Here is a 576,716-nt window from a genome sequence, read left to right as displayed (position 1 = left end):
TACTAAACACACGTAGCCTTCTGCGCACCAGAAATTTATGTGACATGCATGCTTTTTTGCAATTTTATTGGCTAGTTCTGAGTTCATTGCAGTAAGACTGGTGTGTAGTAGGTTGAATACAGAATAAATAAATAAATAAATAAAATCAGGAGAAAAGCCAAAGCAGACATATATAAAACAGGCTGAGTCCAAGCAATTTCAGTTCCATGCCTATACCACTTGTCCTATGTTTTACGTAGCAGTTAAGGTACAAAAAAACCCATCAGAATGTATAGGTGTCTTTCCATCATTCCTTCAAAATAGGAAACCTGAAGGTACATTTCAACAATCATAAATAAAGCAGAGTTAAGATATTATGTCATATCTGTGTTAGGATATACTAAAAGAACACTGAAAAGAAACACTGAACTTAAGCAATGATTGCTTAATTTATGATTGACACATACTCTAATTTGGACTAAACATAAAGGCCACACAGAAGCAGCTGCTGGTAAGGCATGCAGTGGTCTTTCTTCTGAGTGAGAACTTCTGACATAAACATGCTAGTGCTCCACATACAGCGTTAGTTGTCAATCAAATTACAAAGCTATTGAATGGTCTTTTTCCTTAACTTCAAAGAATTAAATGGGATAAGGCCAATTAGTCTCTGGAATCACCTTTCTCCCTCTTCCCTACCACATCTGCTGTGCTCAAAGGGGGTCCCTTAGGCTGACAAATCTCAAGTTTGAACTTGTCATGCTCTAGGATGGTAGGATGTTTTCAGTCATAGGCCAGTAATTATGGAACTTGCTTTTACATGAGGTAAGATAACAAGAGTGAACCTTCTTGCCATGACTTGGCTTACATTTGAGAAATTAGATCACTTAAAAATTTCACAAATATTTATAGAATTCTTGCATCCACATACTAAAATACTCTAACGGGTCTAAAACAGAATCTAATTACGTGTTAGGATAAATTACATTGTATCAGATGCAACTGAAAGAAACTTGTCTCTGTAACCACATTGTAGTTGAAGACAAAGACAAGCTTGAACCAGTTAATCCACCGCTGCAACAGCTAGCAACAGGCAGCACCCTGGAGGCCTCGGCAGGGATCACAAAATAGAGACCTTCAGGCAGGAGTAGAACAAGAACTCAAGACAAAAATCCCAAGTACTTTCAATTGAGAAAAAATAGATCTGAGACAAAATTTCAGAACATCAATGCACACAACTGCTTATGCTTAAGATAGTCCAATGAAACAGACTGAATTACAAAGAGTACAATTTAATTTCTGACAGTCTTTGGCACAAACTATTTCCTGACAATTGCTCAAAGATTTTTTTATTTTTTATTTTTAACACAGTGGACACAAACAAATGCAATAAGCCAACCTACAGTGGAGGAAAAAGGAAGATCCCATGTTTAAATTTAAAGAAAGTGCAACATTACATTACTACTGACAGAGTAATAACGGGTGCTAAAGCAGACAATGGTCATAAGTTATCAGTCTCAGTACCCACCTCATTTGTAACTGGGAGAACTGATAGTGCAGATTCGCAGTACTTCAGTGCATTGGTTTTCTGGCCAAGATCTTTATAGCACTGAGAAGAAAAAACATTTTGTTTCCAATCATACCACTGTAAGAATATCGGAGTCTAGAAATCATTATTCTTAAGAGAACTTGGTTACCTTTGCCAAATACACATAATTGCATTTGGAATATCCTGGATGCATTTCTTCTGCCTAAAGGAGAAAAAAAACAGGAAACTAAACATAAAGACAGACATCATGTGAGGAGATTTACCTGGTCCATATATCATTTTCCACAACACAATAAGCTTCCTAAAACAATGAATCATCCTCACTGTGTGCACCACAACGTTTGGCACTTCCAATAAGAAAACAAACAAATAAACAACATGAAAACAAACAAACAAACAAACAAGAAAACAAACTCTAAACCAGGCACATAAGTTGCTGACGTGGAACACACCGAAATGTTCTGTACGTCCTGGCTTCCTCTCTCACCAACTGCTCAGAACAGATACCAGCTCATTCTATAGCACATCTATTGGATTTCCTCACTCCCACAAAGGACTGGAAGACATTTCTCTCTCTAAATTATTAGTATTTATTTCCTCATCAAAGAAATATGCAACCAACCATTTGCATGTTGAGTAATGGATACTGAACTGTATTTATCAATGTGATAACTGTTTCTCTTTCACATATTCATATTTTCCAGCTATGGGTTCACCCTTCTTTTCAGATTATTATCTTCTAAAAAATTCAGGTAGTGTGAAAAATTCAAGATTATCTTCCCTTTAAAACATGTCAAGGATGTAAAACTTTGATTGATGAGTACAAATATTACCAGTTATTTATTGGTATTCAAGAAACAATGGTAATAGACAAATAGCTTTTGGGAAAGAAAAATTACATCAGTGAAACATACTGTAGCTGCAGTTCTTGAACCAAAGCAATGCTGCTGTCACTACAACTGTAAATATCAAATAATCAAATAAAAAAAAAATCAAATAATTGAAAAAGATATAATTGTCTTTTAGACGGCAATTTAATTTTTGTTACAAATTTTGACTTAAAATCGCAGCTACTCTGCAGCCCCCTACAAAATGCCCTGAACCTGAAGTGATTATTTCAAATTATTTCTATCACCTTTGGATTTTAACCTTGCAGACAAAACCTATACACTGAGAAGATGGCAATGTATTGTATTCTCCAAAATTCAGAAAGTATTCAACCTTTAAACAGACTAAGAACACAGAAAATAAGTAGTTTTGATAGTGAGAAAAATATGCTTATCCAATTCCTTTGGGAAACTATCTGAAAGGAATTGTAACACTGGAAGTTTATGCTTTGAATTCAGCCAGGTGAAAAACTTGTATTTTTCAGTGCTAGAAGTTGAAATTATTTCTATAAAAGACACTGAAAGATAGCTTTTTTTTTTTTTTTTTTTTTTTGCATGCTGTGTTCTCTAATAACTGCACACTCAAGTAGAACATCCAGGAACAAGGACTTATGTGACAGAGCCTTCTTTACTACTGCATTGTAAAGGTCTTTCCTAAGCATCAATTTCACCTCCAGAAAAAAGAAAGGCTTCTATTGAAATGTGAAGAGCTTCAGATAAGAAAAATGGAAGTGTCACAATGTCAAAGTTTTCGATGCCTACGTTAACCTTCTAGCAGAAGTGGTCAAATAACCATCATAATTATATATACATAACTACTACATATAATACATAACTAATCTGTATTAATTTCACTTTAAATTCATTAACTATTGACATGGCAAGTTAGCGAAGATTTCTGCAGAATAAACGAAGAAAAGAAAGGTGCAATTCATTCATCTCCAAACTATTTTTGAAATAGAGATGAACAAACCATTTTATTGTAGAGCTTTGTGGTATTTAGGAGATCCCTGGATTTACAGCTACAGACTCTTCCTACAAAACCTCTTCAGCAGACCTCTTGATTACAGATAACTGCTGGTAAACAGTGAAGGAAAACCTTGGGTAGGACCTACCTTAAGAAAATTCTGCAATGCTTCATCTACTGTTGAAGTTGGTGGAGTCCCAAAGAGAGCAGTAGCTACTTTCTTTTCAAGCCAAGACAATTGAGCTACCTATAATAAAAATATATATTCATAAAAATCAAATGTCTTTAGGATTGCTTCTCTGTTTTGGAGAAAATATTTCACTGTACTGCTGTACTACTTATGAAACTTATTTTGAAAAAACAAAACAAAACAAGACAAAAAAAAACCCACAAAGGAATGTTTTGTGCTGTCAGTTTTCCAACTCAAAGAACAATCTTTTCAATATTACTTTCCACTAAGTAGGAAAAGTACGCATTAAAAAAAATACACTACAAAACATTGGCATTACTGATATGAGAGTCTTCCAGTATATGAAGTTTAACATACAGATTGTTATCGTAAGACCTTGTCATTTTTCTAAGGCTAAAAGGCTTCAAGCCTGTTAAGTTTTTAAGTTAAATTTTTAAGTTTAAGTTTTTAATGATAGACAGATTAATACTGTAGTGCACATGCAGACTGCTTTTCAACGTCATGAAAAGAAAGCTGCTGCTACAGTCAAACTGTCACTGCTTTTGGCCCCTGTAAAACAAATCCATTTACTACACTGAAGCTGGTCACAATCACTGTTAAGAAAGTGGTTTCATTTTCTCTCTTCAGATCTGAAAAATAACACTTGTCAAAGACCTCTTTCAAGAAAGACAGGCAGCAATGAAAAAGGCTTTAGAGAACTGTCATATTGACACACAATGTACATGACTTCTTCCCTTAGGAATACTGACACCTGACAGAAACTGCTCTGGTTACTGCCATAACGTACTTGCCTCCACCACCTAAGCCAGAGAAACACAATTCACATCGCTAATGAAGGACAGAGTTAGGAAGAAGTTTAATGTAAGACTGGATCCCATTCAAGCAGAGAAGTCAAGCCACCCCATTTGGTCACATCTATACCTGTAAAATGAAGTCAGAACTTCATTCTTCATTCCCATCAATACTTGAAACAAAGAATTGATTGCTCCAGTCACTAAGTACAGTTGAGTTAAAAATAACAAAACCAACAAGGTTCTGCGTTTTCCTAACAACTCCTAACCTGATCTTGCAGAAGCGATACAGAAAAGGGTTACATGCAGTCAAAGAAAGAGAGTTTCCCATTGGAGAACCAGGAGGTGAAACACAAGTCACCCATGGACATCTCTGTTTCAGATACAGATGCAATTCACATCTTCACAAGAGTTGAGCTCAAATCTGTCCTACTGCTGTAAAAATTGTTTTGGATAGCTTCAGATTATCCCCACCTCATTTCCTGCTTCCCAATCTCTTCAGGGCTGTTGCTGCTTTCCCTTGCCCCCTTCCTGATGCATTCAGTAATTATCCAGTACAACAGTTAATCATGACAAAATATAAGAATCCATTAAAGCAATCAACCAGAACACTACTCTTCTGAATGGCATCAAGCTCTGTGTATTTCTTGTTGCAAACTGCCTAAAAGTACCATTTCAAAAAAAATACAAACACAGACCAGCATGCAATAGGAAAATGCATTAGACTGTACCTTATTGTCTAGCCTCATTTATTCAAGCTCCACAACAACATTACTTGAAGACAGAGGCATCCCAAACAAGTCTTTGTGGTTGTTTGACAAGGTTCAACACCTTATTTGTTAAATGCCATCAGTAAGTCTCATATAGACTCACTAAAATATTTCAGAGAGAAGCAATAATAAGAAATTAAAGCTTTTCTCATTCTCCCTCTTTCATCTCTCACTCTTGAAGCATCTTCTAAGAGAATAAAAAAGCTCTTTGGCAAACTCAGAGCTCTCATTCACTGAAACAACATGATGTCTCCCCACCTATACTGCATTGCTTTTACATTGTTACAAACTGCAGCATGTTGGTTAAAAGTTCACATTGTAGATATGTATATAATTCCTTCCCACATTATACTTTCCTAATTGCACTCTAGTTTCTAAGTCATATTCTGTGAGAAGCAGTAATATAATTTTTGCAAATGTATTGTTTTCTTCTGCTGCAGCATTCTTTGTTCTCTTGGAAGTGGAAGGAATTTTTATTTGTCTAGGTTCTTCTTATCAAGGAGTGAGCTAACAGAAGGCTGATAAGTGGAAAACAACTAATGGAATGATGCTTATACTGTTCTCTGCAAGACTACCCAACACCCTGGAGGTATTGGAGGTATACATACAACACACAGACACAACTACCACTCAAGTGTCTCCTGTTATGCAATAGCCAGGGAACAAAATTGTTGTTTTTCCATGTGGAGCTATAATTGCATATTGAAAACACAAGTCCTTCCTGGCAGTTGTTTTATTTTCTTAAAAGATTTCATCAGAACCAATCTATTGAGGTTTTAGTCATTATTTTGTCTGGCCTGGGTGCTGCTTTGCACTATTCAAACTTTTTAAAAAATATATACTTGGCCATTTTTATATAATAAATTCCACCAACCTAAAGCAATCTTGAAAAGCACAATGCACATATGCACAACACTGATTTATATTCTATGCACACTGAATTCAAAGTTTTCCTTTGCAACTATTACACAGCCTGACAGTTTCGTAATGTTTGAAGTAACCTGATTTGTAAGCTGCAGGCTTGATAAACTCATTATAGCTAGCTACAGCCATCTATAAATGAAGTATCTAGTTTACACTTGTTGTCCATGCTCCTCACACAGTCAATAGAGTCAGCAGCATCTCTATTAGGCATTTGCTGTTATATCAACTACAGTAGTTCAGGATGAACACTCCTGTCCTTCCCTTCATTCTTTTCTTCAGCTACAGAAGGAGCACAGACAATCATGACTTGTGGATGGTTAAAGATAGGCGGATGAATCCCATCACAACACCTTAACCACACCCCACCTGGGTCAGTCAGTACCCCCAAATGACTGAGATGGGTAAAGGGCTGATTTATGCCAGACACAGAATTGTGTAATTGATTAATAACTATGGACAGGAAATACTACTCTTTCCCTAGACAAACAAAAACACAGTTTCTTATTTGAAATAATTTTATTAAAGTAAATCTTTATGCCACGTTCAGTGAGATGGAATTATTCTTAGTACATCGACTAACTTTATTAAGTATTCTCTGTGTGTAAACAAGCACAGGCAACAGATACCCTGGTGGAGCAAGCCCTTGTGTAGTGAAAATTTAACTTCTACAGTTAAGCGCGTATAGTGCAGTGCATATCTCAAGGTCCACAGAAAATGAAGTACAAAGAGACTGTAAGGAGTGAGATCATAACTGTCACAGAACTGGTAATGGACAAAAGAAAGTAATAAGAAAAACAGCTACTGCATCAAGTAATTACTACTATAACAACAATAAAACAAATTAAAGAAGGAAATGCCTTACAGATGATTTCCAAAGCATAAGAGAGCCCTGATGTAAGCCCCTCCCAACAGCCTGAAAAGTCACAAAAGCACCACAAGAATGCTGGGTTTCCAAAGAATATCTCAGTTTGATGTACCGGGTCACTCTGAAGAGGAATACTGCTCCCCAGCTGCCATACATGAGGAGAGCTAGTCCTGCTCATTCATAAAGAGAAAAAAAAAAAGAGAGAGGAGACTTGAGGGACCAGCAGCACTCCCTGAACTTCCCCAGGCTAGGAGGAGTGTGAGCCACCACAACAGCCTGGTCATTGGCAAGGAGGAAAGGCCATTCTCGTGTTCCAAAGCTTACAGAGATGACTGTTTTGGAAGACCTCTTCTATAGACGTGTCAAAAGAACAAACTCTCATCAGCTTTTCCTACCTGAATCTCTACTAGTAGCAAGAGAGGGAAGTGAGTCACCCATGGAATTAAACTGCAGCTGATTGTAAAGCTGCTCTTTCCTATCAGACCTCTCATTCCACTGAAGATTAAGGCAGTAAATGTGGTTCTCCCCTAAATACTGTGTAAAGGAATTCCTTAACATGTCTTTCTCCTCCGTAGCATAGCATCAGCACAACTCACATGGGAACTAAAGCACTTACTAATTGAAGTTTTTTTCTTTTTTTTTGGTTTTGCCTCCTCCTTGGTTTTGAGAAGCAAACCCTGTCCGTTCACATCTCTTAACAAACTCCAGAATGTTGGCACCAATAAAACTAATTTGTTTGGATTGAAAATTCAGCCAGGACTGACCCACGACCTTAAAGAGTTTCCTCCTCCAATGTTAAATGGTAACAGCTCTCTGATGACAAATCACACAGTTGTCTTCCACAAAGGAAAACAATACTGTTGATCCAGCTTCAATAAAATATCAATAGCATTTACTAAAACATCCCCATACAATGCCTTTTTTTTTTTTTTTTTTGTAATGAAGTTATATTAATGTGAAATTGTATTAAATAATTGTATAATGTTTTTATTTCTGGAAGAAATTAAATAACTAAACAGCAGTTTTAAAATACTGGCTTCCAACACAAATATTCTCCTCCTTGCCAGCTGAGGATCCGCCACAGTCTGTGCAGGCATCTAGCCATTTATCCAACTTGAATTCCCTGGGTTTTCACTTTCCTGTAAGAAGAGCACACTCACAGAGCACAAATGAACTTGATCAATTTGTTCCCCAGCATAACCCAAACAGATGATGCTGGGATACACCACATGATTCCAATGCACTGCATCTAACCTACAAAAACAAACTTCCAAGAAATCTAATTTTTAACACCTCACTAGCATTTACCAGAGGCTCCAATCCAGTTTCACAAGCATATGCTAATCATCCTGAGTCTGTTCTGTAAGGGCAAGTAGCCATAAATCTTAACTAAATATGGACTCGGTTTTAAAATCTGCTCTAAATGTTAACATAAATTAAAATGAAACATTGAATGATTAAGGATCATCAGATAATCACTTGCAAAACTCTAAAGAAATAAAATAATTCCTATACTCTATGTACCACAGATCAATTAACTTCCAATAAATGCTTCTTGCTGACCTGAAGAGCAAAGGTAATATTCACTCTCTTAATAAAAAGAAAGCTACAACTTAGAGGGCTCTAAACACTATATTTACTTTAAATAACATTCATCTACACAAGCAGATATTGAAAAGATCTGAACAGCATTGTTGTGCTCTTTGTAACTGCTGTAGTTTCCATGGAAACAAACAAGAGGCATTACTTTCGGAACGACCTACATAATAAGGATTTCAGCAAATTCTAGTTGGGATGATCTAGGATTAAGATCCTTAATAGACCCATGTGTCAAAACCCAAACTATGGTCTCATCCTGCTACCGAAAGCATGCAAATCACAGAAAGGGTTTAAGAGGTGGATGCCCCAGAATTTATCACAAAATGTTACTCAGTCCTACACTCACATTTATCTGAACTATGCAAATCTATCCCTTAGTCCATTAGGTCAGTATTTTGTCACGGCCAGCAAGAAAGTCACAGAAGAATTAAAAAAGAAAATATACATATATCAATCCTAAGTATTACAGTGGCTACATCAGTTTAGGTGGATAGTTTCACTTATTAGAATGCAGGTCAGGTCACACCCTAAGGCAATGTTCATCAGTGGCTTTATTGTTCCTGAAGGGAGCAATGCATAGATGATACAAGTGTGGAACATTAATTTGTAATGATACAGTGTAACAAACCACATGCATCAGCCAGTAAGTGGTAAATGCCACTAACGTGAAATGATTAAAAAACGCAGCACAATATAAACAAAATGAGGTACATTTAGATTACGTGTAAAGCTTCCAAAAGCAATAGCTCAAGTGAGAAATAAGCCATGAGAAACATCTGGAAGTGTTTGACATAAATGGGAGCTACAGTCAGTTGTTGGCCATAATATAAAAATGCTTAAGGAATCACTGACAAGAGAGATACTCTTTAAAGGCAGGAGGGCAGAAAGCATGCTATTGGGGCAGTCTTTAGCAACTCACTTTTGCATTGCCAATGCTGACATTCAAGAATAGCTGTGATGAAAAGCAAAATGATAAGCTTTTTAAAAAAATTTGGTGTCATTCTTTATTTGAATCAAGAGAGAAAAAAATCCAGATGCTAAAAGCTTTTTGAAAGTTATGTATATGATCTGAAAGAACTACTGAAAGATTACCTTGCATTAAGCTTTGCTGTAGATAAAGTCAGAGGCTGCAGTTCACAGCAACTCCCTCCTTCCAGTTTGTAGGTACTACATAGTAACTAGCACTGAAAGTAGCTGAGGAAAAGGCAGGGCTGGAATTCACTTTGCACCAGCCACTGCTGCTCTGAGAAGTCTCCCAACGGTTTTTTACAGCCCACACTTTGCAAGAACATTTCCTTCTGACAAAAGATCTAGGCTGTGGTTGGACTTGATGATCTTTAAGGTGATGATCCAACCTGAGCAATACTATGATTTTAATATTCCTCACAGCACAGAACATGAGCTATAAAACAGGTGGCTTTAAGAATAAAGCAACTCTATATAATAAACACAAGCATTTGCTAAAAAATATATATATAAATAAAAATATATATATAAATAATCAACAACTAAACTGGTAAACCAGTGAATTTTTTTTTCGTATGAGTACTTAAAACTATATAATCAACAGTATTTAAAAGCTCTTGTACTGGCATAACAAGAACTGTATTTTTGCAAAACATTTTGGTGAATTACAGATTTTATATCTGAATCTTTATTGCGATATTCTCCGGCAACATTCCATGCCATTTCGATAGCCCAGGAACATCACATGTGGAAGTTAATTCAGGAAACGTACATGTCCTGCTTCATTTAGTTCAAAATATCTACTTCAAGAAACATCTACTTTGTTTTAAGTCCCACTGTTTCACTTCAAATGCATTTTAATTTTTCAATACAGTAAGTGTTAGATAAAAAAAAAAACAACTTACTGAATAGCACCATCTTCCATTTAGGTAATATAAAAGAGGATCTTGAGGCTTAAGTTCAATTGCTTTATCCAAATGCTCCTATTAAAAAGAAAACAAACAGTGTCACTTCAGATGTCACATTCTAAGAAGTTTGCTGCAAATCACACAAAAAAAAATCAGAAATTCTTTCCTGTTGTAATTATTTTCTAATGTTCTAAAAGTATTTTAATTATTGAACCCTTTTCCTACAAAGGAAAACCACAATCAATGCTACGTAACAACTCTGCACACAATACAACAAGACCATGAATAAGCAGCTCAAAATCTCAAAGGGCTCAAGAACTTTTGTCTTAAAAAGGCAACAACCTCCATCATATTTTTAAATATAGTTAGCATTAAACAGACTCACATCAAATCAGTGGGAAAGCAACCACTCTCTTTGACAGCTCAGACATGTCAGTGCCCATCATTGAAGTCTCTATTACCCTGGAATATAACTGCCCCAATGAAAAGACAAAACTAAGTGTTATTGTATCGTAAAATTCAGGAACAAAATGGTTGTGTTGCAGTGAAACAATAGAAGCTGGAAAGTTTCTAATCTGGTGATTCCTCCAAAACCACTATCATTATAGATTACAAATTCATTGAAGAAAGCTCTCATTGCTCAACTTGAATTAAAAAATATATATAAAATACATTATTTCACCCCTAAGCTGTTTGCCTCTCAAAATAAATACATACAGGCTTTATTTTTTTACTACCAGATACACTGTTCTTCTAACTAAACCAGTGACTAGGATTTCTATAAAGATATGTGAGTCTATTATTCTATCACTTTGTCCACAAAGTAATTGGGGAGGAGCTATGTTTTTATGCTATTATTTTCATCAAAGCCCTAACTTTTCCAAATGATTCACATGGATTTCAGAAACTACCCCTGAAGAGGAAGATCTCGCTGAAAGGGCTACCAGTGCTGTGTGCTCCTTTAAAACTCCATCCTTAAACAAAACCACTGCACTCCTCTGTTACTTGTCACCTTCCCCTTTTGACCCAGCTTGTTGCAACACCTGGGGCTTGGCTCACTTGGCTCAACTCAGATGGATTCAGCAGTCATTCATAAGAAAGCCCTGCAACACTCTCTGCCATGTGCAGGATGTGACAGGGACCTGTCCCAGCTATTCCCTGGGAAGGGGGGGATAAGTCTGCTGCCTCCCACGGGTACCCACAATGGGGGCACTGGCTTGGAGTGCAGTGGGCACTTAGAGGAGCAGCAGTGCTGAGGATGAGGGGGGAGGGAGCACATGTAACAAAACTGCTGACTCTGGAATACAGTTATCTTTGAGAGGACAGTGTTAAAGCAAACATCACTCATTAAAAATAGCGTGACTGCAGGACTGTGTTTGTTCATCACCTTTCTTATTTTTTTTATTATCTGAACAAAGTTGTTACTCCTTTTTTCTCTCCTTTTTGACTACAAAATGAAACAGGAATCTTGATGCTGCTCCCAGAACCCTTATCTCAATTTTTATTTTTTGAAAGCATATAATCTATTTGCATACACAAAAATAGCTTCACTTGAACATCAGCACCAAAGTAAACTGTGAGGCTGAAGTACTACATTCAAAAAAATCTCTCTTTGACACTATGCAGGGAAATAATCTGAAGAAATATCTTTAAAAAAAAAAAAAAAAAAAAGCCTACAGAAACATACCTTAAAGAGATAACCATTCCTGATTTTGTTTTGTACACTGTCAAACTGAGACATATAGCCACACATAATTGCAAACCTGAGAGGGGAAAAGAAAAACACACACACATACTTTTGGTGATTTAAATAAACCTTTGATCAAATTACAAAATATTTCAATACCTAATTCACAGATTAAAAACTGGTTTTCTTCTATTTTGACAGCTGGAGGAAAGTTTGGCATGAGCTGTACAGATTCAGGAGCAGACAACAAAACTGTACAAAACAAAGTAATAATGGAAGAAGTTTAAATGACACCGTCAATGAAGTGAAAAAGCAGGGAATTTTTTCCTCCAAAGTTTCTACCAGTCAGCTCATAGCTCAGTGCTTCCCAACCGGCCCCAACACTACCAGCAGCTCAGCCCAACCCGCTGCACTCTGCACTGTGGTGCTCCTGTGAAGGCAAATCCCCAAGGTGTGCTCACAGGGAGCAGCAAGCCTCAGAAACAGCAGCTGTCTTCCACCTTTTGCAAGCATCTCTGTGCATTTCTGCACCTCCAGCATTCTTTTAACATCTTTACAATTATTTAAAAAGCATATGCGCACATTTTGCTCTTACAAAATCACAGCTGCTATTACAGCTGCCTATTTACTAAGATTTCTTATTTTAAATCTCAGAAATTGGGTACTGTGACCACACATAAAAGAAATGTAAGGTTATTTCTATTAAAAATTTTCTCATTAACTGGGTAAATCTGAAAAGGTTTCAGAGCTCTCTCTCTTTTTAGAGCCTGATTTTCTCAGTGACGCTTATCTGACACTTCACTCAACTTCCATTACTTTGTCCTCACCACTTCAACAGCAACAGAAACAGTTGTTCATAAGGCAGCTCTCCTGGATACATCAGTCCAACCTTCCTTGGACCTATTCTCATTGGTATTAAAACAACTTCACTTTTCTTCATAAAACCAATGGAACCACCTAAGCTGTACTTGAGCATGACAAACTAAACTGATGACTTATCAATTTTTTAAAAAGATTTTTAGTTTTGTATTAAAGATTTTACAAGGTAATATTGAATTGAAGCAAAGAATAATCCTTGAAGTGAGAAATTAAGTTGAAGAACAGAGCAAAAGATGGGAGTTGTGCAAGCAGCTTGTGAAGTCAGTGGTGGTAACGCAACTGCAATCTGTACGGCACACAGTGTTTAAAGGATTATTAAACCTCAGCTTTCTTTAATTTCTTTATATAATGTAATTATTCAAGCTTCAGTGAATCCTCATTAAAATGTCACTGCCAGCATAACTAAATAAATCATCTTATTGCTCAGAGCCATACCTAGTGGTTTTAATTTAGCAATATTCATGCTTCAAGTTATTGCTCTTTTGGTCGGCTGACGTTCCCAGGTACAGCATAGCAGTTAACACAGCACAGGAGTTATTTGTGAGAGCTCCAGGCAGCTGTCAAACCCCTCTGAGAGGACATGAGCTGCCATTGGGTAGCACTGAGCAAAGCCCTGCTCATGGCACCGCTGCCTCTGACAGCAGGAGCTGCACAGGGAGTATTTCGTATGGGAAAGAGTGGGGAGGGTGGGAACAAGCAAGGCGGGGTCAGGAAAGTTCAGGTATTTAGAAAGAGGGGGAAGGTACCGAAACATTTATTAGGCTTAAGTAACTCGGGCAACATTTCCCCTATTCCCTTTACTCATTAAGTGCTAATCAGATAAACTCAGCATACCATAGCTAAACGGATTGCTGCTACAAAAGAAAACAATGAAAAGCGAACAGCTAATCCAGCACCTTGCAGTATTTCCCTGTCTGTGCGTGACAAGAAAGAGGGCCTTAGTTTAAACCAGTTCAAAGAAAAACTTCTACTTACAGCTCAAATCTCCGGGGAGGGAAATCCGAGCAACATTCATAACGAATGAAAAATAAGCTGACCTACCCACTTTAAAAGTGTGAAAATGTGTTTCACACATATATTCATAGCCTTTTTTCCCCTCCTTTTTCTATCTTATACTTCTAAACTGGGATAGACAATAAACTAGTATAAATCAATTATTAAATGTTAAGAGTTGAAACTCAATTGCATTTCAGAGATTCATCTGGGGGAAGGGAGGTTGGTTGGTTGGTTTTTGCCAGGAAAAAAAGTCTTTTGACACCTTAAATAATTTTCTGAGTTTAAGAGAGCAAGCGTAGGGAAAGCAAAATTTTTATCGCACTGATCCAAGCAGCAACGATAGCGTTAAGACACCGATCGGTGAAAACTAGGAACTGACTACATTCGCTTCGGTGCGTTCCTTACCGTTCAGCCCGGGCATTGCCTTTCAGGCCCCCGCCGGGCCGACGTCCCCCGCTGCAGCCGATGGCTGCGGAGCCTTCAGCGCTGGCCCCACCTGGTGGAGAAGCGCGGAACTGCGGCTAACGCCCGGCCCGCGGCTACCGCCAGCTCCGGGCACCTTCGCCACGGCTGCCTTTGAAAAACTTACGGGGAAAAATAATACGAACTTTTTAAAAATCACATAATAACGGGCAAATAACTCATGAAATGAGTAAAATATGTCTTCTTCAAGCCAGAGCTGTTCTGTTTGCTCACAATCACTGGCAATCATATGAACTTGAAGAATAGCAAGGATGGGGCAGCCAGGAATTTATGCACAGACAGGGGATGAGAAGTTGGAGAGCAGCTCTGTAGAAAGGGATCTGGGGGTTCTGATTGATGGCAAGCCGAATCTAAGGCAGCAGTGTGCTCTGCCAGCTCAATGGGCCAACTGTACCCTGGGGTGCAGCAGACCGGCACTGCCACCGAGTGAGAGGGGTTGTCCCACTCTGCTCTGCACTGTGCGACCTCACCTCCGGAACTGGGTGTGGGTTGGGTGTCACGACATAAAAAAGACATAAACATATTCGAGAGTGTCCAAAGGAGGGCTCCATCATAAAGATGATGAAGAGTCTGGAGGGCAAAGTGTGTGAGGAGCAGCGGGGTTTGCTCAGCACAGAGCAGAGGAGCTGAGGGGAGGCCCGACGGCGGCTGCAGCTCCTCACAGGGAGTGGAGGGGCAGCGCTGAGCTCTGCTCTGTGTGACAGCGACAGGGCCTGAGGGAACGGCATGGAGCTGCGTCAGGGGAGGGTTCTTCACCAGAGACTGGTGGGCATGGAAAGGAGGGCAGTGGGCACGGCCAGATCAAGATGAATTTGCATTTTCCTTTCTGTCATTCCGAAATTTCTATACCTATTCAGACAAGATAAAACTGCACAGTGCATACCCGCTGCAAAAGGACCAGCAGGAGGCAGATCCAGCAAGTTTTATCAAGCATGTCTGTTTGCAAGCAACCTGAATTTTAATAAAGACAATACAGAGAACTGATACCAGCAGTTTAGCTCTGGCAACCACAGCTATTCCAAACGAAACAGATATATATAGCAAAGATTAAAGACCTTGAGTCAAATGCCACATTAGGGCATTCAAAATCCTATCTTATTCCTTGGCCATAGTTTTCCTGCCACACTTGCTTCACTTGCTGACATACTCTGACCATCTGTGACCGAGCAAGACCCAAAGGCTCACTTTTTAATCTAACTTCAACATGCTACCACTTCCCATTGAATTGCATGGGGTTTTTTTGCAACTTATATTACTGCTTGTGATTTCCACTTCATTATTCTTCCAGAGATCATAGTTTGACATCACTTTCCTACACTGACACATCATTGTAAAAATGTATCTTCTAAGCTTTTAAGGAAAAAAAAAAAATCAGTTTGCTGCCTCTACCCTAATGGGAGAGGTATACTTACAGAAGTAGAGTTCTGAATGTGAAAGACCATCAACATCCAAAGTAAAATGTGCCAAGGTGCTAAGTGAAGTGTTTAGCTTTTCAGTCGTTGGGTGTTGGGTTTTTTGTGGATTTTTTTGGTTGCACTGTTGGTTGTTGTTGGTTTTTTTTTTTTTCCCTGTTTGTTTTTAACTTGGAATGCATCTAAGCCTTGCAAAAATTGGCAGAAAAATAGTTTTCATATTAAAAATTTACCAGAGCACTGAAGCTGAGCTCCAGGAAAATATCAAATGCTGCATATGCTGGGATAAAGTGGCACTTGAAAGTACATGGGAAACAAATCCATGCTTTGGTAAAAGAAAAACAAAACAAAAACAGTACATGAACATAAGAACACTTAAGAACTCTCATTTCATAAATTACCACAACACATACAACATACTCAAGCAAGGAAAAATGTTGATGCTAAGGGATATTCACAGAAGTTCATCAACAGAACACAGCTATGCCATGCTTTGCATTTCTGAGGCTGCAGAACCCACAACAGAACTGTGTTCCAGAAATTTAACTTTTGCTTTTGTAACTGACATTACTAAACCTTGTAGTTGCAAGTATGATCTTGAAAAAATTAGCAGGGTCTTCAGGAGTCTGGAAATAAAGTGAAGCAATAGCTTTCTGGTGTAGTAATATAACCATCCTTGACAGAAAGGTAATAGGCATTGCTTGGTTGCCAGTATTATTTTCCCTGTGGGGAAATTTGGGCAAGAAGCTTCTGGTAAATAGATAGTTCAAGCTCACCTCATTTGCACTGGCTGCAGCATTTCATCTAAGCACCACGACTTCAAGACCCTTATCCCAGAGCATGCATCATGCTCCTCGTCACAGGCAAGAGGCTTAAAAAAAACTCAGTGACTTGCAATGGGCCTATGCCAGCTTCTGCATTTAGATTCCTTCACAACTTGAGTAATCAATACAAGCTGAACAAAGCAACAAGCCATGAACAGTTTTTACTCTCTCTCTTTCTGGGGTTGTCAAACAAAGAGTAACACCTCACAGCTAGTTTTTCTTTTCCAGTGTGACCATTCGAGTTTTTTTGTTTTATTTCTTAAGCAGCGACCATTTGATCTCACTGGCAGCACAATATTAAGAGTGATCACGTTTTCAAATATCTGGATTCAGATATGAAAATTATTTGCATCTGGAAAAGTTCATTACCAAAACTAATTGTTTCAAGATATGTTGCTCTTTTTGTTCTGCTAACATTTCATAAAATTTAGTTTAAACATGGTATTTGTAATTTGTCAGTGTTCTGATCAGCAAGACGGATATTCTAATTTCTGATATATCTTATGATACAGTTTCATGAAAAAAGCAGATGACCTACTAAGAAGTTAGACAACATTACCTATTTTTATCCAAAGCATGTCTGAAAAGTAAGGAAGAATATCGGAACTCTAGGCATACATGAGCAAGAGTCTACTGATAAACCATTACACTAAATTCTCCTGATGCAGACAAAAGAGATACTTCGTTTTCCAGATAGTTTATAGCAGTTCCACAGCACAAGAAAAACCTGCTCTGGAAAAGGATGCTTTCATCAGCATAGCTCTGCCTACACTACGGCTTTACTGAACAGTTATGTCAGTCAGGGTGTGACCAAAACATCTTTATGCTGTAAATGGAGCTTTCAAGCAACAGGAGTAAGTTTCCACAACAAACTTTCTGAGAGGTCTATTGTCCTACTTCTTGCTAAACCATAAAAAGAGTGCCAGGCTATATGAATTTCTGTGAAAGTTATTATGAAACTACGTTCAAAAGCACAGCAGCAAATGATCCTTTCTGATGCAGAGGAAAGGAAGTAATTTTAAGGACTAATTCAGTTCCAGCAAGATATTCTCTACTGAATTAAAAATCAAAAAGGAACTGGCCCTAAAAGTTAAAAGAGCTCACAGCTGAAATGGGGATATTGGATGGGTATAAGAGAATAGCATACAATTACAGACATATACATACATACATACAGAAATTCTAAATACAAACTGAATTTCAACTTGAAAGATACACACAAAACAAAATAGCTGAAGGAAAAGAAACATAAGAAAGAAAATAGAAAACAATTAGCAGTGAGAAAAAAAATAGTCAATAGAGCCCCTGTTCAGTTCACAGGATTCCTGCCTGGGCTCAGGTGCCTACTGCCACAGAAAATGCCCTAGGTTACCCTATCACCTCTAGCTACTGGCTGAGAAGTGTACAGACTCCAAAAGATAATGTGTATTACATGCCACATTGTACAAGTATCCTAGAATATCAAAAGTACACAATAGTTCTCCATCCCCTATATGGGGAGGACAAGTCCCACACTCACCTGTCGACATGTATAATGTATGTACAAGTATAATACATCTGGAAATGAGTACTTTTCCTTTCAACTGTGAACCAGTTTCTTCCCTAACTGACTACTTTTTAGTGATCTTAGTGCTTTTCCATAAATATTTTTAAGATTTATTTTTAACTACAGGTATGATGACTTCCATGTTATTTCTTCATGCAGCCTTCCAGTATTTAAAAGGGGATTATAAAAAGGAAGGGAATCAACTTTTTATTCAAGTAGATAGTCACAGGACAAGGGGGAATGGTTTTAAGCTCAAGGAGGGGAGGTTTAGATTAGATGTCAAGGGAAAGTTCTTCACTGAGAGAGTGGTGAGGTGTTGGAAAAGTTGGAACAGGCTGTCCAGACAGGCTGTGGATGCCCCATCCCTGGAGATGTTCAAGGCCAGATTGGATGAGGCCCTAGGCAGCCTGATCTAGCACCAGATCTGGAGGTTGGTGGCCTTGCCTGTGTTAGGGGGTTGGAACTTGATGATCCCTGGGGTTCCTTCCAACCCAATTCTATGATTCTATTGTCTTAATTCTACTGAACTGTTTTCTGCTGTTTTCTGTTCACACGCTGTCTTGTCTATTTTTTATTTTAGGCAAAATTCTGTTTGCATACAGTTTTGAGAGCCCAGTTCATTCTGGAAAGATTCCCTGAGTTCTCCTTTCTGTTCATGATGATTAATGTGTAAAATACTGTTTATATAAATTTGCATCAGCCAGACCCAACCAAAGCAGATCTGACATGGCTGACAATCAAGTTTTCTTGAGTAATGGGGAAAATCCCAGCAGAAAAGAAAACAGAAAATCAGTTCTTATTCAGAAAGAGAAGAAGAGGACAGAGGCTACAGACAAGCCAGCAAACATATCTGAGATAACTGCTTGGTGTGCTTTTGACTTCCAGAAAAAAATGTTAACACAAGTTTGTTATGAATAAGGAGTATCACGCAAAACCATTTTATTTTTTTCCTGACAAGATAAAGTGTTATTAGAGGAATGCAACAAATGAGATATGGCTTGACCTCAGTATAGCCTCTGACTTCGTCGCACATGACATTCATCACAATCTAGCCATGAAAATATTGTTTAAATAGTTGCAGAATCACCAGTTAAGTAGTTGCACAGCCATTAAAGGTATTCCGCAGAATTTTGTCCTGGATTCATTACCTTCCAACAATTTCATTAATGAAAACAAACAAACAAACAACCAAAAAAAAACACAAAACCCAAAACTTTTAAAATAAGTTTGTAATCTGAGAGAGGATGATGCAAGCATCTGTATCCCCAGTGGCTCAGTAAACCAGAGAAATGGGCTGAAATCAACATGAAATCTATGAAACTTGCTGAAAGCACTCTACCGAGGAAACACACTGTTATGAAACAAATTCATTGCTGGTTAAGTAGTGGCACAGAAGAAGAGAATATACAGAGACCATAGTCTGAGAGTTAGCAGACCAGACAAAAACATACAACTGTCTTTCTGGAACATATCAGCAGGAAAGTTCACTCCTTTCAGGGCTTCAGCTAGAGCCATATATCCATTATGGACACTACACTTAAAAAAAATAATATATATATATATATATATATGTTTCAAACCAGAAAGACTTCAGAAAAGAAGAAATAAGCTGATAATGTGGGGGGAGGGGGAAATCACACTAAACTATTTAAATTTGTGATGTCCACATATATCACTAGAAAGGCACCACTTCAGCAAGTAATAAAATCTTCATATCTATTTGCAATCCATGTACAAAAAGTATAATAACTATAAACCATACCAAAATCCCTTGCTTCTAATAAAAAGCAGTAGTTTACAAAACAGAAAATACTCAAGTAAGGACTCTCAAATAGGTTTTCTCAACTAACCTCTGGAACATGTCTCTTTACACTCACATTTCTTTCCTTGCTTGATGTGCCTGCCAGTACAGGATCTCACATCTGAAGTCAACAGACCACCTACACCTCCCTCAACAACATGCAAGCTTTTGTCAGCATAGTTCTGCCAGTGAAGTTGAGTTTATACATCCTGTCTGTCTCTCAGGATGGTGGCAAGAAAGGCAATCATACATTTGTGAGATTTTGTGGTTGTTTATATGCGTAACTCTAGCTGAAAGGAGTACAGCATCATTACTCCAAGCAAGTGGCCATGGCTGTGGTCAGCCTAACAGCAGAAATGGCTGCAAATTATTGTCAGCAGGTATTCAAGCTACAGTGGCTTCATATCACCTTGCACTAAACGGCGATGCTCAAGTTATCCTCTTCCATTAGTTCTGCTGCCGCAGTATCAAACTCCAGCAGATAGGCAGTAACAGGCAGCTGAGAACAGCCAAAAGCAAAAGCTTCATCCCAAACCGCCACATTACAGACACTGTCACTATTAGTTACAAGGGACCAAAGAGAGAAAATGCAGATCTCCACGAAGGTGAAAGCCAGCCTGAAATTCCCACAGCACACCACTTCCAGCACCCCGCTGTTACATAGTGGGTATTTTGGTCACTAGTTGCTATAAACCAAAAGGGAGAAAAAAGAAGAAATGCGGCAATGCTCATAGCAACACAGCACAAAACCATAACACAGCCATTTCTGAAGGTCAGAAAGAGTGAGATACCAAGCCCACAAGTCACCTACTTAAATGAAACCATCTGTATCTAACCAAGTAGTTAACAACCTGAGGAGAAGTTACTGTCACTCCAATTCAGGTGGGTAAAATGAACTCAGATAAACCACACTCCACAAGTGGCTACTTCTTTTTAGACAGCCTGAAATAACAGGATTAGGTTTAGATACTTGAAAGCTAAGTGAATTCCCAAATTAAGTATGTGAGGATAAAATTAATTACAAACATAGAAGCTAAAATGGAAAGGAAAGCTAAGAATATTAGAAAAGAAATCAGGAGGTCAGTGAAATTGATTAACAAAATAGCAATGTGAGGACCTATTATCAGAACTCAGTAAAATGATCTTTTATCTGATAATGATGATCAGACAAGAATAATTCACATGTGCAAAGATTTTTTAATTACAGGAAAGGTCTATGAAGTTAATCCAACTGCCAAGCTTGGAGGAAAATTATCCAATAAAGCAAAATCTGAGAAGTTATTTGAAATTTTCATAATTCTCTTATTATCTATTTGTAGTTACTGGAGTTTAGCTTATCAAAATTTTGGAGAACGCTTACTTTTCATAAAGGTAAAGACAAAGTCTGAGGCCAAATGACGTTATTTTGAGAAGAGCTGAGAGAGAAAGTAAATTGAAAACTACAGTTTTTCTGAGCAATAATGCACTGACTGAGGCAAATACTCCCACCTATATTTCACAGTAGTTATTAAAGCATGGTTAGTGAGTTGTCTCACGTGCTATAATAAATGCTCCATGGAATACTTCAATGCAATTATGTAGCTACAACTAATAATAAATGGCTTCCATAAAACTATGAAAAATATTAAGAATATTTTATGAAATTTATATTCAGATCCACCATAACGTGGATACTTCTTTATAGCCAAAGGCAGCTGTCTCTTGCGTTGGATTTGATAAATACATTTAATTAATTAATCAAAAAATTAATTTTCCGAACTTACCACTGGTGACTCTCAGCACTCATGGCATCCAACTTGACAGCCTTTTCAGCTTTAGCCTTTCCTGTAACAGGAATACAATATATTAAAAGATCTATTATAATCTTCTACATCTTTGGCAAGTAACAAGAACTAAGCAATCAGAAATATCCTGGCTGTAAGGAAATTCAAAATTCTCTTGCAAATATAGGTTGACAATCATGACTTTACACAATTTGCTCTTGTATACATGCACTCAGACCCCAATTAAATGATTGCAAATTTATTATTTTTTTCTTAATCCATTTTATCAAGTCAGATGCAACTGAATCAGAGAAGGACTAGACTGGACTGTTGAAGGAGGCAGTGTTATTTCTAAGACTTTTTAAAGCAGGTTAGATAAGCACCTGTCAGAATAAGCAGCAGAGCTCCTTCCTTCCTTGGGTACAGGGATTAGCTAGTTGAAGTTCCTTTCCAGTACAAAGTCTTCCATTATGTTCTGCTTTTAACTGAATAAAGATGACAGAAAGTGCCCTCATCAAACCCACACACCCAGATGAGATGCTCGCTCTTTGCACTGTTTCAGCTGCAACCAATTAAGCCACACTGACATTTCTGTATTACAAGTTAACTTCATAAAAACAAAGAGCAGCATACACAGTCCTCTAACCCAATGGAATGAAAAAACACAAAACTACTGCCAGCTCCCCTGCAGTCTCAATCCCTCTGCATCCTTCCAAAAACAGAGATGAAAAGGACTGCCACCACCCACCCCTTATGAGAACGAGCCGAAGGAGGCTGATTACCCAAGACCTAAACCCTGTGTCATTCCTTCTCAATCCCTGTCTTTTGCTATGCTGTTATCTTCCATCAGGAGAGGCTACAACTAGTCACTGGTAAAAGCAAAAATCCAACAACAGAGATCCCTGTTGTGAAATAGTTTTGTTATAATCCTCACAGCAACTTCCACATAAAGAAGCCAAACTGCTACTAAACCAAAGACAGCATCAATTAAGTAGTTAAGAAAGCACAAGTCTTTATGACGAAAGTACAGGAACAAAAAGATAAGGTCAGGGACCTTGGGATATGCCTAAGTTGGCTACAGAATAAGTAATAACAGCCCAGGGACATGACACTGCCTTTAAGGATGACAAATTGCAGCCAAAGTTGCTTTTTCAGTGTTGTCCTTCCTTCTGACAGAAAAAAAAAAAAAACAAACAACCTGCAGAACATTAGAAGAGTCACAAAAGACTGAATTACATGAACTTGAAATACACTTACAAAACCTTACTTTGTTGCAGCAAAAAGGGAGAGGCAATGGAGAAATAAAGGACAGAGAGGGATTCCCAGATACAGGCAAAGAGATTGCCATAAGAACAAAGTGTTTGGAAAGACTGGAGGAGGGTGATACAGGTAGAGAAGAAGTAGGCTTTATTGTAGTCAAGAGAAGAGGATCCAATACAAAAAGGGAAACAAATACTGTCCTTCTTGCCAATATGAAACTAGACTGTAAAAGAAAGAGAAGTGCTTTTAAAAGCAATAAAGAAAAAAAATGCTGTGAAGAACATTGGAACATTGTTATGGCTAAGCTATCAAACAGGATACATAGGAAGGGACACCTGGAAGCAACATCTTAAATTGTCATACATGGGAATCTTGACAAAAACATCAACAAGAAACAGTTTTATCCCCAGTACTATTGTAAAGGAAATTGCTGATTTGCAGGAGTGCTACTTTGCCTCAGAAAAACAAGCCTTGAGTTTGCTTTTCTTCTCTCTCTCCCAAAGGTTAAATTAAGACAGAAACTGTGCTGAAATATTTTTTTATATTCTTTCATTTTAAAATTATTATTATTTTATATATGTATATATATATATATATATATATATATATATATATATATATATCAGTTTCCATCTGATTCTCATAAAAATGAAGATTTTTAAGGCATCATCCATAACCAACAGACTTAAATTGTGACCAAGACTTTTTATACACCGTTTTTTGATATCTTCAGAGAAGAAAGAATGGACTGAAGTTGTACATGATAGGTTTTGTGCAAAATATTTTTATTACAGTACAAATGCTCTCATTTATCAGAATGGACGTTGTTTAGATAGCAAAACATTACCAAAGTTCAAAGTGTGTTTTACTACATTCAGAAAAAGTTGTACATAATCATTTTTCATCTACTTACCATCAGAAACATATCTTTTCTTTTCCTCAGCATCAGTGGCCATCTCAAACATATCTCCATAAGCACGTGCAAATCTCCAAAGGAAGTCCACGCAGTTTTCATACTGAAAGCAGAGAGCAGCTTAGAATCAGATCAGATTGGGATTTACACAGTTTCCTTTAACAATACTTAGAGTGGGTAAGACAAACACAGCATAAATATTTGGTCATTTTACATCCTTTTAGACTACTTTTAATTTACATGAGAATCAGATATCAATTTCTCACTGCCGAAGGAGAAAAATACTTTGGAAGTACTCTAAACAAGCTAAAGAGGCTTCATTTCAAAAACCAGTTTAAAAGTTCTTTTTTTTTTTTAATTAAAAATATAAGTGTAACCCCATAAAATCCAACAGATTCCTGACTGATGTGATGTATGCTTTCTTTAGATTTGAAATGAGCATCAAATTCACTTGCAAGTAGCATTTCACCAACTTGCCTGGGTATTTCAATACATAAATGTAATCAGAACTAAATATGAAATTGATACACTGAATGGAGTGCTAACTGTCAAGCATTTTGGAATTTTATCAAGAGTTAAACAAGTACACAGTAAAGCCATCAAAGGAAAAGTGCACATGAAGATTTATAAGATTGCTTATAAAGGTATAAGCAGACTACAGGCTCATAGTTTGATTTCTTCACAACACTTGGTCTGGTTAATACCTTATTCCACAGAACTTTCTCATACAGGCCATTCTAAAACCAGCAAAAAAAGTTTCACTTACCCAGGAAAAAAGCCCACAATATCTCTTTAATGTACACAAAAATACAAAATCTCTAAATTTTTGAGTGTAGATGAGATATAATACAACAAAATTTTCATGCCCACCCAACATGAACATTGGTGCCACCTTGAAATATTTATTTTTCAATACATTTTCAAAGTAAGTATGAAATTGCACTTTCATTCCTATGTGCATTTTAACACTTGCATTAAGGGAGTTCACAGAGGTAGTGCTAAGCATAAGTTAATAGCAATGTAACACTAATACCTTGGCTTCTTTCTCAAGTAGTAGTTTGAAGCTCTCCTTTTTGTCATCCTCTGAACCCTTGTGCAAACTGTCCACCTCCTGCAGAAGATTAAACAATTCATCTTCTGGCTGCACAGTGGTATCAGGTGACTTCTTACAGCCCTTCTCTTCCTCAGAGTCTCCTTCAGTATCAGTATGGGCTGTAAGATAACTAAAAATCACAGAAAATAATAACTATCTTTTCTAAAAATACGGCAAATCACTGTGAAATTAAAATGCAAAAAAATTCAGTGCAATTTATTCCATTTGTCCAGACTGAAAAGTTTTTATTCATGAAATCAAGCTTATAATTATTACAGTACCTTTATCTTCAAAAGGACAGCACAACCAAAATTTCAAACTGTCCTGCCTAATCCTACATTCAAAAAATTTAGAGACATATTAGAAATATGTGTCCTTGTTCTCCATTTGAAGCACACTTTAAATCACTAATGTTTACTAAGACATTCTCTGCAAACCTGAACGCTTTGCAGACCTGAATCTCTTCAACTCTTTACCTCAATTTCTCTATATTTTGAAATGGGAATGAGCTTAATAACCACAACAGAAGTGCTGTAAGAATCACTTACACAATGTCCTCTCAAACACTTTGAAGATCTAAGTATAAGCGATGATACACGTAAACAAATTGATAACAGTGATCTTCTGTACATTCTGAAGGTTAGAATATCTGAAACTGGGGAAGATCTTATGGTAATTAATTATGCTCTGTGCAGAAGTACTCAGCACAAGGCAGTCAAGGACAAGGAAATATTTACAAAAGCCATAAATACCACACAGAGATAAGCAGTTGGCCTTACTGTGCAAAATGCTGAGCATACATTAGGGTCCTCCACTTTCACATAGGAGCAGCTGAATAGGATTATATTTTAAAAGTAACCACTTTCTCTGTTGAGTCCCCATCTCACCAGTCAGGCAACCCAGGCAAACTCCTACATTGCTCAGGAGCCACAGGGATAAAACAAGAGCAAGATAATTTAGTTAAGTATTAAACATCATTTCAGCATTTTGGAAATCAAGGCACAAGTAAAGCTTTTTTCTGTTTTGTTTCTGATTGCATTAATTTTCTTACTAGCTCTCTGTTCAATCCTTGTCATGGTTGAAACATTTTAAGCACAAAACCATAACACATTAAGAAGGCTATATGGACCTCTAAAAAATAAATAGCTAGGATTTTTCCTATCAATGTGGGTAAGCTGTCCGAACTGAAGGTAGTTTTATTTTGAGAGTTTTATTTCCGGCCAAAATAAGAGTATAATCAATATTATTGATATCAAACTGTTATAAAAAGAGCTTGATGGCTGATTTCAAAAACCAGCTAGCAGGTTTACACATCTGCTCATATCAGAAGAGCAAGCTGCATGTTATGAAGAGCTATACTAAGTGTACATATGTACAGAAGCAAAGCAAAGATTTATTTCAACAGAGTCCAAAATCTCCTAGAGTTTAAGGGATCATGAAAGTAAATCAAGATGGAAATTAGAAACAAAGGAAGAACAGTTACTATGGTTTGTTCTTCAAATCTTTTATGTAAGTATTCTAACATCTGCTATTTCACCTGTTGTTTTATCAGATTATAAACAGAAAATGGTTTGATGTGATTGGATTAAGAGCAGCCTCAAGAAGGACTTTATATTATTGGTTGATAAGAAATTTGACATGAGCCAAAAGTGTGGACTTACAGCCCAGAAAGCCAAGTGTATCTTGGGATGCATCAAATAAGAAGTGGCCAGCAGGACAAGGGAGGTGATTGTGCCTCTGCACTTATGAGGCCCCAACTAAAGTGGACCCAGGCATGGGGCCCTCAGCACATAGAGCTGCTGGAGTGGAAGAAGACCGTGAAGATGATCAGAGGGCTGGAGCACATCTCCTACAAAGACAGGCTGAAGGAGCTGGGCTTGTTTCTTCTGGAGAAGGCTCTGTGGAGATCCCTATTCCTTCCACTACCACCTACTGATAGTCTTCCACTACCTAAAGAAGGCCTACAAGAAAGTTGGAGAGAGACTCTTTGTCAGCGAGTGTAGTGATAGGTCAAGTGGTAATGGCTTTAAACTGAAAGAGGGTAGATTTAGATTAGACATTAAGAAGAAATCATTCATGATGAGTGTGGTGAGGCACTGGAACAGGCTGCACTAAGAAGCTGTGGATGCCTGATCTCTGGAAGTGTTCTAGGCCAAGCTGGATGAGGCTGGTGTTCCTACCCATAGAAAGAGAAGCTGGAACCAGATGACCTTTAGTGTCATTCTGTGGCTGTACACTTGAAGGTCTTTTCAAACATAGATGATTCTATGAAAAGTGAATATTTACATGTTAAAAATACATTAAGCAATACCTGAGAAACTAGAAGAACTTAAAAAACGACTACACTCACTGCAAACTGTGTTAATCTTTATATTGCCAATAGATTTTATTTAAAAGGTAACAACAGTGAGTGATAAGAATGTGAGGAGCAATGGTCAGCCAACAGGACTCAGACCACAGAAGACTGTTCAAAGTCCAAAAAGCAAACCATGTTGTAGACTCACCACACTGTTAAGCTGTTAGAAAATCTAGACACACAGTATTGCATTTAAAAAAAAAACACCATAAAAAAAGAAAATCATGATTGAGCTATCTGGTATAAAACACTGCTGTGGTGTAAACTCGTTCTGATAGTTCAACAGACTGGATCAACTGGTTGGGTTTGAGGAAACATTTGCCCAACCTGAGTCAGGTCAGCTGAAGACTGTACTGAAAAGAAATGGAAAGGGATAACAAATGAAGAGATATGGGAAGTAATTCTTAGAAGCAGGCAAAGGAAATGTTTTTTTTTTTTAAAGTTATACATAAAACATAGGAAGGAAAAGGATTTATGATGTAAATCTTTCTGGCGACTGACATCAAGTGTGATTTGAAAAGCCTGGGTGACTGGCTTGTTGAAGACTGGTGCCAAATGTGACACTAGTTTCAATGGTTCATCACCACTGCGCATTTTATGCTCAGTATAAAGGCCTCTGCAAACCAACCAAACTATAAATCTCATTAAAATGGCAATTGGGATAGAATTAGGGGAAATCTTCCAACATAAGTTGGAAGGTGATCACCTAGACACAATGTATTTATTTTTAAATAAATGTGCCCTTGTTACACTTTCTCAAATGGTAAAGATTGAGATGAAGAATAGAAACTGAAATGGTTAAAAGCAGAATGTAGAACAGACTAGATGCGGTGAGCTCTGGAGTATTCAGTCAACGTCTCATTAATTCAGCATATCTTCCAATCAGGGTAGCTTTTATTACGTGAAAAAAATTACAATTTTTTAAATAAAAAGTGCTATTTTTCCACTGAAAGAAATATATAATTTTTGAAAGGCAATAACGCAAAGCTTCTCTCTCCAAGGTGTTGAACATCAACAGTGACATTGGGAACAGACCAGAATAGATCAAAGCAGTGAAGGTCACAGCAGGGAATGCCAGCATCAAATGTTTTTTTTTGGGGGGAGGAGGGGAAAGTAACATTAAAAGCTTTCCTGGGAGAAGTTTGCAAACCTGAAACTGGTGGAGTCATTTGGCACAACCTATTCATGTGTCATTTAAAGCCAGAACTGCCTAACACAAGCAAAACCCTTCTTTCAGGATCATAAAGATATTGCTGGGTCTGTGAAACACACTGCATGTACTTTATCCTAGATGGAAAACCAAAAGTGAAAAAAGGAAGTTTAATCTGTAACTAAGAACAATGCTATCTCTCTAGTGCACAAGCCAGTAGCTGAATGCATTGCCATGCACAGACTTACCACAGGACAGCATAAAGCAGTGCTCATGGCATTTACACACTTACAAGCACATGAAGTAGTGAAGCATATTAACTCAAAAAAATTCTGTCTTATTGTCACTTATAGAAAACTCTCATATAACGTGCATCACTGACACTGAAGTTACTTATGTCCTCAGAAAAACCTATATACATCTCAGCTGTATGCAAACCAGGATTATTAACCTATTTCCATTTAAAAGAAGAAGAAGAAACTTACTAAAGTGAAAATAAAATTATCCTAAGTATAAAGAAGACATGTGAAACAAGCACACTGAGTGGAAGGTGTTGGAAAAAAAAATCTTCTGCTGTTCAAAACACATTAAAAATCATTGAAAAATTACATATCCAAATGACTAATGCTATCTACAACCTTGAATTATCATCCTTCCTTCCAACTGTACGCAAATACTCATCAGAGAAGGCCTCTCTTCAGGACACACTCAGTACTCTTGCACACTATAATCACTTGTGTTGGATCATCCCATCAGTTTCTTCATCACACAGAACCTGAACAGACAAGTTTCCTTGGTTAGTTCCCAAACAGCAATGCATCACTCCTGACAAGATGTAACGATCTCAGTGTCAGGTGTGGAATGACAACTATACTGTGCATGTGAACCTGATTATTGTCAACTGGTGCTTTAGATTTATCTACATCTCCAAATATTTTATGCTCAGTATAAAGAACTCTGCAAACCAACCAAACTATAAAACAGTGTGGGAAACTACAGAACCTGAAATGTTTGTACACAAGAGGAGGAAATGCCTTTGACAACCGTTGCCAATATTGAATGCTTAAAGTAAAAAAAGGGTAACAACTGATTTGTAAAGAACTGATAGTTCTCAGAATATGCTATCAAAATAAAAGCAAGAAGGCTGGGATGTAACAAAAGACAAGATTCTGCCCATGGGAACTGAAAATACATATGGAGGAACTCTTCAAAAACAGAATTTCATTAATTACTATGTGCAGCACATTGTTGTCTTCAGATTATTGTTGTTAAAATACACATCAGTAGAGAAAAAAGTTACTTAAGATGGACAATTTACAGGCATCATGCTGCCTACGCTATGTATGTAAAACACTGAGGAGATGTTAACCAGAAAACAGCTGCTATAAACACACACTGAATAAACTGCATGTAAATTTCTAATCTATAATAGCAAAACAAAGATGAAATTACAGGGGAGTAAGTTCATCACTATTCTCACATTACTACTGTAGGGTGTATTAGGCAACAGATGAAATTATAGAACTACAGTTCCTCTCCTGAACTCCAGGTACATCTCATCCTTCAGCATGTTCCCCAAATGAGGCCCAAATGAGGACTTCATTAACAGCAATTGGACTATGAGCTGTGATCAAAACCAGGAACTCTGAACCTTAGTCAGTACCCTGAATCACTCATGATTAATATTAAGCAACCAGGAAACATATACAGTAGCAAATATATATAAACAAGCCTGCCTTGTGTACACGCCTTGCATTCAGACATAACTTCCAAAGCACGCAACACCTTTTGGCAGAACACTGTAGCAACTCATCTGTAAGGTTCATAGGAAAAAACAACTAAAACCACTCCTAAAGTCTGAACCAGCTCTGTCAGAGACTTAAGCAAGACTATCTTATTGCTGAAAGTGATTATAAATCACACCATCATCTTGAACTTTGCTTCTCATTGCACAGCTATGTAGCAGTGCTGCAGCAGACTGTCTCCAATCACAAGTATAGCAGCCTGTATTGGACTTCATGTTGGACCAACCACAGTGCAGACAGAGGGTCACAGAGAGTTTTCTCTGATTTGAAAACAACTAATCTCATCTTTTTCTGAAAAGAGAAATATAAAATATACATAAAACTTTAAAAGGACTACTGTTTAGAACACAAAGCTTCACTTACATAATAATGCAATTTGCACTGCATATGAACTATAGCAGAAACAAAACGTGACCAACTCACCCCCCTTCACTTTCCGCCTCCTCAGAGCTGGTAGTTTCTGTTGCACCAGATGCTGCCTCTGCTTTCCTCCGCCTTGCTGCTCTGTGTGATGGGCTAGCTCTCTGTGCATCCCCTCTCCCTTGGAGCTCATCTCGAACGAGATCTTCCAGCTTTGGAATAGCTTCTTTTAGAAATTTCACCTCTCTCTTCAGTTCATCCACACTTATTAGCAAACCATTCAGTTTTTCAAGTATCTGTAGTTGCCTTCCATGTAAAACCATGACTGCTCCTTGTTCATTATGGGCTTCATGTTCCAAAGCCACAGAATGAAGCTTGTTACCTACATCTGTGAATGCAGGCATATGCATGGCTGCGCTGGGTTTTCGGGTCTTGTGGTACCAAACCAGGACCAGGCTTATTCCAGCAGTCCCTGCCATTATGCCCAGTATCAATCCTTTATTTTCAAAGTGAGACATTTCTGCGCTCTCCTAAGATTGTGAGACAACAATAACAGGCAGAGTTAAAGACGTTTTCCCACTCTACCCAAACCACCTACTTTGCTTTTAAATCACAAAATGTTAAGGCTAGAATAATCGGTGCATGCTGCAGACACGAAACCACAGCACAACTCCAGCAGCTTCTGCAATAACAGCAATGTGCAGTGATAGCAAAAACAAGACAGCAGTGGTTGCTGTTGGGGACAAGGACACGCACTTTTGTATCTGCACAGCATCGCACCTTCGCTTACGCCGCTCCCCGCAGTTTGCGTTAAGTATTTTATTGTTTTAAAGGCGAGAAACTCGCGGCAACCGGGTTTCCCCCCCTGCCCGGCGACAGGCAGCCGTCAGGCCGCAGCGCAGCCCGCCCCGCCCGCTGCCCGCCTGCCCCGCACCGAAGCGCCGCGCTCCCCTCCCCCGCGGCCGCCCGTCCCGGCAGGGGGAAGCTGGCAGCGCCAGCCCCGGGCCCGTCGCCCCGCTACGTACCGGCGGGCCGCTCCGGCCGCGGGATCGCTTTCCGCAGCTCTCCCGCCGCGGCCCAGGGGGCGGCGATACCCGGATCGAGGGGGACGGGCCTCCGCGGCAGCCGCCAGCCGGGCCGCCGGGGTGACGGCCGCTTTTCCTCAGAGGAGGGCACCGGCACGGCGCGCAGCTCTCTGTCCCGGTCGAGGCCTCCCCCTGCGAACCCGGCCGGGCCGCTGCTGCCCGAGTGCCCCGAGGGGTGCTGCCGGGGAAGCCCGCTGCACCTGCTTGGGTGCTCAGGCGGGGCTGCTGGAGAGCGAGTGTACCTGTGCGCGTGTCTCCGTCCGGTCTGCCGGCTGCTGATTGCTACCAACTTAACCTTTGTTACCTCTAGGAACTAGAGAGGCAGTGTTTCCTCCACCTAGTGCTACAAATCGCAGAGAAACCCTGGCCGGCTGCTGGAAGAGGAGCGGCCCTGGCACAAAAGCATCATCGGTAACTTGGCTGTCTGAGAGCCCAAAGCTGACCATGTAGTTTGCCTAGAAGCACAGAAGAACTTGGATTTACTGGGGAGCGGGACGTACAGCTCCTGTGTCCCATCTTTTATTTATGACATAACACCCTTATTTCTCCCTCGTGGCAATAGTTCTGGTTCTGCCTCCTGCTCCTGCTTTTGGAAAAAGGACCGCCACAGACAACCTGCTGTGCCCATCCATCTTCCTGCATGCTTCTGGAGGCCCTTGCACAACAGCCTGCCACAAGTGTGGAAACACAAAACTGCTGTTCTTCTGTGTGAGGGCCCCGGAAACCTTTAAGGAAGTTAAGACTGCACATAAGGAAAGTAACTGCTGGTCAACAGCTGGAGTTTTCCTCAGTCCTATCACTCAGAAACAAAGGAATACAACATAGTTTAAAAAACAAACAAAACGAACACATGCTAATAGCTTTATAAGAGTGAACAAGTTATTATATAAAGAACAGCAATAAAAAACCTACCCATGCAAATATTTTAGTCTGATAGTCTTCTTTACAAAGATTTTCCTTAAAATAACCATAGCTATCTAATGCTCCATTAAGAACCTGAGGAAAAAACAAGCCTTCCGTGAGGCCAAACTACAGCCTGAGAAAGACAGAAATCTTTTAATTGAAATGGAAACATTAATCCTATTTCTATATTCTGCAATTTTCCAAGTTACAAACAAGTATAACCTGTTCATATGTTCATAATTCGAGTTTTGTAAACATCTCAGTTTTATGAAAACTTTACTAAAATAATTTCCAAAGAATAATTTTTGTTATGATGGAAATAATTGTTTGGAGTTGTGTAATCCATCAGTATTTAAAAATGGGACCAGATTACATGAATCTTCATGCTGATCATATTTCAAATGTTCAGGAATGGTCAAACCTTTATTTGTATTTTCTCTTTTCAACATCGTTTGCCAGAAATGTTTCTCTAAGCCAAGGAAAACAGGAAAGGTTATTTAAAGAGAATTAATTGGAGGACAAACACAGCTGAAGCAGATTATAGGTGCAGAAAACAATGCGTTTCCAACGATTTTCTAATGTGGCCCTGTAAGGCCTGTGGCCCATGGCCTTAGACTAGTCCATTTCTTTTCAAAAATAATAACCAATAAGAACTGCTGTCTGCAGCTGCCATTAGTTTCTCCGGATGCAACATGACTGTCAAAATCAAGCCACAGGTCATGTCCCAGATTCCTAAATTGCTTTGCACCTGAGGCCACTTTACCCAGGCATACCAATCAGAAATTAGAAGTCATTGCACACATGTAGAAACTTGTCAGAACACAGCAGCTTTCCAAGCTAGGACCTAAACACTATTTTACCTAGATGTGGTATGTTAAATCAGACTAAATCTTACAATTGGCCTAAGCAAATGGCAAGAAATCGTTTGTAGAGAAACAGTGTTCTTCTGCATGTGGATTTTTTCCCATCAGTCAAAATTTGCACTTGAAGTGCTAGTAAATATCCAAGTCCAGATCATACCTCTTACAAAATGGCTAGCCCTTGATAGCCAGTGTGTTTTTAGCCTTCCTAAGAAGTCAGAGCTTATGTCTCTAGCTTGTCTGTACTCTGTCCTGTCCAACAGTACTACAATACTTTTTTCCCACAGCAGCTCCTGAACCTGTATATTTGCTTCAGTCAGTTTTGACAGAAGAAAGAAGTCACAATCCTGAAGTTCCAGCAATGTTAGCAGCTCTGAGGTAAAGAGAGCCTGTTACCATCCTGCCTTCCTCCCATTGTCCCCAGATGAGCTCAGCACCACCACCAGTACCCAGGCACACCTTCATAAACAGAGCACTGTTTGTGTAAAATCAGGCCATGCAGTGGCCTGGTGTTTTGGGATATTCTGAGCTTGGACAGCATTTTCTGTGTGATATTAGAAAAGTTAGTTTACTATTGAGCAACTGCATTCAAAGGGTGAAAGAACCATTATGTTATAAGTAACCAATGCATGCAATTTCCAACTAAGATGTGTATTAATTTACCAGTGTTCTAACTTCTGTATGAAAGGCATTTGTATTTTTTTCATAACATTTTTGTGGTATTTCATGTGTTGTTTTTTTTAATGCTTTCTCCTCAACAGAAAGTAATCTGCTGCTTGTAACAAATGCAAAAACTTGTAATGTGTTAGTAACATTTCATAATCATTATTTCAGCAGTTGTAAACATATAATCAAACCTTGTTAATAAATCACCAAATATTGTGAAAGCTTAAATACCTTTGACCAGTCTTGCCAGCAGCCTGCCAGAAATCCTGCAGTTCTGTCAAGTTGTATTCAATTCTTCCCAAACCATTTACTATAAAAAATAACCAAAATTTTACCTTACATCAAAGGGAAGGGAAGCATTCATTGTCAGACTTCACAATATTTTCTGTTGCTTTTGCTATCAACAGTTGTCCAGTGCTCTTAATGAAAAATAATGAATTGGAGTTCAAAGAGGATCAGTAATAGCACACAATATTTTCTGTTTTCTTCAAATAAAGATACAGTGCTTAGCATAGTTCCCAAAGGAGGTGAGCTATTGTAATTGCACTGTCTTTATGCCTCTGTGTGTACATATATAACCCAATAACCACAAACTCCTGCTCCTGCTTTTTTGCATCTGTCTTCACCCCAGCAGAAAGCTCAAGGACATTATCAAGGTACATTTTTGGAAGCTATGTTATTTTTTAAGTCCAAGATACCCGATTCAATTTCCGTGCTGTAAGAGATGAGAGTTGGCAGCCCAAAGGAGTTTGTGTATGTTGTGTTGACAACAATAGGAATAAATAGGCAAGGCCATAATTTCCACAGGGCTGCCTGATTCCTTCACAAAGAGAAGTTGTCCTGAGAGTGCCAGAGTACACTTGAAAGAGAAAAAATACATGAATAGAGATGAAAACATGAGAAAAGTGTGTGGAAGCATATTTTTTACACTTGTATGTATGGTATCCTGGAAAGGCCATCAGAACTTTATAAATATGTGTGCGTGTGTAAGTGTACATGTGTGCTGTGTCACCCAATTTATTTTCATCTATTTGAAGAGATGTCTTTTTCTCTCCTCCTTTCCAATATTATTTTAGACCATTTAAAAATATTCTAAAGTTTTCTACCTTCAAGTGGCAGTTCCCCTTCCTGAACAGACATGTACCTCCAGTACTCCACCTAGTATGTGGCCCTTGGATGTCTGCAATAACATGTAAAACACACACTAGATTCAGAGGATGTGGCATGTTCTTCCCTCATTTCTATTCTGGTTTTGTACTACCATTTCTGAGCTTGTAAAAAGTTTCTCTTCTGATTTTAACTTTCCATTTAGGCCTCTATAGCAATGTGTCCATTAGCATGACAGGCATGCATGTCAGAATTAACACAGGCTTGTAATATAAGAGGAAGTCCTAAAACTCAGGCAAGACAATTAAATGAAGTCTAAAATCATCATTATTTTACCAATAATCGTTTGAGTAAACATGAAACTTTTCAACATTTGCCATTCTTTCTCAGTCTTTGGCATTGTTAATGAAAGGCAGGTAACAAAGAGCTCAGTGTCTGTGCCTGACTCTGTCACAAACCTGCATGTGTTCTTCAGTAAATCATTTCACTATTTAGATTCATGATCCTTGAGGTCCCTTCCAACCCTGGCAATTCTGTGATCTGCACTTCCCTTTCTGCAGTACCCAAAATGTTAAACCTACAGCTATACAAATATATGTATATACAAAATATCACAGAATTATAGAATGGTTTGGGTTGGAAGGGACCTTTAAGATCATGTAGTTCCAACCCCCCTGCTACAGGCAGGGACACTTCCCTCTAGACCAGGTTACTCACAGCCACGTCCAGCCTGTACTTGAGAACACCTTCAAGGAGGGGGCATCCACAGCTTCACTGGGCAACCTCTTCCAATGTCTCACCACTCTCACAGTGAAGTATTTCTTCCTAATATCTAGTCTAAATCTACCCTCTTCCAGTTTAAAACCAATTCCCCTCATCCTGGTTTTGCATGCCATTGTAAAAAGTCCCTCCCCAGCTTTCCTGGAGCCCTCCTTCAGGTAATGGAAGGCCGCTATTAGGTTCCACCAGAGCCTTCCCTTCTCCAGGCTGAAAAGCCCCATCTCCCTCATCCTGTGTCTGTAGGGGAGGAGCTCCAGCCCTCTGATCATCCTCATGGCCCTCCTCCATGGCCACTCCAACAGTTCCACGTCCTTGTGCTGGGGGCTCCAGAACTGGACACAGTCCTCCAAATGGGGTCTCACAAGAGCAGAATAGAGGGGCAGAATCACCTCCCTTGACCTGCTGGTCACACTTCTCTTGATGCAACCCAGGATATGGTTGGCCTTCTGGGCTGTAAGCACACATTGCTAGCTCATGTTGAGTCTTTCATTTGCTGACACCCTCAAATCCTTCTCCTCAGGGCTGCTCTTAAGCCATTCTCTTCCCAGCCTGTATCTGTGCTTGAGATTGCCCCTACCCAAGTGCAGGACCTCACACTTAAGTATTAATATATACCTTTGCAAATGAGGCTATTTTTCACAGTTCTTTTGATTCTCCCTTAAGTCTGGATCTGTCTGTGCATGGAATAATTTATCTTTGGTAGCCCACATCATCTGTTGTGTCCTATGAGATGAGCACAACTTCACTCTAGATCAGGGGATTTGGGACGTTTGGCTCTGGGCTACACAGTTACTCAGGTAGGACAGAATGAGAACATTTTGAGGAGGCCACCTCCACCAGTCGCTGCTGTGTGACTACAGAAAAGGGTTCCCTTTTCATTCTAGGATCCTGTTCGGACAATGACAATGGACAAATGCAGCAAAAAGCATGAGGAAAAACGGAGAAGACAGAGAGTTATTGGGAAGCAGGGGATTCCCAATCACTTAGAACTTTTTCTGTATGCAGCAAGAGGGCGGGATTTCTGTTCTATTCAACACCTGCACATCCACGCGATTACCCAAATGAATACACACAGAGAGAACATTCTGGTTTCTGATTATTTCAGCCCGATGCGGTTTGCACCTAGTTCTGGCGTTTAAGAAGCGATTCCCATCTGGTTCCGAGCTACAGGCTCCTAAGGACCGGCGGTGTTCCCGGGCGAGGTGAGCCGGCCGTGCTGCCTCACGTGCTCATGCGGCGTTCTCCTACTGCCACCGCGTGGAGAACAGCCCCGCGCCGTCACCCCGCCGGGAAGCGGAGGCTGAGGTCGGCTGTCCAGAGCCGTAACGCGGGCCTTTTGTGTCTCCACGTTTCCATTTGTTCGTTTGTTTATTTCTTCTAAATGTAGATATATTTCATCCAAGCGGTATGAGCGTGATTAAAACGGCAAGATATCACGGGGAATCGGTGTTCCCACGGTTCCCTCCGAGGCTCTCCCCACGCACAACTGCTCGTGCAGGCACTCAGACCCTTGACCCCGACGTGGCCGCCGGGCCGCCCCGCACAGAACCGCGCTCGCCGCGCCTCCCTCAGCGCGCTCCCGCCGCGCTCCAACGGCCCCACGAGGGGGCGCGCGAGCGTCGCAGCCCAACGGCTCTCGCTCGCGGCCGCGGGGAGCCCGGCTGACTTCACCCACAAGGAGGTGCGCCTTGTGGGTCCGTTGCACCGCTAATCGCAACACCTGCACCGGGAGGAGAGTGACTGGTGCCTCGCGGAGCAGCGAAGGGAGCAGCAGAGCTCTCTGTGGTGTTTGCCCATTTCGAGTGCACAGCTGAACTCAGGTCTGGTCGGGTGGCTCTGTGCAAGCTATTCGTGATGAGAAAGACTCAGCTCTGAGCATTGTGTCCTTTGAGTCTTAGGAGAACAGCCAACGTGACAGAGAGACAGCAGAATGGAGGCACAGAAATGTAATAAACTAAAATAAAAACTGGGGTAAAACAAAGGAGCAAGGAAGAAAGGAAGGTGGGAAAAGAATGAAATTGTAAATGCTTAGAGAGCTTGTCTCTGCATCTAAGGCATCCGTGACCTAGATTCCTTTCTCCTGAGTTTATGCGTGTACCCAGGGTGCACAGGTGTGGGGTTTCTCTGACTTCTGTGGAGAGAGACGCCTTGGAAGGGCAGCAGACCTTCAAGCAGAACAGCAGCAGTCCCGCTGCTCCAGGCTGAGGACAACTCCAGCTGTTGCTCTCATGTGCCAAGGGTTTGCTGACCTCTGATTGCAGCACAATCCTTGTGATGGAAATTACTGGGGAGAGAGAGGTGGTTTGTGGTTTATGTAAGGCCAGTCAACGTGATCATCATTAACTCTCTGGTCTTTAAAATGATGCCTTTAGTTTTGACCTTCGGCACATTGTCCTGAAATCTATTTTGAATTGAAACAGGAGGATGAGCAGAAAGTCATGAAGCTGTGATACGTTCTCTGCTTGTCTTGGCTCCCTACTCCCAAAGAACTGTGCTAAAAAGCAGTGTGGAGCAGCAAAGAAGCTGGATCATTATTTCTAAACAAACATGGATTCCTTGGTTCATTTTTTTCTTATCTTTATCTCTTTTTTTTATACTTTAATCTCTGTGATGCAATGGCGGTCTTCATCTGTGATGGCACTAAGACTGTAACTAGTGCTTAACTGTAAAGCATAAAAGTTAGCTCAGGCTAAGCTGCAAAATAATGTGATTATAGACACTTCAGTTTAAAAAATTAAATCACTGCTTTGGTTCTAGTTCTTTGTGTGTGTGTGTGTGTAATGTACTTTTAAGTACCACAAGAAGATGAAAAATATGCATAAAGCACAAGTTTCATATTTCCATTGTGTTTTACTTTCTAATACATGGAAAAGTGTGGTACATGGAGAGCGGCAATGTAAAGAAACAGCACCAAAATGGATTTGTTGCTTAAGCTGAGAAAGCAAAGTCACAGTAATACTTTAACAATGCTACTTATCAGCAGCAACATCCTGATTCATTTCAAAAGCTCAGCTTCGATGGTAGCAATTTTGGTAGTTCTGTGCACTTCAGATAGATGCTATTGTTCATGTGAGCTATAAATGCATCTTGGTCAGCTCTGATAACAAGTGCAAGTTATTAAATGACTGAGTGTTTAATAAAAGAAGCATATACTTCTATTTGGGGAAAAAATAACAGGAAAATTTGCTTTCCTCTTCGACACAGAACATGTTGACATCTTCTAGGGCTTTAACAAGAAGCAGAACTTTCTATCAGAGGATTACAGTGTAGTGTAAAACTCTTGCCTAAGACACCTGCACTATTTTGGCATCATAGAAGAGCAAACAGCCATACTTAGTTCTGCAGGGAATATCTGACATTTCAGACTTGTATTCATGGCTGGGCTGTGGCAGCCAGAACTGCAGACCTGCTGTAATGCCAGGTCTCCCAGGGCCTCCTCCCCACAAATCTTTCAGGCCTTTTTGCCATTATCATCTGGAGGAGTGGTGGCAACACAGAGCACAGCTGGCCAAAAATCTCTAACAGAACTTCAGCAGGGAAAATAACAAATTGTAATTGACAGGTTTCTGAGCAGTGTGTTGTCTCTGACAGAAGCCAGGCAGGATCCCAAGCTGTGTTCTTCCCCTGCAGGCTTCCTTGGCTTTCTCTGTCAGCAGCTTGCATGCATTCTGGGCTCCTTGTCAGCTCTCTAAGGAAGCTGCCATGGGTCAGGAAGCCTGAAGCCTGAGAGGTAGGACCAGGATCAAACCCACATTTCCATTGTTATCTCCCTTTGGATAGTCTTTTCTGGAGAAGAGGAGAAATTCTGGTTCTCTGGTGCTCTGATGACTGAGAAGACGATCTCCTTTTTCAGAGTACTGGAGATGATGACAGTAGCAGAAAAAGCATCTGTTCTTCTCCAGCTCAGAATCAGCAGCAGTGGTAAGGAGTTACAAGGGAAAGGAGGCGACCGCTCATCCCTTTAGGAGATGCAGAGATGGAAAGGACCTATCAGCTCCATGGGGGCCCTGGCTGTGCTCTTCCATTCCTGGCATGTAACATTTTCTATGGAGATACAGTTATTGATATAAATAGCCCAGACCAGTGAGTGAGGGGAATAAACACAGGGCAATTTATAGCTCTCAACTACTGTTTTCAGGCAGATAAAGGCACCAGCACACCTTGGCTGCTATGTCAGTGATGCTTGGATACTTCTATAAATGCTGGGCATCTACAGTTTCTAAGCAAGCAGTGAAATGCTGAATAAGTGAACAAGAATAGTTTTAGGCTATCCGTATGTAGCTGTTCTTCAGTATAGCTCTAAGCACGTATATTTCCTTTGCAATAAATGCTACCTAATAGATTAGCCCAGCAACATACGGCAATTCTGCTTCTCTTCACTGTGGATTAGGAACTGTTCTACAGAGAATTTAATTCAAACCCTGAATACTCTGTGTCATGTAGACTCCAGAGCAGTGCAGATCCTGATGTCTTTATTCAGGCTTTGTTTAAACAAACTGCACAAGCATAAATCACACTAACATGATGGTTTGCTGAATTTAGGTCCCAAATCTAACTCAAGCAAAGTATTCAAGAAAGTCAAAACTGGGATGTAGCTTTTAATCTGTCATTCACATCTGAATCCTTACACCTGTGAATAAAGCCTATTATCACTTTCTGTTTCCATACCTTTTAGTTTTATTTAGCTTTTCATAGTCATCTGTAAGTTATTTTCCCAGCTGGAGGTATCTGTAGAAGCAAATAGTACAGGACAGTCTTGTAAGACATCTGGTCAAGAGGCAGCATTGAACTTATCACAACTGAGTGATTTGCCATAAAACAGTGAAAAGCATATTAATCTTTCACTGGTTCCATTTTAGGTTGTAAGAAGAGAGATGAATATATATATACTTTAAATGTGTCTTCTGTACACAATACCAGAAGGTTAAACGTGTGTTTTCTTCTTCATAAGCAAGTCCATGCTTCTGGCTACAGACCAGAAGACATTTCTCTTTGTCCATTAAGGCAATCTCCTACGCAGTTTACCAAGGGAGGATGAAATTCCTCAAGCTGTGTTATAAACATTCATCACTGAAGTCGCACTACTAATAGCACAAACAAAAGACAAAATTTAAGAGAGTTCTGTGCTGGGTGTGCTTTACATAGACTGTAGAATCCAGGCTGAACCAGTAAAACCAAAGACCAAACTGTGAAAAGCTTTAACAAGACCATTTCTATCACTAGGACTTTTGAGGTTCAGTGAAAGTAGTTGTTGTTCTTCTCCCTTCCTCTTGCTCAAGATCATTCCTCTTGAATAAGACTTCTTAAAGATGAAATATGGGCCCTGTCAAAACTGCCCACTCTATGAGCAGCACCGACTTTAACTTGGCCTGCCATTCACCACAGGTTTGAAAGCAGGCAGCACTGACATCATCACCCACAGGCTTCTGGCCAGAGAAATCTCTTTATCTGCTCACCTTCCTGTCTTCCTTTTCAGCTGCAATTAACTCCCTTCTCTGCCAGTCTCACTAATTAGTTCAGGGGATTTGTTTATGTATAGTCCTAATAAAGAGGAATCACCTTAGATACACAGCTTCCCCAGTCTCTGACCTTCTGCTCTTTGTGTATGTCCTGTGCCAAGTACTGGGTGGAAGGACTGGGCAAGGATTTCCTATGTACTTTCATTGCCAGCAATGGGGAACACAGACCTCCCTCATTTAGCCTGTGCTAAGGGCTACCACCATTAACAAATTATTTCCTTTATGAAAGCATTTCACAAACTTGAGGTGGATAAAGACAAAAAAGCTATCAAGAAATTGAACAAATTATTACAGAACTTCTAAATCATTTTTAAAGATGAAAACTTCTTATGTCCATATTTTTGTGACAAAAACTGTGAAACTCCATGAAAGGCATATTTTTCTAGAAAAATAATAAATTGTAGGGGGCTTCAAAAAGGTCTGATAACATGGGACATTCTGGTCATACTGTGAGTATATGAACACCAGACTTCCTGTCACAGCAGCCTGCACATGGTTTTAGAGTTACATTTTCAATGATGCTGTTCTGGCAAGATTCTGATGCACGAACCTAAAGAATCTGGGAGCCCCACTGGACTATAACTTACACAGAAGGCTGCACTGAAGCCTAACAAGCCTAGTTCTCTAGAATTTAATGGTGCAAAAGAAGGAAACATGCCAGACCATCTACCTGAACTACTATTCCCTCAATACATTCCTCTGTGGTGTATCTTGGCTGGCTGCTTGATTGTTCAGCTCTAGAAGTATTAAAAAATTGGTGCTTAGAATTACATTCCTCACAATTCTTTACATAGCTTATGTGGCAGAAATTCCCCGGAATACTATAAAAGTTTCATTTTCCAAAAGTAAACACCAAGTTTGAGAAATAATTTTATATTCCTAATACCATTAGGTAGGTATACTTTCAGTTGATACTCAAAAGTAGCAAATTAATGCTGATAAATTTAGAATAGGTCTACAAAAATCAGAAGTGCATCTGTAAACATACAGTTTTTCAAAATTTGAGTGAGATATGGAATTAATTACATGTTAAAGAAATTTAAATTAGGAAATACTATTTGGGCTAACACTACAATTTATCCTATTTCATCACAACCACTCTAAGATCTTTCTTATCTGTGGATGATTTGGCTAAAATCCCATCAACTGCAATGCTCCCCTCTTACTCCTGCTAGTGGATCTCTATTTATGTAACACTTTACATTAGGTACAAAATAATCACAAAATGTGGTCCTACGGAAAGAGAGGAGCTTAGTACAGGAAAAGATCTACCATACAACTAAGAAACTACTGCAGAGGTAATTTAATTTATGTTTTCATAGTTTACTTGTGTAGATGATTACAGTGTCTGCTGCAGAAAGCAGAGAGATTTCAGTGTTTGCCTGTCTTGCTGTACCACAAGGAAGCAATATGGGTTAGTTAGGTCGTGAAAGTCAGTCATGTTAGTCAATAGGAAAACACAGCTCAGCTTTCCTGGAAGTGGGTGAACTGATATTTTTGTGAATTGTGGAGTACTTCAGGTTCAGATTGTATGGAATTGTGGTGTATTTATAATTCTTTTATTAGTACCTACCACAAACATTGAAGATTGTTTCTAGCAGAAGTAATGCTCAATGTATTTCTCAGCTATAAACTTGCTATATACACAGCAGTGAGTTTTAACAGCATAGCAGTCACACTACAATGGCCTTTAAGCACAGTGTGCTATTGTACCCTTTGCACGTACTGTATAAAGAGCAGCTAAGTAAGCAAAGACAGGAATTTGGAATGTTTGTGCTGTATATTTGTGGTCACTTTCCATTTTCTTGATCAGACAAAAAGAGCAAGGAATCTTATTAGTATTCAACTAATGATTGCCACTGGTAACTTCTACTGTTCCACACATTTATGTGAAAATAGTCTCACATAGATAAAATTCTGGCTCTCCATCATTCTTATCCATAAAGACAATACTCCTTCCAAATGTCCTGTCTCCAAATGACCATGGTATACTGTAAAATTTCAGTTACAATTCTCTGTATTTCCCAGTGATACTGGGAAGTCCTATTGGACTTCAGGAGTCCTTTCACTGACTTCAACAAGCCTTGGACCAGACTCTGATTTTCTCAGCCCATTTCTGGGAGAAGTCAGCAACTCTTCTTGACTTCACTATCTCTTCCTTTTGGAACACTAACTTATAGCCTTTTGGATCTCAGTTATTGTCTTAGGAGAGAGTTTGTTGGTTTTTGTTTGTTTGAAATTCTGGCATTAGACTATGGGTTGTTCATAGATTAAGAAGAGCCTCATATTTGTAGACCTTTTGAGAAAACTGAATCACAAGTACTCAATAAAAAATAATCAGCAATTTAAATTACTCACAGATATAAAAGTTTAACTAAACACAGAAAATAGCCTGGTGTTTCACCCCACAGGGTCTTATTGTGGTCAGCTTGGCTTTTATACTACAAAAACATCTTCAGCTCTTCAAATACCAGTAAACTTCCCTTGTAAGGTAGACTTCAGCAAATAAAGTACTCCACTCATGCATCAGTGTTTGCTTGTTAGACTTAGGATAAAAGAATCAAAAATGTCTCCACAGAGCCAACAAGCTGCTGGAGGTGTTCAAATTAGCATGGGAAAGCAGAAAAAGTGAAACCATAGAGATAGGATTCGGGGCAAGGTGATGTCACTGCCTAGCATGCAACATTATAGCACACAGATAGCAGAATGTACAGACTCCAGAATCCTTCCAGTTCTTCTGTAACATGGATGCCACAGGAGAGGTTTTTAATAGACTGTACTGAGCCAAACTGAGGCCTTCAGAAGGCTGTGGGAGAAGTGAAGAAGAGAAACATGCATATTGGGAACTAAACCAAACAAACACTGTACTTAAACAACGCTTTTGCTTGCTATCACATATAAAGAAGGTTGTGCATTTTTAAAATTCTTTTTAAAAGTTCACATTGATTCTCCAGACACTTGTATTATAAATGGATATATGAATAAAAAGATTCATTAATGGCTATCAGGTTATAGCATCAATAACTAGAATAAAAGGGAGTTATTCCCTGAAGTAAGATATTATTTTACTTTGAATAAGAGTAAGTTAGAGAAAGCAGTGAGTTACCAACTGCAGCAATGAAAAGGGGATAGCCTACATCCCAAGAGATTGAATGCATCGATAGTGTTATGGTGTTCAGGCAGGATCCTGGGAAGCAGAATTTGCCAGGAATGAGCAATTTGCTCAAATAAAAGAAACACATTATGATGTCAGAAACATAGAGAACGTTTTACAAACTGTATTTTTTTTTTAAAAAATTACCTTAAGAAAAAATGTTTTGATTTTTAAAGCAATTTATTCAGAATTGATTAAGCAACTCTTCAGTCTAAGGACAGCAGCTATTAACTTTCCAAGAAAGCATAATAGCAAAGGCATATCTGCTATTACATGCTAAGAAAAATGAGGTATGGCAGTAGCAACCAACTGATGTTTCCAGGGAAGGAAAACTTGAGGTCCCCACAATTCTCAGAAAATTTCTGAAATAAACTGTGCCCCCTGTGCTGGGCATGGCATAAGTGACAAACGATTTCAGCTTTGATTTAGATCTGCTTGTGTGTTCATTGCTTTTCTTCAGAGATGATGATTTTGGGGGTTAGTGAGCATGTTGCGTATGGAATTCGGGCTTCACATGGGAATCCTTTTATTCATGATTCAAAATCAGAGTAGATGGTCTTTAAAGGTCTCTTCCAGCCTAACTCTTTCTATAATTCTACAAAAATTTCTAGTTATAAAATATGAGGAATGTCTGTATCAGTGGTGTCGATGGAATAACGAGCTCAGGGTTGCATTTAATGCAAGCACTTTGCTAAGGCTGCTGGGACAGCCTGTCGCCAACACAGGCAGCTGCTTGTACGTGTGCACAGCTGTTCTGAAGCACACGGTGTCAGATCCCCAGGGAAGGGCTTCTTACAGTTCCTCCAGCCCAGGAGGAGCGTAACAGTCAGTGCTAACACAGAGTTTAACACAGAAGTGTTTTTCCAGGCAGCAACAGAGAGAGGCAGCATATCACAGCTCTTCTGCCATGAAAGAAAATACTCACTTTTCTCATTTTCAAGGCAAAATCAGGAGTTCCTTTCCTCCTCCTGTATCATCTTTTGGAACAAACTCAAGTGAAGAAACTTCTGAGATATTTGGGTCCTGAAGGATAGTTGGAGAACTCCTGAGAGGATCTGCAGGGGATCTAATCAGCTTCTCATAGAAGAACTTGTTTAGCTGAGAGGGTATATGGACCAGTTTCCTATCTCAGCTGAAATTCTCCTCTGTCCTCTTCTGTATTCTGGAGTTAGACCATTTTTTTCCCTGAAAGATGCTGTTCATTTTCTTTCCAAATGGCCTGCAATGTGTGTGACTTGAGCGTGCGCAGCGCTTAGCACTGGCCCACAAGTCAGGAGCCTAGGTAGCTGCTTGAGTGCACACTGAACCCAACCACACCTGGAGAGTATTTTTCATGCTTAGGATGGACACATGCATGTTTCTGGAAAACCTGGCCTTTCATCTTATTCAAAATAGTCAAGCTAAGCATCAAAAGATTTAACCTGTGTTCACTGAGCCATCATCTCTCCCACAAATGATCTGTAGGTCAGTTTATGTACCCTCCATGCAGTCTTTGGGCTTTATAGCTGGAAGTAAACCTGGCCCTGCCAACGGGTGTTATATTACCTGGTGGTTTGGTGATGTTGGGTTAACCTTCAAAGAAATTGGACTGGAATCATGTAACTATTTTCATTACAGCCTCCACCTGGACTGACATCACAGTCTCACATAATAAACAAGAGCCCTGTCCACTAAACCCTTTCAAGCTGTACGCTTTAATGAAGTTTACAGTTTATGTAAAGATTTTGGTGAAAATCCCACTTTGAAAAAATCACACTGTGAGTGCCTTTATGTTTGTGGATTTCCCCTTCCCTTGATCCTATTTTATTTTCTTCTGTTTTCCTTACTAATTTTGCCAAAACTAACTTCTGCAAGCTGAGGTTTGCTTTACTCCCAGCTTTCTACTTCCAACATTTGACTTTTAAAGGTTTTAAAATTTGGATTCAGTAATAAATGTTTCAGATTTTCAAAGCCAGAGTAATTTGCTTTAGCAAGCCGGTGTATTGCACCTGTATCAGCTTAGTGGCACAAAATCTCTTCAGGGAATTTTTCATTAGAGATTTTTCATTTTATTTTCATTCAGACATGAGAACAAGAGCCCAGCCAAGACTGCTTAAACTTTAAATAGTTTTACTTACAACAGGAAAGAGAAACAGGCTGCATAAAGAATTTGCTTGATGTGCGCTTGGCCGGTGCAAATGCTATACCATTATTGCTGAAATTATTCAGCTTGTGTTCAGCACTTAGCATGTGCAGAAGAATAACATATCAGAAGTTTTAGCAGATAAGACACGGGTTCAAACTGTGGCCTGAGGGGAAATATTTTGCTTTATTAAAGTTGCAGAACTGGCTTATTTGCCTGAGAATTGTAGACAATTACCAGCATTTTCAAACACAGCCATATTTGGCAATATGTGCCAATCCTGTTATGTGCAATTTAGATGATTTATGTGAATTATTCAGAATGCCCATAGTGAGAGATCTGTTCTCCTCACTGCACTTCAGTTTCTGCCCATGGCCTCAGCACTTTTTCATACAGGCAAAGGTTAGTATTTGCCCTGTTGCTGCACTTATACTTGTCTGAGGCCAGTTACAGGCATGTCTATTAATGGAAGCTGGGGCAAGTCTAGAGAATGTGCCCAAGCACCATACACCTCCTTGCTGGAGGTATACAGCTCTTAGCTAGTTAAGGTGGAAGTTGCAGATAGCTAGGTCCCTGGCAGAGCAGTATGTCACACAGTTATTTAAGCTGCCAAATGGGAAGGTCTTGTGAGTGATGTGTGTTACCCCGTCTAGTCTTCTTTTCTGCAGCCCTCTGCAGGGTTATTTGTTGGCAGAGGGATGCAAAAGAAACATAGGAGATGGATTTGCTTCAGACCTTTCTTCTGTCATCCTTATGCTAGGTAGTATTTCATTCCAAAGCTAATCTTGCTGGATTCATACCAGGAGCAAGTATCTCTGTATGCAACTGTGACAGCGTGCAACTCCTCTCCAAGCATCCTGTCAAGACTCTACCTGCATTGGTTCTGTCTCATCCCAGAACACAAGATTTCCTCACCATCTGCCTCCTGCTTCTGTTGTCACAGCCATCTATGGTGTCTGGAAGAGGGGACCTCAGAGTGCACCAACAACTGCTTGGTCCTTGCTAATGTCAGCTCTCCAGTCACCCCCAGAGCACCATTCAGCAGCAACTACTGGCTTTTTTGGATGCCTTCAGAAATGAGGTACTCCACAGAATATTTCTATTTTTGTCTTTCACTGTGAACTGCCAATCATTTAATCTTCAGCCTTTTATTGTTTGTTTGTTTGTTTTAAAAGTTTTTGGAATATTTCACACAATTTCAGGAACACTGAGGTCAGAAGGGACCTCTCAAGATCATCTGGTCCTACTCCTCTTGCACAAGCAGTGTCTGCTAAAGCAGGTTGCTCAGGGCATTGTCCTCTCACATTTTGGAATATCTCCAAGGATGGAGACTCCACAACCTCTCTGGGCAACCTGTGTTTCGTAGAATCATAGCATCACAGAATGATGTGGGTTGGAAGGGACCTTTAAGATCATCTAGATTCGATCCCCCTGCTACAGGCAGGAATGCTTCTCTCTAGACCAGGTTGCTCCAAAGCCCCATCCAGCCTGATCTTCAATGCTTCCAGGAAGGTAGCATCCACAGATTCACCAGGCAACCTGTTCCAGTGTCGCAACACCCACACAGTAAAGAATTTCTTCCTAATATTTAATCTAAATCTACCCTCTTCCAGTTTAAAACCAATTCCCCTAATCCTGATGCCACATGCTACATTATAAAAAGACACTCCTCAACTTTCCAGTCAGCCCCCTTCAGGTACTGGAAGGCCGCTATGAGGACTCCTTGGAACTATCTCTTCTCCAGGCTTGCTTCCAGTTTCTTCCTATATTTAAGTGGAATTTCTTGTATTACAGCATGTACCCATTTCCACTTGTCCTCTCAGTGGCCATCACCAAATTGCTGGCTCACGGCCAGTTTGTAGCCCCCTGGGCTCTTCAGCCAATCAGCCTTCAGCATGCACTGCTGCATGGGGCCATTCTTCCTACAGAGCAGGGTTCTGCATTATCCTTTTATGAATTTTGTAAGGTTCTTGTTGGCTTATTTATTCAGCTTGTCAAAGTCCCTCTGAATGGCACCAAAACCATCTGGAATATCAACGATCCCTCCTTGTATTGCACCATCTGCAAACTTGCTAGGGTGCAATCTGCCACACTGTCTAGGTCATTATTGTAAAGTTACCTAACTGAAGAACAATCAGATATTTCAAATGCTGCTGGCTTTTATCCACTGGCAGTTCACTTGCTCATTTTCTCATTTTATTTATGAATATTTAGAATATTTTGGAAAGCAAAGCCAACAATTCTCCATTATTCACCTTTATGTATTAAGTGCAAGGAGGTGATTAAGTGAATCTTAATGAAATCTGTATCAGAGTACTCCCAATAAAACAGTTTTGTTTTTCAGGATGAATCCAATGGAACAAAATTTAGAAGACCGCTGAAACCTATTTTTTACTAAAGATTTGTTACAGAAACAGTCAGTTTTATAAAGAAGGTTTTGTGGTTAGAACACAGAACACATATACTGAAAAAGAACAAAGGAGACTTCCTCGCTAGTCCTGGTGTAAAAGCTAAAACCACTTGAAATAAGGTGTTCCTGTAAAAAAATAAAAAGAAAAAAATCTCTCTCTCTATATATATGGATGTTCCTGTTAAAAAAAACATATATATAATGTATAATTTTAGTATATAAAAATGAGATAAGTTATATTTTCATTCTCCACCCAGCACAAACATAATCCATAATCCATATTTGACAGCCGCAGGACGGTGTACACATGTTTATGCTAACACAGATTCCTTCTGTTAGTGCAAGCTTGCATGCAGAAGACTGGACACAGATCTAAGGTGGGGAAGTTACAGATGCATATACAGCTTGTAAAGCTCTCCTATGTAAGAACTGGAATGGCAGCCAGAATTTGCACACGGTCAATAGTCCCCATCCTCTTTCGTAGCAATAAATAAAGCCCCATGATGTGTCTCATAAACTGATGTTTGTTTCTGTCCCATCAGAGCTGTGCCTTTAGTTTTTGTCCAGTGTTCTTCCACAGTAATCCTATCTTTCTTACTCCTAAGAGATAATGGGGCAAAATGTAACTGCTGTTTGTTCCTTTTGTGTTTGCAGGCTGTGTTCCTGTTTGATTAGTGGTGTTTCCTCTTTCCTGTTTTTCCTGTTCTTTGTTTATTACTCTAACTCAGTTCCTGTTTATCAGTTTACAGTAACAAGACAAAAATAAAGTTGTTTAGGGCTTCATGGGACCTCTGTCTCAAAGTGCTGGGGATTCAATCACACAAAGCGTTTGATGGCTATACTCCTTCCTGATCTCTCAGCTTCTTCCTCCTCTCCTTCTCCTCTCTTTCTTAGCCCTCCTCTCTTTCCTGTCTCACACGATGCTTTTTGCTCTCCACCAAATTCTTCACTCACCCATTCTTCTCATTTCAGACCCTGGAAATGTAAGTATTTGTCCAGAAGAAGGGAAAGAACCACAAAGTGGGGCCACAGTGCAGCCATTGTAAACATCAGCTTTGCAGTGCTGGTAAGAGAAACACAGTTGAATGCTGCTCTTCAGTGATAGGATGTGTGCATAGAAAGCCAAAAAATTGAACAAAACCAAGCCCATTGCTGAGCACCCACCAAGACCTGGATTCAAAATTCTAAATCTCAAAAAACAAAAAAAAAGGATTGCTTTTTTTTTTTTTTTTTTTTTTTTCATGATCTGGTGATATTTAGGGCTTACATTTTCAAGTGTCTCTCTACTGTACTGAAGACTATTGTTTTTAAATTACTGTTTTCCTTTTTGACAAAAGCTCACATTCTAGATAACAACCTGACAATAGGACCTAGAACTTTACTGATACTACTCAAATACCATAAAGCCCTTCCAGCAGAGACCTCTTTGCCTGCTGACCATACCTGCAATCACACTGATTTGCTAGAAATTTGGTAGCAAGTTATCCTACTTTCTTCATACGTCAGCCTCTGCATCTGCCAGCTGCACCAGCATCCCCTAAATGTACACATGCAGAGAAACTGGAGACTTTCATTAGACCTGATAGAGATATCGTATACAAATATTCAGGGCACAGTTGCCTTAAGAGTGGTTGTAATCATACAGATTACACCTTCATATCCAACCTCAACAGGGCAGTGAATTACAAGAAAACAAATGTAACTCTTCATGCCCAGCATATGAAAGTTGCACCCTGGGTGCACAGCACAGAGCAGCAAGCTGTGGCATCACAGCTGCTGTGATCGGGAGCTCTTGGTGATCCCTGGCAAGTAGCTGTTTGCTCCTCCTGACCTTCACAGGTTGCTCCCAGCTGCTGCAGAGCCCTGGAGAGCTGCCTCCAGTATACCCCTCTTGCTCCTGCTTCCTTCCTGGCTCCTTCCTGATAGTCCTATATGGTCTGGAAGTTCTACTGCAGGACTGTGCAACCTTGAGGTTGGAAATGGAAGGTAATGTAACATCTAGCAGTGAAGTTGACAGTTCACTGCAATAAATAAGACCTCAAAATCAGAAGGCTTTGGTCACAAACTGGTGTCAAGAGCCATAATTTTCATTTTTTTGTGGCTGTAAAACTAGCTCTGCTTGCTAGCTGCTCAAAGTCTGCATAAACAATCTTATTAGCAGCTGGGAGCTCCTTAATGAAAAGAAATTATGTCTGTCCAGAAGCTGGAGGAGGTGCCCTAAAGAGAGACACAGAATGACCATACCAAGGAAAACAGACTTACCCTTCCAGGATGTTATTCAAACTACCAAGGAAATACTTAAAAAGAGCTTGGAGAAACAAACTGCTTGGAACAATGCTTGCTGCAAGTCCAGTAGGGATGTAAATCATAGCAAAGGGCCAAAAACTATTTATTAATTAATAACCAGCCTGCAGCACCCAGAGCTTTATTGTGACAAAAATGAAACTGTGGCATGAGATATCACAGAACAAATCAAATTTAACACTCCATCCTAGTACAGTAACTGAAAGCAAAAGACATTTATAGGCAGCAGGTCAAGCTTTGGTGCTTGTAAATCACCTACATAAGCAACTTCACTAGCATTTCTAAAGAACTTTTCCTCTCATACTTTCAGTTCATATCAGTAAAGATGATGATGCTGGCTATTTAGATGCCTAATAGGAGACTCAAGGGTCCAGCTTGAGTTATAAGTTTCAGAATGCTGTCCTAAGTTCCTTATCAATGCTCACAGTCAATCACTGAAAGAAGGGTGACTGAGTTTCAGAGCACTGCATTCCTACCACTTGACTGGATGTTGGAGAGCAGAATAAAAAAAATAATTGTAGGGTAATAAATTCTTGCCTTGAATGTTTTCATTTTCATAGGCATTCTTGTTTTGAGTGTTTTCACAGGCATTGATTTCCCTCAGGTAAAAATATATGCACCGGAGTCACATTTACATTTTTGTCTAAGTGTTGCCACCCTCTGTTTTCCAATAAGCTTTTATGCCTATGTTTAAAGACCTGTAATTTGTAACAAGTTTTATGCTGCAAGAGAAACACATAAAATTCTGTTTATTATCCCGTTCTTTATTTGTCTCCAAGTTCAGCCTGTCCCTCTGTGGCACTGAACAGTCGTTTGCTAACGACTTAGACAGTAGATAATCACCAGTTTTGTCTCCAAGGCTTAAAATAACTCAGGGTGGTGTTTGTGAGCTTTTGTGGATGCACACGCACCCATCCCCTGCCCCCAACAGCCACAGTTAACCACAGACGTATTTCCAGATATCTAAGTATCGTTTTTCCTTGCGCAACAGTGGGAATATGTCCTGAGTCACCCCAGCTCACTCTTTTTCTTTGGAACCATACAATTAGCAACTGTTTTTAGTACTTTGTGTTCAGGCAGAAGGGGATAGAGAGAAGTCCCTCTTGTTGTCCCTGTTGCTGTCCCTGTTGCTATGGTCTAGTTGGTAGCAGAATGAAAAACTTCAGCCAGCAGAATGAACCAGATCACTCTCCCAAGTGCATCCCCACATATTTTACCTATTAGCTTCCCTTTCCCTGTGAATTAATAAAATTCTTTGGAGACAGAGGGTTAGGAGTCCCAGCAGAGGGCTGAGCAGTTCTGCTTCTGGGTATACAGTGAGCTGTGATGGGAAGAGACAATGGAGGAGGTGTAAGAAGACACAGTATTTATATGTAGCTCTCCTTCATGGTCAGTTATTACAAACTCAAGACTTGGGTGAGTGGAATGGTGTTGCTCCATCCCAGCACAGAGGAAATATGCTTCACTGAAAGACTCGGGTTTCCTTCTTAAAATTTCCTTCTCCACTCTCATTTGTAATGCACCTGAGCATCACTGCAGGCAGGGCAATGCAAGATCTCTGATCTGGCAATATTTTGCTACTTGGATCCTGAATTATTGTAAGAGTAGTTCATGGGGCACCACAGAAGACACAGAGAAAGGTAAGGAGAAAAGTAGCAACATGTTAAGAAAGAGAAACATCTCACCCCATTTAGTGTCATTAATTTTATGTTTGCCACAAAAGTCTCAAAAATAAAAGGTCTGTCTAACATTGCATCTAAGTTTGTCTGCAGTGATTGTTAATTGTAAACACCAGATTAAACAACTCAGTTGCTGCTGTTCTCACTGGTTTACAGCTAGGTCCTTTGAACAAGTACAACTCAGACTGCAGCATCTGTGTACCTCATTTCTTTAGCAAATTAAGTGTATCAAGCAAGTTGGACACATGATTATAAACATTGTACAACCAGAGTACTGCAGCTCCGCAGGGAGTTTCTGTGGAGAAAAGTGAAGAGTTGAGCCAAGCCCAGAAGGAATATGGCTGTAAAAGGGAAGAGACAGCAGCAATGTGAGGAGCAAGGAGTTGGATGTCGCCCTGTGCAAGGCTTCCCTGGAGCTGCAGGCAGCCACAGAAATGTTTCAGCCCAGGTCCTACCAGACCCTGGGGAGAAAGCTGGATGCTTGGACTGACAAAATCCTGGCTGATAAAGGTAGGCTGGTTGGCCTGCTTAAAATGTGACATAGTCTATGATTCTGAAGGGAAAGAACATGGTGAGTTATTCTTAAAAAATACTGTGTCTTTCCCTTCATAACATCCAATGCAATAGTTTTCAACTATGCAATCACCATTACCTTAACAATGAACCAGGGACTACTGGATTTACAGTTTTCCTACTCTTCCAATCATATTCAGCCATAGTTTTGTTATAGCATTATGTGCAAGGTTTTAATGACTAAAGATCTCACTGTGTGTGTGCACTTACATAAGATACTATCCTTGTGCAAGCAGTGATGTAGTAACATAGTAACCTGGTTCTTTTCAGTTGCCAGGTAGGCCTAAACCTCAGATGCCCATATTTTAAAAAATGTTTTCAGCTATTTTGTGTATTACTTGGACTCCTGTCTCACTGCTCAATCAGCCATTTTGTTACTGGCCATAAGCTTTATGTGAAACTAAGTTTTTATTATCTCTGAACAATTTCTATCAAAGTAGTCACAGAGGCAATGATAAATAGCCCAATAAGTTACACATTTTTTTTCATGAACAGGGAGCCAAATTCTTTCTTATTATATCAAGCATATGTTGGATTCTGCTAGCAGGAAGTGCTTGTGTATTTGCCTACACATCATTTTCAAGAGGATGAGCTCCTCCATTGCCAAACCACATTAGCAGTCAGACAAGATGTCTGTGATTTTCTGAATATTTGGCCCTGAAAACAATAAAACTGCAATTATAATCCTAATGACCTAATTCTAATCCTATGGATCATATATCAATTACATGTGCAAATTAACACAGACTGTTCTTCTACCTGTCTTGTAGCAGAGACATAGTCTCAGACCTGGAACTTCTAACGCTCATTGCTGTGTGACAATTAGGAGAAATCAAAGTAATTTCCCATTCCTTCATTAGACTCTGTATGTATAGGGCACTTTGACTTTCATTTGAAAACCAGTGCATTGTTATATTGTCAACAAAAGATGTTGCCTGTAAATTTTATGACCTACATTCAAATTAGAGGTGAGACTTATTCCAGTTTGCTGATGAATTATGAGGAAGTGGAATCAGAAATGCCACTCTGGAAACTCATGAAACTGAAATGAAACTCATGAAAAATGTTTTACTCTTGCCATATGGTTTGACATTAGGCTTTGGGATTTAACCAAAACCACTCTGGATTTGAGACCAGCCTCAGGGTCTGATATTGCAAACCATCCTGGGGTACAACCACACAAACACCAAGGTAACACTTTACAGTTTATTCAGCGAGCTCACTGAGAGCTCTTCAATTCAAACCAATAGTATGAGACTGGAATGCTGTTTAACAGCAGTGTTTCAGCAGTCTTGGAGCTGTAACAGCATGGCTTTTATGTTGCAGATGGGATTTGGCACAGCAGATAAACATTCACATCACAATCAGCAACTACAGTCTCAGTTGCAATATCAGCAATCTCAGTACGACTTGAACCCATTTAACCTAAGATTTCAAATAGTCCAGTCCTTGTGGCTGTCTATAAAGTATCTCCTCTATCTACTATGGGCATGGACTAACTTCTAAACCATTTATATTAGGGTAATTTTGTTACCCTTTTTATCTGAAGAATCCTTCCCAAAGATAGTTTGCATAGCAGAACTACAACAAACTGTCTATAATTTGGGTGATTCAGATGAACATTGTTTCCAATAACAGGCTTAGATTAGACAATTAGTTAATAGCCATCTTTCAAAGATCAAAGAATAGAACCTGATCAGGAACAGATGCTGTTGTGTGTGGTTATTTACATTTTCCTGACATATTTTAGCATGTTTCTCATGATTTTTCTCCCCTCTGCAATGGATAATTCCACAGTTTTATGAAAGAAAATTGATGCATTTGTTCTTGGCAGATGACAGCATACCTAAGATTGTACTGTCCTTGATCTGTACATGGAAATTTTCCCAGCATGAATGGAAGTTTCATATGTGTGTGACCACAGTCCAGAAAGGGAAAAATCCTGCTGCCCTCAGGGAGTTTTTCCTGGGGAGTGATATTTTTCCTAGCAGTGATATAGCACTGGGCAAAAGGGCTGCAGGCTCAGACATAAAGACTGGAGAGTGTTCATAACACACAGGCTTCTGTCTTTTCCTTCCTGTGAAGGTAAAGTCATGGATATCAGCATGGTGCATCCCTACTCTGTACATTTGGGTGTCTGCAAAGAAATCTGATATTCCAGGTGCTTCAAGACAGTAGGTGCTGTTCCTGACTCTGTCTGGCTGGATGACATGCCAAAGCAATAAGATCCTCTTGTCACTGTTTTTGTCAGTAATTCAAGTTCAGACATGCAGATTCATTAAGGAAAAGTAAACTCTACTTAAGCTGAAACTGGACAAAATGTGCATGTTCGTTAAGTCTAATGATACCTAGCTCATCTAGACAAACTGAAAATAATGACCAAAAATGTACTAAAAAGAAAAAAAAAAAAAAAAGATGGAAATTGATATGGAAATAGCTGAGAGAGAAGGGAGAAAGATGACAGAAAGTATGGCAGGGCAGTAGGTGGCAGAGAACAGATGGGGAAAGAAGAAAAATGTCTTACTTGAAGCGAGATTTTGTGAGCATGCATATCCTGTATATAGGCCACCCACCCATGACACATGGATTTTGAAAGGGTGTTATTCTACTCCTTACACATAGCACTGGCTTTCCCTGTAACTAGGAAAACATTTATTTTAAAAATTGAATCAACCCTGACTAAAACATGGGTTTCAGTTACAGGAAGAATAGGTTCATGAACTCCAGCTAGATTTCTGAACCCTTCCATCTCAAATACAAAATCAAAAAATCTCATATCTGCAAAACTCAAGCTCCAGGAGGCTCACCTCTCCTTGTATCACCGTGCAAACAACCCAGTAAGGGGTTTCAAACTGCACATGAGGCAAAATAACTGCTAATACTAACTTTTAAGCCACTGAGAAAGAAAAAAAAAATATGAAAATGGGTACTGTGAGTGCCCTAAATAGCAGAGCTACTTCATTCTTCTGTTTTCAGCAGTGTTCATAGTCACGGCAACCAAAAGCTCACAGTAATCTAGACAACTGTTAATACCAAAGTGGGACAGATTCAAGTCTTTCAAAGTGTGATGGAGAAAGCTCTCCAAATCCTTCTGTTTCTTTGCAGTTCCTAAAAGCTGGGTACATCTGTAGCGCAGTCTTCCCCTTCCTTTTCTAAATAAAAGGTTTTGCCAGCCAGTGCAGCCTCACTGGCAACTGCTGAGGATCTGCAGCAGCGGAGTATGATGAGAACTCATAGGCCACATGATGAGGAATTTGGCTCCTTCAGGAGACCTGTGTGGTCCTACCCCAGCAGGGCAAGCAGTGTTAGCAAAATAGGCTTCAGACAAGCAATGGGCATATCCTCATGAGTGTCCAGGACCTTGATATTATTCTTTGACAGGGGTAGTCCCTGACGCATGAGGGAGAAAGATTTAGCTCATATAAGCATTTTACTTCTGCCGAATGTTTTGCAGCTTTCTGAAGACACATACCTACACAGCCAACTGCTATTAGACATGGTGTGGCATATAAACTTTGTTTTGATCTCATACCACATTTACATCACCACAGCCTCACTAATTCAAGGCTCTGTGAGTGACATGAGCTGTAAATGGAATCCAACCTGTTGCTTTAACTTCATGTAAATTAAAAGGTAACTGATCATTCAATTACTTTGGATTGCACCTGAGAATAATAAAGGACAGAAACTTGCAAACTTTCATTTGTCATAGGGGGGTTTTCAGCATTCCCAAAAACGTTGAGTAATTACTTTTGACAGGTTTTCCCATTCCATCTCCTACATGTCTAAAGTCATTCAGTGCATAAGTAACTGGACTGTATAATGGTTTGACTAGCATATGAGCAAGCAAAGGCTGAACCGGTTGCAACTGAGAAGATCTGGCATTAAGGCCACAGCTTTCAGTGTTGTTTGTGCCTATAAACTGAAACATATCACTGTGAATTCAGCAGCTGTATCTTCCCTGCATATTGAGACCCATCTCCTGCTTGTATAGAAGGACCTCAGGAAGCTTGCCACGTTCAAGAACAAGGCTGTTCTGTTTGTTGTGGATGTTTACGTGACCAGATATACTCTGCTGAACAGTGCTTGAAAAATATCTGTGGCATGTGCTTCATCCCAACCACTCATTCCCTTTTCTTGACCTGCCCTTTGTGGAGAGTGTGGAATGTTAAACATTTCTTGTTGGTCTGCCCAGCCTCCTGCTCTATTTACACTTACTCTCCCATTCCCTTATCCTGGGGCACCTTTCAGGATATTTTCTTTCCTGCTCAAAGTAATAGTGTTGGTAGGGCCAGATTCTTCAGCAATTAGGAAGTGGAGCTGCCTATGAAGGCTGGAGTCTGTATCCACTGAAGCTGCATGTGGAATTAGAAATAAAAAGCAGTAAAGGAAATGAGGATTTAAATAATGCATTGTGTCTTGTTAAGATCTCCTTTAAATCATCCCTTTTTCTGCTGCTCTGAGAAAAAGTATTTTTGAAACAGTAAGGAAAAATCCATTTTGCAGAAACATTTCTTCTCAACATAAACAAGTTTTGGGCTCTTGAAACCCATTAGGTCAGTAATAACAAAGCCATCTCTGCTGCACTGAACAGACTATGCGGAGAATGAGCCTCAGAGCAAAATAGCCAAGAGCCTGCACTTTCATTCAACCTGATTTGCAGATTTTATTTTGAACTATTATAACAAAACTAAGTAATGTGAACACTTAACTTCAGTTAGTCAGGTTTGTTCCAGTTTCAGTAAGACAACATAGAATCTTCTTTAAAATAAAATAAAACCAAACAGAACTCTGTCATTTTTTTTTATGTGTAGATGTTTTTATACGTGTGTAAGGTAGGTTAAGAACTGAGGGAAGCAGATGGACAAGAAATACTCAGTCATTCACCCAGAAATTTGAAGTGAATAAGAATTCAGCTTTTCCCCCAGACTTCAGCTATTGCCTCAGAATTCAGCTACTTTCTGAGCTTTACGTCACTCCTGAAGAGGTGCTGCAATGCTCCTGTTCCCATATATGATATTTAATTTCATATTTCAGTTTCATGTGATATTTTAAAAACATGGTGCCACCTCCCTTTCTTCTGAGTTATCTTTTGCACTAACAACAAGCTCTGAAATAGAAAAGATGTTTTCAGCAATGAGGTTGCAATATAAATATAACTTTTCAGGAAAATCCACAGAAAAATTAGGAGGAGCTTCCAAACCTTTTTAAAGGACATTCCTCAGAAGTCATGTTATATTTGAGCTCCTATAATCCCACCATAATTGTGCTAAATGTATAATATACAACATCAGAAATATTGATGCTGTGTGGATCTTAATCACACCTGGATTACTTCTGAAAGTTCATATTCTTATATATTGATATAATACAGTACATAGTAAGGCCCTGGCCAAGATTTTGAAATGTGCCTAGTAAGCACAGACACCCTCACACTTAAGGCACTTTGCATGACCCAATTTACAGAACCTGCTGAAAATACTTGCAGCCATGTGGAGAGGTGTTCAAAATCCAAAGGTGAGGCTTTGTTAAGTTTGGTGTTCAGCTGTGGAACTTAACAAAAGATAAAGACATGCAACAGTATTCAGTGGCTTGGTAACAATGACACCATAAATAGGCACATATGCCAGTGTAACCATGGCTTAGAGTGTTCTGGCTGAAAAACTGCCCAACTGCCTCAAGTACTCATGAGGCTCAGATCCAGCTGCTGGCTGCCTGCTGGGCTTTGACCTGAGCTAGAGCACAGTGAATTGGCCTGTGCCTAAAATCATAGCCAGATCTTGGTGTGTTTCTTGGTGATAAAGGGTGCCTGCAGTGAGAGATGCAAAGCAGACCCATGGATTCCTCATCCTTTCATCTACAAAGCAGGATAAAAAGGATCTTGGCAGTGGCAAAGGACTGCACAGTTCATTCATTCATGTATGCCAGAGGGAAGCCAGTATGTTTCATAGTGGGATAAAAAATGTCTGGAGGGTCTGGCTGAAAAATTGCACTGTCATACTTTTCTTTGCTGTTGAATGGGTGACCAACCACATCTTATCAATAAAGCTATTATTCATGATCTCATCTATCGGATGAAAAGATTCTTGGGGGATTTCTGAAAATAACTTGGTTTTCAAGGATTTACAGGAGGAGAGGGTAGGAATTCCATGCAAAGCCCATGTTCAAAGCATTTAGATTCCTTGTGGTTTCTCATCTTCCTGGAGGTAAACTAATAAGAGAGAAAATGTGTACCAGCTTCTGTGTCGTTGCACAAGAACACTGTAAGATGGTCAGAGAGATTTACTCACTAACCACTGAGAAGTTTATTTAAGGTATGTTTCTGCCCTGCGTGGAGATACACAGTGGTGTGGCTGTATGGAAAGAGCAGACGCAACAGTGATTCCTTTACCTGCTTGAATGTGAGCACAGAAGGGGAGAATCTCCTGGTCAGGCATGGAAGCAGCCTGGAATTTGGGAATTGGAGGTTTAAACCAGGGTAAATCTTTTAGCCATTCTGTACATTTGTTCTCACTCTGGGAAAAAAAGATAATAGCACTTCATATGGATTTTCATGGCAAACAAACAAAGAACAAACAACCACAACGTTAAAAGTTGAGAAATGCTGCATCTCCATAGAACAGAGGATGAGACAATGCACATACTTAATGTTGAAGCAGACACCTATCTCCTATACGTTGAGGACAAACAGGAAGGGTTTCCATGTGGGCAAGCTTGGATAAAAATGTAAGCCATACCCCTGTAGTCTCTGAGGTCAACAGAACAAGGATACTCAGAACTTTGTAAAATTTCTTGGAAAGATGTCCAATGCACAGTGGCTCCACTGTATATGGACAGTAAGCTTAATTCTTCCCAAATATTTGGTAATTACTTTGTGTGGTATAATTGCTGGTGCCAAGACAAGTGCTCTGCACTGACAAAGGCTGGTGATGGAAGTCAGGGTAAAGCCACCTCCTCCACACCGTAAGGAGTAAGAGTAAAGGCAGCCCTACTCAGGAATGCAGGAGAGCAGAGATAGGTGGCAAAACAAAACATAATGTCTACTGATGAAAAACCAAGTCAGTCACTGCCCACCTCAGGCACGAGGAAGTTTTACTCCCTGTGAGGTGACTCCTGTCACTGTCCCCCGAGCACCGTCCCCAGCACCAAACCAGACATGGACCTACCTGGTGCCAGAACTTCCACACAGCCAGGTGCTGTCTTTTGAACCCACTGCCAGGAGGAAAAGAACAGCTTGAAGATGGATGAGGTAATGATACAGCATTGAGATTTAATTGGGATTACCTAGCATGTGTTAGGTTTCTCATAACTCCTGGTGTCAGTGCTGAGAGTCTGGGTAAGAATGTTTTCACTGGCAGAACCGATAGAAAAACTAAAATAAGAATTGAAGTGTGCAGGAAGCAAAATCAAGACAGATCCAATTTTCTCTATTCCTGTCTATATCGGGAAACAAACTGAAGCTTGCATGGAAGGGGGAATTCCACAGTTTCTATCATGGTCTCTCTCTCTCTCTTTTTGTTATCTGTAGCCTGAAGTTTTTGGAAGCCTGTGCTTTAAGAGTCCCGGGGACAGGAATGGGGCAGTCACCCTCACTGATAGCAAATGTAAGTGTTGCAGCTGACTTGATTATAAGCCTTGGAAAAGGAACCTCAGTAATCCAGATGTGAAATACAGAGCATCCAGGTAGTCAGCATGAAATTACAACATGAAGTTCCATTGTAAATTAAAAAACAAACAAACAAACAAACAAAAAAAAACCTTATAGCTTTGGAGTTTTATATGTATTTGACAAAAAAAGATCTTGAAGCACAACTTGTTCCTTCTAAAGTACTAACTTTAGTTCAAAGGACATAACTGAAGCCATCATTGTGAAATCTGAGATACACAACTTTGTTTACAGAATGAGAAAATTCCGATAACCACATGCCTGCCTTTTGGGCTAACCATTTTTCAGTATTGACCTTAATAACAACCTTCAAGAGATGAATTGGATTAGCATTGTGCACTATTACTGTTCTTCACCTCCTGATAGCAACAAACTGTGCAAATACATCAAAGCCCTGTTCAAATTCCCCCAACCCCAAAAGCATATAATTTTTTCCTCAGACCTTTTGGTAATAATTTTACCTGCTGCAGGGTCTGGTGTAAGCTTCTGAGATATTTTCCTCCATTTTACTTATTTGTACCACTGCACAAACAGCCTGCCATTCTACATTATACAAACTTACACTTCATAGCAAAAATAGTAATATCTGTTCTTTGTCTTTGCAGACCCAATACTGCCCCAGAAGGTTTGCAATGACATTAATCCCAGCATGAATTTACAGAGGAAGAGGTAGGGAGAGAAGAAACAAATCTATCCCTTCTTTTTGGACATGATGGGATGATGGGGATTAGCCTGAAGACAGAAACCTCTCTGAGCTACAGTTAACTGAGAAAATGACCAGCTACCAGGAAAGCAACAAACTGAGTTACTTTTAGCCATGGTTTTCTTTACTAAATCCCGCTAACTCACAGTTTAAGCAAAGTAAAGTTTGCATTGAGTGCAACACATCAGTATCAGTAAATTGATTGATCCTATATTGAATTAAACCAACTGAAGATGAACTAAATTTCTTCATTCTTCTAGCAAGGATTTTTCACTGAATCAAACATTTATTATAGATGGTTAGTTATTCACTTAAGTTCTTGATTCCTAATAAAAATAACAAGGGCTTTCTGTGACATTCAGACCCAGATCTGGGTCTTCAGCAGAATGCTCTTTCTGTCTAAAAGACTTGAAGCAGACCTGGATTTTAAATAAAAAAGATTCACATGCATGCTCTACCTCTCTTCCTCAAAACTAAGAATAATATCACAAAAACTATAATGAAATGATCAAGCAATTGTGGAGTGTATAATAAAAAGATCTTTGCCATCATCACCTTGAGGTGAACTAGAACAAAGAAATTATGTATTATCAGGTCACTTTGAAATATTTGAAATTTGAAGACTAGTGACACTGTCACAACTGTTTCACAGGAGTATATTTCACTTTATAACTATGCATTTCAAAATTTCTTGTAGATACTTTTGAATCGTCGGATACCAGCTGGACGTGAGCAGTATGGTAATTCCTGAGCAATTTTGTCTGCAGAACGTACCCAGTCATTCCACAGTCTTCCAGTGCTTTGATACCTATGGAACTTAGAATATGAAATGATACAGAAATACATTTGCAGGTAAATATCTAGGAAGGAAAGGTAAAGTGATTTATAGTTTAAGAAGTTCTCTAATCGTTCGGGTTAATAGGCATACAGTCTTGAAAAGTGTGCTCTGAAAATGAGGAAATAAAATGCAATTCGTTCTTAGAAAAATCAAGTCTGATTTAGAAAAATCATTTGATTGTGAGTACACAGTTCAATGTGCATTTTCTAAATGTTCATAGGTTCTTAATTATTCGCAGCAATTTTAACCTACATCAGTAAAACAGAATAAGTTCCCTTTTTGCCTCTCAGACCTTCACTTTTCCCATCTGTAAAATACATTAATCTGTAAAAAATATGTTAAATAATGATAGCAGTGCAATCAAAGATGGACTTTTTGCTCAGGGGATAAAAGACGCATAGACATTTTGTTTGGGGAATGGTATCCCATCAAAAAGAGAAGTGAGATCTGCCTCTGAAGAAGGGAATTTGTTATTGGATGCATTTGAACTTAATTTCCAATGTTAAGAGCATAAACAGAAGCAGGAATTAACCAAAGAAGTTCCAAGTTAAATTCTCAGTTTTCCATATCAATAGGAGAAATTCCTCCAAACCCACAAACTCAGAATTTTCACTTTATGCTGAAAGAGTGAAGCTGGTAGCCAAACCTCAGTATGCTACACATTCAACAGAGTTGCATCCATTACATGGGTAATAAATTGCCTCCAGAGGAAGAATTTTCTGGCTCCGATGAGCTTACAATAGCAAAGTGCAGGTGTTCCAAAGAAGCCATTGGTTTAGATGTGGTGAAAGGATTTTACAGGTGATGAATCAGGACTATTACTTTAGAACAACTACCTAGTTTTTATTTCTAAATTACCCATTTGCATCGCACCTCCTCATCTCTGTACACTCCGTCTGAAATATTCCATTCATTTGCCAACATCACTGGCCACCCAGTGTTTTCCAACAGTGTGTTCTGAGAGAGAAAGGGAAAACTCAAGAGCATTTGCAGCTGCCCACTGCCAGAACGAGCACCCAAAAGTAATTTTCCAGGGTATGGCAGTCATTTTGGATAACCATATAAATGGAATGCAAAACCATTTCCCACTTTTAGATATCTAAATTTACATATCTTGATATCCTCACCATGATACCACAGCGTCACAGCAAAATGAGAGAGTGCAGATGAAGGCTGTGCTGGCATCAGTAGGCAAGAATAGAAGATAGCCAAGACAAATTGGTGGCTTGGCCTTTTAGGACATGCTAGAAAACAAAATATAAGGCCAAGACTCTTGGGAGAGCTCTTAGTGTGGTGGTTGTCTATGCTAATAAGTAGGACTTTCAGATCATCATTATTTTTGTCACTCGTGCTGCTGGATTTGGTTGTCATGGGAGACTATCACACTTTTCCTGTGTACAGATCAGAAACTGCCATAGCCAGAGCCTGAAACAGAATTCAGGACTTTACTGTGCACAACTCGCTCACATTCTTTAACTTTTGTGAGGTTTCCTGCCATTAATAGATGCCACAGTGTTTGAAAATAAATTTTTGTGGCACCTAGTTGCTGAGTTGGCATTTCAAGTCAGGTTATACTCTGAACCTTTTCTTTTTCTGCAGGAAAATGAATCTCTCCCTACATTTTTGCCACCTTAGATTCCGCATGTCTTGTCAAATTACCTTCAAATTCACACATTAGAACTGTTCAAGTCTCTAAGGTGTAATAATAGCTCAGTAAGAACAGAAATTTGTTCAGAAGACTGCCCTTTGAGTTCCCAGATCAGAAACAAAAACAGTTTAAATCAGCACTTTTTAAAAGCACACAAATGCATGTTTAGTTTTAAGAGAAAATAAGTTAATGCTACATGAAGTTTTTCAACTTGCAAGTTTGAAATGAACTTTTCCTCCTCTCTACCACATCTGCAGTTCACCACATGCAGACAGGCAATCTATGTTTTTGTTGAAACAGAAAAATGCAGTAAAATAATATGAAAGCGGTCATAGCCACAAATGGCTTCTGTGGAGTCACTGAAATGTTTGAAAATAGCACTTCATGATGTTTTCTTCTAGGCAATTTTTGCTGTCTCCCACACAGAAGACTGCCGAAGTCCCCACACTTACCAGGCAGTGCTCCTCACACAGCCAAACTGCTGTTTGATCTACCAGTCCCTCCCTGGATAACCACAGAAAAGTTCAACGTGCTTGTTGATTAACATTTCACAGATATATTTTGGTTCTATTATTTCCTGGCTTATACCTCTTTCAAAACCTTGTATGACACTAAGCCACCATCTGCTTGAATTCAACTTTTACCTCTCCTGAGTGCATGTGTCCAGTATCAGCCAAGCAGGTGATAATACACTGAAATCCATCTTACTTGTGTATTTGAAATCATGAGTCGCTACATTATACAGGATAACCTTTACATCTAGGCTACCTCAGTATTTCCTTTCACACTTTTTCTGTCTTGCCCCTTCAATGAAATAACCACTCTCAGCCTCAGATATGGGAGATAACTTTCCATAAGCACTAATTCCCCCTTGCTTCTTATTCTCCCAGCCTACCACCAGCATTGGTGTGAACTCTGGTATTAATTAAGGATATGAAGGCAGGAGATTTTGACCTTTCCAACATTTTAAGTTCTCCCTCTCTGTGAAGAATAACATTATTTTTGTCATTAGCCCAAGTCCCAGATTTTCCTTTTTGTCAACAGAAATTAATTTCCCCTAGTCACTGCTGCACACAGAACCACATAATCCCTGTTCTTATAGAATTGTGGCATGCTTCTATTTCAGCTTTCCTTCAGCCTGTACCTGCTCCCCTGAGTACTCCACCAGATGATGAGTTCAGGAAGAAACAGTAATCAGTCATTTGGAAATGACATTGTGCTGTGTCTGTAAAAGCCTCCATCCAAAAGCACCTTTTAAGACTTCTGGAAGAACGCAGAAAGTCAGAACATTTGCTTAGGACACTACAGTGGATGGCTGCTCTAGATAGGAGGTTGTCTACAAGTAAAATAGAAAGAAGACACCTTCACTTTAACAACACACTAGTCTCTCTCTTACAGAGACATTTCTCCACATCCATCACAGCTGGAAAACATGCCCAGACCCTTCAGGTTTGCAGTCTAGGTCCAGCCCTCCCAGTCTCTATCAGAGTACCTCACCAGTTATGTTCCCAGTCAAACTACAGTTGAACAGGTGTCTTTCCATTTTCTGTCACAGGGAAGGCAGCCTTTTTTAACTGGCTTTTAGCAATCCAGTCTGCATTTGACATACTCTGACCATAACAAAAGTTATTTTCATAAACCTATGACATGCTCAGAAGTAGCCCGGGGTTGAATGATGATCCTCTCTTCTTCCAGTGAGAAGTATGACTGAATTTTTGTTACCTGATTGTTTCAAGAACACTCTTGTAATTGGTTTGCAGACTGCACATTGACATGCTCCATTGACTAATAATCAATCAGGAGCATATTCTAGCTAGGTATTCTGTACATTTTAAATTAAATGACTTCAGTATGTCCACTCTTTGAAGTTGAATACATCCAACATTATTAAAAATTACTCCTATGCTCTTACTTCAGTATTAAATTCTATTGAATATCTGTGAAAGTCTTCCATTCTTCACCCTTAGCAAGAACTGCAACTAGCTTACTACAGTAATAAGAATATTAAACAACTTAGTCTGCCAGAAAAGGTTACTTACCCATCCTAGCAGGGCATCTCCAACTATTTTGCTCATTTTACAGGTCTCTAGAAATATACAAAATTGAAAAAAAATTACTCTTGAAAATGTTCAGATGAACGATGTAGTTAATAAGAAAATTTTTACTACTAATAAATTAGTACCTTTTTTTGAATAAATGTTTTTGGAATTTGCAGTATTGCTGTCAGACAACAAAATGCTAGCTTTATTGTTTAATTTTGTTTTCTAGGATAGTATTACAATTCTATTTTAGTGCTTACTAAGTGCTGGCTTGTCATCCCTTTGAGACTTAAAGCTCAGATTCATAGTTAATGAAGCATAGGCAATAAAGCTCCTATTCATAGCTAGTAGAGCACAGTCAACAGCAAGACAAAAATCCCAATTTTTACAGGTTGCTAGGAAATAAAAGCAAAAACTACTTCTCTCTAAATTCAGAATTCTTTCAAATTGCCATGACCATCTGCTATGATATACTAAAGTATCAGCATGCCCTGGTTGTACATTTTCCTCTCAAATATTGTCTAAAATAGATCAAGCAACTACAGGTGAGACAAAATTTCCATTAGGTAACTTATTTAATAGGTCTATTTTATGTGCCATATTCAAGAGAGATCAAGATAGCTGCCAACACTGTACTGTCATTAAATTATATATTACAGCCCTGTTGCAATAAATGTAAGAGACTCCATTCTCTTTGTTCTGTTGTGTGAAAAATCCTCCAGGATAAAGTGTAATGTTCATTACAACATAAACAGGCAATGTCACCGATTATTCTTCAGTTTCATAAAATCACACTTAGTAGCACTGTTGATTGAACTGGGCTTTACAAACTTTGTATTTACTCCCTTCTCTTTTGCGGAGCCTTGAAGTGCCAGAGTGTGCGGGTCTGTTGAAAACTGAGGGGCAGATCTGCAGACTAAGACAGATACGCAACTACGCTGAAAGCCTAAATTACTGGTTAGGACTCAGTGAATGAACTACTTTATTGAATGCCAGCTAGTAGAGATTGTAGAACCACTTTATCAGCAGTGCAGACAGCCCTTTACCCATCACTCAGAATACAAACTTCCAACTTCACTTTCTTCCCAAAGGCAGTATTTCTTATGGTTTCCCAATAGGATCTCCCTAACCACTCCCTTACTAGTACTGTTTACTAGAAAATTCTTCCAGTTCCTCCTATATCCTGTCCATCTACAAAAAAATGCTCCTGTCACTAGGATGCAGCTGTAATTACCTTATGATGTTATGCTATGTTCAGACACCTGGCAGTGAGACAGCTGGCTGGGCCCCCAGCATTGGACGAGGACAGGCTAGGGCTCTGTTTCTTTCTGCATATTCATCCTTTGGGTACACAATATGCCCACACAAGCTGGAGGTAGGAGTCTCTACTCTGGATAATTTATAAAAACTCCTTATCGTAAGTTTTTGGTCTTATTAACATAAAGTTACATTCTTTTCATTGTAGTTCTTGAATGAACTTGATACATGTGAAAAAATACTGCCCTTCACATGTGTATGTGGGAGGCAGACTTTACTCTTCCTTAATTTTATTCTGGGCTTTGCTACTCTTCACTTGCATTACATAACATACTATGCTTGCACTAGCAAGATATATGTATACCATGTGCAATGTCCTGAATGCTCTAAGTGAATAAGAACTAAAATCTGTTATTATCACAGGCCATCTACTCAGGTAGTAATAATCAATGCTCTACAAATCTGTCTGTGATTACTCTTAGACCAAGTAATGACACTTCCCTTTTATATCAGGTTTTGACTTGTCTCCAGAGAGTAAAGGACGTAATAGTTTTGAATCAGTTAGCACACTGAATTGCTTTTAAAGACCAAATTGAAACAGTGACTGACACACTGATTTGTAGCTCTTAGGAGTTATAATATCATTACATTTTCAATTCTTGGCCAAGTTCTAACCCAGCACTCCAGCTGTGGAGTTTCACTGTTTTATGTTTCCGTCCCTAAGTTGCAGGATTCACTTTACAAGGAAATGCTTTGGTGCACATTATGGTCTCTGTCTGTGCTTTCATTTCCTATAAAGAGGAACAAGTAGTTTGTGTTTTGCCAGAAGAGTGATGCTATCAATATCTTGCAAAATCTACAAGCAGCTCATTCATCCATATGTTCACCAAACGCTCTTCAGCTCTATCTGGGCATCCTGGATCTGTATAAAAGCCATCTGGAACCATGTGTTGCCAACTTCTGATCTTAAGTACGGTAGCAAATTTCTGAGATCATATTTGCTAAAATGACTAAATTTGGAAACATCATAAAAGTTCACTGCAACAGAGGAACCTGTTGGATGTTTCATATCCTCAAAGCATGCTCCAGAGTTTTCTTTTAGTTTTTTTTTTTTAAAGAAGTATAAAAATAGTAAACAGCTTGATCTGTATCAATTCTAGAAAAAAAATCTGGTTACAATTTATCTATCATTTGTATTTTATTCTAATGTCTTTGTTCCTTCTTTATCAATTGTATTTTAGAAGAACATTAATGGCATTTGTCATTTGAAGCCTTTGTCTCCTTAACCATGCTTGTCATTCAGTCTTGCTTTACTCTTGTTCTGTTTGTCCACTGATGCTTCCTGTGTGAAACTAGAAATGTTGCAGCAATAGCATAGGCAAGTACTGATGTTAAATGAGATTTTATCTCAATTGTGTTTTCATGAGTCTAAACTGACAATTTCGAACAATCTTTTAGGTAATGGTACTGTTAAATTAGATACTTAAAACAATAAAATGTTTAAATTTTTAACATTCTGCTGATGCTACAAGTATAATGTTTATTAGAGATATTTTAAGAAGAGGAGGTTGTGAGGTGTAGAAAACTTATCAATGGATTTTGGATCCATTTGAACTTATCAATGGGTTGGGCTAGATGATTTAGAGGTCCATGCACATCCTGTTATACCATTTTTCTTTGTTATTATTTCATGCTCAGAAACAGCAGCAACTATTCGCTCACTTGTGGCTATCTGGAATGCCTTCGGTGCATCATTTTTTATCAGTGAAATTAATACTGAAATGTACACTGAAAATTGAGCACTATCCAAATTACTGATACATCTTAGGGTTAAGGCAGTGGTTGTGTTTCATTTTGGGTTTACTCTGCTGTCAGAAAAGGCATCAAGGAGAGGGAAAGATTCACTCACTGCAGCAAATCAGTAAATGCTTTTGATGCCGGTGATTCACAGTAGCTGCAGAAATGCTCCAAACTTCGTTTTCATTTTTGCTTTCATGTCACCATTTCTGAAGACAGTAGAGACTGCCAATAATCCCAGTACTGTATCTGTCCCACTGGATTACATAGTGCTGCTGCAATCAGAGGGGTCAGAGTTCATTTCATTCATCTAAAGCCTTCTTGAAAAAGAGCCCCACAGTCATCCTTCCCTCTTAATCAGTTTTATATTTAAATTGGAGTATTACAAAATCTAATAATAACATATTATAATAAATAAATAATTTAATAATTTAATAATAAAATTAATAATAATAAAATATGTCATATTTTGTTCAAGAATGCCATTATTAAAACACAACTCTCAGCTTATACATACTGGTCCAGTCTCTGCTTCCACAGGCCCTTTTCCTATTTAATATCTTTATACATCTCCTGCACAATTTTCCCTGCACAGAGCTGTTCTCATCACCTCAGGAGTTATGTTTTGCTCTTATTTGTCTTTTTGTACCTTATCTCCATGATGCTTTTGCCAGGGGACATTATTCCCATTAAGTCAAATGTATTGCTTGTAGGTAGGCTGATTTGTACTACGTTTTGTGTAAGAATCAGTATCTATTTAAGCACCAATTCAGCCGAGCTAGTCTTTAGGTTTATTATGTATGGACAGTGTCTTGGAGGATTTTACTTCGTTTCTTTATTCTTGAAAGTGACTCAAGAGCTGTAGATGATGCAATGCCCAGGTGGTGACAAGGGAAGTGCCAGTAGATGGTGCTGAAGAACACTCGGCAAGTTCCTCGAATTCTGGTTATTTGTAGCAAGTGGCTGCTGATGTTCAGAACACACTTAAGTAAAGTAAAAAAAAAAAAAAAAAAGAAGAAAAAAAAAAAGCTATCTGGATCTGGATCTTTATCTAGCTTTCTAATTAAAGCAGATTAAAGTCATTTTCTTGCAATATTGAGCAAGGAACTCTCGGGGAAAATGTTTTAGCTTTGTCATCAAAGGCATGCTATTCCCTCTATTGCAGATCTTATGTCAGAACCAAGCAATTCTTGATCTAAAAAGCCCACTTTTTCATATTCAGTTATGTTCTCTACTAAAACACTGCTACTTCCTTTTTCATTTCTTTATGCCTCGGTGGTCCAGGCTAACTATGCAGCCACTCTGCACAAAATCATTTTAAGACATTCACTTCTGCAAGGCCGTCAGGAAATACAAATAAGAATCACAGAATCACAGAATCACCAGGGTTGGAAAAGACCCACAGGATCACTCAGTCCAACCATCCACCAATCACCAACAGTTCTCCCTAAACCATGTCCCTCAACACAACATCCAAACATTCTTTGAACACCTCCAGGGTCGGTGACTCCACCACTTCCCTGTGCAACCCATTCCAGTGCCTGACCACTCTTTCAGACAAGTAGTATTTCCTAATGTCCAGCCTGAATCTCCCCTGGCACAGGTTGAAGCAATTCCCTCTAATCCTATCACCAGTTACACCAGAGAAGAGGCCAACCCCCAGCTCACTACAACCTCCCTTCAGGTAGTTATAGAGTGCAATAACATCCCCCCTGAGCCTCCTCCAGACTGAACAATCCCAGCCCCTTCAGCCATCCTTCATAAGGTCTGTAGTCCAGACCCCTCACCAGTTTTGTTGTCACTCCAGGGCCTCAATGTCTTTCTTGCTATGAGGGGCCCAAAACTGGACAAAGTACTTGAGGTGCGGCCTCACCAGTGCTGAGTACAGGGGGACAATTACTTTCCTCTTCCTGCTGGCTTCCCTGTTCCTGCTGGAATCCATGTTGGTCACATCCTCTCCCAGTTGGAACATTACAAAGAAACTAGGCAACATTTTGCTCCAAAACAAGCAAGGAAAAATAACTTTCTTCCTCTCCCCCTGCAAGACCTTCTCTCTACCAAATTAACACCTAGGATGTGATCTCCCATTTTTGTCTGACTTTCATTTTGTGACCTGGTCAAGGCTAGGAACAGTCAGTCTGTAAGTTTTCATCTCATATGAGTTGAAGGAGACCTTTGGGTTTTTTTTTCCAAAGAACAGAGAACAGCAGTCTTCTATATTCAAAGCCTAGAAGCTTTGAGGTAGGAGGATAGATTTTAGTTTGAGGTGAGTGGGTGGGGAAGAGCACATTTGAAATAGCATAGATTTGAGGTGGTGACAAACATAAATAAGGTGAATCTGTTTGAGGCAGTTTAAACTAGTGACTCCTTCCTTGTCTCTTATTGTACTGAATTTCACAAATAGGATTCAGGAGACCAATCTGTCTGCCTTTCTCTACTCTTGTCCTCAGTACTTGCAGCTTACAATCTTTCTTAAATGATGGATGCCAGAAGTGCTGCCAATAAAATGCTTGGTCCTATGAGATCTTCCTGTTGTCATTTGGGATATGGTCCAATGGCAAATTGAAATGTTAATGTCAGAAAATTCTTCTGTGCCTGGCTGCCAGAGACAACCAGGGAGATGGCACAGAGGAAATCATGTCATTACTTCAGTAACAACTTCTGCACTGCTTCAGTACCACAATTCACAGAATTTTACCAGTGGTTTAAGACATTACCTTGCCTTATGACATACTGCAGCTGAAACCAAGGGACACACTTATTCCTTTCTGCTTCAGGGGTGACAATATCAGGCAGATCTCCTTTGAAACTTTTTTGTAATTTAAAGATCTCTAAAAAATGGCAGTTCCTAAGCAGTTTCTCAATTGCCTTCAATTCGAAAGACATGTTAATTTGTACAAATGAGAATTAAGATGACAGATCCACATCCTCCTCTGCACAAGAAAGTATTAAACAACCTCTGCCTGTACACAGAGCTGTGCACAGCTGCTTTTCTTCTCCTCCACATGCTCTGAGCACACTGTGAAATATGGAGAGGTCTTACTCAAGCCTCAGAGATGCATTTGCACTGCTGTTTTAGAGGACTCCTGGATGCCAGGGCAGTAAGGGTATTAAATGTTGAGACACACAGCACACAGCCTTCAGATCTTGAGGTAACTCTGGAGTGATTGGGATGGCACATTTCCCATCCCTGGAGCCTCTAGCTCCCTTGGAAAGGCTTCACTAATGCTTGACAGTGGTTTGGCTGCACCACCCACATCTAGTAATCCTTCTATGTAGTTCTGCATCTGCCATAGTGTTACCTGCCATCCTACAGTCAAAAGGAGGTCTGTGTAGCCAAAAAGGTTAACAGCCTTCCACATTCCTTTCAATTTTGCAACTGCTAAAATGTCTAGGACTTAAAACAAATATTTAATTCTTTCTTTAAATGGAGGAAATTTTTCTTTCAGCTTTTGTCTAAGGAAAGTGACTCGACTTCATCAAAAACAGTCTTCTATACGTATGCAAGTTCTTGTTTCTGCCACAGTTTGTAAGAAAATTTTGCAGTGGCATAAAACCTGGACTTGTTCTGAAGCTAAGACCATTAGTAAAGCACAAAGATGCACTATATTCTGCCAAGTAAAAACACCAGACAAGCTGGAAGCCAATATGGAAATACTTAATGAATTTTTCAGTACAAGTGCCAGCTACTGTATTTCATCAAAAGGGAGAAGGATCTAAAACTAAACAACACATAGGTTTTGTAAAATGTGCATGTCATAATCTACAGTGAAAATAATTGAGGTTTGGGGTACTATAGTCACCAACACTAAGCTCTTATTTTTAAAAATGAAATGACTGTCATTTTTAGTGGCTCAGAAATACATTTCTGGAGAAAGCTCATCATATCATTTTTCTTAAATTTATATACCCGTGCTCTGATCATCTTATTTTGTAATTTATGTAAAAAATCAGGTAAAAGCATGAGGAAGTTGGTATTATTTCAGAGCAAAGGGTATATTTGTTTGTTGTTTTTTTTAGTTCCTAGAATGAATTTTAGAAGGTATTGTACTTTAGCTAGGAAGATCTACTGAGGTCTTTGTCGGTAACAAGAGATACATAGAAATTGAGCCAATCCTGTAACTGAGAATTACAATTGTAATCTGAGTCATTATAAACTGTACTGGATTGCCTGCATTGCCATCAGATAGATGCCGTTTAGAATAGCAGAGCTGAGAAATCTGCTAATGATTGAATGAGGAATTCCCTGGTTAGATCCCTCAATAATCAGTCAGAAGTGATAAGAATACACTAACAAACCAAACCATCTGTATTTCACGTCAGCCTTCCACTGGAAGTGATCAGACAATGCAGTGCAATGGCTACTGGAGTTTCAGAGTGAGACATGTCTGGCTTTTAGAGTATTTAGGACACAACTTTAGAACTTGATCTTCAAATTTCAATCGTACTTATGCATGTACACCCACAAACACACCTTATAAAGTGTGCAAGTGGTCATATATCTCCATATGTCTTCCAAACAGTATGTGGAACCATGCTGGCTGCATGATCTGGCTTGAGTCATATTGCAGAGTGGTCTAACATTACATTAAAAAATAATCCATATACCTTTCTTACAGAAAGTAAATATCACTAAAATGGAGAGCAATTATCTTGGCATGGATTCAGTGATATCCTACTTGTTACCATACAAGCTGAATGAACTCTTTAGTTTTAAAATGATCTTCACTTATGTCTCAGATAGGCACTGGGCTCAAAATAAGACTCCTGAAGATGGTTTCAGTCCCTCTTCATTTCTCTCAACAAGTTGTTACCCTTTGCTCTTCAGGAAAAATTACTCCTGAAAACTCTATGAAAGGCAAAAGTTATTGTTTCAGGTTAACATGTGTCAAACTGATTTGTCTACAAAAATGAAGTAAGTATATGGAATAAAGGAAGAGGATTTCCAGGTAACAAACTGTCATGATAACTCCATGACTTATAGTGTTACAATCTCAAGGGCACTAATGCACTGCAGGATAAAATTTTACCCTTCACAAGTCTCAGGAAATTCATATTTATTTGCTTCATCGTCTCTGTCTGATTTAGTGCTGACATTGTAAAGTGCTCTATAATCTACATCCAGGCTCCAACTGTACTTTAGAAGTACCATCAAGGAAATTAGCATTAATTAAATAGAGGAAAGATGAAAGACTCTAGGAAGCATTTAGGAACCAGTAATCATGTTTTCTGAAGAAGGAGACTGAGTGTGGTCAAACAAAGCTGATGAGTGATTAGGTCAGAGGTTCCTGCCTCACAATCCCGGGCCAAATTCAGTAAAAAATGCTGAGCAGCCAAAGCTGAGAGGGGAGAACAGCTCCACACTAGCTATTTCCATCTGAACGTGTTCCCCTTTCCTTCCCTGCCTCTCCCAATCATATAGCCACTGCCACGGGCTGTGAATTGGAGGTACCTCTCCAGCTCAGCTTTATGTTCTTAGGAAAAATGCTTCAGTTATGCTTAAGCTGCTGGATATCCAAAACCTGGAAAATAAACAGAAAAAAGGCTGAAATAATTTCTCATACAGGGGTTGTGTTGTGATGGTTTGAACTACAGAACCTCTGCCTCCAGTCCAGCCACAGCTGGACACAGGCTGTGTGAACAAACCGAAGGCAGTTCCTCAGAGCTGGGCCTGTGACAAGAGCAGTAGTCACATAGATAAAGGAAGGTTTTGGTCAAAACCTAATGCTGTAGATTGTGCCTGAAGTGGTATACAAGCTCTCCCATCAGCATAGAAATGACCAGCAGGCTGGATGCATCCTGCGCAAAGGACTCAAGCTTAAGTGAGGGCAAAAGGAAGGCAGGAGCCCAGAGGTAATTTTCAGAGAAGAAAGGAAAAAATACTATTTACCAATATTGAGATGGCTTGTGTGAAGTCTATCCTGTCCACTGTTATTGATCTGAGCTGGAAATTCTCTCCAGCAAAGAGAAGAGGTAAGTGGTAAGAGCTTAGCATTCAAGGCTGTGCCTTGGCATTGGTTTCCAAAGTGTCCCACACTATCTGTGAAGCTGTTGTGTCTGCAGCAAGGGGTGTCATCACTTGAGAAAGACAGAGATAAGATTGTGCTATAGAGACAAGGTGGGTCCTGGTTTCATGTTTTCTGTTTTCCAGGGACTTTTGGGACAATGCAGTGTGATCCATCTGTTTTACCAAGGTGCTTGATGGCACTGTAACCTGAGACTAGGGTATGAGGTATTCATGTCCAAAGACCCAGTTTACTCATGGTATCACTTCCACTTGTCTGTAAGTGTGTACTGAGAGTAAAATGAACTTCAGCAATTCTGTTTAGGAAGAAATTTATCTTCTCTTGGTGGAAACAATCATGTAAACTGTAAGTAATGTGAAAATCCAAACTGCAGGCTTTAGGATCAGGCAGATCAAATTCAATCAGTAACTGACTAATTAAAAAATATCCTCTATAGTGAAGACTGGCTAAATTTTTATTCACATTTACTCAGTTATATGCATTTATCAAATTATTAACTGCCAATTTGAAGACAATGTGTTGAAGAATTTGAGGTCTGAACTTCATCACTGAATCAAAATCTGCTATCAGGTAAATCTCACCCACTCAAATTTCTCCATCCACACAAGGGGAGTCACTACAACGTCAGAGAGGTGTGATGAAGATAAATAAGTTGATAATTGATGATCAGTAGATAAGGACCTAATAATTAATTAACAATAAAATGTGCTTTTTTAAAATCCAAAAATGCTAAGTATTATAATCAGTAATTACTTTTTTCAGGAAGATATAATGCAGCAGGAAAAACAGCAGCAACACCCTAAAACATTTATCCAAGTAGACCTGAAAAGATCTGGATCGAATATAGGAAAGTAGCTGAGCTGCAGTTATCACAGGGCTCTTTGGAAACTAATTCATCCTGCTGAGAGGCATCATTAGACAGCTTCAGTTACAAGATATGTTTTACTTATTATCAGAATCACCTTCACTTAACTGGTAAATACAGAGTAAGCACCTATTCTGCCAGAGATGCAATGTCTGATTTGGGAGTTTTGCAAGGATCAGGTGTTCTCGAGTCAGGAGTTCTGATTTCAGTACATCCAAAGGTCTAACAGTATTCAGTACAAGGACTAAACAAATCTTATGTTACTGCTGCTTAAAAGCCCTTGGTATATATTGAGATATGTATATACATACGTACACATGTAGATATATTTAAAATATAGGTATAGGGTCAAGATTACAAAAGAGGAAATCTGTTGCAAGGAGAAGGAATTTCTAAAAATGATCATAAAACTCATTTACTGATAATTCCACAAATGTGCATCCCCACAGGGGAAAGAAGGGAGTGTAAGGACAGTTTGAATGACTCACTTAGGTGCTGCCATCCTAATGCAAGTCTTAGTTCAGCATGGAAATCCTTGTCTGGCTCCAGCCAGCCTGGAATCAGGCCCTGAATTTTCAGTGGGGGAGTGGATGTCAGGGGACAAAACTCAGTGCTGCTGCTGTTATTTCTGAAACTTGCACTGATTTTGATTTATCAGAAGAAGAATGTAACCAGTTGTTTAAGCGTATCTTTGTTCATAATTCACACAAAATATGCCTGAAACATGCAGACTATACCAGAGCAAATTTGTTTCAGGTATAGAATTTATCACAAAGTCATAGACTGGGCAATGGTTTTCACATCTACTTTTCAGTCACTTTTCAAAAAAGTAACTTTTTTCAAAACTGTTTACTGTGTTTACACATAACATAGAAGCATTGCAAATGCCTGTGTTTCTGATTTATACACAGTATGAGACATCCTAGACTATCCCTCTGCTTAACTCCATTCTAAGCACAGTTTATTCTTCATTCGAGATGCAATGAACTGGAAATAGAAGAAATAACATTTTGCTTTTTACTCCTTCTTTTCATTTCATATTCATTCTGATTTCTTCCATGTATTTTAAATACATGCAAAAATCTGGAATCTATACCTAAAATGACAAAGAAAAAAGACATTGATTTGAAGAAAAGATGCTGATTTTGTAACAGTTTCTCAAGCCCTTTTGTAGCATGGCTGCTAGATCTTTCCCTCTACATCACTTTCAACATCATTTTATGTAGTTATCAGCATAGAAATCATGAACGCTTTAAATGAAGTTACAACTTCAAGCTGTCAACATAGCCTGTCACTGCTATGATATTTAATATGTATCATGGAATACTTTAGTTCCTGTTCTGCAAAAGGCATGAAAAGATGAAACTATTAAATAAGTTATGAAGACCCTCACAAAAAAATGAAAGACATGAAAAAAAAGAGTAAACTTTTGTTATTTTCTAATACTGTCATTTCTGGGGTGACCTGAAGACTTGATTCCTCTTTTGTGAAAAGCTGGGACTGGCAAGGCTAAATGAAGAAATACAGTACCTAGCTTACAACATTAAGTATTAATAGTAATATGCATATTGTATAAACAGACATTGGCATATTTATAAGAAAACCTGCACACTAATAAATTTAATGCACATATCAAATGATTCTTACTTAAATATATATTTTTTATTTGGGTAAAAGTGCATGGAAACTGATTATGTTACAGAGATCTGCTGAGTTTCCTGGGACACAGAGCTTTTTTAAGGCAAATGAAATACAATATCACAGGCTGTTTTTAGAGCAAGATACGACATAGACTAGGTAGAAGGTCACACCAAATGTTTTTAACATCAAGGAATAAAAAAAGCATCAACATTCTTATTACTTAAAATCTCATTATTTGGGGAGAAATTGTCTTATAATTTTTGGATGCCTGAATTTTGCAATTGCACAAAATAAACTGCATAGCAAAAACGGCTCCTGGTAGAATTGTTATCAGTATGTTCTATCTGTTATTCTGACTGCTTTTACAGGTGGGGGTGGGGGAAGCTGAAGGTTTTATAAATCCACTCATTATTCTAAATAAAACATTCCAATCAAGCAATCTAACTAAATTCCTTACAACTTATCATCTTGAAAAAGGATGATTCTTTTCTCTTAATACTAAAATTCAACCCTGTATTATATTATTTCAGGAAAAGAATGGATAGGGAACCCCTTCTTGACTGAAAAATCAAAATGAAAATGTTAATGAATCAAAAGCATGCAAAAAGCACCATCATTAACAGGGAAACATGTTTTTGACACACTTATGTGTAAATGATACCACTAGCCCTATCTATGTACAAGTCTATCCCATATATCAGTAAGAGTGAAGGATGTGGTGATTTTTTTTCACCTGTAGTTCACTGAGTACCAGACAAGCACATCTCCAGCCATAAGAAAGCCACAGGGCGGCATGCTCATTCTGCACAGAGGGCTGCATTCCATGCATGCACTGAAATTATAGCTAAGTGGAAACCAGAGTTCCTCTGGGCAAGAATCATAACTTCTAATTAACAAAGCTAGAAGATAAACTGGAAAAGAAAAAAATATTCTTTCAGATATGACTAAAATTATGATGTGAGTCTTAGAAATATTTATCTTTCCTTCCATAAGTGAATGTTCTTCTGGTAAGCTGGAGTTTTTCTTGGACTGTTATTACTGTTTCATAATGATATAAGGTTTTATTTGTCGTCTTAGCAGTGCTTATATAATTACGTAAATCTAAAAATATATAGTGTCTGATTATGCTAAATTCCAGCTAAAATGAGTCAGTCGAGAAAGGAACTATACCTCAACATTTCAGCTACACTTCAGAGGTTCATACATTCATGTGCTTAGTGGGCTGAGGAATGACTGATCTTGTCACAGAAGACGATCAGGATTTCTTTGAAATCCCAAATGTAATTAAAATATCTAAAATGTATTCACAGATATATTAAGCCACCAAAGGTAGCAGAGTTCAAAATCTCTAGTAGTCCTGCAAAAAGCATACAATACAAAAGTTGGACCAAAGGCTTTGAGGAAGCACTGAAGAAAGCCAAGGCTAATGAACACTGAAAGTGTAGAGTTAGAGTTGCTTACGTAGGTATTCTCATGCAATAAGCAAAGAACCAGCCAATCTCTGTCACAGATGCTTCATCCCTGTGTGGCAACAACACACATGTCTCCAGGATTTCCCAGACATATTGCCCAACCACAGAGTAACCAGCCCAGTAACCAGCTCACGAGTTGAATCTGATTCTCCCTATCTGTGTCAAGCTGCTTTTACAGGTCTGATGTGGCTGCATAGTGCATGCAGGTCCTACCCATGCTTGCTGTAGCAGCAGGCATCATGTGAGTGGGGTGTATATACATCCCTGCTCAGTACCATGTATCCGCATTCTGCTTCTCTAGGACTCCTTTACACACAGCAGGTCCTAAACTGTCAGCTCACATGTCAGCACACTGCACTGTGTTCAAGAAACATCCAGATATTGTACTGAGGGACATGGTTTGGTGGGAGATATTGATGATAGGTGGATGGTTGGACTAATTAATCTTGGAGGTCTTTTTCAACCTTGGCGATTCTATGATTCTATATGCAAAACTGGGCCTGACTTTTCACAAAGAACTGTCTCTATGAAGGCTGAAATCTCCAAATGAGTATAGAAAGTGATCAAAATTTGTCCAGGCAAGACTTCCATGCAAGAGAAGAGAAAATGTTAGGAAACAGCAAGCAAGAAGCCAGTGGACATGCCAGAAATGGCAGTTCAGTTCTATCAAACGCAGCTGCTGATGCATGCTATTGCAATTGGAAAGCATGCAAATACGAAGTTAAAATGATTTTCTGCAGAAGCATGTCTCCCTACTAACTAATTAAATCATGAAATCAAAAGCCTGTCTTATATCAGCTACTAATGACTAGAACTGGATCAAATTCAATTCAGATTCATTGCATTTGTTTTCCTTGATCACAGTTCACATTTTTCTGTTGCCTACGTCAGAAAAATCTCACTAAAGACATACAACAATAATTCCTCTCACTTAGGATGTACAAGAAACCTTAGCAGCAACAGGATAAGACATCTGAGAAATTATCTTAGCAACTGTTCTGTATGAATACCAAACACCTTACAAGACACATGACAAAAATATGAAACACTTAAACGATGCACAGTGTTTAAAATGAAACATAATCTTCAATAATTTTCACTAGAAGTGTTTCTGGATGTTGTAGGCAGAGACCTTTGCAGAGCTCACTGGATTCAAGTCTAAACATTTCCATATTAAAAAAATAGTAACAATAGCTCATATCTATTGCATATGCTCTCTGCAAACTTCTGTAGGTGAGAAGTTCCTAAACTTTGGCTACCTGCCAGTCCGAGACATTAACTTTCTCTTTCACTGTAAGTTAGAGGTAAAAATGGCAAAAACAGCTCTTTAGTAATGCTCACTGTTGCATTACTATCTTTGGACTACGAAAAAAAAAAAGGAACTAAGATAGAAAGTCAAAGCAGATCAGAAATCATTGCATTTCCATCAGTTGTATGTATTGTACACTGCTGCCATGAGGAGTTTGGCCAACATGTCCTTCGTCCCAGGAGAAAACATTCTCCATCTAGTAAGCATCTATTGAATGTGTAATGCTTCCCTATTAATTCCAAACAAGAAATGCGCACCTGAGAATCCCGATATGCAGCTGGATCAACATTCCTGCACGCTCATGCAATGACTCATCAGGTCTGATCCAGTTCATCTCCCCAACTAATGAAAACAACAGGACCTTCAAAGTCCGGCTTTAAGCCTTTTATCTAGAACCACTTGATCATTGCTAAAAATAATGAATAGCTTCCTATGTATATCATTCCTAATGAATGATATACAGCGAGATTCAGGACAATTTACAAAGAATACTATTAAAGTGCATTTGTCTTCACTTAAAAGTTGATTTTCATGTCAGTTCCTTAGCTTAGTTTGTTATATTAAGGCATAGCTTTTAAACAAATACAATCCAAAATTTTGTACTTAGTGCAGATTCTTTCATTTTCTTTTTATCCACAAATCTATGAAGTTATCCAAGTGCAAATTCGAGGAAAATCTGGATATTGTATATGCTTTGGGAAATAGGAATTCATTAATCCTTAGCTTTTGTTTTGTACCTCTTTCTTCAAACTAAACCATCCACAAACATAAGGCAGACATTAACATTACATCTTTTCTTATAAGATTCAGTTTCGCTGACAATTTAGCACCACAGCTACCTTAACATCAGCGGAGTTTTCTTCTGATTTGCACTACTCTTAACAACAGCAGAATCCAACCATTAAAAGATGTGCATTTTGTCAGAATTTGACCTGGCATTGTACCACCCTAATAGTAACAAATGGGCGTCCTGGGTAGAAGCCTCAAGCATCAGACTTTTAATTAGGAGGATGATGAAGTGGCAAATTATCTCAACTCTTCCCTTCCATCAAATAAGCAATACAAAATGAGGTATTATTTGATTACGCCATTTTCTTTATGAGACCTACATTATGGAAATGAATACTAATAGTCACTGTTCAGTTGCTGTCAAAAATAACATTAGCAAAAGACACAGTGGCTGTTGGAGTCTCTTGTCCCAACAAACCACATGGAGTCCTTTTGGAAACTTGGAAAAACAAAAACTGTGAAAGCAAAGGATACATGTGGACTATAAGTAGGAGTGAGCAGCTCTGATAAGAGTTACACAGCGACTGTGCCACCATGGAGATAGTTAAGAGAAGGCATATAAATCCATGCAATTAGCCACAGATTTAATGTGGCTCCAGCTTTCCCCTCAGGGTGCCTGCAGCTGAGCCCCATGGCAGCCGAGGTGATGACACATTTCTGCCATTTCTGCTCCTGGCACTGCTCTTCCCAGGGCCAGAAGGACACCAGCACCCAAAGTGGGTCCTGGCCTGCTCAGAACTGCCAGAGCAAGGAGCCTCTGGGGCTGTCAGGCAATGCCCCAGTCCTGCCTCCCAGCCACCTCACTTTGCTGACCTGCCCCTAATTACAGCTCATGTTGCTGGAAGAGGAGTAAGGCTGAGTCCTAGAGGGTCGTCCCTGCTGGACAGTCAAGAAGCACCATGTGGATGTTATGCAAGGAGCTTCTGGGTGTGATGTTAAAGAGCTCTGAGGTGTGGCTTGCATACTTCGAACTTGGAGAGGGGTGGCAGTCATGGTCAATCACTGTAGAACAAGTCTGAGGGCCTGGGGGTGGACCCAGAATCACATTTGATTCCTGAGTGTGGGCTGCCCATCCCTTGCCAGCTTTGCACTGGGCAGAAAGGCAGAGGCATGCTGCCTGCTTCCAGCCCAGGAGGCCGTACAGAAGCCCAGAAGAGAGCTACTCATGGTGAGGGTCAGGTCCTGGCAGAGTCAGGAGGAGCACGGCATGCACACAAGAGCAAGCCCATGCCCTTGGCCTCAGCACAGCCTGCGCCTAACTGCTGCACCAGAAATATCCCTGTTCCATAGGAAATGGGATATATTCTCAAAAAACAACAGGGCAAGGTTGATTCTTAGCAGGCATCGGCCTATGGTGATCTAACTGTGCTGCAATTTCACATACTCACATTCCTTGATTCAAACCTACCATGAGCTAATCGATGATGCATTTGCCTCCCCATTGGCCAGCAAATAATAGGGGCTTAGATACCAATCAGGAATGCAGCACAAGTGGGGAAGCTGAAAGCTCCTATTTATTTGGGACTTCCCTATATTGAGATCAGCAGTGATAGGTCCAACCAAGCAGGAAGGATATTACGGGCTACTGTGGGCTCTTTGCAATCTATTCCTTTCAAATCCATGCAGGATGTAGCCTTTTCATCCTGTTTGAAAACACTCTTAACGTCTTACACTTCTCAATGATAAGAAAAAAGGTGTCTGAAAAGGTTTCTTCTGACCACATGGATCAAGAGACATATATTTGTGAGGATGAGCGTCACTGAATAACTATCATCCTGTAGCTCACTGCACCTGTGCAAGCATTGTGTTTTTTAGGAAGTGTTTCAATTTACAATATCCTGTACCAGTCAGCTTAAGCCACATCTATTTACAGAAAATGGCAATATTACGCCAAAAGGAGAAATGGAATGTGGAAGTTCAGCATTTCTTGATCCTGCTTTGGTCTCAGCTACTGCTTCCTCATCCCCTGGAAATAGTTATTTAGGTGTGAGGTAATTCAGATGGGCATTTATCTCCCACGTCAGTATTTGCCTTTCAATAATTCCTGTTGAGGACAGTGAAATGGCCGCCTTCTTACTTTGCAGAAAAGAAATCTCCCTAACTACAAAACAAGAATATTCATGTCATTGTCACTGTGTTCTTACAAGTCAGTTGGAAGTCCAGACAGAATTTTCTGTTAAGGACACACTTTACCAAAGTTCAGCAGATCAGTGCTAGCAAGTTCCTTGGGAGCCAAAAACAAACCCTAAAGCCTACTTGTCTGTAGGCAGCAGTATTACTGTAACTTGCTTTTAATGCCACTTTTCTTCCTACATATTTATTTCCATTTCACTTTAATAGACTGCATACTTCCATATGTATTACCCTAGGTGTTAATAATGTTAATTTTTTAATACTATTGGTAAAATAAATAATTCCCTTGATTCTAAATAGCAGTGTAATTTAAATTCAGATCTAAATAGTATGCTAACTCCAAACTTGTATATCTCATTCGGCCTGTTGCCAGGCAGAGAGCTCTCCGAAGCCAGCAAACTTTCCTTTGGACTTGGGTGGGCTGTAAGATAACCTGGCCTGGCCTAGGCCCCTGGGGCTGCTCCAGAGCAGGGAGCAGGGCCATGCTGACAGGGTTTTGCAGACCAAACCTGTAAACTGGAAGCTTGTAGTTTAAATAATCCAACAGTTATTCAGATAATGCAGCATCATTGTGTGTAAGCTCTTTAATACCAACATCTTGCGGGGGCTGGTGTGTGTGCAGGGCTGGGCTCTGTGATGCCTGTCAGCCAGCCACCAAGTGCTCTGGAAACTGTTAGGGGTCAGCCTGTGCTCCTAAGGGCTGTACATCACGAAATAGGTTTTCAAGAGAATTAGGTTGGAATGATTTGTCAGCACTTGTGATGTTTCACAGCTCAGAAACGCAGTTTCATACAGAGAGGGTATTATTAACCAGCGTGCAACTTTTGCAGGATGTCATGAATCACAGGTTACTGGACATCCTCCTGAAAGACTCCATAAATTCTGAATCACTTTTAAAACAAACACTACACAATGGCAAGCAAGGCCAAGCAGAGGTAAATATGAAAACACTGACATGCAGAAATCAGATTCCTTCCTCTGTCTCCTCCCAGCTGAAACTTTCCTCCCTTATCCCGAGCACTGGACACTTTCCAAACAAGAGTCCCTTCAGGAAGAATTGTTTCTGCACATACCCTGCCTAGTCAGAGCCTAAGGAAATCTTTGTTAGAGGCTTCAGGAACTGGTCAATTGTGAGTAACTCTGAGTAAGGCTCTTTCCTTTTTTGATGGAATCCACTAGAGAATTTATGGTGAGCTGCTCTGGCACTTTTTTGATGACACATTTTTTATTTCATTTTCCCATAGTCGGACATACCATGAGAGAGTTTCCCTATGATATCATTCCATGAAACCAATATATTTTTTTTAACATATGAGAGTCTGTACAGCATAAAATATGCTCACCACTTCAGAGTCCAGTTGAAAATGGAATAGAGTAAATAGCAAAGTCATCTCTTCATGCACAGATGTTCACACAGTGCTGGACATCTGAGCTGAGCACTGATCGTCTAGCTTAAGGCTGCTGTGGCTTCAATGGTGCTATGAGCTTCTTAGCATCAAAATGAAGACTGAATAATCTACGTGGAGTATTTATATAATAAACCTAAACTTGATGGAAAGAGAAAGGACACTCCTGATTTTAAATAAGGTTGAAATGGAGAAAAAGTAGATATATGAAAGCAATTCCAAATTTTTCTACTTCTTTCAGATTTACTTTTTACAGACTCGGGAAGACAAATGGAAGTCAGAAAGGGTGAATAAGCAACTGATTTAAAGTGGTGTATATTTCTGCTCCTCATTACATGCTAGCTCAAATCCAGTGTGGTTTACTGGACTTCATGTTGTCTGCATTTACAGGAGGGCTTGTGACAAACTTTTAGGCATTCTTATTAATCCATCATCAAAAGATATTAACTCATAACCTGGCTAGGGTAACTCATACCTTTTTGTTGCAGTCTGAAAGATTAGGCCAAACAGAAGGAGCTGTTCTTAGCACTTTCAGCACTGCTTGGTGGAAGTAGTGGAAATGTTATAACAAAAACTCTCAGTGTGCTTCTAGTAAACTGGTAGATGTTACTAACTGACTGTATTTGTTCTGCTCTAGTTGCCTCTGCAGACATCAGTGTAAGTCATCTATAGTAAACTAAATTAAAAATAATAAAATTAAATAAAAACCAACTTCAAACGTACCAGAATCCAAAGAAAAAACTCAAAGTATTGTGGATACTTAAGAAACACAAATTATGTCGTTCAGCACAGACACATTCAATACATACAGACTGATGACCTTCTTACCTAAAATATATGTTCCAGTCATACCAGTTTGCTTAAAAGGTTACTCAAAAGCATAATATAGCTAAAGCAGAATGAGATTTAAAATATTCAGTCAGTGTCAAAAGACACAAAGGATTCAAGGGCCCGGTTCTGGACAAATTTATTGCATGTAAAATTCCTAGAAGCATGTAAAATTCCTAAGGGTTTTCCTATTCTAGAATTTATTTACACCAGTAGGGCACTTTTTGCTTTTAATTAATTGTCAGTTTGTAGGCGGTTACCACATTTCAAAAGATTAGTCCACTTGTTTCCCAAATAATCTTCTAGGATGACAACATATTTATGTATGTGTGGGAAGGTGAGGAGGAGAAGGGAGGAGTTAATGAAGGTTACATCCTTCAGATGAAAATATTTTTGTCTGGGGAAAAAATCCACAGCTATTTATTACAAGCAAATGAAGTTTTCCACTACTGCCAAATTATTATCCTATGCAATTTGATCAGTGTTTTAATGACATGCAATATGTTGGTTGTTTAGCCAGATGTCAGGTCATCTAATTATGTAACAGGAGTACTGGCATAAACACCACTATAATTGATGTGAATACTATGAAAATTAAAACATATAACATTAATATTTGTTCCTAGGCTTTCAGACGTTTTTCTGCAAATCACTGGGTATCTTACGGAATGTACTTCAGATGCTATCAGTCTAATCATTTTTAAGCCTTCCATATATTTTATTCCCACTAATACTTTTTTCAACCTAAAATAAGCAGCTAAATCTTTTCCATGTGTAGCAAAAAGGTGTAAGTTTGCATTCTCTGGACTATATATTCAATATTTCTCATTCTCCAGGCTTCTAAAAATTTTCCTGTGCAAATGCAAACCTACTGATAATGCACGTGCTTTTCTTACTTAAAAAAACCCTTAGAAGTGGCACTCAGAGGCCCATGGGTCACACATTAAAAACTGTGGCTTAAAAACAGGGTAGTAACTAGCTTCTTAGTTAAGATCTTAACTGATCTGGAGATGGTGTTCAAGCTAAACAAAACAAAACAATACAAAAACCAACAACAAAAAGCAGACCTTTAAAATGTTGGGGAGGTTGGTGTTTTCAAGCTTGGTTTCTTACTCGCCTGAGCTGTGAACTAAAGAATATTTGTGGGGCAGTGGGACTTTACAAATTTTGTATTTTAAATGTTCACATTAATGCAGAGCATAGGCATAGCTAATCACTTCTGTAAGAAGGGTTCAAGTCTCTAATGTTGGGGGAATGTACAGCAGTGGCAGATATGATCCTGGTCTTCAGGACACAGGGTAGGAGCTGCATGGATAAGGAACCAACAAAAGATAAGGAAGTGCACAAAGTATATTCTTCTATGAACTGTAGTGTCTATGTAGTCTTTAAGTGAGATGCCTAATGGGGACTTCACACCAGCATTATGCCTTTGATCTTAACAGTTACTTCTGGCATCTAGTAAAATCAGCTGTGAATCAATTCCACAGTGTTTAAACAAGGCACTGTGTGAAGACCAACACAGAATGAGATGAATCACTCCTTTGTTTCCAGTGGGCATGTGGTCTCAAAAAGATCCTCGTGGCAAAGAAAACAGGTAATTACTGCTTTTTAGCTTAGGTCTAAGCACATGAATGGCACAGATAATCTCCAGTGTATCTATCCTGCTACTGTATTCAGTAACGTGGCATACGGTGATGTCTGAGGTGATATTTACTGGTGTTAACAGCACAGTCAATTGCACCATTCTGTGGTGTGCTGTGGGAAAACTGGTCTGTCCCTTGTGAGTACCTGTACAGATATGACTTTGTCCCATAAACATAGTAAACTGCTTTCAGCTTGGCATGCTGAAGTTTTTCTCTCTGTAGCCTCTATTTCAGCAGTGGTAGGGCATGAATCCAGCTTGGAGCACTGATCTGTTCTAGCTGTTGGCATTACTGCAACTTTCAGTTTGGAACCACGTAGTAAATGCAAGACAAGAGAAATGTTTGAAGGCATTTTGTCAGTGACTTCTTATTAGCCAGCAGCACACCCAGATAACAATGACGTGCAGACAGAGGCAGCTGATAGAGGCTTCTATGGCTGTGAAATCCTATAATGTTGACCAGTGATGCTGTGGTAAGGCTGCAAGCAGTGACACAGTTTTGTCCTGCAGATCAGAAGGGATGTCAGACCTATTAGAAGAGGCAAGTCCTATGGTGTTATTGGAAAAGCTTGCCCCTTCACTTGTCCAGTAAAGGAAAAGTAAGGCCCTTGAGAAATCTGTGAGAAAATGACACCTTCCATTTCCTTAGATACATCCTATCCAAATCCAAAACTGAGAACAAATTGAAGCCACTTTACAGATGGAACTGTCCAATCATCAAGGTAGAACACTATGGTCTTAAGGTATTTGCTATCTTTTGCTGTTGAATTAATACCAGAGAGAGTGTGCGAGAACCCAAAGGAGACAACTGGTCTGCTCCTACTTTTGCAAGCCGGTGGGGTTTATGGTGAGTGCCAGGGGCTCTTCCATAGGCAGTGCCAAGGAAGCACAACCTTCTTTGAGGGCACACAGAGCTACTGCTTCTTGGGAGAACCTCTGGCTGACTCCTTCCCCAGCCTCATCCTTCCAGCACTGAAAGCCAGAAGGTAGCTCTAATTCTCATCTGGATTAAAAATAAGACTGTGACCAAATTTGGCTTGTCCTGCTGCTGGATTCACAAAGTGTTTACAAAAGAGTTGCATGGAAGTGAAACTTGGAGAGCGATTGTTTAGCTTAGTGGTAATGGTACGAGGAATGTGAGATGCATATGTGATATCTGGATTCAGGGGCTGAAATCTGCAGTGCTACCTTTTGTTTTATCCTCTGCAAACTGTCATTTTCAGGTCGTATAAAATGGCTCTTTACCAGCCCACACCCAGCAGACTTCAGCATTTCCTAATTAGGTTATATTCAATCTTTATAATGTGCTTGTAATAGATGTGGTACTGTAGCATAATCTCAACTGATATTATTCACTTCCTAGGAATGTACAGCTGAAGCTGCTCTGCAGGCTCTGACTGAAAACAATGGGTGTGCAGCTGACAAATAGAAGTAGCTATTTTACATACCCTGGTCTATTTGGATTCCATTGTTCAAGCGATGTCTGCTGAACAGGTATTCACATTAGAAAAACAAGCACAATTACAATTTTCTGATGCGGCAGCTATTTTTGAAACTCATTAAAGCTTACTAGTGCTTTTCCCATGCAAAGAAAAACTGGAATTGCCTGTTGTAATATTGGCCGGCAGTTATGAATGGTTTCACCTCACATTTTATAATGAAGGAATGAGCTCATACTATATAATTGCGGGCTATCCCCAAGAATATTTTTATTCAACGTTATTGTCAGACTAAATTAAAACTACCAAAGAGCCTGATTCCTCAGGATGCCAGCTGCTCTCAGCTCCACAACAGTTAATGGGAGGCATGAGCACTCAGCAGTTTCAGAAGCAGTCCCTAAATGCTGAAAGCAAAGTGCCTATTTTTGTATTAAGTAAGATAATATTTGCAGAATTGTCACTGTTTTTTTGCTCTTTGAGAAATGAGCAGTTTCTACTGAAATTAGTATTCATTCTATACCTTATCCATTTATTACATTTATGTGAACTACTACAATATTGTTTCTAGTGACGTGTTTTACTCTTCCCTTCTAAGTTTAAAACAGCCATTGTTTTCCTTTTATTAAAAAACTAACCAATTGCCTATCTGAAGCTGTCAGTGACTGCAGCCATCGGGCTCCATCTGGCACTAGAAACCTGTTTGCATCCCCTCCCTCCAACTGCAGGGGGACTTTTGTCCTCTTCTTACTGGGGAGATCTGCAGAGAAAAGCGGCCTGGATTTAGAGGACCCAGGGAGAGGACAAAAGAAAGAAAAGCTATTTGGGGCAGGACATGAACTGCCATCTCCTTTCACCAGCTGAATCATTGCCTCACCCCACGCGCTGCCCCCAGGCACTGCTGGGCAGCCTGGGAATACTTGGGGGAAGGCTGCTGCCTGCACGCACACGTGCCTGCACACAGGGATTTTCATAAGGCAGGAGGAAAAGGCAGGCAGGGCAGGAAAGCCAAAACTTGTGCAGCGTTGGAATACCAAAAAAGCTGTAAGTCAGACATCCATCATTAATATGTAAAAGGTCATGCAAAAGCTTTGCTCAAGCGGAAGGTCAATTAGTCCTTCTTTCTCCCCTGTGCCCAAAGTGTTATCACTGCAGAGGATAATGAGTCAAAGTGAAGTAAGGTCCTCTGGAGATCAGAGGTCACAGAACGAGAGGCTAAAAAACGGGATCCAAATATTATAAGTCTTTCAACGCTGTTTTCTAGGTATTCTGTTAAATATCCCACTGGGAGGCTTCTTTTCGTCAAAGCTAACCACATTTCTTTGGACTTTTTTCTATGAGTGATTTCAAATATATAAAGAATTTAGATGAAAAACAGATCTGTATTTTTTCATTGTTTAAAAAATGGTAGAAAACGTTCACTTCTCAGAAGAGTGATAGTGATTTTATTTATAGAAATTCCCAAAGTGACAGTTATAGAAATAATCTGTGGCAAACAAGTTGCAGAAGATTTTTCTTTCACTCAGATCATACTGTTTCTTTCCAATGCTTCATAATAATTTCCACGAAAAGAAGATGCATTGTGTAGCCCTGATTGTTGTTTTGACTTAGTAAAAGAAATCAGTGAGGAAAACGTATAAGGTTGAAGAGAAAAAAAGCCTCCAAATAGGATTATTATAAGATGATGCTCCTGTTCTCTAGGCTCAGAGAGAAGAAAGGGAGCTACTTTGCAGCAAGGAAAGTTCTCAGGTGTTCAACTGCTGGGAAAATGGAAAACAATAATGACAGTAAAGAGATGACACTGTAGAGCTATTGTGGGACATTGTGTGGTTTCCACTGGTGGATGATTTTAGGAACAGATGACAGACACATAGGACAGAAAGAAAAAGCATGGGTGCATGGTTTCCCAGCCTGCCCACAGTCCTATGTTGTATACAGTTGTATATCTCTGTGAAGCAAGTTACTGAAAATGGTGTATGTTTGGATATACGCATATTGGTAACCTGCACAGATTATTAAAAACGAGACAAAAATTCCTATATATGATTGCTAAACACTATTTAGCAATAGTATTTCAGAAAGTAATCTTCAAGAACACTATGAATTGCATTAGATGAATTTTGAAAAAGGTTTTACGAATTTTTTTTTTGTTTGTGATTGCAGTACATAGAGTGGTTGTGCTAAACAGTTTAACTTCTTAACTTCTTAGCTTCCAGAGCTCATGTTAACAGTGCGTACTTTACAGATCATAAAACTTTGCTCCCAAACTATGGTTTTTGAACAGATGATTTCAAAGTATAAGAGCCTTACTTAGCAATACTCTCTGAATTCATCATCTAGTTCCAGCTGAAAGAAGCACAAAAGTGCCATGTATATATAAAAGCAACACTATGACAAATAGAAGTCATCCACATTCAGCAAGGCACTTAAACAGATACTTTAATACTTACATTCTCTGGATATCACAGGGACTTAAGTATTCAAGTATTCAAGCATGTCTGTCATTTAGGAACCTTAAGACTATGCTTTAAACTCCAGTTTTAGCTCCTAATGACAGAGGTTTGAAATGATAGGAGAGCTAGCATAAGTCTGTGGTGGCAGGAGACCAAGTGGTGAAGATTCCATCACTCTCCATGATCAGCTCAAAATCTGCATGTTATTAATGATGTTGATACTTTAACTGCTAAGAATTCAAAGACATTCAGAGTTCAGGATCTTGTAGGAACTGTGGTTCCCCCTGTGGCACGCACAGCTCTGTCCTCCAGGGTTTCCTGTAACACGTGAAGCCAAGGAATGGATTGGCATTTTTTTCTGCAGAGAAACTGAAACTTTTCTCTGATCTGTTCCTGCCTCAAAACAGTAACTGTATTTATTTGTATTCAGAACACATTCCTATTAATACATCTTTTTTCTTCATAATAAAACAAAATTCAGGTTGTGTATCAGGAAAAAGTTCTTCACCAGAAAATGGTCGAGCCCTGGAACAAGCTCCTCAAGGCAGTGGCCCCGAACTATAGGAGTGCAAGAAGTGTTTGAACAATGCACTCCAATACAGGGTTTGAATTTTGGGTGGTCTTATGGGGAGCCAGGAGTTGGACTCTGATCCTTGTGGGTCTCTTTCAGTTTGGGAGATTCTGTGATTCTATGAAGCACTATCATTGTGATCTATGGCTGTAAACTTGATGCAGGTTAAAGAAGATACTCCTTGTGCAGCGTTGGCTTTGCATGCGACCTCAGGGTGACTAACAAGGGATTAAACAAGGTAAACACAATGACACAACCAAAGTGGCATTACCGCAGCTTTGGGCAGAATAGGCTTTTGGGACTAGAGAGAAGCTGGTCCTCTTCTCACCACAGTGGCACAAAGCACAAGCGTGAATCTCAGAGTGCAGAAGACAACAGTAAAACAAAGAGGAAAATCTGGAACAGGTGCTACAGGCCAGAGGAACAGGAGGCCACACTGCAGAAGAGTGGAAGAGAGAAACATGAATTAAAACAACCGTGGCACAGTATACTTACATGCAGAAGTTTAAAACCCAAAAAAAGAAGAAGCAAAGAAAGTATTCAGAAGAGGCAAGGATGTGTGACATAGCTGGGACAAGAGTTTTAGCTGTACAGTGCCAACAGCCTGTTATTATGGCAGATGAATCCGAGTGTCTGTTTTGTCCTCAGAAACGGCTGTGCGGATTGCCGTCAGCTCCGGCACATGAAGCCACACACATGCGTGCCCACACACATTTCCCTTCTGAACTGAAAAGAAGCATGAGCAATGTCATCCCTCAAGTGTCCCTTTTCAAAAGCTCTAAACCACTTAAATTAGGTTCCTAAATGAAAAAGCAGTCTCAAGAATAGAGTCGGTAGATTAAAGGTAGCGTGGAATGCATTCATGCAGAATAATAATTGAATAATTGCTCAGTTGGAAATGTGTCCAAAGAAGCCAGGAGTTATTACAGAATTCTTTTTTTCTTTTGCTTACACAAACTTTATAATAGCTGTTTTCTCTGAATGTCCTTCTGCATAAAGTAGGAGCAGCCTCTGGGCTGCTCTCAAATTTACTTTGGCTTTTGCAACAGCAATTAAGAATTACTGGAACTGTGCATTCCCTGCCCGTGCATCGGTACCGGCGGAGCCCCACAGAGCCCTGCTGTGGGCTGGGGCCGGGCTGTGAGCCCAAAGCCTTCCCACAGGCAGCAACCAACTGACTGATGGAGGGCTTGGCTTTTTGAAAAATCAAGTGCTGTGAATGGGATGGCTAAAAGAATCATAGAATCATAGAATCACAAGGTTGGAAAGGACCTACAAGATCATCTAGTCCAATCATCCTCCCATTACCGTTGCTACCACAAGCTACTAAACCATATCTCACAGCTCCTCATCCAGACACCTCTTGAACACTGCCAGGGACGGTGACTCCACCACCTCCCTGGGCAGCCATTCCAGTGCCTGACTACTCTCTGAGAGAAAAAGTTCTTCTTTATGTCTAATCTAAACCTCCTCTGGTGTAGCTTGCAGCCTGTTTGTTGCGTGGGAGAAGAGGCCAAACCCCTCTTCACCACAACCTCCCTTCAGGAAGGTATAGAGTGCAATGAGGCCTCCCCTGAGCCTCCTCTTCTCCAGACTAAGTAATCCCAGCTCCCTCAGCCGCTCCTCATAAATTTGTGTTCCAGACCCCTCACCAGTTTTGTTGCCCTTCTCTGGACACACTTCAGGGCCTCAATGTCTTTCCTGTAGTGAGGGGCCCAAAACTGAACACAGTACTCGAGGTGCAGCCTCACCAGTGCTGAGTACAGGGGGATGATCACCTCCCTGCTCCTGCTGCCCACACTATTTCTAATGCAGGCCAGGATGCCATTGGCCATCGTGGCCACCTGGGCCACACTGTTGGCTCACGTTCAGCCGAACATCAGCCAACACCCCCAGGTCCCTTTCCTCTTCACAGTCATCCAGCCACTCATCCCCAAGCCTATAGCACTGCATGGGGTTGTTGTGGCCAAAGTGCAGGACCCGGCACTTGGCCTTGTTGAACCTCATCCCATTCACCTCAGCCCAGCGATCCAGCTTATCTAGATCCCTCTGAAGGGCCTCCCTACCCTTTGTAGGGTACACAAAAGGACTTTCATGGAGTTTAAAGAATTTCAGATTTCGTCTGCAGGGACAGTATTTCCTAAAGAAGTCAAGAAGTTGAGGATGCCCTATCCCTGGAGGTGCTCTAAGCTAGGTTGGATGTGGCCCTGGGCAGCCTGATCTGGTGGTGGTGTTCCTGCCCACGGCAGGGGTTGGAACTGGGTGGGCTTTAAGATCCCTTCCAACCCAAACCATTCTGTGATTCCATGGTTCAGATAGCTTCACACTCACAGACACCACTGTGTGTAAGGATGCTGCAGGCTGAGGGCACACGCCTAACATGGAAATGTTCTGTGCATCCTGGCACTGCATCTACATAAAGAAAATGCATTTGTCCTGTGGTCAGGTGCATTAGCATTGAAGTGCTCCAACGCTAACAGTGCAAAGAAAATAAAAGGAAATATTCTCTCACAGGTGCGAGTATGTAAACATATTTTTAACTATGCATACAACTACATACAATGCATCTACAGTTCATGCTTACTTAGAAATGCCATACATAATGAAAATTATTCAAATGCTCAGAAAAATGCCCCAGCCGAAATCAGGCGCATACCACATCAGACGCTTCCACAAACACACACTCGGCGCTTTGGGACCCTGCCAAAGACGACCTTTCCAAAATCGACCCTTAAGCAGCACCGCCAGGAGCAGGGCAGGTACCTGCCCACGGACACCTGGGGAGGGCAGGCTTGCGGGAGGGCGGCGACCTCGGCTCTCCACCCGGGGAGCGTGTAAAAATGTTATCAACGCCTCAGTTCGCACGGACTCGCCACGCAACGACCCGTCGGCCGCCAGCAAGAGCCTGCGCGACGGGCCGGGGTCCTTCCGCCGGCCTTTGGGCTCTCCCGACCGCCAGGGCGAGCTCCTCGCGCACGGCCCGCCCCGCGGCTGCCGCGCCGGGATTTCCCTGCAGCCCGCCCCAACGCCCGCCCTCCCCGCCGGCAGCGCCGCCTCCCGCGGCTCCCGCTGCCGCTCGCGGCCCCGCGCCGCGCCCCCGGGATTCGGGGATCCGCCGCCGCCCGGCCGCGCGCTGACGGGCGCTCGGAGGTGCCGGTCACGGAGGGGCGGCCCCGCTGCCCGCCCGGCTCCGCGGCGAGGAGCGAGGAGCGGCGGCAGCCGCCGGCTGAGCCGTGAGTCGGGGAGCGGGGCGGGCGGCTGCCGGTGCGCAGCTCCGAACCGGGGTGGCCTCCCCTGCGGGCGACGGCGGCCCCGCAGCGAGCCGAGAGGGAGAGAGGGAGGGGAGGCATTTCGGAGGCATTTATCAATGAATCCTGGTGTTGGGGCGCAGTTCTGTTGATGGCTCGGGGTGCTTCTGCATCACCGTAATTCAGATCTTAGGTTCGTCCCCCGATGATGGGTTTACATTGTCTCCGCTGCGGGTTTCTCCGGTCCCTACTTCCCGTTCTGTGTCAGCGGCGCAGCCCCACACCGCGTCTGCGTTTTGTGCGGGGTGAGCCCGCGCATCCCCCCGGCCCTCCGTCCCTCCATCCGTCCGTCCCTCCATCCGTCCGTCCGTGTGCACCTGAGCGGCGGCCGGGAGCGGCTCCGGCTGTCCGCAGACAAAGAGTCCCGGGCGGGAGGTGCGGGGCGGTGCGGGGTTCGGCCGCCGGTGGAGAATTGTGGGCGGCGGATTGAAGAGAGGGGCTCATTTCGTCGTCGATGGAAATGTAAAAGAGAGTGAAGTAGAGGAAGCAATTAATTTAGGACTTGCGTCACCGTAGACTGTTGTTATGCTTTAAAAATAGGAAGAGGGCTTATTATGAATTTGTTTAATGAAACGAACGTGATCCGGATCTTTTCCTTTGAGAAGCATTTGGGTGCGGGAGGCGGGGAGAGCGCCCAGGAGTGAAATTGCTTATACACTGACCAGTATTTTCAGTCATGTATAGATCATAAATATGTAACGTGGTTCAGGGAAAACAGATGCTGTAAGGTATGAGGATCTAAAAGTGAGCAGTTGGTGAGGCGGGCGGCAGCAGAAATGCTGAAATCCGTGTGTGGTGGCTCAGATGTTTGGAGGAATGACAGAGCTACCAAAAAAGGCATCGTGATGCTCAGCACAGTGCCAGGAACAGAATTTTCTCCTTCCCTACAGAAAAGGAAAGCGCGATACTTGGGAGCAAGAAGTGACAGATGTGGCATCTCAGCAGCTGGCTGAACATAAAAGCGCCTATCAGCAGGTGATTGCTGTTGCCAGGATTTATTTTTAAAGTGTTTTGTTCTGAAAGGGTCCAGCGTATGGTAGTGTTAGCATTAAGCTTCACTTCAACTCTTTGGCATGTTAAAAATAGTTTTTCAGCAGAAGCGTTCAGAAAAGTAACAAAAAACTCCTATGTTCAAGGCATTCCTTGCTTTGAACATTTGTTTTTTATTACAGCGTTCAGGGGAGAGGAACTGAGCAGGTTCTCCAGTCGGTAGAATACTGAAAGGAGCAATTTTTTTTCCTGGCCTCAGCATAAGCCAGCAGTATCTGCAAAGGAAACAATGGGGCCCATCTCCTCCTTAGATGAAAGATAATCGCAACTCCTGTTCTCTCAGCAGCACCTTGTGCACTCACAGGAGTGAAAATCAGGCTGCTGAAACTACCTCCCCCTGTAGTCCTGCCTTCTTCAGTGATGCATCAAGCCAGCCAACATCGCCAGGTGGTGGCCTGGGTGCCTTTGGAAAGGGAAGAGATGGTATCGCCCGACAGGCAGCCTGGAGCCACGCGTTCCCTGGGGCAGCGTGGCTCTGCACTGCGCCGTTTGACTGCTGTCACACTGACTTCAAAGAGGTGTTTCAAACTGTTCCAAGCCACTGATAGAAGCTTTGCTGTAACCAGAGAAAGCCATGTTTCATGGCAAAACATGTCTTGTTCTCAGCTTTTCATAATTACGTATGCTGTTTCGGTTTGTAATCTTCTAAGCTGTGACTCCTTTAGAAGAAATTCTGGTCCTCTGCCCAAGTCTTGAGAAATAGTTTAAGGTAGGGGAGGGAACTGTACTGGTATTTAGAAAGAAATTTCCTTCTGCATGTAAAACTTGCCTTCAGGTTCTCTCTGCTTCTCCTGGCACGGTGTCCTGGGGGCTCTGAGGTGCTCATGTTCCTCACCCTCACAGACAAGAGTTGCTGTGGATCCAAGTCATGTAGTGTTTCTTTTGGCTTTTGCATGCAAATGCATGCATTTTTGCAAATGCGCACAGATGTAACTTTGGAAAAACAAACAAAAAGCATCACTTCTCTACTTTTTTTCTTTTTGTATCACAATCACAGCAGAATCAATGTCAGCTGTCAAGATTGAAGCCATCTCAGAAGAACTGTCTGGCTGTCCCTCCCAGCGGTACAAGGGAACTGACTGGGAGGGCTATCCATAACACAGCCCCACCGGTACAGCATTCATAGGGGGGCATTTGACTTGACTTGATGGTTTTGGTGTGTGATAGAAAGGTGCTTTTCCCACAGAAACTTGGGCCTGAACTTTAATATGGAATAATTAATAGGAAGAGCATGGTACACAGGTGTTAGATAGTGTGCTGTTTTTAAAGGATTTCTTCTCACTGCAAAGCAGCCCAGTTACTAGCCAGTGAAAGCATGTAGCTGGTACTGATGGATATCACTGGGTAGACTATTGAGAGTGGATGTGAAGCACCACCAACCAGGGGAGGCTTTTGTGTGAGGCTGGATGGCAAAACTAGGTGCTACAAGTGAGACAGAGCCCAGGTAAAGCTCATGCTGAAGAGAAGATATGTTTCCAGTGCTGTGCTAAATAAGAGAGTTCTAGATGACACTCATGAATATAATTCTTACATACAGTATTTTACAGTATTCAGCATTCTTTTAGCAATGATATTGATCCATCATGGTGACTGCAGTGGGAAGAATGTAGTAGGAGTGGTTGGAACCAACTTCTTCATAGTTTAAGAGTTAAATCAAGACACAGAGCTTCATAAATCACTCTGCCAAGATGAAGTGAGATGATTACAAGTAGACAGTGTTGGCCAAGGTGACAAGGTATATTTACACCATCACTTGGGTTTCATTGACGTTTATGGAATAGTCAGGTGTGGGAAGAAATGTTTGTTTTATGATTCAGCCACTAGTTAAGTGCACAGAAGCATAGTTAATCAATAATTTTTATAATCGACTGGATGTTTTTTCTTCTGAGAGCTTACTGAACTGTTGAGTGTATTTTATTCTTTTTTGTGCGGGTGGTTTTTGTTTTTTGATGTGAGAGATAAGCCATGTACAGGCTATGCCCATATTAGAGTAGCGCAGTTTAAAACCTGAAGCTCTGAAAATGTGAAAATTATGGTTAAAAACTATCCTCATGACCATAACAGTTCTGTATGTGAGACTATGTTACTGAAAGTATGTCTAGCAAATCGAATTTGAAATATTGTTATATTTGAAATTATGCAAGTTGCATAATGCTTTTAAAGCATGATGAGTCGTATCTCAGTGGTGCCAAGGTGCCACATTAAGAGTTTCAGTCTTCACCTTGTGTGGTTCAACATCTTAGAACTTAACTATGTAAATGTTGTGTTAATGTTGTTCATTGAGCAGTAGAAGAAAGCTCATCCAGGTTGATGCATTGCTTTGATTTCCATCATAAAAGTCAACATGGAACAAGTTAGATAAGAAATGAAATGTGATGATTAGTGAGTTACTGTGCTGGGGCTTATTCATAATGATCTAAGTGAACTTCTCTGTAGTTATGTGCAAACAGCAGCTGGTCTTCTGTAGAGATACAAGTGCAGATGACAAGCTGTGGTCACTGAAAGTAGGTATGACTTGCCTAGTCACGTCTCTGCAAAGTTGTCTAGATGTAGTTACAAGGTAATTTTTACTTTTAAAAGTTATTTTTTAGAGAAGTTTCTAAAAATAAAGCCTTCTTGTCTTTGCTGGGGAAGTCTAAAATGTAGTGTTTGGTGTATTTTTAATTTATTATTATTTATTCTGTCCCTTTGAAATACCAGATGTTTCAAGTCTGGTTCTCACTGTTCCGCTGTAGAAATTTTTGTGTATCTGAATATTTGTATTGTGCCTTAAACAAAGGAAACAGGTGTTGAGTCTTTATTCCAAATGTTTTGGTTTTTTTTTTTCTTCTCTAAAATATTAGAACCTATCATAAAAATAGCGAATGAGCAAACTCCTAGTCTGAAAATTATTTTTTCCCTGGTAAAAAATCTTCATAGTATAACAGTGAAGTGAAACAAATCCAAAAAGCCAATGTGAAAAGCTTGTTAATGATGGCAAAAGCAAGTATACCTAAATCAAAAAATGTCTGGGGAGTATGATGATAGATACATGAGGGCTTTTCTAGCCCTCTTGCCTCAGACAATACATGAGATGAATGAGGTGAGAAGTAGCAAAAGAAAGGATGTATCTAAAATGATGAACTAAGGCTGAAGGTTCTGCTCTGTCATAGCCCTTTTGGTTGTGCTGGACAGTATTCTAATGTAGATGGTGAAGGATTCAACTAATGATTGCACAAATAACATAATCTTTGGATTTCCTAGCTTTTGCTTTGACTCTATTCCTCCAATTCTGATAAAGCACCCCCTTGAGTTTTAAGAGCATAGTTCTCTCAAGCTGTATGACTGGGTCAGTTCCAGTATAGTAAACATTTAGTAGACTTCTTTTTTTTTAATGCTTGAGTGGTACACTAATACCAAGTAAGTACAAGAAGACAATGCCAAAGTTGCTGTTTTGTCTTTTTTTTTTTTTTTTCCTTTCCCACATTTACATTCTTGTCTTTCTGTTTAATTTTCCCCATATTTATTTTCATGAAGTGCTTAGCAGCACTAATGGATTCTTTTCATTAAGAAAGCTTTTACATTTTAGAAAAAACAATACTTCAGGTTAGAACCTTAAAAAAACCCTTGCGACAGCAGAACAATTTTTTAATGTTCCTCTTGATTCTAATACTTACTAAATCTAACCTTTTAAATTGTATTCTTGAATTCATTGTGATTAGAAAGCAATTCCATTCCTTCTTTCTTGTATGTTTATCTCCAGCTCTAGTTAAGACCTAAATTGAGTGTGTATAGCTACATATACATCTTTTTCATGAAGATCTTAAGTATATTCTAGAAACCACAAACTTTATCTTTTTGTCTCAGTTAATCTGATTTGGTGTATACTTTGATTTAGTTTAACTTTTAATTCTATTTACTCATCGGATTTGGATAAATTAGATCTGAAACTTGGCCAAAGATTAGTCCAAGTTGTAGTGGGGCTTCAGGTGAATCTTTTGTTCTGCTCTTTCTCTTTCCTCTGCTTGAGATGTACACCACAAATACTGTCTTCAGGGTTATGGACTACTATTAAGGAAAAGCACCTTGTTCAGACATTCTGACACTGTTTTTAATTAAGAATTCTGTTGGGGAATGGCCATTAGTATTAATTTTCAGTCTTTATTTTTGGATTTGATTAAGCTGTCTTCTGAGAACTAAAGCCTAATCTCAATTTGTTTAAAAATTATCCTGAGAGATCTTTTAGGTCCATCTTCTTAAGGTTCAGATATCAAATTATAGCTTAATCAATTTTGATTTTCATGCTGTGTGACATTTTAAAGCATTGGTAGGACCCTTTTTTTCGAGAGTACTATTTCTGTAAATGTAAAAAATAAAGCAAAAGCATCACTGATGCCAAAAGCTGCATGTGCCACAGTGAGAGAGGAAGAAAAAAAAAAGCAGATTCTGCCTTTTGCAGTTTATTGTGAAGGCCAGCCATACTGTTTCTGCCCAGCACTGAAGTGCAAAGGCACTTCTCTTCAGCTTCTGCATGACTTGTCTGAGTTTGTCTGTAGGATGGTATGTAGCTATGTAGATTTGTTGTCTCCCTTCTTTTGAGGATGCATGGCTCCTAGGAAGAATGTTAGGGATTACCCCAACTTAGGAAAGACGTAAACAGTAGGAGAGAGCTACATGGTGAGTGAAATGGGGAAAGGAAAGAATAGTGCTATTGATGGTCCTGCATGTCAGATGCAGCTCACATGTTCCTTCCTCAGATGCAAGAGATTGTTGCTCTTCATTAAGTTTAAGCTGGTCCTTTGCTTGCTCATTTCTCTAAGGCACATGACCTTGGAAAAATAGCCACAGCTCATAAGAAGGTAAGATGCAATGTGTCCGGGGTCATTGCTTGCATTTTCTGTGAGCAGCATTTTTTTTGCTTGGATATTTAAAAAACAGATGGGAGTATGGAGAATGGAGCAGTGTGTCCACACAGAGGATATGTAGACATATGGAATTGTATTTTACTGCAGTCCAAGCAAATATTTTGGGGTAAAACATGGAAAGGGGAGGAGAGGTGTCGCTTACAACAGTTACAAAATGAATGGTATTCCCTGCCCCAAAAGATGCCACAACTGATCAGCTGTGTCTTGTGAGCTGTTGTTTTATGTGTGCACAGTTTATAATGTACAATACACCTGGCATGTCATTAGGACACCTGTTGCCACAAAAATACAGCTTTATAGTAATACATTGCTCAGATTTTACTTCTTGCCTAGAATTAAGAGAATGCTGGCATTGAATCACTTTGAGAAAAAACTGAATTGAACTGATTGGATTGTTAATGTTACCACGTCTACTCTTCTTTGTTTCTTCTTAATGATATGTGAAATAATTAGTGGTACAGAGAAGACAACACAGCAAATTGATTGTTAGGGACAAGAGAGTTGACAGAGTAGGCCGGTAATTTGTATGGCAGCTCCTCACTTCCAGTATGTCCTTTTCCACTTGCACTGTATTTTAGTTGAGGAGGGAGGCTGTTTCTGTTTTTCTGTACAGCTGTTTTTGTCTACATATACCCTCAGGCAGGGTGAAAACCCATCTCAGTCTACAGAATCTTTTAGATAAGATCCACTAAAGTCAACAGCAAAGAAAACAAAGGCATCTGTTTTATTGCAGAGTGGCCTGTATAGTTCTCTTAAAAATAGTTATTTCTGCTCCCGAAGAAGAAAAGTTACAATAGGAAGAGCCCAAGTAGGTTAGGAATCTGTAGGAGTTCCTAAAGGAATTTATGAGATAGATAAGAAGAAACATTACTTCTCCAAGTGAAAGTGATAATCAAGTAGCAAATGCTCCATGCAACTTTCATATTTTTGTCTGATAATTAACTTCATTTTTAGTTGTAATTTTTTTTACCCTGGGACTACAACAATGCCTCTAGTTTGGCAGAAGAATATCCATTGTATGTGATGTATTTTGTGGTGTTGAATAAAAGCTGGATTATTGGGATATACTCTGATGACACAGAGGAGAAAGAAACGGGAGTGTCAAGTAATGGATTGAAGACAGAAAAGTTGGAAGTTTTTCGACACTGCCACTGGTGAGAAGCATACCCATTAAAGTGCAAATCTTTTAAGTGCATTCACATAATTTCTGAAAATACAAAGATTTTATCTTCATAAAACTGAAAAAATTGTAAGAAAACAAGTTTCAGTGCCCAAGTAAGCACCCTAAGCATGGAAGTAACTCATACTGCTCAATTCTAGTTGATTTTCCTATATCAAACCTCCTTTGCATATCTGTGCGTGACAGTTAATCTCTACCTCACTTCCACTGTACTTCGTCTCCTGATTTTGCTTTCTTAGTTCTTATGCACAGGGTCTGTCCTTTCTGATTTTGGGCTGATGGTTCTTCTTTCCTGTTGCCATCACTGGTTACTGGGCTTTCTGAATTTCTGGCTACTCTGTGGTGCAGTCAACATGCTGAAGAGAATGGGTGCCACGTAGAGGGACCTGGGCAAGCTTTAGAGCTGAGCCCATGTGAATGTCATGAATTTCAATCAGGCTTGAAAAAAAGTGGTATTTCTAGTGTGTTGTCAAAATTCAAGTGTTAACTCAGTTTCTCTTGAGTAAAAGTAAATGAAGCTGCATCTTATCTTTTGTTGTTCTTTTCTCCAGAATCGAGTATTTAATATTGGACATTGAATGAATTCACCTAGTCATGATTTTGAGTTCCTTTTTTTTTTCTTTGAAGTTGTACTTTTAAAATGTTACCTTGTTCATGTTGAGTAAGCTAAGTTGTTGTGAAGTGGGCGCCCTTCTGCTTGCATCAGAGGAGAAACAGCTTTTAAAGCTTGCAGAACTCAAATAAATTTATTCAATTCTCTGTGCAGGATTTGAAGCAGTGTCAAACATAGTTGGATTTTTTTGTTTGTTTTGTTTGTTCATTTTTTTACTGTTTTGTGCTGAAAGACTAGAACTTTCCAAGCACAGCTTGGTTTGATGAGTACTCTATTTTGATAACTTTTAGGAAATTTACCCTTTCAGCCTTCATAATTATCTTTATGGCCAAGAAAACATAATTTGTGGACAAAAGGGCTCTAAGAAAATTAGTATGGCTTTTTCTGTGTGATACAAGTACTTTCCAAAATATTTAATCCTTAAGAGAAAGGTCACATATTTCATCAAGGAAAAATACTATTCATACCTTCAATGTTAAAAGCCCTAACAGACAGTAGGGAACGTGTCTATCACAAGTCATAGGCCTTTCCTGAATAGTTACCGAGTTCTGTGTCAGTGTGGTTCCTGAATTGTTTGACTTAGACCATGAGCAGTTTGTTTGTGGGGAAAAAAATGTTAAAGTTGATAAATAAATTAATAAATAAAAAGAGAATCCACTACAAGCCCTGGTAAAACATTCTTATTGTTCAGAGAAGGTATATTTTCTTTCTTCCTTTGCTTTCTCTAGCTACATGCTAGCAAATGTATGTAATAGCATAATTCAGTGGCTGGCAGCTGGATGTACTCTTTTATTACATTTTTATTCCATATGAGTTGATTACAGCCCATGATCTACTCATCACTTCATTTTCAAAGTAGCTGAGCAGATTCAATTTTCCATGGATCTGTTTTTGTAAATTATCTAGCGTCATGGCTCTTTTCTTTAGTGACATCCTCCTGGAATTTTGGCCACCAGGAACAGACATAACAATGGCCAAATACAGAATTTTCCTTTCCCTTGTCATTACTCTGTTATGCAGTGGGGGTTTGCAATAGACCTTTTGACTGCAGCAAAAGAAGATCTGCTTCAGCTGCTTGTCTGTCCTGGCCTACAAAACTTTGCTACTGTTTCTGAGCACATATCTTCCATCATAAAAGTGTGGCCTGTGTGATTTAGTCAAAATTTTAATCTTGAATGTGTGAATTTGGCTACTGTTAAAGCTTGAGCAGCTTTCTGATGTTCATGTGCCGTGCTGATGATCATGTATCAGCAAATCACATTTTTCCTCTCATTTCCTCTCCTCCCTATGATCCTCAGTCTTCCAGTGTGGGTCATTTTAGAGTAATTCTCCAACTGCAATGGATAAATTAAAGGCAAAGATTTAAAAAGCTTCCATTGGGAAGGCAGATTGAATGTCCTTCTGCTGAGTAGAATGCCTACACAAGTCATATCTCGTAGTAGAAAGATATGCCACAACTTCTATATGGAGTATCCTCAGTGTGACTGTGAGTGTCATCACTCTTTACTATGTACGGATAAGTAAAAATTTCAGTGAAGTCAGGCACATTAAGCTGGTGTGTAAGAAATTGTATTTGATCTGCTCTGAGATCCCATTGGTTTAGAAGAGAAGATGCCTTTGTTGGATGTTGTACAAACTGTCCTTCTCCCACTGCAGTTGTATCATTTTTGTCATCTTGTAATCTGTTTAGTGAAACAAAAGCCCTCATTCTGATTTGATTTAAAGTAGCTACTGCCTCTAACAATTACGCTCATTTAATTACTGCTAACAGGGAAGATGGGAATTAAGTTTCTCAAAAAGTAAACCTGATTGTACTTTTAAGCTATCTGAAAAGAGTAGTCTGTGGCTGCTATATGGTAGTGTGTTTCAAAAAGTTACTTGAGTTTCATGGTTGTTTCTTGCACTTAGTTAAGGAATGTGTTAGAAGAATGAACAGGAATGGGAATTCATTGCACTTCCTAGGGTGAGGAGTTGTTTCTTTGTAAATGGAGCATGTGAACCGAGATGTTTATGTTGGTAAACTCTTTCCCTGTGTTCTTCTGAGGATATGAGTGCTAAGTCTGAACAAGGAGCAAATGGCAACCTTTCAGTGGATGGTCCAAGAAGAATATTTTGGTGTCTGGAAGAACACACAGGAAAGCTTTCTATATCTTCTTCTACATGAGAAAAGTAAATAGCAAGAGGTGTGAAGGGAATTTCATTATTTATTAGGCGTGGTCAAGTTCTAAAACAACATTTAGTTCATATTGTTGGAAAATAAATCACCAGGAGCTTGACCAACAAAATTCAAGGTTTAAATATCTGTCTGAATTTTCAGCCATTCTCAATTTTACAAACAAAAATATTGTAATTTCATTTCAAGAAGTAATGCCCTTGCAACCTGTGTTGGCACGCTGGCTGATACTGCCTGCCCTGTTGCAGACAGTGTGGAACACCTGGGAAGGTGTGAGCTTTCCTAATCATGGCTGCAGAGATTAAACTGGTTGCCTGGACACTAATGAAAGTTAGCTGTTATACAGCAAGCTGGTAATAAGTTGAATCTGGAGTTTTGGTTTACTAGTGTAAATATTTCTTTATTTTTTTCATGGTTGTTTGGGTCTCTCTTCACTTTGCATCCTAAATTGTCTCTGCCTTCCCACTTTCATTCTCTAAAGTGAACAAATTATGATCTTTTCAGGAATGGCAAAAGCTTAAAAGCAATACCTGTGGCAGGATTTCTGTTTCAGGACATATATAAATTTGAGTTACTCAGTAGGATAACCTGTATTTAGCATGTTTTGTGTTCTGAGAGGATTTGAATGACACAAAAAGAAAAGCATATTTCTCTAAAGCTTCACTGAGTTCTGATCAAGGAAAATTCTGTTGCTATTCACTCAAAGGCCACGTATGCAGTTAGATGGGTTCTGAATAGCTGTAAAGCTGTATATTGACTCAAGTTGTAAAGGATACTTTCTCATAGTATGGAGAAATTACTCATCTTTAACTTCAAAACTGAATGTTTACAGAGATTTTGGCAAAAAAAAGTTTATCCATATAGTATAGAAAATACTGTATAATGATGGTAGAGGAGGCAACAGGAAACAGGCATATAAAAGTTCAGTAGTAATTTTAATAGCTAAAGACTGTAGGTTCCCTGTGTTTCTGCAGAGGCTATTTCTCTCATAAGAAGCAGCATGGACTTTTATAAGACAAGAGAAAGCCATACTGTGCCTTAAATTAAGACAATCCTGTTGCATTATTACAGTATGAAATGGGGGATATTATGCCTGGATATGATTTCTGTTAGCTCTCAGGACCAAGAAATTAATCTCAATTTCTGCTCCACTTGCCTGCTGTAAGGACATCAGGAATACCAGGGCACGCCCTGCTGTGGCTTGGGTTCTCACTGTCTTTACATTGCTTTTATTTTCTGAGGTTTGGTGCTTGTTTTTTTCCCTTCAGTGTTTGAGCAGAAGTTGTTGTTAGTACTGTGGGTGTCTGTCCTGGGCTCTACCACGTGTCACATTTCCTTAAATGTCAGTTGGATAGTAAGCCATACTGCACGACATGTCACTCCTCCCATGACTTGACTTTTGACTCCCTGGAGCTTGCAAGAGCCATTAGAAATGTCTTTTAAATAGCTGTCAGTAAAAGCAGAAGTTCATCTCACCTACCTATTAAAGGATTAAGCAAATAAATGTGCCCTTCACGTGGTAAAGTAGGTCTTAGAATAACATTCTTTTATTTGTCTGCCTACACCCCAGTGCCTTCCATCCCAGGTATGTGAATTGGTACAGGAGCTACTCAGAGCATGTGGTAACAACTCAGGCTTGGGTCAAGGGAGAGTTGCATCCATGCCCACGGGGATTGCTGCACCTCATTTCTGTGCTGTTACAGGCGTGTAAATAAAATGTATGATGACCAAGCAGAGTTGTAACAGTCTTGCAGCAAGTGTTGCAATGCCATGTAAAGGCCTTCATGCGTGCGTGGTTGGTTTCAGAATTAGTTTCTCTCAACCATGAAGTGATTACTGCACCTAGATAAAGCATAGGCTTAGTGTAGTTAGCTGGTGTTCATTTAGCCAGACATAAGTGTAACTTCTGCCTTGTGTGATTGTTTCTCCTACTGGTCAGTGCAGTGCTCTGTGTCACGTGAGGAGCAAAATGCTGTTTGTGAGAGGCAAGCTGAGGCACTAATGAAAGCCAGATTGTTGTTTATTTCGGGTGGAATTTGGCTATCAGAAATCCAGTATAAGTCTTTTCAGTATGCTGGATGTGGAATGCTCCTGTTGCTCACTGTAAATTGTATGGACAATGGTATGGGCAATGGGTGATATGATTAACGGTCAACTTCAGGCTTTCTCTTCCCTTTGATATCCCTTGTAGGAGGCTGCATGAGGAACATGGAGGCTGCTGCTGAAGAGCATAGTTAGCAGTTAGTTGGCACTTGTAAAGGAGATTGAACCTCTCCCCTGAGGGTAGGAGGGAGGGAGAAGTGTGAACTCATCCTCTCCTTGGCGATGAGGACTGCAGGTGTCATCATCTGCATTACCTGAAGTCTAGCCCAGTTTCTGTTGAAGCATCTGATTAATTTTTGGTTTCTCATTAATGTGGGTGTCGAACAAATTAAATGTGACCAACATCCCAAGAAGGATCTGAAATTTGTTTTCAGCTGAAGAGCTCTTTATACAAATGAACATCAATTTCTATAATTAAGCACACACTTTATTCCTGCTGAACACAAATGAACCTTGAGACAGAAATTGCCTCTTGCAGCACCTCTCTTAAACAGTGAAAACTGCTTAGGCCCAGCGTGTGTGCTCTTTTCCAATCTTTCTGGTGAGGGGTTAGTTTTAGAGCAGTTTACTATGATCTTCTTCAAAAGGTCTGTGCTTCATGTATTTCCTTACAGACTAACAAACAACTGGGTGTTCCTCTCCCTTTGCATCCCAATGATTTACAGTCTTTTAAAGTGTGTGAGATTTTATTTAGATAGGAGAACTCATCATAAAAAGTCGTAACTTGCTATTTTCACCAAGGGCAAGTTGTTGTTTTGGTTGAGTATGGTATTACACCACTGCATTTGTCATTGTCAATTTATGCCAGGCTTTAAATAGGATACTCTGCAATGAGTTTGTTTGCTGGTAGCCTGTAATGCTTTCAGGCTAGCTAACATTAACAAGAGGCAGCATTACTGTGGCTGATGTTCTTTTGATCATGCACAACCCTAGTCAGGAAATGGGTGAGGAGCGTGAGTCATGATTACATTACCCTAATGTGACTGCCTACTAGAAGTCTTCTTTTGCCGCCAATACTCTTTCCCTTGACATTACTTCTAAAAACAAAATGTGCATTTTGGAGCACTTTGAAATATTGACCTTTAAACACAGGGATTTATGTTCTTTTACAGTCTCAAGGCAAAATCCTGAGCTGGAGCCCCTGCAGAGAGCAGAGAGAACAAGAACGTGTGCAAAATGCCTTTTCAAAAAGCTGCTAAAGAACAGGAGTTGCAGTACATTAGGTCTGCTTGAGTTCATTTGATTCAGCATCTTTTTCTGATCCTTTAATTATTCTGTCATGCTGCCTGCACATGCAAGCTCAAGGTCCGATCTCTGTGCACAGATGCTGTCATCTCATATGCCATTTGGCTTAAGCTGTGTCATACGCACATGCTTATCTTTGGAAATATGGCTGCAGTAATGGGGAGAAAGTAGCAGAGTACTGGCTGAGCTAAAACCCCAAGTGTCAAGAAGGTGGCTTTCCTGGGACCTGGAACAGCAGTATTTCAATCAGCTTAATTAGATGTGTGGGGTTTACACATCTAATTCAAAAGAAATATCAGCTGCTAATCAGTCGAACTAGTTTTAGCACTGAACTGGCACAGTGCCACTTTGAATATTCTGCCAGTGTATCTCTATAGTGCTTCCAAACATGGAAAAAAAACAAGTATTGAGTATATTCAGTTCTTTCAAATTAGACTTGCTTAACTCTGCCTGGTTTTAAGAGCAGTATGTGAAATACAACTGTTGGCACAGAAAGTGAATGTAGTCCAATACTATCTGATATATTCCAGGAAAAAAGTCTGATTGATATAGTATAAGCAATTCAAGTTGACAGAACGGAGCACTTGTCAAAAAGAGATGTGAAGAGGAAATGGGGAACACTGAACTGCTGTCCAATGTGATGCAGCCCTATCAGCTGGGGCAGGTCACAGGCGTTGCTGACATGCTGCAGAGCAGAGACAGAATATAATGTGTATTTCAGTTGTCACTTACTCTTACCTCCACTGAGACTGCCTTCAAATAGTGGCATTTTTTCTGTTAGAAGTACAGCTTATGCTTGTAGTAAAGTAATTTCCACATTTTTCATTATGTTTCTTATAAGGGCAGTAAAGCAAAATCACTTAGTTTACTTGTCTTAACAATCTACTTTGCACTGCGTACGGATGACCAGTTTTTAAAGTCTTATTAACTCTGTGATTTCATCCCCATTCTTAAGGAGGGCATGATTTGGACCAAATAAGAAATTCACTGAAAGCTTTTGTAATTAATTCATTGAATAATTTCCTTCCTTCCTTCTACCCCATCCCCATGCTCTTTGATCTCATCTTGATGGCCATTCTGCTCCTTGGAGAATACAGAACTGCAACAGAGCAGAGAATGCATCCTTTCCAATGTAGTGCAACAAGTATGTCTTGTGCAAATTTCCTCTGTAGTTCTGTACCTCTATTTCATAATTAACCTTTGTGTGTAGAGTGTTCTCTGGCCCTCAAGTTTGATTTAAATGAGTTTATCAGCTGTTTTAAGGTGGTAAATACTTCAAGTGAAACACTTGAGGAATTGAATAAAACAGAACTGGTGACTGTAATATGCCTATGTCACTTGTGTGTTTCAAGGAGATGATAAAGAATATTTGACTTAGAGATGAAGAGTATTTGAGAATTGGAGGAGAGGTGGGTAAAGGGCAGGAGTTGGGTTGAATGGGATTGTGCAAGATGGTATTATTTTTAGGTTGCCTTTTGTCAGGAGCTGCCAGTTAAGGAAATGTTAGAGATCTATTTAAAAAAAAAACAAGAAAAATGTTCAAAATATCTTGAAAAAAACTTTGTTGTTAGATTATACCAGCTTTAGGAACCCTAAGACAGACATTAGTGGAAGTAGCAAGTCATTTTTGCATCAGAAGTGAGTAAAAAAAAATCCATGGACATTTTATCTTGCAGAAGTGTTGGTTGAGAATTGCTCATCCCTTCTGCCAGAATCCTTTGCTCTGAGCTGTTCAAATGACTTGCTGCAGCTGGAAGTAGCAGTCCCACTCCTAGCCAGGTGATCTTAAACCCCTTTCCTAGTTAGTTTTCATCCAGTTCAGTGAGCTGAGCTGGCTTAGAAGGGGTCAAGTGTGTGCATGCGGATGGTGGGAGGAGAATATCTTTGACAGTAAGTTATATTGGGCTTGAACTCTCTCTGGAAGTGTGTTACCAGCAGTCACACTGCAGCTGTTTGTAAGCCTTTACTGTAAACTGAGTCAGTGGGGAGAACTGCTGCTGTGCCCAGTTTGCAGTGTGGCTTGTAGATCTGCCTGCATGCTGAGAGTACAAGGAACTGCAGTGCGGATCTGGGAACAAACAGAGAGGAAACAAAGGCGGAAACTTCTTACACCAGCTTTCAGAGCTGAGCTTGGCTGGAGAACTACACCCTCTGTGTTAAAGGAGAAAGCTATGTAGGTAAGCTGTTCAGAATTGCAAAGGGGCAGTCCTGCCGCTTCTGATTCTTCTGTCTGGCAATAACAGCACTCAGGTGAACATCTTGTGCATCAGGGAGCTTCTCTGTTGTAAAGACTAAACCTTCCTTCTTTCTTCACTGGTGAAATTTCAGCCAGAGTGGCTATCCAGTCTTTTAGGTGGCATATGGGCTTGGTTCTGGAGGTGTGGGTTTTTTCGTCCCTTTTTGGCAATTTTTTTGTAGTGCTAAGGGAACTCATGGACAAGATTTTTAAGCCTCTTCATCTTGTGGCCTGTGAGTTTATGATCCCTGGCTGTTTGCTCATCCAATGTGCTGGCTTTATAGGAGGAAAGGTGACCATGCTTCAGTGTACAGTCTGGCTGATATAACATAACCCCACCTTCACAGACTGCATGAATTAAGAAGCATTTAGTACTTTGTACAGACATGTACCTATGCCTAAATTGGAACGGTTGCCCAATTTTTGAAAGCCAACAATAAAGCTGAACTATATGGTATTAAATCCACGTGTATTGAATGTACCAGCAGCTAGCAAAGCTAAGAAGAATATAGTAGAGAGCTGCTTCAGTCTATGGAGCAGACCAGCAGAATCCAGTGAGCTCATTAAATGTCTGTCTCTAGGGAAGAAAAGACAAGAGGTTTTTATTGTTCTAGAAAAGATGCAAAGTTTTCAAACCTAGGAGAAGGCTTTGGCCAAAGCTTGCTGGGTGCTTTTTTAATGGATATTTTTAAAAACATTCTAATGAGTGGTCAAAAGCACAACTGCAAAAAAAAACAACAACACACTGTATAAGGCATTTGACTCAGTATTGCCTCACAGCCAAATTCTTAAAACTTCAGTTCTCTGTAGTGTCAATAAAGAACATATTAAACACATTGAGAATCTTAGAGTAAATGTCAGGAGGACACTGGCATCAGAGAGGAATGTATTTCATTTGAAATCATCCAACAGTCTTATACAGCACTGGGGTTTATGGTGTTTTCTTGAGCAGTCTGCAAATAAAATTATTGCAGTACAAATATGCAGATCATGGAGACTGAGGATGTGTATTGATGAAGAAGGCGATTGAGCACATTCAAATAGAATGTTTTCTCTTTCTGAGTTATGGCCTTGCATTTTATTCTGAAGAACATAAATCCAGCTTAGTTTCTGGTGAACAATAGCTTGGAAAGCCTTTTTTTTCCCTAAAGAATATAATCTTACTGGACAAATGGCATAGTATGAGCACTACCGTTGGCTGTGCTGGCCAGATTTGCTGATTAGATGAATATATGCTTATCTCCATCCTTAAAAAAATGGATGGGGTAACTCACACTGGAGCTACGAATGACTCTGGTAACAAATTTCTAACTTTGCTAATAGAATTCATTCTGCTTGGAGAACTGTTTTTTGTTAAATAAGCAGAAGAAATCTTAAAGGGTTTGTTGTGCAGTACTACTATCAGAGAGCTTGTAAACACTGGAAAATTCCTGTTGTAAGATGGTGAAGATAGACACAGAAATTTGATCTTGTTTATAAATGAGGAGAAATAATGGAAAGGAAGAAGTGATTTTATTTTTTTGTGTGTGCTGCGAGGGAGTGTATGCTGCATGAGAATGTTGTCACTAATTCTGATCTGCTCTGAAAAGGCTGTTGGAAAATTGGAGAGGGTTCAAAGGAGAGAAAGCAATATTTGAAGGCCTAAAATTACTCCCCCACCATCACCACATGAGGAATTCCCCCTGTTCACTTCGATCAAAAAAGACTACTGAGAAATGACTTGGTTAATATTCAAGTACCTTAACAGGGGTGAAGGTTGCTGGTTGATAAAAGGCCTTTGTAATCTCACAGACTGATATAGAACAAAATAATAACTGGAGACTGGGGCCAGTTGCTCAAATTAGAGAGCAGCCCCAAATTAGGTGACTTCAGCAGCCCCTTCTAGCTGTGCTGGTACAGCTGTTTGTTTTCACAGTTAATTTTATCCTTCAATTATTTATAATTAGGTTGGCTTCATTTCAGCATAATGCACACGTATTTTAACGGTTTATAGTTGGAGGTATTTCTTTGTTAATATGATTTATTCTAGCTTGGTCCATTTGACAAGATATTATGCAGGGAAAGGTTGTTGAGATTTAAGGCAGTCAACAACTGAAAATAATTTCAGGAATTTGGGTTCTTTTCATTCATAAGAGCTTTTGGGGCTGGGTTGTGCTAGACAAATGGAAGACACCTGGAGGAAAAGACACTGTATTCAATCTGTCCCTGTCTGTGCTTACATTAAAGGACAACTAACGCCCCTTCAGGAGTGCTCATTATTTATCCATACAATTTACATGAGAAAAAGTTTTTATAGCAAGGGAGATGAAAAGGTATCCTCAGATGATTTTCTTATCTTGAGGAAGTCAGAAGGAAATATGGCTGACAATCCTCTGCTTTTTATTTATTATTTTATTTCTCTTTAGCTTGTGTTATGTATAGCTGACGTTTTCCAGACTTTTCTTGTTATTCAATAATATATCTATATTATGGAGTATATTCATGTTTCCTTACTCACTCCTATTAGTTACCTCCAAGCAGAAAGTTGTTTCACAATTCAAACTACTGCAAGTAGTAGTAACTTGGAGTTTTTAATCTCTATTAATCTGGAAAGACATAGCAGGAGGAATTCTAGGGCTCTAGTTGTCTCTGTTGCAACATGATGTTTTTATGAATGATTCAAATGTATGCTTATTATATCTGTAGATGATGATAAACCCACATAGTAGAGAGGCCCAGATTAAAATTTAAAATTATCCTCACAATTTAAAGTGTTTGCAATTAATAGAATGCAATGCAGTGAGTATTAAGGCTTTGCTGTGGAGGCAGTAGTCATAAAGAAGATGTAGAATAACTGGCTAGGCAACTGTTCTTCACTAAAGAGGATAGGGTTCAGTAGACCACAAACTAAACATAAGCCAACTATGTTGTGATACTAAAAGAAAAATGCAGATACGCTGTTGAGAGAGAAAATGAGATCTCAGTTTGAATATTGTCTACTTTGGGGCATATTTAAAGAAAGATATGAATGAGAGGGAGGAGGACCAGAAAAAGAGATTGTTGGGAAGTGATCTAAGTTCCAGAAAGCATGTCTTGTGTTGAGAAATTGTTTACTATGTATAAAAGAAGGATGAAAGGAATTGAAGAATATGTATTAAAAAACAAACACAAAACAGTGTTTAGGGTACAAATTGATGCCTTCTGCCTGAAGACTAGCCTGTGCAGAGTAAATAACTGTGGGCAGTCTGCACATGTAGTGACTTTTAAGTGGAAAGAGAACAAACATCAGGGATTAGCAGGCCACTTAGACCTTTGAAGGAAAATGGAGACATGAATGAAGTGTACTGTAGAGTCCCTCTTGACTTGTGTTCCTGTAAGTTTGGGAGGAATGGGGATTTTTCTGTTTATTGTTCTTGTTGTTTGTTGTTTTGTTTTTAGTGGGTTTCGTATGTGCGTTTTCCCTTCATTTTCTAAAAGGCATATGTAAAAATAAGATAAAATAGGAAACTAGGGTGAACACAGTTGGAGAAGATTAGTTGCTCTGAAGTGTGATTAGCCTGATTGTTTTTATGGAGTAATTAAATCTGTAGCTTTAATCAGAAGGGTGCAAGTTCTTTGAAGAAGGGAGCAACAAAAGGGTAAGGGCTTTTAATCCAATCAGGGTGGTTGATTTTAATACAGATGAGTTCAGAGGCTGGGCCTCCTAGAAACCAAGTAAACTTAGATGAACAATCTGTAGAGGAAGTGTTACTACCTGATTTGGTTATGCTTACTCAGAAAGTGGTGACTGTATAAGCAAAGACTCACTGATGAATTGATGTAGAAGTAGATGGACTAGTGGCCTCATTTGCAGAGGCTGCCAGTTGATAGACACCTACATCCACAGGAATGTGAGAGGTAAGCTCTGTTGTGCATGATCTGCTGATTTTCTTGTATCTGAAGACTTAGTTATTCGTAGTGCTGGTTAGTTTTACTCACAGTGACTGCATGACTTCAAGCCTCTATTATAATAACATTGTTTGTACTGATGTAGTTTCAGGCATATTGGAAGTATCAGCATGGACAAGGCTGGTGAGAGCTACTGGTAGCTAAATTCCAGAATGAACCTCTAAAGCCTTATAGGTCTGTGCTTGCAGATATTTCATTAGATAGAGAAGTTTCACCAATTTACTGCATAGCTTATCTTGTCTTTTGTTGTATTGTTGTCTTTTCATTTAGTTATGTAAATAATGTACATATTGTCTTTTCTTTCCTAGTGACTTGCTCTATGTGATAATTCCCTGCTTTTTTTATGATGCTTTGCAAGTGGGTTCCTGTTAATTTTGAATGATCTTAGCCAATGATATGTTAGGCAGAATCCTTGCTAGGGACTGACCTAAAGAAAGCCCACAGGCTTCCCAGAAAACCTTGCTTCTTATCCTGCTCTGTGGAAAGAGGATTTTATTTCTATCATTTATTCATGTAGGACCCTGCCTAAGGACCTGGGTCTCTTGGGATTTGTGCACAAGTAAATTTTTGCATGAGGACCCTAATTTGTCTCTGGTTTGTAAGCTTAGATGTTGAGATACTTGCTGATAGCCTGTGGAATAGACTGAGGCATCCATTGAAAACTTCAAGCTGTGGGTAAGGTAGTTGCTGAGTGGACAGAAGGTTCACAAAGCAATTTGAGAAGTGCCTCTCACAATATTGGCCTTAGTTACCAAGCAAAACACTTAGATGAGAGTGTGAAGTGATAGGAATGAAAATGAGCTGGAGTTACAGCCAAACTAAAACTCTAATTTTCACTGGGCTGAAGTTTCTGTCTTAGCTCATGCTCAGATCTTGTTCAAAGAAGGATATCTAGAGATCTCCTAAACTGGTAGAAAAATCCTCTCAGATTATTCTCCTAACTGAAGTCTTCTACTGTAGGCTGGCAGTCTAAGGCTGTAGATTTTTAGTTATGCATTTGGTTTTCTGATAGCTTCTCATTCTGCTTTTCAGTTTGGTTAAGTGGTCACTTAGTCACTGAGATGAAATATATCAAAAAAAGGCTCTTCAAAAACAGCCAGCACAGCTTCACCAATGTCAAGGTGGAGGCCAGTGGCAGATGGTGTCCTTCAGGGGTCTGTCCTGGGACCAATACTCGTTAATGTCTTTATCAACGACAGAGATGATGGGATCAAATGCATCCTGAGCAAGTTTGTTGATGACACCAAACTGAGTAGTGTAGTTCATACAGCAGAAGGAAGGGATGCCATCTGGAGGAACCTTGATAAACTCAAAAACTGGGCCCTTGTTAACCTAATGAGTTCAACAAAGCAAAGTGCAAGGTTTTTCACTTGGGTGGAGGTAATCCCAGATATGTATATGGGCTGGGAGATGAATTCCTTGGGAGAAGCCCTGCTGTGAGGAACTTAGGAGTCCTATTTGATGAAAAGCTTAGCATGAGCCAGTAGTGTGTTCTTGCAACCCAGAAGGCCAACTGTAGCCTGGGTTGTGTCAGAAGAGGGGTGGGCAGCAGGGTGAGGGAGTTGATTCTCTCCCTCTGCTTTGCCTTGTTGAGGCCCTATCTGGAGTACTGTCTCCGGTCTAACACACAAGGGATGTCAAGGCTTTCGAGAGAGTCCAGAGGAGGGTCATGAAGATGATCAAAGGGCTGGAGCACCTCTCCTGTGAATGGACGTTGAGGTGCTGGTATAGGTTGTCCAGAGAGACTGTGGATGCCCCGGCCCTGGAGATGTTCAAGACCAGGTTGGATGGGGAGCCTAATCTAGTACTTGATCTAGCAGTTGGCAATTCTGCCTGCGGCAGGGGGGTTGGAACTTGATGGTCCTTGAGATCCCTTCCAACCCAAGCCATTCTATGATTCTATGAAAACAGCTAGATCAGAAAAGGGTCTAATTTTAAGACAAAGTAAACTTTACGGTGTAGCCTGATATTGAGACTGTAAAGTGTTCTGTTCCTTCTAAGCAGTATGTACTGGTAATTTCATGAAATTTTGCTGAATGCAGGGAGTAAGTTAAGCTTCTTGTGAAAATTTTGTGAATTATTCTTTTAGTTCTGAAAGAGTTAGGCTGGGAGCTTGGTCTTTTTGTACCTTTCTTCACTTACCAAATTCAGATTTTTATTTTCTTATTACTAAGGACTACTTTTTTAAAAAAATCCACATTGTATACTGATATCCTTATTTAATTACAAAGTAAGTATGAGTAAAAACAGTGTTTTAAGGTAAGTGACTGTTTTCAGATTGATTATATATTTCAGCTGGTCAGAGAGGCTTAAAATCTGTTCTTTGGGCAGCAGATGACAAAGAGGGTAAATGTGCAGAAAAGGAGTTGCTCTGATGTCTAGGTTATATTGTATGTTGGAAGACAGACTCTCTATTTAATACAGAGCCATTATCTTTTGTCTACAAATTGTAATCTCAGGATTTTCAGTGGGATGACTCATGAAATTTGCAGCAAAAGTAGCTTTTGTTTTTAGCAGAGCAAGTGCTGCTTGCAGTAAGTGTATAATTTTGAATGCTCTCTTCATATGCAAAATCTTTTTTGCACTAGCCATGTGGAAGGCAAGGCCTTCCCAAGAGCAAAGGCTGCTCTGTAAAGAGGGATTATAATTCCTGGCACTGAAGTCTCTTGTAGCATCCTCTGAGGTACTGTGGTTTTACACTGCCCCTTACTGGACTTTCTTATAGTGCAAGAACTTACAGCTATCTGGATGACCAAAAGTTTGCTCTATTTCAGGTTTTTGTGTGTTTTGCATTTTTGCCCTCTAAACTATGATTTGAATAAAATACAGAATTGGTCTTTCACTTTGAAACTAGCAACCACTAGGCTTCACTTTCAACCACATACAATCTCTGTAGAGTTGAGGATGATGTTCCTAAATTGGTTGCAATGGTAGAGTGATAACCAGGGTAAAGTGAGGGATGAAACAGTGTGGTAATTTTATTTTATTATTTTATTTCATTTTTTAAAATCTGAAAGGTAGCTGATTTGAGTAATCAGTTTTGTTCTATGATGCGTGGCACAAGCAGAGATCTTATTTAGGACTTCATAGACTGTAAGATGCAAAAGGTAGTTAAGTAGATGGAGTTTTGGTATGTAATGGGAATCTCCCACTATTCTGTAGATCCTAATGAATTAGCATTTTTCTGTTTAGAGGGAAGCTGTGCAGGATTGCAAGCAACTGTATTTTCAAAATTGAGCTTAAAAGTATCAGATGTTCTCTGCATTCATAGAACATTTGGCTTATTTTGTACGACAGTATTTTCTGTTTATATCTGTTGTACTTCTGTGTGAAGTGATTTTCAGCATTATCTGAAGTGCAGTAGATATTTTGTGGAAATCAAAAATCAAAATGCTAACTTGGCAAGATTCCCAGCTCCCCTTGTGATGCAGTGTTAAGCATCCAACTGAAGGAACTAATTACTCAGGTTAGAGGATTTGTGAAAATGCTTAAATACTTCTTGGCCATCTGTCTTTTTGCCAGTACAAAGCTTTCGAACTGATGATTCTTGCTGGGTTTAATTTGATGAAGGAATATCTGCTGGGGCACGCATCAAATGAAGCAAAAATATAGATGGCTTCTCTTCACGTATTGCACAGAGAGGGAGATGCATTTCTGTGGAAAAAACTGTAAGCTACTTCACAGAATTAGAATGGAAATGGACAGTAAGAGATTTGGGGCTGAGACTTTTAGTGAGGAATGGCCTGTAATGCTCTGCTCCCTGAATTGAATTGGGAAGAGTACAACGATGCCCACAATAAAAATGCTTTTATTCTGAGATTCTTACAGTATCCTTTATTGACTCCTGAGCAAAGAATCACACCATTAAAGCATTAGTAAAGAGTATTTTTTCCGTAACCAATTGACCCAGTAGCCTGTTAACCTTCTGGACAGCTTTATCAGACTTTTCAGATACAAGATTCTAGTAGGAAAACTTTATTTTAAAATGGTTTGGTGTACAGAGCAGAGTCACCATAGCTTCATAGCCTACATAGCTCATGAGCTACAGTCTAAAACTAATTGCTGTGTAAAATTCCTGTAGTCTGAAGACTATGGTCACAGGAATCAATCCCTTCTAAAACATGTTCGGATATTTGTAACTGAGGATGTTGATCAATACTTTCATCAGATGCCTATAATCATCCTTTTACATTAGCACATTTATCAGAAAAGCTATTTGTGAGTTTGTTCCAATAATAAATGAGGATATCAAAAGTTCTCAAATCCAAGTTGATCTACTCCCATTAAAAATAAATAAATAAATAAATAAATTTATTGAGTGACTTTTTTAGTCTTCCTGGCTCTACCAAAAGCTTTATGGTGTTGAGTGTTATAAATCAGTTTCTGCATTTGCACTTCAAGACCAGCATTTTGAATGTCAGAATGAGAAGAAGGATTCAGATAGTGATGTTTACCAAATGAACTGTGCTCAGCAACCGTGTCTAAGAAAGTCTGACTTCAAAACAAGTTATAAAGTCAGAGAAAGGTTAGCTAGCCGTTGTTAATCTTAAACCCTTTTATCCTGCCTAATGAAGGGAAGAAACATCATAATGTTAATCTGCAGACTGGAACTGTCAGTACCATTGCTAATTTTTTTCGTGTGTGTGTGAAAACAGGACTGAATGAACCATGAAAAATTAATGATAACCTGATTTTGTATCCCATGCAGGTCTTCTCAAGTTCTTGAAGTTGGATGTTTGGTTGCTAACTGGCCTGAAACTTGTGCACCATCTTGCAGAGTCCTCCAGCGGGAGACATTCACATACCCTGAAGTTCCCCACCTCAGAAGGGGACTTTTGATGTGCAAGATTGGTACAAGATGATGATGTAACATAGGTCACACTGAAGGTCTTCTGAGAAGAACTGTCTTTGTAAGGGACTTCTTCTTCTTCTTTTTTTTTTTTTTAAACAACTCCCCCTCTATCTACAAGCAAGATGCCAGCCAAGACACCCATCTACTTGAAAGCCGCTAACAATAAGAAAGGGAAGAAATTCAAACTAAGGGATATCTTGTCTCCTGATATGATCAGTCCACCACTTGGAGATTTTCGTCACACCATACATATTGGAAAAGAGGGACAACACGATGTTTTTGGAGACATCTCCTTTTTGCAGGGAAACTATGAATTATTGCCTGGAAATGAAGGAGAAACTAGAGTTAGCCAATCTGGTGGCCACAGTGAATTCTTAAGGGCAAACAGCACTTCTGAATCCATGTTTACAGAAACTCCATCACCAGTGCTCAAAAATGCTATTTCCCTTCCTGCCATTGGGGGTTCTCAAGCCCTTATGCTGCCCTTATTGTCACCAGTGACATTTAATTCAAAGCAAGAATCCGTCAGGTCATCAAGAAACCCACGGCTTAGCTGTGAGCCAGTAATTGAGGAAAAGCTGCAGGAGAAAAGTAAACAGACGGAGGATGGAGAAACATACAAAGATGATGTATGGGAGCAAAATGGTTCTTCTTCGCATTTTATTAATGGTAGAGACAGTAACTCATCCAGCTTTTCTGAACGATGCACTGATTGGCAAACAGCTGATTTGTTTGAAGATAGCCGACTTTCGTGTGAACTAACCAAGACAAAGTCAGAAGAATCCCTTTCAGATCTTGCAGGCTCTCTTCTCTCATTACAACTTGACTTGGGACCTTCACTTTTGGATGAGGTCCTCAATGTAATGGACAAGAATAAATCTTAGAGCTGGTACTCCTTGCTTTCTTATAAGTGATTCACTTAAATAAAAATAAACAGAAACACAGTTCAAGAGAAGAGACACTTAAAAATCAGCTGTATTTGCAGCTGTTTGACGGGTTTTCTAAAAATATTCATAAAGTACTATTTTTTTACCTATTGTTTTTCATAATTTTTATGACACTAAATTCTCACAGCAGGAAGGTAAATTTTAATAACAGTTTTCAGCAAGTATAAAATGTTTTTAAGTACCAGTATAATGATCAGAAACTTAAGAAACAGAATTTGAGGATGATACTGATCGTGACATTTGGTTAGTTCACTTCTATGGGCTTCTGAACATATGAGACTCTGTAAGTGTCAGAAAGGAGACTGGTATTAATTATTCACTGTTATAAATTATTGCAACATCACTTTACATGTTGGCCTCTTTCAAGAACCTTGTGCTTGGGGTCTTGGTTGTGTTTTTCTTCATTTTCCGTAGTACCATTTCTGTTATACCTTCACAGTAACTATTTCTGCAGTCTTACACTGCTCTGTATCCAGATGTAAACAGTTGAAGGCTTTTTCAGCTTCAGAGTGTCAACTGTTCTGAGTATGCACGAATTTTCACAGTTTGAGGCTTTGGGCCTGATGTTGTATATGAAATGATGTGTTGTAAACAGGTGACACATGCAAAATATGATGGTTAAATTATTTTAGAAGTTGAAATATATTTTTGTGTGTATCTTGGCTTTTTATTGTGGAGCCTACACATACAGTATCTCATCAAAATAATTGCTTGACATTATTGGTGCTCTTCTGGAAATTGTATATTTGTGTGTTTGAAAAAAATATGTATTGATACTCCTTGCTTTTTTTCTTCATTTATTGCCACACATGCTTAAACTTGCAACCAAAAACTTTGATTTTTCAAGAAGGCACTGGTTATTCACAATGCTTGTGATGTGTGCTGCAACAGGCAATGTTTTGGGAAACATGGATCCTTTAATACAGTATCTACATGGATTGCATAGATACCTTGTGCAATACAATAAAACAAATTAAATTACTATGTCTTTGTGATTCAGTATATAGCCTCACAAAACCAAAAAACTTTGTATTCTGCTGTATTAAAACTGCAGTATTAAAACTGCAGTAGAGTTGTGAAAATACAGGAGTGAGGGGCAGATCAGTTCAAATATCTCCATTAATTTGACATCTCCAATCCAATTTAATTCCTTGGATAGTAAGGGCAAACTCCAGGCATGTAGGACCTTTTGGGATAACTGATTTTGTTAATTAGTAGGAGAGCACAGAGTAATGCTTTGGTATTATTTTAATCACAGTGAGGTTAATGAAGTTCCTGCAACTTTCAGTGAAGGCTGAAATCCTGATACAGTTTGTAAACCGATCCTGGTCTTATAACTACTTTGCATCTGTATCATTCCAATCAGAATGTGTAAATCATGGAGGATTTGATATATATCATTTCTATAATCAAAATTTCTAGGGAGGCAAGGCCAACTAATTCCATTCCTTCCATGTGTTACAGGAGCAATTTTGCCCATGATAGTCATTATTCTTTCCAGTCAAGCAGTTATATATATTATTGTGTATTGATGAGACATGCTTTCTTCCATGTTATTCTATTAAATGAGGAACTGGGTTACAGAATGCCCAAGAACTGGTTTTATTTGTAAGATAATTCTTAATTGCCTTCAACATCATATTCACTTTGTATAAGCCTGGATCTTATTTCCAGTGCATTCATGGAACAAGAACGGTGCTTCTGCCACTGTAGTAATTTTGTATTTTGAAGAGCAAGTTCAAGAATCTGCTCGGCCATGTGTTTTTAATGGGATCTACAGTTTTAGAACATAATGAGACTTTAGGCCAAAACTTTCATTGGAAAAATCCGTCAGTTAGCATAGAGGAAATTTGAGTGAAGTACAGAATTAGACATTTTCTGTGTAGACCAGCTTCAGCTGTCATGAGGGGGACACAAAGTATTTACTGAATGAAAAGTCAGTATTGTGCAGGACTCCTCATGTAGGTATTCTCTGGAAAGCAGAAACAGATTCTTAAAACTGTTGTTACAGTTGTGTTGTTTTTGCCTTGTCATGTTGTTTTCCTGGCTTAGCTCACTGAAAAATGTCTCCCCATTTCAGGTGTTTTCAGTCTGTGTTATCCTTCCTATGTGATTGCGCTTTTAAATTTGTGAATCCTTAGCTCTTACCATGAGGGTGGGTGGCTGAGTTTAAAACACCACTTCAGGCAAAAAGAGCCACTGTGTTGTAGAGGAGCCTGTGCTCAAGTCAAGAATAAAATTTTTACACTAGCAGCAATTTCATCTTTCATATCACATTTCTGTCAGTGCCCTCAGGAGCTGCATTCCTGAATTTATCAGAACTGCTCAGCCATACCTGTAAAGGTTCTGAAGATGCAACTTCAAAACATGGCTTCTATCCTGATGTGGTCTTCTGTAAAATACTGCACTATGTAATCTGATTTGGCATCTTGGCTGTCACAACACTGGTTGTCAGCTCGAAACCTTGGATTTCTAGTTTGTGAGAAGTTTTGCCTTTCAGAGGAAAATGAAAAGCAAAATAAACCTCCAAAAGAAATCAAAAATAATGAGTAGGAAACATCCTGTTGAGGGTTCCAGGAAACCTGAGACGAGTTTGATGCAGTTCAGAGTTTCTTTTCAAAGTCTGCTATGTAAGTACACCAAGAAACTGATAACTTCCACAGCAGCCTTACTTTCTTCCCCACGCTGACAAAGCCATTTTATGTTAGAAAAAATTGCTTATTGATATTTGCTTGATTCTTGCTCTTCGAACTTTCATGAAGAGATGGTCTCCATTCATTTCACTTGCTTACCCATATGACTAGAAAGTTTGTACAGGACAGAATCACTTGGATATCTAGCAAATGGATATAAATAACCACACAGGATGTGAACATGACAGAAAAGGGCAGCAAATACAAATTAAAAAAAAAAAAAGCCTCAAGAGTGATAAACAATATATTGTTTAAGAGTGACTTCCTTCATAGTTCTTTTTCCTTTTTGCATTTCTTGGTGTTAGCAAGGAAGGCAGCTACCAGGGTTAGGGATGTTCTCTAACTTGTGCAGGAAGTTCTCAGGGAGCAACAAGAATAGTTTGAGGCCAAGTTTCAGAAGGGCTTAACTCCTAGGGCTTAACTCCTAGAAGGCGGATCAGCTCAGTAAGTTTTCATTCCACTAGAATTGGTGAGAGAAGGGACACTTCAGAATGGCTGTCTCTTTGAGAATGTTGGTCATGACCAGAATCATAAGCATCTTCTGATGTGCAAACCTAGCAGGGATGTTGTTGGACCCCACATAATAAGGCCAAATAAAGTTCATGTAATGCAAGGGAAAGCTAAGAAAGATACACGTTAGACTTTATTCCAAGGAAAGAAAATACCAGTTGTTGTAAGCAAATCAATTAAATAAACAGTGACCTAACTCTGTTCTGCTTGCATGCGTTTGCTTTTCATATAGGCACAAAGTACAGATTAGAACATCTATTCCTATGAGTGCCTTCATTTTATGTGTTTTTTAAGGAAGTTTCTGGGTCCAAATGGAAGGCTGAATCAGTCACTGTTTCTCTCTAGTTAGAATTTTGCTAGTGCTAGAAAATCAATAATGCACCTATTTCTTTGTTTACTTCTTAATAGTCATAGCTTTTTATATAAGGACTGATTTTCTGTAAGTTAGCATAATTCCCACTAAGCTGTGAATTCTAATATCCACCAGAGTATTTCTAGGGAGAAATAGATTTTCCAGAATATTTACACCTGAGAAAATATTATTTTTCACAACTTTATTGCAGCCTGACCCCACCATTCCTTCGGCTACTTCTTTTCATCATTGTCTAAGACAACCTTTCTTAGTTTGTGCTCTAAGTAACTAGGACTTGAGCTTTGTGGATGGTCAACCATTAGTCTGAGCTATGTTTACTTTGTTTCTTAAGACATTTATACACCTAGGAACCTCTCTTCTGTTATAACCTCCTGTCAGGATGCCACAGGAGCTGAGCAGAGGTGGAAGCCTGCACTCCCACAGCATCGCTGGGCTGTGCTAAAATGGGGCCCTGAGTTTATGGGTAGAGGTAGGTGTCCCACGTGAGGACCCTGACATGTCTGGCAGATATGTGTGGGTAGTGCTTTTGACTTGAAAGCTGCAGTTTAACCTTGTCTTCAGTAAGTCATAAATAACCACAGAAGCCATCTAACATGTTATCTTGGCAGAGTGCAGGTGAAGGAGCCTTGGGACTTTCTCTATTTGCTACATTGGGTGGAACCATCAGGCAGGGAAAAGACAAATGACATTTACCCATTTAGCAAATTGCTAATGCTATGCCAGGGCGCCTACTGCCTTATTAAAAATGCTGTAGCTTTAAAGACAAAGTGCTGATCAATAGAAGTACTTATCTAGAAGAAAGCTGTCCCCACGTTTTGCAGACATAGCTATGTTTAGGTAAAAACTAATGACTTAGACATGTCAGCAGTTAGCCCAGTGGATTTTTGCCTGTTCCTTCTTGCCTCTTTTCAACCCTAAGTGCTTGGAAGCCAGTCTCCAGATATTCACAGGACACAATCACATTGTGTTATAAGATAATGTCTCATGCACTTTCAAAAAAATCAGTGGATTTGATCCTTTCCTTGCTTCTTGCCATTCTGCCATGAGTCTAATCTCTTGCACACATCCCAAGTTAGCTTGCTTACTTGTCACAAGTGAGAGCAAGTCAGGTTCAGACTCAAGCCAGAACCAGTGAGCTATAGTGGAAAACAAGCACTCAAGTTACAGTCCATGAGTGCTACTTGTTGTAATCTCAGCTGGAGTCAAACAGACCATCTGGGATTCCTGGGAGGAGGCACTCTGGAACAGGCCAGCTGCTGGGAATGTGAGGAATAATGCTGATTTGTCCTGCTGGACAGATATCTTGGGTACCAAAGAAGATTCACTGCAGTAAAGCAGTGGGAGATAACAGCTGTCCTTGGTGCATGAGTGATTATTTCTACCATTAGTTGTGTTGTTCTGTTTTACTTTTGTTTTGTTTTGTTTTCCCTCTGGGCACACTTACAAATCCCAGGTGCTTTGCCACCAGGGAAGTCTGGCTCTCTATGGACTGCGCCTCTTGCCACACACTGAGTAGTTCTGCTTGTCATGGTCTGACCAACACCAGGTTTCCACCTGGCATAGAGAAGTTTCACACAGCCAACCACTTTACACTGCCAGGGCCTTGTGCCCCCATCCTTCTCTTCTCAGGCTTATCTCTCCTGAATTCCATAGCAGAATTTTAAATGCAAATGGAGGCACAGTCATGGAAATGCAGGAAAGTTGTAGAAATGCTGGAAAACTCTATCCCTCCACACAGCCCTACAAGTAGTTGTGTCAAATTTCAGCAAATCACTCAGGGTTTATAAAACTGAGCTGTATCTGAGGTCATGAAGTAATTTTGTGAGAAATATCTCCCAGGGTAATGGATATTTCCACTGACCTTTCAGAGGTCCAGGGATTCAGTGTGTCTACAAACACAGCTTCGGCGTTGTATTTAGCTTGGCTTCCCCCTTTCTCTTGGGGGAAGAGATATTTTTCTAGGTCTGAAGTGACACAGATCAGTGTTGCAGGAACATAAGAGCAGTACTGAAGCATATCAAACTCCACTTAGCCAACATTCTGTTACTCTAGAGTGAGTGCCCTGGGAGGAGTACAGGATAGGAGAAGCATGAATTAAATTTCTGAAAGTATTCACCCTGCATCCAGTAATCTGGATCACAGATTGGTTCACAGAGATGTGTTTGTACTGAATAGTCCTGGATTGATTTCTCTCTTCAACAAAGCTGTGTAAACTTAAACATTCAAATGTCTTGCTTCAGTGAATAAGTAGGTTGATTTTACTGCATGTATTCAGAGTGATTAATAGTGGGATACTCATGTGTGACCTTGGCATTGGTCTGACCTTTTGTGATTTTTATTCTCACTGGTCTGTGTCAATATTCCCATCAGTCCCCATCCACAGCCATCAGTAGCAAGCAGATTTCCTTCCCTCTTCTGTATCAGCCTTATCCCCCATACTTGGATTTGCTTAAGGCTGAATGTGTCCCATTTCATCTTCAAAGCACATAGAACTAACTGTTACAGTGAAGAGTGGTTGGTGATGGGAGCCTATCTGTGGATTGAAATGCCCAAGTACATCACCACTAAAAAGCATCAGGGCAGTGGTAGAGCCAGAAAGAGAGATTCGCTGTAGCACAAGAGCAGCTTGCATAACACTGATAGAGTCTGAGCATGCTGAGCTGAGCTTGGAGGGCTCTTAGGCAACACAGGACACTGAGAAGAACCAAGGCATAGTTGCACAGGTCTTAAAAGAAAAGTCTGAGTGTAGGCAGATGATGAGAGTCAGGGTGCAACTCACTTAGCAGGCTTCACAACTGCTACTTGCCCAGCTTCTCCTGTTCACTATCTACACATGCCAATGTCAGTGGGTGCAGTTATCTCCATATGAAAGAATTTGATTACACTCCTCTGCTTCATACACACTTCCATATCAGACACCATTCTGTTAGTCTCCCTCTGTTGCACAGCAACAAAATGTAACAGAATATTGGCAGGAAGGTACAGCCTCTATTGCCATACCTTCAACATCCACCTCTGCTGTTGTGGGACCAAGATAATAAAATAGGAAGCATTACTTTCATGTTGCATTATCAAGCACTTTATGAATTCAGAAAAGCTTCACATCACTTGTTGTTTATCCAGACTCAAAATATGCGGATAGAGACAGCAACTTCACAGCATGATTGCACATGCTGTCTTTCTGCATCCACATGCATACAAGAGCTTTCACTGTATTTGGCTTATTCAATTAATTTTGAATGTAAACCATAAATATATTAAAGGTTAACCAGGATTCTACAGTGAGATCTATATTCTGTGGCAGTGTTTGGCAGTGTTGGGGAAATCCAAACTACACCAAGGACGTGCAAAATGAGGAGTACCATTTCTCATACTGGAAGTGACATGCTTCCCAGCACTCATAGCTGTGCTTACATTGGTGAAATGAAGGGAATTTTCCCTAGCATTTCTAGAGCAGACAAGCAACCCAACAGGAGGAGAAGGAGGAAAGGAAAGGTTTCATTAGTGACTACAGTACTGATATGATCTTCTAAGCTCTCTTTGCTCTGGCACAAACTTCAGCTGTGGGCATAAACTTTGGCAAATCATTTAATTTCTCCACAGCTGAGACTGCTCTCCCTAGGATAAGAAAAAATAACATACTTTCATCAACTTCTGTCTTTTCTGTCTACATAGATGGAAAAAGAAATTGGTCAGTGGTTCTGAGGACAGTGCTTAGTCTCACAGGCACTAGTTGGGTTATCTGAGAAGTAGAGTTATATGGAACTATAGGTACTGTGCTACATGCATACAACATGATATTGTAAATACTTGTGCTCAACAACTGTTACATTTTTTTTTAATTTTTATTTTATTTATTTATTTATTTATTTTTAGTGATGAATGCCATAAAACCACATTTTCTTTAAGCCCCCATGGAAAACCATCATTTGAAAAAAAAAAAATTGGCATTCACTCACAGCTTGAAATATGCTTGATCATAAGGCAATATGAATGCACAACTTTGAAAAGAGAGCAAGATGAGATAGTGACAGTTTCAGGAAGTCTAATATTCAGGAATTACCACCAAGGCATCACATTTATTTGTTTGCTTGTTATTGTTTGTCTTTTTGGAGCTGTGCTGCAGATCAAGGACTGACTTAACCTAAGTTTGGAAAGCAGTTAGAATAACTTGGCTGCCACCACAGTTCAAGAAATAATGTAACATGTGGCCAGCAACAGAGAGATATTCACTGTGCCCTGACCTGGGAGGAGAGATGTCAGGAGGGGTCAAATTTGTGGAGATACAGTTAAGTGTGAACAGGTGTGTCCAGACCACCATGAAATAACTATCTGGTTAAGCCTTTCTAAGTGAGGCAGGAGACATTCAACCTTTGTGGTATTTGTAACATTAAACCATCCTGCAGCCACAAAGTATCTGATGCAATATGAGCATCTTGCTTAAAGCAAGAGAAATGGACATCCTTAATTAATGGTGCTTCACAGAAAATATTTTGTCCTGTGAGTATTATGGATTGCTCCCTGATGTGGCAGTAATCAAAGGATATTTTCCTTTCCTACTGTTATTGAATTAAAGGATAAAAAGTGTAGGTAGTCTGCATGTGGAGTGGCAACCTTTTACCAGATCATTTTACCCCAGTGGAAGAGAGCCACAAGAAGTGGATTACTTTGCACCTCATACAACAAGTAATGACTCAGAGACCCCAGCACGTAGCTGCCCCACAATCTGCAGGAGGCTGTGCCTCTGATTACTAAGTCTCGGTGCCTTCACATCAACTTAAAAACCCTCTAGGTTTTTCTACTTAGCAACTCATTCATATGTTAGCATTGAGCTATAGAGACACAGTGCAAACTGAGGCTAAGCTCCTTCAGTGGAACAACTCAAAGACCTAACCAGAGCACGTCTAGCTTCTGTCATAGAATCATCAAGGTTGAAAAAGACATTAAATATCAAGTCCAACCATCCACCTGACCTCTCAAGACCCACCATCAAACCACGTCCCTTAGTGCCATGTTCACATGTCTCTTAAATACCTCCAGGGATATGGACTCCACCATTTCCTGGGGCATATCTTTCCAGCATTTGACCACCACTCTCCTTGTACAAATTCTTCCTTATATCCAGTCTAAATCTCCCCTTGCACAGCTTTGGGCCATATGTTCAGTTCCATCTCATGAAAACTGAGCATAGCAATGGAAAATGGACGTGTGCTTGGGTCTCACTCTGGTCTCAGACTGGATGCTGCCAGAGCACACCCTGACGGCCAGAAACCCAAACACATAGTAGTTTCTGCATAGTCCTAGATCTTTCCCCTTCTGGAATTGTGAGGTTTGCCTCTTTACCATCCACCTTGCAAGGTGTCACTGAAATTTTTCTTACTATCTTAGATCATAACCTAATAGCACTTATCATCTTGGAAGATACATCAAGCCAGTGGGCAAATCTGAGAGAAGAATATAAGTTAGTGGCTGACCCACTGAGTAATTTATCTTTTTTGATATAGAATAAAACTGAATCTATAACATCACTGGCATATTAACACATAAATACGCACACTTGTACAAATAAACCAGCAGTGCTAATGTGTCATCATTTCTAAGAATTTATATGTCCTTAGGAGAGGGGGGAAATCCTGTTGTCTCTCGTGTCTAAAAAGAGTTTCCTTTCATGCTACAGCCATTTCTGCATTTGATGCACACTAACATAATACAAGGGTCTTTTTCTGCTCCTTAGTTATTTACTTTCATCAAATGTCTGGCAAACATTAAAAAAAGCCAAGCTCATTGTTCACTAAGTTGTGTCCCACACTGCATTGTATGAAGTCAGGTGAAGTAAGCTGTGTAAATTTGTGTTGCATTTGACTCTGTGTTTTGAGTTTCAGATGTGTGCTAAGTTCAAACAAATTTAAATACTATGCAGTCCAATTTTGGACTGTTTGTTCATTATCTCTTAACACATCTATTAATCTTCTGTGGACAATTCTATCTCTTCCTTTTTAGGAAATGTCTTAAAGACATTACTTAAACTATCTCATAAAAAGTTTGTCATCATCAGGCAGAGATATGTAAAATTGGACCTGCGTATGGCTATTTTTTTTTTTTTTTTATTCTGTAAACTATTTCCTTTTAGGGGAAAATCTACTGATACAACAAACTTCCATTAGTTTTCATTCAAGGGATGTTGATATATACTGTTATTTGCTTTCTGTACCTGTTCATTGATATTCATTGTATTTTCTACCAAAATTATTTGAAGTTAAAATTATTATCTGATACATGCCAGCTTTTCAGATCAGCCAGATCTTTTTCTTTATGTATATAAAAAGCCTGTACATGCTGGAGTCAAAGTAGGAACGATGTGAATTAATCTGAAATATTGAACCTCAACATTTTCTTTCAAAACTGCATGTAACGATTCATACAGTCACATTTCCTGATTAAATCCATCTTTCTTCTGAACTTGTTTTCCTGCACAATTAAAGTGTTTTTCTAGTTACAAGTGTATAATGTAAGAGAGTTCAAAAATGTAAGAATTTTTTTCACAGTTAAAGAACTGTGTCACTGCAAAATCTGCTTAGATATTCTTACTGAATAGACCAAAAATTCATCACTTCAACTGTAAAAGAATGTCCTGAAAAACAAAAAATGACAGTTTTTGTGGGTTTCCTTCTTCCCACAATGTAAGATTTGCTTTAAATAGGATTTTATATACATTTCTCATACTCCACAATGTGTGGGCTAGACAAAGGAAAGGTAAGAAAGAACCAAAGAGGTATCTCAGATCCATCCACATAACTGCAATGATTTACATATATTTTAGAGATTTACATACCACCAATTAGGCCTGATAAATTTAGGACTTCTGAACCTGTAAAACTGTTCAATAAGCTGAAAACTGTAGAACTGACCTGAGGATAAGTGAAGTCCACGGTACTCCATGAAGCTTTCTTGTCAATATATATTCAGACCATTTTTATAGTGTAGTAGAGTTTAGTATCTGTAGAATGAAAGAAGAATTTTTTATATTAAAATTCTCTTTTGATCGATGTGGTTGTCAGAAAACAAAAAGAAAATAGAATTCTCTATTGGAGGCTGTATGAGTTTATAATGCTCCAGTAATTCTGGGTTTGGCTCCTTCCTCTTCCTACCAGCCCTAGGCAAAAAGGCTCCAGCAAAGTACCGAGAGTCCTTCTTCTGGCCATCACCTAGTAACCACTCTAGAGGCTACAGATGTCTACAAAAATGAAAAATGAGTTGGGAAATCCTTCACAGAAACACCAGTTAAATTTCCACTAATACATGACCCTAAATGTTCCCATTCAGCCCAGTTTAGACCACAGATCTGAAATGTGACCATGCCGTGTAACCGGACTACGCTGGAACAATATAATTTGGTATTCCTCAGAAACAAGCAGGTATCTATTGAACATATATTCACCACTTGTTTTCTATGGTAACTTATTCCTCATGTTTATCCTGGGGGAATTTCAAGATGCTCTCATGAATCTTTCCAATCTCATCCATTTATAGGTTTGTTTTCCCCTTCTCTTATTTGCAGTGCTAGATCCAAATGGCCTAAATCCTCCCTACAGTAACTGCTTTACACCAGAGATCTCTCTTTTTATTGTGTTTTATAAATAAATCAGATCTTTGAATAAGATTACCCACAAGCTGAGTATGCTAAAAGAGAGGATAACTGTCACTTTTATAGTCTGCCTGCAAGTATTTACTGTACTAGATCAACAGTTTCTTCTCATCAGGCAAAATACAGTGAGGAAAAATCAGCAAATCTAAATGTGATTGTATGGAGTCTAAGCCCTAATGCTTAGCTGTGTGTTTAAAAACTTTGAAGAGCTATCTGTGATATTAAGAAAGAGCACACAGCCAAGGAAAGCCTCTCTGAGTTGCATGGAAATGCTGTAACCCAGTTTGCACCTCTGAGTCTCTCTTTGGCAGCAGGGCAGGAAGAAGACAGATTGTCTTTAGACATTCTTTTCATCTCTTTTGAGTAGATGCTCAGAATAAATTTAATGGGAATACGAGGACATGAGAAGAGTCTGAATAGTTATGTACTGCCTCTGTGTGTTATAACAAAAAGGAATTCTGGGAACATTCATTAGCTTGCTCATCTGTAAAGGCAAGTTCTCTTTTTACCACGTTCTTTATTAATGTGGCTCAGCAAAACAAGAAGCTCTGGAGTAACTTCTCTGAGTTCCTAAAATGGACACATCTTAGAAGACACTGCTCTAAGGAAATGGTGAACAATCCTGAATTAAATTTACATTTCTCACAGGCAGTTTTAAAAATGATCATCATATAGCAGAAATGAAAATCTCAACCTCACTTATTCCCTGCTTTCTTCCTTTCCCCATTTAAAGGAATAAGTGAAAAATCATTGAAATCTGAATGTGTCTATGCACCCATAAATCTTGCTGTAGGAAAACAAGAAAATTATTTTTATATGTAGTCATGAATGCAGTGAGATCTGAAAATTATCCTTAGTTCTGCAAGAAACACATTCCAAATGTAGGAAAGCCAAGTCCCTGTCTCTCTTGCTCGTGAGGGAGCCTGGACTCATTTCATTGTTCTTGTAGAATGCAGCTGCTGAGTTAAGGTCCTAGTCACAGCTGGAGAGGCAGTGAATGGAGTTATTTCAGTACAAGTTTGTTTGTAGATTAGGTCTTAAAAAGGTAAAACTGCATTGAGTATATCAAGACCAATCTCAGATCACAGCTAGTCACATTACACAGTCTGTTTTACAGATACATCAAACTCCATCTTAAATGCATTTGCTTCCTCTGCTTCTGCCATAACCCCAGTATCTCATTCTTGCAGCAATGTTCTTGTTTTCCCAGTCCAAAACCATTAAGAGTCTGTTTGTACCCTTTTGCTACTACTGCTTCTTACCCTAAATGGCTTTTCCTCCCAGTGTTTGTCCTTCTTCACCGGTGTATTTGTTGACAGCATTCATCTCATCTTCATTTTGGTAGACTAAACAAGCTACTCTATTTAAATCTCTTAAAAGGCCTTTCATTCCTTAATGATCCTTCCAGCTCTTTTCTGCAAACATTCAGTTTGAGTTCCTCCTTCCTGTATGTGGATGATTGTGCAGTTTCCAAAAAGTGATTTCACTAGAGCCTGAACTTTACAATTTGTACTGGAAAAGCCTGCTAGAGTCTAGGGTCTTGATCAGCATTAAGGATTCCATCTGTCCTGCACGGAATTGGAAGCTTCTACATGCAGCAAAGCAGGTAAGTGAGATGTACATCTACTGTTGCTAAGAAGAATCTCTCCCATACTGTGAACCTGTTAGAGGCTACACTGCTGTGTGTGTTTTTATTCCTGGTTAAGTGTTACGGTAATATTGTCCTGAATTCCTGAACTTAGAGGTCACTGTGTTCAGGCCTACTTCTGACAGGGAAGTTCAGTTTTAGGCATAAGCGGACGTTATTTGGATATCTATTAGCACTGAAATACTTCAAAGAATCCAAGAATTGTTGAGCGTGTGTGTGAATTTGATGCTTTGCCATAGTACTTCTCTCTTGCTACAAGGCCATCTTTGTGTCCCCATCACTTCCTGCTGGCTGTTCTAACCAGCAGCTCATTTTTTGATAGAAAGCTGGAGGACTGTGCTGTGAAGAGAAGATCTCAAAGACCTAAATAATACTACTATCCACCCTCCATTAGTACTGTATGCTGCCTTGCCACATACCCTCCTGCAGCCAAACAGTCAGTTCTCTGCTGCTTTGTTACAAAGCACAGAGATGTTGCCACCAGTAAACCCTCATGATGTAAAAGGGAGGGTCTGAACTGCACATTTGCGGTGGCATGAAATCTCTTCATGAAGTTTCCAGCACTCCCTATATTGATAATATGTGGGGTCCCATGGGTCTGATAAGTCTGGAATCTGATACGAGTAAGCCATCATGAGAGTCTTCTTCAGGTCTTGGGGAAATGGAAGCATCCCACAGAAGTGGCCTTCACGGTTCTAGAAACAGTGGCAACAAAACTATTCTAGGCATATGCTGTATTGAGTTGATTCTTGTTTTCTGAGGGGAAAAAAAAAAAAAAAATTCTCATGCTGTTGTGAAGTGGAGAAACAAAGAGCAACAACAAACCAGACCTAGCTTTAAAACCAAAGTGAAGTCCTGGTGTCATTTAAATCAATGGCAACATGCCCACTGACTATCCTGGGGCCCAGGATAGCCTGGATATTAAGCACAAGATATAGTATCACTGCTTCTGTTTGCTATCCTTTTTAGTAAAGACAAAAATCTTGCACAAGGTTTATTTTCTAATGGACTTTAATAGTTGTAATGCAAATATTATTGCAGGGAAGCTGAATTATAGCACTATGTGACAACTGAGCAAGAAGTCTTCAGCTGCTGAAAACTGTCACAGCTTAGCTGAAATCATGTGTTAGCAAAGAATGCTCCCCACACGTTTAGAATACAAGAATAGCTAAGGTGTTAGGAAATTTAAACGTGTGGGAAACAACTTAATGGTTCAATTTGATTTAGTATTACTATATTAAAGGAACTGAATAACACACTCAGAATGTGAAATGTATCAACTTTGAAAGAAATGAAGCCATTGTTATATAGTACTGGCTGCAGGCACAGACCCACAAGCAAAGAAGTAATGTGGAAAAACTACTGGAAACTAGTATTTAAAATATGATACCTCCCAAAATAATTTTTACAAGCACTAAGAATTAATGCATTGTGAACAAAACAGTGCTTTCACTGTAAGCATTTAAAAAGGAAATAGGTTCAGCAAAAAAAAAGTCTGCAGTTTAATCTCTGATGATTTAGGCCTTGTTCTATGCTAAGTATATCAGGAAGCTCAAGGGTTTTCAGAAGAACAACTCCACACTCAACTCTGTGTTTTTCCTTTTGTTTTCAATTTGTTATAGTAGCATTCTTTCAGAGTGGGAAAAATAAACCAAGCATTTCTAAGATATAAATAGTTTAGGATGAGATGAGTAATTAAGTGAGAAGAAAGCAGAGCTGACTGGTGATAGATCTAAGTGACATTACAATGAAATTTCATTCTTTCCTCCTAACTCAGTCTTGAGGAGGTGATGATTTTACAAAACAATGCTCCATAAAAATACAATGTACTGAAGAATGTGATTATATCTTCCCCAAAATAAAAAGTAACGAGAAAAGAAAGAAGAAAATTACCTCTTGTTTTTCAAGAGACAAAAGACATGCAAACTTTGTCACATTAGGTCATTTGCAGAGTTCTTCCTAGGGCTTTTGCTGCAGTTTTGGAGCTTGGGAAACTGGCCACATCCACACTGGAAGAAATAAGGCTTTTTCAGCTCTCACTGACCTGCCTACTTTGAAATTTGCTTCTCAGAGGGAGGAATAGTAGTTGGTAAAGAGGAGGCACATTTTTCACTGTTTGGCACCCTTCTTGTTCCATCTTAAATATTTCTGTTCCCTTTCTTCAAGTTACAAGAGTGCAAAGGAAAAAAATAGGGAAGCAAAGCAAAAAAAACAACAAGGAATCAAATAGCTTGCGCTCCCTGTTTACAGAAAAGATTAATAATGCCAACATTTCTCTAATAGAAGTAATAAACATGTAAATTTATGTAAGATGTAAATATGAATACATGTAAATAAATACATTTGTTTAAAAAATAACTGCTTATTTAGAGCAGGTACTTTAATCTCTCTTCAAAGAATTATAAATAGATGATTGAAATAAAGCACATTGGTTTTATATTTTCTTGCCATACTTTTACTTCTCTGTAGATTGAGTTTTGAAGAATAACTGAGTATGAATATGTCTATTATTATTATTTCTGCACTCCTAGGATGGTGAGGCACTGGAACAGACTGCCCAGAGAAGCTGTTGTTGCCACATCCTTGAGAGTGTTCAAGGTCAGATTTGATGGAGCCCTGGGCACCTGATCTAGTGAAAGGGTTTCCCACTCATGGAAAGAGCATTGAAACTAAGTGATCTTTAAGGTCCTTTCCAACCCAAACTATTCTGTGATTCCATGATTATGATGAAATAAAACAGCTTATATTAACTGAAAAGAAATGAATAAGACTTTCTGGATCCTCTTTTGATGTTCACCTACATAACATGCTTAGATTTTCCTTAAATGTGAAAGATCTATTACATTCCCATATACATTGCAAGACACTTTACATCACTAATTTAAAAGAGCAGGTGCCAAGTAATAAATACAACATACTACTGTTACACTGGGGAAGGTAGTCACCTTTGCTTTGTCTGGTAAGAGAATGAAGATCACTGATGTCTATCCTCTTCACTGTACTACCATTATGTAAAGTTAAGTTCAGAGAATGGGGAAAGGATCTTACTGTTTATTATCCCTAGATGAACCATAGATTTCTAGAGGGATCTATCTATACTAGTTTTACTGCTGCAAGATTTTACAGAGTTCCCTTTGTGCAGCTGAATGTGCTTATCCAAATACAACTTCTTATTATAGAAGCTGTAATAGCCATTTCAATGTCTTGCATTTACATATGGGTGTTCACCCAGCAGCCTTTCCTGTATGTTACTATTTTGGTAAAAAAGTACACCTTTAATCAAAACAGTAATGCAACAACAGCAAAACTCTTTAAGTATATCTGATTTGAATGACCTTTTGATTTTAATAATCTTCCAGTGGAAACTTCTCTCTGTCTTCCTTTTTAAGAAATGCCTTTCAAGATTAATTTATCTTGCAGAGAGATCATCACAGGGAAACAATAGATTGGACAACGGAGGACTTGTGACCTCAGTTTTCCTGTTGCTGTTGCGCAACTGATGTGAATGTCAAATCTATTGGTACAAAAGTCACTACGAAGAAACTCAAAATTATCAAAGCTGGGAATGCTGAAAGGTTAAATGCAAAAATAGTAATTTAAAACTCTAAAATAAGCCATTACTTAGAAACTCCATTGACGCTACTTAATAACGCAGTAGCACTATTTGGGGTAAAGCAAGCTCAGGTTCATCTCTACTACTGTTATTGTTAAAGAATACTGCTAGAGAATATACAGATGGTGCCAAGTTTAGAATTATGATTACTGAAACTGAAATGGTAGCATTATGCCTAGCTAGAGAGCCATTCCTCTGAGAAGCTTGTGCTTTCCTTGGATTTCTGCTGGTAGGAAGGATTCATCTCCTTGTCAATTTCATTCCCATCTGCAATGAAGATGACTGTGAATGAAGGGGCAAAAAAGGTGACACTGCCAACTTCTGTCAGTAAGAGAACGTATAGTAATTGAAAAGGATATCTTAAGTGGGTTTCTGTGCTCTGTTCTGAAAAGTCTCCACAGCTTGTGCTTCTCTTTTGCCTTAGGAGCAGAAGTATTGCATACATATCAACAGGTCCATCCCACAGCCTCACTGAAGTAAAAGTGGTCTCCTTAACAACAGACTTTGAAAGACAAGGAAAAAATTCCCCAGACTCTTTGACCTGGAGCCCTCCCTATGGGGACCAGCTGCTGTCTTTTGTCTCTAGCTTCAGTTTTAAAACATTTTAGCTTTGATCTGTGTTTATATTGACAAAAAGAATCCGTATAAAATAAATGAGGAAAGTTCAGCTGTATAAACCTGCAGGCTGCCTCAGCAAGAGCTGGAAGCAACAACTGAAGATAGAGATCTTCAGGATATTCCATTAGCGAATAGCATCAAGTAACTTGGTGTTGCTGCTGTCTATAGTAGTTCTAACAAACAAGGTGAAGTATGTATTTCCACAAGGCCAGAGAGCACAGGCCACTTACACTCTTTCTTTCGTACAGGGCCTATAGCTTTATTGGACAACAGTCCTACATATATTTACATGTGTTTAATTTCAAATACATGAAAATCTACTGATGATAGATAAAAATAAACATATACATAAAACACTAAACGCTGGGTATCTGAGATCTGTCAGTTACATCCATGCCAGCCTACTGCAACATGACGAATTATGCAATACGTTGCTGCTTTTTATGTGGAAAATATTAGTGGGTTATTGAATTACAGCTTTTCTGCAGCTGCAGTGCAAAAAAAGCCCGAGAAGCGAGTATAAATCAAAAAATTCACACTGTTGAGCTCTGAGAAAACCTTTGATGAATAGGGCTGAATGCTATCTGTATATATTCAGTAACTTCTCAGCTGGTTTGAAAAAGAAAAAAAAAAAAGCTCTCTACAAGATGCAACGTTAAGAGCAATTGATGCTGCTGCTCATAGAACAACTCTAGTCTGAGGAGTCCCAGTAATGTGATTAAATTGGCTGAGAGTACTTTCTAGCAAAGCAAGCATAGAAATTTTGACACAGGGTCCTAGTTGTTGCCTTGTGCTGCACTGTGGTAATAAATGATTACTTCAGAAAAGGAATGATATGCTATCTCTAGACAGAGTTTTGATTACGCATGATACTGGCTAGCTTACATGGCTCTTCTGCATATGTATGTTTATACTCTGGCTCATTCTCCGCCCCAACAAGTGACTGAGTGATCCAGTGCCTAGGATTGGGTTTGTTTCACTTGGTGAGAGCACTGCATTAACACTCAGCATGCTTCTCACCTCATTCTTCTATTGTGTCTCTGCCTGAGAAGTCCTACAGAACATGTGGGCTTTATAGACACAATTTTACCTCTGCCCCTTCCCACACTGCTGTTCATGATGTGGGAACACAGGACGGCTTATGCAAATATGCCACTACCTAAGTAAGTCTGGCCCCAAAACTGAATACTAAAATTTAATTTGTGAGTAAACACCTCTAAAACTGATACTGAGGTGGAATTTCTGCTTTGCTATAGAACAGTTTTGTTAAAAATGCAATCAAGATACTTTTACCTTGAGATATTTTCATCTGTTACTATTTGGAAAAAAGAAAATAAGCTAGTAGAGCTAGCAAACATCAGAGCTAAACAACTTCAGAGATGGTTATAGGGCAGAGCTCTGGAAACCTTCTGTCTACTGCAACTCCTAGATATTAACACAAGCAGCAGACTAAACATTTGTAACCTGTTTGTACTGCCAGCTGACAAATGAATGTAATTAATGGGCAGCTATAAGGTGAAGGAGTCTGGAAAATAGCAAAAGTTGTCATCTTGAAATGTATAGCACTGATGCCAGAATATTGATTTAACTGCATTACTGCTGCTAAGCAGTCCTGTAGTTTTACATTACACATTGCCATTTGCAGTTTATTATTTTCTTCTATTTCTTTTCTACCAAATTATCCTTCACAACATTTATTGTTAGCGGGGCTTTAAACAAAATAAATATCCCATATCAAGTGAAGCTATTCAAGTCAGGTGGTAATGTGATTCAACACTTTTAATTTTGTTTTAAAGTTAGATTTCTACTCTCTTCTTTGAAATGTAGACTCTGGTGGGGGATAATTACCGTGAGCACACTTAGTGAAATTAAAATCACTGACGTCTATTTCATTGCTCATTGGGGAAATTGCCAATATTGGAAAAAAAACATTTTCCAAATAACCTTTGTAAGTGGCTGATAAATGAAATAGGAAAACAAAGATGCATGACTGTATACCACTTGCCTTAATCTGGGTACTTTATTTTCTCTAAAATCATTAGTTGCGTGATATGAACAGGCTGTATTTGCCATGAAATTAACTATACACTTTCAAACACACAGCTCTCTGAAGGGTCTCAATACATTTACATCTCTGAGTTATCAGGAAAGGAATACTCCAGTTTCAGGTTTCAATTCAGCTTTGTTAGAAAATATTCTGCTCTTCTGGAAGGCTATTGATCCATGGCCTAGTAGTTAATGAGAAAAGCAATCATGGTTTGTAGTAAAAAAGGATGGTCATAATGGCCTGGCCTGACCTGACTTCCTGCCTATCCTATGTAGCAATTTCCCTCATTACCTCAAAAAACTCCACTAGAAAACATATTCTTATAAAGACAGCTAATTCAAATTTAAGGAGTGCAAAACCTGCTGAATTTTCCATACCTCTGGCAAACTGCTCTAGTAATTTCCCTTGGTGTTAATCTTTTTTTCCTGCTTAAAATGTGCTGAAGTAATCTTCAGCCGTCGAGTTTTCTGATGCATATGTCTTGATACTAGAAACCGTTCAATCTACCATCAGCACTGACAAAAGCTATTCTGTTTCTGGGTGGGAGGGAAGAGGGACAGGATTAAAGTTACATAGTAATAGATTGGCTCTCTCCAGTTTTCCAAGAGAAGCATGCAAATATTTGTTTCATTATTTCTAAATTTAATCACACTCAAGAGAACGCTCCAAGATTATGCCAACAGGAACATATTATTAGATCAATCCATATCCAGATCATAATGTTTTCTTTTCAAAGCCTTTTCTCATGATTTTACATGCGATTTTTAAGGCATATATTTACATCCCACTTCAGAAACGTTACAGACATTTGTGTGAGTGCAGTGGCTTACACAGAAGAATATTTTTGTCAAAGAAAAGAGGAGACTTGCTGCTGATAGCCGTTGTGAAGCAGTGAGGGCGGCAGTGCTGGCTGCAGGAGGGTGTTAGCAGGAGGTAGGCCCCAACATGGCCGCAGCACTCCACAGGCACCTACCAGTGACAGAGGGAACTGACTGACAGTGGCCTTCTGATATCCTTGGGTTTCTGAGGTTATTTGTTTATATTTATTTTCTGCTATAGCTAGTGGAACTTGTACACAGGAAGGGCTCTGTCACTGTCAGCACCATCCTGAGGGTGGACACACACAGCAACAATGAGATTTAGGTCAGCCTGCCGAGCCTTTTGAAATCATATTCTTAAGTTTTAGATAAATTCATAAATAGTGGTAATACCTTGAAACGAAGGGGCAAAAACCCATCCCAGATCCAGGGGGCAGCAGTTGGTGTGAGGCTGGCAGCAAGTGCAGAGGGAGCTGAGGGATCCCTGTCAGGTCTCCTGCAGCAATGGCTCAGTGTGGGGCACGTGGCTCTCTCTTGTTCTTTCCAGAGTACTGAGGCGAAGCAGCAGAGGCTCTGAAGCTGCCTGGCTAACAGGGCACTGCAGAAGGGACAGCAGAGCCACACCACCAGGATGCTGGGAGCTTAGGGCTGGAGCTGCCCCAGTCTGGGGCCTTGCCCACTTCAGGCAAGGAGCAGGGGTTGAAGGTCAAGGAAGAGGCTGTGAGCCTGGAAACCTCAGGAAAAGCAGGAGCTGCTGCAGAACATCCTGATGGTAAGAGTTTTAATGACTTATTTTTTACATTTTTTTTTTAATTCAGTCTATATTCCCCTTTTCCTCATCTGCTTTAAATGCTGTGGGTGTCCACCTGCCATCAGTGAGTCACCTGCATCAGTGAGTGCAGCCCCGATGTCCTGTGGTGTAACAGCTTTCTGCTGCAACTGTATATAAGCCAAACCATCAGATCAGGCAGAGAAAGACAGAATTTTTTCCTCACCAATCCTAATGTGCTTTGTTGATGTGTCTTCTTGATTTTGTTTTGTTGCCGCTGTGTGTTTAAATTGAAGATTTGCATTTTCAGGCATTTTTTATTGTCTCCCAGGTCTGTTTTGTGCCAGTACTTATTCCATATCGTTCTGCTGCGTCTACTCACTTCATGTTTTTGAAGTCAAAAAGCAAAACAGCAAAAAATCATTCACATTTGCTTGAGATATTGGGATATAAAAAGAAAATGATTAATCACGTTTAGAAGTATCTATAATCACAATTTTGTTGTAGCAGAGGAAAAATCCTAATTACAGTACCTTTCTAAAATTATTCTGTGTAGCTCCAAATCACGAGTAAAATGGCTGCTGCCTCACTGTGTTGGTCTTACAATGAAATAAACAATAAAAACAATGTTGAATAAAACCAGAAATAACAGAGAATAGTATTCTTTTTCCAGTTTAGATAAGGTTGACAAAAAGGCTTTTATTTGTAAACTTGAGTCTTTACACTTCTTTATTTCCTGATGTACTCAGTGCCCTTTTCACCAGACTGCTGCTTCTCTCATGCATGTTTCAGTAGTATTTGCAAACCACCTCCATATGGTTTCTAACAACTTTTAAAAATAGAAATACTGGAGCATTATTCTTTAAGTCCAGATTTATCTCTGTTGAATGGAAAATGAACATCATAAATCCAAGAGCTGCTGGTGAGCAGTCAGAGATTAACTAACATTTATTTTAAATGGTATTTTCAAAGCACTGGCTATTTTTTATTGAGTAAATTGAAGAGTAAATACATGGTAACTTGAGGATGTTTTCCATCATTGAAATCATGGCAGCATCTTTGGCTGGACAGATACTGCAGAGAGAAAGGCCAGGCTGATGCTGCATTGGGAATCTTGCAGCAAGCCAAAGAACTCTGGGTAGTGTTGGCAGGCTCCAAAGTCAAGATTCAGGTCAACTGGGATAGACTTGGTAATTATTAGAGTTAAATCTGGTAATTATTTTTATTTACTTAGTTACATTCTCAAGTTTTATGTTTTCAAGATTTTTTGTGCAGTCCAGAGAGATGCAACATAAGAGAAAGAAATGTAAAAGTGCAGATATTATATTATATTAAATGACTCAAGGATTTAAGGTCTTAAAGCACTCCTCATATATGGCAGGGCTCACAGTAACAGTTAAGAGAGTTGGCTGTGCTAGTGAATGGTCTGTTTGATAAAAATCTGCTGGAATAACTGGAAAATCTGCCCAGTTAATGCTTGTTATCTATTTCTGTTGTTCATAGCTACTGCCGCCGTCACCAGATTGGTAATGTAGCACATGGTAGAGAAAAGAATTCTAAGAAATTTCTGCATGCAAATGGCTACTGCTTCTACAAAAAGCTGCTAGAGGAAAGAATTCTAAGAAATTTCTGCATGCAAATGGCTACTGCTTCTACAAAAAGCTGCTATAGCAGGAGCAGTACCTGTGCATTCTTCAGTTTCCAGGATGGAGCACAAATAGGGTTTTTTTTGTGTGCTCTTATCTATGCTTTTTAGGCTTTTCCCATGTGCTGAGTGTGTGTGTCTCTAGAGTACTTCATCTTTTATTGCCTGGCTTGAGTCTTAACTTCACTTGTTCTTTCAATTCTTTTAGAAAAAAAAGTGCTCTTCATAGTACATTTTTAAAAACTATATGCTTTTGTACTCATTCTGTGGATTTTAAAAATTCAGCAAATTATTTGGACTTTTCAAGCAGTCTCTGATTCCTATTTCAGATCTGTGCTTTTTTTTGTCCCTTGAGTGCAATGTGCAACCAGAGAGACTATGATTTGTCTCTTGCCTTTAGTGAAATTAATAGAGTTCTTTACAGTCTAACTTTGCAAAGTCCGTAAAAACCTGCATCTAGAGAAAAGCATTGACACCGCCTCTAGTCAAGGAAGTTCCTCAGCTGCAGCTTGAAGGAACTGGGAGAGAGAAGGACAGAAAGTAATAATGGGATGTATCATGTCATCCCTGAACTGCTTTTGAGTTCCACTAGAGAAATCCACTACCCAGTCCTACCAGAGTTTTCTGTGCTAAGGGAACAGAGGATCTGGTCCAACATGGCCCTTTCTGCACATAAAGATTGAGGGCATTCTGGCTCTCAACAAGACGTTTCACAAGATCAGAATAAATACTGACTGTGCAGTTGAATAGTTAGGTTTAATTTAGCTTCTTTCACAGACTGCTTCTTAAAGGCTTTTCTGTTTGCTCATACCCACTGGATCTTAAACAGAGACATTGTGTTGCTATGGAAAGTAGTGAGGAAGCAAAAACAAATGCTTCAACACGTACAAGGAAAGCACCCTGTTAACCATCAGCCATGCAGATATGACTGAGAATGGAAAAGAAAATATGGGGGAAAATATGAAACCATTTCCAGCTTTCATTCTCTTTTTACTTGAAATACAACCTGATTTTCTTCTTTCAGCACTGTGTAGTAGTATTCTTGTGATCCTGGGGAAGAGGGTTATTTGCTGATAGTGATTTCATTATTCAGGGATACCTGTCACAGTCACAAATATCACTCTGAAACAAGAGATGTTGAAAAGCCTCGCCTGCCTTACACTTCACATATGCGTATCCTACACTAAGCCAAAAAGAATAAGGGATTTTTCCTTCTGCAATTTCTTTGGTCCCAAGAAATTTCTTCATGAGACATTTGTGGGAATATAATACCCTCAATCTAGTCAGACTTTGTCTTGCCTCCAGACTCCGAAAGCATCGGAGAAATATAAATTAGAAAAATTTGACATTGGCCTTGATCTTTGCTTTGCCACCTATGATGCTTTCCAGGGTCAGCCTTGAAATTCAACACAACACCATTCTGTTGGAAGAAAGTACAAGTCGTACAGTAGAGCTATTTTATTTTCAAAAATACAGCTTAATTTTTTTAAAAATGGTCACAGAGGAGCCAACCTATTTTTAAACAACTGAACCTTTTCATTCTGAAGTCTCCGTGTTTTTTCCATCTATCTGCACTTTTGTTTTTATAATGTTCTTAGCTAAGCAAAGCTAAAGTCAATACTCTTAGAGGATGCTGAAGTTGACATTGTGGATCTGTGTTTAAAGAGGTGAGCTGTGTTGTGACAAGCTAAGAAAAGACCACAGTTATGTTGCTGTTCTTACTAAAGTCAGGAAAACTAGGCCAAATTCTATAGAACTTATGCAAAAATCTAAAAGAAACTTTGCCTAAATCACGTAAGAATTGTCAGAAATTGAGTGTGTATTTTTCACTGTATTTTAAAAAAACAAGATCATTCTTTTTTCCAACTGCAGCTCATATGTTACTCAAAAATGTCTAATTGGGATGTAGAGTAAGTGTAAAAATTCAGCTAAAAATACATACCAGAAATTCCTTCGATATAAAGTACCAGTTACATTGAGGTGAAGCCTAGTTATTTACTGGAAAATTCCCCATTAGCTAAACTCAAGATAATTTGTGTCAGTGATGAACAATGAATAAGATGATCAGTAAAATGCTCACTGCCTTTGAACATAATCTGCAGCAACAATTGCATCACACTGGTCTCCCTGAATCAGTAATGCATCTATTTGTCAGAATAATTAAATTATGGATTTATTTTATTGCCAGGAACAGATGGACAAATCATAAAATCCGGAGTCATTCTTTAATTTTATCATCAGTCCTTTTCCAGTTCTAGATGCTCAAGTAAATGAGTGGCTGACTTTCTTCTATTGGCAGACAGCATTACTTTGTAAGGAGTGCAGTAATTCATCAATGCACATAAACCTATTTTTTGGTTATACGCCCCTATCTTATCTAAATTTTTTGTAGAATTTTAATTTTTTCTTAGAACACTCAGGCTCGATATGGAATATACAGCACTCCACAATGCTTATTTTGTACCTAATTTCTAGCTGCATTACTTGAAGCAGATGAGATCTTGGCACATGCCCACGGTTACATTTTGAGTCAGTACATGAAACGGGATTAATAAAAGACTTTTATTAAGCTTAATCACTACTCTGTCTGTAAAGAAAAATGTTTTCTAGTGAGTGATTTAGACTGAGTCTAAGCTTGTAAATTTGACTCTTTGAATTTGGTTTCCTGCACCAGAAAAATACATTAATCCTCATTACTTACCAGGAAGGTAATATACCTGCAACGTAGCGAGGCAGTCCTGCAGAGAAAGTAACATAGACATCTCTGGACATTGAAAACATGAAATAATATTTCATTTCTCCCTTGGTAGGGAATCAAAGAGAGTCTTGAGCACTCTGGTTCAAACCACATCACAGCTGAGGTGTCCAAAGAGAATCTAAAGTTTCAGATACAACCACTGTTATGTGAAACAATGCCACAGGAACATTCTCATGTCAAAACCACAATTTTTATAGCCAGCTGAATAGCTCTTTCAGGCAGCAAGCAATCAGTGCATATGTAAAACTTATTCCAAGTAAAACAGTGATCCATGTATATCTGTTCATGGAGATTACTTAGCCTAGACTCTAATCTCTTGAAATCAGCATAATATGAAGGCACTCAAGAGAAAAAACACTCAAATTACATACTGTTAAAATAGGAAATATGCTAGAGTTCTTTTACTGACATGTTTTGTTGGACATTTCTCCAGTTATGCTGCTGTCCAAATATTACTGCTCTGTGTATGAGTTTTAAAGGCCTTAAGGGTCATGTTTTCTGTACATGAACTGAGATGAAGGCTGCAGATCAAACTTACAAAAATAAAGAAGATGTCAGGTTTCAAGAGTGTGACCTCTATTCATGTGAATGGTAGGCTCTTCTATGATGGCTACAGGGAGAGAGCTGCCTTTACCTGGAAAAGAGGTAGAGATGAAGACTCTTTTATCTACTGGTGTCTCCAGCTCCTTCCTGCTTTTCCTCCATGTATAATGCCCCCAGGAGATTGCTGCCCTACTTATCCCCAAAAATCATCTTAGCTTTAAATAGGAACAGAACAGGCCAGAATAAGTGAATCTCCTTCAGTCCCTGAAAAAGCTGTGTGCAAGTGAAGAAAGCTCATGTCCATAATAACTCATACAAACCTGCTTCCTCCTTCTCTCTTACCCTATTGCAAACGGAAGATTTTCCAGGTTACACAAAGCCAGGTGATTATTAAAGCATCTAATGATTGATGGCTCTCTTCTCCAGTTTCCTGAGTAACTGAATTAGGAAAATATATATTCTCAGGATCCTTGCTCTGCACAGCAAGTGGAGGTTCTCCTTCCGACATTCTTCTGAATCAGTAGAGCAAGATCAGCAGCTTCTATGGAGTTGAGAACATCAAGATGCAGAGAAAAACTAAGTTGACCTTTGAAATTCTATGTTTTACCTAAGATAATCAAGAAAGCACAAGGCAAGTTTTGCACATTCTTCAGTATTATTTTATATTTTAAGAGATCCTTCTAGCTCTCCCTTTCTAGTTTCTGAAGACTGACTTCATTGGAAGTGTGTTCACAACACCAGGAATATCTTAGGAACCTACTCCCTGTATTAAGACATACAGATGCCTTGAAAAAAACCTTTTCTGATTAGACAAAGGAAAATATCTAACTTTACACGCTTTAGCAGAAAGCTTAAGATTCATTTCCCATTCAAATAGCCATTACTTTCTCAAATCTTTCATAATGGTACCATTAATCCCTTTGGATGCAGGATATACAAGATCTCTATTTTTAATTTATCATGCTATACTACATGAGACATCAGTGACATCAGGACTGGAGGCTGCCTGGGCTGAACTGACCACACAGTGGCGGAGTTCAAACTCTTTAGGGATACTGGACAGTCTATTTCCAACTCCTCAGGGAGTAAGTCAACAGAATCCTTTGGAAATCTGTCCTCAAGGACAAGGGAGCATAGCAGAGCTGGCAGATCTTTAAGAAAGCTTTCCTTGGGACACAAGAGCTTTCCACCCCAGGTGTTGGAAGTCAGGAAAAGAATGCAAGAGGCTGGCATGGCTTTACCAGCACCTGCTGGTCAAACAGAAGAGCAAGAAGAAAATGCACAGGCAGTGGAAGCAGGGATAGGTAACCTGGGATGAGTATAGGGATACTGTTAGGCAGTGTAGGGATGGGATCAGGAAGGCTGAGGCCCAGCTAGAGCTGGACTTGGCAAGAGGCACAAAGGATAAGAAAGGCTTCTATCGGTATATCAACTGAAAAAGGAAAGTCCAGGAGGGCATACCCTCCCTAGTAAGCAGCACAGGCTTGTAGAAGGCCAATGTACTGAACAAATTTTTTTGGCCTCAGCCTTCACTACACACGCAGCCCTCAAGGGGATGGTTCAGAAGGTGGGAACTGGGGAAGAACTGCCCCTCTCACTGAAAGTGAATATCAGGTTTGCAACTGCCTGAGGAACCTGAACATTCTTAAGTCTATGGGTCCTAATGAGATGCATCTCAGAGTCCTGAGATAAATGGCTGACATAGCTGCCAAGCCACTCTTTATGGTATTTGAAAAATCATGGTGGTCAGATGAAGACCCTGGTGACTGAAAAGAAGGCTGCATACCACCCATTCTTGAAAAGGACGGGAAGGATGATGCAGGGGCCAACCTGTTAACCTCATCTCAGTGCCAGGAAAGATGATGGAGCAGGTCCATGCTAAGGCACACGGAAGACAGGAAGATGATATGGAATAACCAGCATGGCTTCAGCAAGGACAGGTCCAACCTGACCAACTGTACAGGAACTGCTGAATCACAGCCTGAACCTCTGATTGACCACCTGAGGCAAGAAATGAGTCAGCCCTAGGAGCACAGGTGAAGGCAATTCTCCTGTGCTACTGAAAGGGGTGGAGCCTGGCTCCACCTCTCCTAGACCCCATTTAAGAGCTGATTACCACTAGGGGAGGATTTCTTTTGGAGATTACTCCTCTTGGAGTCGTCTTAGTGAGCCCAGGGTAAGTGTAAGCTTTCCATCCATTCTTCTCTAGTATGATAATGTGTTTAACCTAACTTTCTTGTATATTTCTTAATTATGACATCTGTATGTTCACTGATTATACGCTAGCCTTGTCACTTTTTGTGATGGCATAACTGCATCAGTGAACATGATATCATCTATGTGGTCTTCAATAAGGCTTTTGACACGGTATCCCATGCCATCTTTCTCTTGAAACTGGGAAGTTATTGATTTGATGGGTGGACTGTTTGATGGACAAGGTGGTTGCAAGATTATACCTGAAAAGTGGTGGTCATTGGCTTATGGTCCAGATGGAGGTCAGTGGCAAATGGTGTCCCTCAGGGATCAGTACTGAGACTGGTCTTTAACATCTTCATCAGTCCCACTGACAGTGGGATCAAACACACCCTCAGCAAGACTGCAGATGACACTAAGCAAGCTGTATAGTACAGTTGATATGCCCAAGGGATAGTATGCCATTCTGAGAGACCTAGGCAGGTTGAGCAGTGGGCCCAGGTGAACCTCATGAGGTTTAACAAATCCAAATGCAAGGTCTTGCACCTGGGTCATGGCAACCACTGCTATCAGTACAAGGTGGGATGTGTAAGGATTGAGCACAGCCCTTCTGAAAAAGACTTGGGAGTACTGGTCGATTGGAAACTGGACATGAGTCAGCAATGTGCCCTCACAGCCTAGAAGGACAACCATATTCTGGGTTGCATCAAAAGAAGTGTGGACAAAGGTTTGAGGGAGATGATCCTGCCCCTTTGCACTGTGCTGGTAAGACCTCTCCTGGAGTACTGCACCCAGATGTGACGTCCTCAGTACAGGAGAGATATGAATCTATTAAAGCACATCCGGAGGAAGGCCACAAAAAAGATCCAAGGGATGAAACACCTCCCCAAGGAGAGGCTGAGGGAGTTGGGACTATTTCACTTGGAGAAGAGAAGGCTCAGGAAGATCTGAAAGCAGCCTTTCAATATCTAAAAAGCTATAAAAAAGGAAGGGCACAGATGCTTTACCAGGGTCTGTTTTAGTATAAATAAATATAAATTTATATAAATATAAACCAATGCTCACTGCAAAACATCTGCTGCTAGAAAACTTCAAAGATTTTAGTAATTTTGAATAACCAGGGACCTGCATGTTCACCTGGATTTCAAAGCATTTTGAAGGGACATTGCTGCTACAATAACAGGAACTAAATGACATGTGACCTTCCAGTATCAGGAAGCCTGCTGTCCTGCAGGTCCCTAGCTTATCCAGGAAATGATATTTTATGGTTGACTTTCACATACGCAACTGGAAGTCTGTAGTGTTTCCCAGACCTGGCACTGAAACTCACACAGAAATTAGCATCAGCTTCAGAATGAAGTGCTAAAGGAAATAATACTAATAATCTTGAATTTAATTTATTGATCTTAAAATTTTTGTTTGGCAATGTTTCTATTGGGGGGGGAAAAAAGTTAATGCTTCACATATATTAACACCTGGTTGAACTCCATATAAATCCATGGCAGTGGCCAAATACAGCTCATTAAGGAAAAATTGTAAGTACTGTCCTAATTAAGCCCCAGGCCTTTCCATGAAATATCATGAACTGATTCTATGAAAGCTTTTTCAATAAAGCATCTGTTCCAACTAAGCGTATACAAATTAAGTAAAACATTTTATGTCAACAACCATTTCCAGGTGTGATTCCTCATGTCACTTGAAAATTTGTTATTAAAAATGTTGTTTGCAGGACAGCAGGGGGCAGATGTTTTTACAAAGTAAAAGCAGAACTGTTGACACTGTAAAAGCCAATTCTTCTTGGCACCTGCCAGTATTTGGCTCTGTGACTGACATAAGTCCACTTTTTGGATTTATTTTATGCGCCAACTATCAAGTCAAAACCTTGGCAACATTCTGACTTCATATCTTTTGCTGAGTGCTGCAGGCCAAGTGCCTTTTACCTCTCTTCTTTCACCTCTCTCTTTCACCCCCAGAGGTCAGAAGTTCATTTACATCTCTTTGGAGCAGCCAGTTTCATAACAATTCTTGAATACAATTATGTTAAAGAAAGCAATGTTGATTACATTAGAAACCAGAGGGAAGAATTAAATGAAACAAAAATGAAAACAGAATAAAGTTTCCTGTATCTGGCAACTACACAAAGTCTAGCTCACCAGGTTACAATCTTATAGTCACAGAAATATGTATCAGTGCTTATCTGACCCTTCTTCTCATAATGTGGTCCATAGATCTGTTAGAACAGGAACTTCAGCCAGCAAGCAGCTTTAGAGAAGAATAATTCTGGCAATCATGAAGAGCAGGGAAATGTTTCACCTTTTGAAGCTCCCATCAGCTGAAAAACAGTCTCTCTTGCTAGCATAACTAAATCCAGTGTTATAAATGGCAGGTTGTGTTTAAATATATTTTGAGGATGCAAAAAACAAGCAACAGTTTTACCTACTGCAGAATATGGATAACAGTATTTCCAAACCTTGTGGATTCCAGCTTTCTGCTGGGTGTGTCAGAATATTATGTCCCTGTTAATTGATACAAGGAAATCTTTAGCTGAGACTACTTAAATTTTTGCATTTCCCTTTATACAAGATCTGTCATTGGAGAAATACATTCCTCAAAGAAGAGAAAAAGTATTACTCTTTAGAATATAGTAATTAAAAATTAGGTATATTGTATTTAAGGCAAAAGATTTTGTCAAGAGACAGGAAACTTCACACACTAAGACTGGCTTATCAGTGGATGGAATGTGGTGTGTGAGTTAGTACAGTAGTACAGAAGGCAAGGATAATCTGCCTTCAGATTGTCATCCCTTTTAAATATTGAAAGGGATGTGCTTCATCAAGAGGTCAGTATTCCTTGAATTGCTTTCATTAAGGACTGTCAGATTATATATATTTTAAATTGCTTGTCAGAATCAGTAGTTTAATATTTCTCTCATTAGAGAAATCTGTCAACTTATGTTTCGAAAACCTATCGGACTAAACAGTCACAAGCATCATCAGCGGGTAGGAAGCATGAGGACAACTACTGTGCTGTTTGTCTGCACGTGGCCTAGATTTTGTTCTAATATATTTCAGGATCAGAGTGAGGTTGGTAGTCTAGGACATTCTTTATTATTGACCCATAACTAGACTGTTCAGGACAGGGAATTACAGCTTTAACACACCAATGCATTCATGGGTTGTGCTCATGTTCCTTTTAACTATTAAATGAAAATGTCACATACAACCCAGAGATCTTATTCACTGGTGGAGTTGTGCTCTTTCTTTCTACCACCTGTTCTCAGCATGGAGTTGCAACAGTCTCTTCAAAATCTCTCATTTTCCACATGTCCTAGTTGTGAGAGTACATAACACATGACCAGGACTGACAGAAAATCCTGTCACACAAATGAAAGCATGAGATAGACAGCTTTTTGAAAGAGGATGGAATGGAGGACCACAAGCAATTACAAGGAAGAACAGAAATGAGCAGGCCTTAAGAAAGGCTTAAGAGAAGAAAGAACCATGGAAACAATGTTAGACAAGGAATAGGAAACTGAAAACAAGAAGTGGGAACTACTCACTATTTCAGAGAAGTAAGAGGGCTTCAAAGACGGTGAAACCAGAAAGAGAAGACATGGGAAAGGTGTAGAGATATGAAAGTGAGAAGTAATGCAAGAGGAAGTACAGACAAGAATCAGAGGTTAGAGATTGACCAAATGTCTCTAAGTATGAGGAATGAGTAAGGAAAGGAGAGGTTGCTTGAAACTTACATGAACTGTTGATGAAAGCAAAAAGAAATTGAAACAGAATGAGAAAAACATTTGGGGAATGCTGATGAAAAGTAGAGATGTGAAGATATTGGGACAAATTGTAGACAGAAAAGTCACTGAAGCAGAAGAGAAGCATAGGTTAAAAAATAAAATAAAACAAAAAAAAAATCCAAACCCAAAAGACTTGTTCATCTCAAGCCATACAAGCTAGGAGAAAGAGATGAGGCTCCGTATTCTTTCCTTTTGTAAAAGCGTTCGCTGTTTGTGTATTACAGAAATAGCAAAGCATCTGTTTTTTACCACGGTAATTCCTGCTGCAAAGGTCTTCCCCTTCTGGATACCCATGTTGGTTCTTCCAAAGAAGATAGTGTTGTGCACAAATACACTGAAGGTTCAATACAAATGCATCCAAATGTATTAAATTTTTTTTCATTTTGCCTCCTAATCATCCTTAGTCCTGTATATGTAGTGACTGACACTTACTTTATCTGTGAACAGAACACTGAGCCACTCATTCAGAAAGCCACTCACCAAACCTAGGTGAACACACAGCGGTATTAGTTGACACTTTTTAACTGTATCCAAGTCTGGAGCCCCCAGTACAAGAAAGACAGGGAGCTGTTGGAGAGGGTCCAGAGGAGGGCCACAAGGATGATCAGGGGACTGGAGCACCTCCCCTATGAGGACAGGCTGAAGGATCTGGGCTTGTTCAGCCTGGAGGAAAGAAGGCTGCGGGGTGACCTCATTGCAGCCTTTCAGTACCTAAAGGGAGCCTACAAACAGGAGGGGAATCAACTCTTTGAAAGGGTGAGTGACAGCAGGACAAGGGGAAATGGTTTTAAGCTGAGGGAAGGGAGATTTAGGTTGGGCGTCAGGGGGAAGTTCTTTACAGAGAGAGTGGTGAGGTGCTGGAACAGGCTGCCCAGAGAGGTTGCGGATGCCCCGTCCCTGGAGGTGTTCAAGGCCAGATTGGATGGGGCCCTGGGCAACCTGGTCTAGCATTAGGTGGGATGGTTGGTGGCCCTGCATGTGGCAGGGGGGTTGGAGATTCATGATCCTTGAGGTCCCTTCCAACCCTGGCCATTCTGTGATTCTGTGACACATTTACATGAAGGGACATAAGCACAATATAATTCTTGCTTTGCAGTGTTATCCTCAATGTTACAGATGAACAAGCTGGCTTGGGGGGTGAAAGTGTCTTAGTATATAGCCTTGAGATTTAAGCAGATGTCTTTACTGCTTCTGATTATGATTTTGCTATTAGTTGGATTCGCTGCCTTAGAAAAACTGCTTTGCATGAGGTTAGAGATTTGGTGGGTTTTTTCCTTTCTATACATTTTAGAGGAATGCTGCAAGCCTTTCTTAAATAGTGGCTTGATCCCAGAGCAAGATAGGAAATCATAACATTTAAATTAAATAAGAATAAGATTAAAGCGTTTCTAAGAATATTCACTATGTATTCAAGTCCGTCAAGTTCTCTACATTGACAGCAGACATCGAATGAAACTGTTAAGTGTAAAACCAAACTGAAGCACTGATACAGAAAAACAGGATGTAATCCATGCCCCACAGGATTCTCACCATTGCAACAAGGCCAAAAAAATGCAACTTGAAACAGGTGTTCAGAAAATATGTTTAGAAAAAATCATTGCAATTTCCAATTAGTTGAATGGAGCAGCCATTTTGTGAAGCAGTTAGCAGTGTTAGCTCACGCATGCCTATTGCACTCAACAAATTTATTCAGATATTCACAGAATTTTCTGCTATTCATAGATGGGAACACACTTTCAAATGGTCATGCTTTATTCATATTTAATCTGTTCTTCCCTCTAATGCGCAAATGCATGGTACTTACTGCAGGATACTTACAATGTAAGTGGTCACAAAATACGCAGTGAAGTTGCCTGAAACCTAATCTGTTCAAACACATCATTATCTGTGAAAAGTAAACTATAAAATGACAAATGAAAGAAAATTATTATAAGCTGAGTAAGTATATATACTACAGATCAGGTCTGAGGGAAAACAGGCTCAAATCTCTTCTTCTCCTCTCTTTGCTAAGCTATACTGAGCACACTGAAGAACTCAGAAAGGTAGAGTTAAAAAATTCAGTTCCTTTTTAGAGAATCATGTTTTTCTCTAACAGTGTTATTCTTTCTAGGTATGAAACACATTTGTGTTTTTCTTTTCCCCACTGGACCATTTAGTAAACCACAGAATTATCCAGTTAGTGATCAAACCTTAATTAGATTATTTCCATGCTAAAACATCCCCAGCCATTGGTATGAACCACATTAACTCTGAATAATATGAAAGGAAAGCATAGGCCCTGAAACCAGCTCCCTCTCTCACGGATGGGAGAGCAGCTGCCTGTAGGATCACGGTCGTGCCAAGGATACTTTATGCTCAGCAGATGGTTCCCTTCTGCCTCAAGTCTGAAGATAGAGAATTGCTGAACAAGCCGTTTGTAACATTCCTATTGAAAAGATAATGGTCAGCAGTCAAGTCTGAACAAAAAAGAATGGTGGAATAGTTCCCCTAAATATAAAAATCTATCGATAGCCTTCTAGCAATAACAACTAATTTGGTATTTCCTAAACAAGTACTTGATTGATGACATTTGGAAGGTATAATGTTTTTAAATGCTAGAACTGGAATGGAATTATATCACTGACTGTAGCACATGCCTGCTCACACCAGTTATCATCCTCTGCCTGCCTGAAGATTAATACTCTGTATATATACTGCGAAGGGAGAAAGTTGGAGCAAATTCCTCTCTAGCATTTTTTTTAGGTCAGCCAGATATTTTTCCCTGGTCAGAAAATTCCATTCACAGCTTTTTTTGTATGCAGCAACTGTAGGGAAATGTATTGAAAAGCCTTAGTCCACAAAGAGTTGCACCTTTATTGACAAAGGTGAGTGGTGAAAGCCTGGTTGTGTGCAGTAGAAAACTTCTGTAATGTTAGTCAGTGCCCAGTGAGCAGGGCTGCACAACCTTAGGGAGATATCTTATAGCCAGACTGCATCACTGCAGCAAGGCTGGTGTACACCTCATGCAACTGAAACCCTTTAGGGCTGGTGTGTAAGAGTAATGAAAAGGCAGAACTGAAAATCAATATGTGCTGAAATGAGAGAGAGATTTTTACAGCTGTTGACACAGTTTAATTTTTATCTGCTTTTCTTATGGCTGTTTACAAACAAGTGTCATTATATACCATCAGCATTATACATGGTTTCGAAACTAAGCAGCTTTTTTTTACCAATGGGAAACCCACCAAAACCATGAAATGCCATTGCAGGTCTTGCCAGCAGAAACAGAAATGTTCTTCCTGTGTCAGGAAGTACTGGATCTGTAAAGTAATTTGTGATTTGTTTAACATTAAAATCATAGTTGACTTTAACCAAATTGGTAAGCAGGAATAAAAAACACTGAGGAGTTGGTAGGAGAATGACAGATTGCAGTCTGAGGAGCTTCTGCTATTAGAACTTGCTCCACACCAAGTCATTTGTCAATCCACAAAGAAATTAATGGAGCCCATAAACTGCAGGACTCCAAACGATAAAGCCCTGCAGTTAGTATCTTATTTTGCAAATATTGAAGTGGTAGCCATATGTGCATTCTTAGCAAATTAAAATGGAATTAGACTGATAACATGCAAATAAAGTAGTCTCTGCTCCTCTGCAACTTGTAGACCTAATGACTTCGGTGCTAAACAGATTTAATCCATATATAAGCAAGTGATACATTGATGGCAGGATTTCAATTATTTGTTTGCTTTGCTGGTCGTTTCTAGTGTTTCTTGGATATTCATTTCTTATCAGTTATTCCTCCAGTATTATTTCCAAGGGCACTGCTTCTGACAGATCTGCCTGTATACTGCAAACCTTCACGGAATTGCCAGAATTACCTCATTCAACACCTGAGCCTTTTTTCACTCAACTCAGAAAAGATAAAGGCATCTGTGTTCTCATCTGCATGCATACATACTGATTTTTTCATTATTTCCAACAAGAAATCAGATTTTTGGACTAGCATTTAAAAGTCTCTATAAATTGCCTCCTTAAGGCAATTTATATTGTAGACATAAAGTGGCAGACATCAGCATGTTTTTTCAAATTAAAGCATCGTGAAATGATATAATCATAGCATACTTTTTTTTAGATCATCTTTTAACATTTAGATATCTCATAATTTTACTAAGCCTAAAAGGATTAGCACCTACTAAGACTTATGTCAATGATTTCACTGAGAACAGTTCCTTATGTTCCATGTACAGTTGAAGTAATTCATAGAATCACAGAATGGCCTGGGTTGAAAAGTGCCTCAAAGATCATCTAGTTTCAACCCGCCTGCCATTGGTAGGGTCGCTAACCAGTAGACCAGGCTGCCCAGAGCCTGGCCTTGAATGCCTCCAGGGATGGGGCATCCACAACCTCCTTGGGCAACATGTTCCAGTGCGTCACTGCCCTCTGTGTGAAAAACTTCCTCCTAATATCTAACCTAAACCTCCCCTGTCTTAGTTTAAAACCATCCCCCCTTGTTCTATCGCTATCCAGCCTCATAAGCAGTTGTTCCCCCTCCTGTTTATATGCTTCCTTCAAATATTGGAAGGCCACAATAATTGTCACTATACATTCCCGCAAGCTTTTCTTTCTCAGTTAAGAAAAGGATTCTGCTTTTAAAATTTAATAATATAAAAGGGAATATATTGTCATAGTATTTGAAGGCAAGTGTGTAAACTGTTCCCTTTCTCAGTGCCATAACATAAGACCACTTATAATGTTTAAAAAGACCTAAGAGGGACTTCTGCTAACTGCTCCGTAAAGCCAAAGGAGTAGGAGAAGCATCCTCCCAAATGTGTGAATAAGTATCTAACCCATAGTCTATCCTACAGAATACACCTATAAGATAAACATAAATTGTACTCTTTTTTTCAGCTGTTATCTAAGGCTATTGATATTACTAGCAGTCAAACTCTTAATGTCTGAGTATAAAGCACTTGTTTCTTTAATAGTACCAATTTCTTGAGCCAAACAGAAACTTTGGATCTGCTTTTAAAAATGAACTTGGCTCTGTATCTATGGATGACTTTTTCAAGCGACTGCCTTGTGAGAAGAGTATTAGTACACTAACGAGCTGCTTGCCCCAGGCTTTGCAGGCAGATGTTCAGCTATGTAAATCTCTCAGTTTTCCATTTCCAAAATCATAAAGAAAGAAGAGAAGGCAATAAAGGATGTTGCACCAAATTTACAGCATTTAGACAAGATAAAACCGCTTTTCATTTTATTTGAGGATGTTTGCCTGCGTTTCAGTTGGCATGTGGTGGGGGGGGGGGGGGAAAGCTTCTTAATAACTTACAGTCTTCAAAGAAAAGGGAAAAACATATTTCTTTTCTTATTTGCAATTTGTGTTCATGTCTTACTGGCAAAGTCCCATCTCTGTGATGTTACGCAACAGCATATTTCTAGTGTTTTTACTGCCGAGTGCTGGGTAGACCGTTCACCAAATCATTCATCTACAAAGATATTTGGCAATCGCTGAAAATCAGAATAGAACCCCCAGAGGGTGAACGTTTAGATTAATATTTCATATTAAGAAACACATTCTTGTTCTATTTTAGTTTTTAGAATGCCAAAGAACATGCTCTGGGCATGATTTGTAAAGAAAACCAAAGAAAAATTTCACTTTTTCCTATCCCATAAACCTGCTTATCATTTATAGATAAGATCACTAGAGTAAACTCAAGTTAGAATGCAGGATCTAAATCTTTGTCAAATTAGTCAACTATTTATGAAAATGTTTTTAAAAGCTCCGTCATAAATAACATTATCAATTATAACAATGTGTCCTTGTTTATTTTTCCTTTTAAGAAATGGCATTGAAAAGAAAGGTTAAATAAAAACCTACTCCTTACAGACATAAAACTACTTTCCAAACAACGCTTATCACACAAGAAATATTCCAAAAAGCTGATTTTTGATAATTACGTAAAAGTCAACTTGCACAACCTCCTGAAAATCTCTCCCCTGTTCTAAAGAGACTTTGCTGTGAAAAACCGAATAATTTTGTATAAGCTATACATATATATGCATGCACACACACACAACTACAAATCCAGGGAGAGGGATGTCCAGCGCTGGTGTTTTATCGTGTGTTTGAGATAGAAATCTCTGGTTTAATCTCTCGGGAGTAACAGCCTAAACTTTGTAAAGAGGCAAATTAGCCACATTCAAGGCTTTTGAGAAGATTTTGATTTTTTGAGGGAAATTCAGTTTGAAAATTAAGTTACAATTATTTTTCATCAGAGCCATCTTTCCAAAGTGCAAACATCACAAATACATCTGTATTAAAAATAGGGTCTGCAACTGAAAGCTCTGATGCATAAAGGTTGGAATTTTGGCATAGTGCAGGAGACAAGTAATGCAGTATAGGCATTTCGATGCCACAGAGAATTATGAAAACAACATTAAAATGTTATAAATACAGAAATAATTCCTCATCTGGAATCCGGCTAAAATGAAAAATTAGCTGTAAAAAAATAATCTACTAAAAGCAATTCTTTGCCTCATTTTAAAGCTGTTCATAAAAATGCTTAAGTTTCTCTGAAAGATCTTCAGATTAAATTAAAAAAAAAAAAAAGAGGGAGTAGATTTACCCAATCAGTATATATACAATTATTTTTTTCCATCGTTTTCTCACTTCTTATACTTTCTGTCCTTTAAACATGATATTTTTTGTCTTCCTATTTCTATTCAGAAGCCAAAAACAAAACAAAGTTAGAATGTGCAAACCAAGTAACACACAGTAAGTTTCCATTCTTCTGTTCTGCAGCCTATGGCACTGCTGACAGTGTGTAGTGGGAAGGCCCTTCAGCTGCTATAAAAGGAGAGTTCAGCCACCACCAAGAAATACCAACTATTGTTGTGCCCCCCCCCGCAAAGATATTTTGGGGAACATGGGCTTGCCCATATCTCTTGTGCCTTGTCCTTAAGCAGCTTGCTGCTGCCTGGTCCAGAAGAGTTGTATCTGGTGTGGGTTCTCAGTGATATCTTCATCCCAAGACTCAGGAAGAAGCAACTCTAATTTTCCATTCTTCTATACCAATGAAGAAAAAGCTTTTCATGTTTGGATAGCTGAGAAGGATGCTATTAAGAGAAGTTTTGAACAAATGGAAACATTCTTTCTCCAAACACAATAGAACTATTGCAGCACTGAAGGTTAATTTTCATATAGTTCCTGTGTAAAAATTGTGTGCTGTTTGGAGGATCAAAGCCAAAGTCTGATCTCACTGATGTCAGATGAGATACCCTCAAGATTAATGTGATTCTTGGCTTCCTAGGCAGCTATTGGAGTAATGTGTTTCTAATAAGAAGGAGATTCAGAAGGGGCCAGGTGCTCTATTAGCTTAAATGGTGAGAGCAGTGGGAGTTGTGTAGAAAGCTAGTAGATGGAAAATGTTTTCTGCCTTCCCTAGACTCGCTCTCCTAGGCCAGAAATTCAGTTGCTGCAGCCCAACGTTTGTACTGGCTGAAGTTCTGACTGAGGCTTACTTTATAAGCCCTTTTTGTAATAGTAATAAAGCAAACACTTGATGTTGTATATTTGTGCAAGAACTTTGTTTCAGCTGCTTTATTTATCCCTTATTTTGTTTCTGAGCAGAAGTCTGCCTATTTCCCTTTAAGTATTTTTTTCCTATATTTTCAAAAAGACTTTTTTTGTACCTGCTATTTAAGTAAACCTTTACTTCAAAGGTAGCCAATATTCACTAAGTGCACTACTGAACAAAATACTTAAAGCAAGCTAAACACAAAACCTTCATAATAATGCTATAATGGAACAAAATGTTAAATTGCAAGATGAAAGCTAAGGGAAGCTTCACATAGTCAGGCTGGAGTAATTTCAGACTGCAGAGCTGTAAAGAGGCTGGAAAGCTGTGGGGTGATTTGCACTGGTATTGATGGCTCTCCTGATGGATGGAGCTCCATGACATCTCATAGTCATTCCAGGAGCACTTCTGGCAACAGCACAGCACCCTGAGGAACACCGCTGGGATGTCTACAACATCAGTTTCCTGGCACTGGGCTCTTTTTCCAGAATAGGGAAGCTGCTCATTGATAGCTGTGCTTCTTCAGGATACACTGTGTATGTGCTAGTTGGAACAGCAAAGCGTATCTTCTCATTCTGACAGCTCCTGCAGCAGCCTCTCAGCACCTCCACCCCCTCATCTGTCCTCCCCAGAAGCAAGGCTTTGCTTCTAAGTGGTGCTATGGCCCCAAGCTCTTCTTGGCTTCATAAATCCTGCACATTTTCAGGGACTCAGGAGAAATAGAGGTTGGGGAGTACGTTGAAAGTATACCCACGGAAAACACAGCTTGTACAAATTCCAATTACCAGTAATCTCTCTTTTTCTCTGAGTGCTTATCTATACACATATTTACACAGTATGTGACTTCAAGCAGTACCTCCAATTTAGCACAGAAGAGCTGGAGAAGTGCCCTGGTGTCCCTTAAATCAACCAAGACAGAAAGACTCTTTTTTTTTTTTTTTTCAGGACAGAGCAGTCTCATGCCTAAAAGTATCTATATTTGTGCAGTGCAATTAAAGAGAGAGTGAATGAAGTCCAGATGGCAGCTCTGCAATTCACAGAGATGAAAACGTCCCGCAGAGAGGTCACTAGTACCATCTGAGCTGTAATGGAGGTTCAGATCACACCACGCTACCCTGACTTGCTGATGCTTAACAGGTTTTAACATCATCTGTGACCCACTAACACAGTCTATGTGGAGATGGCTGACCCTTTTACGAGCCTTCAGATACAAATTTCAAAAGACAAGAACAAAATTCTGCATATTTCATCACATCAAGATTTTTGAAAAAAAGAATAGTTCAGGCAGAAAAAAACCCCATAGATTAATTTTTCAAATAGAATAGAAGCTGGACTTTATCTCAGAGAAACATCCAGGAGGAGCCCTAAGTGTGACTTGGTCATGAAAAAAAAACAAAACAATTTTCTGTGCAATGAAAGAAGAAGCTCGGTGCTGACCTTTTGGGGAGTAAAGAATAGGCTCAGGTCCTTGAAGGACTTGGTATCTGACAGAGACCTTCACTAACATGTCAGTGAACTACCCTTAAGCGGAGGAAGCAGCGTCAGAACAGACTCCTGCTCTGAGACCTTCCTTTCTCACCAAAAAGATCTATTACCTACTTCTTGCTGGTCTGATGGCTCTGCTGTTCAGTTCCACCTGACCATAGGTTTGGTGGTTCCATGGCAAAAATGCACCCAATATCACATGAAGTCTACAAAGATATCTTTGTAGGAATACATAACTATTATCCTTTCTATCAAGTAAAGTATGCCATATGGTGCAACCTGACCTCAGACATGAGGTGCTGCTTCCTGGGAGTGCAGGTGGTGGGCCTGAACTGAGAAGGATGGGCAGCAAGGACAGGACCAGGGCATACTGCCCTGGTAGGAGATGACAAGGAGGGTGAGTGTTCTGACTCCTTGTTCAGTGGTCCACCTCCTACAGTAAGAAGACTACGATATGTGTGGGAACCACAGCGTGAGTGTAAAAACAGCCAAGTACTGGAAAAGAGTCCTTCCCAAAGAAAGGAAAGAAACTAGCTAGCTCGCATGACAAATTAACAGCATCTACCACATTAAGAGATACAGTGCTTTTCTTTTGTAGTCTAGTTGCAAATGATTTACTCATAATTAGTTCTACAACATAAGGAAGAAATTAGCTTCCTTTCAAAACAGTTCTGTTGCCAGAAAGAAAAAATAAGAGCAAAATCTAGAGCAATATCCATATCTTTCTTTGGGCAGTGTGGTAGCATTTTGCATTCCATGAGTGTTAACATTATAAGCAAGCGGGTAGTTATTTTGTATATGCCATACTGGATCCACCCCTGCAAAGCTGGGAGCACTGTCTGAGGCAGACAAGTTTCTGTGTCTACCAATTGTGTGTGCCAGCTGATGCAAAGGGAGGCAGCAGAAAGAATTGTCTGACAAATAAATACCTCCATTCATCCCCTGCACACCCTGCATTGCTGTGAATGTAATCAGCAGCAACCACTTTTTGTGGGAACAGAACAGTACAGAAGACTTCTTGAAAAGCCTTGAGAAGTCCTCATTGTCATCTGAATTTTTTTCTTACCATTACATGGTAAGATCTTAACCATAACATCTCAGGTTGAACTAATAGTTAGCAATAGTTAAAGAATATTCAGTGAGAGAAAAACAAGGTTAAAATGTTTTATTGTGTTTATAAAACCAAGAAAATGAAAATGTTGGTGACAGTTTTCATTTTACTCCCCTGATTATGACTGAGATTGACAAACATTATATCAGTATGCACACATTTAAAATTGGGTGTACAGTTGTCAGTCTTACAAGCCTGCTTGCAAAGACTGCAGTCAGTGTATTACAGTCTACGTAGGGCTTTATTTATTATTTTTTTCTGCTCTACATATGTACACCATTTACAAACACAGAAGTAAAGTACATGATTGAAATCACACGACCAGTGTCAGAAAAGGGTCTTTCAGTCCCCAAACTTGGAACTGAAAATAGGTATCTCTTTTTCTGTACTCAGACAATGTAGGAAATAATTCCAGTGTTTCACATGATGCACATCTTGGTAAGTTCTGTGAAGAGAGAGAGAGACCACATATTGCGCTAACTTCAAATCCCCATCTTGCTGAAAAATACAGTAGTAATTCCCTGCTCATGATAATCTATTTTATGAGGGAGCTCATTTTTAGATAATGTCTCACAGTGGGTATTCATGAAATTAATCAGTGAAATTAAAATTATTTCCCATGTATCTCAAGTGACTAGTTAGGAACAAGGAGAACACAAAAGTAAGAATAAGAGAGCATTAATTAGCTTTACTCCATAAAATATTGTTTGCTTTGGGAACAGGATTTCTGTTCTTTTAATATCTTAGGAACATTTGTCTTTAGCACTATTTTTAATATGTGTGTATGTGAACATTATTATACACTGCTGTGTACTTTGCAGCTCTTCTAACTTCATACTTGCATATAAGTGCTAATGTATTTTAATGATTTGAAAACAGGTTAAAGAATTGCTGTTTTATTTTTACACACAACTGTGGGCTTTTGAAATTTTTGTTTGTTTTCTTTGCTCCAGTATAATTTCGTACTCCTTAAATGGGTAATTGGTCTATTGAGCTGAGCAGCTATTTTGTGAACAACACAATTACTAACTTCCATTGAAAGACATTGTAAAAAATGGTATCTTCTCTCTGTGGAAAGGGTGACAATTATCTTGGGAGGAATTAAGGCCTATATATAAAGGAAAACATCTACCCTGATACACCTTCTAACTCAGTATGCTATCATTGCACTACCAACACATTATAAAGTGTGAAAATTCTCTTACACTTCCTGAAGGAACTGGTATGAAATAAAAGAAGCCTGTCCAATATAAATGTCCAAGAAGCAACTCTTATAGAAAGCAGTATTTTTGTGCTGAATGGTGTTACAGAGGTTAGGGTGCCAAAGATTTCAAAAGGAGTTGATGTTGAAAAACAAGTGCATCTGGAGATATTTAAGGGAGAGGTCAGCTATGGATTTCCAGATGACTGATAAAAAGAACTTCAGCAGAGAGAATAGGAGCTGGCTTTCTTGTCAAAGGCATCATTTAAATTAATAATCTAAATTAATCAATTCCAACCCTTTTAAAGTTCAACTTGGAGAAGGTGTTCAGGGCTGATTCCCATTTTATCAAAACAGTTCTCAATTTTAAGCTGCAAAGAGCAGACATTACTCTTCAGCTTTCTTAAAATCATGGAAACAACTGTATGTCAAGATTACACACGCACCCTTTGTTGAGGAAGAACAGTGGCCCATTTGTCCAGCTGATGTGAATAGGGTCAAGGGAGTTCAACACCTGCTTTAGGAAAACATGCTCAACACTTACCACATTTTGCTGCAACAGGTGCTGAACTCATCTAACCTTGGCTGTGCAAGATGGACAACTGTTTTCAAGGCTATTTGATGGGAGGAGTAAGCTCTGGTATGTATATTAGCAATATCTGTACAATAGTTACATCTCTGCATTCTTCTGGAAGTGAATAGCTAATGGCTATGGTCTACAATTGCAGTCCCCTCAGAGGAACTTCCCTCAGCCAGTTTCTGTGTTTTTCTAAGGTGGGTGAATAAGGCTGATACTTGCCTGTACTTGTGAAAAGTGATTCCTAGAACTGTCTAAGAAAATGGCCCATCAAATTAGGCAACAAAAGGTAGATGTCAGTTTGTTGTGTGATGTTGTAACCCAGTGTCATAGCACTGTGAGCTGCTCAGTCTCATAAGAAACAAGTCATAAAAAATTCAAGAAGGTTGTGAATAAGACCACTAAATTACAATTAAACACTGTTACAATCAAATAGCTCATGTACAACTTCATAAACACTTCGGCTGGTGCTCTTAAATTGCCAGATATATTTATTTTACTCCTCCAAAGCATGCTAAAGAAAAAGTGTTCTTTGTTATCTGGAACTATTTTGGATCCTTAGCAGTTCACTTAACACATCATAATGTCTGTCATAAGCTTTGCTAAAACACCAGAGAAAAATGCATACCTCAGGAGGGGAATAAATCTCTTATAAGGTATTAGTGTAATTACGTAGGTAGCCCTGTAGAGGTGAAGTGCCTGTCAGTATCAGTGACTTTTAGTCCTAATTTGGCAGTGTTTAAGCAAGCTCCGCTAAAAGCAGCATGCAAAGATAGATGCAAGTTCTTTTCTCAGTCATATTCTTTGTTATCCTGCTGTTCGGGTGAATTTTGCTTCCCAATTGAGAATCAGCCTTACAGCACATGACAGAGCCAGATGTCCAAACATAAATTATATGACTGTCTTTAAAGTTTATTGTTCTTCTTCTGAGCTTTCAAAGTATAAACCCATCCTATTCCAAACACACATGCTTGAGAGTTGCATTCAAACCCTTGTATCCTGTGGTAAATCTGCAAGAAAGCTGAACAGTGTGATTAGTATTTTCAAACTTGTGCCTGCTCACACAAAAGCACACAGAAGGTTGGAAGGAGCCAACTGGCTGGTCCTTCTCAGAGCTGAGCAGGGTTGATTTGGTTTGTGTCCAGTTGGGTTTTGAATTATTTCTAATGATGGACTCCACAACTTGCCTCAGCAACCTATAAAGATTTTCCTTATGTTTAAACAGAATTTCCTGTATTCCAACATGTATCCGTTGCGTCTCGTCCTTTCAATGGGCATCACTGAGAGGTCAGGGCTCTGTCTTCTTCACTCTCCACCGTTGTATGATTGCATGCACAGAGCAGATCCCCCAGGAGCCTTCTCTTATTCAGGCTGTGCAACCCCCATTTGTGGCTGTCAGGAACTCAAATTAGGTTATTGCTGTCCTGCAAGAGTCTGATGCTGTTTGCCTAAGGGCCCTTGCCCTAGAAGCAGGTGGCAGTCCTGCTGAGAAACGTTTAAGTGAAAGCTGGTGTGTGGCAGAGACAGGTTCTCAGGGGAAGCAGCTTATTTTTCTAGGAAAAGCCATTTTAGAATACGGATACATCATCCTCGAAGAGACATTTTAGGAATTTCCATTTGAAGCACAATATATGATCTGCCCTAGTATATTCGTATTGGTTCTTTTGTGTGTTTTTTGTTTAATTTTGTTTTAATTATGTTTTATTATTGTACATAATTAAAGACAAACACCTTGAAGATGATGAGCCAATAATTTTCACAATAATTGTGGGAGAGCTGTAGAAGATTGAACTATTATTCTGGTACACTACTGAAGACTGACAGATTTTTCACAAAATATGTCTGTTTCTGAAGCATTATTCTGAAGCATTTCATTTCAGAGAAAGCTTTGGAAACAAAGCACAGATAAATGGAAGCAAGTTTCATGCAGCACTAAATGAGCTGGCTTGTGTACTATGATTTTAGCTCCTAGACTCAAGGGTGTTCAGTTCTCTGACCAGAGATAGCTTTTTGCACCATTCTTACAGACTCACACAAATCTCTTATTCTGACATTCTCTCTACCTTCAGAATTTCAGTCTTTCCTTGGCCACAGCATATCTTTATTTTCTACTTTTCATTACTAACTTAGTCTCATATTGGGGAAATTTTGAAAACAGTGAGATAGTCTGGCTTTGTGATAAGAGATTAAATTAATTTGCCTACGTAGTGCAGTTAAAGCAATGATAGGATCTGAAGTATGCTTGTTGTAACTTTATGTTTTCAGACTCCTCATTGACGTAGCAGGGGGATTGGTGTTTTTGATGCCCCTGTAGATAGCCTGACATGAAAGATAGATCCCAAAGGACAGAATAAACAAACTGAATGGTCAAAGGAGCTGACAGACCAGCTGTCAGTGCATAGAAGGCAGTGAAGGGGAAGGTATGTGAACTCTTCACTAGGCTGCAAAGTTCTCGCAGCTGTTCAGGCGAGCAAACTCTTCAATTTTTTCTTATTTGAAAGGTGAATTCATACTACTTAGATGCAAATGCATGCAATTTTTATTTTAGTCATTATAGAAATGTCTGAAGAATGGTTTTACCATCATAAAAATACAGCAATCCCTACCAAACATGCAGATATTTCAATTTCCCAGCCCCTGAAAGCTGCTGTTAAGGTAGGAGTGATGTTCTGAGTGTTCTTTGTGGAGAATTTGCAAAGTGTTTTCTGTGCTGGAAGCAGTTCAGACATATGAAGGATCTCACGCTACTGCATTTGCAGTTGAGGAATGTGCCGTTTGGTGGGCTTGTTTTCCAGAAAGATCTCACAAAGATGAAGGACTGGAAAAAAAGAAAAAGAAAAAAAAAAAACAAAAAACGACCAATTAGCTTCAGTGTAAAAAATTTGAAGTCTTTCACCTTGGAGAAAAAGAGGATGCTGAGCTTGAAACTGGCAGTTACAGCTCAGGGAAGATATCTTGCAGTCATCACCAGCAATGCTGTGAAATTCTTAAGATAAAATAGCTGTGAAAATACCCCCCAAAACTGGTCAAGCATGATTAGAAAGGGCATTGAGATCATAACAGAAAGCATCATTCTGCTGCAGTACAAAATCTTGTACTCACTCACATCTTGAGCATGGTGTGCAGTTTGTTCTCACATTGCAAAGAGTTACAGTCACATTAGAAAAGGTGCAGAGAAAGATAAGAAATGATAAAGAGTATGAAGTAGCTGCATTACAGAAAGAGACTTAAAAGTCGAAATCTTTAATTTTGAGTGGAGAATGCTCACTAAGAAATGTGAAGGCACTCAGTGAAGTGAATGAAGAGCTGTTAATCCACCAAATCCTTCAGTAATAAAACTAGGTGTCACCCAGTAAAACTACTAGAAAAATGAGTTTAAAATAGATGGAGGTATATATTTTCTCACAGCAGGCAGTCAAGTTCTAAAATTTATTGCCATAAATGTTGGAGGTAGGTAGCAGGTGCTAAAAGCATATGGATGTGCCTAAAAAAATCAGTCAGGAATTGCTTAATCAGTGACTGTGGACACAGGAGCAGTAGTATCAGGATAGTGGCCAAGAGCACATACTCTCTCCAGACATCATTTCCTACTGCCACTGGTGGATGGAGAATACTGGTCCAGCACAGTAGGGTGTATGTGAACTCTGCTGAGACATAACTTTCCTTTGCTTCACAGTACCACGTGCAGGAGCCAGCTGGTCTGCAGACTACAGATCAGTAGATCAGATCTACTCCATACTTACAGCACATGGGGTCACAGAGTAGCAGAGAAACTGCAACAACTTGTAGCATGTCCATGAGAACCTCAGGCAACATCTGGAGTAAGAGATGTGGTCAAGTGATTAAGTCATCTGCTGTATATCACGTCTGGTTGTCAGGGCTTCTGTCAGAGGAAAGCATTGAGAAAATCGGGCTGATAGGCAGTTATAACAAAGCATATAAATTGCTCCTTCTGATTCCTTCTGTTCCTCTTCTGGTTCCTACTACATGACTTGAGAATAGGATTATGGGGGCCATGAACAAGCTTAAAATCCGGGCATTACTTAACCACCTCCTATTTCATATGTGGGAAGGAAGTGGCCTAAATCTGACCCGTCTAATATATATAATATATTCCACAGCATGTAATGTTTTGACAGCTTAAGTAGATATATGAGCGCTGAATTGGTAACTCATTCAAATCCAAATTGGTATGCCTCCTATCTAAGTATTGCAAGTTCTGGTTTTATTCAGATAATTGTGTTTATTTTTTCTTTTCCAGCAAGATAATTGTGAGTATTACTTTAGCCTCTGGTATGTGTTAATCTTGTCCAGGTTTTTTCTAATGCACTTTTTTGAAATTTTAGATATTTTTCAGTGTTAGTAATAAGAAATGTAGGTGCTGGATGGGGGCACAGAGGGATGAGAATCTGTTTTGTTAGTGTCAATGTTAGATACGTTAGATATTTTTTTCCCCTAAGTACAACACCACATGGACTTTGTGAGGACATCACAAACGAGTGTTTCCATTCTATAAACGAGGGGCTAAGTCACTGAGAAATTTGTGTTTTGTCAGACATCAGTAACAGAGATAAGAAAAAACTGCAGAGTGCCTCAACCACAAAGCTGTTGAAATGATGTGCCATGGAGCTAGTCTTTCTGTGAGCCTAGCATGATCACACAGCACTTCCAGAGATACTGTCTGAAGGAAGTATTTTCTGGGCAACATCTAATCTCTCATAATCAAAATAAGTGACACATCAGAAACTCTCCTTGCAACTATTTAAATCCTTTGGCATGCCTGTAATGCAGGTAAGTGTACAATGGGAATTATACCACTGGGAGTGTACACAGATACAATCCAAGACAGGTTAGGACAGTCATTAGGAGAACTTTCCATAACTCCCAGAAGCTTGGACCTTCAGTCATTCTTCTTTACTCACATGAAGATTCATGACTTTACTCTTTCTTCCCCTTTTTCTCTTTTTGCATCTTTCTTTTCTCAATATTGTTTTCCCTTTGTCCAGCAAATGCTTGGTTGTTTCTCTAAGTCTTAAATCATACTGTGGCTCCAGTACCGTCTCTTCTGTCTCCTGAGCTTGTGGACTCTCTGAGAAAGGTGTATTAGCAATCAAGAACACAGTTCTCATACTTACACAGAAAAGATCATGAGCATCTCTTGATCTTGCTTGATTCATGCAGAAGTTTGACAGGCACATAGTTGGCACTGATCACAGACTGTGAAACAACAGCTTGGAAAAAGCACTTCCTCATCTTGTCCTCAAGCCCAAAATCAGCATGAATCATGAGCAAATGTGCTTGCAAATAGCTGATTGTCATACCAATTCATGTTCTGCAAGATGCTTGCTTGTAGTCTTTAATTCATTTTAAGAAAAATTTTCTACTTGAAAAATATTGCATATATGTCTCTCAGTATCATAGAATCACAGAATAATTTGAATTGGAAGGGACCTTAAAAATCACCTACTTCCAACTCCCTACCATGCTACTAGATCAGGTTGCTCCAGGCCCCATCCACCCAGGCCCTGGATACTTAGACTATCAGTAAATATTACCTTACTTTTTTAAAGGACCATCAAAAAGACAGGTCAACAATTCACCGTGGAGGTAGAAAAAGGCTTAAAACTCTTATCTCTGTCAGTTGCTATCTTTATCACGTTAGTGGGAATGTAAAAGACATGGACACTATTTTGCAGTGCTTAATCCCAAAACATGAGTTTGATTGCTTAAAGGAATCCGTCTATATGTAATTTTTGCCTGTCCAATCTCTCCTGGATCTCATTTTCTTGTCATTCTTCTCCTGCCTCTTACCTTCTTTCTCTCCTTCACAATCTATATTACCTCCCCTTCTGGAATTTGATAGACACTGTTAAGGAGAGATCTGAGAAGCCTGATAAGGAAGGCAAGGCTGAGGAGCCATTCTGCAACATATTTAAAGCAAACTTCAAGAAGCCACTGAAGGATCCTACCACTCATTTATTTTAGCTTTGGAAGCTCAATTAGCTAGTTGTTTGCAGGGTTGCAGAGCTTAAAGGAGCAGTGAAAGCGATTAATAGGATAAAAAATAAAAAAATACTTTTATGAAGCAGATCTTACCATAGTTTTTTGGAAACAAACAACCCTGTAATTTCCCAAACCCATGAGGAAGAAATCTGAAGGAACTTGGCTCATTCACATTGCTTGTGAGCACAAATTTATACTGAATGAATGACTGAAATAGGGTCCTCTGCGTCTGTCACTCCTATTTAATGGCTCCTGCTAAGCAGGTCTATAGACAATCTTCCCATCAGTTTTAATTATTTTTAACCATTTTAACCATTTCCTAATGCACCTTGTAGTAATGCAGGGTGAGTTATTTTAGCAACAGGCTAAGTAAGTGCACAATAAATCTGGTCCTGCCAGTCTTAGGAAGGTGAGCATATTTTCTAATCTGGAGTTCTGGGCACAGGGAAAGGTCTCCTTGCTTTTGCAAGCAATCCATCAAATTCTTGTCTGCATTTTTGGATGCTCATTATCAATATAGATATAAAGCTGAACGGTTCAAAGACTGCAAATGAGTTGCTCAATTTCTTTATTCTGTCAACACAAATGAAAGAGCAAGTCCAGTGGGGACTTTATACATGCATATAATTGTAGCAAAGAACTGAGGCACAGTAATGTATTTCTCATACATTTGAAATTTAATGCCCTTTACTTCAATAGTAAGATTAGGAGAGTCTGAAACCAGTGACAAAAAAACACAAAAAGAACTGGGAAATCCCCTATAATATGTGAAGAGGAAAAATTGTAACTCAAGGCAGAGAACGTTCTGCTGTCTCTGAGGATTTCTAAAATTGGAACAGTAAATAAATGTTTTAGTTTGCTCCACTATCCGGCTATTCTTATACTGAGAGGTAGCCTCAAAATGACAGTAAAAGATGAATTGTTGGAAAGAAATATATGGCAGAGCAATTTGTGTTACATCTGGAGAAAAGTAAGCCACATCATGTTTAACACTCTTTACTTCTGATTTCTACATGAGTTCTCCTAGGCTGCGCAGCCAAGTCCAAGAGATTCTTTTAAAACTTACATATGTAAACTCAGTGTACACATAAAGAATTTGCATTAATTATTCAATTTTTTAAGAAATCCAAAGAACCATTAAATGCACATTGATATTTTTTCATTTGTTCCCATTTCTGAAATTACTTTGGTGTTTCAGTGAGGACTTCATCTATTTTCTCCTGCCAGTATCAGACCTTATGCTGTTACTTTCCTATCTTCAGACCAGCATTGCTTGCTCTACTGCAGCACCATCTGTGAGGATGAAGGTGTAGAAATTTAATACACGCATTCCATTCAAAGACTGAGAACTGAGCTTAAATAAAACCTCTGGAGATTCAGAACTTTCTTACATCAAAGAAGGAATTATTTTTTGGAAAGTAGTTATGCAGAAAAATAGGAAGAAGACAAAGAGCTGATTTAAAAAAAAAATAAATAAAAAAAAAAATCACGGTACATCTCCAGTCTGTATTTTAGTTAATCTACATAGTATTTTGTTTCTGTGGTTACCCAATCCTTCACACCAAGAACTGGAAGTGAACTGGATCTGAATCATTGCTCAGATAGACTTCAGAATGAGTTACAGCAGCACACTCAAACGCCACAAGGAAGCAATTAGTTCTGTCCACGCTGTTTGGGTGGCAGAGCACTGAGGCTGTCTCCAAGACCAGATTCACTGTGGATGCAGGCAATGACCCCGAATATACAGCCTCACATAATGACAGCACGGCGTCCAAGGGAGCCTGCAAGCTCTTGTGTGCCTGAGCACACCCTGTGCACTACCACGCCAACAAATCTCAACAGGCTGGCTGCTGGCTGACTGCAGGTGTCCACACGTTGTCCCAGTCAGGAAGATGCAGGCAGGTCAAGGCGTGCTCACAGCCACTCCCCAGACTGCTGCTCTGAGGAGGTGTAAATGTAGCCGCTAGGGATGACTCACGGCTGCTGCTTTCTGGTTTATCATTAGCACGGTTTTACATGTGGAAGGAGTCATATGAAGAACGAAGCTGATGTTATCAGAATGATGAGGAAAAATGGATAGATGAAGGACTAAGAACTGAGCACCTGTGTTTTGCAGTGATGAAAAGGGGGAATCATGCACTGTGAGGCCAGCTGGGGAGTTAGAAAACTTAGTAAGAGACACTGAGCCTCTGCACGGGAAAGAAATGCCTTATACTTGGACAGTGTCTCAGTGGATGGTGTGCTGTGCTAGGAGATGCTAGTTTGCTCGGATTCCATTAAGAAAGGCACTCAGTCACTGGAAAATATTTTTCTTAAAATGTCCTTTATTGAATAGTGTAGGTAACGTTATCTCACTGCACATGCAGGGAACCCAAGCTGTGCAATATTGAACAGGCCCCCAGTCAGGACAAAGCACATTGCATAACTCCTGTCCATGCAAAGGTGTTCCCATTTTGGTCATTCAAGCTCTTACATTAATTTTTTAAAATAAAACAATTCTATTCATCATTTTTACTGTCAAATAAAAAGGATGTCCACATGAGAACTTGTTGCTGCAGCTTTAGAAAAAGGCAGGGCCATGCAGGTGGCATCATCACCAACTGCATGCAAGTTCCTCTTTTACAGTTAGAGGGCTGTGTTTGTCCTGCATGCAAGGAGCACGTGCTGTACAGACAAACTGCGCACAGGCCTGAAGACCATGCTCTACATGTAGCATAGCACAGACCTGAACCTGCTCTTATGGGTCACCAACTCCATGATGTGCAATGGTCTTCTGGCTAGGATCACTACAGCTGTGAAGGAGGAGTATTGAAGGACTCTTAGGTTACGAGTACGTGTGATAGGGCAGCACTGCTTTTTCAAATATGATCAGCTTCGGCTAGGTAGGCCAGGAGAATGAATGTATTTTCTACAGTGTTTTTTTCTGTGTGCTTAAACCATGTAGCAGTGTCTTTTGAAAGGACATCAGTCCAACCACCCAGACCCATCTATGCCCCTCTGCTACTATCTCTGGTCCCAGTCCTGCTAAGGCTTCTACAAAGGAAAGACAAAAGAATTCCTCAAAGGCAGCCTTGTGTTGATGAAGAACAAACAACTAGATGGCATTTTTGAGCAAAAGGATTTAGATCATAAAACACATGAAAAATTGTTTACGACACAGCTTAGAAGTATTCATCTGAATTCTCCCAGTTAGCTCTGGCAAAACCTCATCTGGAGCATTATGCTCTGGTTTGGGAAGCCCATTTCAAGAAAGCGATGAACAAGAGGAAAGCAGGAAAGATGATCAAAAGTCTAGATAATCTGACCTCCAAGATTAAAAAGATGAGAATTTTGTAGTCTAGAGCAAAGAGAACCAAAGGTAGACATGAGACCAATCTTTACGTACTGAGAGACTGTTGTGAAAAGGGTGGAAACAAATTACTGTCTTCATTGGTGATTAATTAAAAATACAGTGTGCTTATCTCCGGCAAGGGAAATTCAGGTTAAACAAGAGGGAATACTTCCCAAATGTAAAATAATTAAGCACTGGAATAGACTACTCACCAGATACAATAGTTTGGGGCCCTCTGATGCTCTGCCAGCCTTTTTCCATGGCATGAAGGATGCTTCCCCAGCAGTTCATTTTAGGAAATATTTTGTTTAAGTGGAAATCAGATATGCTAGAAGACAAGGTGGAGACTAGCTCATAATTTGGATTAGATGGAGAGAGTTGGGTCAGAGGAAAAGTTAGTGCAGAAGGGATAAGGCTGTATTAGAATGTGGGTGTCATTCAAAGGTAGAGAAGATAGACCTAAAACCAAATGAGGTTTTGGTGGAGTGTGAGCCCCAAAGTGACACCAAGCAAGGAGAATAGGCGGCCTAGCGTGCTTTACACTTAAGCAACTGTGAGAACTCACTGAAACTGCAAATAGAACTAAGAATACTGTCTGACTTTTTAGTTTTGCATCATCATCCAAATGATACAATTTCAGTGTGACATAAGATATCTAATAAAAACATATTCAAGTATCTACTATTTGATTAGGTGACTGTCGATGGTGAATTGTATTGTAAATGCCAATTGCACTAGGTTTCTTGAGTATGTTTGATAGAAAAACTGCAAAAAGATTTTATAAAAGGAATGGTTTTTGAGAAACAAAGCACAGACTTCTGAAGAAATTCTTTTCTTCTGCAGTGCTTACAATACATATGCTAGTCTGCATGCTGACTGCATATGTCATCTTGTAGCTCTGAGAGATTAATCTCCCATAATCTTTCCTCTGTGGAAATTCATGCTTTGTGCTTCTAGCTGACAAAACAATATTTTCCTTAGAATTCAGTATTTTATGTGTTGTGCTAACCACAGCTGTCCAAAGCCACATGATAATTTTGTTTAAAATTGTTTAATTGAATTGCATTAACAGAATATTTTAGGGACATTCCTAATAGAATCTTGCACTCTGTAAACTTCCTGGGTGAGTTTGCTTCCTGCATAAGTATCAGCATTGCACTACATCTAGAATACTAATTAGTTTATATAAGAGAACTTATAATAGAGTATTAGGCAAAATTATAGTGAAAAATTGCATCTGTGGCAAATTAGAGCAGTTACAATGTTTTGTTCAAATCCAGCTAAAATAATAATAATAATAATATCCCTCTGAGATGAACACAGCATTTCTCAAACTGTATTTATATGACTAAAACCAAAAGAGCCAAAGTGATAGGAATGGAGTTTGGACTTGACTGATAATAAGTAGCCTACATTGTGAACATATATTTATATTTTATGTTCAAGATTTACTGCTGTGTGCTAACTGCACCTAGAAGTTCCATCCAAAACCATGTCTCTTTCTCCTTGGCTAACTTTCTATACTGAAGGATTTCCAAATTAAATAAATAAGAAAGAGAAGGAATGAACATACGCAGAAGCAAGAGCACAATCAAGATTTTTGGGGGAAGGATGTTGGAAAAATTATCAGTAGTATTTCTGAGTCCATGTTCAGTGATTCAGTGAAGCACACTGCCTGGAGAAATCTAAGTTTCACTTAGAAATACTCCTTAAAATCTAATAGTGCCTGGCTTGCTCATGATACTGGTCTTATTGATTTCATACGACTTTGATTAAGAGGATACCTTAGTCTTAGAGTTTTCTAGTCTTTCAATAACTTAGGCTACTGCTGTACTTGGTTTATTTAGTAGACAGATGAGTAGATGTGCCCCATAAAGGCACCTCTTTAAGGCAGTCAGTCTTCACAAGATTCTCCCCACTTTGGTCTTGCTGCATTCTCCCTTTACACTTCTGTGTAAGATGCTGGTTTCTGGTAACACAAGTCTCTGGTGACACAAATAATGTATCTTTTCATTAGAGAAGTCCTTTTATCATTACTGTTTCCTTGCAGATAGTTCTTTTTCATTTTCAGTGTGGTTCACTCCCGTTGAATTCAGTGTTTCAGATTGTTTCCCCAAATGTTTCAACTTGTAAGATATAATTGCTGTTGTTGATTTCCACCCATTATTTAGTTGCAACACTATTGCATGTCTACACTATTTATGTCTCCTACTAAATTTGAATCACATAGTAGTCATTTACCATGGTCTACAGTGGAAATTTTTTACTTATTAACATAATAGCTTTCATATGTGATCAAAGTGCAATAGAAGGATATTCCTTCACCGTTGCCTTGATTTATTTCTCTTTCTTCCTCTTTCTTCCTCTTCCTTTTCCTCTTCCTCTCTTCCTGTCTTCTCTCTTTTCTCACATTTCTTCTTCTTACTTATCTTCAGAAAGACAAACATGGACACACCACTCTCTCTATAAAAAAAATAACAGTCTTTATCCAAACAGCATATTTTCAGGTAAGAGCACCTGACAATAATCTGCTCCACCAAGATTATTATATCTCTGTTTATTTTAATTCATGCATTGGTCTGTCAGTCATAAATAATCTATTAACCCTTTAGATTCTCACAGTTCTGAAACAATTGTTTTGTTTCTGAGTTATCTGATAGAATAGATCACCTACTTCTGTGCTCCACACAATCTCATAGCTCATAAAAACCATGGTAGAATCATTGGTATTCTTTCTCTGAAATATAGCCACTAAACATGTATAGGATGAATGAAATTAAGTGCCCACTAAGCACTCAGAGTTTTATCCATGAAATGTGAAGGAATTCTGTTTCCGTAAAGCTTTTATAATGTCATGGAAAGGAAAATCTGGGGCTTAAAACTATGCTTGTAGCAACTTGGAGAAGATGAGCTGATCCCAAAAGCCTTTTTATTTTCTGTTTGGTCTAATGTAAAATAATCAGTTGATCAAAAGTAAAATATTGATTTTTCTCTGTAAATACTGCTTGTTTGTAGTGTTTAACATAAAAAGCCTTTCAAACTTCTTAAAGCAAACCAAAGCAGAGGAAACTTATGGCAAAGTATTTTGACATCTCTTCTTTTGTAAGATAAGTTAAACAGCTACTCATTTATTTGGTATTTGTTGCCCATAACTTTATCACTTACAAATTCTTGCTAACTGGAAAATAGAAAGACTAATTACATGATTGAAATAAGTGTATTTGTCATTACTGTAATGAGTCACGTTAATTAGTGCTCTTATTCTGGCAGTGATCACCCTGTTTAGAGGCTACCTGAGAGGCATGTCAATATGGGAAGTATGGCAGCGTAGAGATTCTTGAGATAAGACTGGACAAACTAGTTAAGAATGAGCACTAATGAGAAAATGGAGCCTTGTGCTTTGGGACACCAAATGTTGGGACTGAAAATGTGCTTTCAGGTTGAATTAGGTCACAGAAATATGTCTTGCATCTTTTAAACAACGCAGCAGAGTAAAGTGTGAGTGATCAAGCCTGGTCTTCTGCAATTCTACGTAAGTTTAATCTATTTTGGCATTTAAGTTTAAAGCAGGAATATACCTATGTATGGATCTCCTGATAGATCTCTGCACTCTGGCATGTATAATGGAGAAGGTCTGGAATATTCAAAACTGCATCCTTCCAGATGAAATGTAACTGGGAGTTTCCCCAGGAGCACATCTAATGCATTCTAACTGCTAAAAAGTATCCAGTCCATGGGATCACACAAAAGCTAATCTGAAGTAAAACTTCTAAAACACGTAGCATGGAGGTGGGGTTCTATGCACTCTCTTTGTTTTACCAACGCATTGCATTTATATTGCACTGCTTGCTAATGTAGCCATAGCCATAACATACTGGCTCCCTAATTCAGAGGTTTTTGCTTCTGCAAATCCTTAAAAACAAAATAGTGTAGGGATGACTTAACCAGAGATGGAACTCTACAGATTTCACTGGCATTTTGCCTGGAACGATAATTAACCATTAGCATTAGAAGATGTGTGAATTGGACCAAATCATCAATACAAGAAAAGTTGATCCATAATGACAGTTCTTTAATTGTATATCACCTCAAGAAGGTAAAATAAGTACCTTCCACTCACAACTTATTAACTAGTGTTTGTGCATTTAGATATGAATAAATATGTATTAGATAGAAGGTGTATAAATCTTACAAACTCTATCAAGGAAGTCAAACAGTATTGATAAGTGAACATGCTTACTAAAGAAGTAACTGTGTATAGGCCTCAGTTTCCTAAATCCTGGTCATGAACTCAATCTTTACTAGGAAGAAAGTTCCTGAATGCAATGTACAGAGGTTTGATTGAGCAAGTGATGAATAGATTGGGAGATAATTTGCAAATTCACTTCTTCAGTGAAGTGACATGGAGAATGGTAAGAGCACATCCTGTACATCTGTGTCAACTGAGAGTCCAGCTTCTTTCTCTCTCAGATACATGGTCGAGAAATATGATCATGGCATAGAAATATAGCTGTACAGCACTTGGCATTTTAGGAAGGAAGGTAACAAGCTTAAACAAGCTTTGTATCTTCCAGTGACACCCCAGAGGCTGGAGAAGTGTTTGGTTTAAAGTAGACAGCATAGCCTGTAATTTCTTAAGAATGGCACAGGATTCAGCAGCCTTTGAACTTATTCCTTCTGACATCAGAGTACTTCTTGTACTTGGAAAGAGGTACTATAGCAAAAACAGTCTTTAGAAAATCCTATATCCCATCACTTTTCTTTCTCCAGATGGCTTTTCCGCAAATAATTCCTCAAGTGAAAGGAAAATACTTCCTCAAGTGAGGAGTTCAGTTTTTGGGTTCTTTAGAACTGTGCAGAACTACACAAGAATGTTTCTCTTGGCCTCGTAGAAATGTCCTAAAAGTTTAAATTTAATTGCTACCTAAAATGAGAAATCATGTTTCAAAAAATATAAACATAAAAACCAAACAACTTACTTAAAGATGACATACTGTAAGTACCATGTCCTGTCTTCACGAACACTTGCACTGCCCAAGTCTCTGCTACAGTCTCTCCTGCAGCTGGCCTATAACTCTCTGTTCTATAAAAGAAGGCTTTGCTGTCATTTCCCTGTGGTTTTTCTCTCTTCCTCAGGCACCTCCTTCAGCTCTCAGCACCATATTGCAAGCTCCAGATCAGATCCTGCTTACACTTAGAGCACAAAGAGGGGACTATGGGCCTCTCACCCTCACTGTTCAACACGGCTTTATGAGCACTGCTTTGTTTCATTGGGAAACACGCTGAGCCCTATGCATTATTACCCTGCACCACTTTCAATCATTTCTACCAGGGCAGGCAGCAGCGTGAACTGGTAGAGTTTTGCAGACAGATATTTTCACTTTGTGTCACAGTTACAGTGCAAAGGGCAAAAACAAGGATAAGCTGAGCCTGTTGTACTGAGTTCTCTGACTTACTTACATAGAATGTGACCTAAATGTCAGTTAAGAGACATATACAATGCATATTCACAGAATATTAGAATCCACGTTCGGCATGAAATGTCCTTTCTCTTCTTATGTTTTGTAAAATAATACCCTTGCAGATGCAAATGGTATGGAAGTAAATCAGATAATTCAGCAAAACCTAATTCACAAAATTGAAAATGTATATTCTCTTCCCTCCAGCAATATATTCCAACGTTTAAATCAAGCTTTGTGTTTCTTTTAGTCTTTAGATTTGTCTCAATTGAAAAGTTATTCCAAAGTTTGAAAATATCCTCTATCATATTATTTATGAACTCAAAATATTTTCTCAGAACCATACATTATTTCTAAGCCTGTTTCCCCAGAGTTCCATTATGAAATGAACTTTAAAGCTACAGTTGGAAGGTGAATTTAATACCAGTCATATAAGATATAAAGTTTCAGTCCTGCAAACACATCTGTGTCCAACTTTAAGTCAATGAGTTTTTCTACTGAATTCAGTGGAATAACTCCCAGTAAACTTAAGTACATCTATAGTTTGGAGTCCTGGATCTGAAAGTACCAAAGTAGTATAATAAGTAAATATTTGCACAGCCTTTCTTTTCTCTAAATGTTTAATTCTCTGAGCATCTTTAGGATTCCTAACTAAGAAGTCTGTTTTGCAATATTGAGCAGTCCAGGGCAAACCAAAAGCTAGAATTCTGCAAACCTTGCCAATTTTGATTTACATGGACACGAACAATTCTGGCTACTTCAGGTTCTGGTTTGCATCGTTGCTTTGACTTAATACGGACAAGAAATTTTTAGCAACTAGAACATTTTGAAATATGGATGTGTTTATTTTAGTTTTGATTGAAACCAGAAACAGGACAAATAGCTGCTTATTTGGAAATTTTTAAAGGTAGGTCAAATTTTGAAAAAATAAGTTTGTTTTGGAGAGGACAATGTTTCCAACTTGTCTAAGCTAAAAATGCAGAGCTTGACAGAAAACATTTAAGATCTTCTTTGGACAGTAAATTGAAGTTACATAAACGTAAATGGAGTTGGATACCTTTAAAAGTGTGTTTGGAAGCGCAAACCTACATTTCAGTTGTAAATGTTACACTTTATTTTAAATATCACCTATTTTTTTCATGAGAGCCAAATAGAGACAAAAGAAAGGAAAAGGGCAGACAACAAACATAATAGTGACTTGCTTCCTAAGATTTATTTTAAGTTGGAACTATAGCATGTTGCATGATCAATAGGTTTAGAAAGATGTATTCTTTTATCACGTACCATATCTCTTTGTGTTCTGACTGTGCTTATGGTGGCTGTAGCCCATCAGCATTGAGAGTCTGCCAGAAGTTTGCAGTAGACGTGTGAAAAGGCTACAGTCAAGCTTTCAAGGGAGAAAAACAGCCCCTTTGCAACCAAGTACAATATATGATGAGTGAGAGCTGTTTGCCACCATCCCAGCTACATCGTGTATGGTCAGCATCAGCTTCTATAGAAAGCTTTGTAAATACAGAAGTGAAGCATTTTTCACATGGATAGTGTCTGCAGATCTAAAGTAATGTTCCACCAGATGACATGGAGATGTGTGTGAGTGAGGGTCTGTTGCTAGCATGGAAGTGGTGAAATACCGTTTTGCACATTCTGGGAAGTGGAGAGCTGTGGCAAAGGAACCAACTTATTTTGAGATACAAGTAATCCTTGACGACAGTGGGATGCATTTGTTTGTATGTAGCATCTATCAACAAGTGTGACTGTCAGCGTGTGGAAGTTAGCTGTGCCCATCTGGACAGGATGCACTGATCATCATCAGGGACCAGAGAAATCATCATAAAATGAACTCCACTTAGTCTAATATGCTGAGTGCAACTAATGGGCAGTTATTAGGAAGTGATGGAATTTTAATTGCAAAAATAAGCCATTAAAATGTGAATGGGCTTTGCAGTATAAAAAGTATAGTATTTCATTTGTTGTCACTATTTTTAAGCAAACTTGCACTTCAGATCAGCATATAATCTCTACAAAAGGTGTCAGAAATAAAGAATAATGCTGAAAGAAAGTTAAAAAAAACATAAGGACAGCGGCACTACTGTATGACATATCATGTGAATTCTACCATCAGTTAAGCAGAAAACCAAATTAAGTGCCTGCAATAAAAAGAAAATATCTGTTTGCATAAATCTAGGTACCAGGAAGGAAGGAATGAGGGAAGGAAGGAAGAACAGAAGGAAGAACAGAAGAAAGGAAGGAAGGAAAGAAGAAAGGAAGGAAGGAAGGTTGGTTCTACACATGATTTGATGCTGAGTTTGATGGAAGAGGTGTTTTAGATGATCTGTATTTTTTGTCAGGCTTCTAGGAAAAATCTTGTTTCTATTCCCACCACCCAGAGTTGCAGTAGTATAAGAAAGGAAATATAAAACAGCATACATGTCGGGAGAAGGTCAACAAAATTATTTCTTGTTCACTCCTTCCATTTTCCATGCAAAGTTATGTTCGGCCCTGATATTGGTTTACTTCCAAAAATGGGAAACAGAGGACAAAAACTCAGATGCCTTGCATGACAAATATGTATTAAAAAACAGTTAAACCAAAAGTCTCTGGGAAATAGCCAGGGGAATATCAATTTTCCTAGTTTTCTTTCCTTAAAATTCAACCCAATCTGTAATAGGTTTGCATTGGTAACAAAATTCAGTCTGCTAGAATGAAGCCTTTCCTTGGAGCAAAACAGCTATCTTTTATCCATCTCCCAAATTATTCTTTGCCAAGAAAATATACATAGCTCAAAAATTAAACAAGATTTTTTTGTTCTTAGCTACCCACAAAAGAACATCCTTCAATATTGTTTTGGAAATACTGCTGCACAATTAAGATAGAGCGTAAATCATAGAAAGAATATTTCCTGTAGCCTTTGAAATGTTCTAAAGCAGTCTGAAGTGAAAGCAAAGGCTTTTATTGTTGCTTAATGCCAAGTGAACATTTCAGTCCAAGAAACAAATTTATGATTGAGATCTCACAAATTAAAAAAAAAAAAAAAAAACAAAAACTTTTCTCTCTTGTGCTTCAAAGACAGAAGAAATTACAGTGCTTGCTTATATACTGTTTAAAGTGAAAGAACATCCAGAAAGTAGTAACCAATAACAGCAAATAGGACTTCATAAACTGTTGGGAAAATTACAACTTAGGGCCATGACTCAGCACCCAGATATCAAATGGATTTTTATGTGGAAAAGAAATTTTGGGGTACAGGAAGGAGTCATGAGAGAATGGGGGAAGGAGTACCAAGAGTTTTAATAATTAAGGGTCTCAAATTGAGATTCTTTACTCCCGCTCCACTAGGAGAAAAAAATGTGGGAAATCATGCAAGCCTTCATTTTCTCCCCTCTCCACTCAGTCATATTGTCTGAAGGACCTCGTGAAGACAGAAGACATTATTCAAAGATCCTTTTTTGGAGGACCTTGATCTCCCTGACATCTGTCAGAGTGCTCACTGGTTCAGCCTACTAACACAGGAGTAAAACCACATCTTCACTGGAGTCATCAGTCAAATTCCCATTTAATTCTCTGACATTTTAAAGGTACTTCAGGAGCTTATCTCAAAACACTTGCTAGACACACAAGGTTTCCATTCAGACTCTGGAAATTCTTGCTTCTTGTCTCAGCAGTTGTTCTCAGAACTGACTTAAAAGACAGGAGTATCTCCCCTTCTGTGATGAAGATTTATGAAATGCTGCTGGAGCTCCATATACGTTCTGCTGGTATTCTCATTTCTGGCCTTTGTATATGTGGGAGTCTGAATCCGCCAAAGGATCATCTTCCTGTCTGAGGTAAGGAGATAGTATATGAGTAAATAGCTGCACTGGAACCACAGAAAGAATGAGATCAAAGGGCAGACGTACTTTTTGTAATTTAGAAGGTGCATCTGTATTATTACCCTGTTTTTATAGGTGATTGAGTTGTGAAGTCAAAAGCAAAACAAACACTTGTGGATAAGAACAGTTACTTCTGAAATTCAAATGAAGTTTTCAATCAAAGCGAGCTTATTACCAGTGGATAGATCTTCATTTGCAGAAATGGAGGAAAGTGACAAAATGAGGGTAGATATGGTTTCTTCTTTACTGAATATATGTGTAATAAGCATTTGATTTATAACAGCATAATACCAACAAGCAATAATGTGATCACAGTTCCAATCTTGACAGTTGTGAGTATAGAAGTAACGTTAATGACAAGGATTCCTCAAATAGATTTCTAGAAACAATCGTTTTAGTAAATAAATATGTTCTTATTTTGCTCTCATTTAAGTGCTCCAGTATTAGAGCTCCTGGAAGCCAGACAGCTGAAACATCATTTAGAAAAACATTCGTAGCTAGATTCCTGACATTTTGAAATACAATCTGTTCTATAGTTACAGTTGTGTCCAAACATTGCTAGCAGTATATTTAGAAGATGTATAAACTGTTTGACATTAAATTGATTCACATGGAAATAGCTCACAGCCCTGTAATTACTCTCAATAGCTTATACAAAACTACATTTTATGCAAAAGTGAAAATTTCTTTCCCTAATTCCTGAAGAAGCTAAGTAGGATATCGGGAAAGGTACAACTCATGCAGAAAATGCAAATGTCAAAAATCTTGGAAAACTTGTCATTGGTGTATTTTAAAGGAAAAAAAAAATCCATTTAGAAGGTGAGAATCTTCATAAAACAGTCAAAAATGGAGAGCATAAAATGTGGGTTAGATGGATTAATCTGATGAGAAAGAAAGTCCGCAGAAGCTCTTACTAACCTTGTTTTTAAAGAGGCTTACACTCTGACATAAATTTATAGGTTCACAGAAATCAACAGGGCTAGTCTAATAAGGGATAGAGTGCTCAGCACCTTGCAGTTTGACATCCCCAGTGAGAAATAAATATGCAAAAGTCAGTGTTCACTTTCTAATCCCACCACTCTTCATTTCTTTTCATATCTGAGACAAAGATGATAATAGGTATGAGTGACATTTATAAGCAACACATCTTTTCTTTACCATTTGCCATCTCTGAGAAAACAGAGCAATGACATTCACTTGACGTGTTTGTGCTATAACTCAGCTTAGATATATTCTGTGCCTGAAAGAACATTTGCTTGATGACTCTCAACTTGAAATTGAGCCTCGATAAAAATTATAAGAATAAATAAATACTCAACTGAGTGAAAGGTGTAATTATTATGAACGAGAGACTTTTTTTTTAGACTGTCCTCAGTCACTTTTTAAAAACCATTATTAGCTTGAATGTTCCTTTAGTAACTCAGTACTGAAAGGGAATTGCTACCGCACTGAAGATCTGCTCTGCATGCTAAGTCATATGGTAAAAGAAAGCTGCACGAACGTGTTAATTTTCAGCACCAATTGTACAACAGTGAAGTATAGTCATTGTTTTCAACCTCAAGAACCAAAAGCCATTTTACTCCTGCTGTCCTTCTGGCTCTGCACAGCTTGGTTTCTTGCCTGTTGCTCCCTGGACAGACACAGAGAACTGATGACTACAGCATGACACTTTGCAGCCAGTCCTTTGAACTCATCCTGCAGCTGAGTCATTAATCTTATATATCAAGAGCTTCTTTTCATCTTTGGAGAAAAGGGCTGAATTTATCCTAAAAGCCTCCTCATAAACACTATTTTATAGCTTATTTTTCTATTTATTAGGAAAGCAGCATTACAAAAGATGAGCCCACTAACCACAAAACTGATTTCTTAAGACTGTTTACTGTAGTACTGCTTTTTCATAACAGCTTACTTTGACACTCACCATTTCAAAATAGTTGCCTTCATATTTCCTTGAGATACAGCTGTCTCACATCAGAAATGATATTTAGTGAGAGGTTCCTGTTGCTCTGGCAACAGCCTTTGACAAGTTCTATCTGTGTGATTGCAGAGAAGAGAAATTGCTCGGAGAGGTCCATGCCTTTCTCACTGATGTTCTGACTTTGCTATAAAAACAGTATCCTGTTTCTGAGAGCTGCCAGTAAATACATACAAAAGAGTACATTTTCTGACTATCATAGAGTATTGCAGGGAGGAGAATTTATGAGATAAATAAGCTGGTTAAGAATTAAATTATTCTATCATACACAGTATCTAAAGAAACAAAACTGTGTTATTATGCATTCTATTACTTGCAAATTTCAATTTGAAATGGTAGTAATACAGATGATAGTGAGACCCAGCAGGTATAAACAACATCAGAACAGAGAGCAGAGGGATTGTCAACATAACAATATTTTCAAGAAGTAATTTCATTCATGTTTATTGTTTATTGTTTTTTCTATCAGAAAAGATGATGTGTCTTGCCATTTTCTTTTTTTTTTTGATGGGAAGGTGATAATTATACATCCCTTGGGCAGTACATTAATCCAGTCTAACTAATTTGCTCCCTGGATAAGACAGATGTTCCTGTCCACCAATTAATCTTAACCTTTGGCAGGGTCTCTGTAATGGTGTTCTTTCTGTCATGGTCATGTGGCAGTAGATCCTTCCAGATCACTATTTTTCTTCAGCCTTTGGGTTGTCCAAAAAGGTTGATTTATGGAGTGGCTTGCTACTGAAGCCCAGGGAGCTTCTGGAAAGAAGCTCTGGTCTTACCCCCTTCACTTGCTGCCTCCAGGTTTCTAAAAGCTTTGAGATCCTTAAAGCTTTGTTTCTTAGAGAAAAATGAGATTGTCTCTCTAGACATCCAGAGGTACCCAGAGGATTTTGCTGTCACACAGTGGAAGTCAGTGACAGGATTAAGGACCATGAAGTCAGATGCATGCTCTTTTCTGAGGACACTAAGCTGTGAAATTAGTTCTTGGCTGCAGTGACAAATTTTAGAATCAAGAAAAAAAAAAAATAGATAACTTAGAAGGAATCTGTGAGTCTCTAATATCCATCAAGAACACTCGTACAGTCAACAGCTTTATGAAAGTTAAATGTAGGATGTAAGTTGCTGCCATTCATCATTTTGTTCAGTGACATTGCATAGAAAGAAAACAAAATAAATGCAAGAAGAGTCAGCAAAATCTTGACATTTTCAAAATCTGCTACCTACCACACTGTGGATTCTTTCCCATGTAACTGCACAGACGAGTTTGTTTGGGATCAAAACCAATGTGAGCCCACACCAGATGTTGCAGTTATCCTAATCTTGCTTCCTGAGTAATATGACGAAACGGTTTTTTCACCTGGTTCTTCAAGGATGACTTACTTTCCTAGCTTGCAGTAACATTTTCAAGTTCTTTTGCCACTCTCGTTAAGCATTTTTTTCTTCTGCTTTTAGACTAAATATCTATCATACAGTATTTTATGTTTCACAGTAAAAAGTTGTGCATCGAACATTCTCATAAAATGTGAGCCACATCCCCCAGACTTTATACTGGCTTTGAAATAAAATTTTGAACAGCAACAACAACAACAAAAATTAAAGATTTCTGGTTCTCTTTAATTGTTTCTTGCTGTCAACATAAAAGTTTCCATCTTAAAGATTTTACCTCAAAACTGGAATGCTAGAAAATTTCTTACCTTTTTTTTCCATATTAAGAAAAATCTGCAACAACTACTGCAGGACTGTTAAAATAATTGAGAATTGAGAGCACTGATCATCTTACTAGTTTTATTGGGGTTGAATCCTTTTAACTAGATTTCCAATCAGAGGCAAGGAAAGAAGAAGTATTATATGGAATTTGCCTCTAAATTTGCATAGAAGTGAGTGGCATATTCACAGTATGGTGATATGCATTAGTATAGAATCTTAACATAAATAATCCTAGCACTGCTGCCATTATATCAAAACAGTGAAGCAGCAGCAGAAAGGAGATCCCAACAATGCCAATAAGTTAGTGCTGACAATGTATTATGGAGTGCCAACTATAATCAGTGCTGAAAACTGCTACCAGTAGATTTTAGGAGGTGTATTTTATTGAACATGATATAGCTCAGCAGTGGTTTCAACAATTTGTGGCAACTGAAAGTCCCAGAGAGCATGGAATTTACAGCAGTCTGTGAGTTTGCTTACTCATAGACTTAATTAAATGTGAATTGAAGACAGCCAACAAAGATTTTGGCCCCACTCTGGGCTTCAGACACCCAGTTCTCTAAAGGTTTAGAAGACTGCTGCTGAGAAAAATCAGGAAAAATGAGCTTCTTTTCAATAGGTTCAGGTCTTGCGAGGCCAGCATGGTTCTAATGAGGTTTGTAGAGAAGTCACTGACATTTCTAATGATACACCATGCTGAATGAAATAAAAGTCCCACAGGAAAAAAATTCATACCTCATTTCTAATTATTAGCCCTGTATATGTATGAAGGGGTGGGATTAAGAATTTATGAACAACATATGTGTGAGATCATCAAAATAAAACCTCAGAGTTCTTTCATAACATTTTCATGTATTCCTTACAATTCTGTGCCATAAAGTATCTCCCATCTAATAGCTGAGGAGGCGAAACTAGAAATTATACAAGAGCAGAAGATTTATCTATCTTTCGTAATTAGAATTATATATGCTTATAATTATTGTTAAATTAAACCTTTCTCAGTGTTGTTTTATGTCTGTAGTCAGAAATTCAGAAATACAGAAATTCACAGGAACTAGAGGTATACAGAAACCTTTAATTTGTCAGTAATCACGGGGAAAGAACAGATTCAGCTGATGTTCCATTCAATGGTTCATGTCTTACAGGCAATTCATTATCTTCTTCCCAAGATATTTTCCTGGGTTCCAGTAGCCCTGTTAACCCTATGTAAGTGCTAGCTATTTGTTTACCCAGTCATACCCCTGGAATCTAGAAACATCCTCCAGCATTATAAACAAACAAGTAGAGAATTGGTTCAGGAGAAGTAAGTAGACCGTTTAAGCTCCATAATGGCCTTATGGGTTTCAAATATTTTGCTATTTACTTTTTAAAGAATGCCTTTTCATCATGAATTATGTCCCTGAAGACTGATCAAAGAGGCAAGAAGGTATCATGAATACATATAAATGTTCTTGCTGTCATCATTTCTAGGGTTACAAGGATGAATTTAGCAATATCAGAGTTGTCGCTTTTCCTGCCCAGATATGTACTTCAATGTTTTTCTACCAAAGAGGTGGATAGTGAGAAATGCATTGATAATTATCAAATAGAACACCTGAGTACATGCTTTATAACTCTAAGCATATTAAATCACACAATCATTCAAGATATGAAAATTTTGCAGCACTCTCTTACAACAGAAGAACACACCAGGTACTCCTGTTTGATTAACAAGTTAGAACTTGCCAATATGCAACCTCTGATGATATTGACTCATCCATTATTCTCTTGCTTCCCTACACTGAACTAGCAGGAAGTTTTGATCAAATCAAAACTGAGCAGTCTGATCTAGTGGATGGCAACCCTGCCTACAGCAGGGGGGTTGGAACTAGATGATCTTTGAGGTGCCTTCCAACCCAAGCCATTCTATGATTCTATCAAATCAGCCAGAAGATTCTACATTCAATTGTGAACATATTTTATGAGAATTCAGTTTTGCTGAAAGCATTTTGAGCTTATGTCTTACCTTACATCTTCAGTTTTCCACCACTTTGCAGGAGTGAACTGCATGAATCTTAACCACAAACAAGTTTCTGGCAGAAATTAGCTATTCCATTTTCAGTCTTAAAAAATTATTAAAGGACTTTGGAATACACTGAAAAGTGTTGTCTTTTTACCAAAATATGTGCTTCATCCATTTTTTCTAGCCTGGTTTCAGTCTCTGGTTGCTAACTAGAGCATACTTGGAAGCTGCCTTACATCCACAACAAATTTGGCTATTTTATTGTCTTCATTACGGATGTGAAATCACTAGCAGTAAGAAGGGCATTTTCTCCATGTGGTAGAGAGGACCTCATAATAAGTTGCTGTGAGTAGTGTTTAAAGTTGATTCTTTCTCTAATATTTCCTCTTTATTTGCTACATCTATTAATGATCCTAAAAAATTGTGTCATATCAACATCTCCTATCTCAGCAAATGCAAACGTCAATTCTGTTGTAGAATTTATGAATTTATCCTAGAGACTCCAAAGGAAAAGTTCATGTAGGATCTTTGGATGACGTTACAGTATTTCAGAGCTGCTGGGAAATCATTCTATTAGTCTCAAAAAGCTCTGAATTTTCAAAACAAACAAGATATAGATAAGAGATTAATCTTCTCCACAACTCAATGCTCTCATGGGTTAGAAAATTTATGTTTGAAAATGTAAGATCTGTAAATGAGTTAACTCTCCAGTCTCCTGAAGACAACTTAATTGTATTTAAGTGGCTTTCTTTTATTTAAAATGACTATTTTCTTAAGTATTTCAGTTTCCTCTCTTACTATTGCATTTTTTTCTTGTATGTGGAGTTTTTTTGCTTGTGTGTCAGTACATCCTGTCTGCAATGGGTAGTTTCCAAAGTTTAGGATTTAGATTTCATCTGTATGAGCCTGCAAATAATGTGGACACGTTCACCAGCAAAATGGCTTTTCTTCCCACTGTACTTTTGAGCCTGGAATTTAATGAGACCTTTGAACATCGTCTTGCTCCCTTCAAAGTTTAAACGATTTGCTCAGTTGTCTATGCCTTCTCCAGGACAGGGCCTCATGTGCAGCATACAGCCAAAACTCATTGCCCCTCTTGGCCACCTGTACAGCCTCTTCTCTCAATATCTTGGGGAGAAACTGGTAGGAGGACTTACAAATAGATAGTGCTTACTCTAAGCATATTGCTCGTTTTAATTTCCTGAGGTTTCTAGTATCTCATCAAGTATCAGGGTATCCAAATAAACAGAAATCTAACTGCACGTTTCACCCAATGAAAACATAACCCTGTAGTACTGTTCTCAGAAAATCTTTTTTATACAGACTACAGTATATCACCAAAATGTACATGCTGTCTTGCCCCTCTTCCTTCTGTCTACATTTTCAAATACCACTTAGTGTCTACACCAGCACTGCTTTTCATCAGTTTCTTTGGAGATGAGAGTAGACTAATTCCTGAATAGATTAATGGAACATGCAGCACATAACATTTGCCCTGGGTTTTCATTTGGCACCACAAGATCCAACAGTACATCTCAGTTTTTCTCTGGAAGGAATTAAGGAGCTGCTGGGAACAAACTATCATTTAGCAGTGCGGATGGCCCACAAATCAGGACACAAAGCAAATGAGGGAAGTCAGTTATTCAATACCATAAATATACTGACCAAAAATAGATTTAGTGGTCACTCACATTTCAATTCTCAAATGCCTTTCATTATCATTGTGTGGTCATTACTTGCTAGGGTGATTGAAAAGCTACATTGATTGTTTTGGAATTAAAAAAAATACCTTATAAGGTGGTATGTATAGATGTTTAAAGCTTTTCACACCAGTCTGCAGGGTGAATTTCAGTCAGGAGAAGTAACTAGCTCTCCAGTACTTGAGATCTCCAGGAACTTGCAGGGCGCATTTCCAAATTGAATTCTACATTTCATGTGCAAAAAACCAAAGCAATGTTTAGTTAATATGAAATATTCTCTCTCGAGCATAATTTTATCACTTCTTGAAGGCCATTTTACACCTTTAAAATGAAACAGCATCTTGGGAAGACATAGTGCAAGGGAAAGAGGACTAGTCTTCCTTCTGTTCCCATCACTCAGTCCACAGCCAGCACTGAGATGGTCTGAACATGGTCACTGGCTGACCCCCGGCTCTGCACAACTGTGCTGGTCAGGAGACACTTTGCTCCTCTCCTTCCTTCCATCAGTTCCTGTATCCCATTTCTGCCACATGCAGTGCAACTCACTGTCCTCTGCAGTGCTGCAGCTGCTCTCAGACTCCTCAGACACCATCATATTACTGCTCTGAGTGGGAGTGGTGGTGGAGCAGTGGTGGAGTAACAAAGAATGCAAGCTACAGGAAGAGAAGAACGCTCTATTCCTTTTCCTACCCAAGAAAGTTTTGCCTGTAAAGTGTAAAGAAACCGCAATTTGAATAGGATATAGGCTATAAAAATAAGAAAGGAGAAGAGTGAAACTCCTGCTGTTAACAAAATTCCTTTTTCCAGGAAAGGAGGAGATGTTTGAAGAAAAGTTTCATACACAGTCTCTGTTAACAGAGGTGTTTTGTACCAGTAAATGTTCATGTGGTATTTACTGTGCATACAAGCAGTCTTGCACTCCAAACCCAAATACTCTTTGGCATCTCTACGTACCTAAAATTATCTAAGAGTAAGAGCCTACCAGAGCTATGTGCCAGGGATTCACACCTTCAGGGCCCAATGCAGATTCATTTACAATGGAAGCATGAAGATTCATATATCTGAGGTAAACTGCTCAAGTCTGACTGAAAAAGAATATCAGAACCAAAGCCATTAAAAAAAAAAAAAAAAAAAAAACAGTCTAATTTTTAGCTGCATATAGGCAGGAATTTTAAGAAGGAGGTCCAGAAAAACTAATACTGCAGAGCACTGAATCTCAGAAGTACTTAGAGATCAGAAATTATACACCTAAATGTAGATACTATACTTGTTTGGAAGTAACCCAGCCTGGGAATTTAGCTTTGTTCTTATCTAGCTCTTTGTGCTTCTTTGCCGATGGCCTTTCATAGACCTTATCTGAGAGCTGAGGCCTCACACATCACATGTTCTGTTTGTAAGCAAGGAGCTGAGCTGCTGGGTTGGGCCTGGAGCTTGAGAGGGAATCATGCCCCTTCACTTAGGATGAGCAGGGAGATTGCCCCCTTCCTTACAGCACTCTGATAGAAAAGAGGAGTCTGTTTCCCACTGCACATTCATTGGATAGAAGAATCATTTGAGAACCCATATCTGCCTCTTTTTAGGGATGAGGACACCTAACATTACAGTCTCTGGATCAAGGTTGTACTTCTACTTCTTTTAAGAGTCCCCAGGACTCTTAAATTCTTAGGAAATCAGTACAAAATAAAGGCAAGACACAGCTGCTCAGGAATTTGAATGCTCTGAGCAGAGATACTTTAGCTGCATGAGGTTCCTGAAAAAGCGTGTGTCTGTGTGCACACACATTGCTGTGCCTGTTTGCGTGTGTGATGTGGCTTGGGGAGAGGAGGAGTGAGACCACACACTGAAAGAGAGAAAAAGCAGCTTCGGCAGTCTAAGCAACTCTGCTGTGCAGGCTTGTGGGAAGCCTGGAGGTGACTCTTGGATTAAGATTCTGGCAGAAAGAGTCTTGAAAGAGTAAGTGAAGAAGCTGTCAGGTTGTTTGATTATTTTCTGTAGTCACAGAAGCAGGATTTGTACATTCCTGTGAGTCAAATTGCGTAAAAGATATATGACTGAATCCATGTCTGGTTTTCTTCCCAATTGTCAGATCTGAGGAGATCCTGACATTTGAACAGCTGCTTTGATCAAAACATGCTGCTAATAGCAGTAGGATGTTTTCCTGCCCAATCATAGGGAATGTTCAGATATTCTTAAAAAGTTTTGTATTTTTTACCTACCAGCGGTGTGCCTACTTCCTCACTACTGCTTTCCCTATTTTGTGGTATTCTTTTCTAAAAATTAATCCCTTGGCAAATCACTCAGTGTCAACAAAGAGGGTAAGAGACCAATGTGGAGATGTACAGCTGGCAGTCCTGAATAGTCAGAGAGAGACCAAGGCAGCCTCCTTCTTAAGGGAAGAAAGATGGTAGGGAAGGCAGTCAGACTTCTTTTGGAAGAAGGAACCTATCTACAGAAAGCTTAAGAGAAGTGAATGAACTTCAGACTGGCTGCTCTGTTGAAAGCAAGCAGTGCTGGTTTTTGCAGAGGAAAGGGAGGTAAGCAAAGAGGCACCTTCCCCGTGAGCTCAGCAACACACTAACACCGACATCTTTTAAGATGTCAGTTTGTAACTTGGATTACAGCAGTTAAAGATAGCAGCTTGGATGTAAGTTTAATTCATATACAGATGATGCACCCGTGTGTCCTTCTGGAAGGGATGCATTCCTTCTGCAAGGAATGCATACTCTGCATTCACATCCCGGTCCGTGCGTGCATCTTGGTGAGGCTCCTTCCCGCCACTGCCAGAGGCTCTGGGTCAGGCTGGGGCTGGAGCTCAGCTTCCAGGCAGTGTTCAGGTCTTGTCCTGCCAGCTCCCAGTGAGAGAGCCATGCTCCCTATGGCTGTAGAAACCAACATGGAATTTAACTGAATAAATAGTTGAGCAATGAATATTACTGAGTAACCTTTTAGTTGGTTGTTATTTTTTTTTTCTTTAAACAGGAGATAGATATTTTGCTGCCAGTTTGTGTGTTTATTTTCCAGTTGCCATAGAAAATAATTGACTTATTTTCTTCCAAGAATAAATATCTTTATTCAAGCTCCCTAAAAAAAACATTCAGCCAAGACTTGCGCTGAGGCCCCACCCATGCTGTCTGCTGCTACAGCCCGCAGAGGACAGATTAAGCTTTGCCATTTTTACTGAGGCTTTTGAACTGTTGGATGCAAATGTGTTTCTTACAGTACATTTATCCTGCAGACTCCTACTGTTTCAGACCAGTGATGCAGTTCTAATGAGAAGCCTGAGGAGATGCAAAATGTAAAAAGAAAGACATTCAGCAGTGTTACAGCCTCTAGCTCCAAGCTGTTTTCTCACCATTTCTTTAACCATCCCAAACAGATAACGATGTCACCTTCAGAATGTTTCTCCCAATCATTCCTGTTTCTTTTCACTACTCTGGATGTATAAGAGGTTCATCAAAAGCACACTGATTTTACAGGAAGTGTTGATTGCATTAGGTTTTCAATACTAATTGCACTATCCTTTGTTTCTGGATCATCTTTCTTTTGCTCGTGGATTTAAAGGAGAAGGAAACAATTGCTTCATGCAGCTTCCTCCAAAAACCAAGCCGTTTGCTCACTTAGCCTTTCCGTAACCCCAGTATGTGTGCTCAGGCACCAGTCGCTTTTTCCTCTCACGCTAGTCCCTTAATATTAATCTTTGTGCATATTTTTCATGTTTGCATACTGCTGTCAACCAGAAATCATTCAAACATTCTTTCTGCCAGATTATAGGCAGTGCTTCTATTTATATACTGTGGATTTATTTTCACTGCTGCTAAGCTCTGCACTGAACCTTAAGAGTTTTACCTATGGCTTTGTCCAGCAATATTTCTGTTCAGTGTTCAGTGCCGTACGTGGCAACTGAGGCAGGCTTGTTGTGACTGAAATGTCTGCAGCACTCCCACCTTATTTGCTGAAAACGTGAGAGTGTGTGCTAAGTGCAGTACAAGGACACACAGAATGAAAGAACAGCTGTGTAGTCCTGACCTGAATTTATGTACCTGCAGGGGAAGTTGTTATGAACAGCAGTGGCTTCTTCCAGTCTTTTTGTGTGAAAGAATCAGCATCTTAACACCTGGTCACTATGCAGACAGCTGTGTGTGGCTCCCAAGCCTATTCGCCACATCTGCAGATGGAAATATCTGTCATCCACATCCTGTCTCCACTACCAATTATACATCATGCGTGCATTAAAATGCACTTGTTTAAACCAGTCCAGCTTGTTCGTAAGATCCTTTTTAAAATATGCAAATATACAAAAATGTTTTCTTAGTGCAGGATTTTTTCTTAGTTACAGGGTTGTTTCAGATATTAAATTAAAATCAAGCATAGCTGAAATTCCTGAAATAAGTAAGACTGATCACCAGTGGACAAGGAAAGGAAAATTATTATTTACTCAGTGTTGGCTGTAACTACAAGTTAAAGAAGACAAGATTTTGATCTTGTATTTTCCCATTATGTTTTTGTGTATGAGAGTTAAGTCCCAAAGACCCCAAAGATGCTCATGGGCCTGTCCGCTCCAGTACTACAAACTGCTTAGTGCTCTCCATGGATTGAAAGCTAGATAAATAGAGGCAGTGTTTGTTTTGCCACTCAGCAGATCTTTCAAATATTATTGCTGTGGCATATTTCCTTTGTTTTATTTTATTTCAAGTGAAATGCTAATTAAGACTTTAGGTCACTGCTTTATGCCCCTGGGCAGGGTACAGATCTTTAACCAAGCCACTACAAATAAATGGTAGAGATTTTTGTGTGATTGCAGATCATGACAGTCCTGCTGGGAACATTTTATTTAAATGCCATGTCACTTTCACCTACTGCCTTCGGGCCAGTGCATGACATGCAGTAAGTGTCACACAAAATGTCACATCTGTGAGGAAGAGCTTGTGTGAATGTTAAACTGGAATGTGGAAAAATGGTGTCGCATACCCTGTAATCTAATATTGTTCTGCCTTAAAAGGGATGTTTTCTCTACGGAGATATGTGTTTAACCAGAATGACTTGCACTTGAAGTTCAACAGAAACTAAACTTATCTGTTTATCCCAAACTTTCTTGGGAAGTTCTTGCTACAGTGGTTCAGTTCCAGGTCCTTGTATATTTTGCTGACATGATAAGAGCCTTTAACAAATAAACTCGAAACAAGAAGAGGACTGAAATTAATTTTTCTTACAGCATGAGAATATCATCCTTCTCCTAAGGCCCTGGAGCAAAGCTGAGAATGTGTCAATTCTGTGATGTATCATTCTGCACCTAAAAGTTGTTCAGATGTCCATTTTCACTCTGCTTTGTCACCTGGTCTTTCACTTAAGGAACACATCTTCTTAAGCAGAAATAATATCTAAAGAAATAGCTGGAGAACAGAAAGAGGCAGAAAGAAAAGAATGTTATTTTCACTAGTGGTAGATAACAGCTAATTAGTCGAACAACTATCTTGCTCTGTTTTACCTGGAAAAGTCAAATGGAGTCAGGAAATAGCATTCAGTCTATCAATATGACATTTTGTCTTTTCCCATTTGCCAAGCTCTTCATTCCTAACCGTGCATCTCACAAGCTGGCACAGAGTGCCCCTTGCGATGGTGCTGTTTCACTCTGAGTTACCACGTTGCTGTCTTTCACCACCTCCAGAGCAGCAGCTCAGTTACCCTCAGGAAGGAAATTCTATTCTGGCAGTGACCAGGGGCAAACAAGTTTAAGAACGCGGCAAACATCTATTGATATTTCTTTGGTACAGTCTCAGCTTGGGGCTTTATGAACCTGTTGATGCCTTATGTAAAGTATCTTGTGCCTTTTTCTTTTTCTTTTTCTTTTTCTTTTTCTTTTTCTTTTTCTTTTTCTTTTTCTTTTTCTTTCTCTTTCTCTTTCTCTTTCTCTTTTCCTTTTCCTTTTCCTTTTCCTTTTCCTTTTCCTTTTCCTTTTCCTTTTCCTTTTCCTTTTCCTTTTCCTTTTCCTTTTCCTTTTTTTTAATCTGTCTCCTGCTGGGTCTATTTGATATCCATAGATCTTATATTACAAAAGACAGTGAACAACTACCTCTTACTCACCTTTCCATTACTGCTCTTTGGTTAATGGAAGTCTGTCACAGTATCCCCGAGTTTCTTTATTTTTTTGTGAACTGTGTGGCTTTCCATTCAGGGAAGCTATCATTTAGCTCTGGTGATCCTTGTTGTCCTTCTCTTTATCTTTTCTATTTTTACAATAAATGGTTGGGGATGAGATTCCACTATGGATTCATATAATACTCTTTCCAAAACGTCCTCAGAATTTTAGCAGCATAATTGCTCATTACTAAAGACTGATCTTCCAAAATACCTTCTCTGAGTGATAGAAACTATTTCCAAATCTAAATTGTATATAAGATTGTTTCTCCCACTGGCATTACTTTACATATATGCATTCAGTTTCATTTGTTGTTTTATTACTCCCTTAGCATCTCCTGCAAATCTTCAGTCAGCTTTCTTTTTGATTACCCTGGACAATACAGTACCATCAGCAAATTTTGCCACTTCACTTTTAAACCCCTTTTCCAGCTCACTAATTATATTTTCTGTCCCTCTTTTTTCTGGCTTAACTGGCGTTTTCAATGGTTTTGAATTCTTATTTCTGACAGATTTATTAAATTCTGTTCACCTGGTATCAAGATGGTTTTAAACAAGACATTATAGTTCAGACATTTCAGACTTGCTTTTCATTACAGTTCACCTGTGAACAAGCTCTGGGCACGGTGATTTGTTACTGTTCATTTCATGGTTCCACATCCACTGACAATTCAGTCATGACACATCCTCAGATACAACCACCAGGAAGAAAAAGTCTGAGGGGGAAATATTCTTAAAGTCTCCAGAGAGAGCACAACTACAAAAAAAATTGTTTACCATTTCCTTATGACCTTATGTTCTCTGAGTATTCCCTTTTATTCTTCGCCATTTACTACCCTGCAAGCTTTCTGGCTGACTTTCATACCTCATCTGTTTGAAAAAGAATTTATTATGACATTTTATGTCTTTTTCAAGTTATTCATCAAATTCTTTTCCAACCTGCATTTACATTTAACCTGCCAGAGTTTTTATTATTTTCCATTTTCCTCCTTTTGATGTAGCCTCAGATATTTGAAAACTGTCTTCTTCAAGTATCTTCCATTAACCCGATACTGAATCACATCAATCGGCTGTTTGGGACGTAGGGTGGATTTTGCTGTAATTTTAAAAGTCTGTGTGGATGAAATGATACAATTATTCTGAGCCTTTGACATCTTGTCAATAAGTAGCCTTCATGTCAACTGCAGACATTTACTCTTTTAGTTGCTCTTGTAGGTATTTTTTCAATGATGTCTCATTTTTACATAGGTGTTCTTTTTTTTTTTTCCTAATCAACTCTTACTGAATTAGATTTTGGAGACTTACTGCTCCCTAAAATTTTTCTTCAATAGATTTTAAATGTAGGTGTATTACAGTCAGTGGTTTATTTTTAACCACAAGGAGATCCCTCCTAAACTGTTCCTTTTTCTCTGACACTGTGCCATGTACTGTGTTGTCTGCTCACCTCTCCATATCTCAATTTGTGGCAACTGGTGCATATGTTAGAGTTTGGAGCTCCCTGGTCTTCTTTTTGCTAAATAGCATTTGACCATGTTCTGGCTGAAGTGAGCTAAAACTGTTTCTGAAGGGAGTCTGAATGACAGGCAGTGAAAGCTTAAAGTGTGTATGGAGGCCAGATTGCTCATGGATACCTACCAGTGATCTCACTGGCACTGATATAACATTCATTGGTATCAAGGGCAACATACATTACAATTCGATTTTTTCTCCAAAATACTTACCTCTCTGTTTTCCATTCCAGACTTTCTACCATTACCTTTGAGACCCTGCTGCTGTCTTCTCAGTTACTTTAATACCTTGCCATAGCAGTCTGCCTTTTCGTGTCTCTTTCAAACATGGAGATTCTGACCATGTCCTACTTTTGTCCGAGGTCATGAACCCAGCAACACATTGCCAGATTCAAATGGGATTCTCTGCAATACAACTACACTTTCTTCCAGGGAAATACTCCTTTCTGTGACCTATTTAATTACATCAACATGCAACTTGTCCATTTATTTCTAGAGAGAAGGATAATTATGTAGCATCATCCCAGATTCTTAAACAAACCTGTCAGTCATCCAATGGTGTCATCACACTGCACTTGATAAATCAGTCACAGGACTTTTCATATATGCCAACAAGTTGGTATCATTGCCTCTGTCCCCAAAGCGATCAGCTTTTCTCTGTGCCCCCTTCATCAATCTCAGAAGTAAATCTCTTAAATTTTCTACATGATGGCACAGAACAGGGCAATGAGATTTCTGACCTTGCTTAATACTTTATTAATGAATAAGTAAATTATTAAAACACATACAGAAAGGAGAAAAAAAAAAAAAAGAAAACTATGCTATAAATAGAACAAGCTTACTACTTCAGAGTTAAGCATTCATCCGTACTCACCCTCTGAATTATTTAACTCACTGCTCTAATTAATCAGTTTTTTATGCAGAGAAAAAAAAAAAAAAAACCCACTAATTTCTATGACAATCCTATGAATTTACATTGAGATTTCTGTCTGTTTAACCAAAAGCTACAAACTCAAGTTTACCTTTATCTTTTGAAGATACTCTTGAGACTCTTGAGGTTAGCACTGGGTCTGTACACCGATGACAGCTACAATACAGTAGAAAAATGAATAAAGGAGGTTTAAATTGGTTTCATCAGGATGTTGCAGCCACAGTAACCTTGACATAAACCAGCTGCAAGTTTCCCAGGCTAAAACAGCACTGAGATGGATCAGTTTTAATAATACTTCTGGCTTGTGTACCATTCTAATTGTATCTAAAAGTCCTCTAGGTTTATTGAGTTCAAGAGATAGTATTATTATTCAAAGAGTTTTATTTGCATTAGTCTTGTAAAACTCAAGCAATAAGCTCCTCGCATGCTGTGTATTCTAGAGGCTCCTAAGTGACTGGTAAAGAAGTTTGTTGTAAATCCTGCATCTCAAAGCTGGGCAAACAGGCCCAAGTGTAACCCAAGCATACGCTCAGAACAAATCATACATCTCTGCACAAAAGGCCGGAGAAAGAAAATCCTTATTCTTGGTTGCTTTCCTGGGTTCTGATTAAGAGGTGGGCCTCTAAATGCCAGATCCAGCAGGAGCTGTGCCACTGCCCCAAACCTAATAGACAGGGAAAGGTAACTCCATCTGCCCATTCTCCAGGGAAGTTCACTTTAAGGTCAGTAGAAATGAGTATTTTCAGTTCAACTCACCTACTATCCTAAAATAGACCAGCCTATGAATGATTGCTGTTCTGTTTGTTTATTGTCTCAAGTGATGAAAAGTATGCTTATTTTGACAAGTTTCTTTAGAGCACATTGGGCTTCTGCAGTTGTCACTATGTTTGATGTTGGTGAAGATTGAACAGGAAAGTTTGGGGACTGAACCCGTATTATGTCTGAGTTTGCATTCAGTCTCGTTTTGAAGACAAATCTCGGTGACTATCAAATGAAGTCTGATGGCAACAAATTCTTGAGTGACATTTCTGGAATATTTTGCCCCCATCTCTGTTGGGTACTTCTTATTTTCTCACCAATGAGGCAAATCAGGGGTAATTTTGAAAAGCAAATAGCTGTATGTTTTGATTAGTCTTGAACTAAGTGATACTGAGGCCAATTTGGATCATGATATTTGAATCTGAACTTACTAGCCGCCTGAAATGTAAAGGCAAGAGGATGATTCAGTGATTTTACATCACTCAGAGACTCAGTGCAAAATGACAAAACTTGAGAGCCTCCATGTGTATGGTCTTAGTGGTGATCCTACCACTAAGGACTGCAGCATTAGGATTGTGTGCCTAGTACCACAATAAAAAATAGTTTAAGAATGAAATACATGGGGAAAAAAAAGCCAGAAGGCACTTCCTTGCTCTGTCATTAATATTCTTAGCTTATGAAATGAAGAATTTAAGGGTAGGAAACTGGATTTATTTCGCACCATATGATTAAAAGATGGAATAGAAAATAAACGTAGTTGATAACAGCATGTGTAGCCAAACAGGTAATCCTGCACAAAGACTCTAAATATTCAAAGAGAGATGTTCCTGGTGAAGACCCCCTTAGCAGTATTGCAGGTATCTCCGCTGGATATCTGAGGACATGTCAGTTTAATCACATCACAGGAGGTGAATTTCAGTAAATTCCTATAACCCTGTCTTTTCCCATCTTACTGCACCTATTTGCCATCAACCAAATCATATGAATCTACAGATGTTGCTTTTGCATTTGCAGAATGGGGCTGGAAGTTTGTAAACACCCTGGTTTCTTGTTTTTTTGGCTCAATGTAATCATCTTGTCCTTCCAGTCCATAAATTTCATCAACACTTGTAGTTTATTGTACTTGAATGAGTGATCTCACTATAAATGTATGCCTTTGGAGTTCCTCTTTTTCAGCATCCTGTGATTTTCCCTTCAAGGAAAGGGAATTTTGAAATGCAAATGGCAATTTTAAGTAGTGGCAAGACCTTTTGCAAAGCCTTCTCACAGCTTGAAAAAGGTCCTCTTACAAAAGTGCGTGTGCTTTCTGGCAGGACTAGATGATGATTTAATTCCTGTCACAGAACCAGAACAAAGACCTGACTGGGGCTATTCAGGAATTCTAGGACAAAATGTAATGTCACTGGAAAATGCTGACCTGTCAAAGACAACATATTCTTTGGAAATAGCTTGGCTTCAACAAACTGGTCTCAAATCACAGCTATATTACCCTTAAAAACTTGCCTGGTTTTCTGAGAGTTCATGTAGAGATCTGCTCAGGAGTTTGTGTTTCCAAGGTCTGAAACTCTGGCTAGTTCTGGCAAAGATTAAAGTAAGTTGAGCTGGAAGGAGCTGTTTACATTTTTTGAAAGGAAAGGTGGTTTTCTGAAGAGAACACTTGAGAAAATACTCAGAAGAAATCCCCCTCATTGATTGCTGTCTTCCCAGCCCCACTTCTGGGCTACAGCAGCTGATGAGAACTTCTGCAAGGAATGAGGAGGGCCTGCCACTTGGCCCTCCTGCTACAGACAGAGCAGGAATGACCCAGCACCTCAGGCTCCATCCTGACTGCCAAGATGCTCCTCTCTTTTCCACCCCAGCACAACCTACTTGGGAAAGGGAAAGGAGCAAACAGCACCTCGCTCTGCCCAACATCAGGAAGGATGAGGATGCTGCCACTGAAGATGTGGGAGGAGAAATCTTCATAAATCTTGTTCCCACTGGTATTGGCCTGAATTGGGGTTTGAGAGATCAAATCTGTGGACCGGACAGGTGGGTGGTGGCTGCCTCGTGCTTCACTCCGTGTTTACAGAACATGCAGAGCATCAACACCAACACCTGCTGTCAGGTGAACTGAGGGTGAGAGGCCTTCCACTTGCAGAGCTGGAGGCATCCTTCTTCATTAACCCTCAGCCTGTGTCACGGTCCTCAGCAGCACAGAGAGCTTCATGCTCTCAAGTTCAAGCAGGGGCTGCAAAGGCTTCCAGCCTCCCCGCAGCAGGACTGGGTGCCAAATGTAGACACTGCACTTTTTCTGCTGCCAGATCTGGGGTTAGGAGCCAGGGAGCCAGGACGCAGACAGGGGCATTTGAGTGCTCTGGGCCAGCCGCCAGAGAGCTGCGTGCCGTGTCAGTCCTTGGGGCCGTGGCCACGGCTGCACTGAGGAGTCCCCAGGAGATAAGTCGGCTCAGTTGTGCTTTGAAAAAATGTCACAAGGAAAGGCGACAAGAGAAATTTCTGGTGGATGACAATGACTGTAGTTTCCATTCCAAATCACAGGGGCGATTATTCATGTCTCAAACTACAAAAAATAATGCTAAGTTTTAGGCAATGCTAGCCACAGCCTCAGTCTGTGCAACAACTCAGATATCTGCAGATGCACAGAGACAAAGCTAAGCAGATACTTGTTCTGTCCCATCATCAGAGAATGTTTCTAACGTATGATCAGGCTTCAGTAGACAAAATACATATGTCTGACAGTAATTCAGTACTTACTGCTTCTTTCTTCAGGATACTGACCATCCTGCCATGCCTGATCTACCACAGTATTGTAGCTGATACCCATAGCTGCCCATAACAGTTATTAATGCTTCAGTCCAGCAACCGGATGGACCACGCACATTGGACCCTAAATAAAAAGGCCCTTTACCAGCACTTCCCTTGCTCTGTGGCAACCACAAAAACAAAGCAAAAGATACACTGCATCTTGTACCCTCAGCAGAACTTGCCACACTTCACACTTTCTGCTCAATCTGGTGTTAAGTCCATAAAGGATAGGAGAGTATCACCATGTTTTTCATCTGAGCCTGACAGAAATGCTGCTCATGAGTACACAGCAGAATCACTTGAGAAAGATGGTGAGAGGCCACCTACATGCTTGGTCCCTCCAGAGAGCAGGACTTTAAAGGATGCTGGTAAGCAGGACATGGGTTGCTTCTTCTGACAACACTATCCCTTTTTGTTTCTACTCTACCCACTGGCAGACCCATAACAGCTCCTCTGCACCAGCTTTGGAGAGCTCAGCACAGCTCTGCTCCATACTGGGCTGGTGCTGTTGCAAGGGACCAGGAGTGAGCCTTACAGGACAAGTTAGCTGTCAGTAATATCCCCACTCTGTTGTGAAACCCAGAGAGTTTGTGTTAGAGGTACATAATGTGTACTAAGGACTCTGAAGCCTAAAAGTCTTTCTGGCCTTTACTGTCAAGGTCAGAATGAAAGCTGTCAGTGAAAGAGAGGGTTGGAAACCCAATTTTGAGCTGTTCTGGGCAGCAATCAATCTTTTAAAAATGTTTGCTCGAGAAAGATCTGTCTTCTGGAGCATGCATTGTTTACAAGCCAAATTCCATCCTGCAGTTAATATTTATAGCTACCATGAATCTTTTAAAGGAGAATGGCCTCCAATTGCAGTAAGGTATGAGGTTTCAATCATATAACGCCCATAGAGGTTGGATAATAGATCTGGTTGCTATTTCTTTTTCTTTTTCTTTTTTTTTTTTGTAGCCAACACGTTGCAAACAGAAAAACATAAAATGACCTACATTCATGCTGTTTTGAGCAATCACAATTACAGATCTATACAAAGCAAATGAATAAGTATCTCTTAATCCCAGGGCAATCTCCTACTTGGTTTTCTGACCATTGGCCATTCAATTTACAAGACATTTTAAAAGATCTTCATATATACAGGAGAATAAGCAAACTGACAGTTCCTTAAAAGACACAATAATTGTATGCATTATATGAAATACAGATGCATTTGTTTCTTTAATAAAGCGAGTTCATTTTAGCTGCATTTGTAGAGACACAGTGACTCCCAGTGTTTCTTAACAAATATAACACACTGACCTATAATTTATTTGGAGTACTGGATCAGCCCATTAAGTTAACCAGTTCACAGGCACACCAGGGTCAGAAAATTCTCGAGTATGTCGTTCATTGATGGAAATATGAGTCAGTATCCACCTCTATTTTATGCATTTAATTGATTCTCCTAAACTAAGATAAAACAGAAATACACAACACTAATTACACAAAACAAAGAATAATACAAATTTCACAAGTTTCCATCTTCTTTGCTTATATTTTGCATTTTCCTCTGGAAAATTCCTTTATGAAAATTAAACACTGCAGTTCTTGATTTTTTCAGTTTCCCACACTACCACAAAGTTAATGCAATGTTTTCTTAATGCCCTTGCTAAATAAAATGCTATTGGCTTGAGTATAGTTCAAATAATTCAGTATTTTCATTTGCCACAAAACTTCTCCTAAAAGCTGTCGGGAAAACTATTTTGTCTTTATGGCAGGAGATGGGATGTTTTGAATTCATTTTGTTCCTCCATCTTTATTCCAGCTTTCTGGCTAGGGAATCTGCTTTTACATTTAATAATGTGTGAAGATGGCTTCATATTTTCAAGAGCAAAGCTGGCTTTGCTCTACCTTTGAAGTGTAGATCGAAATCATATTGTGGATTTTTATTTTTTATTTTTTTGTGGGAGCAAGGTTAGACTTCCAAGTGGAAACTCAGTGCCAGTTTGTTTCTGCGTAGGAAACCCCTAGTTCCTCACGTTCCTATGGTCTTTTTAATTAAAAAAAAAAAAAAAAAAAAAAAAATCTGTTGCTTCATTTAACATAAATGAAAAATTTCCTACTTGAAGTGTTGAGGAGTGATTACTAATCTAACAGCACTAGAGTCATTGATCATTTATGGAGAATAGCAGCTCAGTAATTCAATTCAATGCAAAATTTTTGTTTAATTTTTGCAGCAAAATCACAGGGGTTATTCTCGTGTTCCTGTGGTCAGCAGAAGGAGTATAAGAGTTTAAGGGCACTTCTGTGCCGAGCACAGACTAGCACTGTTACACTGCAAAAGACAAGACAGTGCATGTTCAAGACCCAGAAGTGAAAAAGCCCTGAAGGCCAGGCTCTACTGATGATTCAAGAGAAAGTCCTGGTGACATCAGTGTAGCATAATTGTGGGTAACTGCTTAGATGTGTTAGTCCAAATGAGTCATATTTTTGGAAATCTACCAGTGAAAAAATTCCTCTCGTCTGGGGAATATATATGCCTATGACTTCAAATATACTACAGCAGTCAAGGTTGGAATTGTGAGTAGAGCTCCTGATATGTTCACATACCATGAAGCAGTTATAGGCCTGGAAGTAGCTAGTTTTCTGCAAACATCTCCAGATCAGTGAGATTTCTCTCTGGACACCAGGATATTCATGGGCTTGAAAAAGAATAACCTCTTTCTGTTTTCTCTATCACAGTTTCGTAGTTATAATAACTTTTTCTGAGCTTTAACAGTAACAAACATATTCTTAGTGTTATTTTCTTCCTTTTGAATAGTGGCACCATTTGGTCCAAATCTCAACGTAATTTTTGAGATCCTAGTGCTGAAAGAATTGGAGCAGATGCAGCTGCCATAAAAGAAACATGATCGTTCTAATTTCTCATCCAAAATAAGTCTCCATATAGTTAGCTATAAATCTCTTTGAATTAAAAAAGAAAAAAAAAGAAGGGTCTCAGAGGAGAATCACAGAGTAAAAAGGGAAAAGGACCAGAAGGGAGTAAAGCTAAAAGAAAATGAAAGCAAATACGAGGGAGTAAAGTTAAAGGTTTGCTGTCTGTATATGAAGGAATCTCTACAGTTAGAAATAGTCCCAATCTTATTTTCCTTCCTCTGGAACCCATTATATTTTCACACAAGAGAAGTAACACAATAAGGAAGTTAATGCTCTTCTTGCGTGCTAACTAGTTATTAGAGACTCACAGTAAGGAAGGTGATCAGAGAATACTTGTCACATGCCCAAACTACCCTAATTCAAGGAAACTGCCACCTCAGTGCATCATATGAGGCAGGTCAAGCCTAGGGTGAAACAAGCTTTTTGTGTAAGAATTTTAATTAGCAATGAGCACAATAAAATACATAAGCTGCTGAAAGTTAACAAGTGCTACTGTTTGAGATTTATGCTCAAATCCATGCTATGTACTTCCTTTTCCTCACAGCCATAATGGATTAGCAGTATACTGGATAGTAATCTACAAATATTACAATCATCCTTCTAATCTTATTAAAAAACTTGTAAGAAGCATTAAGGGCACATTTATACCACTTGTGGGAAACAGTCCAAATACAACGAACCAAAAGCTGCTTATCTACAAGCAAAAACAGCATTATATGACTGAAGGGGGCCAAGTTAATCAGAGCTATCAAGGGACTAATTCAGGTCCAGAGGGCTGGGAAGGCAGATTAAATGATCGTTCGTAAATCATTGAAGGCATACACTATACAGTATTGTAACAACAAACAATGATCTTCTGTAGGGTGCAGTTTCCTGCTTTCTATATATCTATGTTTTGACATTTTAAGTATCTCATCAGCATCTTTTTATCCCTAAGTTGTGAATGTGTAGCAATAGCATTATAACTCTGCTTGTTAATCATCAGACCCTTAGGAAGGAAAGGGATAGACTGTAAAAACAAACCTAAAAATGTTCATGTTTACAGGCAGCACTACTGTGCTTACTAAAAGAATAGAATATGAACCAAGATATCGTGAACAAAAACTGAGGAGTGCAGCTGAGGGACTGTGAGAACTCAGCTTTATATATATCTTAGGCTTCTTTGCTTTATAGAATGGTAAGGAGGGCACTGCTGGTTAATATTTTTCTTTTAAAATACTGTGTAGAAAATGTATTGTTTTAGCAATGAAAGCATCACAGCAATATGAAAGCCTAATCACTGATTCCACTGTGTTTGGAATAACTTATTTTTGGCCTTGCTTCCAGTAGGACTGAGACTACCAACTACTTTTGATTCCTCTTCGAAATTGTCTTCCAAAGGCTCAAGTGCTCATTTTTGGAAGTGGTTAAACCTTTTCTTTTTGGCTGCTTGCTTTTTGTCCCCCTGGCAACAGTACCAACAAAGACCTGACCACAACATACCAAAAATAAAGGGACTACATTTGGTACTTCGCTGTTCATCTTGCTCCACACCTTCCAATCTCAAAAGATAAGGAGCACACTCCAGTTCTCTGTACAACATGATCTTCCACATTTCTTGTGCCTGATTTCCTATTGCTCTGTACTGTATGCATTTATTTATATCAACACAAAGTGAAGGTAAAGCATTCTCTCTGGAAATGTGACTCTGGGATATGAGACAACACAACACACTGGGGAGAAGAGGGAGTCCTTTAATTTCAATAATTAAATTATCTGCATTTATTTTCTCCTTGTTTTTGTTTTTCTCATTGAAAACACAAGAGTTTTCAAGCTGGAAGGGTAAGGCTGAATAGCATTGGTGTCTAAAAACAAGTGAAGGATGCAGTTCAATTGGGTAGCACTGTCAGACTAAACTTGTACAGATTTGTCCCAAACTCTCTGAAAAATGTGACTTGTTCATTTTTGTGACTTCATTGATTTGTTTTTTTTTTTCCTTTTCTTCTCCTTTCCCTTTCTATAACTACATTTCCTAGTTATACCTGATTGCCTCAGTGCTCAGCACAGCTCTACGGTTTTTGGCAGAATATCAGACAAAAGCCCTCATCTGTCTGTTTCTAAGCTGTACCCAAATCTTCCTCCTCTATGGCCTCTATGGCTCAGGTTTCCAGCTTAGTCCTATTATTTCAAGATGTCAACAGCAAATAAAATGCCACAAGCTCTTGGAATACAAAGAAATATTTTCTTGGAGATTCCTATTTCTTAATATCTCATCCAAGATCCTGGTTTGCTCTGAGCTTCTCCTTAATGTTCCTTAATTGCAATTATCTTCGAAAAAGGATCACTCATCTTCATTCCTGAATTTTATTACCATTTCCCCAGGATCTTATTCTTACAAAGCTGCCTTTTGGACTGCTATGCTTTCTTTTTCAGCTTCAGGAACAGCTATTAACAATCTTCTGCTAGCTTCTTTCTAAATCTCTGTTTTTCTACATATCTTTACATTGAAACTGATCTGCTTTGAAGATACCCTGATTACTTCAAACACCTGTCCACATCCTATTGGTTATGAGGTCTAATGGATCTCTCTGGTTTGATATCATGTCTTAACTGTCAGTCACTCCGTTCATCCGAAATTGATCTAGTAATGTAGATTTGTCCATCCACAACAAATGTCAGATGAGTTATGTATAATAAACATATCTTTCTCAAATTTCTCATACATTCAGCTATGAATGAAATGAAATGAAATGAAATGAAATGAAATGAAATGAAATGAAATGAAATGAAAACAAACAAACAAAAAACCAACAGGTCATACTGTTAGGTGTATACTCCTGATATGCTTATAATGTTTTGGTTACACCAAATGGATGGACAGGATTAGATATTACTGCCTGGCTTATCACAGTTATTTATATTTGAACGCCATCATATATATATATGATAGCTTTTGTTTGCAGAAAATGATAAACACTGCCTCTTACTCTGTTACTATATCATGTAATCAATATAAACTGCCCCTCAGCCCAGAGAAGGTAATTCATAGACGATCAAATATGATCTTCCTGTGGAACAAATCAAGAAGGAGCATTCAGTTACCATGCCTTCAAAGAGAACATTGGTAGACGTATGAATTGCCTTCTCCACTTCAGATACTGTGTTGTGTGGCCCTGGCAAACATTATTCAAACTTCAGACCTTGGCATCCAGTGACTGACCATGCAGACTGTCAACAATAGGTCATGAAAAGTAGTGGTATTGTCTTCACAACCTCCTGACATAAGCTTCGTGCTGGACCTGGGATTGGTATGCCAGGTTTGTTTGACTACAGTATGCATTACCAACTTGAAAGGAGCACTCTAGTACTTCATGACAACCAGCAAACAAGATAGCAAGGCCTCAGTGGAAATGTGTAAGAAGTAGCTTCTCTAAACTATATGATAAGAATAATAGTGTACAAACTTCAGATCAACTTGTTAAAACCTTCAGATTCCTAACATTATATGCTTGATTATGGTGTGAAATAGCAGAGGGGAAATTACCTGTTGTATCATCCTTATCCATACTTATGTTTTCAAGTACAAGTCCTTCAGCATTATCAAGGATCTTTATTCCATCAGTAAATTCAATCCCCAAAACCCTCACCAGATTTATACACCACGTTAAGTTAGTGGAGATGGTCACCAAAGAGCAGAGCTCAGCGCTGCCCCTCTGCTCCCTGTGAGGAGCTGCAGCCGCCATCAGGCTCCGCTCAGCTCCTCTGCTCTGGGCAGAGCAAACCCAGGGACCTCAGCTGCTCCTCACATGCCTGAAAGGCTAATTTGAATTGGCTCCTGCAGAAGTATCACTGTAAATATTATTCTTTTTTTTTTTTTTTTAAGCTTATTTTAAGCAAATGTCATCCAGGCTTTTCTTTTCTTTGTTTAAAGAGACAGTTAAAATAAATAGCTGAAATTTCCCACTGCCTGACAAAGGCATCTGAGATTTCTTGGGGAAAACTGTGTACTGTAAAATGAAGTGAAGGCCTCTCTGAACTTTCTTCTTTACAAATTCAAGAGGTAAAATAGTGCTAAGAAAAAAAACAATGCACCCACAGCAGCTTGCTGTTAAATTAAAAAAAAAGACCCTCAATGAGCAGCGAACTGGCATAGTGCTTTACTCCATGTTATCAGTAAGTTTCTTTTTCTGCAAGTTTCCTTCTGGTACAGTTACCTAACATCCCGATTGCTTCAAGAGTATGTTGTACAATATCTTTCTGTTGCCAAAAATTGATGGGAGATAAAAGCGTTCCTTGACATAAAGCAAGCTCCAGTACATAACCAGTTGAAATCGTCGATTATGGCAGTTCTCAGAAGCCTTCAGTCCAGGACCGCCAGTCCCGTTACTAAATGCTCTTCCTACCCGTAGACACGAGCGCACCCCGCAGGCGCTGACCCCCCTCGCTCCCCGCCGCCAAGCAACGCGGCCGCCCCTTTGCGCCCCACCCGGCCCGGCCTCATTGCCCAGGCGGGGCCTTCCGGGCAACAGCAGTGCGGGCGCGCCCCCTGCTGGCGGCCGGGCGGCTTTGTTCCACGAGATGGGGCAAAGGGAGCAGCGGTTCTGCGTGGCTTGATAACCTGCCCGCGGCCCCGAGAAGCTGCTCATGAGCAAGACGCATGCTCGTTTTGTCCCGTTCACCCTCAAGTCTTGCTCTTGCACTGCAACATTTCTGCTCTTGCTAGGAAACAGCTACCAAGCTCCTCCAAGGTTCTGAGAAATTACGATGAAGCAAATGAAAATGTTGCCTTTAGCACAAGCTATTCTTGGACCTTTTGTTCTCTGTCATCATGGCTTAGTGCTTAACATCGAGGAGCCTAAATTTGTCCAGTGACACACGTGCTGGGGAGGGCATGGCTTCCAAAGCATCAGAGGTATCCCAGCAACGACAGGCAGCAGCACAAGCACAGCCCTGTAGCTGAATGCAAGGGGAGATGTAACTGAGCAGAGAGACATCAGAAATGGAAAAGAAACCTGTGACAAAGGTCTTGTAGCAAATGATTGCCACGTCACTGTTAAGAAAATTATCAGATTGCTCAATTGCTCAGCTGCTTCAACAGGGAATAAAATTACACAAATCCATTGTGCTATTCTGCATTATTAAGAAGGTTTTTGAATAATTAAAAAAAAAAAACAAAAAACAAAAAACAAAAAAAAGTCCTGTACAACTATGACAACTTCTTTTTTTTCTGCTGCTGCAAGGAAACTGATAACACTGAAACATGTTGAAAGAGAACCTGATAACAGCAGGACAAGGGGAAATGGTTTTAAGTTGAGGGAGGGGAGATTTAGGTTGGATGTCAGGGGGAAATTCTTTACAGAGAGAGTGGTGAGGTGCTGGAACAGGCTGCCCAGAGAGGTTGTGGATGCGCCGTTCCTGGAGGTGTTCCAGGCTAGATTGGATGGGGCCCTGGGCAGCCTGGTCTAGCATTAAATGGGGAGGTTGGTGGCCCTGCATGTGGCAGGGGGGTTGGAGAGTCATGATCCTTGAGGTCCCTTCCAACCCTGGCCGTTCTGTGATTCTGAGTTCAAAACAAACCAAACTGGTTATCTTTGTGTATGGAAAAAAAAGAAGAAGAAAAACAAAAAAGAAGTTCCCCATCACGTTCTTTCTGTAAAAATCAGTTTGGCTTTTACTTGTTCCGAGTTATTTGTGAAGGAATTTGCAGTGATGTCCTGCAATGGAATATATATGGGAAACAAAGTTCCTTCTCCAAGTTACACTGCTAGTGCATTTATTCCTCCTATAATTTTTCAATGTATAACACAACCATATTTATGGGGAGGTTCAGGCACGGCGTTATGAGAAACTTCTCAAGCGTGAGAGCGACCAAACACTGACACAGGCTTCCCAGCGAGGCGGTCGATGCTCCGTGTCCGTCCGTGAGGCATCCGGGTAACGCCCTCCTTAATGAGCTTTAACTTTTGTTTGACCGCTAACGCCACCAACCAGAGCAACTTTCCGCTTGAGGCCCCGCGTTCACCGCCCGGTACGGCGCTGACGCGTAGCTTCCATGCCGCGCAGCGCCCCACGCCGCTTACGCACACAACGGCCCCGACGGCGCCGCGCGTCTGACGGCCGAGGAGGCGGCGACCGCCGTAGGCCGAACGCCGACCCGGCCCGGTGGGCGTTAGCTCCGCGCCCCGACCAATCGGCGGCCGCGCTGCGCCGGAGCCGCACCGCCCACTCGTTGGGGCGGGCCGTGCGGCAGCCAATCGCCGCCGAGCGGCGGGCGGTGCGAGGCGCTCGGTGCCGCCCCGTGAGGCGGCGGCGCCGTGGCCCTTGGGCGCCGCTCAGCGCCGCGGCCGCCGCCCGGAGGCCCCAGACAGGTTCAGGCCTCGCCGCTCGCCCCGGCCCGCAGCCCCGCGGAGGGCGGGGAGATGCAGCCCCCGGGCCCTCAGCAGCAGCCGCCGCCGCCTCCGCTCTTCGCGCCCAACAACGGGGACTTCACTTTCGTCTCCTCGGCCGACGCCGAAGGTGAGCGCGGGGCCGCTCCCGCTGAGCGAGGGCCTCGGCCCGGCCCGAGGACGGCGGGCGGCTCCCGCGTCCGCGGCGGAGGTGTCGGCCTTCTCCCCGGTTCGCCGGCAGGGCGCCGGGCGCCGAGGCGGCGCCGTGGCGGTGTGTGCGTGGCAGGGCCGGCGGGCTGCTCGGTGCCCTGACGTAACCGCGGCGCCCTCCGTCCGCGGCGCCCTCCCGCCCCCGACGCTGGCGGCTCGCTGTCCGTGAAGCCGCGCTGCCTGCTGGCGCCCGGCGTAGCCGTGCGCGGGGCTGTTTCGTACAGTGACGAGGGGTTAAGCGGGGACTGTGCGTAGGTGAGGGGTTGAGGTGCGGCCTACCTGCCGTGCGGGCTGCGTACCTGTCGTGTAGCTGCGTGCCGTGAGGGCTTACGTCTCGGCGCTGCGAAAAGAAACGTGGAAGAGTCAGCGTTGTGCTACCTTATTTTGATGGGGAACGACCGTTGGGACTGTAGCCATTTAAATAACCAGCTTTCTGCTCCATCTGCGTAGTTACCAGTAGTTGTGGATCGGGTTGGGAACGGTGTACGTCCTGGCTCTGGAAATGAAGAATGGAAGTGAAATGCCACTACAGAACGCTCTGTACAGAATGCTCTGTTCTTTGGTGAGCTTGTCAGTTCTTCTGACAGGGAATGCTAATCGACAGGTGCAATCCATGTTGCTTTATTTTCATTTTTTTCCCCTCTTCCATCTTGGCTTCCAGAAGAAGACTCTCTGGATTCTCCCTGGAAGTATTTGTTGAGAGCTACATTAGTGCTCTGCTGGACCTGAGCCATAGTAAGCACCCGTCCTGTAGGATATGTTGAACAGGGTTTGGCTCTGAGTTCTCTGTGGGTGCAAGCAAGGTGTGATCTTATCCCTGTTTGAGTGTAGCCCTATGAAGTCTGCAGTGTTCTGCCTGTGACAGTGGTGGTGAAAACATCCTGATTCTCAATAGCAAACACCAGAAACATGAATTCCTGTCAGGTTCTTCAGTGCTTGGTTGGCTTGCTATTAACTTTTTTGCCATTACAAAGCAGACAAAAGAAGAGGCAATAGCATATTTTTTTCCTTGGTTTCTTCAGCTTTGTCCCACCTGAGATATCATCTTCCAAAACAGACTTAAGGTCATGTTAATAGGTTTCATGATCTATAATGTGATTGTAGGTATTTTTGTAATTGTCTTCCACTAAAAGGAGCATTGGTAAATAAGACTCATGTAGAAGATTTCTATCCTCAAGATGGGTTGTCACCAATCACTGAGAACAGAGAAATCAAATCAATGGCTGATTGGTTGTTAGTTTCTTGTTTTGACAGGCACAGTTGTGCGCAAAGTATAGCAAGGACCCTCCTTGCAAAGCAGTGCTGCATTATAGGACAATCTGGTAACTTAAAATGACAGAAGGGTCCTGCTGATAATAGAAGACTTGTGAGCCTTTCTCTACCTTGAAGTTCAGGCTTTAAGAATCAATCTTTCCCCCTCCCTTCTCCTCTGAAGACAGCTTTCCTTGCATCTGATGGGAATGATGTTAATGTGCTTATGGGTACAGGAGCAAAGAGAAGTTCCTTCTTTAAGTTACTGTGATCTTCATAAGGATCCTGTGAGGATGGTGTTCTCGGAATCAAAGCAGTGGATGGTTAGCTATCACAATTATGAAATGATTAAAAAGCAGTAATGGAGAAGCTTAAATTTAAGCTGGAGTGGCCTAACAAGCTGATTTAGGACAGAGAATTCTGTTAAATTAATTGTGATACTGAGCGTAGAGTAAGCGATTCAGTAAATGCTGGCTGAACACTGTAGGACGTCCTGTCATTGTAAGAATCTAAATTCTCCAAACTAATCCACAAATGTGACCTGGCTTCTGTGTCAGGATGTGTTGCAGAAACATTTCAGAAGCACTCGCTGAAGCTGTGTGTTCAGGGAAATTCATACATGCGTTTGTGTGTACAAGTACACAACGATACAACTGCAAAACAAGGTTTTCTTTGGTGAAGCAAGATGATGTTGGATGGGAGGGGAGTTTTTGCCTCTCAAAACATTTATTACAAGGTTCATGCAAAGAACTGACTTGTTGCTGTGTTGTGTTTTTATGCAAAAAAGTAAATTCCCAAATTCTTAGAATGTGTGCTCTCGTCATACCTTTCTGGTTTTTTATTACTTCAAGCTGTTTAGTGTATAGTACTTACTATTTTGTCTTTTTCCTTGGTATATAACTGACAATGAAGTCAATAAAATTAATATTGGTGACTTTGACTCAGCTAAAACATGTAACAGTTGCTTATGTTTGTGTTTAGTACTGTGGTAGAGCAAGATGACAGCATGTTAAAGAGCATTCCTTGCAACTCTCATTATTGAACAGAACCTGGGGAGCTCTAGCAGTATTCTTTTTCCTAACGTTTTCCACTGTATTAAAAGCAGGTTACAAGTGAGAAAAGCTACAAATGTTTTCCTTCTGTGAGAAGTTGGATGTAAGCAGAGAATAGTTTGGGTGAAACAATGCCACTGTGCAGGAATGAGCTCTAAAAGAGAGAGAGTGGTCAGCAGAAAATGATAAATAATCCACAGTTTACGGTATGATGAGATTTTCATTAGTTTAATTCCTTTATGCTTCTGAATTATTAATGATAAAGCAGGAATTGCAGCATGCTCCGTTATCTAGAAGCTAGAACTTGCTAATTGGAGTCCTAAAACAACTTTGTTACTGTTGCATAAAACCAGAAATACCCTTTCAGATTATGTAACTGTTGGTGTATGACTTTGAATATTTCGTGATGATGAGCTGCACATCTAGCTTTTGTACATATTTATTTATTTTGCAGTAATTTTGAGGTCAAATGTGTTTTGGCAAAATAAAAACATATCTTTTCCTCTCCTTTTTTCTCCAAGATCCTAGTGGGTCCATAACAGCTCCAGATGTTAAGCTAAATCTTGGAGGAGAATTCATCAAAGAATCATCTGCAACTACATTCCTGAGGCAGAGGGGGTATGGCTGGCTTCTGGAAGTGGAAGATGATGACCCAGAAGATAACAAGCCACTCCTGTATGTACTAATTGTTTGTGGATATCTCTTTGTTAGCTGTGTAGGGAAAACAAAGAGCTTGTAAGCCCTCAAACTGTCTCCTAGTTTTCTGCTGTGGCTAAAATTCTGATTGACAAATTGCTTGACTAATTAGTCTCTTTTGGTGCAGGACTGAAAATGCTGTTTTTCCTTAAAGAGGGTTTTTTGTTGTTGTTGTTGTTTGTTTCTTTAGCTATAAAAGAGACTTGTTATTCACCGTGGGAGCAGAAAGAAGGAGGAAATAAAATTTCATTACGTTATAAGTATAGAAATTTAATGGCTTTTGTATTCTTATCTGTTTATCTTGTCATGGTTTAAAAAACTACATTGTGTTCTGCAGCAGGGTTGCATGTAAGGTAGCAGAAACTTGATATTCTCTGATGCTACTTTATGAAGTTCTCTTAAGGGAGATTATTGTTGAAAGACAAAAATGTCTTTGAAACTGCCGATGTCTGCATCACTTGTTCTGTTCCCAGAAACATGATTGTCAGAAGAAAGCTGTATCTGGAGGTTATTACACTGAGGGGGGCTGCCTGGGTCTTAGACTGTGTTCTCCACCTAGGCAACATCATTCTTGTTGTCTCAAAGTTTTCCTGTGTTTAAAGATGATGATGCTTTTAAAAACGGAATGAGAAGGAAAGAACTCTGAAGAGCTGAAATAAGAGCGCTGAAAGAAAACAGATGCCTGGAGAGCTTAATAATGAAATTGTTATTTGAAAAGTACTTGAAATGTGCAGAAGTAGCACCTGTGTGACTGAGTCTGTTCTGTAAACCTGAAATTTTTAATTAAGAAATAGAATGGCGTACCGAGGTGACAACACATGAATTCCCTCTTCTGTTGTATGCCACAAAAAAAAACCAAGTTTGCGATTCAGAGACAGCTCTGTGTTCTAAGAAGCCTATTCTTGGAAGTGAGAACAAGCCAGGGATAATTTTGTAGCGAAGAGGACAAATATCATCTTCCTAACAGAGAAACTCAGTCTGATTTCATGTTGCAGCTTTTATGCAGTTCTGATTATGTGTGAAGTGTTCTAATCAGAATGCTTCTATAGATTTAAAGAATAGCAGACAGCAAAGATAAGTTCACTGATGCAGTGCTGTCACACAAGCATTTTGTTCAACAATTAGATTATTTCTTTCCCCTCACTGGACAGCTGTGCTTTTGGTACTTGTCTTCTGTTACAGCTATCATCGCCTCTTCAGTGAGGTAACTGTCAGCTTTGTGGGAAAGAGCTTTTTTTACTTGGAACACTATCAGAAACTTTAAGAAGTGACAAAGAAGTCCACAAAGGAAATATTTCTGTTATGCAACTGTCAGACTGGAATCTCTATATAATAAATAAACAAAGGAGAAATATAATACTGCTTTAAAATGGAGAAAAAATGGATGCTTTTTGGTTTACTCCTTTATTCAGGGTTGTGCTAAGGAACATTTTTTGTTATTTAGGCACAGGTTAGTAACAAAAATCATGACACAGCCTCACTAACAGCAATCCTGAAATGGACTTGAGAGAATCAATGAACAGTACTTCATTTTTGAAAGAGAAATCGTTGTGAATTGTATTTATTTCTTGCTTCTTCTTTATTTTCTATTGATCTGATGAGATATATTTTAGTTACATTCACTAATCCCATACCATTCAAAATATTTCTTTTAGAATTTGAAACAAAATTATTCCATAATAGGTGTTCTCATGGCAAACTTCAGCATAGAAATACGCAGACATCCTACTGCTGAGTACACGTCTTCGACTTCTGTTTCCAATTTTATGAATGTCACACGTTTCTGTATGCCAGAAAATAGATCTCCTGTCTTAATGGAGACTATTAAGATGTGCTGTGGATGTTTTCTATTCTCAGGCGTGTAATTGAATTTTGTAGAATAAAATACGTCCATGTCATACTGGTTACTGAATGTGTGATGAAGGTATGGCGTTGGTTTTCTGTGGACAAATTGTTCCATTGCTAGTCATGGCTACAGAAAGCCTTATGGTGACAAGAGACCTGCTCTGTAAACCTTCTCTTAGTCCATGAACTTAATTTTTAGGATCTGTTTCATTTCTGTGCTGTATAGTAATGCTCCCTTGCTTTACAATTTCAGGGAAGAACTTGACATCGATCTGAAGGATATTTACTACAAAATTCGATGTGTGTTGATGCCTATGCCATCTCTTGGGTTTAATAGGCAGGTAGTGAGAGACAATCCAGATTTCTGGGGTCCTCTGGCAGTTGTCCTCTTCTTCTCAATGATTTCATTATATGGACAATTTAAGGTAGGTACAAACCTTCTACTTAAGAAGAAATCGGAACTAAATTTGGGGACATTATTGCTAAGCAATTTGCATTCTTATGTAGGCAGAAAGTCTCTTCTTCACATATTAATGTAGGGCATTCTAAATATAGTTTTTTGACTTGCGATATAGAAAGATAGCAATAAGAAATTTATTAAATAACCTACAGAAAGGTTAATCTTTATTAAAATGTCAGGCTTTTTTATATAATAAAATGAAAGAAAGATGTGGTTTCTAGAGGAAATAGATCAATGCTAACACATTTATAGTCATTAGTGAATCTTTCCATTTTAGTTGTAACCTTTTGTTAACTTGCATTCTATTACTAAAAGCGATACCAAAGAACATTTGTGTAGATGGCATGAATTCTAATTTCCCAGCAGGTTAAGCTATTTGTTTAATCTGTGATATATTACAATGGTTTTCTGGTATGTTTAGTCTTCATTAGTGCACATTACTCTTTTGTCCTCTATGCTCAGTTACAATAACTTTCCTCTGGTTAATAGAATTTGCCTATAATTCTTTTTGAATTCAAGACTGAATAGTTATTTGAAGGTACTGTGCAGATTTACTTGGCTTCTCTAAACACAGTTAAGCTCACATTCAAATTGAAATAGAGAAATCTATCATTTACAGTCACAATTTGAGTGTGAGCCTAGTTGATGTTTTTCTAGTAATGCATCCCCCTATGGAAATATTTGACTATGTGTGTAGTTACAGATTTTTTAATTACAGCGTAGAATAGCAGTAAGGCATATATGTAAAGTAGCAGAGTATGTGCTAGGATTTTTGTGAAAGGTAAGAGAGGGTCTCTGTGGCCTCTGACTTCCATTTGGTATACCAAACAGTGATGAAGATTTCACTCTGTCATGTTTCTGTGAGACTTGAAGTGAGTAGACCAAAACACTGTAGGATTCAGATCTTCTGGGTGCACCACTTAGCTGTTTTCTAGACAAAGCAGGGACCATCCCTCAATCCCATGATGAATCAGTTTGCTGCTGTTGTTTGTGTATCTACTGCGTGTGAACAATGAGCCTAATGTTCATTAGGAACATGGATTTACCATATAGATGTAAGAGTGGGTTTTTTGTGTGAGAAAGGAAAGCTGGTAGCTAGCAACAGAATGGATGACAGCAGCTAGGCTAGATGAACTAGGTGGCCTGTAAGCTGGAGAGAGATCAGCATTGCTGCTTTAAGACTTTGATCTGTTCTTTTAGACAGTGGAGGAAAGCAGGAAGTAAAAGGAGGACATGTTATTTTCACAAATAATGTTGTATCTATCTAATTTCTTTTCAAGTTATATGATTTGTATCAGTTAAAAAAATAAATACCTTCATCCTCTTTTTGATTCTTCTGTAAATCTGGAACTTATGTGAAAAAAGGAGTTGAGTACTAACGTTCATTTTTAAATGCTGCCATGGTACAGTTGAACATACAAAGAGTGGACTGAAATTATTATTTCCATCTAAGCAAATATTTCAAAAGGGTGAGCTTTGCTTGTAATCCACCCAGTGGCTGAACCCCAGAAAAACCTAAGATACTTTGAAGGTTCTGTTAAGCTGAAGAATGTTTTTAAGACTTCTGAAACAATGAAAGAAGGAGGAAAATACAGTGTTTTTTTTTTTCCAGGACTCCAAATCTGTTTCTTAAATTTTAATCATAATGTTTTATCAAGAATTAAAGTCTTGTGTCTTCTGAGTATTCCTGGTCTGATAAAAGAATTAAGTTGTGTCTTTATAGATGAAGGAAGGAGAATCTCAACTCTTCGTACTGGTTAGGCCGACTTATGGAAAAAAAAAGACCAAAACCTAACCAACCAAACAAAAAAAGCTGAGCCAATTTTTTTGAATAAGTGAAGATGTTTAAGTAGACTGATCATAGCTTTACTTTTAGCTAACCTCTTCCTACTCTGCTGCAATAGCATAGTACTTACAAAACACTGTTTAAGCATTCCTTCTTCATCGAACTTACCATTACTGTGATTTTGTAAATGTAACATCTGAATTTTATTTTCAAGCTCCGTTGTGGTACTGAATAAAACTATTCTTGCTGCAATTCAGAACTTAATTTTGTGTAATAAAACTCTTGAGTGCAATGAGGCGATTTATGATTTGTCATTCCTTACAGTGAAAAAGAGTAATGTCAATTAATTGTTCTTTCCATTTTAAGGTTGTTTCTTGGATTATAACTATCTGGATATTTGGATCCTTGACAATTTTTTTACTGGCCAGGGTTCTTGGAGGAGAAGTAAGTACCTCTAATATATGAAAAGTTGGTAGGAGGAGGTAATTTCAAGTTCTCTTGGCTATGTTTTTCAGTAGCGGCTGGCTTTTCTTAGCACTTGACTTTTGACGTTGTAGCCACCTAAGAATGAGTGAAATTGAAAACTTTACTGCATAGATTTCAGTTGCTTGATCACCAAAGTAAAAGCTAAAGTATAGAAGTGGGCAGCTGCTCTTGCTGTGCATTGCATGGAGTGCTGGATGTGTTAAACTATCTGCAAATTCTTACCGCACATCTCAGAGCTTGTTGTGTGTGCTTCTGATCCAGAGCTGAAATCCTTTCTTGAGGTCAGTTTTTTTGAAATGCTTTCCATTTTTTCAGGCACTGAGCTAAATGGAGCCATTTATCTCACTTTTCTGAAACTGGGCTGGCAGCAGTTGCATAGCAGCCTTTTGTACAGAGCACCTACTGGTGTTTGTTTTCATCCTTGGCCTGATGGAGTTCAAACCCATTAAGGGATGAAAGTCAGTGTATGTACAGCTTCAGCTGCAAAGCCAATTGAAGTTCTGGCCTACATCCCTCCCTCCAGCCACTTGCATCAGCAGGGTTGGCATAGCTGTTAAAGCTGTGTTTAAAAACTGAGTCACTGAGTGATTCAGGTGTAAACAGAGTATCATGGCTTACAGCAAAGCCCACAAACAGCTACTGTGGAACAGTCACGAGGATAGAAACTTCTGAAAATGGATTTGCAGTTTAAAATGCATTCATCGTCTTATTATTATCACTGATAAGTAATTTTTATATTTTTACTATGCATTTTCTGTTAATGATAAACTAGTTTTGCAGACTTCCTACATTATTTAAGTTTAGTGTGGTTTGGTGGTGGTTGTTTTATTTTTTCTTTTTAGGTTTTCCTTTTAATCATAATTGCTAGAGGCTTTTTGTCTGAAAAGTACTTGGAAAGAAAAGTTCTTATGAATGTGATTGTTTGATATTGTAGCATACCAGCATAATCCAGATGCCTTTAAGTCTGCAGGTTTTGTAGCTCAAAATGTAAAATTATCAGAATGTATTAACTGGTGAGAAAGGGGAGGGGAATTACTATAGCTCTTCAGAGTTGATTGTTGAGGACTTACTGCCACAAGAGGTTGCTTAAAGATAGTTGCTTGTCTTGCTGCTATTTTTCCTAAGTTAAATCCAGCAAGTCTAACTGAGCCAAGGGACGTTTCCAACTGCAATAGGGAAAAATCAGATGTTTTAATACCATGAAGCTAATAGCAGCTGTGGAAGTACTTTGAACAAATCTGTTCAAGCTAGTCAGTGTATATCAGGTTCTAGATCTTGATCTAAATGCTTCCCTTAGAAGTGTTAAAATTGTCATCTGAAGTTGTTTTCATTTTGGTTTTTAAAAAAAGTTGTGTTTCTTAGAAAGATTAACTACAAAATTCTGGAGGATTGAATAGAAAAAAACAGTTTGCGTGCTAGCAATCTTCCTTTGGCTAAAAATTCATGAATTGTCAACGCATTTTTATGGTTACTCATACTGTGATAACTGGAAAAAATTTTTTGGTGAAAGTAATTTTGTACTAAAGTTTGTTTTTATGTGCTTGAAAATTCCAGGTTGCTTATGGCCAAGTTCTTGGTGTGATAGGATATTCCTTGCTTCCCCTCATTGTCATAGCACCTGTACTTTTGGTGGTTGGATCATTTGAAGTGGTTTCTACCTTAATAAAAGTAAGTTCAATAACATGTATTGAGAATTGTTTACTGTTATTGAGTCACTTTCCTAACACTTGAAGTATTAATCCATACAGGACAACACCTGTTAAAATACTCAGAAATAGAACCTGAACTCTGTGGTTCTTTTGGTTATGGCTGCTAAGCAAATTTTGTTTTAAATGTTTATTTTGAGTATTTGGGAACATACAGTTCCCGAGGAAATATAAAACCACCTGTTTTATAAGCTTAGCTTCTGTTTAAGTATTTTGCCATGTTATATTAGTTGCATTAAAAATTAAATAGGACTATCATTTTTAAAGAAGGATGCATAATTAAAAATCAGAATGAAGTATCTGAAAATAAGCCGTTTTATCCCTTCCCCCATCATCAAGTTTTAGTTATTACTGTACAGAAGTAGAACTTGAGGCACAAAGCAAAAGTAATGTCCTTGATACTACCTGCTGTTGGACACCTTTGATGAAACTTGCATCATTTCGTGATAGATCCTAGAAGTGCATGATGTCCTTGAACACTTAATACAATTCTCATAGTTGGCTTCTGAAGTCATTGCTAAACTTCTGGCACTGACTGAGAAAACTTTCTGAGATCTTGCTCTGATGATTTGATTAATTTCTGTCCTATTGACTTGCTGGTTTGCAACATAATTGAAATACAACTGACTGTATGATAAACCAGAGCTCTGCTTGTGATTTGATAACTTGCAATTGCTATTAGGGGATACATTCAGAAAGCAAATTATTAACTTGGCAGTTAACTAATATGTAACTTAAAAATAAATACAAGTAGCTAATGAAACATCTGTTACCTGATTGCTAATAACCTTTCATTAACTTCAGGGCAAACCTATACAAGTTTCTTACCTTTGGATGATTAGTGTGAAAATGCAGGACAAGCTCCATGGGGTCAAAACTACCTACGCTGACAAGTACTACTTCCTATGGCTTAGGTGCTCTGGGGACACACATTCCTTAGTCTTAAAGCTGGGGAACTTAAGGAGTGAAACAGCATTAGTCAGTTGTCTTCCAGCTGCAGTCAGCAAAGTAAACTACTTCAGCACGTTGATTGGTTTGGGGTTTTTTTGCTGCAGTTTTCTTAATGTATCAGAGAATTTAGTCACAATCCTGAGATAGATATATAATTATTATATATATCTAATAATTATATTTTTAGATATATATTATTATTTCTTGTTCATCTCCACAGTCCCAGTTCAGGCAGTTCAATCACTGGTATGCAGCTGGGGTTGGTTTGTTTTTAGCGGTGGCAGTTGAACCAGTCACACCATCCATCAAGCATCTTGAACTTCTCTGACAGCACTGTGGGAAAAATTCTTTACTGGAATTCTGTTGTGTCTGCCCTTCACTGAACAGACCTTTGGTCTTGCTGCTTGCAGGAAATGAGTGCTTTTCCTTTGTTGTTAATATTCAAGTTGTTGCTTGAGGATAAAAGATGTCCCATTATTTTTTTTGCTGTAACCTTATTTACTTGAGACTTGTGTCAAATTCACTGACCTGAAGACTTTGAAAAATGAAGTTTTAGGTAACATAGTGAATATTTACACATAGTGATAATTTCTACCAGTCTTTTGAAATGGTTAGTTATTAACTGAGGAAGCAATCAAGTCTTTGATACAGATTCTATTTTGGGAAGCTTCTCATTGCACCTGAAGGAAGTAGGAACATAAAGTTTCAGTTACTTTAAGTTGGGGGCCCTAATTAAAGTAAAGCTTATGAGTCAGACAAATCTTGAAGTAAAAAAGGGCAATTTAACCCTCTGTTATATGTCATAGGAGGAAGTCAAGCATAGCAACTTTTTTCTTCAGAGAAAAAAATCAGTGTTTTTTGAGTTGAAGAAGCTTACAACCTGTATTATCCATGTGTCTTATGTTAGAGAGAACTGACTGTCAGTTAGCTGCTTGCCTCAGTAGAAATGTCTTAGTCTAAAGTAACACACCTCTGGTAAATACTTTTCTAGACTTAAATGATTATTCATAGCGTGTTATTTCATGTGTGGGGTCAGAAGTATTGCTTGTCAGGTTCGCTTTATTATTTTCTTTCTTCCACACAAAGTTGCACATTTCTAATTACCTTGAAAGTAGCTGTTGTTGGTTTGTTTGTTTGTTTTTTAATTTTGAGCAATTTTCTTATGGCATCAGCTATATGAAGACCGTTTGTTTTCTATTTCAGCTGTTTGGAGTCTTTTGGGCTGCGTACAGCGCTGCATCTTTACTAGTTGGAGAAGAATTCAAGACCAAGAAACCCCTTCTAATTTATCCCATCTTTTTATTATACATTTATTTCCTGTCCTTGTACACTGGGGTGTGATCTAGTGAAAGATGTGGCCAAAACCCATGTTTTCTTCACTTGCAGACTGATAACGCTTAAGATTAAGGAGGCTGGAAATAATACAAGTGACTGTTTTGTATCCAGTTGTCAAGATGTTTTAAGATTGAAGAGCATATTTGTGTATATTATTTAATGAAGTAATTGTAGCTATATAGATTTGTATCAAAGTTCTAGGTTTGTTTAAGACTCTTCAGATTTTAATGAACAAAATAAAAGACCTTGTGTTTTATAAAAAAAAAAAAAAAAGTGTAGCAAAACCAGAACTCTATACCTGTGCCAAAAGCACTAGGACCAGATTACTATATTAGAGGAGAAAAATAAGTTAATTGTAAAATCTCAAAGTGCAATTTTTTCTTTCAAGCTCAAACAGCTGGCTTTTTTTGGCACAGCAAATTCTGTAGATAATATATATATTTATTAAACAGTCCTTACTGTTCACAGAATAGCCTGTAAAATGAAGACATGAAGATACTACTTATAATTTAGTGCCTCAATTAGTTTCATTTGGCTCTTGAGTTTTTATAAATTCCAATTTGTTCCCAAAATATGTATATATTGTGTATTTTGTATCTATGGCTTGCGTGTAGCATACGTACTCCTTGGTTAAGGATGTATATTGGGTTTTCAAAATTTGAAAATACAAGTATTTGAGGTCTTCATTTACCATCTCTGACCAAAGGAGCAAGACACTTACTGTGTAACATAAAACATTAAATTGCTTCTTCAGAGACTCAAATTAATTTACTCCTGTTTTAAATTTAGAAAGAAACAGGTGAATACCTTCCTCAACTGTAGTGCTGGCTTAGTGTCAGAGGGGAAACAAAAATCCAATTTGTGTGCTCTTGAAACAATGTTTTATGATGACAAAATAATAATAAAAAAAAGCTTCCCTAAGTATATTTTATAACATCTTGCTCTATTATTTTTTTTATAGTAATGACATTTAACCTGCATATACTTTTTTCCCAAGGTTGATTCCTTACAAAAAGTAACAATATTTGTAAGGTCAGATTCTTTCCCCTTTACCCCCATTAAAAGAGCTAGAACTAGAGCCTCAGTAACAGTCTTGCTAATTTTGACTATCCAAGGATTATGTAAGAATGTGATGACATTAAATATTTCCTGTGTACTGTGTTGATTGCTTATGTAATAGTCCTAACGGTAACGTTTCTTCACAAGAAAACTCCACTGAAATTCACTTTGCATGGTACTTCGTCGTTTGCAACCTTCAGTAGTTAGCATTACCAAATAGATCTCAAGTATCTTTTATTATTTTTTAATCTTTGGCTGGGGGAAGCATTTCCCTAGCCTTTTTTTTTTTTCCTCCCCTCCACCCCAATGCAGGAAATAAAAATCACCCATGAAAGGGAATAGCAAGGGCTATCTTTGATCCGTAATGGATGTATTTCCTTGTGAGAAGTTTCTCAGCTTTTTCAATGGCATAACTTGCCAGTTTAGCAACTTATTTTTACCACTCATTGTTGATGCAAAATACAAATGTAAATTCCAATTCTGCTGTGACCCTTTAGCTTACTTGGACTACTTTTCTGGCTGATGCTTGCGTTGGTTTGAAACAAAACTATTGAAAGTTGATATTGGATATAAAAACTGTAATATTCTAGCTTGTAATACATTAAAGGACAAAACCTGGTGGAGTGACTGACTTGTCACCTAATTTTTGACTTCTGTGGAAGTTTTGGTGGAATTGCTGTAGTCAAAATAAACCTTATGCTGGCAGTTTAGTTCTTATCTGGAATCTTTTAAGAATACTCATTCCCCACTTAAAAAAAAAAAAAGTTAAAGTGATGCACCCTAGCTTTGTTTTGAATAATAATCTGGTCTTATCTCTTTCATGGCTGTGTTTCTTAATCAGGAGTATCAGGCTGTAAGACTGCAGACAAACACTGAGAGTTCACGTTTAATGCCACCGCAAACATGAGAGGTAAGGATGCACGTAGTTTACTGGGCTGTCAGAGGGCTTAAGGCTCACCTCCTCCTTGCACAGCTGTTCTGTAGGTGTTCATAATAGACCTGTGCATCTGAAATGACTATAAACATTGAGGATGCAATAACGTTCTATTTTGTCTTGAAATATCTTCATTTCCTCTGTATTAGCGTTCTGTGAAACAGATAGCTGCAACTTAAATGTTCCTCTTGGCAGATTGGGCACACGTAATATGCAATGTCAATATGCACAACAGTACATATTTTGTACGCAATTGCAGATTTGCACCTGTTACTCCGCATCTTTAGGGTCACCTTTTGCATAGGCTGTGCAAAAATATGTACAGACAGCTCAAATGGTTCTCATAGTTTGTAATAACTTTGCATTCAATAAACTTATTTTTAGATAAGGTATGTGTAAGTACAAGATGTATTTTATAAGAGTTTTTAATTAAGCTTGTTTACGTCATGTATATTTATTAAGGCACATCTCTATTCCTATCCCTGTCATCCATCCCAAGCTTTGTGACAATAAATAAATGCTGGGCATAATAACTACACAGCTTTTATTTGTCATGTATGGACGCCCGGTACCTACCAGCAACGCGGGCCTTCAAGATGGAGCACGTTACATCAAGGTGGAGATGCGCGATCGCCACGTGCTCTTTGCCGTGCGGACACCGAGCCGCACACCCACTGGGAAATTACGGGAAGCCGTCGGTCTGGCTCGGAGACACGCACGCTTTCCCGCTATTAACTTCTGCTACAATGCTTTGATAAAGACGCTCCCGCACAGGGGAGCGCCGTGGCTACGTCCCGCGGCTGCTGAGGGCAGCTGCAGCCTGAGGGCTGCAACGCCTTCGTAGCGCCGGCTCCGACGGACCGCTTCCAGGTGGGCCCCAGGGGCCGCCCGCCGCTACGGCAGCGCAAAACCTGTCATTTTTGAAGCCCGTTAACAGGGCGGCGTCCTCGTGCTGCAGGCGCCGGGCGGACCGCCCCGAGAGCTTCCGCGCCGTTCTCCCGGCTTTCACCCGGAGCGCTCAACGGCGCGGCGGTGAAGACACGGGACGAGCAGGCGGCACGAGGCGCGGCCGCCGCCCTGCCGCCGCCGTCGGGCAACGCGGCCCTGCGCGCGCGCGAGCGGCCCGGCAGCGCGCGCGGGAGGCTCGCGCCCTTCGGAGGCGGCGCGCGCGGCCCGGCTCCGCCCCTCGCTTCCCTTCCCGCCCGCCATTCTCTGTGACGGGCGGCCGCTCGTTCCCTCCTCCCGCTCTCGGGCCCGCGCTCGGTTCCGCATCCGGCGCGATTGCGTCACTTCCCTCTCACGCTGGCGCTCTCCCTTTCCCCCTCTCCCCGGACCCGGATGGTGACTGGCGGCGGCGGCCGGGCCTGTCACTGAGCGGCCCCGGGCCTCTTGTCCTGAGGGCGGCGGCGGCCGGCAACATGGCGGCGGCGGCCTCCTGCTCCGCGGCGGCGGCGCCCGCTGGGCCCGGACCGGGGCCGGCGTCGGCCGGGCCGGGCTCCTGCGAGTGGCTGCTGCTGCGGGACGGCTGCCTGCGCTGCGACGCCGACGGGCTGTGCAGCCTGTGCTACCACCCGGCGCTCAACGCCATCCTGGCCGTGACCGCGCGCGGCGCCATCAAAGTCATCGACGGCACCTCGGGGGCCACGCTGCAGGCCTCGGCCCTCAACGGTGAGCGCGGCCCCGCGGCGCGGAGAGGCGGCGGCCCCGCCGTGCCGTGTGCCATGGCGGCGGGAGGGGCGGCCTTCGGGCGGGGGTCGGCCGGCCCCGGGGCAGCGCCGAGGGGCGTTCCCGGCTCCTCCGCACCTCTCCGCCTTTGCGAGCCGGAGCCGTTCCTGCTCTCTCCGGCGGACGCGCTCGTGTGGGCAGCGCCGGGATGTCCGCGTTCCGTAACGCGGAGCGGCGTGGCCGCTGCGGGCTGAAGCGCGGATAGAAGAAGAAAGGGCCGCGTAGGGCGGCGTTTTGCCGCTTCGGTTTTTCAGGTGTCGGCGGCATAAATTGGAGCCTTTGAGCGCGTTGTGCTGGATGGGCGTAGTTCTCGTTGCCGTCGATGGGTGATACTGTCGCGTGTGTAAGTACTGAGCCTTCAGCCGGGTTCGTTAAGAAGGCTTTCTCAAGGGTGCGATTTGTCTTGCCGCTAGGAATTACTGAAGATTGAAGTCGTTCTGAAAGTTTTTTGCTAGTGCGTTTTGAATGTACGTTTGCATTGTTCTCCGGGCTGCTGAGTGTCACGGCTGTCTTTGTTGCTGGTAGTAACATCTTTGCTGCGATGGTCAGGCAGGTCCATCTTAGTGGCCTTTTCCAGCTTAAACTGTTTGGTGATCCTGTGGTAGAGAGACACAGTTACACGCTGGCTCAGGCTGGCAACACCTCGGTAACTACAAAGGAAACTACAGTGTTCTCTGTTGCCCAATGATGTTTTTTACTCTACTTACAAACTAGGTCTGTAGGAGAAGTTCCATGTGCAACTCAGGCTTTTCCCCCCCCCTAGTTCGTGCATTTGTTCTTAGGCTGTGGTACTTGTCAGAATACTGCAGGGTGGTTTTTTTTGTGTTGTGAGAGCAGACCTTGGAATAGAAATTTGTACTCTCACTTGTTGTGTGCTTTGCACTTTGTTTCTCCTTACGGTTGTAGAGTTAAGTGTTGTGAAGTGCATCCTGCTTTGCTGAGTGGTGTGAGTGAAGGATTGATGGTTGTCACCTGCATGTAGCCTAGCGATGTCAGCAATTGTATGGATGTGACACAGTCTGAGTAATATATGTGCTTTTACCTTGAAAACCAGCGACTGTATGATATTGCCATGCTAAAGAGAACAAAATAAAAAAACATCATTTCTTTTCACGATTCGAAGTTAGGTGCATTATAAACTCATAAGTGGTTGGAGAAAAAATAATTTCTGTGGGATACAGAAACTGTCAGCTGCCTTTGTTGTACCTTGCTTGTATTGAAAGCGAGAATCTTGTGTGGTGTTCCCCACTTTGTTCAGAATTCAAATCACTGCTTCTAAAATACCCTTTCTTCTACCTTACTTGTTCCTCAAGTGCTTCTACATTAATAACTTCCATTTCTTTTCTTCAAACTGTTACCACAATTTGAGGATTGCTTCTGAGTTGTGGGGGGAGTAGGCATAAATGGCAGACTTGATTTGTAATTGGTTGCCTGTGTAGGAAATGTTTAATGTCCACGAGCAGAAGTGAACTCTAAATCACGAAAGTCTGAGGTTTGGGTTTGTGTGGGTTTTTTTTTTTTTTTCATTTTTCTATGATAAAATTCTTGCAGGGGATTTGATTTGGTATTCAAAACGCTAATGGCAATTTTCCCCTACATAGTAACTATTTAAAAATAACTTACTGCTCTGCTTATGTTACATACATTCAGCCATGCGTGCTTCCGGTAGTGTCAGTCTTCTCTGTGACAGGCGGAATGACTGCAAAAGATGGATTCTGCTCCTCCTCATGCCAAACAACAGAGCTGCTTGCAATGTGACCAAATATTGTCTGCTCCCAGATGGCTGATGGTTCTGTTTAAATTTATAACCTGCACTACTTTGAAGAAAATACAAGTGAACATCATTACAGATTGAGACTGCTGTCAGAAATGGGGTACATCTCAGCAGTTGGTGGCTGTTGAGGCTGCTGTTGACTGTGCTGATTGTTGTTCTCAGCCATTCTTTGGAACGAGGAGAAAAAGAGAATTCAGCTGTTCTCTGATGTCTGCTTACTCTGTGCGGACAGCCTCTTCGAGTGTCAGATGTTGGTAGCTGGACACGCAGACCTGCAGGCCGGCTCTGTCCCTGTGTGCTCTCCTGACAAGTCAAAGTATATTGTTGCTACGGGGACTTCTGGTGCCACACCTAAAAATAGTCTCTAGGAATTAAAACTGCTTCTCTTGAGAGGCTGATGTCCTCCTTGATGACTGGGCTGCAGGCCTTTTGCCCTGCCAAGAGGTTTGCGTTGGACAGCAATGCTTTTGCATTTTGCTTGTTATCTATGGGGATAAAAAAACAAACGAACAAAACCATGCCAGCCTTTCTCTCTAGAAAGCAGAGGAAGAAAAAGGATCCCCTAACAAGGGAAAGAAATAAAAATACAATAAAATGAAATATCACCAAACTCTGGTATTGCTTTCATCTGTGGTTCGCTGTGAGAAGATTTTAAGCTTTGAGCTCCTTCTTAGTGAAAAGATTGAAGCTGTGGAATACTAAAATCAGTAGAGCGGTGGAGCCTGCATTGATTACAATGTATATGCGGATCACTGTCATTGATGTATTAAAAGAACAAGACAAAAGATTCACAGCCAGAAGGCAGTTCAGTTATAGATCATGTCTTCATGCTTCCGGAGATTTGGATGCGGTCTCTGGCCTTTGTGTTCAGTTTCTGATGTCAACATAATTGGTCTGATTTATCTGATGATCTGGGGATTGTTCTTCTGAGCCCAAGTTGCAGGAATTCCATGAGGAATACTTAGGCTTTTCACTCCCATCCCGTGCTTCTTTGGGATGCAACACTGGATTTTCTAAGATTTGCCTTCTGAATGTGTGCAATCATTTTCTACTGTTTAAGTCTGTTCCCTGTGTGGGCACTGTGGGTGTATTCAAGACAGCCAGGAATCGGTTGCAACAGCTCAGAGTGTGATAATGAAAAAGAGTGTCGTTGGCAAGGGGAAAATGAAGTGAGCATTTAGTGTGAATCTTTGTCTTACCTGGTAGGGATTGTTCTTTCTATTCTCTTAAGTGAACACGGTCACTTCACAGAGACATGCAGGCAAATGCAAGAACGGTTCTTGTGATTGCTGGCAGTTGTGCATTTCTGTGTGCTTGTTAGTAGTGGTCACTTGGCACTAGTAGGAGTCTGGCACACAAGTCTGTCGAGTACTGTATTCCTGCTTAGGCATTTCAGTACTTGTGTGCTTCCAGTTTCAAGCTGAATGGTGGTATCCAAAGAACATGAATGATTCAAATACCATTTTCCAGATGCATTGCTAAGAAAGAGCCTTTTCCTTTGTCTTACAGAAAAAAACTAAAAAGCCTTCCCCCAGGCAAAGTAAAATTCCACAATATCAGGTGACTCTCTTAGTGTTCGTATGATATTTGATTTGTCAGATCATTTTATTTACAAATGAAATAAGAAAACTGTGAACTGAGAGAGTGCTCCAAGGGAAGCTTGACTAGAAACACAGGAGGGAACCAGGATGTACTGTCTGAGGGACACTGACCATCTTAAATGTTTCTGTAGTTTTTTTCTAGTGGAAATTGACATAGCAATAATATCAGAGTCTCGTTTGCTAAAACTTAGAGTGTTTGCTTGCTAGAGTCTTCAGGATGACTATAGAGGCCCTAACAGTGCAGACCTCTGAATCCAAGTGCTTAATATAGGAAGTTATCTGTTCATTGTATGCATACACCAGTTCCTGCAAGGGAAACAGAGATTCTGAATTATCACCAGAAGCCCTCGTGTTCCTGTTCCTCCAGCAGAAGAATTTAGAAAGAAAGAGATCCCAGCCCAGGAGGGTCACCTGTGGCAGGAAGTTGTCCTCAGATACCTTTTCATTTTTATATTTTGCATTTCTGTGTGGTGCAAGAAGAAAAGATTCTTTTCTGCAGCTTGAAAGTCATGGATGGACTTTGCACTTTGTGTAATCTCTTGGAAGATGCAGTTGGGATTCTGTGCCATCCATTTCTAGGCTTAAAATTCATGAAGGGCAGTAGCAGCAGTTCCATCTTTTTCAAGATCACTGCAGTAATACTGCTCAAGTACTTTCCCTTCATTAGAGTCAATTCAAACCTTTGTATCATTTGTTTAATTACAAGACAAAAAAAAATCTGATTACATTACGATATTGCTAGGTATTTGACAGTATCTTGCTTTCGAATATACTTGGACTTGGATGACAACACTAATCTGGGAAAAGTGCTCCTCAATGAGATCATTCAATTGATTTATTGATCTGAAGATCATTCATGAGAAGTCTTAAGTGCTAACAAAACCCAACGAAACAGTAGGAGAATTGTCAGATATGAGTTGTGTTTAATACCAGTGAAGATTGTAGACTGCTGTGTGCTCCATTTGTCTGCTAGCTGTATCCCATATCCCGTTCCAGTGTGCATCTTGCCAGCCTATCAAGATGCTGTTAAATGATACTTCCAGGTTCTGCGGAAACACATCTGCATTATATTCTGCAGAAGCTAAAATAAAAAATCAGTTCTTTTTCGTAGGCTTTTAAAGGAGTTTTTACATTACTATTTATTGCAGGGATCCAGAAGTGACAACAAACAGTGATGGACGTGTATGCTGTGTTGCCAGGCAAAACATAAAAATGTTTTTTTTTATTGACAGATCATTCGTATCTCGACTGATGGATTCATGGCTGCCATCACAACAATAGTACTGGATGAGTGAAAATTTCAGAATACTTTAATGTCAGAAAATGAGAAATTTCCTTTACCTGTGTAAATGGAACTTGAAAAAGTCTTCTGCAGGCAGGAGGATGCATCTTGAAATGCTCCTAACTGACCTGAAAGGGAAGTGCTATGCTCTGCAGCGGGGATTTGAGCTTTGCCTTCCTGCTGTATTGCATCTCGCAGGTAGCTGAGGTGCTTGTGATGGCTATGATAAGGCACTTTTCAGCCGCGGTACTGATTGTCATCCATCTTTGGTCAAGACAGCTTTTAACATGCTTATGTGAGAAACCCTTTAGCGCAGCTCCCAGTCATGTTGTATACTGTGTTACACAAAATGTAGGAGGTAAGTATGTTCTGGTTGAGATAACTGCTTTCTTCCATCAAATTCTGGACTTGAACTAAGCAAATAAATCTCCATTTGACTCTTCAGTAACGGTAGTATGAGGAAGGTTTTTGCTTTGGATTGGTCAGTTTGCGAGTTTATCTGTTTCCTCTTCTGAACATCATGATGTTCAATGATTTGTATCTGTATACACTCTCTTGTGCTACAATTGGTCCTTTCGAGCAGCCCGCTGTATTTTAGCTGTCTCAGTAGAACCCCTTTCAATGTTCTTAGTAATACAGTTTATAACAGTGTTTGCTAGTGCATTGGAATTATCACTTGAGCTTAAGTGAAATGCAACATCTGGGTTTTCTTTAGACAGAGTATAAGAAAAAATGACCTAGACTGAAGTTTCATTGTAGTTGTTTCTCTTGAGGTCTTAATAGTGATTGTATTTGTTGGGTTTTTGTGTGTGTGTGTGGTATTATCTAGTCTTTCAGGTTTTCTTCCCAAATACTTTCAAATCAGGAAACAAAATTTTCCATCTTGCTGCTATAAAGATTCTCTTAATTTTCTCTGAACAGTAGGATGTCCTTAAAGAACTCTTCTTTAGGACTTCTTGGAAGTGGAGATAAGGTTTACAACCAGACAGAATCCAGGACAACTTCTGAGTGTCTCCAAGTGTGCTAAGTCCTGTTATGAGATAGCTGTTGCTTGTTGTCTCTTCCCCATGGCTCTGGAGCTGCTCACCAGGTCTTTGTTTTTAAATAAAAAAATTTACACATGGATCACTTTGCTTTCCTGCTGGATCTTAACTGATGCCACAGTATTGCTTTCTGCCATTTGGAAGTGGTCCTTTAAATAGTTAATGCTGCCTTAATTGCAGTGACTGCTTGCAGTCACCAGAGGAGCACTTATTGCCAAGAGGACAATTGTAGAAAGAGCAGCTATTGCTCTCAGTTCTTCCATTTGGGGTATGTGTGGATACCAATACTTGTAGCTTCTTTTGGTTTCTGTGGATTCAGTTATTGGTTTTCATGCTGCCCGTTTCCTTTTCTGCCTTTTGGAAGGCTGTCGAGATTTGCTAAAGACCCAGTGCATACTGCCAGTCAAAAACTAGACATGAAGTCTGGTACATGCAAATTGTATTTGAAGATTTGTCTGTATATTAGGGCAAAGGGCACTGTGCTGATAAGAATGGGGAAAAAAAACCAGCTTTTGTTTTACTGCCTAAATGAAAAGTGTAAAGGTTTGGAAATAACAAGTTACAACTTGTCATGTAATTATAATCACTGTGTTTCAGAAATTATTGGGGTATTTGCTAAAGCTATTCAGCAAATGTTTTACTGATATTTTTTACTTGTTACTCTGAGGAGAAGGGAATTTGCTTATCGGTTTGGTAGTCTCGAAAATGAGTTCTTCATGAAAATGCATATGCTGTCTCATGTGCTGGTTTCTGAAGGCTTGCATAGCGTGGTGTCTGCCAGGCAGTTCTTCTATCTACTGTACAGTTCATGGGAGGAAAACCGTGTTCTGTTGCACTTTCCTAACCTAAGTGAATCCCGCTGAGTATTAGGCAGCTCTAGAAAAAGAGTTTGATAAATGCTGCTGACAGACCAGCAGGCTATGGAGGCTGTCAGGAAAAGCTGCATACAGAAAGAGTGAGCTGGAAGGGTGAAGGACGGCACTGAGAAAAGTGGTGAATTGGCTGGGTAATGGTGGGAAGAGTGCTGGGAGGGGTTAGGGAAGGGGGAAGCTGGACAGATGGCAGCAAAGGGAAGGTGGGGGAGATGTTATTGGAGATCCAGAAGATATTGTGGATATTGTGGAAAATTCAGTTAACTTCTGCTGGATCCTGCATCCATGTTGTATTGGAAATGAGGGCACACCATGCTGCTAGGTAGACTTTCTTTTAACAGTGGACTTTTTTCTGTTCTGTTTTCTATAGCTTTGGTAAGTCAAAATTAACATGCATAGCATTTTTCAATAACTAAACATAGATTTCCTCTCTACTTAATAAAAAGAAATCCCTAGTCTGAACTTCTGGAGGAATCTTCTTCCCACTACGTATTGAAGGAGCATGGCATGGATGAAGTTAGCTTTTGTGAATATCTCCTTACAGCAAAACAATTTAGTATTTCAGTGTGGTGACTACATAAGTTGAACTTCTGTGCTGCAAGTAGTTGTCTTAAATGTACAAGTTTCTTCAATTTTGCTGTCTTTTCTGTAGAATTTGAGAAGGCATCCTGAAGAGTAGTTTCTCTTTTAAACATATCTTAAACAGTAATGGATCTGGTCTTTTCTACTTCAGCTTTACTATGTGGAAGCATAGCAAATTTGGAGATGAACTCTTTGAGAATGCATTTAATTAATTTGAAGTCCTTGCAAGAATTTGGTGGAGTTGGAGCCCAGTGTACTGGATTCTGAACTGACTCATAATGACAGAATGAGATCTTGGAGTTGTGCTAGAAATATGAAATACCAGCTGAATGCTCAGTAGTGATGATGTAAGTAATTACTAGACATGTCCTCAGAAAACAGTCTGAGATTACAAATCTGCAGTGCTTTCATTTGTGCAATTCTGATATTTCCATCCTCTAAAGACTGTAACAGAACTACAGAGTTAAGGTGTGCAGTGGCTTGTGTTTTCAACACAACCTAATAGCTCACAAGTATCCAGTATGGAAAAAAATGGTAGGAAGTGGGAAGGTAAGGCTCTGAAAGAGGTTTGCAGAATTTAGGATTTGTGAGAAAGGTATTTGAAATGAAATGTAGCTTACAGTTTGTGACTGGAAGCATCGGAAGAAATGAGGAGATGCCTAGTTTAAAACAACTGCGAGAAATAGTAACACTTGCAATGGCTGCCTACAGAAGATAGTAGTGAACTTATAACAGCACTGAACAAATTGATGGAAGAAAAAAACAATCATAGGTCATCGTATGAAACAGAAATGACTTCTGTCTCAGAAGGTCCCTGAGCTAAAATTACCCAGGGCTGAGTGTTACAGGAAGTACTGATGTATACGTGCCCTTTTGTTAGCTTATAAGCACTTGATCTAGATCACTGTCTTGGATTTGGGGTTTCTGTATGGTTGCTGCCTTGTACAGTGTTACATTTCCTCAAAAGTAACATAATGGAGATAAATAATAACTCAGTCATCTGTTGTAACTGTTGAACTACTACTGCAGGAAGGGAAGGCTTAGATTTCTTCCTGAACCATTTTTTCTCCAGTCCAAAGAAGGCAGGTCCCTTAGCCTCTTCTCGTGTGTTGCATATTCCAGCTCCTCAGCCACCTTAGTGCCACTCTGCCAGACCCTTGCAAGTGCCCTGTCTCAAGTGGGCAGCCAAAGCTGCATGTGGCTGTAAAATTGTCTAGCAGAGAAAAATCTTTTTTTTCCCATGAACTTATCTGTGTGACTCCTGCGTGGTGACTTTGTTGGTGAGGATGCGTTCTGACTCTTGTTCAGCCTTGCACAATTAACAAATATACAGTTAGAAGAGCGGCATGGTTAGGATGGTATTTTACAGGTTTGTAGTTAGAAAGATTATTGTGGTGGGAAGAGACAGTCAAAAATGAAATGCTCACCAGTGTCCTAGGCTTGCAGTAGAAAACTTTAAAAGAGGTGATCTCCAGAAGGAGATCCTTCCCCAGTGGCTGGCAGCCCTTAAATGAGGTCTAGGAGAGGTGCAGCCAGGCTCCACTCCTTCCGGTCATACAGCTGAATTGCCTTCACCTGTGCTCCCAGGGCTGACCCAGTCCTTGCCTGAGGTGATCAGTCAGAGGTTCAGGCCATGATTCAACACTTCCCATACAAGCCTGTCCATCAGGATCACCAGGTTCTTTTAATAGGGCTGCCACCTAGACATTTGCTCCCCGCCTTCTGTTGATGCATGGAGTTATATTCCATAGCAGCTGTAAGACCTTGACATTGTTGAACTTCAGAAGGTTTTGTCTGGCCATTTCTCTGTCCTCTTTGAGGTTTATATAAATGGCATCCCTGCCCTTTAATGCATCAGTTGCTTTTTGTTACCTCCCTCCTCTTATTTGATGTCACCCACAGTCTTGCTGAATGTGCGTTCTGTCCCATTCTCCAGGTCTCTGATGCAGCTCTATCAGCTTTTTCTGAATGTCACCCGTAACTGCCAGTTATGTGTTGAATCATTAACCACCAACTTTGGGCCAAACAGTCCAGCCAATTTTTTCACTCACCTTGTTTTAGTCCATCCATCTGCTTTTGAGAACTCATTGCTTCTACCAGGTTAGTAATTTGGATGCACCTTACAATTTTGGGACTTGGATGAGGAAAGGGGTTTTAAAAAAAAAAAAAGAAAAAAACCCAGCCCTAAACTAGTTCCTACCTATCAAATGTGGAGTTTAAAAACAGCTGCAACTGCAGATGTATTGTGGGTGAACTTGACTGAAATTTCTGAAAGACATCTTTCCTGAAAATCCATGGGGTTTTTTTTTTTTTGGAGGAAAAAACTGAAGAATGCACTGTTGTCTGTGATACGTTTCCAGGAGAACTGCAGGGACTGAAACTGTCACAGCTTACCTGAGTTTCTACAAAGGAATGTAGACCACCTTGGAACATCTTTCATAGTTGTTTCTGTGGTGTAATGGTACAAAATCTGTGAGTGATTGCATTCTGATGCATTCTGTAGTGTATAAGGCAGCAAAAGCATTTAGGTATGCTCAGGTCTGAAACAACATGAGAAACATGGGCACAAGGAGTTCTCCAGAGTCTTCCCGCAGATTCAGTCTTCTGCTTTAGATCTGTAGAGGACAAAAGAACCCCATGTTTCCAAGCTTAGTGGGTGGGAGTTGTGATCTGCTCTGATCTCAGTGGGTTTTTGTTTGTTCTGAAACTTCGTAAGTGTTAACGTTAGCTTCTTGTTATGAGTTGCTTGATCAGGACACTCTTTGTTCATAACACATGGCACTGTCCCATGTTTTAGCCCAGGGAATACATCTTCCTAAACTACTTTAGCAATAATTATTAGAGCCAGCTATCATACAGTAAAACCGATACTGAAACAATTCAGTACTACTTGTTGGTGAAGGAAAATACAAATTATAAATTATGTCTTACTTTTGATTGACAAATCCAATTCTGGCAACAAACAAAATTGCAAATTAAGTGAAGACACTTTGCAGTGTGAAGCTTTGTATTTCTGCCTTCTTTTACAGTCTTGCTGTTTAGAGAGCAGTTTTAGTTTTCTTTCCTGTTTCAGCTCTGAATGTGGCTTTGATTTGTTCAGTCAGTTAGGTCTGCTATTCCAGCTGATGCGTTGTGTGGAGGTGTAAGTATACATGGTGTCATTTAAAAATGAAATTGTTGCTCGTGAAGGAAACATGTAGGATCAAGCTGGTCTACTTCATTCATTCAAATTGAACTTGTTTACATCCACTAGATTCCTTTCCACCAAGGTTGGGGATGTTCTCGCTTTGCAAGAGGAGCGGCCATGGAGCATCTCCACAGTGGCAGCAGAGTGCTTTGGTGAGGTAATCCTTGCAGTGAAACTGGGGCTGCACTTCTGCCTTTGTACCAATCTCTTCCCTTCTCTTAGTTTTTTGGATTCTGTTGTTTCAAGTAGCTGGAGATGTTCAGATCTAAGGATAAAATGTTAAGAGGACGATTAAAGCTTTTGGACTCCTGAAACTTTATTCACTTAGCTTCCTATGGTTGTAGGATTTTGAAGAGTACTAAGTTACTGTTATGTTTTAGTTTTAATTATTTGGTCTTGGATATTGGCATTATGGAATTAGTGCTATGATGCATACATTTACTGCTCTCACTTTATAGCTATAGATAAGGCCTAATTAACTAACTTAGGAATTATTTGTTGGTTTTTGTTGTACATTGGGAGCTTCTTAGCATGAGAATTACTAACTACAGTATATTGTAGAGCAGTCACATTGGTCAGTAGTTTTCAAGACATTTTAACTTCTTGGTGATAATAGAAAAGGTAAAATATGTTACTGTCAACATTACCCTACAACTCTTCCTGATGGCGGCCCTGAGTATTCATGGAACAGCCACTTTCTTTTGAGCTCTAGCTTCCTTGAGCAGTGAAATTCAGGCAAGGCTTTTAGTTCTACTCCTGAAAAAGTAAGGCCAAATCTGTAATTGGTTTGGTTCATCATAATGACTGTAAACAAGGGGTCACAATAGGTGCTTTAAAATTGTGATATATTCTACAAGCAAACTTGTTTTCTGTTTGTTTCTTTTTTTCTTCTTTTGTAGGTCAGATTTTGATCACAGGAAATTGGTAGTCCTTGTTCTGTATTGCTTGATGTAAAGAAGGTGCAGGGAGAATGTTCCTTTTCTCAAATTCTTCATTTCTACAGTCTGATGTTAATTTGCTTTTGTTTCAGCTTTTCAGGTTACTACCTGTAATGCTTTAGTAGATGACGTATATACCACATGTTGGGCTGTTGGGCTCTCAATTCCAGCGTGCCAGGTTTCCTTATAGGAACTGACAAAAGACCGAATGATTTTGTTGTGATGTTTTGTTTTTAATCCTAGACAGATAAGCAGAGATGTTGGGAGGGGCTGTGATTTCTCTTGGTTGAGACTGGAAAGCAAAGTTGTTGAAAACTTTGGCCATTTCTCCTGTTACCACCCACAATATATATCATAGCTGAAGGAATGGGAGCTAAAATGAGAATAAAAGTTGAGCTTTGGTGATCTATCTCAAGTCATTAATGAATTTACATGGAACTTTTGAGCTGTGGCTTATGAAGAAATGTTTCACTATTTAATGCCAGTAAAGATAGCCAGGGTGGAGAGCTAGTTTATTGTTGTAGTGGCACCAGTAGGTTTGCCAATGGTATTGGTTGGAGTCCTTTGGTACATTGTAAAATATCAGTCCTAAGTTAGAAATGACCCTTCTGCTGATGCTTTGAGGATGAGTAAACTTCTAAAAGCATCTTTTTCTACGCTGGTGATGTATAAATTCATTTTGTTTCCTGGTTCTCAACTTACTGCTGTAAACAATGCAACCAGCAGTATGTGAACTGTGATCCACTTTGTGACTAGTAGTGGAATCATCTTGAAATGTGTTCTTTGAACTTCAGAATTAATCTGCTCAGCTTGCAGAATAGCTTGTCAGCAGTTCAGAGGCTATGCAAATTGCAAACCAGTTGTTTGCAGAACATGTTTCTCTGGCTGTTGAAACAATGCTAAATATTGATGAAATATTTTTCTTGGAGTTCCATCAGCTTAGAAACTGATTTTTTTAAGAGGTAGCTTAGCCAGATCTTTCTGGCAACCACAATATAAAAAGCCCAGAATGTAGCTGTTGGGCAATGTATTTCTCGTGCTGTTGTCACAACTTTTGTAACAGAGCAAAAATAGTATGTTGATTAGGTATTACCTACGGCATGGTCTTTTAAAATTAGGACTGATGACACAGAGGATATTTGTTAGCCAACTGGTGGATCAGACATGAGATTTCTTTTACCATCTCTGCAAAAATGGAAAAAATAAGGGTGATCTATCTTTGAAAGACATACAGAACCAGGCCTTCTACAGGCTGCTGAATGCAGCATGAACCTGGGAAATAACAAAGGTGCAAACGAAATGTTCACTCTGTTGGCACCGCCTGGAAAGGTGAGCCGCTTTTCTCATCTTCTGGGAAGGAGGAGGAGAGAAGTGATAGGTTAAAAAAGGGTCCTATGGTGTCAGAATCCATCACTTGGATTGCACTGAAGATACTGCAAACTTTGTGTTAATCTACTGTGACTTCTAGTTTAGCACATCAGATACTTTTCATTTTATTTACATAATACTTTCCAGTACATTGTTTCCACTTATGTTTGTAAAGAAGTTGAAAAACAAACACCTTTTTGTAAAAACCATGTTTTTTTTTTTCTGTGGGATGGCTTATTTCCTTGCCTTCAGAAATTCCTGTGTGAGGAAGTCCAGCCTGTTGGCAAAAACACAGTGTGAAACTGGTTGAAGTGCTGTTCAGAGAGCCCTTTTTGGTGAGATAGAACCAAAGGATTCTCAGCTATGAAGCGATTTTGTTGCTCTTGAACTGTTTGTGGCTTGTGCAGTGATGGTTACAGTTGTGGTATACTTCACGCAGACAGATTTATGTACTGGAATGAGAGTATATGAGTCATTGTTTCAAAAGATTTGATGAGAAGGGCAGCTGACAACTATTCTTGAACTGAGTTTCTGAGAGAGGATGCAGTGTGGTCAGACTGATATGCCCTCTGTTTTGAGAAGTTTTAATTTGCTTTCGTCTACATCAAACTGTGAAGATAAGAATTTGGAAATTATGCAGCTGTCTTTATCTCCACGCTAGCTACCTAGATGACAGTTTTTAATTCTTTGCAATTAGAAACAGCACATAGCATCCGAAGAAAGAGGAGAACAGAGACAAGACTTGATTAATGCAGAATTTAAGGGAACCCCTGTTTCTGTGCAGCAAAACAGATCTGTGTTGACCGTGGAATGGTTTCAACTTAGCCCTTGGCATGATGTGTCCTTATACTTCAGCATGCTTAAAGTCTGCTTATGTAGCAGCAGCTTACATTTTTATGAATCAAAGCACTTTGCATTCTACACAGATATTACATGGATTTAGTTTTAGAATCTGTCCAGCCTTGCACACATAATAACATTGAGTACTTAAATGTTTCTTGGGACAATGCCTATTGCCACAGTCTGTGCTTACTGATCTGCAGACACTTTAGCCACTCCCAGCAAACCTCTCTGACCTGTTAATGGCATTGTGTGGGCAGCACAGAACAGAAGTAAGCTATCTTAGCATCTCAAGGAACCTCTCTGTCTCATCTCTGACAATGTACAGGTGCAGGCAGCATGTAAGTACTCCAGAGTTCCTTCTCCTCACCCACGCTCCTGTTCAGTCCAGCTGGAGTGCTGAGGGACTGATCTGCTGGGTGGTGGCAGCCCTGGAAGGGTTGGGCTGGAGTGGCATTGGCTCACATCATTTGCAGTGCTTTGTTCTCAGAGGTTTGAGTATTTTTTTACTTAATGAAGTAGTATTAATTGGTCTTAATGATAGTTCAACAGTTTTGTCGTACTTCTCGTGCTGGTATAGTTTAATTCTCAGCTGACATAAAGTACATCAGACATCTTAGACTTGAAAGCACTGTCTTAGGCCTTCTGGTAGGAACAAGATCTGAATGATGGTTTCCATTAGAGCTCTTTAAATGGATTTTTTGCTTGTTTTTTTTTTTTTTATTACAAAAATAGAACAGATTTTATGAAAATTGTTGTAGTTAATAAGCTACTTCTCGATCATCTCAGAGAACAGATTTTGCTGAAGTCTCACGTTACTTTTTAGAACAAATATCTTTTTTAAAATAAAAGCTGTTTTTCTAATATAATCTTTTTTGCCTTTCCTTTTATAGCTAAACCAGGTGGACGGGTGAAATGTCAGTATATTTCTGCTGTGGACAAGGTGATCTTTGTGGACGATTACGCAGTAGGATGTAGGAAAGATCTCAACGGCATCTTATTGTTAGACACAGCTCTGCAAACACCTGTTTCAAAACAAGATGATGTGGTTCAGCTTGAATTGCCTGTTACAGAGGTAAGGTACAGGAAAATGTGTACATAAATAACTGTCAAAAATACTGAAACCAGGTGTTTGTCCCCTAGTTTCTAGTGTGATGTTAACCACGTGAAATGAAAAAGTTTTTTAGTTACTAGCCATTATATAGCACTAACTTATTGTAATTACTTGTATCTCAAACAAATGATAGCTTCCTTCATCAGGAGCACATTATTTTGGAACATCAGTGACTTGAAGAAAGGACATGTTTCCAGAGTTTTGTCAGTACTTATGCACAGAATCTTCTGAAAGTTGATGCTGCTGGCAATCCTTGTTTTGTTGTTGTTTTTTTTTTTTTCCTAAGGCTTTCAGTGGAAAAAAGAGACAATATAACCAAGCACTTATTTTCACTTTAAGGGGTGAAAACACGTACCTTTTTGCTTGGAGCGTAGTGCTCAGGATTTTATTATATTACTTTAGCAAGCATAGCATCTCTTAGATGAGATAGCAGGTATGTTAGTATTTTCTTATTTTACCTGTGTAGCAGTTGAGCAGATTGATGTGATGGGAGGATTGGTACAATAGAAAAGTGCTATAAAGGAAGGGAAAAAGATTGCTTACCTGTATCAGAAGATTCTAGATTCAAAGGAGAAAGCTCCACCAGAGAGAGATCTCCAGAAAGGGATCCTTCCCCAGTGGCAGTCAGCTCCTACATGAGAAGTGCAGCCAGACTCCACCCCTTCTGGTCACACAGCTGAATTGCCTTCACCTGTGCTCCCAGGACTGATCCAGTCCTTTCCGCAGGTGCTCAATCAGAGGTTCAGGCCATGACTCAACAGTTCCCTTACACCCTGCTATGAGATACGCTCCTGGTGAAGACAGTAGTTTTCACCTGTGTGTGGTGAGCGTGAAGTAATACATAAGGGAGGTAAATCTGCATGACAATTTCAATTACAAGTGAGATTAATGATTTGTTTGGGAAGAACATAGAGCATCTGCCAATGCTAGTATTTAGGGCTGTGCATATATTAAAAAAACAATAAGAAAACTGGACTGCTGAATCCAGATTCCAGAGTTTTAAAGCACTTTGAGAAAAGTGGACTTCCCAGTTTATAGAGGAAATAAATTTGTTCTAAATGATACATTGCCTACAAAAACTTATCCTGGACAACGATTTCAGATATTTATGTGAACGTAGGTTGTGTGGTTTACTGGTGGTTTTTTGAACTGCTTTTCTTAAGCAGGAATACTAGCAATAAACTGTCACTTCACAGACGTCTTTGCAAAGAGCTTTTCAACTCCTGGTTGAAAACTTTCTGGTTTTCAGGGCTTTCTGATCCTGGTGTTAGTTTTAAACCATTTGTGGGTAGCTATGAAGTCCTTGAGGTGTGTGGCTGACCAGGAAGAGGCTGACAGGTTAGCATTTCCAGGCCAATGACAGTTTTGCTGTCATTGGTTTGCATTCTCAGGTGGTTTAATAGAAATACAAACTATAAGATTGTGTCAGTTTTTTTAGCTAAATATTCCACTGGATCCAAAGACAGTCGTTAGGATCAGGCTGGAGGAGTTGAGGGCCAGATTAGTGAGATGGGAAGAATATCATTAGCAATGTTCAGATCTTATTTTTAGCTTTAAACAGGAATTAACCGGACCTCAGAAGGTTTTAGCAGATATTGAAACAGGTATCATAGAAATGTATCAGTCCAATTCTTTCATCACAGGAAGATAAAGAACTTTTATTCAAGAAGATTTTTTTATTAGTCTCTAAAACTTTTCTGCGAATCTTTGCTCTTAATACTTGTTTTGTATGGTTAGTCTGCTGGCAATGTGTGTACATTTCTAATAGGCAGCACTGACAAGTTGTTTTACTGCCTTTGTGCTGGTTTTGCTTCCTCCTACAGCTCTATAAAATTATGAACAATGTATCTGTTGATCTTGTATTGTCTGTGAGAGACTTTTGAAATGTGAGTTGTGCGTAATACTTTATGGAAACCTGAGTAACAAATACAGCTTTAGCTAAGGGACTGATTTGGCTTATTCTTGTCTCCCCTGAGCTCCCCAAGCATGTAACCAAATGGCCATTTGGCCATTCTGTTTGGAGTAATTCCTGGCCATGTAAAGTCAAGGCTGGCAGTTGCCCTTTGGAAGTATTTCCTTTTGTTTGTAACTTGAAATATTTAATGGAACATTGTTCAGATGTAGCCTACTTAACAACAGGTATGGAATGCTCTGTGCTTGGTGCACAAGGTATGCCTTTGATTCTTACCTGTGATATGATGTGGTGCAAACTAAAACAGATGGGAATGGAAGAATAAAGTTGTATAAATGGATGTTTAGAGTGTTCTTTTTCTAGGTGCTTTATTTCTGAGATGAAAATTTCTCTAGGCAATAGATGTCAACTGTTTGGCTTGGCTTTAATATGTCATGTGTTAACTGTATGACTGACTTGTTTAATGTTTGTTAATATTGTACCTGAGGGAACTTGTAATAATTACTGGCATTACTGCAGAGATTTTTCCATTGGTTGGACTGCAGAATAAAATTCGGAACTACTTGCTCAACTCTGTGTCTTCTGTAGGAGTTGTGCTGATATAGCGTAAGATGAACTAGGTATGCCAGTATGCATTTCCAAGAATGATGAAAAAGTTGTAATTCTGTAATTTCTGTAGCTATTCAGTGTGGATGCTAACTGTTCTTGCACATCTGCATTTTAGGCCCAGCAGCTGTTATCTGCTTGCATAGAAAAAGTAGATGTTTCTAGCACAGAGGGATATGACTTATTCATCACACAACTGAAGGATGGTTTAAAAAATACCTCACATGAAACAGCAGCAAATCATAAAGTTGCAAAGGTAAGAATTTGTTTCTGTACTGTCTAACATGAATTCTTGACTTTAATTTGCTTAGCTACTGTTATTGAAGCATGCAAAATGCTTAACTTAGTGTGATGGTTTTCATTTGAAGAGGATGAAATCTATTATGTGGTCTTAGTTCCTCAGGGTGAAGTTTGACTTGTTAAGCAAGAAACTAACAAGGCACTGAGATTAAAATTTTGAAGATATTATATTTCCTTGCATTGTGTCTGTATTGTTTTTGTGTCCATTCCTGTATTACTTCTTAAATTGATTGAAATCAAGAAAGATTGCAACAGATGCATTTTCTTTTGCTTCTGAAATCTTTGTGAGCTATTTGCTGTTCAGCAGTCAGAATCTTAAAATATATTTACCTAGGCACTTTTTCTCTCCGTTTAGTGGGCAACGGTTACGTTCCACCTTCCTCATCATGTTTTGAAGTCTGTCGCCAGTGCCATTGTAAATGAACTCAAGAAGATAAATCAAAATATTGCTGCCTTACCTGTAGCATCCTCTGTGATGGATAGGTTATCTTACCTCTTACCCAGCGCGCGACCAGAACTTGGTGTGGGACCTGGTCGATCTGTGGACAGGTACATTAAGATAAAATCAGTGATGAATTTGACCCTTTAGTTGGATTAGAATAAGCTCCTAAATAATCTTATTTTCTTTGCTGAAGGAAAAATCATCGAATTAGTTCTGTACCTTCTTGCTATTACTCATACAACTATTAAATTGTTTCAGGTACAATGCACTGTACGTATTGGTAAACTTAGAGAAACCTTTATGGTTGCCAAAAGTGTGTTCTATTTGCATTGTTGGTTTAGTTCTAGTTGGATGAAGTTGCTTTGCTTTCGGAGAGATAATGGTTGCAGCCCTAAATTTAGTTCTGTAGGTGGTATTGTAACATGTTAGTATGTGTTCACCCACGTTTTACTTTTGTAATGTTTGATTATTGCTGTGTCGGGACAGTAAAGTGCTCATGACTGATTATTGAGTTATCCACTCAATCTAGTATTTAGTGTAAACTTTACTGAGACAGCAATGTTAAGATGTTCAGAAACCTGAACATCTTAACTTTAAGAGCTTATGTAAGCCTCTTTTGAACAGAGTGAACAAATTTGTCTACCAGAGTTAGAGCATACCCACTATGCTACATCATGAAATCAATTCCTTTTCCTTCATGCAGGAAGGAGTTATGCCCATGCTTTGTCTTTTAGAGGATAAAGTTTAGGAAGTTGTTACCTTTGAGTATAAATGCTACTTCTGAACTCTCTAGTCTGCTGCTATGTGTTTGGGATCAGAGAAAATTTACCTCATAGACTGTTGCTTCATCTCTTTCTGATCTAAGTGATGATGTGTAAGTAAGTGAGTAATCTATTGTTTTAACCTTCATAAGCCAAGACTCGTTAAAATGTTGGCGAATCTTCAAAGTTTATAAATGAGTGCCTTCTTGAAAGTTTCCATATGAATGGTATTTTGAAACTATGTTAACGTTTCTTACAGTGATTGAATCTCATAGGTCCGCTCCTCAAACCTCCACGTCTGGCTTGCCACATTGTTTTTTTGATTAGAATTCCCTGATATCAATCTCTTAAAGTGGTAAAATGTCAAGTTAAGGCAGCCCTTATATGTGTGTTGCAAGAATAGATCACTTCCTTCGTAGAAAATGTTTAATATGTCCATTCTCTCTAAAGACAGCAAAAACTTCTGGTGCTGGGGGGAAGAAGGAAGTTGTGAGGCACTTTCCCATTGAGCAGCACTAATTCTTCCAGCTATATGCACCTTTCTGTGCAGGATGGTGAAATGTGGGATGATACTGGAATACATTTGTTGAGGAAAAAGAAATGATGATAGTTGTTATACTGTATTTCAAACTAGAGAATTACACTGAAATTAAACAAGGAAGGTGGCAAAAAGAGATGTGTATTTTCCTTGTAGGTGTTGCATTTATGGAGGATTTCAGATTTTGTGGTTTAGTAGTTTATAATTTTCAAGTATTACAGCATGCAGTGAATAATGTGTCAAGGGATTCACACCATGTACTCAGTTGAGCTTAAAATATCCCTCTAAGATATTTTTAAACATATGTATTCATATATGTTCAGTTAGTAACCCAAAATTTCTGCAGTAGTTGTAAAAGAAACCCCTTCAACAGTTCTGTTAGTCTGGGTTCTGGACCTTAAATGCAGAGGAGCTCTGGATAAGATGATGCTTTGCTGCAGTTAGACCAAATAGGCTACATGGGTGCTCACTTAGTACATTCTGCTTTTAAGGCCTGTAAGTTGTTGTGCAGTGTTTATGTTGTTGTGCAGTGTTTATGTTCTTTTGCTGACACACTTTAGGCCTTCAAGTGCCAGAACTTCATGATGTTTCTGTGACCTTTATCAATAATGTTAAATATAAGTTATAGGTAACAATCTGTTACTTCTAGCAGTATCTAAATTATTGAAAAATATGTCATAATGTGTTTACTTTTTAGTTTGTGGGGGTTTTTTTGTTTGTTTTTAATGATTCTAGGTGATTCTAGTTTTGGATAATGTAGAATTTTTGCCCTTGTAGGTCTTTGATGTATAGTGAAGCTAACAGAAGGGAGACATTCACTTCATGGCCTCATGTGGGTTATAGGTGGGCACAACCAGATCCTATGGCTCAAGCTGGATTCTACCACCAGGTAAAAGGTTTTATTGTTTTTAGTATTTGTCTCCTAGGTGAGGGTTTGGAAAAATGCCTTTTGGTTTTTTTTCTTTTAGTCAATTCCTGTAACAATACAGAAAGCATTATGGAAAAAAAAGTGTCGTTCAACTCTTTTTGTGTGGGTTTTTTTTTTTTTAATTCCTTTCTTTTTTCTACACCTTGAGGTTGCTTCTTTTTTGTACAGATCACTAAAAACATTTTTCTAATCTGAAGCATGATTATAAGATTATAAGGTAATTATAAGTATCAAATAAATCTCTCTTAAATAAAAATAAGTAACTTGGCAGTCAAAGAGTTAGCATCTCTTTTCCTCCTCACTAGATCATTGTGTAAATATCATTAGTTTTTACAATACAAGTAAAGAAAAAAGAAAAAAAAAAAAACATTAAACTTGACATCAGAGGCTTTTTTTAACTACGCCTTCCTAGTGTGATTTAAAGAAAATTATAGGGTAACACAGCAGTCCTACATCACATTAATAAATTACTGAGTAACAAGTAGATACAACCTCAACATTTTAGTGCACTACTCTTTCCTATTTCAATTTTTCATTCTTTGAAATCATTTTTACTGTAAAATAATTGTTTATGGAATGGATTTACATAGTGATGACTAGGCAGTATATGTCATTTGACATCAGGATTTTACAAGCACGTGGCTAAATTCTGCTGAGATTCTGACTTTTTTAAAAAAACTTTGTGAGCTTTTTCCATAGAAATAAAAGTCTTAGTAGTGATGGTGTTCATTGAGTTCTATTTCTGTGTGATTTTTATCCAGTAGTTTGTACAGGCATTGGTTCTAGATCTCTTCTATAGAAACGTGGTGTATCATGGTTGGTTTTTCTAATGTGAAATATTGCCCCTTTAAAGTATGTAGTTTTGGGTTTTTAATGCGTTTGATGTTGTGCTTTCCTATGCCACTAGAAGGAGAATTAATCACCTAATTAGAATTCCATGTTGTATAGCTACATGAATTTCAGTTGTTTCGTTTTATATTTATAGCCTGCTTCATCAGGAGATGACAGAGCCATGTGCTTTACCTGTAGTGTATGTTTGGTATGCTGGGAGCCTACAGATGAACCTTGGTAAGTTTTATGGTATTTTGAATAGATTTAGGTCTGTGCTGAAGAGATCAGAAACCTTCAGAGGCTAAAATCCATGTACCTTGGTAGGATTTCTGGTGAGTTTGGGAGTAGTCACTGATGAGAATGGATTTCCAGAATGATTCCATGGGACAAATCACAGAATAATTCCTTGTACTTTGTCAAATTTCTGTGTAATAGTAAAAACAAGAAATTGTACTTGGTTTTATTTCTTAAATCTGGTTTTATTGTTCCTTTTTAGTTATTTTGTGATGATAGCCAACATTACTTTATAGGGTTCTGAACTCAGTCTTCTGTATGACTGTGATATGAACATAAGTTATTGAACCGTGGAGACCATGTAGTATGTATTTGCCTTTTATGTAAAATTGCAAGAGCCATTACTTATTTTGTCAATCAAAATTGTGCATAGTGGCAGAAATGCAGAACTGTATTTTGTTTTTAAAAGGGTCATTAGTATATTTATTGTCTTGGCTGTTAATTTATGATCATTATTTGAACAAAACAAATTTCTGGCTTACCTTTTCTTTTTAGCCTTACCTTTCACAGTTCCTCGTCTCCTTTTCCTCATTCATTTCCATACATTTTGCAGTAGTGTAATTGCTCTTTGCCATTTCTCTGCTTCTTTATATATCAAGTTTAGATGCTTGTTGGTTTTTTATGCTTCTAGGTCAGTGTGTCATTTGATTTCAATTTCTTTGTGGATTTAAAACTAAATATAGGACGCTTTTACTTCTTATTACAGCTACTTATAGTAAGCTAACAATAACTCACAGTAATCTAAAGTGTACCTTTTTTCTTCATTATGTCATAATGGGCTACTGCCTGTAGAACTTTTTTTTGTTGTTCAATAAAATGGATAGATTTTTTTTAAATTATGGACAGCTTCCTCAGTTTGAATTTGACTATCCATTAAATGATCAAAAACTTTAATCAAGTCTACCATAGAGAAATTGTAGGGAAAGCTGTTTTAGTAACTTCTGAATGATCTTGTATAGACAACTGCAGTAGCATTCAGTTTCAGAAATGGTTTACTTTCAACTTCACTTCATGATGTGAGTTTGTATAAGATGTGTGTATTTTTTATGTGAGAAGTCATTTTTGATATGTCTGTTTTTAATGTGAAAAGGTCTGAACATGAGAGACATTCCCCAAACTGCCCATTTGTCAAGGGTGAGCACACTCAGAATGTACCTCTTTCAGTCACACTGGCAACAAGTCCAGCACAGTTTCCCTGCACAGATGGCACTGACAGAATAGCCTGCTTTGGATCTGGAAGTTGCCCTCATTTTCTAGCTGCCGCAACAAAGCGAGGAAAGATCTGCATATGGGATGTTTCCAAACTTATGAAGGTATACAGTATAAAGAATTATTAACCTAGTTACTTGTGATTTAAGCATCTTGGTATAAGTTAAAGCCTCTTCTGCTTTTTCTTATTTCTCAGGTCCACTTGAAATTTGAGATCAATGCATATGATCCAGCTATTGTGCAACAACTTATGTTATCGGGAGAACAGAGCTCAGGGGTTGACTCAAGGAGACCAACACTAGCATGGCTAGAAGATTCATCTAGCTGCTCAGATATACCAAAATTAGAAGGAGACAGGTATGCCAATCTACAAAATCAGAAGAAAGAAATGCTATTGTGATGGTGGCGGTAAATGTCATTTTGTTAAGTTCATAGTTTTTGAAACATAAGATCAGTAAGACTGTTTTCATGGAGATAGTTTTTGTAAATGACTGTGTCTACTCAATTCATTGCTTAAAAAATATGTTTATATATGGTGACTTCTATACATACGGTTGGTGATTTTTTTTCAGTGATGACCTACTGGATGATTCAGACAGTGAAGAGCATTCCAGATCAGAATCTGTAACAGGTAGGTTATATTTGATCCATGTAATATGTAGAAGTCAGGAAGGAAACCGTTATTCTAAGGCTCTTAAACCCTGTCCAAAGCAGAGGATATTGTATTCATGATATTAGGAGGAGAAAAAAAAAATTGACCTGGAACGCACATATAGGAGAAAAGAAAAACTGTTGAAGAAACTTATTGAGAAAAAGAACAAATGACAGCTGTTGAAAGCCCTTTAAATTCAGGGGATTGCTAGAGAGAGTTCCTGTATCTAATTTCCTTCTGTATATGGTCTTCGATAAAAATTAGCTTTTTTCTCTTTCTGAACAGAGGTTTCAGATGTAAGCAGAACAGTGCTACGCATAGTGTTTCTGTGTTATTTTCTTAAAGGTCTAATCAGAAATTTTTATGAGAGGGAAGATTTATGTGCTTGCTTTTCATAACCAGTTTGCTCTTCTGAATCAAGAGCAACAGGGGAGGAAAAATAGGATACACACAAGAGCCCATGTTGAGGGAGTGTTTCCAGGCCTTTTCTATTGTTTCATGACTAGTAAGTCTTGAACAAATAGAACACTGTAACATACTGAGTCTGGAGCAGTAACTTTCTCTTAATTATGAGGATGTGTAATATATGTAATACTACAATACCTTTTTTTCTTTTTTGAACATATATTAAAAATTTCTGTTTTAAAGGGCATACATCACAAAAAGAAACAATGGAAGTCAACCTCGATATAACAGCTCTCAGCATTCTCCAGCAGCCTGAAAAACTTCAGTGGGAAATTGTCGCAAATGTTCTAGAAGACACGGTTAAGGATCTAGAAGAACTTGGGGCAAACCCCTGTTTGGCCAACTGTAAGAGTGAAAAGATGAAGGAAAAACATGTCGAACAGCACAACATTCCCTTTCCTTGTTTATTAGCTGGAGGTCTATTAACATACAAATCACCTGCTACCTCTCCTGTTAGCAGTAACTCTCAGCGGTCACTGGATGGCTTAAGCAGGACTCGAGGTGAGAGTGTCTCAGAACAGGGATCAACTGACAATGAATCCTGCACTATTTCAGAACTGAATTCCCCTCTGGTAAGGAGGACTTTACCTGTATTGCTGCTATACAGCATTAAGGAGTCTGATGAAAGAGGAAAACTTTTTTCACAGGTGAACTTTATAAGTAAAAGTATACATGAAGATGGTTTCACAGTTCCACAGATCATTGAAATGGAGCTGGACAGTCAAGAACAGTTGCTATTACAGGATCCCCCTGTGACTTATATTCAGCAGTTTGCAGATGCTGCAGCCAACCTGACTTCTCCAGACTCAGACAAGTGGAGCTCCATGGTTCCCAAGCCTGGGACGTTGGTTCAGTGCCTGCGTCTGCCCAAGTTTGCAGAGGAGGAGAACCTGTGTGTAGATTCAATCACTCCTTGTGCAGATGGAGTTCATTTATTAGTAGGACTTCGGACTTGTCCTGTCGAATCTCTGAGTGCAATAAATCAAGTAGAGGCCTTGAATAATTTAAATAAATTAAACTCAGCACTATGTAATAGAAGGAAGGGTGAAATAGAATCAAGTCTTGCTGTAGTGAATGGCACAAGTATCGATGTAATCCAGCATGAGCCACCAGCAGATGTAACAACTCCTTTAATAATTCAGCCTGAACAGAGAAGTGTTAGTGGTGGATACCTAGTGCTTTATAAAATGAATTATGCCACTAGAATAGTTACTTTAGAGGAGGAACCAGTAAAAATCCAGCATATCAAAGACCCCCAAGACACAATTACCTCAATGATTTTACTCCCACCAGATATATTGGATAATCGAGAGGATGACTGTGAAGAACCTGTAGAGGAAATACAATTAACTTCTAAAAATGGCAGTGGGAGAGAGAGAAGATCTGAGATCTCTACTCTTGGGCACCTGGTAATAACTACTCAGGGAGGATATGTAAAAATACTAGATCTTTCGAACTTTGAAATTCTGGCCAAAGTGGAGCCACCTAAAAAAGAGGGCACTGAGGAACCAGATATGTTTGTTTCGGTGATATACTGTTCGGGCACAGACAGATTATGTGCATGTACCAAAGGTAAGACTTTTTTAAAGGTGTTTTCTTAATGTTTATTTGACTGTAGTTGTATTGTAGTATAGGATGTTAGAATATAAATCTCAAAATAGCAATTGGCAAATGCCTTTTAATTTATATGCAGTTTCTTTTGTACTGGAGAGCAGGGTTCCAGTTGATTCCTTCTCCCAAATGTGGATTTTAATCTCTAAAAAAATGAGAATTACTTTTGGTTATGTCCAGTATATTGGTGAACTTCTTGTTGTAGTGTCACAGATTTGCTTAAATCCCAGACAAAAAAAAAATCCCCAAAACAATTCTTTTGTGTAATTATTTCTATACTAGATTTCTCTGTTTCAGAATAATGTCTTCTGTCTGTAATTGTAGATACTCAAGAGAGTAGAGAAGGTGATGCTTCTGTCCCTTCACCAGTTATCAATTAAGATTTTTTACTTTCTCATAGGACTGCTGGTTCTACTTAGGCCTTTTTGTAATTCGGATTACTCTGCTTTGACTGTGAGAGCTAGGCCATCCATCCAAGATTGTTAAATGTTTTTTAAGAAACACAATGTGTTTCTATTCATTTTTAACAGTTCAGGCACTTCAATTGCTATAGTTTTTCTCACTTCTGAGAAATCAGGTCCAAAGCCGTAATAAATATTTAGAGTTTAGAAGTCTGGGTTTTATACCAAATGCACTGAAGCTTTGGAGTCCTAGTGTTTTATGCTGAAATTTGAAGCTTTTTAATGAATGAATGTATCTTAAATGTTTTTTACATAACCGTCCTGCATAAAATTCAGAAATACTAAAAGAAAAAACAAGTGAAAAAGCTTTACTATTTGATACAACCTTTTTGTTGAATTACTTGCTATATATTTGCATAGAATTCCCTTAACTTCTGTTGTGTTCAGTCATGGCTATCCTTAATCTTTCTAATGTAAGAAGGTTAAAATTTCTTGCTTATCTGTCAGGTGACTGAGAAGGTGTTTTTCTTAATAATTTACTTCTTAAATGCTATTTTCTTAGACTTCTTCCAAAATCCTTTTGCAGTCTTTGCTCTTTGGTCTTAACTGCCGTGTATAGGATGATCCCTACAGGCTGACAGTGTAGTGAGGATTTGCATTGAAAGGGGAATGGAGCCATTCACTGATTTATTGAATGTTAATCCTAGCAAATAGCTTGCAGTGCAGTGACATAGGTAAAAATATTCAATAAAATGTTTGGGGCCTCTGTGCAATGGAAATGCTTGAATGCCATTGAAAAACAGTTTTAGGTACTGCAACATCAGAAAGATAAAACTATTGGAAAGGAGTATGAAGGTGATGAAAGGTCTGGAGGGCTGAGACCCCTCAGGTTTGCTCAGCCCAGAGCAGAGGAGCTGAGGGGAGGCCTGATGGTGGCTGCAGCTCCTCACAGGGAGCGGAGGGGCAGCGCTGAGCTCTGCTCTGTGTGACAGCGACAGGGCCCGAGGGAACGGCATGGAGCTGCATTGGAGGTGTGGGGAAAGTCGGGTGGGGGTTTAGGATAAGACTCTTCACCGAGAAATGTTTCCTCTGTGTGAATGAGTGTTACAGGCTTTGAGTGTTTGTACATAAATATGTTGTCTGTAATTGGGAATAATTATTCTTATCGTACTTAAAAAACAATGCATTAGGTGTCAGCCTAAAATGCTTCTGTCTGTTTTGTCAAGGATTGCCTGTAGTTTACCTCTGGGACAAAGTATATTCTTGGTTCCAGCTCTGTCAACGAAAAGTATAGACTTTTAATCTCTTGGTATTTTATTTTCCTCTCTTCCCCTTGGCCAAGTTAGACTCTGGTTGGTATCACACAAGTTCAGTTGGTTATTGTCTTTTTCTAAATCATTCAGAGTTAGAAGCTATGAAAGAAGACCACAAACATTGTATGTAATCAGTCTTACAAATCTGTTATACATTCACTTATAAGCACTCTTGCATTTAGATTTCTCATGTATGTAATCTTGCCAAGACATTGCCTACGGTATTACACTGTAACTGGTTATTTTGTAGTGATTTTTATTTGTGTAGGAATTAGTGGTGGTTTTTTGTTGTTTTTTTTTTTCAGACTGACATTTGATCTTGTCAAAAGTGAGTTGTCTGTGGTAGTATTTCTTGTTGCAAGCTTGACAGAACTGGATGATGCTTTCACACATTTGGGAATTAATGCCACCAAATCTTGTGCCTCTCAATTACAACACATTTCTTGCTCTTGAGTTCGATGGAGAGTATTAATCAATCGTGATAGAACACTGAAAAGAAAAATAGAAAAAAGCTGCCTACATCGTCCTTGGGTTCTAAATAGGGATGAGGAGGGGCTGAGTTGTTTGCTGCAGCAGAGTTAAAGCTGGAAATGATCCTAAGAGATCATCTTCAAGTCAGGATCAATTACATTTAGTGTTTCAGAAGGAGATCAGCCTGTTTTTAGAGTTCTTCAACATGGGTGACATTATCAGTCTGTTCACAAAATTTCTTCTGATAAACCCTATCATTGATGATAATTTTTTTTCTGGTTTCATCTGCATAATCTTTGCTGATTGAAATCTTGTTGTTGTTGTGTCCCTTGTGGACATGGCAAAGGCAGCTATAGGGAAAAAAAAGAAAAAGGCAGATATTGTCTTCCTCCAATGACTTGTTTTCATAAACCAAATATCTCCAATTCTTTAAATGTTCCTGTAGGGCTTTGAAATAAAAAACAAACAAGAAAAACACATCACTCTTCCTTCCCAAAAGACATTTTCAAACCAGTCCACATTTCTTGACCCAAAAAGCAGACACAAATGTTATTAAATAGAAAATAATTCCTTAGTAACTGCACTCTGTACATTCTACGTGTACATATACGTACTAAGATGTTTGCACTTCTAGGCAGGAAACTGAGTTAGATTTATATTATGACTCACAAGACTCTCTTCTGCAGAACTGCTGGCTAACTAATTTTTTTTTCATCCCATAATAGTGCATTTAATTATTTCTTGCTAGAAGTAGTAACTCTCACTCGTCCCTGTTTAATTGCATTCTATATTTTTCATAAATCAGGATGGAATTTAACAGCTTAGATTTGCAAGAATAGAGAACATTCTTCTGGAGTGAGGTTTTTGCTAAGATTTCCTGGGCAAATTTTTGGAGGGTTCTGAACCTAGTATGTTTCAAGCTAACCCTTTCTGTGCTGCCCATTGAAGAGATGACGGGGGTTGGAAGTTATTTAGTGGCTCGTTTCCTGTGATTTGGCTTAGTTTTTTTTAAATTCCTTTATCTATTTGAGTATTGTTTGATTCTGTGCTTGTGTTGTGGTAGCTATCAATGATTGCGTCACTAGTCTGAATTCCTTCCAGAATGCAAGATACATTCAGGGTGTTGAAGGCTCCACCAGATTGGCTTTGACTCTAGAAGCCTTGTGTCTCTGGCATGTTCTCTATCTTGTGTCAGTGCTGCTTTCCTGGAACTGATCCCTGTTTTGCTTGGAGGAAGGTTGGGATTATTTGAATGGATTTATGGTTTTTACATTGTATTTATATAACCCACCAGGTTCTTGAGTCCAAGCAAAATACAGATCTAAAATATAATTTGGAATTCAATAACCTATGTTTCGAATATTTTACCTGTTACTTTCTGGAAGTATAATAATATTTTTCCACTTATTCTCCTTGGTGCTCACTGAGTAAGTCAGTGTAAGCTTTTGTATCTTCTTGCTAGTGCAACAGAATCATTTATCGTCTCTGCCAAAAAGTGATAAAAGCAGCATCTTGAGGTAAACTACTACATATTGTGCTCAGTGCTAGAGCTAGAGAATACCAGATAAGTCAGTGTTTGAGCCTGGTAGTATGTGCGCTGAGCCTGTAAGAAAAAACAAAAAAAGAAAGTTGCTCAGGCTTTTTTCTGACACTTGACTATAGAAACCATGGTAACTTTGCATCATCAAGAGGGCATCTTTGAATGTTCCGTGAGAGTAATTCATTCTTCTGTGATATAGAAGCAAAGCCACCTGCAGAGTTCTGGGAAGTTTGCATAAGCACTAAATTGTTTTATGGGCTATGTTACTGATGTTCATGATAAACTTCTTTACAGAAGCTTTTTGATAACAAATATGAGGAAGGAAGATAGCACAGAGTTTTTTCTTGGAAGTGTGTATCTTTTAGGAATGCAGAAAATACGTCTTTCTTCTACATGGATAAACGTGTTGGCATTTTTTTGCTTGCTGTTAATTAACAGTACTCTGCTATAGTGACAGAAGCTTCTTTGAAAATCAAATGATCAAATCCAGAATTATTTTGTTTAAAACAAAATAAACAAACCCAACCAACTACAGAATAAGAGGACCTTGGCACAACTCCCTTAGAAAAAACCCACAGCCTTCCTAAGTTCTTCAGCCTTTCTTCTGCTCTGAGACATAAAATGGCAGAAGGCCAAATCAGTCTGTTGACTTGCCTTTCACTACAGTGTGCTTAATTATTTCCAGGGCAGGAGATTCTCAAGTTTGTTCACTGAGATCTTTCTGATAAATGATCTTTGAGCTGTAAACATAATGGGAAACAAAGTGATTTGATGTACTGACAAATTAAGCTGTTAAGGTCTACATTAAAAAATGTTTCTAATCCTTGTTGTTTAAGAAGGTTGCTAATTTGTGAGCTATCAAGGAAACTCGCTTTTAAGTATTTACTAGAACTGTTCTTTCTTTGTTGACTCTTGGCATCTATTACTAATGTACTGTTCTGCACCAAAGTTAGTGTGCGGGGGGTGCTGGGTGAAAGCACAGGCTTCTTACTGGATCTCAGCAGGAAAGGCCCAATAAAATAGTTGTTCTAAAAAGATAAAAAATAGTGAATCTTCAAGCACAAGGAAACTCTGTGTTTGTGCAGCATTACTTGGACTCGGTATGGATTTTCCCATGACATTCTGCACTGATTCTGTGCGTTGAAAGATTCCTTATTTTTGGTCATTCAAGATATTATATTCCTCTTTCAATTCTGTTTTGTTAAAACAACAATTTTATTAAGCCATTTTTTGGTCTGGTCTTGCTGAAATGCAGTAAACACTACACCATCTCTCTGTGCCTTTCCAACTGTGTGTTTCACTTCCCCATATTCCCTCAGTGCGAACCATGTACCTGCCAATTATGCTTTTGTTTTGGATTTTATTACCTATGTTATCTCAAGTTGGTTTGTTTTAGTCTACTGGATAATTTGCCTACTAGGGTTTTTCATAACAATTTAAGAGCTGAACATCATTCTGCAGTCAATTTTCAGAAGAAAAGTGTAGAAGGCCTGCCAGGAATTTTCTTTCTATTTAAGTCTTATTTATTAGGATTTCTGTGACTACTGGAACTGGTAACACTCTTTCCCCAGTGCTATGTAAAATTGAACATTTCTTCTGAATGATTTCTTGATAAATGACAGAATTTGTCTGTGTGCATCACTTGGTGGTGAATTCATTCAAGGCAACTCCCTCAAACAGTTTCAAGTCTCTAGCAAAACATTTTGGCTGTTGAAAAATTTGGAATGACTGTTTTGACTGTTGACCACGTCAGCGTTGTTATTCTAATAGTACAATGCAAAGAGCTCTTTAGTTAGGAGAGTTGAGTAGGGCAGTAATTTTTTCATTTCTCGGATACTGAACGTTGAAAGAAAATTAATGCAACATGTACCAACAAGGTAGTATGCTGTGAGTTGATGTGATGGAATATTTTCTGTTTAAAGCATAATTTGAGTTATAGAAAGTGTAACAATGGATATGATTTGAGGTGTCTGCTGGGACTTGTTTGGTTAATTACCTTTTGTTTTTCTCTCCTCTAATATTTTCTTTCCTTTTATGCTATTCACAAGTGGAGTTAGTATTTTTGTATTCTTTTGCTTTTTTTGTAGTAGTAAGGCAAAATGTAATACTAGATTTAATAATTACAGTAATAACTGTGTAGCACTTTAACAAGAAGGCTGTCTTATGAGTTGAGTTTAACTGTATGCCTGTCTAAACTTCTTTCATTGACTTTGATGATTTTAGGTGGAGAACTTCATTTCCTTCAGATTGGAGGAACATGTGATGACATAGATGAGACTGATATACTTGTAGATGGATCCCTCTCTAAAAGTGTAGAGCAGTCGTCAGAAGGCGTCAAGCCATTATCTAACCCTTCTAGTCCAGGCATTACAGGTAAATGGTTCATGTTTAAATGTGTCTAGCTGTACATTAAGATGTATTATTAAAATCGAGTTTCTGAGCCATCTTTAATCTCTTCAGCATTTTCCTGCCTCATAGATGAAAAAGCAGAAGTAATAATTGTTGCAATGAATTTTCTGACTGACTCTGAGTCTGTCACCTTGAGTTTCATCACTTTTCTGAAAGAATTGCATATGTTATCTCTCAAGCTGGAGGATGTGGTATTGTTGGTAACCTGATTTCACTCTGACTTTCTTTGCAATGTAGCATGGTTCAGACTTAGTGCTGAGGGTGTGGTATTTGTTTTATTGGTGTTTTTTTCTTTACAACTAAAATCTTTATATTTTTTTTACTTGTAAGAGGAAATACTACAAATCTATGAAAATTGATATGCTGCGTACCTTACTTTCTGTGAAGTTTTCAATCTCTGTGTCTGAAGAAGCCTGTATTAAGTGCTCCTTTGTAATGTTTGCTTAGGTATTTGTCTTCCTGAGATATTTTATTTTGCAGTACTTTTTTGATGAATATCCTGTAAATCTGTTTCTTCAGAACAGGACTTGCATATGGAGACAAAATATTTGTCTAGGCCCAATGTCTTTTAAGTGCATTATATGTAGCATGCTTGTTTTTAATTTGTTCTTCTTTTAAGCTAAACTGAGAGCTTCAAAAATATTCTAATAAACCACCATAAAACAAGTCTGCATTGATAAGGAGGTGCCAAAGTAATGTTTTAAACAACTGTGATAAAACGTTAAAATTTTAACTAATGCCATGTGCCTGTTGGAATATAAAATTTTCATTTTCTTTACTCTGAGTCTGTAAGTATATAAAAAGTGTTTTAATCGGCTTTACACAATTGAAATCTAACTGGCTAGCTTCTTCATTGTGATGATTCCAGTTGTATCTGAACGTCCTCATAGCCTTTTTTTTTTTTTTTTAACTTATCTTTGTGTCACACATAGCTAACTTTATATATAACAATTTGATTTTTATGTCAAAATGTTTATAGGATGTTTTGAGGAGAAAAAAATAGTCTGTATAGTAAATATTTATGTTCTGTAATTATTCAGGAGTTGATCTTTTGGTGGACCAGCCATTTTCCCTTGAAACACTGACATCTTTGGTAGAACTGACCCGTTTTGAGACCTTGACACCAAGATTTTCAGCCACTGTCCCTCCCTGTTGGGTTGAAGTCCAGCAAGAACAGCAGCAAAGGAGGCATCCTCAGCATTTGCACCAGCAGCACCATGGAGATGCAGCTCAGCACACTCGAACTTGGAAGCTACAGACAGACAGGTAAGTAGAATAGTGGTACAAAAAGAATTGTATGTCTAGATGCTGTCATCACAAATTTTGACTGACTTCACTGTTTTTAAACAGTGTGCAAGTTTAAGAATGTGCACTTTCATAGAGTCTGGTCCTTATTTTGTGGGTTGCAAGGCAGCTCTTCATGCCATAGTTATTGTAGTGTATTCATGTATTTTTGTATTCTATGATTATTTTCTTATGTCATGGTTTTGGTTTTTTTTAATTTGATTTTCAATATTCCACATCAAAACATCATGTACTGGAATTAAAGTGTTAATGCTCTAACTCTACGTACCTATCCCTATACATTACGGAAGTCACGGGATCTGACCCTTCCGGGGGGACGGTCTCTTACTGCCTGGCAGTGGGTGCTGGAGGGTGCTTTCCTAGCCGTTCCAAGCTTTTTCAGGTTTGACTCGGTCTCGGGAACTCTCTCTCATATCTTGTTTGACTTATTAGTCTCAATTCCAATTAGATTGTATTATATTGTATTATTTTGCATTCCGATATCATAGTTAGTAAAATAAGTTTACCTCCATAGTTTGTTGCCGCTGTTTTTTCCTTTTCCCCCTACCTTCCCATTTTGTGGGCCCAGGCGGGGGGTGGGGAAGGCAGGGGCCTACTGCCCCCTGTCACGGGCATTAACTGATCTAGTTAATTCCGTGACAGATTTTTGGTGGAGAATGCGGGCATAGCTGCCTTTTGCTTTTTGGTTTTTGCTTTTTGGCTCTTAGAACGAATCTCGCTCTCTGCTCTTAGAGAGCAGCTTCGTTAGGGAGCATTATCAGTAGTTCAGGTTTTTGTGCTAGAAAACTTGACCTTGAAAGACCAGGCGTACTGCCAGTATTCTGGGATATCTATAAACTTTGAGCACTGCTTAGTCTGAGTAGTGCCTTTTTTTTCCTTCCCCCCCCCTCTTGTTAGTTTCAATTCATTAACCCTTTTTGAGCAGAAACCAGCGATGAACCCACTCTTTTTCGTGGAAACGCTGAGTAAGGGATTAAAAGCTATGGTGTTTCTCGCGACCTACTGGCGAATCATCAATGTCATCTTTACTTGTTGTGGAATGGTGTATGTATATAACTACATAAAGGCACTGATGGAGACGCCTGTATGGTACCTATCTTGGTACCTATATGCAATGTTTAATATGAATTTTGACTCTTGCATCCCGGATGGAATGGCTAATTTCACAAGCAACTACATCCCAAATGGAATAGCTGATTTTACAAACCACACGGTGTTCAAATCAGTTTCCAAGTTTTCCTTTTGGTTTATCAAACATTTTTCCAATGCTGAGTTAACTCAAATGCTTGTGAACGTAACGGGCGTAGCAGCCCTGTTCATATCAGTCTTCCTGAATCTATTTCTATACAGGACTATAAGGACTATGATTAAGCAGAAGGAGTCTCCTCCAAATCCAGAGAATACTGACTGGCAGGGAATATGGAGAGATTTAGGAGAAATCTTAGAAGAATGGGGACCCACAATGTCATGGGATTTCACTCTTGAGCATCTGTGGCATCCCCAGAAACTTAGCCAGTATCTGAGACAGGGGCAGTGCGGCTTAGGTAAATCTAAGGAGGTACAACTTATTTGGGGTTTGGCTTGTGCTTACCGTGCCCTATATAATACTGTTTTGGAGAGAGAGAGTTTCCGAGCTGAGGTTCAAGCCAAAGGGGAAGTCAAGTATGATCAATTACAGGAGACACCAGTAACAATATCAGTTGCCCCTGTGGAGGGCAAGAAATGGAAACGAGTGTCCTCACGTCTAGAACGGAAAAAAGAAGAAGAGGAGGAGGAGGTGGAGGAAGATCCAGGTGAGGGGCCCTCCTCGAAACCATCAACATCAAGAAAGGCAAAAGGAAAAACTAAGAGACATGCAGAAGAGAGTGATGAAGAGGAAGTTTCTATTACTACTCGTCGGCCTCTGAAGATGACTGAAATCCAAGGCTCAAGAAAGGAATTTACACGGCGCCCAAATGAAACTATCGTTTCCTGGTTAGTTCGCTGTTGGGACGACGGGGCCAGTAGCTTGTCTCTAGATGGTAATGAAGCCCGCCAACTAGGAGCCATTGCCAGAGATCCAGCTATTGACAGAGGAATTAGTCGATGTCTGGATGGGGCTGCCTCCCTCTGGGAACGAGTATTAACAGCCGTGAAGGAAAGGTACCCCTTCAAAAGCGGCTTGAAGCCTATGACAAAAAGGTGGGATACAATTGAACAGGGTATCCAGTATTTGAGGGAAATAGCCGTGGTGGAAATGTTGTATGACCCAAACTGTGTTTTTAACGACCCACAAGGCCATGACCCTGAGAGAGTGAGAACAACGCGTGAAATGTGGCAGCAACTCACATCAACAGCACCAGCCAGATACGCCTCTGCACTATTGGCAGCATCGGACAGATACCAGGACCAACAGAGAAGCCCCTTAGTTTATGAATTGATTCTTATGCTCCAAAGCTATGAACAACAGCTACCCCCAACTCGCGCCGCCATCGCCGCCATCTCACAAATGACGGAGCAACTGAATGAAATGCGAGAGCAAATGTCTTCACTGATGAATCGTGACAAACCTGTAGAAGTATCAGAAACGCTTGATGAAGATCAGAATAGTCAAAAGAGTCTACTGAAGGAGATGAAGGAGATGATGGAACAAGTGTGGATCCAACTAACTAAAGACGATGAACCCTCCTTCTCAGGTGCAAAATCAAAAATCTCAGCTGTTAGAGGCAAACGCTCTCCAGCTCCAGGAAGGAATCCTACATCGCGACTTGCCTTGTGGCGTTACTTACGTGACCATGGAGAAGACATGAGGAAGTGGCATGACCAAGCTACTCATGTACTACGAGCACGGGTGAGAGAATTACAAAGCAGATCAACCGCCAGTGCAGTTGCTCCGGTTACCACAGGTAATGAATAGAGGGGCCCTGCCCTCAGTCAGGGGGGGGAAAGGGATAATAGAGTTTATTGGACTGTGTGGATCCGATGGCCTGGCACATCAGAACCACTAAAATATAAGGCATTGGTGGATACCGGTGCACAGTGCACTCTGATGCCCTCAACTTATGAAGGGACAGAATCAATCCATATTTCTGGAGTGACTGGGGGCTCTCAAGAATTGACTGTGTTGGAGGCCGAGATAAGCCTCACTGGTAGGAACTGGCAAAAGCATCCTATTGTGACTGGTCCAGGGGCTCCATGTATACTTGGTATTGATTACCTCAGAAGGGGGCATTTCAAGGATCCTAAGGGGTATCGATGGGCCTTTGGAATAGCTGCTGTAGACACAAACAACATTAAGCAGCTGTCTGTTTTGCCTGGCCTGTCAGAAGATCCGCCTGTTGTGGGACTGCTACAGGTAAAAGAGCAACAGGTACCAATTGCTACAAAAACGGTGCACAGACGGCAGTACCGCACCAACAGGGATTCCTTGCTCCCCATTCATAAGTTGATTCGTCAACTAGAGAGTCAGGGAGTGATCAGCAAAACTCACTCGCCTTTTAATAGTCCCATATGGCCAGTGCGTAAAGCCAGCGGAGAATGGAGGCTGACGGTGGACTATCGTGGCCTGAATGAGGTCACACCCCCACTGAGTGCTGCTGTGCCGGACATGTTAGAACTCCAGTATGAACTGGAATCAAAAGCAGCCAAATGGTATGCCACCATTGACATTGCTAATGCCTTTTTCTCCATTCCTTTGGCCAAAGAATGTAGGCCACAGTTTGCTTTCACCTGGAGGGGTGTTCAGTATACTTGGAACCGTTTGCCCCAGGGGTGGAAACACAGCCCAACCATTTGCCACGGGTTGATCCAAACTGCATTAGAACAGGGCAGTGCTCCTGAGCACTTGCAGTACATTGATGATATCGTTGTGTGGGGCGATACAGCAGAAGAAGTCTTCACAAAAGGGGAGCGAATAATCCAGATTCTTCTGCGTGCTGGTTTTGCTGTTAAGCGGAGCAAAGTGAAAGGACCTGCTCAGGAGATTCAGTTCCTAGGTATAAAGTGGCAAGATGGCCGTCGTTACATCCCGACAGATGTGATCAACAAAATCACCGCTATGTCTCCACCCACTAGTAAGAAAGAGACACAATCTTTTTTAGGTGTAGTGGGCTTTTGGAGAATGCATGTTCCAAACTATAGCTTCATTGTAAGCCCCCTTTATCATGTGACGCGAATGAAGAATGAGTTTACATGGGGCCCTGAGCAGCAGCAGGCTTTTGAACAGATTAAACAGGAGATAGCCCGTGCCGTGGCCTTAGGGCCAGTACGGACAGGGCAGGATATAAAGAACATCCTCTACACTGCTGCTGGAGAGAAAGGTCCCACTTGGAGTTTGTGGCAGAGAGCCTCAGGAGAGACCCAAGGCCGACCCCTGGGATTCTGGAGTCGGGCCTACAAGGGATCGGAAGAGGGCTACACTCCAACTGAGAAGGAGATCTTAGCTGCTTATGAGGGGGTTCGGGCTGCTTCTGAAGTGGTCGGTACTGAAACACAGCTCCTTCTGGCACCTCGACTACCAGTGTTGAACTGGATGTTTAAAGGAAAGGTTCCCCCCACCCATCACGCAACTGATGCCACTTGGAGTAAGTGGATTGCGTTAATTACGCAACGAGCGCGGATGGGGAACCTCAGCCGTCCAGGAATCCTAGAGGTGATCATGGACTGGCCTGAAGGTAAAAAGTTTGGAACATCACCAGCAGAAGAAGTATCACAAGCTAAAGAGGCCCCACCATACAATGAATTACCAGAAAATGAAAGAAAGTATGCCCTGTTCACTGATGGATCATGTCGTATTGTGGGAAAGCATCGCAGATGGAAATCTGCTGTGTGGAGCCCCACACGACAAGTTGCAGAGGCCACTGAAGGGAAAGGAGAATCAAGCCAATTTGCAGAGGTAAAGGCTGTCCAACTGGCCTTGGATGTGGCTGAACGGGAGAGGTGGCCAATGCTTTATCTTTACACTGACTCATGGATGGTGGCAAATGCTTTGTGGGGGTGGTTACAGCAGTGGGAGCAAAATAACTGGCAAAGAAGGGGTAAACCTATTTGGGCTGCTGAACTGTGGAAAGACATTGCTGCCCGAATAAAGAATATGGTTGTAAAGGTGCGCCATGTAGATGCTCATGTGCCCAAGAGTCGGGCTACTGAAGAACAGCAAAATAACCACCAGGTGGACCGAGCTGCCAAAATTGAGGTGGCTCAGATAGACCTGGACTGGCAGAACAAGGGTGAATTATTTCTAGCTCGGTGGGCTCATGAGACCTCGGGCCATCAGGGGAGAGATGCAACATATAAGTGGGCTAGAGACCGAGGGGTGGACTTAACTGTGGATGCAATTGCACAGGTTATTCATGACTGTGAAACATGCGCCATAATCAAACAAGCCAAGAAGATGAAACCACTCTGGGAGGAAGGGCGATGGCAAAAGTATAAATATGGGGAGGCATGGCAGGTTGATTATATCACCCTGCCACGATCCCGCAGTGGTAAGTGTTATGTGCTTACCATGGTAGAGGCGACCACTGGGTGGCTTGAAACATATGCAGTACCCCATGCTACCGCCCGAAACACCATATTAGGTCTTGAGAAACAAGTCCTGTGGCGACATGGCACCCCAGAAAGAATTGAGTCAGATAATGGGACTCATTTCAAAAATTCTCTTGTAAATACTTGGGCCAAAGATCATGGCATTGAGTGGATTTACCATATTCCCTACCATGCACCAGCCTCTGGTAAAATCGAACGATACAATGGGTTGTTAAAAACAATGCTGAAAGCAATGGGTGGCGGAACATTTAAGCACTGGGAGAAGCATTTGGCAGAAGCCACCTGGTTAGTCAATACCAGAGGATCTATCAATCGTGATGGTCCTACCCAATCCAGCTCTCTACATACCGTAGAGGGAGATAAGGTCCCTGTTGTACATGTAAAGAGCATGTTGGGAAAAGCAGTTTGGGTTCTTCCAGCTTCTGGAAAGGGCAAACCTCTCCGCGGTACTGTTTTTGCCCAAGGACCTGGATCTACTTGGTGGGTAATGCAGGAAAATGGGGATGTTCAATGTGTACCACAAGGAAACTTGATGCTGGGGGAGTGCAGACAGTAATTCTATGTATATGTATATAGACGTGTGCGTGTGATGCATTTGTAATCATTTTGTTTGTTTGTATATGTATGTGTATATATATATATATATATATAAAGCATGATGTAGCGATGTAGAATAAGGGGTGGAATGTCATGGTTTTGGTTTTTTTTTATTTGATTTTCAATATTCCACATCAAAACATCATGTACTGGAATTAAAGTGTTAATGCTCTAACTCTACGTACCTATCCCTATACATTACGGAAGTCACGGGATCTGACCCTTCCGGGGGGACGGTCTCTTACTGCCTGGCAGTGGGTGCTGGAGGGTGCTTTCCTAGCCGTTCCAAGCTTTTTCAGGTTTGACTCGGTCTCGGGAACTCTCTCTCATATCTTGTTTGACTTATTAGTCTCAATTCCAATTAGATTGTATTATATTGTATTATTTTGCATTCCGATATCATAGTTAGTAAAATAAGTTTACCTCCATAGTTTGTTGCCGCTGTTTTTTCCTTTTCCCCCTACCTTCCCATTTTGTGGGCCCAGGCGGGGGGTGGGGAAGGCAGGGGCCTACTGCCCCCTGTCACGGGCATTAACTGATCTAGTTAATTCCGTGACATCTTATTAGATGAGTATATTTGTCAGAATTAGATATTCTTCTTTTTCTATTAAAAAAAAATTTTGCACACACATATTCTTAGCCATTTTTTCAAATTGTTTGCAAATAATAGGTGCCAGTATAAACGTAATGGCTTGTCCTAATGCAAATTCTTGTAGTTTTTTAAATATGAAAATAGAACATGGATTTATGTATGTTTCTGTCAAATAAAATTGGTTTATATGTGAAACATTTACTTGAGCCAACAGAGAACCTTTACTGTGCTGAAACTTAGGCAGAATTTTCTTTGATGGAAAGTATGCTGGCACAGTATCTGTGTAAACTGGATTTTTATTTATTTACTTCTTTTTACACTTGGAATTTTTTGGGAGTTACAAAGTATAGCTGTAAGTTGTGTAGTGTGGTGTTTTGGTGTTTTTTTTTTTTTTTAAATGAAAATGTAGAATAAGGTACTGCAAGGTCTTTTGGCTCCAGCTGTTATACGTGTAAGTTTTTGATATTAATGCAGAATGTAAACACCAATAGGCTGAAAACAAAGAAGCCAAAGGACACTAGGGGGACTGGAAGTCATATGTGGAGGGAAAAAAGATGTATCAATAAGTGAAAGGTAGCATAGGTTCATGACGTGTTTGAGATGGTAAAAGAGGCCTGGAAAGTAAGGGTTGCAGGCATTCCAGGGCTGACACCCAGCATGAGCTGAATTTGCTTTAACTTAAATATTCATAAGCTGTGGTTAAAAGAGGTTTTGAAAGCTGTTTTTATCTTGTGATTTTGCTTTGCATAAGTGAAGTATGCTGTTTATGCCAAGTGAAAAGGAGGTTTCCTAGAAAATAACTTCTAGTAATAACTGTAAATTATCTAGTGTTTTCAGCAACAGGTGAAAAAGTAAAAAGCTATCAAATAGTTATGAAAAACAAAACATTGAAGTGATAGCTCTTAATTGGAACATTAGCTTATTAACATTTACTTAATTACAGGAAAAGATTTATACATGCTGCAAAGTAAAATAGGAGCATAAAGAAATAAAGGTGAAAGCTTTATTCAGTAATATATACCTTTAACAGATGTTAATGACATTCAGACAAATTGCAGTCTATTTGTTTGTAGAATAAAAAATAGATTTTTAAAATCGAGGTTCATAATTGAAAGTTATCTGGGAGAAACTTGCTCATTTCTGGATTATTTTGTTGGTTTATAAAGTGAAGTTTCTTTTCTCTCTTCCTTGTGTCTTAAGCCAGTTCTTATCAAAAAAAGCAGGATTACAGGGTTAGATGGATGAGTAATGCAATTTCATACAGTAATTCATGTGTCTAATAAATAGCTAGAAGGAAATAATTTTGTAGATGTATTTCAGGGAAGCTCACTATGTTACACTTCAAACTTTTTCAGTTATTGTTATTTTTAAAACACTATATGAGAAGGAAAATCAAAAAAAGCAGTCTGTTTTACCAATGAATTATCATATAAATGTCATCAATGAAAAATTGAGCTTAGACGTTGACTGAATCTTTTTTGAAAAGAACATGAATTCCTTATGTATTTTGTTAAACAGTGATATCTAAGCTTCTTCTCTGACTTACTTAGGAGATACTGTATGTATTCATCTTACATAGACATACTTCAAAAATAAGGGAATAAAAGGAAAGTTAGATATTCATGTTCTTCTCAGTGTTCAATCTCTGGAAATGGATGTGCAGCTCAAAGTTCAGTTGTCGTGAAAGATGGAACATTGAGATGCTGGAAAGTATTTTGTAGCTGTGAGAATGATGGTAAAGTTGCATTTAGAACATAGTCTTTCTTGTATATTCTTTTTTAAAAAGATACTGTAACATTAGAAGGACTTCAGAGAGTTCAGAAACTGATGAAAGGGGAGGTTTTTCACTCATACTATAACTAGACTATTCATAGCCACAGGTAAGATCTCTTCAGTACTGGAGATGAATATGGGGCCTTCTTTTAGGGCCGGTATACCACGAATATCTGCTAGATACTTAAAAGGTCCTTTAGAGCATCTACTACTGACTTCTGTCTCAAAAAAAACCATTATAGAGTAAACGATTCACAGCTCTAACTTGGTATGACTGTGTGTTTTCCAACATACAGTCTATAGCAGACCACTGTAGACCAGCCAGTGTGTTACTTTAGCTTCAACTGAATGAACAGATTACTTAGTGTTTCTGAAGGTTTGCTCCTTTGAATGTCTCATTCACTTCATGTTTTGCACAGTGTCTATAGCAATATCCAAACATACCAAAAACAAACAAAAACCCACCTCCACACCTTCTGTTTTGTATAGGGCTAAGTATCCTAAAAGACCCAGGAAAGGCATGAATGATTCTGACAAGTCTTTAGTATTATTTTTGCTAAATCTTCTCCCCGGGGTTGTGGAATACATTTTCATTATTTCATTTATCTATTTATACTTGTTAGCTGAAAATTTTTCACTGTTGCTTCTTAAATCAAAACCACAAGCTTTCTTCTGTCCATCTTTCATCACCTCACAAAGTAAATAATTTTCAGTACTGCTTTTTTTTGAAAGCAGGAGAGAACTTCCAAATTCTGTTACTGGTTTTCTGTGAGATCAGCAGTAAATAACTAGAGGCGTATAATGGTGTGCTTTGTACTGTGTTGTGTCTGAATTGCAAATGCTGTTTAAGCTTCTTGACTTCTAGTTTCCTCTTGGCCTAGAAGTTTTCTACTGCAGCATGAATAGTGCTGCCATTATACCTACTTGCTAGTTTGGCAGCCCTGCTTTTCCTGGACAGGCTGTTAATTGCTGCCATTGCAGCAAAGCTCCTGAATTCTCTCTTCTTCATCAAAGACCTCAAGTGCATCTGGGACTGCTGAGGTGGAAACAAATGCCTTAAAAGGCAGATGGTTAACTTCTTAAATAGTCATTGAAGAGAAAATTAAGCCATTCTCAAATTCTGTGGTTAATTCTAAACATCCACAATATACAAAATGAGTTTGAAGGACGAATCTGGCTTATTGCAGAAGAAAAAAACTGGATTACTTTACCTATCTGTTGCCTTAGAATTTGCTCATTAGTGTCTTCTGATGATTTAACTTAATGTGTAGATTCATTTTAGGAACACTATGTGTTCTTTGAATGAAAAGACCTCTTACATTGTTTTTAAAAATTGTTTACTGATAAATGGATCTGAAAGAGCAATTAACTTAAATAATGTGACAATTCACTCACAATTAGTTTTTTTTGAAAAGTTCTTTTCTTCAGTATTGCAAACCCTTTTGTATCAAGCTGTGGAACTGATCTTTGAGGAGTACTACTTAAGTTTATAATTTCAGTATAAAACAAAATTGGCTTTTAAAGGAAAATATGACTCATTAAAAGAAAACTGCACCCATTTTACTCAGCGCAGGCTTCTGAGTGTGCATGTGATAAGGAGCACTTCTCACCCTGTAAAAATTACCAAGTATATTAAATGTATATATATGTTTTGAAACTAATATTTTGAGCTTCCTGGATGTGGGTGTTCTAGTACTGAAAAGCAACACTGTTCAACAGTTAACAATGCAGAAGACCAACTTACAAGATTGCAAAGCAGTTACTATCATGCTTTCATACACTTCAGCAATTGGAAAATCCTTTTTTAGCACGTTGGGGTATTTTTGCTAGAAATGAAACTGATATTTATAGTAGTATGGAAGCAGTACTGTAATGAAGATAATGTGCAATCTTCACTACTGTTTTTATTCAGTCATTCACTTGTTCTGCTGCCCTCCTCCCCAGTCAGTTGGCTTTTAAGTTGTTCTTCACAAAATCAGTTTTGGGCAACTGCAGATTGAAATCCTTCTACTTCAGAAATGAACGTGTATATCAACAAACATGAAATATATATATATTTTTTTTAAGGAACATTTGCATAAATGGAGAATGCATTAGATAACGTTCCTTACTTGATCTGAATCTTACTAATACATCTTTGTTTTCCTTTTTTTCTTACAGCAACAGCTGGGATGAACATGTCTTTGAGCTGGTTCTCCCTAAAGCTTGTATGGTTGGACATGTGGACTTCAAATTTGTTTTGAACTCAAACATCACGAACATTCCACAGATTCAAGTGACTTTACTGAAAAATAAAGCTCCAGGCTTAGGAAAAGTCAATGGTAAGAAAGGACTTGAGGTACCTTTTTTTTCCTCAAAATCAGTGTTCTCTCTGAGGTATGTTAGAAGACTTGGTTGAAATTATGTAAATATTTTCATTTTCTACTTATTTCATTTTTGTTCTGTTTCTCAGGATCATGTCTACTTTTTTCACTTAACATGTTAGAAAGTAAATTGGGAAAGCAAACTTAATAAACAGTTTCAGAATTCTGATTTTGTGCACATAAAAAGTGATGGTACAGCAAGTTTGAACCAAATTCTTATTCAGTGTTGCTTGAATCCTGTAATCATTAAACAAAAGCAAAATTGCTGTCAATGTTATTCATATTGGAGGTCAACAGTTGAAACAATTTACATATCTTCTCATCTGTGATTTGTAAGAACCATTTAATTGGAAAAAGAACTGTATTTAAGTATTATCAAAATAATATCTTGATGTTCAGTGTGAAAAACAATTATTTTAGCTCATTAAAATTTCAGTACTGGAATCTAATTACTTAGGAATAATCTTCAGTTGATTGCTAGGAGGAGATACTTGGATGGTCATTCAAAGAAATATTTTATAACATTTACTGCAATTGCAATCTTAATATGAAAAAATGTAGAAAGCTGATACATTGTCAATAAAAACTACTGCTTCTGTTTTTTGTGAGTCTGAAGCAATGCTTATAAATTATACTATTTTTTATTCTCCAGAAGCAGCAGTAGATAGACAGATCACATTTCCTTTATCTCCAGCTCATAATGTTGAAACAGAGAGAAATGGAAAGCCAGGATTGGTTGAATTCAGTGAAGAAATGCAGTATATGGATGTAGAGGAACCACAGTGTAAGTTTCATTTATCTTGTTATAGTTTGTTTAAAATGTAAGTCTGCTTTTTAAACTTCTGTTTTGATTATATACTGGAATTTCTCCATTAATATTACTTAGCCATTTGAGACAGTTTCATTTCTTAGTCCTGCTCAGTGATGCCTTTCTCATTGCTGTTTTACTATAGGAGTTAGAAGTCAAAATAGATGAATAAACTGATTGTGCTGAAGGCTTTTCATGTTTCAAAACAGATGAGTTCTTATTTGAATTTAAGTACTTTCCTAACTTAAATGATTACTGTATTCCAGAAATATTTTACATGGCTTCCTTACCTAATTCTAAAACAGTTGTTTTGAGTTCTCAGCTTTTTTAAGAGATTGGTAACTGCAAACTAGGAAAAATAATAAACAGCTTGTTAAGAGTTCATAACCAGTCAGTTACCTTTCAGCCGTTATCAGACTTGATCTGCCTATTTTTATAGTCATATAATTTTTTTAAATAATTTTTGTTAACCAGTGCTCTTCCACCAAAAGTGCTAGAAAGACTAAGCTATCAACTTGGATCTGACTTAGGAGAGCTACTAACTCCTAACAGGAAAAATTAATAGTTGGAGTGATTCCGGCTGAGAACTCAGATTCTTTTTGTTGGTCTGTTCATCAGTCTTCCTTACCTTTTATGTGATCAGTGTTACCTAGGGCATGATTCCAAGACAGATGTTGCACAGGGTAGGGAAAGAGAAATCAAAGGAGAGTTAAAAGAAAAAGTGAAAATGTGGTGGAAAGAAAAGCTGTTTCATGCTTATGAACTGTCAGAAAGATGAGTGGAAGATGATTTCAGTATGCTATGGGATAGATAAATTGGTCAAATTGATTTTTTTACTTTTTTTTATAAGACCTAGTGGGGGTTGTGGCTCAAAATGTGTTGGTTCATCATTAGTTGTGTATTTTGTGGTTCTAAGATGGTCAGTGTACATACTGTCATAGAATCACAGAACAGTTTAGGTTGGAAGGGAATCTGAAAGACCACCCTGCTGTGGACAGGGTGGCTGCCTGCTGGATCATTGCCCAAAGCCCCCTCAAACCTGGCCACGAACACCTCCAGGGATGGGGGGCTTCAAACCATTACCTCTTGTTCTGTCTCTACATTTTCTGATGAAGAGCCTCTTGTAAGACCCCTTTAAATACTGAAAGGTAGCTGTAAGGTCTTTCCAGAACCTTCAAATCTGTAGGCTGAATAACCACAACTTTCGCAGTCTTTTCTCAAAGGAGAGGTGCTCTAGCTGTCTCTGATCACCTCTTCAGCCCTCCTCTGGAACTGCTGTAACAGATCCATTTGTTTTCTGTGTTTGGGCTCCAGATTTGATGTGAGGTCTCAGAACTCACAAGAATAGAGAGAATCACCTCCTTTAATGTGCTGGCCACGCTTCTTTAGATGCAGCCCAGAGTATGGTTGGCTTTCTGACCTTCAAGGACACATTGCTGGCTCATGTTGAGCTTTTCACCTACCAGCACTCCCAAGTCCTTCTCCACAGTCGTATTATTCATATAACTGAAAGTGATATGAAAACTGTCGGTTACCTCTGTTGATTTTATTGGAGAATGGCTACAAGTGAACCTAAAGTAGCTATCATTTTTTCAATGTCCAGTTTGTGTGTTTAGTGATCTCTTTGACACAGTGTATTTTTAACCCTTGCAAGTGATCAGATTTTGTGACTTTAAGATTTGTAGTTCAGATCCGTATTATTCATATTTTTTAAGGTCTTAGGTTGTGTCCATTTTTGGAGGAACATAAGGAGGACATCCTCTGTGGTCCAGTATGGTTGGCTACTGGACTTGATCTGTCAGGACACGCTGGAATGTTGACACTAACAAGTCCAAAGCTTGTTAAAGGTAAAACGGTTTACTATGCTGTTCACATGAAGTATGCCTGTCCGAATTGCATCTTGTACTTTTGTTATCAGACTTTGGTTTGAATTCATCTTCACGTTGACAAATTTTGCTATATGTAACACAGTAGCAAGTAGTGATGTTAAAATACCAGTTAATGTAGTTGAGCTCTGCTTGTGTACGCTGTATGTCTGAAAGATGTTACACCTTGCCCTTGTGACTTATTTGTATTCTTCCGCTTCTTTCTTTTTTTTCCTTCACTTCTAGGCATGGCCGGTGGCAAGTACCGTTCATTTTTAATTCATGTTAAAGCAGTGAATGACAGAGGAACAGAAGAAATCTGCAATGGTGGCATTAGGCCAGTTGTTAGAATACCGTCTCTAAAACCACAGACTAACAAGGGCCATTCCCTTGCTTCATTATTGGCAAAAGTTGCAGCAGGCAAGGTACTGAATAGCCAAGAAAAAGACATCTGGGTTAAAGTTGTAGAATTGGTATGGTTTAGATCACCAGAAAAAAAAACAACAACAGCTCTTAAGAGAATTAAGATCCATGATAAATAACTTTTTTTTAAGAGTTTATGTTGTATTAATGCTTTCAAGAATCAAAGTTGTAGAGTTGTTACTTGAAAGTTATTTCTTCTGTGAAAGCTCAGTTCCTATTATGAGCGTTTTGAATCTGAAACTTCTGTTTTCATGAGTGATTTTTAGTAGCTGATCAACTTTGTCCTTTTGTGAAGATTCATATGTGAGTGTTTTACTCTTGATTGTTGCAGTTGGAAGGTTGATGATGTGATGTACCTCTTATTAGAATGGTTAAAACATGATAAGCTACAAACAATGCTAAATTTGATGCTCTGCATATAAGTAGTCCACTTTAGTACAATACATCAAAATACTTTTTTTAGCTTAAAAAATCTTGACTTTTCCTTGTGCTGTTATTAACAAGCTGTAAATATTTCAGTACTTATAGTGAGAGATTTTGCTTAGCTGTATGCGCTTTGTTCTGAACAGAGTACATAGATGTAACCATCAAAACCAATGCAATTCCTGAAATCCTTTAAATTCCTCTCTCCTCCTCTCTAAACATCAGGAAAAACCGTCTAGCAAAATTGAAGCTGGTAACTCTTCAAGAAAATCAGATAATCTCAGAGGTTGTGACTTACTTCAGGAAGTCTCTGTAACAATTCGAAGATTTAAAAAAACTTCAATTTCAAAGGAAAGGTTAGTAGATGTTTTATAATTACAAGAAGTATTGGTTTTGGTTAGAGCCTTCATGAAGTACTTCCTTGAAATATCACACCACAAATCACTGTTTGAAGTTGTCACTTCATAAATACGTTTTATATGAAAAGTCCAGTAAGTCCTTTATTTCGAGGGCGTTGTGCTGTGTAAGAAGAAAAACATATACAATCCTTAATGCATGTAGCTATGTTCTGAGTGATTACTTGGCCTATTTGTAAAGAGAAAGGTAAATAATAGCAATTTTTCTTGATGATCTAGATAAATTATTTAGTCAGACATTTAAAGAGGTATCTTCTCCTTTTTATTTCTATATGTTTTCTTGTTTATTTTAGCACAAAATGTGTGTCAAAATGTACAGAATCAAATTCGGTTATCAAATTATTACTCAAATGCAAGGTAAAGTCTCTGTGGATTGGTACTACAAATGTAATGCTATATAAATGATATAGTATTTAATCTGTATTGCCAACTGCCTCACCACAATAGTGGCACTAAGTATAAAGGGCTGTAATGTAATCAAAGGGGCTGCAAGGCCAGGAAATCAAAATGACTTCATTTGCTGTAAGTGGTTTAGAGAAGTATCTCATTAGGATATAATATAGATTACATTTTTGGACACTATTGATGAGTGTTTATTGGGGAAGATGGTCAATGAAAATGCAAGAAAAGAATACAACCCTTAAGTTGGGATGAAGGATCTGTTTCAAAACTTAGTCATTTGATAACAGCAGCTGCAGAACACTTGAGTATTTGGAGGAACATCCTTGGAGGAGCAATGAAAGTTAAGAAGTCTTCCACACTGGTGCTTGTTAAAAAGAAAGAGTACAGCATTCACTGAGGCTTGTTGAAAAGAAGATTTAGGGGGCACCTGAGAAAACTTAAGTGCCTTCAGCCAGCAGTTAAAACTGCTGAAGAGCATGAAGCCAGTACAAGCTGCTTATGAAGAAAGATGGACAACTATTCCCTTGTCTTCTGTCTTAAACAAAAAGATAAATTACTTGAAATAAAAAGGTATTGTTCAAAATGTGGATATCCCATCTGAAGAAAATAATGGAAGGACTCAGACAGGATGTGCGTTTACATTAAAATAAACAAAAACAAAATGTATTTGAAGAATGAGGAGCAAAATTAAGTGATAGTATTGTGTATATAGTATACTATAGTAATAATTTTTCTTTAAACATCAGGAGCAGAAATCTTGTCACTTGGATTGTAGGGCCAGTTGATGGTCAGATATAGATAAAGCATTCAGAACAAAGAATGAATTGTCTGCATCAGTGTTTATGGTGAAGGATTCAAAGAAATCTGAAGCATGTGAATAACTAGCATGGGTGATGTTTTAGAAGACCAATCTAAAATGTAATTAATTGTATAGTAGGCTACATATCAAACTGACAAGGCGAACAGTAGTGTTGTTTAGGACTGGTTTCTGTTCACCAAAGAATTTTAGGAGTCCTCCAGGATGAAAGAGATGAATTTCTAGTGGAAGTGAAGTTTCATGCTGTGAAATGCTTCTGAACATAAGAACAGGCATATGGTAATAAAGAACAGCTCTGAAAATGGTTCAGGGTGACCATGGACTTGTAAGCCTGTTGATATTACTAATCTTGCAGCACAAAATTGTTTTTGATTTTCCAGAAAACCTCTGGTGATGGCTTTCTGGTGATGGCTTTTGTCAGAACTATGAAGTAAGGGGAATCCTGAATAAATTAGCAACAGGTTCTTTAGTGTGCTGGAAGTAGATACGTGCAAGTAGTTGTGGAAGAATGTTGTAGACAATCAAAGTTTGCTTAGGTTTACAACTTAATAAATGAGTTAATATGGGGGGGGGGAGGGGGGGGAATAAAGTTTATTAAATCTACAGTAATTGAGCAGAAAATAGAAATAATTGGGAATTATAGAGGTTGGAAAAAATGTCCAAAATCATCTAGTCCAACCATTCACGTATCACCAATATTTCCTACTAAACCATGTCCCTTATCATCTAAACTTCCAGGGAAGATGTCATATGTGCATGTACTGCTTTAACTGTCATGAAGGCATCTTTTTTTTTTTCTTAAGACTAGTTACAAAACTAGAAGAATAGGAGAGTGACCATAGTGAATAACTGGGTTTTTTTATCTCCTCCTTTCCCCAGAGTTCAGCGATGTGCCATGTTACAGTTTTCAGAGTTCCATGAGAAGCTGCTCACTACTCTTTGCAAAAAGACAGATGATGATCTGACCACCGAACATGCTCAGAGTCTTGTGCTAGACACGCTTTGTTGGCTAGCAGGAGTGTATTCAAATGGACCTGGCAGGTAAGAGAGAATTTGTGTCTAAACTAGTGTAGCTGTTTGTCAACGTCTTCTCTATTGGAACAGTTTTGTATGCTTACCTAAGGCATGCACCTTGTTTTTGCAGCTCAAAGGAAGGAAGCGACAGTTTGCTTTCCAAAACACGCAGATGTGTCTCTGACATCATACGTGTTTGTTTCTTTGAAGCTGGACGGAGCATAGCTCACAAATGTGCACGGTTCCTTGCACTGTGCATCAGGTGAGTACAGTTTTATTTGAGGTGGATATGCTTTTTGTAAATATGTATTTGGGTGTTCTGCATGCAATCTGAATTGTGTAGATAGGGTTTGGTTATTGTTTAAATATATGAACAAGTTGATCTAGAAGATCTTCTGTTGAGGAAAAGTATGTTAGGAAATGGCTGTGAAGGACATCCGGTTTTCTACTTCATCTTCTGGAGGAGATCTCGTGTTTCCTTTTTACTTTGTTAAACCTTAAAGTGTCTGGCTGTGTGTTTCTTTGTAGCAATGGCAGGTGTGACCCAAGTCAGCAGGGTTTTGGATCAGTTCTCCTAAAAGCTTTACTTGACAATATGCCTCTTCTACCTGCTGCTGCAACAGGTGGTATGTATACAATGTTTATTGTCATGCAAAAACATAGTACCTTTGTTTGTCATGTTTTGTTGGACTGTCTTGTAGAGTAGGAATTCTATAATTGTTAGTACAGACTGCTTCCTGGTGTGGTCTGGTCCAGTGGTGGATGGTAGAAATTTAAGCAAATTACCTTCCTTATAATGGTGAGGTAGTAAAGACCTCATGTAAGTTTTGCATGACTTCTTGAAAATGCTCAGCAATCGCAGGATCTTTTGCCATAAGTGATGGTCAACATTGTCTCTTATTTTTAAAAATTGGCTAATTTATTCATTCCAAGGAGTCTGGCAATCCAAGCAATGTAAGAGCTGAATCTAGAATGAAAGTTGACTCAGGAGGAATTGGAACCTTTAACCTAGCAATTTGGAGTGGCAAGAGCATTTTGGTTGTGTTTAGTAAAAGCAGGGTGCAGAAGTAAAGGAAGAAGTATGTGCAAAATTTTCTCTTTGGAGCCTTAGTTTATTCCATTATAAAGTAACCAGTAAGAGAAGTATTTGTGGAAGCATGATTGCAGAATGATTCTACATTAGTTACTCCTCTTGCCTCCTTCCTCTACCCTTCAAAAAAAAAAAAACACCCAAAAAACATCTGTGCATGAGGGGAGAATACTTCCTAGTTTGAATTCAGTAATTCATTAGTTTGTTTATTGGAGGGCCACAAAGGTAATTAGAGGGCTGGAGCACCTCTCTTATGAAAACAGACTGAAGGAGCTGGCTTGTTCAGTCTGGAGAAGAGAACGCTGTAGGGAGACCTCATTAAAGCTTTCCAATATTTAAAGGGAGATTATAAACAGTCTTTTGCGCGGGTAGGTACTGATAGGCCAAAGGGGAGTAGTTTTAAACTAAAAGAGGGAAGCTTTAGATTAAATGTCAGGGGCAAGTTTTTAACTGAGAGTGTGTTGAGGTGCTGGAGCAGAATGCCTAGAGAGGTTGAGTGCCCTGTCCCTGGAGCTGTTCAAGGGCAGGTTGGTTGGGGCCCTGAGCAGCCTGATCTAGTACTTGACCTAGCAGTTGGCAACTCTGCCTGTGACATGAGGTTGGAAATCAGTGATCCTTGAGGTTCCTTTCCACTTGAGCTGTTCTGTGTTGTCATGATTTATCACTTCCATTGATTATATTCTTAATAGACCTTCTTAGTGAAATATTCACATGACATTTCACTTGGAATTAATTTTATTTTATATTTTTAATGCAGGATCGGTGTATTGGTATTTTGTATTGCTGAATTATGTAAAGGATGAAGATTTGGCAGGATGTAGTACAGCTTGTGCTTCACTCTTAACTGCTGTGTCCCGACAGCTACAGGATCGCCTGACACCTATGGAAGCATTACTACAAACAAGGTACTAAGAACAGTAGTTGTTGTAAATGTAAAGACAAAAATGCAAACTGTGTGATGTTCTGAAAATTGTTGGCTGTTTAAAATAAAATCCGTTTTGCAGTATTTGAGCAAGGACTAATATGATATAGCTCTGAGAAATGGTTGCAAAGGTAAAGGTGAATTAAATTACTGTCCTGCATTTTACAGTACGCTTCAGGTCAGCCAGTGTGTAAATGATGTTTGAAGTTGTGCCATCCTTAAATAGTATTTAAGCTATGTAGTGTAAGGATTAACAAAGCATCATCTCTTTTGAGTATAGGAGGGAATAAAAAATACTTAATGTTTTTGTTCTGCGTAATGCTTCATAAAATTGTAGACTCTGCAAGCTGACCATATGTTTAAAGAATAACTACTGAATGTCACGTTTTAAGTGTAAACATCTGGAGTAATTCACTGGTAATGCACATGCTTATTCTAAATTACACAGCAGTATAGTTTATGGCTATAATTTTCCATCTTTTAGATGTTGAACTGATTGTCTTTGTTAACTTTGGGTTTACCTGCTGTATCTAAAGGAGATCTCTGGTGGTTCAGTTTCCAAAGCTGTATTATGATGATGGAAGCATGCTGCTGTTATAGAGCTTTTCCAGTCTGCTTTTCTAGTCTTACTTAATAATTTGGCCCAGTTTACATTTTTTTGCTCCTCTTACCACTTCTCTGTTGTAGATATTGGTATAAACACTACTGATTTTTTTTTTTTTTTTTTTTTTTTTTACTACTTTATTTTCTTTTTTCTTCACATATAAAAGCCTGATTGGCTTGGGTCCGTCTTGTTACCTGAGTGATTGTCTTAATTCCCTATGGTACTGCCAGAGAAAGAAGCAATGAGATTTGATTCTCCTAAGATATTTAAAGTACTGGCAAGTGTTGATTGATATTCCTAGTAGCATTTCCCTTTTTCTTCTGACTTCAGCTGGAAGAACAAGCTGAATTGGAATTTATTTTGATATTTCTGAAAAGAGTACTTAATTTTAATTGACTTCAGATAAATGTCTAATTCACTGTGTGCAGACATGTATATTGCTCTGATTGTTTTAGGTTTACAGTTCTAGTTTTCATATCTGAGTATGATTATATGTCGTATTTCCAGGGCAGTGTTAAATCTCCAAAACTACATAGCAACAGTTCCTTAATTATAAGCTGTTTGAATATATCTCTTAAGTGATTTTAGCGAAAGAGTAGCAAATGGTAAGTTTTGAGATATGTCAGTTGATTGAAGAGAGTGGTTTGAAATATAACAAATTCTACATGTAATATTTGCCCTTTTTCTTTAAATAAATTGATGTTAATTCTTATTGTTTGAATACTGCTATTTGTCTTACTCTGTTTGCAGATATGGATTATATAGTTCACCTTTTGATCCAGTTCTCTTTGATTTGGAAATAAGTGGCTCCTCTTGTAAAAATGTATACAACAGCAGCATTGGTGTTCAATCCGATGAAATTGATTTGTCTGATGTTCTGTCAGGTACTTATATTTAACAGTAATCTATTACAGACAAATTGGTAATTCTGTTTACTGTGCTGGTTTCCTTAGGTAAGTTGGGATTTTATACTTTCCGTATGTTTTGTAGTTGTATGCAATGAAGTTGAAGAGATTCTCTTGTTTCATGAGATCTCCTACAATTCCTGTGGGCCGTAAGGAAAGATAAAAGTATTTTTTTGTTCATGTAAAAGAGCAAAGAGAAGGCTAGATATTAAGCAGAGAGGCTGACACCATTGACTGTGTCAGAATCATCGAGGAAATCATTTGTCATTTCAATTTGGCAGCTTGTCCAAGGTATCTATTTATTATTCATTCAGACTTGGAGCAGTCTCCAAGGCAGAGAAACATAAGTGGATTGTTCAAAACTCAGGAAGCTGCCAGATGATTCCCTTTCATTAAATATTACAGATCTCATGAGATTTTGTTGTTGGTATTTCAGAGACACTAAAAAATACCTTAAATATTCTTGTTTCTACATCTCAGGTCATTTTGTAAGGGGAAATGTTAGGCCTTGGAATGTCCTGAGAAAAAATATGTTTACCTCTCTGGAAATTGTTTTCATAGCAAACATATTTCATCAATCATAGTGACTATTTTCCTTTTCTTAGTTGCTTTTGTGTGCCGTCTTTCCAATGCTCCCTCAATACTACACCATATAATGTTTAAATATTGAATAAAAGCCTTGATTTTATACAAATTTAGTGTATGATCTTTGTCAGTCTGCTATTTTCCTGTCTTTCTTTCCCGGTACATCAATGTATTTCTGCAGCTTTCTGATAGAAAGAATAAAGCATCTGCATATGATTTTTCTGGAATTAAGGAAGTTAAATTTTGCATTATGCTTTTGCACATGATGTTTTTGCACTTGATATTTTCACTTAAGATGCTCTGTTCAAATTTGGCAGCATTATCCATTTTAAAATATGCTCCCATCTATACGTATTGCAGATGTGATAGAGTTATGGTGTTTGTTCCATAACATGAAGCTATAAAATATTAAAATCATTAAATTCAGCTGTTACTTTCAACACTTTGGAACTTGCAGTGTTGTTGTCAAGAGATTATTAGATGATGGAGCAAATACTTACTTCTCTTTCAGGAAATGGGAAAATAAGTAGCTGTGCAGCTGCTGAAGGAAGTTTTACCTCCCTTACTGGGCTTTTGGAAGTTGAACCTCTGCACTTTACATGTGTTTCAACAAGTGATGGAACTAGAATAGAAAGGGACGATGCAAGTACGTTTACTGGTATATACAATTTTTCATTTTTTCTACTTAGCATAATTCTACAGTATGAGATTTTTAATTGGACTTAGTGAGCAGCTGTTTCACAAATTGATTTCTGTGGTTTTTAAATGTTTTTTTTTTAAATGACAACATCAGGTTATTCATAGAGTTTAGCAAACTAGATTTCGAATTTTCTGTATGTGAGCGTAACATAAAAATTTGCATGTGTGCTTTGCAGCCTAATGTGGCAAAAATTTGAAGACTTTAGGAAGATCTTCTATAATGTAAATGTTGCATGTACACTGTGCACAGTCTATAAGCCATATACTTTGCAATTGAACATCATGTTGCTTTGTAAGAAGTCAGTAAAAAAAAACTTACTTTGTTTTTACATTGCTCTTAATAATTTTTAAGGAGCTCAAGATGTTTATTATCATTTCTGTTCTACATACATGATTTTGTTTTTGTTTGTTTGTTTTTTGTTTGTTCCATGCCAGTGAGTACTTTTGGGGTTACCCCAGCAGTTGGTGGTCTCTCATCTGGAACGGTTGGGGAAGCCTCGACAGCACTGAGTTCAGCAGCCCAGGTAGCTTTGCAGTCTCTCTCTCATGCAATGGCCTCAGCCGAGCAACAGCTCCAGGTGCTGCAAGAGAAACAGCAGCAGCTTTTGAAGCTTCAGCAACAGGTTGGAGGCTATTTGGCTATTTTTTAACGCTGTCTCTAAACTTCAGAAGCTGAGGAAAGTAATTGCAGAGCTAGTCACTTTTCCTTTTTTTGTTGTTTTTTTTTTTTCTTTTTTCCTTCTTTTTTCCTTAGTGCATTTAAGGAAGGAACAGCTCTGGACTGAGGATTCCCACTCATTAAGCAAAATAGTGAATTTCTTCCTGTTGTTTTGGTCTTCAGACTTGTTTTTTGTATATTTTGAGAGTGGGGAATTTATTATCAAAAGTAAATCTTAATACCTAGGAACATCAATCTGTGAAATAAAGAAAGCCCACTGAAATGAAAAGCACTGTTGCAGATGTGGGGAGGTACCAGTGATAAAGCCGTTATCAGAATGCTGTTTGTGTTGACTCTGCTCTGTTGTTCAGTTCTAGATTTTTTCAATTTTTTTTTTGATTACTCAAATTTAAATACTCATTTGCTCATGTTCCTCAGCAAGGGAGGTCAAACTGAGTACAGTTTCATTTTTCATCTTATAGTAGATAGCTCATATGCTTATGTGGAAGTTGTGAATTTCTTAAATCTAGCTTTTTATGAAAGCTGAGCTTGTTGTTCAGTACTATGCCTGTATTCACAAGCAGCAATCTGCTACATATGTTATTTTAATTTTCCCCACAGAAAGCTAAGCTGGAAGCAAAATTACATCAGACAACAGCAGCAGCAGCAGCAGCAGCATCAGCAGTTGGTCCCGTTCACAACTCTGTGCCTTCTAATCCAGTAACAGCCCCAGGGTTCTTCATTCATCCTTCAGATGTAATTCCGCCCACACCAAAAACAACTCCTCTGTTCATGACTCCTCCTCTGACTCCACCTAATGAGGCAGTTTCTGCTGTAATCAGTGCAGAGCTTGCTCAGCTTTTCCCTGGTTCAGTCATTGATCCCCCAACAGTTAACCTTGCTGCACATAACAAAAATGCAAGCAAATCTAGAACGGTAATTATTTTTGTTTTCTTTTTGCAGAAATGAAATGATGTTAGTCATATCAGGATCTAATTTGTACTTGAGTGCTAGTAGGTATCTGTTTATTCAAATGAGATGTGAAAATTATCACTGAGTTTAGACTGTATGAAAAAAAAGACTTTATGAACGCAAATTACAGTTACATACCTCAAATGATTTCTTTAATTTGGAGCTAGTTTAACAGTATAATGAATTATTAATAGTTAGAACCTTGTAGTTAATACATTTTGGTGCTGCATGCTCGAATATAAACGGAGTGCAGATGTTTGGACGTCTTTAAATTGTAAGAGGTTTTTCTTAGAGTTTCTCATAAAATGTAGATTATTATAAATGCGCACACTAATGGTTTAGTTATAATTTTGCTTTCTCCTTCTTCAGAATCCACTTGGATCTGGTCTTGCTCTTGCAATATCTCATGCTTCACATTTTCTTCAACCTCCACCTCATCAATCAATTATTATAGAGCGAATGCACTCAGGTAAAACCAAAATTCTAATAATGATGTTCTAATAAACGTTTTCTAACAGGTTAAATATTTTCTAAGGTCTTCAGTCAGTTGCTTAGCTGCAGTCTTATTTGTCTTTCTAAAGAAAAGAAATCAGAATTTGCATTTTCATTTTTTCTGGAAGTTTAAGCCCCAGCATTCAGTGATGTTTACCAAGTTGAAAAATCTTTGGGAGATGCACAGAGGGAATAATGTATGTTGGGTCTTCATACAGAGCATCACTTATGAAGTAATGCATATATTAGCATATATTAAGCATATATTAAGTTGAACTCCTGATTTTCTTTTAATGAGTACAAGTCAGGTTGAGAGATTTTGAATCTGTGCCATTATGTTGAACCTCAAATATACACCTTTTTGAACAATATAGAAACAAAATTTTTTGTTTGAGGAGTAACGTCTCTTCACTGATTAGCATGCACTGGTATTCTATCTAGGCAATCCTGTGCTTTTCCCATAGGAGCAAGAAGATTTGTGACCTTAGATTTTGGAAGGCCTATATTGCTGACAGATGTATTGATACCCACTTGTGGAGATTTGGCTTCTTTGTCAATTGACATCTGGACCTTAGGAGAAGAAGTAGATGGAAGGCGATTGGTAGTGGCTACTGATATTAGCACACACTCGCTGATTTTACATGACTTGTTGCCACCACCAGTTTGCAGATTTATGAAGGTAGGAGGAGGTGTACTGCACACCATCTCTTTTAAACTCTTGACCGTCATTAGTATGTGAATTTCCCTTAAGTCTTCTTCAGATCTAACTTTAGTTGACTTATGCTGTTTTATGAACTCTTGACTTTGGATTTATTTTGCCTGTTCTGATACAATTGTGCTACAATATTGTTGTGTTCTCTTTCAGATCACTGTTATTGGTCGATATGGTAGTACAAATGCCAGAGCAAAAATTCCATTAGGATTTTATTATGGCCATACGTATATCTTGCCCTTTGAAAATGAGCTGAAATTAATGCATGATCCCCTCAGAGGAGAAGGTGAAGCTGCAAATCAGCCAGAAATTGACCAACATTTAGCAATGATGGTTGCGTTGCAAGAGGACATACAATGCAGGTTAGAAAAAAATATGCTCATTTACTAGTTATTTTAACTTCAAACACTGGAATAATCCTACTGTGTCTGTTTTCTTCCTGTGATATTCTTCAGATAAAAGAAAACTCTACCTTTACTTTAAAGTTGTTACAGCAAGTATGTCTATACTACTAACATAGAGTGTACTGTGTTTATTTTTTTTAATATCTGTTGTAACAATGCATTCAGAATGGACCAGAAGTCACCTTTTGGCAAGGTGATTGTCAGATGTACTGCCCCTTATTAATGTCTATTGAATTGTGCTGGAATGTTTCCTTGTAGGTACAATTTGGCCTGTCATCGGCTAGAAATCCTTCTGCAGAGTATTGACCTACCACCACTCAATAGTGCTAACAACGCCCAGTACTTCTTACGAAAGCCAGACAAGGCAGTAGAAGAAGATAGCAGAGTATTTTCTGCTTACCAGGACTGCATTCAACTACAGCTTCAACTCAATTTGGCTCACCATGCTGTTCAGAGGCTCAAAGTAGCTTTAGGTGCAAGCAGGAAAACACTGAAGGAACAATCAGATCCAAAAGAGTTGATTCAGATGTCATCAACAGAACAATTGCGCACTATCATTAGATATTTGCTGGATACTTTGCTTAGTTTGCTTCATTCTTCCAATGGTTAGTATTTTTTCAGATTTCAGTTGTTTTGTCATGTTTGTGGAAGTTTTTCTCTTTCTTGATCTGTATATTCATAGAATCTTAGACTAGGATGGCCTGGGTTGAAGAGGACCACAACGATCATCTAGTTTCAGCTCCCCTGCTTGATTTTATATTCTGATAGTTTTATTATGGGTTTAATATTGAGAAGCATACAGCGTACAGCTTGACCAATTGCACCAAGCTGATCTTTCTGCTTCCAAAAAGGATGTAAAAGGATATATCAAGGTCCTTCCCCCTTTTCCCTAATCCTGGTTGCATTTTCCTTCATTCAGATACCTCTCTGAGCCTCTTGGGGGCTAGTTCAGTTTGTTTAAGTAACAGAAGACTGCCCAGGCTGAGAACTGATGTTGTTTTTATCAGCTTAATAAAGGATCATGGAGCTGGATTAAGCGGTTAGAAGTGGAGTGAGAAAGCAAAGATTATTTCGGGGGGGCGGGGGGAATAAAAACGTAAAAATAGTATCTATACTTAGTTACTGATTTTTAGTATCCAGAAAGGATTTTTATTTCCTAAGCTTAACACTGAAAGAGTTATTGGAGAATCAAAATAAAACAAAACAAAAAAATCCTAAACAAACCCAAGAACAACGGAAAGCCTCTAGTAAGTGTGGAACTTTATTTTCTAAATAGACAGGCTTATCTGTCTTGCAGTTCTCTGTGCTGGTTTGTTCTTAATCGTAATGACAGATTGATTTTGCTTCGTGATTTGGTATTTTCCAAATGGCCTGGTCTTTAGGGTTTTCCTGCAAATTACCACTTCCCTAGATACTCCCATCTCTTTCTGCTTTCCCATGTCGGTTAGTCTCCTCATTATTTTAGGAACTTATTAGGAACTTTTTCTTCCCGTCATCAAGCCGTGTACTACAACATGGTTGTAGTAGTATCATATGCTGCCCTTAAACACAGTTGCTTATTCTCTTTTCTTAAAAGGACATTCTGTTCCTGTGGTTCTACAAAGTACTTTTCATGCTCAAGCTTGTGAAGAATTGTTTAAACACCTGTGTATCAGTGGGACTCCAAAAATCCGATTGCATACTGGTCTTCTGCTAGTTCAGCTGTGTGGAGGAGAAAGGTGGTGGGGTCAGTTTCTCTCAAATGTACTGCAGGAATTATACAATTCAGAACAACTTCTCATATTCCCACAAGACAGGTAAGGTCTAAGTCTATGTTAATAAATGATCTGTGGATCACATCTAAGTAATTCCACGGTTTGTAACTAAACATATCACTTGACAAAGATGTGACCAAATAATGCATATCTGTCTGTTCCACTGGTACAAAAAATAATTCTAAAAGCACTGCAAATGATGAATGTCGGTGTGTAGAGTTTTTTTTGCGTATGTTTGGTACTTACACCACAATAAGCTGCTGTTTTTCTTTACTTAGAAGTTATTAGAAAGATATTTCTGTCAGTGTTCTTCACATATCTGGATTGATTTCCAGTGTTATAAATTGCCTTCTGCTTTATCAGGCTTTAATACACTTTCATCACAGGACTGCTCTTCTAATGCGTTTGGTGTTATGAATGAGACTGAAAAGCACAGTTTGCATTTAACGCAGCAGTTTTCTCTGAAATAAAAGCAATCAAGTGTAGAGCTGAATAACAAATGTTAAATGTGTTGGTTCTCATGTTATTTTAATCTAACTTATTTGCTGTTCTATGGCTTTCTGCCTTCTTTAGTCATTTAAATTATCATACTACTTATAAATGGATTAATTCAAGGGTATAATAATACATGGATTTAATTATCTATTCCTACTACTCGGTATATCATATGGGATAAGAAATTAAACAGATAAAGTCTTCTTTCAGAAGATGTACAGAGCAGGATGCTCTGCATGTAACTGCTGACCTCTTGAGGGTGAAAATGTGTAATCTAAAATACTGCATTATCCTTTTTGACAGCAAATCTTATCTAGTCCACTTGCTGGGGCAGTGTTGCTTTCTCTAGCAATCTGCTGGTATCTCAGTTGAAAGCCTAGGGGACTAGTGATCTAGAAGGGGTGTTTTGTAATATTACAGAATTTGAAAAGGAAATAAAGTCTTAAATATTTAATTTTATTTTTAGGGTCTTCATGTTACTTTCTTGCATTGGACAAAGATCGCTTAGCAACAGTGGTGTTTTAGAAAGTTTACTTAATCTACTGGATAACCTTCTGTCACCACTGCAACCTCATTTACCTGTGCACAGAAGAACTGAAGGTAGCCCTCTAACTTGGGAAACTATATTTTCATATTCACTATATGCTAGACAATTGAAAGATTAGCTCATAGTTTTTGGTGTTTTAAAAGAAGAAGTTGCTTTTGTTTATTATATATCTGAAACACGAGTGTCTTTTAAAATGTGCTAAAAATTCTTGTTCTTTAGGTGCTAAGAGATGGTTTTCCCCAGTAAACATGAACAAAATCTATTTTCAGCTAGGAAGCCCTTTAAAATTTTAGCTAAAAGTGGAAGGAATACCCAAGATCTACATAGCTCTAATTACTCCAGTGAAATACTTTGGATTTTAGCCTTTTGGAAGGAGGTGTGTGCTTTTGCTCATAAGATCCTTTTTAAGTTTCAAGTGTTAGAAGTGGCCACAACATGGCCACGAAGATGGCTTTGCTAGATGTGTCCTTTTAGTTTCTAGAAACTACGTTGGGTTTTTGTTTTGTTTTGTAACCACAAGGATTTTATATTTTCTTGACCCTGAAAATTACTGAAATTTTATTCTCTAAATTTGACTTTTGAGGATTTTCTTTACTACTCTAAGCCTGAAGAAAATGCTTGATTTTAAAGACACCAAAGTCTAGGCTACTTCATAGATTATGTACATGTAGCAGAGCATTGCAGATGATTTGCTACTTAAAATTCTTAACCTTGTAAAGTTGGTAAATACCAGCTGAGACTCTTTTTCCTTGTCTCCTGTCATAAACAAGCCTCAAGCTGGTGTCAGGCTGTCCTATTTATTGCTTCCTCTTGGTCTGCCATGTACTTTCTCTATCTTGGCCATATCCTGCTGTAGTCTCTAATTAGTCTGAGGGAAACCCAACCTTACATCTCCTCTACCTCTGTTTGCACTCTCCCCACAGCTGCCAATTCCTTTCATAGCTCTTGCCTTACTAGTTGTCCTCACGGAGGACTTTAGGAAGCAGGAGAAGTAACTGATACTTCAGAGCTTTATTTGCTGGTCTTCCAGCTTACTTCCTCCTGGACAGTACAGGTAAGTACTAGGGCACTATTATGTGTGATGGAAGCCTCAGATATGGCAGAAGAAATTGCTGTTTGAGAACTATCACGCATAACTAAGAGTGAAAGGAGTAAAAATTTAGTGGGGAAAGAGTCAGAAAACAACAGAAAATGAAAATAAGATGTGAGCATTGTGGATTTGTGAAATTTCAGGCAGAGGAGGAAAATGAATAAACAAAAGATGCTTGGAGGGAGGGAGAAAAGCTGAAAATTATGATTTTTTACAGAGACAGAAGATAAAGAAATATGTTTGTACAAACAGAAATATGAAAAATTATATACTTCATTCTCCAGCAGTTTCCTTTCTTTTTGTTTTGCAAATCAAAACAGTCACCAATGCTACTCATTTCTATCCTTGCAATTTAGTCTACTGTTCCTGCAGAGGTGATAGAGAGGGCTCCTGTTCCTCTGCCTACTTGAAGTGGGCTGATTTCAGCCAGCATGGGAGAGGAGACTAGGGTGAATAGTCAGGGCCTCCATCAGATTGCTTTGGCTGCCAGCAACGAGATGTGATTTTGGGTGTGGTGTTCTTAAGATTTAGTGTTCTTGTTTGAGCTGAAATGATTTCAGTTGACTACAGCTTAGCTCAAGATCGGTGCTTGAAAAGTGTAGCGTGGCTAAATACAGCTCAACACTGTGCACAGATATGAAAATGTGGATGTAACCTCTAGTATTGCTAAGTTTGTGCTATTTATATTATATAAAAAAGTACAATTTGCATAGTGACAGTGATCCAGTGGTCATTAATTGCAAGGTTTCTGATTTTTATTGTGTACTCATGAGTTCATTTTAGAACTGTTCGTATAGATTTACTTATAGAAAGATTTTCTTGCATGGTTTGTAAGATACATTTTATTTCTGCCTGTATTGCATTTAGAGTGAGACTGAGATAGGTGATAGCAAGCCATTAGTGCCACCAGCATGGTTCATCTGGTCTGAATTCAGCCTTGGCTTTTCTGATCGTGGTTTGAATGGCTATGTGAAAATACATTTTAAAGGAGTGAAAATGAAGCTGTGTGAGTGCACAGTTATAATGGCCTTCAGGAGCCCTTGATGATGGAGGAATTTCACGCTTTGGAATTAGACATCCGACTTACGTTTTTTAATGCAAGCAGCTGTCATTCTGTATTTGATATTAGGATACTTTAGCATAGAATTTTGGACTTTTTTTTTTTTATTTTTTAATCCCTCTTAATTTCTACCATAAACAGTAGAGATGAAGCTTTTCACTTCTGACTTTATCAGCTTAAGAGAAATGGGACATTTGCTTTTATGCCTGACTTCTACACCGAATATTTGATTTCTTCTCATGTTTATAAGTGCTTAGATTATTGCCTCACTGGGGGGGGAAAAAAGAAAAAAAGAGAAACAAAAGACATCCTTGTAAACTAGTGAAATGTGTGCCATATAGTTCCTATTACGATTTTTTTATTATTATTATTTTGTTATGGTTTCCAAGTTATTAAGGCACTCAAATCTTTCTTTTTAAGGAGTGTTAGATATTCCCATGATCAGTTGGGTTGTAATGCTGGTATCCAGGCTACTGGATTATGTAGCTACTGTCGAAGATGAAGCAGCCACAGCCAAGAAACCTCTGAATGGAAAAGAGAGGGAACGTTTTTTGACAGGTGTGCAATACTAATTTAATTACATAACAAAGCTTGTTTCTGTGGGTATTTGTTTTGAAGCTGTTCATATACTTAAACTACATCTTTGATTCATTTGGAAAATGAGATTTTGAAATGAATTGTTGATCATTTTATTTGTACTGTTGTCTGTTTCTTTGCTTCCTTTTTTTTAAAGTGATAAATGTAACCTTGATTTTATTTTGTAAAACATCTGTATATTTTTCTGTAACTCCTGGCCTGGTCATTTGAGAGTCAACCATGTTGAGACAAATTTTGAAAAAATACAGTAGTATGGCTTCATGCCTGTTTTGTTATTTGTTATAGTATATGTGTTCAGTACATTTAAATTCATTTTTTTAGTACTATCTTATTTTTAAGTGGAATAGCTATTTTCTTTGAACAGCTTTTCTGAAAATGAAAGATGGAAAGCTTTTCTTTTTTTTTTTTTTTACCACGGCTCTTCAGTTATTTCTATTTAGTTAGAACAATCATTCTTACCTCCTTATGTTTTAAAAGTAATAAGAACGAGCATTTGAAAATTGTGCAGAAATATTACCATCAGCCTTTCACAAAGAGAATTGTATTTTGCTCATTTCTTTAATATTTTGAGTTGCTAACCCATGCCGTATAGATGTTTTTCTTCGGAGTTAAATGAAACTTAATATGACTAATATCTACTTGTTTGTTGTTTTTTTTTTTTTTTTTTCTCTGTTTCCATTAGGAAACCAATGGAGTTTTATAAATAATAGCCTTCACACCCAGAGTTTGAGCAGATCTACTAAAGGCAACAGTAGCCTAGATAGACTGTATTCCCGAAAGATCAGAAAACAGCTTGTTCATCATAAACAGGTGACTTCTGACACGGTAGTGGCTATTTTCACAGAAGATACTGTATAACTTATTTCATTTGTTGAGCAAACAGCTTTGGCCTTGGGACTCATTCAGCTTTGCTTTTGTGTAGTCTAATTCTGTAGCTGCAGGCTGCCTGTTTTCTTTGACATTTGTTTCAAAGTATGGGGCATGGCTTCTGTTGGAAAAACAAATGTTGGAATGTACTGTTGAGCTCTTTTACTCACATAGGGTAATAAGTAAAATTTACTTTCTATGTACATCTGAGTACGTCAGGGAGCAAGCTCCTAAGCTGTTAAATAATAGTACATAATTCTTAAGATACGAAATTTTCATTTCTAAATACAACCATGTGATTTTTATGACTCTGAGCACGGATGTCTTGAGCTTTAAGAAATACTGTTTTGTTGTTATTGTTTTTTTTTCTTAAATTTTGTCTGTATGGAGACTGGTGGCCCCTGAAGGTGTCTAAGTTAAAGCTGTTAATACAACTGTATTTTAAAAACTCAGGTTACAGGTTGAACTGAAGCTTGATATCATATGAAAATATGGATCCTTTTAACATCTTATTGCTTAAATTTTCATTTTTTTCCTATTAACATTTTCTTTTAGCAACTTAACTTATTAAAAGCAAAGCAGAAGGCTTTGGTGGAACAGATGGAAAAAGAGAAAATACAAAGCAACAAAGGATCATCATACAAACTTTTAGTAGAACAGGCAAAACTAAAGCAGGCTACTTCCAAGGTATGATGCTCTGAAATTGTAATTGACTTCTTGTTCTATGCATGAAAAGAGCTGTTCCTGCAAAGTAGTGTTTGTCCAATGTTAAACAAACTTTAATGTTTTTCATCATGCCTGCTATCAAGGATACTTTGATGCTGAGTACAGCAGCCATCTGGAAGTTTCTTACACTGGGAAAATTGGTTTACCCTTCCACGTTTTGACTGGTAATCCTGTAGCTTTGGGAACACTAGTCATATCATTGAACACAGACCGATAGAAATTTGAAATAACATTTTATATGCCTGCTTGTTACATATAGTACTCTTCTGAATGCAGTCCTGGTTGAGTAAGAAGAAAATAATTATGCATCTGAGCAGCTCCCCAGAATAAGAAATATAACTTCCTAAAAGTATAGCATAAATTATGGCATATTGCAATAGGCCCTAGATACTGAAAGTGAATGTGATAGTAAAAGAATTGATTATGAGATAAGATGCTAAAACTTAGAGATCTCTCAAGTTATCATTGTGGACTTTCCTTGAAATTACACGTAAAAAAAAAAAAAAAAAGCCTAGTTACTAGCTACCAAAATTAAGCATCTCTTTATATTATTCCTGTTTAGTTCCAGTTGTACTGATGTAAATTATTAATGTGCATGTATGACTGAGAGTAGGATTGTGAAACAAGATCAATGGAATATTGGAAAGTAGAGGCATTATAAAGAAAAATCTTAAAACAATTTCCAGTTACTACAAAAAAAGCAACCTATTAGTTTAAACACTAGCCTAAAAAATAAAGCCGTATGTTTTCACCAACTCTGCTTGTCATGAGCTGTTCTTTCCTGCACTATCCTCTGCTTTATTCCAACACATTATATTGGGAGGGCTGTTACAACAGGTCTGCTCCAGCAGTGGCCCCCTTGAGACATCTTTTAATGATTCACTGGCTGAAATATGCTGTGTAGCTATTTAAGTTTCACTTTATAGCAGCCATGTTGCATCCAAAAAATGCATGTTGAACTAAAAAATTTATATTGAAATATCTTAACATCTTGTTATGGTATTACTGTACATTGGATAGCTGCATTTCATGTGGTTTTTACTACTTCACCTACTAATCACTGCCAGTTATGACAAGCTGTGTGTAACCTAAAATATTTATTGCATTTTGGAGAAAACTGAAACCTTTTGTTTTAGTAATTAGTTCTTTGGTCTGATTCAGTATACAGAAGATGTGAGATTTTAAGAAGCTTTTGTATTGCCTAATTTTAGAATCCTTTTGTAGATGATACAATGTTCTGAACTGCTAAATGAGTGCCTTTGGTGAATGGTAGGATTGTTAAAAGCACATTTCCTCCACTGAATTGGTAGCACCTATATAAAAAAGTTTGTAGTTTAAAGCCCCGATCAAGTATTGGATTAATTTAGTTTATAGTGTTTAATGGATGCTTCTTAATCTGTAAGTATTATGAATGTTGGATGTCATCGAGGATTCTTCTAATGTGATGAACTGAAAATAAGCAGTTGTATTATAAGGGTAAATTTCAATATTTCTGTCTGCAATTCACTGTATGCTAGCAATAGTTTTATATGCAGGTGGTGGAAATGAGAAAGAAGCTTGTGAAATACATATCCTTGATATATTTTATGGCAAATATTAAGACTTAAATGGCACTCGTGCGGAACTGAATAACTTGGTTATTACTCAGTCACCTGAGACAATACACTGCCAAAATAAATTTCTTCCAATAAAGCCTTAGTTCCATTCCAGATTCTCATATATTCCTAGACTCCACTGTTACTGCTGCCTCAGATTTTTGCTTGGAAGAGATCCAGAGCTTAGTCTTAAAATATGTAACTGTTGTTTCAAATTTGATTTCTGTAGCACTTCAAGGATTTAATACGCTTGCGTCGAACTGCAGAATGGCCTCGTTCTACTTTGGATACAGAAGTATCAACTACAAAGGAAACTCCAGAAATTGAGCCACTTCCCTTTACACTGGCGCATGAACGTTGTATTTCTGTAGTACAGAAGCTGGCACTCTTCCTCTTATCTATGGACTTTACTTGTCATGCAGATTTACTTCTGTTTGTTTGTAAGGTAAATAGAATATGAAATGCCATTCTGTAGTTGCAACGGATACCACGTTAGATTAATTTTCTGTTACTTCTTTCTGATTAATTAATGATAAAAGGTAACTGTAACATTAAAATTTCTGGTAATTTGTGGTGAGGTAGGTTTTTTTGACCTGACACCTTTTGTGATGGCTTCAAAATCACCTGGAAAGAGTAACTTCAAAAAATCTTGTTGTGTAAGTACACGTGCAGAATTCTAACATTTAATGTAGTAAAAATACCTATTTTTTTGGTAACCAAAATCTAATGTTCATGGAAATTAAAGTTATTACATATCTTCATGGTATTAAAAATGAATAAGCGGGAAGAACTTGACTATTTTGCTATCACTATATTAAATAGTTAAAGGTCTTTTCCATTGGCCTGAATACATGAGTCACTTTAGCAGTTTTCTTCTTTGATAGCTGTAGGAGTTTTTCTGTGTGGTTTGGAGACCGTTTGTTCTTTTTAACCATTTTGCATAAATATGTCTGAAAGAATGTGCTTAGAACTTTTGAGTTCAGTTGTAGAAATGTGTAATTTCTGAAGGATCCATTAAAATATTTTTTGTAATGACTATTAAGCATATTAATTTTGGTTTTACTGTGAAGGGAATCTTTAAGAGAAATTTATTATGTATTATGTGTATTTTCTAATTGTTACTTGATAATTCCCAAGTATTTTCTGAACCTGTATAATCTGAGATTTGAGTTGACATGAGTTGTCACATCTTGCTAGTTGGAAGTGCTTGGGTTTTTTTGTTTTGTTTTTTTTTTGGTTGGTTGGTTGGTTGTTTTTTTTGTTTTTTTTTTTAACTTCCCAGAATACAAATGCAATTTATCAGAACTGTGAAACTAGCAAAAATTCTTTTTTCACATACTGGATTATTAATAGTAACGATGATGGAGTATCTCTCCAGACCAGAAGTCTTTCCATGTTCATTTATAGATTTCATCTTGTAGGCACAGGAAATCATCTTCAAGGACAGGAGATGGGAACAGTGTTGACTCATATTGCTCTTCTTACAGTTGCAGCACTGTTGTCTGTATTTCCACTAAGATTTTGGATTTGGGGTTTCAGAAAGCTGATTTGAGTTGTGCAAATGTATTTTTGAAGATTAAACCAGAAAATCAAAGGAAAAAAATCAAAATCCACATGCTAGTAATAGAGCATATGTAGGATTTTAGATGTTACATAATCTGAAAAACTGAGACCAAATGGGAATGAAAAGTAAGACTGATTGTTGGAGGGTAAATTTACTGCTGAAAAAGCTAAAGAACCCTTGGGGGGGGGGAGGGCGGGGAAAAAGAAAAGAAGGGCCCTTAAAAAAAAAATCCAATATCAGCGTAATCGTTACTCTGGTTACTTTGTTTTGTGAGTGGAATTGAAGTTTCCCTTTTCCTAGAGTAAGAACTGTGTTTGACATTCTAGTAACTATTCATTCCTCAGCACTCCAAGTACTAGTCTTTGGAATTTTCTAGTTCTGCAGCTATGAATGTGAAGTGTTGCTTCCAGAAAAGGAACTACACTGGATGGAGTAGATACTGCACTCAGTTCTGTTATCATTGTTGAGTATTGTTTCATGGAATCATACAGTAGTTTGGGTTGGAAGGGACCTTTAAAGTTCCAGTCCATCCTGTCACGTGCAGGGAACCCCAGTAGATCAGGTTGCCCAGGGCCCCATCCACCTTGGCCATGAACAGTTCCAGGGATGGGGCATCTTCCTTTTCTGGTGCCTCACTGTCCTCATACTGAAGAATTTCTGCCTTCAATCTGACCTAAATGTGCCCTATTTTATTTTAAAGCCATTTCCCATAGTATTTCTGATAACTCTATTCAGTTTACAAACTGCAGTATCTGTGACCATCACCTTTACCAAGAACTTGTAACTTTTTTTTCTCAGAACTTGTGTCTGTAGATAAATGCTACTTAAAACTGAAAACTTCTCTTAATCTGTAGTTATTTCAGACTTATTTTATTCATATTTTCAGATGATAACTTTGCTTTGTTGATTACAATATCCTGAATTTAATACCAGTATGGTATTAAATTTGGACTCTATGGCAAGGCAGTTGCTGCTTGATTTACATTTGGTATATACTTCTTTTTTGCATATACTCCATCCAATAAATTTGACTTTTGGGTTTTTTTTTTTAATTAAAATGCCGTGGACTCTCCAAAGGTTGTGTGTATAGGATTTTGCTTTCTAAACACTATTGTATTGTGTGCTATATAGTGTGCTCTTCAAAACTGTTGTCATGCAGATATGAGTATTTAGAGTTGATCCATAACCTTAATATGGAAAATCTTAAACATGTTTGAGGAATGGAAGTAGTACTCCGATTTGGTTTTTTTATTTTCCAAAATTACTAGCCTTTGAGGGCTGAGCAAGGCATTTTTAAGGTGTTTGGAGATATTTTTGTAGCTTTACATTGCTATATAAAAACATTTTTTATCACAATTTCCTAAAACTTTTTTGTTGTTGTTTTTTACATTCTTGAAATAAACTGAGGGAGAATGAGGACCACAGTGTTTTCCTCTGAGCCAGAAATGATAGGCACTTTCACTGATAGAGAGTGAAAATCTCTAGTAATAAAGTGGACAGGTAAATTTCATGGTTGAATTGTGTTTGCACATCATTTTTGGGAAAGCTGATGCTTGAGTAGTCAGTATTTAGGTATAAGAATAGTAAAAAATTTAGTCTTAATTTTGATAACTTAATTATTTTGAGAGGGAAGAGTGGGGGAGATTCATTGCAATTATATTTTTCTCTTTTTTTAGGTTCTTGCTAGAATTGCAAATGCTACAAGACCAACAATTCATTTATGTGAGATTGTAAATGAAACTCAGTTGGAAAGATTGCTGCTCCTTCTTGTTGGAACTGACTTTAACAGAGGAGACATCTCTTGGGGAGGAGCATGGGCTCAGTATTCTCTGACTTGTATGCTGCAAGATATTCTGGCAGGTTTGTTTTAAGTTCATAGTCTTCAGGCTGTAGCTTATGTTGTCATTTTAGAATCTGCTAGATTGGAAAAAAAAACAACTCATGTACTTCACAAGCAAATTAAGATTAGATTGCAATAAGTGCATTAAAATATTTCATATTAATTAATCAAATTCTGAGTAAAGATTCCTTCTGCAATGATCCCAATTATTTGAAAAAAAATTCAGAACTCCTCCCTTTAGAAAAAGTGAGCACTTTAAGAATTTAGAGCCAGGTGGAAAAAAACTGAGATGTTAAATTGTAACTGGAATGAAGTTTGAAATGAAGTTGTCTGCTTGATGCCACGTTTAGGAGAACTGCTGGCACCTATAGCAGCTGAAGCTATGGAAGAAGGTGCTTTGGGAGAAGATGCTGGCGCTTCAGCTGGGGATTCTGATGACTCTCTTCAGCCATCCACAGTTCAATTAGTGGAAACAATAGATGAGCCTTTGACACATGACATTACAGGTAAATCATTCTGTGATCTTAACTGTATATTGTCTGCTGAGAAGTAATAAACAACCTTTGCTGTGATTAATCTGTCAAAATGTCTGTAAAGATTTTTTTATGATAGAATAATTAGTTTCTGAAAATAAAGGGAAAATGGATGTAATTCTTGATCTTAGTATGATGTCTGATTAGTAAAAAATGATTATTTTTCTCATTATTTCAACAAAGCACATTTTATGTATGTTTCCACTAAGAGCTATGTGTATTAAAAGCCTTGGCATTATCTGTGAAGTATATGATATATCCTTGTTTCATAAACTGTACTTGGTAATATTAAAGCAGTTGCAAACATTCAAAGGTGCTCCACCCCTGTCATCTTTGGAAAAAGATAAAGACATTGACCTTGAATTGCTGCAAGACCTGATGGAGGTTGATATTGATCCTTTGGATATTGATTTGGAAAAAGATCCTCTTGCAGCCAAAGTTTTCAAGGTATGATGCACCTGAGATTCCTTGTACTTTTCAGTGTTGACTTAAGCTTTAGGCCTGATTTGAATTAAACTGGAATTAAAAAAATTGGAATTAAAAACTGGAATAAAACTAATTTTATTTTTTGCACCACTTGTTCAGACAGTACCATGTTTTCTTATTTTTTCCGTATTTTTCTCACGTTCTTCACCTGATTACCCATCATGTAGAGATTTTTTCTTCAGATCTCCCTTAACCAAAATCTCACTCGTTGCTTAATTTTTTTTGTCTCCCTCCTTCATCTGTCGTAATTGAACATGAATTCATCCTCCAGTCCGTTTCATGCACAGATATCTTCCTGATCTTATATATATAAAAGATATCACAGATATCTTCCTGTTGTCAAAAAAAAAAACTAGCAAGAAAAACTCTTCAGATTTCTTCAGATTTGTTCTGCTTTTTCTGTTTATGTAGGATTGCTAATTGATAAAAGGTCTTCCATTAAAAGCATCGTCTTACACAATTTCCCTTCTTGTTGTCTTTTATTATTGTTTTCTCTTTTTTTTTGTCATCCATATGCTTTCTTAGTGCCTTTAGTTATGACTTTTGATTAGAGATTATTAAACTTTATCTTTTGCAGAACCCAGTTCAAATAGCCACTTAGCCTCACTAAAGGCACAAGGGTTCTTTCATATCAATAATATAGTATTGTATCTGGATTAATAACTTCTTAAAATACCTGTGTTGTAACTCCGCCTCCAAGTTCGCAATATAATATGAGTGTATGAGTAAAATCTGATGATAAAATTTTAAACTGGTTTCTTTGGTCAATTAAATTGCTGGATTTTTGCAATCACTAAAGAAACAGTAGTTTGTATGGCAACAAAAAATTGTGAGAAAATTTTTTAAGCTATTTGATCCAATCTTCTGGTTTTAATTTCTTGTAATTTCCACGTTTGTTGTTAGTCATTACAGATTTTATCTTTTTCTTGGACAGTTGTTATATTTGCTGTTATTTTCTCTTTTTTCATTTGCTTTTTAAGCCTATAAGCAGCACGTGGTATGATTACTGGGGTGCTGATTATGGTACCTACAATTACAATCCTTACATTGGAGGTGTTGGAATTCCAGTTGCAAAACCACCAGTAGCTACAGAGAAAAACGGATCACAGACTGTGAGTGTGTCTGTTTCTCAAGGTAAGCAGTGAACTCTTGAGGTTGTCTGTTTGCTGATACTGTATGCTACTTTTCAGTATATCAAGCTAGTGTTAGAAATATCTGCCTGCATTAAATGGAAATAAATTTTCTACATACCAAACTTTTTCTATGACTTCTGAGAAAATGTTTTGTGAAGTTTTTCTTTAAAGCTGTGTCTGGCATAGCACCAAGTCGTATTTTCTGAAATTTTTGAAGACATCTTTATAGTCAGTTTTAAGTTATTCCTGTTTTCTAGACAGAAACGTTGGAAGCTCTTTCTTAACTGGATGATATTTTGCATAGTTATTCCTATTCCAGAGAGGAATGAGGTGGCATACTTGTTCATTTTGGAGTGCTACTTCTAAGCAGGAGTGATTTTATAAGCCTCTTCCCTGCCATAATTCCTTCGGTTCCTGTGTGAGCAATTACTTTTACTACAGGCTTAAACACGCAGATTTTGTTGTATGTGATATTAAGGTGACTGTAAAAAGAAATGTGTGCATTTCATGAGAAATTTCTCTTTCTATTAATTATGTATTTTACATCCATGAGAATTTTGTGTTCAGTTCGGAATATATGTTTCTTCATTTTGCTGGCATCATATAGGAATATTCACTTTTACATCAGATATACTGAGATTTGTTTCAAGTTTAGTGTGGACTGTATATCTAAATTGCTTGCACAGATCATTAGAGTAACTGATTATAATTGTCTTTGATATAATTCAGTTTGACTCTGTTGCCTTGTGTAGCATTAGATGCACGTCTAGAAGTTGGACTTGAACAACAGGCTGAATTGATGCTCAAAATGATGTCCACTCTGGAGGCTGATTCCATTCTACAAGCACTGACAAACACATCTCCAACATGTAATTATATATTGTCAGATTATTCTCTTCATGTAATGACCACTTGAACATTATACTAATTTTTTCTGCAGTCGCTTAGCAGCTTAGAAGAAGTTGAATTTTGCTTTAATGGCATTGTTAGGTTGTGCTTTTGAGATTTCTTTTTTTCAGATTTTTAAATTGTGTATGTATAGATTTAAGACATTTTTTGAAGTTGCTCAAATAGGCAGGATTCCCTTTACAGTACATAATAATACAATGGAAGAATTACTTTTGTTTTCTCATCTATAAGCATCTAAATATTGCTTCCTATTTTTGTGAGGCTTTATTATTACATTCACTGTGAAATGTAAGGTGTTTGAAAGCTGCTTTGTAGTTGTTTCACTTATTCAGTGATAAAAGTGAAAATACTTAATAGTATTTTGAACTTGACTGTGCAGTAAGCTTATGTTGTCAAAATACGCATGTTGCTGATTTAGTTTTATCAGGATATTTCTAATATACATCTTCAACAAGGGTGTGAATTTGGCTCACTTTCCAAATAGTTTTGTGAAGATGATTTGTTACCTTCCAGTGTGCCTTTCACAGTAGCATAGTTAATAGTCCAACAAAGATGAGCACGACAGTGAAGTGATCTTGTAAATTATAACATAAGCATGTTTCCCTTAAATGTAAAATAAGTATGTAATTGCTTTTACGAATTTTTACAAAATAATCCGCTAAGGTGGGGATACTTCTTTGTTTTTTTTCATATAGTAACCCAGTCTCCTACTGGAACAGATGATTCATTGCTAAGGGGATTGCATGCTGCTAACCAAAATGCCCAGCTGATTGTACAGTTGTCATCTATACCTATGCTGAGCGCATGCTTCAACAAACTCTTTTCGATGCTACAAGTTCACCATGTTCAGGTATAGAATTGTGAACATTGAAATGTTTTGATAATATTTCTCTCTAAGTCTGAAAGTTTTCTTCCTGTATTTGTATTGTTTAGGATGCAGTTAACCTGTTAGGTTATGTACTTTGTGCACAAAAGTTGTCATGAGCAACAGTGCCAATAATGTAATAGATTAGCTGCTGAAAGCTTTTAGCAAATAGGGAATTTCTTGTTAGAATAAGAAAGTAGATAGGTATCTGTTTTTTGTGTTTAAAACAAGTTTGTAGGTTTAGTAAATTGACAGTTGTTACCCAACTATTGTTATTATAGTAAATGTGCATTTGCCATCTGTGGAGGTTTTCAAGACCCAGCTGGATAACCCTCTGAGCAGCCCAATCCATGTCTTAGTTGACTCTTCTCGTAGAAGAAGATTGGAACAATCCTGTGATCCAAAATGTTAAAATGAGATGTATGCTTTTTGAAAAATCATTAGTTTAAAAATGCCTTATTTAATATATAGCACACAATACATCCTTTTTTATGTAAGTGCTTAGGTATCTGCCTACTTTATATTTTAATTGGATAGCTGACCATTCAAATATTCTGTTCAAAATAGTGTTTGTTAGGTAAAGCACCTTGATGCTTCCTCAAAATATCAACTATTTAGTTTCTTCAGGGAGTCATTCAGAGTAAGCATTTGTGTCTCTCTGATAGTAAAGGAGATTTCCCATTAGTTAAATTGGCTTTTGCGAATTCTTTCTGAATTTTTTCTCTTGGCTAAATTTTGGAATTCTGAAGGTTTACATGCAAACCATTGTTTCAGTGGGAAGATGATGATACTCTGATTTCTGAGCACTACGTACAGCTACTTTTCCAACAGTTTGAAGAAACATCTTAAGAGAAACTTAACTGTATTTTGAGGGGGTCCTTTACAAAAAAAAAAAAAAAAAAAACACATTAAAAAACCATTTGCTAGTTATGATAAACTTTATTCGAATATTTTATTTATCAACATCCTAAAATCCCGGTAAAGGAAGGAGGGGAAAGTAAGTGTGTGTGTACGTTATCAGCGAAACAGGAAGAAATGAAGATGTAGATATGACTTAAACTGAAAACTCTTCATGCTTTGCTGCTTTGGAAAGGCACAGGAATTTGATGATAATATTTTTTTTTTCCTTTTTGCAGCTTGAATCCCTTTTACAGTTATGGCTCACGTTAAGCCTGAATTCTAACTCCTCTGGAAGTAAAGACAGTGGCGCTGATATTTTCCTTTATAATGCTAATCGAATACCTGTAATTTCCTTGAATCAAGGTAAAATATATTAAATAGGGAATATTAACTTCTGGGTGTGAAAGGTTTTCTTAAGTACTCAATGTTTATTTGTTCTTATTAAGATCATTAACAGAATGAATGATTTCTGTGTTGGTAGAGAGCTCTTGGTTGCACTATCTACTTGACATGAAAAATGTGTAGTTAATAGTAATTAAGGAATCGTTCCTTGAATTTGTGTAATCTTGACCTAAATTATATTACAAAATGTGTGGTTCTTAATTCATTGTTACTGCCAAAAGGGCTCTTTAAAATATACTTCCTCAGTCTAAAATGAACTGTGCATCTTTATGCACTTCTTTGATAAATTTCTTTTCCTGGTACACCATTCTGTGATTTGTTTATTATTACTGTCCAAGGCATAGAGGATAGGCATGGGGAAGCCCTACTGCTTTTTGGCATTAGTCTGCTGACCTAGGAGAAAGATGTGTCTAATCATTTCTTTTTATAAAGTAATAAAGTATAATGAACTTGTTGAGTTTCATGGAAACTGTTTTAAATAAAATGTTCCTTTGCATCTTTTTTTTTTCTAAGAAGACATGGGTTGAAACTATAGGAAGTTCTGTGGGCCAGTTCCTGTGGCATGTTGGTGATGGCATCTTTTCCTAGTTGCCTAGAACAGTAGTTGTCAAAACAAAGGAAATGCAACAAACAATAAACAAATAATATAGCAACTTACATTCAAAATGAGAAACTTCTTGTAACATTCTGAAGATTAATACTTGGGAAAATGTGTTTTTCTTGACAGCTTCAGTAACTAGCTTCCTGTCAGTTCTGGCGTGGTATCCTAACACCTTACTCCGAACATGGTGCCTTGTGCTTCATAGCCTAACTCTCATGACAAATATGCAGCTTAATGGTAAGTTGTGGAGTGTTTTGTCACCATTTTTTACAATGTACAAGTAAGTGTTGATTTCGATCTTAAATGTTACCAAAATATTCCTTTTGTCGTAGAAGTACTTAGATTTTCCAACAAAGAGGCTATAGAGAGTGAGCTCTGTGGACTGCTTGTACCTTGAAATCAGCGTTATTTTAAAAAAAAAAAAAAAAAAAAAAAAGCTTAGCAGCATCTTCTGAAAAGCAAATCTGAGGAGTAGCTAAAGATCCTTGAGAGGTATCTTTGTATTATGGGAAGAGTAGCAGAGAATGAGGATTAAGGCAATATAAGAGGAATTCATGTTTTTTCTGATGCAGTAGGAATATTTTCAGAAATATGCAGACTCCAGTCACTGCTTATGTTAAGCTCTCTGAAGATAAGCCCCTTGAAGCTAAATTTATTCAAAAAAAATAAATTAAAAAAATCCATCCACTTCATTTCACTTTCCTATGTATGTGAGATTATCGTGCATTCTCTTTATGGTTCCATAACACGGTAGTGATAATCTCCCCTTGTGAAGGAGATTTTGCCATAAGTCAAGTAGAGACATTAAAGGATGCAATTTTCAATGCAGAAATTTAGCTTCTAAACAGTTGTGATAGTAGTAGGGCAGCTGTCATGGGGACTGCTTTTGTGGCCTTGTCCTTAAGCCTAACGAAGATACCAAGTAGTTTGTGAAATTGGAGACTGAAATCTCTAAAAATGTACGTATTTAGGCCATATCAGAACTTTTTAAATTCGGTTTTGACACCAACTGTACAACTAAAGGCAATAATAACAGAAGAAAGAAATCCAGAGTAACGGAAGATTGTACTTTCCTGAAATAATTTGTTATTTTGTGGTGACACAACTGTTCTGAACTGTTTTCTGTAGTCTGCCTGTGAAACACTTTTTTCCCTATATAAGAAATCCTTGTCTTTGGAACACATTTTTGGTCCTTCACATTTTCACTTTTTCCTTGGTATTATTTAACGATATCGTGAAAAACTTCTGAAACTCCTTCTGCTAGGTGAAAGTGATGCCTGCCTAAGAAAAATTTCAGAGTTTCAGTTGCTCTCATGTAAGCAGCTGTTGTCTGTCATATCATTTTTGTAATATGTTTAGTGATCTGTTTCTTTAACAAGAGGTATTCATGTTCCAGTCACGTGTCCTATTGCACATCTTTTATGTTGTCACCAGAGATACCATTGGAGAAAGAAGTGTTCTGAGCATAAATGCTACCTAACAGAGTGGATAATGTTGATGCATCCTCAGGTCTGAGTTAGATTGTGTCAGATTTTTAATGCAATGTACAAATAAAGTGAGGCTTTACATGACAGTGATATTTCCAGCTTTTAAATAGAAAGCATAAAAATAAAATTACACAGGAGCTAATGAAAGTGTAGTTATTCAGTTTTGCTGTCAACCCAGTCGTGGTAAAGCAAAAAAAAATACAGAGCCATCTAAACTTAGAAGCAGTGGAGCTGAGTGTTAGCCTGTGGACTTGGCTGCTGTTTGTCAAGTGAAGACAAAATGAAATGGCATTTGGTAAGGGGAAAACTTTCTATCAATTATTTTTGTTTTTCATTTCATCCATCTTCCCATAGGAGTTTCTTCTTATAGCAAGTCTATTTCCAGTGCTATTTTTATTTCGTTGCTCTGGAAGCTTTTCAGTCAATTCTGAGGAAGCTTTTTTGTCAATTCTGGGGAAGTTCTAGCATTTAAAACAAAACAAAACCCCACAGAATAGAAATGTTGCTTGTCACACTGATTGTAGACTTCATAGGTTATTCTCTGAAGGTGCCACTTAACAGTGCAGGAAAGCACAAACGTTCCTTCTTCAAATAAATATTATAGAACATTTAATAGCTTTTATACACTTGTTTTAAAATAAATTTGAATACTTCTGGAAAAATTGAAGTTGTAGACTTAAGGTTCAGTTTTGTAGTTACACACTAGATCAGCAAAATATTAGAGGAAACAAGTCCAAGTGTACATACAAGGGGTGTGACCTTAGTAAGTTAATACCTTTTGTCATCTGGGTATTCATTTTCATTTTTTACTTCAATTATGGCAGACTTAGAAATTTCACCCCCCAAAAATAACCAACCAAGAAAATACCCGCTGACAAACTATATACCTAGTTTTCTCAGGGGTAAAATTAATGTTTTGTCTATTTTGCTTCAGTAAGTATTCACAGGTGCATTTTTAGGTGGGGAAAATAAACTCGATTAGTTCACCAGGGCTGGTATTTCCAAGGCCCATCCTGCAGTGGAAGATTTTTCTGTTCTGAAAAATTTGGTTTTCCTTTCAGGTAATCAGTGGAAGTGTGCACTTAGCTTCTCTTACAGCGTTGTCCTTCATCCAAAGACCTAGCTTTTTAATTTTTGCACTGTCAAATGTAAACTGCAACAGTCTTAATGTCTGTAATAGAATGGAACTGGAATGCCTTGGGATAGCCTATTGCTTTTATTCAATTCTAGCTACTGCCCTTCCATCTTCCGTCAACTATAACCAAGCCTACTTGTTCTAAATCTAATATTGGTAAATCAATGCAAAATTATTTGTGTAGCTATACAAGAAATGCTTTCAGCATTAGTTTTCTGCAATCATCTAAAGGAGCACATCCTTTTATTGTTAGAAAATAAAATGGCATTTGGCAAGGGGAAAACTTAGTATCAATTATCTTTGTTTGTCATTTTATCCATCTTCCCATAGGAGTTTCTTCTTATAGTAAGTCTGTTTCCAATGCTATTTTTATTTCATTGCTCTGGAAGCTTTTCAGATGACATGGATGTAGTCAGGATTTAAATGTCATTTTGACTGAGTTGTTTCCTTCCTGTTTAGTTTCTTGTTGTTCAATTTAAGGAATTTTTTTGAATGATGAGGACTGATACAAACAGTGACCAGTAAGTAGTTTAGAATTTGATTCTTTTAGCATCCTCCCTAGTTGGAAATCTTATCTTGAGGTGCAAAGAGTTGTCAGTCAAACTCTTGCGCCTGAGCACCATTTCCTCTTGATTCAGTCTTTTCTTTCATGTACTGTGAGACAGTCTGAAGGAGATCATAGCTTTAGCATGTTATAACTTGGAACTTCATTTGGATAGGTGTAAGCTGTGCTTCTCAAAAGCTGTGTTTTGTGCTGATTTTATATACCACAACTGAATGGGTAAAACTTCATGTTTAATAAAGTTTACTTGTGTGATCGTTAAAGGATGTATTTTATTTTAACTCCCTGTCCTCAAAGCCCTTATCTGTTAAGCTCCCTGCAGTATTAATCAGTGATGTGAAGTCGTTGAATGTGCCACAAACAAAAATATCTTGATTGCATGCAGGATAATAGAACACGTGGTCTCTGGCAAACTAAGAGATGTGCATAAGCCTTACTAAAGAGGGGACTAGCAAAGAAAAAAAAAAAAAGTCAAAATCTTTGTAGATATTGTTTCTACAAAATTAAAACTACGTTTGTGAATTTTACCTTAACCAGCTGAGATACTGGTGGAATATTTTGGGGGGTTATAGCTGTACTTGATGAAAAACTCATTATTCAAAGTTGTAGTCCTGAATGAGCAACTTCTGGTACTTAATTATACTTGTGAATATTTATGCATAATGAAGTAAATGTAGTAGATATACAGTATAAATGTTGTATATTTACATTACATGTTTAAGATGAGAGGTTTAATTTTCACGCGTTTATTTTTAAGCTGGTCCAAGCAGTGCCATTGGAGCTCAGGAAAGTACAGCCCAACTGTTGGTGTCAGATCCAAACCTCATTCATGTATTAGTGAAATTTCTTTCTGGCACAAATCCTCATGGAACAAACCAACACAGTCCACAGGTAACTGGCAATTAAGATAACAGAATAACTCTTCATAATAACATTTAAATAAACATGACAGAAATGTGTGTTATCTGTAATGTATTACATCGTTAGCTTATTGTTTTTCCTTTGTTGTTGTTGTTGGCTCTGATGAACAACTGGTGGGAAGTTCATGTTGATGATCTCCTATGAATAGTAATCTTTCCTTTTTACATTTATGTGGACAGTTGCTCCAGGGAGGGATGCTATATGATGGTTAATGTGTTCTGTGTTAAGATTTTTTAGTAGTGTGTGTAGAAAAATAAAAAAGACAACGAAGATTAAACATCTAACAATTTCAGATTTTAGAAGAGCGTTTTGTGGTTCTCTTTTCTGCCTATTCCTGGAATCAGTATGATTTTTACTGTGTTTCCTAATTTCAACTAATGTTTTTCTGCTCTTTGTGGTATTCAAAACATTTGTGAATGGAGGTAAAAATAAATAAATAAATAAATAAATAAAAATAAAAATAAATTATTCTTATGTAATACTTGACAGGAGTGTCAGGAGCACCTAACAAGTGTTAGGCAAAGAACTGAATTGTTGCTTTTTAATCATGGATAATGGTAGGAAAACACATGGTATAAATTGGTATGGAGTAGAAAACTCTAAAATTTTTCAGAAAGCAAGTTAAGTTACATAATACTTAGCTATTCTTAGATGTTTTTTATGTTAGGAACAACTTCCTGGTCTTGAAGATATTTCAATTTTGTATATACTTACTAAAATTCTTTTCCCTCTAGGTTGGGCCAACTGCTACGCAAGCTATGCAAGAATTTCTTACTCGATTACAAGTGCACCTTTCATCAACTTGTCCTCAAATGTTTAGTGAATTTTTATTGAAATTAATACATATTCTTTCAACAGAAAGGTAAATCTTAGCCTTTTGTTTTCTTACTCTTTGTCTTTAAAATGTTTGTGAATCACAACCAAAATGTGTACATCCCTCTCTTGTCCTACTGTCAAGTTATGTATGGATTGAGATCACAGCACTTCTAGTGGCACCCAGGCAGTTTCTAGCGTGTGGAAAAGTGCACCTGGAATCCACACACAGCCAGCCATCTTTATGCAAGGGACAGTGAATGTAAGCAATGAAGGTTTGGTTGGAGTGTCATTGCATCTTGGGCTAAGATGTAGGCATTTTTCAGGGTTAGAGTAATCCCTAAAATAAAGGCACTGTTGATGAGTTTACCCACTGAAAAGACAAAAGTATCCTAAAAGGCCTGAATTAACCAAAGGTAAAGCAAATTATTTATATATTACTTTTATAATATAGTAGGATGAAATCTGTGATTGCATAATCATATTTATTTCATGAAAATGCTATCAAGAACATTAATTATTTTGGTTGTTTAGAATAATGATCACTTCAGAAGTAGTGTGATAATGCATTTATACGTTAAGGATGCAGAAGTCCAGCATACGTAGGCAAAGATACATGCTTTTGTATATACACATGCAAATAAATGGAATTAATACAAGCAATTCATTATAGCTGTATCCATTACTTAAAGTTCTTACCCATAAAGTACTAAGTCAGCTTCATTCTGATCAAAACTATGAAAAACCAACCATAAAGTTGACTAGAAGAGAAAATGGAACTTACCAAAGGAGAGTAAAACTATAGATTGTATGTTTTATTGCATTTCTTTTTCTTATAATGTCTTTGGAGAAGCATATTTTTGCTATCATCTTTTGAACAACCCCACTCATGAAAATAAGGCTTTGCATACTATTTTTTATCTCTTCTTTCTTTCTCTTCTTTATTCTTTCTCTGTGTTCTACAGACTCAAGGACAGACAGAACAAGAGGAAATGCGAAGGTGAATTGTAGGCTTCTGCTTAGATAGTAGGGAACACATAGAAGGCAGAACTTCTAACCATATTTTTCTTCTTACAAATTGTCTCAATAGAACGTACAGTGAAAGTGCTGCATTCTCCAAGCAGCTGTGCTGAGGCCATGTGGAGCATTAACCGCTAATTTCCAAATCTATTGCAACTCTCAGCTTCTTGGATGGCCTGTCCTTTTCTTACTCATTTATCTGCTTTTTCTAGATTCAACCCTAGTGCAAGATCTGAATTCATGACCAAGTTTGTTGTACTCCTTCTGCAGTACCATTTTTTGTCAATAAGCAATTGTCCCATTTGTCTAACTATGCCTGCGGAAATGCAGGCTGTATGCTATTCCTTTAAAATAACTAAGTGCATCCAGTGAATAAAAGAATTACCACATTTTGAATATATTACCAGACTACCCAATTCCGGTTTCATCTCCAGCAAACAGAAGAAAGTCCTAAGACACCAAATGATCTGATAGTGTTTCTGCATCTTAAATGCAGCCATGGTCCGTGAGCATCAGTATGAGCTTCTTTAGATCCAGGAATGTTCATGCTTGGAACTTCTGTTGCTGTTGATAAAGTCTCTTTCTTCTTCCCTGCAATTAAGTTATCATAACTAAGAAAAGGTGAAGGCATCTTTTTGTTACTACTTCTTTCTTGCTTTCAAAATAATGATGCTGTTTTCGGAACTTTACATATCAGTTTTGAAAAGGTCTCAGCATTTTAAACATAATCTCAAACTCTGCTAATGTGGAAAATGAACCAAGTACCTTACTGCTTACACTGTATGGATTTCGTCAATATCTGAAGCTGGCTTTACACAGGATGGTCATTTAGGCAAGTCATTCATCACTGACTTTTTAATGTCATTTCACTAGCTTTCCTAGTATTTGAAGGTTCTCAAGGTCCTTTTGGTACCTAGCAATGCCTGCTGACTGCATCGTACATTAGTTTGTGAATGAAGGGCTTATTCCTGAATGTTCCGCCTCCCTCTGTAGTTGAGTTGTTGGGATTTTTTTTTTTATTTGTTTGTTTTTTTGTGATTTGATTTTATTTTTATTTTTTTACTATATTTTATTTTAGCTCTGCTGTTCAAAGCTCAGGTTTGGGGATATCCATGTTGGGTAATCATGAATGATACCACTCTAACGTTTCTTTACATGGATACAAAAATATGTATGGACCATTTAGATTTGTGGTTTTCCAAGGCTTTCAGCTTTTGGTTTTAGAAAGGAAAACCTGCTAGTGATCTATCTTATGCATCTGTCTTATCTATTGCTATGGGGACAAGTTCTTAGCCTGGCTGTCTTCATCTTCATGCCTGATCAGGTTGATGGCATTGCACTGGGGAAATTGGCACTGTCTCCCTTTTCTCACTTCCTCTTCTCCACATTGAAAAAATCTCTTCTGTCCTGCTCTTCTCTATTGATGTAGTGTCTCCTCAGTTGTGTAGAAGAGGAGTACCACTGTCCACGCAACAGCAAAGAGCTTATACCTTGTGCTTCACAGCTCTGCTTCTTGAAGGCTCAGTCAGTGGGCCAAGACTGTTGTGTGTACAGCAATAAACTAGTCATGTGGCAGTTGTTTGGCCTGAAGTGCATTAGGAATTATGATTTACTTCTGATATAGTTGTTCAACACGTCTCCAGACAAAGGTTTAATGTAATGAGGGAAGGGCTTCCTCATTTTCTTGTTTCTCTGTTTTCCAGTAGGTGGCACTTTGGTGTTATCTATCCTTTAATCTTACAGAAAACTATTTCAGCTTTCTCTAAGAAATTTTACATCATTAACTTGAATTGGATGGGTGACATTCACTAGGTTATATTAATGGACTATTCTTCATACAAGAAATTTAATTATTTTGTAAAATCGTTAATTCGTAGTGAATCTTAGAGTGCATACTTATGTGTTAGAATATACTTGGAATAAGCTGATTAAGCCACTGAAATTATAGCTTTTGAGTTGCGATTTTTTAAGACAAATTAAAAGTAGAACTGAAATATAACATGGAAGCAAAGCACAAAAGAAGGGCTTTGATGACTTGTAGACCCTTAGGCACTTATTGAACTGTACCATGTCTGTCCAAATTGTAAGATTGATTGTAAAAAACAAACAAACAAAAAACCAGTATTTTACTGTTAGAATTAATTAAATGGCAAATATTTTCTTCAAATCTGTTTATAGAAAATTTTTTGTTCTGTATGTAATGTTATAGTGGGACTGACTACTCAGTATCAAAAGATATAGAGAAATGCTTCAAGTTACTAACCAAACCACACTTAGAGAATTAGAACCAGCTTTATGTTAAATACACTTGATTCAGAAAGTTCTTTTTATGATCTACTGGTAAATGTGTGAAAGCACAGAAGAGGGCCACTATATGATCAGAGGGCTGGAACACCTCTTGTATGGAGAAGAGTTGAGGGAACTGGGCTTCTCTAGCTAGGAGAAGAGAAGGCTTCAGGGAAGAGCTCATTGTGGCCTTCCAATGTTTGAAAGGAGCATATGAACAGGAAGGGGGTACATCTGTTTTCAAGGGTGGATAGTGATAGGACAAGCAGGAATAGTTTAGAACTGAGACAGGGGAGGTTTAGGTTAGATATTAGGAGGAAGTTTTTCACACAGAGGGTGGTGACACACTGGAAAAGGTTGCCCAAGGAGGCTGTGGATGTATCATCCCTGGAGGCATTCAAGGCCAGGCTGAATGTGGGTCCCTGAGCAACCTGGTCTAGTGGTTGGCGACCCTGCACATAGCAGGGGGGTTGAAACTAGATGATCATTGTGGTTCTTTTCAACCCAGGCCATTCTGTGATTGTATGATTCAAATGGGAAGTAAGCTTAGTGCCAGAAGAGATCCCTCAATTAATCAACCTATATGCACCTACCTCTGACAATTTGAATATCTTCTCATTGTTTTACATACAGTCGCTATTTGGAAAGCTGAAAACTGACCTCTCTACTCTCTGACTCTCTCTGCTTGGAGGAAAAAAATTGCATAAGGACAAATCCGATTTAATTTTCCTGTTAGGATTTTTTCCTTAATTCTAATGATACTACTGTATTAGACTGCTTCCCATGCAGTTTCCCTGCAAGTTTATGAAACTTCAACCAGAGCAACTGAACAGGACTGTATCTGAAATATATACTCACAAAGTTAACTGATCAGTTAAAAAGAAAAAGAAGAGAAACAAAGATCTAACTAGATTTCAAACTTTTGGAAAAGAAGATTTTGTTGTTTTTAATATCAGAAAAGTTAAAGCATGAAGAGATTCCACTGACTGTGTAATCATTGGTAGTTAAAAATTATGAATGCTTAACTGATGTGAAAGATCAAATTATGCTTCAAATTGCATTTCTGGAAATGGCTATTTTTTTATTGGAAGTCCGGTGTGCATTTTGATTCTTAAATCTCAAGGAAACAACAACAAAAAATTATGTATCTTGTTAATATTGAATAATGAAATATCTTTTTTTTCTTTTTTTTTCCTTTTTCCTTTCAGAGGTGCTTTTCAGACAGGCCAAGGGCCTTTGGATGCACAAGTGAAACTCTTGGAATTTACCCTGGAACAGAATTTTGAAGTTGTGTCAGTTAGCACTATTTCTGCAGTGATTGAGTCTATAACCTTCCTTGTGCATCATTACATTACGTGTTCGGACAAAGTGATGTCTCGCAGCGGCTCAGACAGCTCTGTGGGTGCTAGAGCATGTTTTGGAGGACTTTTTGCCAACATTATCCGTCCAGGTGATGCCAAAGCTGTTTGTGGAGAAATGACAAGGGATCAACTTATGTTTGATTTGTTAAAACTGGTGAACATTTTAGTTCAACTGCCACTTTCCAGTAACCGAGAATATAGTGCTCGTGTACCAGTAGCAAGCAGCACCACAGACAGTGTGTCTGATGAAGAAAAGGTTTCAGGAGGCAAAGATGGCAATGGAAACAATCCTAGTATTCAAGGATCAACTGCGTACGTTGCGGACTTGGTGTTAGCCAACCAGCAAATTATGAGCCAGATTTTGTCTGCCCTTGGCCAGTGTAACAGCAGCGCTATGGCAATGATTATTGGTAGGTATTTGTTAATTAAAGGGGAAGATCTTTTGTGGTGGTAAATACTTTAAACTTCTACAAACTAATGCATTGGCACAGACATACAAAATGTTTCAAAAAAAGTCAGAAAAAGAGAAGCTGATAGAAAAGTGAGAAGGATGGCAGGTGATGTAGGGTGGGGACAAAAACATTGCAAGATGGGAGACAGTAATTAAAGCCAAATGGGAGCATTTGGCATTTGTAATTCTGGGATTCAGCAAATTCAGAAGGATTGATTTTGGAAGGAACCTCTGGAGATTGCCTACTTAAACCTTCCTGTACAAGGAGATCCTGATGCAGAGAGTAGGCTCCTCAGTACCTTGTCCAGTGCATTTTTTAATTCCTCAAGAGTGGAGGCTCTACAGCTGCTCTGGGAAGTCTATACCCGTGTTCAGTTATCTTTGAACAAAAATACACTTCGTTATGTTTAAAAGGAATTTCCTGTATTTCAGTCTTTGCCTTTGCATGTCACTATACATGGATTAGGATTATTCTTCAGTTTGTACTACAGACATGTTACCTTGATAGTTCACTTCATATAGCAGTATTTTTCTTTTTTGAATTACTTTTGGAAGAGAAGAATTACAACTGTGCCATTGCAAAAATGCAGGCACTTTTCCATTCCTCTATTTTTTTTTTCAAAAGTCTCCTTAGCAGCATACTCTTTAGGGTTCTAGTAATATATTTGTGGGAATTCTTCCTGTTACTAAGAAGTGTGGATTGCTGATGATACTTCAAATGGAAAAGTTGCTGTTTGTTGGACATGTGTCTAGGGTGTGTTTTCTCCAAGTAGATATCTTTGAGACTTGCTTTTGAGCTGTAAAGATAACATACAGTTTATTTGCACAGCTTGAACTACTAGATGAAATACTACATGAATGGTAATGTGTGTGTGTATAAGTAGAAGAACATTTTACAGAAAGATAGCCTTGGACCATGCACTCCATTTCAGATACAAAAATAATTGTGAAGTCTGTAGTGTTTCTCTTATTTCCAAGAAAGCTTCTCTGTTGTCTTCTGTGCTGATGTGTCTTAAGCGGATGTGAAAGCGTTTAACCAATGTGGTATCAGAAAACAGTGTGTTCTTTGGATGAGAATCTGTGAATGTCTGACCAGTAGTCCATTTGTTATAAGAGCTACTGAGAAAGTAGCAATCCCCAGTAGTCAAATTAAACAGCAGGCGGGACTTGAATAGCCTGAAGTGCATTGTTGGAATCTTCCTGAAATTAATTCTCAAACACCTCATCCTTCACTCTGGATAGTTGGTGTTGTATCACAAATGCAATATGAATGAACATTGAAAGTAGTTTGTTCTGTGCGTGGTTGATTGTTTTGAGTATGTGTTTTTGGGGGGTGAAATTCAAATACTCTCCTCAACTTTTATGTCTTTCTGAACCACCAGTTTGTGTCTAGCAAATATTTTGTATTCTTTAAGAAATCAATTTGGAAAGATAGCATTGTTTCAATATGTTTTTCATAGAATTCAGAGTACTGGGCCAACTGTATCCCTTCAGTGGATTGTTTGCCCCAGGGTCTTTTGATATGGGTTACTGAAACTAATTTGGGAAGATGTAACACAGTTCTTTGTGGTTTTAGTTCCTTCAAGAAAATCTGTATTGAGCTCTTTCCAGACAACTTCTTTGAACAAAACATTTCTCTAAGATTGCTGCCAAGGATATGTATGATCCAAAAATCAGTTACCAGCATTTCGTAGTAAACGTAATGGTTAGCACAGAATGCTGGCTACCCAGGAAAGATAAACTGAAAGACTTGAGCGGATGTGCACTCGTAAATAGTGGCTCTGGTGTCAGAATTTCTGCTAATAATGTTGATTTAATGCACCTTGCAAGCCAGTAGATCAGGAACCAGAATAGCCTTCAGTAACTCTTTTGTCACATGAAGTTAAAATATTTGTGAGTTTTGTCTTTGTGTTTCATTAGGATTTTATGCTTTGTCATTGACAGACAATGAAAACCACATAAGTAAAATAGTATTCCCATCCTACCCTTCCCTTCCCATGCCTCAAAATCTAAAATCTTTGCAACACCTTCTTCAACTGTCATTTATTTTTAACTTTTCTAGACACTGCAGAGATTGAGTCCTAAGAGACTTCTGTCTGTCTCCATGCTTTCAAAGCTTACCAGTATTTTCTTTCTTGACAACTTAAAAGTGATTAAAGTACTATAGCTGTCAATTCTCCTGCCAAAATGTTTCTCTAAGGCATATTGCAAAGATCACTTAAACACATTCTTTATATTATTTTCTGTGAGTATAATTCCAGTTCCTGTAAATGGAAGGGAAATGAAATCCGTTTCCCCAACTCCAATCTAAAACCACTTTTAAAAGCTCAAATTGATGTCATATGCTCTGTGAGGCAGTAATTTTTACAGAGGTAGTTTCTCTCAGGGAAGAATATCCTACTGCTTTCCTTCCTCCTTTTCAGCAAATATGTAATCAATATTACTGAATAAATCCTGAACTGTAACACTGGGAAGAAAAGTTCAAGGAGAGGTATTTCCAATAGAGATGCAGATGTTAAGTTAAGAACTAATGGTAATTTATATGAACCTGAAAATTGTCCTTCTTGTAAAATCCATGCCAATCTTTAGCTGGAATGAAATTTAAATATTCTTGAGTTCTCCTCTGTGCTGTAACAATTTGTTAGGTCTCAGCTTCTGAACCTTGAACTGTTCCTGTTTTCACTAAGGTGCAAGTGGCTTACATCTCACTAAACATGAAAACTTTCATGGTGGCTTAGATGCAATATCAGTTGGAGATGGATTGTTCACTATCCTGACAACACTTAGTAAGAAAGCAACAACGGTGCAAGTGATGCTTCAGCCAATTCTTACTTACATGGCTTGTGGGTATATGGGAAGACAGGTAGGTTTCCTTTAACTTTGCTGTTCTTCAAGATGATTACATTTTGGTTGATACCGTAAGCTATAGTCATGTCAGTAAACTAACTGATTTTCATATTTTTCTGACATATCTGTGGTGCAGAAGATAGGAAGTGTCCATCGTTTTGAAGGGGGAGAGAGTTAAGGAGTTTCTCTAAGGATATTTTGGTATTCCTATAAATATTCCTGGCTAAAAGTGAATTGAATGTTTCATTGTGTTCAAGTGGGAAATACATTTATTGTGTTTATATTTCTGTGTGTTTATAATGCTCAATATTCTTAACTCCCTTCAGCTATTTACCTTGTCATTTAATCTTTTCCTTACTACGAAGACTTCTCCTGTGTAGGAGTGAACCTTCTGGAGGATGATACTGCTATTTTGTGGTAGAGAGGTTGATTGTGATGGGATTTCTTATTCTAATTTCTAATTCTGTATGAAATTGTATTTCTTAACTTTCTTTTAGGGTTCTCTTGCCACTTGTCAGTTGTCCGAACCGCTCCTCTGGTTCATTTTACGAGTCTTGGACACAAGTGAGGCACTGAAGGCTTTTCATGATATGGGTAAGAATGTGTTTTCTTTGGGTTCTTCAAGTAGAAGGTTTATTGTAGATTTTATGGCACTTCAGGAATGCAGACGTGTGTCTAGAGAAGCAAATTTATTAAATATGTGTTTATTTGCTTAGAATCTATCACAGGCTTCTAAACAGGTGTTTTTTTTTCCCCATCCCAATTATACATAGGTGGTGTTCAGCTTATTTGTAACAACATGGTAACGAGCACAAGAGCTATTGTTAACACAGCAAGAAGTATGGTTTCAACTATTATGAAATTCCTTGATTCTGGTCCCACTAAAGCAACAGACAGTAGTTTGAAAGCCAGAGTGCTAGCTTCTGAACCTGATAATGCAGAGGGAATTCACAATTTCGCGCCCTTGGGTAAGTAATACAACCTTCTCTCACCTTAATATCCAGTGGCCATTTGAATCTGTATCATAGAATTATAGAATCATAGAATCACTTAGGTTGGAAAAGACCTTAAAGATCATCGAGTCCAACCATGACCTAACCATACTACCCTAACTAACAACCCTCCACTAAATCATGTCCCTGAGCACCACATCTAAACGGATTTTAAACACATCCAGGGATGGTGACTCAACCACCTCCCTGGGAAGCCTATTCCAGTGCTTAACAACCCTTTCTGTAAAGAAGTGTTTCCTCATATTCAACCTAAACTTACCTTGGTGCAACTTGAGGCTATTTCCCTTCATCTCACCAGTGAAAAGAGACCAACCCCGCTCTCTCTATAAGCACCTTTCAGTTATTGGAAGAGAGAATAAGGTCAGCCTCCTTTTCCCCAGACAGAACATCTCCAGTTCCTTCAGTCTCTCTTCACAGGGCATATTCTCCAAGCCTTCACAAGCTTTGTTGCCCTTCTTTGGACCTGCTCCAGCACCTCAATGTCCTTTTCGTACTGAGGTGCCCAAAACTGAACACTGTAGTTGAGGTGAGGTATCACCAATGTCAAGTACAGGTGCAGGATGATTTCCCTAGTTCTGCTCACCACACCATTCCTGATATAAACCAGGATGCCATTGGCCTTCCTGGCCACCTGCGCACACTGCTGGCTCATTCAGCTGACTGTCCATCAGTACACATCATGTTCTTAACAAGATGTATTGTGTCAAATATTGAAGTACTACCAAATCTTCTAACCAGAGATACTGGAGCATTGGGCTATTCTTGCTGATACTGTTCTCATGCTTGTACCTAGATGCGTCAATGCTACCTGCATGAACGTTTGTTAGAATTGCATTAATATACTACCACATATTAAAATGCATGAGTTTTAAGGTGTAAATGCACTCTGATATTTTACTGAGGTTTTCTTTCTTCCACTACTAGTGTCTTGATTCATGTTGCTGCTCATTAGCCCAGTGTAGCTGACAAATATGCACGCCCATTATTTTATTGTCATGAGTGAAGAAAAGATTCTTTTTTAAAAAGCTTTGGAATTACTGTAGGACAAGAAAGAAGTTCCTTTCAGTCCTTTCATTCAAATTTAAAATAATCAAATAAAACGACGTTAGGAAGAAAACAGTAGGTTTATTTATCAGAATGTGGAACCATTCTTAATCTACTTCACTATTCACAAATTCTGAAAAGATAAATTTGAGAAACTTGTAGATGTTGGTACTTAGTTACTTTCAGTAGTGAAAATCCTAAACATGTCACAGTGGTTTCATGCGCATTTCATCCTCAGCCCTGGAAAGTGCTGCAGTTCTTGGTGTTCTGCTTTGAGTTTATCTTCTTAATATTTCACTTCCTATTGAGAGCGTGCTTTTGAAGTGTACCTTCTCATGGATTTCACTTTCTACACTTTGATTCTCATTGGGTGATATTATCTAAGGCACAAACTGAATTTATTTGGGATGAAAGTGTGTCAAAATGTGTACTTTAGGAATTCACCTCCAACTAATAATAGGCAGTCAGTCATAGGATGAGGCTGGAGCTGCTCGAAATTAAAACACTTCATGTATCTGTAGTTGGAACAGTACAGATCCGGTCTTGCTGAGCCATACAACTTGCTAGAGAAGACATAGTCTGGGTCTTTTTACTTTGTTCTTGAGTCATTCTAAGATTTGAAAAGTAGATTGTTGATACAGTTACAGGCTTTTGGATTTAGTGTCTAAATTTAGAAAAATAGTTTTCATGTTAAACAAAACTTTTTCAGAAAAAAATGTTTGCAGATTTTGATTATAAAGACATTTATTACCATTCTAATATTGAAACCTTTAAAAGTCTCATTAGGTTTACTATGAATGAACAGAGTTCAAGTTATAACCATACTGTTCAACCTGGACCCTTTGATTGGCTTGCTTCTGTAATTAAGTCTTGATGAAAAGTTCAGGGGTTTGATAGCAGATGTATTCTAGCAAACATTCAAGCACATACACATTCATGTAGACAGGCAAACTATATATAAAACACTTGAAAATTAAAAGAAAAATATATCAGTAGTTATCATGATCGTGGATGGAATGTATGAATAAACAAAACAGATATTAAAAATTGTTTTCCATAATTCAGGTGGTAAATTAATCAGGATTTAATTAATAAATATTTATAAATAATGTTGATACTGCTGTTTTGTAGGTTCTATCACCTCAAGCAGCCCTACTGCCCAACCTGCTGAAGTACTGTTACAGGCTACTCCTCCACATAGAAGAGCTCGATCTGCTGCGTGGTCATACATATTTTTACCTGAGGAGGCTTGGTGTGATCTCACAATTCATCTTCCTGCAGCAGTGCTGCTCAAAGAGATACACATCCAGCCTCATCTGGCCTCTCTTGCAAGTAAGTATATTTGCCAACACCACTGATTTGAAAGTTTGATGAGTAAGATTTAGCTGTGTCAGAAACATTACATCAGAAGAACAAAAGCAGATACATTGTATGAAGAATGCCAGTAAATAAGTTGAAGAGCTTCCTAGTTCAGCTTCTCTTGAGAGTTGAAGGCTCTGATTCTGATTGTTTTCATGTAGCTTAGTGTATGTCTCGTGGCATTAACATCAGTATGCCAGAAAACTTTTCAAACTTCTCAAAATTTAGGAGAATGTGATGTTGATCTCAAGTCTTCAGGCAAAATGGTGTTGTATGGGAGTTGCAGTGAAGCGTGAAAGAGAAATTCTCTTATTTTCCTTAGTTCTTATTGCCGTAGCCCAAATAGGGAAAAATGTGATATTTATACTGTGACAGGACTTTTCTTCATCTCACATCTTTGGAATAAGCTGTATAACCCATTTATCCAAATGCTGATGCATTTCACCATATGTTATCACACAGGAGACATACTACAGCTGTGGTTCTGCAGTAGTGTTTGCTTAAGTTCATTTTCGTCATCTTCTCTATCTTTAAAATGAATACATGTTTAATGCTTAAAATTCAAACCAGTACAGGTTTTTAAATGGTATTAAACCTTCTTACCTTGCTCCGTAGCTTGCCCTTCATCAGTATCTGTTGAAATAAGTGCAGATGGTGTCAATATGTTACCTTTGTCAACTCCTGTTATTACAAGCGGTCTCACATACATAAAAATACAGCTTGTAAAAGCTGAAGTTGCGTCAGCTGTCTGTCTTCGTCTCCATCGTCCACGGGATGCTAGTACGTTGGGCCTCTCTCAAATCAAACTGTTGGGCCTCACAGCTTTTGGAAACACCTCGTCTGCTACAGTCAATAATCCATTCCTTCCTTCTGAGGATCAGGTCTCTAAAACAAGGTAAGCTTCTGGTATCAATTGACAGAGACTAGAGCATTCTTTGTAGCGTGCTCATTCTGTATGTGTAAAATGAAAAAGTTTCATCTCTGTAATGGTGGACAAAAACAAAGGATGTGAAAGCATTAAAACTTACACTTGGTGTCCTTAGTTACAGATAGTTGTCCAAAAAAATTCAAGTAGCAGCATATTTCTTATCTCTTCTGAAGTCAGGAAACTTACGTAAGTGTTGAAGCAGGAATAGAAATAGAACTATAGAATGTTTTGTGAAAGTCGTATCCAATATTTCTATTTACAGACAGTTGAGAAATAGGAACTGAATGTTGTGATTCTGGCATATTAGCAAGAACTCTTTTCAAAAGCTTTGATTGGCTTACATGTGATTTTGAATTTCATACTTATTTTAAAATAAAAATAGATATTTAAGGACAACCTCGGTGTTTTTCAACCTGAATTTAATCATTTACAGGTAAATATTTTAGGTTATTTGTTTGATTGAAATTTAGCTTGCTTAATGATTAAAATTCATGACTTTGAAATAGAAGTCAAAGTTTCAGCTTTGAGTCTTGTTGTTTTTAAGCTTGAAAAGGAGATATGAGGAAAATTTGTAAGTATTTTATGCCTTTGAAAAGAAAACAAAACCTGAAAGTATGGGAATTCAGAGAACTATGCTTGCTGTCTGGTGTATGTTTTATAGGAGCTGTGTAACTAAAACTGATCCATGATCTTGAATAGCAGCAAAACCGATTTTCATAGACAAATTATTCTTCTGTTATATTTGTACTTCAGAAAAAGTTAGCTTCAAGTTACACAAAAGCAATCACTACTAAAGAGAGTGTGAGTGTACATTCTTAACATCTTGAAATGTTTTACTGTGGTTTTCAGCTTATTTTGATAAGTATCTCAAAAGACTCATGGCAGTAATTTGATAGATATGTTAAATAAACTTCAGTATAATTTTGGTTTAGACGTAGCTGAGAATTTATTATTTTCATGATAAATATTTTGGAATATTTTTTTCCTAAAATAAAAATGCAAGCTTTGTGTAAGATATATCTTATGAACTTCCCATTGTTTCACTGCCTTCCCATCTCAAAAAAGTGGGTAAAATAAAGTGTGAAAACTTGTTAGTGAAATGATGTCATTTATTTCATGTACAATTTAGATTGCCTTAGGATTACTTGTTATTATTAAAAGGAATAGTGAGCAATATTGTTTGAAAGAGTCTTGGGGAAGAAATGCAATGATAAACAAATTTAATTTCTGTAGTTTTCTTGCGTTTTTTATGTCAGGTGGGACCCTGTACTCACCGATGTTCACTGTAGTTTGTGAATGATCCTAAAAAAAGTGCACAGCTAGCCCTGCCATTGCAAACTATTAATCCTCATAAAAGCTCTTATTTTTAGGAAAGATGTATAGTAAGTAGTTGCCAACTATTACTTTGTATGTCAATACATTTGTGTCCAAGTGAGGAGATGTGCTATTATTTTATATAATTTTTATTATTATTGCAGGCTGTAAGGAGTATTTGAGAGCTAGAAAAGTTTGGTTTGTCCCTGTACACTATAATATAATACTAAAAAAAAAAAAAAAGCATGAAAATACTACCTTTACCTATGAATCCTGCCTTTCTTACGAACTCAAAGTAGTAGTTGCAACAGTAATACTAATGTATGTTACGTTGTACTCTTAGATTGAGTTATTTCAATTTACTTTTCTCAGATTGCATGATGGTGTCACAGAAGTTTTCTGCAATACTTGTCATAGAATCTAATACAAGTAGATGCATTCATTATAGATGAAAAACAGAATGGGGAAATGACACATTTTGCTGACTTTCCTTTTTTCCTTTTTTTCAGTATTGGATGGTTAAGATTATTACACCACTGCCTCACTCATATAAGTGATTTAGAAGGAATGATGGCTAGTGCTGCAGCACCCACTGCTAATCTGTTGCAGACATGTGCTGCATTACTGATGTCACCATACTGTGGTATGCATTCTCCAAATATTGAGGCTGTGCTTGTAAAAATTGGGCTGCAGTCCACCAGAATAGGCCTCAAATTGATTGATATTCTTCTCAGAAACTGCTCAGCATCAGGGAGTGACCCTGCAGGTGAGTGCATTGTCTTTCTTTTCAATTGTTGCTTTAAATGTTGCTTGTATTACAAATTTAGTATTTGCTTGTTGCTTTCAGAGTTTGAATTCTGCTTGCCAGTACTTACTGTTTTTTCATGGCAACATTGTTTAACTTGCCATTATATTTCTGGGCATCACAGAGCTTTGTGTCTGAGTAGCTCTAAAATGGTACAACAGTGCAAGCAGCACTGTTTTGACTTGTACACAATATATGATAAGGGGAATGTTCTGAGGTCACAGAAGTAGGTTGTACAATATATCCTAAGCGCAGCTGTGTATATACCTATACACAGTGCCTAGATGTTTCCACATAAAGAGTACCTTAGAGTAGTTCTAAGGAAAGTAAGTATGGTAATGTTTGATTTGTAGTAAGCTGTAGGATAGAATAAAATCTGAATAGCACTAAGTGAGGCAATTATTCAGCAACTGATTTATGTCCCACAGCAATAGCTCTTCAGTCAATGTACTGTGGGATGTTTGCATGTTCATGATTCTGTATCACTTTGCTTTGCTATTTAGTGGCTTTCAAGTGAAAGAGATCTGAACTGTTACTTGCGCTGTTTTGAAGTTGCTGATTCTAACAGAAAACACCTTTTCAAAATGCCTTCTGTGATATACTTCACCATGAGTTAATGTGACAGTATAGCACATTAGCTTTTATTGGAATGCTGTTAAATAGGAGAGTAGTTTCCTAAAGGACAGGAGATGGGGAATATAGGAAGGAGAAAATAAGTTGGAAATAATCCAAGGAATTCCTGGGCTAGAGTTATGTTGGGGGAAATTGGAATTAAATGAGCTTCCATATGGAACCAAACATTTGCTTCTCGGATGCATGAGGCTTGACAGCTGTCTTGTAATTAGTCATGTTCTTGATTCTGTGACTGAATTCTATGCCTTTTGGGAATACACTGTGGAAAATCCTACCAGTTAAATCTGCAAGTCTTCTGTCTGATGAATGTTGCAATTGATCTTTTTCTTCTATAAGATGTTCAGTAAGGCTGAACATTGTATTGAAAGTATTAAGTGTGGAATATCATGATAGTGATGTCTTAGCCGGCATATGTTAATGGCAAAGCTCAGTTCAGTGTTAGCATTGCAATTCCTTAACAATTTTGTGAGTACTTTTAAAAAATACGTATGTAAGTACTTCTGTTGTTTTCCCTCTCCCCCTTCCTCCCAAACCCCCATTTCTTTTCTTTTCTTTTTTTTTTTTTTTTTGAATGCGGCAAGATCTGAATAGCCCTTTACTGTTTGGAAGATTAAATGGTCTCTCTTCTGACTCCACAATAGACATTCTTTATCAGCTGGGAACAACTCAAGATCCTGGAACAAAAGATAGGTAATGTTATTTGGATTATCCTTTGGGGCTGTGTATACTCTGCTAAACAGTGACACAAAAGCAGAGCCTTTTAAAATCTGATTATTTTAATATAGCCTGAAAGCACCTAAATGTAAAGAAGCCTTTCAGCTTTCCCTTCTAGCTCTTTCCATCCTTTACAGAGAATACTTCCCCTCTCTTATTTGGTCTTAGGAAAGTGAGAAAACTCTTAGTGTTCAGCTGAATTTTCTCTCAAATACTTAGGACTTAGTTACCTTCTATGTTTTCCTTTTCTGTAGTAAGAAAACTTACATTTGACTGTCAAAGATGATATGTGTTTTTAATTTATTTTGCGCTGTTAGTGATTTAAGTCTTGAAAACAGAGTTTGAGCTCATTCTTGAACTCTACTTCAAAGAAAGTGATAAATGCTTAAATCAACCTATTCAAAGAGAGCAAGTTAATTTGGTTTTGAGTGTTTCTTTGACCCTTTGTAATGTACTACATACTACATCATCTTGCCTTCCAGGATTCAAGCACTGTTAAAGTGGGTCAGTGATTCCGCAAGAGTTGCAGCTATGAAAAAAAGTGGCCGTGTCAGCTACATTTGTCCAAATAGCTCAACAAGAGAGTATGGTCTTTTGATGCCATCTCCTTCCCACTTGCATTGTGTAGCAGCAATTTTGTGGCATAGTTATGAACTGCTTGTTGAGTATGATTTACCAGCATTGCTGGACAGAGAGCTCTTCGAGTAAGTAAAGTAAACAAAGTATTGTACCACATACTTTTCTGACTAAATTATTTTGTTCTGAAATAATACAGCTTGAAGAGGAATAAGTAGTGAAAATTGACATCCCTGATGCTGGGTTGAAAGACTGAATACTAAAAAAGATAACTAAACAGGTGGCTTTGTAGCTCTAAACATGTATATAAACAGGTATATATTAAGAATTATAACATTTGAGAAGAAAGAGAGATAATAAAATAGATTTCTTGAAATGAATAACCCAGTTGGATTTGCACCAATATGAAAGTGGGATTAACAATTGAATTCCTGTCTTTTGGAGAGTATGTTGTTTTCAGCATAGGATGAAATGAAGAAATGCTAATAAAACTGTTGTACCTAGTTTCAGTATGCATGTTGTAATATAGTCCTATTCCTCTACCTCCTGCCAAGTAAAACTATAATTCATATCAGCCAGCATCTGGAGCAAATTATGTGATATATTTTTAAATGAGTAGAGAAGGATTTTTTGTTAAACATGGGAAAAATAATTCTTCTAAGAAAAATAACATCTCCGCTGTTTCCATCTTCTTTGATATTTCAACTTTTGAAATAATTTTGTTGACTCTAACTATAACTCTTAAGTTCTCCTTCATGTGATATATCACTTCTCCTCTGGATGTATTTTCCAGTCATTCCCATGTTTGATTTCACTACTTCTCTTTTTTACCAGTAGATACTAATTTATTCCTTAGTTATTTTTAATATCTTGTTGGAAAAGAGTTTTATTTTTCTACAGACAGTAAACTTACCTAGAAAATCCTGGTGGAAGGATTGTGTTGAATTTATAGTTGGTGAAGAGTTTGTGTGCTGTTATATATGGATTTTAAAAAATACTTGCCACTCAAAGTTTGGGAACTTTTCCAAAGTCACAGTTAGTGTTCTATCTTAGAGCAGTTTTTAATTTTTTTTAATCAGCCAGCATTGAAACTAACATTCGTTAGATCTACATTCTTTTCTGGAGTCTTCAATTCTCTTTAACTAAACATAAAATAATATTTCCATCCAGAAGAGGGAAAAACAATTCTTATCTTCTAAATAGAAATGTGATATGGGATGATACATTCAAATTATTAAAATACTAGCATCAAAGTGCCACGAGATGTGCATTAATGTATATATTTAGAGTTCAAGATTATATATCTTGTATATGATGTCATAGTAACTTGAATGCAATTCAGAAAACTGCTTTTTAAAATATTTCTTTGTATCAACTTGTTATGAGTAGGTGAAGTATAATATTTTCACTAATTTATAAATACCACTTTGCAAGTATAAGCTAAATAATTGGAGCAAAATTAGCTTTTGCAGTCAGGTGCCTTTGATGTGATATTATTTGAATAGAAGTGAGCTTAAAGGTAGTTGTTTTTAGCCTGTGTCCTAAGGATAGTAAGAATAGTGTCATTCAACCAATGAGATTCTTTCTGCTTTCATTTTCTGTGCAACATCTTCAGTTAGAATTCTAATAAAAGAAATGTTAAAATAAAAAGGGGGGGGGGGGGAGGGGGGCAGAGGGGGGAGAAAAGCAAAGGACTAAGTAAGAGAACTTTGTGGAAAATGTGTGCCTTCTAGTAGCTGCATCTTGAAGAGTTCACAGCACGGAGTCGTTGCAGTTGTCTCAAAAATGTGTAAATTAAGTGACAGCAGTCCAAAGACGGAAATCCCATCTTTGATGGCAATATCCCAGCAAAAGCCACCTCTTTGCTATTTTTAATACAGTATGATGAAATAAATTCAGATGTAGGGATGAGGTATGCCTTTTGGGTAAAGAATGTCCTGCTAATATAGCAATCCAAAAGAGGCTGTCAAACTCAGCTCAGTTTTACAACAGTTTCTAGAATAGTTAATAATTAATGTGAAAGATGATGTATAAAATGACAAAGAAAAGAGAATATGAGTGGCAAGCTATGTTTTGATATTATTTTTGTCTTCTACAGATCGCTGTTTAACTGGTCCATGTCTCTTCCCTGCAACATGGTTTTGAAGAAAGCTGTTGATAGTTTGCTTTGCTCAATGTGCCACATCCACCCAAATTACTTTTCCTTACTCATGGGATGGATGGGTATCACTCCTCCTCCAATGCAGTGTCAACACAGACTGTCCATGACTGATGACAGCAAAAAGCAGGACCTCAGCTCATCTTTAACAGATGACTCTAAAAACGCACAAGCCCCTCTTGCACTAACGGAGTCTCACCTGGCTACTCTTGCTGCCTCATCTCAGTCTCCTGAAGCTATCAAGCAGTTATTGGACTCAGGTTTGCCTTCGCTGCTTGTGAGAAGTCTTGCTAGTTTTTGCTTTAACCACACTTCTAGCTCGGACTGCAATGCACAATCAACGGATATCACCCAGGATAGACTCAGGAGGCACCATGTCCCGCAGCACTTTAATAAAATGCCTATCACAGCAGACCTGGTTGCTCCTGTTCTCAGGTTTTTGACGGAAGTTGGCAACAGCCACATAATGAAGGACTGGTTGGGTGGTTCTGAAGTCAATCCGCTGTGGACAGCACTTTTATTTCTGTTGTGCCATTCTGGTGCTACTTCTGGAGGACACAATGTAACTGCACAACAGACAAGTGCAAGATCCAGCTTGCTTTCTTCAACTGTAACAGCAGGGTTGACCACTCAGCAGCGGACAGCAATTGAAAATGCAACAGTTGCTTTCTTCTTACAGTGCATTTCCTGCCATCCTAATAACCAGAGGCTTATGGCACAGGTGAGACAGAAAATAAATGAAATTGCCATTTCTTTGTTAATAATGAGTCAAAATTTGCATAGTTTCCAATTTTGGAACTTCTTTTTTTCTTTCTTTCTTTAAGGTATTTGTTTTGTAGGTTGTCGTCAACTGGGAGAGTTTTGTGTTGAAACTGTTAGCTTGTTGGTCAGACTTAGAAAACTATAAGAATACTTGGACATGGCTATTCAGTGCTGTATATGGATTTGTATTGCACTTGGCTGTATTAAGATGTATGTCTGGCCTTAACAAGACACTTAACAATCCACAATACTGTATTTAAGTACATAGGTTTAAACTCTTTTGAAGTGGGATTTCAAAATGAAGCTCCGTACATGTATTTTAAATTAGGAAATTGAAGAAAAATTTCTGTTTATTTACACAGACGTATATGCTGTGCAATTGGTGTCCAGGAATATGTGGAATATTACAGAATAGTCCACTATTCTAATGCAAATTCAGCTAATTTCCTCACAGTTTTTAACCTTTCAGACCTAGCTAAATGAAAGTACAGTTAAAATGACCTTTCCTTTCAATATTAAGAATGTCTGTGCCCCAGGAACAGTTAGCTTGAGTAAAAAAATAAGTCAGTACATTTCTCTGACTCTTTGCTGCAGAATAGGAAAATCTTGCTTTAGGAATTCAAAAGTTATTTTTCTGAACACTTTTTCTTCCGTTTTTATTTTTCTTAGTACTCTACATGTTTACAATTACTTTGCTGTATTCAGTATTTTGTACATTTTTAAAAAATTTTCTGTTGATAGTTTCTTCAGTGGTGCTCATTTCTGATCTGGTTTGAATGATAGGTAGAAGGTAGATCTTAGGCATTGCTTATTACGGCTGTATAGAGCTGTATTTTGGAGACCTAAATATAGAAATATTTTAAATGTAATTTTGTGTTCCCAGGTTCTCTGTGAATTGTTCCAGTCTTCTCCTCAACGTGGGAACCTCCCAACCTCTGGAAACATTTCAGGATTTATTCGGAGGCTTTTTTTGCAGCTGATGCTCGAGGATGAGAAAGTGACTTTGTTTCTTCAGTCCCCATGTCCAGTAAGAGTTTTTGCTATCTACATGGGCAAAATGGCTCAAATTTAACCCTCCCCCCAAAAATTGATGTATATTCAACTTCAAAAGGTCAAGATAGCTCCTTTTCCTTCTGTATGTATCTAGAAAGTAATGTTTAGGTGAATAGTAATTCAGCATTTTAAAAGAAAATGTAAGGCATTGTTTTGAGAGAAGGCCATCTTGCTGAAAACATCTATGTTCTGACAGAATAGAAAACTGGAATTTATCTTAGGCTTCCATAAGACCTTTCAATAGTATTCTTAAATATTAGCAACAAACATAGATGTAAGTTCTAGTCCTTGCATCGGTTCTTCATTTTAAATTTTGTTGAGGAACTGTCTGAATTTTGATGCTCCAAAACTGGCAGAGATCCTTCATCGTTAGCCATAACACCACTAATAAATCCGTGAGTGATAAATTCTTGAACTGATCTGTAAAGCAACTTTATGCATTTACACTTCTTTACCAGAACAGAGCTACAATCAGTGACTGAACTGCTGTGCTTTTATATATGACAGGGAAACTAGATTAGATAGTGCTAAATGGAGAAGGGAGAGCACATAAGTTTTAGTACAAAGATGTTTAAATGTTTTATTTCAGCCTGGCTGAGATCAATTCTTAATATGGCTTTTGTTATCATCAAGGTAGTATCAGTATTCTAATAAGATGGCTTACAGATTTTTGCAGTGTTACTGAATAAGTTGAGAGCGAAACAAGTTCTTAAAAACAAGTTGCCAGATAATTCAGTTTCATCTGAAGAAACAGTCTGGCTGTTCTTAATGGGTAGAAGTTTCCTCCTTTCACATCCAAAGAGGAGACTTAAAAGTGATCTGGATATGCAGAGCATATTTCTAATATATCTAGCAGATTAATCTTTAATGTGTTGGTTCCCCACTTTATTTCTGAAGTTCTTAGGAAAACTGTATATTTAAGTCAGTTTTCCATTGTAATGAACTATTAAATGCATTTGTTACTATTGCACAACAATTGGTTCTATGTATAAGTATTAGTAAACAGTTTTCCTGATGGTTTGGAAAAGAGAGCAATAGCTTTCTGCAGAAAAGTTTGTAAAGTTTGCAAGCAAAGAACAATATAAAAATATGAACATGGCTCAGACTAAGATATGTGATACTAAAATACTTGAAATATTTGAACTAATAAAGACTTAGTTATCCATCGCAATAGCAAAAAGTAAATATGCTGAGTAGAAGAACTTTATTCACAAGTCAGGACTCGAGAGAAGTAGCATCTTACTATAATTTGACCCTCTAACATTGAAGGGTAAGTAAGTTTTCATTTTAAACACATATAAGAGTTAATTTTATTTTGCTGAAATATATTTATAGAAATTTAGTGTTTTATCTTATTTCTGAATCTTAAAAGCATGTTAACTTTTTATCTTTCAGCTGTACAAAGGTAGAATTAATGCTACTAGTCATGTAATTCAACATCCAATGTATGGAGCTGGGCACAAATTTCGTACTCTTCATTTACCTGTCTCAACAACTCTAGCTGAAGTTCTTGATCGTGTGTCAGGCAAGTTTACAACAGTTTGTTTTATTTTTAAGGTAGCCTAGATTTCCTTTTTTTTTTTTTGGTACGTGTATATTTGCAGTGTTCCTAGGTAATTGTTAGATGTGACACAAAGGTTTAAATTATAATCTTTTGAATATACCTTGCATGTTCCATTTAAAATGCACTGTGCTGGTTGTATTACTGTTTTTTCCTTCCATTAAACTCCAATTAAGATACCATTTCAGAGGGGAAGGTGGGATTTTTGTTGTTTTTGTATTGTTTTGTTTTTAAGTACTCATGTATTCTTAAATCTGTCAAGTCATACTGCAAATATTGATCTTCAGAATGCCCTTTCACTTAAATTCCAGTAATGTCACTTTAATATCCTGAAACTTAAACGGTTATCTCAATGGTGTTGCTATGAGAAGAGCGCCAGTGATCCAATTTCTTTGAATACACATTTGTATACTGTGCAGACACTTCAGTTTACTTACTACGTGGAGATTGGAAAGCTTAATTTGCTTGTAGAGATTAATTTTCAAATTATAAGACATGACTTTCATTTATTTTTATGAAATGAAATATTTTGTTACGCTACTTGAATTTATATGGAGAAATGAATCTGTAGGGGGCTTTGTTGATTAGGCCTCAATAGGCCATGATATGAGATTCAGTACCTGAATGGGAGATGCCTTAAACTTAAAATGAATCTCACCTTGATATTCATTTAATACTTTAGAAAATAGACCTGTATGTTTAAGATTATAGTTAATGATCTTTTTCAAAACGTAGAAATTGTCCGAAAGGTATTGTGTTCATGCCAGAACTCTCTAGGTGATATCATCAAGTTGATTCACTTCAGGTAAAAAATAGAGCAAAATATTAATTTTGCACTATATATCAATATTAAGCATGCAGAATTCAAAGAAAAGAAACAGAGTGATGGAAGGGGGAGCACCAGTAATTCCGCTTTAATCTTAAGACGTTGTCAATAATAGCAAATCAAAATAAAAAATGATCACAGTAGTTATGAGTTTGCCATATTGCAGATGTACACTGTGAAGGGCTTGCATACGTACCTGGTTGGGTATGTAGTCCTTATACATATGCATTAACTTTTTTTGACTGTAGGATCAAATTTAATTTCTTACGCAGTTCTTTGTAGAGTTCAGAAGAACTGTTGCCTTTTAATATCTAGTTAAAATCTATGCATTTACATAATTAATAAGCACATTTGGGCAATAAATATGTTATCTAATGAGATGATAGAAGTACTGTAACGGTGCTTGATAAAAACAGCATGTGCTTTGGATTGTTAAGTAAAAACAGTAGAGCCTAGAAAAATGCTTGAAGTTTATTTACCACGGAATAATATGCTGTTTTGCATAGAAGTCTTTATTAACTTAGTGTTCAGACACGATCATGTGTGACCAAGAGCTTCCAAGTTCCTTCTGCTGTTTATGGTCAGAAATACTTTAATGAGAGAAACAGTTGATGCACATGAGGTGAAGATCAGTTGTTGAACAGTGACATAACCTGTACTGATCAGCTGCCTCAGTGGTGTATTGTGCTCAGCTTGATAGCCACTGCTAATAGGGTCTGGGGAAGGAAACGTGCTGATGTGATGTACAGTAATGCACATAATGAAATGGGTCAAATGCTGACTTCATAGTTCATCATAACTTCGCTTTATGAAATTCGCTTACAGAATTGTTTCATTTTAAATTGAAAGAATTAGTTCTGGAAAAGTTCATGTTCTTTTACACTTTCCTCCTGTATCTGTTGTGATTTTTCTGATATTAAAAGCTTTGTGATTCCTGTGTATCTTTCCATGAAGTTCATGGTTAGGATAGTGAAGACGACTAATATACAAGGAATGAACTGTATGTTTAGGGTGAAAGGAGAGACAGGATGGATTGGTGGTGGGAAAAGGAAAAACAGGCTGCTACCACTGCAACAGTAGGAAGTTTTGAAGATCCTGTTTTGAAGACTGGTTTAATTTCTTTTTTCTTTCTTAGCTATTCTTTTAAGATCTTCTGTTATATTAAGATCTCACATTGATCATTTCGTACTTTCTGTAAAAACAAAAATAAGTGTGTTCATCTCTCATTTTTTCTCACTGCCTTAAAAAAGAAAAAAACAAGAAAGTATGGTGTAAGAGCATTGCTAAATTTGCTGCTCACATCCCTTCACAAGAGGAAGAAAGTATGCAGTGTAATGGCAGATAGAATAGTCTAGAATGAGTATCAGTTGTTCTGTATTCCATCCACCTTAGTTTTAATTTGCTGATCACAACAGGTCATAAAGACTGAATGACAAATGTGGATATTATCTGAGTAACAAGATCTTAAGCATCTTCAGTAATTTTATTAATGAAATTTATATTGTCTACCAGTAAATGGGTATTCGGCCCATGAGACCAAATTAGTGTTTAGTATATAAATAATGCTGATGAGGATATTAAAAGTGCTTATGAGGATATCCACAACAAGTCTGAAATATACATCTATAAATAAATATACACACAGATATGTACATAAATAGATGTAAATGTATATTAGGTCCTGAGTAACAGCATTTTCACACTGTGTGTCTTCTCCAAGGCAACTGGAGAATGATTTAAAAATTTTGATGCCAGTGATTTACAAGGTGTAAAATAATCCATTGAAATGAACAATAAACAATTTTTTAAGCTGCTTGCTTATATCTTTGATCTATACTAATGATCAAGATCGAGATTATTATACTGCAGTAACTAAGTATTCACTAAAGCAAATGCACAAGTTTTGGATGTGTTCTTTATGCATCTCATAATTTTACCAGATCTGAAACTGCTATCTAGATGCTTAGGCTTAAATACAACAATATAAGTAAGTCAGTAGATATCCTTTAAAAATAAATAAATACATTTCTTTTTTTCCTTAGGTTTGATTTGATTCTCTTTGGTTTGCTTGTCTTGTCTTTTTCTAATCTTTTTTTTTTTTTTTTTATTATTTGTTGCAGTTGTGGTTTAACATAAGTATACTTGACTTATCATGTAACAGATTTAGGTTGTAACAGTTTTAAATTGTTAAAGGGCAGATTTGGGAGGAGGGGAGATTGCACTTGTAATAGCTAAATTCTTAAATATTTATAAGGATATTGTTGCCTGGGATGGAAATCTTAGCCACAGAAATAGTTCAACTATAGTTGTGTTAACAGACTAGAAACTGGCAACAAAGTCAATATTAAAATACCATTCTCTCCTGTTTTGATTTTTTTTTCCCTGTGTAGATACACCCAGTATCACAGCTAAGCTAATTAATGAACAAAAGGAAGATAAAGAAAAGAAGAACTATGAAGAAAAAGAAAAAGTTAAGGCAGAAAATGGGTTCCAGGATAATTACAGTGTTGTTGTTGCTTCTGGTATGTTTTTGTTCATCTTCTGAAAAATTATCTTTCAGACATTAAAGTAGGTCATAGTGTAGTTAGCTGTGTCTCATCCCACTTGCATCTCTGGTCATGCTGCTTCATATAATCAATTTCCTGTTTAAAAAGAAAGATTTAAGTTCTTCCGTCTTGCTTGTGTTTCTTCCATTTAAGTAAAACAGTTTAAATGTGGATTTAATTTACATTTGTTTTTAACTGCCTTCTCATGGAGTCTTTTCTTTTGTCTGTATCTCGGTTTTTTTTGTTGTTTTGTTTTTTGTTTTTTTTTTTTTGTACAATTTTTTGTTTCCTCGTACTCATGCAGTCACTGTTTTACCTGTTCCCTATTGGTAAAATTGTTAGAGAGAAGATATGTTATTTGGAACCTGATCTTCCAGGTTCCAGAGAGAGACTATGTTAGTAGACTGAAATTAGCTGAGTATTGTAGCTTATCCTACTAAGAAGGTGAAGTCATAGCATATTATAATATTTCAGGTCAGAATAATGTTAGTTTTACGGCTGTTCTTGGCTGATTATGATGCAGTAGTTGCACATATATTCCTGTTTAGATCTGTTGACTTCTTCACTTCTGCCATTCTATACAATTGGCAGAACATGTTTGTAATCCAGTTTCAGTATACTTCATCATTGACTATCTCAAAACGTGGCAGTTTTGATACATAAGCTTAGTAAGCTTTCGTGTACCTATTAAGCCCTTTAATTTTCATGTAGTTCTTAAGGTTCTGACCAAGGCAGTTTTAAAAGTACGTTTAAAGGTGCTTTTCATCGGTTGTTCTAGTGTCAGTACTGTAGCTGAAGTCACCTGGTAAGTATGGATTGAAATAGCTGTTGATGTAGAAATTTTTTGTCTTACTTGATTTCAGTTTGAAAAAACAGCTTCAAAAAGATTTGCTATAGGTCCCTGTCGTGTTATCAAGTGCAACAGGGGAAGGGGGACCTTTTCTTCCCGTTTCAGGGAGAAGGAAAGAAAAACCATATGTCATCATGTGGAATACTGATAAAACTAGGACAGTCCCATTGATAGACAGGCTCTTTAGCTGTGTTTAAGAGCAGAATCAAAGTAGCAATTTACAGTTACAGCTTGTTTTATACTTAGGACTTAGGAGGATGTACAACTGTGAAAAATACTGGGATTAAATTCAAATGTATTTTTTATGTGAATGCTGTTCTGATATTTGTTAGTTGTATTTTTCAGTGTGACTTTTTTTGCAACAGTTGAAAGGATTGACTACATTGCAACTTAGCTATCTGAAATTATTAAATACTATATTATTATTATTGTCTCTGTACTAGGTTTGAAATCTCAGTCAAAAAGAGCTGTTTCATCTACCCCTCCACGTCCACCGTCAAGACGAGGAAGAGTGATGGCAGATAAAGTAGGTACCTCTTCCTCAGGAGCAGAATCTTCCAGCAAGACTATTAGTGTTCCAGTTTTCCATCTCTACCATAAACTTCTACCAGGTAACTTTAATAACTGTCTTTAAGCTTAAAAAAAATTATCTTTTTCAGTAGCTGTTATTTCTTTAGAAAGACAATACAATGGTAACATATTCTTTGTCTGTTTATTCACTCACTTAATGAGTAGAGCACTTTTGGGATGAAGACTGCTTTCAGGTGGAACTGAAGCTTCATAATATCTTTGTAACTTGACCAAAAAAGGAAAAGGAAGCAACTAATGGAATTAGGAAATATCAGATCTCTAATCAAAAATATTTTTGCCTTTGATACTTTCTTCAGTATATAGCTGTTAAAAATTTGACTGTCCTCTAATTGTGCTGTAGACCATTCTGCATTTGTGTAATGGTCTCATTGATCATGCTTCTCATGCAACTAACAGTTGTCATGCACATACACAAGTGCAGAATCAGTGATGAAAAATGGTGGAAGACTTGCTTCACTTACACAATGGCAAGGCATAATTAGCATTCGTTTCATTAGACACCGTCCTCCATTGATGAGATGGATTGCCACTGAAAACCTTACCAGGACTTCTGTTAATTGGCCAAGTACTGTCAAAATGAAATTAGTATGCTAAGTATATTAAACCATATAATTGTAAAACATTTCCCTTCACGTCAGAGTCTAATAATTACCAGGAAAATTTGTTCTGCCTTAAGATTAACTTGTAATTTCAAGGAATAACATATTCTTCCTAAGCACAGTGGCTGAAGTCCAGATGTGAGTGATTGATTTGGGCTGTAGTTGCATGTGCATTTCATTTCTACACTGCTGCTGAAAAAATTACTCCCTGCACTGCCGTTCACTTTTTCTTGAGTTGTTGTGTCTTGAAATTGGTATATTGAGGTAGGCCTGGGATTCATAGCACTGGAAAGGAACTGCAGGTTTGTTTGCTTTACTGTTTCTTCCACTTCAGCTTTTTTATCTTATTGTCATATTCTTTTATGCCACCACAATTTAATCAGTTGGATTTAATAGTAGGGGGCAAGGCAGTACCCAATTAAAATGCACATCAAATTACAACCTTAGCCATTTGTTAAATATGTCACATGCTTTGGGCTTTTGACACAGAGCTGCTGTAGGGAATTCCCAAGAGAATATACACTGGAAGTAAGGCCTTGGTTTAGAGCCACTTAATATTTAGTATACTTGGCTTCTGCAGCAGAAGAACAGCGCGTGGGCATTTATGTTATGATAACCCACTCATAACTTTTCACTCTGACTCAATGCCATTGTTGTTTAGGGCAGCCATTACCCGCTGAAATGACTCTTGCCCAGCTTCTGACTCTCCTGTATGACCGTAAACTTCCTCAAGGATACCGATCAATAGATTTGACAGTTAAGCTTGGATCCAAAGTAATCTCAGATCCAAGCTTATCAAAAACAGACTCATTTAAACGTCTTCATACAGAAAAAGGTAAGTTTTGGGTTTTTTTTTCCTTTTTATAATGCTTTATAATGCCAGCTCTCAGTAGTGTGTGTTTGGGCTAATAGCCAGGGCAGATTAAGAAATGCAGAAGCACTTACAGACACCTGTGAAAAATGTTATTGCAGTAGCCTGAGTACTTAACATACTTCATGGAAAATGGGAATTATTATCAAGCCCATCTGAGCATGTCTCGTAAGTCCAGCTTTTAAGAACATTCTTTTTAAAATCATCTAATATAGTCCGTTTCTTGTTGAGGGTTTTTTCTAATTGCTTGATGCAGATTTTCCCTCTCAGAATCTGATTTGAAATATTTTGTTATTGTTCATTTAAGGAAGGAGTTAGAGGAATGGGACCTTGAAATTTAGCCAAGATGGTCTGATCGCCAACCTGCCTGCACAGCATGGAACTACAAAGTTAATCATGCAGCTATTTTAGGACATAGGCTTTTGTAAAAACTCACTAGATAGATCAATCTCTTTCTAAAAAAGACAAAATCTGAAGAAGAATCTCATTAAATATATATATATATATATATATACATATATATATATATATATATATATATATGTAAAAGTCTGTTTTCTTGCTACTAGTCTGAACCAAGTATTTCCTGACTATGCATGAGGGATGGCTATACAGATCTCTTACTACTGAAATGATTTTATCTTTCAAGTAATAATTTTGTGTTATTAATATCTTTCTATTGGAATGAAATTAGAGTAGGTTCAGCTTAGTAGTTGCATGCAAAAACATGAAGATGCTCTGAATTTTTGCTGGATTACTGGGATTTGTTTTTGTTGGGTTTTTTTTAGACTTGAGACTAGTACTGCTGCAAATTTTACTTTGTCATCACAAATCCACTGATTGATGTTAGTATACAGCAAGTATTAATTATGTTTAGATGTTTTATAATGACCACTTAGCAGTTGTGAAAGTTAATGCTTATGCCATTAAACTATTTTTATTATAATTCATAGAAGTAATTCCTGAATTTGTTTTACTATTTTGATGCAATTTTCCGTTAAAAAATATATTTGAATAATTGTAGATATATATTATAATAATTAACATATTAACTTGCACAAATTATCCATACTTATGACATGAGTTTGCTATAATTGCCAATAGGTACTAATATTTTTATTTCCTTTTGATATTATTGCACTCATTCCTAGAATCATAGAATTGCTCAGGTTGGAAAAGACCTTAAAGATCACGGAGTCCAACCACAACCTAACCTAACCTTCATTTCAGTCCTTGACTCAGATTTTACTGTAAAAGGAAATCCTACTTTTGAGGTAGTTTTTTATATGAGGAGGAGGAAAAAATACATAATATTGATGATGACCTATTAACTTGTTTTACCTTTGTCTGTAGAACATACAGATTTACTGGGTCCTTGTCCTGAAGATGAAGCTATCAGTCCTGGGGATGAGTGCATGGATGCAGTGTTAGATGAATCACTTCTTGAAACATGTCCCATTCAGTCTCCACTGCAAGTTTTTGCAGGGATGGGTGGATTGGCTCTAATTGCAGAGAGACTCCCTATGCTTTATCCTGATGTAATTCAGCAAGTGAGTGAAAAAATCAGTCTAGAAAAGCATGCTAACAATTTTTTGTTTGTTCAGGAACAGTATTTTTCCCATATTTCTGTATGGTTCAGTTTGAAATCTCAGCCAGGAGAGGAAACAACTTTAAAATACACAAGTGCATGACTCCACAGCAGTGCAGTTGTACATGCTGTTTCCCTAGACATCTTACAGTTTGCTTGAGTAGCCACGTTCTTGTAAAACAAAAGCAAGAATTCAGTGTTGTTCTTGACTTACCTCTGTTAATTCCTAAGATATTTGGGAGGGTAAGGTAGCAAAGAGTTGCTGTTGTGCTATAAAGCCATACTTACATATCATTTAATTATTCTCAGTGATCTTTTTTTTGTGGTTAAGTGAAATGTGATCTTCAGTGTGGACTATATAATTTTATATATTATAATTGTAAATAACCCTATCTCAATCAATTTTATAATAATAGCATATGAATTTCATGGTAAACACATTATTTATTTGTATATGTGTATATCTCTGATTATCATAATTATGTATAGAATTTTTGTGGATAGGCTTTTTGAAAATGTCAGCAGTTGCGTTTGTGTGGAATTATTTCTTTGGCTGCTTTTCTTCGTACGCAGGCCCTTATTATGAAAAAATTCAAGAGTAGCCCCAAAATTATTTAGTTGGTCGTGTTTCTTAACATTTTTTTAACTGATATACCTAATAAAGATTGTGAATATCTGTTCCCTGTGAAATAGAGTTGATCATGACTGAAGGGTGCTGCTGAGTACCTTGACTGCAAAACTGCAGGAGTGGGTAGCCTGTCATGAGATCAGGTGATTAATGTGAGTCATTTGTAAATGCAGTGCAATTCAGGAAGAACACATTCAGTCCTGGCAGCACGTTACATGAAAGTGTAGTTTTCTGAAGATATTTTAGAGAGATCACATTAAGCCTGTAAGATATCTCAAAGTTAAGGAAATGTGTTTGCATAGGTGATTACTGTATTTTGAAATACTGTAAAATAGCATGTAGTCTGCATTGATAAAGACAGATCTGTGGAATTCTGCAACAGGTAAATGTCAGCTTATAGCCATAAGAAATTTGATCCCTTTTTTTCCTTCTCTGAAGTCTTCTGGAAGTCCTGGGAACTTATTTTCTTGAAACATTTTTTTCTTATTTGCGATACGTTTAAATTTAAATACAGAATAAGAATTATGTGATAAAAACAACAAGTATGGTAATGCTAAATAGAAGATTCATGATTAAGACTCTTGAATTCTTTAGACTCTTTGCTCTTTAATTTTACTCATATTTTGCTTTGTTTTATTGATACTTGTCATTCTGCAAGTTCTATTTTTTAATATTTACCTAGTTATTCTTTTAATGTGTAGATGGTTGGAGGCAATACAGCTAGTTGTAGTTTTGACTTCTAATTAGGAACTTCCCATTTTGAACAAATTCCGTAATGACTTCTTAGATTAATCTTTTCCAGTTTAGTTTTTTCAGTTTAGTCTATTTAGTTTTAAATAGACTTACATCCGTTGATTTAAATATTATAAAATCTTGAAGCTTCTGTGATGTTAAATTTAGAAAGACATGAGTGTCTGTACTGGGTTCATATGACCCTTTGTTTTTGGTAGTCCCTGATCCATGCATCTGTAAATAGTAGTGTATTTATTTTAAAGGTCTTTCATATTAAGATTTTGTGTCCTTTAGATCCTAATTGGCTGTATGGCTACCAACTCTTTTAATTCTTGTTCTTATTTAAGGTGAGCACTCCAGTTGTTACATCAACCACGCAGGAAAAGCAGAAGGACAGTGATCAGTTTGAATGGGTTACCATTGAACAATCAGGAGAATTGGTGTATGAAGCACCAGAAACAATTGCTGCAGAACCTCCACCGATCAAGTCAACAGTTCAGACTATGTCTCCCATACCTGCACATTCTTTGGCTGCCTTTGGTTTATTCCTTCGTCTCCCGGGCTATGCTGAGGTGCTGCTAAAAGAACGGAAACATGCTCAGTGTCTGTTGAGATTGGTGTTGGGAGTTACAGATGATGGTGAAGGAAGTATGTGCTGCAATTATTATGTTTCTTTGTAGACCACGGCTAGATCATTTTACTTAAAAATATTTATAATGTAATACTTGTAGCAGGATGTTAGAAATGGTTTGTGCAATTTGTAAAGCACTATGTTGCTAGCACCTGTCATAATCTCATCTCTGAATATGAAATTCTTCCTCATGAAGTTTCGTGACAGTCATCAGTATTTATATGCTTACATTTGGATGCTAGAGTAATTGTAAAATAACTACTGATAGAACTTAGAAATGACATTGTTAAAATGCCAGTGCACTTGGACAGAACTGTCTTGGGTAGTAGGATGTGCTCAACTAATTGAGTAAATGTTGGGTATTCCTGCAGCCAAATGTAAAGTAGCATAGACAGAAGCAAAGCTAAAGCAGATGTAGGATAAACTCTTGGAGACTGCATTAGAATAAGAGGGGATGATTTAAAGATTATAGCAACCAATTAGCTAAGAGTGAACTCTGTTGTAATAGTGTGAGTTCATAGGAATAAAGGGACTATTCTTAGACAAATGAACAAATGAGCATACAAATTCTTTGTAGTCAGTGTCTTTCCAACCTCTATAATGCATATAGTTCTAGTATTGATTATTTCTCAATGTTTTTCAAAACAAAAGAAGCTATAGTACTTTCAGACTTCTTTCATTATGCCTTTGCAAGCAGTGCTGTTTTTCCATATGTTAACCAACTGCATTTAGTCTGTTCAGCAGTGAAAGTCTTGCTTACTGTCCTTTCTGTTCTATATGCACTTAAAAATCCAGGGTTTTAGGTTAAATATGGATTGATTTGTCTGTGTAGGTAGATCTTGGGCATGTGTTTAGGTTTCTTTTTAATTTTATCTTTTCTCTATTGTCATTTGGGTACACCTGCAGTTGTGGAAAACTCTCAGGCTCTTTTTTTCCCAGAGTTAATTTTATGTAGGAAGATCCAAGAGTCAAATGATGTTTTGCATCCTTCTTTTTCCTTTACAGAGAGTAGCAAATAGACACAAACTGGTGCATTTGTTTAGATATGTATACATGCAAATACATAGCCATATTTGTAATGTACTTCACTAATTCTTCTGGATGATATAGCTGATAGGACTCTTGAGGGAGAAAATAATATAAACGTCTTTAAAATGAGAAGGAAACTTCTGAACAAAGTTGGCTATTTAGAAATATTTTCAGTGTTTAAATCTCTCTGTTTTATGTATACACTGTGGACATAATGTGAAATGCATTGTTAAATACACACACACACAAAAAATTGAGACGGTTCCCAAATATGTCTGTTGCATTTGGAGGTTATTCCATTATTTGTGATGTGGCTTTTAAAAGAAGTAATATTTGCTCGTAATACATAAGGGTTAAATTTTTTAGATAGATCTACAAAATGTAAGCGTGCAGCTCATGTAATTAAAATTATGCAAATATTTCACCACATATTTGACTTGAGTCACATCACAACTTGGATTGTGCAGTGGTTTAATTCATAATTTGGTCACGAGTATAAAAAAAAACAAAAAACTAAAAACACGTCATGATAAATTACAACTGCTTGTCAGCTGAGCTGCTGTTTGTTGACCATCTTTGTGCTTTAACTCATTTTACTTGCAAGGTTTACAAAGAAAGAATTAGTCTTAAGCAGCTTCATTCTCTTTTATTTAGAAATATAACCTGCAGTGTAGTTAAATACGGAGAACGCACGTGATTATTAAGGAGTTAATTTTTCTCCCTGGAAATGGAGTATCAAATATTCTAACTTTTGATTTTAATGAAGTCCATAATGGAAATAAAGAAATACTCTTCTGAAAAAATGTTGATAAGAGAAATTTAATATTAGATAGTTTACCATAGCTGTCTGTTTGTTGTGTTGTGCAAATCACTGCAAAAATTAACAGACAATACTGAACTACAGAAAGAAAATGTGATTTTTGGTTTTTTGTTTTTTTTTTTTATCCAGGTCATATCTTACAGTCCCCTTCAGCAAATGTGCTTCCGACCCTTCCCTTCCATGTGTTGCGCACTTTGTTCAGCACTACACCATTGACTACCGATGATGGAGTACTGCTTAGGCGAATGGCACTGGAAATTGGGGCTATACATCTTATCCTTGCTTGTCTGTCTGCTCTAAGCCACCATGCACCAAGAGTTCCCAATGCTAGTCCCAACCAGGCGGAGGTAAGTTTAGTAGCAGAATAATTGCAAAGTAACAGTTTTTGCTATAAAAACGAAAATAATCTCACTACTTTCATTAAAATTTAATTTCTACACAGTTGGCATTTGAACGAAGAAGAAAAATAATTATGAAATACTTAAGTAATTGTACTTGCTTGTTGCATATAAACATAGTAATCATGAAATTTAACCAACAAAGAAGGCTTATCATGAAGCATTAAGGTGTAATCAGTTTCTTTCACAGGATCATTTTTTTCAGTGCATGAGAGGCATGATAAAGTAGGGTTGTTCTTTTTTTATTAATTATCATTCGTTAGCATGACCTCATTACCTTATTTAGCATTCATGATCTAAACTCTACTGACTGCAAATTATTTCCTCTTAAAAGCTTATAACTGTAAATGAGTTGTGAAAATTAATGAATTAATGGAGCAATCTTTAAATCTCATTTTTCTATACTTTTCAGGATCTCCAAAATAAAACTTTTTCAAGGTGTTTACTGTGTTAGACTACCCTATATTCAGAATGCTCATCAACTGATTTTTTTAGGATTATGAGGTGCCATTTCTGCATAAGACTGCCTCAAAACTTGCTTAAAATTAGTTTGGCTTTCCCTCTTACAGTATGGTGACAGAGACTTGTGTGGAAAAAGTTCTGGTGGCTAAATATGGCTAACAACTGCTAAATATAGGGCTGCCCATATTTAAGCAGCTTCTGATACTGATGGGGGGGTTGAGTAAATAGGAGATAAAACTACAGAAGTTCACTTTATTGGCTAGTTAATTTTGAAGGGGATCTGAGATATTCTGCATCTAATTGAGTATCAGACTGATGACACATTAATGTCTTAACATTGTAGTACTTTTGACTAGAAAGTGCAGCCATTAATTCTGATCTCAGGTTGAGCTGTTCCATGACCCCTGAAACAGGTTGTTTCACACAATTCATAGCTATCCAAGTGATAGATGGAAACTTGAAATAAGAGATTCACCAGACCTTCACCAAAGCTTGTATTTCCGAGGCAAGGCTTTCGCCTTTCATTTGTCATGAAATCCTCCTGAGTGTTCACGTGTGGCAGTGTCTTCATGACAATAATCACACAGCTGTTTCATCACCTCACCTTCAGCACTGGGTGCAGTTTGGGTGCCACAACATGAAAAGGACGTAAACCTATTAGAGAGCATCCAAAGGAGGGCTACAAAGATCCTGAAGAGTTTGGACAGCGAAGGGTGTGAGGGGTGGCTGAGGCCCCTGTGTGTGCTCAGCCCAGAGCAGAGGAGCTGAGGGGAGCGGCTGCAGCTCCTCACGGGGAGCAGAGGGGCAGCGCTGAGCTCTGCTCTGTGTGACAGCGACAGGGCCCAAGGGAATGGCATGCAGCTGCGACAGGGGAGAGGCAGGTGGAATTTTTTCCACATCCATTTCATCAAAGATCTGAAAAGATCACAATTGCCTTAAGTATGTAAATAGTTTCATAAGGGCTAGGAAGTTTAGTACAGAAGGTATGTTTCTAAAATGCGGTTGTGTGGACCATTGGAATAAGCTGTACAGGTTCCTCTGGAAAAATACAAGCTATCTCAGAACACTGAAGAACAAGGCGTTTCTTCCTTGCTATCTGCAGAGGAAATATAAGTATATGTTTCAGTGATACAGGAATCATGTATCAGAGCTATACGTAACTTGTATCACTTCCCATTTTGGCACATTTATTCAAAAACAGCGTAGTCTTGAGCATCTTAACATTTCAGTTGTTTACTTTGGATGACATTCCTTCCTTCCATCCCTTCTTCTAATTGTTATTCAACTTGACTAGGAGTTAAATAGTAATAATTTCAGAGATTTGTTGTTTAGCGTGGTATTGATTTAATAACATTTTAATGCCTTTCATCATATAAACAGTAGCAATATTTTAAATGAGAACAAAAATGGACTTGCAGTTTTATTTAAACCAAAGAATCACTTGCAGCAATTTAGTGCTGACCTGTACTGGAATTTTGTGGCAGGAGTATTCCTATTCACAGCTTTTGAGTTCACCTGGATTTTAATATCTTGATTATATTAATAAACTGAGATTACATTATTTTGCAGAATAAAGGCTTTTTAGATAATTGGTTTGTTAGATAAAAATTATGAAATTATGACTTTTTTTTCCTGTAATTTAGCCACAGGTATCAAGTACACACAACAGTGCTTCAACAGAAGAACAGCAGTTGTACTGGGCTAAGGGTACAGGCTTTGGAACGGGCTCCACAGCTTCAGGATGGGATGTTGAGCAAGCTTTGACTAAGCAAAGGCTAGAAGAAGAGCATGTGACCTGCCTTCTACAGGTGTGTAATGATGAAATTTTGATTAATCACAAGTGATTGAAACATTAGGGCCCAGGAAACAAGAATAGAACTTGTAATTTAGTCTGATAGTACAGTAATTAAGGTATTTGGGGGAAAAAGAAAACCAAAACAAAACAGTTTACAACTGTGTGTACAACTGTGTGCATGAAAAATTAAATATATTTTGAGTGAGGCAGTTTTCAAGCTTCACTAGGCTACCGCATAAAAAGGACACAGGGGGTAAGCTTAGGTGACAGTTCTGAATAGACCGTGAACCAAGATGTTTTCTGGTATATTTCCCTGAAGCTGTCATATCTGTGGCATTCAGTCAAAAGTAAAGACTGTCCATTAAGGAAAAGGGATAAGGAAGTAGACATTTTTTATGCAAAAGTCATGTTCCCTATTCATTTTTCACTGTTTTTTTTCTCTTCTTTAAGAAAGTGTCCAAAGCTGTTAGTAAAGTGTCCGTGAATGTGTTGTATACCAGCAAAATAAAATCTCACTCAAACATACTGATTATGATATCTTGATTGTTTCTCTTAAATAGCAATATTAAATCAACAGAGAGCATCTAGATCTCAATAATACCAATGACTTTCAAATACCTTATATTAAGGACAAGATAGTTCCATTCAGTTAGGCCTTTTAAGTCCAATTGTGAAATGCAGTCAACCCCACTTATCATGAGCAGTGTAAAATGAGAAACATTCTAGTCATCAAAAATTTCATTCACAGAACTGTCAGCTCAAATGTGTTAACTAACATTATAGCTGGGTGAGAGCACAAATGAGGTCAAACTCTGAAAATGTCCATGCCATCGCTGATGAAGATATCAATTTGATGTAATCAGTTATTTCTGTCACTGTAGATTATAAGGCACAAATATCACATCCTCTTACAGGAGCAAAACAAATCTGAAACAATTCTCTGAAGTGCAAAAGAGTTCAAAGCACCTGAATGACTCTTGGCAAGGCTTCCAGGCAGTATTCTGTGTTATGCTGTGCAGAGGTTTAGTTATAACTGTCAAAAGTCATGAGGAAGGGAGACGTTTGCTTTGAGTAGTCAGCAATTGGAGGAAGAAGTAAAAAAACCCTTCAGCATTTTGCTAAAGATGTCAGTCAGTTTTACAATCAGTTCTCTGGAAGGATTGTTTTGGAAAATTCTGTTGTATGGAGTGCTGGTAAAATAAGTTGCTGCAGCAAAATACAGTTGATAGTGGGATTAGAGGGAAGAAGGAGAATGAAAGGTCTTCAGCATACATTAAGGGCCTGTGAACTCAGCAATAGCTTTGGTTGGGATGTCCCAGGATGGCTTCCCACCTTTTCTGAGTGTAGGGTTGCTCTTTGGTTCCTGAAACGTAAGTGCACACGTGAGCAGTTGTTCAGGGTTACTGACATGCTCCTCACAAGTTCTGCATCTGGATCTGGAAGTTCCATCCAAAAGTAAATCACAAATAGCTTTTAAAACATTTGCATTAAAAATAATAATAATTTTTAGCTATTGGTTGTTCTAAAGGGAATGGGATTGATTAGCAGCACATCTCAGTGGTGAGCTTGCAATCTCCTCTTTTGAGTAACTCTAGCAGTCTTATCTATATTCACGTTAGTTGATTTCTTGAAGTCATTCAGAATTAAAATAGTTATTTAATTTTATCATTTGCCAAAATTGTGATCATAATCTAGGAACTGAATAAAATTTCTTCAGAGACATTTTTGGGACTGCTGAAATAAACATAAGTAATGAATTAACAAAGTACCTTGTAAAGTATTATGGGATATTCTTTAAGGAGGAGAACCAAAGTTCTTTTGCTTAAAATGAATTGGTTTTGGTTAAATACTTTTTTGCATTTCAGGTTCTTGCCAGTTACATAAATCCTGCAGGGAGTACATCGAATGGAGACACTCAGACTAGCCATGAGGGTAGAGGACAGAACAGCAGCGCTTTGCCATCCGTTCTCCTGGAGCTACTCAGTCAGTCTTGCCTCATTCCAGCAATGTCATCGTACCTCCGCAATGATTCAGGTAATGTGCCATTCTTTCCTTCTACATCCAAGGTACTTACCTCTGTCAAATAAGCAGAATAAGAAAACAGTGCTGTATCTATCAACAACAGCTTGTTCTGTCTAGCTTCAGTATGTTTGCTGTTTTAGAACTCTACTAATGAATGTTTATTCACTTCAGCCTTAGAAAACTAAATAACAGCGTTCACTGAAATACTCATTTGTTCTTAGCGCTCAGACTTAATTGCTTTAGAGTCTTTAAATTTGAAATTCAGTTCTTAAACTGTTGAAATTAACATGAATATCATATTTCCACCTGCAAAATTCTTATTCTACTGATTACATAAAAGATCCATGGAGAAAGAGTACTTTATACAATACCAGGAATCTTTCTGTGAATAAAATAGTAAGTTTTCTAAGAAAATTGAACAAGTATATGCCTGAAATAGGTATGTGTTGCAACTACTGACTTCTAGAGCTGTTCTGTGTTTACTTTGAGCAGAAGTTTTACTGTTGCATTTAGGAAATGCAAAAGTCAGCCTCTTAAGTAAATTGCAACATTTTTTTAAAAATGGAACAATGAAATCATCAGAGTTGCTTTTTTAAGAAAAAACAAATGAGTTATGTGTTGTTGCAATTCTACTGAAAGGTGTTTTGATATTTTTCATTCAGTATGTTAAATCTTACTGCAAAAAACACTTCATTTATCCAATAAAGTTTCAAGTAGTGAATTAAGCAAATGCCTGTGTGGAAATAATGGTAAAAACATCAGATTGGCTTTCTGATCTATGTTCAGTCTCACTAGATGACAGGTGTTAGTATAAAGTTGTTGGTAGGTGTGTTTTTTTTTCAGATGAATTTTACCCTCAAGCTTTGGAACCTAGACTTTGCCTTAGACTGGATTTTTGTTCAGATGCTTTGTGAAGATGGATTTAATCTGTAAACAGCAGAATATATTGTTCCAAATCTAAACGATTTGGTTTGGGGCCTGATTTGCCTTGTTGAAGTAACTGATAAATATGTTATCACATTACTGTAGATCTTTTGGATGCCAGTTGTATTATGTAGTGACGTGAATTTCTTTAGTGTCATAGCTGCTTGGTGAATTCCATGATATATTTTGTCTCCAGGGTTTAAAGAGAAATCATCTGTGTCTTAAGTGTCTACAAAACTACCCAGAACTAAAACGAAAACGTGGCTCTTTCAGTCTGTGGTAGCTAAGCATTACATAATCTTATATGATGGAAGAAAAGTAGTTCAACAAGTCTACTGGGGCCTTACAATAAAAAATAAAAATACAAAGATGTCCCTTGCCGTAGTTTGACACCTCTCTCAATTTTGTAACGAATGTGTTGGTTCTGTTTTGCACAAACTGCAGTCAGGAAGATGAACTGTGTAGCTTATATGCTAGGCTCATTGCTGCAAATGAAAATCTAATGTAAAAGGATTTTTAAAAAGATGAAGTAAAACAGTGAAGAAAAGTAATCTCTCTAACAGACATTCATAAATTCTTCTGTTGTTGAGGTAAAAGGGAAAAGTCACTGAAAAATCTGGCAAAAATGCCCTTTTATCTAGAGGATGAAGCTGTTGGTTCAGAGTTATAAATGATTTGCAGCTGTTGAAATTGCTTTTTGCTGTTTTCTATTGGAAAACATATCTGTTTGTGTAAGTCACCTTTAACTGGAGAAGAACAGTCAGATACTGATAGAAGAGATGAGATATGTGGCTGGTAGAGAGAAGTTTAGACAAGTTTGACTTTCAGGGACGATTTGTTTTCCCTAAGTACAAAGAAAAGGAACAGCCTCAGTGGAAAATATTAATTTTAGGTATCTTTTTCTTTGCTGGACTACTGCTATCGTGATTGTCAAAGGATACTCAAATGTTACAGTTCTGAATTAACAATTAGTCAAGTGGGAACAAAACAGATACTTCTATATATTCATAAATTCGTGTGTAGCTCGTAAAGTAACAGATAAACTCTGTTAAAGCACAGCAAAACCTTTCTTTTTAGAGAAAAGCTGTTCCCTACTCTCCTAATTCCAAATTCACAAAGATTGTTATTTTCATTGGAATGTAGACCTCAAAGATTGTGATGCTGAATACATTGATCTGAGCAATACAGTCTTAAGTGCTTCCTGCTGTATTTGTTCAGAATTATATACTTAAAACTGTAATTAAAAATGTTCTTCATTAATAAGAAAAAAAGCTGTGCAGGCTTGTATCAGTCAAGCTTGTTTTTGGAAACATAATGGGACGCCAGTATGAGACGATGATGTGTGAGTAGGCATGAATTCTGGAAAGAATGTCTTTGCATCATGAATATTTGAGTCAGATGCATTTAATTTAAAAGCAGTCCCTGAAAACAGTTTGTCTTAGTGATAGCCAGGCATAACTCCAATGCAGTAATTACTGTTTAGTGCAAAAGCAGACAATTCTCACATCAATGAATATGAGTTGCAGGTGGTTCTGGGGTTCTTAGTATCACCAGCAGAGTGTCAAGAAACAACTGACAGGAAAACCTGGCTGTTACAAGAGAGGTGGAAGTTGGGATGCTTTGGAGCAATGTTGAGCTCTGGTATAATGCTCCTAAGATGGAAAAATTACCTTAAGCAATGTATTTATGGTTGGTAACTTTGATGGCTTATTTTCTTTAATTGAACCTTGAAAACTAGTGCAACTAGTAGAACAGACTTGACTCTTTCATGTTAGACCTTCTAATTTTATTTCAAGGTTCTCTAGCCTAAATTCTTAACTTTACTCCAGCAGGACTGAATGCTTACCCTTTCTACCCAGTAGAAGTAGGAAAAGGAATAGTATTATTGGTAAAGCTAATGAGCACAGTCTTCCAGTTTTCAAATGGATGTAATTTCTGCTATCAAATGTACTTTCATGTAAAAGAAGCAACTAATTGTATTTTTCCTGTAACATACTGGACTCAGAAATTAGAACACTGCATGCAGAATGCTAATAGAGTGTTCCCAGGTTCTGGCACCCCATCAGTAACAAGATGTGCTGAGCAAAATGCTGCCAGAAAATAGCAAATTTCAGTATATTTCAGTATCTCTGTAACTTTCTAAAACCTGAATGGGTAATATTAGAACTAGCTAATACTTCCAGCATAAGAGTAACCTTTATTCTCTTGCCAGATTACAGGTTTCACTGTAAATCATTGAAATAAATGATCTTCACTTATTATCTCTGCCATATGCATAAAATTATGTGGAGAACATTTTCTATAAAGAAATATATGTGAGTAAAATGCTGGCTTTTCTGTGTCCCACAGAAGGCTGATGTCACCATGGCCAAGCAATATGATGGGCATTTTGGCATTGGTGAGAATTTTGTGTATTATTTAGACATGTTTTAGTAGGTGCAGGTATGCTACATCCTGCAAAATTCTTGAAGAGGCTCAGTACCAGAATGTAAAATTTATCTTTATTGTGCTTAGAAATTTATTGAGGATGTTTGTTGCTTTAAATATGTTTTGCCATTACCACTCAATTTCCCTGAAAGGTATGCAGACTGGATTGTTATCTGGGTTGTTCTAGATTAAAGTAATATTAATCAGCTGAATAGTGCTCATGTGATTTAGAAACCTCACCTTGAAGTAGATCTTTACGAACCAGATCGCTCTGTCACATTCTCAGCTTCATCTGCTTCAGAGTAAGGTGATTGTAAACCCCTGAAAACTGCAAACTGACTGCTTCCATTAATTTCTGTAAATGCTTTTTTTCGTGTCAAGAAGGAAGGTTTATCTGTCTATGAAGGACTTCTGCATATTATACAAGAGATCTCAGCACTAGTCAGAAGGAACAATATCTACTGTAATTCTCCCTGTTTCTTGAATGTTTTTCCCATCTTTGTGTCGTATCTTGTTACCGCATTACTATGACTTTTGTTATATTTCATTTTATAAACAAAAATAAGTTTGTAGTGCAGTGAGATTTTCCTATTACATTTATGTTTATTCCTCAAGAATTCATGTTTATTTTTGTAAAACTGATATCATTCTTAACTTTTGTGCAATGGAACATCTAACATGTATTCATTACTGGGCACTTATGTGTATTTTGTGCCAAAAGCTGTCATGGAAAACTTCTTTTCTGTTGTCTTTCATACAGCATGTTTAATTTGAAATACTGATATTTTTTTTTTTAAGAATCCCTCAAATACGTGGAAAATTTTTCTCCTTGAGCAGGGCACCACAATGAAATTTGCTTTCAACAAGAAGTCCCCAGCAAACACGACCATAAGGTACTAAAAGGAGTACATGGCTGTCTAGAAGGTACAGGTTTTGCTGATAAAATAAGTTACTTGACTGGGAGACCTAGGCTCATGAAAACTAATAAAAGCCAATATTTAATAAGAAGGAGAGAAGAAAGCTCTACAATAGTAGGTAGGTGGTTCTTCCTTAAAAATGTAGCTGTACTGCTTGGTTCCTAAACTAATACCTAAGAAGTCCTGAGGTGACTTAACCTTGTTTAAACCCAGGAGAGAGATTTGTCACCACCTGTTTCCACGAAGACAAACTTCATGGCAAGTCACAGAATTATACCTGAATTCTTTGCTTGAATTCCCAGGCATACAGGAAGCAGATGGTGATGTGATTTGAACTGACATCTTACAGCCACTTCTTTGCATGCTTACCTCTTGGCTCTTTTAGTCACCCCTCCCCCCCCCCCTCCTTTGGTGGATAAAGAATCCATGTTATGTGGTCGGCATAGCTTGTGGTGTTAGGTCCAGTCTTCCTTGGATTTGACTGCAGAAAACAAATGATGTGTTTCTATGGGAGGGCTTTACTAGGGGGATTGTGTATGCAGGATGCTCCACTTCGGAACAATCCAGTTTTTGCTTTAAATGCATATTTTTTTGTTTATCGAGTACTGGGACATCCTGGATATGTGGATTCATTAGCAGCTGGATTTTTCCAGCCTGCTGCCAAATACCTCTGTGTGAAATTTTTGTACACAGTACATATTGTGGACAAATCTGCTGAAGGTGATCGTACTGAGTTTGTTTTTCTGCCTCTTGATAGATCTTTGAGGCTTTATCTATTACAGTCATTTTTTCAGGCCTGCCTTCCTCATCTCAGAGCTTGAACTACACCAGCTTTTTGCTGAAGCATTTATTTTTTATTGATCATACATCTCCTCTAGGCACTCTGTGGTGTTGCTTTGCTGTTTTAAGAGCAGTCCATTTCTACAGGACTGAGAAGGCTGAATACTTCTGGAATCTTGTGTTCCCTTATGGGTCTCTGAAGCTGGTACAATGAGTTCATTAAACTGTGTGCTAACATCTTTATTCATCCATTGCTGAAGGTACTACTGCAGTGTCAACATTGAATCGTCATAAAACTCTGCTTTTCCATAGATTTTTGACTATAAATAGTAAGAGGTATTGCTGTTAAATTCTTTGTTTGAAATTCTTATGCATATATTTGATTAAAGGTGTGAATACTGTCTCTATTGGATTGGAGCTAGCTTAAGTAAAGTTAGGTCTAAGTCTGCATGAGCACAGAGATGTAAATATTATCATTTAAGAGAGGATATCAGACTTCTTTTTTGGAACGAAATACAACTCATATGCCAGGGCAATCTTTGTGATAAAATCACAGTAACTTCTTTCAGAAAGTCAAAGCCTGTATGGTATGAAAAACCAGAAAGTGCAGTGGCAGTTTAGGTAGACAGTATATAATTATCCAAACTTAAAAATGCCTCTAGTTTTCATTAATGTTAATGAACTCATTCATTGGTAAAGGAATGATGCTGGACCTCCTCCATGGTTGGTTCTAACTTTGGGCATGCTCTTTACCTAATGTGCTGTTGAAGTGCTTATAAAATGAGAAGTTTGGTATCACACCCCAACGTTGGTGTACTGGTCAAGTCACAGTTTGGAGAAGACAGTTATGCACTGAAATGACATGAAATGAAAGTGTTTATTGATTTCACAGAATTGACAAGCTTAAAATAACTTCAGGAGCAAAATAAACAGTAGTTTCTATCTGAATTTTCCTTTCTGTTAGTTTCCAGGTTCTTGTAACTTCTTAATTTAAGCCCCATCTCACGTAACCGTGTATTATGAGATTAATGTGATGATACCCATCAATATACTAATGTAAGTAGTACATTGAAAGAAAGAAAGAAAATACTGACTACATTCTATAGTCCTAAGTAAAAATGAATAAGCTACATGATTTCTTTTCAATACAGCTGAGCCTTACAGAATGCTCTGAAAATTAGTATACAATACCAGAGAATTGCTATAGAATACAGATAGTAAGTTTTCTTGTTTGCATGTTTTCTTCCAGTGCAGCCTCAGCTCTATTTATTGTTTCTTCTAGATGAGCCGATATTGACTCAGAGTAGCAAAATCAGAATATGCCATCTTCCACCTCTTTCTTCTGTAAATCACTGAGTTACAGTGTCATTTCTGTAACTGATTGAAATATCATTGCCAAATTCTTTCTATTGTAGATCCCTGACCTTGTTTTATGTACGTACTTGTTAAGACATGATTTTGAAGGCTCACTTGGTTAAGCAGTTAGGAGGTTCTGTACAGTAATGAGCTGTTCTCCTACATGAGGTTCTGCTTATTTCCTCATGCTATGGAGGGACTGCGTGTAGTTTTGCCGTGCTGATTTTCAGAAACGCAGCTGTCTTGTTCTTCATTTGGCACATGTAATACTCACAATGATATTTTTTAAAATCAGTTCCACGCCCCTTTTTTTTAATTTGTACGTGAGTTTTCTCAATTATGTTTTTTAATGCTCAGCTTTCAATAGTAGCTTTTCTTTTAGAAGAAATACAGAGATTATATTCATGTATAAAAAAACTTTGATAACCTCAGATTGTCTGCAGATTTGGATTAAATTCAAAAACATACATAAAAATAAAATAAAAAAAAACATACATGAAAATAGTTCAGTGGATTTCAGTAAAGTAATGGTTCATGTTCCATGAAGTACTCATGGGAGTTGCAGTTCTGGGCCTAAGCCATTAACAGTTCGGAAAGGGAAGGACGAGAGAGTTCAGAGAGAGTATGTTCTTCTGGGAAATAGTATTAAAGCTATTTTCCATACAACACCATGCATCCTTTTTTATTTTACCTGAAAATAAGCATCAGGTAAAACTATAAAGTTGTATTTTATTTGCATTAAACACATTCCGAAAATGGTGATGTGGAAAATGTAGTTTATGGTATTTGTTTTTTCCTTTGGAGAATATGTGTCGAAGTATTGTAATTTTTAATATTTCTGAAAAGAAGTACTAAAACTCTCATTTATTTTTTCACACCACTTAAAAGGAGTTTTAATTAGAAAAGCACATTGTCAGTATAGCATGATTTCAAATACAGATTCAGTAAAGGCAATAGAACCTAAGTTTTTTTCAGCTTTCCACAAGACTAACAAAAATGCTGCAGAATATAGTTAGTCAATAGTTAAAATTTTACTTAGAATATTACAATTTTTGGTATAACACTGTTCCTTTTTCCACACTTATTGCACATCTGTTTAGATTTTAAGCCTAAATTATGGTGATCTAGAAATAAAACCCTTTTGTCTGTTTTCTGGTCTCAGCTATGAAGAGACAGATTGCACAAAACTACAGTAAGCATCATGGGACTTGCTTATTTATATCTTCATGTATTTAAGTAATCTCTTTCTGTGTTCTGATTGTTTTCACTGTTTTTCTGCTTATATTTTTTGCGCCTTGCACATTTGTTGTCAATAAAACAGTGCCATCTCAGATTACATTATTTGGGTTTCATCTCTTATCCATGAGAAACTGAGTATTGTCTGTCTTGATTTACATAATGTAGCACCCTACCTGGGCTCACAGATGCATTTAGCAGTTGTTGCAGTGCCCTTAGCCAGACACTTTGCTCTGGAATGTTTCTGACAATCTTCTCAGACTGTGAGTTTTCTTGCTTTAAATTTAGAAATCATCCTTACCATCGCTGGTTTTTGCACTGTGTGCTATGCAATTGATGTTCAAAAATGCCATCAAAGTGTAGTGTAGATGTACACAAAAACAATAACGAATAAATTGAGCACAGTTCCAATAATTCCAAGCAGTGCTAGAATAGATTCTTCTTTCTCCTCCTTCTCCTCTCGCCTTTTTACATCCTCCAGTGTTGTGATGGCAGAGGTTCCCATTTTTCCTGCAAATTTCTTCACCAGTATTCTGGCAGCTAGCTAGAGGAAAGAAAGCAAATGGTAAATCTGGTCTGACAAATGTGCAAGCTCTCATCTTTTTAAATGCAATTCTGTGCTTTACAATTTTTTTTCTCATTTCTACATTTATTGAGTTGCATTCATCTTTTCTTTTTGTATGAACATGTAGATGGTAGAAATAGATGCAGATTGGATAGAAGGAGTGAAAAACAGCTTGATGCTTCAAACTTAATTAATGTGCCTTATTACAAAAGAAATGTAAAATTTGTTTAAAGCCAGCCAATTTGTTTCCTCATGTAACATCAAATCAATGAACGCAGGTATGGAGGCATTGTCAAATGCTCTGAAATGCCCGGAGAGATTCTGTGAATTTTCAGCGGCTGTTAAATAATTTAACTGTCACAGTACAGAAACAGTTGAAAATGTTCATGTCTGCTGTTGCCCAGCATGGATAATGTGCCTCCTTAACACGGTATCGCAGTCTTTTTTTTGAGCAGTGAGCCGTAAGTAGGCGATTGCAGGTGAGATCTCATCCTTTTACTTGTTTAATACATCAGCTTTTGGACATCCATGCAACAGTAAACATAGAACAGAAAATGTCTGTCTCTCAAAATATAGAGGTTATTACTATTCTGGATGCTTATTGCTGCAGTATGCCAAAGGACAGCAGTGCTTTCATAGCAGCAACATTCTGTGCAGTTTAAAGGCTTGAGATAGAGATTTACAGACGTATGTATGATTTATTACCTATTTTTGTTGCAAAAGTAAGGTTGACAGCCTGTCTCTATTACTTAGCTGTTCTTGCACTTTTAATTTACAGCCTAATATCTTCTGGAAACATATTCCCTGTAAGATTACGTTCTTTGGTGGCTGAGATGTTTATATTGCATGTAATCTGCTATGCTGTTTTAGCCGTATCGATCAGAAATTTCATATCTTAAACTGAAATTTGATTGGGCTTTTTACTAGTTCAGATAACCCACATTTATTGAGGATTTGCAGTCACGTTTTATAGTGCTACAGCATTTTTCTCTCTTGGCAAGCATCTTTAATCATTGATGATGAATGTATTTTGCTGAGTCTAATTAAAGCCATCAGCTCAGAGCACATCTCCCAGAAAGGTAAAATAAGATGATGTTTCTTACCCTACATTGCATCAGGAATAAAATGTCATCAGACATGCTTCTTACTCGTCGATTCGGTGGCAAGCCAGGCTTTTATCTTCATGAAGGGGCTGCTCTCCTCGCTCAGATAGAACCAGCACAAGCACGGACAGTTCCTTGATGAAGAAGTTTAACTGTGAGGGGAATAACATTACAGAAGCTTCCTGGCGACTGGCCTTCTCCCTTGGTAATCCACCAGCATTGAGGGTAGTCGAAAAACCCTTCTGGTAATGATCCTTGCTGTTGACTAATTCTCAGTAAAATGAGGATTTTTTTTTCCTTGGGTGATGTAGAGCAACAAAATGCATGCCGTTTGGTTTTGCCTTGGAAAAAAAAAATGAGCAGCTCCTGTTTTATTCAATGATACTTAGTTATTTATTAAGACTTCCAACCCCCCCCACCCCACCACCACCACCACCAGCCTGTGATTTACGCTCTGTGGCAGCCGCCTGAAGAGGCTTTCTCACGTTGACGTGCCGTAATTCCGAATGCAGCGAACTACGTGCAGCCACGCTCCGTAATTTTAGTCCAGACTGAGGAGGGATGCAAGGAAGTCTGTGCTGCTTGCGGCCGTGTCAGCGCTGCCACACACCTGCGCTCAGAGGCTCTGGAAATAATTCCAAGGTATTCTTCGGAGCACTGCAGGACTTAGGCAGACAGATCTGAGGGGAGGAATGACGGCGGCTCCAGTCGCACACTGTGGCGAGCTGTGACATTGATTAAACATGCACTTGGCACTTGCTGAATAAAGAAGGAGCTACGAGCCACCCTTGCAGACAGCGAGTTGCATAACAATGTGCGATGGCTCCGCCGCTTCATTGTCAGGCCGGGCACATTTTCATCCTGCAACAGCAGAGAAAGTGTGCGGCTGGGGAGGAGTGCGGCTAACTGTACTTCGGGGGGGTGCTGACGGAGTGCTGCGTGACAAGTAGCGACATTAAGGCATTCGAGCTGAAACTGTGTTTCTGCCTTTTGTCTTTTTATGCTTTGTTTGACAGGCAATTGTTTCTAAGGGAAATACTGACGCTCATAACATTCCCTTTTGGTACTCACCACCCAAGGGATGCAGGTTAGGGTGTAATTAGTGAAAGCACAGACTTATAGAAATATATTCCCGTTTGCCTTTCAGAGGAAGCAGTGCCCCTGATTCTTCCTAGCTAGATGACAGAGGTGTTTTCTGCCTGTGCCAGTGCAGGGGAGGGGGCAGCTCGCTTCTTCGCAACCTTTTCAGAGGAAAACTGACGATAACGAGAAACCTCCATCACTTTCCAGAACTGCATAGTTCAGAAATTACGACAAGTTGCTTGAAATTCATTTTTCAATTATCTTTTTGTGAAGTGTTTAAAGAAAGCAAGAGGGTAAAATCATCACTTTAAATACTTCAAATTTAAAATTGTTTTATTTACTTATTAAGTATTTTTTCTCATTTTTCTGAAGTGTTAAAGTACTTTTTTTTTTCCTTTTTTTTTTTTAACTTCATAGATGATTGGCAACACCCAGTATTTTCAGTGTGCATTATTTAATGGCATCTGCCATGTTTGAAGTACAGTGCACCGTGTATGGTGCTGGTACTTGATTTGTCCTTATGCTGAGCTTAGTGTTGACTCAGTGCAGTTGTTTGGCTCTAGAAGAATGGTACAAAGAATAGTTTTAATCTGTCCAGCACGGCTTCCCTAAAATATATTATAGTGTGAACATGCAGGCTTTCACTTTAAGCTCTTTCTGTGTTCTGAAAAGGCTGCTGCAACTTCAGTTTTCTTGGGATTGTTTCCTGTCGATGAATCTCAAAGTTCTGTTTGTTTAGACCTGCTTGGACACAAAGATGGGAAAAATGTCACCTGTGTTTTCTGACCATTCCCACTTAATGGTAACCTAATATTCAAGCCATCATACCATATTAACCCTCACATGTTAAAACCTGAACTCTTTGTGAAAGGAGATAAATTGTGCAATGTGTGTCTTCTATTTAACAATAAATGATGTACTTGGAGGGTAAGAATCCATCACCTTGTCGATTTAACGCAACTTGATTTAAAGGATTCAAGGCCAGCAGAAGAATTTCTTGCAGTGTTGTCGAGTATAAATGGTGACAATAAAGTAAATTTAGCAGCTGCACTACGAATAGATGGCTAATTAAGATGTACTCACAGAGAGCAGCAAAAGGACCTGCTAAGTATTTCTTGGCCTGGTTATAGCTGTGGTTGAGCTCTTGTATCAGCCTGCTGTCATGAGCCACGTGATGCAGCTGATAGTATAGGGGCTACATGAGCCCAGGGAAACAAATCTCTGGAGGCTCCCTCTGCACACAGTGAGGGGGAGCAACAGCTTTTGCACGCCATGATTCAGATCCACCCTTTGCCTCGGCCTTGGTTTGATAACCCATCCTTCCTCTGCATTAGTATGCGTGGCTGCGCAAGTGTACTGAAGTTTGAAGAATACACCCAGCACAACACAGTGAGAGGGATGGGGCAGCAGCAGTGCAGAAGAGTTCTTTCTGTAGGGGAGAAAAAATAAAAATAAAAAGATTGTCAATCCTAACATTTCTTAATTACAGGAAGCTTGAGGAGTTCATCTGTGTTGGGTGAAAGCTGGTATTTACTAATACCAAACTCCCTTATAACTACAACACATCTTCAATATGAAGAGAAAATTCCATGTGAGATTTTTCACATTTTTACATCTTAAGTGAATAATATGGGGTCATTTTGAAAAGACCTTGATTTCTGCATAATGTTTTGTTTGAAAAATTGGGGAGATATTTTATATTTTGCATAAAATAGTCTTAGAGTTGGCACATCTTATACACGTCAGTAATAAAAACACTTGTTTTGTTGTGGATGTGAAATGGTTATGTGCTACTTGGTTTTGGTATCCAGAAATATACCAAATGTAATTGTTTTTTCCATCTAGGCCAACCTTTCAAGCACTTAGTAAGACTTTGGCAAGTCATTGGCAACTTATTTATGTAGCATCCCAAGAGCAGAGTGAGCAATTTCTGTTGATTAGAGGTCGTTCTGTTCATTACTGCTGGTGTCTTAGCATTTGTATTGCATGGAAGTAGTCCTGAGCAATACAAATATGTGTCATATTTTACAGATATTCATATTTCAAGCAAGAGTTGCCAAGTTATCTTGTAAAGACTCAGTGGTATAAATACAATGATATACAGTTTCAGTCCTTAGATGATCATTATCCTGCTTTATGCTACAGCTGTAGTAATGTGTTATACCCATAACATCACACTTACAAAAGAGACAAGTACTCTTAGCCAAGGTGTAAGTTTTGGTTTTTTCCTCATGCGTTTCATGCGTTTTTATGAATGTATATAATTTTGATCTTAATGTACTCTAACATTATCGTCTATGTTATATTTTTGTTAAAATCTGCATATTATGAGTGAGGTATTTATGCCTTGTAGAGAATGGATGCTCTGAAGAAGACTGCATATTAAAGGAGAATGTAAATAAAGATTTGAAGGGGAAAATGAGAAGAAAAGCAGAAAGGATTGTCTAGACTTAAAAATCTATTTAAGACATTGTAATGAGATCCAGAGGATCACTTGTACATCATTTATGTATGAAGATTATTTCCCCTTGTATTTGTTCTGCATTTTCCCTAAAATGCAGGAAAATACATCCTGTAGGTTATACATTCTAGTTTTCTTCTGTGACAACTTCCACAAAAATCTGTTTGAGATCTGACACTGTTACAGTTTGAATTGCAGTACAGTAGAGAAAAGCTGTGTCTGTTGGGAGATGCAATGATAAGATGAACCAGTTTGCTTAGTGTAACCAAGAAGCAGATGTCCATGCCCTTTCCTCCTCCTTTCTAAGGCTTTTGGTATTTTATTCTCATGACATCTATATACAGCTACTGGTTTTTTTATTTGGGGAGGAGTGGGGCGGGGGGGGGGAGTTGGTTATGAGCGCCTTACTTATTTTTTCTGACATAGGTAATGTTTGATGCCTTTGAGTCTGCAGTGATGGCATGGTTAGTCTGAGACAGATTTCAAAGTCTTTATTTTCCTGTCTGTGGCAGGAAAAAAAAGCTCAAGTTACTTTCAGATTTCTTGATGTGTATCACCTCAGCTTTATTCAAATGATGTTGAGACTTCAGCTACGTATCTACATCTTGTAAGAATTTTCCTTCCGATTGTGGAACTTCAATCGTACAGAATTCTCAGAGCTGTAAGTTCTAGCTTTTCCCCATCTGTCAGTCTTCACTCACCAGAAACATACTTGTTCTAGTCTCTCACACTTGCTCTATGGTAGTTCTATATTTAGAAAGGAGTTTAAGCTTTATCGGTGCCACCCAGAATAGTTTGACACAGAGAGTAACATCAGTTTTTCTGCCACACTCCTTTTGTTGCCAGCTTCCATTAGCACCAGTCAGGATCAACCACTGCTTTGTTGTCTGTGCATGTGGTTGGAATGCATACCAGTATTTAATCAAGAAAACTGGCAAGTTTGATAGCTGAGCTCAGCACGCCTTTGGAGGATGTTGAGTGATGTGTCCCATACTGGTTTGGAGGGAACTATTTTAAGCTCTCTTGATGAATGGAAGTTACTCGGGAGCTGGTGACTAAATCTTGCTGACTCCAACTGTGGTCACTTACTGAATGTTGTGGAATGATGGAAAAAGGACTATTGTTTTTGTCTTCAGTCTCACATAGGATGTCAGGCATCTTCATTTTTTACTTTTGCTGTGGTATCAAAGAGAGTCTCTTGTATGAGTGTTGTACCTCTGAAAAGTGATTGGTAATTTTTAAAATGCTTCAGTGATGACTCAGTGCTATTCTTTAAAGCTCAAGAGGTTTTCTTCCAAAGGTACCTGGGACTAATTCTTCTAGTTGGTTTGAATGTAAGCTGCACGCTTCTAGAGGATGGAGGATTTCAAGTATCAAATTTCTGAGCTGTCATGTTCATAAGTTTTATTGTGGTAGAGTTATCTGTTAAGCAAATATTGGATCCTTCTCCTGGGCAAGCCTGAAGAGGTAAAGTAGTGAGCATTCATCCTCGTCCAGGAAAGTGGCTCTTGCTGAACAACAGAACTAAAACAAATTCCTTTTTCTTCTTTAAAGCATCTTCCTTGGTGAGAAACAACAAATCTTGTGCATATGAGTGAGTCCAGATGACTGCTTTTATTTAAATATAGAGAAGGTACTGTCATCCTAGTACCTTTTGCTATGACTTTCTTCTGATTTCTTATCTTTACTTTGAAATGGTTTTGGAGCAAGACCGTGACATTCTCCTTGTGAAGTCTTTTATTTTCTATTGCAGAAAGAATGAATATGTGCTTATCATATTTTAAAAGCATTTAAGGTATTGAATTATTTCCTAGTGATGTTTTTGTAGCATAACAACTTAATAAACAGATTTTTTTTAAAATATTGAAGCTGATTATCCATGTGTGGTTAACAATATTGAAGGTGTACGAAAGAACTAATTGTAAACTTGTACATCTAATTTGACTCTGTTGCAGAATGTTATTTTAATTTACAGGGAGTTGTTATGAAGTATGCACTGAAACATTACCCTACTGAAGTATTTGAGAATTAAAGACCAGGCAACCTGCCTTTCTTTTGTAACTAGATACTGCATTGCATGTTGGATAAAACAGTCCTTTGAAGACTAAAGTTTTCTACCTCCAAAGAGTGCACAAATTATTTTTTCTCCAACAAATTATTATTTTGCAAAAATCATTGAGAGGTTTTATCTTCTACTTCAGTCTTTATCTGTTTCTGTACTCCGCATTGTTTTAGATTGCTTTTGAGCATCAGACCATTAACTGGAGAGCTCTTCACTGATTTACACAGCTAGTGATGACTTCTGGAGCTGCATATACAGAGCATGCTTTAACTTGCAGTCTCTAGCTCCACTCAACTGATTGCAGTAAATTTCCCATAAGGAAGGGAATTTTTTAGGCAAGATACCTGAAAAAGTATCAGGTGAGAGATAGAAGGGATAGGGCTAGTTTAAGTGAGGCTTCTCACATCACGCTTTGTTGTTCCTTCTGCTTTTGCTCACCTATGTGCTGCTGAGTTTCTGTGGAGTACTTTTCAGAAAGACAGATCTCTGGAATAAAGAGTGGAATTTTTTTGTCCGTTTGTTTATATGAGCTTTAAGTTACAGATATTTTTCCAAAATTATGACTGAGTCCCCAAAAGTTCTTTACAGAGCAATCTTGAAAGCATAAGGAAACTAGGTTGTTTTCTTATCTGCAGACCAATATGAAGTTCTGGACCTCTGTGGTTACAGGATAGTATGATTGCTTTGAAGCAGGAGCAACAGACTGCTTATCTATTTGTATCAGTCTGCCAAGAACCTGTTGTTTTATGGTATCCCCTTTGGATCTGCTTGAACATCAGTCTTCCACTACTGACATGAAGTATATTTTTCTGGCAGACTTCGATGCCTTGCACTCGGCTCTGCAATATGTTTTATGTAAAAGGAAACTAAACTGCAGTGTTTGCCTTTTGCCTTCCAAAGATGAGATACCTTTTTTAATAAGCTTCCTTGATATACAAGGATTTGTAGAAGCTAACATCATATATGAGATACAGCTGGTATTCATTTTATTACTAAAGTTAGTTCCTGTGGTTTTGTTTCTAATTGTTTACTTCAGAAGGAAAGGTTGTGGGGGCTGTTGTCTTCACAAGGATTTGGTTTTGGCCATAAGTGTGACTGTTCAAGGGATATGGCAGTAAAGCTTCTGCCTTCTTTAAAGAAAAGGGAGCCTAACCATAAGCTTTCCTGGTCGGTGTTATCTTACTGCTAAGATCTATGAGTATTTCATCCAGGAGTTTGTTTGTTTGTTTCCCATTTCATTAATTAGAAGGTAGGTACAACTCTGCTAATATATCAAACTGGGAGCCTCTAACTACTAAATTAGCTTTCCCTCACAGTGTAATTGGTAAAGACACTTCACAGGCCCTTTAAAATTTGAGGTACCACATTGCATCTTTGAAAATTTCCATGGTAAATATTATTGGAACTCTCATTTTCTTTTATTTTACTTTAGTCAGACAGTACATCTCAAATGGTTTCATGTGGATTTAATAAATGTAGTTGGATAGCTGGTGGGTATCTGAAATAGATTCCTCTGCAATCTACCATGTGCTCCAAACACAGTCACAGATTGATAACCAACAGCATCGGTGCTTTTTGAAAAGAGAATATATCATAGGGCATTACACTGGGTGTCCTGTAGTTCCATGTTACATTGTAGAAACGTTGATGTCCTTTTATTCTTATCCCATCCTGCTCCTTATTGCTAGTGCTACTGTAACTGCTGGGCATGAACATTTTATTAATGCACATAAGAGATTCCTAAAACTTCAGAATAGTAAATAATGCATTTTCAATGTGTTTTTCTTCTTTTTCCTCTATTAGTGACTTAGACATGTTGTGCAATGGAATAAGATGCTAAGAGTTTCTTGTGCAAAGAAAAAATCTATACAGAGAAGATTGCCATGATTAGTTTTAGATAATTTACTTCAGCTTTCCTGAGGAGGAGCTCCCAGTACTTCTGGATCAAATTTTATAACAGTTAGGAGTCATGAAGCTCAGAATGAATATGAAGAGAAGCTTAGTGGAACATTGAGCACTGCCTTTAATTTTCATCATTTGGAATTCTCCTTTGTTAGATGGTGTGATAGGTCTTTATTCTTGGCAGTAACATTCTCACTGTCTCATCTGTTGTTTTGCACGTATGTTCTTGTTTTCTCTCTTCTTTTTGAAAATAAAAGGTTATATCTGGCATTTCCCATATTCTTATGCAGATGCTTTTGTAATATTTCCTTTTTTGCATTTGGAGTATTGAACACAGGTCACAAGAAAAGAGGTCCCTGCAGTTGAAGGTGTTAGTCTGGAAAGAGCTTATTTCAGAACACAAACCCTCGTTTTTTAATAGTATTCCTGTCTTCTTGTCCTCTTAAAGTACCACTCATTTAGAAAACAATGCACTGTTTTCTTTTGAGTTTGTTTGTTGTTATGTTTTAATCTTGGGTTAGTGGATGACAGATTTTAAGAAGTGGTACAGGAGCTTGCTTGGCATTGCATGCATGAGGTAAACTCCTGTTCTGCATTTTTGTGGTGTGGGGATGATTCTTCCCATCATACATGATGCTCAGGCATGCGGGTCAATAAATTTACCATGTAGCTGCTTGCACTCTATGGCACTCAACATTGAGTGCAGGGGGTTGCCTTTCATATAAGGTAGGCTCAGGAAGGCTATTAGGCTTCAATTTCTCCACAGCCTGCGTTTCACCTGTTTATATCAAAACCCCACATTGATGTTTAAATAATCAGCTGTTCAACAGAAAACATACTGAAGTGGTAAAGGTTCTGTCTTGCATATGTAAGGGATTCTGTCATGTTGACAAGGCAACATAGTTAGGTGTTTAAGGCAGAATGAGATTTGTAAAATAGTCTTCTTTCTGTCACTTGAGGGTGTGATATTGTAGGTATGCTCACAAATGGAAAGTTTGCCCTGAAGCACAGTGAAAGCATGTCCATTCACTCAAATAGTAATGTGAGTGTCCTTTGCTGATAGTGTGGAGTTAGAAGTAAAAGCCTAAGTCCTGGCCTTCTTCCATCTACTGAAGTAATGGTTTAAAAAAAAAAAAGAAAGTAATCCTTCATTATCTAATTTTGAATTTCCACGTTGATTTCTGCAGCATGTGCTATGAAATGGCAGATTTCCATCTTATTTTCAATTCCCATCTTGCCTTAAAATACTAGTGACTGTTTTATGGGCTGGAAGGGGTAACATGACTTGCTGAGGACCATTTCAAGGTGGCTGCTTGCCCACTCCTCCTGCCAAAAATAGTGAAATCATTGTTCCCTCTCCCAATGCTGAGATGATGAAAGCCAGATTAACTTCCTTAAAAATCCTGCTTTGTGTTTGTAGAGCAGTGATACCTTTAATCTCTGTGGAGTGCCTGCACTTGAGAATTAGCTTCAATTATACTTTATGAATTAGGAATTCAAAAGGGGGTAAATATGTATGCTGATTTCTAATAATACACTTACAGCATGCCAATGTGAGTGTGCAACAAAGGAATGGGCCAACAAATAGAGTTGCTGTGTTAAGCTAAGAATTTGGTCAGATTCAAAAGTAAGCACACTTAACATGGAGCGACAGGCAAGCTTGCACCTGATTTTATTTGATTTTATTTTTTGATAACACTTTTGTCCACAGACCATTTAAATCATGGAATTCCTCTTAAGGAGAATATTTTTCTTACTTTCTTAGTTAAGGGGATGATTAATTTGACATTCTTAGCTTACAACTAATATTAAATTGATTTCATTAAACCTACTTCAAATAGAAGTTTTCTTTTCTTTTCGTATTAAATGCCATGGCAAAGAGAAGTAATGCTACCTATTTATTTCCATGGAACTACAACAGATACAAAGAACACAATAATAGTATTTTGATAGAGCATGTTCACAGCCACAACTCATTCTTTTTCAACACGGTCACCACCAATAGCCATGCGTTTTTGCCAGCCGTAGACAAGAGAATGCATGCTGCCCTTACCAAAATCTGCCCCAGCAAAGCTGACCCACTTTCACAGCTGCTTGTGGCAGTGTCATTGCTAGGAAAATGTTGCCCATGGAATCCATCTTTCACCAGCCCAAACAGGTGGAAGTCAGGAGATGCCAAATTTCGACTTAAAATGGGTGTGGTAGGACAGTTAAGCCAAAATGGGCATCATGCTCCACAGTGTGCAAGCTGGTATGGGGCTTGGCATTACTATGTTGGAAGATAAAGGTTGTCATCTTCTCTCATCTGATTCTGGAAGTTTGAGACTTCAGCTAAGCCACTGCTGCTATGATGCAGCAGTCAGAGTTGATGGTTTGACCGGGTTTCAGGAAATCTGGAAGGATCAGTCCTTTCCTATCTGACACAACATTGCACATCACTTTACCTGCTGAGGGCTGTGACTTGAACTACTTTGATGGGGAATTTGCTTGTTGCCACTCCATCGACTGCTGATTTGCCTTCAGCTCCTAGTGGTGACACCATGTCTCATCACTGGTAACGATAGGAGCCAAGAAACTGTCACCTTCAGCATTATAAGTAGGTCTTAACAAACTTGGATATGATGTGCTTTCTGTTCCTATGTGAACATTTGTGGGACACACCCAGTGCAAACTTTGCAATATTCCAGTGTTGCCACTATCATTTGCAATTCATTGGAAGTGATACTAGCCTGGAGAAAAGAAGGCTGCAGGGTGACCTCACTGCAGCCTTTCAACACCTAAAGGGAGCCTACAAACAGGAGAGGAATCAACTCTTTGAAAGGGTAGATAACTGCAGCACAAGAGGAAATGGTTTTAAGTTGAGGGAGAGGAGATTTAGGTTGGATGTCAGGGGGAAGTTCTTTACAGAGAGAGTGGTGAGGTGCTGGAACAGGCTGCCCAGAGAGGTTGTGGATGCCCCGTCCCTGGAGGTGTTCAAGGTCTAGTATTAAATGTGGGGAGGTTGGTGGCCCTGCATGTGGCAGGGGGATTGGAGGTTTATGATCCTTGAGGTCCCTTCCAACCTTGGCCATTCTGTGATTCTGTGATATTCAATTCTGTACACAGTTCCCAGGTCATAGTCTACCAGTTTGAATAGCTGAGCTGATTGAGACAGTCTTCATTTCACAGTACAAAAACTGTGCCTGGCCGTTTAGGACGTAGTGCGTCTTCCGTATTGCTGTCACCACTGTTGAAACATGAGCCACCATCTCACTGCTCACATCCACTGTTTGGTCTCTGTAAACTTTCAGCAAGCATTGATGAATGTCAGTGGGCACCATTTCTCTCACACGGAGACATTCAGACACACCTGTACTTGATATGTACATCCATGTCTGACTGTCCCTCTGCTGCCATCTGTCACTTGGCAACAAAATGTAACTGAATATTGGTGGGAAGGTTCAACCTCTACAGCCACACCACCACCAGCAGCCTCTGATGTCATAGGCCAATGTAATAACATAGAAGGCATTACTTTTGGAGCAGCCTTCATATTAATAATGAAACTTTTTTCATCCTCTGTCTGGGTATAAACACCTAATTCTCATGCATTCTCTGAATGTCTTTTGTATAAAACTTTTCTTCTATCTTCCCTGTATTTCCCTGCTTTATCTGAGTTTGTATCATTTTATGTCGATTCTGTAACTTTACCTTGATGCTTCCTTCTACTTGTTTTCTAGGTTTGGATGCAAACATCATTTGATTATAGTTCTATCATTTACTTACTTTTCTGCATGTTTTATTGTTTTAAAGAATTGGTACTGGGGGAAATGTGTGGACCTTTGGGAGAGGAGATTTTTGGAAGTGCAGTGGCACTGGATTCATTGGCAGTAGGAATTTCCTCTGTGCAGTACTCTGGTTAAATCCCTTCTACTCTGATACTTGCTGGACCATTTAAACACAACCCGAAAAAGACGAAAAAAAGTGAATATGACAGTTTTCATTTTTAGTTTTCATTAATTATTCTTATTTGATGGTTCTTGTTGCCTCCAAGAAACTTCTCTTTATTACCTGACTCCCTGTTCAAGATTATTTGCAGTATTAATTAATAGCAGAGAACGGTGTCTTTCGTGGATTCTGTTCCCAGGGACATGAGTGTGGCATGGAAATAGCACTATTTCCAATGTTGTGAACCACACGTGGCTCTAGTAATCATGCTTACAAAGCTGCTTCCCTTGTATGTCTTTCATATCTGTTGTGTATCCCTTGTATGTCTGCCATATCTTGCCCTTTCAAAACAGGAAATTGTCAGTTGTGTTTGCTCAGCTGTACATACTGGCTTCGTGCAACAGTGCCTCGTGCTTTCCTGGCAAAGCTTTGTTTTCTAGGTTCACTGATGTACTCATAACAAGTTTTTTAAGTGAATAATGTTATTCAATTTCACTTTTAAATAAAACCTTCCTGAAAAAATCTATCTTCACCAAAATCAAATATGCTTTAAGAATAAATGAAGCAGAACTCCTTAAGAGCAGTGGGCTGCCCTCTGAGTGGCATTCCTGCCCAGACTCCAGGTGACAGACCGACTAGCTTGAACAGTGCATCTTCCTTCTTGGAGTTGAAATGCACAACTTCCCTTTCTTGCAGCAGTTAACCTGTTATTTTTTTCTAGTTTCCTAGAGCAGGCAAGTAAGCGAGCACTGCGATGCTGGGGCAGACCATGCTTGTCAGCCTGTTACTTTTATCACCAATAGTGGGCAGTAGCAGTTGCCTATGGGAGAGCATAGCAACGGAGCTGACCTGTAACTGCTGTGCTACTAATGCTGTTGTGTGGCCAGGGCTTGTGTCACCTCATTTATGAGTCCTTAGTGCCCTTTCTTACATTCTTACATGAATTTACCCAATTACTTCTGAACCTGTAATAATATTTCTGCCCCAGCATTTATTGCTAAGCTCTTCCAAAGCCTAACTGTGAAGTGTTGTGTAACACATCCTGATGTTCTTTTACAACTTGCAGGCTTCTCATGGCATGCCAAGTTCTTTTGATGTACAGATCAGTCCTGTTCACGTTTTCTTTACCACTGATAACTTCGAAAAACTTTATCATTTGCTTCTTTAGTCTCTGGGGCTGCAAGGTCTTCATTTGTTTCATTTGAGGTAGTACAGCAGCTCTCATGCTGTAGCTTCAGTTTTTCAGTTGCTTTTTATCCCTTTTCCAGTTCTGTGCTGTCTTCTTGAGACAATGGAGAAATGCACATCTGTTGAAGCCATACTACTATTTGAATGCCATTTCAATAAGTAATTTGTAATTTCTTTCAATTTTCTCATATTTGGTCTATTTTCTTTTTTTTCTTTTTTTTCTTTTTTTCTTTTTTGACTGCTGCTACTGACAGCATAGGAACAAGGTGCTTTGAAGAAGGCTGAATCTGAGTAATAATCATTGTCATGAACTTGGAGCCTGCACATGTTAGGAGACCTATCATTACTGCGTTGTTTCACTCTGCTCTGATACAGGGTTTGTAACTCCTGAGCTGGAAGCAAGCTTCCAGCATGAGGCTTATCCCCCTCCTCCTGCTGCAAAGGGACTCATCTCTTCTGATGCTCTCTTTTTTTTTTTTTCCTGATGATCAAAAATGGTACCATGAAAATGTTTATGCCACTCTTATATATGGAAAAGCAAAGAAAAAGTCAGAGTAATTAGATGATTACAAGATGACAACGTTTAGAAAGCTTTTATTTTTGCCCTAAGGTTAATGTTTCCTTTAAGATATCTGATTTTGAAATATTCTGCAGGCAATCTTTTTTTCTGTCAAAATGTAACTGAACATAGGGTGCTAATTAGGCCTATTATAAAAGAGGCTTGCCCTGGGTTGATTGTGAAACAGAAAATCAAGAGGCAGCAGAGCATGACGTATTTGGAACTGACACTATTGCCTGCAGCATGGACTGCATTCATAGATCATATGTTTGAAAAGATGCGATAAAGGGGGCTGAGGAGCGCCTGCACTTGTAAAATCTGTAGGAAAAGGAAGTGGGGCCCTCCTGGAAGCACCGTGTCTGACATGGATGTCTGGCAGTGTCTGTGGTTGCAAGGCTGTATGAAGGTTTTAACTGAAAATAGAAAATCAGTGGTTTTTTGTGTGGCTTTTTTGAGGAATAGCATTTTTTTTTGCTGCTGAAAATCTTTAATAGGAGAAGGAGATCCTGAAAAACGTAATTTAAACACAGCTATGCATTTTAGGTTTGTGAAAAACCTGCTAAGTGCACCCTTAGTAATTATAAGGCATATTTCAGGAGTGGTATAAAGTTGAGAGAATCTCTAAGTGATGTGAAGGTTAAAAAAAAATACATCAGTGACAGATGTGTGTTGTACTGCAGTTATGATCTTAACATTGAGCTTAGAGGATTTTTAATAAGAGAAATGATAATAACATTATTTACTTTGTCTTTTTAAATTGAGGAGACCAGTGTCTTTTAAACTTTGATGCTGTTTTTTTAAAAAAAAAATCTGTTCCTTGGAGTGCAGAAGTGTTCTTCTGTGGTTGGGTTGTTTGGTTTTGTTGGTAATTAGGTTTTTTTGCTGGTTTGTTTTTGCCAGGGAGATTTGAATGCACTGTAGTAAACCTTGAGCCTTTATGCCTGATGTAAATAGAAGAGTTGTAATAGAGTTGTTCCGTGTAAATATTGGTACTTTTCTTTCATATTAGTTGAAATGGAGGCAGAGTATGGAAAGGTAAAGAACAAATACTTTTTGTCTTTCTAAGAAGATGTGAAGTCTAATAGGGGAAAAGTAAATCCGAATCAAATGAGGAAATGAGACACAGAGAAGGCTCTTGGGTCTCTGGAAACTGCCCCATGCAAGAAGCAAAGTTCTTGGCATGGGAGATGAGAATGTTACTGTAAAATCAGAATTCAAATTTATCATGGATTATAAAAGTCATTTTGTTCAAGTTTTAATCTGTTTTTTCTCCTCTCTTGGTCTATTAAATGCAAGCCATACTTTTTGCATGAATTTTAAGTTTAACCTCATGTTTCTTCTTTCTAGTCTGCATTCTGTACAGAATGCCCTTTTCCTTTCTGTTATTTCCTTTTAAACATGGCTGTGTATCTCATGGCTGCTGTGGGAGCTGCAGGAAGTTGGAAAGAGTGCCTGGTCCCAGTGCTGCCAGCACAACCTTGTTTCCTTCAGCAGTGGCATACTTTCCTTGTACTAAAGAAGCCAGGAGTGTGTACATCTGGCAATGTGATGCACTTAAAACCGGTTTGGAGGGTTGGTTTTTCTTTTTTTCAGTTGGTGGTTGTTCCACAGGTGTCTGTTTTGCCTTGTTGTACATTACATTTACAAGCACTTTGGGGTAGAAATTCCTATTTTAGTCATAGTCAGAATCACAGTGGGAATACCTTCACATTAGATCCCTATTAAAGCACAAGTTGTCATCATTTTCTTAGAAATTATTCTTCTCTATTTCTTCAATCTACTGTAAAGTGTGAACATTTTTAATATAGTGCATATACTATACTAATCATTTATTTTATTGTAAAGTAAATATGTTTATTCTTTGTATTATGTTTTAAATGTCCATTACAATGGAAATAAGCTTTATAATCTTACTCATACCCTGTTAAGTTGTATTGAGGTTGTTAAGTGAATTGCAGAAAAATTTATTGCTGCTCAGTATTATCTATTTAATGGGCCATTAGGCCTGGCTATTCTTTGTTTGAATATTGTATAATATTAAAAGCAAGCAAATGCATTAGAGTCACAGAGCCATTATCTTGTTACAGATACTTACATAATTTGAGGCAATACCTTGATCCTGTGAAGCTACCTGTCCTCATGTGCTTTTTCATTTATTGAGATTGTAATTGCATATGGGTAGACTTAGGTCCTCTTAAGAAGTAGAGCTGTATCAGTGATGCATAAATAGATGTGGAAAGCAATCCAAATCTCTTAACATTACACACAGTTCTGAACCTAAATCAGTTATTTTCCAGGAATGACTGGCTTGTGTTTAGAACTCTTCAACGATGTGGTAGGTGCTTTCATATCTCACAACCTTTTGGTATTTGTGAAAGATGGGCATTTTCCAAAGACAGATGCTCAGTACTTTCTGACAGTGGAGACTTAAAATCACTTCAGTTTCTTCATCTCTCCGCCAGCCCCCAGGCAGAACTGCTCACTGCTGAGGTACGAGGGAAGCTTGGTTTTATGAATTGTCATTTTTGACCTGTTTTTAGGCTTCTTTGCCTTTCAAAATTGCAAATACTGCAGCAGGAGACTAATAGATATTTGTGATTATTGGATAATATTTTTGTTGCTGGAATAGCAGAGAATCCTGGGTAATGTATCCATCTGTCATTTATTACAAAGCCAAGAATTTCAATCTCCTGTTTTCATTTTCTTAGGAATGCAGCGTATTTGCTGTTTGGTGTGCTCATGTATGTGCCCATGTAACTGAAATGCTGTTTGTGCCACCTTATACAACTGAAGTACCCATATAAAAATAATTCTGATATATGTAAGAAGTACTAATACTATTCAAATTATAGCATCTCTATGAGCAAAACTACTTCTTTTTATTTCCTGATGTGTAGAAAAGAAAATCCAACACAAGAAGATGCTGTATTAAACGTCAATAAAATGTTACTGTAAACTTGCATTGCCCAATTCAGTAAGACAGAAGAAAAGTTCCATGATTTCCCAAGGTACAGCATGCTTCAGCAGTGGCTTACTTGTAACACTTGTTCTTCACTGGTGTTTATGTTTGCTTAAAAGCCAAATTGCTGTGATTATGGACAGAGAGGTATAGGTACGTAAGGATGGAAGCCTAAAGGTGCCATTGCTTCTATTCGGTGGAAATAGGATTTCTTAATTTTCAGACTGTATATTTTTCTCCGCAATACTACGCGGAGAAAATTTGATTCCTTTTAATTTTGGTTCCCTTAAAGGACTTAAATACAGGATCTAAATGACTTCCTTTTTTTTTTTTAAAGAGCCATATAATGTATATTTCTGAAGTACTCTCCCATCTACATAGTTAATGATATCTAAAGGAAAGATATATCTTACAGATCCCAGCTAACTTAGTATGTTGCAAACTCAAGGAACAGTGAAGATGATGCTGGAGCCTCGGTGCTCCAGGCTGACCATAGAGGCTCCGCTGTGCTCTGTGTCACTCCTGGGAGATTCTGTGGCCACATGAGTGCATGTTGCTGGTCCAGGCAGCAGAGGGTGGACACAGCGGCAGGGCTGGGCCAGTGACTCCTTCACAGAGAAGCATTGTGTACTCCTAGAGGGCTTAAGCATGGTGACTTAAAAATGGAGCATAATCCAATTGGGAACTCCTAATTATAAGTAAATGTCGGGATTGTTAAAATGCTTGAGTACTCTTATTTCAGAAAACAGATGCTGCAGTCAGTTTGGCATCTTCTTTCAAGTGAAAATAAAGGCACAAGGAATAGAAGAACTGCCCAATAAATATAATAAACAGCAGTTTTTCAATTTTGAGCTTTTTACAGCAAGTTTTATACTTACCCAGATATCCAGTTCTCAAGAGAGAAAATTTTCCTCTCTGTTTGGTTTTACACTGGGGCCGACAGGGAATTCTTTTCTGGTATTTTGGACAAGCATACTTGCACAGATCATAATCTTTACTAAGTATAATGAACAAAAGTAGTGTAAGATTCAATGATAACAAGGAATTGAGATAGAAGAGTCTAGAAGGCAATATTTTAAAAACAGTGATAAACATGAAAGTAAAAAATAAAAGCAAAAAATGGTAGTTGTTCCCTAAAAGTACAGTGTTTAAATTGAAACCAAGCAAATGTTTTCATTTGTTTCACAAGGGAACAATTGCAAAGCAGTATAAGTTAGTTGAATCTGATAAAAACATAAATTCTGCCCTTTCTTCCTAGAAGACATTTCTATGTTAAAGTTAATGTCAGCTCAGTTTCTCTCACAGCAGTGAATTTGAACGTAACTCTCCATCCAGCCAAGGAGGAGAGGGCAAACAGGCACTGAGGATTTGAAATGATGTTTTCTGGCCTTGTGAAAATGTGTTGGTTAAATTAAAGAAAGAGCAAAGCTTTCCAGGAGTGAACTGCTGTGGTTATCAAAGGGTTGGGGTTTGTCCTTCCCCCAGCTGTCTCATAGCAGACTGCTGTTGTTTATATGGTTTTAGCACTGCAGGCTGGAGGTGGACTTTGAGGAGGGATAGACCAGGGCGTTTTATCTCATCTCTTTGTTTTCCCCTCATGCTTTTTCTCCAAGAGCCCAGATGCATCAGCCCTTCACACAGACCTCTTCACCTCAGACCTGTTCTTGTTGCTTTAGTGAGCATTTTACACATTTGAGGGATTTTTCAGTGGGGCAGTCTTTATTCACTACAGAGTAGGCTGTAGTGAATAAAGTGAGAGAGCAAAGGAATGAATGTGTATTTTTTATATATATTATGGCAAATAGGAAGGTGATCTTTTCAAATGCCAGTGTTTAAATACATTGGGGTTTGATTTCAATGATATATTTAAGCACAGGGTATTTTCAGAGCTGTGATACCAGACCTGACAAATTAATGCTTTGTTTCAGTAAATCTTCCTTCTGTTCAACTAAAGAAATTTTTGCCCAGTCAAGTGTTTGGGGTGTTTCAGCAGTTTCAAAATACAAATAGTAAACTCATGATCAAAGAAGAGAGAAGTCCAGCTGAAAACTTGGATAAACTCGCTCGTTGAATTTTAGTTGGCTATTTATCCTGACCCATCATGCTGCATTTAGTGCTAAAAGATTGCTAATGGGACATGAAAGTTTGTGATATGCTTTAGCTTGGAGGGTGAGGTGCTAAATGAAACATTAAAGAGTTATTCTGTGCTTCATTCTGTCCTAATGCAAGTTGTCAGTTAATTTTTGTGTGTGTGTGTTGGAAAAAGCAGAAATGTATTTTATCAAACTCAGTCATTTGTAAACACTTTGAACTAGAGCAATGGCTTTTTTTCTGCAGTTAGGTTAAAAATAGTATGTCCTGGGGACAGAGGAAGCAGCTGTGTTAAAGTATCTGAGTATTGCTACATTTTCAGGATTTCTATTAATGATATAAAGTCAGTTGAAATGACATCCATTGCATATTTGTCCAGGCAAGTGGAAAAGAAAAATAAACAATGTGGTGCTAGAGAATCCATTAGAATCATGAGTGTCTCTGCATGTCTTTCCTACTTAGAAGAGCTGATACCTATGTATTGCCTCAGTTACTTCCATCATTCTGAGCAACACTAGGACAGTGAAATTTGCCTTCTAGTATATATTCTTATTCATCCTTACAGGTTTGTAGTTCACAAGTGTGCAGATAAAGTATGCATCCTTTTCAAATAGTGCATGCTCTGAAGAATGCATAATTGTTTTTAAAGATGATGTTAACGTGGAAAGGAGAAAAGCTAGACCTCTGAGCAGATAAATTCATTTATTTCATGACTATAAATATTCCTGCAGTAATGCAGACAAATTTTCCCAAAGGAGAAGGTAACTATAGATAAAAATGGATGATATTTAAGTCTTTCTTTATTAATGCTTATGCTATTAGAATGCCAAATGCTACAGTGTTGCATTATATAGCTTTTCACTTTGCCTTGGAGTAAAAGGTTAGAATTTCTCCCCGATGTAGATGTTCGTTTGCCATCTCTGCCAGCATACACCATGATCCAGGTTTGTGTAATAAGCTTCCAGAAAAAAATTGTTTGTGTGGTAATCTACTGTGTACTCATCAGCACTTTTTCTTTTGTCATCTTGTGTCTTTTGCTAACCTTTGTTTTCTAGGTATCTTCCCAATTTATTCTGGACAAGTCAATTAAAACATAAAACATTTTAAATGGCTGTTACAAAATACCATGTTACATAACTGTCATTAACATTTTAATTAGTTTTATATAGTAGTTTTAGTAATAAATGTAAATTGTTTTTCCTCCTAGTTTTGGATATGGCCCGACACGTCCCTCTCTACCGAGCCCTGTTAGAATTACTCCGTGCTATTGCATCTTGCACGTCAATGGTGCCATTACTGCTTCCTCTGTCTGGAGAAAATAGTGAAGAGGAAGAAGAGCAGTTGGAGTCACAAGCTTCTGTTGGGACCTTGTTGGCTAAAATGAAGACCTGTGTAGATACCTATACCAACCGACTGAGGTAACTGTTCTCATTATCACAGCCATTATGCCATTGTCCGGACTGAGAACATACCATCTGCTTGATGTACATTTGTCTTTACTATGTATATGTTCTAATTTATTATGTTACTTACTAGAACTTTTTTTTCCATGACACAAACAAGTTGGTGGGTTTCATACTTTTTTTGGAAAGAGGACTAAGAGCTTCAAATTTCAAATTTCTTTCTTCAGTGAGGACTTTATGTTTCCTGCTGTCAGTCTGCAAGCAGGAGCATCCTTGGAAGCTCTTTAAACATGCCCATTAAACATGCCCATTCTGTAAAGGGCAGGATTGAGGAGGATTAAACCAGATGGTATTTTTTACCAGAAATATCCCAGGTTTCTTCTATGCACTGCTGTGCCCCTTTATCCATTGAGTAAGGATTCCTCAGTGGATTGTCTGTCAGAGACTAACTGGTTAGTAGAGAAGCCTTTTTGGGTTCTGTCAGAAAGTATAAGATTAAGAAGGCAAAAGACTTAGTTGTTATTTGTAGTGAGAATTCTACTGTGTACTGCAAGCCTAAGATAGCTGAAGGTTTTTGACTGGCATTATCTGTTGGCACTACGTATGTAGAGAATGCTTTGGCACACGGTGATTGTACAACAGTTAATCTTTCCATTAACATGAGTTTTAGAGGTAAGCTGGTATGCTGAAGATGATTTGAAATTATAAATGAATGCCCTGGAGCCGTCTTGCCAGGTTTCAAGGTCTTCTACCCTTTTCCAAGAAACTCCACACTTGACAGTTCTTGTCAAACACTCCTGCAGTCTGACAGAGCCATTAGCAAACAAATGGAAAAGTGTCCAAATATCCCTTCTCTGCAGTGATGCTATCTGGCTGCGTGAGGCTTGCCATATAAAGCCATACAGGCTTGTTCTGTGCGCTGTCCAGAGTTCAGGGGACTTCTTAAGGAAAGTTATGCAGCCAAGTCATAAATGACAGCTTGTTTCAGTAACCGTAGACCAGTCTCTTGGTACTTCCCTTTATTACTGCCTTTTTAAAAAGCCAGTAATAAATACAGATTTTGTGTGAACCCAGTCCAATTGGTAGCTGCATTTTTCCTTGATGATTCTGGTATAGTCCATAGTTACATGCCAGTTTTGCTTTGTCAGACCTGGTATTATTGTCCTATTATCTGTCCCAGACGGGTTGGGCCATGGATCTTGGACAACAGTAAGACCAGCAGTCTTTTTCCTGTTCTGTTCAGTAAAAACCAGTACCTGTATTGCTAAATTGTTTTTCCTTTTCTGAATTCACTCTTTTGACAAAGAAGAACTGCATATTTTAGATAAATATAATTCCATTTTGTATAATTCTAACAGCCCAAACAACTTAGTTGTGTCTTTCTTCTGGTTCTTTGCGGTTTCTGGCTGTTCTGTTTCAAAGACCAAGCCAGCTTCTCAGAGCAATTCAGAGCGATTAGATGAATTTGATCTTTGATTCTCACGCTCTGCAGAATTATGGCTTATCTTTGAAATTCTGCTGTCACTGAATCTAACTGCTGATTTACATGAAAGGTTGCACTTTTGCTATGGCTCACCAGGCAAGAGACAAGTGTGAGAAGACTTTGTTTAAATCAGTTGACCAAGTAAGTTGGTGCTGCATGTGTTTGTTGCCTGAAGGGAACAGTCACTGGTCTGGCACTCACAGAAGCAAGGAGCTCCTGCATGCTTCCCAATCCCTTGTGCCTCTGGCAGGTGCTGGAATTGGTACAGATTTCACAACCAGCTTTTCATCTGTTTCTGGATGTCTCCAACATTTCTGGTTTCCAGAGCTGAGGATTTGAGTGTGGGTTTTTTTGTGATGGTTGAGTCAACTTTTTATGCCCTGACTGAGGGAAGTGAGAGAACTGAAAGGCAAATGCTGCAATTCAGATTCCCATTCTTAATCTTTTAATAATTTTCTGCCACCAGCAGTTAAGAGGTTTCTTAGGTTCTTGTCAATTGCTTCCAATATGAAGTTGGCTTATTAAGAAACAATATTCATATTTGCCTGAAAAAATGTAATGATCTCCCTAAGCATATGCTGAAATATCACGAGATGAATACAATATCTGAAAAAGATATATGTAAAATATTTTTCTCCCATTGTAAACTGAGAACACATGCCAATCAGTACTTGAAATTTTGAGCAGGAATCCCATTATTTGGAATAATTTCTAGTAGTTGCTGATGGGCTTAATTTCTTGTGAATTTCTCTAATCCTTTTTAACTTAGCTTTCTAGTCTTGCTTATCAAGCATGTAGTACCACAGTGTGATTTTCTTACTGACTTAATACAAGAGAAAGAGAGTATTATTACTTTATGTTCGATACCTGTCCAAGAACTTCGCACTTTTTTGGCAGTCATAGGAAGATCACAGTCTATGTAATCCTCTTAAAATAGGAAAGAAAATTGTATTTGGCTTCTGTGCAATTCATTTCCAGTATAAATACTTTCTTGTTTTGTTAGTCTGGGCATCTGTTGGGTAGTCTCAGATTTAATGGGCATGGAAACCTGTGCCTTCTCATATTATTTCCCTAAGTTAAGGTCTAAAAAGATTCTCTGTGAGAATGGCACTTGACCATTACTCTCCTAAACTCTTTCATTTTGGTAAAATAAAACATGGTACTAATAGTTCTTCAGTGTCACCTTAGGATTTGAAAATAAAGGATAATTTTTCAGGCATAGAATTATTATCAGCATTAATAACAGATGATTTTTTTTTTATTATTGTAATTGGTTCAGTTATATTATCTATATGCCTTTTGCTCATTGGTTTAAGCATAATACTATTTGTCTTTAAAGCTGTATATAGACAGGAATGAAAATACCAACAGCCTGGACAGCCTGGAATCATTGGAGTGGAAGGTTTTCGTTCTCAACCTTTTAGCTGAAGGTTTGCCAGCAATATAAGCAAGTGTTGGCATGAGTTACTTAAATGGGACAATCTGCTGCCCTTCTTAGGTCGAATGCCATAAGAACAACATAATTGTGGAATCTGCTTTCAAAGACAACGTTTTCCTTTAACTGAACAGCAGTTCTACTTTCATGTCTACCAAATGTCACTTCCATGTTGGAACATGACTTCCATCCAAAATTCAAGGGGAACAGTATGGTTTTGGGTTCCAGTTAGCATTCAGTTTCATTATCTTCAAATGCCATAATACTGAATTGAAAAATCAAGAACCTTCTGGATAACGGAGATGTTTAGGAATCAGCCACTCTCATGACTGTTGGTCTGATAGGGAGGCAAAGCCATCACTAACTGCAGTGCTTTGGAGAGGGCTGTCCCTCGGGTGAGTTTGAGACGTTTGTTCTTCTCCTGTCCTCTGCTGCAGAGAACTCTGTGCAGCAAAGCAGGCATGTATGAACAGCCATTTACTTTGTGAAGTCTGTGGCAAATGCTTCAGTTAGACAAAATAATCTGATGGCTAATTTGTGTGGTGTGGAATATAGCAACCCTGTGTCTAGAAATTCCTAACTAGAAATGCTTTTATTTTCCATGTCACCCAGGCCACCAAAGTGATAACTGCTTCAGGGAGATCTGAATTCCTTAATCTTATATGCTTCTCTCATTTGTCATTCTGCTGCTAAGGGTTAATGCAGCACAGTTCCAGGATGATTGGAAAGTATCTGACCCTGCCTGTCACGTTGTTGTTAGAGCTCTTTGTTTTTCTGTTGTGTGAAGATGTTAGAATATAATCAGCTGAGCCTGCGGCATTTTCCCTGCTATAGCTTTTCAGTGCATGGACAGATATTTTGCAAACTTCTAAATGAAACAGTGCATTCTGCAAACAACGGTTTCCTTTCTAATCAAGTCCCAAGAATTTGGGTGTAAATATTTAATTGTTGTTTTTTTGAAAGACAAAACCACTATCAGTTTCTTCTGGGGAACTCTCATGTTCAGGGTTCATGATTGGTGGCAGGGAGCAGTCCTGCAATCCTTGTAGGTTTGAAATCTTCAATTTACAGTCTGTAAATATAGGGCTTGAAATCGTGAGGATGAGTGTGTGGAGCCATCTCAGAGGAGGCTACTAGGCTTTCTCAGTTCTATTTGCAAAGGCAGGTTCCCTTGCTTGATTTAAAAATCTGTAGGTTACTGGAAGGAACGTGCATCTATTTGGTGTCTGTGCAAACCTACAGAAGATGGGGGGGCATTAGGGCTGGATGATACCAATCTCATGACAATTTAATCACAATAAAGTGTCCATCATTATAAAATGGAGCAGAATTCTGTTCCAAGCGACATCTCTGCAGTACAGAATGGTTCATTGCTCTTATTTTGTGAATAATTTGATAAATGTATCATTCCACATTGTCACGTTTACCTCTAAGTACCTGGCATGAGTAAGTAACTCTAAGTATTGGCTTTAAAAATTAAAGTTGCCTTGGGAGTGTATCATTCATTATTCATTTAGCACGGCGTGAAAAGAAGGCTGTCATCTTCCAGCACAAGCTAAATTAATGGCTTAAATTATTAGCATGTACACTGCTGTCTTCTGTAGCAAATATATTAGTTACTGTCATCCTTTTAAATATGAGTTGACAGGATATTGTCCACTTTTCCTTCAGTGGGTGAAAAACTGCAAGGCAAGTTTCTAAGTCCTAATTAAATATTTGGCTCTTCCTCGACTCTGAAAATTGCAACATTTAAACAAAGATTTGGCCTGATTAATTAACTGCTGCATACACAAAATCTTGGTGGAAAGAAATGTACAGCATAACACAGACTTTTAAATGTTTTCTAAAAATAGATAAGATATACATCAAAACAGTTCAATGATTGTATTTTCTATCTTAGTTTTTTATTCAGGAGTATTATTGGTTCTTCAGATTCTTTGAAATACTGAAAAACTCAGAGCTCAGGATTGTGTTAACACTGATAGATTTTATGCATGCATAAATGTATGTGCAGACTGTGCAGGAAAGATGGAAGGATCCTGCTGTATTTATCACTTCAATTTCAGTATGTTCTCCTCATTCATAGTTTTTTAGGGGAGCATCTGCAATTCTTAGCAACTCTCTCTCCCCAGCTGGGATCTCTTTGGCCTTCTGAGACCTGTGTACGACACAAAATAAGGAAAGCTGCAGCTCTGAGTCCTGGCAGAGTTGCAGCAGCAGGATAGAATGGAGATGGTACCAAGAAGGGAGGACAATGTTTCTGCAGCTAATAATTTGTTTTGCCCATATTACACATGCTCACAGATGGGAGAATGCTCACCTAAGTGGGGTTTTTTCCATCAGGACACAAAATAATATCATGTGTTTCAGATTATATTAAGATGTAGGTTTAGGGACCAAAAAATCATCTTTTGTATTGCTGTAAATTTGTCCTGGGAGCAATGTTTGCACTGCCCTGAAAGTCCTGCTTCTGACCCCCAAGATCAAACCCAACAGAACCTTGTTACAAGTATTTATTACTTAGGCTCCGTGCAGGAGACCAATAGGCCTCAGCAGGCCACAAGGTACTCTGGTGTTCTGTGTTTACTTCTGAGTCTACTGAGTCCCCCATTCATCAGTTGTATGTGAACCCCATTCAGCTCTCCACAGAGCTTTACATTATGTTTGTTTCATGCCTTTTATAGCCATTTCAGGATGGAAATTGTTTATGTTCCTGGGTTTTCCACGCCAGGAAGTGTGAACATTCTTGTTGTTACCTAAGGAAGGTGGGTGCATGGACCAGATGCACACCTCCAGCAGCAGTTCCAGAGCATTCATGCAAGATTTAACCTTTTAGTGTACCTAATCTATTTTTTAATTGCATTCATTTAATAGTCATAATGAACCATTTTATGAGGATGTGATTTTTGAAAGGGCTGCTGTGATCTCCTACTGTAAAATAAGCTAAAAATCAGCTGTAATAGTGCACTGACAATGAAGTTCAGTTCTGTCTCAGGAGGCAAGTGATGACAAAACTCTGTGAACTTCAAAAACTGTAATCAGTGTGAAAGTATATACCACTGGGGATACCTTGACAGACTTCCCCATCTGGAGTCTAGGGAATTGTTTGATTTACCATATGTTGATTGTAAATAAACTGCAAAACTAAAAAGCACTGTTAATATCTCCAAGTAATTGTGTATACAACTGAATATGTACATAAGGTAGTCCTGAAGCAGCCTCAACTGTGCAGGATTAATCACAATAGGCTGATATTCTAATTTAGATACCAATAGATTTGAATCAAGTAAGGATAGAAAGGCAAAATGAGGAAAATTTTCTCCAAGATTTTTGTAGCAAAGAGTGTAAGGGTTCTACATCAACAGCAAGACGCTAACTGCGTACACCTTTCTTGGAACTGCTGCCTGCTAGTGTGTCTGAGATGTCAGATATCACTAAGGTTTAGAGAATCAAATACATATATCAAATCTTAGCAGAAGCTGTTTAAAAAGTCTTGGCCTAGATTTTCACAAGGAAAAAGACAGTGATAGGGATTTCAGATGGTGTAAATGGGAGAGGCAGCTGCTGCTTTTTAAACTGTTTCTTAAACGTTGAATTGTGCTGTTTGCCTTCAATGCATTCCTCCTGACTTGGAGGATCTGAAAGCTCAGATGCTTGAAGTCATCAATGGGCTAACATCAGTTTGGATCAAGTCTGGAACACGGAAATGGTGTTAGGCTGTAGTAGTGAATTTTGTTATTAACGTGCTCTGGTGGTGTTTTTACTTTATTAGGTATGGTGCAAAGACTTTTGTTATTGATGTAATCATCTCTTTTGAATACTTTAAAGATTAGTTATTTATGCATTATTTATGTCTAGGTCAAAATAAAGAAAGCATATTGAAACTGATATTTACGAAAATATATGTTTGGAACATCAAAGCATTGCATTCCTAATTCTTCTTGCTAAGGTACCTTTGTTTTGCTTCTAGGTATGGTAGTGGGAAAGAAAGCTGCAGCTTCTTGGATGTTTATCTTGTTTAGATCTTCACCATAACTTTGTTCATTTAAATGATGCAATGCAGAGCAGTTTCCCAGGCTGCTCCTGTAAAGGCAGGTTAGGCTGAGCACTCAGTTCAGATCACATTTGGAGTCTGAATGGAACTGAGTCGATGTCCATTTTTATTGACCATTTTTCAGTACAGCATTCTTTTCTCCACCACACATGCACCATGCCATCATCTACTTCAGGAGCAGTGAGTCTCTGTGGGTGTTGTCACCTCTGCATGGAAGCATCTCTGGTGACTCACAAGGTTATAACCTTCAGCACAGTGCAGAACTCAGGTTATGGGCTGTTGCAAGGGAAGGATCTTTCTGGGACCCTGAATCCTTCCATTTAGTGAATGAGGATTTTGAATCCATTTATTTAGTGAACAAGGATCCTAAATCCTTCCATTCAGTGAGCTAATGTGACTTGCATCAGAACCCTGCATTTGTGATACTGGTTGGAGAATTTGGGGCTGTTGTTCTGTGCTCTGGTGGGTATAGAGATCTTTGAAGAAGAGTCCTCCATAAAGAGAAGAGTCCTCCATAAAGGAGAAAGAGGACTTGAACTCAGTGATCCTTATGGATCCCTTCCAATTCAAGGTATTCTGTAAGTGATATTAAAATATTTACAGAAGACAGCAGGGAGGATGGGGCAGGGAGTGCTCATTAGCATTAGAATCTCTAAGTTTTGCAGTATAACAGTGTAAATTTATTCCAACTCTTAAATATTGAATTCTGAAACAGGCATGGTTAATACTAAATACTACATCTTCATTTCAGTAATTGAGTATGCTGGTAAAGACTGAGTTATCACAATCAAAATATATAAATATGTCTGTACATCCACAGGTCTAAAAAAGACAAGGCTAAAGCAGGGGTAAAGCCCGATACTTCTGATCAAGAACCAGAGGGACTGACACTTTTGGTACCAGACATCCAGAAGACTGCTGAGATAGTTTATGCTGCTACCACCAGTTTACGCCAGGCAAACCAAGGTAAAATAGAAATACTTTTATTTGTTCATTAACAGATAATTTAAAAATTGATTTAAAAGCAAGAGAAAAGACTTCCCCATAGCTGCAGTGACTGGCTACATTTTCAAGTGCAGCTGTCTGGAACCTTGCATTAGTCTTAAATTCTTAGTCTTAAATCAGGTCATAGTATATAATTACATACTACAAGTATATAGTATGTAATATAATTAGTCTTAAATCAGGATATAGAATAATTCAAGTTACAGGACATCTCACAACCTTCTGCGCCGTTATGTAGTACATTGTTTTTCTTGTTAGAAGACAAGGGATATAACCTGTAGTAGCAAGGCCTTTGCTGTTAAAGCTAAACCTTGTGAATTAGTATGGTTATATGCAGAACAAAATTGTGGGTTGAACTGCATACAGCCAACCAACCACCGGATTGTCTAGTAAAGAAAACTAAGGCGAAGTGGCATAATTAGTGAGAATGTGTTTTGTGAAGGAGTTTATAACCAGCTCCTGATATTGGAGAGTGGATAAAAGAATACTCATGCAGCTCTAGTCCGGAATTATTTCTGAGCTGAGATAACCATCTTTATTTAGCTCTTCAGATAATGAAAAGTAATAGTGAGAAATGTGGAGATGGCTAAAGAGGTTAAGATCGGAGGCAGCCTGGGCTGCAGTGACCATGGCCTGGTCCAGTTAGTGATCTCAAGGAATGTGGGCCTGGCAAAGACTGGAGTAAGGACCCTGATCTTCAGGAGAGCAAACATCAGATTGTTTAAGAAATTGTTGGAAGAGATCTCCTGAGAAAATGTCCTTAGGGACAAAGGAACAGAACAGAACTGGCAGCACTTTAAGAATGTGTTTTTGATAGCACAAGCTCTCCATCCAGAATAAGAAATCAGACAGAAGAGGCAGCAAACCAGCATAGCTGAGCATGAAACCATGACCCCAACCCTTCCAGTTGCTGTGTAAAAGCCCTAAATCACTACTGTTGCCTGGAAAAGTTAAAAAAAAAAAAAAAAATAGTAGCTGGAGCACCTCTCCTATGATGAAAGGTGAGGGAGTTGGGATTGTTTAGCTTGGGAAAGAGAAGTCTTCAGGGAGACCTCATTGTGATCCTTCAGTAATTGGAAGGAGCTTACAAGCAGGAGGGGGGCTGATTCTTTACATTGGTAGATAGTGACAAAGGGGTATGGCTTTAAACTGAAAGAGGGGAAGTTTAGGTTAGATGTTGGGAAGAAATTCTTCACTCAGAGAGTAGTGAGGCACTGGCACAGTCTGCCCAGAAAAGCTGTATCCACAGGATGGATAGCTGGAGGTGTTTAAGACTGGGCTTGATGGGCAGTCTGATCTAGTGGTTGTCAACTCTGTCCAGTGCAGGGTGGTTGGAACTGGATGATTTTTGAGATTCCTTCCAACCCAAGCCATTCTATGATACTGTGAAAAACGGATTTGTATGTTGTGAGTGATCCCCAGTATTCAGAATTCTTTGCAGAATTGATAAAATGTCATTTTGAGATAAATAATCCCCAAATGTTTGGTATATTTGCCCCAGAATTACATTAACTACAAATAATCATCACATTTTATATAACAGAAAAGAAGATGGCTGAATATTCCAAAAAAGCTGCTGTGAAGCCCAAACCATTGTCTGTTTTACGCTCTCTTGAAGAAAAGTATGTGGCTGTCATGAAAAAACTCCAGTTTGGTAGGTTGAGAAGTGTGAATGTATTTTAGAAAGTGTATGCATAAGAAATAATCTGTTGCAATGATACCATAATTATATTTTGAAATAATTTAAAAATATTTTTAAATGGTACTTTTCATGCATGGAAAATTATACAAGTCAATATTGTCAGGTTGCCAGCTAATGCGGTCATTGAACAAATAGGAAATGTGCCACGTTATCTGCATACTGCATGAATGGAACCAGTCACAAAATTCAGAGATGATGTTCATATTTTCATTCCAATACTGATTTGTGAGATTTTCAGTCCTCAGATTCTATTGCAGCATTAGTAGAATTTTTTTAAAGCTCTTATTAAGCTTTATTAAAAGTACATTTTTTAAAAATACGGCTTTTATTTTTTAAATGGAAAAGAATTCAGAAGAAAACGTATTAGGGTAAAATGGAACTGTCGTAAACTTCATTCTGTGCTTTTTTATGAAACTTAGTATGTTGCATTTGGAAAACACGGTGAGAATCAGTGCCCATTTTGTCCATAAGAGAGTGTGTTTAAAAAAAATCACAAAGAATAGTATCTCATCCAAAAAGAGCTGTAAAATTATTGCAGAAATGTGTTTATGAATATTTTTTGAGATGCAGTGACAATATTTGCAGTCACATTTCTTTGCTGCTGTATTTGTAAGGGATTTTCCTCAGAAGTGTTTGTGGAGTTGTATGCCAGGAATAGGCAGGTAGGAAAGTTTGTAATGGCAGCTTCTCACTCTGTCAGCCAAGCTGCAGATTTTGTGTATTAAATGACTAAAGAAAATGAACCTCACTGTAATTTTGTATGATCTTCTAATAACATTGCAACCACTACACAATTAAATGCTGTTGGCACACTGATTCCACTAGTAGCATTATTATGTATTTGTAAGTATCATTGTATTCCTGGCCTGGAGTAGCTGGTAGCCTTCCAAATCAGAAATGGTATACACTGGACAAGTTGCATATGAGAGCTAGTAAATTTGCTGCAGGGGTTCATTTAACTCAAGACTGGTAATGCTTTGTTTTTTGAGATCACTGTTAATTCCCAAAATGCACATTTTCTTGATACACATTTCCTGATTTTAATACTCAGAATCTTTATCCAAGACTGATCTGTTGTTAACTTCACTGTTTTCCTAATGCTCTTTTTTTTTCTCTTCTAGATACATTTGAAATGGTTTCTGAAGATGATGATGGAAAATTGGTTTTTAAAGTAAATTACCACTACATGTCTCAGGTAAAAAATGCAAGTGATGCCAACAGTGCTGCCAGAGCCCGACGTCTTGCACAAGAAGCTGTGACTCTTTCAACATCACTGCCTCTCTCATCTTCATCCAGTGTTTTTGTACGTTGTGATGAGGAGCGGCTTGACATTATGAAGGTAATGTTATTTTTATTTCCCTCTTTCAGCTCAGTATATAAGTAGATACAGAAGTATTTCATTTGTACTTTAGTTGTTATCTCAACTTCTAAACTAATATAGTTGGTGGTATTTTAGTCTGATGATTTTTCAAGAACTTGGTGGGCATCCATCTACCAATAGAGGACTTTGTTAGCAAAGTAGACTTAATAGGACAAGGTTTGTTCTTCAGCTATTCTGAAAGGAAAAATGTAGTTTTGCTACTCCACTGCAGTCAATACTGCATTATTAAGTCAGTTAAAAATGGTAGGTATGGGGAAATACATTGAACACCTCTTGTCCTGAAGTTCAAAGGCAGGCATGTTAGCTCCTTCTGTTTTGCTTTCCATTTGTAATCTGCAAGGAGAAATGGATATTAGCAGGGGATCTTCAATTATCTAGACTACTGAAATGATAGACTGATAGCCTGTATGTGAGGATGATATTTAATAATAATTTCTGATAAGTTGCATTTGGAAATAAAAATTATTCCTGTAACTTACAGAAATCTCAACTGGATGACAAATATAAGGGCTCTTTCTGAAAACTGTCTTTTTGCTTTCTGAACACTGGTAGGTTCTCATTACTGGTCCAGCAGACACACCTTATGCAAATGGGTGCTTTGAATTTGATGTGTATTTTCCACAAGATTATCCTAACTCCCCTCCACTTGTGAATCTGGAAACAACTGGAGGCCACAGTGTGAGATTTAATCCAAATCTCTACAATGATGGCAAGGTAGGTCAACTTTACTCTTGTGAAACTGATGAAACTTCTCTGGTTAAGTTCTTCAGTGGTTTTGTGTCTTAAACATGATAATTCTGATCTTCCAAGATTAAACTGTTTATGAATAGGAGGCCAAAGGCCTTTCTACCTCAGTACTTTGCTTCCAGTCATGTTTGCCCCCAGAATGTGTCATATTTTGTACTCTGGGTTTGGCAGAGTTAGTCCAAATGTAGGTTGCTCATCCAGATGCTTTGTGATTGTATGTGTGCAGAGACAGGTCCTGCTGTCTTGCAGCTGTGGCCAGCAAGGTGTAAGAAATGGGCAAGGGTTGATCAGCGACTTAACAGGCACCTCAGTGAAAAAATCTACCAGTTTGCCCAATGACTTTGTGAAATCCCTGCATGTCTTCATCTGTAAGATTGCACAGTAATGAGTTCTACTGCTACGCAGTGGTGTAGTAATTCCTTTTCCAAATTTTCTTAAAACTTAAGAAACTTAAGAAAACTTGCTCATAATTGACTCTTAATTAAAATATTCAAGTGTGTGTAAGAAGCTGAGAGAGGTATTGCACACTCCCTGAATTTAGAGGTGTTTGGTTTTTTCTTTTCTCCTTTTACAGTCAGATGATCAGCTGCTCCTGACATACTGTAGAAAACTTCTGTTAAAGATGATCTTCAAACTATAATGAAAAATAATTTAACAATTTCAAATCTGAATTGTCTTCCAGATAATTTATTTTTAAAACCTTTATCAGCTGGAATGGACTAAAAAGCAAGCAAATTTGACCTAGAGGAATATTCTTTTCCACTTTCCTTGCTAAATTAGTCAGTCAGAGATCTATTTAGGCTAACTGATGTACCCAGCATCCCTTCCATGGACAAAATGTGCTTCATATCAGTTGCAACTGGTTGCATTTGCCAAGTACCTTGTCTCTCTCTGCATGCAAAAGTGCTTTTTCTTAAAGGGAAGAAAAATAATCCTTTGTAAAAGCAAATGCAACTCTAAACAAAGGATTGAATAACCGTTTTGCTTTAAAAAATACTAAAACTTCTGGAAATTATATTAAAAGATGAAGCAAATGATGAGCTCTTCCTAGCCCCCAGTCTCCATGTCGTGGTATACTCCATTCTGAAGTTTCCAAAAACATCACAAAAAGTCAAGTGTGTGCCAGGAAGATGCAACTTCCACATATATTAAAAATAAGCACATATGAAATTCTATATACAACTACCAAAATGGTTGTATGTCTCCAGTGAAGACCCACAAAATAGCTTTGACTGTACCAGAGTGGCACTCAACTTCTTTAATGCAAAATGTTTATGGCTAATGGTTTTCCTTTTTTCCACTACCTTTCATGGTTCCCCTTGCCTACTGTTTTCAGAAGCTGTAACGTTCCTTTCCAGTACTAGACACAGGGGTTTTTCTTAACATAGACACTGAATGTAATTCAAATTTGAGAGTGTCTGTCCTTTTTCTTATGCTTAACATTAAGTCATGGTGAATACTCTTATCTAGATTTCTTATATTTTGTCTCATTGCATTCTCTCTCTCTGGTTGTTCCATTCTCATCATGATAAGGTTCAAGAACTCTATACACTTGACTACAAAAAATTCAGATAAGTCATAAGAGTTGATAAGTGTTTTCAATTCCTTGTTAGTGTGACAGAGAGCATCTTTGAAATGCTTAGTCAGAATGATTTTCTTTAAAAACAAGAAGTGTTAGAACAGTATTTAAAGAAGAAAATAGAAAATCAGATATTAATGATTCATTTATTTTTGGAGCCACTAGAATCCTTAAGTTTTCTTTGAAGGAAAGTAATGCGTTTGTTTTGTTCTTTTATTAGAATGTGTTCTCCTTCCTTGTCCTCATTATTTTTATCCACTTTCATTTCAAATTAATTTCATAGGAAATAAACTCATCTTTTGCAATGAAGTTACACAAAAGTTTGTGCAAAAAAAAAAGGAACTTAATGCGATGCTAACATTTTGTTCTACTCAAGCAGAGCAAATTTATTATAATGTTTATCTGTGGTATTAATCTTGTGACCTTCTCAGGTATGTTTAAGCATTCTTAACACATGGCATGGGAGGCCAGAAGAGAAATGGAATCCTCAAACATCAAGTTTTTTGCAGGTGAGTATTTCTTGTTTCTCTTCAGTTTGTCAATGAGTAGTAAATCTGTCAGTCTTAAGACTTTCTCTTCATGATTTTACTCTGGAATTTTCTTCCTTGAGTAAGGAAAAATAAAACAGTCGTCCATAAAATGTCTTGTTGTGACACTCCTGTTCTGTAACTGGTACTAACCTGCTCATCTGAAATGTCTAAGCATTATTTTGCAAACAGACTGGAATTTAGTTCACCTATATACTAAGTCAGTAAGCAAGGTCCAATTGAAAGGCTGTATTAATAAGTGTTGCTATTTAGAAGATAAAAGCTGCCACAATCAATCTGATTCCCAAGGAGTTCAAAGCATGAGAGAATAAACTCACATCAGATTCATGAATGCAGGTAGATGTATCTACATATGAGTCTTTCAGTGCATGCTGAAGGAGCTATGGGGGAGTTCACAACAGTTGATTGTTACTTAAATGTTACTGCAAGGATGAAATTAATATACTGTGAATGTCCAGCACTCAAGCCATTCTTATTTTCTGTTGAAGAGTGCCTCTTTAAGCTGATTTTTTTTTTTTACTCACACATAAATACCCTTTTGTTGCACTGGGAGCTGTGATGGGATGTATATTTGTTTAATAATATTTGTTTACATATACCCAGGCAGTCGTATTTAGCAGCTACAGTTGAACTAAATAACTGCTTGAATTTGTCAGAACCTGGACTGGAAACTCACAGAATACAAAACTCCCAGATCTTGTCTTCCTTCAAATATATTCTTGTATTGGCAAATGCTGCAAGGTTGAGAAAAGCTGTCTCGCCTATGTGAGAATCACTTTAATGCAATTAAAAAAAAATAAAATCCAAATTATACTTTTGAAAAATGTTGCAACTTTATACTAAAACCAGTCTTGTCTTATCTTGCAAATCCTCGCCTCTTTTACTCAGAAGTTAAATACGAATAGCTGATAACTTAAAACTAGTTAACTTTTGTAGCAGGTCTGATCCAGTCAAATACAAAACGAGTTAATCAAGAGTTACATCTTACTGATTTCATAAGATTGCCTAGAAACAATTCCAACTGATTCCACATTTTTTGACTTGTATTGTGGAAATCAAGAAAATTACATTGAGCCTGGCTGAACTGAACACTTGTAACCCAGTCCATATGGGCACCTTTTGTTCAAGGTATCAGAGCATCCAACTTAAACTTCTAGGGAAGCCTGAGAGCATGTTGTCTATTTTGATACTTCAGTGCTTCCTCATAGAGGCTTACCACAGATCTTCAGTCAATTGCAACAAATTGTTCAGTGTTCTTAATACCTGCAGAAGTGTATTCCTGAGAGGGGTCAGAATGTCTCAGTTATCCCACAAATGCATATGGTTAAAATTATGTATAAGTGCAGTTCTTAAGCAAACTAACCAGAAGTGGAGGCAATGTTAGCATCAAATCAACTGAGAAAAAGACAATGACTGTTCACTCTTTTCTTGTTTGCTCTCTCATCATTCATTCTCTCTCTCTGCTTCATGCAAACCAGCTCTTGTACAAACCAACTGCTTTCTACATTCGCACACAGTACCTTCAGTTCATTATCATCTACTGGTCTTCTAATCCATGTGCAGCCTGAGTGACTGGATTTCCTGTACTGACTGTCCAGCTCTACATGAACTGAAAGTGGTGTGCGTTATTATGGGGCAGACTTTAGGTTTTCCTAGGTTGTTCTTCCTGTTTTGGGTCAGGGAGCATCATTTAAAGGCTCCCTGACTGCATGATACCATATGTTTATGTGTATGTCTTTATACAGGGTTGTTTTTTCTTTTTTCTGTATTAACAACACTGGTAGAGTTTTCATGACTAATATTTAAATATTCTTCTAGGTTTTGTTGATTCTGCATTAGTAATTTTCAAATTGCACAGCAACATAGAAACACATATATTATCCCTTACCCTTGTACTGGTAATGTAACAAAATATGTAGTTATTTAAGAGAGCTATCATGCATTGTAGGTGAGTATGGTATTCTGGTGCTGTAGCTACGCCCTTCCAGATTTTAATTCAGGGGACTCACCATTCTAGGAAAAAAAAAAAAAAAAAAAAAGGCTTATGTAGCTTATCTTATAACAGAGTTTCTATGGGAGATACATAATCTTAAATGATTTTCATTGCAGAGAGCCTATTCAGCTGTTTTGAGATGTTGCTTTTGTAAGCAATGATTTTAGTAAAGCCAGTTCCAAAACTTTGCATTTCTGAAGCCTGCAGTGACTGTGACTCTGTGGAACACATATCAAGTATTGCATTTGAACTTCACTGAACCATTTTCTAGCTCTGTTTGTACTGGATGCCATTCTTTGAATAACAATTCTTTGAAATCTCAGAATTTATCAGAAATTCTTGTTTAATTTGTCTACAGTTTTGTCATCTTAGAACAGCAGTAAATCATCAAACATTAGTTTCTTCTTTAAGCTCTTGCAAGGTACTTTGGTGAAACAGTGGTTTTTCCCAGTAGGTAATAGCCATTACAGGTGGCTGAGATTATCTTACTCAGATTTTTTCACCACTTCATTTTCTTCAGCTATAAACCGTTCCATAATGCCAAGTCTTACTGGTTAATTTCTGTAACTAAACTGGAGTATTAACATACTTGATCCTTAACTACAAGCTTTTGATTGCAGGCAGAATTCTTTTTTTTTTTTTTTTTTTTTTTTTTAGGAAAGTTATGAGTTTCCTACAACAGGAAGTTTCCAAGCTAAAAGACCCAACAAGTGATTATAGGATCAAAAGTTTATGGTGGGGATTTTTGTGCTGCTTAAGATGATGTGGACAAGATCCATGTAACTATTATACATACTAACCGAGTTGGTTGGATGGTACCTTGTTTGCAGCCATCTTTTTATGCGATCACAGCATGATGAGCCACTTCAAGTTACTTAAAACTCATTGGAACTGCTGCATAGTGTTAGACTCTGACTGTCAGTGTGATTGTGCAGAAATAAGTTGCCAGTAAGATTAATTCAGCTGTGTACAGGCAACCTATCATCTCAATAGCTCATAATCATTTGACTGACATAGTTGTCAAGTGTGGCAACATCCCATTTATTATATGAATTAGAAAATTGTAGTTCCCTTAATTTTCTCCTAAGTGGCCAATGGAGTTGTTATCCAAGTTTAAAATAATAAAAATAATGGAAGGTGCTATTTTTATTCTACTAATACACAGAAAAACAGCAAGCTACTTTCAGGCTTTCCCCATACGCTTGGATTTTTTACATGTTGTAGTATGATCTTCCAATAAAATTCAGTATAATAAAGACAATCCTTATAAAAATGTTTTGAAAGGCTGCTCTGACTGAACGCTTTTATAAGGAATAGTGGCTTGTGGTTAGCAGTGAGGTAGCAGCATAGGGTGTGAAAAAACCCTACAAGTGCATTTAAGTTTTGATGTTCTAGATAATACCTTTCTATAAAAACAATGTTTGGGAGAAGTGAGCTCTCTGATCTCAGTATTGCTGGGTGCTGTAATTTTCCACAGAGCCATATAATTAGCATTTGGAAATGAGTACAAAGCATAGTGCCAATTGCGATAGCTTTCACAGACAGAATGTGCGTGGTGCAAATTACCTTCCTTACTATCTCTGTAACCTAATACTTTGGTATGAGAAACTAACTTTTAAAGCCTGGGATTTATTTAATAGATTAAAGTCTTTTTATAAAGCATGTTTCAGAAAGTTGAACTGGAAATTTTGAAGATACTTTGCATACTTCAAAATAGTCTTAATTGAAATTACTCCTGAATTGGGACAGCTCTAGAAGTACTTTGCTAAGTTACTTAGAGAATCCAGAGAAATCGGGTTTGTCTTCAGTTCTGAAAGTGAGTAATTTTGTGTCCATTCTCATTTTGTATGTCTTGGTTCTCTGACTAGAGCCAACTAGAAACAATTATTCTCTCAGAAATCATCTCTTTCCAACAGAAGATACTTGTGCTGGTACAAAAAGAAAGAAGAGGCACCTTGGAGAGAGAGAATGGCTCTGAAGCAGGAGGGCAGGGCTGGCTTTTACACTAGCAGGAAGTGTTCACTTGAATTATTTCATTGAATATTCAGGTTTGGTTTCTTAAATTGAGCTTGGGGTACACATACTGAAGTTGGACTTTGTGTTCTGTAGGGATTTAATTCAGTCTTGGCTTTGAGATGCTCAAAACTGAAACATGTTCTGCTGCATTTATAGTCTACCACCAGTCTTCGCTTTGGTGCTTGATTTTCTTACATATTCATGAGTGTTGGTAATCAATTATGGAAATCATAGAGGGTGAGTTATAGGTGATGTTTTTGTGTCTCCGAAAGGTCATTTCACTTTGTTCAAGACTTCTGGCTAGCCCTGGAACACTAGAAAAGTAACACTGGCAAATTATTCAAAATGCTGTTTCCAACCAGTATTCCTATTGGTCTTGTCTTGAAGAGTTGCTGTTTGTGCAGCTCATTCCTGGTACCACATGGACTTGCTTGGGTGATTTATTTTAATTTTTTTTTAAAGACTCTAAGATGGCATCATCTACTGGAATTCATGCTTTGTCTTAAGCTATTTATGGTGAAGACAAAGCTCCACATTCTAAGAGATGAACAATTGATGCATACTAGTGAAAACTGTAAAGGTACTCCTGAATTCTACAAGTAAACTGAGTAGAGGAATAAAACTGAAGAGTTAAAGTATAGCTGTGCTATCTTTAGTGACAATCAGTGTTAAATTAGTCCAGAATTTATCAGGACATACTAGGTTATGATAACTGTTTAAACAGCCCTTAACATTTTCAGGTTTCTGCCATAGAAATGTGTTAAGCAATAAGCACATACATCATGCAAAATAAAAACTTGCAATGATTTATTCAGGGTTCCCATGGCACTTTCTCATTTTGTTCCTTGGAATAGTTACTTCATAGCACAAGGTAGATTTCCTGTTCCAGATTCTAAAGTACTATGCAGTTTGTGCTTCAGCATATTAAGTTGAAACTCTTCAGCAGAAGAGATTTCAACTTGTTCAGGAATTGGCTTTGGAGAGCTGGTTGATTAGTCTCCTAAAAACTCAACAATTATGTATTTCAGTGTGTCAAGTCAAACAAGAGTGGCAGAAAGTCAGCATGAGTAAATAAGCAACTCCTGCCTAAGCTCAACTGCAAAAAGAAAGTACACAGAAGGTATAGGAGGAAATGGGCTTCATGTAAGGAATATAAAGGCATTGGCCAAGTGGCTCAAAAAAATCAAAGCGTAGCTGGTGTTGAAAATGACAGGAGATCTAAAGATCAAGAAGGGCTTCCTATAAGTATGTTGGCAGCAAAAGAAAGCAGTGGGAAGTTGTGGTCCTGCTGCTCAGTGGAGCAGAAAATGTAGTGACAAAGGACATGGAAAAAGCAGAGGTAATCTCTTCATCATTCTTTAGGGCTAAAATTTGCCTGCCCTTTTCCATGACTTCCCTTGGTCGGTGAGAAAGATGAATTGCCCACAACAGAGAAAATAAGTATTCAAGGCAACTGGGCCTGCAATATCATGGAGCCAAATCATCATGGGAGCTAGCCAGTGCCATTGCAGATCTGTCATCTCTCATCTTTGAGAAGTCACAACTAGCATAGCAGCTTCCTGATGACTGGCAAATCTCACACCATTGTCAAGATAGGCAAGAAGGGCAGTCTGGGGAGCTTACAGCTTGCTTAGCAACACAGGTGTTCTCTTGAGGGGAAACAAATCCTCCTGAAAGCTATTTTCAAGAACTTCAAAGACAGTCGTTAATATGGATGTACTGGGGTGATAGAGCCTAATGAACAAACTTGATGTCTACAATGAGATATCTGTCTCTGCACAAGGGGAGAGCAGTGGACATAGTTTACTTTGACATTGGCAAAACTTCTGGTCCAGTCTCCTTCAGTATCCTTATAGCCAAATAGGTGAGATATGGATTACAAGATAGAGTGGAAAGGTGGCTGAACTAGTGGCAGAGAGATGGGGAAGGTATAAAGAAAATGGAGCCAGATACCTCTTAAAGATGCAGAGCAACAAGACAAGTATCTAATGACATAAGATGGCACTTGGGAAATGTTGATTAAATATTAGGAAGAGCTTTTTCATTCTGAGGGTGATACTAGGATAAATGTCCAATGGAATTTCCATGCTTGGAGCTGTTAATGTTTGCTCTCTCTACAAGGGAAAAATATGATTTGGAGGTCTAAGTTATAGTTCTTTACATGGACTATCTTTCCCAACATCCAACTTTGTAATCAAGAGATTAGTTCAAGTTTTGAACTATAACAATAAAACTTATGCAGATAGTATTAAGAAAGCTTATTTTCAGTAAAGTACTTTTTCTTAGATGAATTTATTAGATTTGGTTGTTAGAAATTTCATACAGCATTTACATTTAAAATGCTAAAGTTTTTTAGAGCTAAAGTTTGAAAGTAGTAAGGGAGTTGTTGGAAAAAGTTCTGTCATTCCCGCCCCTCAGCCCCCCCCCCCGGACAAAAACACTTTGTAGATTAAATAGAAAACAGCTGGAGGATGAAATAAATTGCTTGGAAAGAATTAAGTACTGCATGTTTTTTTTCTGACTCAGAGATGGAACTATTAACAGACCACCCAAAAACACTCCAGCAATTGACTTTTCTGACCCAAATTAAACTGGAATATCAGTTTAGAGTTTTTTACTCATTACAATGATTATACATTGTAACAAATGCTTATTAAGGCCAAGAAAGTACAGTGCTGCATATAGTCAAATTTCTTTACCATAGCTATTTAAAAATTATATATTTAAAATACAAAATTCAAAAAAAACAAAAACTGAATTACTTGCAGACAAATGCAAAGGCCACGAAATACACAAATCACTACAACTCCTTAGGTATCTGAGCTGTTGGAACAGAATTAGATTACTCTTCTTCCTTATAGTGTTATAAATGACTATTTTCTTGCTGAGGTCCCATTTGTGCAGAACATTCTGTATATTTTAATGTATTTATCTGCATTTTTACTTTTAAGTGTAACGGAAGATAGCCATGGCTACTATTTCTAGTCAAATGCATGGCAGGGAGGGGAGGCAATATTTAATTTTCCACCTCAAACTGGGGAACTCTGGTTTACATTTCCCATTACATAAGCATGTGCTCTGTCCACCGTGATAAGGCTTTGCTGGGCTAGATTGCCTATCTGTACTACAGTTTGAGCACATCAAGTATCCAAGTACAAATAGAAAGTGTCATGGCATCAAAAGAGCTAAGGATGTGGTTCCATAAGGTGGTGGTGAGATTAACTTAGGTCATTCAACTCCTTGGCTGTTGTTTTGAAATAACTTATTATTTAGACATTGTGTCTTTATAGTCAATAAACATGACAGAGAGAGTATGGAAAGCTGAAATGTTTCTTTGCTCGTGTTGCTACAAGAGAAAATCTGTGAGAGTGCTGCTCCTAAGCACAGAGCACAACTACCTTGTTGTTTTGGCACTGCCTTCTGAGAGAACAGCTCTTTGTTGCTGACACGGTATCCATCTGATGTAAAAAGAAAGCATCAAGAATTTTTTATTTGACTTGATAAATTACCTTTCTTTCACAAAAGGTTGCAATTAGAAATGCATTGCTTTAAACATTTTATTTTGCTTATTTTCATATATTTTAACTTAGTTTATGCATTTTCTACGTGTTTGAACTAAATTTGCAATAGTAAGCCTTACATTTTTAATGTGTAGTAATAGTTTGCAAACACTGCAAACACTGACATTCCCCACTTGCAAATAGTCTGTACTGCAAATAAGAATGCTTTGTCATAAGTGTTTTCACATATAAGTAAGTGAAATTATGTATATTTTTAAAAGCACATGAATAGTTCTAATATGTATATTTTTTCTTTTAACAGGTGTTAGTATCTGTCCAATCTCTTATACTTGTAGCAGAACCATATTTTAATGAACCTGGTTATGAACGATCAAGAGGTACTCCAAGTGGTACCCAGAGCTCCAGAGAATATGATGGAAATATACGACAGGCAACAGTCAAGTGGGCAATGCTTGAACAAATCAGAAATCCATCACCATGTTTTAAAGAGGTGGGCATTGTGAAACTAAGTAAATATCTTGTTCATGTCAGAATAGTCAAGGAAACTCATCTTGTAAATATGCTTACATTCCTGTTCACAACTGCTTTTTAGGACAAAGAATCACTGTTCAGTGACTCTTTCCACTGTTCAGTGGAATGTTGAGAGTGATGCAAATACTTGGAAACATGTCTTGCATGAGATGTCTGGTTTTTGTTTTATTCTCTTTATCCTCTGGCACAGCTGACTCTGGAAACTGAACAGAACAAGAATGCACCTGGCTTTCACAGATCCCTTTCTGGGAAAGGGCTGTGTAAACAAACTGGAAGTGACCTATGTCAGGTTTGATGCATAGGTTGATTAAAGAATGGTTCATCTAGGTTGGCTCATTCTTAATGCCAGGTAGTGCCTTTTACATCCAAGTGACAGCTATTGATCAGCCCTAGAGTGGATATTTAATCTTTGTTAATCGGCTTAGGTAACAATGAAGTATTTTTCTATGAAACATGAATGTGAAGCATGTATTAGGAAACATTTTGGATAAAGTAAAACAATGCAAATTGGAAAAATACTTCAAAACAAATTTCAGCCTTCACGTTATTCATTAAAAAATGCATAAAATCTTTCCTTTGAAAAGAACTGTCTTGATATTGATTGAACAGTACTAACCTTCATCCGTTCACACTGCCTTAAAAACTTACTTGAAAAAAACTAAATTGTTTAATTTTTTTACTTGCCTGAAAATAGAATAAAACTCACTCAGAGAATCACAGATAGTTTAGGTTTTAGGGACATCTCTCATTGTCCCTCGCCCAATTCCATCCCCGAAGTGGCTCTATTTAGGTTGCTGGGGTTTCAACATGCATGGCAAACAATTCCAGAAGAAAAAGTATGAAAGTTACATGAAGTAAGAGAATCTGTATGACTACTAATGCAAAATGGTTGATCAAACAACCATTGCACAGTGCTACCAGCCAATAGTTAGAAAAAAAATGCATTTTGCTCTCGACCATGGAAATTCTTGCCACTTCTAAGTTGAGGTGTGGAACTGTGTAGTAGCATCACCTGTGCTTTCCATTGTTTGCATGCTAAAATACCAAAAAAATTATAAGTATTTTAGGATTATTCACATTAATAAGTGTGACATCTGAGTAGGAGGGTAGTCTCCCATCCCTTCCCTATAACCCATAAAAACATCCTTTGGAATGCAGAAAGCTTTTCCCACTTAAATTACTTAGGGTCTTATAGAATGAGAAATCGTGAACATTTAACCTGTATAAGAAGTTAAGTATTCTGTCCATTTACAGATGGAAAAAGGCATGCTATATACTCTGGTGTTTTGCATTATTGCAGAAAAACGTGGTTGCTATTCTAAGCTATTCCTTGTAAGTTTTACTCAGTAAGTTGAAGACCATGATAGTGCCATGACACCTAATCAAATAACTTCTGCTAGTAGGTACTTTCTTATTTTTAAACATAAAAATTGTGCTTCTGCAAAAATTTTCTCCAATTGTCATCACTTAAAGTTACATGAAGATGTTATAAATTGGTGAGTTCTGACAAGAACATTACAGCTTTCTCTTCCTGTACATAGAAATGAAGGATATATAACAGGATTTGATTACTGAATCCCAGTTTGCTGTTATGGCACTTTTGAAAAGAATCTTAAGAACGTTACATGATTATTTTGTAGCTTAGGTTTTTACTGCTTTCTATGGAAAAAAAGCTTGTAAGCTGACATCCTGCTGCTCTTCAGGAAGGTAAAGTAATAAAGTGTACCCAAACAGTGTTGTTTCAATGGAAAAACAATCATTCCATGAGACCAGGGGACTTGCACATAGCACTTCATTACCAGAAGACAGATGTTGAAAACAATATAGCCACTAGCTTCCTAAATGCAATATTTGTCACTAGGACTGAGTTAAACTAAACCACACAAAATGTAAATGCAAAGTAACATTAAGAAGCAGATATCAGTTTGTAGTGGTATCTTGGACATTTGAAACTCCCATCTGTGAACAGATAACAGTTTTGCTGCAGAGAGGAGAGCTGGCTAGCACTTAAGAGCTTTGGATCCAAAGCTATTTTGTTCTGGTTTAGATTACTGCCCACATTTCCCAAAGTACAATTTTCATTTTTCCCTGTGTTTTCCTCAGTTTTTTTTTTTTTTTCTCCAGATGCTTTTAGGCTTGATTCTTTAGGATAGTATGATTAAATCCTCAAGACTGTGAGAATAAATCTAAAGCTGTGGTATCTTGCTTCTAGGAGATGTTTGAGGCTAACATAGCTTGCATGTGTGTTAAAAGTACAATCATACAAGATTAAACATGGGGTCATGCTAGTGACTATCTGACTAGGTCACATAGTGCTTTACCAACTTATGAGAACTCCCTCTGTGTTTGATTGAGTATAGATCCCCTATCACTGAGACAAGTGGTGTTTATCTTTCTTTACGCAGCACAAAAACAAAAGGAGATTATGCATTACATTTTTTATTGATGCAGTAGCTGAATTTATTGGAATGCTACATTCAGTTTGTAGCCTGTCCAAATGAAAATAAGTTCTCCGAGCAGATTATCTGAGCGTTTCTCTGAGAGAATAGCTTGCTGTTATGAACTGTAAGGCTTTGTGGGGTTGTGTTAAGAATAATTGGAACAATTACAATTCAGCAATACATTAACACCTGGAAGCTTAGGTCTAAGAAAGAATATACATCCTTCCACTCACACTATCTTCTGTCTTGGGCTGTCTTCCCTTCTGTGTCTTAAATGACAAGAAGACCCAAGAGATCTAAACTGCCAGTCTGTGGGAGTTCTTCCAAACTCCATTATGGATATAAGGAATGCATCCAGAATTGGAGTCTATTAGGCTTTCAATATGCAGTTTTTCCTTAGACGAATAGCTATATTCTCTAACCTCTAGAGGGAGAGATTATTTTCTCAATTATATTGCAATGTTGCCAAGAACCCACTGTGCTCAATAAAAATTTCTGTAATATTATTGTTTATTTCACCAGGCAGAGGTTTAAAAATCTTTTTAACTAGAGTTTCATAACTTTGTATGCTTTCTTGGTGGTAGGTTTTAGTTCGGGGAGGAATTGTTTTTTCTATTATTTTGTTTCTTTTTTAAGCTCCATCTAGAAATACCAAAGTTTCTGGGTGATCAGATATTGGCTCACAACCTGGGTGCAGCTCAAATACTATTGATATTGTAGTGTCCTCAATGATGCTGCTCATGCCTAGAGAATGTAACTGTCATTGTTTATCTTTCTTACAAGCTGGTAATCCTTCTTCTCTATGCAGAAACATATTATTTTTCTGTGCTTAAACTGCTCAAAGGGTTTCTGCTCATCTGCTTTCTGTTCAGCCAAAAGTAGTCAGTAACGTGAGAAGATAAGGTGCTTTTTAAAGAAGCATAGGTGGGAAGTATAAACAGGGCAGTGAAAGCAACAGTGAAAACCCTAACATTTTATCTTGTATCCTTGCACATATGTTAATGTAAGTGCACATACATAGTGCCTGCATAATAAGATCATCTTTGGACTGGAGAATATCTGACATTTCGCTATCACTTTGCTGTTCTGCCATATTACAGCTCACTGTTCGGTGCTGAATTATCTTTACAGTGTTTTGGCTTTTTTCCTTATCCATTTGGACTCACGGGGCTCTTGCACATTTTGTGTTACTTAAGTATATGGTTGTTAGATGAAAACCCACGTTTTTTCATCCCAAATATTTTCTTGCAGGTCATCCACAAACATTTTTACTTGAAAAGAGTGGAGATCATGGCTCAGTGTGAGGAGTGGATTGCAGACATACAGCAGTACAGCAGTGACAAACGGGTAGGCAGAACTATGTCCCATCATGCAGCGGCTCTCAAGGTGAGACTTGCTTTTATAACTTTGTTCTGTAAGCCAGAAATGACGAGTAGCAATTAAATTGTACAACAGCTGAGTTTTCTAATAACAATGACTGAAAACCAAGGTTTCACCACTGTGAAAAAGGTTTCATCACTGTCAAAAGCTGAAGTGTATGTGCAGGCCACTTTCTCAGGTTTTTTTACAAGTAAGATCTTTATTTAGTTCTTGTCTTGCCAATTTCTCCATAAATATTTATATAAGATATAAATATTTTGTTTTTGTTCTAGGAGTTTCGTTGTTCATTTGTTTTTATGACAAAATTGTTCTACAGTCACCCTTCAGTAACAGTGGAGTTTAATTCCTTTCCAGAAAACAATCTTTTTGGGCAGACAAACACAGTTAATAAAGTGTGATCCATTACCTTATAAATATGCTTTATCCTTTGTTTTAAAAACTTTAATCAACACAGTTACAACTATTTAAATGTTTTCTTCCTTCCTAGGCAAGTATTATTTTGTCTTGTCTTCCACACTGACAATAGACTTATGTACAAACTATTTTTTATCTAACTATATGGGTAAATTTTTAAAGATTTCTTTTTTGCTATTGCTAGACTTGCATTCCTTCAGTGTGATTGGTCATTAAAACCATATTAGTTAAAATCTCCACGTATCTGTCTCTACAACAGATCTCATCATACACTCTTAAATAGTTTTGCCTGTGAACTACCTTATCCAAAGCAGGCGAGTTTCTGTCACGATCACAGAACACAAATGTGTCTCGAATGCAAAAGAAATAGCACAACACTTACACTGATGCACACATTTGCTACAGTTCTATGCATTGCCTTTAGTTTGTCCTCAGTAGCACCTAATTTCTGTCACTATAAGGAAAGCATCAGTCCTTAAATGTGAACTATGAGAAACCTTTATCCAGGCAGTGAAAGAAGACATTAAAACCTTTGCTACTTACTCCTTTTGTTGTCTTCTGTTCCCTAAAACTGTGAGAAGTTCATGTTTTAACTCTGGTCTTTAGCACTGACTACTTCTTGTCTATTTAGCGTCATACAGCTCAGCTGCGGGAAGAACTTCTGAAACTTCCCTGTCCTGAAGGATTGGATCCGGACGCTGATGACTCCGTGGAAAAATGCAGTGCCACGAGTTCAGAAGAGACTATGTTGCACGAACAGGTGAAACCCAGCAGCAGTAAAGATATCCCCACTGATTTCAAGTTATGAGTTGCATTGACAAGGACTTTCTAGACACAAAGGCTTTGAAGCACAAGCCAAATATGTCAATATTTGTATGTAAGAAGGTAATTATGTAATAGGCAATGAAACTGAAACTATACTATGCCCTTACGGATATACAGTTTAATTCAAGATGATCTTTTATTTACCTGTACAAGAGTGTAAACTTTTTTGTGCTTTTATTTTTCAATTGTGAGAACCACTGATTGGTATGTTTAAAAAAGTTATGTATACAAGAAATGGATAAATCACTGATATATAAGGGAAAACTACCTTAGGAAAGAATGTTTACTGAATGTTTATTATTTTTTTTTACTTGTAGAGTGAGGGCGGTTGTAACAAAGAATATATATTGGTCATTCTTACAGCTACTATTTAAAGTCAGAAAATTTTCACTGAATTTGATAGATTTTACGTTTGGCCATATATTCATGCTCATATTTGATTCTAAAGAAAACCTCCTGTATACTTCAATAAAAGTTAAATGGACATGATCCCTCTTTTATGATTTACTGGTACATTTTTTAAATAAACTGCCATGAAATACATTATAGCTGAAAGCTTGCACTTGTATGACTGAATTCATTGCAGTCAACGTATTTAATTTTATGCTTACTAATTCTAAAATGCAGTTGAAATAAATGCACATGGTTTTACCTCATGCCAAAATCGGGACTTCTGAATTCATCTTTTGTTTAGCTAATTTAAGCAAGCTAACAGTGTTCTAAATTTCTTAAGGGCTGTTGTGGAACAAAGTCTGTTTTCTGTTGAAATGTCTGATTTTTACATAATAATAATAATAACAACTGTACTTTAAGTACTGACAGGCTACTGATGTGCCATGTAGGACACTTAATGTTCTGTAGTTCTTGCTGCATAGGCTTAGGTCTGATTTTACTCTTGCAGCAACAAGTCCCTAACTAAAAAGGGATTTCCATGATTCAATTATCAAGTCTTGCTTTTAAAAATTAAGTGATAGTAATGCACGTTACATTAAGTAGTCCTTGAAGGACTAAAAAGATAATAGTGGTATTACCTCAGACTAAATGATCTGTTGTATTAATAATACTACAAGTGAGGTAAAAAAAAAAAAAAAAAGAAAAAGAAAAACCTTTTTTTTGTTTTCTATTTGTTCTTTGTTTATAAGTATCACGCTGGAATTTTTTCACTTTTTGTTTTACAATGTATTATTCCTAATCATTAAAAGTGGCACCAACTGAGGTTGTGTTCTTATGCTGATGGTTAACAGGCATTGATAGTTCTGTCCAAAGTACAATTTTTCTGTTCTTTTGACACACTGTGTTATCCCAGGGTCCACCAGGTATTACATAATTCTCAAAACATCAGTTTACACATTTCTGTGATACTTCAAGAAACCCTTAAAAAGGGAAGCAAGCGGCTCTGTGCCATTGTTACACAGGTGAGTGTACTAAATAGTTTATGCCATAGTTTTAGACCGTTATCTGTGTTAAAACAGCACTGTGTTTCTCTAGGTGGGTATATACTTACCTTTTTGCTGTTGTTGAAAATAGCTCTGATATTCCCTTAAAGGCTCCAAAAGCAGAATTCCCACAAAGTAGCAACTGTGTTTAAGTTAACGATTTCTATTAAAGCTCTTAATTTAGTCTTTAAACCATCTGTCTACAGGAGCACAGCATTTTTATAAAATCCTGGTACTTGTACCAAAAATAAACATATCAGACCTAAAGATCCACCTTATACATAAAAATGTATTTTTTAACCATTAAAAAAAAAATCCACAAAAAAAAAAAACGCACCTGAAATACACCTGAAAGCTCCTAACTTACATTATTTGAGTTTAAGAGGCTGTATCATTTTCTCTTAGAGTGCATTTATGGTACCATGGTGATGCTAATGTGAAGTCACTGCTGTTAAATTAAGCAAATGCAAACAGCTGCATGGGATATTAAAGTCTAATTTGTAAATGCATACCAACTTTTCTTGCTCCAATTTGAGCACCATAGAGCAGCATCAGACCAACTTAATGCAGTGATTCCATCCTTAACAACTTACAACTGTGTTACCATGTAGTGAGTAGTATTTCCTGGAGCATCACAGACAAGAATGCCAAGCTTTTCTCTGATTGCTTCAATCTACACCTGCTACCAAAGAGAGAATGGCTCGGCAGCCATCTATGAGACCTTGTGCTCCATGAGAGCAAAGCAGTCATTACAATAATCTTTACACATAAACAGTCACTCTGTTTTGCTAATATAGATGCAGTACTCACCATATGCAAACATGAATGTTACCTCTGTAAGATTTATCATTTTCCTTTGAAATTTCTTTTGAGTAGAAGATGTGCATAAGTGTATGGATTACTGCTCATCTGTAACTCTACTGCAGCTGTACAAAACAGAAAACAAAATCCACAAAGACGACAACCTAGAAGACCCAAGAAAAATTAAATATAAGAACCCTGTGGACAACTTGTTGTTTCACTGCAGTAATTATGTGCTGGATGTTTATAGATACTAAAAGAATAAGTGATACATAGATTGTATAGACTATAGGTTGGCTGGGTCTAGGTAAAAATTTTTGCAACAGAGGTAAGGCACTGGGCTTCTGGTAGCTCATAGAGAGCCTACGTCTGGTCATGTCATCAGTACTGCAGTTGGATGATAATCTCTTATGCAGCAGTAGAACTTGAATTCTTAGAATTCAATCAATCTAATCAAATCTTCCCACACAATACAGCAAATAAATGTACTACACTATTTATGATGGTTTTAACCAATTTAATCTCTACTTGGTATATCAAATAGAGCATCAGCTTTCTGACAGGAATCACATTATCCAGAAAATCTCACCCCAGAACAGTACTTTTTTTCCCATCAACTGTGCAGTACTATACATAGGGTGAGTATTAGGGGAGCTTTTCTTCCACAAAATGTTCCTGGAATTGCATAAACAAATGCTCTATTATATATGCTGTGACAAAGAAATTGATAGGTAAACCACCCTATTGTTAATTTACTTTGTTTACCTGTAAATATCTGAATAAATCTAGCTGACCTACATATAAGGCAGAACTTAAGTATTTACCTGGAGTTTCTCTGACTTGTCTTCCATTTTTTTTCCCTCCATAATGCCTTGCTATTTGTTGTTTTGCAAGTGTTCTTTTATTTCTTTCTTTGTTTCCCCAGAAGCCAGTCACCATCATGTGGACATCTCTCTGGACTGTCAGTTCTCTTTATCTAGAAAACAGAAATTTGAAGGATTTTTCAGTGAAAAGGTGATGCATTTTTATACTTATCGTAACTTAAAGAATAAGGCACAGAAGACATTTCAAATACATGTTCTCAACATCTTATCATATACATGTGTATATACTTATATGAATAAACAGGTCAGGTCAGGCAGTCATTTCTCTTTGAAAAACAGTTTTCCAAGCTTTATTTTTTCTCTTTTCCCATAAATTCTTAACATAAGGTGGAACGTGCTGGCATTTATATTGAAACGTGAGCTTTCTATGGAGTACAATAAGCTGAATAGATAAAAGAAGTTAACATTTTCTAAAACTAATAAACAGTAAAAACATTTCATTCTCTAGAGCCTGCAGTTGCCATTGTTTTATTCTCCTGGAACACAGGTAGAGGAATTATAGTATCTACTCACTGAGTTACTACAGTAAAACTCCAAAATAATCTCACTCCTGCCTGTTTTTAGTAACAGCTCAAAGAAAACAAATCCCAGTACACAGCACTTTATCTTGACTGAGATGGCTCTGCATATTGTGACCTCTCATCTCTACAGGTGATCATCTTTCCTACATCTCTTGACTGAGCTCTTTTAATACTGCTTCTTTACATGAAAATTACCTATAGTATTCGCATTGTTTAATAATATGATCTCAGCTGTGTAGATAGAGGTCTTTTCCAGCCTTAATGATTCTATGATTAATACTAAGATCATCTGTTCCAACTGTCCACCTACCACTAATAACTAACCACGGCCCTCAGTACATCTACTCTTTCCTTAAACACCTCCAGGGACGGTGACTCCACCACCTCCCTGGGCAGTCCGTTCCAGTGCATCACCACTTCCTGAGAATTAATTCTTCCTACTATCCAACCTGAACCTGCCCTGGTGCAGCATGAGGTACCCTCCTGACCTATTGCTATTACCTGGGAGAAGAGGCTGACCCCCACCTCACCACAACCTCTTCTCAGGGACTTGTAGAGAGCAATAAGGTCTCCTCTGAGTCTCCTCTTTTCCAGACTGAACAATCCCATTTCCCTCAGCCACTCCGCATACAACTTGTACTTCAGACCCCTCACAGCTTCACTGCCCTTCTCTGGCCATGCTCCAGGGCCTCAGTGTCTTTCTTGTAGGGGAGGGGCTCAAAACTGAACACAGTATTTGAGTCTCACCAGATCTGAGTACAGAGGGATGATTATCTCCCTGCTCCTACTGGCTGCACTACTTATTATACAAGCCAAGATGCTGTTGGCCTTCTTGGCCACCTGGGCACACTGCTGGCTCATGTTCAGCCAAGCATCAACCAACACCCTCAGGTCCTTTTCCTCTGTGCAGCTTTCCAGCCACTCTTTTTCTCAGGCTTGTAGCATTGCCAGGGGTTGTTGTGGCCAAAGTGCAGGACTGACATTACGTTTTGTTGAACTTCATCCCACTGGCCTTATCCCAGCTATCCAGCCTGTCCAGATCCCTCTGTAGGGCCCTCCTGCCCTCAGGCAGATAGACACTATCCCCCAACTTGGTGTCATCTACAAACTTAGCGAGAATGCACTCAGTGCCCTCATTCAGATCATCAATAAAGATAGGCCCTAATACCAACGCCTGTGGAACAACACTCATGACCGATCACCAGCTGGATTTTACTCCGTTCACCACCATCCTCTGGACCCAGCCCTGTAGCCAATTCTTTATCCAGCAGAGTGCATCTGTTTGAGCCCAAGGCTGCCAGCTTCTCTAGGAGAATACTGTGGGGGACAGTATCAAAGGCTTTACTAAAGTCTACATAGACTACATCAACAGCCTTTCCCTCATTCTCCAGGCTGGTCATCCAGTCATAAGAGATGAGGTTGGTCAGGCAGGACCTGCCTTCTGTGAACCCATGCTGGCTGGGCCTGATCCCCTGTCCCACACTCGCTGTGTGATCTCATTCAAGATGATCTGTTTCATAACCTTCCTTGCCAGCAAGGTCAGGCTGACAGACGTGTAGTTCCCTGGATAGTTACGACCCTTCTTATAGAAGAAAGTCACATTAGCAAGCCTCCAGTCATCTGGGACCTCTTCGGTTGACCAGGACCACTGATGATGATGGAAGGCAGCTTGGCAATTATGCTCACCAGCTCCCTTGGCACCCTCATGTGGATCCTGTCTGGCCCCAAACTCTAAACTGGGAGCTAATGCTAGAGGTAGACATGTTTCTGTAATTCATATAGCAAAATCTTGTATTTAAGCTTGGTTAATAAACAGTCCAGAAAGGAAAGGTATCCATTCTGTATCACCGACCATGCAGGATATTTATTATCATAACTCACAGTGTTATTTTTAAAAACCTTTGGGGAGACTTTCCTGTTTCCAGTGTTGTGCTCCATACTTACAGCTTATGCACTTTTTCATTTGTTCTACATCTGCAGTCATTATTCTCTTCCTCACCCATAGACCCACCCCACAGATACATATGCACAAAGCCTTCAGTAGTTCATAAACTCTTTGCATAAAGCTCTCAGGGTAAAGCAACCACATCCCAGTTCCTCAACAGGAAACTGAGGAATACGTTTTAAAAAAATAAAAGTATTTTCCAACCAGGAAACTAAAGAAAACTAAAACCACACATTTAAAAACAAAACAAACCAAAAAAAGACTATTTGTCATAACTATAGACTGCCTCTATTGCTTCATAAAATATTTTCTTATTTACCAGAGCAAAACACGGTCTTTTTTCCATCTTTTCCATTTTCTTTCAGATGCTTAAAGAAGTGTGTGATTTGGAAGGGGAAAGTTGGCTGTGAGGGTGAAGGCAACAGCTTTCTTTAACTTACTCCTAAATAATGGTTTAGAAGTTTCTAGAAGTCCTGTTCTTTCACCTCGAGTTTAAAAGCTTATTTTCAGTCACCAGCTCCTTTCTCCTTATGCAAGATAACCACAACTGTATCAAAGCTGACTTCCAAGACAGCTCACTTTCTGTCTGTCAAACCTCCTTTGAAACTGCTAGCAATAATGATGTTATTTCTACATCATTTCTACCATTTTAAGCAGGTCCTATGGAGGTGGAAATGAGCAGGCCATCACACTGCCATACAACAGTCCTCACTGAAGCCCACAGCAGCACAGTTCTAAGCTGAGTGTGAGGGCACATCTTTTAACACTGCATGAGAGGTACCAGTGCAGTTTATTTAGAAAGTAACAAGGCCTTAATTCATTACATACACACAATCAGACTAGCCAAACATGGGCACCCTCACATTACAGAAGTCAGGGAGCCAGATCCCTATACACATGGTTGGGAAGCATTCTCCAGGATGCAAGTCACAGCCTGCATTCTGGCTATAGCTACGGTTCAGGCTGTCCCAAAAACCTTGCAAATGTTTGCTGGCAATGAACTGTGGCAGTGATTCAAGAGGGGACGGAAGTGACATGGCAGAACAAAAACTAATAGCCAACAGGAGGATTGCTGAAAAGGAAATGGTAAGTCTGCCAACTGGGCTGATCCTCTCTACTACCAGGCTGTTAGTGCGAATCTCAACTGGGTTTTGAGGCAGTTTCAATCAGTGAAACTCATCACGATATATAAAATTCACAGGGGCTGGCCTCCAGATCAGCAGAAGTCACAAGAGAAATCATGCAACCATCTGGCTGGCTGAATTTTGCCATTGTGTGTGGGATTCTGGATAAGTCCCAGAGCGTTTACAGTAGCCGCAGACTAGCAAAAGAAAAACTCTTTCCAGAGTCAATTCAACACATCTCCTGTCTGCCTCACGGTCACTAAAGGCAGCAGAGCGTGCAGCTGGGTCACACAGACATCGAAACACCTGCTGTCATATGGCTCCCTGGGAGGCTTTAAATGTTGGCAACATGATGAGCGACCACCTCATCCATATGACAACAGGGAAGATGAGAGGGGAAATTACATCTGAGTGATGATTTAGCTCAATACAGATTTCACTCTAGCTTAAAAATAAATATCTACCTACAAGTGCATGCTCAGTCACAAACAATTGCTGTTGATGGCAGCAAATAGAGACTGAAGCAAAAGTACTCCAGAGAACAAAATATCTGTTTGTATCTGCACTGCCTACTGATGTGTTAAACCTCCTCCAGCTCTTTTCTAGCTGTTCCTCTAAGTAAATCATTCACATTAGAAAACAAATAGGCAGATGAACAAATGACATACAGCAGGGAACTAAACATCAATAACCAGTATCAGAGGAGAAGCCAAGCCATTTCAATAGAGAAGAATTACAGTACATGGCTCCTGATTAACAACTGTGCAATTCAGGAAAGATGGTTCCATCTCACAGAGCTCTCAGGAGTCCATATTGCTAGCAGAAATCAATGAAAGACAGTGCTGAAATTTCAAGATTGAATTTAGAGAACTGCAGCAGAATTCTGTATTATTCAAGATTCTATGTATGCCTAATGCAAGACATGGATTAATAATCTGACTAAAAATAACAGTTACTATGGTTCCTTGTAGTTACAAACAGTTTCTGATAACACTGTCTTCCTGAAAATGTTCGTCTAATTTGTTTGAGTGGGTTTTTAATTATTACTTAAAATACTCTTTCACTTGCTAATGCATTTTCAGGCTCAAAATCCAACAGCAAGTGATTTTCCATTGCCAAGTGTGCCTTCAAACACAGTTGCCCAGTCAGTGTCACCAAGGGCAAACCATGACAGTAAATTCATCCAGTTTTCATCTTCCCCTGGTAGTTCATTTTCCACATTTCAATATACTGAGCTTTATGCATCAAAGCTTCACTGAAACACCAGAACAGCATTCAGTGCCCTGGTATTCATTGCAGCCTGCAAGTGAAAGTCCCACCAGTCAGAATCTGGGGTCAGCATCTGTACAGCAGATTGAATTGTTCTACACCTCCTACCAAATACCAAATCCTGTGAGTGACAAAGAGTTTCCATGCAGACTGAACTGCCAGCAGTGTTTACCTCAACCTTTACCTTCTTTTTATCAGACTGAATTCATACTGTTGGTCTTCTGGAGAAAATGACATTGTTTACATTTTTCCTAAGTGTAAGTATTTAAATGGTTTGAAAGTTTTTGCCTTAATGGCCTTTGAGTTTTAGTTCAGTTAGTATACGGAAAGAAAATATTTTTGTTATTTTAATATGTTAATTAAAGATCAAGAAATTTACTAGCAGCTGAAAAAGCAGGAAAGTCTTTTGTGATTCCTGACTATAAACCAGGTAAAATAACAAGTACCAACTGTAGAAATCTTTAGGCCATGGCCTCTCATAATACACAGATAAAAAATTAAGGTTAGATTCAAAAGCATTAATCAAACTGGGCTTACCTATTTGCTTCCATTAGTGTCATCTATTTCCACATTTAGCAATGTGGAAAGCACACAGTGGAAATACCAAAAATCACTTTGAAATTGACCAAACCTGAACAACAGACCCATCACCAATCACACGATTCCTGTGTTGCCATCAAAACAACTGTGCTTTCAGTGCTAAGTTGCTAAACCCAACAGTTCACAAAGCTTATGAAACAGACTGATATTTTTCAAAACCATAAATAAGAAAACTATTGCATAGTCACTGTGCAGCTTCAAAATACTTCACCCACTATAACTACAGAAATATTTTTGTATGTGTGAACATTCTTATACTCACTGTATTTATGCAAACAATAAATAATAATTGTTAACATCTTTTCATCTTCAGGCTATGAGTCCCATAGCAATGTGTTGGGAAAAGTTGCCATAAATTTATTTGCACAGATAAAATAGAAGCCAATTATCCTACCTAAAAATGCTCATTTTCAGGAGAATACCAAGAAATTAACAGTCTATACAATACTTCCAGAGTTCTCAACCAGCGTTATTTTCTCATCCTAGTTTAGATCCTTGTATTAAGAAAAAAGACAGTTCAGGATGAAGACAGTAGAGATGTTAAAAGTGTCATTTTAAGGCACATACATATGCTTTCCTTAATTAACATGACTTTGCCCTTCATATAACCATGCTGTGTACTAAGTCTTCTGCCCAAAGTCAGTTGTATCATAGAATCACAGAATTGATGACCAGAAGGGGCAGCTGGAGGTGATCACCGCTCTTCCCCAAACAAAGCATCAAGTTTCCCCAGCAGCTGTCAGTGGAATATGTCTCTCCTACAGTTTTGGTAGTTTGGACTCTGCTTCAGGCTAATTGCCTTCTCCCTTTTGTCCCTAGTCCCAGCTACATCGCAGTGTTACCACTGACATCCTACGTTTATAGCTTACTTCAATTACTAGATCATTTTTATTTGCTCAAAAACCAAACCATTTTAAAATAGATGAAGAAAATAGGGAAGAAAACAGAGCAAAGGTCATGTTGCACTTTAAAAAGTCCAGCCGGTTCCAGTTTCTCTCATAGTTGCAGTAAAACCATTAATCATAATAAACTCATTTTGTCTAAATGCAGAGGTAATACATTTTTCCATGTAAATCATTTCATTGCCATGACAGAATGATGTCAGAGAGTCTAAATAGGTGATCTAATAAATTTTCCTTTAGGAACATTGTTTAGCACTAAAGGTTAGAGTGGGGAGGGGCAGGGAACAAGGGGCAAGATTGATGGCAGCTGTTGGTAAGAAAGATTTGGCTTGAATTTTCTTAAAATAGACCCAAATACTACATTTACACAGAAGCATTTTTATAGACTGAGAAAATGTATATATCTGAATATTGGAGCAATAAGAACTAATACCTTCCTAAAAGAAAAATACAGCTCTAGCTAATAGCAAGATTTTCAGAAATGTATAAGAGATAATAGGAAAAAAAATCTTAACTTTGCAAGCTTTTTAACATCATTCGTCTGTTTAAGGACTATTTTTGATATAATTCAGCACTCCACATTCACCATTTGTACTCACAGATTCATACACATAGATCAACACTTTTTTTAACTGAAGTTAGCTCTGCATCTGATTTGCCTGCATGCACAGAAATGTTTCAATAACGATGCAGTTGTACAGGAGACAAACAGCATTTTATTCCCCACCCCTCTACCAAAAACAAATGGGAAAAAAAAAATCAAAAAACCTTGCATTAACTGCACTTCATACTTCAACATAAACGTGACTATTTGCTGAGTCCTACAGCAGCATGGGAGAACAAATATACATATTGACAGCATGGAAAATGAATGGCCTCAGATGAAACATTAGAAAAAGAAAAAATCAAAGCTGTTACTCCCTATTTCTTTGCATCAGATCTCTCCAAGTCAAGCTTTGGAAGAAATTACTGATGTACTGATGATTTTGGTTTAGTTCCAACTGTTTTTTTCTATTTGTCCTTTTTTTCATTTGAGTACCTACGGATGAAAAACTGTGTTTCATGTAGGCTTAATCCCTACTCTTTACTGCAGCACTGGGTACACTCAATAATGACAACCCTGCTGTGTAAAGAACAGCAATTCTTTTCTTTCCACACATAGTTGATCTAGTGAGATGTGTGCTAAAGGCCACACAGATTGGCTGCAAAGAAAGAAGCAAATCTCCTTTAAAAGTACTATTTCATATACAGATAATACAGAAAGCTGGATAACCCCCAGAGTTTTTCCAGCTCTTACAATGGTGACACAGACTCTAATGAGCTCTGTAGTCGTAGCTCTCTCTCCTTCCCAGTCAGCTCCTTTAAAGCCAGCTTTTTGCAGAGAGGATTTGCACATCTTCTCTTATAAACTAGATATTTCAAAGAAACAAATAACATCGTCCAGCACACCTAATCTGGGTAAAAGAGAACTAAACTAAATATTGATTAGTTCATTATTTGTTTATTTTCATGTTTAAATTATACTTCAACACCTGACTGCAAAGGAGATGCTATTTTGTCATGTCAGTTCTTCTGGCAGCTTGTTAACCAAGATGGATATTTGGAGGCCTTAATCATCCATTTCAACCTGAAGCACATTGGATAGCAGTGTGAGACGGCATGAAATATTCTAACAAATCACTGCTGCAGAAACGGGAGCGGCCCACTTTTCCTCACTTCAAAGCTGCGCTCCTACAGCTGAGCTGCCATTTTCAACCATTGCCATCACGGTGCCATCCAATCCAACAAGAAACTGTCTGTTCAAAGAGAAACCTGTCAGGAACTGGAAGCTGCTAATGGAAATGCTCCTCAGCATCAGAGCAATCCCCACAGAAGGGGCAGGGTGGTGTAGATGGAAGCATGGCAGGAGGGAAGGGCATTGAGAGCTCCTATTTTCTGATGCAGTGAGGTGTTTGACCAGCTCAGGTGCTCACACAGGTGCAGTATCAGCTCTTCCACCTTCCTAATTTTTAAACTTACTCTGTAACTGGCAGTTTGCATCTCTGTAAAACATAACAATAAAGTCTGTTTATAGATTTTAACAAATCTATTAGGTAATTTGATTCATTGAGGCACGACAGTTTCTTAGTGTATTCAGTGTAATCTCTTCAGCAATGACATTCATTTTTATTCAGCTTGATAAGTAGACTAATTTTAAATTCCTCCAAACATGCTCCAAAACTTATTTTTGGATAAGATGTATCACTAACATGCCCTTGCACCAGGAAAACCTTAGTACATAGTGCAGGAAAAACAAAACACCAAAACAATGCATCCATCATCAGTAGAGCATTTTCCTAAATACTCACAGGAAAGAAAGATTAAGCATGTCTTGTTTCCATGTTTCCATGTTATGTCATGTGATACAACAACAACCACAACAAAAATGTCAACCCAGGGAAACAGAATCTTTTAAATCATTTTTTCTACCACTAAGAAAGACATGGAACAGACTTTGGAACAGGCTGCCCAGAGAGGTTGTGGACGCCCCATCCCTGGAGGTGTTCAAGGCCAGATTGGATGGGGCCCTGGGCAGCCTGGTTTAGCATTAAATGAGGAGGTTGGTGGCCCTGCATGTGGCAGGGGGGTCGGAGATTCAGGATCCTTGAGGTCCCTTCCAACCCTGGCCATTCTGTGATTCTGTGATTATGTACATCATTTTTTGTATTTCTATAGTTGTATGTGTGTGAGACCCCACTATCATGACAGAAAAGTAAAATCAAATAATTCTGCTTTGTTTTCAAAGGGGTGACATGGTGTCTTTCCTTATGAAGTATTCTAGTATGCTGCATCAGCATTGAGAAATAATGCTGATAATGGAGAAAGGAAAGGAAATCAGTTCATGTGCAATATCTAGTGTTTTGGATAATCTGTAGCTGCACATCTAGTCAAAGAAATCCTGGAAAATGCTACCTTACTTGAGAATGACTCTCAGTAGTCAGGATCTACTGGAATAACTCCCCTGAGCTGAGTCTTTACTGCTGACTCTCAAGAGACACAACAAAGCATCAGATCTGAAAAATAAGGATCTTCTAGAGAGCCCAGTGGAGGGCCACAAAGACAATTAGGGTACTGGAGCACTTCCTGTATGAAGAACAGCTGAGACCCCTGGGACTGTTCAGCCTGGAGAGGAGAAGGTTGAGGAGGGAATCTCATCACTGTAAATATCCAGAGTGGGGGAGTGAAGTGAAGTGGGTGGAGCAAGACACTGAAACAGTGGTGTGCAGCAATAGAACAGTGGGTCATGGGCAAAAACTGGAATGGAATAAGTTCCATTCAAACACAAGGAAGAAGTTTTTTCTTTACTGGCAGAGTTATGGAGCACTGGAACAGGTTGCCCAGAGACATCGGGGAGTCTCCTTCTCTGGAGGTAGTCAAGACCTGTCCAGATGCCTTCCTGTGAGATTTACTGTAGGTAACCTGATTTAGCAGTGGACTGGACTAGATGATCTCTATAGGTCCTTTCCAACTCCTACAATTCTATGATTCTGTGACTCAGACACATGAATTCCTCTTACTGATACATTTAAGACTAACTCAAGCACTGTTCTCAAGTGCTCTTTCTCCATCTGACTTCCTTTATCAATTTATAGATTTTTCCATTAACTTACTTCACTCTTACTGCAAGAAATATAACCAACTTTTCCAGAGTTTGCATTATTTTTTCCCTTGTATATTTTCCTTGCTCATGCAAGCATAACTACCCTCACTTCAGACAATTTAAGTATTGTTTACTACCTACTTCATGCTATCTACTTCTCTTAGTTTTCACAGGATTTTCTTGGTTAATGGTCGGTTAAAACAATTGCATTATTTTCTTTAAAATGGTACCCTAAAGAAATCTTTTCCAATAGTGTAGTGGAAATGCTAAGTCATGGCTTGAACCAGTGATGGAGCACCTGGTGGGAAGGCAGGGCCAATCCAGGGGAGCTCAGGTGCATGCAATGCCCCTAGATGACCAGAAGGGGTGGAGCCAGGATCCCTTCCCAGACCTCATTTAAGAGCTGGTAGGGGAGGCAAGGTTATTTTTCTGGAGACTTCTGTATACCTGAGACATTCTGAAGGTAAGCAGCTTCTTTCCTTTATTTCTGTGCGCTCTGCTTTTGTGTTTGAGTAAATCCTTGCTCACTGTGGCCTGGAACCTTGCTGCTCTGCTGTCATTGTTGCACTTTCCATTGCATTACAGATATGAACTATTTTTCAAGCTCTTTGTCTCTCTGCTCCTCTGAAGAGAGGAATATAACCTGGAATTCAGTAACTGGGAAACAATCGTTCATTCCAAAACTATGCCAATGTAATGCTTAAATAATAGAAATAAAACTAACATAAACAAAGAAGGAAATGTATTCGCGTCTTGTATACTGCATTCAGTTTAAGACCAGACTGCAGATGACAACTCTGTATTGCTTTTACTTTAAGAAAACTGGGTATTTATACTTTCTTACTCCTTGACATTGATAAAGGCAGTATATTTTTTAAATTTGTACTGAGGCCAATTATCATGTAAAGCTATTGCTAAAAGCTGACAAATTAAGCCTGTCAGCCATGGATGTATTAAACTCTTTCTAATTCCCTCAGCCTACTACATCTGAAACCAATTACATTTTTTTTTCTTAATCTTCTAGCATTAACACAACTTCACATCTAGTGTATGCAGCATCTGCTAAAGCAAAATTTCTTCTTCCTCTGCTTCTGTCACCACAGTGTCTGCACTGCAGGGCTGCTCTAACCAGTGCACTTATCTGCATGTTGTCACCTGTGACTGGCACCTTATTTAAATTCTAAAATGGCTTGTAGATGTACTTCAATTATGAGACTAAAAGGATCTTTATTCCAGCACAGCCATCTGCTGTGCACTGGATAAGGCTGGATGTGCATAGGGGTATATAGGGTGTGACTAGGCTTCACTTGCTTGGAAGGCTCTACTGTACTCCAATGAAACAAAGTAATCTTCAAAATAGGATAGTAAGTATACTGTCTGGGTCAGTATCTTCTCCAGGTGTTTAACCTCAACCAGAAATACTGCCACAACTTATCATCAGGTTGTTCTTGTTGATACCTGGCTCTCTGCAAAAAATACTTCACTTAATTATTATTTTTCTTGTCAATAACAATAACATATCGATCAGACCTTCTAAATGTGGAAGAAGATATGAGAGTTCTCAGTATACATATATGTAACTTGATGCATCCTAGTCCTTAGCTCAGCTAATAACACTCACTTCCACTACTTGTTTACCCTTTCCTCCACAAACACATTCATGCTACCTTTCACACTGCATTATGGACAAACTAAAAGACACTCCTTCCAGGCTTCCAGAAAAGTAGCAATGTCACTTTTCTATACTCTTTCTCATCCATTTTCAGTATCCATTATGACAGCTCCTGCAACACACTGGCTGTATATAGATGGAAGACTTGTAGTGATCTCCATTATTTACATAGCATTTAGATCCTTTAATTAAAAATAATAAAGTAAAATCAGACATTTAGCCATTTATATAGCTGGTTCATGAGAAACTTTCTCTGCCACGTACTGCATTAGTCCTCCTCAGTATCTCTAGGTTCATCTTATAACCATTCTATATTCCCATCTAAAACACCAAAAGAATTTCTGCCAGGCTGCTTAGTGCACTAACAGGCCTTAACAGCCCTGACCAGCCTCAGCTGGGGCCTCCACACACATCTCTGTCTGTGAGCCCAGGAGTTGCCACATTGTTCTCCATGCTGAAGACCTGAACTAACTTTCTGGCTTGACCTTGGACCTTCTGCACCACCATGAGCATGCAGGATGAACCTGACCACAACATATAGTTCTCCCAACTTTATTTTTTTTTAACTGCTTAAATGATAACTTGTACAAGTCTAACTTGCTCTTAAATCCCTCTTACTCTCTGCTAACAATCAGAGAGGTTTCACTAAGATTATACAGTGTTCCAGGAGAAATTAAAGAGATGTCCAAAGAATATCATGATCAGTTTTGCAATCCAAGGATTCTGGCAGATCTAATTCAAGGTGGAAAACATAAAAAGCCTTCCCCTTTTCATTCCTCTCTCTCATGCTTTCTGTCTAGCTGGTATTTTCTTAAGAAACTTCTGTTCAAGATTGTGCTAGTACCTGAACCAAAGCAACATCCTCCATCTTGGAAACTCAGGAGCACGTTGGTGGCAACAAGCAACACAGTGACAGACACAGAAAATCTCTACAAAGCAAATAGCTCTCAAAAGAAAGAGAACAGACTTACCAAAGTGAAACTAATTATTTATGACACACATCTAAGAGCTAAACATGTTTCAGCAGTGATGAAGACAACCACTATGAAGCAATAAACTTCAAAAATTGGATTTTTTGAGGATGTATTTCACCTGTTCATAACTAAATCCTAGTAAGTCTCTTACTCAGCATGCTGCCTGAAGACAGATGATGGCTGTTTAATTAAAGAAACACAGAGAGAAATGTAAAGGTGTCTTTAGAAATTTAGCTTCAGAAGATAATGATGTTAACTGACAGTACAATGCCCCAGTTGGTACCAGGGTCAAACGAGTATGACAGCTTCCTTCTGCTATGAGCTGAGCCAATCATATCACTCCAAAGCACTTAAGTAGAACGTTCTTAGATATAAATAAATAAAGGTAAAAAAGACTTAACATTTAAAACAATAAAAGAGAGAGGTATGTTAAATTACTACAGAAAGCTGAATGCAAATGGCTAGTGAGGGAATTTAAAGTTATGTATGTAGAACTTAAGAAAGAACCCACAAAATATAGGATCAAAAAGTTTGTTAGAGCAAGGTTTTCCAAAAGAAACCAATGAAAGCAAAGAACAACTGGATAGTCTGAAACAAGTCTGACCCAAAGTTCCCTCTATTTAATGAACTCTACTAAGGGTGGAAAGAGTTCCTTGACCTCCTAGCAAATTCAAATGAGTAATTCTAGGCAACAGCAACAGCAACACATACAGCACCATGTATTGTCATTCCACAGTTCTAGCGCCAGATAAGTTGCTGTGTGTAAGAATCCAACCTTCTTCATCCTTTCCCAGAAAACGTCAGTGTGAGTTAGAGTCATTAGTTCTATCTCAGAACTGAAATCTGGAGATTTTAGTCCACATGTTTTTATTGATAAGAATTATAATGCTAATTGTGATACAGGACTAAAGGTGAACTATGATAGAGACTTACATCACCAGTCACAGCAGAATTTAGCCTAGAAATACACGGATACTATGGCACTGTGCAAAAAGCCATGTAATACAAAGAGAAATTAAGAGACACAAAAGCATTCTGGGAAAAGTAAAAAGTTTTCAAATTTATGTTCTGTTAGTGAAGTTTTAAGGATTCTGGTAATAAAACTAAATCAGGAGTTTTGCAAACACAAGGATTAGTGAGGTCTGGATTCCCCCTGATTTGTACCTCAGCTGACCACAAAACTGAATTGGAGTTTCTCCTGCTCTTTACTTCCTCTCTTCTGCACCTCAGGCTGTTCTCTCTTATATGATACCACAAAAGTTCTCATGCAGAGCACAACTGTAGGTGTCATATTTCTCTCCTATCTATCCACATTTTCAGAAAACCACAAAAAGTGTAATGACCTTAGAGACAAGTTATGCCTTTGTTTAAGTTTTTCTGAACAAAGCCAGTAGGTTCTGAATATGCTAAATGGGGAGAGTCAACAAGACAAGACTGCATAAATATGTTTTCCTGAGAAATAAGGCTAGCAAGAACAGAAATAGGGTGGCTGGATAGACTGTTTCTGCTCATTGATATTAGGTGAGCTGTTTATTTTCAAGCCTGTACAGGTCTAAGATGTTGGTGTTATCCCATTATTGGGATTTCTTAATATGTTTTTATATATTATCATCCAATAAATGATAAGATCTATTTATTTAGGCTGTGAGTCTGAACTCTCTGTTATTAGTCCAAGTTTCTGCCAGGATCTTTTCCCAGAGGTTAAGTGGCATCTTTCCAAACTATACCTTGGCAAGGATTTTGGCTGTGCTTAGACCCGTGGTGTTTCCCTCTTGTTGTATTCCTAAGTGATTACGCAACAATAAAATCTTGATAACTAATGTTTTGAATTTCAGATAAATTATTTTAATAGTGATTATACCATTATGAAGTCATTGAAATTTTGCTCCTTTATGCTGCATTATCAATCAACTAGTGTGTCAGAGATATCAAGGCTTTACATTCTCACAACAGATACTTTATAAATTCTGAGTGAAGGTTTCCTGCAGTATGAGAGTGTGTGTTATAATATAATAGCTGTTCTTACCATAAATTATAGCTGAGATTACAGTAATTGCTTCAGGTTTTTTTTTAGTTTATTTGCAAAGGCTAGAATAATGTAATATCTAAAACCAGCTCAGCTGTCTCAGTACAAGCTGAGGCAAGACAAGCTGAAGTTTTATTGATAGTAACTTAATAGCAAATTCAAGAAGTAATTCTAGGTAACAAAGGTGATAAAGAATTGTATTTCAATTCCACGGTTCCAAGGAAATCTGTTTAAATTAGCTGCTCTTCCCCCAGATGCAACTATGCAGGTTTGAAGCAGTTAAAAGATACTGTGTTTGGAGTTTAAGCCTGAATATAGTTACAAACATTTAAAATTAATTATTTCTGACTGTTCTAAATTAGAGACATACTACATACTATACTAATAAATATGCTTGCCTGCTATTAGGCCTATGTACTTGAATACAGAGACAGAACAAGGGGTTTGGAATGCCTGAACACTTAGTCATTAAAGTAAACAGGGGACGCATTCAAAACTTAGTTCATTTGTCAACCTGGCAGCAGCTGAAAGATTTCTGCATATGAAATACAGGAGCATCTGGCTATCAAGAATGTTTAAGACCTTACCTATTGATCTCTTTCATCTTCTTAAATAATTCAAGATGTTAACATGCCTAAAATTTCTGATTAAAGTTTTCATGCATATAAACCTCAAAGCAGTAAGGAGAAGACAATACAAATGCTACTAAACAAAATCAGCATCAGACCTCCCAAATAACTGACTGAAAACCTGGAAAGAGCAGAAATTTGACTGCTGGGAAAGATGTGGGGAAAGGGAAGGATGGAAAGAGGGAGGGAGAATTGTGTACACTTTATGCCTTTGTAGAGAAAGACTTCAAAGAAAAAACTATTGAAAAGTAAGAAACTAGAAAAAGATGGAGAAGTTATTAATGATTCTAGTAGATGCTTAAAAAGAAAAAGATTAAGAGAATATTATTTATGACTGCAAGCTAGGTATAACTTCTCTAACAAGGATTTACAGTCTCTGCAAAACTCAGATTTTGTATACTAAATCTCTGAAGTAGATTCATAAAGTTGGAAACTGGAGGGCTTCACAAATACAATAATATATTAGTAATGTACTCTTTACAATTTTCTTTTAATAGAAACATACATATATTTATAAGAATAAAGCTGCAGCTAAGGCACAACCTAGTTTTGGGTCCCTTGCTAAGAGAAGAAGAGAGGAGAACTAACAAGACAGATTTTACTCGAGGACGACTAAAGTAGTTACAGGTATACTGAGGAGGACTAAAGGAGTTAAAGACAAGGAGAGGCTGAGGGCACCATGCTTGTTATGCTTGCAAAAGAGAAGTAACAGCAGCCTTTCCCAAAAACTAGAATAGGGTTATAGAAAATGTTTCCAGACTCTTCTCTGAGGCTCATAACTAAAGAACAAGAAGCAATGTGATTCATAGATCCTTTCAAACTTTTATTTGTCCATGGATGCATTTCATCTTATCCGAAGTTTCAAAATTCATTAAATCACATAACTTGTTTCAACAATGTCAAGCTACACAGAAGAGACTATCAGGAGAAGGATGTAGCTTTAAAGAGCTAATTGATAAACAAAACAAAACAAAAGATTTTTCTTCCATCAGGAAAGCATGTGAAGTCATCCAGTTTTACTGAAGCATGTTACTTTGAAAAAGAAACAATTCTGCTGAAAAAAGCTGAAGATTACTTTAAAGTCTACAAAGGTAAATAACAGCTAAATTTTGAAACAATTGCGAAGGGGAAGAACAATGTATTGTTTATTTCTCATGTGTAATAGTACGTGATAAACTCTAAGTTTGATAGAAGTACATTTTGATCCAAGTAATTTTTCATTTAAGTCATTATTCTTGTGATTTTGTCTTTTGAGATTGTCTATGTCCTGTTTCCATGGCCATGCAGAGAAACATACCTGATACTTCTAAGGTCTACACCCACGTATATTGCTAAGCTAAGTAGACAATTAATAGAAGATAAATATCTTATCTTACTTTTCTTTATTCATTTTTAAGAGAAAAAGATAAAAATCAAGTCACCAACACCTACTTCTGTTCCTTCATTAAAATTCAACAGCAAGGATGCTATCTTTATCCTATGCCTTTCCATCTTTTTTTCAGTACTAGCATTGAAATGTTACAGCTTGAAAATGAGATGTAAATAGAAATAGCAATTATTCTATGTCAAGAACAAAGAGATGACATTTAAGGAGAATCTGTTCACACCAGAAGCCAGACTAAATTAAGTCTTGACCTATACCATCGTGATGCTATCAGAATCTGGCTCCATGCCAGTAAGTCTTAATAACGCCTCAGCAATCTAAGCTGAGCTATAAATAAAATTAACTTACCTATAGAAAAGAAGGAAAGCTACATACAGTTGTTAAAAACCGTTTCAAGGTAACAGAAAAGTAATAAAGCATTATTTTAGTAGGTGAAGCAATTAATGTAATCAAGACTGACTAATACAATACTTTTAAATACACCAATAATAAGAGATTCCCAATCAAAGCTCTAATTCTACCTAGTCTTTTAAAGGTCACTCAGGTGTCATCTCCACAATGACTTTTGATTCATCTGGGGGTTCTGCCTGTGTGCAGAGTGGGAAGTGAGAGAATGATTATCTTGTTTGTTTTTTCTGAGAAAGATTTAAGGGATGCTTTGAATCATTTGTGTAAAATAATCTGAAAAAAAAAAAAAATCTGCAACTAGAATATAGAATTTTAGACAACTCTTATTATCAGGTCATCATCAATGGAGAGATCTCATCTCTAGTTTCCTGACTATACCTTCAGAAGAGTAGACCAGTAAAGCACCTTACTCACAGAAGCCATTTGTACACCAGTAGAGCTTCAAACCTTATTTCATAGCCTCTAAATGTAATGCAATCATTCAATACCCATACAGGTTCAGATTGAAACTCAAGAAAAGACAACATTAAAGGAGCAAGCTTCATCAAGGCACAGTCAAAATTCTTACCCTCAGAAGACCACAAAAGCCTGAATGTTTATCCTTTATAGCAGCTTTTATGTATGACAAAACCATTATGAACTCCCTAAGGTTTTTCATGTTTGTTTGTTGTGACTAAATACTGTCCTATCTTTTCTCATACACTAGTTGATATAGAAAAGAGTAAAACTTGAGAAAGAAACCGGAGATAAATTGAAAATCACTGGTTAATGGAAGAAATAAATCTAAGAAATTGATGTGTAATCTTCTGGCTTTCTAACTCTTTGGCCACTGTCAGAGAACGAAAGAAAACAGGAACACACACACACACAAATTTACAAAACAATCAAACCAAAAACTCTGTCCTGCAGACTCAAGAAATTTTAATTAGTGTATCTCTGAATGTTCAGATAACCTGTCATACCATGTTTGTTTAATTTCATAGAGAAAATTGTAGGTTATCACCCTTGATTTCTGTAATAATATGCTACTACTTAAATGTGAAATTTAAATGCATTTTTACCTCTCCAAAAAGTTCTTATTGAAAGAAAGAACTTGTAAATAGATTCTAAGAAGGATTATTTGCCAATAAGGAGAAAGCTAGCTATACTTACTTATAGTTTTACAAAGTTCAACTGAACTAGAGGTTGAAATGAGAGCATGCAGCATGGGGATTGGCCCTCAGCCTCACATTTAATGACAACTCTAGAGGAAAACTTGCATCGCATAACTTAAGCCTCAATTTCCTTGATAAGAAAAGGTAATGTGTTGGTTCACAAAGTTTTAAAAAAGAATTCTGTACAAGAAGATCTGAGAATTACTATCAAGACATAGATAGTAGCAGAGACCCAACAGATATTCCCTGAAAATTCTAAGAAAGAATGTTTTATTTGGGAGAGTACTATCACTGTTTCTTTGGCCTAATCTCTTCTCATCTTGTGCAAGCTTTTCAATTTCAGAAGCAAATCCTGTAGGACTTTTGTCAGAGATGAACAGTCATGTGCTCCTAGGCTGAGTGTATTGACAAGAATTTGGCAGTTATACTAAAATATACCTGAAAAGTCCTTGTGAAAAATGCAGTGAGTGACAATTCTAATGACCTAGTAGAAGAACAGATCACCCACTGTGTCACCAAGGTTACAGAAGATGATAAGAGTGTACTTGTGAGGGGAGGGGAGCGGGGGATCAAAATTTCTGGAGAAAAGGATGTTTTGTTTTCCCCCTTCATCTCCTCCACCCACATAGATTTGGAAGTCTGCTCTGAAAACTCAGTGTCTCATCTACAACCAAAGAGGCCAGAAGAACATATGGTTAGTGAAACATTTACTCTCTGGGTGCCATTCCTTACTTATTCTAGGACTGATCTACAAAGGAGGAAAAGCAATGGAGGCATACCATTTCATCCTTGGTAGGATAATTTCGAGTTGGGTGAAACCAACTGCAAAGAATTCGTGTCACTAGTTGATTATCTAATTTTAGAAATGTTTTTCTTTCAGTAGCTGCTCACTTATTTGCTTTGTAAAGATGAGTATCTTCATTGTGAAGGGCTTAAGTGTTAGGCACATGAAAGTAAGTTGTACGCAAACTGTAAACTTGTAACTTGTGCATGTTCTGTCTTCTTGTGTATTGATGGGGGAGGGACTTCAGTTCTGTCAAAACTCCTAGGGAGTCTACAGAGGATTTTGTATTCCTTTTCCATTTGGAGGAGTACATACTTGCTTCTAGTACAGAAATAAATGACATACTACAACTGAAGAAACAAAAACTTCGGTGGGAGAAGAAAGCAGAAATGCACAAAGTGAAATTGCTAATATGGAGATAGATACAGCAGTTCTTTCCCAGCAGGGATGTCAGTGTGCAATGAGAATGAGTCACTATGATGTAGCTCTGTGATTCAGACAATTCTAGCCACGTTGGGATGTCAGGCCACCAACATATTTTTTTGCTCTGTGTGAATCCACAAAAAAGCAGAAAGTATTCTCCAGGTCTTAATAGATTTCCATATGTCTAATAACTTTCTGATTAGGGCTTTTTTCCTTTCTTTCCCCCCTCCTTCTTCCCACTCTCTCACTCCCCTCAATCCCCCCAAATTCATTATATCAACTGTATATCTATTTTAGCCAACACCTGATTCTTAGTAAAGCATCCATATTTGTTTCAGGCCACTCTTTATCAGTAAAGCTACAGGTACTGCTTAGCCAATATAATCTTAGGCAATTCAGACAAAATACTTAAAATCAAGACACAAGACTATATAAGGACAAAACAACAAGAAACTAAGCAAAAAAAATCTCTTGTTTAGCCATTTGCCTTTAATCATTTTTCATTTATAAAGCTGAACAATTTAACATCTTCCTCCAAAATGCAAAATAATTATAAAGTGACTGCTCTGTCAAGTGGACAGGTTGAGGGTGACATGAATGTACAACAGTGCAAAAGGAATGAAAAAATGTCGAGAGCATTACAGGTAACGTTACTACACAGAAAATTTATGAGATGTGAAGAATCCTTAGGTCGCTTTGGGAGACTGTAAACAAAAGGGCCAGTTTCCTCCAGCTCCTTGGAAGTCTGTTCAGAACATGCCAGCATTGTCAGAATTTCTCCTTCAGGCAGCCAGGGGAAACAAAAGGCTTAGCAAAAGCAGTCATGAAGGACAGGGAAATGAGTCATCCTACTTCTGTTAACGATCACATCAATCCTTCACTATGTCACATTACAAATATATAGTAAACATTGACAGGCATTTTGAAGAAGGTTTTCAAAGAGAATGTACACCTTGTTTTCATTCCTTCCAGGAGAGATAGCAAAAGAAGCTGGTACTTTCAAAGATTTAGGGAGAAAGTAAAGAGGAGAATATGAAAATTCATTTAATGCAAGTTTTAGGCTGCTAGAGGCCAGTCGGAACTAGTGGCATTTTAACTATGAACACTCCCTCCACTTCCCTCCACAACAATATGGTCATTTATTTTGCTAAAACCTTCTTATTTGCAGCTTCTAACATTTGCAATCAGTTTTCCCTGCCTCAAGGTAACAGTTTGCATTTAATGTTCAAGAAGTTATTTTGAAGAATATTTTGAACATTTAGCAGATGTCTTTTGGGGGCTGCTGATCTTTCAACAAGCTTGAAGTGCATTTCTAACACTGTAACATCAAATAAGACCTTACCAGACGTTATAAGAATACTTGGTTACTGAGAAGTAACTTAACTGAACTAACTGAGCCAAAGAAAAGCTGATTGGATTCCCCAGTACAAACCTTACAGCTTCTCTCCTCTCAGCAGAGACATTGAAAACCTTCCTAAAAATCGCAGAAGAGTGGTTAAATAAAAGTTATTTAATAACTTTTATTAAAGTTTTTATCCCGCTATGCAAAGTGTCTTTTCTCCTTGGTAATAGCAACTCCCTCCTCACCTCTGTGGACAGAAATGAACTGCTCTCCAAAAATGGCATAAAACACCAGAGACGTGGCATATTGAATTGAGGATGAATTTTAAATTCATGTAATAGCAGTTTTTAGAAACAGCAGCTCGTTAAAAACATCATAATAAATGTCTATCTGATAACAAGAACTCTAAACTTACCAAATCTTGCCCCCCCCCACACATAATGGCTTTGAGTGATCATGTAGTATTTTGTTGTCCACAAGAGATAATCCGTTTCAAAATTCCTTACAAAAGAACCCTGCAATAGAAGATGAGCATTTTATCAACACAATAACACAGATAATTTACAACTTGACTTTAAATGTTCTACTTCAGATAACACAGACAGCACAACACATCATACCATTTTCCCTCAGTATTGGAAAAGATAAAAGATATTCACTGAAAACCTTTGTATCCGAAAGCTTGATTATCTGCTTCTTCCTTAGAAATAATAAGCAGCAATACACAGAAGTCTGCAGTTCACAGTACTGCAAGAGGATGTTGGCCCTTTAGGGCCAACTAACAGAAGCAACGTATAAATGCAAACAAAATAGATAGGTAGGTAGGTAGATAAATACATAGATAGACAGACATTACATGTATATATACACTCACTTCAAATCATTTAGGGAAATAAGTGTAAGCAGCAGATTTCAATAAGGTTGTGACAAATGGCAACAAATAAACTTTAATTCCAATGAGAGTACTAATTCCTGCTGGTGGTACTCCTGCCTTTTTACCTGTTACAGCTTCTGGTTGTCTCCCAAAACTGAATTGTGTGGGAGAAAAGCAAAAAAAACCCAAAACCACCAAATTGAGTATGAGGAAAACATTTTTCTTAAAAAAAATCGATATATGTTTACACACTATTTGTTGCCAGAAAAAGAAAAAAAACAAACAGAGGATGTTATTTTATACTTTAATTAAACCTCTTTTTAGAATTCATCCACTTCATTTTGGAAAATCTATGCACGCTTAATGAAGACTTATTATGTGGAAGTTTCTTTTAGTAGAAGTCACATTTAAATACAAAGAAATAGCCTAATTCCTGAATATTACATGTTTAATGCAGAATCACAGTCAGAAATACACCGAAAGAACTGCCCAGTAACCACGCAGTTAGGAGCAGTGAAATTTTCTACACTCACTCTTAAAAAAAGTTGTCAACCAACTGAATTGTAGAATGAAGCTGTGATAAGACACACAAAACAACATATGAAGATATATTTTGACTAATGAGTCCCACTGCGTCAGTAAAACCTCACGTGTGACATACAAATCAGTTGTCAAATGGAAATCGGTGCTCAGAATACCTCTGTATTGCTACAGATACTAAGAGAAAGCAGACAACATTTTGATTTCAGACAGTTATTTTTTCAATGGTCACTTTCATAAAATGAATATTATGAATGTCATGATCTTTCCTAACACAGTACATGGAAATGTAATTGTTTGCTCTATTTTACTAATTTCTGTAGTCCACTATTCCCTCCATTAACTACACAAATATGTTCTTATTTTTTTCTGTCAAAACTGATATTAAGTAGGTAGTTACAGGTCAGAAAACAAGTTGAAATTTTTATTTAACCACATTTTGCTCTTGCTACTCTATTCTTATTTTAGGGTGACCTGGTGTGGAGCCCAAAGCTGGGCACTGTGATCCGTGTGGGTCACTTCCAACGAGGAATATTCTATCATTCTATGAAATCTGATAACATTTGAAACTAGAAGTGTATTATAGCCTACACAGGCATTTAAAGAAATAAATAAGCTGTACTAGGTCCTTCTCAAGTTTTAATTGTTAAGATAGGAAAGATGCTTATTTTTTAAAGGATCCCCACCTCACCACAGCCTTCCTTTAGGCAGTTAGAGAGCTCTCTCCGAGCCTCCTCTTCAGACGGAACAACCCCAGTTCCCTCAGCCACTGCCCACAAGACCTGTCCTCCAGAGCCCTCACAGCTTCGTTGCCCTTCTCTGGACATTCTCTAGGGTCTCCGTGCCTTTCTTGCAGTGGAGGGGAGGGCGGGGGGCAGAACTGAACACAGCGCTGGAGGTGCAGCAAATAAGTCCCTGTTCTCACCTGCGCAGCTAACACAGTAACACTGTTTCTTGTACTCTCGGACCTTCGGACTCAGTGCAAAGGCGTCCTGAGAGAACTCCAAACACGAAGGGAGGCACAACGTTAGAGCCCGGGGCAGGACAGCGCAGGGCGCAGCACCTGCAGGGGGTGGGACGCCGTGAGGGGGCGGGGCTGAGAGCTCCAGCTCCTCCTCCTTCCCCCCCCCCATCCGTCTCTCCTCATCCGTGCTCGCGTCCCCATCCTTTCCCGCTCGCCGCGCGCACGCGCCACCTCGCGCTCTCCTGTCCCTCGCGCGGCCGGGTGCCCGGACCGTGCCGCGCCTGCGCATTGCGTCCTCCCGGCGTGCTCGGCGGGAGTGTCATGGCGGCTTCCTGCGGCCGCTTCCCGCACATGGGCTGAGGGGACGCCGGCAGCGCGGGGCCGTTGGCGCGAATGAGGGGGGAGCGCGGCAGCGCTATGCTGGACCTCGAGCGCTCCCTGCTGCGGGGCTTCCTCAGCGCGGCGGAGTCTCAGGAATGGAAGCAGGGCGAAATCTCGGCGACAGGTGAGGGGTGGGACGAGCTGAAGCCGCGGTGGCGGCTCCCCGCTCCGAGAGCGGCCGTGTCCGGGGCTGGGGAGATCCTTCGCCTCATCAGCCCGGAGGGGAGGGGGCGGCCGGGCCCTTTCCTGCGTGTCCCGCTGCCTCGGCTGATGCCGCGGCTGCTGTCGCTCCCGCTGTGGGACTCCTCGTCGCGGTGCTTTCCTCGGCTTCCACGCGCCGTGAAGTCGCTGTGGAGAAAGCGTGACGTGAGCCAACCCTTCAGTATGCTTAGTGCTCGGGGGTGCTTAAGGGAGCAACGTGCAGGATGCTCTGGTCATCGCTGAGGTGGGCCCTACCTGAAATCTGGTTGGAGCCAGATGGGCTTTAAGGTCCCTCCCAATTAATCCTGTGCTTCTCTGAGGTCAGGGACCTTGGATCTGAGTGCTGTCGTGTATTAGAAGTTAAACAGTGAACTAAGAGCAGATTTTACATGCTTACAAACAGTTATGTTGCAGTCTTACTTGAAGGAGGACCCTCAATATTCTTCATTTGTGTCCTTAGATCCAATGGTTATTCTACAAAATGCCTATCTGGGCAGCTGTACGCAAATATAAATAAGTCATCTTTTTTTGTGCGGAAGAAGTTTTCCCTAAAGCCCAAGGCATACGTGGGAGGTTTTGTTCTTGTTATTTACACTCTCTGTGAGGGTATCATGTCAGTAGGGCTCCAACAGCATAACCATTCTTTTGCGTATGCCCTTCCACACACTGCTTAAAGGATTTGCAACTCATTTGGTGCAGAGGATTTCTTGCATTGGATGGCTGATCAGTGTTGCAAAGAACAAAAGTAGATTGTGGTCAGCAGCATGGTCTGTAGAGATAAGGAATGGATGTCTGTCGTCCTTTCCTACCAAATCATCACCGCTACTGAAGTTCTGCGCTCAGTCTTCAGATACATCCAGTATTAGTAGTGTAGTTTTTGCTGGGTAAGCTTGGGTTTGGTGTTTAGTTCACTCCCTTGCATGGCTGTAACTTGTGTGGATGTATACCTGTGCTAACATTGAATCGGCTGGCTTTTGTACTAATATTAGGGTAGCTATGGTAACACTGAGTGCACAGGAGCTGCAGTCCCCGGGTGGAATTGCAAATTAATTGCAAGTTAATAATAAGACACACATCCTGTGCAGACCTCTGCATTTCCTCAGGTACATCATTATCAATATCTGCATTAGCTAGTTTAAAACTCGTTGGTACATCTACATGAGCTGCACTTGGGGTGTTGACAGGTACTGATATTACTAACCAACAGAAGATTTATTTATTTTTTTTTTGCTCTGTGGTACGTTTGAGGAGAGATGGAATAATACGTTCTGTGAACAAAGCTGGGATCAAGAATGCCATATGAGTTCAAAGCTTCTTAGAATTGGAATGTACTGTACTTCATGATTCTGTTTAGCTTGAAAGGATTAAGTGGAGAAACGTTCCTTCTCTTCCTTAGTAGTGCATCCTCAGAATGACTCCCTCTCACTGAGGCAGTACACTTATGGGAAAATAAGTCTTTTCTGAAGATACAATTGTATTGCCACTCTCTGTGAATATTCTAAGCGTTTAAGGGAAAGACTGTAATTTATGTTGTTTTACACGGGCATTCATTGAAATCTAAGTATTGACCAATTGTTTGTTGTAATTTCCCTAAAATGGCCCCCAAATCATATGAATTTGCTGTCTTGTCTGTAGAACATAACTATGATGAAGTAATGTGAAAGTGAGGAAGAAAACCTTGTGAAAATTATGTTCTTCAATATCTTTAATGTTTGTGTTTTAAAGACTACTAACATCTTTGCACTGAGATTTCTGTGCAAGTTTCATGCTTTACATTCACCTGTTTGTGTTTCATTGTAACATTAATAAAAGTTCTGTAAAATTCCTTTTGGACACACTGACTATTGCTGTTCTTTTGTTTCAGTGCAACTGCACTTATCCTGCATCCTGCAGTGTAAATGAGGATTTATTATTTGGAAGGGGAGAGGTATATGTTTTGTTTGGAATGTCTCTTATAAGATGGAATTGTTTCCAAATTAACATTGATTATTTTTTTTAATTTTCATTTTTTCCAGAAAGTGGATCAGTATTGCAGTTGATTTTTGATGGGAAATATGAGGCCATATTTTCAAATTCAACTATCCAGAATGTTTTCAGTGCATCTTCTGTGGCAAAGGAGGACATTGAAGGTTACTTGGAGAAGCAAATTCTAATGTACCTGGATGGTTCTACTGAGGTTGATAACGTGGAAAGGTGAAAATGATTATTTACTATATGGAAGATGAGTAGAAGCAATGTTTGATTTTACAGAGGTTTTTTTTTTTTAATTTTGTAACATGGGACACAGGGCCTCCAAAGTAGAAAACAGATTTCTCAGGTTGTTCCCATGTTTTTCTGTTGCATTTGTTGGTTATCATTGTTTCTCTTACTGGATACTGATTTGATGAGAGTTTGTTGAAAATACTAACCATTATTTGTGGTGACCACCTCTGAAGCTGCTGGTATAAAGACTTAAATATACATTTGGTGATTTCACTGTATTTTTGTTTATTAACAATTTTCTCTCTGAAACACTGTGTTACATTAATGTGCATAATTGAAGTACCAAGTAATGTTACTGTAAAAACAATGTCTACCTTTTCAAGTCTGGTTTACAGTAAGATTGTTCTGATCTTGATATAAAATGAAGCCATTAAGATAACTGGCCTGTATTTGTGGATTAATTATTTACTTTGTAAGACTCTAAGATAGTTTTACTCTAACTGTGAATAAGTCTCGCTTTTAGTGAATCTGACTTTAGTGTTTACAGTTCTCAAAGTAAATAGCAACTAAGCTAAAATCTAGGGATCGTAGAAGCAGAAATTAGGGAGAGTAGAAGAAGAAAGCTGTACATTTACATAGCTATGTGTATTCTAAAGATGACTGTAGGAACAAGTTTTAGCTAAAGGTAAGAGGAACATGAAGGTAAAAAGGAAGTAAACGTGGCTCAATAGATTACCTTCTTATCATCAACACAAGTGCTTGTGTTTTGGTGTGAGAGGCATGAAAATGCAAGTTTTTTGCTAAAATGCTGGAGAGAAACTAATAGTTGGCACCTCTAAAATGCTGAGCTGAGATTTGTTAGTGCCAAAAGATTATCTGCTAGTGTTACGTATCATATGGTGTGCTACTGTTTTCTGATCTGGAATGCATTGGGATTGTCCTGTGTATTTTGTCTCTAGGTGGCTTTTCCCTTTTTCCTTACTTTGTTGTGCTCTTGCTGTGAGATACTGCTTGTAGTTTAGATGGTGACATAGTCTGGACAGTTTTCAACATTGTTGCCTTCTGTCGTCTTGGAATATTTTACTCTGAATTATTCAACAATTAAAGAAAAATCTTTAGGGGCTTGAAACAGACCAAATATGTTAACTCAATCCTAATATTAATCATTGATTGAAATGTGTTGCTGACTGTGAAAGAGTTAGCTTTTATGAATGGTTCAGCTTTTTAATGATGATCATATTCTGTATTCAGTCAGTTCACATGCATCCTATCACCATGATGTGTCATCTTCTGTTCTCCCTGTGAGTTTTTATTGGTCTGTATTCCATTTTTGGCTGCTGCTGTCCTCCTACAGACAGCAATGCAGTTTGTTCTTTGGTTGCTCATTCTCCAGTACTTTGGTATTACAGTTTTCCTTGTTCCTTTTTGCCTGAATATAAGGAGGCAGAACTATGTTCAGTCTCTAAGAAGAAAGAGTTTTCTTCTCAAAGTTGCATGCTAGATTTTTATTCAAAACTAAAAAGCTGTACTTTTCAAAATGTGCCATTGTATATTAGGAAAAAAAAAAAAAGAATTAAGTTAATCCTAAAAGAAAAATGTCAACTAGAAGACAGATCACTTCTTACTTAAGGTGTAGGCCCTGCTTATAGCATTTAAATCTGTGTGATGATTGGGAAGACCTTCTATGTTAAAATGTGTTACATAGATGTTTTTCTGATCCCTGCTACTGCTTTGTAGAAGGAATTAAAGCAAGTTCTGCACACTGTTGACTTTTTATTGTCTATGGTAAAAATGTTTTATTTGGGAGTGTTATTTTTTTTTTCCTTATTGAATGATTCAAAGGAAGTTCTAGCTCAGATAATTCAGTGAGACTTTGGCTTTCTTGTGACTTTTAGTAGATCGGTCTTACTTCAAATACGTGGGTTTTTTTGTTGAACTGACAGCTTTAATTCTGGATATTAAAAAAACTCAGTGGGAATTGAATTCAGTCGGAAACAGAAAGTTGGATGATGCTAACCTTATTCTTTTAACACAATACAAATACTGTACAAAGTATGGTTTTACAATAGTGTGAGAAGAACTCTTAAGAGGTTCTTTTTCTGAAGCTAAAATGGAGATGCTTGAGGGCAAAACATCTGGAAGTTAAAATCTAGAATATAATTTGTTTGGAAATAGCCTGTCTACTTTTCCACTTGGAAATCCATGGTTTTGTAAGGCAAATATTTAACAGTATTTCAAAGCTTGCTGCAACTGTTTCTATTCTGCTTTCATCCTTACTCTGCCCCAAATGTTTTTTCACTATGGTGGTTTGAATGGTTTGAAAGTGAAGTCTCCAAGTATTGTTTTACAATTAACTTAGGAAAAAGAATAGTGGTGGTTTTTGTTTTTTGTTTTTTGATTTCTGATACATCTACTCTGTCACTGATGGTGTTCTGCAGCATTCCTTTGTAGGGTTCTCTTTAATGCTCTCCTCCGTGACTTGTTTTGATTTCTCAACTTGTAGTTTTAATGCTTCTCTTGGGGCAATTGATGGCTATTAACTGTAAAGTATGTACTGAAAAATAAAAGTGAAGAAATTCTTGCTGTTTCTGCAGCTTGCTTTGATGCATTTGAATTGAAAGAATAACTGTTCAGTGACTGTGATTTTTGCTTTGACGACTTTAATTTTTGGCTTCATGTTTGTTAAAAATAATAATAATAATAACCACAGTCTGTAATGTAATTTTATCTAAAGCATAGTCTGGCTATTCACGTGTCTCACTTTTTTATTTGTAAATTCTAGCATTATGCAAATAGAGCATGTATATTTGAAAATAAACTGCATTTTTATTCTGGATTTGAACAGTTATGGGTAAAACAGCAGGTATACTACAGTGGTATATATATAAGCATCTTACTTTACATCATGGATCTGGACTTAGTGTAAAGTGTTTTAGAAAAAAAATGCTCAGAGAAAGGATGAGCAAAATGGATGGATATAACCCTAGAACTAAGGAAATAGAAGAAAAAGATGAAACTATGTAGGTCGCCATAATAAATGGGACACTGGCAGCAGCATCTCTTGCTTTTCAGGTAGCACAGAAGAGCGGTTTTCAGGCAGTATTTGGGAGGTAAGCATTTGCAGTTCTGTATCTTATTCTTCCCTGCCTTCTACAGTCAGTGTAGGTTATTTCTTACTGTAAGTGCATAAAGAGGTAATATCATAGTGTTGTTAGCAGGGTGTAGTCTTGTAAATAAGAAAAATGTGCCATACTTCCAGGAATGCAACGCTCTTACAGTTCCATTTTTGAATAAAATGTTATGATTGAAAACCAAAAGCACGATTCATTGAGATGACATTTGCTGCTACATCATACAAATCAGCTCTAGAATGATCCTTCTGAACTTTTTTGGCACTCGTTTTTTTCTTTTGTTCTTACAGAGAATGAAATTACAGAGCTGTGTCAAAGAAACAATACAAATGCTGTTTTGGAATGTATGCTAAAACAGTATTTTTTCTCTGAAAATGTTGAGGCTTAGATGTAAAATAAGAAAACACAACAGTGCATTAGGCAAATATGTGATAATCTTTGTCCTATGCTTATCTCCTACTGATACATGATAGATACAGCTGTAAGTTTTAAAACATACAATCTATGATTGTAAAGTGTTTCTCATTTCTTGGAAGCAAATGTGTTTCCAAATCTTTTAGTTCCCCATGAGTATTTTAAATACTATGTTAATTACATTTTCCTGACAATAGAGTAATTTTTAAGGTTTTAAGCTTTTGAATTAGTGGGGGAATGAATCAGATCTTCTAATCTTAATTACAAATTTTATCTATTGCTAAGTGTTTCTCCTATCTATGTTGCAGGCAGAGGCTGATGTTTCTACTCGGCGTGGGCAGTTTGCAGCTCTTCGTTCAAAGCAATTGGACTGGCCCTCCTGTTCACTTACAGCTGCAGGACTTTTTGCCATCTGCATTGTTACAGAAATGTCTTGAGGTATGCTTGAGTTTTAATAAACTGTCCTTCTACAGTGACTTCTATTCATGAATAACCCATAAACTCAGAGGAAGTGCAGGGCTAGAATAAATTGCCTTCGTTGCTGATCATGCTGGCTGCAATTACATCACCAACTATATGGTTTTTTAAATATATACTAACTATACTAAAAGTACTTACAGCATTGGTCTGCTTCAGTGTTAGAGATTTCCTGCTGGGAATCTCCTATCCTTCTGGATAGGAAATACATTTATTGTAGAGTAGTATTTCTTGAAGGACTTTAGCATCCAATAAGCTTTATATTTAGGAATGTGTCTTTAGCTGGATCAGAGAGAGAATTATAAATGGCTTAGAAATGTTCCTTCCTTAGAGTAAGGTAGGCTTTCTTGAGTTTTGGATATTATTAGTATCCTGGCCAAATGAGTTGCTTTTTTCTAAGTAACTCAAATAGAGCTTTTAGAAGAGAAGAATATAGGTGATGAAGCTGAAGATTGTCAATTTTATTTACTTTGAAATCTTTTTACACAAATAATACTGGTTTATGTATGTTTCTCATGGCAGTACTACACTGACTCCTGTATCTGTGGTTCAGCACAGCTTCTCAAGCATTATTTTTCCTCTTGAATTAATGCTGTGATAAGATACTGACTACTGCAGCATGTTAGGGAAGCATATGCACTATTCTCTGCTAATGCTAAAGCTACATGAGATTTTGAGTTTAGAATTTGACTGTGAGTAAAGTATAAGCCATGAGCAATGTAATTGCTGTAAATTGTGGAGCAAGGGGAAGTTTGACAAATATGTAAGCAAGTTCACTTAAAACCTTTGGAGTTGTGTTGCATTATTGTGGTATGTTTTTGCAGGAATTCCATAGCTCATGAAGTCTTCCTCTAGCTTCATTTGCAAGGCTGTATTTCTAAATTACTTAATTCAGATACAGTATTTATTCCATTTTCTTTAGCATAGATATCTATTTTGTTGTATTTCAGGGATGGCATGGTGTGTGTGTATACATATATGTATATAGGCTTATTTTTTGCTCTGTTTTTGATACATTAAATTGAATGTGGTCTTCTAATGGTTAAATAAGAAAGAACAGTGGAAATTAAGTGTACTAAACCTTTGAAAGTAAGAAATGAGTTAGTAGAAAACATGAGGGAAAAGTGTTCAGTTTTCCTTTACAGTTAAAAAATAAGAAATACAGACTCATTTCTTCCATTCTCTTTGTTTTTAATCTCTAAGATTATGTATTATAAACATAATATTATATCCTGTAAGCTTAGTATTATGCTTATTTCTTTATTGAAGAATGCTAATATTTTCTATTGGTGTGTACATACAGGCTGCAGTCTAACCCAGAGGCTGCAGCCTGTGATGGTAGTCACAGAATGGCTATCATCAGCAGTGTCTATACCTGTAAAACACAATGTTCCTATCTTCTATCAGCCATCTTGTTTATTGTCTGTGTTAATGGACGAATGGGATGCATTGTCTGCTGAACAAAGGGGAATAAAAGTTTCCAGCTTAGTTTCTCTTACGGCAGTGAATGCAGTGCATTGACAGATGTTTGTTTTTGTGGTGTTCATATTCCAGAAGCTAAATCAGTAGTAAAAGAAAATGGATGTGAGCATACTTGATTTCTAAGGAGTGCTGAATATATTGGATATATATTGAAGAGACTTCAATATTGCTGGAAGTTTCAGCTATTTATTAGCTTTATGTGTATTACTGCTATGTATAGCATCTTTTTCTGAAAAGTTAAGGTCGTTTTTTTCCAAGAGCACAAGACAGTTATGTGCTAAAATATAATACCCTCTTCTTGAAATGTGTTGTTTCACACACTTTTATTTGCTTTGAATTATCTTTATGTATATACTTTTCAAGAATTGTTAGTACATAAGCACTTTGTAAAAATGAGCATCTCAACAAAGTGACATTTTCATGCTCCTTTTAATCCAGCATTTCCTCTCCTGTGTGCACAGGTATTCAGAAAAACTGTATTAAAATATAGCTCTAATTTTCTTTCTCTCTACTAGTATAATCTTTCATATTCTGTTGTCAGTGCTGGCACTATTTCTTTTTTAACAGGCCTTCAATTTTTCAAGTTTTCAGATGGAAATGATCTTCTCATGTCAAGGCTTAAAAAAGTCACATTTCTCTTAGTTTGCTGTAGGTAGTGTTACTGGCTTTGAACCTTCCAAGGTCTCATTTATTTCAGGAATATTTTCAAAACTTACTTCCAGAATACTTTATTGAATTCATCTTAACTTTATGCCTTTCAGGCTATATTACTGCTGTCACTTCTATTCCTTGAAAGTTTATCTTCTGAGTCAGTGGCACAGTTTCATTTTTGCTCCCAGACAGTTGTTGAATGCATCTCTAATTTTCTTATTAGTACATTAAGACTGTGTTAGATTAATTAATTTCAATGAAGAACAAATCATGAAACAGTCTATTTTAGATAAGTTGCTGGTCGGGGCCTCTTGGTTATTATCTATGAACAGTGTTCATGAATATTTCCCATCCTCCAAATAGATTCCAGACTTCTCTTGAATTATGGTTAAAAGCATGTACTTCATTAGGATTTGTTTTTAGGTCGTAGACTCATTAAGGTTGGAAAGGACCTCTAAGATCATCTAGTTCAACCATCCACCATATCCTGCAGAACTGGCTTGTGCTTTTTGTTTACGAGTCCTCCAAAAAACCAGCTCAGTGCTTTCTAAACAGAAAAACGTCTGGTGTTTTTGGTTTTTTTTTTTTTTCAGTTTTCTAAAATATCTTCAGGACTTTACCACACCAATTAAATAGTCTCCCTGATTCATCCTGGAGTATTTTTCATATTTTTCATAGTAATTGACTTAAGTTAGATTTGGAAAAAAAAAAAAAAAATTAAAATAGGTTATCGGTTCTGCCTTTGAACTTGCAGGGATTGAAGTAAAACATTCTTACTGAGCTTTAATAAGAAGTGGGATTGGCTCCTTGTGTCTTTAAGCATTGTCACTGTCTGTCTGCATGTAAAGGAATGAAAGGTACAGAATTGTTTAGATTTCAGCATGTTTATCCTGCCTTCTATTTCAGAGATACAAAGCATTAACTCATAAAATTGAATTCAGTATATTCAGTTGAGGAACTGGACAAAACGTTAGTAAGATTAAGACTTAGGCTGTTGTGAGTTTTGAGCTGCTTTTGTTGTTTATTCTCTGAGTTCATATACACAAGCAGGATACATTTGATAACAGCTAGAAACTCCATCTGGAAGAAGATCTGAATGTGCGAATGGAGAACACTTGTAAATAGCTTAGGAATTTTCCAAATAGATACATGAACAGCTCTTGCTGGCCTTTTTTAGCTTCCAGGTTTGTTTCAAATAATGAATTTTGAAATTTGAGCAAGTATTTTTCTTTATGCTTGTGTTAATGCTGCTTTTATGCATGATTTTATTCTTTTACTGAAAGGAACTTCTACCAGATTTCTGTAGATACAAATAGCTGTGAAAAACGCCTGTGTAATATGTACCACTACTGTCTCAAATCCAGTATGATTCTTTATCATTGCCAGCCCAAATTGTTGGGAGTTTCTTTTGATCTAGACCTGTGTGGTTGGTTTCTATTAGCATGAGCTAGCCATACTGAAGAGAACTGGAACTTAAGTTGATTGTTGTGCTATTTGAATACCAGGCCCTAACATGATGAAGGTTCTGAAGATTTTGATTTTTTTTTTAATTTTTTTTAATTTTTTTTATTTTTATTTAATGTTTCTTCCTCTTCTGGGCTATATGAGATGGGATGGTAAAAGCTAAATGAGGAGATTAAATCTTGTGAGTGAAGGTGGTCTGCTAAAATAGCCTACAATTTGGCCCTACATCACATTGCTTATATGTATGTGGCCACTTGGAAAATACTTCTTTAGTTAACAGTAAAGCAGGCCTTACAGGCAATGCAAGCAAGAACATTTGTAACTAAGTATTTCCACATGAAGTGCTCCCTCGGAAGGCTTGTTTACCTTTGTTTTCTTCAATATGTACCTTAGCTCTGGATTGCCTACCTGTTGCTGGTTGGGCTTATGAAGTTGGAGTCAGCCTAAATAAAGCAATTGTAGTTTTTTATTGCAAGTTTGCTTAAGGAAGGAAAGACTCAACCATCTAATTGAGGTCTGAAGCACTGTGTTAACAACCATTGAGTTGTATCTATTTTGAAACAGATGAGGTTTCTGAGATATGTGAAATAAATATGGAAGCTGTCTAACTTAAGCATTTAGACACAAGAAGATAAGTTCCCAATTTTCTTTTTGCCAGTGTTTTGAAGTTTCTGTATATTTCAGTGCAGACTTTTCAATCCTTCAAGTTGTGAAAACTTTGAAGTCCACCTCTTCTATATGTAGCTATTCTCTCACCTGAAAGACTACCTTAGGATAGTAAATTCTGATGGTAGAAATACACACTGATAATGTAGTCTTAGAGCATAAGTTGAATGAATGAATATTGGTTTAAGCTTTCTTAGTAAAAAGATAATTGCTTTGTGGAAAAAAACATTGTTTTGTTAAAACTCATAACAGTTCTTTGGCTCTGAGACTTGCTGGTTTACTTGCTAGTGTGTGACATGTTTCTCCCTTTTCCCTTTCTCACTCTGTTCCTTCTGATGTTACTCTAGCTGGATAGAGCTAATGAAAGGCTTTGAAATGTGAATTTGACATTACTGGTTGCTATGGTGTGTAAATTAGATGAGTGCAGGTTACTATAGTAGGTTTATAAGAATTTAGAAAGTTTGTAGCTTCTTTGCTTTCCCATTGGGTATTTAACGTGCTGTGCTTTGATTCTAGAGTGACTCAAAATAAATGAGAGGAAAACAAGTTTACTTTAAACTGAAACGTATGTGAAGTGTACTATGACGTGTGCATTTCCAAAATGAATCTATAGAAGCACCAAGTTATCAATTTTCAAAATTAAGAACAGTTAGAGATGTTGGTAAGGCTATTCCATTTTGGATCACTGGTGGTAGGTTGCATCTAAAATACATCCAGTGGGTAGTTTCTTTCTTCCCAAGTGGCTTGTCAGACCATTGTAAATTTGGTTTTTAATGTTAGAATTGAAATGGTTACAGTGATGTCATGCAAGAAGTCAGTGGTAATTTTCAATGATAACACATGCTAAACAGTTTTAAAACTTAAGCAAATCAGAAAAAAAAAAAGCCTTAAAATTATTTTAAGGAGAAGCAGCGATTGTTAGAAAGTGAACTAGGGCAATGATGTGGCTTAACAGTTTATCTATTAAGCGTCGTCTGTTGTAAAGGTGCTGAGAAGAGTTTCAAAAAACTGTGACTCATAATTTCTGTCCTGTTTGTGTAGACAGAATAAAAATCTTTCTCAGACAAGTGACTTCAGTGTAAGGTGTCATTTAACCTTCTTGCTTTCTCTTTTGTTCCATTCCTTCTTTTTTTTTTTTCTTTGCCCTTTTCATGCCATTTGACAACAAAAGCCATACTTTAGTTTGCATAAGAAACCTGCTCATGTGAGAACCAAATGTCAAGTGATAAATTGACATCTGCCCAAATCTGAAGATTAACTGCTTGAATGCTTTCATTACATTAAAAGGGGGATAAGAATATATGACTGTCATCTAACAGTCATCACCAAGAAACACGTTCCCTGGAGAGCTACCTCAAGCCCATAGAAAAATAATTACTGTAGAGAATGTCATACATAAAAGCATCCAAAACAGAGGTCTTTGTTAATTGGACAAACAGAAAAATGGCTCCAATATTGCTCCCTGATGTCACTCAAACAGGAAGTTCCGTCTGGTGAGAGAGGAGATTAACACACATTGATATAACTTGGAGGAATATGTAATGTATTTGAGTATTGTCGGACTAAATTTATTAACAAATTGATTTATTTCTGATATGTCAAGCTAAGTGGCTTTTATTTATCAGAAGATATTTATTTATCATATTTTCTTCTTAGATTTTCCTCTTAGATTATGGGAAGGGTTATATACTGGAATGTATTAAATGGGACTAACTTTAAATAGACATACGCATTTCTGGTGAGAGGGATCTGAGTGTTTTAGATCCCATTGATATGATCTGTCTTTCTAGCAAGAGGCAAGGCAGAATTCACTGCAAATTAGGAAGCAGCTGGAATTCCAAACATGGTGATACTTTTGAGCAGACCTTTTCTCCTTAAACATATGAATTGTTATTTTCCTTAATTCTGTGAGTTTGTTCATAAGCTTAAGTTTTATTTCCTTGTCACTTTTCTTGTTTATGTTTCAGCCAAAAATGCTGCATACAACAATTCTGAAGACGTTGGTTCTAGATGCTGAATCAGTCTATACCTTGACTTCTCATCCTATCTTGCTGCTCATAGCTAGGGTAATCCTTGTGAATTCAAGACACAAACTCTCATCTCTTCAGGTAAGGGATATGTGACAAATGATTGACTGTGCAGTACTCATTAATTGTTTTTTTCATTCTTTATTTTTCATGCCTCATTAAGTCTGTATGACTTCTTATTGTTCTTTTTCTGCTACTCTGAGGTTTGTTCTTCTAAGAAGTAATTGAGAATCATTACAGTTTAACACAAGTATCTCTTTCTTAAAGATGAGCTATTACTTATCTCAGTGTAGTCCTCAAAAAAGAAAAATCCCTACATTATCTTTAAAAAAAACAAAACAAAAAAACAACCTTTTGAAAAGACATTTACTTTCCATCAGTATTGAAGAAGAAGAAAACTCAAATGTGCAATAAAACATACGTACTCTATGGCCTTTTTGACAAAATTTGGGATGCCGTTAACTACTACTGGATAAATTCTAAGCTATGAATTCTAGATGTAATCGTAATTTTTCTCATTGTCCTCAACATCTTTCACAGGCATCCATGTGGGAATTACCTTAATTCTCTCATGTTCATACATTTAAAAAAAAGTGAGATTTAAATCTCTTCTTGAGTGGGTTTTTGACATTGTCTTCCTTGTAGTTCAGCAGTAGGCAAGTTGGTAGCCTTTGGGACCGGAGGACTTAACAGCAGCAGCTTCTCTTTATTACATCCTGATTGAACAGAATTTGGCTGGAGAACAAAATGCCACATGGTCCCTCTTTACGCTTGGCTGACAACATCCATTCCCAGCTGGGTCTTTGTATGAATGATGATTTAAACTGTTTGGGAGATGTTGACTGTATGGTATTTTTTGGAAGTCAAGCTCTTCCATCGTTTTCCCTGTTATTCACAGATGAATACTGTTGAATTTCAGCAACTGGGTCAGTCAGAGAGGGAAAAGATGTACTTTGTTTAGGGAATTCCCATGCTGCCTCCCTCAGACTGATGTAATTATGGGTCTCCTTCTACCCAGTGGGCATTCAATTACTTCTGGCTACAAGTTTGACTAGTAGTCCAATGGCAAACTGCATTCTTCAACAGGTCAGTGTAACAACAAGTTTGCCATTCTTTCTCATTTCATCCTCATTCAGAGAAAAGCTTCTTAATACTTTTTATTCTTAAGATTAGTTCACATAAATTCAGAGTGTATACTCTGAAATCTGTTTTATCAAAACTAGACTTTGTTAACACTTTATAAATTATATATATTTTTTATATAGCTAACTAAATATTTGTAAGTCATCAGAAATATTCTTAACGCAGCTCCCCCAAAATAACATTGCTAACAGAATAATGGAAAGAGTTCAGATGACTTGCTTGCAACTTTATAAACACGTTCTCTGTGGTTCTGACATTTTTGAGTGGCAATCTTTTGTCCTCAGGAAATTGTATCACTGAACTGAGCACTCAATTGCTTGGGAAACAAGTATTTCTTTATATATGTAAACTGAAGTCATTCGAAACTTATTTAAATTGCCTTTAAGCTTTTAAGTAAGTGGTGAAATATTGGGCTGTGACTTTTTTTTTCCAGGAAGTCTCTTTTCCTTTGCTCTGTTCAGTTTGATATCAGAAATTATCTTTTGTTACCTTTTGAAATAGATGCTTTATTCTTTTCGATGGTTCCTTTCTACAGTCAACTCTATGTGATTGGTTTAGATGACTTTCCGTGAATAGTGTTCAGCACTTAGGTCTCACCAATGATTTAAGCATATCTGAATAAAAAGTTCAGTACATGCCTTGATAGTAATCATTAGAACCTGTGTAGGTTATATGTGGACATTTACAGATGATTATCTTAAGTATGATTATGAGAATAGAATATTATATTATCAGTTAGCTTTTCCACATATTTCCATCTGGTGCAGAGAGAGAGGGAAAAGCTGGGGAATTTGTTTTGTGCACACAACATCCTAAAATCAGGCATTTCTTGAGCTGTGATCTAGGTACGGTTCTATGTAGAATGATTTCTTAGCTCAGTGATTTATTTGTCTTTCTCAAATTCTACATACAAACATGAATAATTTCAATTGTGATTGCAAAATGTTTGTATAAACTGCAGTTCTTAGTCTCCTTTCTACCCCCACCTAATAAAATATGAGATTAGGTAGAAAAGAAGAAATACATGCAAAGGCAATGCTGGATGACCAGATACATTCAGTGGCTTCCACATAAAAAGTGACTTGAAGAGTGAGATCATAGCTGTGCATTAAAATTGAAAATACGATGTGGAAGAAGAAAAGTAGGATACAGCTTTTTATTTGGTATTGTCTTTTTCTGTTACAAGAGGTAGGAGTATCAGAGTACAAAGTGGATGGTCCAAAAAAAGCACACAGGTATTTCTTCTACCTCCTGTTCACAGAGTTTCCTACCAGATAGTACTCCTAAAGATTTGCTGGATTCAAAGAGTAGTTCAAGAAGTGAATAGAAGCAGAACCCATCAAATTCTGTTAGAGCATTGAAGAGCTGTTTACACAATCATCTTTATGCTAGGCCTATGCTCACTTTTTTTTTTTTTGCATATATGTATATGCTTAGAAATAACAATCTAGTAGCTTATATTTGAAAGCTGTTTATTTCTTTCATTTTAAAAGATTTCTTCACTTATCCTTATTTTCTTTCAGACCTTACCTTGGTGGACTCTAAGATGTGTGAATATTCACCAGCAATTGTTAGAGGAAAGATCACCTGAGCTATTTACTCTTGCCCAGACGTGTATAAGACAAAGTATGTTTCTGATGACTTGGTTTGTTGACTTTACAGCATTAGTTGTAAGATGTCTTGAGGGATAGGAATTTATAGGCGTAATTCTTGCAATATGAAGCTTGTGGGATGTGTATGTAACTATAGAGAGAGTAGAGATGGACAAGAATTTACTTAAATTGACAAGTATTTGTATGGCATGTGCTGATTTTGAGACAGTACATATTGTACAGTGAATATGAGATTGCAGACAAAGGTTTTCCTTCCCCATGCTTAGCATTGTTAACTTACCACAAACTAACTTCAGAAATGAAAACTGCACAGGATGTTTTTATTTAACTGATCTTACTTGGTTATGAGAAGTGAATGTCTTTTTATTCTTTTGTGTTTTCACGAGAGTTTTTTTCCCTGTGCACTGCATCTCAACCTAAATTTGGAGGTTTATTACCACTTTGCACTGCATGCAGAGAAAATAGACAATGTCAAAACTAAATTAGCTAATATTGATGTTTACAAATGCAGTAACCAGAACATAAAAATGTCAAATGTAATTATATACACTTGATACTTATTTTTCAAAGAGAAAGAAATACTTGTATAGACAGGTTAATGTCATTTCCTTCAGCAAATGATAAAGCTTTTTGCTTGTTTGCCCCTCAACAATTAATTTGTTAGCTGAAGATTTTTATTTAACTTAACTTTCTAAACCTGAGACTTCCAACCAAGAGCATTTTAAGAAATGTTTTTTGCATTTAGAAATGTGTTGTCATATATATTTACTTTCATCAAAGAAGTTTAATTGCTAAAGTTTCAAGTGTCCCCGCTTCCACCACACCTTAATGGAGATTTTTTTTAAATCTGAAGCATACGTAGGCTCAAGACATGCAATTGACATTTAAAAAAAAAAAAAATAGAGTGGTTTTTAGCCCTTGGAAAACTTAGAAATAAGTAACAAAAACGTTGTTAGTGGAGTAGTGGAATGGAACAGGGGTTTTTATTGGATCCTTTGTAGCAAAGAAAGGAATGACTTAATTCTCTTAGTGAATGATGAAAGCACTGGAATGGAAGGGTTTTGTTTCGTTTAATGTAAACTGTGGGGTTTTTTTATTGGTTATACTTCATTAGAGAATGTTGAACTAATGCCTAGTGTTATCTAACATAGGTATGAGAATCTGAGATTAAATTCTGCTTGTTTTTTTTAGTCAAACTTCAGGATTTTTATTCACAGAAGGCTGGGAGTTTTGCTGATGCATATATTAAAAAATAATCGATAGTTGTAATTACATCATGGTAGACGGTTAACTATTCCAGAGAAGATTATGTTGATGGTTGGGAATGAGCTGGGTGAAACAGAATTGCTGCTGCTCAGTTTTTATGTATTGAAGCTTGATCACTTGGTATGTTCAGAATGTATATTTTCTGAATAGCTATATAAAATTATCTGTAAATTCTATGCTATGAAACAAATGGTGCTGGTGTGCTTCATTCAGATAAAGAAGGTTAGGGAGATATGTTTGTAATATTAAAAAAAAAAAAAAAAAAAAAGACTATATAGTCTCATCCTACTCATTTCCAGAAAATTTTGTTGTTGTTGTTCTGAGTATGTGTTTCTTAGATGTCCAGTGTCAAAGATACTTAGATGCCAGGGGTTTTGCAGTTCTATTTGAGTACTGCAGTTATTGGTTGACAGAATGGTTTTGTTATGTTAACTTTGCTGAAGGGTATAGAATGCATCAAAATATTTTCTAGTTCTGGTAGCAAATAAAATGGAATCTGTGGTAGGCTAGTCAGTGGTAGTTATTTGATTGTTACATTTCCTTCTTGGAAATACTGAAAGACTTGAAACTAAAAGAGAAGTAATCTTAAAATTGCTTTAAATTCACTGATTAGATGGTACTGGCTAGAGTAGAGAAATTTAATAGTTTGTGCAGCTTTGGTCTTGTACAGGATGCTACATATGCATACATACTGCATAAATAGTAAGATATCTGTTTCTGATGACCAGACTCTGGTTTTCAGAGTTTCTGATGTAAAGTACACTTGGGTACATAGTGAGCTTCTCAAGGCTGGCTTTGCTGCCCATAGCTTCTAGATGGAGTTTATTAAACTTCTAGTTCATTAAAGCCATCTGGGGTTTCAAACAAGTGCCTGTATTTTCCATAAAATAATTACTAAGCCTTCAAAATAGTCTTTGATTATGGCTTAAATAACTTATTTGCTGAATCAACTTGACTGGGAAACTTTGCTCTTCTTTAAAAAAGAAAAGTTCAAATTTGTGAGGGAAGCCATTTAAAATGTTGCTCTCAACTGTAAGCTCAGCATCATCACCTAAATATAAGACAGCTGTGGTGATTCCCTCCTGTTCTACAGCAGCTGTTGTGCAAAACCTGGAGGGCTTAATGCTGTTTTGCATTCATCGATGTTCTATGCTAAAATGTGGTATGGGTTGGCAGAGAGATTTTTTTTTTTTTTTTTTGCAGCTTATTTATACAAGTAGCAGTGAAGCTCTCAACAAAGGCCTTTGACGTTTCAAATGCCTAAACCTATCAAGCTTTGTGGTTATCATTCTAAATATATGGTATTTACATCAGGAGTGCGAGACCAGTTATCAATTCGTTACTTTAGTATGAAATCATAAATACTGATAAATAAAGTTGAACAATTTTTAAGGATGTGGATTTTTTACTGTCAGAAATCACAGGTCTTAGTTGTCATAGCAACCATGAATGTTTCAAATATTTAAAATATTGATGCATTTTTTTTTTAGTTCATTGTAGCATATATATGGTTTTAGCACAATTACTTTTATATTCAAATTATTAAAATTAGGTAATGAAAAATGAAGAAGTAATGTCTGACTGTAGACCATAACCTGTTTTTTTATTTGAAATTGAATCAAAATCATTCGGAGTTGCATTCTTGTGACATTTCCATGTGTGCACGTGCACATTCATTATCCTGTAAGCTCTTTTGCACTGACAATAGACTTTCAGGATTTAGTCACCCAAAGTATTTTTAAAAAAAAATCAGTGCAAATCTACACTTAAATTTGAATAAAATAAAAACTTAATTTCCATTTTCTTTTTTCATAAAATTTCATAGAAAACAACTTTTTTTTTTTCTGAACTGTCAGAGTGGTATTTAGACTGTGTAGGAAGCAGGTAAATATGGCTGGTGTCCTAAACCGTTTACTGAAACATATGTATTTTTTTAATAAAATGAGTGAAAAAAGCTTTTCCTGGAAAGATGATATGATCCTTTAGGCATTTTCTCTCTTCAAAGAAAAACAAAAAAAAAGTTTAATAATGTGGACAAAAATATTAAAGACTCAGATGATTTTGTAATATGCATTACTTTGATGTGTTTTCAATGTGTTTACATTCTGTGCGGAATGAAAAAATATGAAGTTATCTTTTCTGAAGTTTTCAGATTCATTTCCCAAGGTATTTTCTGCTTTTCAGGTGAAGAATATGATCGTTATCACTGAGCAAATCAGTAATTGTAAAAAAAAAAAAAAAAAAAAAAAGACTAAAGAGTCTGAAGTCCCAATTCAGTCCTTAGTCTACTGGCCAAACTTCAACTTTAAATGAGAAAGTGTACTAACTAAGGGCGGGTATTTGTTTTACTTCAACAGGCTTTATTCTGACTTCCTATAATCTTTACCATGTCCTTGAACAATAAGAGTTACGTATTTTATCCAAAACCAACATCTTAGCTCAGCTTACTGTAAAATACAAGAGAATATTAAACTTTTGTTCTTATTCTAGTTGTAGCCTTGAGATACGAGGTTTTAAAAAATGCTTTTAATGGGCGTCTTTTATACACTCTATTTTTAAATGTATGAAGGTTAATTTTAATCATGACAGACTTCCTCTCGTACTATTTTAAAATGTAATTTTAAAATATCATTCTCAAGGATTTGTGTTTTGATAGCTTTTTTTTTCTTCTTGGTTTGTAGTGACTGAAGCAGAAGCTTTGTTTGCAGGTGATGAAGGCTGGCACTTAGCAGTTCAGTTCAATCTTGAGTGTGCCTATACATTTTTATATTACTATGAGTACAAAAAAGCTAAACAGTGTTTCAGTACGGCCAAAGACATTGCAAAACTGAAGATCAATTTAACAGGTAAGTGTGCATGCACAGTCTATCAAAGAGGTTGGACCAACGTAACTTACAGTTGATTTTTTTAAAATATGTCTGGAAAAAAAAGCAATATGTTTTGAGAATTCTTGACTTCTAAGCAGGTAGGACTTGCTTGTTTTCTAAGAGTTAGCATTGCTTTGAAAAAGGAAGAAAAATATACTGTTGAGTTACAGTGTCATCCTTAACATGAGGGTCTGACCCTGTAGTATTATGATCCTTGTTGCATTTCATTAATCAATCAAATTCTAGGTCTAGTTGTCTCTGTTAGGGGACTCCTAAATCTGATTGGTGTGGTGATGGATACATCTTTGTGTTAGGTAGGGGTGGTTTTAAAGACCTCGGAATGATGATATGATGCATTCTTTCAGCTTTCGTGCCACTAGTCTAGACCTCCATGTAAGTAACTTTTAAAAGTTTCTTTCAGGACTGTTGTTATAGCAGGAAATAAGTAGAAAAACTCAAATTACTCACAAACAGACGTATCACAATATCACTATAGAGACCATATAATCATCCTTTCAGAATCACTTCTTGAGTCAGGAAGATCAGATTGCTGCACTTGTAACTTTATTTAAAATTACATATATAGGTAAGAGATGATTTGTTCTACCTGGTTCTGTGAAGTAAACAAAAAGTCGCAAAGCTCACTATTTTTCAGTGTGAGGGCCTTTGAGCATTCATGGGAAGAAATGGAAAAGCCTTTTTGTACCCATTTCTTTTTCTATAGACTTGTTAATAGGAGCAACTGAAACTTGCAGCCTCTGAACCACAAATATACCACAAAGCTTACTGTTCCTTTAAACTTAGATTGGAGCTGTTCCTACCCCCATGTAGATCTTTTGTCAATTTAATACTTCAATTAAAATAATATAATTGTTGTAGAACTCCATGCTCATTTATTCTAAGACTTTAAAGGTTAACTTTAAAAATCTGTGGTGAAAATCTTGTGACATCATGTTTTTGTGTAACTGTGATTGAGTTGATTATATGTGGTGGTATCTGTCTAAAACATAGGAGTAATTTCCATATCCTTGTTCAAATGAATTCTATTTCAGTTGATCCTATTCTTTCCGCTGTGAAACATGTACTGCATGTGTGATAAGTACTACAAGATTTATATTGTAAAGCGTTCCTTGAAAAAGGAAAAAAAAAAAGCCACATTTTCCTTGATTTTTATTAAAAACATCAGTGCCTTTCATGATATTCAAACTATAAAAATTTAATTAACTAAGAACAGGTAAAATCAAAGTGCCAGATGGCTATTCACTGATATTCCTCAACTTGCAGTTATATATTCCTTAAATGAGATAATTAGTTTTTTTGATGAGTAATCTCCCTAAATCTAACCTAGGAAAAAAAGCTGTTGTTTAAGAGTTGGGGGGTAGGGGACATGACAAGTCTGGATGCTTTGGAATTGTTTTTATTTTTGATGACTGTTCCAAGAATTTCTCTGTGGGACTTGTGTAGATTGCAATGATAAAGTCTCTTGGAAAAATATTGTTGTGAAACTCCTAAAAGTTCTATGGTTTATCTCCATAAATCTATTAGACTTATTATGAAGGATGTCTAACCTGAGGGCAAATGAAATGAACTGAACATTTGGGAATTGCTGGCATTCTAGACAAATTAATTTGACACGGACGTTTTGGCTAAGCGCATGGAATATGGCATCATCAAAAAAGATTTTGCTTTAATGTAAAAATTCAACCTATAGTAAAAATATTTTTAAGAGTTTTGGAAGGAATTTCCTTTTTAGGAAAAGATTTTTGAGTATTTTATTCTTTAATGGCTGTAATCCTTACTGGCTGAATATTTACAGCATGGAAACTTATGCTGTTCTTAAAAAATTCAGTATCAGTATTTTTCTACTGTTATTTTAAAAACGTGTGAATCATACTTGTTTTGGCCTGTATAGTTTTTTAGTTCCATTAATCCAGGTCTGTCCTATATTCATCATTTATTAAAAAGCATCTTTCTGTCCCTCACAATGAGTCACTATCATCCATAACTCCATGAAACAGTCCCTACTAGAAGAAGGCTGTGGTCCTTCTCACATATAATCTTACTGTGCAGAGGAAGACTGGTAATCCAAAATAAATTGAAGATCGTCTGATATGAAAAATTGATAGTGCCACAGCCTGAAATCCACATATTATTTTCATGCCCTGTAATAAATCTGTGGGAATTTCTAATATGAGACAGTAAAATCTGATATTTGGATTCCCTCTATTTTGTGATTCTTTCTGGTAGTATAAAGCAAGCACTTTTTTTCCTCAACATAAATATATGTGATATTTGTTTTAATCTGGAAAACAGATAAGTGTTTTCCCTGTAATAATAAAGAATTCTTTGCTTGGGAAAAAAAAAAAGCACAGAGGGGTAGCTGTCTCAAAAACGTTAAAAAATCACTTCTAGGTGGTGATAAGTAAGCATAACAGTAACATGGCTAGCTTTGTGAGTGTTTTATTCAGTGGCTTAAACAGTAAGGCATGATAGGAAGTGAATTACAGCGTAAAGGCTTACAAACATTATTAAAATTGTGAATTGAGTGCTACTGTGTAAAAATAATATGAATTGCTGGCTAGTCTCTCTCTTTCCATCTGGTCCCCCCACAATGTGATTAGAAGGCGATATTTTTAGGACCTTTTTCATTACTTCCTGAACTCTTAACACAGGGCTTTCCATTAAAAGGAGTGTTTGGCAGAAAAGGAGTAATCTGTTTAATTACTAATTTCCCTGATGTTCTCTTTCCACCTCAAGTAAGAAAAAGGGATGCCTGCTATTATAGTGTTTGTGCCAGATGATTCTCACAGATGATGGCCTCATCCCCTGGTCTTTATCCACTAAACAGATGAACATTCAATTGTCTTTTAATACTCTGCAAATTCTCAAAACTATAACGAAACTTAAAACTTGAATTTAATCTCAGTTGGCTCTATAAAAAGAGCAGTGGGACAGTGTTCACTTCTTTTCTTATGTTTTACATTACCTGAGTAGTGTATAAAAGTCAACAGGCAAATTCCAGTTTTTGTAGGTTTTAGCTCTGTAGGATTTTGTTATTTTAAGTTCTGAATTCTCTGATGGCAGCTTGGAAACAGGTTTCTAATGGAAGAGCAGCTATGTTTTTTCTTTCAACCTGGTATAAATGTCAGTTGCCATAATAAAAGCTAGTAAAAATTGTCTCACTGAGACAAGAACTGAAGAAACAATCAACATTAAGATGACTTTCACGCAGTGCTATTGAAATATTTTACAGCCATAGGTCATCATTTTAAATATAATTGAAAAAATGTCATGTGAACTACCTTTATATCTCTAAATGGTATGTGATCTACACTAATAACATCAGCTAAGGTATTTTCCTAAAAAAAAAAAAAAAATTAATAAAAAAATAAATAAAAATAAAATTAAAAATTGTGGGCTATCCTAGAACAGCCTGCGTTGGAAGGGATCTCCAGTGATTGTCAAGTTCAACTCCTGGCTCCACACAGGACCACCCAAAATTCAAACCCATTGTCTGAGAGTGTTGTCAGAATGCTTCTTGAACTCCAGCAGTTTGGGGCCGTGACCACTGCTGTGGGCAGCCTGGTCCAGGGCCCAACCATCCTCTGGTGAAGAACCTTTTCCTAACATCCAACATGACCCTCCTGTGATGCAGCTCCATGCTGTTCCCCCAGATCCTGTCACTGTCACCAGAAAGCAGAGATCAGTGTTTCCCCTTCTGCTCCTTTTGTGGGGAAGCTATAGGCCACTGTGGTGCCTTCCCTCTGTCTTGTCTTCTCTAGGATGATCAAGCCAAGTGACTTCACCCATTCTTCATGTGGTTGGTTATTGCCTAGCCCTTTTGTCAAGGTCTCTCTACACTTCAGGGAGTCAATAGTTCTTCACAAATTATTGTCATCTGCAAATGTTCTCAGTATACCTTATGCCTCTTCTAAGGCTGTTCTTAGTGAAATCTTTATGTGGACCAGGTTAAAAAAGAAACTTTCTTAAATGGTCTTCATACGCGTGTCTGTATTTCCTTTTGGCAGTCGATTCATCTGTACCAACATCGTTACAAGACTGGGGCTCCTGTGTGTCCTTTTTGAACAGTTTCTTATGCTTTTAACAGTAGGGCAACAAGGGAAGAAGTACCTGTGGGGGACATTTTGCAATTGATACACACGGATGCATTCAAGGCCAGGCTGGATGTGGCTCTGGGCAGCCTGGTCTGGGGCTTGGCAACCTTGCACATAGCAGGGGGTTGAAACGAGATGATCTTTGACGTCTGTTTCAACCCTGGTCCTCCTATGTTTCTGTGATAAGTCTACCCAATTTGTCCATGAAAATGTAATAGAGAACTGGCTCTAAAACAGAGCCCTGTGGAATCCCGCTAGTGACTGGCCACCAGTGTGATGTAACCTTGTTTATTAGAACCCTTTGAACCTGGCCCATCAGCCAGCTGTTCATCCACTGCATTGTGTTATTGCCTAGCTGTATACTGGATGTTTAATCCAGAAAGATATTATGTGAAACAGCACCAAAAGCTTTGCTGAAATCCAGGAAGATTATATAAAGTTGATCAACTAGGTGGCAACCTTGACACAAAAGGAATATAAGTTTGTTAAGCAAAACTTTCCCTTTTGTGAATTCATTAGCTGTCACTGATGACTGCACTGTCTTTAGTGCTAAAACTAAGAGTTTTTGATAACTCCCAGAATAATTTTATCCATAAATTTGCTGGGCACTATTTAGTGCATTAAATGTAGATGAAAAGGATAGAAAAGAGCATGGAAAAGATGCAAAACTGAACAAAAAATCAAAATTTGATTCCTTCCCTGCTTTTCTTCTATCCATCATATTTGGTTCAAGTGTCTAAGTGTTGTCCTTAAATGTTGATATAGATCTAGAAACAAAATTAATGGGCTTTGGAAAAAAGAGTTTGTGGTCTTTTTTTTTTTTTTTTACAAAGGTTCTACAAATTCACAGAGGCAGTCATACTCTATTAAAATGTTTCCATTTGGAAATGTTGTCCTTTTGTAAGATGATACAATATTTTTGTTTTCCTGAATGTTTCTGTGTTTTCAGCAATGTTTATCAGGCAAATTGAGCAATTATTTGCAGTTTATTGCTAGTATTTTAGAGTAGGAAACTGTTGAATTTGGATGACTATGGGTTTTCAAGAGTTAGCATGGTTAGGTGGGTTGTGTGGACTTTACCTAAAACTGGATTTGCAGGACACATCTAGATGTATTAATATATTTGTAATGCCTGTTTTTTTAATACATTCTAGCTAGTAGTGAGGACACATGATTTATTGCGAACAAATCATGCAGAGTTAAAACACTGGTAAATATTACAGGTTCACAATATGTTTCTTTTTGGGGGATACAATGGGATTACTGGTTTTTTTTAGTGGTCACTAGTATGAACCTGTATTAATTTTCTGTAGGTGCTTTGGGAAAGAGAACACGATTTCAGGAAAAATATGTAGCACAGCTTATACTGGATGTCCAGAGATCAGAGGAATGCATCCCTCCTCATAGTGAGCTAACCCCAGCACCTACTCCTCTAGAAAACTTAACTATGGTATGTATTTGAGAATTATTATTTTTCTTATTTCTTAAAATGCATTCAGAATTTTTAACTTATTTTAATGAAAATGTTTTTAAGCTTTTCTTGGGTGTTTCTTGTGAGGAAAGTGTATGGTGCCTAGAAGGAATGTACGATTTCTGGAAGTTTTGGGGAAAAGATGAGAGTGAGTGTCTATATTCTTCAAGCTGCAGAGTCTTTATAAAGAGTCTTTATAATGTCACAGACTTCTGTGATTGTTAAGCAAAAGAATTTAACAATATCTCTATTTCTAAATCGAAAACATGAAGTTCAAAATAAAGATAGGTTAAATAAGTGTATCTACTCTTTCTGAAAAGTAGAAATGCAGCACTACACATTACTTGAGTGCTTTTGGCTGCAGGAAGGGAGTTGAGTTTTGTGCAAATCTGAGAAACTATCAAGAAATTTTGTCTTAAGGCACTTAAGCTGCCTATTAAGAAGTTAAATGTTCCATTCCACAGTTTACTTCTTAAAAATTTTCAAGCCTTTTATTTGTGTATTTACATGGTATGCTAGAAATCCTACAAAATAGTATTAGTAGAACCATGAGTTGCTTTGAAGAAAACCTAAGGTATTTCAAGTCCACGCATTTTATTAACGTTAATGTTGCCATGTCAGAGCTATGAGATCAGGCTTGACTTTCCAGTTTATATGTGCCTTGAATTACTAATTTAAGGTTTTGTTTTTACATTTTCTGCCATGTATTTACTGATAACTCAGTATCAGGATGTTACTTCATCTAATCTGTCAGTATTTTATAACAGTGAGCTCTACCCTTTCTTTTGTCTGACTGCAAATTAGTCAGCTCTGGATATACCTTGAAGTCCTGTTAGGCAAAATTGGAGTTAATGCTATTTTCAGTTTGCCAACAGCTACTGACAATAACATTGCTTCAGTTTTAGCCTAGTTGTTCAATGTACCTTGTAGACATCTTTTGAAATGTTTACAGAAGGTGTATAGAATGCTGAAAAGTTATTGGAGAGGAATTGTCTTTCCCTTTTCACTAATCTTATTTTACATGTACTATTTTCAGATAAAAAAAATATTGTATTTTTCTACAAAATAGGAGTCGCCCTGGATTGGTGGAGAATTTCCTGATAGAATTGTCTCTGTCAGTTTGTATAAGGGCCAAGTTGAGGCTACTCACACCTTCTGATTTTCATCTCCTATCTTGGAGTTCTTAGTTCTAAAGCTTTTCCTCTGTTAATGTTCAGGAAGATGACTGAACAGGTTATTTTGCAATTAAACTGTCAGAAATTGCACTCCAATAAAAATGCAGCTGATATAATATAAAAATGCACCTCCAATAAAAATAGTAATGTGACCATTTAGCAGACTGTTGTCTGGCCAGGAATTTCTTTCTTGCCTCTGGTGCTGAGCAGCTAAAATATCTCAGACTGCACTAGAAGGAAAACTATCTCATTGTAGAATAAATACTTGAGATGATAAATTCAAAGCTTGGCTCATAGATCAGCTTTAAGATCTGGAAGTGCACATTCAGTTAAACTGACAGTGTGTCTGTGTAAGAAAAACCTCAGGCTTGAGGTATTGCATGAAGATACTTGATATGAGATAGTACTTAAAAAAAAAAAAATAACAAAATGCATTTGATTAGTTTTACCCTACTCAGATTTGTCATTATGTTTTTAGGATAAGATTTGATTTATTTTTTTAATCTAGGAGTAGAAATCATGTTGTTTATACAGGGAATTTAAAAGTTATGTAGACCAGAAGCTGGAAATTTTTAACTAATAGCTTTATAAATTGTATTTTCTGATACATCTGATAAAGTAATATCATTATACTAGTATAGTGTTCTGTTCTAAAATCATTTGCCCCTGGAAGTGGTAAATGCTACTGTATAGCATAGGCAAGGAGAAAGAGAAACAAATGGCAGTGTTGTTAAATATATGTTTTGATTGGGAATCTCTTATTTCCTCTTAAAAATAAAACAGTGACTTTCAGCACATTCTCTGTCAAATCACGATTTAGTTGCATCTATAAAGTGATAAAAATCCTGGTGTTGAATGCAAATAATCCACTTCAAAGCCTTCCTGTTCACTTCTAAATCTTCTGGGGACACTCATTAGCAAAAAGTAGAGGTTCTGAAGGTGCTAGTTCTGTGAGTTGTTTGTTTGTTTCTTTTTTTGTCTGTGTTTCCTGCATTTTTAACAGTCTTTTAAAAACAAAAAGAAAGGAGAAACTGTTCCCTGTGTAAGGAATTCAGTACTACCACAGTAGGCATGTTTTACTTGGTTACGGTTTGCTGAGACTTAAGAATAAATCCTTAAATCCTAGATTGCAGTCTGTGAATGCTAGCCTAAAAACCTGTGTGTTAAGAAATTCTTTAATGTCACATAGACAATACTGATTATGTATAATAGAGAAGGTGATTATAAATAATACTGTGTGCAACCATTTGAAATGTGAATTCTCCTTCAGCTGTTATTTAAGAAGAAAATTCAGGTAACCTTAAAGTGTCCCTGAATGCTGTAACTCACTGGCCTTTTACATAGCAATGAACATACTTGTAGCAAAAATGGTTTGTATTATGCTTTCTTCCATTGTCTCAGTAAGAGGAATAATGATGATAGGGTAGGATTCAAGATGATTACAAATTTCCTTCCATTTAAGTCATTTTCTAATGTTTGTGTTAGCTTTTTTTTAAAAAAAAAAAACTTTTTTCAAATTTTGAAGGCATGCATGCATTTATTTGAAAGTACTTTTTATCGTATTTTACAACTGTTTTTAGTTTTAAAAGTATTTTTCTCTTTCAACAGAATTGTGATTTAAATGATGATACAGTGCTTAATGAGATAAAATTAGCGGATGCTGATCAGTACCAGGTACCTGATTTGTGTGCGGAAGAGCTTGCTGTAATCCTTGGAATTTGGTAAGTTCATTCTTTAATTACATTTTAAAAATAAATAAATACACCTCCCAGCCTCCCTTCCCATGAATCTTTGTGGTAAGGAAATAACAAAGTGGGAAGCTGATGAGATTTTTTTTTTTTTCCTTTCTTTGTACAGTGTGTCCAAAAAGCTTAAAAAATGAAAAATAAAAACACATTTTCAGTTTCTTCAGAGTAAATGTTAATGTCCGGAACAGATTTTCAGCAGTGTTCCATTAACGACTAAATTATTCTTTTATCCTGGAGAAACTCTCTTTTCCTTTATGCCTGAACTTGATCATCTTTCAAATATTGTGATGACATTGCTTAAGTTTTGAGGTTATCTTTCAGAGTCTGTAATGCTTGCTGTGAAAATCATCTGTATCTTTCAAGAAAACTCTGCCTCCTCTGTTCAGTACAGTGGGAGTACATGTACAGATTCAGAATGTCTACTGCCAGTTACTTTGCTGTGATACAAAGTTCCTCTGGTTTTGCACATGCATTTTCTTTTCCTGATTTTAAGGAGTTCTGTGTTGTGTGGTTTTAGAAGTGGCACAGAAGAGTAAAAGCAGTTTGAGCTTTGAAAATAGGAAGCTAGCTGTCAATGAATGCCCTGGTTTTCTTACAGAAAAACAAGTGTCTACTAAGTTGAAGAAAGATTTTATCATACTTTTTTCTGTGTGATTGTTTCAAAAGTATTTGTGTGGCAAACTAAAAATAGTCACTTTGTTACAGTATTCATCATTCTTATCACTAAAAGCAATCTAATCTAATCTGTAACTTGCAAAACAATAGAATCTGCAGTACTGCTGAAATACCTTGTCAAGCCCAAAAGAGGGCTGGAAGTAGAACAGTGAGAGAATTCAAGCTCCCAAGTCTCAGACAGACCTGCTTTCTCTATGCACATAGATGTTTTAAGATACATCTTTGTTATATATTGTGACAGCAATAACAGGTGAGCCAAAGGACAGCGAGGAAATTCAGTGCTTCAGCTAGCAACCCAGAAATTGATGACTTTTCCTTTGTAGTGTGTTCTTGTTCTGTAGCTCAAGTTATAATCTTGATGCCTTCCAACCCCATCCAATTTTTCCCACTTATCAGAGTTTCCAGCTATTTCTCCCCTTCGTGTTTCATAAAGTGCGGTGAAAATTATTAGAGGAGAGGAAGTTGTTTTCTTTTTTATACCCATTTTCTCATACCAGCTTTATGAAGGCCAAGATGTTTGCTTGGCTAGATTCAAGTGAAATATGAAGTTTTACATCTCTGGTTTCAGCTATGCCCTTTAACCATTCAGCCCACTCACAGCAAAAAAATCATGAGTATGTATTGTGACTTCGTATTTTCTTTATTTTCATTTTCTTTATTTCCAGAGACTTAAGCTTTCTTTCTATTCAAGGCCACATCTAGATCCAATTTGGAGAGGAAAGGAGAGGAGTAAAGAGTGGGATGATGAATAATCTGCTTCATGAGAAACATTTTCATGTCTCGTTCATTTTCTAACAGACTATTGTCTTATATTAAGTCTGTAGTATCTCACCTTCCCAATTTTATCCATTATGCTGCTATTGTAAATCTGACTAATCGGATTAAATAATTGGATGTAAGGTCCAAACTGCTGGCAGTCTAGCTTTTACTGATTTGCTGAGCAAATACTTTTCTTGCTGTGGAGTAGAACTTACTCCAAGATTCTTCTTTATCTGCCTAAAGAGTGTTCATTTATTATTGTCATAAATGCTTAAATCATAGCTGCATTTCCACTCTGTATATGGATTCAAATAAAAAAAAATATAGCTTTAGATTTGATTTGGTATGGAAAATCATTAGAACAATTTCATTTTTTATCTTTCAAGGTTGCTTTATTGTACTTGTGTGTCTTAAAGAATTGAACATGGATATGGCAGAAATGGAAATTAAAACCATTTTATAATGGCTTTGAGCTGGAAGATGTCCATCTTTACGCTTCAAAGAACTGTGACAAAAATCTGTTCTAGAATAATGAAACCTTTCTGTCTGAATCAGTGTATTTTTAGGATATATGAAAATTCTGCATTATTTTCCTGTTTCCATGAAAAAAAAAATCTCAAAGAGAGAAAAAGTAATATATGGCAGATTACTTTCCTAGCAGCGTTGTCTAACACTTTAAAAAAAATAAAATTAAAAAAAAATTGATAACACACCTGTTTTATGTGGGAAAAAGGGGAAAGCTTCATTGATGTAGTAGCTAATATACATGGAAGTGACAAGGCTCAGCCAAATCTTTGCTTGTTGTTCTAAGCCCTTACTCATCACTATTCTACCAAAAGCACAGTTGGTATTTCCTTGTGGCTGCAATCATACATCTAGTACCAGATGTTGGGAAACATCACCATAAGGTGCATGAAGAAGGTGTGGAATGTCTGGCATGGGAGGTCTTTAAGAAAGAGTCAGTGGACAAACATTTACCTGAATGTGACTTAGAGGATCTCTTCATGCTTACTTTCACTGTATAAATTATCTTTCAACTACTCCACTAATGTTCTTCCTTACAGATGTGTAGGAAAGTTGTGGGTATCTTTCTCAAAAAATTATCATCAGTAATGCTTGTACTCTCTTATTTACTATTCCACACAATGTGCTTTATTAGGTGCTTGTGTTGTTATAGGATAGAACTATTTGATCAATTGATCAGAGGTTTATTGTCGTTACTAAGAAGAAGAAAATAAATTTTAATGAAATTATCAACTCTAAAGGACTGCAGTTAGATAATGACAATTTGAGCTTGAGCAGCTCATTCTTTTGGCTCATGTTGGATTGAATAATTATCAGCTAAACCTGGTATTCTTCTAGATTCTCTATGTTAGTTTATATAACACTTTTAAATGTTAGTGTTTTAATCACCAAAATGAAAGAGCAGCTCCCATACACCCCTTGGATTCTGTAGTAGCTAATAAAATAAAAAGAAAAACCTTTGAAAATGGAGCATACGTTTCAGTTTACTTTAGAATTTTGTGTTGTCTCCCCTTTCAAGTTTAGGGGAAGTTCAGTAACAAAACATGAAGAAAAGAACTACTGAATGATAGGTTTAATGAGTTGCAATGGATGAAGAGAAGAAGGATCTTGTCTTCTAACAGAAATAGGAAATTGAATCTCCAAAGTGCGTCTGTCATACTTTTGCAGTCTCTCAGCATTTATTTGGCTGAAGTCCTATGAACAAATGGCCATTTACTTCGTCAGAAGGAAATGTATTTCAGTCAAATAGCTTAATTTCCTGAATGCCTCATCTGCAGTCATTCCTGGGTTGCTCTAGTTGGATGTATACTAGTGGTACCTAAAGAATAGCAGTTTCAGAAATGCTGAAGCAGCACTCTCATAAGAACTTTTTTTTCCTTAGTCCTCCATTTAATGGAGGTGGAATGTGCAAGAGAGCTTATGCCATCAGGAAGCAGTTTTGGCTCTCTGCTACACATGATTAATTTTCTTCTGGGTATGTAAAGGTAAAGATATGAGTTCTTGAATGATGTCGATTGTTTTCCTATCTTGAGTGCTTCACTTCATTCTCTTAGAATTACTTCTTACTGCTTTATCATACATTTTATTTAGAGGAATAAATAAAACACATTTGGCAGTCTAGTCTTTTCTCACTTTATATATAGTCTTGCTAAATATACTTAAGTGTAAAGACTGGGTAAACTCGTACGTAGCCATTATATGGGTTTGGTGATTATGTATACTCTGTAGTATGATTTAGGATGTATCTTCACTTTATATCTTTTGTTTTCACAAGGAACTTGAATTGTAACCTTGCTGCTTCTCTTTCTGCTGCTTGCAGATATCTTGTAGCATTTTTGTAGGTGTTGATGGGCTGTTGTCAAAGGAGACAGTACACCCATATAGAGTTGTAAACCAAATTTCTTTATTATCAATACAGTAACGTCCAAGTGGGAAGAAAAAGTTCCAATTCTCATCTCTGTATTCTTCTGGGTTCCCTTTGCTGTACAAAAACTAGCTGAGAGGTGTACTCCAGTGGTTATATTCCTTGAATGACCAGAGAGTATATGTTTGAGACTATCCTTCATCACTTTTTGAGCATTAGCGTGTTTTTGCTTTGCAGAACCTGTGTTCAGTTAGCCATAGAATTTTAACTGAAAACAGATCTCTGTAAAAAAAAAAAAAAAAAATAGGGAATGGATTTAGAACTGTTCGGCATACATAAAATTTAATCCTGTAAACGTGAATGCAATAAGACATTTCAGGTTAGTACGGCCTGGGAAAGGCACCATTAAGTATCTTGTCCTGTGAAATGATTCAATTCAACTGTGACTGCTCTGAAGTCTTGGCCACCCTCTGTATGTGTGCAGCACTGTAGGGGAAATGCTAACTCATGGCTAGAACCAGTGATTGAACACCTGCTGGGAAGGCAGGACAAACTGGGGGGGCTCAGGTGCATGCAGTGCACCTGAATGGCCACAAGGAGTAGAGCCAGGATCCTCCCCTTCCCAGACCTCATTTAAAGGTTGGCAGTCGAAGTGGGGGTATCTTGCTGGAGATCACTGCCTACCTGAGGCCTTCCAGGAGTGAGCAGCTTGTTTCCTTTGTTTTTGTGTCCGTGGCAAATGCATTTGGCTTATCCTCACTTCCTGCTGCCTAGGACTTTGCCACCCTGCTAGTATTACTGTGTTTTCCATCATGTTAAGTGTTACAACTATGTACTACCATTTGTATTTGTAACTCTTTTCTAGAACATCCTTTAGATTTCTGCAAGTTTGAGAGATGTATTCTACGTAGCTTTGTGCTAAAGAATAAATCAGCATTATTTTATGTTCTTTTTCTTTTTTTTTTTTTTTTTTTTACAGTATAGACTTCCAAAAGAACAATCCAATACACAAATTAAATGAAGAGGAACTTTTGGCTTTTACTTCAGTAAGTAACTTATCTGAAGCTTTCTACTAAACATGTTTTCACTTAGCTATTAAGTTATGTACCAAGCAGTAATTTGACCATCACATTAATTGTGAACCTGTGAAGCAAATTTGTTTTAATATTCATTGTTTCAATATGTTTTTTTCTTATTTCAAGAATATAAAGAGAGAGAATCTAAAGTTCCCCTCCATTTTGAGTCATCCTAAAGTAGGGCAAGACTGACATCTCAAAACTTCATCTCTTCCTTTAACAGTGTTTTGTAAGGGGAGTTCAAAAGAAGCTGCGAATTTCTTCTGCCAGATTTATTCAGTTTAAGAATCAAATGCTCCACACAAGCATGTTTCTTCCTAGGTCAACGGCTAATTTACCTGTTGCTGCAGAACAGTTCTGTAACTTCCAAAGAAGACTTGAGATTTCTAGCTCCCTATTTTGAAAATGTATTTTTTGGGTCTAGACAAAATACAATATGCCTCCTTGTCTTCTGTTTTTTTTTCAACAGCAATTTATTTGAGGGACAGAGGGGAAAAGGCTAGTAATTTTATTACTGTTTATTGCTTTCTTTGTGGTTAGACTTAAGCTTTTATACAATTTATGGTGTTTGTTCTCCTATCCAGATTTTGCAGACTTACACTTTGTTTCACAGTAGTGCCATCTGAAAGAATAAGTTCTTGTTAGAGTTGGCAAATAGGATCTCAACAAAAATCCCATAGATTTCAATTGAGTTCGAATTTTATGACTAGAAATTGTAATTATATAAAAGAATTAAAGACACTAAAATAAGTTTAACTATATTAATGTCTTTATGGTCCTAAAAATAAGTTTTAAAAAAATCCTTATGTTTTTATTAGGTTGATTTTTAAATTAATGCTTGTTTAGGGGTACACATACTAATACAGAACATGTAAGATCAGAATGAGGAAACAAAGTGGATGACTGTAAAAGAGTTTGGTTTCTATTATTTCTCTTATTTGCTATGATAATTATCCTTTCTGATCATATCCTAATACTTTCTGATATGTTTTGTTTTTAAACCATTTTGTTTTAGTTTTAGAAAAATGAAAATAGCTGGAAAAAATTAGATAAGGAAATACAAAAAAAAGACTGGGATTGAAGAAAACTGATTAACCTATTATTGCAAATTTTTGAAAAAATTGTGAAACAGGATTTTATTTTACAAAAATAAGGTTATAGAGATGCGTACATTTTCCTAATGTGTATATAATTTTGTTGCAACAGTCCTTGCTGATTTTTCTTTTATTAATATATGGTTTTAATTGAGGCTCAGTCATCTGTGAAAACTGAGAATTTTACTTCTGACTTTTTATTTCCTCCCAAACTGTCTAGAGTTTTTATATATTCTCTGCTTCATTTTTCCCACTACCTAACTGCCTAACTCTTGAATAGAAAAGTGGCCAAGAAACACTTAGATACTAAATTAACTTCTCCACATAATCTATCTTTCTAATAGTAAATGGAGTGATATTGTGATAACAGAATATATTTAATGAGATTGCTCCTGTTCTCCTAATGTACATTCCAAAATAATGAGATTCAGAGGGAGTTTTATTTGTTTTAACACTTGAGTATTCAAACGTTTAAAACACTTCTCAGGTTTTACAGCAGAGGAGAAAAGTCGGGGTAGCACATATACTAGGCAAGTTAATCAGTTTTTTTCGGATCTTTTATCTGACACTGAGACATCATATTACCTGACATCTGATATACAAGAGATTTGTTGGGTACATTATCCATAATACAAAAATTAAACTGCATTTTTCTGCCATCTAGTGGCTGATTACTCAAAAATCACAAGAGCTGATGAATTAATTCCTTTAGTAATTACTGCAGTCAGGAGAGATCTACAGAGATACACAGGTGAGAAGTATTTATAGGTCTCACTATCAATTTGTGCTCTAATCAGCAAACAACAACAACAACAAAAGCAAAAGCAAAGGATCTGTAAAAAAAAAAAAATAAACAAGAATGTAGATCTCTAATAGCACAGAATTCAGTGTAGAGCAATGACTTAAAAATGTAGTTAGTAACCTAAAAAAAATTTAGAGTCAATAATGAACTTCAGTGTCAGAATAACATTCTTTTAAATTTGTGCTTAAAGTGTGCTCATTATCTAGCTGTAGTGACACAATTCAATCTTAAGTTTTCTCTTGATATGGTCTGTGCTACTAAATACAATTAGGATCTGTGAATTCTAACACTGTTACACGAAATCTTTCCTGTAAACTGAAATCAGGAATGACCTTATGTAAGTTCTTTTTGATAGTGGCATGGTATATGAATGGTATATGAATGTTAACACAAGCTTGGTTTTTATGGTGTCTGCTAGCCGAATAAGCAAGTGCCACTGAAATGTTATTTAAGGTATTTTTCAAGTTTTTGTGTTACCTAAGGAAACAGGCAAAATCTATCAGTGCTGCCCACAGTAACTTCTTTAGCATCATTTAAGCTGCTGTGTGTGTGCGTGTGTGAGCAGGCATCTTCTCAGCCTACATGTGGATTCCTAAATCTGCAGGCTGGTTAGATGGTTGTCATGCATTCATCTGATAACTGCTGAAATTTATCTGTCCTGAAGAAAGGAAGTCATTTCAAGATAACTTAGGACTCTTGATAAATGTTAAGGCACTTACAACAGATCAGTGGATCATCAGGAAATTGTGTTCCTTTGGCTATTGCAAAACAAATGCATGTGATCTGCAGAATTTAATTTTCAGGTAGTATGAGGGGGAAAGTATAATAAAAGTGAATTCTAGCAGACTGTATAGTCCTACCTCATATTAAGTGTAGTTTAGCAAGCAGGCATTCTGAACTCCCTTTTATATCAGCATCAGTTGAAAATGACTAGATCCTTAAAGATATATATGTATTTTAAACTACATAAAGACCTAAAAATAATGCTGTTGAGAGCTGCTTGGTGACTGCAGTCAAATGCAAAAGGATGACATTGATGCAGTTTGTTTATTGATGTCACTTGGGAACTTTGTCCTAAAGTACTGACTTCTGTAACGAAGAATTATTATTGCTAACTTTTACAGTGAGGTGTGGGGGTATGTCAAATCCTGTTTACTTCTATCTGTAAACTCTTTTGCTGGGATAGCTCCTTTCAGTTAAGTAATTTGAACTTCCGTGCTTGAGGTGTTCTAGTCAAATCTGTTCACCAGTCATCAGCTTAATATTTTAGCTTTAAGCCATTAAGATATATCTGGATTAGTTAAATTTGGGTTTGTTTCCTGCTTAAATTGTTAATTTGATATCTTTACAAGAGAAGAAATTGAGCTCTCATGTACATAACAATAAACACAATTAAATGTTTGATTTTAAAGAGAATTGCTATTTTCATACTCAAGGATTTAGGAAAATATTCATAATGATTTTAATGAATTAAGGTAATGCATTTGAATTTCAAAGAAAGCAAAAAATTTAGAGATCAAATACCATACAAAAACTCAGAGACACAGTTTTGCATATGATTCTTGGCAAAATTTCTGTTTAGCTTACTGAATGTTGTGTTGAAAAGCCATTGTCGAGAAAAGGAAAAGAAAAACACCATCTCAGTTCTGAAATCCAGTGCTTCTCTGTCTGTTAGATTTACTGGTGTTGTACTTAATGGTGACCTTTTTCTTTTTTTTTTTTTTCCCCCCCCGGGAACCTTCTGGGTAGGAAATGTGAAGTATATGATGCTAGTAATCAAAGAAATAATAAAAAACCCTATGTTTTCACATGTAGGTTTTCTAGCTTAGTTTACTCCTAGAACTCTGGGAATTCTGGGAAGGAATAACTACTAGGTGGTGTTGCATTTTTTTTTTTCCCTTACAAAGGAGAAAAGTGTTTTAAAAAAGAAAAACAACAACAACAGCCCTAATGTTTAAGACTATACTCCATAATAGAAGTTCTTAAGGTTTATACCACAGCTTATAATTTACGTACAGGAGAAGCAGTTTAGTGGTTTCATCATCTGATAGAACACTTCAGCAGAACATCCATGATTAATGAGCTGCAGCTGGTCCTTAACATTACCACTGTCATCTGTCCTGGACCTTGCCTTTTCCAGAGGTGATGAGCTGTGTGGTAAATGTGAAGTGCACTTAGCCCATTGTATGGGAGTATGGCTTTTTTTCTCTTCCTAGTGTGATAAAATCAAGTGATTTGGTGTAGCAGCAGCATATTAAACTATAGTAAACAGAGGAGAAAAAGCAAGAAAAAGCTGGGAAACAGAACCTCTTGCACTGTGCTTCTCGCATCTTAGCACCATATTTGTATTCTTTATACAAGATGAGAAGGGAAAAAATGGGGATCATGGGAAACTTAATAACATAATTAAGTTTGTTATTCTCCTGAGATTTCTATCATTTATGAAGAGTAGAGTACTGGGTTTCTTTTTAATATGATGAAAACTGGTCAGAGAAAGTTCTGACAGCTCTTCTGTCTGTTTTGCAACGAGCAAGGATGTCTTTCTTAAAGAGGAGAAAAAAGTGTAATAGTTTTTATTTCCCTCAGAGAACATAAATTAACAAAAATACCTGAAAATTCTAAAATTATTCCTTTAATGCCATAAAGAATATGAATGTCTGATGAAGGACCTAGAGAATGTGGAGTAGTCTGTTAAAATGCAAGGAATACAATGTATTCCGAAGATGGGCCAGAGGGAAATGCTTAATTTCCTTTGTTTTTCCAGTTAGTTGCTGTGTTGAGCAACTAATTCCATAAGAAATACCTTTATTTTTTTTTTTAACTAGGAAATTTGAAACAGTTGGATGGATGGATTTTTTTTTTTTTTCAAAGGTAAGTATTTATTGAGTGGAAAAGAAATGGTTTCTCTAATGGTTTGTGGTACCTTTGAAAATCACAGTAAAGAATTATAGTGCACACTTGTATGTGTGTACATATATTCATTTTTTTTCTGCTTTTCACTAAGAAAGGAGTTTTGGGAGGAGAGAGGTTGGAAATGGAAATGCTTTGTTTGTGTCATCTTTTGTATTGCATTTGTGATATTAATGTGGAACTGGGGAGCAATCAAATCACAGCACATGAGATTTTTAATGTTAAGTCTTCCTATTAAAATCTCTCTAAAACTAACATGCCAATTTGGTTTCTAAAGAGAAGTTGTTTATATAGCTTAAATAAAAGCAGTGCATTTTTCTCTGCTGAGAAAATGGCTGCAGTTTTCTTTGTTTTATAACCAGCAAGAGTATTGAAAAGCTCATTAAGATTGCCATGTGTCTCTACTGCTGTAATTTTTGTGGCTTTATAAAAAGTCTCTTTCACTTATTTTCTAAGCAGTGTTGCTCATTTTGAATAGACTCTGTTGGTTACAAGTTTATTACGCTCACTGCAAAGGCTTCCTCTCCGCAAAGCCCGGGTAGTAGTGCTAGTCAGACTTCTTTAGGTTAATGAACTAAAAGCTATTGTATTCTTTTTCTTTAAGTTTTGCTTTGTTTTCTAAGCTCTCTTATTCAGAAGTCTGAATCATTTTCTAGTAATGTCACGATCCAAATGCTGTTAATTTAATGCATGTATGTTTTCAGATCCGTTGTGCATTACTGGGAAATCTGACTGAATAAAGCAAAAGAGAATTGTTCCTTTCCATGAAAGCATCATGTGCAGAGGCTCAACTCAATTTGTTGGGTGCTGACTCGCAAAGCATCTGGGGCTTTGTTTACAGTGTGCTGTGAATAGGAAAATAACCTAGTGTGTTTTTAGTTATTTTTGCTGTGTTCTGTTGGTGTGTACTTAGGTATTGCAGGGTGAAATAACTAGGTGCTGTAGTGCATGTGTTTCAGGGCAAGGGGGAAGTCTGCATTCCATCCCAAAACTGGGATTATGTAACATTCTGTTTGAAGTTGTTTTATTTTACTAAGTATCAGATTTCAACATAATTGATGCTTTCATCTCCTTCAACTTTGTTCTCCTCTGTGGTCTGCATTCTTCCCTGAATCCATGGAATCCACAGCTCTGCTTGCATCATTTCTTACGGGAGATGATTCCTGATTTATTGTGTGCATCTCTGATCAGGAAGAAATTTGGAATAGCCTTCCTTTGTAGAATAGTCTGCTCTTTTGTGCAGATAGAGCTGTAATTTGTACAGATCTATTCAAGCAGTAGATTTCAGTTGTCTCACTGAAACTGCGGTGGTTAAAAGACCATGAAAATCATGTTTAAATATTAATAGATTATTTGCTTGTCTAAGAGTTTGCAACGTTGAGCAGGCAAATTTGATGACAGTAACATTTTTTCCCACGGCAGCCTTTTTTCTCCTTCTCCTCCTTCATCTTTATCTATCAGCAGCTCACTTATTATTTCTAGCAGCTTCTGACAGCTGTTTTGATGTCTCACAGACTTCCCTTCCCTTTCTCATGTGCTTCACCAGTTGTAATTGTTAGAATTTAGTCCAAAAAAAAAAAGAAAAAGAAAAAAGGGGAAGTTTTTCACAGAGAGGGTGGTGGGGCACTGAAACAGGTTGTCTGGAGAAGTTGAGGATGCCCCATCTCTGGAGGAGTTCAAGGCAAGGTTGCATGGGGCTGGTGGCTGGCAACCCTCTCTGTTGCACAGGGATTGGAACTTAATGATCCTTGAGGTCCCTTCCAACCCAAGCTATTTTATGATTCTATGAAATTACACCCCCCATTCAAGAAAATGCTGTTTGGTGTATCATCTGAAGGGAATATGACATTCTTGTTGTTCGGTTCAGTTTATCTTCCCTTAATGACATTAATGTATTCTAGTAATCACTTCAATTCAGAGGTTATCAGTGCTGGTATTCATTTCTTTCTGAGGTGGTGTTGTATACTGTACAGACCTGCCTGCTTGGATGGAGAGAGAAGAGAGAAACCAAATAAGGAGTAATCTAAATCTTTGGTTTTTGAAATTAAACCTGGTTTTGTTCTTTTACCGTAGGAGGAAGAATTATTCTTAAAGTTTACTTAGCTTTTCCTATGTCTTGCCCTCATCTCCTCTGCCTATTTCTGGCATTGTCCCTTTGTTTGTTCCGTTCCTAACCCAACATATCAAATATTACTCTAATCTTCCTTGTTCTGGTAACATCTGAAAAATCAATGTCTGAGTTCTTGTTCACTGGTCAGTTATTACTGTATCTAAGCAACAGAGTTTAATTTACTCTGATCCTATCATGTCTGTAGTTTGAACTAGAAGTAGAGCATGTTTTGTATCAATGCCCAGACAGTCTTTGTTCTGTATTAAAATGAAATCCGAAAAAAGTAACAGATTTTTTGGTATACTAGATAATTTAGGACAAGTTTGATTTGAAAGTTATAGCCCTTAATAGCAGTCATGAAAAATATATTTTTTTCTTTCCCATCAAAAGTCTGAAGTTTGTCAATCTGGTTTTGTTTTTAATTCATTTTCATAGTTAAAATGTCACTTAAAAAAAAAAAAAAAAAAGTATGGTGAAATGTATTTTTCCATTTAACTGCTTTAGGAAAAATATAAGATGAACTTGATAAGGCATAAATCTATCCGTATCTGCTTCTGTATGAAAATGACCATAATGCTTTTTCCTTTTTGTTTTTCTTTCAATATTGTAAGATTTTAGGTAGCCAAATGACTGAAAAAGATTTTCAGGTGGCATTTTCTTGTGAGGATTCATTGAGCAATTTAAGAATTTTATGGGGGAAAAACGTTTAAGTTCTAAGTCCATTGGTCTACTTAAGAGAGGAGAATTAAAGGGGAAAGCTCATTTTTATAAATTTTAGGAAAAAGTTCCTAAACAAATTCTTACGGCTTATACTTAGAAAAATATCCATTTATGTGCTTATATTATCCACATTTGAGACCTGCATATCCCATATGGGTCTTGGGTATGGCATGTGTTTTCACGGTGTGCTGTCCTTGTAGAAGTATTCAATTAACTTGAGTACATTGTGGAAAAGCATGGTACTATCTATCTTGCATAAGGTCGAAGTTTAAGCAGTGCCAATTCTCGTATTTTTACTGTATGTCTTTTCATTTCTTTTATTTAAAGCAGAAAGTTTAAATAGGAAAAGGGAATTTTTAAGTGTGGATGACCAGACATTAAGATGTTCAATTTAATTTGTAGAACTTTTAAATCCATATGGACATATGCTATGAACACATTTATTTCTGTTTATTTAACACATGAATTCTAGTACTGATCATGTACTAAACTGCGTATTATAACTAAAGGGGAAAAGAAAAGCCTGTACTCTGCCAATATGCTTTGTATGCAAATTTATTTTACTGGGATAACTGTCGTACTGATGGTTAAATAACTAAATGGTTATTTAGAAAAATGATTTGTGACAGCACACATGCAAGAAAATTTCAGAAGCTAGTTTGCATAAAGTGCTTATTAGATTATTGCATCAGGAAATAAAAATGATGCCAATGTATTTTATGACTTGCTGATGCAGCATATACCAGAAATGGGCATCACGATTACTGTGTGAAAATTCAAACTTTTTTACTCTGTAAAATTGATATGAGTAGTAGATATGATGCTATGATATGGCGTAAATACTTCTGACATGTTTGGATTGGCTGCTTTGATCATGGCATGTGGGGCTGTTAGTTATGAAGACTGTTCCAATAAGTGCCAGTAAAATGCTTAAATGCATCACTTGTTAATGCTTCTTATCTGTGAAGTTGAGATTTGAGACCTTTTCTGAACTGAAATAAAAATCATGGAGCTGGATATCAGTATGTTTTTGATGTGTTTACGAAGACTTTACTGCCTTGCCTATATAATCCCTAAACATGTATTGCATTAGTTAAGTTGGATCTTTGGCATTTTTTTCCTGAAAGACCTCATATCTTGTCAGCTGGATTTTAAGTACCTTTGTCAGTGTATGTTGGCCAACACATTCAGTAATGACTTCTATCATAGTCTAGACAAAAGATGAGAGTGAACTTTTACAGTTAGCTAAAAATGGACTGTGAAAGATCTTTCTGCTCTCTCACTGCTAGAAGCATTGTAAAATGAGGTGCTTGATTTCAGAACTCAAACATTCAAAGCGAAACAGCACATGTATTTGCAATTTTCTCAAATTAATATTGTATTCCATTTGTATTCATTATTGGCTAAAACTGAACACTTGTTTGTTATTTTAATACATGTCAGTAGAAACTCCTTCACTTCTAGAATAAAGGAAAGAAGAATACTTAGCAAATTGCTTTTATTAATTTTAAGCTGTTCAGTAGTAGCTCATTAGTAAGACTCAGAAAGCAAATAAGATGGTTAATTGCTGAAATAAGACTGTTTCTTATCTCACAGCTTATTCTTTGAGAATTGCAGTGAATGTATTTATTTTCCTGTATCTTTCCCCTACCTAATAGTAAACATAGTTTGTTTATTGAATCTTTACAGAACTGTGAAAATGACAAGCTTAGGGGTTCTTAATGGAAAAGGGCGTGATCTACATATTGAAGAAAACATTCATAGCTTCTTTGCTCACTTGCCATAATTATTTTAATAAACTACTGTTGTTTATATGCATAATACAACTGAACAGGTACTAGACTTTGTTTGCATCTCAGTCCATTACAGCTCGTGCTTTTTACTTCTTTCAAATCTAAACTTAACCCAGACATGGTCTTTACCTTTGGTCTCTAGGTAAATATATTTAGAATATAGCAACTCTCTACATAACCTTGTCAGATTTAGGAATGTTACTGAGTGTTTTGCACACTAAGTTTTTCTTTCATGCTTCTAACAGCCTCGCTCATTTTTTCCAGCATTAATGTTTGCCAGTAGCAGCTTCCCACTTTCTTTAGCTGTTCTTTCTTCAGCAGGCCATATTCCCCTCAGTTAAGCTTTGTCAGTTCTCACTTCCCATTTGTTTATCTGACCATCACTTTTGCTCTCATCATTCCTAGTTCCTTCCCTTCTCACATTCCCCTACTTCTACTCCTTTGCTTCTTGGTTTTTTGTGCTGCTTAAGGAGTCAGTCTATTTTCAGGGTCATTTTGTCTTCAGACTCAGAAGGGAAGGTGGCTGCAACTTTGTTTTGCTTCTGGAAACCCAACTTTTGCATATAAAGTTTAATGCCAGACTGCTGATGACCTCCAGCAGCTTGATCCTACTGCACGTAATGGGAACAGTAGTTCTTTAATGAGCCAGAACACTTCTAGTGGTGAAGTCAGGAACTGGAAGGAATCAAACCCAAATATTTTTGATGGATATGGAGACTTGTTAACATTTTCTGGGAAACTGCTGAGACTGCCCTAGAACACCCACAGAAATTGTCACTTCTGGACTCCAAATATAGCAGTGTAACCCACTAAACATTGAGGCATGCCTCTTGTTTTCAACGTTATGCTTATTTGTGAACCCCAAGTATTGCAATATATAGACCTGTGAATTACAGAGACTGTTGTAGACAAAATTCCTGTGGTGGATGCTGGCATTCAAAATGGGAAAACCAGATTGGCACACTCTGTAGAATCCTGTCTGGCAGTATGTGGATTTTCCTCTGCTGTGCCTCACCGTTCCTCTATACACAGCTGTTTTCCAAACTGATTATATATATACACGTGTGTATAACATTTTATATATTGTTCTGATATAGCTTAATAGTAAAGTCAGTGTAAGACTTACTATAAATCACTGATTAAATAAGTCATTCTTACTAAGTTTTCTTGTCTGTCTTGTCGCAGGAACAAAAAAAATAATAGCTGATTTAACTAGTTAATATCATTATAGGGTGACTTCACAAATAACATTTTTGGAATGTAGAAGCTGTAAGCAACTATCAAAGTATTTCTGCTGCGCCATTGGCTAACCTGGAAGTTTTGAAATTAGGGAAACATTTAAGTTGGTTCTTTACAAGATGATAACTGTATGCCTTTTACTGAGGGATCTGAAGAACTTCTAAGGGTCCTTTGCACTGTATCATTCTTATGACTGAACTAGAGATCTATCTGAGACTTAGTGTTTTTGCTACCCCCACCTTCCCATCTGGCAAAAGATATTCAGTTAAAGTATTTTAAAGATAACTGTAGCAAATGAATATTTGTTCTGAAGTTGTCACTGCAAAAATAAAGGTAAAAGTTTGAATATGTATAGTATATTAACTAGCAGCAGTTTATAAAGCAGTACTCTTCCAGGTCTTCCACACCAAATGAACAGGCATTATGATTGACAGGCTATGGAAAGAAGAGTGGTGAGCTCATGAATATGAATAGGTGGGGATAGCACAGACAAATCCCACTACTCTGGGGAGTTGCGTAAGAAGTTTGTAGGTTCTATCAGGCCTGAGGCATTTTCTGGTGGTCCAAAGTGCTACAAACTTTGATTTTCCTCTGAACAGCTCAAAGAGGCAAATAAGGTTCCTGTTGCTTTTTTTCCTGCTTAATATGCACTCTCATCTGTATTTTGCTGAGTTAGGTAGGATTGATTTTTTTTTTTTGAAGTGATTAAAACAAAATTAAGAATACGATTAAAAATGAATAGGATTAAAAATGTTGAAAGCATTGACAAATCATGATTCTGGACTGTAGACAAAGGCGGCAATACTGGAAATATAAGAATGAAAATTTATAACTGACTCTCTCTGAGGAATACATTTCAATCAGCAGCAGATAAATTCTTAGGCTGCCTATTCCCAAAATGTTCACTGTAAGATTAGGGGTGAAGTTGGGAGTTGAGTGGAGCAAGTAGCACAGGGGAATTAAGAACCTGCTGTGCTAGTGTCCAAGAGAATACCTATTTTAGGGGTCGCATGGTTCTTTTCCCTCACTGTCAATCTGAATTGAATGTGTTAGGAAATGTTCTTCACTGACAGTGATTGTTGATCTACCACTCATTTTTTTTTTTTCAATTATTTGCTTTTTTTATTGAGATTAAACAGAATTCGAGTCCACGTAATGCATGTAATTGCATATAGTCTTGAAACTATCTGTGAAACACGTCCAGCACTTCTTAAGACAGATTCACTTTTCTATTACCTGTGCAGAGAGCAATTTTTTAATGGTTTTCTTTTTTCAAGATATTGTCAATAGAGCACGTGGTGTGTTTAGAAATTTGGCACAGACTAGGAAGATCCTGAGGCTGAGTAGATAAGGGCAATTCACTGTTTTTTAAATCGTAAGGAAACCCTTATCACTACTACCAAAGAGTTAAAGGTCTAGCCATTTCAATCCAAAAACCTGATTTATTGCTGTTGAGATTGGACCTTAGGAAATAAATGCAGTACTGTGATGTGGTGTGGAAGTCTGTACTTATGCTATTTCAGGAGTAGGTCCAAACCACAGACCTGAAAAAGACAATGCTACTACAGTCAAATCTGGCTGAAGTTATTTTCAGCGTAAGTGATAGGTTTGGCGCAATACAGCAAGTGTCAGTAAAATGGCTGGACTTCATTCTAACTGAAAATAGGAGCCACATCTTATGTGGCTTACCCTCCACTAGTCATTGCAAGCAGATTCTATTAAATAAAATAGTATCTTCTTTCTTCATGACATTTCCTTTTCTCGTTTCTTCCTTTTCTAAAATAAAATTGAGAGCCTCCAAGGAAAATTTACTTCTGAACTTGAATGTGTGTCTCAAAGCAAAAAGAACCAAAACACAAACCAAAAAACAGCTTAAGCAACAGCGTAAAAAAATATTGCCTTAAAATTTTTGGAAGAGGTTAGAATGTTGAAACCACATGATATTACAGAGCGTTAAGCTCTTGGTGACTTGATAAATATCAGCCCACTGATGCCTATTAATATAGAAGAAAATTAAAACAATTCTTGTCACCCAGGATAGATCTTGCAGTTTGGATGTGCAAATAGAATTCAGATAATACCACTGCACTGTTAATAGAAGGACCTAAAAGAGTAAAAACATTAAAACTTTTTTTTTCTAGCAGACCCCAATTTAAGTTGATTTTTCAGGTAGCTAAAATGACTTTAAAGAGTAGTTTTTGTTTCTTCCTCAAGCTCTTCTGAATGTTACTACCTGTATGCGTACGAGTTCAATGTTGGATGGTTACACAGGATTAAAGAAGCATATTATAGCTCATCGGGTGTCTCACAATTTATTTTTAATCCACACAGGCTAACGTGAGCTTGCTTTTCTGTGTGTGTTACATTTAAATTCAGACAAAACTTTGAGTCTTATAGTATTTCTATTGAAAATTCTTCACTAAGTGTAAATCTTTGTACTCCTTTCATGCAACTTTTTCTGTGGAACATCCCTTGCAAGAGAACATTATGTTCATTATAGTTTCTATAATGCTCATTTGCTTTGACATTTTCTTCTATGTAATCTGTAACATAGTGGGACTCAGATGGTTATTAACTGCAGAAATGTAGCATAAATCCCTTCTGCCTGGTGCCTTATCAGATGAGTTCTGTTATTAATTGCATTCACAGCTAGCTAGAATGGCATTCATCACATCCTTGTATTTCTTCTGCTTCTGACTAGATGCTTCAGATTCTATGTCTGCATCAAACGACTCTCTTAATTTCATTTTTTCAACAGAGACAATATTTGCATGTTTGAGTCTCAAGGTTGTGAAATGAGACAGGAGGTTTTCCAAGAACAATCATAGAAACATCCAGCTTATGAAAAAGCTGAAGAAATTCTTGGTGTGTATTCAGAGGATGTAAAGATTCTAGCAGGAAGAAGAAGAAACAGATATGTACTGAGCTTTGGATTTAAACATCGTTCTAACAAGTGCTGAACTATTTCAGTATACTACTGAAAAGTGCACTTGGGAGGAGAGGAATGTCTCTTTGATATTCTTCCTGCATTTGAATAAGCGTATACGGAAACAAGAGGGGAAAAAGAAAGATGCAGTCTTCTACAGAACAAAATTTATATCTAGTAGGAAAAGCAGAGGATATAGACATTTCATATGTTGCTTTTTGTTCAAAATTAAAATTCAGTGCAGCAGACAGCTAGCCCAGGGATGACTTCAGGTTCTAAATGAGACATCCATGCAGAATGGAAAAGGAAGTTGGTTGTTTTCTTTAATGATTCTTGCAAGAACCAAGACCAGGTAAGGCAGCCTTATTTTACTTGAATGTTCCCTGTGTTGCCTTTTTCAGAGAAAAACAAGATGAACAAAAAGAAGCTGGAAGTTTGGGGATATTCTCTTTTGGGAAAGCTTTCTTTTTCCTTATCAGGACTTTCAGAGATATTGTCAACTTAAGTATTCAAAGTTCGAGTATTGACTTGACAAAAGAGAAGAAATAACTTCATTTTATAGCTGGGAAGAAGCTGTGGTGTTTTGCTTTGGTAATACTTCCTTTTAAGGTTATGTATGAGAAATAAGTGAAGAAAAGTGCTGAAGTTTCTTGATATTTGTGATGAATTAGTAACAGTATTTTGAACAGTTAACAAATGATAATCTTTGCAATGTTTTTGCAGAGTTGAGCTATTAGTGTTTGCTGCAAGTAGCAGATTTTGAAGAAAAAATTTAACGCATAACTCTTTTCAGTATCCCTTTCCAATATGTTAATTATATGTACAGCAATGTGTAGTCTTCTCATAGCAAATATTCTTGGCTTTCTTTGGTTGACTTTTAAAGTGACATCTACAGGAATATGATTGTCTTACTAACAAAATGAAGAAGGATTGCATGCAGTTGGGATGTTTGTTCTTTTTAAGGAGACATTTCAGTTCATTAATGGGATTAGTAATTCATATTCACTTAAATCTGTTACTTGCATAAGACTGCAACTGATGTTTCAGTGTCTGTAAACACTTGCATTGTTACTATGGTTTTTAGTATGTCAGATGTGTCTGAAGTGTGGTGGGATTTGTGTGTTTTTTTTTCCCCATCCTGAAATCCACAGGAAGTCTTTCTTCAGAGCATGTTCTTCTCCACCGTTCAGATGAAACAATCATTCCAGAGGGGGCTGCAGCCACATGATAAGGTCAAGACAACCAAATGACATCTGAGACTGGGAGATAAAATTATTTAAGACCTGTCTAGAGGATTCATTGGCTTCAAGTACCTCAGCTGGGCTTTTAACCTAGATGCATCAGCTAGGAACATAGTCTTTTTTATAATGCCAGTGCATAGTAAGAGGCTTTCTCAGGTTGCCCCTAAAGTTGATGCTTGTTCAAAACAAACTTCTAAAGGAATCTTCCTCTTACCAACGCTTACGTAAAATACTTAATTGAGCTAAATTCAAGGCTTTTTTGCCTGAATTCATATGCCTCAGAAATGGCACAAAAGCCAGCAGAGTTTAGAAGCTGACCTCCCATCAGGTAAGGGACAGAGGGAGAGCTGTTCTTTGCAAGGTAGGTATCAGAAGGAATAAAGTTATTTCTTATAAGCAGTGTCATCATGGAGAAATATATTTAGAGTAATAGGAAAGATGGAATGTGAGGATTCCATTGGGTAGATGCTATCAGGAGCTTACCTATTTGCTACGGAACAGTGTTATAGTAGAGTTTAAAAAAAAGAAATCATTAAGCAGTTATAGAGTGAAATTGTTAGCTTTCCATCTAGAGTATTGGAGTATTTCAGAGAGAAGAACTGTGCTAGTCTCTTAACTTGAGTTGATTATGCTAGCTGCTGAGTAATTCCTATAATGCATTTATTCTGTCTACTTCCAGATATGATAAATTTCAGAGGGAGTCAGTCAAATTACACAAAAGGTACTTTGTATTTACAGTGATGTAATGTTACAGCTTTAGTGTGGAGGCTACCAGACGAGACTAGACAAAGTAGATGTTAAAAATAACATTCTAATTAAGCCAATCCTTTGGCATGGATCACTGATGGTGTTTTGGCCTTGCTCTTGACTTTTAAACATTGAAAGGTATTTCTAATGGCTGCAGCTAAGAGCTGTAAGCCTAGCTCTGCTTGCAATCAGCTAACACCTGTTTGGTGAAAAGCTATTTTAGTTGTGCAGTCCCAGGATTAGTTTTATAGACCAAAATAAACCCTTGTCATGCACTGCAGCTTTAGATTTTGAAAAAAATATGCTGAATGTGTGGTCTAAACCAACTGAAATGTATATGGAATATTAAGGTAATGCTGGAAAATGGCACTGGGCATATGTTGATGTCTTGGCCAGTGCAGGAAAGTAGATCTTCCCCTTTGTCACTTTAATACTTCTGGGATTTCTGCCTCTCTCTGTAATTTACCAGCTGATGTCAAACACAATATGTGTAAAAAGATAACATTCAAAATGTGATAATTTGAAGAGACATTAAAAAAAATCAAAAGTGGTCACACAGTTGACTCTGTAACATGCAGTTTTGATGTAACTCAAAATCAGTAGAAGACCTGGTAGAGGAAAATACAGATCTTTTGCTAATACATGTCATACATGCTCAAATACTACATATGGGTGCTGCTCCAAAAGTAATGCCTCCTATTGTATTATGTTAGCCCACAGCTTCAGAAGTGGATGTTGGTGGTATAGCAGTATAGGCTGAGCCTTCCTGCCACAATATTTTCTGTTCTTTCAGGAAATCATAACATGAGTTTTGAAGTTGTGTTGCCCTTAGTTCTATTCCGGAATTAATATCTCCATGTTTATTATCTGGATGATTTCTTGAAAATTATGATGTAACAATATCCTTGAGTATATGAAACAAGATGAGTTATTGATAATAATTATTAATTAATCCATATAAGTAATTTGAAAACTAACATATGTATGGCTTCTGGGGAAGTAAATTCATAGTATATATTGGGCTACAGCTTGATACATCCTCACTAGATAAAGAGGAGGGGAAGGTGAACAACAAAGTTCATGAATTATGTTAACTGAAATGGGTAATTAATGAAATTAGACTTTTTTTCTTCTTTTTTCTAAATCTGTCCTAGTGCTTTCTGTTTGCTTGTAATTTTAAATGTCTTCCAAATACCTGAGTGAATCTAAACTAAAGGCTATTTCTTTGGAAGAGATGACAGGACAAAGAAACAGAGTAACCTTCAGGGTGCCTCTTGCCAATGCCTTTGACTAAGTAATTTCAACGCGTCCCAATTTGAGCAATAAGCAGAATGCTTTTGATTCTGCAGTGGACTGGTGTGCAGACTCTTGGGAATTCCACTAAAGCACAGATTTGTAATAATGAGGAAAAATCAGAAATTATTCAAATGGTTAAGAACTGCAGTTACAAAGTAATCAACTTAAGTTGTTTCAGCTTCTTGTCTAGCATCTCTAATAAGCCCTGTTCCTGCCTTGGATGTCAGAATGAATTCCTACAGGAAATCCTGTGTTTGTAAATAGAGTCGTGCAGAAGTGTTCTGCTGAAGAACTTGGATCTTCTGTATGTTATGACTGACTAATACAGTTGTCTGCCTGTCAAAAGACTGTTTTTGTTTGGTTTGTCAACTACAGACCACACTGTATTATGGGGGGACTGACACTCCTTGATGTGTCCCCTCTTTCCCAGGATTTTTGGGTCTACTTTTCCGTTTCACCTTACGTACATTACATTCTTGGTTTTCAGCTTTAAGCAGCTTTCTCTGTTTTTAGTTTCCTTAAAACCAAACATTTTAACTTTCCAACTAGTGCTCGTGTACATTTGTTTCTATGATATGTATGACATATTAGTGGCAAAAGCCTCCTTGAAGATTCTTGCTAGCTTGCTCTGAATTTTGTACAGATATTGCAATTTCCACAACCACTCTTTCTCTGTTTCTCTAACAGAAAGCTATAGGAGTTATCAAGGAGTGCATGATACCTAGATTAACCTCTGAATAAGGATGGGGCTGAATAATGGTGCCTGCGAGTTAGTCTGGGTTTTGCAAAGCTGTTGTAACTGAGTTTGTTCTGAATGTCGTTTCTAATAATCACCTGTCTCACAATTCAGATACTGCCTCCTGTTTTTTTCTTAAACTGTAACCAGGATATTGGAAGGTTATGATATAGTATTAGACTGCTGACTACTTTTAATGAGACTTTGAAGTTTGTATTCTTTCATTCACTTATCACGTAAGATGATACATTGAATGGAATAGTTTTATATGATATTTTTGGTAGTATCTCCTTTCTACACATGATGGGGGAGGAAGGTAAACATTCTTTTCTTGTAGGAAAGAAATGTGGGAAAGAATTGGAATCATGAATTTTCCCATGTGAAAGCATTCCGTTCACTGCAGAAAATCCTTTTTTCTCACTCCATGTATTTTTTTCTGCTTTTGTTTTTCTTTATTTCATTGTTCTTTCCTTAAAATAAGAACAAATCTACTTTTGAGGATTCTCAGTAGTATGTTTTTTATTATTTATTTTCTTATTGGTCTTTGATACAAGACAATAAACTTCAATTTGACAAAACTAGCATAATCTTGATTTTGTTATTGTCTCTTTCATGTGTTTAAAAAGTATAAAGTCTAAGTTTAGATTTAAGTGGAAATATAAAACTTTGCAAGTGACAAGAAATCATCTGTGGTCTTAGAAAATGTGGAGAAGATGGATGTAAAATGAAAACTCATTAATGGTAGAGGTTCTGAAATTATTCTTTAAAAGTCCTCAGATCTAAATACTCTGTATCCTTTACATTTATGGTTTTGCTGGTTGGTTTTGTTTTTTTGTTTTTTTTTTTTGTGCCTGTGCTGTTTATAATTATGCTGTGAAAATGTGAGCATTTGAGTTCTGACATAAGACCAAACTCAATGTGGGTATAATTACAGCCTTTTTTAAACTGAAAAATAGCCTTGTTTCTCATTGCCATAGGCAATTGCAGAGGCTTTTTTATATCAATAAAATTCTTAGAGAATTTCTGTATTTCATTCATTCATAATTGTACAGGGGGTATACCTTGCATTTCGTTTTATAAAGACCTTTTACAACCCAGGATCCTTATTTAGGATAGGAAAGACTGTGAGGCTGCGCAGAGCAGAGTGGGACAACCCCTCCCCTTGCCTGGTGGCAGTGCTGGCCCTGCTGCACCCCAGAGTGCAGTTGGCCCTTTGGACTGGCAGTGCACAGTGCTCGCTTCAGGTCTGACCACCATTTAGCAGAGGAAAACTTCCCTTTAAGTGAAAAACACAATAATTTGACAAAATGTCAATAGTGGAGAAAATTGGAGGAAAGTGAAGCTTTCTCACAAAAGAAGCCTTTTTTTTTTTTTTTTTTTTTTTTTTTTTTTTAAGTTAGACATTGTTCAAGTGTTTGGCCAAACAATACCTTAAGGTTTATTTTAGCAGCCGCCTGTAATGGGCCACTGAAGAATAAGTTCAGAAATCTGGGTCCTGTGTCAGGAATGCCTTGCTTCCTGCAGTGGAGATTTGGCTCAAGACCAAACAAAATATGGGTTTGGACTTCTGTGGATGAGATAGGAGGGATATGGAGCAGTCAACAGATTTATTGATCATAATTTCTAAAAGGGCACTTAAAATTTTGTGTAGTATAGAACACTGTAATTACATTCGCCTTGTACTTTCAGGTCCTCAGCACAGTTAGAATGATATGGAAGCCTTTGGGTACTTACTACCATAATGCTAACTGGAAATCATGAAACAATTTGTTCAGGGCTTGTCAGTCAAAAGAAGAAGGATCAGTTGATGTTAAAGTTTCTGGTGGTGCATGCATTCATACTGTTTTTGTTATACTTCATTTGCTGTTGCCTTTTTTCCTTCCCGCTGTAGTTTTGCTTGGAGAGAATGTGTTCTATATTGTCTCTTTCTGCTTCCTTTCCTGCGAAAACACTGGGGAAAAGAAAACAGATTACAATATGACAGAAATTTGTGAGACATTTCAAGCAAATAAGCATATTTTTTAATGTTTTAAGAGATCTTTAAAGGGAAAGAATAAAACCACTGGGGCTCTTTTGTCAGTCTACAAATATCTATAGACAAATTTCATTTTTCAGAGAAGCTGGATCATATTTGTATTGTCAGTAAAGTTAGCAAGGAAGTTTTCCTGCTGTCTCCCTTTTCAAAGTAATATCTAACAGAAGTTACAGTTTGAAACCATTCTGGAAAGAATTCGTGCTACCTAAACATTGTAAAGGAATATCAAGTTATACTGGCTACATAATTCTCAAGTTTTTCTAAAAATTGGTCATTGGAATTGGCATCGAGTTCTTGGCATAAAGGCAGGGTGTTCAAAGACATAACTCCCATATCTTTAGCAAAGCTTTTTACCTAGTCACTGTATATCTATCACATCAAAAGCTTGCTGTTATTCTTAAGTCATGGCACACTTGAACTTTATTAATAATCTTGAGATTCCTAGCAAGTTCAGCTAATATAACATGGAGATGCTGTTAATGCAGATGTTGAAGTACCTGCAGTATGAGGAGAGGTTGGGAGAATGGTTTCTCTCAACCTTAAGATAGGAAAGGCTAAGGAGAGGAGACAGTGCTGTCTATAATTATCCAGTAGTGAGCTGTGGAGAAGGCTGAACCAGACTTGTCAGTATGAAGTTCTTTATATTTCTTTAATTGTGAGTAACCGCATCACTTTGTGCAATTTATTCCCTGCTTTTCTTTATTGTGCACCATTATGATATCTTGTGTTATCTGTGCGCAGTGTTGCAGTAGGAGAAAATTGATTTGATGGCCTTCTTTTCTATTGAAAATTAATAAGTGTTCTTTACAGCCTTAGTTTTATCAAATAAATAACGCGACCGAATATTTGACTTTCAGAACAGGAGACAGAATTTGTGCTTGAGAATAGTGTTAAAAACTTGACTTTTTTCAGTCTTTTAAAATGAACTACCATATTGTTTAAAGTGCTGTTTTCTCTACAGTGTTTGCTCTCTCAGCCGAAGTTCTGGGCCATTCAAACTTCAGCCTTACTTCTTCGGACCAAGCTTGAGAAAGGAAGCACTCGCAGAATGGAACGAGCAATGAAGCAGACACAGGTAAGGCTGCTTGCTTGACATGACCTGGTTGTCTGAGTTATGAATATGGGTTCTTTATGTATAGAATGGAGACAGGCAGGAGTTAGCAGCTTCCTCTCTGAACTGTAGTGAGCCAAAGTTTCTAATTATGTCTCAATTAGATGCATTTCTGCCTGTCCTCAGACAAACTCATGTATGTATAAAATAAATAAAGTTTTAGAAGATTGAAATTAAAATCCGTTTTCCTACTTCTAGTTTCTGATTTTGATATCTGAGGAACTTTTTCATGTGAGGATTCGTGAATGTAAAGCTGCTACTGCTATTTAGAATTATTTTTTACTGAAACAAATCATCTGTAGAAAAAACTGAAGCTTGAAAATGATCACTAGTGTTAAGAACAGGAAAATACATTTGTGAATAAAACTGCACTTATTTACTGTTTTGATGTGTACTCAGTAATTAGTATTTGCATTGTAAGTTTGAGGTAGTGATTAAACAGTCTTGTTCCAAATGTAAACCAGTTTTCAAATAAAAATAGTGACAATAAAAATTCCATCTGAAATTTATCAGCTAGTGGGATTTATTTAAGACTAAAGTTTTTCAAAGGAAAACTGTGTAGGCTTTATAAAAGATTTTTTTCTTCATATGACAGAATTTTGTTAGCCATCTGTCATGTTCATCCTGTTTAGTCTTCTTGTCGCGTGAACAGCAGGCATTACTATGTGTCTGTCAGGCAACAATCCTGCTGACTAAAGCGGCCAGGAATGTACAAAATTAATGATTATGGTGCTCCACAATTAAATCCTGAGAAGCTGATGTTTCATTTCAAATCATTATTAATGCATGAATATTAGAAGAAGTGCAGCTTGGATGTGTTGCTGCATTTTTCTTCTGCTGAGGGAGTGAGGTCATAGAGTTGCTGTAGTGGAATTTCCTAGGGTCAGGAAGAGATGTCAAGGAAGTCAGGATCCCAAGTCTGGGAGAAGATGTAGCATCTGGTGGCATTTGGGAAATGATCTCAGGATTCTCAATGCCCTAATCCGTAAAGCAGTTGGAGCGTTTCCAGCATTTTTGTCTAGCTTGATAAACCTGAGTCCTGGAAGCTGTTATACGGTACAGTTTGACATTCTTATGATGGAAATCTCATGAAGGCCTTATCATTTTAAGTACACTTATCTATATTCATTGTTGTTGTAACCACTATCATGCAAAGATTTGGTTAGCATGCGCTGTGATGTTCTGGGAGGCATCCTCATTACAAACCCTGAATATATGATTTAAAATATCATACTTAATGTTTTCAATTTCTTTCACTGAGTTTTCTAGATATTTGAAATATCTTGACATGTTTGTGTTGATTCGATAACGTATCAAGCTGTTTAGCTCAATATCCAAAAATAGTTAAATTTGTATAGGGATTGATCTGTGCTAAATTAATCAAATAACTTGAATAACTTTCCATTTAAGGTTTTCATTCTTGAGTTCTGTAAGATCAGAATTTTTTAATATCGTAGTTTCTAACAGTTCAAAGACTTTTTAAGGAATTGGAAAATATAGGCTTAATGTTTGATGAACCTTCCATTGAATTCTCTCATTGAATGAATTCTCCATTCATAATGCAAATTTTTTTGATACATATTTTAATAATATGTGTAAGCAGTGCCTGAGGAGCTTGCTAGTTCTGCATCTGTTTATCAGTGCAATATGTGTTTTAAACCATGGGAATTTCATATAAATTGTTACCTTTTAGAGTTTCATGTGTATTAGTTTGGCGTAGAAAAATTTGATGCTGAAAACTGTGTATGAGAGAAAGGGCAACTTGGGAGATTAAGACAAGAAGTGTATATAAATATGGTTTGATTTCGCAGAATCATAGAATTATCTGTGTTGTAATTCACTTAAGATCATGTAGTTCCAACCCCCCTGCTACAGGCAGGGACCCCTCCCGCTAGACCAGGCTGCTCACAGCCCCATCCAGCCTGGCCTTGAGAATACCTCCAGAGAGGGGACGTCCACAGCCTTTCTGGGCAACCTGTTCCAGTGTCTCACCACCCTTACAGTGAAGTATTTCTTCCTAATATCTAGTCTAAATCTAAATCTACCCTCTTCCAGCTTTTTGTCTCTTCCAGCCATTTCCCCTTGTCATGCTGCTACATGACCAGCTTTCCTGTAGATCCACTTCAGGTATTGGCAGGCTGCTAAAATGTGTCCCACCCGTCCCACCCTTCACAGAGCCCTCTCTTCTACAGGCTGAAGAGCCCTGCTTTCTCAACCTGTCCTCAAAGGGGAGGTGCTCCTGTCCTCTGATCATCTTCATGGTGCTCCTTTGGACCTGCTCTAGCAGCTCCATGTCCTTCTTGTGCTGGGGCCTCCAGAACTGGACACAGTACTCCGAGTGGTGTCTCATGAGAGTAGAGTAGAAGGGCAGAATCACCTCCCTCGACCTGCTGGTCCTGCTTCTCTTGATTTAGCCCAGGATACAGAGTGTAATGATGTAGACCATTATATTCTCTGTCTATTGATGCTGAGACTGTCCTCTTGGCTTCTTCTACCATAATTCTCCTTTCCTTCTCCATTCCATCCCTCCCTTCTCCCCCCACACTCCCATATATCTACTATAGCTTTTGTTTGTGCTGAATTTAAGCATCCTTCTAATGAATTAATATCTTTATATTATCAGTATATCACTGGTAAGATGTATGCAGCTTCTCAGCCATAAAACAAGTCAGGCATCATTTGTTGATGTGCCAAATAATTTTTTTTGACTGCGTGTTTCATGGGCCTGGCTATGTTTGTCTAACTTATTTTAATTACTTCAAAATAATTGCATCTATTTTTGAAAGAAGGGTATATTGGTTGAGTATAGCTGCTGTTCTCCAAGTATTTGATATATCCCTGCTTTGTTAACAAGGTGTTATCAAATGGTTTTAAAATACCTTTCCTAACCGGAAATCTTCAAAGAGAATTTGAATGATTGTTTTGAAAATCTTTCAGATTCCATTAAAAATCTGAACTTCAGATAATATGGACTTTGGAACCACCACAGATTTTCAGATAATCATTCTGAGTACTATGGAAAGTACGTCAGCTAGTAGCTAACTGGAAGTAGGAGGAGAGATTTTTTTTTTCTTAACATTTTCTGAATGCTGCTGTCCAATTTTTTGCCTAAATGAGGGTTGGGCCCACAAAAATAAGGTGACACGTTTTTGAAGTCAGTACTTTTTTCAACCATTTTTCTAAGAAAAGGAAACAGTGTTCAAGACCTAAACAGAGTACTTTTAACGTTCCACTAGAATATTTAATCATGACCAATATGGTGTATATTGAAGTCTGGATCAAGAGTGCTGCCAAGTAAAATGTGTCTGGATACAGCACGATTTTTATTTAAATTAAAATAAAAATAGATGGTTGTTTCTTTTTTGTTTTGTTTTTCTTTTTTCCCCATATGGGGATAGATGGGGGAAGGTTGAGTACTAAGATGGAAAGAAGAGCTGGGAGAAAAAAAACAGGAGGAAAAACTGTTAGGTTTTGATAAATAGCTCTTTGCATAAGTAGAACTCTGCCATTTCTGCATCATCTGCATCAGTATTGGGATCTTCAGCTACCTTCTATTGTAAGGAAGTAACTCAGAAACGATTAATAATGGAAAATGGGTTGGAATAAGCTGCTAAACCACAAATTACTGCTGAAAGTGCAGCCAGAGCTCAAGTAACAGGATGAGGGAGAAAGAGGGAGTTTTGAGTGGTCTAGGAGTTATGAAAAAAAGGAGAAAAAGGAAGGATGATTGTAAAAGAAATAAAGAAGCTTAGAGCATGTAAAGGAAAATATCTCATTGTAATGTCTTGATATTTGAAACAAGAGTGCCCTTCCATCTCAATGAATTTTAAAATATTTTTAAGAATGAAGCAAAAAGAATTAAAGTGCTGTGCTGAATGTAGAGGGTGGTGGGTGTGCAAGTGAGAGCGTTGTTACGCAGGCAGTAAAAAGAGGTTAAACTGCCATGTGCCTGGTATACCAGTAGCCTACTAAAGCCTATCCCACAGTGACTTGTTACAGCTGCTTCCTGCTGCTTAATCTGTATTACGCAGGCTACCTAGATGCCTGGAGCTTTTGTCAGCTTGTTACATGCCCCTTTTCTGATTGTATTTTCTACTGCTGGCTGCACCTGGCGATAACATGCCTGTAAGCCAATGGCTCGGTTTTCCCAACATGCAATACGATGTTGGTGATATTTCATCTGGTTCTCTTGCTTTTCTTGGCAGTAAAAGAATTTGCCTGTTAGTGGGAGAGAAATGTGTCTTGTAAAGGGTGTTTTTAATAAGACTTCAGGAGAGCAGGGAACAGACTAGCAATATTATAGGCCAATCATTTTGTCTAAGATTGAAAGGTCACATGAGAGCTTGTTTTATATCCTTAGTCATACACAGATGTATGTGGTTGGGAATTCTGTGTCAACTGCTCTGTAATTTTCACTTAAATAGTACTTCAGAGTGTCATTTTCTCCAGCAACTAATGTTTTCCTGTGTGTATCAAATGGGGAAATCTTGACTTTTTTGGTTTAAATTGTTTTTACCAGAACCATATTATAGTTGCTATTCAATTCATTCAACTCTGAAAATATTTTAGTGTACCTTTACAGAAAGGAAGGCCAGCATAGATCGAGCACTGGCATTTTGTGCTCTATGAGGTGTAACCTGCCTAAATGGAAGAACTTTGCAGTTTCATTACTTTCATGGTGATGGTCTTAAAGTAGTTATGCAAGAACGTTGTGTGATTTGTCATAGAAATATATTCTCTTTACTTTCAAAACAAAACTGTCCCTTCCTTGCCAACTTGCTCCCTGTGCTTTGATTTATTTGGCTGTTGTTTGACATTGAATCAATTCAGCATTTCAAGGGAAAAGTTCAAAAAAGAGAGGGGAGTAGTCTTCCTCCCACTAGGTATCTAATCTAGAGAGATTTTTCCCATCTCTGTATCTTTCTCTTCAGACATCTCAAAACCAAGGTTGGAGCAGTGTAGAGAGACTTCTAAGTGTGACTGAGAGAATGACAACACTTGTCTGTTTAGTTTAAATACTAACACTATACTAAAGTTCCTCTTTTTCACCTCTGTCTTGTACTCTGCTACATAAGATTTTAATGATTGCTTTTTGTTGTCTTTTGAATGGGAAAAGGGAGGGAAAAGGAGAAAAATGAATGATAAATTTAGCCAGTAAATTTGTTTTATGGAATGTTGAAATTTATACAGAAAGTTCATGGAATTTGAGAAATACACTGGTGAACTGAGGACTACTCTTTAGGAGAGTAATAAGTGGAAAAGGCACCTTCTCTTCTGTCGTGTAGGGATCCCACATGGATATCCCAATAGTTCCCAGCTCTTTTGAATTGTATTTATTAACAGAACACATTTCAAAAAGTTTTTAGAAAGAGGAGAAAAGCCAGGTGCCTTGTAAAACTTTTCCTTAATGAGCTCCAGACAAGATCAGAAAGTCTCCAGAACCCTAGAAATAAATGTTATTACTTCAGAAGGCAATTGCAAGGGAGACTGAACTCTTGGTGATAGTTACAATTTCAATTTCAAATCACACATTTTCAAAACATATTTTATTTTGCTTAAGCAGATGACAAATTTGACAGATTGAAGATGTTACATGGCACAAGTGGTTCTGGGGATACACTGAGCACATTAACACGCTCAGAATAATTAGCACAGTGATGCTTGACGCCCTCTGTTTTTCTTCCACTATGTAATTACGGTTTCTGCTGGAAAAACAACAACAAAAGTCATACCCAGTCTGCCAAGTGTTATTCAGGAATAACTGAAGTTTTTGGTTTTGTAGCACTGGCATAAAAGAGAATATTAAATAGTATAATTTTTCAGGTACTGATTTCTGGCTATAAATTTTCTACTATACTGTTGTATTTGCCAGTTTGGATCAGTGGTATTCACTAGTGTAGGGAAAAGAATGTAACCATTCTTTCTCTGCTAAAGTTTCTTCATATTTTTCTCAGTTATTACTTTGAAAAACAAGTCTTTTTGCTCATTTAAGAATTGTGTTCAATCTTGAACTCTTCTACTCTTGTGTTGTATGCTTTCTAAAAAGATACCAAAAATTGTAAGCGTCCCATTTTTGAATGTAGCCACTGAATTGTAGCTCTGAAAGTGTTTACCTTTTTCCCTTTACAGTCTCTTCATGTATTGTCCTGACAACTGAAATGATGGTATTAGGAGTAATAATGTCAGATAGGACAGTCCTTGAGCATACTGAAGAGTAAAACTATGCTTTTTGTATTGTCCAAATGATGACAGTAAAGCACAAAGAAAAATACTAATATTGACAGATTCTAGGACATAGCATTCACATTTTTCTGCTTAAGCTTTTGCTCATCCTCTGGATGAGCTCCGACAGGTCTGTATCTCTCCTGAACCGAGGACTCAACATCTGGACACAGTACTCCAGATGAGGCTTTACCAGTGCATAATAAAGGGATCACCTCCCTCTGCCTGCTGGCCACTGCAACCCAGTATACAGTTGCTATCTGTGCTGCAAGGGCACATTGCTGGCTTGTTCAACTTCCTGCCACCAGTTCTCCCAGGTCTTTTTTGGCAGGGCTGCACTGAATCCTTTCATCCCCCAGCTTGTACTGGTAATGAGGGTTGCCTCGACCCAGGTGCAAGATCTTGCATTTGGATTTTTTTTACCTCATAAGGTTCACCTGGACCCGCTGCTCAAGCCTGCCTAGGTCCCTCTGGATGACTTGACTGACTCCCTGAAGAGCTGGAACTTAGCTTTCCTAAAACTTGGCATCCTAATTTTAGGATCTTTGCCGTCTCATATTCCTCTGGAGCATGGACTCAACTGTAGTGTGATCACTACAGCTCGGGCAGCCTCCAATCCTGATGTCATCAATTGGTTCATTTGCACTGGTGAGCAACAAGTCCACGATTGCATCCCCCCTGGTGGGGCCTTCTATTACTTGACTCAGGAAGTTATCCTCAATGCATTCCAGGAGCCTCTTGGCTTGCCTATAGCTCGCCATGCTACTTTTCTAGCTGATATCTGGGTGGTTGAAGTGCCCCAGCAGGACGAACACTTGTGATTGCAACACCTCCTGTAGCTTAAATATATTCTTCACTATTAATCTTAAAAGTCTAGCTACTTCCAGAGATTTTAGGGGAAGTTTCTGCTTACGATTTGTAATATGTCATAAAAATGAATAACATAAGTGGCAGGTGAAAAATCTCTTAAGAAGCCACAGTTGTCTGATAAGGACAGTGAGGTAACTATGAAATGATAGAATCACAAGTAAATGCTGTACAGAGAAAAATACTAGCAATACTTTTTCTAAACCATTTCTGTCCTCTGTACGAGGGTTTGTCTGGGGTCTTAACTCATTGATGGACTTCAAGACTGAAATCTGTACTGTAAGCATGGGCAGTAACTTTAGGCTCAGTATTTGTCCAGACCAAAAAGCTTGTATTTTGATAGTGAGTGATGCTATTATGGTACTGAATGCTTCATTTATTACACTGTATTTCTTTTGGTGGTAATATTTGGCTACAACAGAACATCCCAAATGACAATTGCATAGGGGGTGCTATAAGTTGCACAGTATAGTACTTCAGTGAAAAAGAAATAATACGTCAGACATTAATGAATTCAGTTATTTTCTACTCATGACCTTGACCTCTTTTGTATTAATTTTTATAACCAAATGCTTTCATTTGAGTATGATGGACTCATTTCCTCTTGTCTGCTTTTCCTCCCCACCCTATTATAAAGAAACAGAAGATTTTTTAGTAGACTCATACTGACAACTTCAGTTATGTTTTGTTTCTTAGGTGTTTGTTACTGCTATTAGAGTGGAATACATGCTTGCAGGGATTTGTGTCCTGATAGAATTAAAAAAAAAAAAAGCATTCATAATAAGAATCTAATACAGGAGTTGTCTTAGGAAAAATAGACACGCACAGTTCCAGCATCCTAATCAATAATTTCCACCCCAGCATATTTCTTCACCTTACAATTGTAACATCTAACCCTAAATATCTTCTTGTATCTTAAAAGTTCATTTGAATTAATGTGGAGAAAGAAAAAGTCTTGGTTGTCCATTAGTTCTAGACACTACTTTTGCATAGATTCCTTGCAAAGGAACATAGAATTAGACAGATAGAAGACCTTCTAAAGGTAAGTGGCAGAATTTATCAAAGTGGTCTGTCTAGTTTTCTGGAATAAAATTGACATGAAGTGATAAAACTATTTTTGAGTAGAAAGTGTAGAACAATTACTGAAAATTGAAGATTTAGCTGCACTGTTCTATGCTAAGTACTTAATGCTAAAATCTTTATGCGTGCAATATCTTTTGATGTAGTCACTACCTGTAAAACAACATTTGAAAATTCTGTAGTTGTTTCATAAGGTAGGGATAGAGGAAAATTAGTAAATCCAATTGATTTTTAGATCTTTTATTACAAAATATATTAATCTCGCATTTATAATAGGTAATTGTTGTACCAGCAGCACATGTTTGATATTGAAGTTTAATGATGTGTTATCTGGAGAAATTCATTGGGAAAGTACCTGCAGTGAAAGAACATTGAAGTAGAACAGGCTTCAGCATCTGTAGATTCATGCAGGTATATAAGTCTGTTTTCTTTTCTAGCTCAACACCCAGTTCGTTCAGTTAGAAAGCCTTTGGGAGCTGATAAGAAGTGTTTTTCTTGTTTGCCTATAACACTGCATTAAGAAAGGAGCAAGTTTTAAATGCAAGTTGATTGTCTTTCTAGTTGTAAGTACTATGATGTTGTGTAATTGATAGTATAATAGATACTTGCTGTGTTTGCCAAGCACACTTCCACTGAGATCTGAAAGAGTCTAGAGGTGTTTAAGTTTTTATTTAGAATGTGAGAAATGCCATTCATCATCATCTAAATTTTTTAGAATTAGATATGCAATTCTGTCATCATCAGGGTGTACTACGTTTGCTCCACGTGTAGTTTTATTATTGTTGAAAACTACTAAAATTTGAGAAGAATGCTTTTAACAAATTTTAATAAATAATTTCATGTTTTAAGACATCTCTTGAAGATGAAGCATATTGAATGCAGAGGGAAGTGACAAAAATTCATGCAATTTAAATGGTTAACCTCAGTATTATTTCATTCAGCCAAACCATTTTGATTAAAATCTTTCTTTTTTCCTTCCATTTGTGACTTTTTTTCTTTTTCTTTAAAAGATGATTTTCATCAACAGTAAAAATCAGACTGCCTTTCAATTACACATAGCCTTTTTTCTATTTCTTTTTTCAAAATAAGGAGGATTCATTGTAGATATGTTTAAAGCATCATTTAGCATAAAACTCCTGTTGCTGGCAAAAATGCAGAGCCAGTGGTTGTGACTGTGTTGAAAAGTAGTGTCACATTGCTGAGAACTTGCTTTATCTAATAGTGGTGTTGTGTTCTTTGTATCTGTAGTTTTCATGGAAGGAAATAGGAGGCATTACTTTTAGAGCAATGTACATAAGGCATTTCCCTTTGCCCTGTCAAAACTTTCCTTGAGGAATATACCTTCAGTCTTCCCCTGCTAAGCTTTCCAGGTGAATGAGTTATTTTGCTGTGATTAGAAGTTCTTAAAAGCGTAGTCTGCTGTTTGAGAACTTTGTTCTTCAATATCATAATGATTAATTCAGTCTTAAAATATTAATTTATGCATGTTAAGACCTTATTTACTGAAATGAAGCTAAGACCTACAAAAACAGTCACTGGGGAATAAGAACAATAAGAATGATACAAATGTTTGTGTTTTTTTTTTTGAAACTGATCCAGCATTGTTCTGAAAATGTCTTCCATTAGAAGGTATTTTGCTGCAGCTTTACTGTTTCAGGAAATGAGCAACGAGAGGCTGTTTTTATTTTTGGGAGGATTTAAGGTGGAAAAGTATGGAAATGGTGGTGCTACAATACTTCAAAAAAATGGAATAGGTAATAAGTTAAAATCAGCTTTGTGAATTGGAATAATCGGTAGCTTTGTCCTCCCTTAAGAACAATAAAAAAGACAAAACTGTCTTGTCAGTAAGGCTTTTTTCTCCTGCTGCAAAAAGAATGTTTTACTTTATCGGTTCACCAGAGCACGCAAGCTGTGATTTCAATAGAAACCCATGCGTTTATTGTCAGAAGAGATTTTCAGTAGGAAATCTTTAAAAAAAAAAAACAAAACAAAACAAAACAAAAAAAAAACCTCAAAATAATTCCTCTAATTTTTAAAGCAGGGGTCAGAAAGTAGTTGTATAGCCCAGCAGGGGTAAGATCTTAGAATATTATATTGGAAGGGTTTTGCTTTTATTATATAGGTCAGCACCACAGATAATCACAGAGAATGTTCTAGGCAGTTTGGCTCTTAACCACCAGTTAAGAATAAGATCTTAGCAGATCAGTTTCTGCAGCAGAACTGCAGTGTAAACCTTAGAGATTGGTGGTCACTGACCCAGAGTACTGATTTGACAGTAAGTGCAGGAAACTGACTTGTAAGAAAGGTAATTGAATTGGTGACAGATCTTTGTGAGATATATTAGAAATAATGAAGAAATACGCTTTCAGGGAACTATAAAAAGAGAAAATAGAAAAATAATCGACTACTATGTAATTAATGAAGTAAAATGATAACTTTCTAGATTAGGTTTCGTTATTTTTAAAAATGAGAAGTAATTAAAAAAATGAAAATAATCATACTTTTAAATTAGTTTGTGTTTTTCTAGTGGAGACAGATGAATGCTTTCTCAGGTAGCTGTTTCTACCAAGAACTAATTTCCAGCATGTCAGGGGTTTTGCTCTCTGGTATGCTATGTGGAAGGTTGGTTATTAATAATAACAATAATATAAGGTCACTGTATGTGATTTGTATATGATTCAAGGCAGGAAATTTGGAGTTATGGTATGTAAAGGATCAGTTGAATGGAAACATTAGTATTGGAGATAACCTTTGCACAATAGTGTGGGCTGAATGTAATTTCTGACTGAAGAACTGTTTGCTCAATTCACTCTGTGCGTGTTCTGTTCCAGTTATAGTTGTGAATAGAGGGATATATTTGGCTTTTGAATTTTCCAAATTGATTTAGGTCCCACTGATTCAAATAATTATTTGGATTGGTGTATGGAGATTTCTATGATGATATGATATTGGCTCATTCCCTCATTTCCATTTGCTTTCGCAGCTTCCCGATTTCTTCATGGTATTGCTTTGTAACTATCTGATCATTTTAAATCAGAGCGCTGTGTTTTTGTGATAAGATTTGGATGTTTTGACACATGTGGAATTGTTTTTGTAAGAGATGTGACCTACTATGCCTGAACTAGATTTTAAATGGTATAAATAATATTGTTGTGACTATTATGTGTGTTGCTGTGCTATACCTGCTGATTTTTCCAGATGCAGATCTGTACAGACACTGGAGTTGCCCAGAAATGGAAATGTAGTAAATGATTCTAACACAGAACTCTATCTGTCCTTTATCCCATTTTTCCCTGTGCAAAATGTGTGCAAATAAAAGTCATGATTAATGTTGCAAATTCAGACACTGAGAAGTTAGAAAATGCCAAACTGTTTAAGGAGCCCTCAACCTGTTTGTTGCTAGGAGAATTCCTCTGCCCTGTAGTCTGTCTTCCTTCCTCTGGTTCCACACTAAAGGTGCAGGCTAAGGGCTAGGTGAACTGCCATGGGCCTAGCAGCCTCCTGCTCCTAGGATTTTCATTGAATTGTTTTAATTGGAAGGATCCTTAAAGGTCTAGTCCAGCTCCTTTGCAGTGAATCTCTGGATGAACATCTAGAGCTATATCAGTTTACAGAGCTGTGTCTAGTCTGACCTTCAATGTCTTCAGGGACAGAGCATCCACCATTTGCCCAGAAAGTAGGCAGTAGTAACCTGCTGGAGAAGTCTCTTTTGTCCTCTAGTCCTCTCCCTCTGGACCTGCCTAGAGTATCTCATGTAAAAGGGGGGCAGCTGAAAGTTAAGTGCATTAGTTCCTCTGGGAGCAGTACACTAGTTCCTCCTGAAGATCATCAACGCAAATTCTCCCATATGAGATTAGTACCATTAGAACTGACAGATGATTACCCTTAATTGAGCAACTGAAGGCCACTAACAGACTGAAGAGCGCTGACAGATTGTCATTTTGTTTCTGGTTCTATTGGGCAAAGTTTTCAGTATCTCAAGCCCAAGCTTAGTTCTTGCTGCTCTGTGAAGCCATAGCAGCAAAAGTGCTGGTGTCCAGTTTCAGTCAGTCCCTCGACCTGTTTGGTGCAAGTGACCAGCACAGACCATAGAACTTTGTCCAGATGAAAGAAAATTCTGCTTTAGTTTGGTTTCTTAATTGATTACATACCAAACAGACTGTACCCAATCCTGCTTTATGATTCTGGGAAGAACTGTATTTTTGTGGGGAGCTTGATGTGCTTCTGTTTGAAAGCGTCATGCAGTCAGGCATGGAATATTTAATGCATTCAGAGTGTTTCCATTTTTGCTTGAAATGGAATTGATTTCAAGCCAACAGTTGCCGGGGATGCTTATTTTTCTCTTTGTTGAGTAGATCAATCATTAACACAGAATGATAGGGGTTTTGTTTGTTTTTCCCTGATGTATAGAGAGCTTTCCAGGAATATGTGAAGAACTGGATTGGACATCTTTCAAGAAAATGTATATATTGAAAACAGACTTCTTTATATGTGATTGCATTTCTTTGGGATAGCTAAAGTTTAAACACTTTGCCCATGTGTCATATTTCTAATGTACTTACCATCATATACTCTACGGTTGCTGGGTCAGGCTCAACTACTGGAAGAATGTGTTTTTCCTGCCAAGTAATTTTTCAACAGAAACTACTGAGTATCATCAGTCAAGGTTTCATTGTATAGCAAAACTTTTCTGAGGAATATGATTTTTTTTTTTGTAAGAAGGGAAAATAGTGAGTTTTCTGAGGTGTTATGTGAAATGTTCTATAAAATTTGTCACAGAAGAGACTGAACATAAGTTTCTTGTCATACTCCTGTCTCCCTCCCTCACCAAAGAACTAAAGATGTTCTTCAGATATGCAACTGAATGAGAACAGATGAAAAAGATTTCAGCAAGAGAGCACTTTATGGTTAAAAAATAAAAATAGGTTACAGATATCAAGATAAGACACAATTTTTTTTTTCAGTACAGGCATCTAAGGATGTCTAAGTAATATGGAAGAATTTTGCCTGTATAGACCGAGTAAAAAAACTATAAGGAATAATTTATAGACAATGGCAATTTTTTAAAAAAATTGTGTTTGTTTCTCAAGATTTCTACTTGTATAACAGAACACAGTCTCTGCCTTAGGTAGAAGGAAGCTGAAAATGTTTACATGCTTGGAATTGATAACATTGTCATATGAAATTTCCCTCTGGAAGTCTTTGCTTTATTTGAAGTATTTGTTGTTTATATTCCACAGAAATTACCATGTAATTTTTAAGTTCTAACTAAAACTTTTGTGACATACATAAACGCTTATTTTGAAGCGTTATAGTTTATTTTATGATTAAGATTGAATGAGGCTTCTGCTGCCTTCAGACTAATAACTTCTTATCTTTTGTATTGCTTGTGCATATACTGTTGTGCGACTTACGGTAAGTGAAAAGCAAATGTGTCGTATATGTTAGGTAAACTCACATCTTTCAGCAAGAGGAAAAGTACAGGGTGTTTCCAGTAGATTATTCTTCTTGAACAGGGTGTTCCAGTTGGAAGACAGAGTAGGTTTAAATGGCTTATAAAGAGGCATGTATATTTTTTAGTATCATACATAAACAATGAAATACTGCACATAAACATTATTAAGCTGAAGGGTTCTGCTTGGCTATCTTATGTTTGTGGCTTTCCTATGGAAGAACTACATCTGTTAAAGAATACACCTATTCTGCATTACAAACCACGAACATTTGGCATCATTTATTTTGTGTAGCAATTTATTTTAATATCTGACACAGAGGGGAAAAGAATCATAGTACAACAATAAATGTTATGTGGCTTCAAGTCAGTCAGACCCTTTTTGCTTGCTACAGGCAAGATTTTTCTTTTCTGAAAACTGGACACAAGCTTTACTTTAGAAAAAGAAAAAAATTATTTGGTCATGCTTTTAAAGGGATTAACAGCAGAAGTGTCAAATGCATCAAATTTAAAACACTTTAGGAAAAAAAAAAACCTGAGTCTTTCTCACAGAGAGGACTGTGTTATTCTCAGGTTAACTTCAGGCATTTTAAAGTTAGCTTTAAGAAATTTTAAAGCAGCTGTCAAGCAGTGTCATTCTTACAGAGGTGACCCGCTTAGTGGATGAGGGTCAGGCTGTTGATTTGGTCTACCTGGACTTCAGTAAGGCCTTTGACACTGTCCCCCATGACATTCTCATGGAGAAGCTGGCTGCCCTTGGTCTGGGTGGGTGTACGCTCCACTGGGTGAAGCGCTGGCTGGATGGCCGGCCCAAAAAGTCGTGGTCAATGGAGTTGAATCTAGTTGGCGGCTGGTCATGAGCAGTGTCCCCCAAGGCTCAGTATTGGGGCCGCTTCTGTTTAACATCTTCATTGATGATCTTGATGAGGAGATTGAGTGCACCCTCAGTAAGTTTGCAGACGACACCAAGCTGGGAGGGAGTGTTGATCTGCTAGAGGGGAGAAGGGCACTGCAGAGGGACCTGGACAGATTGGATCAATGGGCATGAGTTTCAATAGGGCCAAGTGTCGGGTCCTGCATTTTGGTCACAACAACCTCGGGCAACCCTACAGGCTTGGGGAGGTGTGGCTGGAAAGCTGCCTGATGGAAAAGGACCTTGGTGTTCTGATGGGCAGTTGGCTGAACATGAGCCAGCAGTGTGCCCTGGTGGCCAAGAAGGCCAATGGCATCCTGGCTTGTATCAGGAATGGTGTGGTGAGCAGGACTAGGGAAGTCATCCTGCCCCTGTACTTGGCATTGGTGAGGCCTCATCTTGAGTATTGTGTTCAGTTTTGGGCACCTCAGTACAAAAAGGACGTGGAGGTACTGGAGCAGGTCCAGAGAAGGGCAGTGAGGCTAGCGAAGGGCTTGGAAAATCAGCCCTATGAGAAGAGGCTGAGGGAGCTGGGGCTGTTTAGTATGGGGAAGAGGCAGCTGAGGGGAGACCTTATTACTCTCTTCCAGTACCTGAAAGGTGCTTACAGTGAGAGCAGGGTAGGTCTCTTCTCACTGGTGATAGGTGACAAGACGAAGGGAAATGGCCTCAAGTTACACCAAGGTAGGTTTAGGTTGGACATTAGGAAACACTTCTTTACAGAAAGGGTGGTTAAACATTGGAATAGGCTCCCCAGGGAGGTGGTTGAGTCACCGTCCCTGGATGTGTTTAAGAGCCATTTGGATGTGGTGCTTGGAGATATGATTTAGCAGAGGGTTGTTAGAGTTAGGGTACTGTGGTTAGGCTGCGGTTGGACTTGATGATCTTTGAGGTCCCTTCCAACCTGAATAATTCTATGATTCTATGATGGGTAGTCCTCCAGTCAGTTTAAGTGTGCGTGCTGTTTGAGGTTTATGAGATCAGTCCTGTTGACGAATAGTTTCATTGAAAGGATGGCTGAAAGGATGACATTTTAAAGTCATTACAGCTACCATATTATAATGATTCTAAGATATTTGAAGGAGGAAAAAAATATGGTAAGATTCTCGCCTTTTTAAGAATTTATCTTCTGTAGAATTCTCACAGAACGTACTCATTCTTCTGCAAATTTTGAATGATGTAAAATCTCCAGTAAGTACTCCTGTTCGAAGATTTTGTTGTCTCTGCACAGTGTAAGAATGTCTTTTGAGTTTCCATGAATCGTAACTTGGTTTATAAATGTTCCCTGCTTCTTGCCTTAAGTTTGTAATGTCAAAATCCCCTTGAGAAAATTAGATAAATAGGAGGAGGAGTTCTTTGCTGATGTTGAAATACGTCCTTGCTTAATAACTTTTCCTTTGTGTTCGGTTGTGTTAGTTCTTGACTGTTCAGTGATTTTCATCACTTAACAGAAATATATCATTGAAAAATCTGTGAACTTTTTGAAATAATTGCTCGTTATATTCTCTAAGACATTTTAGCTTGTAAGCAAAAATATCTTGTCTTAAATGTCAAAGTGCTGTTCTGAATAATGGTTCTGTGCAATAGTAAGTAAAAATATACTGCTCTTATGACTTTTTATCTAGTGATAAAATTGGCAATTAGTAAAGTATTAATTATTTGGTCACTGTTTCCTTCTTAGGGTTTTTTCAATTGTTTGAATTTTTTCCACATTATATTCATGCTTATCAACAAGAAATCATTCTCTCCTATTAAACAAAACTACATTGTGTTGTTATATGAAATCTGTTTTCATTGCTTCATAGTTTCTGGCATTACTTCACTAAATGACTTAAGTTATTTTGACCACTGGATTTCGGAGGTCTGGTGATGTCTGTTTGTCCCAGTGGTCTTGGTTTGAAGAGCTCTTGGCTTGGCATAGAGCTGTTGTATCCGGGTTGCTTTCTGGACTGTGAACCTGCTTTGTTGCTTTTGTAGAGTATGTTTACAAAAAGAATGCAACTCACTGAAATTATGTATCCATAAACTACTGAACTACTTATTCCAAGTTTTTTTAATGTGTTATTTAATTCACAGGACAGAAAATATGAAAAGCACTAATAATTCCATATATTTACTTCTTTGGATTTGTCACCTGATTTTTAATGTGTATAGAGTTACTGAATTTTAGATTACTTTTTTTCTGGGGGGGAGGGGGGGAGTACAGCTTTCCCTAGTAGTTCTGTATTTGTGTATTAGTGAGTACGCTGAGGTAGAATGAGGTTATGATTGTTGCTGTTGTAATGAATGCCAAATTAACATGGACTATAGTTCTTTTCTGTGCAGCCCTTTTCATGTTTCATTATCTGGAAACGTGATATTTCAGAGAACACTTTTCAAAATAGTAAAGATGCTTACAATTTTGAAGCTTCAAAAATGTTCTAGGTTTTGTGGCGGAGAAGTAATTTAATATCACTCTCCCCGAAAGTATGGATGCGTTTAAAGTTAGGTATTGAGTTCCGTTAAGGTTTGAGTTAATTTGTTGATGAATCTTTGAAAGTTCATTAGAGCTTGTTGTTGCATAAGCTTAAAAAAATGCCCACTTTTTTTTTTAACATACTGAGTAGTAAAAACTGTTTCTCTGTGTGACAGAGTGCTGTGATATTGAACTAAAGGAGATGGCCTCGGTCACTCCTTGTATGACTTGGACACTTTGCCATCTTTGTGGCCCTCCTCTGGATGCTCTCTAGTAGTTTTATGTCCCTCTTAACATTGTGGTGCTCAAATCTGCACATAGTACTTGAGGTAAGGTCGCACCAGCAGCCTTCCATCACTTGGCGGCAATGCTGGGCCTGCTCCACCCCAGGGTACAGTGGGCTGTTTTGGCTACCAGCACACACTGCTGACTCAGATTCAAGTTGCTGTCAACCAGAACCTCCCTTTCCACATTGCTACTCTTCACCCTCTTGTCTCTCAGTCTGTACATAAGTCCAGGCTTGCCTTGTCCCAGATGTAGAATACAGCACTTGATCTCATTAAACTTAATTTTGTTGATGATTGTTCAGCCCTCTAATTTGTGAAGATCTTTCAAGTGATTAGGCTGAGATTTAGTAAACAGTTTAAAAACTCTTGTCTTGATCATTTTGAAGTCACATGGCCACATCCGGAACAGGCTACCAATGATGCTTGTTTCTCAATCTCTTACCAAAGGTATGAAAATGGGATGAGCTAGATGACTAGAGCTGTCTTGTCCTGCTTTCATGTGGCCATGGTGTACTCTTTTCTAGCGACATAAAATTCCAGCAAAACCACCTGGATTAGTGTATCTTTCTGTACCATATTTTTTTATTTAAGAACTCTATCTGTGGCAGTTGAAGCCTTGGTAAAAATGTATGATACGTGGTAAGGGGATTAATCTGTTGAGCTTAGGGTTTTTAGATACTGCACATAGAAGAATTCATTCATCATTTAGAGTTATGAATTTTAGATGGTTTCTGCTTTAGTTCTATTTAGAAATTTTAGGAATTTGATGCTTTCGTCAAACTAAGACGCTAAGTCTTATGTCTCTTTTTTTTACTATGTTGAAAAGTTTCTGTGCTTACACAGATAATGGATAAGAAACAATTCTCACTTGACAATGGTGTCTTGTTTGTTTTTTAATATATAGTCCTGTGATAAAACATCAACTATTCAATAAATTTGGGTTTCTTATTTTCTTGCAGTTATACAACTAATTTTTTTCTTCAAGCATATTTCAGAAGCATAAAATTCAGCACTTTTTGAATAACTGATTTTCTCTGCTTCACCAAGAAGGAAAACTATCACAGCTCTTTTTTTTTTTTTAAGCATATGAGTGCATGAAACATGGATTTTAATAACTTTTAAATTCTTAGCATTCGTTAATTTTAAGGAACATGTAGTATTCCTATGTTCTGTATTCTATATTTTTCGGTTTTGTTGGCATTCTGAGCAGATCTACGTTAGGTGTTTCTGCTTGGAAAGAAGAAACAACTACATTTTCCAAACTGATTTCTTTTGAAATCTGTTTTTCTTTGAATTTTTGCTGGAACAATGGAAATGGGGGAGGGGTAGAAGCTCAAACAAGAACAAAACATTCTGATTGAGTTAGAACGTATTTCACCTTCCATCTCCTGTTCTCTTCAAAGAAGTTATTTAACAGGTCACATGATTTTCTGGCTTTGTTCAGACTTGGGATAATTATTGTTTTAAAAATTTTAAATTGTAATTTACTGTTTTGACTGATCTTATAAAATAATTAGCTGAGAATTTTTTCAGTTTAATTTTTGTTGCAGTATTGCATAAGAAAACGTTTGTACAAAACTTGAATTTTTTTTACATAGTTCATAGTCAAGAAAATGTAGTAATTGAATCATTACTATAAAGGCTTCATTGAATCTGATTCATTTTGGATTGCTCAGAACTGTGATTTTTATTAGTCTGTCCCATTCTTTACAAATATGCTTTCCCTATTTCTCTTGGGGTAGGTATCTGTGTAGTCTCTGGGAACAGGTAGGTCTCTGGAGATAACTCTATGAGAGACATTGTGAATAAGATTAAATGTTTAAAATAAACCTATTTAAAACTAAGAGCTTAAACATAGGTTTAAAAGCCTAAATTGCTGTTGCCTGTTGTTATTTTTCTTACTAAAAGGATGAAATCACCTAATAAATTATGCTGCTATCAATAGCAGTTAGAAAATTCTTAGCGTTTTAAACCACATAACTGATTATTTTAATTTTTCACAACTATTATTTGCATTCCTTATATAGGTTGAATTCAGAAAGAGATTTGATTTAGACATATCCAATCCCATTTTTCCTTTTGTTTGATAATCTTTGTGTCCATTTTTCAAGATGAGAAAATTCTGAGAATTTGTCCTCGTATAAATTTTTTAGTTATATGCAAGATTTGAATACGTGATTCATACGAATGCAAGCAATTTAATATTTCCTTATTTGTATTTTTTGCATTAAATTTACTGTTTTTGTGGTGACTGGCTTTTGAAAAAGAGCTTTACACTTAAATTTCTACCCAACTTTCTGGCCTTAGCAGTTTTAACGTTTTATTTTTCTTGCTATTGAATTTTTCTTTAACTAACTTAATAGCGCATTTACAGAGCAAAAGTTTGTGCTGAAGTTACTGCACTTTTGCTATGCAAGATGTTATTCTCTTTCAAAGGGTTTCAGAAGAAAACATTTCTTTCTCATAAATCCAAAGCTCCACCAAAACAGAAAACCCTAATTTATATTGCGCTCCAAAGCCTCAATAATTTATTCTGAATTAGAAATATGTTTCCAAAAGCATGGCTCAGAATGTTTTCCTTTCCTTTTTAATAAGAAATTTCATGTTTAAAGCACACCAGTGCAACATTTGACATGAAAATAGAACCAAATAATTGAAATGCTTTAGGCAAGGGCACTAACATGTGGCACACTTTTTTTACTGTGCAATGATGAGGTTGAAATTGTAAATTTGATTCTTATTCCTGTTATATGTACATTAGATCTCCTCAGAGCTTTGATTTTTTTTTTTAAATTAAATTTAAGTAAATACTAAATGATAATGTGCTTATTATTTACAGGCACTTGCAGACCAATTTGAGGATGCAAATACTTCAGTATCTGAACGCATGAAGATTTTCTACTGTTGTCAGGTGCCTCCACATTGGGCTATACAGGTGTGAAGTAACCTCATTTGAAGCTTTAAAGTCTGGTTCTGACAGTTTTGATACTGCATGACTCAAAATCAAGGATAGAATACTATGACTTTGCATTGAGACATTGTAGAAATAAGACATAACCTAAAACACTTCTTCTGGAAACAAATCAAATTCTACTATATTTTGCTTTCATATCTCTTATTCTGTCAGGCATGGAAGAAATTGCTTGTAGTGTACTTCATCTTTTTCAATTTTACTTCCTTAAAATATTGACAAATTTTCAAGCTCTCAACATTTCTCAAGTAAAAATAATTTTCCACTGTGTTACTATTTATTACTCTTAGATCACTATTACTTGCATCTTTGTTTGCCTTGTAATGATCATTAACTTAGAGTTGTTTTCAGGAAGCAGACTGTGGTCAAAGCAGCCAAATAAGAGTCAAAAGTGCTGACAAAGTCTTTATTTTCTTGACATGCCCTTTTATACTAGTGTTGAAAGGACATTTTTTCCAAAACTGAAATGTTTATCTTGAAGGTAAACTCCATTCTAGAAAAGAATTCTCCATACCAGTCTTACTTGGTAATGCCTATATTTTCTTAAGTTTGTTACTAAATTCATCATCGCAAATCTCCAAAGGTGTGCATGTTTTATTTTTAATGATGTTTTATTGCTTTCACTTTGGCTTCTAATCTAAAAGCATCTTGTTCTTACCAATCATATTTTCTTCTAATATTTTCAAATTATTCCACACAATCTTTTAACATCCACTTGCAACAAAACTAGCAAATGTGGTTCTCATTTCCAGTTGTCAAAGGGGCACTTTTCAAACCAGGCCAATTTTCCAAGCCAAAGATAAAAATATTAAAATAGGGGCTCAGAATGGAAGATGGCTGTTGTCTTTTAGTTTATGTTATGAAGAGACATTGTCTACATAAATTTTACCAAATCTTAGTTTTTGTAAATTTAATAAAAATTAAATCTTGCTTAATTTCAGACAGTGGAAAATGTAGCATTTTTCAAAGTAAATAACATCAAGTGAATAAATAATCACCTTGTTACAAACTTTCACAGTTTATGCGTTTATTTGAAAAAATTGTAGCCAACTTTTTTTTTTTTTACAACTAATCTATTTACATATGGATTATTCCTCAGATTTGCAACTGATACTGAAGCCAATTATATAAAGAAAAGACCATGACATCTATGCAGAACTTAAGGGAATCTATTCAGGATCACCAAAAATGCTAAAGAGGTTCACTGTGTGGGATCTCATAGCATAATTAGGTGTCCTATGCAGAAAGCTCCCGTTTGTTTTTGCAAACCAAATAGTATATTTCTCACACACAGTAAATAAGTCATCCTTTCTTCAAAGATGAAAAGCTATATGTAAACTTAATCTCCTCTTTTAAAAAAGATGAATAAAAGACCAATGGCAACTTTCAAAGTTGTGAAAACATACCTTGTTTATTTTTCAGTTGAAGGAATTGCTCATTTATTTTCATAACTACACTGAAATAATAGCTGGATTGAAATAACAAAGAAGCTGGCTTATCAGTGAGGAAAACTCAACTAAAGAATTGATCCTGAACTCAAATCCAATATTGATTTGACCGAAAACCGCACCGGTTTGCAGTGGCTATTTGGGGAACTGATCTCTAGTAGTGTACCTAGCAAAGTTGTTTTAGAACTTTCGTCCATCTGTATTTACACAGGTACAGATTACTATGGCAAGCATTGCTAGATGCAGATTTAATGCCTTCCTTTAGCCTTTAGTTTCCCGCTCTCAGTGTTTACAGCAATCTGCTGCAGCTGCTCTCCAGCCGCACAGGCCATGTGCTTCACTTAAGGAGTGGAAGTCCTCCTCTCTCAATTCATCCTTCACATGTGTGTTTCAATTTTTATATTATTGTAAACTAGTTCAAAGTAGTTGAGTTACTGGCATGAGCTGGAGTCAAATCAAAGTAATTACTTTTCTATTGATTTTTTTTTTTTGAGGTACATAAATTTTTGAGGCTCCAGCGAGGGGTTTCAAGAGGGTAATTTCATATTCTCTCTGCTTCTTGTTGGTGTCAGAAATTCTTCTAACATCTTAAAAAAAAAAAAAAACAAAAAACTGTAAAGGATACTGTGCACCTATTTTCAATTTTGGCATTTCTTATTTTTCCAGCGTCAGCTTGCAAGCTTACTCTTTGAGCTTGGGTGCACCAGCTCTGCTTTACAGATATATGAGGAGCTGGAAATGTGGGAAGATGCAGTAATCTGCTATGAAAGAGCAGGACAGCACGGGAAGGTAAGAAAAACTGTTCTTTACAGCTGGCATTCTTAGTCTTGCAGTGAGCTGAAATGTGAAAGGCTCTGTCTTAACATGTCAATTCTCTGATGACATGCATTTCTATAGGGGTATTGTGAGGAAAGTCCATTTAGGACACAGGATGTGCAGATCTGTTATTACCTGTGAGTGCTACAGTGGAAGATCTGGGAGAATGACTACATGAAATAGAAATGGATGAATAAGAAATAACTTAGGAAGGAAGAAGACAGTTAAGTCTAACACGTTAAAAGAATTGCCAAGAAAACTTCTTGTCTAGATTCAGAGAGAAGACTCTGAGAGTGATTTTTTAAAATATTAAAGGAAAATTAAATTAACAACTACAGATACACAGCAATGTGCAATGTGGGTATTGAAAGAAAGCTGAAGTATTCAATCACAATACACTTTGGGGGCTATATCTGAATGGAATCTCAGACATGACATAAACAGCTTTATCTTATATTTTTTAAGTCTACGTTAATATTTTTCTGAACTTCTCTGTCTTCTCTGTTTCTTTAAAACTGCTTCAGTTACATGCAGTCAGCTCCTGGCAAAGACAGCTTTAAAACCATCATCTGACTGAATGTATAGATGACAGAATTATTTAAAAATTCGAACTGTAGCAGCCTTCCTATTATTGAATGTTTTATTATTGCTGTTGTGGCTGTGGTAGGAGGATTTTAGTGATTCCCGGAAACAATGCCTATGGAAATGTAGCTATATTCTCTTTCTGGTACAATCTCTTGGGCAGAGGGACTGTAATTAAAAGGAAGTTGAGATACCAAGCGTTGCTTTCAGAATTTATATAGCTTTCAGAAATATTTAGCTTCAGAACCAAAATATCTATCTTGTTTCTTTTACTTTCTGTTCTATTCCTCTGTTTAGCACATTGTGTGAAGTATGTAAATGTATGTATGCATTTACAAAGATGTGTGCTTACACTAATTAAGCTTATTGCATAGAAAGCTATAACTTTACAAAAAAAAAAAAAAACAGAATTTTTCAGATTTACTTTTTTTTTCAATTATTCACCAATTCCAAATGTCATTCATTATAAACTAACAGTTATGTTTTGCTGTCAGTTCTGTGTCACATTATGCATGCCTTGGGGCCAGTATGCTAATATCACAATCTTTTCAGTACAGTGGAGAAGTAGAGGTCAATACTTTCCATTTCCTGGAAATGCATTCTGTCCCAGTTACATTCAGAAACTGCCCGTAGGGAGTTATGAAAATGGCACTCGAAGAATAGGACAGGATATCTGACACAGGAAACTGCTTAGAAATGCTTTCAGAATGAGGGTTTTTGCTGTGCTTTGAAAAAATGTTATTCGATTACTAAGAGTAGTGATAGGAAAAAAGTCAGCTTCAGATTCAAAAAAAAAAAAAGAAGGAAAATTAGAAACATTACATATATATCAAGAGGAATAACTATTGTGCTGCTCATCAAAAAGCTTAATTGTATAAACTGTTTGTATTTATCGAAAGCGTTATGTTTTTAAACATCTTAATTTTTCTTTTATGTGAATCTACTGAAGCAAGACATTCAGTAGATGTACATGTTATTAAGGAACTTCATATACACATGCCTAAAATAATAAACTGTTAAATAGACCTGTAGACATGTATAGAAAAATACGTCTATTTACAACTGCTTTTGTATAGAAAGCATTAAGTACTGGAAAACCTAACAAAACAGACAGAAATCAGCAATGTCAATAAGTCTGAATGCTTGGGCATTGAATGTAGTGTGTTCCTTCCTTCTACTTTAGAATTTTGCACTGAAAAAAAAAAACAAACTACTAAGGCACGTAGGTAAGGTATACACAGCTCCACAGTGTGCACTGGGGAAATACATAGTTCAGAGTTACAACAGAATGATATATCAGTACAAACTTTGCAGAGAAAGATATCACTAATATTTAGCTAACTTTTTTGTGGATCCTTTCTTGTACTTTAGATATGGCTCTATATTCACAGAATCAGAGAATGGCCAGGGTTGGAAGGGACCTCAAGGATCATGAATCTCCAACACCCCTGCCACATGCAGGGCCACCAACCTCCACATTTAATACTAGACCAGGCTGCCCAGGGCCCCATCCAATCTGGGTTTGGACACCTCCAGGGATGGGGCATCCACAACCTCTCTGGGCAGCCTGTTCCAGCACCTCACCACTCTCTCTGTAAAAACCTTCCCCCTGACATCCAACCTAAATCTCCCCTCCCTCAACTTAAAACCATTTCCCCCTGTCCTGCAGTTATCAACCCTTTTGAAGAGTTGATTCTCTTTTTGTTCGTAGGCTCCCTTTAGGCACTGAAAGGCTGTAATGAGGTCATCCCGCAGCCTTCTTTTCTCCAGGCTGAACAAGCCCAGCCCCCTCAGCCTGTCTTCATAGGGGAGGTGCTCCAGCCTCCTGATCATCTTCGTGGCCCACCTCTGGATCCTCTCCAACAGCTCCCTGTCTTTCTTGTACTGGGGCTCCAGACCTGAACGCAGTACACCAGATGGGCCTCACAAGAGCAGAGTAGAGGGGGACAATCACCTCCTTATCCCTGCTGGCCAACCCTCTTCTGATGGAGCCCAGGATACCATTTGCTTTCTGAGCTGCAAGGGCACACTGCTGGCTTATGTTAAGCTTTACATCTAGCAAGACCCCCAGGTCCTTCTCCGCAGGGCTGCTCTCAAGGACCACTCCTTCCAGTCTGTAGGGATGCCTGGGATTCCTCTGGCCCAAGTGCAAAACTTTGCACTTTGCTGTCTTGAACCTCATGAGGTTCACCCAGGACCACCTTTCTAGCCTTTCAAGGTCCCTCTGAATGGCATCCCTTCCTTCTACCGTGTCAACCGCACCACTCAACTTGGTGTCATCAGCAAACTTGCTGAGGGTGCACTCGATTCCGTCATCGATGTCTTTGATAGAGATGTTAGAGAGCACTGGTCCCAAGACCCCTGGGGGACGCCGCTTGTTACCGGCCTCCACCTGGATGTAGAGTCATTGATGACCACCCTCTGTCTGCAGCCTTTCAACCAGTTTCTTATCCATTGAGTGGTCCACCCATCGAATCCACATCCCTCCAATTTGGAGATAAGGATGTGGTGGGAGACCATGTCAAAGGCCTTGCTCAAGTCCACGTAAATGACATTGGTCGCCTTCCCCTTGTCCACCAATGCTGTCACTCCATCATAGAAGGCCACCAGATTGGTCAAGCATGACCTTCCTCTGGTGAAGGTGTGCTGACTGTCTCGGATCACACGCTCATTCCTCCTCTGATCAAGCATGTCATCCAGGATGTTCTGTTCCATGATCTTCCCAGGCACAGAGGTGAGACTCACCGGCCTGTAGTTCCCGGGGTCCTCCTTGCTCCCTTTCTTGTAAATGGGAGTGACGTGACCCTTCCTCCAGTCATCCGGGACCACACCAGACAGCCACGACTTCTCAAATATGATGAAGATTCACTTGTTTCATAATTAGAAAAAAAAAAAAAAAAGTGATAACATGAGTAAAACGAAAGAGTGCCAAGTAGTGAGCAAAGCGGGGCAAAAAAACAAATGAAAATGGTATTATAAGATCTGAATGCACTGTACGTTGATGGCCACTGTAGTCTTGTCATTCTACAATTTCACTTGTATTCCTTTAACAGACCTACTTAAAAACAGATGCTACTCTCCATGTTTGTAATGAAAAGTGATGTTGAAAAATGTCTCTTTCTCCTCTCTTGACTGGGAGAGGGAACCAGAGATCTCAAAAGTATTACTTACATTGAACAAATTTATTTGGTCTGGGTGAGTTCTCTCCAGTATCACCTGAAATAATGCACTGAAAGTGGCTTTATTTCTCTGCTAAAAGAATAAGAAAGATAAGCTTGAGATGCAAATTTTCAGTTCTTCCAGTAGAATTGAGGCCTTTCTCCCTTGCAGGAGCTCAAGAGGGCTGTAGCTGCTGCCCCTTGCTAAAACCATGAGAGTTGTTATTCTTTCAGCCCCACTTTCAGCCTTTTCCCTATCATCTCATCAGAATAAAGAGTAAATGATGCCTATTTTGAGACCAACATATCCAGCAATTCACCTTCCACAAAGCCATTTTTCTTGTCACAACATGAGAAAGATTTCTAAAAACATTTGAACGAGGAAATACACTTACAGTATAATATTAAAAGCTTACTTTTAAATTCAGGAAATGCTTACTATTTGCAAAAGTAAGTAGTGCTACACTGATTAGTACATCAGGATGGTTCAAGATCTTGACTGATTTTCATTGTATGTCATGGCAGACTTTTAAGGCAGGTAAGCATCCCTTTTATGCAGCTGCAAAACAGAAAAAGAAGAGTAAATGGCTTACCCAAGGTCATCCATAAAGTTACAGGTAAAGACAAAATTAAAACTCAGGAGCCCTTTTCCCATTCATTTCCATGTTTGTCTGTTCTGTCTCTTCATACTTCTTCTCTGGTAGCCTAGGAAAGAATGGTAGCAGAAAAGATGAAAGCATTTTAGGAAATACTTTAAACTTGGAATGAATTGTCAAATAATGGAACTAGTAGGTCCTTATAATGAATGAGTCTTAATAGAGGCTTTTAGGAAACAAAACAAAAAGAATGGGAACACATGGAGAGTATCACATGTGAAAGTTTAGGGTTGGGTAACAAATTGTAGTATTAATCTTGAATTTGATTTCCAGGCATCTCTGTAGTGAGAAAACAGATATTTTGTTTAAACAAGAGTCCTCTTTATTGATAGTGAATTTTTATTCAAGTATTTCCTACTTAATTCCTGTATATACTGAAGTAGTCCAGAAAGTAAGATAACAACATAAATCTTTCTCATCTGAAAATCCTCTGACTTTAGAACTGAGTTTTCATTTCCATCCATTGCAGTGTTGACCATTCTGTGAACAACAGTGCTACTATAATTAAATCTCTTCCAGTTGGCAAGGGCTATGCAGCTTCAATTTTTGATCTTTTCTAGTAGCTTTTAATTGATCTTTTTTTTTTTTAGGTAAAATATTCAATTATTAAGCATCTCAGTATTTTAATCTGTTTAATAGGTAAAAATAAATCTCTGGCTACATTTCTTTCATGTACGTTGCATGTACTGAATGAAAAAGGTTCCTTGATCACGTCTATTGTTAAGACAAAGTTTGCTCTTTGCAAAAGCAAAGCTCTTATCAGAGATTAAAAGTACATTCTTTCAAATAGTTTACTATAAAGTTAGAAGAAAGGAATATTTTTTTCTTAGTAAAAAGAGAAATCCTGAAGTATTATCTGTTTTTGTAGAAGAAAAATGATAAATGTTGTGAGAAAATGGTACTTCTAGTTTGCAGTTATGATCCTTTTATAAGCTTTTAAATATTTAAGTAATTAAAAGGTTTGTAACGTGCCAGAGGGGTGATCAGATAGCTAATAAGATGAAGACAAAATCAGACTTCTGCTTATTTAATCCTCTGTTTTATCAGTGCACTGAAATATTTATATTGGCAATGAATTCTTGTAAGCTTAGACCAGAATGTGATGTCTTTATGCTCTTAAATGTGAAATGCAATTAGTGCATGGTTGGCTTACTAGTCTAGTGTGTGATTAGTACTAGGCACGGCCGCAAAATAACAATCTAAATTTGGGAGTGCCCTACTGAAGCAACAGAATGCAATGCACTTTTCACCTCACAGCTGCTGTTTGCACAGTGGAATTTGAATATTTTTCCTTTATTTAAAGAAAAAACCCTTACCTTTTGGTGTCTAATGTGATTACTGTATAACAAAATATATAACAAACAAATAACAAACTGTTTGATTTGCTCTAGAAAAAAGTTGTCTTAAAGGGTATGTTGTTAGTTCCTTAATTCTTGTCATGGCAATTAATGGAGGCATAGAGGAAGGAGTAAGCTGGCTTTTAACCAAACTCTCTGCAAGTGCAGTCCTGTAAGGCTAGGTTGTCTAACACTATTACTAATGCTAATGCTAAATTTTTAGTAATCAAATTTCCTTTTCTTGGGAAAGCTGTTCCAAAGTCATTAAAAAAACATGTCAGTAAGTTATTTTTCTAGCGTTCATCTCTTAATTTTCTTCTTAATGTGATTCCATTTTTTAAATGGAATACAAGCAAAAGATCTCTTTGCAAATCCTTCTTCATTTTTTGTCCACTTCAAATATTTGCAGATTTTTCCTGCTGAACTAGTTAAAAAATGTAGTTAGAATGAAGTGTTATCATTAATACATATTAAAGCTTTCAAAAACAAAGCATTTGAAAAAGTCATTTTTCTAAAGATGATTTTTCAGACAGCATCAATTTTACTGATTGGAGGAGAAGGAGTAGAAGACTGTATAGCAGACATTTGTTTTTTGACACCTCGTCTGAATAGAAAATAAAACAGTTCTCATAAAAGCAAGAAAAGCAATAATTTCCATGCAGGGGTGAACACAGCTTTCCTTTTAGATAAACTACCTATGATAGAAAAATGACAAGTGTTACAATGTCAAACTCTAATTCAGTGAGAGACTGTATTGGAGCTCTTGGTTCATATGGTTCAAACAGATCTTTTTAAATAGAAAATCTGTACTGAGCTGAATTACACGTGACATTTTTGCAGTGGGGGACTGAGGTAAGATTTTGACCTGAACAAGAGATCATCTGTCTAGCATTTTTATATTTTCAAAAAGCCACAGAAAGCATACTATCTCTTGCTTAAAAGAGAAACAGTAATTTTATTGTTAGAGTGAGATAGCAACACTGAGATGAAGAGCTTTTGAAAATTGGTTACAGACCATAATAAATTGTCTGGGAGACCCATTTTTCAGTAATACTGTACATATTTTGAATACACTTAATCTCAAGCATTTATATACTTATATGAGAGTATGAAAGTTAGATGCATCTTCAGACATAATATATGTAGGTTGCTCTAAAAGTAATGCCTCTTATTTCCATGGAAACTCAACAGATATAAAGAGCGCGATAACTCTACCTGATAGTGTTTTGTAGCTGAGAATTTGCTGTTTTTCAACGCAGTCACAACTATTAGCTCTGTGTTTTCAGCAGTGATGAACAAAAGCCTGCATGCCACACTACTAAAAATCTGCACCAGCACAAGTGACCCACTGTTGCTGTCAACTCTGCTGAAAAGCTCCACCCACCACCTCATTGTGCTCACATCCACTGTTTAGGCTCCATGAACATTCAGTAAGTATCAATGAATGTCAGTGGGTGCCATTTTTTTTGCATGGAGGAATTCAATTTCATACCCTTGCTTCATGTACACTTCTGTGTCAGGCACCATTCTGTCAGACTGCCTCTCTGCTGCCATCTGTCACATTAGCAACAAAACATAACAAAGTATTGGCTGGAAATTTCAACCTCTACTGCCATACCACCAGCATCTGCCTCTGATGGTGTGGGCCAACATAACAAAATAAGAGGCATTACTTTTGGAGCAGTCCTTGCAGAATGGAAATAGTTTCCATTAGCTGTCATTAGAAAGGAGGAATTAAAGAAAAAGAAATGACAATCTTTGTAGATTATAAACTGCAATGATAATTGCAGATGATAAACTAACAGAATTGCACATACTTTAATAATTGTGATACTTCACTGTCATGTGGTAAGTGTAAATCTGATGCCCTGGACTGATATTTGGTCTTGTGAGAGAATATACACATAAGATTGAAAATTAGGATTTAGCATTAAACCAAAGGCCACTATATTATGTTGATACAGGAGTCTTGTGTTTGTTTGTGGTTTTGTTATGTATTTTTGAAGAACAGCTTGGAACTTGATTCTCTCTAGACTTTTCCTCTAATGCTATGTTGGATCAAGTTTTCCCAACTGTTCCCATTTCTTATTTTTTAATTAATGATTACAAGATACTAACATGGAATTTGTTACAATAAGTGATTAACTGAAAATAAATTTCTCTAGCAATTAACTGTTTGTTCTTTAACAGGCAGAAGAAATATTGAGGCGAGAGCTAGAGAAGAAAGAAACACCAGGATTATATTGTTTGCTTGGTGATGTTCTTAAAGATCACCAATGCTATGACAAGGCCTGGGAGCTCTCCAGGCACCGCAGTGCCCGTGCACAGCGCTCTAAAGGCCTCCTCCATCTCCGCAACCGGGAATTCAGGGAATGTGTAGAGTGCTTTGAACGTTCCGTGCAGATCAACCCTATGCAGGTTGGGAAGTGATACAGATGTGGCTATATCTTTGTTGGTGTGTTAAGTTTTGAAGGATTACACTTTTTTAAAAGGCAAAAAAGTTAAAAATGTGCAAAAATGTTAAAATGACTGTTGTGTTCCACATAATTACTACACTCCCACTTCAGAAAAATTTTAAAGGTTTTCAGTCTTGAAAATGTTATATCCAGAAGCTGTTTGGTATTTAAATTCTGTGTCTTTTTCCAATGAATCTCAGTCTTCTTATTCAAATGAACTCCAGATAACATGAAAACACCTTTAGAATGGACATTAAAATGAACATAAATTCTTCCTTTATCTTCTGAGAAATACTCTGCTGAGATGCAATTTTATTTTATGTCTTATCAAAGGAAGTTTTAAGTGAAAGGCAATGGAAAACAAAAAGTCCAGTCTATATAAGGAAAGTAAACGTTTCCTTCTTTGTTGCTAATGCTAATAGATCTATTAAAGATTCAGAAGATCTATTAAAGGAAGATCTATTAAAGATTCAGATTAATTGTTTCAGACAAATACGTTGAGTAAATGAGTGGTGTGAATTGGCATATCACTATCTTCCAAAGTATATGTATATTCTGTCACTGGAGATTTGAATTGTTGATTCCTGTTCTGGAATGTCTTGTACACAAAGAGCAGAGAGGCAGGTGATTCTAAATTCAAGAAGTTAATAACAAGGAAATACTAGGAAAATTCATTCATTAATTGTTTAAAGAATTGGGAATAATTTATAAGGAAAATAAGGACTCTGTGTCACAAAGACTTCTTTTGAGTGGCTGTCAGAAATTTTTTTGGAAGAAGTCATTTTAAACTGTAGCATGTGATTCCCCAGAATATCTGATGGATAAACCATTCTGTGAGACTTCCTTTAAATCTATCTACTCTTTGTCAACCAAAACTGGTGGAGGTCTCTGAGGTAGGTCTCTGCAATATGAGCCAAACACTGTATTAGACTTTGGAGAATCAACAAAGGGATTAAAATCTCACAATTCAAATATATCTGTAACCCATCTTCATGAGTACTGCTGCTCACAGAATGACTTGTTTCTGTGTGTGCCTAATAGGTGACAGCTGTGTTTCTCTTGCACTTTCACTAAGAGCATCTTACAAGGATGGGCTGAGACAATTCCAGTGGATTAGTGGAGGAGAAAGGGAAAGGAGATAAAAGAGCTCATGCAGTGAGTTCTCCAAATGTGAAAGAAAGGCTGTGTAAAACAAAGCTTACAGATTGTTAAATTACAGATCTGTTAGGTTTTGTAATGAACAATGTATGGTTCTCTATATCAGGTCAATTCATACTTGGATCTTCTGGAAATCATGTTCATGGCACCTTTTTTATGCCCATATTATTTTCCACCGTGTTCCAGTCTGCATGAAAAGAAAAATCATAGTCTGTGTTAGACTATTTGGCTCACAAATTCTCAGGATAATTTTCCTGGGTGTGAGGCAAAACAAGAGATTTCTCTCAAATTTGGGAAGACGGTCATACTTCAGAAATCAGCTTGCCATCAACTATGTCTGGTATTTAAAGCTTTGGACAATATGCTGAGCCTTATTCACAACAAGTTTCTTTCTCATTTCGCTTCTAATATTAAAAGTAACATAAAGAAGAGTTGGCTAGAATCTCTAATTGGAAAAGATAAAATCAAATCTCTGTACTTTCTTAAATTGTAGTATGTTCTGTCAGCATGATGCCTTCAAAGCAATCTAAATTACAAGGCAGATAAATGGTTCCAAAATTGAGTAATTAAGAAGGTACTCAGGCTTTCACTCAAGTAGAGCTCTTAAAATTTTAATTACTAATTCAAAAGGCTAATTCCATTCTACAGGTGATAAATGGTTTCTGAATTAATACTGATATCAGCATACAAGTATTATAATAAAGAACTTACTAGTTTCTAAACAAAACAAAACAAAAAAAGCACATATTTTTCCTTATCTAAATAGTAGAAATTGCTTTAAAATGATTATTCTTTTAAGTATTCAGTTATACCTTTAACCAATTATTTTGGAACTGTGTTCCCACTAATATAAGAGAAGTATTTAGACTTAAATAATTTCATAATCATATAGACTTAATAAAAATTTGTCTGGAAATTCCTGATGACCACTTTTAACAGTGTCTAAGACTAAATTTTCTTCCTCTGCTGGTCACTGTCTTCTTTCTTGAAAAGGAGAAAATTTCACAGATCATTTTCATGTGTTTTTTCAATCAGCAATGAGATTTGAACCTTTCGCCAACACTTTTTTTTTTTATTTCCAAAAAAGAACGTTAACCTAGTTCCAAAGTCTTGACAAAACTTTTTTTGAACTTTGGATGAAGTTTCCCTTACTCTGCCTTGCTTTGATCATTCTACTCTCTTACTCCACTTTTCGTTTCCAGGGAGTTATCAATCTAGAAAGAAGAGAAAGGGGAGTTAACCGTGTAGCAGCTATTGAGAGTGCTGTCTCCTGGAAACTGAGTGGACAAGAGACTAAAAAATGTCTGCACTAATTTTATTTCCTGCTAATTTTGCCCTCTGAGATTTGGGAAGCAATTTGTTTTTTATCCATATGCAATTTCCTGTCAGAGAGATGAGTTTAAGGATTGTGGAAAACAAAGTAACAGGCTGACTACACTGAAAAGTAGATATTCCTGATTGCACGGACAAGATATAATTGGCAGAACCACTTCTACATCTACATGATCCAAGGATCAGTCATCCCATATATACTCCTGAATGCAAAAAGATGTTTATTGCTAGAATTATTCAGTTCTTTTCTTGATGTGTTGAGGATTGCCTACCTGGGTGCCAGATATGGCACGGATGAGTATAATACATTTATATACTGGGATCTCAGCTAGGTTTTGAACCAGATTAACAATAAATTCCATAGCAGGTGACTCAGATTAATCCAGCTGGATCAGACATTCTTACTGATTTTAAGTTGGGGCTGAAAGACAGTTAAAATTAGACTGATCTGGAAACAGTTGCATAAAATATCTGCCATAGAGGTCACATTTATTCTGTAGAAGTAAACAGTGCCTTGCATATCATAGAATCATAGAATGGCCTGGGTTGAAAAGGATCACAGTGATCATCTTGTTTCAACCCCTCTGCTAAGTGCAGGGTCCCCAACCAGCAGACCATGCTGCCCAGAGCCACATCCAGCCTGGCCTTGAATGCCTCCAGGGATGGGGCATCCACAACCTCCTTGGGCAACCTGTTCCAGTGCGTCACCACCCTCTGTGTGAAAAACTTCCTCCTAACACCTAACCTGAATCTCTGTCTTAGTTTAAAACCATTTCCCCTTGTTCTATTGTATGAGCTAACAGCTTGATCAGAAACATAGAAGTGTTTTTTGTAAAATGTGGTTTTCTCAGAATAAGTTTCCTAGTATTTGCCATTTGACTTAGTAATGCTATAATGTGATCAGGAATTTTTCATAAGTTAAAGCAAAATATTCAAACCTTTGAATAACTGTTCCATTCTTCGTAAATACAGATATGTTGTTAAGGAGCATTTCATGTATGATTAAGTGGTCTCAGTATAGTCAACATTTTTGTTTATCAGTATTTATTAAAAACTTGAACCTAAAGTTTTCCTATATTCTCCATATGGGATATTATTTATTCCAATGTAATATGTTGTAACTGAAAATCAGGTAAAACAGAATAGTGTGGATTTGGGCATTAAAGCAAAGTAATTTATTTCATGCAGAAATATATATGTATATATGTAATCATCCATTTTTCTCTCCAGTTAGGTGTATGGTTTTCCTTGGGCTGCGCATACATTGCTTTAGAAGGCTATGAAGGTGCTGCCAAAGCATTTCAGCGCTGTGTCACATTGGAACCAGATGTATGTACATTTCAACAAGCGATTCAGATGGCTTATCTAAAAGCAACAAGGATGTTTGCATTATAAACAAGCAGAGCAATAATGAAAAACTTCTTTAAACTTTAGCCCTCTGAATAAAATAAACTTGTGCATAAAGGATGTATTTTTGTCATCAGGCATCATAAAAATTCTTGCCTAATACTTAACTTTGTCCAAGTATGTGTGCGTGAATGTTAAAATAAGTTTGAGCAGAAAATTCCTGTATGCTTCCATACATTGCTGTAACAGAAAAAAAAAAAAAAAAAAAAAAGAGAATGGAACACAAGGAGAGGTAAGAAGAGACAAAATACTGAATAGAAATACTTAGTCCTTTAAGTAATCAAAAGCTCTTGTGGGGAAAAAAGTTAAATAAGTGGTTATATGGCATGCATTCTTTTCTCTTGGGGAAAAGAATGAAAGAGCAACCTGATGATAGAGTAGTTTATTAATAAAACTGAAAGAACTTGGGAAAAAAAAAAGTGAAGATAACCTTGTATTTAACTGGAAATTTGTCTTTTTCATATATTGGCATTTTTGTTTGATACAGTAGATTTTACTCCTAAGTTGTGTTCACTTATTTCTCCTGTACTTGACTGTGTTCATATAAGCAGGCCAACTGACTTCTGTGCAGGTTTTGTGAGTAAAGAATACTCAGTTGACACCTAGTTACAGGGGATGAAACCTATCTCTATACAATTATCTACAACAATATTGTGACCATTTTCATTCCCAAGATGATTTAAATGCTTCCTAATACTGAGGATAGCCTTTGAACAAGAGTACATTTCACTGCAATACTTGCATTCTACCATTGGGTGAATGCAACTACCAGTGGTGTGGCTTTAAACTAGCAGCACTGAAAGGTGATAGGCAGGTATTATCTCAGCATGTGGATTTGCTCGTTTTACCAGAGGAGCAATTGAGCTTTGTGTAATCCTTTTCAGCCAAAGCGTTTGATAATCAGTTATATTTATTTATCTTAATGTAATATTTATTTTAATGTATATATTTGCCTCTTGCCATGTATTCCATATGATATGTTAATGTATGATAATATGCATGGTACTTTGAAGTACTTTATTTACGTATTTTTGTCAAGTACAGTATTTTTTTTCTCTTTTTGTCATTATAGAATGCTGAGGCCTGGAACAATTTATCAACTGCGTACATCAGATTAAAGCAGAAGTAAGTACTCCAAAACAATTAGAAAATACTGCTTCCAAAATAAATATTTGGTTTTCTTTTCTTTTTTTTTTTTTTAATAGAGTTTTTTATTCTTACGATGTGGTTAACTCTTTTTTTGTAATTCTTATCCTTTCAGTTCTCTCTTCTGGGTTGAATCATTAATAAGTTTATTTTGCAGGAAGTGCACTTTCATAAACTTTATAAAAGTAGCAACTTCTCAGCTTACATTTTTTGCTTGTTCACTGTATTATGATGTACTAACTATAACTGGTGCAAAACATTTATATTAAATTTGGAAGCTAATTTGCCTATTTTAAAAAGATGTATCCATTTCAAACAGATCATATATTTAGACATATGTCAGTTCATACTACATTAATCTCAGGAGAGTTAAAGGAAAAAGAGGCAGTTTAATGTAATGAAAGCAGATGGAGATCCATACACATGAAAGCTCACTAGTTCTTTTCCTGCTAATTCAACCATTAGTACAAGAAGCTTTGTCCTAAATGTACTGCCTTTCTTATTTTGTATTTCAACTCAGTATAATTGAAGTTGCTCATACACACAATACCTGAAATAACTTAGCATTTAAGAAAAGTTTTCACATTGTAACTCATCCCCAGTGAATGAAATAATAAAATAGGATATATATTTTTTAAAAAGGCTTACTCAAAATCTGGTAACAGTTTATACAGTTATGCAGTCATGAGGAAAAATAGGAAAGTGACAAAGAAAAGTAGTTTTTCATAGAAGGAACATGTGGAGGAGCTAATATTGTAAATAAATTCAATGAATGATTCAAGATGTAAATGGGAACAGGAAGGAGGAGAAGGTGAAGGTTAAATGACTGCTTAAGACTAAGAAGAGTTGTAGAAATAAAAAACTTGTTTTACCTTTTCAGTAGTTCCTCACATCTTCATTACTGCCTTGAGAATGTATGATTTAATTATAAAATCATACTGTCTCTTCTTTTAATTTCTCTGTAGCCCTGTAAAAACATGATTATATAAAATATGATTGTAAGAATAAGATGACTTAGTCCAAAATAACTCTCCTCACTGAAAGTTGCTGCTGCTTAAGAGTGCATGTAATAGATTGCTCCTTTTTTTTTTTGCATAAGGTTCAAAAGGAGATATTAAGTGCTCAGTGTATTGACTTATACATAAAATAAGTATACATAAAATCCAAATTGCTTTTCTGCCTATTCATCAACTATGAGGTTAATAAACTAACAAGTGATTGGTTTCACTTTCATTTAATTTTATAATTGTGAACCTACTTGTGATTTAACATGAGAAATGCATAAAAAAATTGTGAACTATTTGATTTTTTTACCTAAAACTGTAAAGGAGAGTAACTTTTGAGCTTGTTTTCCCCATTAATCATGTGGGAAAGGAGTACGTGTAAAGTCAGCATTATATGCTAATAGAGAAGTACAGCCTGTATTTGCTGTGCAGTAGCTTCTCCAAACTTGTTGTGTAATCACTTACAGATGAAGACTGTGATTTTGTTGAATCCACTTTGATAACAAAGGATATTTGTTGTATGATCTATTTTGGAGGGGGCAAGTAGCAGTGAAAGCTTAGATTTTTATAGTTCAAGCCTGATAACCAACAAAAAAATTATGGTCAAGGAGAAGACTGAGAAAAGAAGGGGGAAAAAAAAGATACCAAAATTAATTGCTTGCTTTTGCTACAGCCAGGCTCTTAAGTCAGTCCCATCCAAAAGTTGTGCATTTGGGTAAGACTTAGCAGGTTCTCATACAACAGACAAATATAAAATGTATATGTCTTTTTGAAGACTGTATGCAAACAAGTTGCTGACACCCGAATGAATGGGAGTTTGTTGTGTTTTGGTTTTCTTTGCTTTTTAAGAGTTCGCAAGTTTTCTGTATCCTGAATTTCCTCAAGAAAAAATTAATTGTGATGAAAACAGGCTCTACTATTCAGTTCATCAGAAAATTTTTTGAGTGCTTGGAGGTCTCTGAAATTTAGGTCTCATATTTCTTAAAGCAGAATGGTTTTACCCCTCTGCTCTTTTGGGTGAAAGATTGTCAGTTTCCAAGGCAGGATAACTGGTGCTGTTCTGGCTCCTGTTTGGATGTGAATGAACCAGTTTTCAGGTGATGCACTGGATAAAGACATTCCATCCTTATATGTTATGTTAAGCACAGAATGTAAAGCACAGAACGTAGAGGACTTCATTGGCCTGTGGACTAATTTGCCTCAGCTGTTACAAATGACCTGCTTTCCTTCAGCAATTTTGCTCTGTTACTCAGCTTTGTTTGTAAGTAGTCAGTGTTTTCATACAATGAACTTAGATTGGCACTTCCTCAGAGTTTTCCCTGATTGAGCCACTCTAGACTTTTCATGATCCACTGGTTGGTTAGCCCTTTTTCCTGGTTGGGATATTTACACTTCCCTGGACCTTCATTTTGAAACTCATCCAACAGTTTCTTTGAGCTGTCATTCTTCAGAAAAAGCACTTTTAGCAACTTAAGTGATACAGCAAACAAATTGAACATTTTGATAATAAGCCAGCTTTATGTGATCTTTATTAAAAAGAGATTTATGTCATACCTCCACAAAGATTTTTTACTCGGTTTCAGGTTTTCATCTCAGGAAAATTACTCCTTTGTGCTTTTTCTGCTTTTCACAACTGTCCAGCTGAAAAAGTAGGCTTCAATCTCTTAATGTCATAAGAACAATATCACCCTGTCTCTGGCAAAGGTTTTCTTAAAATCTCAAATTTATTGAAAATTTTGGCAATACATACAAAGCTTTGAACAATGGGCACACAGACCGTACTGACATATGCTTCAGGTTGTACTAAGGCCTCTTATTCCTTCTGTGTCCTCTGTCAGCATTGGCCACATGTATTGCAGGAGGTCATAACCTCTGTAAACTGCACGTCAGCAGCTTTCTAGTTGTGCACTTGATTTGGCCGAACTGTCTTATGTTACTCAGCAGAGAATGTCATTTCTCTCTCCTTGAGTGGGGAATGGTAAAAAGTTGCCTAGAGTGGATCCATATGGAAAAAAGCTGTATAAAAGATCCTTCTTGACTTGATGCTGACTTTTCAGGAAGTATTGTGGTCACTTTTCTTCCACAGTACTTTGACCTGCCTCTATAAAATTGTTCACTGTGAGTAGCACCTTTGGTGAAGGCTGCTTAAAAGTGTTTGAGGCCACTGTCAAAATTGCATTTAGCAGTATAAGGAAATAGAGCAGGTAAGTAAAGCTTCCAGCTAACGTAAGAAAAAATAATTAAAAACTGGAGTTCTGTGTAATGAGTATTTACATTTGTCATGTGCAAAAAATAAAAGCTTTTATTTTTAAGTGGCTTTTATGTGATGAAATGGGTCAACGTCATTCTGTACTTGCCACGAATTTAGTTGTGAAAAGAAAAATTCTGAAGTTGGCTTTTTAAATTCTTTGTAATGTATTCTGCCACTGTTGCAAAGTTTTTTTCTCATGGTTCAAGTTAAAAATTCAGAAAAAAAACAATTTAGATGGCATGATTTTACTGATTTTTTTGTGTTCTGTAATATATTATTTCAGTAAAATGTAATTGAGAGCTAACATAAAGAAGTCTTCATACTGAGGAGTGAACTGACAGAAGGTAATTGGCAAGAGAAAATGAGGAAGTATCAATATTATAAATTATTCACTCTAACTTATACACTGGGTTTTAAACAGATTTTTTTTTTAATAGACAGCCTTTTAGTTGATGCAGTGCCAGCTGTTGTTAATATATTTGTATACATTCTTCTTTTTTGTTTAGAATCAAAGCATTTCGAACCCTCCAGGAAGCACTCAAATGCAACTATGAGCACTGGCAAATTTGGGAGAATTATCTTCTCACCAGTACGGATGTTGGAGAGTTTTCAGAAGCAATTAAAGCTTATCATCGGCTCATGGACTTAAGAGAAAAGTACAAGGACACACAGGTGGGGAAGTTTTGATGTTAAGTCATTCTGTATGTTTTTTCTTGTAAGACAGAGAGAGATTACTGCTGATAGTGATATCAGTAATGATAGTGCACATACCAATGAAGTTATGTAGCCAACCTATTTAAATTTATCTGCGCTATAAGACTTACGTATTTAAAATAAAAATGAACAGGGAAGCCTTTTCCTCAGGAAATCCTCAGATTGCCTGAGGTTTTATAGAAGGATAACTATGAAACTGGCAGTTTTCAGGTCTTATTCCTAAACTAAAGGTGCCATCTTTCCATGCTATTCTCACATATCTTGCATAGAAATCGTATACATTATTTAGCATATAGAAAGGCAAGCTTTTCCCATGTGTTAGAAAATTCTACAAAAGGTCTCTTGAAAGCAAGTTATATTTCATGGATTGAATGCGTTACTAGAACATTGATTCTTAATAATCTGGAACAAAGAAAAATATTGGAGGCACTTTGCTCATCTTTCACTTTTAGTTCGGTTAATTTCTTCCTATGTTTGTAAATGAATGCTTTAGATAAAATCCAGAAAGCCTACTTTAACAGTCACCAGTGACGTATTACCTTGCCTAAAACCAGATTCTGATCTAAGCAGGGTTCTGTGCACTCAGTGAAAATAGCAAGGTGAATCTGGAAGGAAATCTGAAGAGTCCCTTCAGGAATTATTAGTGAACTGCGTATGAGCGCTTAGGGATTTTGTTTGTAGTGCCAACATTAAGGAATCCAGCTGTAGCTGGTCTTTGAAATCAAGGGTATGTCTCTTTTCTTATTCCATAAAATGATTTAAAGGAGCATCTGTAAATCTTGGGTGGTTGAGTTCAGTTTTGAGGAGAGGGAACTGACTAGCTTTGGTTGTGGAAATGTATCATTTGTTCATGGGTTTAGGAGGCCTCAGGGAGATGGAGTGCTGAAGCTTCTTTCAGATTACTGTTGAATAAGTTGTACGTGAGTATGATACTATTATGAAGCCAACCATACATGGGATAGCATTATGTACAAATTAAATATTTTGAGTTTTGTACGGCTGAATATTAAAGGTCTCTGAAACTCTCTGCAGTAAAAAGTATATTTGGAAAACAGTCTCGTATATGGCAAAGATTATTCTGTTTAGCATATTGTGATCCTTGTGAGGTCTGTGATTATTCAGGGAACATTTTATAGATAATATGCTTTTTATGGCTTGTTTTCTTATGTGCTAATTCAAAAATATTTTTAGAGGTGGTGTACTATATCTTTATTCGTTATTCTGATTGATGATGTCTGAGTAGGAATCAAACATCCTGTTTCTGCTCATTCTAGATATTTGGCAATGATACGTGCTCCTATTGAAGTGGTTATTGTCAAGTTTTATGTAGGATATTTAATTCAATTGGGGATAATGCCTCCAATAAATTTCTAGTTTTGTTCTGTAACTTTTTCATCTCTCTCCCTTAAAACTTTTAATCTTGCATTATTATTTTTACCCAGAATTATAGATATACTACATATACTACAATTTTTTAATTACAACCTCGTTTTAACTTTGTGTTCTGTTATGCAATATGTTTTATGGCTCTCAGCATAGCTCCTAATACACTTTACTCTTGTAGAAGTATTTTACTGCTGGCCAAGGAAAAACTCAAAGCCTGATAAAGGAATTTAAAAAAGGCTTTAATCAGTAGTCTTTACAAGAAAGAGAAGAATGTTTCCATAACAAAACAAATCAAAAATGAAGCACATAAAACTGCTGAGATTGTTTATAAAGCTCAATTTATGAGCCTCTCCCATTTGCCAACTAGTCTTTTCAGAGCTTAGCAGAGATATGCTGTGACCCTCTTGTGCAATTGTATTTTAATGAAGTACAATCAGGAACTTGAGCAAGTGGAAGCATGCAGCTCGATTTCCATGCAACAACACAGTGCAATCTTCTCTTGGATTATATTTCTTTTTTGTAGTAGTCAGAGTTCTTAATTGATAGGCTATTAAGCTATACAGTGGTAAAGTAGAAGGTTGGAATTTGGAAAGAAAGTACATAAATACACTTATTCAACTGAGTTTCTTCTAGAACTCAGAATGCATCAAATACGGGTGTGCAATTGAATTTATAATTTGAAATGTCCTTGGTTAGTGTAGTTAGAGCAATCATATTTGTAAATCACTGATTTCTTTTATTAAAAGTAATGCATTCCTATCTTTGTGATTTCTGTTCGATCATTGCTGTCTTTTTCCACCAGATTTCTGAATTCAGAAAGGAGCTTTGAGAATTTTTACTTCTAACTTATTGTAGTTATTAAATAATGATGTTATCATTGTGGCAAAGATTCAAAGATTAGAATATCATGAAAATGAATTGATGTACGTTCAGATTCTGCAGACAAAATTTAATAAGGAAAAGCTTAAGCATTATTTATATAAATGACGAACAACACAATAAAAGATTATGGCAGAGGAAGTACTTTCAAAAGTCCCTGTTTCCTCATAATCCATTATAATATTTAAAGCATGCTTTTTTACCTTCCTTTCTTACTAGTTCTTAAAATTCTTTGAATTTCTTTAACTGTTTTTTTATTCATGAACTTACTGAGAAATATAACTTGAAGACTTCACTTTTATTGTTATGCAATAAATTGTACAGACTTGCTGAATTACTTGCAGCTTCAGCAGGTGGATCAGTCACTGAAGAATACCTGATGAAAAAGCCTTACCTGTTATAACTGTCAATTAACCCTCTGAATTATTAGTCTGAGGCTGTAAATACAGCTGAGAGATTTCTGCAACTGCTAATGATGTTGCTTTGTACCACATGCCCTTTCTTGGAGCCAAGACTTTTTTTTTCTTTTTACTTGGAAAGCTGCAGTTCTGCGAATAACAAAGTTGTTTTGCAGGTGGAAAAGCTGTTTTGCTACATTGCTTTCAGAAACCAGATCTCCATCCTGCACTGTGAAAAAAATGAGTTCAGAAATATGGAGAAGTGGTTCCTCCACAATTTTGTATTCTTGAGAAACTGACAAAAAGTTTTTCTGTTACTTTTTCCATCAAGTATTGTCCTCATTTCAGTGACTCATATTGTCAGACTGTTTTTTAATAAGAGGCTGCGAAGGCATGTTTCAAGGGGATTCTGAGGAGAGAGAATAGGAGTTGGTGCTTTGTCCTTTATAATAAATCCTTAACTTGGGGTTTGGTAGGGCACAGGGGAGAGCTCAGTTGTCATTTTGGATCTGGTATCTGAGAGTTCCTTTTTTACTGAGCACTGTCAATCTTTATTTGCATTAGTTAAGGTTCTAGAAGTAGTTGGATGAAGTGAATTTTTATATGAAAGGAACCGTTTGGAGAACAATTCTGAAATAAGATTGATACCAGTCAGAGCATTTAAAAACAATTATATTTGTTAGTATGTCCAGATGGGGCCTTTAGCATTCACAAAAGAAAAGGAGTAAGAAGAATATAAGTGGTGTGACATACTAAACGCAGATATTCTGCATGGTTGATCCTGCGTGGCACAGTTTATTAACAGAGGCAAAAGAAACAAACCCTACTACTTGTGTATGATCCTGGGCAGCAGAGCATTGCTTCATTAGTTCAGTGTATATGACAGCTCAACTCCCTCAAAGGTATAAATTAACATCTAACTTAAGGGAACTGTCTAAAACGGAAAGCTCTGTTGGACTGCTAATACTTCTTGACAATTAGCGCAATTCACTTGCTATTCTTAACAGCTTTTATTTAACAATTGGGCACAGCCAAGTAGTGTTAATCATTAATTAGTATTTAATGGACCCTTTAATTTGGGGTTTCACACTGGCTGTATTTTAACTGCTGTAATGCTAATGCTTGTATGCTGAATAACAACAACAAAAATTATGATTGAAGTGAAAGCAAATCATGAACTCTGTGGGAATAAGAGTTACTTTTCAGTTGTTAAATCCTACTGACTGATGAAACTCTTTTCACATCCAAATAAAATACTGTCTATAGAGTTCTTGTTAACTATAGGTGATGTATACCTGAATTTTTATGATTTAGAGGAACAATTCTGATACTATAGAATGAGAAATTGATTGAGAAGTCATGCATATATATATGAATCCTCAGGGCCAGCTTTACTTCCTTTTCAAAACAGATCACAATTTAATGTTTCTTCTTACACCTCTTCTATGTTATACTAACGAAAATATCAATACTTTGTGGCGTTTTTCTAGCAAATATTTAAACAGTACCTGATACATTTAATGATAGGTTTTATTCCTTTAGTTTCTAAAACACAAATGCAATATGATTTTCAAAACTCTATTTTATGAAGAATATGCTATTTTGTTTTGGGAGTGAGAGTTGCATTTAGGTGATGTTCAGATGTTTCTGGTAATGCCTGTGAAAAGAAACTGGGGAAATATATACAGTGCTTGTAGGTTTTTTGTTTTGTTTTGCTTTTTTACTTTCTGTTATATATATCTATTCCATAACATTATCAGCTATTTCAATTTGATAAGGATGTTTTTCTTGTCTGTTTTTCATTAAAGTCAGTAATTATTTCCTAGGTTATGTGTTAATTGAGTAATTCTAAGAAAAGTTGTATTAGAACAATGAAGTATCATAGTAAACTTCACATGTTTTTATTTCAAGCATAATATACTCTGATGTGATAATTTTTTATATTACTTTCAAAAGTAAAAGTCCGGGAGTGTTAAAGTTGGGAAATGAGTGGGTTTTTTTTTTACCTATATTTATGAATGCAAGCATTAGGAGACTTCCATTTATTTTTATTTGTTGGTCTCTCTTCTGTGCTACACAAGAAAGGTAGCTCTCAGTAAGCCACAGCTTATACAGGTTTTATTTTCTTCTGATTTAATTCAGTGCCTTCATGGATTTACACTTGTTTCAGTTTTCCTGAGAACTAAGATTCAGTGAAACTGTCTTCTAATTCTGAGTGTCCACCTCTTCAAAACACAAAGATTTGTTGTTTTTCTGCTTTTGGGACACTGTAACATTTCACACATGCAAAGAGCAGCTCCCATCCAGTTCACCAGCAGGTGCAAGTGTTCAGCAGTTCTTCAGGTCAGATCCCACATTCTCAAGTCTGTGACTCAGAAAGTAGTATCATTAAATGAGTGCTTGTAAAAAGTTTCATTGAACTGACTGACTTCACCAGAAATGCATTAAACAAAATTTCCAGGGCAGCATGTGTTGCTTTCCAGTTTCCAATCTCATCCAGTACATATCAATAAAGGCAACTAAACAGAGGTCCTGTAAATAACAGTGTCTTCCATTACCTCACTGCTCTGTTCAGCCTGTTTACTGATCTTTTTACAGCTATATTGTAAGATGAAAACATCTTTGTGATGCTGCCATAATTTTCTACGCCATTCTCTTTCACACAAACCTATCAGTGTAACCTGACATTTGTGTCTTAGCTCTTTCACCCTTCTATCTTCTCCAACCATGGAGTCTTGTGAATGAAGTTTAAATTAGTTGAATTATTCCCCTAATAAATACTGTATTTGCTATATGGTGCTACATTTGGTTTATTTATACTGATGCTTATGTTGATCTGTGTTGAAATAAACCCTCTTTCCTGTTGCTTTTTTAAGGTTTTGGCTATTCTGGTCAGGGCAGTAGTGGATGGAATGGCAGATCGCAATGGGGAGGCAGCAAGTGGATTGAAGGGGAAATTGCAAGAGCTGTTGGGCAGAGTGACTTCACGTGTGACAAATGATGGGGAAATCTGGAGACTTTATGCCCGACTTTATGGAAACGGACAGAATGATAGAAGTGAAGATATTGAAAAGGTAAATGTATTCTAATTTCTATGTTATGGATACACACTGTACAAACTTTGTTTTTCAGCAAATTAAGTACTATAATAAAACATGCTGTTGTTCCAGATGTGTTTTGATGTAGAGTCTCAATAAGCTCATCTTCTGCTTTTCATGTTTCTACAGCATGCATTTTATTATCCAACAAAAGCAAGATATTTTACATCATTTTTTAATTAAAAAAGTTATCTATTTTATCAATGTTTCATTGTAAAGTATCCTAACACAATACATGTTCATTTCCTGGATTCATATTCTGAATTTTTTCTTGGCAGCAATCTGAGAGCTATATTATATTTTTATTTTTAATAGAAATCTTTGATTCTGAAAAAAAAAACAGTACCTTCTGGGAAAAAAAAGTGTCATAATGGCATGATCCAGTGGCATCATAAGCCATCTAAATTCTTCTTTGGATCCACAAAGAGAAAATGAACATTAAGAACATCTGTTACTCAGAGTCTCCAGTGTAAGAGCACTTTGTGCTTACACAGCTTAAAATGAAATTAATATAACTTTGTAATTCTCAACCTGTTAAATTGTTGGACCCCACCCATTACCTCTCTATGGTTTAGCTCTGTTAACTTCCATCTCTTTTTCCTCTCATTTCCCAGGAAATTGAGATGATTTCATTTCTAAAATTAACCACTCAGTACTGCTGCAAGTGTTTATTTTTGTGTATGCTAGAAAGTACTTTGCATTTGGTGTTGAATTTCCAAAATTCAAATAGCCTTGCATAATCCAAAAATACTTACAGGTTATCAGATCTTCACTGCAGCTGAAAATACACAATGTCAACAATCAGTATATGTTTCCTAATGGGGGTATGCCTTTGGCTGGGGCAAAAATGTCTGTCTGGAAGGTTGCTTGTCACTGATGTCAAGTGTATTATGCATATGCTTGGGTCCACAAATTGTATGCCTTTACAGTTAAAATTGGAATTACTTGGGCCTTGCTCAGTGTCTTCATTTTCAGGCTGTGCCTGTGAACTGCCTTTTTTAGTCCTTTCTCAAGTTCATTATAACTTCAGTTCTTCCCCTTTTTTTTTTTCCTTCCCTGTTTTTCTTTACTACCAAACAATAAAAGGGATTTGGCCTATTTAGAATTCAGAAATACAGACTCTGCAATATCCTGTAATATATCCACAGATTCTTACTCAGACATGCAAACTAGGAGAGGCTCTGTCTATACTATAAATGTAATCATTTCAGAATCTGGTTACATCACAGTATTCTTCACTAACCCAGTTATAAACATGGTTTCAATTTGTGGAGTAGACATGACTTTAACTGAGTTTCCTAATCAGACTTGTTATGGAACATACGGCCTAGCTTGCCCTGCAAAATGCAGTCATGTTTATAAATACTTATGATATGCTTCCATGTAAATCCAAGTATCCTAGTGTGATGCACAGAGATGAATTGTGAAAAAACAAAACTGTCTACAGTCACAGCACAAACTACTATAAAAATCAATTTAAATATACTGGATAGTCACTCGTAGCTTCTTTGATATCAAATTATAAAGTATAACTGTGAAAAACATGAGTATTTATTTGCCAGAAGTATTATTAAATGTCAAATATTAAGTTAATATAATTATATGTAGAAGAATTCCAGATATATTGTTGCAATTTTCAACCCATATTTATTGTTCAAAAGGTCCATGAATTCTGAAAAGGTATTATTTTCTATTTTGTGGCAACATAGAACAAAGAGATGGGAAAACATCTATCATAGGATTGTGTTTCTCCTTGCCAGTGTGGGTTTTGACCATTGTTCCATATTGTAATACTTTATTTAGTGCATATTTAATTATAGTTAGTCATGTTTTTCCTAGAACGTAATTTGAAATAATGTCTGGCTGGCTATTGTAGAGATTTTTTTTGTTGGTTTTTGTTTGTTTGCTTACCTTTCTGTTCTGCTGTCATATCTTGACACCATTAATCACTTGAATCTACAGCTGTGATTTACGGCAGTGATTTATATACATTGAATCAGCTAGATGGGCATTAGGAGTGAAAGCTATTAACTTTTTTTTTTAAACCTTGAATATATTTACACTTACACTTTGCAAGTAGTTGACTTTTTGTAGCTGACTTGCCACTTCATTGCTTTCTTTGCTGCCCTAAACCCAGAACGTACCTTTCCCACCATGGACTCTTTCCAACCTTCAAGCTGCCTACCTGGATTCTGAAAACCTTTTGTTCCTTAAACTTTTGCTAGGTCATAACCTTTTTCTTCCAGGATAAATTCAGGTTCCAGAAGTGCAACCAACCAACCAACAAGGTTTTGAATTCTTTTCCATCTCTGACAACAAAACACTCTAGCTTGTTGCTCTGACTCAGACACATTAAGATTAAAATCAGGCTACTATAAAAACTGTTCTCGTGGAAGTTTTTCTTTCTGCTGCTTAGTGCTACCAGCAATTAGAACCTAGATTGTTCCAAAAAAGAAATAATCTGCTCTGGTTTGACTCTATGCACCTTTACTGCCACTTGTAGCCATTCAGCATGAGCAGTTCAATCACCTGGGCAGTAGCGATTGGAACTCTTGCTGGAAGAGAGAAAACAGAAGCTTTTGGGCTGACAGTCCCTAAATTTCATCCATCCTTGATCAGCAGTCAGAAGGCTTTGTTGTGCTCTTGTACTGCACTGACAGCTTTTTCTTCCCTTGTATAATACTGAAACTTTTTAAAAATAAGTGATTGAAGAGTTGTTATTGAACTAAGCCATGCATCTTTTCACATGTATTTGTCTCTAGTATTTCTTTCACTGTAGAAAGATTTTTAAAAAAATAAGAAAACAAAAATTAATTTCTTTTTTCTTTCTTGCTGATCCATGGCTTTGGTTTAGTTAAGTAGATTTTTAGGAAGTAAGTTCAGAGATATACTAAAATTTTTTAGATTTTTCTATGAATGCTCAATGCTTATTGTTTTGGAGTAGCTGTATGTTCTGACTTGCATTCAATTCATAACCTCCTTACATTCAAACGTAACTTTTAATTTCATTCATGAACTGCTTATTTCCTCTTCTGGGTACCTGAGTACTGATTCTAGTACGGCATTACTAGATTTGTTCTCTAGTTATCAAAAGTTAACAGAAGTTACAATAATGAGATGAATTGGTGGATTTTTTTTTCTTGTCCTTATTCCAGAAGAAAGCAGTTGTTTTCCTTTACTCCCCATACATCTTCCTGCTCCTTGTTAGATGCTTTTTCTTAATGGGGAACTCTCCTGTAGTGTTGTTTGTTTACTTTCTCAGTTTATTTTATTCACACTGAGAACTGGTACAGTAGGGCAACTAATAGTTGTGTCTGTAAAATACTAACCAAAAATACATACATAGAAAGAAAGCTTTGATGTATTCAGTTTTGCATTTAATAGCTACAAAATTACTATTCAGTGTGAGTACAAGTATTTTTCCCTTTTCATGTGCATTCAATTATGATGCCTTAGCAAATATGGGTCACATCCATCAGTCTAGACAGATTTTTAGAAGATAAAAATGAGATACGTGTTACTTTATATGCTTGTCATACTTGAGATGCAATATTGGTGAATAACATCTGCGTTACAGCTGGTGCTTACCATTGCAGAAAAGGATGCTACTTCAACTTGCAGAAAATCAAACACTGTAAAGATATTTTTATTTTCATGACTGATCACCAACTTTATAGCGATTTTAAACTAAATTAGTCTTCTAGTTCGTTTTCATGAATACTGATCTTCCTTTCTTTCCTTCCTTGCAGTCACTGCAGTGTCTTACTAAGGCACATAAATGTGAAATTCAATCAAATGACTGGGAGAAAGATGTTTCTTCTTTTAAGGAAGTAGCAAAAGGAGCCATAGAGATTGCACATGGTATGTCCTATCTGAAAAGAGCGTATGCATGATGAGTGTAACCTATATTTATTAAGAAAAGTAATAAAATTTTGTCTCATTCATTATGTTCATGCCTACTACTTGCAGTCCTCTAACATAGAGCATTCCAAACTTGGAATAAGGTAGAAATTGTGTTAGGTGAGTCAACAAACATGAATGGTAAAATGATAATTCCATGCTTTCCAATGTATTTCATGGTCTTATAGCAATTTTATAGTTCAAGTGTAAATGCATCAGTAAATAATTTCAGTTCTCAAATTATGACATTTGATTGCCAGTGCCATGCCAGCATCTCCAGGATAGGTAGTTGTATGTATACTCAGTAAGAGTAAACTGTGCTGTAGTATGTGTTTAAGAAGGATTCTTTCAGTTATAGACTTACTGGTTTTAGAGGGATTTTCCCAAAATTACTTGGTGTTCTTTTTGAATATCCCAAAAAAGGAATACTGCATTCAAACAGTAAGTATATATGATATCAAAGTACTTCTAATCAGCTGCTGTTGCTTAAGGATTATTGCTGTTGAGGTAATGTGTTTTTGTTTTGGGCACCTTCTCCTCTGTGTTTGGATTCTAGTGGCTATAAAATGCAGTAAGAACAAATCCAATAATCGGGAGGCTTTGCAGATACTTTCTTCAGCTCGGCTTAACTTACGTGGCTTGTCATCAAAAGCAAAGGTAGGAATGTTTGAATTATGTACCTTTATTCAGTTACTGGCACCCATTTTTTGGTTTTATGTCATTTACAGACAAAATAATATCTTCCTGTCTTGATAAATCATCAGCAAGATGTTCACCTCTACACTAAGGATTCCATTTGTACATAGACTTTTACTAACCTTCTTCCCGCTAAGATTTAACTGAAATAAACCTACTATTACAAAATTTCAGTGCTATCTTTCAGACTGAGTTAGAATTTTATTTAGTGTTGGGCATTCAGACTGAAATGTTTGGAAAAAAATCAGTCATTTTGAAGACTTATTCCTTAGTGTGAGTAATCATGGGGAGGAGTGGAGCAATCTGAGAAGGAATGGCTTGTAAGCCTCTAAAAGGGAGAGAAGTGTGTCCAGGCTACTTTGCATCACAGTTATTTATTTAGGAGGAAACTCATTTTAATTTGGTTTTTATGGATATCTTATCAATTCAGATAGTAATTATTTAGAAAAGGTTGTTGCATTTGAATTACGTTTAGCTTTTGGAGCTGTAGTTTGTGCCTCCATAGCCAAAGAGCCAAGTTTGTTTCTGCATCATTATTGTCCTAATTCTACAGTGTATCTCAACATGAGACACTGCCACTGTTTAACTGAGGGCTGATACAGAATACATGTTTTTCAAAGTACACTTAATATCTTATTCTTCCTGGCTGTGTGTGGGGTTTTGTAAATGTGAATTACAGAGTGTAAGTTTTATAACCTGTGCTTCGGTTACGAAGTGTTGATCCATTGTCAGTGCATTAAACTTCACTTGCTTTCTCTTAAATCCTGCAATTTTAAGGATAAGGACCTAGGAAAGCTATGTAAAGCAGACATAAGTGAGCTCCGTAACTGACTGCTTACAGATACTAACATATGTAAGTCATAGGAATGTAGTGGAAAAAAGTCACAATTTGTATGTTGTGTTGTGATTCACAATATTATTTAAAATAAAAAAAAGTGCCTGAATATTGGCCATAACTATAGAAGAAACAAGTTTACTTGACATAGATGATAAAAAGATCTGTTGGTGGTTTTTCTTATAATAACACAATCTTGAAAGATTAAGAATAGTTGAATCTAATGCACTGTTTTCTTAATTTCTGAAGGTGCTTCTATGTTGTTGGCAGGTAATGGTGTCTCTGAGTTTTATGTCATTTTGCAGAAAGCTGACGTTAAATAAGAAGCTGTTAGTGTGACTTAATTGTGTTTGCATACTTTCTGATATATCATTTTTTATTTGAAGTCTAATTGAATTTCTAAAGTGTGTTGATTGTGGTTTGAAAACTCAGCCATCTTCTGTAAGGTGAACTGTTCAACAAGTGTTTAGGAGTGTTCAAAATTTGCTTTAGAGTCATCTTTTGCTGCCTCATTGCCTCATCAGTGTGTGATTGTTTTGTGTTTAATTTTTTCTTTCAAGAGAGAACAACACACAAAAAAGGCTAAGAGCTGACTCAGTAGTTATGCTTTTAGAAAGAATAAAGGAGCAGTGAAAGTAGGTTTTAAACAATGATAGTCCAAAATTTTATTGTCAGGACATGCAGATGGATCATATTAATAGGTTTTGGACTGGTGAGACAACATAGACAACATTGCTTCTCAGATTTCTGACCTCTACTTAGATTTCCACCTTTGCGGATCCAGTCCCAGCCTAATGCCACTCCCATAATGTAGCCAGACAGGCTGCCCCTAGAAAATGTGCTGTTAACAGGCTCCTTTCTGAAAAGAGCTTTCTGGGCAGTCGCATGCTTTGAAGTATAGCACAGTGGGCCCTCTTCTGCTCCTTGGCGCCATGCGTCATTCAGATCTGACAGGTGGGGTCTTCCAACAGGAGGGAGGTCCTGGAGCTATATTGTAAATGCATAAAATGTGGGTACTGTTGTGGGAAAAGATGAGGCACAAGCCCAAAGAGCAGTGGTGCATGAACTCTCCCCAGGCTGTGTCTAGTTGAATAGAACTCTTTAACTGCATGGGGAAAAAAGAATAAATAATTATATCATTCTGTTCTACTGAGCTGTTTTAGCCAGAAAGAATCAAACTTTTCTGTCACATGAGATTTGAGGGCTGAAAGTCAGAAAAGTCTCTGTACTTGTATCAGAAACATATTCCTATTTTTGTGGAAGATAGTCCTGTCACTGAACCAAGGAACATTCTGAAACACACTGATGACTTTGGTTCAGGCTTTTTAAGTACTCTCTCTCTCTCTCTCTCTATATATATATATATATCTGTATTGTTCCACTATGTTTTGATGATACAATGATGACAGATGTACTCCACAACAACTTTTGTTTTCTGGGTTTGTTTTTGTCTCTACATGTTGGCTTCTTCTTATGATAGATGAAGTGTGATTCACTTCCCTTTTACATAATAAGGGAGAAACATATGTTTAGGTCCCCTTGCTATGCTTATGTGGAGCAATAGCTCTTGAAGTCTTCATACTGCTCAAGTGACAGATCCTGGTCTTGCAACAGCAACTTGTTCTGGTTTATCTCCAGTCAGACCTTGTGTGTCTCAAGGCTTCAGACTACCTTCCCCCTGGTTTTCCTGTAAGGATGTGAATTTTATGATGGCTTCTGTGTTAGGTGCTGTTTGTGTTCATTTTTGTCTTATAGTCTTTAAGAACAAACTATTTTCATTATGTGTCAGTTTTTTGTCTTCTCTTATATGACATAATTATGCACAGATGCATGTCTCAGCCCATATGTGTCTTGACACCAAATGCACAAGTTGTATTTGGGTTTTTGGAGAAAATGACACAACAGTATGAGACACTGAGAAGATGGCCTCTAAAATCCACAGATAGTATTTTATCAGCAGGCGAATTGGTAAGCTGCAGTTGGCAGTCTGAGATGTTGTTTTTGGTTTGAGTTTCACAGCAAGATCCATAAGCATTCCGTGCAATTGGGGGTCAGAGTACGCAGTGCAGTCAGAGCAGAGACCCAACCTTCCCCTCCTCAGAGGGATTCGGTCCCTTTGACGCACCTTCTGTTTATTAGTCACAGGATGGACTACAGGGAGAGCGATAGCGCTGTGAGTGCTAGCAGCGTGAAAGGCAGCAGAGTAGTGGTGGGGAGGCTCCTAAGCTCTCTCCCCTGAAACAGATAAACTATAAATGTAGTTTAAACTAACGTTTCTCTCTGTCGCACAGCAACACTTTGTAGAGGTAGGAAGCCATGAGATTTGCAGTGAGATCGCTGATGAGGTGACAACTATGGACAACTTGATTGCTGAACTCCAGGAACTGAGCAACCAGCTGAGGGACCAGGGCTGAAACAGACCAGATTTCGTGACTGGAACACAAGAATGACGTATTTGTTTTGTTACAACTTTTATTGGTGAAATGGTAACAATTCTAAAGCAATTACGGCCTTAATAAACGTTTTTCTGAACACTGCTTTTCTTGTGGTGAGCTTTCTTCAGATAATAAGACCTCTTAAGATCTTTATCTGCTCTTGTAGCATTACGAGTTGTGTGCATCTGCCTCCTCGGGCCCAGAATTCCTGGCAGCGAGCCGGTTGTGTTTATAAGACGATTATTGAGGATTAGTTCTGGCTGAGCGCATGGCGCGGCCGCCGCCAGGCCCCGCGGGGCGCCCCACCCACGGTGCGAGCCGGGCAGCGCGAGAGGTGCCGGGGCGGAGGAGCTGAATGACCAGCCGGCGGAGGCAGGAGCTGACGCCTCCCACCTATCACACCCTCAGCAGCGAGGCGCACAACTAATCAGAGGGCGTGTCTTTCTGCAGCCGGCCAATCAGGAGCTGCAAAGATTGACCCGCCAGAGGTGAGACGCTGAGGCGAGGACCGGCCGTGAGGCGGCCGGAGCGTGGCAGCGCTGGGGCGTGTGGGAGCGCGAGTGGGGCCGTAGTGTAGAGCAGCAGTGAAGGAGTGCTCTTTTAGTGCTCGAAGGTGAACACATCTTCACGTCTTTCAAAGCTTTGTATCTTTGTAAAGCTGCTAAGAATGGAGAATGAATTGTTTACTTGCCAGGATTATTATCGTTTTAACAAAGGGCAAACCCGCTCGTGAGGGAGAGTTGAGTCCACGGCACTATTTCATAGAAATGGTCCATTAAGGAGAGGCATTAAAGTTTTCACAGAGTGAATTTGCTGGAGATATTTCCATGTTGCTCATATATAGGTAGTTGAAGGGTCTCCATGAATTAAACAAAAAACAGGCCATCGCTTTTGAGGGAATCGCACCACTACTCGTGTTTTAAAATTATATTTTTATATGACTTTGCTTATTCACGGAGATGAAAAATCTTCAAAATTATTTTATTGCTCCCAGGGTTAATTTTTCTTGGGAAGGGTTTAGACATGGAATGATTTGGTGGCAGAAAACTCCCAGTCCTCTATAGATCTTTTGGCAAAATTTAAGCCACAATGATATCCAACTCTCAAGCAAGTGGTCATAGGAAAAAGTCATTCTGCTCCTCTAGTCTCTTCTGCGGTATTTCATGTTTTCTCAGCACAGATTTTTCCTCATTTGAGCCTCCCTCTCCTTGCAGATGTGTGGAATCTAAACAACTTCGTCTTTTGTCTAATACTGGGAAAGCTTACTATTCATGGTGTGTAGCTGAAGAGTGGAATGGATAGTGTCATGGCAGCACAGCTATTTGTACTGTCATATTTAGTGACATACAAGGGGAATGTCTGTAGAGACTTAAAAAATAAAAAATAAAAAGAGAAGTACAACTTAAGTATGTACAGACAGCATAAATGTAGCGGAGGGTGGACAAGCAGGAGCTGGATCACCATTTTAGGAGACACTGGCTATTCAGAACAGATCACCGTCCTGCGAGATATCAGTTCATCCATGAGACCAAGCACCAGATGTAAGTCTTTACAGGTATGTTCTTGCTACTTCTTACTTTACATTAGTGATGTTTTCATCTCTCTCAGATGCAAGGTGAGATTATTTTGATTAGGAGTTTATCACAGAGGATATTTGAAACAAAAGCCACCACATTACATTGTATGATACTCATGTTCTGCAGTCATGCCAAGAGCGTTTAGCTCTATGAGACCAAAAAGGACTGTTACTACAAAAGCTCTTGCTGTCAAAAAGCTTTTTCAGTATGGAATGAGAAAACATTTCTCAAGCAGAATATAGTCTTTCCAGATCTTCATCCCACAGGGAGCATCTGTCTTGTAACATGGAAATGATTTTTCACTTAAACCAGGCCCATGAAGGGAAGGAATCCTTGTGGGTTAGGAAAGCTGTATAGACCTTTCCCAGTGTAGCAGTCATACCTACAAACACCTCTGTAATGTCTATTATTTTTAAATGCTCTGTGCACAACCGTATAAGAAAAATTACAGTGTAGCGTGTACCAGATTAAGCAGTATTTCACAGGAATTGCTTATATATTAGAATTTTATGCACTCTCTGTCTTGTTTTTTCTTTTTGTCATCTATCTGCTATTAGAGCTGATCTGGTGTGAAAGAGGCAAAATGAGCAAGTCTAGAATTTTTCAACCTCTGCCTACCCAAGAAGCAACTGTCTCAGGGTCTTGAAGATGAGTATAAAGCTGATAAAGTATGAAGGATATAGGGTGTATGAAGGAGAATTTACTTGCATGGCTGAAGAGGGTTAGTTTATGTGTCTTTGAACTAATATGTCTCAACCTACAATGTATTTTCAACCACTGGTATTCAGAAGCCAGGAAAGATCTCCTGATTCACTCAGAGGGCTGTGTCAGCACAGAGTGTTGCAGCAGGGTGTGGTGCTAAAAGCTTTTCATGGGCTGGGATATCGCTGCTCATGAGCAACAGGAATGTTCTTTTAGGGCCAGTGAAGCCACACTGAGTCAGGCAGGTCTCCCTGAATAAATACCACTAGGTGATGTATGCCACATCCCACTGTCCTCCATTTTCCTTCTGCCACGCTGTCCTGTCCATTCAGAAAGTGAGCAGCTTTCATCCCAGCATTCATGCTCTTTACCAAATATTCCTTGAAATGAAATAAGGAATATTTTTCCATGTCTTAAAGTGGTGTACGACTTGTATGCAAATACAGAGGGTACATTCACAAGGTTAGCTTCAGGGTATGTATGTATTTACATTGGTTAAAACTATTCTTACAGTTGTTATAAAAATAAATAAGGTAGGATAAAAGGTATTAATTTCATCCTGCTAATAATATACAAGTATTTAACTTTTCTTCCAGCTAATAGTGTACAACTTGGGTTCTCTGAGCTGGAACTGGGGCTTGGAGGTAAATCTGTATAATGGCTTTTACTGTGATTGCTTAAGCTAGGTGATTCATGTTTCAGAAGTGCTTTTGTAAAACCAATTTGGTGATTTTTGTTTATATTTAAGCATGCATACATACACAAAACCACACATTAATATCACATGTGCGTGTGTCATAGAGCTGTTGATTCTGAAGATTAAGAGGAATGAGCTTTTACAGGTAGGTAAGTCTCTTGAAAGTAGTACTCAATACAGACAGGAACATGTCAGCCTCCTATCTCTGCATTTCTAGCATGCTTATCACTAGTGTAAGGGATGGCTACACAGCATTTATATCCTTCATTTTCAAAAATGACTGCTTGTTTGCTTGTGTTGTTGAAGAAGCACGTAAAAGCATTTGACCTTTAAAGTGTGTGCTAAGCGCTCTCAGAAAATTAGTGTGTTTCTGTTTCTCCGTTAGAGGTTCATAGACTGTCTTTAAAATTTGACTGAGGTAGGATTTAATGTCAGCCTGAATATGGATAATCTAAATTGGTTATTAATGGGCAATAACTAGAGAATTTGTAAATATTTCCTGTAATTCAGGGATAAAAAACTTTGCTGTCATAAATTTAACGCACTTAAACACTGTATGCCTTAAATCTGAACTTGCTGATGTCTTCGTTTCATCTCTGATTTCCATAAAGCCTTCTGTTGCTGCTCTCATGGTTAGGTTTAAAATATGTAAACAAATGTACTTACATTGTTTTTAGTTTTATATTCATAGTAGAGGTTTCCATTGCAACTGCAAAACTTAGAACCTTATAAATCAATGGGTTTTTTAGTTGTAAAAAGCTGGTGGTTACTCTGAATCAACGCAGACATGGATAACAGTTAATTTAAGAATCGCTTTGATTGACATTCCCTGAGCTCTTCTGCATACACAGGTGCATCTGGAAGGTGTGTGCATCTCCTGCTGAGAGCTGCCAGACCAGTAACAGTTACTACTTTGAAGGTCAGAAGTCATAAGCAAATCAAGGCAGATGTAGGCAAGCCCACCTGACACATTTTACATGATTGGGCTCTGAAATAAAACTTGACAAATGAGACAAATGTCACAATATGAATGGCAAGAAAATATTTACTTCTATGTGAAAGCTGTTGTAGTACTGCAATAATGGTTTTTTCATCATTCAGAAGTACTTATAAATAGATAGGTTTCAGTCAACAAGTAGCTTAGTCAGGGATGTGCTTAAATATAGTGGCTGCATTCATTAAACATTTCTACTAATCCCTCAGCTACACTAATAAAAGAGTAATCCTTTATAGGCTGAAAGCAGTGGCAGAGGTTGTGTGGGTTTTTTTTTTTTGTTGGTTTTCTTTTAACTATTAACATGCGTCAAAGGAATAATCATTATTAGTGACTGTGTTTGGTTTTCAGGATATGAATAGAAACCTAATGACCCTTGGAGCATTTTTAGTTAGATTTGCCTTGTGAATGGAGTCACTCTTACTCTTAGGAACAGCTTATAACATTTGTTGTATCTGCAGCAATTTTTTTTCTTCAAACAAAAGAAAATAGTCCAACGTGGGCTTGAGTGTTTTTGTTTGTTTGTTTCTATTATCTTTATACCATTTGCCCTTTTACTCACTTCTTCCACAGTTTGAATTTCATTGTTTAAGGCAATAAAAGTGAGTTCTTGAATTTGGACTGGCTTCACTGAGCAAGAGGAGAATGCTGGGTAGAGACAAGACGCATGAGTGAGTCAGGGCTCTGCCCTACCAGGGTAAATAAAAGGCCGGTTACAACTTTAAATCACTAGCACTGATTCAAACCTAAACTGGGTTTCTGCAACAACAGGGTGGCTTGGGTTTGAAAAGCTGTGATGATTAACTGCTTTGTGTGTAGTGCTGTTTTCCAAGGTGACCCAAGTGCAAAAGTCCTTTTGTCTCTTTCCAGCTTACTCTGCCCACAGTTTTTACAGAACACACCAAGAACCTTTTAGTCACTAGTGATGTCACATGTCCCTTTTTCTTCTCTTTTTTTCTATTTATTTTAAACCCCAGTGAACTGTGAGTCAACTACAGCAGTTCCTGATCAAAAAATGAATTTAATTAACATACAGTGATACCAACTAAGAGCCATGCAATTGAAAACTGGGATTAACAGCATGAGATTCTTCAAGATGGAAAGGTTCATCACATCACTGCTAAATTTTGCAAGTTCCATTTAGAAGTTAATTCTACAATTCAGATCTTTTTCTCTGTCATCCCTAAATGAGCAGTATGCTCTTTCCATCTTAAGTGCTGTCCTTTCTTCCACCTCCAAGCCTCTTAACTTTCAGGTTCTGCAAACCCACATGGCTTTCTGTTCCCTGAAGGATGATAATGCAATTGTTGTGTAAACCACATTGGTGTTCCCCTGAACTCTGGAATGGGGTTAGCCTGTTCACGTGTACTTCTTTCAGTTTTGTCAGATTTGCAACCTGTGTTCCCTGGAAAAGCACCACCAGCTTTTTATAGTTCTTTGTGTGTTTATGCCCAACCAGTTTCATTTTGTCAGTTTCCAGTAGTCGTGCTCTTCCTTCCCCTCCCTGTAATCTCTCTTCTGAATTTCTTTAAGATTTCTCTATACATTCTGGATAGGGAAGATGCTAGGATGGTTTTTAAGGTTGCAATTAGTGTAGAAGATATCTAACAGCAGTGTGAGAAACGTAACTTGCAGTAAGATGGGGTCTACTCAATAGAGTGGAATGTTTTTCCCTCTGCCTTATCTAAGCGATCTTGGGGATGAGACAGAGGACGAGGGACTTTAAGTTTAAGGAGTTAAAGAGCACTGCAAACCTTTGCCAAAAGCTGAGACTGTGGAGGGACAGCAGCAGCCCAGGGATGATGATGGCCCCTGTGCAACTCCTGAAATATGAAAAAAAGATTAGCACTACTCACTGGTAGGAAGGCCCGGTTCTTTCCCAGAGTAGAGAACTGAGCAGTAAATAATCAGACCAAACTAACCCGTTGCCAAAGAAAGACAGCAGACCAAGCAGAAGTAACAGATTGCAGTTGGAGACAGAAGGTAAGTTGTAGCTTGGCAATAGCCCAGAATTAAAAGAACCGAACTGTAGGTGCAAACACCAGTGTACTGTAGGGCTTTTAACAGCCCATATGGTCTGAATGATTCAGTCTGCTTGGGAGCGCTCCAGCCATACCTGCAGTTTTTGGATTTGCTTTATTTATAGCAGTCTGTCTTGCACTGCCTGGGTTTTGCTATTGTCAGTGCTATCACCTCCTATTTTTAGAGGCCTGTAATTTGGCTGTAAATTCTACGTGGTCCTAAAACCAGGCAGAGTGAATGCAGCTCCAGTCAGTCTGGATTTTCTCTTTCTAAGAGAAAACAGGCATGTAGTTTGTGAGCTTGACAAGCAGCTGGAACCAGATAATTTTTGTAATCTGTAACTGCAAAACTACCTTATTGTCATGCTAAGAAGAGTTCTTGTAGCTGCACATTCTGCATTTGGTCTGTGCTTCTGAAGGACTTTTGCTGATGTAATAATCTTAAGAAAGCTAATAGGGAAGTGGGGCAAGTCCAAAATCAGTGTCCTATGCAATTTCAACCAGAACTTTGAATTCAGTTCTGTATAATTTAATATTTACAAGCTTATTCTTTTTTTTTTAATGTCCATTTTAAGAAATTAACTATAAAAATGAAATAAAAGAGTGATAATGCTGGGAACACTGCTGTTGACAGGCCTTCCAGAAAGGATGCAGAGTAATAGATGTACTTCAGTCTGCACATGCTGTTTTACTGCAGAAACAGTTATCAGAAATAATTCTGATTCTGAGATGTTCCTAGTTAGAATCATAGCTAACATTTGGCAAGTGATTAATCAGAAGAACTGACACAGGTCAGTAGGATTTTCCGTGGCTTTCTGAACATCCTGGAGAAAGCTTATGTCATCTGAGGTTCATCCATTGCTTATCCTGTTTTCTTTGCATCCTGTGTTTATTATACTCCTGTAGTGCTTTGCTCTGTCAGATAATACCAAGAGTTTTGCACTTTGATTGGGTGACTCCAACTACCTAATTCAGCACAGATATCATATCACAGACCACCTGTGTATATGTGCATGGTGGCATGTCTGGGACTCTTTGTGTTCTACCCATCCTGCAGATCCATGCTCCCAGCCATCACTGCATTGTTTGAGTGCCTTCTGCATAGCATCACTGACTGTAATCAAATCTCTTAGGGATATCATGGGATCTTTGGGTTTCTTCCTTTTCGAGGAAAGAGGATGTTGTCTCTAACTGAGGCAAAATTTCACAAATTCTGGTTACAGTCTTGTTATTTACTTAAAGTTTAACTGGGCGAAAGAAACATCAGTTTTGTGAACAGTGCTGTTAGTGGGGTTGGTTGACTAGAAGAACGGGTTTGTTGTTTTTTTCTACAAGCAGTTGAACCCTGTATTGTTTTGCTGATAGTGCCCTTAGCTGAGTGGTCAGTTTGATGCTTTGCATGGAGCACTGGGCCAAGGAAACTTGGAAGGAGGTGGCAAATTAAAAATCATAAATGCATCCATATAATTCCTTTGTGTGCTTGGACCACTGTCTGACATTTTCTCATACTTTCTTACAGTAATTTGTTTTGCATATTGCAAGTGCTTTTCTTAAGGGACTACTGTCTTGTGAAAGTCTTGGAGAGGCAGTGAAAGTGGCTTGCTGTGACAACAGTGAACATGACTAGGATATAGTGTTAGATGCTGTTTGCACGTTGTGTGGATCACTGCAGATATGTTGAACTTCCAAGACATAAATCCAGACAAAAACTTGATATCCTCCCTGATGCTGCTTCCTTTTGTAATGGCATTTCTACAGCGATACTCTACATCAGTGAAAACAAATGGTGGGGATGGGTAGGTAGTATCTATGCGGAAAAACAATTGCATTTGAGTTTTTTGTCTTAAGCTCTTGTGCTGTGATTTATTGCCACTGAAATTTAATCTACAGTTTTCTTACTTTGGACTTTCTCTGCTGGAGTTCCAGAGAAAATATTGCATCAGCATTTCAGGAATGGAGCAGCAGTGTTATTCAGATCTGTCAAATGCAGAGGCTACAAACTTCCCCTGAGAAACTGAGTGAAAGAGCTCTTCTGCTCACTTCAGGTCTGGTAGTGCAAAGAATACTTTCTAAATGGAGGCATCTCCAGTACCCCTCACAGCTTGTTCTGCATGTGAGCCTGACTTGTTTACATTTCTGTGTTGGGTGCACTGGGGAAAAGTTACTCCTGTGTAACTTTTGTACCCATGCTGTGATTTATCAGCATGGGTAACTGGTAACTGAAGTAACCATCCCTCAAAATATAGTGGCTGTTGAAATTTAATTTTAGCAGTTTTTAAATGTGTTTTTCTGCAAACTTAATTATGATTAGCTTTTGTGAACATTTCAAAGCTTATTTGGAGAAATAATTAAAAAGTAGAGACTTAAGAGAAAGATAACTGAAATAATATTAAACATTTTAAATATACAGACATTCTCACACCAGCGTTTATTTGACAGAAGCTTAAAAACAACTTTGTCTTTTGCTGCTGGACAAAAACATGAACTTAAGATTGTTGTGTGTCTGGTGCTTTCGTGCCCTTTAAAGGCGAATGATGGGTTTATAATTTACTGTCCTGTTTGCACATGATACCATCAGTGATCTCAGCACAACTCTGAAAATGGTGTTAAATTGTGTCAGAATGAGGGCATGGGTATAAATACTGTTTTGTAAACCTCTCTCCTTTATATCATGGGATGAGAGGATTTAAGAAGTGGTGTTGGGAAGAATCTCTGAGCTCATCTCTGTGCTGGGGGTATGAAAGCATGATGTAGCAATGTTTTGACTAGGAAAGTAATATGAGATCGGGAGGAAGCAAAAACTTTTCAAACACCCATAAGATCTCAGAAATAGCAAAACACTGCTGCTGTTCAGGTTTTGAGGTTCAGACGTTGAGACCTTAGTCATGGCTGAGATCCCCTGTGGGGTAAGCAGTGCACACAAGCATCTCAGGCAGTCCCTTTGGAAGGACTGGTATTTACAGTAGCATTTGCTAGGATTTATCCTACTTTATGCTGACATGGCACAGCTCACACCCATACGGCTAAATGTGTTTCTCTCTCGAATAACACTGGGAATGATCCCCCAGTGCCCAAACTTGAACTGTGCTCATGTATTGCCTGGGTGAGAGTTAGCAGATCTAAGCCAAAACCATGGCGGAGGCCATATAACCGATTCCACAAGGTTCCTTGAAGCATTCAAGCAGCAGGCTGGATGGGGCTTTGAGCAACCTGGTCTAGAGGGAGGTATCCTTGCCTATAACAGGGGGGTTGGAACTAGATGACCTTAGAGGTCCCTTCCAACCCACACTACTCTGTGATTCTGTGGCCGAGGCCCACCATAGTCTCCCCAGGCCCTATTAGTTTGAACAGTCTAGACATGGCTGTAGAATGCAGTTCCTGCTCCGGGAAAACCACAACCCAAGGTCTGCCGAGGAGGAATGCAAGTTGCTGTGATGTTCACTGAGCAGGTACAGGAGATGTGAGGTATGTCCTTGTGAAATGCAGAGGGCTCTGCAGGTGGGCTTAAAGTCACTGGTTTAGTGTCTAGTTACACATATGGAAGAATTCCCAGATGTGACCTAGGGGAGCTGACAAAGAGAAACTTGTTGGCTTGACAGAACAAATAAGCCACAGATGGAAAGACAAGTAGATAACGGCTCTCTTGACAAGAGAACATAAAAAAGGGCAAGACAGAATTAAGCCAGTGCTGAAAGTCCTTAGACTCCAAGTGACTGATAAGGGAGTACATTTGGACAGGAGAGGGTAGAGAGCTGGAAACCATAAAATCATCAAGCTTACTACTGAATAGCAAGTACTAAAATTAATAACTTTCTTCTGCCCCGGAACAACGATTTTAATTTTCTACCTTCATTTAGTCTGCTCCTATCTCCATTTTATTTTCATGTATTACACTTTTCTGTGAATGTAGCAGATGACAAACGTAACAGATGTAACTTCTATATGAAGTCAAGGAAGCTTCTCACAGCTGCACAAATACAAATATCCAAAATGTATTTAGAGAAATAAAACAGTAAAAGGGTTTTATTTGTCAGAAGAAATAGAAATCTGAAATTCATGCATGCCAGCAGTCTCCCATGTGCTATGTATATAATCCAGCCGCAGATGATGGCACCAGTGGGGGGCAGCTGGTCCATAGCAGCCTTCTTTGCTGAGAACCTTTAAATTCAGCAGCAGCTGGACTCTTCCTATGGCTGAATGGCAAGGAAAGTTGTAGGTATTGTTTTCTTTAGCCATCTTAAGGATTCCTTACACAGAAGAGCGAGATCTGTGATTTGTGCCCCCCTTGGAATCTTTTGCTTTTGGCTCCTCTTTGCCATCAGCATAAGTACTGAGAGATATGAAAGGTGTTTAAAATAAACCCCAGCCTGTCCTCTCAGCTGCGTCTATCAGGGCACATTCAACACCATTTGGGAGATTTCATTTTAACTGACCTTCAGGCGTGACTTATTTTTGTGCTCTGGGTATTTTTAAGATGAGCCCAAAGGAACACATGGAGGAGGATACATGCTCTTGCTGTTGCTGTTACCGATAGTACTGAAGGGTCTGGAGAGTCCCTGCATGCAATTTTCAGCTTTAAAGATGATTTTCTAAATGTAGAAAGCCTGAGCCTGTAAGTAAACTTTCCTGCCAAAAGACTGAGAGTGAGGGAAAGAGATTTGTGTTCGTCATGTGCCTGGTGTTGCACAGCTGATTGCACGGAGGGGTGAGCATGGTGTGAGTGGCACCTCCCTGTGTGGGGCACGAGGCCTTTAAGGCACGTGTGTGATTTGCAACTAGGCGTCAAGATTTCCCACTTCATGGTGGTACTTGCAACTAAGCTGGAGTGGAAAATAGCACAAGGTGAGCCTACCTCGAGGGTTGCTGCAGAAGTACATTTAATTTATACCACGGTTCCTACATCTGAGCTGGGACTGAGCAGCTGCTCCTCTGCTCCAGCTGTGTGTGCTCCCACGCAGATCGTCTGCCCGTGAGCTGGGCAGAACAGGGAGGCTGGAGAAAAAGCTGTTCTCCACATCTTTGCAAATATGGGGTGTTTCTGTATGACTGGCCATCCGTGCCATGCTTCAGAAGGACGCACAGACCCACGAGGGTTGGATCTCTTCCGACAGCCTGCTCTCAGTAGGATTAGGCTTGGAGCAATTGCATAAGGGAGAACTACGAGACAGAATAGTTTGGACGCTCTCCAAGTCTGACTAGTCTCAAGCTACTAAGCAGAATGAATGTACCCCACAAGGAACCCTCTCGGCTTGTTTCTTCCTGGGGAGCAGGGAAAGGAACTGAATTAGAGTTCTGTGCTGCAGGGGCAGAGAATTTAAATGATGTTTGTCCACTGGGTAGGATTGCAGGGGGTTAAGCTTCCTTGGAGAAAAAGCAGCAGCAGAAGAAGGGAAAACTAAGCCTGCTGTGTAAAGAGATAACTGGTAGTGGCTACAGCCTAATTACAGTGTCTGCATATCAAACTGACTTTTTTCCTTATTTTTTCTGAAATGTTTTTGGAGTAATCACCGCTATTACTTGTAAGCAATCACTTTATATGGTGTGAAGTACTGCTGTGTTTATCATGATTCATGACCTTATGCCCCAGGAAAGGGTGGGTGTAGTCAGCTTGGCATAAGCAGTCCTGTGCCAGATGCAGGGTGGTTCACATTCAGAAACGTTATTTACAGAGATACAAGAGGGGGATGGAGGGAATCAGAGGATCAAGGTCCTAGATAGCCTGGAATGTGCAGGATCAGATATCTGCCTTGGAGCACTTAGCCCTTAATTCATGTTTCCCAGGATGCCTGACTCTTACAGATTGTTTCTCTTCTCAGTTTATATGTGCCTACGTGTAGCTATTTCCATTCCAGGCACAGCGCTTGTTTATGTCACTGGCAGACCTCGTCACAGCTGACTGTTTTATTTTTACATAATGGCCAAAATCAGTGGAGGAACATAGAATATGTAGGATACAAAGTATGAAGTCAGCTTAAGTGAATATGATATCACATGACTTAAAAAATAGTGAAGGGACTGACAGTAATCATGCTCAGATACCACAGGGTTCAGCTGGTGACAGGTCTGGTGATAATTAGCCATTTACAGGCAAAGGTGATTGATTATGGAACATACCAGTGAAAATCACTGCAGATACTAAAATAAGAAAAGAGTGAATGTCAGGTGATTACAGGTCGCCTTTATGAATGATCTGTAAATACTGAAGAGAGATATTTATCATCTAACATATGCATATGCAAAGCAGATCCCATGGCAGGGGAATAAGCTGAAAGCAGTTCCAATGTTACAGGCCTGAGGGAAGGGGGCAGGAAACTAAATCAGTTTTTAAGGTGCAAAGGGAACAATTATGGAGACTTCCAAAGAGACAGAAAGAAAGAGGAGAAGGACTTAAAACCAGAGAAGAGAAAATATTGTCAGAGTGGGGCTTAAGAGAGGTAAAGAAAATACTACTCCACCTGAGTTTTGGTCTGGCTGTAGCTAGAAATTATTTTCCTGTTGTCCTACTAACCAGAAACAATATGAAGAAGGGACTCACCCACGGAAATTCATTTGTTCCATACCTGTGTGACTGCAGCACTCAACAGTTTCTTTATAAAAATGGATGAAAAGATGAGCAAGAACTGTAATAATGACAGGCATGGGAGAGTGGTGAATCCTGAAGTGATTGCTGTTGTGAACAGTGGGTGGATCTTTACCCATTCCAGTGGTCATATTTAACATACAGGACTTGCTGCTTCCTTCACCCTTCTGTTTAATGAGGCTTTTCAGCCAGAATTGGGTAAGATTTATGTTGCTGGCCAAATGGTTTGAGGTGAACTTGGGATGGTTTGTTTGGTTGGTGTTTTTTTTGAATGTCTAGCCTGTTTCTTGCTGCAGATCTGAAAAATATAAACCAATGTAAAGCCACACTAACAGGCCCAAGAGAAGGCCTTACTTTTTCAGCCTAACAATCCTAGGGAACCCAAAAAGATTCATTTTCTTGACTGTGGTCAAAGTGTCTAGGATGTTGTTATGAAAGCTGATGCAGTCATGTATTGCAGATTTCCAGGGCGTTGTGATGGGTTTGGTTTTTTTTTGAGTTCTGTTTATTTTAAGGGTGTGTTTGTATACGTATGTGTTAAATCCAGAACTCGATGGGTAGATTATTACAGTTTTGTAATTTACTTTAGTGTTTCAAGAAAATGTACCGTCAAGAAGAGGGAGTTTTGTGACTAACTTTCCTCTTCTCCCAAATGGAGTAAGAATTCCAATAAGCAATAGAGTTATGTGTGCATGATTAAAAATAAAATCACTAATGACTTTGTATGCCTCAATTGTGAGGTGACCAGCTGTAAGGCATCAAAATAGACTTGTTGGGTTGTTGTTTCTTTTTCCAACTGAATTCTTAAGACTGGCCCTCTGATGATAAATCAGGTTTCAGATGTTTCAGTATGCAAAACAACTGCAGAAAATTTTAGGACACAATATACTGCTGAAAGGAAAATTCCAAATAGCTTGACTTTTGGCATATTTTTTCTGCTAAAGATTTACTCATTAAAAAATAAGGCATAACTTTTTGGCTAAGTAGGCAAGAGGTTTAAATTGTTCATTCTTTGTTGCTCTCAGTAGACTTGTGTCACGGTTTGGTTGTGCAAACATTCGCTCGGCTCTCATGTTGGGTGCTTCACAGGTCACTGTTTTATTTGTCTCCCTATTTACTGCAGTGAGGACATTTCAAAGTGAGTTAGGTGTGCAATTTATAGTTTAATAAAAGCACTTAGTGAGAAAGGGGGAAAAAAGTCATCCAGACTTGCACATGCCTACAGTGCAGTGCATTTCTTCAGAATGCCTGGAATAGCCATTTTGTTAAACAAGTAATTTTGTGGCAGCAGAACTAATGGATCCTGGTTTCCTATAGTTTTTTGTCTCATGGGTGATTGACTTTCACTATCTGAGAGGATGTGAGCCCCAGGCAAAGCTTTTCCCATCGTTGGGGTGTTTATGTAAGGGTTTTCTCCCATGAGGCTTCTCTCATATCATGAACTCACAACTGCGTGTTTTCTCAGAGCAGGACTGTGATAGTATCTCTACCCATCTGTCTGTTTTCATGAAAAAAAGAGGAGGAATTCAGCTATCTTTCACAAGTCTACCAGTGTTTAAAGCTGGTTGGAAATCTCATTAAGCAATCATTGGTTTGAATACACAGGTGAATATAAGCAGAATGATTACATAGCCCCAATTGTACATGAAACTACTAAAAGTAGCGCATTTTGGGGATGCAGTACTGCAGTGGATATCAGTGATTTTCCACTTTGCTGAAGATAGAATATTCTGCTTTCTTGAAAGACCTGGTTCAAACCTTTCCCCATAAAAGAAACTAGATTTGGTGGTTTGTTTCCTGATTTACAGTGCTATGTGCACAGAACAGCAGGTGAACAATGTGTTTCCAAATGGTGCTTGTCTCCTTTTCCATTGGGTGAATCCACAAGGCTGCAGCCAACACTGCTGGTTAACTGTGCTGCGTAATCCAGGTTGCATAGGTTTTCACTTTTCAGACCCACTATAAAAGCCTGCACTGATAAATACTAAGCCTATTTTTTTTTGTTGTTATTTTTACGATTGCACAGTCATTCATAATTGTGGAGATAACTTTGTATTTGATTGGATAATTATCCATTGCTATTGTTTAAATAACCTTTTCTTATAATCTCTTTTCTATACACCAAATTGTACTTCTAGCACTTCATGTATACATTTAGATAGCAAAAGTAAAGTCATAAGGAGATAGCCCTAGCACAGCCAGGACGTAGCAGTGCCTGTATTAAAACCAGTGAAGTAAAACACTGATGTATCCTGTGATGCTCTGCCTCAGTGGTGCAATACAGATGTGTATTTTAATGGTGTCTTATAGTACTTGAACTCTTGGCTATATTGAAAGGCAGTTTTTCATCCTTTATGTTTTTGGAACATGTTGAGAGCATATTATCCATGTTTTTCATAGATCCCAGAGAGACTTTCCTCTAGCTTTCCTTTTCCCTGCATACAGCAAACCCTGCCTTGTTTGGATGCTGGGGAACTCTTGTTAGTCATGAGTGAGGTAAGAATTGGGATTTGAGTTAGCTGTCTGTACTTCAATTAAATGAAAAACTCAGGATTTTCATTGGATTCTTAGTTTTGGACCTGATTTTTTTGAGAGTCAGAATGCTGGAATTTTTCTGATTTTTCTTTTTTAAAATGAGCTGAACTTTTGTGAGATGGGATCTACAGCAATTTTAAGAACTGCTGGAGAAATTAACTGAAAATGATAAGTAGCATTTTTCAGTCATCCATTTATAAAAGCTTCAGAGAAGTCTCATTAACTCCATTTCACATGTGGGGAAACTAGGGCCCAGAATGTTATTAAATGAGCCATCTGATGCTTAATCATAATATAAACAGCCTTACTTTTCCCATGCTTATTACAATAGGTAAGACAGACCAAATTTCAGAATTTGGTCCAGGATTGTGCTCTCTTACCTAAGTAGGCAGAGGAGCAGAAATATTTGTGCTGCCTTTCCTAACTCTGCTGTCTAGAATAAAAGCTTTTCAACAGCCAGAGAATAAATACATCTGATGTTTTTCTTGCTTCTCTCACAGGATTTCTTAGACAGAGAGGAAAGCAAGCAGCAGAATAATAGTTTTATGTACTCTCCTGCAAGAAACTGAGCAGAAACATAAAGAAACTACAGTGTGGAAATATGGAAAGCTACAGGCAGGGGAACTCATTTTTGAAATACTTTGAAATTATCTTTTTTTTTTTTTTTTTTTTTTTTACTTATGTCCTTCAGAATCTCAGTGGCACCCATTACATAGAGTTGTTACAGCACAGGAACTGAAATGTGAGTTCCTAACAAGCAGTAGAGGAAGGGGAGATGTATTTACATCTGTTTAAATGGAGAGCAGTGCAAACATTACAGTGACATTTTCTTGTTAAATTTTTATAACAGCAGTGAAGAGGAAGCTTGTTGAAGGACTACTGCCCACCAAAAATTTTGCTTTAAAAATGATACTATGTTTCTAATGTTTTGTGCTATTGTTTTGCCTGGTAAAGCATCTATGTATATTTTTATATATATTTTTTCACTAACGACACACTGCGGGCTAAGGGAGATCAAGATGAAGTTTTCATTTAATTCAGAGCTTTGGAATTCAGCCCAGTGGAACTTGTATCTTTTGAAGCTGTAATAATTAACATGCCTGCATTCCTTAAACTGCCTTGCTCACCAGAATGTGCTTCCTGCACTCAAATGAGGGTGAGGATACTGTCTGGCCAACAGGAAAAGGATGGTGGAAGAATTCCTCTGTCTTTGGGCTGGTCATCAGGGGTGAGGATTTACATGAGCAAGGGAAGGGGTAGTCAGAAGTCTCCTGGTTCCTCTGCACACACAGAAGGCTTTTTGTATGCAGCTCTGTCTCTTCAAGCCTTTTTTTTTTTTTTTTTTAATTTAAATTAAAAAACGATCAAACAAAAAAACCTACAACAATTCTCATTTGGAATTTTCTCAAGCAAAAGTCGTAGGAATATTATAAAGTCCATTCCCTGTACCAAGGAAGAATTGATTAAACTAACATCACTTCTCATAGAGGTTTGTCTGATATCTTCTTAAATACCACCCATAATGACTTCTGCTTTTTTTTCTTCTTTGTTAGAGGACTCTTTCCCCCGTATTTCTTGTGCTGCAGTTCAAGCATATTGCTTCTCATCCTGTCCACACAAGGCCTGGAAAACAGTTTGTTCCTTTCTCTTTTTCAGTCCTACGCACTGTTATCAAGTCTCTTCTCAATCCTTTTCTCTAAACAGCCCCAGTTTATTCAATCTTTCCTTCTACGTCAGGTTTTCTGGACCTGTGATTAGTTTCCATTGCTGTCTTCAAGACTATCTCCGTTTGGCTCCATCCGTGGAGTGCAGTGTCCAAATGGGGCAGAGCATTTCAGCTGAGCTCTTTCCCATGCCGAGAAGGAAGAAGCATCTAGCCTGTCTGTATGTTTCACAGTGCTAATGATGTTGCTGTTCCAGCACTTAGGCCAACAGCTATTCCTCAATTCAAAGGTAGAGCAGAAATCTCTAGCCTATAGCCAGAGTAAAGGAGATACTCAAACACCACATTTCATCCCTCCTCTGGCTCCAGGTGGACTGGTCGCTAAATCCACAGAGGGTTCTTTCTTAACTTCCTTTATCTTTTCTTTCCTCTCTGCACCGAAAGGGTGACGAGGTGTGTCTTGCCAAGGCAGACTGCCAACAACTAAAATTTCCTATACAGCTGTAGACATAAAGAACTGTTGAACGTGCCTGCTCTTCACCCCACCCTTTCCCTGGCTCCAGTTTGCCCTTTGTAGCTGGAGTGCCCTATTCTGATGTCTACACTTGCAGGGATGCAGACAAAGTCACAGGGTACAATCCCTGTCCCTCTTATCCTTTTTTTTTTCCCTGTATTTTTTTTAATGGCAGACATATACTGCAGGAATGTGGCATGTTTTGTACTGTATGGCTGGGGCCGATTGCCCTAATTGTGGTGGACTTTTTTCTAGTATTTTAGGGAGAGAAAAGCTTTTAGGTTGGCATTTCATACTTCGCTCTCAGGTAACAGCGAAAGTTCCTCTTCCACTTAGCAGGACTGCGTGGGACATCCCTATTCTGACACAAAGCTTGAGTGTGGCTTTTTTGCCCATTATACTTTTGGCAGAGATTCAGTGCTTTATTTCACTGATGTCTCTGGCAGAAAAAGGGAACAGGCAGTCCTGAAAACTACTTTAAAGGCAACCACGTCTGAAGCTGAGGATGCAGAAGCTCACTCTTTTGAGATGCTAAGAGCACTCACCTGCGTCTGGATGTCAGCAGAAGGAAAAGTTGCTAAGCATTTAATGGGAGGCTTCTACCACCTGGTAGGATAAGAACCAACTCAAATCAGCACTTAACTGGCCTGGCTGCCTGCTCATGTGAAACTGACCCATAAAGTAAAAGAAGCTAAGAATGTAATCTCAAAAGGGAGTGGAAATACGTTACACTTGGATGTGTGTTTGGGGGGACTGAGTACAATCAGAAGTGATTTTTTTGTCACTTTTTTTTTTATCACGTACTGACGTGTGTTGCAGAATAAAGATAATGTATACACCAAATCTAATATAGCAGGCATTCCGAGCTGTGTAGAGAAAGGCAATGTTTTCTTATACTAGGAAAAGCATATTTTTTCCAGCCTTCCATAACTCAAGCAACAGCTGGATGTATTTACTCTCAAACTCTTCAATAGAATCTACCTTCAGATGAGAATAAGCAAGAAAAAAATAAATAGTATTTTCAGACAGTGGACAGAGGTAATGTTGGGTTTCACAGCCACATCTAATGCTACGTTTGACAGGCCATTCTTTCTGGAAATAAGGTAAAGACACTAAGAAAATGATTCAGTATCATTAACGCTCTGTATTGCAAGAGATTGATGCTGTATTGTCAGGAATGTTTCCTTACAAACTGAGAATAGAAGAAAGGTATTACTGTGCAGGGCGAAGAGTTCAGTTCACACAGTGAGTATCAGTATGTGAAAGGGAAAGCAAGAGAAAGTGTCAGCATGCTGTTACCTGGACCAGGCATATGGTCAGCTGTTGCATCTTAAATAATTTGTCATGTGTTGACTTTGTGTCCAATTAAGTCTACAGCAAAACTGAAGTAACAAAGTGGTTTGTTATAAGACTGGGTCTTTATTATTTTTTTTTAAAGGGATTGTGTCCAAATTATCATGCTTCTTTACTATAAGAGATTATATTTTACATTTCTTAGCAATAAGCACCAATCCTGCTCAGAACTATAAAAGCTGTGACTTGCCAATGTGTGCAGCTTTGCAGTGTCAGAGATGGTCGCTCATATGTCATCTTTGCTAATTGAAAGCACAGGGAAATTGATTGAATGCAGAGGCTGCAGGTCTGTAGCAGTTAGTTGCAGTATCTCATAACTGAGAAATACAAATGTGTCATGATTTACTTTTGCCATGAACTTCATGTAGGTACCTCACGTCAGTTCATGTTACCAAGCACAGTCTCTGAAAACTTTTGTAACTGGCCTTGGCTTTAATGAAAACCACAGTCCTTTCAGGAACTGAACAATGAAATTGTTAAGCATTTGTTTTGCTAACTGAATTTCCAGTGTCAATATATTTAAGGCATACTGTACCGTTGGTTTTCATCAGAGAGATAAGATATGTGAGGTAAGAGATAAAGAGTACTTAATTCTTTACACATACAAATTTGTATTACGTGAGTAAACAATTTTTTAAAAATATAGTGGGAAATTTTTGTCAAAACAAATATCCTGTCATATGTGTTCTGAGAGTATGAGAATCTGATTTTCCTGCTGTTGTATTTTAGCTTGAACTTGATTTTCTAAGTTTCCGTAGGACTATCCAAATTGGTTAACTATTATAGCCGTATTTTGAAGTTTATTTTCAATTTCTCTTGTAGTCTATCTAGTATCCACAGGTTCCAGGAAAAAATCTTGACATAGAGGCTGGGTCATTTTTCAATTTAATATTTTTTTAGTGGTTTTTTTTCCTCCTTATAGATACAGAGTATAATTGATTTTTTTAGTACTTTACTTATGAAAAAAAAGGGTAAAAACAGAATTCTGGCAGAATGAAATCCAGAACCATAACAACGTAATGAAATAACACAAATACCGTGGTGTTGAAATTACTGGATGTGCTTTGTGGATACTGCGATCTCTTTCCAACACTTAGGGAGGAGTGGGAACTAGTTGCAGGACCTGCTCACAGGGCACAACATTGAGATGATGGCTCCTGGGCTGAGGTACCTGGCATGTTAGGAGGGCTCCAGGTCTTCCCCTTTGTCAGTTGGGGCTGGAAGCAGCAGCAATATCTCCTGCGAGGCAGAGGCAATCTGTTGTGTGGAGTTAACCTGCAGCATGGATGGCACCTGCAGGGAGACATTTGGTGTGCAGAGCATTGGGATTACTGCCCACTTTTGTCTTAAAAAATAAAGTAAAATCTCTAAATCATCGCATATGAAGTAGTTTTGTGAGAAGCAAAGTTCCTGAAGTCTAGTTTTAGATGTTTTTTCTTATCATAGAATCACAGAATCGTAGGGGTTGGAAGGGACTTGTAAAGATCATTGAGCCCTACCCTCTGCTAAAGCAGGTTCCCTTTAGCAGGTTGCACAGAAAAGCATCCAGGCATGTTTTGAATATCTCCAGATAGGGAGATTCCACCCCCTGTCTGGGCAGCGTGTTCCAATGCTCTGTCACCCTCGAAGTATAGATTTTTTTCCTTATCTTCATACAGAACTTCCTGTGTTCCAGTTTGTACCCGTTGCCCCTTGCTCTGTCACTGGTCACCACTGAAAGCCGGGCCCAATCCACTTGACATCTGCAAATTAGATATTTACAAGCATTGATAAAGATCCCCCTTCAACCTTCCCCAGGCTGAACACTCCTAAGTTTCTTAGCCTTTCCTCATAAGAGCCCCTAATTGTTTTTCTAGCCCTCCACTGGACCCTCTCCAGTTGTTCACTGTCTTTCCTGAACTAGACAGTGGAGTCCAGAACTAGACATGGTACTCCAGATGTGGCCTCATAAGGGGGAGGATCACCTCCCTCAATCTGCTGGGTGTGCTCTTTTTCATGCTCCATGGGGTACCATTGGTCTTCTTGGCCCAATAGAAAATTTTCTTCAGCTTCGTTTAACAAACTTGTAGGAATTTAATATATTTCTGTATGGAAACTGTTGATCAGGCCACCTGAGGCAAGCAGTGAGTCAGCCGTGGAAGCAGAGGTGAATGCAATTCACCTGTGCTACTGGAAGGGCTGGAGCCTGGCTCCACCTCTCCTAGATCACATTTAAGTACTGATCCTGCCACTGAGGAAGGATCTCTTTCTGGAGATTGCTTCTTGTGGAGTTCATTGTGAGCCTGCAACACCGATGAGCATTTTTCATTTATTATCTTTCTGCCAGTAATCCTACTTAGCCTAACCTCTGTACACCTATTGATTGTACAATTTCACACCTCTGTTCCTTTTAAAATTCCAGTGAAATAGGAATGTGCTCGGAAGTTCTTAAGGGAAGACATCATCATTACACATTTTCAGTATCTTAAGGATCTAGGCCAAGAATAATAACAATAACAGTTTGTTGAATAAAATATTAAGTCACATAAGGATGTTATTGCACACAAACTCTCCTTTTTTTGCAGGATGTCATTTGGAAAATGAATTATACATTATATAGGTTTGCCAGAAAATCCGTTGTTTGCAGATTCCTTAGTAGGACAGATCTCTTATCTTCTGCTCTTCCCCATATGAAAGACAAACAATGGGGAAAAAAAAAAAAAAAAAAAAAGGAGGCATTAACTTATTTAGATTGTAGGAAGTAAAGAGGAAATGAGCTCTGATGCTTTATGTGCTTTCAACATTATATAACAGAATAGGTTTAATGTCAGTTAGCTGTGTTACAGGGAGCTGGTTTGTATTCACAGATGCACAGACAGTTTGGACTGGAAGGAACTTCTGGAGACTGAGTCCAACCCCCTGCTAAAGCAATTTCCCTACAGTAGGTTCCACAGAGGAAAGTGTCCAGATAGGTTTTAGATATCTCTAGCGAGGAAGACTCTGCAACCTCTCTGGGCAGCTTGTTCCAGTGCTCTGCCACTCTCCCAGTAAAGATTTTCTTCGTGTTCATATGGAACTTCCTATGTTTTCTATCTGCAAAATTAACTAAGTACATATTTTTGAGTTTAGCTTTAGGACCCTACTTCTTCAAATGTTAGGCAATTCTTAATGCAGTAAGTGATGCCTGCAGAGATGATTAGGACGTGCTTGTATTAGAAATAGCTGTTGATTACTGAGCTGAGGTCCCTCATCTTTGAAAAAAAGCTATTGATTTTTCAGGAAAAAAATCCAAGTTAAGCAATTAAGAAAAGAATGTCTTTGTAATATCTTGTAATGAAAGCATAAAAACAGGATTGATTCTAAAGTAGGCAAAACAATAATGTAAGCAAGTCTTTTGGGGAACATTTTATGTTGATTATTTTTTTCAAAAATCAAGAAAATAAGAAGTGGAGCAAATGCACGCACACAAAAAAAATAGTAATGTGACTCATGTCTCCAAAATGGTGAAATGAATGAAAACAGTACATTGGAGAACTCTTCCAAATGTCTTAGTGCCCCTCTGGTCAGAGAACTGATAGACTTTGAAGCAGAGGAGGGTTATTAATATTCATCTCCTCCAGTTTTCCTGATAGCACAAACCATGGATTTTTACTGTACAGTTTTTACTTTGAGCCTAGAACATTTGAATTAGGTATGAAAAAGTCATTATTGACACAGATTTGAAGTCATGGAAAATTTATGGCATTCTTTCGTAAGCAGTTTAACTGTTTAATTTCCTCAAAATAGAAATTAGTGTGCTTTACTATTTGAGTTTATCTAACTTTTTCCAGTCATGGGATCTTGTTATGCCATTATGAATGGCATGAGAGCATCTGGTTTTATAATGTGAACACAGGTGCTGAGACAGGTGTGTGTCTGCTCAGTAAAAGGAGGGTAATGCTGAAATATGTCACATCTGAGTGTGTGAAGGCCTTTCCCAAAGCCAGAAAATTCCATCAAGAATGGAGATGGGAAAGTTGTGTTACAACAGCAGAGGTGAGAGATCAAGCCGTTTTAATACCAGTAATTACTTTCCTGTGTGACGTGTGCCAATCTTTAGTGGTGACATAGTATGACAGCGTGATTTAACAGAGCTATCAATCTGATATCTAAGATATTGGAGCTACTTCTGAGAGTGAAAACACTGCTTCCACTGTTTGTCGTTCCAGAATTTGAGAGAATGTTGCCTGACAGAAACCAAATATCAGTCTCTGTCATTTTGCTGAGGTCACGAGGATAACTAACTTGGCTTGGTCTCTTCTGTGTCGTTTTGAAAACTATGCTTAATATTTATTTTCACCTTTATAGCATATAGAATCAGCATAAAAGTGAAAGCTTAAATAAGCAACATTTTGATGGAAATTCTCCATCTAGGAAGAGAAGGAAAAATCAGAAAACTAAGCAATTGTTGTGATGACATTTTTATTTTGAAAATTTAGGATAACTATTGGAGTAAGTGAGTGATCTTCAGACACTGAAATTGAACCTTTTGGGCACGCACAGCTTCCTAATATTTTCTCCGTGAAACCTGCAATCGACTGGTCTCTAGTGCTATCACCTTTTAACTGTCACCTTTTAACACCTCTTCTGTGCTATTCCCAGTTCCTTTAACAAACTCTGAATCATATTATAAACAGGAAGAGAAAAAATCAGAATATTCAAAAGACAGAATATTCAATTTCCATGCATCTTTCAGCCTCATCTCTCTTTCTTCAAGCTCCAAAAAGTACATATATTCCTTTATCTTAAATATTCTCATGAAAAGCACTTAGCCTTTAACAATTTTTAACAATTTAACAATTGCCATATTTGTTTGGATTTTTCAGAGATGTAGTACTTCATATTATTTATTCCCTGAAAACAATCTGGGAAAATCTGGGAAATATTTACAGCATAATTCAGATAAAAGTATTTGTAGCCACAAATACAGATGGTTAGATTTGGAGGAGAAGCATTCCTATCTGATAACACATGCAGGATATTGCTGTCAACTTGGAGCTTTAGACTCAACCCTGCACGTGACAGAGGTGCTCAAGCTAGGAGATAGGAAAACAGCCTGAAAGTTGTCACCTTGCTGCCTGCTTGTCCCAAACTCCTGAAGTCCCTCCCTGCTTAATGTGCCTGAGTTTCTGTTCTGCACCTCCATTTGCAACTTCAGGGGCGCTCACTTCTCTGGCAGTGCTTGGCATGTTTTTGTTGGTCTGAAAAGAACTGAAGCTCAGTTAGTTATATGCACATATATGTGCCTACATAAGTGTATGTATGCATATATCTAAAATGAACCTACAAATGATCCCTGGTATGGATACCAAAACCACAGCCCTTTCCTCCAAAATGAATGTCCTGGCAACAGGGTCAACTTCTGTCCTTAAGTTCTGTACATGACTTGGCTCTGTTCATGCTGGGTAAGAAATGGAGCTTTTGTCTGACCTCCTTGGCCAAGTGTTCCTGGTAAGAGCATAGAAAGTACTGCACAGATACCTGCAGCCCTGCTGGCCGTCATCTTCCAGGTTTGTGGCTAAAAAATCTGAGAGCCACAATGGCCAGAAGATACAGTGGGACATGTAGCTCTGTAGAGGGTAGACAACATCATAACGGGCTTGATAGCTCTCCCAGCATGCTTGTCCCACAGAACAGCACCAAATTGCTGCCCGGATCTCAGCACCAGGCTCCCAGGACACGTACTGGCTGGGTTATCATGCTGCCCAGTGTATGAATGTGGGGAGGTGGGCAACAGCTTTTTGTACTACCTTCAAGCAATGGAGGCTTGTAATTTAAAAAATGGGAGATCAAATCGTTCAGTTAGGGGATAGTGGCTGTGTGAGTGTATCTGCAATGTCACTTAGATATCTGGTGTTTGTCTCTGCGATCATTTTTTGCCAGTTTTGGGCTAGCATGTTTACTGAGAGATACGGAATCATAGAAAATCCCAAATTGGAAGGCGCACATAAGAATCATAGAGTTCAACTCCTGCTTCCATACAAGACCAGCCAAAAATCAGATCATATGACTGAGAGGATTAAATGATGTACACTATCCTGTAGTAGGGAAACAGGATTTTCCAGTTTGCTACATCAGTCTCCTCTTGCCCACCTCGCTGCTTTTGTTGCTCCTTCAGCGCAACTGCATTCATGCTACAGCAAAATGTCCTCATGTGGGCAGAGACACTCAGTGACTAAACTGGATTTGTCCAAACTTTTGCCATTTCATTCTTTCTCAGATGTTTTGTGGAGAGATTGTGCCCTGACAAGGAAACTATTGTATTGTTTGTGTTTGTTTGTTTGCTTTTTAAGTGTTAGATATTTTTAAAAAGTTCATTTTTATGCTCCGATGACTACACAAATTGCTACTATCTGTTAGTATTTGCCTGAAGGATTAGGACTAACATTTAAAACAATCTAACTGGCACGTCTCTGATTATTACAGAGCTGCCACATGAAGTATCATTTGGTGGCAATTTTATGGTGTGCCCAAGTGGAAGAAAATGCCTGTTTTATTAAAAAAGAATGCACCCAAGGACAGTGCAATAGGACCCCAATACAAATGTTTCACAATAGGGCACATTTTCATGAAGTGATTTACTGTCTCAGCTGGGATTTAACTTTCAGGGAGAATTCCAGAATTGTCGCTTACTGACACTGGTTTATTTTCATTGGAGAATGCTGACTTCTCAGAAAAGGAGGAGGGGAGGGAAGAACTGTCTCGTTTGTTTTATCCCTATGCTTGGTGGGTCAGGGCAAAGTTATTCGGGGGCAGTTCTGCTGCATTCCGTGTCAGATACTCATTTCTTAAGCACTGAGCAGGAAATTTTATTGCTTTCAATTGAGGTAGTTAAAAATAATAAATCATAATTTAAAATATTTGTCTTACAAGATTTACCATCAGAGAGCTTAATCACCTTTGCAAATTCACCCGTGATCCTGTTAACATCTGGCAAATGGGAAAAATCAGTTTATATTAAATCTTTTGTGTACTATTCTGAAGCAAATTTTTAATTAATTAAATTTCCTACTTTACATAGGCCTAAAATGATCAGCAACTGTGTAGTCAGAAAATATGTTGCTCCTGTTGTCAGCTCTGATTAAAGTGTAGCAATAACTACTGTTTGAAATGAATTGTCTTAATTGAATTTCAGATAACTGAATTCTTAAGCTTGACAAGGACCAAATGTGACCACTTGTCTATAGTAAGCATGAGCCAGTTGGGGACGTAATGTTCCATCAATCCTTGAATTTTAAACAGCGTGGAATGTAAATCAGGTAAGTAACTGGTTACAAGAAAAATTGATTCCTTTCTTTTAGTTTTAAGATGTGCTTGAGAAAAATTCAAGTTCTAGTGTATGAAATAGACACGTAGATACAACAGCAAGCACTTTATTTACTAGCCATGTCTCTCTGTACTTCACTTCTTGATCAGAAATCCAACAGAGTTAAAACGTAATTCAAAATTTTTCAGTATTTGTGATTTTTTTTGAGACGCTGGCCATGCTCAGAAAATTCAGAGATTACTAAAGTTTGCTTTTTCATGTGACAGAAACAACCTGTCAGATAGATGTTCTATTGCATCTCTGGGTCTCTGAAGATTGCCAGTGTCTACTTTACTGCCCTGCATATGCCTCAGTGGTACCCAGAACTACCCATTATTTTCCTTTCAACAAATTCCCACTTAAGCCCAGCATGACTGTGGCAGGTCTCAGGCTGCACAGCTGCCTTGGCAATACATTCATTTACGTGTGAATTAACACAGCGGTGGCACCTCTCTTTCTAACAGGAGTCACTGGCTGTGACATGCAGGTGAGTATTGCTGACAATCCTAGCTTGCTAAATCAATGTGTAAAGTCTTTGACAATTTCACTTTATGTAGTGCTACTTCCTTATAATTATAAAAGAATTTGCTAACAGTGTAAAGATCAATTAAAGTTTTAAAATCAGTTAGAAATCTCAGTAGTAGAATCATAGGTGTTTTTCATAAAAGTTGGAAAGGACCTTTAAAGGTTATCTAGTTCAACTGCCCTGCAATGAGCAGGGACATCTACAGCTAGATGTTTCTTCATTGTCGGCCATGGAGCCATCTGAGCATCCAGATCAAGCAGGTATATCTGTGTCAAGTCACAGAAAAAACAAAAACAAACAAAAAAAAACAATAAAAAAGCAGTGTACAAAATTCTCTTGCATCTCTGCTTTCAGAGGGCCTACAGAAAAGGATGATTTTGGTGTTTCCATCTGCCATGTCTTCCATTTTCAGCCCTCCAGACAGAGTTTGTGCTTGTCTTGCATGGCTGCACAGGGATGGCAGAAGTGGTGACTGCATGTTGGAGTGAGGAGAAGGGTGGGAGAAGGGAAAAGAAAGGGGAGTTGAAAGAAAAGTAAAATGTCTTCTGCCTATGAGACAGGAAGGATTTTCAGTCACTTTCACTGGAATGGAATGTGATGCCACTAGTTCAACATGTATTGTGATACAGAATAGCAGACTGGAACCCCTTAGAGTCAAGGGATGAGAAACTGCAGAACTTACAGTTGCAGAAAGGAGCAGAAGCATTTGGAAGCTGTAGTGCTCTGAAGAAAACACTCTCCAGTGTCTGTTCTTAGGCAATTTCTTCCTTTCCTCTCTCCACAAAGTTCTTCTGTGATAACCAAAGCATTTCTTTTCTTCATGGTCTGCTGTGGAGCCTTCTGAGCATTCAGATCAGGTAGGTATATATGTGTCAAGTCACAAAACACAGGGGAGTTTAATTAGGACATGCTGAAAGTCTTAGCAGATGCTGGGTAGACATACTCAGAATTACCAACACCTTTATTTTTATCTTACTCAGTTTCTTTTCAAGCTTGAACATGTGTGTGCACCAGGATTAGAACTATTTGTATGCCAGGTTGCCGAGTTCAGTTATTTTGGGGTTAACTCCATTAAAAAAAAAAAAAAGGAAAAAAAAAAGAAAAAAAAAAAGTGAGTGGCATTTTATCAGGAGATGAAGGGAAGGTGATTTTATTTATGGCAGATATAAAAGATTATTTTCTTTCAAATCAGTTAAAACAAAGAAAAGGCAAAGCCTTACATGGAGATCAAGCACAGTAAAATCCAACTTCCCAAAGAAGGTAACAGTCTTCATTTCCATCTTTGCCCAAAGGTAAAAATAAATCTTATTTCTGGACCCATGAGAGCTCTTCCTTACAGCTGTGTGTGTCATCTCTGCTGCACAAGGAGTCTGCAGCAATTGAAGGGAATTTATGGCCAACTGCTCTAACGCTCCATGCTTCTACACCAAGCTAGATTGAAGCTCATTTAAATCAAACGTCCACTCAGAGTTCTCTTACGTGAGAGGTTTGTAAGGGGCCGATTCTATATACCTTGGTATTAACATCTGCTTGCAAAAGTAGGCTGTATGTTTGCTTGTGCATGTAAGAACAGGGCTTACCTACAGATTGCCTGATAAGACTACTTACGGCATGGTCTAGCTTTATAAAGTGTGCTGGGAGTTAATTCTCCTTAATGCCAGTCTGGAATTTATGACACTTCTATGCATGGAGGTCAGAAAGGCTCAGAAACCTCTGCATTCATGAAGCCACTCTGCCTTTTGTTGCTGTATCTCCCCCCAGGTTGCTATGGGATCATAGTTTATATTCACCTATTAAAACCAGTAGTCCAGATGCAACATCAGGCTCAGGAAATCCCCGAACTGCTGATTGTCGGAAGCAGGGGAGGATATTTGGGAGTAGGGGCATCACTCTAACATTCATGCCTTGTTCTTATATTTTCTTCCTAAGCGCCTGCCCTTATCTGCTGTCAGAGGCAGGATATTGAAATAGATGGATCTTTGGTCTGACTCAGGCTGGCAGTTCCTGTGTTGGAGGACATTGTGGCGGTGGCTGTGAACCTCCATCTCACAGGGTCCGAGGATCCCAAATGTGGCTACCCACCTGCTAAAGCCTTGTGGTTGTAATGCTTCATCTGCTATCCATTCTCCCAGATCCTACTTGCAGCAGTAGTGCAGCACTGGGGGAGGAGGGAGAGCTGATCCCCTTCTTAAAGACTGTATTTTTATGTGTTTACTTGTTTATTTTGGCCTGGATGGAAGTACTTTTTTTTTTCTTTTTCCCCTGAATAGGGAATTTAGAAAAGTGACATCATTTTTAATCCTTGACATTTATGGGCTTTGAAAGAGATTCTGGATAATACTGAGCAATTAAGATGCCATTTTAATAGTTCTTTCAAGTGAAATCAAGTGAGTAATTAAATAAAATTGAATGAGGACCATGTCAGGCCACCCACAAGCTTTCATATCTGCTACAGATCGATGAGTAAGTCAGGGTGGGGGGCAAATGTTATATAGTTAAGTGGTCCTATTTATGTGTTACTCAGTAACTCTAGGAATGAGGTTTCCAGCTGAAAGATTTGATTTCTTTGTACAGTGTTTCCAAGCAAGAATATGCTAGATTAGCTATTGCTATTCAAGTAGCAGTAACTTTCCTATCTTTAAATTCTGGATAGTGGTGTTAATGGCATTATTTTTATAGTCAGCTTATGATAATAGTCATGGAACATAAACAAGATTTTTAACATTTAATGCTGGATTTTAATTTCTGCTGCCCTGTTCTGTATGTGATTATATAGATGCTTGTTGAAAGCTGCTTTAGAGCACAGGCATGGGGTTTGGTATTACACATGTTTTGCATTCGTATTACAGAGAGAAAACAGTAAAGTTCAAGCAAAGGATAACAAGTGGTTTTGAGATTTCCAGTACAGTGCCAACTAAGTAGGTAATGATGTAAAGCAATATTTGTTATATATCAGTTCATTTTCTTAGGAAAGACAGAATCTTTTTTTCTTTGAGCTTTCCCACTCTTTCATGTTAAATTTTGTGCCAGGATTTCTCATTGTAAGTAGAAATATTAGCTGGAAATTATCTTTCTGAAGTAGATTCCTTGAACTGGAGCTGGGATGCCCAACATTGTCTTAGATACACAAGAAATGTTCACAAAATACCGATAACTGAAAAATGCTTCATTTTGAAGTTAAAATCAAGCTATTAATATGAAGACATCTAAGGACAATTTTGCAAACCTGACTCACAGCTATAGCATTACTTTTCCTGAAATGAACACAGGGCAAGGCACTGATTCAGTACAATGGATGGAATAATCTCGTTGTATTTTGTATTCAAAGTCACAGGAAAAAAAAAAAAAAAAAAAAAAAAAAGTGTTATTCCTTAAGAATTTCCTCTGTAGGATACCTTTTGGGCACAGCAGCTACAGAGCAGGTAGCACTCCTGGCAGCACTCCTTGCTCATCCCACATCTGCTTATTTTCTTTTTATCCTGTCCATCTGTCACTGTGTTGCAATCAGCTGACCGTGACTCTGTGCCTATAGGTGCTCTCCTCATTACAAATACATACTTGCCTTTTAATTCCTCTCCTAAAAGACAATTCCCTGTTTTTAATGAGAATCTGGGAAAATGCAGGCCCCCTCTGGTGGTCAAAATGACATGAGTATGTTTCTACAGGCTTTCACTCAAAGTCTGTCCTGCTGAGAGGCCAAAATGTGTGCTTTACATTTTGAAGTCATATGACCATAGTTAGATCATTTTTCTAAGAAAACCACTGGAATGAGCCAAAATTGGAGAAATGTGCATAGAAGAGGTGTTCCAGCGTGTGTCAGATCCCAGGAATGTGGTCGGTGGCACTGTCAGATCCACACAGTGCAGACATGAAGTTCCTCACACTGAATCTCAGTGCCCAGCTATCCTGTGAGTGCAGGGACAGCACGCAGGGTGCCAGGACCAGGCCTGCTGTTGGAGGCAGGGCAGAGCATTGGGGAGAAATACTGACTGCTCAGAAAAAATGTCTGCCTAATGTCCCAGGCTGCTCTTTCTCCTGTTGCTGGAAACCACGGGGATACTGGGTACGGCATGTCAAGGTACAGAAAGCAAGCAGAGTATTAATTTGTGTTTTCTGTGGTTCCCTTTTTATTTTGGTATAGTTCATGACAACAAAATCACTTGAACCATCACACAAAGAGTTATGATATCTGATCTCTAATTTTAAGAGGAAGACTCTCCTGAACGTTTTTCCTTTTCCTCTCTGTGTGAAAAGTAGCATTTCCCTTTGCTGTTGTGAGGATGTTCGGTGTTGTCTTCTCTGGCAAGTTATTGCTTCTGATATCCTGGAGGTTGAGATGGTTTCTAAAACAGCCAAGAAATCCAAACAATGCTTAGAAAACATTATGGCACTTTCATAAGCAGCTATCAGTGATGTCAGCAGGAAAATAATTCACATAGCTATCCAAAATTTATCTTACAATGACTAGCTAGGGCTTTTCCTTCCCTTTTGAATCTGGTTGATTCTCACGCATTGCACAAGCTCCAGTGGAATTTTTTAGGCTGTCCCCTAAGCCCCAAAGTTGACTTTTTGTCTTCTCTCTCCCAGCAGCAACACATACCATCCGTCACTCAAAGGATAAAAGAGTCCTGTCACCACAACTGCTGACCAAGAATAAGAGTAATTCACCAATGTGTTTATGTACTGAGGAGTATTTGATTAATTCTATCAATGGTGACAGAGGATTTAATAGTAACATACAATAATTCTGTTGTTATTATAAAACCCCGCTAGTCAGATTAGTGGCTGCTGAAGCTCTCCTCATTGTCATGTGATTCCTGTTCAGAGAGGGATTATGATGTTTCATTAAAATACATTTAACTTCATTTAAATGTTTGTAATTGAGTTAGTTTTCCATAAATCTCTACTTCATCTCCTTGCAGCTATTCTGCATACCTATGGGCTGCAGAAAAAAGGCACTGTGCCATAACACATCGAAGTTTCAGAACTCTGCTAGCAGGGGTCATCCTGGCCAAAGGCTTCTGGATGGTTTTTTTGGTGTTTTTTTTTTTTTTTTTTTTTTTCCTACAGTAAGTCAGAAGGCCCTGTACAGTTTACTTGGGAGTGTACACCACTGGCAGCTCCGCACCACCACTAGAAAAGAGGCTGCCAGAGTAGCTGGACTGCTAATAATTTAGAGTGTATTTTTGTTGTAAGTTTATAAATTCCTGCATCACAAACATTTTCAAAGTAGGAACTTAAAAATGGGTACGCTCATTTTCACTTGTTCTTTTCAATATAGCAAAACAAAGAATAATTTGGATGAGATTTCTTAGCTATTCGCCTTCAGTCGCGCGCTGTGCAAACAAGCAGTACTTGTGCACTGGCTTGCTGCAGAGAAAAACAGGATTGAGAGGGAAGAATAAGAGTTTATAGCTGCCTTAGGAGATTTCTTCTACGAAGTGCCGAAGATTGGATTACATTCACAAGGAGTTTGCTGAGTTTAAGAGATGAGGATATTCTTAATAAGCAATCTTCAGCATCCTGTTCCTTTGCTAGTAGTAGTTGTTTCTCATTTAGGACATTTATTTTCCAGGTGGCTAAGCAGCAGCATTAGAGCTACGTGAGATGCATTGCAGTTAAGGTGCAATCCCATGCCAAAACCATGACGTATGGACTGCATTGGCCCAGCAGCTGATGGGTTTGGGCTATTTATCATAGTGTTAAGGAAGAAGGTGAGTCACTAGCCCATTTCCTATCACAACCTTGCCTCATCCCATATGCAGTAAGCAGCAGGTCTTTTGGGGGATCAGTGTCTTCTTTTAATGATCGTTCTGTATGTGTCCCTTTCCTGTCTTTTGGACAAATAAGGATTTTGGTACAGAGCTTTCAGGACAAGGAAGATTGGTCATCTCCCATGTTAATCTTTGTGGCCTTCCTTTGAACTTTCTTTAATTTATCAGTGTCCCGTTTGAACAGCAGGCACTAGTATTCTAGTGGTAATTGCTCAGGATTCATGCAGACATATGATAGCCATCCTACCTGATAATACCATTGAGAATATGCTTACTGTGTCGAAGAGCAGCATTGTCTCTTTTAACTTTGTCATGCTGGGAGCTCCTGTTCTGCTGACAAATTGGTATGACTCAAATACATTTCCAGGGACCTAAAGGTTATGAAAGAGATGTCTGTTTTTCACTAACTGCAGTTAATCACGAAGAGGAACAGAATTACATTGAGGTCTCTCTTTACTGTTCTAATTCCTGGGGACCAGCTTCATTCCTGTGCTTCAGAAACAAAGACTTTACGTATGAATTGCTAAAAGACTGAAAAGGCCCATTCTGTTTCTTTGTTTAGGCTATAATCAACAGATGCCAGCAAAGGTATTGAAAGAATTTTGGTATGGGCATGAATTCCTCTGACTGGGTCGTTGCATGGAAAAAAATAAAATAAAATTAGATGGTTGTAATACTAGGAGCTGATAGTTAAATCCTACAAATCCTTTGTAGGATTTAACTATCAATTAAAGCTGAGTGACACTATCCTTCCTATTCATCCTGCTGCTGAGACTAAGAGCAACTTCAAAATGCTATTCTAAGCATAAGGAAAAAAATGGTTAGAAAAATACAGTATGCAAGCAAGTTATGGGCAGGTGTGAGGGTTGTATATATATCCAAACTGCTATGAGAGTTCTGAATTACTCTAAGGCAATATTTTCCTGTGTCAAAAATTGGCTAAAATTCTACATCCTTATTCCTCATGACACTACTGGCACCTCTCCTTCCTATTGCCAGGTCGGTCCAGTCCCAAGCCACAGTGTTGTATGCCCCAACAGCCCAAACATGAGAGGCTGATGAAGATGTCAGGTCATGAAGAAGGGACAGGAACAACTAGATGAGGAATTTCACAGACATGGAAGGGTGTTGCTGGGGAAGAGGAAACAGAGACAAACTGAGTTTTTCAGCAGGAAGAGCTCAGAGCAGAGTTTATCTGCAAGATCAGCTAAGAGCAGAAACAGAAAATGAGTTGGTAGATCTAAATGGAACAAGCCAGGAGATGGGGCCACAATGCAAGGACACTCCTCCATAGCAGCAAGAAAATGGAAGAAGCAAAGAAGCATGAATAGGCTTCATTGCTTCATTAGAAACTCCCTTGTAATGTGCAGTACTTGGCAGGCACTGTACTTGACTCACCCAGTGTGCTGGAGGATTTTCCTGACCAAAGCAGCATGTTGGCAGGTGCTTCCTCAGCTCACACCTAGAGATAGTCACACAGGCTGCTCAGGAGAGGCTAAGTTGAGGCTCACTGTACTACCAGTACAGTATCCTGGAAAACAAAGATAGGGACAATGGTTATAGGAAAAACATTGCCATGCTCGCAAATAACAGAATGCTGTAATATGTGACATTACTCAGTCAGATTTTCCTGTAGACTAAGGTTAAAAGAACAAGTTCACTTTAAGCCATTGATCTATGGTGAGAAGACAGGAAAACAAAACTCACTATTAAACAATATTCACTGCATGTGCATGTCACACATTTAGTGAATATCTTCTCTAGGGTCTCCAAGGGCTCATGAGGCTGCAGGCTCATGTGTTCTGTTGACCCCAGCCTCAGGGTGCACTGTCTGGGGCTTAGAGTGAGTCATCCTGTTATACACAGCTTTTAGGTGCAGAGCCATTCTCTTAGTAAGGACAGCTTTTTCCAGCCAAGATGGCAGGACTGCTGTTTTCTTGCCTGTTTCTCATGGTGCTGGATTCTAACATAGTGCTAAGGGTATTGTGTCATGTTTTTCCCCTTCCTCCTGCCTTCCTTCCCACCCCTAAGGTCACTTGGTTAATATTTCTATTGTATACATTAATTAGCACATTCCTGGCTGCAGGCTACCTTCTCCTCTTCCTGGCCTCTTTAAAACATAGCAGTTTATATAATACATATTATTTTTCAAATGTTAATTATGCAAAGACCTTTTAGGATTTGTAATATTTAGCTTGCTCTGACCTTTGCACAGCATCTACACATAACATATGCACAGCAAACACTGGCTTATAGCAGCAGCCTGCCAAAGCTCCCTGGCCTCTTATCACCTCTTCCCCCACTTACAATTTGTTAGATTTCTGGGGAACCCTGCCACACACGTAGTATAAATATAAACAAATGTGGTGAAATCCTATCTGTATCTGTTCCTTAACACCCATCCCGTGGTGTGTCAAACTGAGGAATAAAAGGTTGCCTTTGATTGGCACCTAAGGAAGTCTGCATTTAGGGCGCAGCAGAGTTTGAGAATAAGGGCTAGCTCAGTGAGCTGGAGCACAAGTTTCCACTTCTCAGGAGGGCTGATCAGGAGGGGCTTGCCAGCCCTCAAGGCAAAGGGTGCCTCTGCTGATTTTCTGCTGCTATCAACTTTGGTTTCCTACAGCAGCCTTAGCCACTGTGGTGGGTGCCAGCTTCAGCAAGCCCTCTGACCAAGCTTGCTCCACTCCATTTACCACCCATGAAGAATTAAAAGGCTGATCCCTAGTTGAAGTAAGAGAGATAAAATCAGGATCTTATCCATAAGGTGAGTACCTGTTGAGAGGTACTAGTGATAAAGCAGTCACAGCAACTACATAATTTCACAATGTCAACCTACACATGCAGTGACAGAGGCAGATCTCAGAGAAGGGTAATCTCTGGAAGGGGAAGAAGGAAAAAGCAACAGGGAGCAGCTGGGAGGGTGCCCAGGAGCTTCAGTCTCTGACCCAGTTCAGCTGCAGATACAGCAACACATCCAGGCAAAGTTTTGTTAATGGCTTTATAAATTTCTGCAATATTTGGGTGTTGTCTAAAGGTTTCCCTTGAGCACACCCACGTAATCTGAGTCTCATTCAGTACGGCTATAGAACATACCGGAAAAGCTAACAATGCTTCTTTTTAAGAAGCAGATATCAGCATCTGAAATAAGTCACTGTGCTTGACTTAGCCAAACCAAATTCCTGCTGTCTAGAGTTTTGTCTATCTAGCGATAGTAGGATTAGACACAGTATGTGTGAATACACTGCATGGCCGTGCAAAACCAAGTAGTGCCACAAAAATAATTGTGGTTTAATTAATACAGTCTGCTGCTCTGTCCTCTATGAAGTTTTTGATTATTTGTCCGTCCTTAAATTCTCAACAAAGCATTCCTGCACAGTCGGATGCCTTCAGGAAAAAAAAGAAAAAGAAAAAGGAACAAAAAATGTATCTTTCCATTTTGGAAGTCTGGCCACTTTATTCAATAAAATATATATATATATGGTTTATTAATAGCACATTTGTCATCTCCATTTCTGAACCATTCTGAGATTCTGAATTCCTGTGAATTTCATAAATGGACACGAAATATTTTTACATACGGCATAAAAAACCTACAGCAATTAGGAAAACGTGTTTTAGTTAAATAGATGCATTTCTGAAATACTCCGTTTATTTGTTAATTTTGTCCAGTGATTTACTTTTGTGTTTCAAACTCCAGCTTTTAAAAATGTGTCACAAAACTAAAAGGCGGGACTTTTTTGTCCACTCATAGCAGTTTACACTGAGCTTTTTTTTCATGGCTATTTGGTCTAAAAGGCTGAAAATAAAAACATATTGTTCTGAGCATTGTGCACAACTTTTCCAGACAGGGAAAACAGAGATTTTTATGACTTAAGAAAGCAGAGTTCCCAGAGGGCTGCTCTGCTTTTCTTCCACTCTTCCCTTTAGGATTTTCTGAAAACATTTCACTTACTTTTGACTCCGGAGTGCATTTATAGGCTCTTATTTTTAGGAGTTTGTATGTACCTCCCATGTGCATGCTCCCTGCCTTCTGCCTGCTTTCCCATGCTGATAGAGTTATAACAGCACTCTTCTTTATGTACACTCACTCAGATGTCACTGAAGATTCAAAGAGGTGGGGGTGCCTGTACTTTTTTTTTTCTTGTTTCCCCTTCCTAGCTGCTAGGCAGAATTTTTTTTCTCTGCCTACAATGGCTAAGACTGAGTTTTTAGTATCCAGGAGAAGTCCTGGTGAGGAGAGGAGCCCTCAGAGGGGCTGCTTCTGCCAGGAGCAACCCCTCATACAGCAGGCATGTGGGCAGTGAAGCTGAGCTGTGGCCCACAGCTTCCTCACCACACCCTGTGTTCCTGGCCTGGCCTGGGCTCACGTCGATAAGAGGTCAGAAGCTTTGAGGAAACGGAAGTCTCTCTGTCCTTCAGCTCCCAGGAGCATCCCCCAGCTTGTGCCCTTCTGTCACTTCCCAAAGCAGAAGCAGTACAGCAAGGTCTGAGAGGGCAGGACATGCCTTTGTCCACTCCCTTATTATCCTGAACAGCTGAGTTGGAGCCACACACACCCTGTGGCCTCAAACAGCAATATTAATTTTAAAAAGAAAGTCCTACTTTTGATTGGCTGTGCCAACTGTTGGACAGCACAGCTTTCCAGCAACTCAGAATTTCTTGGTAAATAGGGTATCGTAACAAAATAGGGAACAGGAACATTACTTGAAGACTGAGATTTAAACTGGGAGGGCCAAAATTACCTTCTTGGCTGCACCGAAATTAATGATCTAATTTTGTAAACAAATCAGAACCTAGGCAGCTGCTGGTGGATTTCTTGTAACTGCTCAGAGAGTCAGATTATGTTTTTCAGATGCATATGCTATATAAGAATGATAGCATGATAGCCTATTCTCAGGGTATACTTTTGTTCATTGTTAATTTTTTTTTTGACCTATCAAAATAGTAAATATACAAATGATTTGAAACTTAAACCACATAAAAAACTATATTGCACTCAACAGAAGGGCCTAGCATGTATTTCTTGTTCAACACAAGCCTTGATAAGATTAGTTATCAAGTAACTACTTTCTAGTGTTTCTTGTTTTAAGCTGATAAGTTTCCCTATCAAACTAACTTATTGCATATTTAGTGTCTTCTTAGAAGTGAAGTGTGATTTCTCTAAACTAATAGGTTATTTAAGCCTTAATTCCCTGTTATATAAATGTTTTGTTAAGGCTAAAGCTTAGTTATTTAACTGATAAATCTTTTAGTCTGCTTAAAATAATTCTTAAACATTAAAGCTGATTGTAACGTTAATTAAAACCAGTGGTTGAAGGCAAGAACACTGTCTTACACCTCTGTAAAGGAAATTAATACATTTTTAGTTAGAGTTACAAGCTGTAGAAAGCGTGGTAGATGTGTAGTCTTTCTTTTACATCCAGAACTGGGTTTTTTAAATACGGAATACTGTATCAACATAGCAGTAACTACTAATCCATGGATGATGTACCAATAGACTGGTCCTTAAGTTTGCATACCTGTTACCCACTCTGGAAAGGCCCTGAACTTCAGAAAGATGGAAAGAAAGTTCTCACACCAAAAGCAGGGAGCAGATATAAACGGGCTGTGGATAAATTAAGACTGGAATTTAGAAGAGGATGGTGTCTTGGATTCAGAGCACTGAAATTCAGTGGTGGCTTTACAAGGAAGCAATAGAGCCAAAATGCTCCATTCAGTGAAGGTGAAAGTTGATCCATGTATGACGATAATGAGATGGTGTGGGGTTGCTTGTAAAAACATGTTGACCCATCTAGCCCTGGAATCTTGCCTTATGGTCTTTGCTCATATGCAGTGGTAGGATCTCAGACTCCTCTTGTGTTAAGCTTTCGCCTACGTGGGCATAATAATCAGGAGAACCAACCTATAACTCTGTTTCCAGCACAGGGCAGGAATGCAGACAGATGTCAGTGCTGAAAAACTTGAGGATTGCACAATTCAGGCACTCAGAATAGGGAATTCCAGGTGTAAATCTGCCCGCACAACTTTAATTGACATTTTGCCTGGTGCAGGTGCACACTGCACCTCATTTGTATTCCAGCTCCCCTGATTCAAATGACATTTTTTGCTGGATTGAAACTTGAGTATATTGGGGAGGAAAGTGTCCCCCTTCTCTTTTTTCCCTGAATGCATTTCCACTCACCGTCGTGCAAGTTTCAGCCCTGTGTACTCCGATCCTTACATGGCCTCCATCTCTGCCTTCTCCTGGGCCGCCCACAATTTTTTCAAGGCTGTGAGACCCCCTCCTTTTTATTTCTCCTTATCTTTGTGACTTAAAACCAACCTGTGGAGGTTGCAGCGATGTGCTGGGGCTGAGTGGAGCCATGGTGGGAGGGTGCAGCCTGGAACCTGCTGAGTCCTAGCGCCCAAAGCACGAGACTGCACCTGCAGAATGTGTGGGAACCCTGCAGCTTTGTAAGTGCCTGCACACTTGAAGTCTGCTGTGGCTAATTAAACCCTTTTCCAGCACACCAGAGGAAAAAAACAAGTAATATCCGTCAGCCTCTTGCCACCCAAACTGCAGCATGCGTTAGAAAGTCCAGCATCGGCCTCACTTTCCCTGACTTTTCCCCTGTGTGAAACAGGGGCACAGCTGTGTCAGTCTGTTGTAGTCTATAAAGGAAAAGTGTTGCATAGGTGCGAGTATTATTAGCTGCTTAATAGAACTAGACAGCATTAAAAATGAACCTGGGGCAGATGGGGTGCCATAGCAGTGTCAGTTTAAACCCAGTTCGTTGTAGAGTTATTGCTGAGAACTACTAAAGTGCAGGGCACAAGTAATTGCTGTAGCATTCCTGTAACTCTGTCAGTAGTTTCTCTCTAGCAGAGTCACATACAACAGAGACCGCAGAGTTTCTCTACAGCTACAAAGATTGATTTTTGGCTCACATTTTTCAAGTCTTTCAGAAAAAATAAAAATAAAAAATTGAACAGCTGAGCTGCTCTTATACAGCTTTCTCCTCTTATAGCCCAGCAGAGAAGTTTCTTGACAGAGTGCTATGTTCTTCTGTACTACTTGGAACTCTGGTCAGTGCAATTTTTCCATACATGTAGGTTTTCCTGAGTCTAGATGACAAGGTCAGTTTTGGTCACCAGGAAAGCCAAGAGGTGACTTCCTATCAAGATACGAACTTAGTATAAATACATCACCAAAACCCTTCTGCCTTATTTCAGCTCACGAAAGAACAGCTATATGCAGACATGGCTGGTTTGTGGTCCCTACAGCGCTATGAAGGGTTGAGAAGTGTAAAAATCTGCAAGACTAAGCTGGGAAGGTCTTTGAGGTTTTGTGAGAGAACTTCTGAGGGCTGAGGGAGCAGCACGATGTGCAGAGTTATACAGCCATCCATGTTGCAACTGCATCCAGTTCTGGGAGCTATCTTTTACCAGGCTGTTTTCCTCCTTCTTTCCACTGTTACCTTTCAGTACAGTACCAAAACCCGTTTTCCTCTGTCTGTGTAATGTCTCGTAAAACAAAGTGCTTGGTCAACTCGGTAGTTTTAACAATGAAACGGGCATATTTAACTTGGAGATTTTTTTTTCTAGAGAGGCCTTGTTTGTTTGTGTTTCAGCTTTCCACCTGCGACTTCTGCATCCACAGGCTGCTGCTACGTTCCTATTGAATTTCAGAGTTTTGGTCCCAAGTAGCACTGGGAATGTTGTGCCTAAGCTTTAATTTGAAGAGGTTTTTAAAATTATTTTTATTTTTACAGTGTTGTAAGTGATGTCTGTATTCAGAAATAATACACTGAATACTTTTCTATTGTACCTAGAGAGGTAATATTGTACCAAAAAATCTGTACTGATTTTTCCTAAAGGAACTTGGAAACAAAACAGTATGGCCATTGTATTTCAAACATTAGAGCAATTGTTTAGTACATGTGGTGCAACCCTAAATTTCCATGTCAGAACATGGTGCCAACTCTGAGTCTCTGTAAATTATGATACTGTAGGCATGCACATGTTTAAACAAGTGCTTTCCTATCTTGGGGTTATATAATCGTATTTATATATACTGTTTGGAAAAGCCAGACAACACTCTGAAGTGATAAAAAGGAACCGAAAACATATGCTTATTTTCTACACCATTGTACTTTTGAAGCAATGCAAAACCTCTTATGGTGCTTGGCTCTTTTTCTAAGTATATTGGCATTTGTTAGATATAAATGCTAATGATGCTTATTCTTGCATATCATAAAAAGCTGTAGGTAGGAATAAAGAGGTCTAGTAAAACAAATACAGATAAACAAAGAATAATTAATTGCTTGCAGTTGAAAGAACATTGCACTATAGCTTGCATTACAACAGTACACTCATAAACCTG

The 576,716-nt window shown here is 37.9% G+C and overlaps 6 protein-coding genes and 4 long non-coding RNA genes across 31 annotated transcripts in view; 6 read left to right on the top strand and 4 right to left on the bottom strand.

Annotated features, from left to right (window-relative positions):
• The window catches only part of RMDN2 (regulator of microtubule dynamics 2), a 155,358-nt gene extending 13,817 nt beyond the window's left edge, over positions 1-141,541 (bottom strand). Inside the window, exons 1-13 of one of the 6 annotated variants that reach the window (XM_090135275.1) lie at positions 141,298-141,541; positions 131,424-131,512; positions 66,777-66,823; positions 34,466-34,544; positions 30,784-31,250; positions 24,990-25,179; positions 23,957-24,059; positions 21,784-21,844; positions 12,080-12,155; positions 10,390-10,467; positions 3,528-3,626; positions 1,674-1,727; positions 1,505-1,585 (exon numbers count right to left, since the gene is read on the bottom strand). In XM_090135275.1, the coding sequence (XP_089991401.1) occupies positions 1,505-1,585; positions 1,674-1,727; positions 3,528-3,626; positions 10,390-10,467; positions 12,080-12,155; positions 21,784-21,844; positions 23,957-24,059; positions 24,990-25,179; positions 30,784-31,238 (1,197 nt within the window). In that variant the 5' untranslated portion in view covers positions 31,239-31,250; positions 34,466-34,544; positions 66,777-66,823; positions 131,424-131,512; positions 141,298-141,541. Of the gene's footprint in view, positions 1-1,504; positions 1,586-1,673; positions 1,728-3,527; positions 3,627-7,942; positions 8,059-8,433; positions 9,471-10,389; positions 10,468-12,079; positions 12,156-21,783; positions 21,845-23,956; positions 24,060-24,989; positions 25,180-30,783; positions 31,251-31,745; positions 32,156-34,465; positions 34,545-66,776; positions 66,824-131,423; positions 131,513-141,297 lie in introns of those variants that run through there. The other 5 variants (XM_031593276.2, XM_090135279.1, XM_090135276.1 and 2 more) reach the window with 5 other exon arrangements.
• CDC42EP3 (CDC42 effector protein 3) lies at positions 95,487-121,921 on the top strand. 4 transcript variants are annotated; one of them, XM_090135273.1, is made up of 3 exons: positions 95,487-95,634; positions 96,600-96,684; positions 119,849-121,921. In XM_090135273.1, exon 3 carries the CDS (start codon positions 120,115-120,117, stop codon positions 120,874-120,876), a length of 762 nt encoding a protein of 253 aa, XP_089991399.1. In that variant the 5' UTR covers positions 95,487-95,634; positions 96,600-96,684; positions 119,849-120,114; the 3' UTR covers positions 120,877-121,921. The 4 variants fall into 4 exon arrangements, with proteins under 4 accessions (XP_089991399.1, XP_031449149.2, XP_089991400.1 ...); XM_031593289.2 differs by lacking the exon at positions 96,600-96,684; XM_090135274.1 differs by lacking the exons at positions 95,487-95,634; positions 96,600-96,684 and adding an exon at positions 108,937-108,955.
• LOC149918940 (uncharacterized) lies at positions 140,856-184,480 on the top strand. 3 transcript variants are annotated; one of them, XR_016464153.1, is made up of 5 exons: positions 140,856-141,114; positions 141,452-141,676; positions 181,520-181,610; positions 182,726-182,909; positions 182,997-184,480. It is a non-coding gene; the product is annotated as an uncharacterized LOC149918940 (long non-coding RNA). The 3 variants fall into 3 exon arrangements; XR_016464154.1 differs by adding an exon at positions 164,527-164,604 and having other exon boundaries at positions 182,726-184,480; XR_016464152.1 differs by having other exon boundaries at positions 182,726-184,480.
• Positions 184,481-211,915: 27,435 nt separating this feature from the next.
• Positions 211,916-225,460, top strand: YIPF4 (Yip1 domain family member 4). Its single transcript, XM_031593307.2, has 6 exons — positions 211,916-212,136; positions 215,041-215,194; positions 217,314-217,485; positions 219,673-219,750; positions 221,347-221,460; positions 223,653-225,460. The coding sequence occupies exons 1-6, from the start codon at positions 212,040-212,042 to the stop codon at positions 223,788-223,790; spliced, it is 753 nt and encodes a 250-aa protein (XP_031449167.1). The 5' UTR covers positions 211,916-212,039; the 3' UTR covers positions 223,791-225,460.
• A 1,539-nt stretch (positions 225,461-226,999) lies between these two features.
• On the top strand, positions 227,000-404,032 carry BIRC6 (baculoviral IAP repeat containing 6). 10 transcript variants are annotated; one of them, XM_090135247.1, is made up of 74 exons: positions 227,000-227,445; positions 241,883-242,064; positions 244,740-244,877; positions 245,277-245,470; positions 247,440-247,551; positions 248,576-248,658; positions 249,806-250,028; positions 250,121-250,281; positions 250,497-250,555; positions 251,225-252,613; positions 258,601-258,750; positions 259,827-260,052; positions 270,740-270,900; positions 271,637-271,726; positions 273,466-273,597; positions 273,862-274,040; positions 274,687-274,817; positions 276,976-277,137; positions 277,241-277,372; positions 277,639-277,736; positions 278,958-279,105; positions 280,477-280,610; positions 281,728-281,862; positions 282,351-282,538; positions 283,195-283,509; positions 283,915-284,014; positions 284,502-284,716; positions 284,903-285,111; positions 285,412-285,758; positions 286,730-286,949; positions 287,869-288,002; positions 290,520-290,657; positions 291,379-291,521; positions 292,119-292,250; positions 294,114-294,329; positions 297,125-297,308; positions 297,639-297,794; positions 298,135-298,268; positions 299,288-299,441; positions 300,193-300,309; positions 301,045-301,199; positions 302,351-302,477; positions 303,244-303,354; positions 307,059-307,192; positions 307,957-308,084; positions 312,550-313,112; positions 315,841-316,016; positions 316,498-316,594; positions 316,774-316,968; positions 319,189-319,389; positions 320,032-320,311; positions 322,168-322,424; positions 323,678-323,786; positions 324,293-324,514; positions 326,485-327,265; positions 328,190-328,333; positions 329,755-329,884; positions 333,137-333,268; positions 334,586-334,753; positions 335,994-336,167; positions 337,557-337,753; positions 339,499-339,799; positions 341,761-341,978; positions 344,135-344,299; positions 346,152-346,320; positions 375,056-375,266; positions 383,044-383,189; positions 384,772-384,882; positions 386,052-386,269; positions 386,864-387,025; positions 389,069-389,146; positions 397,017-397,205; positions 400,939-401,073; positions 402,113-404,032. In XM_090135247.1, the coding sequence occupies exons 1-74, from the start codon at positions 227,196-227,198 to the stop codon at positions 402,287-402,289; spliced, it is 14,532 nt and encodes a 4,843-aa protein (XP_089991373.1). In that variant the 5' UTR covers positions 227,000-227,195; the 3' UTR covers positions 402,290-404,032. The 10 variants fall into 10 exon arrangements, with proteins under 10 accessions (XP_089991373.1, XP_089991372.1, XP_089991370.1 ...); XM_090135246.1 differs by having other exon boundaries at positions 281,728-281,874; XM_090135244.1 differs by having other exon boundaries at positions 271,595-271,726.
• On the top strand, positions 260,962-262,987 carry LOC149918939 (uncharacterized). The gene has a single exon (XM_090135263.1). It carries the CDS (start codon positions 261,026-261,028, stop codon positions 262,985-262,987), a length of 1,962 nt encoding a protein of 653 aa, XP_089991389.1. The 5' UTR covers positions 260,962-261,025.
• On the bottom strand, positions 346,955-356,550 carry LOC149918938 (uncharacterized). Its single transcript, XR_016464146.1, has 3 exons — positions 356,068-356,550; positions 355,617-355,957; positions 346,955-354,492 (listed from the first exon to the last, which is right to left on the bottom strand). It is a non-coding gene; the product is annotated as an uncharacterized LOC149918938 (long non-coding RNA).
• Positions 404,033-404,391: 359 nt separating the features above from the next.
• Positions 404,392-428,790, bottom strand: LOC149918937 (uncharacterized). Of its 2 annotated transcripts, XR_016464149.1 has the most exons (4): positions 428,564-428,790; positions 426,640-426,739; positions 405,368-405,519; positions 404,392-404,707 (listed from the first exon to the last, which is right to left on the bottom strand). It is a non-coding gene; the product is annotated as an uncharacterized LOC149918937 (long non-coding RNA). The 2 variants fall into 2 exon arrangements; XR_016464148.1 differs by lacking the exon at positions 404,392-404,707 and having other exon boundaries at positions 404,891-405,519; positions 428,564-428,789.
• Positions 428,791-428,840: 50 nt separating this feature from the next.
• On the top strand, positions 428,841-536,196 carry TTC27 (tetratricopeptide repeat domain 27). 2 transcript variants are annotated; one of them, XM_031593342.2, is made up of 20 exons: positions 428,841-429,107; positions 431,200-431,377; positions 435,240-435,369; positions 441,639-441,779; positions 444,365-444,467; positions 448,402-448,566; positions 454,016-454,152; positions 456,957-457,069; positions 461,899-461,965; positions 482,606-482,719; positions 502,871-502,966; positions 505,117-505,239; positions 513,190-513,417; positions 517,176-517,274; positions 518,425-518,477; positions 522,260-522,425; positions 528,007-528,204; positions 531,978-532,089; positions 532,685-532,785; positions 535,951-536,196. In XM_031593342.2, exons 1-20 carry the CDS (start codon positions 428,996-428,998, stop codon positions 536,071-536,073), a joined length of 2,559 nt encoding a protein of 852 aa, XP_031449202.2. In that variant the 5' UTR covers positions 428,841-428,995; the 3' UTR covers positions 536,074-536,196. The 2 variants fall into 2 exon arrangements, with proteins under 2 accessions (XP_031449202.2, XP_031449210.2); XM_031593350.2 differs by lacking the exon at positions 428,841-429,107 and adding an exon at positions 434,459-434,496 and having other exon boundaries at positions 431,264-431,377.
• Positions 536,197-566,545: 30,349 nt separating this feature from the next.
• LOC149918936 (uncharacterized) lies at positions 566,546-570,427 on the bottom strand. Its single transcript, XR_016464151.1, has 3 exons — positions 569,753-570,427; positions 568,630-568,725; positions 566,546-566,923 (listed from the first exon to the last, which is right to left on the bottom strand). It is a non-coding gene; the product is annotated as an uncharacterized LOC149918936 (long non-coding RNA).
• Positions 570,428-576,716: the final 6,289 nt, after the last annotated feature.

This window comes from Phasianus colchicus, chromosome 2 (assembly GCF_987193195.1).
Source record: "Phasianus colchicus chromosome 2, bPhaCol1.hap1.1, whole genome shotgun sequence".
Classification (NCBI taxonomy): Eukaryota; Metazoa; Chordata; class Aves; order Galliformes; family Phasianidae; genus Phasianus; species Phasianus colchicus.
Note: the sequence above shows the minus strand (reverse complement) of the source record. Positions and strands in the feature narration are given on the sequence as shown.

Excerpts from the sequence above, each read along its gene's own strand:
- CDC42EP3 (XM_031593289.2), top strand. The coding sequence starts at position 120,115 with ATGCCAGCCAAGACACCCATCTACTTGAAAGCCGCTAACAATAAGAAA.
- YIPF4 (XM_031593307.2), top strand. The coding sequence starts at position 212,040 with ATGCAGCCCCCGGGCCCTCAGCAGCAGCCGCCGCCGCCTCCGCTCTTC. Across the intron at positions 212,137-215,040 it reads CTCCTCGGCCGACGCCGAAG|ATCCTAGTGGGTCCATAACA; the intron begins GTGAGCGCGGGG and ends TTTTTCTCCAAG. Across the intron at positions 221,461-223,652 it reads TGGTTTCTACCTTAATAAAA|CTGTTTGGAGTCTTTTGGGC; the intron begins GTAAGTTCAATA and ends TTTCTATTTCAG.
- BIRC6 (XM_090135243.1), top strand. The coding sequence starts at position 227,196 with ATGGCGGCGGCGGCCTCCTGCTCCGCGGCGGCGGCGCCCGCTGGGCCC. Across the intron at positions 303,355-307,058 it reads GACAAATATGCAGCTTAATG|CTGGTCCAAGCAGTGCCATT; the intron begins GTAAGTTGTGGA and ends TTTATTTTTAAG. Across the intron at positions 383,190-384,771 it reads TTTACGCCAGGCAAACCAAG|AAAAGAAGATGGCTGAATAT; the intron begins GTAAAATAGAAA and ends TTTATATAACAG.
- LOC149918939 (XM_090135263.1), top strand. The coding sequence starts at position 261,026 with ATGAACCCACTCTTTTTCGTGGAAACGCTGAGTAAGGGATTAAAAGCT.
- TTC27 (XM_031593342.2), top strand. The coding sequence starts at position 428,996 with ATGAGGGGGGAGCGCGGCAGCGCTATGCTGGACCTCGAGCGCTCCCTG. Across the intron at positions 517,275-518,424 it reads GTGTCACATTGGAACCAGAT|AATGCTGAGGCCTGGAACAA; the intron begins GTATGTACATTT and ends TTGTCATTATAG. Across the intron at positions 518,478-522,259 it reads TACATCAGATTAAAGCAGAA|AATCAAAGCATTTCGAACCC; the intron begins GTAAGTACTCCA and ends TTTTTTGTTTAG.